This window comes from Aedes albopictus, chromosome 2 (genome assembly GCF_035046485.1).
Source record: "Aedes albopictus strain Foshan chromosome 2, AalbF5, whole genome shotgun sequence".
Taxonomy (NCBI): Eukaryota; Metazoa; Arthropoda; class Insecta; order Diptera; family Culicidae; genus Aedes; species Aedes albopictus.
Genome location: NC_085137.1, coordinates 100,986,704 through 101,563,419, shown reverse-complemented (window position 1 = coordinate 101,563,419; position 576,716 = coordinate 100,986,704). Strand labels below are relative to the sequence as shown.

At 39.7% G+C, this 576,716-nt stretch overlaps 10 protein-coding genes across 22 annotated transcripts in view; 3 read left to right on the top strand and 7 right to left on the bottom strand.

Moving 5' to 3' along the window:
* LOC109419739 (uncharacterized) overlaps nt 1-25,630 on the bottom strand; it is a 211,168-nt gene extending 185,538 nt beyond the window's left edge. For 3 of the 10 annotated variants that reach the window (XM_029852728.2, XM_062850145.1, XM_062850144.1), the window contains exon 1: nt 24,015-24,877. The gene's annotated coding sequence lies outside the window, so the exon portion shown is untranslated. Of the gene's footprint in view, nt 1-24,014; nt 24,878-25,322 lie in introns of those variants that run through there. The other 7 variants (XM_029852727.2, XM_029852729.2, XM_029852730.2 and 4 more) reach the window with 7 other exon arrangements.
* A 70,979-nt stretch (nt 25,631-96,609) lies between these two features.
* Nucleotides 96,610-98,242, top strand: LOC134286133 (uncharacterized protein DDB_G0271670-like; the record flags this gene model as incomplete). Its single annotated transcript, XM_062847706.1, has 3 exons — nt 96,610-96,656; nt 96,746-96,991; nt 97,033-98,242. Coding segments are annotated over exons 1-3 (1,503 nt in total), but the record flags the coding sequence as incomplete, so codon positions are not given.
* An 11,835-nt stretch (nt 98,243-110,077) lies between these two features.
* LOC109419741 (calcium and integrin-binding family member 2) lies at nt 110,078-121,303 on the bottom strand. 2 transcript variants are annotated; one of them, XM_029852734.2, is made up of 3 exons: nt 120,690-121,303; nt 111,139-111,455; nt 110,078-111,075 (listed from the first exon to the last, which is right to left on the bottom strand). In XM_029852734.2, exons 1-2 carry the CDS (start codon nt 121,039-121,041, stop codon nt 111,238-111,240), a joined length of 570 nt encoding a protein of 189 aa, XP_029708594.1. In that variant the 5' UTR covers nt 121,042-121,303; the 3' UTR covers nt 110,078-111,075; nt 111,139-111,237. The 2 variants fall into 2 exon arrangements, with proteins under 2 accessions (XP_029708594.1, XP_029708593.1); XM_029852733.2 differs by having other exon boundaries at nt 111,144-111,455.
* Nucleotides 121,304-137,443: 16,140 nt separating this feature from the next.
* On the top strand, nt 137,444-138,098 carry LOC109406725 (uncharacterized). Its single transcript, XM_029853664.2, has 2 exons — nt 137,444-137,535; nt 137,613-138,098. The coding sequence occupies exon 2, from the start codon at nt 137,675-137,677 to the stop codon at nt 137,999-138,001; it is 327 nt and encodes a 108-aa protein (XP_029709524.1). The 5' UTR covers nt 137,444-137,535; nt 137,613-137,674; the 3' UTR covers nt 138,002-138,098.
* Nucleotides 138,099-144,432: 6,334 nt separating this feature from the next.
* LOC109419726 (uncharacterized) lies at nt 144,433-145,579 on the bottom strand. Its single transcript, XM_019693995.3, has 2 exons — nt 144,967-145,579; nt 144,433-144,897 (listed from the first exon to the last, which is right to left on the bottom strand). Exons 1-2 carry the CDS (start codon nt 145,330-145,332, stop codon nt 144,739-144,741), a joined length of 525 nt encoding a protein of 174 aa, XP_019549540.2. The 5' UTR covers nt 145,333-145,579; the 3' UTR covers nt 144,433-144,738.
* Nucleotides 145,580-145,722: 143 nt separating this feature from the next.
* On the bottom strand, nt 145,723-546,923 carry LOC109419740 (inositol-pentakisphosphate 2-kinase). 2 transcript variants are annotated; one of them, XM_062850148.1, is made up of 14 exons: nt 546,827-546,923; nt 501,687-501,719; nt 331,297-331,311; nt 194,552-194,729; nt 193,211-193,891; nt 180,703-180,849; nt 175,213-175,325; nt 162,902-163,093; nt 162,778-162,836; nt 150,341-150,508; nt 150,148-150,259; nt 149,928-150,035; nt 149,592-149,857; nt 145,723-149,499 (listed from the first exon to the last, which is right to left on the bottom strand). In XM_062850148.1, the coding sequence occupies exons 5-14, from the start codon at nt 193,659-193,661 to the stop codon at nt 149,325-149,327; spliced, it is 1,791 nt and encodes a 596-aa protein (XP_062706132.1). In that variant the 5' UTR covers nt 193,662-193,891; nt 194,552-194,729; nt 331,297-331,311; nt 501,687-501,719; nt 546,827-546,923; the 3' UTR covers nt 145,723-149,324. The 2 variants fall into 2 exon arrangements, with proteins under 2 accessions (XP_062706132.1, XP_062706133.1); XM_062850149.1 differs by lacking the exons at nt 331,297-331,311; nt 501,687-501,719; nt 546,827-546,923 and adding an exon at nt 194,805-194,959.
* LOC134287681 (uncharacterized) lies at nt 187,360-189,073 on the bottom strand. The gene has a single exon (XM_062850120.1). The coding sequence runs from the start codon at nt 189,071-189,073 to the stop codon at nt 188,276-188,278; it is 798 nt and encodes a 265-aa protein (XP_062706104.1). The 3' UTR covers nt 187,360-188,275.
* LOC109419727 (uncharacterized) lies at nt 205,867-206,757 on the bottom strand. The gene is made up of 4 exons (XM_029852736.2): nt 206,578-206,757; nt 206,346-206,523; nt 206,126-206,277; nt 205,867-206,070 (listed from the first exon to the last, which is right to left on the bottom strand). The coding sequence occupies exons 1-4, from the start codon at nt 206,632-206,634 to the stop codon at nt 205,909-205,911; spliced, it is 549 nt and encodes a 182-aa protein (XP_029708596.1). The 5' UTR covers nt 206,635-206,757; the 3' UTR covers nt 205,867-205,908.
* On the bottom strand, nt 275,745-277,101 carry LOC109419732 (uncharacterized). 2 transcript variants are annotated; one of them, XM_019694000.3, is made up of 3 exons: nt 276,492-277,101; nt 276,101-276,421; nt 275,745-276,037 (listed from the first exon to the last, which is right to left on the bottom strand). In XM_019694000.3, the coding sequence occupies exons 1-3, from the start codon at nt 276,540-276,542 to the stop codon at nt 275,870-275,872; spliced, it is 540 nt and encodes a 179-aa protein (XP_019549545.2). In that variant the 5' UTR covers nt 276,543-277,101; the 3' UTR covers nt 275,745-275,869. The 2 variants fall into 2 exon arrangements, with proteins under 2 accessions (XP_019549545.2, XP_062710984.1); XM_062855000.1 differs by having other exon boundaries at nt 276,101-277,101.
* On the top strand, nt 300,772-303,719 carry LOC109414167 (uncharacterized). The gene is made up of 2 exons (XM_019687991.3): nt 300,772-303,463; nt 303,533-303,719. Exons 1-2 carry the CDS (start codon nt 302,960-302,962, stop codon nt 303,692-303,694), a joined length of 666 nt encoding a protein of 221 aa, XP_019543536.3. The 5' UTR covers nt 300,772-302,959; the 3' UTR covers nt 303,695-303,719.
* Nucleotides 546,924-576,716: the final 29,793 nt, after the last annotated feature.

Sequence of the window (576,716 nt, the reverse complement as noted above, 5' to 3'; positions counted from 1 at the left end):
AATTCTTTGTTCTCCAGCAAGTTGTCAAGCACATCGAAAATGGATGGCCTACTCACATCAAGGTCATTACAAACCCCGATGTTTTCACACCCATCAGGACGCCTTGGAATTGTTAAAGGGATGTGTTAAGCTTGGAAACCGGTTGGTGATTCCTGAAGCATTGCGGAAACGGATTCTGAAGCAGCTCCATAGCGGACATCCAAGGGATGGAAAGGATGAAAGCTCTCGCTAGAAGTCACATCTACTGGCCCAAGATCGGCGACAGCATTTCCGATTATGTTAAGCAGAGCGACAAATGCGCTACTCATTCGTAGACATTTCCGAAAGTTCCTCTACAATCATAGCCGCTCGCACAATCTCCTTGTGAACGCATCCACATAGATTTTGCTGGTCCAGTCAATGGCCTGTATTTTCTAGTGGTGATCGACGCGTTTTCTGGACGAAAATCAGCATTGTACGCACACCGACCACAGCAGTAGTCATCAATTTCCTGGACAAAGTGTTTGCTCGCTTTGGAGTTCCCATCACAATCGTATCCGACAACGGCACACAATTTTCATCGGCGCAGTTCGCGGAATCTGCAAGAAGATAGGAATATAACATTTGAGAATCTCTTCGTATAATCCGCAGTCGAACGGCCAGGCGGAACGCTTTGTAGAAACCTTGAAGACGCCGTTGCTCAAGATAAACGAGGGGGAAAGATCTCCGAATCACTCAATTCATCATGATGACATTGCTCTCCTAGCTCAACGGCGCTCTGATATGCAGAGCAAGCTCGATACGATTGGCAAGATCGCTTCTCATCGGCAGGTCTTACCATCATCGTCAACATGACCAAATCGTTGGATGTAAACACAGCCAACCCTTCCAGCTTTACGGTATACCGCGGTAGTTGGGCAATCAGTGGAGAATGTTGAAAGCTTCCAATATCTTGGTAGCCAAATGGCGGCCGATGGCGGCACCAAGATGGACATATGTGCACGGATCAGGAAGGCGAGGACTGCTTTTGCGAGTATGGAAAATGTATGGAAAAACAACCAGATTAATCGACGCACCAAAATCCGAATTTTCAACTCGAACGTGAAATCTGTGTTGCTATACGCCAGTGGTGTGTATCAGTGGAGAACACTCAACGGCTGCAGGTCTTCATCAATAGATGCCTGCGGTATGGTGCATGGTGGCCTTACAATTGGATCTCCAACGTGGAGCTCCATCGTCGATGTCATCAAAAGCCGATAGCGACAGAAATTCGGGAGAGAAAGTTGAGGTGGATCGGCCATACTCTACGCAGGGGCGAAAACGAAATCTGCATGCAAGCGTTAGATTGGAATCCAGCAAGACATCGCAGCAGAGGCAAACCCATAGACGCATGGCAACGCAGCCTCAACAATGAAATCAAGCAAGTCGACAGAAATTTTACCTGGCCACATGTCAAGGCGATGCGATGGCGGACAATCGCAAAGGATTGAAAATATTTCTGTCGGCGTCGGTGGTGTAGTGGTAAGCGTGGTTGCCTCTCACCCCAGTCGGTCGGGGTTCAATTCCCGTCGACGCCGATGGGATTTTCTGAGACATAAAATCCGTGATCACGTCTTCCCTCGGATAGGAAGTAAAGCCGTAGGTCCCGATATGTAGGGTCCTCAGGTGTGGTGGCTGTCTCCCTGGTGCGTCGGAATTTAAGGCTTAGCTCCTAGACCCAGCCGACGTAAAACACAACTGGCGCCGAACGGTGCTATTTGACCAGAAAAAAAAAGAAGAAGAAGAAGAAGATCTTTCAATTCGGCCCTCTGCATAACTGTGGGTGAAAGTAGTAGGTAATTAACTCGGAAGGACGCATTTTGCACTTCGCTCACCTTCACCAACATTTGGTTCTTCAAGCATTTTAAACGGTCGTCAATCGGACGGAGTGATCGGCGGCGGTGGACCCATGATGGATCTTTAAAATCGGCATTTCGTGGTACACTTCAACCGTATAATCATGGCTGCATATCTGCTTCGATCCGCCAAACAGCTGAAGAACGAGCAATAAAAATAACAACCGAAGCGCGCGCCTCGATAAGCAAAAATGAAGAAACACTAAAGCGATCGAGATGTGGTCCTCCGCCGCACCGAGCCGGCTGATCATCGAGAGACGAAGATTTGCTTATTATTCTTTGAAAGCTCTTGTTTCAATTGCACACATTGGGCTGTGTAACACACTTCAACCTGCCAAACGATCGACGACGACGACGACGAGAAGTGATTGGGCTGGCTGCCGCCGGCAGCAATTCGGCGAAAGAAAGAACGCGGAGAGGTCGCGCATTATATCATTACCAACCACACCATGCATTAGGGTACCTGGGGAATGTGCCTAGTTGTGTGGTTAGTAAATCTTTGCAAAATTGAGACGAGTGCGAGGCGGATATTAGATTGCAGAAAAAGAAAGGTTTGAAATTTTCTGAGCAATTGAAAGAATTGCTATACATAATTGAGCGCGGCGGCACCTTAGGCACCTAGATAACCTAGAAGAAAGTTACTGAATAGGTTTCCGTTGACCTATTCTGATGTTTCGCGCCGAGTTGGGCATAATGAATAAAAACGGAGACGGAAATGACGAGAGGGTGGTTTTTAGTCATTAACAGCTGTCCTGGAGTACTGCCTGCCTACTGCATTTTTTGGCATACAGACAGGGATGGAAACTGTTGCGAAACTCAATGAAAAAAAAATGTTATGACATTTTTCTTATGTGGTGTCAAATGTCATGACATTTTTCTTTTGGTGTAAATTTATGTTCGTACGCTTCACCAGTCCATAACGCTGATTGGTTATGGATAATCAATGATGTTGGCAATCAATATTTCCAACTAATTGCAGTGAAATTAGCAAATAACGAAATGACATTTTTACGAAATTTTTATGACATTTTCAATCCCTGCATACAGCTCCACAGATGAGTTCTCCGCAAATTAATTTGAATGGGAGATCCCCATTCCAGAAAGTGGAGGAGTCTTAAACCATATTAAGGTGAAACGTCAAGAAATCCCATGGCAATTTTGCATACAAACTTTAGAAGCACAAATCTGACGAACGAAGCATCGAACCAAGCCGCACTTGTTTATCCTGCCTTTGCTCACTTGCAAAAAGAGGCAGCTTTTCCAAATCGAGCGCATTTGTTTAAGAATTTTAAAGATTGGTGCTCTTGAAAACGTGAGTAGGGGTCCAAGTCGACCATAGTGGCAGCCATATTTGTGTTCTCTGAAGTTTCTCCTTAAGAACCTTCCCCATACTCCAAAAAAAATCGTCCCTTACAATTGTTCAAATAAAGTTAGCATTCCATGACAAATAACGTATTTTGACCTCAAAACATTCAACCCACAAGATCCTAAATATAAAACCTTATAAACTTGCTTGGCTTGACTTAATTCGATTACGATTGCATCATATCTTGGAGCCAATAACGTTGCCATATGATTCCAAATACCTGTTTCTAAACTGACTGTTTCGCTACAAAATCACCGAATCAAGGTGAGAGAGAAACATCTCAACCCTTTCGAGCAGTGAACCGACCGAGCAACGACCCGGATCGATGGCGTAACACCGGCGACTCTTCCGCCAAATATTTTCATATGTAAATTTTCCGCATACAAATATTTTGCCTAATATGAAGAGCAACTGCTTGGGTAAACGTTATGCGTTTTGCCGCTGCTGGCTGCGGCTATCAGCTCTGTATCCAGTAGCAGTCAGCGCGCGGCGCAGCGCACCAGTTGGTTCCCAAATGGGAAATATTCTGCGGTGGGTAAACCGAGGCAAATGACAGCTCAGCGCTCCCGGAATTCAATTAAATTTTCTTCGGGGCACGTCGCACCGCGTTTCGTTGGAACTCCAACCAAGTCTGGGATTGTCTGGTTGTTTTCCGTTGCGATTTGAACCACCGCCGCCCCAACTTTGTGTAAAGTTAATTTCAATCCGGGTAGTTTAATGTTGCGAAGAAAAAAAGACATGTCACTTCCGGGCTCTTGCAGTGATTCTGACGACTGTCAGAATGGAGATAATCGGAATCTACGTGAGGTTAATCAACGAGCAACGAACAACAATGACTTGGAACTTGGTTGAGCAACCAGAGCAATAAAAGAACGTTGTTAATGAAAAGATACAACAACGGATGGAGCGCCAGTGAGTAACACCTCTGGGCTAAGGAATGCGCCTTTTCGAGCGTAATTGAATGATGAAGCTGCTGAGTCAGATCAGTCTACCTGTATGGGGCTGTTTTAAGTGGCATAATCGTAAATACCTTGTCGGTGATGTGTAAATTCGGCTAATTTTGTATACGTCATTGATGCTGTGCGTAAATGATATTCTGTGGCACGTTTAAATCATTCGGTTGTCACTCAAACAGAGTATCCAAAGTATAATTTTGGAGATTGATGTTCACCAATGAAATTTAAATATCTAACCCATTACATTAAAATATTGATACCCAATTTTATTAAAAAAAACTCTACTCGCCATTGTGATTTCTTAGGGGCTGTCCATAAACCACGTGGTCATGGGAGGGGGGGGGGGGTTTCGGCCAATGACCATTTTGTATGGACAAATAAAAAAAATGTATGGACTAATGACCACGTGGGGGGGGGGGGGGGGGGGGGGGTTGAAAAGTCCCAAAAAAATGACCACGTGGTTTATGGACAGCCCCTTACGGGGACTGACTGAATTTACGTAAACTTGGTGTTTTTTGGCTTTCTGTAAAAAGCGTCGATTATTTCGAATCATTGCCTAATGCCTACGTTCCGATCCTGTGGTTGGGATCTTCATCAGGGCTCGATATGAATCAACTTGTGAAGATTGTGTTGAACACAGGGAGGATTGCCGTTTTCATGAGGGTTGAACACCGCACTTATAGCATTGGACCAACCAGCACCCTGGTTGAGATGGTGGGTGAGTGGTACGCTTAACCACTCAAGTCGCAACACTTGGCACTTTGGGAACACTTCTGTTCTTGTTAAACCGGATTGGAAACTTAATTCGCGAGAACAGGGTTGCTCCTGAGAGTTTAAGTTGGGGCCAAGGCATTTCCAGGACGTTCCCAAAAGCTCAAATGAAGAGGGCTTCAAGGAGCTTCAAGGGCGTATTAGGGGGTTTCCTGATCAGGTATCAGTAGGTCGGCTCCAGAGGCACGTTCCTGATAATCCCTAAATACTCTTTTTAAAAAATGTGAGACCTACTTAAATGCCCTAGAGACCTTCATGATCCCTTCTGAAATCCTTTGGAAGCCCCTACAACGCACTTGAGAACCCCTGAAGTGCCCTAGAGTTCCCCTGGAATACCCCAGATGAGGAGTGGGAGCTCAAGGTAAAATATCTCCTGGGCAAGTAGCGGCGCTTGAGCCAAGCTATTTAATACTGTACTTGGAGTAAATGCCAATGCAGAACCCGCAGCTTTCCGGGAATGAAAGCACACCCAATATGGAGACCAGAGCAAGACGAAACCGAAGAATACGATCGCCCGAGGAGCGAGCCTCTACATGAGCTGGTCCTGCAACGGGGGACAGCGAGCGGACAGTGGTTGGAAGATGTAGTGCAAGAGTGGCCTCCCAATCCACGGGCACAACCCATACCACGATCGCAAAGCAGAAACGGCAGCAATAGCTATCACTAGGGCAATGATGAACCTGCCAATGTTCTGTGGCTGATCGACGTCAGTCACTCACTTTAGCAGGCGACCGATGGCAGTGAGTCATGTAGCCCGAGCAGAAGGGAATAACAACAGCATAAGGACCTGTGTTATTTGGGTAAAATAACTGAATAATAGAATTGATTATTTTTAAGTTATTAACATAACAGATTATGTTATGAACTTGTCTGTCATAAGCGGCAAAATAACAATTATCATAACAAAAAAATGTTCTTGGAAAACCATTTTAATAACTTGTTTTGTTAGTTTCAATAACAACTTAATAACAGTGCATTTGGAAAATATTTCAATAACACATTTTAATATCAATTTGTTATTGATAATAATCGGAAAGCAAAATTTGTTATTATATCAAAATCGTAACTAAGTAAATTATGATACTTATTATATAAAATTATTCACTTTGTCTCACAAACCCACAAATAACTTGAGTAACAATACTGTAAATGATCGATAAATACTACTTCCAGAAATTTCTCCGAGAGTTCTTCCACGAAAACATTCACAGATTTTCAAAGACTTCTCTAGAAATTCCTTCAGAATTATGAACAGAATCCCTTCAAGGATTTCTTCAGAATTCCCCATGATTATTTGTCCCGAATTTTATCTTAAGATCTCTCAAAATATTTCTTTGAGAATTTCACCAGGAGTTTTTTCCGAAATATTCTCCTGGAGTTTTTCAAAAGATTTTGCCAAAAATTCTAATAATTGCTCAGAAGTATTACTTTGGAATTTCTAAAAAGATTGTACCAGGAGTTCTTTTGAAGACTTCTCCAGGGTATCGAAGGGTTCCTCCAGAACTTCCAAATGTTTTCCCAAATATTATTTAAGGAATTTTCAGAGGATTCGTCCGGAAATTTCCTTTCTAACTGAATACAAAAGTGGAGCAAAACAAAAGGACAGATCATTATTATCGAATTGTCGCTTTGATTTCAATACTTGTTACTGTTGTTCTTTTTTTTTGTTTTTATTTATGTATATTTTAACAATTTGCTAATTCTACACTTAACTGTTGTGCTATTGTTGATAAGTTGATCAATAGTACAAAAATAACAAAACTTGTACTTCAACAAAATATGTTATTGAAATGAAATTGAGTGAATGTATATCAATAGCTTGAAGAGACGAACCAGCCAAGGGCTGAAAGTCTCTCTAATAAAGACAAATCAATCAATCAATCAATAGCTTGATTATAACTAAATGAGATTGTCCAACAAAATCAAGCTATGACTTGATAATTAAATAATAACAAAACAAGATAAAGATATAAAAACGGGTTATGTGATTTCGTAGTTATTAATTTGATATTCTCTTCTGCTCGGGAGACGAGGGAGATGACTATGTACGTGATTCGCTACTACTTTGTCTGTACGAGGATGGAGTGGGACATGTCCGACAGATCAGGGATGCTGGAAATGTTCAACGAGAGATTCCCTTGCTTTGCAAACCAGCTTGATCGCTGCAAAAATGAAGTGCCTCAAACTGAAAGCGCAGAAGGAATTGAGAGAGGAGATGACAAGATCGAACGATACGTCGAGAAGGAGTTCTGTTGGACTGGATGCATCGAACGCAAGGAGCCGTGATTCGACTGCACCCTCTGCTCCAAGACCAACAGCGGGTATACACGGACACCGTTTTCAGGTTGCACATACTGATTGAAACCAAACACTAGACAAGGGTGTCCGGCCATTTGGCCGAATGTCGTTTGGCCGAATTTCGTTTGGCCGAACGCTATTTGGCCGAATGCCATCTGGCCGAAAGGGTCATTTGGCCGAATCATGGTCAAAAGAATTCAGACTAAGTTTTTGACATTTTAATCGCCAATATGATCATCAGAGGTATTTCCTTCTTTTAATCATAGGCTATTCTTTCTAGTTTTGATACTCAGGGATTAGTTGGCGTTGAACTGTCAATATTTTATTGAAGATTTTTCCTTCTTTGATTCATAGGCCGTTCTTTCGAGTTATTCTGAGACGGGGAACAGTAACCCTCACCCCTAGCATGGTGCGATTAGAAGCTTGGTGACACAACATCGGCTCTGTCTTTATACTTATTTCTCGCAAAGTATGTGTCACCCACATCCAGTAGTTGCGGGCATATTTTGTAGAAAGCTAGAAGCTGAGCATGGTTAGGGGCTATTCATAAACCACGTAGACCAAAATTTTGCCATCTCAGACCCCCCCCTCCCCCCTCGTAGACTTTTGTCCATACAAAAATTTCGAAATTTGTATGGAGCGTAGACTTTCGCCAGACTCCCCCCTCCCCCCAAAAAGTCTACGTGGTTTATGAACGGCCCCTTACAGCGCCTTGCATCTGGCGCAGGAGGATTACCAGCTGAACTGCGGCATCAAGACCGTTGACGAGATGATCATAACGTGGAATTTATTGTTTGCCCGACGTTTCGGCACTGGGGTTTTGTGTCATCTTCAAGGGTTAATTAATTGTTCGTTTTTGGTGTTATGTTTCGTCTAACCCCAGTGTCGAAACGTCGGGCAAACAATAAACCTCGATTTCCGTATTAAAGACTGCGTAGCCGTTTAATTCCTGCATTAAACTTCTCAGTCGATCCGCCAAGAGATTTATCCAATTTTAAATTGAATGCGGTTAGTTGGTCTTCCAATATCGGAGTGTGACATCACCCCTGACCCATTCCCCCTATTGAGTATTGAGAAATGCGTTTCCATAAGGGTATTTTTCGACAATTTTACACATATTTTCGTTCTAAAACTTGTTGTAAAATTTATTTGGCCATAAAATGATCGCTGTGGGCTATGAACATACCGTTGTTACGGAACCAGTTCCGGATCTTCCAGATTTCGGTTCTGCGTTGCCATTTTAACCCATGGCGGCCTGAGTCAACATAAACAAACTAAAAATCTCGTCGTTCTGCGAATATTTAACGGATTAGAATAATTTGCTTACAATATACTGGTATACATGTCTAGTTTGTCAAAGTGAACAGAGAACGGAATGGTCCTGTTTTTCGGTACACAGTGTGTTTTCCAATACGATATCCGCAATCAAATTTTTTTTATTTCAATTATAATTTAAACTTTACACCACCGAACCGGAGAAACCTGGTAGTGCTACGTACTGTGTACTGGGGTTCTCATCCATAGTCCATTTTTTGCGGCTTTTAATATTGCCTTCCGAGGTAAGGTGTCTTAGAAGAGTTTGTTCTATATACTTAACTGTTTATGTTATAATTTTATTTTTTGTGATTATTCCACCTAAAAGTGCGATAAAAATTCAACTTTCTCACAAATGAAGATAGTGTATTGGTGTCTTTTGCACAAAAAAATATAAATGTATTGCTGGAAAGTTTGCCGAACAAACTATTATCTCACTTGTTAAATTTTTTGTAGACAACTCCTTGCAATATTTTGAAAGGAAAATAATATTTACAGTGTTTGGAAGATATGCAAGAAAAAATACCTGGATGATAAAGAAAACAAAGAAATGAAACTTTTCATAATATAAAAAAAGACAGGGACAACGTATTCAGCTTTCGGCTGTACAGACTGTTTTAAACTTAACATTAGACAACGGACAACGGAGCATGCACCAGTGGAAACGGGGAAGAAACTATTCTCACGAAAAGTTTTAACGCCCGAAGCGGGAATCGAACCCTCACCCCATAGCATGGTGCGATTATAAGCTTGGTGACCCTACCCGACAAGATCGACATTACAAAATGATAACAAGCTGTGTTATTTTGTTACAATAAATTTTTATAACAAGGGTTGTTATAAAACATGTACCGTTAGTAGTTAAAATAATGAAAATTCTAACAAAGTTCCCACAAGAAAAGAACAAAAATGTTATAACTTTTGTTATGAACATAACAAAAATATTACAAAATTTGTTCCATGAAATATGATAGAATTTAGCAACATTATAACAAATTGTGTTATAATTCCTTGGCGGTTTTATGATGATGATGATGATGATGATGATGGTTTCCATTCATTGTAGCACGGTACTAAGCCCGATAGCAGTGGGCTGTCCATCCAATGTGATTTGATCAAGCAAAACATTATAATTATACAACCAAGATCATATTATTATATATAGTGCAAGCACTTCACATTGGAGGATGCCCCAATGAATGTGAAAAAGAAGAAGCTGTCATTCTCCACATAAAAGTTATAATAAGAAGTTGGCATCTCCACTCTTCCCAACCATTATGTTTCGACTGACAGTTCTTATTTCCCTCCACTCCCAAAAAAAAAATAGTTGTTTTATACCAAATGTTTTATAATATCAAAAAAGTATCATATCATATTTTTCCCTCATAACTTACCTATTTTTTTCGATCATTCTTGCTAACATTGTTTATTCTGTAAAATAATTGTTTCTTTACCTTATTGATCAGAACCTATTTTGTTTGTTTTTTTTTTATGTTAATTTATTTTGAGCAGGGAAAAGCCCCTGGGAGTGTAGCTTTGTCTCCACCCCGCTAGGAAGCAGAAACCTTTAGTCCATTTCACACAGAATTGAACTGAACGCGACGTTTATCCTTGCTTAGACTGTCTTAGGGACAAAGTGATGGTATTTTTGAGACAGGACGTAGTTTTATAAGTGATATTATCAAACATCATCATAATAAAAAAAAATCTCAATTAACCTCAAACGACTTCAATAAAAACTGTTTTTTTTTTCTTTCACATCCGCGACATTACGAATCTTGGCTTGAATAAAAATGACGCGGAGAACGTGGTCTACTTGCCACTGAATTTGTTAAAAATGAAAAATGATTCCCTCGTTCAAAAAAAAAAAAAAAGGAAACAAAAGTGTACTTACGAAAAAGGCCAAAAGTAATTGTATAATCGAGAAAGAAAAGGAACATCCTCACCAGCATTTCGGCATATCTGGATGAAATTCTGCCATTTGTGACTACTTGCTACTGCACACATCATCCATCTGTTTATGGGGCGACCTTGGGGGCGACTACCATTTCCGTTTCTTGCAGTGGTCTTCCTCGGAAGCTATTTCACCGGTTAAGCCTCAAACACCACGGATAATCTTGAATGATGACACCATGTAGTCTGGGATTTATCACTTCACAACCAAATATGGTACCAAATATGGTACGATTCTCAGTCTAAAATAATCGCCGAAACTAACAAAAATTCGAGAAAAAAATCTTGACAGTCAAAATTTTGCCTCCTACCGCAAGCAGGGCACACTATCCAATCAAGTGAGTGATTGTTTTTGAGATATACAAATGTGTTGGAAATAACATAATGTTGTTGATGGAGCATCGAATAACTTCTTACATATTGAGAGACTCATAAAATTAAATTCCAAATATCTCGGAAACGGTTACTTTCAGAAAGGTTCCCGACTAGAAAAATATATCAAGTTTATAACACATTGTGTTATGATGGTATGAAATTTTTCTATAACTTATTTTGTTATAAACTAGATGCAGGATGATGTTAAAATAACTAAAACTGTAACAAAAAGTACACCGGTCTAATCAAAATAATAACCTATTTTGTTAGAATCAGAACAAAATTATAACACAATATGATATAAATTTTAGCTTCAAGAAAACTAGTTTCTATCAAATTTTGATACAAATGTGTAAAATGATGTTCTGAATGTCAAAGCATCAGAACTAAATTATTTCACAATGAGTTATTGAACAACATTTATAACATAATATGATACAATTGAGTTATAATATTTTTAAACACCCATGATGTTAAACATGATTATATCACAATGAGTTATACATATCATGGTTTGTTATAATTATGTTATATTTTTGTTAGAATCTTCTAGTCGGGTTATTACAGTAGACGTTCGGTCAGTGCAAGCGGTTTAACTGCAATGCTTTTTAACTGCAAGCACCTCCAAATGTCAAAATGGTGCGCCATGTTAGCCCAAATAAACAGACGGATGAAGTTCACGTTCATTTAACGTCAGTTGATGGTTTGTTGATACTGTCAGGCGTTCCAGTTATCGGATTTTTGTTTGTGAAACGTAAACATGTTGCAGTTATCGAACGTCTACTGTATCTTTGATATCCTACTAAAATTTGAAAACGATCTGATAAAAAGCTCCAAACCTTTTTTCACGTTGTTTACCCGACTACCTATCGCGTAAGAATACAAAGCTAAGGTTAACAGAGAAGAAAGAAAAGCTAATGATCTGATGAAGGGGAAGATTGTCAATGTATTCTTGATTTGTTTCACACCAGACAAGACTTAACAAAACTAACCCAACATCATCTAGATTCTAGAAAATACTGTGCTGTTGCGTCAACAGGTTCTTCACCACAGCTTCCAGCAGAAAGTATGTTCTTTAAAACGCTACAAAGCACTGCTGGTTTGGGAAGAATTTGGCAGATTATAACTAAATGATAACTCTGTTGCAGTTTTTTTTTAAACAAATATGACGCCATCCCGAAATTACGCGTCGCTCAAGGGAGAGGGAAAAGTACAACCGTACGGTCCATACAAAAAATTTAAGACTTTCATAAAAAAAAGCGTAACGGAAGAGGAGGGGTTGTTAACATGATGATTTTAGCGTTGCGTTCTAAATGAATGCTATAAGTTTTGTTTTATGGCTTTTGACTCGAGTGGTCAGTATTACAAAAATGATCAAACTATTTCGCGTCAATATGAAAAACCTAACACATTTTGAAATTATTTTGTTACAAAAAATGTAGCAAATACTACAATGAATGTGTTACCATATTTTGTTATAGGCAATTATTTTGATATGCATAATGTAACAAATGCTGTTATATATCTGTTTGAATAAATAATAGAAGTTTTGTTATAGTTTTGTTTTTAAAATAATAACAAATTTTGTTACAATTTTGTTAAGGTTTTTCACATATACGAATCCTTCCAACAAAATTATATCAAATTGTGTTATTTCTAACAACGGTTGTAATAATTTTGTTATAATCTTATTAGGAGCTTCTGGTCGGGTAACCGCACGGCTACGAGGCTCCACATATATATACATAAATTTGAAAAAAAAATATATAAATTTTAACAAATTTCCCTAAATTTCCTCTTCTTTGGGCAAAGAGTATCTTAGTGCCTGCCAAGCCCGTGCACAAGGGAGGGGTTTTAGGGGTTAAACCCCTCCTTCGATGTTCCATGTACTAGCCGCCCCTCCGCCCTTTCTGTGAACGAGCCTGGTGCCTGCCACACGCAAAATAATCAGTGGCAGTGGAAGTGACGCACGCCATGAAGAAGAAGGGTATATCAGAGTACCTTTTATGATTTTACACACCCTAAAACGAAACAACACAAGCTTGTATACAATTCACACATGTTTGTGTACTACTGTATCAGCCTCTACCCCTGTGTCAAATGTACAAAGTTACTTTTCTGGCTCTAGCGCTGGTATGGGAGCAAAATTCATGATGATTTTTCATTACACGATGACCTGCAAGAATCGGTCTGTGCAAATATCATTGTTAATATTATTCTCTTGTCAGTGTTAGAGCCAGAAAAGTGACTGTGTACATTTGGCACAGCGGCGAAGCTGATCCAGTTGTACACAAAAATGTGTAACTGCTGTAATCGAGCAAATGTATTAATTTATGTTTTAAATCAAAGTTGCAGTTAAGTTCCAATTCGTATTAGATCTTTTCCATAGATCAGAAATATTTGTATCGTCAAACAGAATTCGAGACCTTTTTGCATCATGTAATAATTCAGAATTTCTTCCGATCTGAGTTAAAAAATCTGGAACATTGTTCGTTACGTTTTAAAAAATGATGAAATGGCTTAAATTCCAACAGTATTTTTAATTTGCTAGTACTACACTGAAAAAAATCTCTTCTTCAAACGCAGGAACACGACATATGCATTAGCAAAATAACACCTCATAGCACCGTTTTCTGGACGACAACCGACCATTAATCAGCATATTCATAATTAATTTTCAAGGTTTCTAAAAGGCTTTTTGCATTAATGTATAGCACCTACTTCAAGCAAAGATTTGAGATGTTCAGATTTTATTTTCCATAGACAAACAAAGCCCTATATATGATTGTGATAATCAAGTGATCATTGAATTATCGTTGAACAGGACAAGAACTCATATTTCTCCCCCGTGCCACGAGCCTGTAATTACAATTTTCCCTCAAAACCAACATATGTTATCCACATTTCAGTGTCCCTCATCAAAGCCCATTCATCATCGTCCTCGAAAAATGTTTCTATTTTTATACGCTGAGCACCCACCCTTCCAAACACAATCCGAAAAACCGTTCCGAACAACGCATTTCCATTAAAAATTCCATAAGGATCACGTTCCTTGTTCCGCAGCACTTCTATTGAATTAACCACTTTATACTTTCCTGCGACCGACCGTCTAGCGTCGAGTCGACCAACGACACATGACGACGATGATCCTCGTTCTCGTTTGGGTGGGGGCGCACGTTGAGGATGTGTCTCATCGCAACAGCATGAGGATCGGAAAATAAGAAACCAACCGCGTTGCGTTCTCACCAATTGTGTGTTCGCGGAGGGGTGCGACACACTGAACCGGAAACAGATAACGGAGAGAGCGAGAATGGGCACACGCTCGCTGGTTGGTGTCGTCGTCGTTGGTCGGTATGGCACGCGTCCGTTGTTAAATTACAACCAAATGGGCGGAAACTTAAACAACAGCTGTGGTGCTATTATTTGATACACGACGCAAGTACCTAGTTCTTCAGTGCGAGAACCGAACGTGCGGGTCTTCTTTTCCATTTCGTCGTTTTGCGACAACGATGTGTGATGAATGTATGACAGTTGGAATAGGTTTCTCTGCAAGTGGGTCGACAAATATGGGAACTTAACTCTGCATATGAAATACCGTATTGAAGTTGTATTTAGACAAGTCTTAAAACAAGGAATTCATACGGGAGTTTTTCAAGTCACACGTTCGCTTCTGATCCCCATGTTAGTAACGACTGATCAACGTCTGAGTGCCAGGGAAAGACTCTAAGCCCAACTGAGCACTATGGTCCTCCGGAAAATAGGGGGTTGGTGTCAGGCTCTACGAGCCAGCCGTAAGAAACCATTGTAACGGAAAATCAGCAACAGATTAATACGAGCCGAGACCAACGGCAACAACCCCAGCGAGCAAAAAGGGCTTGCACTGATTAGGATTAATCACCGTGGCATCTTATTGATTTCAGTGTATTGGCTCTTTTCGGTGACGTCACCGAAAAGAGTCAATCCACCGAAATCATCAAGGACTTGCGATTGGAAACTCGGTACGTCGAACTGCCAATCTCGATCCCAGATCTCGATCTAGGAGCACCCGCATACTCGCCGATCTACTGAAGTTTTGGATTCAACTGAGGTCCCTGAGGAAGGTCCTAAATGTGACCGAAACGTCGGACAAGATTAAATAGTTGTATTTGAATTTTGTCAAGACTAGAAAAGCCATTTTCAAGCTAAGATCTACTGAAGGACCGCGGGTTCGGCATCGTAGCGCTGCAGGAGGTGTGTTGGGCAGGATCCATGGTGCGAACGTTTAAAGGTAATCATACCATGTACCAGAGCTGCGGCACCACATGCGAACTGGGAACAGTTTTCATCGCGATGGGTGATATGCAGAGCCATATCGCTTGGTGGCCGATCGACGAAAGAATGTGCAGGTTAAGGATCAAGGGCCGATTCTTCAACTTCAGCGTAATAAACGTGCACAGCCCACACTCCTGAAGCACTGATAATGACAAAGACGCACTTTACAGGCAGCTCGAACGCGAGTACAACCGCTAACCAATCCACGACGTCAAGATTATCATAGAAGATTAAAACGCTAGATACGCCAGGAGGAGGAATTCAGACGGACGATTGGAGAGTTCAGCGCCCACCAACAGACGAACGTAAACGGCCTACAACTCATTGATTTCGCCGCCTCCATAAACAAGGGCATATGTAACACCTTTTTCCAACACAGCCTCCCTTATCGTTACACCTGGAGATCACCACAGCAGACGGAATCTCAAATCGACCACGTTCTGATTGACGGACGGCACTTCTCCGACATAATCGACGTCAGGACCTATCGTGGCGCCAACATCGACTCCGAACACTATCTGGTGATAATCAAACTACGCCCTCGATGAGGCCCCTCTAGAGGACTGCTGGAGTACAGTGAAAGCAGTCATTAACGACGAAGCAGAGAGCACCATCGGGTACGCGAAACGGAATCGACGAAACGAATGGTTCGATGAAGAGTGCAAAACGGTTTTGGAGGAGAAGAACGCAGCGCGGGCGGTAATGCTGCAGCAAGGGACTCGACAGAACGTGAAACGTTTCAAACAGAAGCGGAAACAGCAGACCCGCCTCTTTCGGGAGAAAAAGCACCGCCTGGAAGAAGCGGAGTGGGAAGAAATGGAACTGCAGTGCCGTTCCCAAGAAACACGGAAGTTCTATCAGAAGCTCAACGCATCCCGCAACGGCTTCGTGTCGCGAGCCGAAATATGCAGGGATAAAGACGAAAGCCTCTTGACGGACGGACGTGAGGTGATCGAAAAATGGAAGCAGCACTTCTATCAGCACCTGAACGGCGTGGAGAACGTAGGCACGGGAGCCCACGGCAACGGAGGAAACGACGACGCCAGTGCAGCGGAGGACGGAAATGAACCAACTTCCACGCTGAGGGAAGTTAAGGATGCCATTCACCAGCTCAAAACCAACAAAGCAGCTGGTAAGGATGGTATCGCAGCTGAACTCATCAAGATGGGCCCAGAAAAGTTGGCCACCTGTCTGCATCGGCTGATAGTCAGGATCTGGGAAACCGAACAGCTACCGGAGGAGTGGAAGGAAGTGGTAATCTGCCCTATTCACAAGAAAGGTGACCATTTGGAATGTGAGAACTTCATGGCGATCACTATTTTGAATGCTGCCTACAAAGTGTTATCTCAGATCATCTTCCGTCGTCTGTTACCTAAAACGAATGAGTTCGTGGGAAGTTATCAAGCCGGTTTCATCGACGGCCGGTCGACAACGCACCAGATCTTTATCGTACGGCAAATCCTCCAGAAATGCCGTGAATACCAGGTCCCAACGCATCATCTGTTCATCGACTTCAAAGTGGAATACGACAGTATCGGCCGCGCAGAGCTATGGAGAATCATGGACGAAAACGGCTTTCCTGGGAAGCTGACTAGACAGATTAAAGCAACGATGAACGGTGAACGATGAAAGGGTTTCGGGTGAACTATCTAGTTCATTCGAATCTCGCCGGGGACTGCAACAAGGTGACGGACTCTCATGCCTACTCTTCAACATCGCTCTGGAAGGTGTGATGCGAGGAGGACCTGCAAGCCCTCGGAGTTTTCGAGCGACGCATGCTAGGGACGATCTTCGGCGGTGTGCAGGAAAACGGTGTGTGGCGGAGAAGGATGAACCACGAACTCGCTGCACTTTACGGCGAACCGAGTATCCATAAGGTGGCCAAAGCCGGAAAGATACGATGGGCAGGGCATGTTGCAAGAATTCCGGACAACAACCCTGCAAAGTTGGTGTTCGCGACTGATCCGGTTGGCACAAGAAGGCGTGGAGCACAGAGAGCACGATGGAGGAATCAGGTGGAACGTGAATTGGCGAGCATCGGGCGTGACCGAGGATGGAGAACGGCAGCCACGAACCGTGTATTATGGAGAAATATTATTGATTCAGTTTTATCTTAAATTTGATGTAATACTAAATAAATAAATTCATAAACTATGTTCTAGGCAACGCTGCAGGAAATAACATCACAAATATTGCTAAACTACAACGTGTCGGTCGTCGCCCAAAGAACCTCCCACGAATACTAACGGACCTTTCAATATGAAAGGGCAAAGTACTAGGATCGCCAGAACCATCGTCAAAGATTATCTCAACTCAAGATACACCGTACGTCGACCATAAATACTAAGATTTTCACGGATGGATCAAAAAGTGCTACAGAAGTCGGTGTCAGAGTTATTGGATCCAGTATTTGTGTCAAAAGAAGCATTCAACCCCAATGTAGCATCTACACATCTGAGCCGCTGCATGTCATGCTTCCACCGTTATATTATCTGATTCTGCAAGCTGCATCACCGCAATCGAAAAAAGAGAATCATGCTATCCATTTCTACAGGCATTCGAAAAAAAACATCCGCCCAGAAAAGTATTACAGTTTGCTAGATACCAGGTCATTCCCAAGAAACGAGCTGGCAAATAATGCTGCCGAACGCGGGCGATCGTCCAGACTTCTATTTCAATCTGCTCCTGGTACCGATTCATCCCTCTGTACTTTGTAGACATTTTTTTGGAACAATGGTCTATCAACAGAACTACTTTCTTACAGCTAAAAGTAAATCAACGTTTTGTAAATGGTAAGACAGAGAAAATCGCCTCGAAAAAAAAAATTATCCAGATTTCGAATCGGACAGACTAGGGAATCGCGCCACTTGGGCAGTGGCTTCTATATTCTTCTGTTTTTCACTATAACTCAGTCAAATTTGAACCAATTGACACAACTTTTGGAATGTGGTGAGATAGGTATGGTATCTACCCGTGTACAACATTTCAAGTCAATTGGTTCAAAATTGACTGAGTTATAGTGGAAAACAGACGAATATAGAAGCCACCGCCCAAGTGGCGCGATACCCTATTACAATTAAAAAAATACTTGTACGACAAAAACAGTTCACGAAACTGTGACATCTGCAAATCAGAGTTAATAGTAGAAGACTTACTAATCAACTGTACGAAGTTCGACTTACTTAGGAAAGAGCTAGCTTTGAGCAACAACACTCGAATAGTATAAAGAAGCGATAAAAACAATTAGTCAGCTCTCATAAAGTTTATAAAAAAGCAAATTTATTCGATAAAATTTAACAAAGATTCGATTGCAGTTAAGGCTTTGAATTGCTTCTGGGAATCATCCAGGAAACCTTTCAAGAATTCCCCCAGGAATTTATTGTGGATATTCTCCAGAATGTCTTGATAGGTTCCCTCAAGGGATGCTTTTGGGAATCCTTAAGGAGTATCTGGAAAAAAAATCCTAGATCGAATTCCTGGTTCCCAAATTAAGCTCCTGTAGGACCTTCTGGAAAAAAATCCAGGAGAAGTTCCCAGAAGAAATCTATAATGATTCTAGAGAAATCCCAAGAAGTAATTACTTGGAGAAGCCCTCAACAAGAATTCCTGAAGACAGCATTTGCTGGAGTAATCTTCTGAATCGTCGCAAAGATTTCTTGGAATAATCCTTAGTTAAAGTTTCGAGATTCCTTCAAGGAATTCATGATGGAATCCATAACGACATTTTAAAAGAATTGGAAGATGGAATTGCAGGATGCAATTCGCAGATAAAATTTCTACACAAATTATCAGAAAAAGTTTCTGGGGAATACCTAGAAGACAACAGTGAAATTTCCCTAACACAAACAACACCGTATCGACCGCAAGACAAACGTCGCTACCAGCAGAATACGACATCCCGAGCTCCCTAAATGATCTCCCAGCGCATAATAGGTCAACGCCCGAAAACTGCAATGTCTCGGATCCGAACCTCACTGGTCTAGATGGTAGGGGCATCTGGGGTAATACGCACTGTCGAGGCAAAACGCACCCCCTTTGTTTTTCAGGGATTATCGGTTTTAGAGCTTTGAAACCTTATCAGTCTAATAGAACGTCTTAATAAATGAGCATCTGGAAAATTTTACATATCTGCGTTACGTGGAACAAATCCCATTTCCTTCTTTTGTCACATTGCTCATTGACTCGTCAAGGGGGGGCATGATAAATAATAAACGTTTTTGATGAAAAGTTACCCAAACAATTAGGCAAAATAATCAAACTCATCGGATTTATTAGCAAATTTTCTCGGCGACTCAAATTTCACTATAAAATTTTTAAATTTGTTAAACAATTTATTTGTGTCCCCCCTCAAAATGTCGTTTTCCTACCAAAATTTTCCGAGGGGGCGGTGACATAAGAGAAAATCGAAATTTGTGTCAGCCTTAGTGAGAAAAATGAATAAAATTGAAAAGCACGATTCTGATGTAATTTTCCCGATCGTTTGTCGAATGATTTGATGGTGAAAATCGACCAAACATCTAATGCTGTTGTGTTTATTCAGTTCATTGAGGGCAATGCTAAGCATAGGAAAAATAACTTAAACAGTAATCTACGTAAATTATATGTTTTAAACTATTTTATTTTTTGCTATTGATTGGGGCAATATGCACTCCATTGGTTGGGGCAAAACGCACCTATAGAAAACAAGCTGTAATCATATCTATGAGTGCTCTGTAAGTAATCGCAAACAAAATTGAGCTATTGTTTGTCTTAAAACCTTATAAAACATGCATTTTGTCTAAAAAGTAAAAAGATTTCTAAACTCGACGGTGCATCTTGCCTCAATGTTGTGGTGCGTCTTGCCCCTTTGTTTGAGTGCATCCTGCCCCATTGTTGTAGTGCATTTTACCCCGAGCAAGGGTGCATACTGCCCCGCATAAACATACGAAGCCGTAATGATAGTCTTTACAAAAAACGTTATTTTCAAGAGCTGAACTGTATTAAGGCTGAAATTTTGTTTGGTTTCTCTTAGAATGAAAGTATATGCAATGAATGCATGCATTAAACCAATAAATTATTGCCTTTTTAAATGCATTTGGACGCATCTTCCTTAAGTGGTGCGTATTACCCCAGAATCCCCTATACTATGCTACTATGTATCAGAATCTAGGGGGAATGAACACCGCTCTTTGTGACTACAGACTCGCTTGTTCCGATGCCGCTTATGATGTGTATGCCTTTACTGAGACCTGGCTCAATGACAACACTCTTTCCGAGCAAATTTTTGGCACCGCATATTCCGTTTTTCGAGTGGATCGTTCCGAGCGCACAAGTACTAAAACCTCAGGCGGAGGAGTTCTTCTGGCAGTCCGTTCTAATATAAGATGCATTTTACTTCATCCACCTAATACTGCACCGATCGAACAGTTATAGGTTGAACTGAAAACTGAAGGCCATGCCTTATATGTTTGTGTGATCTACATTCCACCCGATCGCATTAATGATCCAACCATTTTATGCTCAGACACGTTATCTTGGATCACCTCTCGCATGTCCTTAACAGACAAGATAGTGATATTAGGAGACTTCAACTTTCGATCAGTCCAATGGCTTCGAAGTAGTACAGGTTATCTATACCCGAACATCAGTTGTTCTTCCTTGAATTTGGTTCAAAAACATCTACTGGATGATATAGCACTGCAGGTCTCGTACAACTTAACGCTGTTTCAAACTCCAATCATCGACTACTTGATCTTTGCTACATCAGTCAAGATCTCTTGCCAGATGTCCCTGTAGCTGAGGCTCCTGCTCCTATAGTGAAGCATGTCCCATCCTCCACTACACATATTCATTAAGAAACATATTCCATTAGAATTTGTCCCTATTAGAGAGAACACTCGTTACCAATTTTGGAAAACGGATTTTGAGAAAATGAACCGTTTCCTTAGTTCGATTGATTGAACTACCTTGTTACATGATTTAAATACTGACACATCCGTTGACGCCTTCACCTTTATCGTCAAATATGCTATCGATCAATGTACTCCTAAAGTTGTCAACAAAGCGCCTATAAATCCTCCTTGATCTAATCACGTTCTGAAAAAGTTAAAATCCCGTAAAAGATCAGCTCTCAAGAGATATTCTAAACACCGCAGTAACTCTTTGAAATCCTACTACAATACATGCAGTTACAGGTATAAGATTTTGAACAAAAAACTATACCACGCCTACCTTCGTCGAATCCAAGGTAATATTGAAAACAATCCCAAAAAATTCTGGTCATATATTGACGATCAACATAAGGAAAAGGGCCTACCATCAACTATGAGCTTAGGTAACAATCAAGCTCACTCAATTCAAGACATTTGTGAACTTTTTCGTCAACAATTCGCTGCTGTCTTTGTGAATGAGGATCTCGCACCAAATCAAGTAAATGATGCTGCTTCGAAAGTTCCTTATCGTCCAGCTGCCGGTCCACATCCATACATAACTGAATCAACAATCGAATCCGCTTGCGCTCAACTTAAGACGTCTACAAATCCCGGGCCTGATGGCATTCCTGCCATTATACTCAAGCGATGTTACACTTCTCTTGCGACACCATTAGCCGCCATTTTCAATCGCTCCATAATTTCTGGCCTTTTCCCAAGTAACTGTAAGAAATCATTCGTGTTTCCTGTCTATAAGAAAGGCAAAAAGGATAATATTGTCAACTACCGAGGAATCGCAGCTTTGTGTGCTACGTCCAAACTATTCGAACTCGTCGTATTGGGGTTTCTCAAACATAATTGTGCCAACTACGTCTCTCAGACTCAACATGGATTCATCGAAAAACGCTCAACATCCACAAACCTAGTTGCCTATACGTCATTTATTGTGAAATCTATGGAGGATCACAAGCAGGTCGATGCAATTTACACCGACTTCTCGGCTGCTTTCGATAAAGTCAACCACCAAATCATGGTAGCCAAACGCCTTGGGATTAATGGCAGTCTTTTAGACTGGCTTCACTCTTATTTAGTTAGTTGGTTGAACTATGTCAGTCAAAATAGGTGACACAACTTCTGCTCCTTTTCGTGTCGCTTCTGGTGTACCGCAGGGTAGCCATATTGGACCTTTCTTTTTTTTTTAACTAGTTCGTTTATTTATGGCTCAATCGCGTGCAACGCTTTACGGAGCCGAGATTCATTTTTTGTATTCTATATTGGACCTTTCTTATTCTTACTTTATTTGAATGATGTTAACGGTGAACTCAAATGTTTAAAACTATCATATGCTGACGATTTCAAACTGTATTTTGAAACAGGTTATTTCACCGCGACACCACAGTTCTACAGAACGAGCTAGATAAATTTACTTCCTGGTGCTCTCTAAATCGTATGTGCTTGAATCCGTCAAAATGCTCAGTTATTTCGTTTGGAAGGAAGAGGTCTCTGATATTTACAATACGATTACACCATCGCTGGAGAACAGCTAAATAGGGTCTCGTCGATAAAGAACTTAGGTGTTGTTCTGGACAGTAAACTTGATTTCAAAGATCATATAGGGTATGTAACTTCCAAACCGTCTAAATGCCTAGGCTTTATCTTTCGTGCTGCTAAACATTTCACGGACATTTACTGTCTAAAGGCTTTATACTGCTCTCTAGTCCGTTCCACACTCGAGTACGCGGTTGTCGTTTGAGCTCCTTACTATAGAAATAGCGTCAACCAAATAGAATCCATCCAACGCAGATTCATTCGCTTTGCACTCCGTCACTTACACTGGAACGACCCCCTCAATCTTCCTCGTTATGAAGATCGGTGTTTACTGATCAATCTACCGATCCTCGAAAACCGACGTAATGTCATTAAGGCTTGTTTCGTATCTGATGTGCTACAGTCTCGTATTGATTGTCCTAGTATCTTGAATTTGTTAAATATTGATATTCGTCGTCGTAATCTACGTTCGCACAGTTTTCTTCGTCTTCCTACTTCTAGTACCAATTATGGCCACAACGAACCCATTGCCAATATGTCTCGTTTGTTTAATCAGTGCTATCACGTTTTCGATTTTAATTTGTCACGTCCAGTTATAAAAAGATTGTTTAATGAAGTATTTGTACGGAATAGGTAGGCTTGTTAAATGGTGTATAAATTTAAGTTTAAGTTTAAGAGTATATAAGTGAATATTAGCCGTAAGTAATCTTTGTCATCATTTGAATTTGTAATTTCTGTTGATGCGAAAAGATGAGGAGGTTTTGCGCCCATTTGAGAGAGAGCTAAATTGATAAATTGATAAAAGGGAGGGATGAAATACGATCCACAGCTTTGAAAAACAAAAAAAAACTAATGAAAGGATAAAATAAATCCAATATTGCGTCATTGACCATGACGACATGGGTGATAACTTACTTCAAATTTATTCATGGAAGCGTTGCCTTAAGATAAACTTCAAGCTATAAATAACAAGTATTCATGGCAAACATTTTGGAACGTACCTGTAAATACATACCCACCGCAGTTTCACAATTACATTCAAACCAATTATTATTAACAATTGTTAAAATGGTTAAGAAAAACCATAACAAACTTAACTCAATCGGTTTTAAGACAGCCGAGAAATTACGATCGACGTTAAGTGCGTAGAAGCGCATCATAAAAGTCGCTAATGTGTGAGCAAAAGAACAGCATACTAAAACATTTACAGGTTACCCAGTAGCTCTAAAAACCCTCCATCACAAGTTCTTAGTGTCATTGATTGATGTCCTTCATAAAAATCGACATTCCATTAGCAATTGTTTTACAGCACACTTAATTATCAAACACATGCCCTTACCTTCGTTTCCAATTTCAATTCCACGCTGCTAAACACTCGACACTCTCGGCCGTACTCGAAAAGTCCCGTTGATTGAAGGCGGCAACCAGCAATAAGCGCAAAAAACAACGTGCTAATGATATTCAATAACTTGACTACTGTCCGTCGTTCGTCGTCTAACTTCGTCCGTCCGATCGACCGACTGACTGATTGACTGACCCCGTCTTCACTCGGACGCGCAGAACTTCCGCACCGCCGTTCGTTTCGTTGCCTTTCTTCTGATTTTCACCTGGCGAAGCGCATTCGACGCTCGCTTCCAGTAGTAATGATTGATTATATTATGTCACAAGGCGCCCCGCTCACTCACTCACTCACTTGCTTCGGCAATGAAAGGGGTTTGCTCGCTGTAGATGACACAGATAATGAAGACCGCCACGGACGGTAATAATCTTCTTCGGTGAAGCGTATTGAGCAATTTATGGACGATAAACTCAGCCAGCACCGCCGGTGATCGTCAACGCACATTCTTCGAGCTAGCACACGCATGTGTGGTCTCTTATCTGGCTGTGACCCCCAAGCATTGTCGTCGAACAACATCGAATGTCGTTGCACCATGCATTGATTTGATTTTTACGGCGGAGCGTAGCACTTTCAACGCCGCTATCTTCGGGGTGCCTTTCTTCTAAGAAGGCACTGATTTGTTGCACAATCACTTGGTGTTCGAATTTCATGAATCACAAAATCACTACTGAGTGCACGCGTTCACCTGTAACCAACTTGGGTTGATTTTTCACTTCTTCAGGTAAAATATACAAAATCTGTCACCGAGAACTGATAAGAGTACGTAGCACACATGGACATGATTGCTGCTTTTTATGGATAAACTGATGAAATTCATAAAATTAAAAAAAAAAAAGTGTGTTTCGAATGCTTTAGAACTAACATGAGTTATAGATAAAAAGAAAGACCATTAAAAAAGAAAGAGAATTAAAAAAAAATAAAAATACAAAAAATATAACTGTGAGTGTATAAAATAAGAAAAGAATATAAGAACAAAAAAAATCAATACAAAAGTATAAAATATAGCAATATAGAAATAATGATAAAAAAAAACTAGAAAAACGATTAAAATATGGAAAAGGTGAAAGAAGTATGAAACAGAAAAAGCTACCACTGTTTTCCTCAGATTTTGATCCTTATATGTCCATTATTCTCCATTTAATCATTTGTATCTGCTTTTGTTTTTTTTTCTTTACCGGAAATTGCTGTAATCTTCAGGTACGTCCATGCCTTATAAAGGACAACAAGGCCGTTAATTGGTACTCTTACCGTTCCTTCTATTTAGAAGCACAAAATATTTGTCACTGGTTCTTCACACAGAATCCCACAAAAAATAACAGTGACACATCAACCAGCAATTCCCATAAACTATTCACGAGAACCCAAAGATCCGTACGTAGTCCGAGCTAATGCTTCGGAACAATCACCGCAAGAACGAACGACCAACACACAGCGCGCGCGATAAGCCACCACCGACCGTCATCATCGAAACGTCATCGTTGACTAGTGGAGAGACTTCAGTCTGCTCCACAACCAAACGACGAGACGGTCATCGTGTGGCGCTGCTGAGCCTATTGCTTGCACACCTTCGCCGCTAGCTGCAATCAGAAGGAATCACAGTCAGACCTAAGCTAGATGGTAAGAAGGTATGGTACGGTGTGGTGGTACTCACTCGCTTCGCTCACATGGATGCGAGCGACCGGGCTAGCTGCTTGATTGGTGATACACGCGATGAATAATAAGAAATTGGGAGGTGAGGGAGCACGGGGCACAAGGTACCTGTTTGATGAAAGGTCCAACTTGTTCTTAGACGATTTCCGAACACAACTTCTTCTTCTTCTTCTTCTTCGTCTTCTTATTCTTCTTCTTCTTCTTCTTCTTCTTCTTCTTCTTCCTCTTCTTCTTCTTCTTCTTCTTCTTCTTTTTCTTCTCCTTCTTCTTCTTCTTCATCATCTTCTTGGCGTCCTCACTGGGACAAAGCCTGTTTCTCAACTAACTGTTCTATGAGCACTTCCACAGTTAACTGAAGGTTTGACTGCAGGCTTTCTTTGCCAAAGATTATTTTGCATGTGTATATCGTATGGCAGACATGAAGATAGTTTATATCCCAGGAAGTCAAGGAAATTTCCATTACGAAAAGTTCTTAGACTGTAACGGAATAGAATTCGTCACCCTCAACATGGTCTAACTGAATATCCACGCGTTTATCGTCGTCCATATGTCATAGGTACTGCGATGGTGCAATCCACCCCGATTCCCCCTCCCGGTTGGTTGATGTTGTCTGACTCATTCAAATCCCTCCTATGGTGGTTGCCGCCAATGAAGCCATGCCGGTTGGCGACTACGACGACGACGGTGATAAAACGTGAGTCCTCACCTGAAATCAGCGAGCAGCGGGTGAGTCGAAGCAAAATGTAAACATAGACGAGTGCACCGATGAACTGAATTCATCGCGGTCCGAGAATTTTGACACTACAGCGGGGTCGTTCCCAATCAGAATTGTTCAATTCTGATTGGAAATCTTTCACTTCTGATTGGAAGCGACCCCGCTCTAGTGTCAAAATTCTCGGACCGCGATGAATTCAGTTCATCGGTGCACTCGTCTATTGCGTCTCGTGTTGAGGACTGCGTGCTCGAAGCACACAGGGGGAAACCGGTAGATGAGTGCCTTTCGGCGTTCGGGTGAACGCCAGTCCACGGAGTAATGCTCAAGTGTCCACCACCAACACACGTTACCAACGTTGTGAGCTGCCTTCAAGTGACTTAAGCGGCTTAGAAGTCTAACCGCGAGTCTATCTGAAGTGGACAAATTAATCTAATCGGAGGGAAACGACAATTGCTAGAAAGCAGGTGTAAATCTCGAACTCGTTGTATACGTATAGATTACGTTGTCTCGGAGTCTTTCAAAGTTCCCAGCAGAATGATGTTCGATTTTGGTGACAAAATGGTGAGCCAGCGCGTACAATAATGCTCTGCTGCCGTTCTTCTGCAAAGTGTCGTAAGCGACATTGACAATTTTGGTACATTTTTGGTTATTATACATTTAACTCTTGGTCGTTCTCAATGTTTTCTTCCATACATGCTAGATTACAATTAGATCTTACATCCCAATATAACAGACATACCTCAGTTTTACTATTTCACCAGATATATACCAGTAGACGTCGAAGTCCGGTATGGCGCTTACGTCACTTTGCAGAATTACGGCAGTCTTGTCCTCACAAGGTCAGTTTCTACCAAAAGGTGGTCTCAGGGTTTGGAAGTTGGTAATGCAGGTCATATTTTACAGTGCCCTGTAGAAGAACTGGATCCTTCTATCGGCAGTGGGCCGGGACTCGAGCAGGAACGAATAACTGCCACAAAACTGCAGCGGTTCTATAACATTTACCCGAAAACCATTTACCCGAAACACATTTACCCGAACGACATCTACCCGAACGTCATTTACCCGAATGCGACAAATACCCGAACGCGACATTTACTCGAATGCGACATTTACCCGAATGTGACATTCACCCGAATACGACATTCACCCGAATACGACATTTGCCCAAATGCGACACTTACCCGAAAAATGCAAAAAAAAAAACCGTGGACTTGATCCCCATATGATTTGTCAATAATAAATATGTTATGGCCCGGTGATATACAGCCGGCTTTCGTTAGACCTTATAATCATCAGGCCAAGTGATTATCAAGCACTCTGCTACAGAACTAACTGGCGGTCAAAATGAAATTTTGATTTGATGATTTTTTAATGTTTTGTTTTTTTTAAGTCTCCACATCACAAGCCCGAACGCCAACCCGAAATCATTCAGGAGGTCGCTCAAAAAGTATTCATTGTGGACAATTTATTAGAAGTCGATAAAACTTAATCAGTTAGAAAAGGGTAATCCTTGGGCAATCTTAAGCAACGTTGTGATTCATGAAAGGTTTACTTGGAGGGAATTAGCATAAGTTAAAATTCCCTAATAAAAAGAAATAAAAAATAAGGGTTTACGGAAACGTAAGAAGCAAATACAATGCATTTTAGAAAACTGCGACGAAGGGAAAGGTTGCTGATTCAAACAGTTTGCCTGATATTCAGCGTGTAGATATGCACGCTTGTCTGTTCAAATATGGCTCCTGAAGAGCTCAGTATACTTTCCTAACCGGCCTTTTTTGAAAATATTGTGTTCTCTTAAAATATGCATAAACATTTGCTATTGGTGCTAATTCCGAATCATATTTTAAGAAATAATTCTACCTTCTTTTTATTGTTAGCTGTTCTTTGGAACTATAAAATGCTGTTACAATATAGTTGTTGAAGTTTTTATTTCAGAATTCTTTTTATTTCAAGCAATGACTGTTCTTTCGAAGTTATTCCTTTGAAAGCTATAAGTATATTAATCTGAAATGTGTCCTTCTTTTATATGTTGAATGTTCTTTCAAATAGACGATCTTATAACCATACCCCCACGAAATTCGTTTTTATCATAATTTATTTGGTATTGAGTTCTTGCCCCAGACCTTGTCAAATGGCTAGCTTTCTGATAAGTGAGAATGCACGAAAAGACATCGAGCCATTCGGCTAAAAATCATTCATGCCGAAAGTCATGAGGACGAATGCTAAATTGTCACTTTTTTCAGTTTTGATCAACTTCTTGGTGATTTCTGGACGCAGCTCTGAAAAAATGTGTCTTAAACATGGCTATGAACATCAGTGTACAGTTTGATGATTTTTTTTTTAAACTATCCTCAAAAACGTTGTACGCAACTCGGTGCAGAACTCGATTTTTCCAGCACTCGTCGTAACTATCCAACTCGGCAAGCCTCGTTGGATAAATGTACGACTCGTGCTGTAAAAATCTTCATTCTGCACCTTGTTGCGTAAACTACTATTCAATTACCAAGCTATTACATTTTAACAACACAGGCTGCTTTGAGCTACTTATATACATTTATATACTCAGTCACAATTTAGCAGCCATACTGCAAGTATTCTCTACTTCTTCTAATATTTGCCTTCTTTTTAAAATAGGCTGATCTTTTGAATTTGCAGAGTCCAACTGTGTACTGTAGCTGAGTTGGTCGACCAAACTGGAAATAGAGGCTATTTTTCGAGTTGGAATGTTATATAGTTTATTTGCAGACGAACTTCTAACTCCATGAAAGATTTGTCCTTCTTTGAATAATAAGCTCTTCTTTCAAGTTAAGATTTACACAATTGAATGGTGGCCAAATTAGCTATTTTTCTAGATATTTTTCTTTTTTTAGAATAGACTGTTCTTTCGAGGCCTGCTAATCGACCGATCTATCGGCTTACTATCCATTTCTCTACCTATAACGGTGTAATGACCCATTCGGGGTAGTGGCTTTTGGGATAAAGGCCTATTCGGGGTTATGGATTTCGGTCCATGGCATTAGAGGTAATTTGGTAGAGTTTCTTTTACAGAAATAGTGTTAACCTCACTAAGTTGTTTGGTGGTCAAAATATTCCTATCCTTCGGATATTTTTCCTTCTTCTATTCAAAGGCTGTTCTTTCGAGTTGTACTGCTGCATATTTTGTTGGCGTTCGAGCTACTAACTGTATATGAGTTTTTTTCTTCTTTCGATCATAGGATGTTCTTTTAAATAACATTTCTACAGGATTGAGTGATGGATTCCAAGTCCACACCAAAGAATTTTCCCTTCTTTTAATAACAGGATGTTCTGTATCGTTAACAAATTGCAAACTTTTTTATCAAAGTTTTTTTTTTCTAATGATATGTTGATTTGCCGAGGGCTGTTCTCTAATCGATTCCATCTAATGACCATTCGGCCTACAAATAGAGTTTTTCTCTTCTTTAAATCATAAACTGTTCTTTGCTTATCGAAAAAACAGCTTATGTATCAAAGAAGGGTAAATCTCTAGAGGGAATGCCAACAACAAACACAAAAAATATCAAGCTGCAGTGATTAGTTTTATTTAGGTGTTTACCCTGTGAATTCCTATCGCGGATCATTTCAGAGAAAATTATTTGAAATGTGTTTTTGAGGAATTCGACATTAAAAATATTTGTCTGAGCCGCAATACAAAATAATACATGTACTTTTTGCATTGAACAAAACAAATGAACTTTACTCACAAAATCATTATTTATGCGGAGTAATAAACTATTCGGGTAAATGTCGCATTCGGGTATGTGTCGCATTCGGGTAAGTGTCGCATTCGGGTAAATGTCGCATTCGGGAAAATGTCGTTCGGGTATTTGGCATTCGGGTATATTGTAGCCAGCCCGGGCGATCCGTCTCAAAACACGTGGCTTACGCGCCACTCCCCAAGGGAGACCACATGCCAAATTTTAATTGCCCGTTTGAGACTCTCCTGAGGGCGAGTCCATAGATTCTCCTCGAAAGGAATTTTACAGATCGTTGGCTGGCTTACGAACCAAACGTCCGAACGGGTTCACCCTATTATCACAACGAAATTCTCTACTACAAAAGACACTCAGAGATTCCGGTAAGAGATCCACTCATTCTCCCAAACGATGCAACATACTGAGTCACTCGTTATTTCTCATCACGGGCAGACTCTCCGATCGTCGCGCAACAAATCAACCCATAAGAGATGGACTGACTGCCCATTAATCAAACCCCAACTGGGTGGAGGACGGGAACCGATACTTATCGCGAAGTGACGTGCAACACATGAAATTAACTAAACACCAGGGAGCTTACACAACACTAACATTTATTTCTGAAAGACGGAAACGGAATTCATGGAAGTTTTAGTTATAATTTTATTCACATCTAACAAACATTTTCCTTCGATTTTGTGTGTATTGGGTTTGGCTAGCTACTCCCTATCTTGTGTGCATTCTCTTGCCCTGTCTGTCTACTCTCACTCTGTGCTCATGTGCTTTGCGTTATCTCGCGTGACGTCACGACTTTAGCAGCGCAGATGCGTATTAGTCTGCGCTCCTGGTTCTACGGGGATCGACACGGCGGCAGTTTGTCACGCACGCACGACGATCTTCAAACTTCTTACGAGGCCTTAGCAGCACATCGTCTTCAGTCTTGTGACTGGCAAAAAATAACTCCGAGGCGCCCTCAACGGACGCCCCACTCCACGCAAAAAAAGAGGTTTGTTTCGACTCACCGACTTCGCTGGTTACGTTACCGCTGTCGTTGACCTGTGGCCCAGATCAGTGCCCCGTCCAAGACGAGCGTGTTCAACGGCGATCTGCAATGGCCACTACGCTGAATGGCGAATCGCGCATTGTCGCAAAAAGGTTGGTGACGCAATGGCGGTTGAGACGGCCGCGGCCGTCGCAGTCTGTTTGACGGGCCGATCGCTCTGCGAAAGCTGGCAATGAGGTCCCCTGCGCCTCACTCGGACGATGTGTTGACGGATCGTCCGACTTCCGGCCGGTTGACGGTTGGCCGGGAAGGTTTCCGTTCTTTGGGGGAGTCTGCGCGGTTGGGTGCGGGTAGTTTCGCTGCGAATGAAACAGCCTTACGGCTAAACCGAACACTCAGCACAAGCACAAGCACAATATGGCACAAATGAGCACAATTACCTGTTCTTTATTGCTGCTAAGCTACTTCGCACACAATTCCTACACGACGCACACTTCGTACAACTAGAGAACGAACCAAAAATATTTAATGATTTAAACATGCACTAACGTCACTTTAAAAATCCATACTTTACTATGGGCAACGAACAAGTTTCAACCGCGCACACTTCTTATTGGCTGGGTAGTCACGAACGAAATGATCGAGTCTGTGATCCTCAGATTAAGACAAGTGAATTCTCGGACGAACCGGAAATTCGTCATTTCCCGAAAACTCATCGTACACTTTCGTGATCGCAAGTCACGAAGGATAACTCGATACGATGGTCGTGCCGCTGTCCCTTTCCAACCTTTCGAAGATAATCGTGAGCCCTCCTCAGGAGAGATTCAGCAAAATGTTCGCAACCTGTGATTGCCTATGCTAAGGGATTTATTTCAAATTTACAAGTGCACTATCGAATTCAACTTGGTTATTTACAATCTTGTTCCTAACATACTTTAAGACGATATTTACAAACTTCACGTTAGAATAAACACAAAAACTATATACAAATTTCCTGACTGCTACAATATGTTACATTCGGGTAAATGGTTTTCGGGTAAATGTCTTTCGGGTAAATGGTTTACGGGTAAATGTTATAGAATCACTGCAGCATACCACAGTCAGGTGTCATACCAAAACAAGGCACTGACTAGTAATCGAGGTATTGAAAGTAGGTACATAGCTTATTTTGGTATTGTGCAGGTATTGCGTCACCGACTGAAAATACCTCACAGAATTATTGGTTTGATATTGTGGACTGCTTGAAGTATGGTCCAAAAATTGAAAACTCGCCATTTGCATAGATAAATCGTTGATTGTTATTGAAATATTGCAAGACCTGATATTATTATTCATCATATATTCTTAAGAAACGCTAAAGCTAAATAAAAAGAAAATCGGGTTAAGTACTGTTCCTCAGTGGTGTCATCGTGGTTACTCCAAGCTACTCACTGAGTAACCAGCTCTTGAGGACAAATTATTAAAAATAAAACTCCCAGTATGAGCGCCCTCGCAAATATAAGAGAAACGACCCGTGTTTTTTTTTTTGTTCTTCCAGCAGACAGTTTCTCAGGGAAATTAGAAATTGTTTTCGCCCTTGATTTTTGAATGTTTTTCGCGCCCTACAGGCTCGTGCACAGATTTTTCGTATTTTCAGTAAAAGGTGGTGGAGCGCCTACTATACGGAACTTGGATAATGGGAAGGGTTTAACGGTTTAACCCATAAAAGTAGTCCTTAGGGTACAAGCTGGGCGCCCTCGTCTAGAGAAACTTATGTATTTTCAGAAGTTTTCGGGTTTTTGAAACCCGTTGATCTCAAAGTAGACCTCAAATCTTTTGTGATATTGGATAAGTTTCTTCCGCGCTCCCAAATATTAGAAAATCTCCTATTTGGTTTTCCATATGTTTGTGCATTCATTAATTTACGTAAAATTACATTTGTGAATATTCCAAGCTTAAGAGCCCCCTAAGAGGTGCTCTTTAATGGAATAGGGAATTTGGATTTGTTTTTCATTTTTCTACTACATCTTTGATTTAATCAATATTATTGCGTTAAAAGAAATAAATTCACCCTGTTATATAAAACAATGCTTGTGCTCATCGAATAAAATAGCCGCTTTGTTATTTTTGAAGGGCGGAGAGCCTCTTATATTGTTCTTAGTGATTGCTTATGTGATTTTTTACAAAATGTTATGCAGCCATATAAATATATGAGAAGTTACCTGTGTTATTCTTCAAAATGTTGTGCAATCACTATTTTAAAAGATAAATCACGTTTTTCAAACAAGGGAATTTTTGTTCCGCCCTCAAGAATATAATATGTTCACTTATTTCATTTTCCTTATCTTTCTGCGCTCTCACAAACAAGATTCACATGATTCAGGTGAATATTACGGTTTTTGTGGCTTCGAACATAATGGAAATTTCTCCTTTTAGTAAAAACCGCCTGCGCTTTTTTGTGGCATCATATATGTAGAAAATGTAAGCTACGTTTGCGCCCCCACACGTACAAAAAAACTCTGTGATATAGGACTTCTTCCTAGGATTCCATTAGAAATCCCCACAAATAAAAGAAATATTTCGGAGCGTCTTTCAGAAATACCTCCAGCGATTCTTCAAAAAATATTTCAGGGAATTATTAGGATATTCTACCATCGGAGATTTTCATGAGAAATCTTACAGGAATTCGTCCATTGATTTCTCTAGAGAATTCATAGATTCCTTAAAAAAAAAATTTCTCTAAATTTTTCTAGAGATTACCCCAGATTTTTTTAGAAAGCCCTCCCTGCATTCCTTTCGATATTGTTCCATAGAACTCTTCAAAAAATCCTCCAGGAATTGCTTTCGGAAAGTCTTCCACGGATTTCTTCTGAAAATTCATTAGAACATCTTTGCTATCATGTATCGCTTTAGGATTTGCTCTAGAATTTACACCAAAATTTACGTTATAGGATTCTCCAGAAATTTCTCCTAATTTTTATTTACGTGTTTTTTAACTTAGGCTAATTCTACACTTCCAAAAATGCATCTAAATACAGCTTACATAAGTTTTCTTTAAAAAACATCAAGAATCCGTACAAGAATTCTTTCTGGGAATCGTCCACGGATTCCTGCAGAAATACATTCAGCGACTTTTTAAGAATACCAAAGGTTCCTCCATAAATTTCTCCAAGAATTTCTTAAAAAAATCTTTCACGTCTTCACGACTCATCCAGAAGTTCATAAAAAGATAAATGACTTCAGATATTCATCCAGGGATTATGCTTATGAGATTCCTCCAAAAATGTGTCCAAGGATTCCAAGTCTTCGGAAAACTTCTATGGATTTCTTCCAAACACCCCTGGCTATTTTCTGTGAAATATTTGCAGAAATTTCTCCAGAACTTCCGTCAATAATTTTTTTAGGTAGATTTATATGGGTTCCTTCTAAAATTTCACTGGGAAGAGGATTCGCTCAAAAAATTATCGGAAATTTCTCCAAAGATTCCTTCAGAGTTTTCTACAGTGATTAGAAATAATTGAAATGGATTTGTAGTAAAATTTCCATTGGTTTCTTCAGAAAATTTTCCAGATGATCCTTCAGAAATTCCAACAGATTTGTTCAGGAATTGTTCTGGATATTCCATTGAAATTTCTCACAAGAATGTGTCCAGAAACTTCTGAAGAGATTCCTAAAAAACCCTGCAGAAATTCTTCCAGAAATATTTTGGTGTTATTTCCTTTAGTGATTCAGACAGAAATTCCTGCAGAAGTTTAAATAGATATTCCTTCAAAATTTCCGTCAAATATTTCTCGATGAATTTATCTAGAATTTTCTGTAAGAGTAACTCCAATAATTTCTCCACGGATTTTTAAAGAAAGATTCCTGCAAGAATGCTTTAAGAAGATCCTCCAAGAACTTTTTTTAAAGGATTTCTCCAGGAATTTATATAAAGTCCTTATTTTTCTAGGAATTCTGCCAAGGGTTAATCGAGAAGTTTCTCCAGAAAATTTTAAAGATATTCCTCCTTGGATTCCTTCAAGAGTTTCCCGGGGATTTTTTCGGACATTACTCCAGAGATTCAAAAGTACTTCCTATGATTTCTACAGGGATTTTACTGAAGATTTCTTCAGTACCAAAAATACAAGCACCCAAATGTGTAGTTTCGATGAAGTGCATTCATCCGTTCATGGAATGATAGGTTCAAGCTGACACTTCAGGGGAGAGTCCTCCTTCCTGATCACAGAGCTCCTCAGGGTTTCCTTCATATATTCCTGCTGGGATTCCTTCTGAACTTCCTTAGTGGAGATGTTTTTATCTCAAGAGAATCTTCAGAATTTTAGAGATTTCTTTAGAAATATCAGCAAGCGATTTCTTCTTCACTTCTCAGGAGCATCCCAAAGTTTCTACAAGTATTGTCTGAAAAAATCGTTCGGTGCTTTTTAGAAATTATTTCAGCGATTCCATCAGAATTATCTCGTAAGAAATCTTGAGAAAACCCTGCACAATTTGTTCGGATTTTTCTCCAGGGATTTTTAGAAGCTCTTCTAAAAATTCCACCAAATTACTAAAGAATTCTTAAAGTAATCCATGAAAGTATTTCTAAGAAATCCCTGAATGATTGACTCAAGAAATCTCTAAAACAAAAACTACCGGCGATACTTTTGAAACATTTTTTGAAGGAATCCTTGGAAAACTCCAGGAAATACCTCTGATTGAATTTCTTACACAATTTATGAAGGGATTTGTACACAAAAATCCCTAAACTACTTACAGGAGAAATTTCTGTATCAAATCCTGCAGAAACTAAAAAAAAGGACTTCTTTAGAGATACACTTAAAAAAAGAATGATTGAGATTAAAGGGATCTTTGAAATAATACCTGGAAGAACTGAAGAACCCTCTGCAAGTATACAGTGTATTAAACAATTGTCCGTACAGCAATTTTTTGGTCAAAATAATTTTTCATTCGAATGTTCATAACTTTTTTATACGTCAATCAAAAACGCTGAAATTTTGACCAATAATGAATCATATATTAAAGCTCCATTGGTAAAATTTTGAGCGAGATCGAATAAGTTTTCTGAAAGTTATAGAACTTTTAGAAAAACTTATAAGATTTTTGAACACATTTTTAAAACATTATATCTCAGTATGTACTCGATGAAACTTTTTCAATTTTTTTTGTGTTACAGCTGATACCTAGGGCTTTTATATGCAGCTACTTTAGAGGTTTTATATTCACTACAAAAAATATGGAAAATGTGCTTATGGAGTTGACGATATTTAAAAATTGACCATATTTTGCACATATAATCTGCCAAACGTTTTACACCAATAAAAGTGCATTAACTGAATGAAAAATACATAGGACCTACTTTGCATATGTAGTTTAGTTGGTCCTGTATAAAAATATTACATTAAGAGTGTTTAAAAACGTTGAAAACACTTGGCACTTTTTTTGATCAAAATATGATAAATTTCTAAATGACACTGTGAACATATACAGATTTTTTATATTTTTTATAGTGAATATAAAACCTCAAACGAAGCTGCATATGAAAGCCTTAGGTATAAGCTGTATCACAAAAAAAAATGAAAAAGTTTCATCGAGTACATACTGAGATATAATGTTTTAAAAATGTGTTCAAAAATCTTATAAGTTTTACTAAAAGTTCTATAACTTTTAGAAAACTTATTCGATCTCGCTCAAAATTTTACCAATGAAGCTTTGATATATAACTCATGGTTGATCAAAATTTCAGCGTATTTAATTTATGTATAAAAAAGTTATGATCATTTGAATGAAAATTATTTTGACCCAAAAATTGCTGTACGGACAATTGTTTGATACACTGTACATAGAGAAATTTCTTGAAAAAAAATCATTAGAAATACCAAGGAATAGATTTTGGAGTAATTTCTGCAGGAATCGTTGAGAGGATCTTTAGAAAAAAATCTGAGAGAATTCCAGAAGAAAGGTCTGAATAAATCCAAAGCAATGCCTGGAGGAATACTTAATATTGGAGTAGCTCTTGGAGGAACTTTCAAAGAATCTATTGAGGATTTGCTAGATGAATTCCCACATACATGTCCGAGAAAAACTTTGAACAAATAGATTTACACCGGTAGGGACCTGGGATGCATTTCAAGCAATAATGTCTAAAAAAGTTTCTAAAATAATAATTTAAATTTCTAATGGAAAACTCTAGAGAAAATTTTGAAAGAATCTCCGAATCTGTTCATTTTTTTCCTAGAACTGCATCTTTTCAAGAAACATTTGGAGGAATCCCTGCAGAACTTGTTGAAAAATATCGGAGAAATCTCAAAGAAAATCTCGTAGTAAAATCCTGGAAATATTTCTGGAGGAATTTCTTCAGAAATGTTTGAATAAATACAAGAAAGAAGACAAGCATGTACTAATGCAGCAATCATTTAATAAATTTCCTATAGATCCGTCGTCGAATCCCAAGAGGAATTTCAGAAGAAATTTCTGTGGAAACCCGTCTTAAAAAATTAAAAAAAAAAAAATTTGGAACTAGTCAAAACTAATCTTTTTAGATTTTTTTTAAACTCCTGAATAAGTGCAAAAGAACATTTCTTTGGGAATTTTTGAAAGAATAGCTTGAGAAGAATTAAAAGAAATTTTCAAAGAAATCCATGGACAGGGATGCATTTTAAAGGGATACTACGAGGTATTTTAAGTAATACTGCGAGAATCTTGGTTTTGTTAACATTTCAGATTAATTTTGAAATTCCTTTGGGATTTCCTTGAGGATTTATCAAGGAATCCCTAATGGAATTTCTGGTGGTTTCTCTGGAAGTAATCATTGAGAGTTTTCTTGTAGGGCTAAAAATTTCGTTAATACAGATAAAAAAAAAATTCTTGCGAAACTCATAAAAGGAATTCCAGCAAGAATTTCCCTTTTGCGATAATTACAGGAAAATTTCGTGAAATAAGAATGCATGGAACAGATTTCCCGAAATAATTCTTAATAAGGCGCAATAGTAAAGTTATTTTCTTGTAGGCGTAGCAGTATAGGGGGCGCTAAAATTTGTAAACCTTGAGTAACCAGCTCTGATTTTACCATGACAGCACTGCTGTTCCTTTGAATTCCATTAAGAATTTGCATCCTTTGACAGATACGTATTTCGACCTCAACTGTAAGGTCGTCTTCAGTGTCTTGTACTTGACTCAAGTACAAGACACTTGAGTCGAGTCAAGTACAAGACACTGAAGACGACCTTACAGTTGAGGTCGAAATACGTATCTGTCAAAGGATGCAAATTCTTAGTGGAATTCAAAGGAACAGTACTTAACCCGATTTTCTTTTTATTTACAGATATTCCCCTAACAAGCCCAGGTTAATCATCATCAACGCTAAAGCTGTTATTTCAGGTATTTTACCTTAAATGCAGGGTTTCTTAGCCTTCCGTTACTCGCGTGGTCGGCCATTACCGTCAGCACCACGTTTGGTGGTGTATACAACAGACGAGCTTTTTTCAACGTGTTGTATAAAATACAACAGCGCGACTACTGAAGGGTTATTACCTTATTGATGTTGTAGGTATTGAGCTTTGCATACCTAAGTTTGGTATTCTTCATCTATTTTCTCCTGCTTGGAGATTCCAAGGTATGCCATTGTCGTGGCGGATGCTTGCTAAATATGATCCGAACACGTGATACGGAATGGAGTTCCCAGTAAGGTTCGAAGACCTCCCGGCCTCAGCGGTATGGTACAGCGGTGCACGCAGTATCAGTCCTTGATATTGCCAGTGCAACGGTAGGTGTGATGACGACCCTGCCGCGCTATCTGTGGGCATAGGTATGGAGTGGTGAGGTCACGTAGGAAACTGACAACACTCTTGTGACAAACCTTATGACAGAATGTTGATAATTGACAAGTTGAGAGATAATTTTTTGAAAAATGTAGTTATTGGGCACAAACGCGGATATGTATTGGATTGACATCTAAGCCGAAAAAGAGATGGTTCTTGAAAAATGGAATGTTGAAAGTGAGGGCTCGGGTTTAGTTTAGCTTTCTATTCCGCAGAACTATTACCTGTTCTGTGGCTTAGTTGGTTAAAAGAATACGGGGTCGTGGATTCGATTCCCACCAGAACGCGATATTTTTCTAAGAATCATCTCTCAATTTAACAATTAGCAACATTCTGTGCCTTCTAACTACAAGTTTTTCTGTATGGTGTAGTACCAAAAATAAATTCTTCGTGGGTCCTCAACATCTGATATTGTTTTTTCAAGCTTTGTTTTAGCACACTCATCATTGTATTCTGATCCATATAGATACAATGAATCTTTAATAAACGAAAGCGAAGATAACTACTCAAAAAGAATATGAGAATGACTGTCAGATGACATCATGGTTTACTAGAGACATCCAGGTTCAACAAAAGTCCTATTTCTCTGTTTCTGTTTCTGTCTCTCTATTTCTCTATTTTTTGTTTACTCTCCTACTCTCATTATAGCTATAACTCGAGCTGGGGGAGTCCCTGGAAATCACAAAAGAAATGCCTGATCTATTCCTTTAAGAAATTCTGTACAGAATTCATGATCCTTGAAGAGATCACGAAAGGAATCCCAAGCTGGAAGCTCCCTACCCCGAAAGAATAATCCGACACTGATTTTTCATTTGGGTCTAACTGACATTTTCGAGTTCTCTTCATCGATCCCCTCTTTGTGTTATCACCGAATGTGTTGAGTTTTCCAAAGATTTTTTGGTTGAAATGCGAAGAAGACGACTACATGTTGCTATAGAAACAAAAAGAATAATGATTTTGCTTGTTTTGATCAAGTTATTAGCAAAAGAGAGAGTCGATGAAGAGAAATCGATCAAGTCAGTTAAGCCCTTTTGAAAAATCATTGTCGAATTGTAGAAATCCCGGGAGAAATTATTGGAGAAATCCTTTTAAGATTGCCAAAAAATCGGGAAAAATCTTTGAAGAGATCCCAGCAGGAATCCTGGCAAAAATACCAAAAAAAACTGAAAGATCATAGCAGACATCTCATAAGAAATTATCGAAGAAATTCCTGAAAACACAGAGAACAGACATCCAAGTTCAGTTCCGAAACTGTGTAAGGAATTTACCGACCATTTCAAATCGGCAACACAAGTGGCAACATCGTGGCGATGTAAGGGCTTGCTCGCAAATGTCATAACGCTGGAGGGGGTGGTGGGGGTCATTCATGGTGTGACGACGTGAACAAATTATTTTTCTTCCCATACAAACAGTGTTACGAAGCGGGTGGGTGGGTGTCAATACAGGCTAATTTTGGCGTTATGATATTTGTGAATGAACCCTAATTGGTTAGTTTCCCATACTAATTTAATTCACCACTTGAAATGTTTCAAGTCACCACTGAATGTGGCAATATGGTGTTTGGCGGCATTAATAGTGTTTTCCTCGTGTATTGGTTTGCAACTTTACTCAAGTGAAGATTCAAATCCTTACACAACTTTCTGAACGAAATTTGTTCTAGCCTGGATGTCTGTTCTCTCAGAGAACTTCTCTGTGCTGAAAATAAACAAGAGAACAATTTTTGAACAAATTCCATTAGGAATTCGCCGAATACTCCTTTTCGAGAGAAACACCTTAAGAAATTCCAGCTGGAATATCTAAATGCCGACTAGAATACCTGAAAGGAGGAGTTCGTGCAAGAATTCAGGAAGAATCCTGGGAAGAGTCTCGAGAGGAAGGCCTGAAGAAATTCCGGAAAGAACTCCTGAAAATATCTCGAGAAAATATCATCTCATCTCATTTCTAACCCCTACTCTCTACTCTAAGGGGCTGTCCATAAACCACGTGGTCATTAGGGGGGGGGGGCGGGGTTTCGGTTAATGACCATTTTGTATGGACTAATAAAAATATGGACTAATGACCACGCGTGGGGGGGGGGTTGAAAAGTCCCAAAAAAATGACCACGTGGTTTATGGACAGCCCCTAACCGTCAGCCCTATCATCCACTCTACCATCTACCTTACCGTATTCTCAACTCTCTTCCTTACCGCAGAGGCACGTTCTCCTACTCAACCATTTCATTCATTTCATCACCCCAACCCTCTGCTCTACGCTTTATCCCAACCCAATTCTACCGTCTACCCTGCCCTGTAACCATCCACCCTATCGTCTGCCCCAGCCTTTACCCTACCTTGTATTGTACTTAGCCCTTCACCCTAACGATATACCCCTTAGCTTGGGCCATAGAGGTCGTTTTTTTTTCAGATCAAGGCATGGATCAAGGTTTTTTTATTCCATTTAGAGTCTTGAGTGACTGTACAAAATTTGAGCGTTATCAGTTATGCCTACACTCTGCGCATTGCTATTGAAATTTGTATGGGATTCTCTATGTGATGTTTATTCCTTTCAAAGTAATAATGCATTGTCCTTATAAAATAATGAAATAATTCTAAAAGTATGTAACCAATTATGGAAAGTATAGCTTCAGATGCCCCGAAAAACTTTTTCAAAGACCACAAAGCGATCCGAGTTTGATGACAAAAGTTATAATCTACTGATCATCTGAGTGTGCTTAACATTTAACATGTAAAGGAATAACATCATTAATAAAATTTAAATTTTTGGTCAGAATTGTCTAGAGTATATCTTTTTCCACATGCATCGGATCGCTTTGCGGTCTTCGACAAAGTTTTTTGGCACATCCTGGGCTATACTTTTACAGTCGAACCTCCATGAGTCGATGTTTCTTCTTTCAAAATGCTTTCCAAAGGATTCCTGTTCCACTACTCGATATTTCCATGAGTCCATGGTCTCTTCAATATCGACTCATGGAGGTTTTACTGTACATTATATGGTATAGGATAATTTTAAGCAACTTTCAAGTAAAATACGAAAAAGTATGTTTTGCTATGTAAAATCCCATACAAACTTCAATCGCGATGCGCAAAATGTAGGCTAAACTAATCAAGTCCAAATTATGCACAGTTGTTTAGTACCTCAAAGAGCATCTAAAAAGCTTTGATCTGATTGAATTTGATCAATTTAAAATTTTCCCATACAACGGTGACCCACCCTAATACCCCATCGTCTACCCTACCCTTTACCAGCTACTCTAGCCTCTACCCTACCGTCTATCCTACCTTACCCTCCACCCTAACCTCCTACCCTAACCTTCTACCCTATCCTCTACTCTAACCTTCTACACTAACCTTTACCCTATCCTCTACCCGAGCAGAGGAGAATAGCAAATTAATAACTACGAAATCACATAACCTGTTTTTATATCTTGTTTTGTTATTATTAAATTGTCAAGTCACCGGGGCCCGTGGCGTAGTTGGTCACACGTTCGCTTCATATGCGGATGGTCATGGGTTTGATTCCCAGCCCCGGCACTTGCAATTTTTCGTCAGTTGCTTTTCCCCCGAGAGCAACTGACACTGACCCTCTTCTGAGCCCCATGGCTCAAACGGACCCGGATACCTGGACATCGGCGAACTGCTACTCATAATGGACCCCCAATCGGACTGGAAAGGAACAACGGCCATCTATCATCATCCTTGTGCTCATCATTCTACTAGGTATAAAGTAGAAAAAGTGAAAGCAGCAGAAAGGCAACCAGTTCGATAAAGTAGAATAGAATATAGGCGCTGTACAAAAAGTGCAGCTGTCAATTGAAATTGCTCACGTAGTGCCCCAGTGGACAATAGAGCTGTAACAAATTTTGCTACACACTCTCATTTAGTTATAATAATACATTCATTCAATTACAATTCAATAACACGTTTTGTTGAAGCACAAGTTTTGTTATTGTTGCACTCAGGGATGGGAACACTCACTTGCGAAGAGTTACATTCACTTGCTGTTTTCTCAGCTCAGAAGCGTGCAATCAAGAAACGATATATGGACGACTTTTGTCTTTTGGTTTTGTCTAAAAGTTTGCCGAACAAAATATAGGTCGCACACGCATATCGAAGGCGTAAGAGAGCTGCGAAGGCAACTCTCCACGAGGTGAGTGTAAATTACATTCACCTCGTGGAGAGTCACTTTCACAGCTCTGTCACGACTTAGGTATGGGTTTGCGACCCCTACTCTATTCGACAAACTTTTAGACAAAACCACAAGCCAAAAGTCGTCCATACATCGTTTCTTGATAGCACGCTTCTGAGCTGAGAAAACAGCAAGTGAGTGTAACTCTTCGCAAGTGAGTGTTCCCATCCCTGGTTGTACTATTGTTCAACTCATCAACAATAGCATAACAGTAACCAGTTTAGAAATCAAAACAACAATTCGACAATTATGACATGTCCCTCTGTTCTATTCCATTTTTGTATTCAGTTAAGTAGATTTATGAACGAATCCTCTGAAGAATTCCTTAAATAATATTCGGTAAAACACTAGAAAGTTCAGGAGTAACCCGATGAATCTAGTAATTCTTCTGAGAAATTCTTGAAATTTTTGGAAAAATCTTTTGAAAAATTCTTGGAGAATCCTTCGAAAAACTCCTGGTGAAATCCTCAAAGAAATTTTCAGAGAAATCTTAAGATGAAGTTCGGGACAAATGAATTCAAGAATTTCTAAAGAAATCCTTGAAGGGATTCTATGCAGAATTCTGGAGTAATTTCTAGAGGAATCTTTGAAAATCCGAAGAAGAACTCTCGAAGAAATTTCCGGAAGATTTTTCGAATCTATTTTTGGAAAAGTTTATGATGAAATCTGTCGACGAATTTCTAGAAGAACTATTGGACAAATTCCTGAAAAACCCCTCATAGAAGTCCCTTGATAAACACAGAAGAAATTTCTGACGGAATCCTTAGAGAAATCGATGAAGGAATTTCAGGAAAAATATGGCAGAAATTGATGGTGGAAGTTCTGAAAATCATCAGACGAAGTTTAGGAGAAATTTTAGCAAATTTTTTGGACGAATTTTTGTAAAATCCAGAAGGAACGAACGAAATTCACAAATTGCTATCGACGACCAAACTTTTTCAAGCATAATCACGTGTTGATTTCAAACCCGTGCTCAGAAAACAATTTAAGTAGAACGGCTTATAAATTACAGCTGGAAGGCGAAGCTCGTATTATTTGAACATATAGAAAATACTAAAGTTCAATTATCTTGCGTTGTAGTGAACCAACTTCAAATCTCTTAGAATGAATTAAAAACTGAATGTGATATCAAATAACAAATTTTGCTCTCCAATTTTTATCAATAACATATTTATATCCAATTTTTTTATTGAAATATTTTCCGAATTAACTGTTATTAAGTTGTTATTGAATCTAACAAAACAAGTTATTAAAATTGTTTTCCAGGAACATTTTTTTGTTATGATATTTGTTTTTTTGCCGCTTATGACAGACAAGTTTATAACATAATATGTTATGTTAATAACTTAAAAATAATCGATTCTATCATTCAGTTATTTTGCCCAAATAACACAGCTTCTTATGCTGTTGTTATTCCCTTCTGCTCGGGTACCCCAACCCACTACCAAACCGTATCATTGGTGATCATGTCAATACTTCACTTGATCTGTAAGCAATTGTACGCAAATTTTACCCACTTGCATGCAAGCATAGCAGATAAATGAACAGACAGACAGATACAAAAACAGATCAAGGCTATTTTAAAAAGTAATAATTGCTTTAATTCTTTCATAAATTTCTCCTGAAATTTCCCCAAAACAAGCTGAGACAAGCAAAAAAATCATCTTATAAAGAAAAAAAAGAACGAGGGATTTGATACTTCGCTGCAGTGTGGAACAGATTGGTATGTGAAAAAAAATTATTAAACTGTCAATGGAGTGTGGAGAAACACAGCGCGGAGAACAATATTCTCAATTTAGTTGAAAATCGGAGTTTTCGACTAGCGAAGTTGGGGTTTTCTCCAAATCCGTGCGTCGGACCTAACTTCGGAAGTGGTGCGCTGTATAGTAAACCTGGTCCACTATACAGCGCACCACTTCCGAAGAAAGGTCCGACGCACGGATTTGGAGAGAAATCCAACTTCGCTAGTCGAAAATTCCGGGTTTCAACTGCACGGAGAATAACGAAGATGAACAAGCTGCGCAACCCCCTACGTAGATTGAGATTAGAAAGGCAATTAAAGGGCTGAAATCAAATGTTTATATTTGTTAAATTTTATTAATTTGACCATAAAGTTTAAAAGATTAAAAATTGTCTCCAGTAAGTTCCAGTCAATTATTAGTTCAGATAAATCAAATAAATTAAACTGCTATTTATAAGCTCATCACATCAAACCCAATCAAATCAGTCGGCAAATCAATTTGCCATAAACGGATATTCAAATTAATTTTAATTTATACAACCAGCCAGCGTGTTGGTTCCCCACGTGGCGTGGTTCGATGTGTTTGTTACCAATCGGTTATGTTAATGTGAATCATGTGAAACCCGACCCTCACCTTCGACGAAGGAAGTGTCAGCGTGCACGCATTGCAATGTATTAATTAGATTATTTTGACCTATTCTCCACCACAAAACACATATCATCATTCTCGCCTGGACTGGCTTAGACCGAATCACTGTTGCTGTTGCTGCCAGAGGGCACTGTTCATTCCATGGACAGATCCAAACGACACAATTTCGAGTCCTGCCTGGCCCACATCACAGGCTTGTTGTCATCACGGTCATCATCGGCTCTAGTTTAGCCTCATAACTAACCACCTGGTGGTAAATTAATGTCCAATTCAATCGACTATTCTGTCTTTCTCATTCTGGTCTCTCTGCTCTGTTCGGGCAGCCTTTCTGTACGACTGCGGAATGATCGGAAGCAAATGAAGGTATTTTAATTTAATTAAAACACTCCAATCCAAATAGCCACACCAGCCAGCCGTGCCACCCGATATACCTGGCATAGAACAGCCTAACGTAGAGAGAGCACAACTTAACAAAGAAATCGAACCCGACAGCTCCACGCTATTTTTTTCTCGCTCATCGGCTGTGTTGGCAACGCACAGAGCGCTGCAACACATGCACAAATGACCGAATGTGTTTAAAATGTGTGCGCGCCACACACATTCCATGTGTTTCCGGCCTTATACTCATTTTTGTGCGGCTCGGTGGAAACGGAACAGTCAATCGTCTCCCGAGCCGCAGTCAAACAGTTTAACAAGTGTAAACATGAGGAGGATTTTCGAGATTTTTTCCATCGAAGAGCTGGAAAGCAGATGGAAATGGAAATGTTTTGACGCATTTCCAACTGCTTCAGCTATTCGATGCGAAAAATCTCTGAAAATCATGAAAATTGCATGTTTTTTTTCAACTTCCCAAAACAAAACCTAATATGGGAGCGGATTCCATATTCCAGGCGTTCCACAGAATGTGTGTTTTCCACACATGGTGAAACCTTCACCCCCCCAGCACATGAATGAGTAAGGCCCATGCAACACACAAAATGTGCGGCATGTAAAGAGGGTCGATTTGAGAGCGACCAACACAGCCGCTGTGTCGGTGTGAGTTAGCGTGTCCGTTCCGCCGCATCGTCGGACGAATGCCAGAAGCAGCCTGCTGGCTAAGGAAACGAGACGAAGGGTAACCACAAATGTGTAATCGGCGCAAGGAAAGAAACACAAAATATCACTGTTTATGGTAAAACTCGAACTCGGGGCAAGCGTTCCATATTGGTTTTCGTTGCTGTACTGCAGTGTGGACCTGGCGATATAGAACCGCTTCGGTAGTGCACGTTTTGCTATCAGTCGCTGACCTGATAGCATCTAACCGTATAGGTAAATCACCTAGAAGTGAGTTCCGTGGCACATACTGTCCCGAACGAATGGACAAATTAATAGTGCATTAAGATTTAACACACCAGAACAATGCAATGCACCCTATAAAGACATCGCTATTTGGCTATAAACTTTTCACCACATTTCAATGGACAGTGATTCAGAATGCAAATTATGGAAAAAAAAATCGAGAACCTGAGATATACATGACATAGCCTCTTTACAGGATAAATTCATGATTTCCGAACTGTATTAAATGGCTGTTTTTTTTTCATTTTTAAACATAATAAAATTTAAATTACAACAATGCAATGTTGGTATCCATAACTTTAAAGGATGCGTTAACATGGTCGTTTACAAATTTCCCATTTTATTTTATTTTATTTTGTTTTTTTTTTTTTTGTTATAGCAACTTTTAATTATTTACATTACTGCTAGGTCTAAACATGCATTATAGAACAATTCCCCACCATCAAACCAACAATGCCAGTCACATCACCCTGACCATTGAGTCCTAAACGTGCACGGTAATCAAATTGGAATTCCGCTTCCTAAGAAAATAAAAACTATCGTTTCGATAGAGTCCACGTGCCTAGTCCACAACAACGGCGACTACGACAATGACGATGGTTTGCAAGAGCAGCCGGCTTGCTCGCAGAAGGTGCCGCTGCTGTTGTCTTGAACGCGAACGGTTAGAAAACCTATCTCTGTAAGACGCTATTTTACGGTTTTATGGGGGCTCCAGCCCGGGTGTTCATTATGCGCTGCCGAACGATAGTACCTACCTATACGGAAAGCAATTTTATGCTGGTAAACGATCGATGCATATGCACTGACCCCACACCGATGAATCACCTTAATTTTTGTACACTATTTATGAATCACCATGTTGATCAAATGGAGTGATCCATCACGCAGAAAAATGGCGCTTGTTTAAAACAATAAAACGCATGGTTGATTTTCAAACTGAGAATTTACTTATTCCAAAGTTATATTTAATTGTTTTCATTTAGAGTTTATCGATAAAAACAACTGATTACCATCATTTCATATAATGTCAAAAATTTCATTTGTTTCAACAAAATAAAAACCATAAACATGGTCCGAAAGCACTCACACACCTATAAAATGCTTACCCCAACATCGCCACAACGAAGAAGGTGCAGCAAATCCATCACGCCAACTTCCAAGTGCAGCTTTGGTCGTGATGGATAACGCGCTGGTACTCACGACAGCATCCACAAAAAGTTGATCGGCTTCGCCTTTTTTGTTTTTTTTAGTCGTTCTCCTCTCCATCCGCTCACCGACGGTCTAAAAATAGATTTCCGAGCTGCCGCAGGAGCTGCCGTCACCAACACAATCACATTCCGGCTTTGTTAGTCACAAAAGTGCAGTCGTTTAAAACAATCTGTTATTTTATGTTGAAACTACCAAATCTGTGTTTGTTCTAACAAACTGTGAAAAATTTCGTCAAATGAAAACATTTGTATTATCAAACAATGCAACAGTTCAGTTTAAACTAGAAATCAATTTGTCGCTATAGTAAACTGAAAAATCGGTTGATTTGAACTAGAATTTAATTATGTTTACAATTTATTTTTCTGCGTGATAAACTGTGGTCATTTTTGCCGATTCATAAATTGTGGGGTCACTGTGCCCATCAAAACGAATACCTCCTGCCGAATGGTGGACATAAAAACCGAAAACCTATCTGTGGGTGGCGAGTGTGTGGTCAGAACGGTGACTGGAGAATATGGTATGGTTTATTCGGACGGAAGCTTCCGTTGAGATGATTGTGGAGTCAAGCTGCTACTACATGGGTAAGTATGTGGAAAAAATGTTGTTGTTGTGCAATAAAAGCAAGGGAATCACTCACAGTGACACTTTTAAAACAATGTGGATGAACAACCTGATATGGCAAAGATCGAGGAAATGCTTTGTCGCCAATAGCATTCGTTGAAAGCTTGGTATACCGCTTCAAAATCAATAATGATGATGATGAGTATGTATCTGAAATTTTCGGTTTTTTTTGTAAGTGTTAACATACACCTACCATGGAATCGATAAGAAATTTTGCCAGCAATGCCTTTGGAGATTTCTCTGCGGATTTTTTTTTTCAAGAATTTCTTCAGTAAGCTCATAGTTATTTTGAAATTTCTCCAATAGTTCTCAAAGAAAATTCTCCAAGAATCCCTTTAAAAAGTCTTCCACGAATTTCATTTGGAATCCTCTATGAATTGCTTCAGAAATTTTTCATCTTCTCTTCTAGGATTTCTTCATTCATCCTCTGGAGAAGCCATCTCCAGACATTTCAACACTACCAAAACACCTCGCTCGTCGTATACAGCGCGAGCGCGATGCAGTTTTATGATCAAAGAGACGCGCGTCCTGAAAGGTTAACGGAAATCATCTACGGACTTCTTCTGAATTCTTTGATTATTTTTTAAATGCTTTCAGAGATTTCTTTTGAAAATCAAAAATTCAGTGTTCTGCCATAAATTGCCATCTCCAACGATTTCTATAGAAAATCTTCCACAGACCCCTACAGAAATTTTTCCAAAGTTTCCTAGTCTAGAGTAATCCAGTTAAACCTACTCAGAAGGCCGGCTCCAGAGGCACGTTATCCTCCGGTGTCCGGCCATTTGGCCGAACGCCGTTTGGCCGAATACCGTTTGGCCGAACGCCATTTGGCCGAATGCCGTTTGGCCGAATTGTGATCAAAAGAATTCAGAAGAAGTCTTCGACATTCTTATTCCCAATATGATCATCAGAAATATTTTCTTCTTTTAATAGTAGGCTATTCTTTCTAGTTTTGATATTCAGTGCTTAGTTGGCGTCAAAACTGCCTATATTTTATCAAAGATTTTTCCTTCTTTGACTCATAGGCTGTTCTTTCAAGTTATACTGAGGCTGGGAACGGGGACATGGTCACCTAAGTTCAGCATTCATTTTTCGGCCAAACGGCATTCGGCCAAATGGCATTCGGCCAAATGACCCTTTCGGCCAAATGGCGTTCGGCCAAACGGCATTCGGCCAAATGGCGTTCGGCCAAATGGCGTTCGGCCAAATGACCCGGAACCTTATCCTCCATTTGGGACAGTTGTGCCATCGCCAAAATAATAGCCTATTTCATCATCTACCTGAGAGAATAGGAAGGAAATAAGGATGAGGAAGGGGATAAGGACAATAAGGGAAATATGAAAAGTTCCCTGGAAGAGGATACTAACGCATAAGCGTACCACAATGGGTTCAAACAGCGCCCTGAAAAGGGCACTGTAATAACGCATAAAGAGAAAGAGAGCCTATAGCAGCTCTTTACCACAGCGGGCTAAGAACAACAGAATATCCTGCATATTCAGGTCTTTGAAGTCAGTTTCACTTAATAAGTGTTTACCGAATACTCGGAAACGCAGTTACATATCAAATGATACGAAGTTCCATAATCTGATTCACAGCTATCACAAGCAAATGAATCAGCTTGCTGAATATTCGCCATGTGTTAGCTGAGTCGGCAGTGGCCAGTCAATGCTTTGACCAGAATGCTGCAATTCTGCTTTGACAGATTTGTAAGATACTTCGCCACCCTTGGAGATGACTCAGTACAATACAATTTGGTTTGACGACATGACTCCAAACTATTCCAGTATTGTCTGTGTTGAGTAGCAGCCCAGGTGTGAATCTGAAGCTTTACCCAACACTTCGATATCGGAATAGCTGGCTCAGGGCCAATGAAGCCATGTGATGCTCCAGTGCGAGCTAACTCATCAGCCAATTCATTTCCAGCGATGGAAGAATGGCCAGGTACCCATACAAGGTGAACAGCGTTTGCTGAATTCAGCTCCTCGATTTGAGTTCGACAAGCGATAACTATCTTCGTCCTGGAGTTGGCCGAAGCAAGTGCTTTAATAGCTGCCTGGCTATCTGAACAGAAGTATATTACTTTGCCCATTACGTGCTGCTGAAGTGCTGATTTCACTCCGCACATAAGAGAAAAGACTTCGGCCTGAAAAACGATGCAGTGTCTACCAAGTGAGTAAGACAGATACAGCCTTAGCTCACGAGAATAAACACCAGCACCTGCTCGACCTTCGAGAAGGGAGCCATCAGTGTAACATACGATGCCGTCTGAAATACTTCTCTCCAGATAACCAGATGTCCACTCTTCCCGGGAAGGGAATTTCGTGGAAAATGTCCTATATGGAAAATTACAAGTAATTGTAAGATCACTTGGAGCAAGGACAACTTTGTCCCAATTCATCAAAAGTGGAAACAACGAGGTGTGTGTGTTGAACTGCGGTTCACAGGAGTTTCCTCTAGTAAACCGAGTACCCATAGACGGTAAGTGCAAGAAAGTGCTTCTTGTTTGAGATGAATGTGTAGTGGGCAACGTCAAAGAGAACTTCGAGCGCTGCCGTAGGTGTTGAAGAGAACGCTCCAGACATCGCCATTAAACACATCCTGTGGAGATGCTTAATTTTGATTGGACCGTTCTCACTTCGCCCTTTTGTCACCCCACAAGACATCCATAAGCCAATATTGGACGAACAACAGTTGTGTAAATCCATTTGATATACTTGGGTTTTAGACCCTAAGTTGTACCAAAGGTTCGCCGGCATTGCCCGAAGGCCATACAAGCTTTCTTGATTCTGAACTCAACATGAGGTGTCCAGGAAAGCTTGGAATCAAGAACGACTCCAACGTACTTTACCTGTTCAATCACATTGATTTCAGAATCAAAGAGACGTAAACGTCGAATACCATTACGGTTTCGCTTTTCCGTGAAAAGAACAATAGATGTTCTACTCGCATTTACCGAAAGGCCATATTGGCGACACCAACCCTCAACTACTTGAAGAGCGTTTTGCATCAGGTCGAAAAGGGTGGTGATACACATACCAACTAACAATGCTAGGTAGTCGTCGGCAAAACCATAAGTAGAAAAACCGCTATTATTGAGTTGCCTCAATAGCGTATCTGCTACGAGATTCCACAAAAGCGGTGACAAGACTCCCCCTTGGGGGCATCCACAAACAGTCAATTTCCTAATCCCTGCTAGACGCAATGTCGAGAAGAGATATCGTTTTTTGAGCATTTGATGAATCCAATTGGAAATCATTGGAGATATACCATGACTCCGTGCGGTTTGCAATATGGCATCGAAAGGCACGTTGTCAAAGGCACCCTCGATATCTAAGAAAACACCCAAGCAGGATTGCTTTTGAGCGAATGCCTTCTCGATATCGTAAACAACTTTGTGTAAAAGAGTCACAGTGGACTTTCCAGATTGGTAAGCATGTTGGTTCACATGAAGAGGCACATTGGACAGATGAACATCACGGATGTGATGATCGACAATGCGTTCTTAGCATTTCAGAAGAAAAGAGGTCAAACTGATAGGTCTGAAGCTCTTTACGCATAATGCGAAACCATATAGGTGAAAATTTCAACTAATTAATAACATCTGCATAATCCCGCCCTTATTCAGCCTCAAGTATGAGATTGAAGAAGGGCAGCTGTTTGTCTCGGAGAAACACAAGGCGCTATTGCTCCGGTTAGCACAGTAAGGGCAAATACTGTGGAGGGTGCCCTGGTATACTCCACAGGCTCCGTTTGCGATTAGGTTTTATAAGACCCCCCTAACCATTCATTCCTAGGCACGGTAAGCGTAAAGCCACATAACACCTTGAATTAGGGGTCACCTGATTAGTGGACTCCTACCACTGGAACAAGCGGTCCGTAGTGCTATTCTTAGCCAGTTGAACTAACCGCTACCGACACTACACAGCTATCTAGGCTGATCGGGAAAAGAAGTTAATATTGGGGTAACTCTCGCTGAGACCGTCCCACTATTTACACCATGTATTTAAAAATGTTTAAGGTGTTGATTTTCTGAAAGTCCTCCTCAAAAAAGTAAGAAAAATGCATTTTGTTAATCAATTTGATGGACCCCCCGTTAGTTAGAGCCACAACCATTTTTGCGGACCCCTCGATTTTGATCAATTGTTGGCTCATTCAAACCGTTATAACTCAAAAATTTCTCTAAAAACCACCTCATAACAAAATGTTGTTGAAAAGAGGAAAGATAGAGCTACTATTTACAGTTATAAAAACATGGGTCGGCCATATTGATTTTGGCCGTTATCTTGGATTTTTATACCAAAACTGTTTTTTCATCATGCTGGCAACCGCCGATTTTCAAAATTTTTGCGTCAATCGAAAGCGGGGACATTTTTACACAACATATCAAAAATTTAGAGATGTATATTTTTCCTATCAAAAGTAATCTGCACTTTTGTAAATCATGACACGTTTTCTCCATACATTTCCATGCGCACCGGCAATGACACGCAGCAGCATCAAAGTTGGCGCCTGCTTGTATACACAAAGGCACCTGCAGCCAAATTAGGGAAAATTGTAGGTTCGTTCCCGTTTTTAACTGTTTCTCAATGATGCGGACATTGCTTTTTAAACTTTTTTGGTGTTTTGAAAAGCTGAAACTTCAACTATTCATTAGTGAATTCAGATTTCAAATTAATGTTCGTAAACACTGTGAAATAACGCTGCATTTATGTAAACAACCGACACCTGGCCCGGTATGCTAAAGCGTCAGGATCTACAAAAGTGCAGATAATTTTTGATAGCAAAAAGATACATCTCTAAATTTTTGGTATGTTGTGTAAAAATGTCCCCACTTTCGATTGACGCAAATATTTTGAAAATCGGCGGTTGCCAACATGGTGAAAAAACTGTTTTGGTATAAAAATCCAAGATGGCGGCCAAAATCAATATGGCCGACCCAACATTTTATAACTGTAAATAGTAGTCCTATCTTTCCACTTTTCAACAACATTTTGTTATGAGGTGGTTTTTGGAGAAACGTTTGAGTTATAACGGTTTAAATGAGCCAACAATTGATCAAAATCGAGGGGTCCGCAAAAATGGTTGTGGCTCTAACTAACGGGGGTCCATCAAATTTTTTTTTTTTTTTTTTTGATATAATAAATTTAAATACAGTTCATACTTGGATTACAATATTCATACATTTAAATCCTAAATATCCTAACTCTGGTTAACAAATATTCAGATTGCGTCCGAACTCTTCAACAAAAATTTTCCGGTTATTCCACCTATGTTCCCTCAACTGTTTCTTAAAAATATACAAACTGGGTACTGGTCCCGCCAAATTGAAAGACATCACTCGAACCGCCAACCACAATGCAGCCTTCTGTTTTTGTGAACTCAAACATAACTTTCGTGAAAGAAGCTCTTCCATATCATTTATTTTCACTCCCATTCGCGCCCGAATGACCTGACTACACCACTGCCACAACGTTTTGGCATTTGGACAAACTTTAAGTCTATGATACACATCATCAACACCTCCACAACTATCACAAAAACGTGCAGTTCTTCGAACATTGTAAGCAGCTAGCTTTTCTCCTGTAGCTATCAAATTGTTTGCAAAGCAGAACAGTTTCGACCGATCACCCAAAGAAATAAAACTTTGATTTAAATTTTCCCACAAGGTCAACCAATCAATATCTATTTGTTCTTCAATTTTAGGAACATAATTATTCCTATCTACAAAATAATCGTATAAAAGTTTCGTTGAAGTTAATTGAAATCCTGATTCAATTTCAGTTGCGATTGAAATCCATTCTCTTGCATTTTTCGTCAATCTCTGTGGAATTGATTAACCAAATGCATTTTTTTTTACTTTTTTGAGGGGGACTTTCAGAAAATCGCCACCTTAAACATTTTTGAAGACATTGTGTAAATAGTGGGACGGTCTCAGCGAGAGTTACCCATTGCTGAAAAGGTTATCTGTGATCCACTGCTTCCTCCGGGTGAGATATCTCACCCAAATTATTCCGCAGGTGGCGGTGGAAGCGTTCTTGATGGCGCTCTATTAATGTTTTACGCTTCACCTTCCGGAATGTTCGCAGCACGGTTCTCTAGCTCCTCAACGAAGGACCTTTTCACCGCAATGTTTTCCAGTCGACGTGTGTTGAACTGATCAATTTTCTCCTTCTGTCGATGGATCCTAGCAATGCGCAGCTGGATCTCGCTGATTAGAACATGAAGGTCATGTCGGAACCAACATTCGCGTTGAAGTCACCCATGAGGATCTTGATATCACCTTATGGAATCTTGTCCACGACAGCATCCAGTTGGCTGTAAAAGTTCTCTTAGTCTTGCATTTCAACAGCATCGGTTGGCACGTAACATCGGATCATGGTAAGGTTTCGAACCAGTGTTCTAGCTACAATTATCCTTATCAATAGGTTTCCACTTCATGAACGCAGCTTGGGCGTGAGTGCTGCGCAGGAAACCAACTCCACGGTGACGAGGAGCGTGTTCGTTTTGTAGGCCAGAGTGAACCAGAACTTGACCCATTGCCAATCTGTGTTCTCCAGAGTTCGGGCAATGGACTTCGCTCAGTCCTAGGATCTCAAGCTTCATACCGCATGCCTCATTGACTAGTTGTGCCAGTTTACCCTGCTGGGCTAGAGTTAATACTTTCCAAGTTCCAATTCTTGTCCGTTGTTTCGCGCTAAAAGTTGTTGCCATTGAATCAGTTCGTAATCTTTCATTTTCGGTTTCTGTAACGGTTTTTGAGTTTCGAGAACAGTAGGTTTTTGGCCTAAGGTCCCATATTCACCGTGGGAGGTAGCCACTTTAGGTATAGCTTCCGGTGGAGGAGCATTTCATACACAGCCGCTGGTTGCCAGGATGCTGTTTGAGTCGCACCTTTTTGGTGAACAGACGCTCGCGTCGTACCTCCTCAATCTAGCTAAAGTCAGAAGGACAATAGTGCTCAGGATGCACTACCAGCTAAACACACAACTCTTAGCTGGCGGTCTTTGTCATCGCTTGACCCGTGGAAGCATGAGGTAGGAACTTGTAAGAACCAGAGCGATGTTGGACTCTCTCCTCTTCGATTCACCGTTTTGCAGCCCTCTTCCAAAGATTTCCTCAGAAATATTCATCCAGAGATTCCTCCAGAAATTTCTCCAGGGTTTCTCCAGACATTCTCCAGAAATTCTCCGAGATACCTTATAGGATTTCTATGGGTTTCTTTCCCTCTGAAACTCCGCTAGGAAAGATTATCATGCAGGAACTTCTCCAGAGATTCTTCAGGCAGGAATTCCTCCAGATATTCCTACAACAGAGATTTCTTGTGTGGTGACGAAAAATGAACCACGAGGCGGACAGACATATTTTACTATCGAAAGTCGGTTCTATTATGGACTACACAGTAAGTTCCGCACTAACCGACCGCAAACCAAGGAACCAGAAATTTTCATCAATTTTGTTTCGCTTCGTTCTTCTTCTAGGTATTCGCGAGGCCCATCCTCCTAATAGGCCACGAAACCATCTCGAGACCCTACCGCGGACCGGGCATGCTATATTACTAACAATTAATTATCATCCCATTGGAAATAGCACCTTTCTCAACATCTCAAACCTCGCGATCGTACCCACCTGGTCCCTGGTCCTGAAGGGGCAGCTGATAGTGCCCAATTTGGGCCATTCCGCTCTTTCTCCTTATCATCATTTCTTTGTCAGCGAAAACATACAGTGACCCGCGCTCGCGGTTCACTCGTTTGGTTGGTTCTGGTGGTTTCACTGATTCGTGCCATTCATCATCATTCGTTGCGGGCGTCTGCGGCGGCGGCGAAAGAAACGCACCATCCGCAGAATTGCCAATCTGGTCAGCGTGGTTTTTGCGCGAAGTGCTGTGCGGTCATATGCACAATTCATACACATATTTTTACTGCCAGTTGGTTACAGAATTTTACGGTTAAGCATCGGTGCGGTGTAAATGATGGGAATGAATTATGCTTTTCTACGTCCTCCGCACTTTTTTACCGCTGGAAACATTCTTCATTTTTCACGAGGTCAACTTCAAACGGAATTTCGCTTGATGAAAATGCACCGCAGTTTACTTTTGAAGGCTACACAATTTACATGAATGTACTTTGCTGTATTCTAGTATTCACTGGTACGTAAATATTCAATTTGTAAACTTAATGCATGGTTTTCTTTAAATCTTTAATCATGTGACTTATTAATATCAATCAAAAGCAGAGATGCCAGATATACAGATTTTTCTGTATTATACAGATTTTTTACCTTCTACATATATAGACAAGATGCACGGTATAATCTGGGTATGCTGCGCAATTCAGATCCCATTGTGATCCACTAGCCTCTGCCCAGCAACTCCTATCCCCACCTCCTCGCGGTACCGGCCGGAAACTATGAGTAACCTTAGGGAAGATCGGGAAACCAACCCCGGTGATAAATTTGATCGTAGGCTTACAGGGAAGGGGGGGGGGGGGGGTTTGCTTCGGTAAACCTGAGCGTCTGTTCTCCAGGAGGTGCGACTCACAACAGTGTTTGATCCCCATGTTAGGGGCGGCTGATCTACCTCCGAGTCCCAGGGAAAGACTCTAAGCTCAACTGTGCACTATGGTCCTCCGGAAAGTAGGTGGTTGGTGTCAGGCCCTACGAGCCAGCCGTAAAAAACCATTGTAACGGAAAATCAGCAACAGAATAATACGAACCGAGACCAACGGTAACGACCCCAGCGAAAAAAAGGACTTGCGATTGGAAACTCGGTACGTGGAACTGCCGATCTCTCAACTTCATTGGGAGCACCCGCATACTCGCCGATCTACTGAAGGACCGCGGGTTCGGCATCGTGGCGCTGCAGGAGGTGTGTTGGACAGGATCCATGGTGCGAACGTTTAGAGGTAATCATACCATCTACCAGAGCTACGGCAACACACGCGAGCTGGGAACAGCTTTCATCGTGATTGGTGATATGCAGAGGCGCGTGATCGGTTGGTGGCCGATCTACGAAAGAATGTGCAGGTTGAGGATCAAGGGCCGATTCTTCAACTTCAGCATAATAAACGTGCACAACCCACACTCCGGAAGCACTGATGACAAGGACGCATTTTACGCGCAGCTCGAACGCGAGTAAGATCGCTGCCCAAGCCACGACGTCAAGATCATCATAGGAGATTTAAACGCTCAGGTAGGCCAGGAAGAGGAATTCAGACCGACGATTGGTAAATTCAGCGTCCACCAGCAAACGAACGAAAACGGCCTACGACTCATTGATTTCGCCGCCTCCAAAAATATGGCCATACGTAGCACCATTTTCCAACACAGCCTCCCTTATCGTTACACCTGGAGATCACCACAGCAGACGGAATCTCAAATCGACCACGGTCTGATTGACGGACGGCACTTCTCCGACATTATCGACGTCAGGACCTATCGTCGCGCCAACATCGACTCCGACCACTATCTGGTGACGGCCAAACTGCGCCCAAAACTCTCCGTCATCAACAATGTACGGTACCGGCGACCGCCACGGTACAACCTAGAGCGACTGAAGCAACCGGATGTCGCCTCAGAATACGCGTAGAATCTCGAGGCCACGTTGCCAAACGAGGGCGAGCTCGATGAGGCCCCTTTAGAGGACTGCTGGAGTACAGTGAAAGCAGCCATCAACGACGCAGCCGAGAGCACCATCGGGTACGTAGAACGGAATCGACGGAACGAATGGTTCGACGAAGAATGCAGAACGGTTTTGGAGGAGAACAACGCAGCGAGGGCGGTAATGCTGCAGCAAGGGACTCGACAGAACGTGGAACGTTACAAACAGAAGCGGAAACAGCAGACCCGCCTCTTTCGGGAGAAAAAGTGCCGCCTGGAAGAAGCGGAGTGTGAAGAAATGGAGCTGCTGTGCCGTTCCCAAGAAACACGGAAGTTCTATCAGAATCTCAACGCATCCCGCAACGGCTTCGTGCCGCAAGCCGAAATATGCAGGGATAAAGACGGAGGCATCTTGATGGACGGACGTGTGGTGATCGAAAGGTGGAAGCAGCACTTCGATCAGCACCTGAACGGCGTGGAGAACGTAGGCACGGGAGCCCACGCCAACGGAGGAAACGACGACGTCAGTGCAACGGAGGACGGAAATGAACCAACTCCCAAGCTGCCATTCAACAGCTCAATTTGGAATTTGAGAACTTCAGGGCGATCACTATTTTGAATGCAAAAGCAAAGCAAAAGCAAAGCAAAGATAACCGTACACATCGTAGTTGCTACTCCGTGATTGACCAGAACAATCGAAGTTGCACAGAGATCCAATGAATGGTGCTTGGGACTAGCTACACACTCTCAATGTGCACAAATCGAGAGTTCAATATTTTAAAGTCAATAACGGCGCCGGCCACGTCCTTACGGTCATCGGGAAAGGGAAGGAATGTTAGTTCGACAACCGTTGTTACTAGAAACCGTGGAATCCACAGCGTCCCCACAGTTGTCTCGGGAAGGAGTATTTGTTAGCAGGGTAGGGTAAGGTGTGAATCTTGGAGCCACTTTTGGAAGGTAATATGGTAATATGATCCACAAGTTATATGAAAATACACGACACGGTCTTCATCCCGATTATGATTTATTTGGTCGCGATAGTAAGGGTAATGCACATACGTCAACGATCGTTCTATATTAAATGCGTCACCGCATCGGTCGTTTACACCAAGATGTTTATAAGGAAGGTGTTAGCGTATAAGCAGTAAGTGGATGCGGGGAGTGCGGCACACTGCGGGGGGATGGAGGTGACAGCCGGCCAGTTTGTTTATGCTGCAGAACGCTACAGAAGCGTTGCTGCGCCGCAACGGCTACAAACATTCTCAACACGGATAACCAATGTTGACATATTTCCATGGCACTCATAAAATGAGTAATATTACCCCAGGTTTAAAATTTGCTCGTGCTCCCGCATTTTTGTTAATTATGAATACAATGGTGATTTCTTAACCAAAAGAGATTGCTTTGCCGAAAATATTGCAAAATATTTGCTTGAGTGGGTGTACGAGCTAATTTGCAATCCGTGTAAGTAGAAACACTCGGTGAGTGTCATGGAGTTTGTGCTGATAAGGCTAAGCGTGCATGGTTTCTGTGGGGTTGCTACGTTGCTAGGGCTGAAAGTTTTTGTTTGTCATCTCACTAGTGAAAAAAATTGAATACAAACTTGCCAGCTGTCGTTAGGTTTTCCAATATGGCGGATGGTGGAATCTGACATATTGGATTACCTTCCTTTTACTTACCTTGGTTTACACTACCGTGAAAATCGACTTTCCTAAGAAAGTTATCGCGCGCTTCTAATTTTGCATTCAATATTCGCGTCCGCATCTTCCTACCGAGAAAACCGACCGACTCACGGAAATAGTCGCGCCTTTCCCACGATATTGAACATAGAGTATACGGAGAACAAACTTTCAAGCTTAGACAGCTATTTTCGAATTATGTATTTTACTAAGAGTTGTCCCATGTGTTGCCTGTGGTCGACAGCCGTTGAGGTAATTAAGCCAATTATTTTAAATTTGCTCAATGATTGTTGTGAACTGCAACCACTTTCTTCTAACATTTTTATCGCTTCAATATTAGGCCTGCCCCAGAACTACAAGATTAATTTGCAGATATTACAGACTCCAGGAGTCCTCATGAAAAAGCATTGGCGAAATTACCCCGAATTCTTCTAGTATGAAAAGAAAAAAAACTCGGAATGATCTCACCCAGTTCCATGTCGTCGGATGACCGCAACCACTCCTTAACTCCTTCAATTTTCTGCAATACTGTTTGCTACCAAGTGTGCATCCATTTTTATCACTTCACGAGAAAGGAAAATGTGCACCTGCCCAAAACACGTGTCACTCCTCACTTATTCCTTCGAACAATGCAGCGCGACCGAGATTTTTCATCGACGGCCGGTCGACAACGGACCAGATCTTTACCGTACGGCAAATCCTCCAGAAATGCCGTGAATACCACGTCCCAACGCATCACCTGTTTATCGACTTCAAAATGGTATACGACCACGCAGAGCTATGGAGAATCATGGGCGAAAACGGCTTTGCTGGGAAGCTGATTAGACTGATTAAAGCAACGATGGACGGTGTGCAAAACTGCGTAAGAGTTTCGGGTGAACTATCCTGTTCATTTGAATCTCGCCGAGGACTGCGACAAGGTGATGGACTCTCATGCCTACTCTTCAACATCGCTCTAGAAGCTTAGATGCGACGAGCCGGGCTGAACAGCCGGGAAACGATTTCCACAAAATCCGGTCAATTTGTGTGCTTTGCGGACGACATGGACATTATTGCCAGAACATTTAGAACGGTGGCAGAGCTGTACACTCGCCTGAAACGCGAAGCAGCAAAGGTCGGATTGGTGGTGAATGCCTCAAAAACAAAGTACATGCTGGTAGGCGGAACCGAACACGACCGGATCCGTCTGGGTAGTAATGTTACGATAGACGGGGATACTTTCGGGGTGGTGGAGGAATTCGTCTACCTCGGATCCTTACTGACGGCTGACAACAACGTGAGCCGTGAAATTCGGAGGCGCATCATCAGCGGAAGTCGGGCCTACTATGGGCTCCAGAAGAAACTGCCGTCGAAAAAGATTCACCCACGCACCAAATGCACCATGCACAAAACGCTAATAAGGTGATCCTCTACGGGCACGAGACATGGACCATGCTCGAGGAGGACCTACAAGCACTCGGAGTTTCCGAGCGACGCGTGCTAAGAACGATCTTCGGCGGTGTGCAGCTCGCTGCACTTTACGGCGAACCCAGCATCCAGAAGGTGGCCAAAGCCGGAAGGATACGGTGGGCAGGGCATGTTGCAAGAATGCCGGACAACAACCCTGCAAAGCTGGTGTTTGCAACGGATCCGGTTGGCACAAGAAGGCGTGGAGCGCAGAGAGCACGATGGGCGGACCAGGTGGACCGTGACCTGGCGTGCATTGGGCGCTACCGAGGATGGATAGCGGCAGCCACAAACCGAGTATTGTGGCGTACTATTGTTGATTATGTCTTGTCTTAATGATGTTGAACAAATAAATGTATGTATATGTATTTTTGATAGATGCGCTATACTATCTTGGTGTGTACTCAGCTGATTGAATTGCAAAATTTGTGATTAATTCCAGAAAAAGGTCATTGTAACGCTTCGGCAGATTACTGCCCCGGTAGACAAAAGAGCTCGATAAGAGCATATTTTGATATTGATATCAAAATGTGATTTTGGTTTGATTGATATAGAGATATAAAATAGCAATAGCAGCAAGTTATTCGTTTGATCTTGAAATATCAAATTTTTCAATTGTTCAGATATTCCAGGGACATTTTTCAGATATTATTTTTAGGCATTTTACTTCTATTATCAATCAAACCTATATCACGTTTTGATCGTCAGTACTTCACCTCTACTCGGGTGACAAGATGTGTGATAACTTATTTTCATTGTGACAAACTATTACCATATCAAATCAAAGCTAGTTAGTCGGGGTTCCCCAATTTCAACGCCCCTTCACTGGTACATTTCCATGGATGAATTCCAGGAAGAATCTTTGAAAGAACCGCTTGAACAATTACTAGAAGGAGCTGCTGGAACAACTTCTGAAAGAATCCATGAAACAACTTTTGAAGAAACTCCTCGTTGAAGTTTCCGAAGTGATTCTAGGAATATTAAAGAAGTCTCTAAAGATATTTCCGGAGATATCGCTGAAGAAATTTCAGAAGGAATTTGAAAAAAATTGAATAAAATTCTAAATGAATTCCCGAAAAAAACCCACGAATATTTAAAGAATCCATAGATGGATTTTCTGAAGAAATTTCAGAAGGAATACCTGGAAACCCCTGGTGGAATACTCAATAAAACTTCTTGAGATGTTTTTGGATCATTTGGTTTGATCCTCTAATAAAAATCCTAAACATTTTTTTCTTAAGAATTCCTGGAGAAGTCCATAGAAAAAATCCCAGCGATACGCTTGGAGGAAATCCTGCAGGAATTTCTGATAAAATCTCTGTGGGAATTTCTGCAGAAATCTCTGCAATGATGTCTTCCAGCCTTCCCATAGAAATCCTTATAAGAATCTCTGAAAAAATCTGTAGAAAAATTTCAGTAGGAATCGTTGGAAGATTTCCTAAGACTTTCTCAAGAAATTCTTGGAGCAATTTCTGCAAGAGAAATGTCTTGAAGGGATATCTAAGAGAAATAGAAGAAATCTCAGGAACATCCCTTATAATCTCTTGTAGAATTTCTAAATCAATCCTTGGAGAAAATTCTTTAGAAAGCTTCTGAGAAAATTTTGAAGGAGTTCTGAGTTTCTGATTCTCAATGTTTTCGTGAATAATTTCCAAAAAAAATCAGTTATTTTTGAGAAAGTTCATGGAAAGTTTTCTAGATGAATACTTCAAATTTTTTTTGGAGGAATCTCTATGGAAAATAAATTCAAGAACTGCCGTTTGGGGTGACATCGGGCCTAGAGGGTAACATTGGTCCATCGATCCGACGGATTCAAAATAAGTCAGAGAATCCGACGGTGGGAGCAAACTATCTTAGAATTAAGTATTCTAGAAATCTAGCACACAATATGCATTCACGTCGAATTCTAAACGTGCGGAATAGTGGCCCAACGTCACCCCGCTGCACAGTGTACAAATTCGAGCGAAAAAACGGACGCAATTCAGTTCCGGCCGCTAAGCAAATGACAAGTACCCATTCCTAAGCAAAAAACTCCGAGGAATCGAATGGTGCCAACCCCTTTCCTGAAAAACATCGGCAAGTGTCTCATTTTGGCCATTTTCCCCTAAATATGTCAAAAATACTTAAGCATATCAAACCAAAATCCAGAAAAGGTAAGGAGAAACCCTGAAAGTTTCAAAAAGTTCATGTGGCAATGTTAGGCAACTTAGTTTAGTAAATGCTTTCCACTTTTGATAACCAAAAGTGTCTCATTTTGTCCAATATCCCCTATAAAATGAGATTATTGGAGAATTTCTGATGAATTTGAACAACAAAACTATGCACAGTCGTTCAAAAGTCATGATACTGTATGGAGAAACCTCAAATTGATCATGTCTTGTCCAACACATTCAGATATGATGTCTCATTTTGTCCAATATCCCCTATAAATTAAGAATATTTGAGAATTTCAGATGTTTTTCAACGAAAAACCATGCAAAGTCGTTCAAAAGTCGTGATACTGAATGAAGAAACCTCAAAAAGATCATCTCTCGTCCATCACATTCAGAGATGATGTCTCATTTTGTCCAATAGCCCCTATAAAATGAAAATATCTGAGAATTTCGGATGTATTTCAATAAAACACCATGCAAAGTCGTTCAAAAATTGTGCTACTACATGGAGAAAATCCAAACGGTTTGTGTCTTGTGCATCACATTAATTGATTATGTCTCCTTTTGTCCAATATCCCCTATGAATTAAGAATATTTGTGAATTTTGGATGAATTTCATCAAAAGACCATGCAAAGCCGTTCAAAAGTCGTGCTATCTTATGGTGAAACCCCAAACGGATCATCTCTTGTTCATCATATTTCGATATCTTGTCTCATTTTGTTATGTTCTTTATGAATTGAGAGTATTTGAGAATTTCGGATGAAATTGAATAATAAACTATGCGAAATGTGGAGCGGACCTGGTGTGATGGTTAAAGCACGTGACTATCACGCCGAGGAGCTGGAATCGAATCCTACTCCTGACAAACTCGCAAAATGTGAGTTCTTCCTTCGAAAGATAAGTAAGCGTGGGTCCCGAGATGAACTAGCCCAGGGCTAAAAATCTCGTTGATACAGATAAAAAAAACTATGCGAAGTTGTTCAAAAGTCATGCTATCTAATAGCAACCCCAAACGGATCATTGGTTGTTCATCATATTCAGTGATGATAGTAAATTTACATAATAATTTTTTTTCCTAGATTTTTTAGCTAAGCTCAGCAAAAGGCAGTTGAAAGCTGATAGAAAATAGGTTAAATCACCGCTCTCATCTATAAATTCGACCCAATTTCCAGCGACACTGCTGTTAGTTTAAGTTTATTTTATAGAACATTTGCCAACTTTGGGTTAAATTTACATATAAATATTTTTGAAAAGTTTCACCTAAACCATGTTTAAAGTTTCTTTGACTTATAATCATTTGAATGAGACCTAGGTTCTAGAAATCGAACGTAAATTGGCGGAAATATGGGTTTAAAATATGGCACGTTTTTGAAGGGGTGACTGAAAACTTTTGATCGGGAGTCTATCCAGCTTTCCACGCTCGCCATAATGGCGGATGCCATAAAATAATTTGACAGTATCTGTGCCCCAGTTGAACTGAAATTATTAAACGATATTCTTAGCAACCCTTGACTACCATGGAAAATGTTTTGTTGACCGGTAACTACCGAAAAAATGGCAAGAAATCAAAAAGTGTCCAACAAATAAAATTTTTGTAATTGCGTTGCGAACTCCCCTACTTTTCACTCGCGGTAACAATGATAAAACGGCCTACTTTTCTTCACTGAAGCAAAGGTGCCGAAAAGTACTACTTTTCGGCACTCTTTAGAGTGCTGAAAAGTATTACTTTTCGGCACTTTTGCCAGCAACATTTTTTGTTAAGTACCGCTACTTCCGTAGATACAGTTGCTGCTTCTACATGCACTGAGCAGTTCGAATCCGAATAAGGACGATTCAGATTCTGATTTGAACTGCTAATTCAGCGGAAGCTGAACCTACTTTTGCTTTTGCTTAAGATGCTGCATGACAACGATGGGAGCTTGAAAACTTGCGACAGTTGGCCTACCATAGCCTACCTGATCGAAGAAAATCCTATGCACTACCACATCCTGTCGCGCATGGAGGCTCGCACGTGGTTGCTGCTGATACACGTTTGTGTGGCAGAGAGATTATATTGTATGTACGGGTATTTTTGAAATTACAAAAAACTTTGTATGCAACGCGTTGCAAAACTCGATTTTTCAGCACTCGTTGTATTTATCCAACTCGGCAAGCGTACAACTCGTGCTGAAAAAATCATCATTTTGCAACTTGTTGCATAAATAACTATTCTGATTTAATTGTCCTTATTAAACTATTTTCTATTTTAGGTTTTGTAATATAGGAAAATGACTGAGTTAAATCTTTATTTTTTTCTACCTTGATTCCGATCGACCACCAAGGATCCCACTGCAATCATTGAGATCCTGACTGGTGACCCCGGAGTAGTTGCGCGGTCCTAGACGTAGACTGGCCTTCTGGGGTGGGTACTCAAGACCCAAGTTAGTAGAGGAGAGCTTCAGTTGCGGGAGTCCTTAAACAAATATTATTGAAGTTTCTCAGCGGCGTGCGGTGATGGAGTGCGGCAGTGCACCACAGGCTAATGTAGAGGAGGGTGCCGACGAATGGGCCGGAAACACCGGTAGGCACCGGTTTTGAACCAGTGCTAAATGTGGGAGTCCGTAGGGGAGTGCCGGGCGACATAGTGGGGAATTTCGTGAATAATTTTGCATTTACGGAAGGAGCATACCAAAAATCTTCGTTTTTGCTGACTTTAAATAATTGAGTTCTTGCAGCAAATTGTTTCCATTTTAAACTACAGCTTTGAATTTAATAATCCCTTATTGTCTCGTGGGAGAATTCTGGCGCTCAATTCCTTCAAAGAGAAGAAATGTTCTTTCATTGTTCATCAACAAGAAGATTAATTTTTTTTCTAAGATGTTCTGCGTCAGAATTTCGCCTCTTTGGAATTTAGTCCCTTCACTACCGTAAACGGCTCAGCTTTAGACCATATATTTAATAAACTAGAAAAACATAGTTTCAAGTGGCATTCCTCTCATTCTTTTGCAATTTTTTATGAGTTTTCATGATTCTCGCGTAGCGCTAATTGGAACTACGTGAGAATCTTGAAATTGTGAGTTCATTCTGGTAATATTCCGTGGCGATAGTGATGCCGGACTTCTGAATAAAGAAATCAAGCATCTGTCGGAACTTCCGAAAAAACTACAGAATAATTAACATTTGAGATATCATAGAATTTAAGCGTTTTTTTCCTACAAAGAATATTTTGACGAAAATCGATAGGTATCCAACACGGGTTTTCAGAAGAAATCTTGAAAATCTAAGTAGATTTTGAAGATAGCGTTGTTGTCGTACGGTAACATTTTGTTTTATTCTGGTACGATGTGAGACGGTAAATTTGTTAAAGACAGCAACGTCCAAATGATATGGGTGAGCAAAAAAGTGTCGAGACAAGTTTTTCTTTTTCTCTTTGGAAAGTCTTGGATGTTTCCAGCCGAAGTGGATCCTGAAGACGCTAGTTTAGACCACCATGACCCTGATAAGTCCCAGGTTGAGACTGGCAGATCAGCGAAGCTCTGCTCCACCAATCCTGCAGGATTTTTCTCAACCCGGCCTTAGGTTCTACCCCACGCCGACCACATGGCGAACAGACAACTGAGCGGGACCCTGGAGCTGCCCGCCATCTCTGTGAACTTCAATGTGACCGGGGCTGCCCGCCAAGTACGAAAGCATCAAGCCAAGCTCTTCGGTGGTGCCATACGACTTCTACAGCTATCCGTGTCAGCAAGCACCGGACAAATCACCTACCCGACTGTTACTGTGGACAATCGTCGTTACGTCGCCACACATTCACGCTTTCTCTCCGCCTCTGGTAAGGCCGTCGATCCGTGACGCCTGAAGCCGTCTCGCGGGTCATCGTCAAGCTCTCGTCTACCTGCACGTTCACCAAGTGTGATGATTCGAAACCGTTGCTCCACTGTGTCGCCCAGCCCATCCATCAATGCACTCCTCTACGGACTCCCTTATTAGACACTGCCTACCGGTGTTTCCGGTCCATTCGTTGGTACCCTCCTCTACAATAATAATATTTGTTTTTAGGACTCCCACATCTGAAGCTCTCCCCTACTAACACGCCCTGGGACCCGGGAGATAGAAGGTCTTGAGTACCCACCCCGGAAGGCCAGTCCTCGTCTAGGACTGCGCAACTCCTCCAAGGTCACCAATCAGGATCTGTGTTAACTCATTGATTGAAGTGGACCCTTGGTGGTCGATCGGAATCACGATAGAAAAAAAAAATAAGATTTCACTCAGTCATGTATTCGCCGTTCTTAAACTACAAAACCTAAAATAAAAAAAAAGTTTAATAAGGACAATAAATCAGATATTTTATTTCTTGGACACTTTTTGATCTCTTGCCATTTTTCTTGGTAGTTACCGGTCAACAAAACATTTTTCATGGGAATCAAGGGTTGCTAAGAATATTGTTTAATAATTTCAGTTCAACTGGGGCACAGATACTGTCAAATTATTTTATGGCATCCGCCATTATGGCGAGCGTGGAAAGCTGGATATAAGAACAAGGAATTGTAATACATAGGGAATAATGGATAAAATAAGACACTCAATATCTCAATAAAATTAAACCTTATAGGGATTGGCACCAAGAGATCATTAAATTTCGATAAACTTTCTGGACCTTTCAGGACGCGCGCCATCAATCAACCGGAACTGCACCGCGCTCGCGCTGTATATGACGAGCGTGGTTTTTGGGTAGTGTTGTACTTTTTACAACAGCGCGCGTGCTGAAGGGTTAAGGAATCCTTGAAAAATATTCTTCGGAAATCCGTTCAGAAATGGCAGACAAAGGTACTGGAAGAATTCTTGAATAAATCTCCTAAAAAAATCTGAAGGGATACCTGATGGATGATTCGGAGCAAAAGCTAGAAGAACTCCTGGAGATAATTCTGGATCAATTTTTGAAAGAATTTCTTGCAAAATGTCCCTAAACCAATTTCTCTAGAGGAAAGAAATGTAAAGAAATAAATCCTGAAGTAATTTTTAAATGAGCTCCTAAAACAATATTTTAAGTGTGAAGGTATTCATGAACGGTCACCGAAAGAACTTCTGAAAGAATCCCTGAAGAAAGGTTTCTATAAGTCCTTAGAGAAGCTTACGATCCGACCCCTGGAGGAGGATCTTCAAGGCAGCCCCCAGCAGGAAGTTCCAAAAGAATCGCTTGAGATTTTCCCTCCATGGAGGATACATGTATCAAAAAACTAAACTTTTTTGACATCTTACCAGGTAAATTGGCAAAAACCTTATGATGTACATACTGCCCCGCCTCCCCCTAAAACATGAAAAGCTTCTTGCATTATTTCCTTAAGACAGACATGTGAACATTGTAGAAAAGTTTTCAACCTTAATTCTTAATGCAAATCTGAAGAATTGCTTTATGTCCTTCTTGGGGTTCTGCAGGGTTTGCTAACGAAACATTGTCCTGAAATCTTGAATATCAAATATGCCTTATACTAAAATAATGTTAAGCTCTCTTAAGCGAGCGTGGAAAGCTGGATATAAGAACAAGGAATTGTAATACATAGGGAATAATGGATTAAATTAGACACTCAATATCTCAATAAAATTAAACCTTATATGGATTGACACCAAGAGATCATTGCGACATCCCAACATAAAATTACGGTACATTTGAACAGGTTTCCAACTGATATTTTTTGTTTTAAATATTTTCATGTATTTGTAATTCCTAGGGGAGATTGGACAAAATAAGACATCATCTCTGAATATGTTGAACAAGTGATGATCCGTTCAGGGTTTTGCCATTATACAGCAGGACTTTTGAACGACTTTGCATAGTTTTTTGTTTGAATTCATCTGAAATTCTCAGCTTTTCTCATTTAATAGGGGATTGTGGACAGAATGAGACATCATCTTTGAATGGATGGGCGAAAGATGATCTGTTTGTGGTTTTTCCATTAAGTATCACAAATTTTTAACGACTTTGCACGGTTTTTTGTTGTTGACATACATTCTAAATTCTCGAATATTCTTAATTTATAGGGGATATTGAACAAAATGAGACATCATATCTGAATGTGATGGACAATACACGATCCGTTTGGGGTTTCCCCATGCAGTAGCACGACTTTTTGACAACTGTGCATGGTTTTTTGTTCAAATTCATCAGACATTCTCCAATATTCTCCATTTTTAAGGGGATATTGGACAAAACGAGACACTTATTGTGATCAAAAGTGGAAAACATTTACTACAATAAGTTGTCCGACATTGCTACATGAACTTTTTGATATTTTCAGGGTTTCCCCTTAACTTTTTTGGATTTTGGTTTGATATGTTTAAGTATTTTTGACATATTTAGGGGAAAATGGCCAAAAATGAGACACTTGCCGATGTTTTTTATGAAAGTGGTTGGCACCATTCGATTCATCGGAGTTTTTTGCTTAGGAATGGGTACTTGTCGTTTGCTTAGCGGCCGGAACTGAATTGCGTCCGTTTTTTCGCTCAAATTTGTGCACTGTGGCTGTGGCCCAATGACACAGTGAAAATTCATAGTTGAATTTTTGGAACAAAATTTGTATTATGAAATTCTTGGAGTATTTTCTAAAGGAATCCATGCAACATTTTTAGAAGTTATCCGTGCAAGAAGTTCTTGAAGAAATATCTGGAGGATTTTGTGAAAGAATTACTGACAGAATTTCTTTCCAAGCTGTCCCTGAAAACATTTCTTTATGAATCGCTGGAAGATTTTTTTCAAAAACTCTCGAATGATTTTTTAAATGAATCCTAGTTTGAGGCTTGTAGAAAACTTATTTGGGTAAAATTTGAAAGTTTTTCCGCATGAAACACAAACAATGGAAGTGTGTAAAATAATTTATAGGGATAGCAAAAATATATTTATTTTAATAATTCAAAAAAGTGCAGTCTGGTGAAATATCATAAAAATTACAATTTTTTAAATATTTATTCAATTGTTTTAGTTAAAATATGTACACTCAAATGTAAAAAAGCATTTTTATTCTTATTTAAACAATTTCAGTTGGAAAAGTATTAAAAATAACGAGGATTGCCTAATACAAGGGTGGCGCATCTTGCCCCCTATGGGTGTTATGGCCACAGTTCCCCTACAGGTCCCCATAAATGACATTTATTGATATTTACAAAAAAACGTCATTATCGGTATCATAAAAACGTGTCAATTTAATTCAATTCATCAGTTCAATTAATGGAACGCATCGGTTCATTCTTGACCTTTTTGTGCTATTTTTTTATAACAAACCATTTGCATGTTGTCAAATGTGATTTTTTGTGAATATGTGGTATTTACAAAACATTCCGCACATCCAATTTTTTACGCTGGCTTTCCATAAATTCTGAATCGCCCCTCTCTGACAATTCTTGCCGACACTATAATTTTATTATGGTTTGATCGAAGCAAGCTCTTCGGCGTTGAAAATTTTCATTGTTGATTGAAGAACGTCAAAAATTTTTCTTTTTAGTTTGATATTGCTGGACATACAAGATATTACGAAACCTGAGATGAGGTACAAACAAAATGCCAAAACAAATCATCGTAAGAAAAGAATAAAAGATGTTTACAAAAAATCTGCGGTTCTGGCCGCTGATGGCAGCAGAGCAATCAGGTCTCGTAGATGAAATTCAAAAGCATTTGCTGTTTTTTTACTTTACCTACCGGGTCTGGATGATCTGAGATCCTGGCACTGCTGCTGATAATTTATAATCGGTGTTTGCTTCATCTAGGCTTACGAACAAGTTCTTACTAAGTTGTGCGTAAAGACATGTTCAGTACGGGCAAAGGGGGGGGGGGTGCAAAGTATAAACATTTTGATACAGTTAAATCCATGATTAAATCTTTATTGAAAATATCATCAGGAGCCCCCATGGTTCCGCTATAGGTTGCTCATTACTTGATACCAAAGCCGAGCCAAGCAAAAGGAAAGTGTATGTATGTTGGATGTGGAATACCTAGATTTTAAGCTTTTGAAGTAGATACCGTATGACTTCTCAACTAATGTGAGTAATCTCGAATCCCTCGCAGAGGAATTGATAAAGAGTGGGGTATAACTCATCGCAAAAGCGTTAATCTTGGATGATTAAAATGTTCGTTTCCTCGGTTAAACTGGACGAACGGATTATAAACAGCAGTTATCAGTACAACTGGTAGGGAACGGGCAAAGGACGGACTGGGGTTCGGTCTGACATAGTTTTATTAATATACTTGAAAGTACCCACTACACTCTTGTCATGGAGGAGTTTCTACTAGTTCACATTTCTCAAAATTATTGATTGGAGCTTGAATTCTTATCCATTCCTGTTCGGTTATGAGAATAGCCTTGAATCCAAAAAATTCTCCACTCTGTACCTACATAAAGCAGCAAGGCTGATATTTAAAGAGATGAAATACAATAAAAATGTTGATCCTTTCAATTTATTGCCTAGAATTATATAAAAAAGATTATAAATAGGAAATGTAGCAAAAAACATAACGCAAATGAACGAACGCAAAAATAGAGAAAACTTTTGACAGTTGAATCAACACCTATATTTTTAGCCTATTCGGATCTTACTATAAAAGTTGTCGGCAAGAATTGTCAAAATCGATTCACCCCTTGTCGTTTTATAGCCAGCGTAAAAAGCTGGATACATGAGGTGGATAAATTATTAGTGAGATTCCGGAAAAAAATCCATAGCTCAGGTGAGATTTAAACTCACGACCCTTATTCGCTAGGCAAGTGCTTTTCCAACTAAGCTACCTAGTCAATTAATGACACGACATTTTAGTTGTCATAAGGTAGTTCAAATCTCATTGATCATTTTTCATTAATTGATCGTGTCATAAATAATTGATAAATTGGCCCGGTAGCTTAGTTGGAAACTGGATAACTGACACTGAGGAAGATTACAAGTGGTAGTCGAAATACTCGTATCTGTCAAAGAATAAGCAGAATAGGGCGGAATTAGAAGGTGTGTATCTTGAGTGTGTATATTACAGAATGTCTAAAAAGAAAGTATTCTACATGCCCGTGTAAAAATATAAAGTGTATAAAATAAATTTACATTTAATTATTCAGCATAGTGCTCCCATTTTCATTATCTCGAAAATAAAGCTGATATGAGCATGCTTGATAACAAAAAGAATGGGAACAATTATTGCCTAAATCGTCTGTTTTTGGGTTAGGATGAACATGGGGGCATAGGCTTAAGAAGGCAATACCCTATTATTTGTTATAAGCTCAAACACTCCAAAAATACATTCTCCTCCTGATGACCAAGCAACGTACGATCCACGATTCTAATTATTCCACGTTTTCCACCGCTTTAGTAAAACCTACCGACATCACGGACCTCTTAACACATCGTCCACATGTCATGTCTACAGCTTGTCACACATCCACCGACCTACCGCGTTCGAGTAGAAAATTTTACTCATTCTATCAACGAAAGCTTGTCTTTTTCCCACAATCACCCGCCACCGCAGTGCAGCAGACAACCACGTGAGTCGACAATTTTGTCCGGACCGTGATTTAAACTTCTATGGAATCCAATAATAAAAAGCGGAACGCACGTTGAATTCTTTAGCAGAGCGGGTGGACGACGCTCGGTTCTCGGTGAACTCAAAGGCAGGTTGCAATGTCAGTGGCACTGTCGTCAGCAGAACACTCCTCCGCTATTGGACTGCCTGGAGCACCTTTTTGAGGCGCATGCAGAACCAACCCATAGTGCGGAGTCGCGATGAAGAAAGTCTAAAAAAATCACCGATAATCGGCAAACTAATTACGAAGTAATACCCAAGGTAATACCGTTTGAAAGGCACATGTTTCCGCGCACCTTTGCCCCGCGTGTCCATTGGTTTCTTTCAACACGGCACGCCTTTCCAGCTAGGTAGATATATCTGCCTTCTGACAAGGTGTAATTGAAATAGGAAATCGTCATTCGTTTTGCGCTTGGGCCCATGTAGGAAAGCATTCAGCATGAAGTTCTTTAACCCGTTTTTTTTTTGCAAATGGTGTTACATTCTCTACTTCTAACTGCCAAAGACCACTTTCCTTCAAACATCACTCGAACAACGACGAGCTCTCCTCAGAGGTCTTTAGTCAGGCCGTTCGTCGTTGTCAGTCAGCAGAGTGACGGAGATTCGCACAAGAGCAAGGCCTCGTGACCAGCAGATTTTGTTCAGCCACCGCATCACCGTACCACTGGAGCAACGACGACCAGAGCGAATGATTATATAAATAAATCTGGTTCTCCACCAGACGGAAATGGACCAAAACCAACCGAGACCGACATGCAAAGGCCAATGCCATTCACAACCCAAATCGTGTCTTCAAAGGTTCAATGTTTTTTTTTTTTTGTTCGCATACAGCCCACATCTAGGGTTTTCATCTCGCAAGGCAGGACAATCTCCCCCGTTATCCAAGCAATTTGGACGTTCGATGGATGCATGTGATAACTTTTCATTGGACATCGTTATTTCGAAGTTGGATTTTTTTTCCATCGAGGGCTGTCGTAACAGAAGCTTTTGCTAGAAACGTACCATTTTGAATTCAGCTATCGGAAGACAGGAAACAATTTGTCAGAATGGGTCTCGCTGTAGGAAAGGTTATTGATTTTTGTACATTGACATTGTGTCTCTTAGTTATTAAAGATATCCCTGTTGAGCAAACAGATTCCATGCTTATTCATGAATTGATTGCTGCTGGAAAATTACGGTGTGAATCATCACATCACACTCAATCGCTTTTTTTTTTTGCTGGATAATCTGATTATCACAAAATAATTATGTTATAATACCATTTAAAAGAATAACTGGCTTTGGTTATTGGTTGCTCTACTCGTGGACTGGACATATCTAAAATATGTATGACACACTTATCACATATAATGTAATATGAAACCTTCTAAATTCTAAAACATCACGCTTGGATTGCATGCTTCACAATCGACTTTTTAAAAATATTGCAAATATAGCATTACATTCCGGTGTTCATAGTTTTTTTTCCCGCGAATCACATTCTCAAAGTCCACTGTGTTTACTTTCTATACAACGCAGCACAAATTTGAAGATAAGGGGCACGAATATGTAGGTCCGAATACACTACTCAATATTAACTGCGAGCAGGCAAGCAATGTGTAGCATTCTTGGATCAGTACGTTTCGTAAATTGCAAGATTTGTGCTGTTCAAAATTGAAGAAAATAGACAGATTGCCATTGTCAAGTATCATTATAAGTTTTGTTCGGCTCTATAAGAGATTTTCGTGACCAATATTATTAAGCTTGCCATAAAACTGTTTCATACATCAAAACCTCTTGATAACCTCTTCAAGAGCATCTTTCGGCTGAATGGCCCACTCTCGAGGAGGTTTTGCAAACCGTATGCTACTGCTTTAAAGCCTAGTGTAAAAAAATTCCATACCCAAAAAGCGGTCTGGAGGAATTTTTTTAACAAAAGCGATCATTTCAAAGTAATAGGGGTACTCACTAAACAGATTGAATTGCTGCGTAAGCCATGATTTTCTGCTTATTTGAAATGTTTCATGATTTTGCGAATGAAATAATCAAAGATTGCCGTGGTGATCGCAACGTTTAATCAGTTTAATCAGTTTACGCTGTTAAGTATATCCCCCTAATATATTAGTAGTGATTGTGATGCTAGGCTTATACGCATTCAATTTTGCTGTGAATATTGGACTTGTAGAAACGTAAAATTAATGCGGCTCGAATATGCACACTTAACCTTTCAGTACTCGCGCCAATTTTTGTAACGCGAGCAGTCGCGCGTTGTACTTTGTACAACACACATACATTCTGAAATATCTAAGGATCCTGATTGTTTAGAGAAGGACTGTCTTTGGCAAAGTTGTTGTAAATTTCATGGGCTACTTGATGCTGACAAAGTTGATTCGTAATACGTCCACTAGGCGGCGCTAGTGAGCAATATCATGTTATATCTTATATCTCAGGATCCTGATTTCTTAGAAAGATGGTGTCTTCGGCATAGTTGTTTGGTAGGTGAACGGCTTACAGATTATTGGCCGTTTAATTGGAAATTCCACCACTAGGCGGCGCTAGTGAGCAAATAAACTTTATATCCTATGTATCTCGGGAACCTGATAACTTAGAAAGATGATGTCTTCGACAAAGTTGTTTGGTAGGTCAAGTACTTACGGATGATTCGCAGTTTAATTTGAAATTTCATCACTTAACGGCGCTAGTGAGCACGTAATTATTATATATTATGTATCTCTGGAGCCTTATTACTTAGGAAGATAGTGTCTTCGGCAAAGATGTTTGGTATCAAGGGCTTATAGAAGAGTGACAGTTTGATTTCAAATGCCACCACTAGGAGGCGCTATTGAGCATGTACAGTCGAGTCTCTTACTAAACGAATTCCTATTAAACGGACTCCTATTAAACGAACTCCTACTAGACAGGGGTGAGCGTTATAGGAGACTAAGAGCTTTCGGCATTTTGGGGGTGTGGCCTATTATCTCGGGTGTGTTAAGAGTTAACGCAATACTTTCTTCGGCAAAGTTTTAGGGCTTGATAAGATCTACCATTTAGAACTTTGGTTCATATGATTAGTTGGCAATTTGGCCGCTAGAGGGACCATCAACAATGTGATGCTAAATTGCACTACAGGATCCATATCAGGTTGTCAAGCAAACGTTACGATATGCGACAGCTCAAGACCCTGATAATTTGGAAGGATAGTGTCTTCGGGAAAGTTGTTGGGTACGCCAATAACTTACTGAAGATGAGTTGCGAAGTTCGAAATTCCTCCACTGGGCAGCGCTAGTGAGCAAGTAAATTTTCAAAACCTCATATCTCAGAATCCCGATAACTTAGGAAGATGGTGTCTTCGGCAAAGTTGATCAGTATGACATAAACTTACATAAAAATAAACACTTGTTTCGCAATTCTGCCACTAGGCGGCGCTAGTGAGCATATAAATTTTAGAAATCTCATACCTCAGAATCCCGATAACTTAGTAAGATGGTGTTTTCGGCAAAGTTGATCAGTATGACTTAAACTTACATAAAAATAAACACTTGTTTCGCAATTCTGCCACTAGGCGGCGCTAGTGAACCTGCAAATTTTAGAAATCTCAGCTCAGAATTCTGATAACTTAGGAAGTTGGTGTTTTCGGCAAAGTTGATCAGTATGACATAAACTAACATAAAAATAAACACTTGTTTCGCAATTCTGCCACTAGGAGGCGCTAGTGAACTTGCAAATTTTAGAAATCTCATAGCTCAGAATTCTGATAACTTAGGAAGTTGGTGTTTTCGGCAAAGTTGATCAGTATGACATAAACCTACATAAAAATAAACACTGGTTTCAAAATTCTGCCACTAGGCGGCGTTTACTGCTTATTTCGATTTTTTTTGGCGGTTTTTCGGCTTGGCAACACTAGTGTCGCTTCCCCCGATAACTTAGAAAGATGGTGCCTTCGGAAAAGTTGTTCAGAATGACATGAACTTACATAGAAATAAACACTTGTTTCAAAGCTCTGCCACTAGGAGGCGCTAGTAAACTTGCAAATTTTAAAAATCTCAAAGCTCAGAATCCTGATAACTTAGGAAGTTGGTGTCTTCGGCAAAGTTGATCAGTATGACATAAACTTACATAAAATAAACACTTGGTTTAAAATTCTGCCACTAGGAGGCGCTAGTGAACTTGCAAATTTTAGAAATCTTATAGCTCAGAATCCTGATATCTTAGGAAGTTGGTGTTTTCGGCAAAGTTGATCAGTATGACATAAACTTACATAAAAATGAACACTTGGTTCAAAATTCTGTCACTAGGAGGCGCTAGTGAACTTGCAAATTTTAGAAATCTCATAGCTCAGAATCCTGATAACTTAGGAAGTTGGTGTTTTCGGCCAAATTGATCAGTATGACATAAACTTACATAAAAATGAACACTTGGTTCAAAATTCTGCCACTAGGAGGCGCTAGTGAACTTGCAAATTTTAGAAATCTCATAGCTCAGAATCCTGATAACTTAGGAAGTTGGTGTTTTCGGCAAAGTTGATCAGTATGACATAAACTTATATAAAAATTTACACTTGGTTCAAAATTCTGCCACTAGGAGGCGCTAGTGAACTTGCAAATTTTAAAAATCTCAAAGCTCAGAATCCTGATAACTTAGGAAGTTGGTGTTTTCGGCAAAGTTGATCAGTATGACAAAAACTTACATAAAAATGAACACTTGGTTCAAAATTCTGCCACTAGGAGGCGCTAGTGAACTTGCAAATTTTAGAAATCTCATAGCTCAGAATCCTGATAACTTAGGAAGTTGGTGTTTTCGGCAAAGTTGATCAGTATGACATAAACTTACATAAAATGAACACTTGGTTCAAAATTCTGTCACTAGGAGGCGCTAGTGAACTTGCAAATTTTAGAAATCTCATAGCTCAGAATCCTGATAACTTAGGAAGTTGGTGTTTTCGGAAAAGTTGATCAGTATGACATAAACTTACATAAAAATGAACACTTGGTTCAAAATTCTGCCACTAGGAGGCGCTAGTGAACTTGCAAATTTTAGAAATCTCATAGCTCAGAATCCTGATAACTTAGGAAGTTGGTGTTTTCGGCAAAGTTGATCAGTATGACATAAACTTATATAAAAATTAACACTTGGTTCAAAATTCTGCCACTAGGAGGCGCTAGTGAACTTGCAAATTTTAAAAATCTCATAGCTCAGAATCCTGATAACTTAGGAAGTTGGTGTCTTCGGAAAAGTTGATCAGTATGACTTAAACTTACATAAAATAAACACTTGGTTTAAAATTCCGCCACTAGGAGGCGCTAGTGAACTTGCAAATTTTAGAAATCTCATAGCTCAGAATCCTGATAACTTAGGAAGTTGATGTCTTCGGCAAAGTTGATCAGTATGACTTAAACTTACATAAAAATGAACACTTGGTTCAAAATTCTGCCACTAGGAGGCGCTAGTGAACTTGCAAATTTTAGAAATCTCATAGCTCAGAATCCTGATAACTTAGGAAGTTGGTGTTTTCGGCAAAGTTGATCAGTATGACATAAACTTACATACAAATAAACACTTGTTTCAAAATTCTGCCACTAGGCGGCGTTTATTTCTTTTTTTCGTATTTTTTCGACTTTTTTGGGGGGTTTTTGGCTCAGCAAAGTGTGGCTCCTCCCGATAACTTAGAAAGATGTTTTTTTCTTTGGCAAAGTTGATCAGAATGACATAAACTTACATAAAAATAAACAATTGTTTCGCAATTCTTTAATTTTTTAATTCTTTTAACTCGTCTAGTAGTTTCAGCTGGCATACTCTTAAAAATTCCACGGAAGATTCCTTTCGAGTCCGACTGTCATCAAGGTATACAACTAATAAAATATGCATGCTGCCCAGGGGCAGAATTTCAAACCAAGTATCTCATCAATGATGAATACAGTCTCTCCAAGATTGCAGAATTCTGAGCTATGAGATTTTCAAAATTTGCGTGATTTCTGGTGCCACCTTGGGGCAGAATTCTGACACAAGTGTTCCATTTTGTGCAAGTCTATGTCATACTGATCAACTTAGCCGAAGACACCAACATTCTTAGTTATCGGGATTCTGAGCTATGAGATTTCTAAAATTTGTATGTTCACTAGCGCCGCCTAGTGGCAGAATTGCGAAACAAGTGTTTATTTTATGTAAGTTTATGTCATACTGATCAACTTTGCTGAAGACACCAACTTTCTAAGTTATCAGGATTCTGAGCTATGAGAATTCTAAAATTTGCATGTTCACTAGCGCCGCTTAGTGGCAGAATTGCGAAACAAGTGTTTATTTTTATGTTAGTTTATATCACTCTGATCAACTTTTCCAAAGACACCAACTTTCTAAGTTATCGGGGGGAGCGACACTAGTTTTGCCAAGCCGAAAAACCGCCAAAAAAGTCGAAAAAAGGCGAAAAAACCCGGTAAACGCCGCCTAGTGGCAGAATTTTGAATCAAGTGTTTATTTTTATGTAAGTTTATGTCATACTGATTAACTTTGCCGAAGACACCAACTTTCTAAGTTGTCAGGATTCTGAGTTATGAGATTTCTAAAATTTGCATGTTCACTAGCGCCGCCTAGTGGCAGAATTGCGAAACAAGTGTTTATTTTTATGTAAGTTTATGTCATACTGATCAACTTTGCCGAAAACACCAACTTCCTAAGTTATCAGAATTCTGAGCTATGAGATTTCTAAAATTTTCAGGTTCACTAGCGCCTCCTAGTGGCAGAATTGCGAAACAAGTGTTTATTTTTATGTAAGTTTAAGTCATACTGATCAACTTTGCCGAAAACACCATCTTACTAAGTTATCGGGATTCTGAGGTATGAGATTTCTAAAATTTGTATGCTCACTAGCGCCGCCTAGTGGCAGAATTGCGAAACAAGTGTTTATTTTTATGTAAGTTTATGTCATACTGATCAACTTTGCCGAAGACACCATCTTCCTAAGTTATCGGGATTCTGAGATATGAGGTTTTGAAAATTTACTTGCTCACTAGCGCCGCCCAGTGGAGGAATTTCGAACTTCGCAACTCATCTTCAGTAAGTTATTGGCGTACCCAACAACTTTCCCGAAGACACTATCCTTCCAAATTATCAGGGTCTTGAGCTGTCGCATATCGTAACGTTTGCTTGACAACCTGATATGGATCCTGTAGTGCAATTTAGCATCAAATTGTTGATGGTCCCTCTAGCGGCCAAATTGCCAACTAATCATATGAACCAAAGTTCTAAATGGTAGATCTTATCAAGCCCTAAAACTTTGCCGAAGAAAGTATTGCGTTAACTCTTAACACACCCGAGATAATAGGCCACACCCCCAAAATGCCGAAATCCCATAAGCTCTTAGTCTCCTATTAAGCGGATTCCTATTGCGCCCCCCGACCAGTGATCTTATAAGAGTCTCGACTGTAAATTTTTAATCTCATGTAGCTCAGGATCCCGATTAAAAAGGCACGAGACACCGTCTTCAGCCAGAGGCTGTACAGACTGAACAGAACTTAACACTAGACCATGCATTACATGCACCAGTGGATAGCATGGTGCGGTTACACGCTTGATAACGCTAGCCGAATGGCCCGAAGCTCCACTTTACTCAGAAAGATGTCTTCGGCAAAGTTGTTTGGTAGATCAAAGACCAAATGGAGGAAAAGTTATCTCTCGTGCCGACCTTCTAAAAGATCGAAAACTTACAGATAGTTGTCCGTTTGAATCGTAATTTCACCACTAGATGACGCTAGTGAACATAAAAAATGTATATGCAATAGTTCTCAGGATCCTGGCTACTAGAAGAGAGATGGTGGTTTCGGCAAAGATGTCAAATAGGTTAAGTGCATTTGGTTGAGGGTCGTTGAAATCAATATTTCGCCAGTAAGTGGTGCTAATGAGTATGCAAATTTTATATCTTATATATCTCCGAGTCTGATTACCTGGGAAGTTGATATCTTTGGCAAGGTTGGTTGGTAGATCAAGGGCTTTCAGTTGATTGACCATTTGATTCGTGCTTCTGCCACCAGAAGACGCTAGTTGTAAATCTGCAAAAGCATGAACGTGTTATTATTCATCTAGAAAAAAAATCAACGAGCTGTAAATTTTTATACTTCCGAAAGTTTTCAAAATTTGAAAATTACACAACTAGTTGATTATAATTTGTTTAAATTTGCACTTGATTGATTAATTCTACATGAAGTTAAAGCGCTTAGTAAAATATTCAATATCTGACCGTCGTATTTCAATATACTCTATCTTAAGGTTGTCAATGTCGCGGGTTAAGTACATCCATCCTTTATCCATCAAACAACAATGTCGAAGACATCATCTTTATAAGTAATCAGGATCATGAGATATATGAGGTATAAAATAGGAATGCTCACTATTGCCACCTGGATGTGAAATTGCACGTCATATTTGTCTTCATCAGTTAGTGTTCGATCTAGTAAACAACTTTGCTGAAGACATCATCTTTCTAAGTAGTCAGGGTCCTGAGATGTATGAGTTATAAAATTTCTATGCCCACTAGCGCCACCTAGATGTGGAGTTTCAAACCATACGGCTCTCCATCAGTTAGAGTTTAAAGCGCTGTTTGCAGATCAGAAGGAATTTCTCAGCCTATCTTGATGCATGGGAAATTCCTTGCCTGAATCGTTCAAGAAACCGATTTTTCTTTTATCGCAGTACGCAGTTGCGAAGAAATGACAGTTCAAATCAAGGTAAGTAAAAGGAAGGTAATCCAATATGGTAAATCATACAATCCGCCATATTGGAATTTGCAATGATACCTGGCAAGTTTGTTTTGATTTGGAAGATTATAAATAGTAGCAAGCCATGATCCAAAAGATGACAATTCTGGTTGCATGTGCTTGCGAGCTAATATGGTAATATGTTAATATGGTAATAAAATCCACCCAAGAGTCCTAATTTTTAGAATCCAAATGATGCAACAGCTCGAACGACATGCCCTAGATTAGATATTGTCCGTCCCTGAGAAATTTTCCTGAAATCCTGTAGAGTAATCTTTCAACAGATTGGAACACATGAAGCCTCCCGGTAATAACCCGATTTCAAAGCCGCCGAAGCTACACCATCACGCCTTTCCGCAAAATTATCACCTCTTCATTCAGTTTTTCTTCAAAATGTCGGCAATAAAGATCCAATATACGCATAGCTAATACTGTAGAGTTCAAAACACCCAAAAGTCTTTTTTTTTTCACAATAATCAACTTTAAATTAACAGAAAAAGCAGCTGCTCTGTCAATGCGGATTGTTTTCACTTGCTACCTCCATGCAACAACAACCCCTAGCAACCACACAGAACCCGATAGTGTACAGTGTACACAAAATCGCCAGCAGTCACCTTCACCACCCCCGCCATAAACCTCTCCCCGCATCCACAGACTGCTTATATACCAGTACCTTCCATTAAAATTACCTTGGTTCAAATGGCAGTCACCGAAGAAAGTTTCTGTCAGGAATCACTCATGAAGTTTCTTGAGCGATTCCTATCGAACTCGAAACTGTGCGTAACCAACCAAACAACTTTGCCGAAGACACCATCTTTCTAAGAAATCAGGATCCTGAGATATAAGATATAACATGATATTGCTCACTAGCGCCCCCTATCGGTTGAAATCTGAATTTCTCAGATCATCTCGTAAAGGCCCTTGATATCCCAAGTAACTTTGCCGAAGACACCATATTTCTAGATCATTAAGATTTTGAAATACACTAATTCACATTCAACAGTCTATCTTATCTTAAATATAGTACGTTCTTCATATTGTGATTTTCAATTTTCCGCATTATAAAGAGTTATACTGTTTTCAAAAAATGTCTTATAATATTCCAAATAAGATTCCTGTAGAATACATTTGGGGTTGACATCGATAGAAAAGATGGTTTCAAAGTAATAGTCGATAATTCTCATGTGTTGTACAAAGTACAACAGCGCGATTAACGGAAGGTTAATTTTGAATACCGTGTTCGGTAAATTTTTGACGAAAATATGTTCTGAATATAGCTATAACGGATTGTTTACCTTTTGCACCCGTTTTTGACAGTTGGTGTACTGAGCCTCAGTAAAATCAATTTCCGAAGCTACCGAAAAAGTTCTGCTGTTCTATTTTCGTCAAAAAAGTACCGAACAGGCTATTCAGGATTGAGTGTGTGATGAATACACTAAGGTCTTTTTGACACGGGTAGTTTTTCTGCTTTAACTCGGTCAATTTTGAGCAAATTTACATGAAAATTTGTACACAGGTAGACACGGTTAATACTACCTGTGTACAGAAAATCAGGTAGGTAGGTTAAAAATTGACCGAGTTAAAGCAGAAAAACTACCCATGTAAAAAAAGACCTTAGTGTATTATCATCAAGTAATGAAATAAATCAATTTGTTAATTTAGTAAAACTATCTCTCATTACAAGAAAACTCTGCTGAGAAAGTTTATTTATGCTCATGCTATGGAAATAATGGCGAATTTTCAATTCATTGCTTATTTGAGCAAAATTAATTATTTTTCATTCACGTTATCTAATCCTTTAATATGGCGACGACCATGATTAGCGAAAATGAAACAAAAGCAAATTTACTTTTATAATAACCGCAATCAACCTAATAATGTCACAGTTTCTGCTGTGCCACCAACAGATGTCGTTACTTATCAAACGAATCGCCATCTTTTGAGAGTATGAAGTTTTATTGTGGTCATTATGGCTAACAGAAGGATCATATATTGGAGAGTTTTGTTTACTCTTAAAATTTGGTTTTATGGATATCTTAAAGTGTACTATAAAACATTTCATCATTGGTTTTCATAAAAATGCAGCAAGATACCTCCTGGTATCCCTTTAGAATTCAATCCTGTCCATGTATTTCTTTGAAAATCAATCCAGGGATTTTCCAGAAATTCTTTCAGGAACTCTTCTTAGATCTTTTTCAGGAGTTTCCTAAAAAAACTTTCTGAACAAATTAATTTTGAAATATTTTTTTCTTAGAAATTACTCCTAGTTAGGAAACTTTTTTGAAGATTGCTACTGAGGTACGTGTATGTAAATATTTGTTAAAACATTTTTGAAAAAAACCTTCTGCAAATATTAACAGAATTTTCTACGAAAGTTTCACTTTGGAATTTACCTCAATGATTTCTGTTTAAGATGCAATTCCAGGAGAATTTTGTTCACAAAGGTTTGGAACTTATTTTAGAAATTCATCTAGGGTTTTCCTTTTGACATACAGATTCCTTTCAAGAACACTTTTTAAAAATAGTTGTTGGAATTTCTCCAGAGGTTCCTTTAGGCATTTCTCCATTCTCGCAGGCATTCATTTGGAAAACTTTTTAAAAGAAACACTCAGGAGATTCTTCTGTAAGTTCCTCTGCGGGTTTCTCCAGAAGTTTCTGTTTCGTGATTGATTCGTATTTATTCAGACATTTCTTCAATAAATCTTTCAAAGCTTTTTCTAAGATGCTTCAGCAATTTTTCCAAAGAATCACTTAACCACTTCTGCAGCAATTACTTCAGATTTTATTCCTTGGCATATTTCTAAAATTTAATATATGAATACCTGCAGAGTGGTTTCCAGTTCTTCTAGGTATTGTCATAAAAATTCGATATTTTTTTCAGAAATTTCCTCAGTTTCTGCTGGATCTCTTTCACTAATTTTTCCATTTGGTACTTTAGAGATTTTTCTGCACTAATCTCTTCAAAACTTGTAAAATAAATTCTTAAAATAATTTCTGTCGTAATGAAAGTTGGCTTCAAAAATCGTGATAACTGCCTCACGTAATGAATACAGTCCCTTATCAAAGTGAATTCTGCGATCTTACAAACTCTTTTTCCAGTGACCTTTGTGGAGACGTAGAGGTAAACACGGTCTCCGAATAGCAAAGATTGCCTTCTAATATTTCCTTCACATTCTCAACTGAAAAGGTTGAACCATAGAATTATGTACAGTTAAAATGGTAATGACTACTCACAGTCATCCTTTCTTCTGATTAATTGTGCATTTTCACCAGTCCTATTCAACCACAGAGCAGAAAACAGATATGAATAGGCAGTCTAAGCCACTTTAAGTCGAGCATTTTTTTTTTTTGAGGACAATCTCGTTGGAATCCCAAGATGGCCCTCTCTCTCTCTCTCTCTCTCTCTTCTTGGCGTAACGTCCTCACTGGGACAAAGCCTGCTTCTCAGCTTAGTGTTCTATGAGCACTTCCACAGTTATTAACTGAGAGCTTCCTCTGCCAATGACCATTTTGCATGTGTATATCGTGAGGCAGGCACGAAGATACTCTATGCCCAAGGAAGTCAAGGAAATTTCCTTTACGAAAAGATCCTGGACCGACCGGGAATCGAACCCGTCACCCTCAGCATGGTCATGCTGAATACCCGTGCGTTTACCGCCTCGGCTATATGGGCCCCATAATTGCCGAATTGCGCACCTACTCGCGGTTTTAAGAGGTTTGTGTTCAAAGTTTCAGCTATTTCCTTTGCCAAATTGAAAAGTTACAGCACTGTTAAGTTAAACTAGGTCCTGTACTAAATTCCTTTGTCATTTCCTGGAACCATACGTCTCATCCCATCCTCTTGTCCCTTGTATGAATATAAATCGCTCTACCTACTAAAGATTTCTGGAATTACAGCAATAATTTTATTAGCACCTACTCTGGCCCCATCCCAGAAAAAAACGATGGATGAGTAAAGTTCGGCAAATTTGTCTGGTTGGTATGATAAGCCAAATATATTCCAAGTCGTGTGGCGTCGTAGGACACAAGAAAACCTGTTGCAAAGCTTTCGGCTCTTCCCAGAAGTTGGGTTGGGTGACCGACGAACCCTCGATGGGATGTCTTGTGTTGGGTCATAAATTCACCATAGAACCTGATACATACAAATCGAAATTATTCAAATGGGACCCCCAGAATCAATGAAGCGCCTGGCAACATGTAGATTTTGATCTCGGTTTTGACAATCGAAGGTTTTCTCCTTTTCATAAAGGGAGTCTATGTTTGGTTTGCGTCTCCGTCTGGAATTTTGTCCATCCCTTTTACAATTTCACCTGAGACGTGATAGCAAATCTGTGCTGGAACATGTCATGAATGGATATTAATAATGAATGAAGAGTGTAGTTTGTTATTCTGAGCATATGGTCCGGTCAAACTAAAATGGAAATATGGAAATTTCGTCACCACATGAACCTGTGCACCCAAATATCTAACAATCTTTCAAAAATATGATTATTCAGCTTTCGTTATCCCATACAGGCCAAAAATATAAAGATCAACCATTGCGTAAGCATCCATTTCGAATCTCAACAGATGGTTTACCAGGTAAATCAAATCGATGAAAGTTCCTTTGAGTGAACTTTCATCCCCTATTCTGCTTTTCATTCCAGTCCATTCCGTTCACCTTTAAAACAGGTGGACAAATGGATTGGATTTCCAGTCAGGAAACGATTGATTTGCCGGCTTGAGTTGAGTCGAGTTGAGTTCCACTTGTGGCATTCCATCCATTGTCCGAGGACGATCAAAGAGCAAACTCTGACAACAGCTCTTAAGGTGGCATTCTCGAGAAATCGTTTCGGTACCTTTCTCCAGCTACTTGGCCCACCGCACCACAAGGCGTACGATTTTCAACCAAAGTGGATTTAGGTTTCACTTTTTCTAATGAACGGTTTCGTTGAAGTACAGCACCTTTAGCAAAATGACTAAGGTCGAGCGAGGCTACCATTAGGGGCTATCAGATTTTGGCCAAGAATTGGAATTAGACCAGCGGCGTTCCCGGTCGGGCTACCGAAATTTATCACGTTAATCAAAAGCTACTGTCTTTAAAACGCAATTAGCACCACCCACATCGAGAGGCTTTTCGTTTGAAAACGGAGCGCAAATTCATCAACCTACTTTTCACGCAGCAGTACTGTGCAGTCCCTTCTGCTAGGCGAAGTGGTAGTGCGAGGCCAATAAATTATCATGATTTGCTTAATCTATTATCGCCGTAGCAGCAGCAGCAGCAGCAAGAGGGCGAGCCAAGCGGCGGCAGTTCGCGTGCTCACTTCCATTGGGAGCTTAAGTGAATCGCTACATGTGTTTAAATTAATGGCTGGTGTATCTGTGATTGGCCAAGCAGAAACTCGCTGCTAGGAAGGATAAGGCTGGGGCAGGGCAGTCGATTAGAGATTATCATCGTTTTCTCACCTTTGCATTTGCTAGGATTAACCTTTTATTTAGATAATCGACTTATAGGAATGGAAGCATGGAGTACAAATTGATTCCAATTATTATGTGTGAGCTCTTAAGCCACTCTTTAAATCGATGCTGCTCAAAGATAAATTGATTAGAAACACAGTTTCCACTTACTGTAATACTTGGTAGCCTACAATTCGCTTTGTTTAATCTTCGCCGAATGAAATTTTTCACTGGATTAGGTCCAGACCAATCGTGCTCTTACGCCCTCTTCAACCGCAAAAAGCCATCTTGTGCACGTCTGCCTCTAACTGCTTCTCACAAAATATTATCTTCGCCTGTCGTTTAGTAGGCATCCTTGCGACATGAGCAGTCCCACTCGGCCTGCCGTGTTTTACAAGCTGGACAATATCCTTAAATTTATACACTTGATATTCTTTATATAGAATGAAGAAATCTGCTAATCAGTTACCCAACAAGTTGGTCCTCGAATTATGTGGGGGTCGACCCATAAAACCTCACTCTCTCTTCCTTACCTTTGCAGTACTTCCGTTAGGGATGACTTCGGTAAGGAGAGACCGTACCCTATTTAGTAAGCGTTCCACCAGCTATCGCCATAAGTTGTCCTCTTTCCCCCTGGAAGATTGGGTCCAGGTTAGTACCATAGACTACGAGTTGGACTCAAGCTCCTGGAAGGGGAGAGGGCAACTCAATTTGCTGTTGGTCGACCCACCATATGCTATGTAGTTCAAGTATAGTTCGGGAGACCGTGGAAGTAACGGAATCCCACTTGTCCACCTCCGCACTAGGGTGGCCCACACTTATATGAAAAACAAAAAATTCGAAAAATGTCAAGTCTTACCTCCTAAATCAGTTGTTTTGGACTCCCAGAAGCTACGTTTAAAATTTGAGCAAAATCGGATGAGCCTAAGGGGGCGCTCAAAACGCTGTAAGCGTTCAATAATCAAACCCTTTGGCATTTTTGCAGGTGACTATATGCCAATGAACTTTGTCGAAGACCGCGAAGTGATCCGACGGATATGAAAAAAGTTATACCCTAGGCAAAGTGAGGCAAAGTATTGAGATTTCATTATTGATATTATTCCTTTACATGTATTGGAAAAACAACAATAAAGTTTATCCTCACTTTACCTAAGGTATAACTTTTTTCACAGACGTTGGATCACTTTACGGTCTTCGATAAAGTTAGGCTTAATTGATTTTGCTCAAATTTTGAACGTAGCTTCTTGGAGCCCAAAACAACTGATTTAGGAGGTAAGACTTGGCATTTTTCGAAATTTTTGTTTTTCATATAAGTGTGGGCCACCTTGCTCCGCACACATCATTTAAACAATGTAGTCCGGAGTGATATCTCTACCGCACATCTCTTGCATACTCTACCCATGCACCACGAAGCGTGAGCATTCAAAAAACACGTGCTCCGCGGTCTCGTTGCAGTTTGCGCAATCAGGACAACTCTTATGCCGCGTCGCTCAAAGTACTTCGAACAAGTTATCCACTCTACTAACTGTTACCCATCTTAATCGATGAGATTCCTGTAGGTGCGATTGATAGTGAACCAAATCGAGTGTCGCTGTGGCAATCAATTACCATGGAGCCCCTTTATGACTTGAATTGGCTGATGACGTTGCTCTCCTCGGCAGCACACGCTATGTCCAAAGGGAAGTATTATGAAAATCAAATGTACCCCAAGTGTTATTCCTTAGGATGGTAGGTTTGGCCCTCTAGTTTCCGATTCTGTACGGTTTAAAATATTTCATCTTGGGTTTTTCGATTTTTTGATTTTTTTTTCCTATTTTCCCATACAAATGTCGGAAAACCCATTTTAAGGTCAATTTCATATATTTCCACATATTCTGAATCTAGTGGTCCAATAATACGGTTCTAGCGAATAAACTTTGAGATACATCCGCTTTTCATAATACTTCCCTTTGGACATAGCGTGCGGCAGGTCTTACCATCAACGTCAACAGAACCAAATCGTTGGTTGTAAACAATATCAACCCTTCCAGCTTTACGGTAGCTGGGCAAGTAGTGGAGAATGTTTAAAGCTTCCAATATCTTGGTAGCCAAATGGCGGCCGATGGAGGCACCAATGTCAACGACATAGGTAAATGGATTTAGGGCCGATTTCTTCACCTCGGCTTAACTCGTAAGCCAGGCTTACCCATATAGTTAAACCTGGCTTAACGCCTAAGCCAGGATGAAGAAATCGGCTCTAAGAAGGCAAGGGCTGCTTTTGCGAATTTTCAATTCGAATGTGAAATCTGTGCTTCTGTTCGTCACTGAAACTTGGTGTGTATCAGTGGAAAACACTCAATGGATGCAGGACTTCGTCAACATAAGTATGCCTGCGGTATATAACTGGTGCATTTTGGCCTCACAATAGGATCGCCAATGTGGAGCTCCATCGTCCATTCAATCAGATGTCAACAGCGACAGAAATTTGGGAGCGAAAGTTGAGGTTGGCCGGCCACACTCTACACAGGGGCGGAAATGAAATCTGCAAGCAACCAGGACAACAAAGCAGAGACAGACCCAGAGGCTCATCGTGGCGCAGCCTCAACAACGTAATAAAGCAAGTCAACAGAAATATGATCCTGTCACAGGTCAACACTATGTCGGACAAACGCCCACGATGGAGATCTTTCAATTCGGCCCTCTGCACCACCGTGTGTGCCAGGACTGAAAGAAGAAGAATATCGACTACAGGAGTAAACCATTTGACAATTGGTGAGAGTCAGTCAATACTGGGCTAGCCTTAGGATGTGTTTAGCATTTGGGTTCCAGACCTCCGGTACAAATGTTCAAATTTCTCTTACAAAATCAAATTTAAGGGTGTTCAAATTGAAGGTAGAAAATGATTGGAACTAGACATTCGCTGAATATTTTCCTACTGCCTTGCAATTATGCACGGAACAACAACAGCAACAACAACAAATGAAAAATAACAATTCCAGTACACTAATTGTTCGACATTAACGGAACAGGAGCGCATAGCAATTAAACACCCTTAGATCCTCATACAAACTATGGTCGTAAGCTGCGAAGCCCCGTTCCAATAATAAAAAAAAACCTTCTCGCTCTGACTTTTCTAGTATATCCCGCTTTTTTTATTCTTTATTCCATATCGCAAACAATTGTTAAACAGTTTTTGCTCCTGTTTGACGTTTGCTCACTACTGCCACATACTGAGTAATTTGCGTAACATAGCCTGGTTAGCATTGGGCGATTAGGGAACGTCCACAAATTACGTCACGCAAAAATTGCCCATTTTCAACCTCCCCTCCCCCCTATGTCACACTTTTTGTATGAGACCACTGAAATTTTTGTATGGGCCGTCACACTTTGCTGAACCCCCCTCCCCCCTCAAAGCGTGACGTAATTTATGGACATTCCCTTATGTTTTCGTAACGATGGTTTTTATCGCAATTTGTTCCAAGTGATACGTCTGTTTGTCTGTGGTTTAAGGAGAAACTTCAGAGAATCCCAATATGGCTGCCACAATGGCCGGCTCGTACCCCTACTCACGTTTTCAAAAGCACCAATCTTAAAAATTCGTAAACAAATGCGCTCGATTTGGAAAAGCTGCCTCTTTTTTCAAGTGAGCAAAGCCAGGATTAACAAGTGCGGCTTAGTTCGTTGCTTCGTTCGTCAGATTTGTGCTTCTAAAGTTTGTATGCAAAAGTGCAATGGGATTTCTTGATGTTTCACCTTAAGCTAATGCAGTTCTCTTGACACCTTTGATAACTCCACAAGTAATGGACACATTCTACCGTGACGTTACAACGTTTTGACGCCTTTTTTGTCAGATTTTTCACTATAATTCGTAAATTTGACCGTAAGCCCTCAAATATTTTTGCATATTCGGATTCCTAGTAAAATGTCCAATAAGTATGATCTGTTGAACAGTTAGTTTTCATTGGAAAAGTATGTTTAAAATGGGAATTAGTAGCGTGACGTTACAACGTTGTAACGTCACGCTACTCATTCCCACTTTTCCGATGAAAACTAATTGTTCAACTGATGATCAGTTGAACAATTAGTTTTCATCGGAAATTTTACAAGGAATCCAAATATGCAAAAATATATGAGGGTTTACGGTCAAGTTTACGAGCTATAGTGAAAAATCTGGCCAAAAAGGCGTCAAAACGTTGTAACGTCACGGTAGAATGTGTCAATGCAAACTAAACATTGACAAAAAAAACTGCTAGTTAGAGCAGATTTACTCCTTGTATATTCATGGTTGTTGCATGATGACTGCCGAATGGTTTTCAACGTTATTTTAAAACGGGCAAGCGACAAATATAAACTCACTTGAGCGATGCACTTATTGAAAGCTTCTTATCTTAGGAAGCCGCAAGCAACACTATCAGATTGGCTGCGGGAGCAATGAATCACTTCAGAAACGTGACGGCATGTAGCGCTCCAAGCGGCATCGAGATGCATCTTAGCGTGGTAGATGCGTTTCCCTGTCCACGATACCCGAATAAAGTTAGAAAGCACTGGCATGGAGTTCTGGCGTACCTGATTTATGTCTGAATCGTGAAAACAGCGGGAAATTGGACACGCTAAAACCACTCAGCACCTAGAATGTGTAAACCCTACTCATAAGTGCATAATTTCCAGACCACACAAAATGTGTAGCAGTTACACATTCTCAATAACACTCGTACACTAGTCTAGATGCGAAATGTCGATATTTTTTTTGTTTACCAAGGTTATTAGTAAACCTAGCTAGATTGCCGTACAAAATTTTTTACGAATTTAACGATTTTGTGGACACAGGAGCTAATTTTGTGAATGTGCAAGGGTTACACATGTTTGGTGTAGTCTGGAAATTATGCACTTTAGTGCTGAGCGGCGTTAGCGTGAAGAATAAGCTCTCAGTGCAATTTCGATTGTTTTGGTCAATTAGCAGTTGCAACAACGAATTGTACAACAATCCATGCACATCCGTATCCTTCCTTTCTTTTCAGTAAGACATATAATAGTAAACTAGCCATTCGTGCTTCGAGCATGTATTCTTGACAAACAAGTGAATGAGATTTTATTTATTGTTTATTATTCTGATCGGGTACTCACATACATCCAGATCCTGAACTTGAAGAAGCTTCTCAAAACCGCGACCCGTGCGCTAAAAAATCTACCTCATATGGATCTCCTGCCTCATCAGTCGGAGTGTCCCATTCTCACGTGCGAAAGAATTATTGTTTTTATTCCGCTCGTTCATTTACCGCCGACCGACATGTTCATATACATTTCAAAAGCACAATCCACCGTACGTACGTAGGTACGGTGTACTCCCAGGTGTAATTGCACCAGATCAGCTCATCTAGCCAACGAACCACCAAACAAGGTGGCACGAGGCAATCATTATAATTTCACAGGAATTCGCTTACTTCTGCCAGCAGTTTTGCTAAATACCTTGCCGTGCTCTGATGCCAACATGCAGTGCGAACTTGTCCGCAAGACATCATCCATCCATCCATTAGTGGAAACACGTCATGCCGGGGATGTGTCGGTGCTCGGTTGGGGGAGTGTTGAATAGATTGTGGAGCAAAGTCATGTCTCTTTGGGGGAGCATCGTCTACCACCAGCATCGTCATTCGTGTGATGAACCCTGATTAGAGCTTGTTTCTTGCTATGGATCCGCCAATACCAATGTTAAATGGAATGATGAGGATGAGTGTGATTTACCGGCTATGTTTCGGATAGAACGTGATGTTGCCGGTATGGTTTTATTTTGGGATAATTATTCTTGGAATATCAATTCTGTACTCCGATTATAGCATAGCATTCCATATAATAAAGATGTGGAAGGAAGCTTTCAATTGCTGAATTTAATCATACCTAAGGATAATGTTAGTAAATAATGCAATTATTAAGCATATATTGTTGAATCCAAAATATTTGTTTGGGTCGTGAGCGAAACGTTCATAGGCGAATCGATATACATATAGCACATAAAATGCAGAATAGGACCGAAGAAATGTGAAGAGGAAGAAAAGTGAAAAAAATGAAATTGAAGTGTGAGAAAGAAAAGTGAAGGATATAGACAGAATAAAGAAGCAGAAAAAAAAAACAAAAAAAACGTGATGATGAATATGGGCTTGCTAGTAAGTAAAAAGACTTACTTCTAGCAAATAGGTATTTATTTGTTAGAAGTAAGTCATTGTGACTTCTGCGCAACAAAAACCTGCGCCACCGTGACTCTTCTGTGACAAGTGTGTTACTTGGGAAAAGAGAACAAAAGTAAATAACAGGAGAATGTAAAAATGAATAGAATAGAACAAAATTGAACAAATGAGGACAGAACAGGCCGAAAAAATAAATAAAAAGTGAGGAATCGGTCAAAAGAAGACAAATGAGACTAGAAGATAATTCAGGACATAAAGGAATAAAAGAGAGCAGAGGATGACATAAAAGAACGAAAGGCAAAAGATAATAAAAGAAGGAAAAAGGGCGGCAGCATACAGATTAAGATTGAGCTCGAAGAATCAATATAAGGTTGTCAAAGATTGCTTAACACAATATAGCACAAAATAAAACATAAGACTTACGAGAGCAGATAAGAATGGAAGAAAACAGAAGTAGACGGAATATAATAGAAGGAAAATAATAAAGAATAACAGAAAACATAACATAAACATAAGGAACAAAATCGAAGAAATGAAAATTCTATTTCCTCGAATTATTGGCTAAAAGACAGTTATGTAGTTTTATAAAAATGTATGAACCATACCAGTCCAGTACAGAATATTACATTGCGTGCTTAAATTTCCAACAAGAGAATTTTGGGTTGGATGCTGCCTTCAAGTTTCGTGGAACAATATCTCGCTTCGTTGCATTGTATCAATCCGTACCAAGCTGTGTGAATTTAAATTATACACTTTGTACCACCCAATCAGCACCTTGTTGGGAGAAGACACGAATTGAATTTAGTCTCGGAATTGTACAAATTCCCACATTTCCACCCTGCTGACGAGTGCTGACAGATAGTGATTACTATTCAACTGGTGGGAGACTGTCATTCTCACTTTTCGAATCACCTCTCCGTTGTGCGTCGCATGTAGGGTACCTATGTACCTACTGCAGTTGATAAGCACCTGTCAACACACTCCATCACTCCCGGCCTCAACCTTCAATTCTCTTTGCGCATGGAGAACCCCATCCATCCACGAGGTGTGGAACTTGCACCGGATAATCAGCAATCATTGCAACCCCCCGAACCGACCGAACGAACCAATAATGATTGAGCAAATATTGACTCCCAAGTCGAATAACACCATCTCGACCTCGACTCCGCAGCACGACACGACGACGGCGAGAACGTTTAGTTTAGGGGCGAGTCGTTAGTGTGCTTCGCCGAGTTGGGTAATAATTGAGTGAGAACCTCCATACCTCAAAGCGCAGGCAGCTTAAATAAACCTTTTAGTTTGGCCGATTTGATGTGCTTACTTTCTTCTGAACGTTGTTTGACATTGCGACACCTAGTCGCACCGAAAACGAGTGTTTGACTGTTTGCATGCTGATATCATATCAGTATTGGAAGGTAATATTTTGTTTCTAGGGCGAGGTGAACACATGGTTCTATACCGTTCGGTGCATCATCGTTGAACCTAACGATGTAGTTGAGTAATAGATATTGAATTAAGTTTTTGAACTTTGTTTGACGTAGCTTTTGGATGATTATATTTCAATAGTAAAAAAAATGCTTAGAATGAGTTCCATGTAATTTTCTACATAAATCCCTAGTTTCTGGTTTAACAAACCACTGTAATAGTTTTCAAGTGTAGAATTAGCTTGATGTTAAAATACACATTAATAAAAACAAAAAAAAACACTGTAATTTAATACCTATAATTGATTTTAGAAAAAGCTTCCTGAAAAAAATATAGAGGATGCTCTTTAGCCTTCTAAGCAACTTCATTCTTAAGTCATTTCAGAACTTGAATGCTCAAATAAGGAAGTCGGAAAGCCTTCTAAGCAGCTTGTGATGGAACTTCCTCAAAACTAATGTAAACACAAAAAAATTAATTCCTGATTCATCGCAATCTCGCAATCTGTCGCACAACATGCCCAAACTTACTTTACATTCCTTTATATACATACATGAGCATTCCAACAAACAAGGATGCGAACACTTAAGTATGAGACTTTTAGGCAGCCTTGTTGGAACTTATTACGGTTATGCTCTGCTCTCTGCTCTGCTCTCTGCTCTGCTCTCTGCTCTGCTCTGCTCTCTGCTCTGCTCTCTGCTCTGCTCTCTGCTCTGCTCTCTGCTCAGCTCTCTGCTCTGCTCTCTGCTCTGCTCTCTGCTCTGCTCTGCTCTGCTCTGCTCTGCTCTGCTCTGCTCTGCTATCATCTCTTCTGTCCTCTTCGGATCCTTAATGTTCACTTTTTTTATTCTCTTCAACCCTCTTATGACTCATTTTCGTGTTCTTCAATTTGCTGCTGCAAATCTTCTATTCTGTAATATTCTCATTTTCCGCCTTCTTCCGTTTTCTGGTTTTACTAGTTCGATTAAGTCGATGTCTATGTCCTATGGTATTTTCTTCTGTGTTGTTTATTCTGCATTTTCTGATCATTTTCCTTGGAAAGTGTTATTCCCAGTTCAAAACATAAACAAATATGTTACCTGCAGCCTTCACAAAACCAATTAGCATACAAAAATGATTTTCTTCGTTGAAACCACCACATCACACCCCCAGGAAACATATTACTGAATGCCCTATTATAGAAGTAAGGACGGATGATGTTCGCTTTCCTTTCTGGCTTCTATTCAATCCACACGGCAACAAGCCCTCAAGAATTACATTTACCTTTTCACTTTCATTGCCACCGACATCTCCATCATGCAAGTTCGTTATGATGTGTCGTCATTAGGCTGTCGATGTCTCATGGATATTATTAAGAGGACCATTTTGCTGAAAGTAAGATTGCATCTTCATCGTTATTACAACAACAAGACTAGCTCTTGACATTAGTGTGCTTCACATCGGAAGCGTACATTATGGATGAAAATGGTTCAATGCGTCAACCGTTCATATGGAATTGTGCATAAAAAAGAACACATATACACCGACTGTTCTTCTTGTTCTTCTGATTATTCTGGTTCTTCTGGCTCTTCTGGTTTTTCTGGTTCTTCTGGATCTGCTGATGTTTCTGGTTCTTCTGGATCTTCTGGTGTTCCTGGTGTTTCTGGTTCTTCTGGTTCTTGTGGTTCTTCTGGATATTCTGGTTCTTCTGGTTCTTCTGATTATTCTGATTCTTCTGGCTCTTCTGATTTTTCTGGTTCATCTGGTTCTTCTGGTGCTTCTGGATCTTCTGATGTTTCTGGTTATTCTGGATATTCTGGTGTTTCTGGTTCTTCTGGTGTTTCTGGTTATTCTGGTTCTTCTGGTTCTTCTGGATATTCTGGTTCTTCTGGTTCTTCGAGTTATTCTGATTCTTCTGACTCTTTTAGTTCTTCTGGTTTTTCTGGATCTTCTGATGTTTCTGGTTCTTCTGGATTTTCTGGTGTTTCTGGTGTTTCTGGTTCTTCTGGTTCTTCTGGTTCTTCTGTATCTTCTGGATCTTCTGATGTTTCTGGTTCTTCTGGATATTCTGATTCTTCTGGTTCTTCTGGTTCTTCTAGTTCTTCTGGTTCTTCTAGTTCTTCTGGTTCTTCTGGTTCTTCTGGTTCTTCTGGTTCTTCTGGTTCTTCTGGTTATTTTGATTCTTCTGGCTCTTCTGTTTTTTTTCTGGTTCTTCTGGTTCTTCTGGTTCTTCTGGCTCATCTGGCTCATCTGGTTCTTCTGGTTCTTCTGGATATTCTGGTTCTTCTAGTTCTTCTAGTTCTTCTAGTTCTCCTAGTTCTTCTAGTTCTTCTAGTTCTTCTAGTTCTTCTAGTTCTTCTAGTTCTTCTAGTTCTTCTAGTTCTTCTAGTTCTTCTAGTTCTTCTAGTTCTTCTAGTTCTTCTAGTTCTTCTAGTTCTTCTAGTTCTTCTAGTTCTTCTAGTTCTTCTAGTTCTTCTAGTTCTTCTAGTTCTTCTAGTTCTTCTAGTTCTTCTAGTTCTTCTAGTTCTTATAGTTCTTATAGTTCTTCTAGTTCTTCTAGTTCTACTAGTTCTTCTAGTTCTTCTAGTTCTTCTAGTTCTTCTAGTTCTTCTAGTTCTTCTAGTTCTTCTAGTTCTTCTAGTTCTTCTAGTTCTTCTAGTTCTTCTAGTTCTTCTAGTTCTTCTAGATCTTCTAGTTCTTCTAGTTCTTCTAGTTCTTCTAGTTCTTCTAGTTCTTCTAGTTCTTCTAGTTCTTCTAGTTCTTCTAGTTCTTCTAGTTCTTCTAGTTCTTCTAGTTCTTCTAGTTCTTCTAGTTCTTCTAGTTCTTCTAGTTCTTCTAGTTCTTCTAGTTCTTCTAGTTATTCTAGTTATTCTAGTTCTTATAGTTCTTCTAGTTCTACTAGTTCTTCTAGTTCTTCTAGTTCTTCTAGTTCTTCTAGTTCCTCTAGTTCTTCTGGTTCTTCTGGTTCTTCTGGTTCTTCTGGTTCTTCTGGTTCTTCTGGTTCTTCTGGTTCTTCTGGTGATTCTGGTTCATCTGGTTCATCTGGTTCTTCTGGTTCTTCTGGCTCTTCTGGTTCTCCTGGTTCTTCTGGTTCTTCTGGTTCTTCTGGTTCTTCTGGTTCTTCTGGTTCTTCTGGTTCTTCTGGTTCTTCTGGTTCTTCTGGTTCTTCTGGTTCTTCTGGTTCTTCTGGTTCTTCTGGTTCTTCTGGTTCTTCTGGTTCTTCTGGTTCTTCTGGTCCTTCTGGTTCTTCTGGTTCTTCTGGTTCTTCTGGTTCTTCTGGTTCTTCTGGTTCTTCTGGTTCTTCTGGTTCTTCTGGTTCTTCTGGTTCTTCTGGTTCTTCTGGTTCTTCTGGTTCTTCTGGTTCTTCTGGTTCTTCTGGTTCTTCTGGTTCTTCTGGTTCTTCTGGTTCTTCTGGTTCATCTGGTTCTTCTGGTTCTTCTTGTTCTTCTGGTACTTCTGCTTCTTCTGGTTCTTCTGGTTTTTTGGTTCTCTTGGTTCTTCTGGTTCTTCTAGTTCTTCTGGTTCTTCTAGTTTTTCTGGTTCTTCTAGTCCTTCTGGTTCTTCTGGTTCTTCTGGTTCTTCTAATTCTTCTTGTTCTTCTAATTATTCGTTTTCTTTTACTTCCCCTTTCTTCTTTTCCATGTTTCTTCTTCATTTTTTCTGTTTTTTTAACCTCCCAACTGAGAAAAAGCCTGCTTTCTCAGTTCAGTGTTCTATGAGCACTTTCACAGTTATTAACTAAGAGTTTCCTGAGAGCACGAAGATGCTCTATACTCAATCTGTGGCTATAGTGGTCCAAGTTTGAGTAAAATTCTCAAATGAAATAATGGATTACGTTTAATTCATTCCAAAAACATGACATTGTTCACAAGATATGTATCTAATCCCTACCTACCCGCTCACCATAAAGATCACCAATTGCAATACATTCCAGCATCCAGAACCCCCTCCTGCCTTGCAACATTTGGACCACACGACAGCAAATGCAATTCACGAATTGATTGCAAAATAAACCTCAGAATTATTGCAATTTGATTCCTTACATGGCAAAAGCACGCGCGCGAGATTTATGCGATTCCGATGCACACACACACACACATGTTCAATGTTCGATGTTCTGTTCATGCATTATGCATTCGAAATCAAACGGCCAAAGGCCACATCGACGCGTCGCTGTAGGTAGGTACATATATGGTTGTACAGTACTCAGTGGAATGGGATAATCTGATTAAAATGTCGTCGGAAAAATAAATTTCCTCGCAGCGATTGAAACCAATTTTCCGATTATTATCATTCCCACAAGGATGGTCCGCTGGCTGGCTGCTGCCATATGGGTGACGGTGCGGGTGAGGGCATCCGAGATGATGGGAGTTGGCAGACAGGTGCCGTTGATGTTTGCGGTAATGTTTCGCACCTGGTGCGTATGTAGTTGTAAAGTGTGTAATTTATCGACTGATTGGTTTTTCTCTCATTTGCATAACAATCACTTGATCCCTGTATCGAGTAATGTAGTGTAATTCAATTGATGGTGTAACGATGATAAGAAAATTGAATAAAGGATATGGGACTTGATTAGCTGCAAGGCGTTGATTGATTTCGTTTTGTTGAGCAAATATTTGGACGATTAAATTCGTTTTCGTATCGCTTGTCAGTGATTGGGTGTTCTTGGAAGGGTGTAACCTTAGGTGTAACACAGTATAATTCATATTTTGGGGTGGTAATAAGGAATCCTACTTTATCCTTCCTTTGGCATACTTTCTTGATCATTACAGAACATAAACAGCAACATTTACTATACTTCAGGATATATGTACGCACTCAAGTGCAGTGAACGATGCACTTATGAAATCACTTGGAAAAAAAAAGTTCTCTCTTCCCACGGTGTTTTAATTTAATTCTTCACTCAGGTCATGTCCACGACGATTTACCGCATCTGGTGCAAAGTTGTTTTAAAATGGATACGCTAAGTTTGTTATGCACTTTTGTCCCCACGCAAATGGCTTTCATTTGCATTGCTGGGTGGAAAATTTTATTAGTGTTGCTGCTGGACATCTTGCAATAAACGGTTCTGATAATGCACCACCTTATACTATTACTACTACTTGCAATCCAGTGCACTCAAGGCGATGAAGAGAGTCGGATTGAAAGATCTCCATCCAGGGCGATTGCCCTCTTGACCTGTGGACAGGTCAAATTTAATACACTTTTTTTTTACTTACTGAGACTTGAACTCGGGTTCTCCTCGTTGAAAGCCGGCTCCTAATCACTACACTATGTATGCGTTGCTAAACACTGAAGAATTTTACTCAATGTGCTGATATCATTTATACCTAGCTCAAACAGGTTCGCGTGTGAACTTTCTCTGAACTTGAAATACTCTGTGTGACAAACTTTTTGAAACCGTATCAACTACAAAGTTCGGAAGTTTACGTGGAACTTCTTGAAAACTTGCACGGCTTGACATTTTCAGTTTGTTTTGTTTCGTAATTGAGACAAGTGCAAAGCAATAAATTAGTGCCGGTGGTGATAATTCAGAAGAGTTTATAAGTCTTCAGTGACTACGATCGCTTCAATTACCGGCAAGTTCGGAACGGAACATTTCAAGTTGTTGTCATATGTCCTATATTTGAACTAGGTGCAGAGGCGAACGAACCAGAAGGATTAAAACTTCTATAATAAAAAGGCACGCAAAAGCTCATAAGTAACATAAGTTGAGTTAAAATTTGATTGAGCTCTGCTCTTAAGTTCAAAGTAAGTTCTTTCTAAACCTCTTTTCGACTTTAATGCCCTTTAAAAAGAAATCAAAGGCTAGTACTTGTACTTTCTTGTTCATAAATAAAACATGTATACCTTTTTGGAAAATCAAGTTCAACGAAACCGGAATAGAGCCAAACTTGAACTTCAGAGTTCGTTCTTCAAGTAAAATCCGAACTTTTGGTTGCTTTTGGTAATCCCCTGGACCTTTGAAACTTCCTGGAACGCTCCTGAAACCCCATGAAATGCCCATGAGACCCGCTGAAATTCCCTGAAAACTCTAGAATCCTCCTGAAACACTCTTAAACTCCAATTGTGCTACATGTCTGAAAGGAGTGTCGACAGCGGAGGTTTTTGGTTGAGCACGAGTCATTCAAGTTATTCTGCCTTTGGGCTAGAATTACATGAATGTAGCTGTTGTACAACACAAAACCTGCGCTGTTTACACTCCTTTGTGACATGTGTGCTGCATTGGATGCCTGATGGTGCAGAAGAAATCCCGTGGAACATATGGAACGTTCCTGGGACCTCCTTAAATCTCCTGCACACTCCTGAAAATTTCTAGAAAACCCCTGATATGGATTGTATTGAATATTGAAACTATTATTTGCGTTCTGATTTCGATTCTAAAGCTATAAGTTTTCAACAAGAAAGATAAAGACCCCGGTAAAATTTTAGATTTCACTTGTATTATTAAAAAGAGCTCATGTTTGTGCTTGCCGTTTGCTAAACTTACATGCTAAATTAAGCTGAATAGTAAATATCAAAAAAGCTTTTAAATAGCGAAAATCGGCGAAAAATAATGAAACTTCAACAAGAAACCATCACACGTTTGGTAATCTCCACCGATTTTTTTTGTTTATTTTTCTCCAAACTTCAGTGAAGCTAACCTTCGGTAAAATTTTGTTCAATTTGAATTATCTGAACTTTTACATAAATCAGATCGGCTGAAAAGTGATTTAAGGTGAAACTGGAAGCATTTCCTCACTTTTTGGTTTTTGATTTTTCAATAAATAACAAAACCATTTTTGAACAAAATTTCACAAAAAAAATGGTTTCTGCTAAAATGGAAAACATTTTCCACCTCAAAAAAATTCAGAAGATATCTTGATCCATACTCTACATGTGCACGAAAACCCATTTTGAAAATATTGCTTCGTTATTTAATAAAAAATCAAAAACCAAAAAAAAATGAGGAAATGCTTCCAGTTTCGCCTTAAATACTACTTCAGTATCGACAGACCATATCTCCCGGGGACTGAAGCAGACATCTTCAGTGTGTGAGTGTTGATGATATTCTATTTTTTTAGACGACAACGGTGCCTGTCACGTCAGATTGCAGGTCAATGTGGGGAAGGAGAAGGAAGTGATGATTGCAATCATTTGCATCCACAACATACCGAATATACCTCTGCGTCTGCACAAATTCATGCGGATGTCGGAGTGTTGGTGGGATACGGTTGGCAATGGGTTCACCCATTGGTGCGTGGATGGTAGGCATAACGTGATATATTTGTGTATTTATTACTCTGAAGATAAAGCTGGCACAGTTCGCTTGATTGCATAACTTGTACGCGTTATGATAGATTGACACTGTACTATGAAAGTTAAAAGCAGGGTGCAAAATGTTCAAAGTCATTGACTGAAAACAGCACGAATTTGATTATTTCTGCACTCAATATTCAAAACAAACATTTTCATTTTCACTCTTGCTCTTCACACAGTTAGTAATTTCATGGATATTGAATATGAAGCCGATCGAGAAAAATCTTCAAAATTACTTACGTTTATGACTACGATTTCCACCAAAAACGCTCTAAGACAATCAAATGGGACAAGATCTGTGTAAAGCACCATCAAATGTAATCGAAACGCTATTATTTTATCAGCAATTTAACACTTTTTAACTTGTTTACAAATATACAATGACTTTCAATCAGTTGACAAACGAGTATCGAGCAACTGACTATGAATATGCAGACAAGTGAATGAAAATTGCCGCCCGGTGAACTTCAGCGCTTCTGCTCGAAAATTTTGCGCACTGGTTAGAAGGAAGAGCAACGGCTTTTTCAACCAATTTCTGTTCTAGCGATGGCTATGAACATGTGAATAAGCATGAGTTGTTTATGTAGAGAGAAGAAAGAAAGCATATAGAAAGATACAACCTAATGGGAAAGGGACGGGCCAGGAATTGAACCCAGGACCTTCTGCATACGAATCAGAAGCGATAACCACTAGATCACCAAGCTCGTCTATAGCTGAAAAGTGATTCCAATAAAATAGAAATAAAGTAAGTCTCAAAGAAGGAACTGTTTGAAAATCTCAAAACCATTCAACAGTACTATATTTTTTGAAGTTCCGCAGAAGCATGAAAATGCCACTACGTTTTCTTTACTTCCAAAATGTGTGATAGAATAGTCAAAATCTGTATTGTTGCATGGGACCAGATTCATTAAATGTGTAAAAGAAACATGCAAATTTATCTCAAATGCTGGACTGAAATGCTACTGAAACTGATCGCCTTTACACCTCAACCTTATATTGACTTTAACTTTATTTCGACAAAAAACAAAAAAAAATACTTAAAAAAACCAAAACTTCCAAACATGTGTAGGGTAAATGTACCAATAGTGGTGCTATTAGTAGCACCTTGTAGTAAAATAATTGAATAAAAATGATAATATCACATAATTAAAAGTCTGAAAACGTTAATCGGTAGTTTTTCACTTAAATTTGCTAGGAAAAATGTAAAAACCATTGTTTATTTCAGTTTTTGCTAACAAATCACTTGCACCAACTATAGGTACATGGTTCCTATTATGGAGGTAAAATTTAACATTGGTTCCTATAGTGGCGCATCCCATTGAATTCTTATGGGACCCACCACTATAGGAACAATACCACCACTATAGGCGCAAAGGAGCAAAAAAAAAATTATTAAAATAATAATAATAATAATAAAATAATTGTTTATAATTGGTTTTTCGGCCAATCCTGAACACAAAACTGAATGGATGTTACTAATTAGGTATGATGCATCTATTAAAAATGTCATTTGCAAGCTTTTTGGTCGAAATAGTGCTAAAATGCCACTACCACCACTATTGGTACTACCTCCACTAAGGGAGCTTTTACCCTAATATAAGTTTATGAAAGCAAGAAAATGTATTCATTCAAAAAGTCAGTCCAAATTTTCTAAAACTGACTTATGTTATGAAAACACGTGCTGGAGGGTCATCAAATTATATATGACTCGAAAGTGGGTCACAAGCTGAAAAAAATTGCGAACCCCTGCTCTGAAACGTTCCTGAAACCCCATGGAACGCTTATGGAACCCCCTGAACTCCCTGGAACGCTTCTGAAATGCTCCTGAAACCCACTGAAACGCCTCTGGGAACTCCTGAAACTCCCAGGAACACTCTTGAAACCCCCTGAACACCCCCGTAGAATCCTCTGGAACACCTTAGAAGACCCTGGAACTCCCTCTGAAACCCCATGGAGCACCCTGAGGACGCTTCAAAAACCCCTTGAAACTCCTTGGAAAGCCCATAAAAACCTGGATTACCTCCCTGAGCCGTTTTAAATTACCTGAAACACCCCTAGAATGCTCATGAAACCTTAAGAAACACCCTGATGCCCCGTGGGACCTTTTTGAGCGCCCCTGGAATGCCCATAGGAAACCTACTTGAATACGCCTGGCAAGCCCCAGCATAACTGAAATTGAGGCAGTCATGATAATAGTTTGCTTATTCCACCGTAGCCTTGTGTGTATGACAAAACTCCACTACTGTCAAAATGTTAGTGTCCATATACGGTGGCGCCTCTGTTTACGTGCGGCGAACGCTAGAAAAGTTGGCTTCATTGATCCATTGGATCATGAATGTATAACGAATGTGTGATAAAAGCAGGGATAGGGTGCGACTCAAAACTCTTTGCGTGTCGCACACGCTGCTACGAGACAGCACAACAAACTAGAAGGAGACGAGTATGCGCAATCGGTTGTGTGTTGCTCGCTTACTTTGCCGCGCGCTGGAGCTCTCCTGTCTCTCACGCTTTGTCGTATGCACTCTCTCGGTGCTTGTCTCCGTGCTTTGCACTTGGCTCGATACTACGCATGATTGGAAAAATTTCGAATCAAACGACCCATCACTTGTCAACCCTTGACAAGCTTAACAACTTTTGAAAATGCTTTGACATCCATGTGCACAACAGAACATGTGCTCGATGAACAAATTGAGATTTGAAATTATGAAAAGAAATCCACGTACTCCGGTGAGACTCGAACTTACGACTCCCAATTCGCTAGACGGGCGCTTCTATTCCTTCAAGCTACGGAGTCACTCGACTATCTCCGTCGCCAGCAGGCCTAGAACTGAACTCGATTCCACAATCGCACATGGTTATCTTCTTTTCACAATCCAAACCCCCTTCGGATGGGATTAGATGAACATCTAACACATTGTCTGTTGTGCACATGTATGTCAAAGCGGGAGAGGAAGTTATTTTTAATTGTCGAGAGCTTCGGGCACTGCCTTCCAATCACTTATTGGTATGGCAATTAGTGTGCAGTCGGACTCTCGACGGGTCGGTCCTCGGCCGACCGAATACGGTAAGGGTGACCGTAGCACATGGATGTCAAAGCATTTTCAACAGTGTAATTTCCCACATGGCTTGGTCAGCCAAAGCAAAATCAAGAAATTAACAACTTTGCCGAAAACACAAACTCTTCAATTAATTTATTAAGTGATTTTTTTCTGTTTGGTGACAAGCACAGTCCCAAGCACCGAGCATTACTCCCTGCGCCGTAGAGCTAGTGCTGCGATTGACGAATTTCGCACCAACTCGTCTTCGGGGTTGGCAGCACCCCCTCAGAATGTTATGAAATTTTGTAGGTTTCAAGACTTTACCTTTTCAAGCAACTTTGCATATTTTGTTTTTTCAAAATTAACCTGGACTAACATTTAAAAAGAGTCAAAGTTTTTTAACCGTTTTTTTTTCACAAAAAAATAACTCGAATATAATAAGATGTACAAAAAAGTGATGTATGGGGGACATTTACAGAATTGTCCAAGCTTTCATGAAAAAATATTTTAAAAATTCTAAATACATTTTTACACGTTAAAAAATATATTTTTAAAATTAAAAGTCAATTTACAGAAAATGCCCACTTTTTAATATTTTGAAATTTTTTTCCAAGAAAGTCAATATTGTTGCCTAACTTTCCTCCATACATCACAAGATGGGCACTCTTAAGGAAAAAAAGTTTTTCTAACAAAAACTTTTTCATGTTAGTTTTTTTAGCGTGTTGCGCATTAGCCGTTTTTTTACAAAAAATATAACTCGAATATGATAAGTTGTACAAAAAAGTGATGTATGGGGGACTTTTAGGGAATTGTCCAAGCTTTCAAGAAAACATATTTAAAAAATAAAAAAAAATGTTTTACACGCTAAAAAAATATCTTTTCAAAATTAAAAGTCAATTTACAGAAAAAGCCCACTTTTTTATGTTTTGATTTTTTTTCCCAAGAAAGACAATATAGTTGCCTAACTTTCCTCCATACATCACAAGATGGGCACTTTTAAGGAAAAATTTTTTTTCTTAAAAAAACTTTTTCATTTTATTTTTTTTTTTTTTTGCGTGTTGTGCATTAACTCGTACAGTAATGTATCCAGAATCCTAATGACAATCCATTAAAACTTAATGGGCTCAACTACTTTTTTAATATCTTAACGTGCTTGACATTGAAAACGTGCTTGATATTGGAAAGGGCTCAAGACAAATTTGCTTTTAGGGTTTTATATCAATGAAAACGCTTGTGTATTGATGAAATATGTACATATGTATATGTGTATTCAATTATTTTCTTTTCTACAATATATACATCCTTCTTTTAAACATTCTATTCTAACGTTTTTTGAATATTAGATCTTTAGTCTATTTGAAACAAAGTAAACTTTTTTGGATTATTTTTTGAATTCGAAAACTTCTTCGCTTCAATTTGATTTTCAGAAATTGGCACAAATGAATGAAATTTTTGTGTACCAGGTATTGTTTTTACGTGACTGTATGTGTATAGTTCTTCAAGTTCATCCGTCATTTTTGCATATTGTTCATTTGAAATAAAGCAGAAATTCAATTTTGTTATATGTATATCTGACTGTTTAACTGCCCAGTCATACAGTTCTCGAGGAGTTGTGATTGTGTTTCCATAATCTCGAGCAAGACTTGCTCGTTTTGCCATTCGCTTGAGAGTACCTCCAATAGCGTCACATGGACCTTTGCCATGTGAAGTGGCGAAGAAGTGCCATTCTGCTTCCAATCCATAATTGGACCGAAAACTGCACAGATTGGCAATTTTTTTTTTGTTCTTATAATGAGCTGCTGCTCCATCTGACATGAAAGTAATTTTTGAGAAATCAATCGATTGTTTAATGAAATCCAGCAGTTTTGATATAAATAACTGAACTGCTGTTGTATCGTGTGTAAGTACTTCAGATATTATTATAAAGCTCAAGTTTTCCAACTTATTTTCTTTTCTGTAGTACACTTCAAAGGGGTGAATGGTAGCTTGAGAATTATTCCAATGGTAACCTTGAGCTGAATTTTGAATGATAAATGAATAATTTTCTGAAAAGTCACAAATTGTTAATACTTCACCCTGTTTAAGAGATTCTTTTTTATCCCGCAAAAATGAGGATTGTTCTGTATAAATGAAATCATGAGTTATAAGCTTATCAACTTTTTCTACAAAATACGGAACAAACTCGTCTATAGTTTTAGTAATAGTTTCCAAATTGCATCGATCAGTGGTTAGCCATAGTTGAAATAAAACCGATTCTTTATCATTCGCTTCTAATAATGATGTTAGTTCACTGGTTCTAGGCACACAATAATACAATTTCAGCAAACAGAATTATTTATTATTATTGACTTTTTATTATGGGGAAATTCAGCCCGAGGCTGGTTCATCCCCGTATATACAGTAGGGGGTGGAGTGGTGGGAAGGGGGAGAGGGGGGTTTAGTTACATTGTATCTTAACAGAGTTTACGTTGCGGTGTTGGTCGCTAGGCTGTCAAATGGTGTGCAAGTTCCGTATCGAGTCCAAGGTCGTAGCAAGGGTCGTGATGATAAGATATGCGGTAGTTTTGAATTCCTTTACAAGTCCAGGGTCATTGCAGGGGTCATATTAACGTAAAAAGGCCGGCTTCTTTCAAAAAATTTATCAGCTGGCGTTCTTTCACAGTATCATTTTGGAGGGTGCTGTCGATGCTGGTAATCTCGTGGATCGTTCTTAAGTGCTCCAGGATGGGACAGTTGATGAGAAAATGTTCGACAGTGTTCCGTGTTCCGCATGTTTCGCACTGGCGGTGGAACCCGCCCCCTGTGCTACCCATGTCATGTGATAAACGCGTATGTCCCGTACGCAGTCGCGAGAGGACAACCTGCTCTCGGCGAGAAGGTTGATCTTGCCACGTGCTCGTGGTGTTTTTTATTTTTCGGAGGAATGGTTCTCTGTTACGGCGCCATGCTCCAGACCAGGCGGTCCACAGTCGCTCCTTAAGCCAGGACTTAATATCATCGCGGGGGACTGTCAGCAAACAGAATGCTGTTTTAAGCATTCAGATATCAAAACAAGCTGAGAAACAGGTTCTATTCCAGTTGGGATGTAACGCCAAGAAAAAGAAGGCACCCAATCAAACAAAGTTGTAATGCCCATTGAGTGTTATTAAATGGGTATAAGGATTCTTGATACATCCTGTACGAGTTAATGCGCAACACGCTAAAAAAAATAACATGAAAAAGTTTTTGTTAGAAAAACTTTTTTTCCTTAAAAGTGCCCATCTTGTGATGTATGGAGGAAAGTTAGGTAACAATATTGACTTTCTTGGAAAAAAATCTCAAAACATAAAAAAGTGGGCATTTTCTGTAAATTGACTTTTAATTTTAAAAATATATTTTTTAGCGTGTAAAAATGTATTTTGAATTTTTAAAATATTTTTTCATGAAAGCTTGGACAATTCTCTAAATGTCTCCCATACAACACTTTTCTATAGGTCTTGTCATTTTTGAGTTACATCGATTTTAAAAAATTCTTCGAAAAAAAGTTAGGCCCTCTTCAAATGTTACTCTTGAAAATTTTCGAAAATTTAAGTATGCAAAGTTGCTTATAAAAACCTAGTCTTTATGCCCACCAAGTTTTATTCGATTCTGAGAGGGTGTTGCCAACCACTGGTCGAGTTGGCGCGAAATTCGTCGATTGTCTCTCGCACAATTACGAAAGGCTCTCACTCATACGTCTCTGTCTCTCGGCAAAACGGGAGACAAGCACTTGACGTTGTGTGAAGCACATGCTTTTTTCGCACCGCACGGTGCATGCCGCCAATCCCTGGATAAAAGAAAATTATATTTCTATTGTATCTTGCTTTGTATTTTTAAGTTGAACGGTATCGTTTGTTCAAATGTTCAATTGTTTAAAAAAATTGTTCACGCTTGACAACAAAGAAAGTAGCAAGTAATCAAACCAATTATTCCATGAATAGGGGTCCTTAATAGATTTGTGTACGCAGAATATTGAGATTGTACAGAAAATACAATAAATGTTTGATAGTATCATAGGGTAGAAGCATCAGTTTTGACCAGTCAGTGGTTTGCACATAGTGCGTTCACAGACAAATAGACGTAACACTCTCATCATTCCCATCGTTCACCGATTTAACGTTGACCAACAGCCCACCCGTGGCACTCGCATCGGTTTTATTCAAGTTTGACGATTGTTCACTAACGACTCCTAGTTCAGAGTTGGCATTGGGCGAATACGTTTCCGTGACTAAGTGTGGAATCGAAAAATGTTCGGAGTGTTACGTCTGATTATCTATACTGCGTTATTCATCCTGTTGCTAATTAAGCCAGCAAAAATTTATTTCTTACTGTCAGATCCGAATATAATATGAACATTGAAGCTGTGCAAACCATAGAATTTGATTAAAATATGCAAGAAAAAAATAATTTTCCCTTAAAAAATCACCTCCCATATGTTGATTTTGGCCAGGGTGCTTCTTTTTGCCATCCCCTAAGAAATACACGTGAAGAAATCAAGGTTAAGAATATGGGCAAAACTAACATAGTGCTTTTATTTTCGACAGTGTCACTTTTGATTCAAAAATCAAGTATTAGCCTCTCCTACAAAACATAGATTGGAACCATTCATTTGACACATTGGTAGTTGTTATAGGGTTATTGATTATTTTTATAATTATTCATTTAGCTCAGAAAATTTATGATATAATAGCATTCTTACACTAGCTAATTAAACTACTCTAAAAAAAAATATGTTTTCGCTAATTGACAGCAACAAAGCATGAACAATCAGACCACATTTTCATCTTTTTTTACAATGTTCAACAATATTTGAATATATAGGGTGACGAAGGGTATTATCGGGAGGTTTGTTCTCTTCGTCAAGGGGGGTTTTTGTACGCCAAATTGGGTTTTCAAATTAAGAAAAATGTATTGATTTTTATATTTTATACGAAAGAGCACCTTTTTCTGAGTCACTATGCTTTTTTTCAGATTTTTAGAACCTTATTTTGGTACCTAAAATCAATTTCAAAGAGATTTTTTGAAATCACCTTTTGACAGCTGGACAACTGTTTGACAGCTCCACCCAGTACAAACTGCGATGAGGGGTGATTCGACAAATCGCTCCCATACAAACTTCAAATTGATTTTTAAATAGGTTCCCGGGCTCCAAAATTCATGAAAATTTGGATTTCGGCTCAGTTTGACATGCAGATTCAGAATATCGAATTATTTCAACACCGTTAAAGAAGCCAATTGCCTGAAATTTGGGCATATAACTCAGCTTGGTTGGGAAGGATTTGAGACCAACTATGAGTTCACTAGGTTTCAAAAAACCTTCCATGACGAAGAAATCAAAACTGCCGAACTACGTATTTTCCCCTATATTTATTTTTATTATGTTAAAGTGGAATGTACAAACACAAAAGGTTTGTAGAACATTCCATAGCAAAAAGATCCTTAATGTTTATTAAGTGCAGATTTTGTTAGCATCAATTCCACCAGAGAGCGCAATAAAGCAGTATGTAATTGTATGTAACACTGTATACCACTTTTCTACTGCAGACACACTAAAAAATTGCCACTTATTAACCGGTTCATTTATACCCAAGAGCCATGAAAGTATTTTTGTTATTAATTCTCTTCTTAAATGTGGGTCTGCATACTGCCTTGCAAGATTTTTTTCTTTAAATATGAAACTGTCGTCCCAGACATGTTTATTACAAACAGAAGTTGCTTCGATAATAAATTTCAATGACAAATAATGTATTATAAATGTTTGGTTGCAGTGCAGAGTTTTTCAGTTGGATGAGTTATTCATTCAGCAAACAATATATTAAAATTCCAATCGGTGTCATCTGAGTTTATTCATTTAAGATCGCATAACTAATACAGGAACAACGATGGCTTTTCAGTTTCTCAACCTAAAATGAAAGTAATAATTTATTAGCGTGTACACATTGAAGCAAATTCGAAACTCTGCTAACTGTACTCGTTTTGCGTTTTCGAACATCGCAGATATGCACCCCTTTTCACATAACTCGCTTCGTTGCCACCAGATGGCTGTCGACCATACACTCCCCCGTCTAGATTCGAATGTGAAACGTTGACATGAAATCCGGCGCTCGGGTAATCACGTGCTCGAACTCCAAGTAGGACAGTTTTCCATCGCCGTCGACATCCGCCTCTTCGATGACTTTCTCCACGATTTGCTGGTGCTCCTCGGTGGTTAGTTCATTCCGGGTGAGCGCCGTAATGACATTCAGCAGATCGGACTGGCCGATGAAACCATCCTGGTCGTAGTCTGGAAGAGAATCGAATTTTAACTTAGAATAGTTTTTCGCACAAATGAATTTGGTGACGGACTACAGACGCGCCAACTTGGTCAAATTATTGGGGGGTAAAGCCTGGTTTTTCAGATTTTTTGTATGGGAAAATCGAAAAATCGTCAAATATTGGGGGGGGGGGGGTTTGGCAAACCATTCTTTATACCGTATACCGTATACATGTAGATATCGTATACATGTAGATAAGGTAACAATTCACTTGTTTCTATGCTGGACACACTCAAACACTCGTAATATCTTGTTTGCTGCTGCTTTGAAATTATAAGAAATCCACCATATGAAAAACATATTTCAATTTCAATAATATTTTGGTTATTTTGAAGGTACTTTTGAAAAATAGAACAATGACTTGATCCTTTACACTTATGCATTAAAAGTTTTACATAAAAATTAACGGCTTCGGCAAAAACAGGGTTGTCCATTTCACCCCAGGTGTCCATTATGTCCCTAAGCCCCCTATTGAGTGTTTAGATTTTGACCACTAATAGCTCAGTTAGTTTTTGATTAATTTCTAATATGTTTAATCCCTGGCCAAGTTCGCAGGGGTTGACGGTATTAAAGTGAAGGAGTTTCATTTTGAGTATTGTAATGTAGTGTTCTTTAGTGAAACATATCACTTTTTTAACACTTTAATGCGCCTCCAACGGTTCATCACGAACCGGCTGCTGCAGATGGAGTATGGCTGATCATATGCTTCAGACATGCTCGATAAACACGGAGGAACCGCCAGGGCTCAGTAGAGTCTATTCCCAAGCAATAGTTTCAAATCGGTTGGATTTGAGAAGGTTTTGATGATCGTTACAAATCCTAATAAAAGTTTTATAGGATCTGTGACTGGTTTTGGAACCTTTTACAGCCAGCTGACTTCAAAATGTTGTTTGGGCTCTATTTCCCACGTTTCTCGGTTGATTTTGATTAGTAATTTATTAAGGGAACGTCCATAAATTACGTCACGCTTTGAGGGGGGAGGGGGGGTTCAGAAAAGTGTGACAGTCCATACAAAAATTTTAGAGGTCCCATACAAAAAGTGTGACATAGGGGGGAGGGGGGTAGAAAATGGTCGATTTTTGCGTGACGTAATTTATGGACGTTCCCTAATGTCATAGTCGCTTTTTCGAATTTCTACAATGTTATACTTTATTATATTTTATTTAAATAAAGCAATTAAAATCATCCGAAAAGTTAATAGTGGGAAGGAGATTTGCAGCACTTAATTGTGCTGATAGATTCGAAGCTAACGTGCGAACACTTGACGTGACAGTTTGGACTGGACAAAAAACTGACTGCTTTTTATTAACTGAACAACGTTACTTTTGTATGACTAGGTTGACATTTCTAGGCCACGCATGAGAAAATGACATAGTTTATCTTGATAGGACCGATAGGACAGAACGAATTTGAATATTTTTCATAGTATTTGTAGGGGGATGAATACATAATAGTTGACAAGCAATTTTTGTTTATCTCTTAGATGATGTTATGACACCAACAGAAAAAATATCAGAAGTTCAGTTACATGTTTCTGTAGGTTTTGGACCGATGACATTTTAAGGACACAAGAGATGAACACAGAGAAGTAAAAAGCAAGGAAACAATTTGACACAGAATCGACTATATTTTAACATACGGGTTCGACTGATTCGATGAATCTGTCTAGAAGTATCTAGAAGACAATTGACGCTAAGATTGGAAAAAAGCTTGCAGTTGGGACTAGACTTCAATAATGGCCGATAGGAAACAATGCGCTAGACAGCATTATTATTCATTTTTTAATGTTTACCCGTAGGCTTTTCGCTGGTTGACAGTACAGTATTTAGCTGTGTATGAAGATACGGATTAGTTGGTGTACAGATGACAGGGTTCTCACGGGCAGTGCTTCAAGCGAGGCTTACATAACAACTGACAATGAAGAAACCTATTTTCCTTGACTTTCTACTCAGTGGACATCTGACCGAACATACGTGTTTTCGTTAATCTCCTAGGCTTTATTAAGACATGACGTATGTGCATGACGGAACAACTAGCAGGACACAGTTCTAGACGTATCTTTTCAATAACGACATTCAGCATATTTCCAATAAAACTACACTTCAATAAAGCAAAGACTAAAGCTGCTATGATAGAACAGATCAGAATGACTTAATTGACTTATTTACTATTGGAGATCTACTTCGAATAACTGACAAATTGACAAGAACCTAACTAATTACATGGACCATACTAAAAAACCAATTAACAAAAGAAAAAATTTCTAATATGTTTAATCAATGAACAAATCGAACATTTACAGCTCAAGACACGAAAAAATATGCCATTTATAACTTGACATTTTTCAATTTAAATAATTTTGTTGATGCACTGGATTTTGTAAATCACTTTCATTTGTATCCATACAAAGCCATTCTTTCTCACCCACCATTTGGAATGGGCGTAAAAGAAATGCGTGTTAAAATGTTGTCTTCGATGATGTTTGATGTTCGAAAATTACATTAGGAAAACTCAAATTTTCACTAAAGATTGATCAACTAGTAGTCAGTAGTGAAGTTAGTAAGATTTTTGTAAAAGGCGTAATTATCCGATAGCACACTTTAAACTGTTATATCTCCGGAATCAATCCGGAAAGCAATGAAGTGTTGAGCATTGATGACTTATACAGGGTGTTAGGTTCCTGAGTGCAAACTTTTTAAAGGGTGATAGAAGACCATAAATGGTGAAAAAAATTGTTCTACGCATATGGTCAAATCTCAACCGTTACGTAGTTATTGAGCTTTCCATGTTTTTGACTCTCATTGCCTTAACTGGCTATAACTTGAACATGGTCAAACTTATCGCAGTTTTTTTACCTTTATTCGAAAGATTATTGAAACTTCTATCATATGGCATCTTTGAATCGATTGGATTAGTTAAATAACTAAGTTTTCTAGAGCAAACTAGATCAAAATAGCGTGTTTTAATTTGTTTTTGTCAATTATCTTTGAAACATGCGTAATAAATTAAAATTCTTTCTTTGTGCGTAATAAATTAAAATTCTTTCTTGTGGCTCCTGTTCTACTCTACAATTCGTTCTTTGACATTAAACGTCTATCTCTTATCGTTTTCTTGCAATTTTGATTTGAACATCGCATTTCAGGTCAAAAATTTGCAACTGTCAAGGTAAGCACGTTTTTGCGCACTGTGCCGCACATTCAAATCGAAATTGCAAGAGCTAAATAGAATGCTAAAGTGGAGTCCATACCCGAGCAGAAGGGCATACCTTACAAATACCGTGCAAAGAGCAACCTATGCTCTAATACCTCAAGTTGGTATTGCTATCCACTTATCCGCGAGCGGTAATGGCGGCGGCGGGCACAAATAACCGATTCGAATTTTGACGTTTCGTGGGGATCGCAATCGGTTGGCGCCATCAAACGGAGAGCAGAGGGGTGAGGAGGAGTATGAAACTGTTTTGACTTTCCCCCAAGAAACGTCAAAATCCGAACCGGTTGGACATGCCCGCCGCTGCCATTACCGCTCGCGGATAAGTGGATATTATTCTACGCAATGTTATAAGAACACCACAATAACAATTGGACGTATTTGAGCAAAGTTAGGTGTTGATGTGGTATTGTTGATTTAACTGGGAAAATTACAGAATAACAAGATTTGGTATTACATCATGGAGCTATCGAAAAATGTTCAATTCAATAGCAAGATATGTTATTACTTTGTTATTTTATACCTTCTGGATAACAAACAGAGCACTTGAAATTTATGGTATGCATTCATTATTGAAATAACAAGACTTGTTATTTTTCAGGTGTTATTTATACAAAATTATGGTATTCATTTTTGTTATTTTGCCTCTTATGTCCACCTAATGAAGGGCATATCGAGGTATAATCTTATTTAAGATTAATACCTCGATATGTTATTTTGTTGCTATTCTTTTCTGCTCGGGTATGCGTACATGCTTCCATTTAACCGCTTGTAAAAATATACGTATATCGCCTCCACATTCACATCTTTTTCAATATTATTTGTGTTGACTGGTAACTCTTTGAAAAATCACAGAAAAAACTTTTAAGGAATTCCCAGAAGGGACTGCATAAGTAATTTTCAAAAAAAAGGCAATCCTAATAAGAACTTTTTGACGAATCCAAGAGAAAACTTCCCAGAATTTATTCCTGGAGGAACCAGAACCCGAAAAAACTGCTGAAGTAAGTTCAGTAGAAACTCCTGGGGGTGCCTCGAAAGAACATCTGATGAAATCTTAGCATGTCGTCCACAAAATCTCTCGTCACATAAAAATATGGGGAACAAGAAAAATGTGTTCGTACAAGGATCATTGCTCAATTTTGTTTTTTTTTCATAAGAACTTTATATTACCGTCGGCGATACGTTCTATAGAAGAGACTCCAGTTAATAATGAAATTTAAATTTTAAATACAGTAGACGTTCGATAAGTGCAACATGTTTACGTTTCAGTTACCGAATGAAATTCGCTAACTGCAACGACTGACAGCCGTCAAACAGATGTCAAAAGCTGTTGGACGCAGCCAAAATGCACTTTAAAACATCGCAATGCAGCTAAAGTGCATCCGAAAAACATCGCAACTCTGTTGACGTTTTGTTTTTGACAGATAGCGGTGCGATAACTGCAAAATTGTTGCACTTAGCGGACTTGCAGTTAAAAAGCATTGCAGTTAAACCGTTTGCACCGAGCGAACGTCTACTGTAGCACATTTTTTATCAGAAATTTTTGGAGAGTTTCTTTGCCTGATATCTATAGGATCTTCAAAACTCCCGAATGAAAAGTCAAAGAGTTCCTGCTGGTGAATTTATTTCTTACGAAAAATCTTCAAAAGATATTTTGAACATTCCTCCATAACGCTCTAAGAAGAATTGCAGGATTATACTTGTTTGCTTCTGGGTTTTTTTTTTATTACCGAACACTTTGGGCCGAAAGGTCTCCGATTTTCATGTAAATTTTACCAGTGCTAGAGCTCGTAGATATATGATCATATATGGATTTCAAAAAAATCAAAGTGGACTATTTTTCCCGAAAACACTAGGTAAAATTTGACGATTTTCCAAAATGTTGTAAAACACCCCAAACTTTAAAAAATCATATCTCAAAAGCTATGCATCGTAGAACAAACTTTTTTTGTGAAGTCGACGTGAAATGTCGATGTGAAATCGGTGTCAAAGTTACGTTGCAATTAGCGTATATCATTTGCTCGTTGCGAAGCAAATATGTTGCAACAAGTGAACGGCCGCTGTTGTAGATGGCTTCCTATGAAAGTATAGTGAATGGCCGTTGGTTTTTCGGCAATATCCTTAAATGGTAAGAGATTCCATTTTGGCGTCAAAGAACGAAAGGAAGAACATTAGTTTGTGCGCTTAGAAAAAAAAATGTTAAAAATAAGCTATGATACAGACGGTACTTTTATCAGCATTTTTAGACGTTTTTTCTCTATGGTAAAAAAATTTCCGAGTAATTTTTTTCTCAGTGTATTTTTATTGGATTGCTGAGGTAATTTGGCGTCGATTTCACTATAAAAGTTTGTTCTACGATGCATAGTTTTTGAGATACGATTTTATGAAATTTGGGGTGTTTTACAAAATTTTGGAAAATCGTGAAATTCCATCTAGCGTTTTCCGGCAAAATAGTCCACTATGATTTTCTTAAATTCCATATATGATCTTATATCCGCAATCTCTAGCACTGGTGAAATTTTCAATGAAATCGGAGACCCTTCGGCCCAAACCTGTTCGGTAATAAAAAAAAAATCCCCTTCTGCTGAAAATTTTCAAAGATGTTTTAAAGAACTTTTCTTTGGGTCTTTGGAAGAATGTCATAAACTTCTTTCGGAGTTCAAGGAATTTTTTGAACTATAATGTGTGATTTTACTTAACCAAATATATGGTCGGGGTTCTGCTAAACCGAACCAAAGACCATTTTTTGAAAAATTGAGTTTTCGTAACCATTAGATGAAGAATATGATGATCTTCTTTTCGTGTAAAAATTCCAGTAAATCTGACAGCTCTTCGTGGAGTAAATTCAAAATTTCTGTTTGGCAGATCATACACACTTAAAACAGAATGCCGAGATCGGCTGTGCAAATCTCGGTTAAAGTTCATTTGCTGGAATCTCGGCTAAGCGCTTGACGTTTAATGTTTGATGCTAGCGGTACCCATGGGTGCTGCTATGAATAAACTTGATATTTTGCTGATATCTCAGTTAAATTACGATTGCCGAGCGCTCGGCTGTGCGGATCTCGGCAAAAGAATGAAAATTAGCCGAGCTCAACTGAGTGTGTACAAAAAATAAAATTGCATCCAACCAGAGTGAACTGTAAACCATTCCATAGAATCAGCGAAATATTTTAGTTTTGGTCCAAATGATGAACATTTCAAGTTTTCCTCATCGCTGTCAGAGTTCTAACTTCTAACCGACTCATAGTAACAATCTGTGAGAGAATTTAACACGTAATCAAAAATACGAGATGGGAAGGGCTGAGCTAGGAGGGCTTCCGCCGTTTACATTTCACACTTTGTGCTACCATACTACGCGTCCCCTCTGATTCATGTAAAGGATTGTGAGTGATATCGATTTCAACTTCATAGACACTGAAAAATCGAGATTTTTTTATCACATTCCGACTGATTTTCTCTGAAACAAAGAAACACAGTCAGCCACACTGAACTATAAACCATATTCCAATGTTTTTGTTCAGCCAGAGTGAACTGAGTGCAAAGTACTGAGAAATTAAATGGTATTATATCGATGATTTTAAATAATTTACATGTTTTCTTCATCTCTGATGGTTAATAAAGGCTTGTAAGTTACATGTGTGCGAAAAAGTTTCAAATAATCTTAGCTGTTGTTTATTTCTGAGTGGTTGAACTTGAAGCCTAATTATCTCGGAATAAACTTTTTGGCGCTTAGTTCGGTTTAGCAGAACCCCGGCCATATGATCTATTCAAACTGTTGCAGCATTTTAGACAAATTCTGGAAATATTTTTTTTTATCTGAATAAACGAGATTATTAGCCCTAAGCTAGTTTATCTCGGGACCCACGCTTTACTTCCCTTCCGAAGGAAGAACTCACATTTTGTGAGTTTGTCGGGAGTGGGATTCGATCCCAGGTCCTAGGTGCAATAGTCAAGTGTTCTAACCATCACACCAGGTCAACTCCTTCTGGAAATAAATTAAGGTTGATTATATGAAACCAGCTTTCTCCTAGAGCGGCTGTTTTTTTACATAACAACAATAACTTCACAGATGGTTTGAAAATGAATAATCTGGTAGGCTCCGGAACCTATGGCCCTAAAATAAAAATCTCTGTCCACTTAGAACAGTGGCCCACACTGCGTGTTATTATGCCAAAGTAAAAAGTACAAATTTGCAAAAGTATGTTTTTTCTCTGACAGTCAAGCGACACTTAAGTCGCTTAAGGTGTCAAAATGCATCACTAAGCTTGCAAACGGATAATTGTTTTTTTTTTTTTGCTTTTCAATGATTGTTTGCCTCGCGTTTGTTGAAGTGATAAAAAACTGTCGATTCTACAGCAACACAGCTGAAAACGTATCATCGCAATTACTGCGAGTGAGCACATAGGATGATACTTTTTCAAAGGAATAATCGCTTTGGTGGCAGAGAATTATCATTTCGAAATTTCGAGCCACAGCCTGAGCAGGAACGTATAACTGACATATAACTGAAGCATACCAAAGTCAGGTATCATAAGGAGACAAGGCATTGGTCGGTTACCCTGGTATTGAAAATAACTTATTTTGGTATTGATAAAATACCTCAACGCGTTATTGATTTGGTGTTGAGGACTGCTTGACGTATTATTCAATTATGGAAACTATTTGTATGGAAAAATCACCGATTATTATTTAAATATTGCCATACCTGATGTCATTATACACGTGTTATGTGCAGAACATACAACAGCTATTATTTTAGGTATTTAACCTCTTATGCAGGGCTTATTAATACCTCATCCAGATTGTAGGTGTTTGATTTTTCATACCCGAGTTTGGTATTCTTCAACTATTTGCTTCTGCTCAGGATATTCAACATGGCTGCCGATGCTGATGATGCCGTAAAAAGCCTTAATAACTACACTTGTAACTCAAAGCTAGTGTGGGAATGCATTCTAGCTTTGAAAAACATATTCAAACGCAATCGAGCCTACCTGTATTTAGCTCCAGGACATACAGGTCAGTATGGTATAATAAACTTGAGTAATCACCGTGCAATGCAACTCAATTATTGTCAGTATGGTATATTGTCAGTCAAATTACAGCAAAAAGCACTACCCCATACGAACCAATCAAAAATGCTCGTAACGATAAACCCCAAGAAAACCCAACAACTATCAGGTCTCAACAAAAGGATCCAACATCTACATCGGTCTAATAACGGGACACTGCCCCTGCAGATACCATCTGCAGAAGATCGGATCGGAGCAATTTAAACCTCAAGTTGTCGCTTCTGTGACGAGGAGAGAGTAACATGAGAACACATCCTCTGCTATTGCAGTGTACTCATCCATCGTAGGTTCAAAGTTCTCGACAAGCCCTTCTTAGGGCCTACTGACATATGGATCTTATCCCCCAAGGACGTGGTTGGCTTTATAGAGCTAGTCACGCCAGAATAGGGGAACCACACACTGTAACTCTGAATCTCTATTCGTCAAGTGCATCTAATTCATCCGAAAGAAGTGCGGTCTGTGAAAAAGATAACCTCAGAATTTCGAGCTGAGCTTGAATTCAGGTTAGTCGCTACATCTTCGAGTCTTCTCGTGGTGTAGTTGGCAACGCGCCTGTCTAGTGAGTAGAAGTCCAGTAACTTTTTGCAAATTTCACTCGAATTTATCCATTTCTCACTCACGCCAGTATTTGTAAAGTCTAGCTTTTGGAATCAAGTAAAATTTCCACTCGACTGGATAAGCCGCAGAAATCGATAATTATTAATTTAATTGATTTATTTTTGTATGTTATCGTTTGCAAAACGGATTATTTGTGGTTAAAACTGTTTGAGTTCTAAGATAATTAATTTATTTTTCTCGAAAGTTCATATTGCATTGAAAGTATACTGGATTGAGCATGGTCAGGCATACCTTAGCTAACTTCAACAATTAAAACAAAACAACAAATTTAAAATGCAAATTGCCTTAACTACCCTCCCAGCAGTGTACCGTAGATCTTGAACGCGTAGAACACCTTGATATCCCTCGGTGCCTGCTCGCTGAACACCGACAGCAGATCCAGAAAATCCTCAAAAGTTAAATTTCCATCTCCATCCTGAGAGAACGCCTCGCACATCCGCGTCTTGAAAGGATTCTCCACCAGCTCCGGCAGCTTTTCAATCCGCTCCCTCGGTACCTGAATCGAGGTGGCCTGCCCTTCGGTCATCACCTTCGGCACCAGGTCCGGGCTCGTCTCCCGAAATCGCTGATGCACCCGTAAAATTTCCTTCCGCGTGAAGAACGTACAATCCTGATAGTCCTCCAGCTGTTGATCGGTAAAAGTGACCACTTTATTTCCCATAACGGACCAGCCAGATATACACCATCCACTTTCACTGCCAGGATGCGACTGCTCTGCTCCGCTCGTTCGATTGACGATCCCAACAAGTCCATTTAATAAAACACTCCCATGAGGAGGAGACGTTGTTCTATGGGAGCTGCCTACCGGTTGCTGAGGAATTGCCACACTCGACTCCCGCTACGCTGTTGACTATGGCATCGAAAATGTGTGTAATCAACCTCACCTACAACATAGTCCACATAGCTGCACGAACAACGAGCACCATCGCAAGGGAGGGGGGAACTACTTTCCGGGTGATAATCACGTGTAGTGTGATAATAGTTAGATTCGCGGAACGCAAAAAAGAAAGAAAGGTTAGCGTGAGAACTGTATCGAAAATATGCTACAAACTAAACTAGCTAACATACGGGGTGTGCTGTTCACTCCGTTCAATCTACGCTGAATGAAGAATTTTGCTCCACTGGACCCAGTTCTGGGCGCCTTCTTTAGAGGACTGCTGGAGCAAAAAACGGCCATAAGCAACGCAGTGGAGCGGATCTGGTTGTATGGTTAGAACACTTGACTATCACGCCGAGGACCTGGGATCGAATCCCACTCCCGACAAACTCACAAAATGTGAGTTCTTCCTTCGGAAGGGAAGTAAAGCGTGGGTCCCGAGATGAACTAGCCCAGGGCTAAAAATCTCGTTAATGCAGATAAAAAAAAGCAGAGTCGAGAGCGCCATGAAGTACGTGAAACGTAGTCGACGGAACGAATGCGATTTTGGAGTGGAAGACCGCAACGCAGGCGATAATGCTGCAGCATTGAACCCGGCAGAACGTGGAATGAAACAAACAGAAGACCCACCACTTTTGGAAGGTACCGTCGATGGGGGTGACAATGGGTCTGGGGGTGAGATTGGGTCAAAATGGAGAAACATAAAAATTGAAATAGCTCATCAACTATCGCTAATTTATGTTTAAAACTTTATATCATTTCAAAGAGGAGATGTTTTTACACGCCATGGTGCAGAATAAGATGTTAAGCAATAATCGTTTTTTGTTAAATTTGTGGCTAAACTTCTATGATGAAACTACTAATGAATCACTCTGAAAAAATTTCTCCTTCGCAATGTTTCACACAAGCACCTAACCATAAATTTTCTTATAAGTGGTTAGCTGTAGGTATTACCTGGTTGATGCAACGAAAAAAGTGGGCTGTCAAGTCAATTTTTATTTAAAAATTCAATATTTTCGACCCTATGTCTAAATATTAAGAATGGGGGTGAGATTGGGTCAAGCAAGTTATCGAGTGCACATAAGCTTATCTAAAAATTCAACTTCTTATCCAGTCCCCATTTGATGTTAGAGTGGTGCCATGTTTACAGTATCTTCATAAAAGTACGCTTTCTTCCGAAAGTATCAAGAGAGTGTGTTCATGCGTTTAGTGCCTTAAATCATTTGTAACAATAAACCCATGCGTTTGGACAACTCCTCTAATCATCAGCTAATCTTTCGTGTACTGCAAAATCGTAAGCTCACAAAATATACTTAATAGCGTTCTTCTTCTCCACACATTTTTGAAATTTTAAGGAAATATCGGGAAACTACCAGATGGCAGTGGGATCCAGGAAATACCGGGACTATACAAACGTTATTTTATCAAATTTCAACCATTTTGACGGTTGTATTAGCCCTTTTATGTGGATTAATCAACTTTTAAAATTACCTAAGTTTTTATTCATCATGGTTACATTTAATTTGAGGTAGGTTGACTGGATATGATCAATAAAATTAATTTATATTTTTAGATAGGCGATTTCGAATACTTTGACCCATTCTCACCCCCTCTAAGGGGTGAGATTGGGTCAATTTTCAATCATTTGTAGTTTAGTAAGCAATTCATATAATGTGATTCTTTCTTGCTAAACTATCATTACCACATAGAAGAGTATGCATACCAAATAAAAAGTTATTCCGACTTCAATTGCATTTGTTATTGAACAAACAATCTTTGAGTATCCTTTTTTGACCCATTCTCACCCCCAACGACGGTACTCAAGAAACACGGAAGTTTTACCAGAAGCTCGACGCATCCCGTACCGGGTACGTCCTTAACCGACGGACGTGAGGTGATTGAAAGGTGAAAGCAACACTTCGATGTGCACCGAAATCGCGAGAAGAACTTAGGCACGGGATTGGCCCTGATCTGAGGAAACGACTACATCAGTGCAGCTAAAACAACCGAAAATGTTTTACCAGTCAAGTTAGTAAGGAAACAGAAACCCGATTAAGAGAAATTGACCATTGCAGACACGTATGTTGTTTGTTTCGAAAATTAACGACGTATTTTCGATAAGGTCTTCTATCGCCGCCACCCACCTGTAGAAAGGTGCCAGGCAAAGACAACACGCCCAACACTCTTTAATCGAGTGAAGGAAATTGGACCACAGCGTGAAAGCGGACACTGTTACGATGTTTTAGTACATATTTTTATTCCTTCGTTGCAAGAAAGGATACGTCACAACACTAGTGACCGTCGCGTCGCTGCGTTAGTATCCTGCATGGATCTCTACGACCTTTCACGGCCAAACCCACGCATGTTATTGGATCAATTAAACCTATTATGGGTTGGAGAGGAGCATTAGCGTGGGGTAGCCAAAAGTTCGTTTTATTACGTTCACACTGAATTTTGTGTTTATTTTAGTTTGAGTAGTATACTTTAAGTACAAAAAAATTAAATACTAAATGAGTGAAATTGTTTAAATAAAATAGGAGAAATTATGTTTTAGCAGTTTCTCTTCGTCTTGGGGTGTTTTTTAAAGGCTGTTAAACTCAGAGTTAGTCTGAAATGCTTCCCAACCAGGGTTGAAAAAATCTCAATCAATTGAATGAATTTCTGCTGAACTGAATGCTTTTGACATTCATTTTCAGCTCCGCTGTGAGATACTTGAAAGTGAACGCAGAAAAATTCAACTACTTTGTGGAGGTAAGGACTGCACCATCATCAACACACGCTCTGCGCTGATGAATGCTTCATGTCAACACCGGCCGCATGAATGCGCTGGGAGCTGATTTTTTAAGGAAAATTATTTTTTCTTCCAGTTTTTAATCAAAATGTATGGTTTTAACAGCTGCAATCCACAGTGTTCGAAATCGATGATTTTACGATCAAAATTAAATAACTTTTTTTAGGTTGGTTCTAGAGGTTTGGTGTGTTCTACAAAGTTTTTCTGCATGTTAAAAGGCGTCTTTTGATATAAAATGTAATAAATGATTGATCCCCCTAGAAGTGAGATAAAAATTTTATTTTCTCGAAATATTTTTTTAGAGGTTTGGCGTCTTCAGCAAAGTTGTAGCACATAATAAGAGAACAAAAATCGTAGAACATGTCAAAGCTCCACCTCTTACGGTTTTCGAGATATGGAGCGTTTGGTGCGAAGTATCCCTAAAACTTGTTTTTTCAGTGTAGATTCAACAGATAAAATCCTACAGTTCTGTGACCTTCTACAAACTTGTTCAGGACGTCAAAGTACACATTTCTTCCGAAGATGTCAAGTCATTATGTCTTGAAACAAAAAAGTTATAGGCAAATTTATCATATCTTAAGGTGTACTTTCACCTTAAGTAACTATTTCCAGCGCAAAATGGCGCAGATGGCTCAGTCGGTAGTTGAAAGATTACACTTTTTACTACCACTTGGGGTGGAAACCCTCGTGGGCAATAGTGGGAAAGGTGGTTTAAATACATGACAAAAACTAATTATTTTGCCTGTAATACAAGAAAAATAAATAAAAATTAATAATGTAGGAGCCAGCAGTAATTTTTACTGCATTGCGTGATTTCCAGCAATATTTTACAACGTTGAAGCTACACTGAAAAAACTAGTTTTAGGGATACTTCGCACAAAACGCTCCATACCTCGAAAACCGTAAGAGGTGGAGCTTTGACATGTTCTACGATTTTTGTCCTCTTATTGGGCTACAACTTTGCCGAAGACGTCAAACCTCTAAAAAAATATTTCGAAAAAATAAAATTTTTATCTCACTTCTAAGGGGATTAATCATTTATTACATTTTATCAAAAGACGCCTTTTAACATGCAGAAAAACTTTGTAGAACACGCCAAACCTCTAGAACCAACCTAAAAAAAATAAATTTATGCTGATTTAGAACGTAACAGGCTGAATACCGCACTATGGCCAAAACTCCGGGCTGGCCAAAACTGAAGCTTCTACCCTAGTATTAATCGACAGACCGTATTTGTATATATCAAAAATAATCCAGGGCTTTATGTTTTGCATCCAGCGACATTACAAAACCATACAAAATATGTTATTATCCAGCAGTTTAAGGGGCATGTAGGGTAAAATAGGGAAAATATCGTTCATATATGCGCATGATAACTGTTAGCATCCAATTGCACACAGAGTTGATGTACACGTGCTGTAGTCCCATGTACGGGAGCCACATTGCAAGCGAGCTCCCAGGAGCCCTATACATTTTGAGACTGAAAGTTGTGTGCCTCATTTTTCTCAAGATGTGTCTCATGAGCTGCGTCTCATGCGCTGATTAAATTAGAAAATTTCACGACAAAAACTTCCTAAACGAACGAGAATTGAAACCTCAACCTTTGCATTGAGAGCCCCAAGTCGTATCGCATAGACCAATCAGACACTTGAGTTGTGTACGGAAAAAAGTTGTTGAGCTTCTTCGTTACCAAGAAGTTGTTTTTCACCTTAGATACCAACAGCTCACGCAGCGCATGAGACGAGCTCCCCGGGAGCTATGCGCCAAGCTCGCACCCACCAGATTTTCGTGAGCCTCCTAGCAGCGCAGCACACTGCGATTTTGAAGAGCTAGGAGACAATTTGGTGTGAGGCTCGCTGTCGCATTTATGTACACATGAGCAATCGGAAACTCTGATTGCACATAAAACTAATTTCAACGTTCCATAGCAGTATTTGTTTTAGATAAATACATTTTAAATCTCATTATTTCATGAAAAAAGGGCACAATGGGGCAAATTGATGATTCTGATGATAAAAGATCTAGCGCTTTTTGTTTATGCCAAACAAATCAACTGCAAGTCAGTAACATTAGAAATCCATTCATAATTAGGAAAAATTTGTGAATATCCGACAGTTGTTGGGGCATATGGGGCAAAATAAGCATTTAAAAGGATCTTTCATGTATTCTTATGATTCCTATTAACTTCCAATTACACCTGAAGCTATTTTCAATGATCTACAGTCGTGTTAGTTGTTTAAAAGTACATTTTGGTTATTTTTTAAATAAAAAAAAGGCAAAATGGGGCAAAATGGACCACTTCCCGTGCCGTGCGGTGAATAAAATTAGCACCAATCCATTTCTCGTATTTTTTACGTCAGAAATGATCAACTTCTCGTACCGAAACCAGCGGCGTTAAAAGATCCGTTTTTTGGGTCGATTTTTCCCACTGTGCAGTGTGAGATCTGTTACCACGCCACCTTCGGTACTTGCAACGTCGCCATTGAGGTGCTCATCGTAATGCTGCCGCCACCTCTCGACCACCTCACGCTCGCTCGTGAGAATATTCCCGTGATTATCTCGGCACATGTCGGCTTGTGGCACAAAGCCTCCTGCGCGAGCGGTTCAGCTTCTCGTAGAACTTTCGTGTGTCCTTAGCGTGGTACAGCTCCTCCATCGCTTCACGATCTCGTTCTTCCTGTTGGCGCTTCTTCATCCGGAAGACAGAGTTCTGCCTGTTCCGCGCCTGTTTGTAACGTGCCTCATTCGCTCTGGTACGGTGTTGCAGCATTCTCGCCCATGCTGCATTCTTCTCGTTTTTCACATTCGCCGTCGTACCAGTCGTTTCTGTGATTCGGATTTGCGAAGCCTAGTGCTGTAGCCGAGGTACTACCTATGGCGGATCGGATGTCCCTCCAGCCATCTTCAAGTGTAGCTGCGCCAAGCTGCTCTTCCGTTGGTAGGGCCACTGCTAACTGCTGCGCGTAGTCTTGAGCCACCTCTACGTACGTTACGAAGTTCCAGGCATGGAAATAATCGTTCACAATTCATTCATTTCGAGCTCTCTCGCAAACATTCTCGCGGAACGAAACACAATCCCAGCAATCCTGTACAAAGTGTGTTACGCACTCAGGCGAATGAAGGGGATAAAGCAAATACACGAAAATTATGGCAGCGTTCATCGTTGTTCACGTCCACCCGTTGAATCATTCGGTACGGGATTGCAATCGCAAGGCGAATATCTCGAAAGGATCACACGTGAATGCATTCCTTCAATCGCGGCGATTCTTTCACTCAGCGAAGTAAACTACCGAAATTCATCAAAATACCTTATGAAATTTAGCCATAACTGTAAAGTATGGATGCCATAAGAATACCTTATGAAAATTGAACATGCTTATTATGACCTAATTACATAAGATAAACTTATGAAAAGAGCTGAAAAATCACGAAATGATGCAGACTGGAATCGATCCATGAACGTCGAGATCACTGAGCTCGTGCCCAACCCACGCGGCTATCGACGCTTGAGAATATCGTGTTGCTAAATGTGTATAAAAGCCAAACTGTGAGTCGATTCTGCGTCATAGACTGACCTTATGAAAATCGTTCTAGCCGTTATGAATTGTTTAAAGGCCATTTCATAAGTTAGACCTTATGGTAATCTTAGGTTTATTTGCCTGAGTGTTCGTTTCGTTCGTCGTACTTTTGCTGATGCTGATGGTGCTAGATTTTTCTATCCCGTTTGTTGGGGGCTGAAACGTTGGGGGTATTAAGCAATTGCGTGTTTTAACTTCAGTTTCGAGGCTAATTAGAAAATCATCTAGTATCGATGGTAAATATGAAAAGTTCTATAGATTTCCATGTATGTAATTTGAAACCAGTGCATGGGGATAACATCGCCATATTTATTTGGGTTTGTAGGAAATATGGGCTAATTATCTGATTCATTTACATAGCGTTCGCCTGTTTTATTACAGTTGAATTGTCATTTGGAACATGTGTAAAATTTGGAGTCTGTTTTAGGCAAACAATATGTACTATAATATAACCGGAAAAGGGCAATAAATTAGGAAGTTGACATACTTTACAAAGGAAAGAAAAAACTACCGCTATGTTACGGTGTTTTAATAGTTCAGGAGAATTATTACTCTGGTATATTTATGTTTTTAATGTTAATCAAGGATTACACTAATTGACCAATTTTGACAATTATATTTTGGCCAAGGTGTACAGGGCAAACAAAAATATTTGTCACTCTCAAAAAACAAATAGGGGCTGAATCAAACAATAACCCGAAATGTACAGGGGATGGCCAAAATGTTTGGGATAGGCAACTTTTTTTCTCTCACAAAAAAGTTCAACATGCTGTAACTTTTCATAGAGTGCATCAAATATTCTCAAATTTTGACTGTTTGTCAACCTATTATATGTGCATCATTGGTACAAATTTGAGCTCGATTGGTGAATCTTTCGCGAAGTTATAACCGTTCTAGTAAAACACTATTTTTTAGACTGCCAATTTTTGAGCTGTCATATCTCGGAGATCAGTAAACCGAATTGAATAAAATTTTGAACTTTTATCTACAATATATTAATGCTTGAAAATCTTTTAAAACATGGGTACTTTTTAAACGTTGAAAAAAGTTATGATGGATTGACACTTCTTGGATCTTTTTCGAAAAATTGCATTTTTTTTACATCAATGTCATAAAATTTTGTTTTTGATATCCAAAGATTTTCTACTTCTGTTCATAAGATATCAATAAAAAGATATATTGCAGCCTATTTGGATTAAAGGAAGAACACATTTACTAATTTTTGTGCAGTATAGTAAATTTGACTTATTTTCATCTAAATGGGTGAAAATGTCAAACCATCATAACTTTTTTCAACGTTTAAAAAGTATCTATGTTATGATGCATTTTCAAGCATTATTACATTGTTCATAATCGCTCAAAATTTCATTCAATTCGGTTCACTGGTCTCCGAGATATGACAGTGCAAAAATTGATAGTCTACAAAATAGTGTTTTACCAGATCAGTTATAACTTCGCGAAAGATTAACCAATCGAGCTCAAAATTGTACCACTGATGCACATATAATAGGTTAATAAACAGTCAAAATTTGAGAATATTCGATACAGTCTATGAAAAGTTACACCATGTTGAACTTTTGTGTGAGAGAAAAAAAGTTGCCTATCCCAAACATTTTGGCCACCCCCTGTATATGTCAAAAGTGGTCGAATATTTGTCGTTCAGGCAAATCAGGCACAAATCTGCGAGTTTGACCCTCACCAAGGGCCCGGCGGCGCAGTAGACATGCATTCGGTAGAAATATTTCCTCATAGAAAGCTAGGTATATTTTACCGAATCAACCGTTTCCGCGCCGCACCATCCGTTTTCCAACGCGTTTTCCCCCTTTGCCCTCACGTGACCAAGGAAATATAACACGAATAGACATGCTTTACCTCCCCATTTAGCAATAAATCAAGGCAACGCACCAAACCCGCAAAATAATATTATCATAACAATCACGCGAATGCAATCTTTCATTCACACTGACTCTAAAATTTGATTCGTGTGTGAACGTTCGCGTAAAGATTCATTGAATCACGGCCCAACCGACGAACCACGATCGGCATGATTCAATTTCTTCGGTGCCATTCTCTTTTTGCAATCTTTCTTTCTGCAGCTCATTCGTATTGAGACTCGGTGGAGTTCATTTGAACGGTTTGATCGAACCGTGAGCGAACGATACAAAGCAATCAAAACAAAGAACGCAGTTGGCAAGATGAATCTGAGTGAATGAATTTTCCCGTGCCTGTGCTCGATGTTGAGCCGCGGCGTTCGACTTCGACGCGTGGTGATAACTGTCGAAAGTTTCGAGCGCATGCATACAGCGACTAAGTAGTGATCCGAATCTATATTCGCACTGCGGTATGTGCGGACGTTGGTTATATCCGAGAAGAATTTACCGTCGATTAGAACGTGGTCGATTTGGTTTTCTGTTTGATGGTCGGGTGATCTCCAGGTGGCTTTGTGGATATCTTTGCGGGGGAAGAAGGTGCTTCGGACTACCATACTACGGGAGGCTGCAAAGTTTACGCATCGCTGGCCGTTATCATTCGATACGGCGTGCAGACTGTTTCGCCCGATTACCGGTCTGTACATTTCCTCCCTTCCTACCTGCGCGTTCATGTCACCGACAACGATTTTCACGTCACGCGGCGAGCAACCATCGTATGTTTGCTCTAACTGCGCGTAGAACGCTTCTTTCTCGTCATCGGGTCTCCCTTCGTGTGGGCAGTGGACGTTGATGATGCTGTAGTTGAAGAAACGGCCCTTAACTCTTAACATGCAGATCCTTGCGTTGATCGGCTGCCACCCGATCACACGTTGTCGCATCTTGCCCAACACTATAAATCCTGTTCCCAGTTCATTGGTGGTGCCACAGCTTTGGTAGAAGGTAGCCGCTCGATGCCCGCTTTTCCACACTTTCTGTCCAGTCCAACAAAGTTCCTGCAACGCCACGATGTCGAAGTTGTGGGGATGTAGTTCGTCGTAGATTATCCTGTCACATCCTGCGAAACCTAGTGACTTACAATTCCATGTTCCAAGTTTCCAATCGTAGTCCTTATTTCGTCGCGTGGGTCTTTGCCGTATGTATCGAGTCGTATTTTCTCCTATGTTATTCGCAATGGGGATTTTTACGGGTGGCTTATTGGGCCTACGCCAACACTCCTGTCTCGCCGGAGGGCCATCGTGCCAGTTCTGTTTAACGTCCCAACCAACACTGGGACGACCACGCTGATGGGGCTACCACCTTGGATCTAGCTGGGCGTGGTGCAGCGTTTCTTACTCAGCCGCTGGATGCCAGAACAGACGCTGTTTGAGCCGCACCTCCTTGATGAACAGACGCTCGGATCGTACCTCCTCAATCTAGATGAAGTCAGAAGGACAACAGTGCCCAGGCTGCACTACCAACTATGCACACAACTCTTAGCTGGCGGTCTTTGTCATCGCTTGACCCGTGGAAGAATGAGGTAGGAACTTGTGAGGACCAGAGCTATATTGGACGCTCTCCTTATCGACTCACCGTTTTGCAGCCCCGGCACAGTTCGCTTTGGTTGCATAACTTGTAGGCGTTATATACACTGTGCTGTGAAAGTTTGAAGGAAGGGAAATGATTTTTGGCAATTCATTTCTGGTTCTAGCGATGGCTTTGAACATATGAGTATACATGAGTTGTATATGTAGAGAAGGGATAGAGAGAGAAAGTGAATAGAAAGATACAAAGTGGGATGAAAGAGACGGGCCAGGGATTGAACCAATGACATTCTGCATACGAATCAGAAGCGGTAGCCACTAGACCACCAAGCCCGTCTAAGCTCAACAGTGCACTATGATCCTCCGGAAAGTAGGAGGTTGGTGTCGGGCCCTACGAGACCAACGGCAACGGCTCCAGCGAACCAGAAGGTGATTGGAAACTTGGTATGTACATGGAACTGACGATCTCTTAACTTCATTGGGAGCACCAGCAAACTTGCAGATCTACTGAAGGATCCATGGTGCGATCTAAACGTTCGTACATAATCATACCACCTGTCAGAGATGCAGCAACACACGTGAGCTGGCAAAAGCTGTTATCGTGATGGACGGCATGCAGAGGCGCGTGATCTGTTGGTGGCCGATCGACGAAAGAATGTGCAGGTTGAGGATCAAGGGCCGATTCTTCAACTTTAGTATAATAAACGTGCACAGCTTCCTCACTCCACAAGCACTGCTAGGTATTGACAAAGACACATTTTATACGCAGCTCGAACGCGAGTACGATCGCTGCCCAAGACACGACGTCAAGATCATCATAAACGCTCAGGTAGGCCAGGAGGAGGAATTCAGACTGACGATTGGAAAGTTTAGCGCCCACTAGCAGACGAGTGCAAACCGCTTATACATGGACCATACGTAGCACCTTCTTCCAATATAGCCTCCCTTATCGTTACACCTGGATATCACCACAGCAAACGGAATCGCAAATCGACCACGCTGTAATTAATGGATGGCACTTATCCGACATTATCGACGCTAGGACTTATCGTGGCGCTAACATTGACTCCGACGACTATCTGGTGATGGTTAACCCTTATGTGGCCGACAGGGTACCCGGGTACCCAGCTCCCATTTGAAAAGCACGGTGTAGAAAAAAGCAAAAATGTTGTCGGACACATAACGGTTAAACTGCGTATAAAACCTTCCGTCATCAATGAATGTATGATACCGGCGACCACCACGGTACAACCTGTGGGGATCGGATGCGGAAAATAAAGAATTTTACCGAGACTTCAACTATAAAACATTTATTAATACGGATCGAAATTTCACGGTACTTTTCGTTTACGTCGCGGGATTGTTCTGCCTCCTTTTATTTACACTCGGTGGGCAGTGATGCCAGATAATCCCACAGTGCCCCTCCAGTTACACCAAAAATCTGACCCGATGACCAGATGGTGTAACTTTCGTACGATGATCATCCTGGGGATACTCGTCCAAATCTGGGTTGCATACGAAAGCAGGTTTGACGCGATCTATTGAAATACGGTGAACTTTTCCTGAAATAACTATGTCCATGAACTTCGTATCCCGTTCAACCACTTTGAATGGACCTTCATACGGCGGTTGCAATGGGCGTTTCACGGAATCTACGCGTACAAATACATGGGTACATGTTTTCAAATCATCATCAATGAAAATTGGTCGTTTGCCATGTGATTTGATCGGTCGTGGTTGTATGTTGTCGAAGGTCTGGTGCAGCATTTGGGCAAACTGTGAACGATCAACATTCGAAGCTGAGGGCTGGAAAAACTCGCCAGGAATGCGCAACGATTGACCGTAAACCATGTCTGCAACCGAGCACTGAAGATCATCTCTGAACGCTGTTCGAAGTCCGAGCAGAATCATTGGAAGCTCGTCGCACCAGTTTTTGGAATTTACACACATAATCGACGCCTTCAAAGTGCGATGGAAGCGCTCCACCATGCCATTGGCTTGCGGATGGTAAGCGGTCGTATGGATGTGGTGCACCCCCAATATTCTCGTCAGCTCTCGAAACAGATCGCTCTCGAACTGTCGTCCTTGATCAGTGGTCAAATTTTCCGGAACTCCGAATCTGGAAATCCACGTTGCGCATAGTGCCTGAGCTACTGATGTAGCAGTCATGTCGACCAATGGAACAGCTTCAGGCCATCTCGTAAAACGATCGACCATCGTCAAAAGATAGCGATTTCCTTGTGAGGGGGGTAAAGGCCCCACCAGGTCAATGTGTACGTGCTGAAAACGAGCTTTTGGTAGATTGAATTGTCCCAATGGAGAAACAGTGTGCCGAAGAACCTTGGACTTTTGACAATTCACACAATGTTTAACAAATTCAGCAACATCGCGGTTCATAGAAGGCCACACAAATCGTTCGGAAACCAATTTTCTCGTACACCGCATGCCGGGATGAGAGATCCCATGGAGCAGTTCAAGGACGTTTTTGCGATATGCTTTTGGGATAAAAGGCCTCGGTTTCCCAGTGGAAATATCGCAATATATCTGCCGACTACAGCCATCCATTCGTTTAACCTCAAATTTCAGGGACGTTGTTTTTGAGTGCATGATTCGTTGTAGCTCCTCATCAGTTGCTTGTGCCTGTCCAATTTGGTCATAATCAATGGACAAACCAGACTGCACGCTTTCTACGCGAGAGAAAGCATCTGCAACGAAATTTTCTTTTCCACTTACGTGCTGGATATCCGTGGTGAATTCCGAAATAAACCTGAGATATCGCTCTTCGTGGGGTAGCCGTGACTTCGATTCAGTAGTCAGCGCGTACGTCAGGGGCGATGGTCAGTGAAGATCGTAAAAGTACGCCCTTCAAGAAAGTGCCGAAAATATTTGACGGACATTCTCATCGCAGTCAACTCGCGACCGAATGTCGAGTATTTCAACTGTGATTTGGAGAACTTCTCTGAATAGAATCCAAGTGGTTCCCAAACGTTTCCGTTTAGCTGTTGTAGAACCGCCCCGGCAGCAATATTTGAGGCATCGATCATCAAAGCCAACGGTTTCGAAGAATCTGGGTAGTGAAGCAGTATCGATTCCGCCAATGATCTCTTGCATAATTCAAAGCTTGACAAAGCAGCATCCGTCCACTGAAGCTTGCGCGTATCATTCCTCTTGTTGCCTGGAATAAGTTTCTGTAACTCTGCTTGAATATCGGAAGCATGGCGAACGAACCGTTTGTAGCCATTCAATATGGCCAGGAACCGGCGAAGTTCTTTCACCGTCGATGGCTTCTCGTAGTTTGCAATAGCCTGAACGCGTGCTGGAAGAGGGCGGACACCGTCGCAGTTGATCAGATAGCCTATGAACTCCACTTCGTTCTGGGCAAACACGCATTTGTCCAAGTTGATCACGAGGCCATGTTGTCGAAGGCGCTCGAACACAATCCGCAAATGCTGCTGATGCTCTGCAAGAGATTTAGAAGCGATACATATGTCATCGATGAATACGACAACAAAATCCAGATCGCCCAGGATTTTGTGCATATAGCGTTGAAATGTCTGGCTAGCATTAGACAACCCGAATTGCATACGGGTAAATTCAAACAAGCCAAACGGTGTGATGACCGCTGTTTTTGGAATGTCCGCCTCTTCCACCGCAACTTGGTGGTACGCTCGCTCCAAATCAAGAGTTGTGAAAACTGACTTACCATGTAGTGAGTGCAGCAAGTCGTGGATGTGCGGTACTGGGTAACGGTCCGGTTGAGTAACGTGATTTAGACGACGGTAATCGCCAACGAAGCGAAACTGCCCATTTTTCTTGAGCACACAATGCAATGGGCTAGCCCAACTACTGCTAGACGGCCTGCATATACCCATTTCACACATTAGTCGAAACTCTTCTTTTGCTGCTTTTACCTTGTCCGGATGCATCCGTCGGACCTTTGATGCCACTGGAGGTCCTCGTGTAACGATGTGATGAGTTACGTCGCTATGGGTGGAGGTACGCATCTCGGCAGGCATGGTAATTTCGCGGAACTCTTGGAGCAAATCATGGAAAGGGTGACTGGAATTCACAAGCGTTATCGTGTGTAATGTTGCGGTCATCATACCCCCAGAAGACTTCACACCAGTTTGACCGTCAATCAGCTGTTGGTTTTTCAAATCAACAAGGATTCCAAACTTCGCCAGAAAATCTGCACCAACGATAGGCAGCGTCACATCAGCGATGAGAAAATTCCAGGTGAACTTACGTCGCAATCCAAGGTCGATAGAAACGAATTTCGTCCCAAATGTTCGAATGCGGGTTCCGTTGGCCGCGTGGAGATGCTGTTTTTCGCTCCCGTAACATCGATCGCTTCTTGTCGCTGGCAAAATTGAAACGTCGGAACCGGTGTCAATCAGGAAACGTGTACTGTTAGTCTTGTCAAATACAACCATTCGGCGGCTTTCACAAACTCCGTCCACCTTCGCCGAAGACGGTGGGGAGGTTACTAGATTTTTGAACTCCATGAGCACGGGTCACGGCAACGTTGGGCATCGTTTCCATATTTGTTATGGTACCAACATAGTCCAGTTCTGGATGCCCAGCGACTGCTGCTTCGATTACGTGACATGGATCGACTCCGGTTCGAATTAGGAGCTTTCATACGACGAATTTCCGCAGTGAGCAATTCGATCTGCTCTGCCAACTTGTCGCTGGTGTTCGCTGGTTCAGTATTTACCATTCCGACAGTAGTCTGACTGGACGAATCGGTGATCTTATCAGCCATTTCAGCCAGTTTGTCAATAGTGCCGTCGTGACAAGTCAAAATTGGCCGAATACCAGCCGGAAGCCGCTGGATGAAAATCATCTTCAATACACTGAACGGCGGCTTGCGGTGAAAATTACTATTCTGAGGGTCAATTTAAATGCACAACGCCACTAAATTTGTGCAGACTGAATTTCGTTTTAATTCAACAGAATTATGTTTTCAATTTTACCATGGACTCGATCTTCAATTAAAAAAAGTTTCTGTTGGCAACCGGATTCGAACCAAGAACCTTGGCATCACCAGGCTCGCACGCTACCACTCAGCTATCGAGCCGGTTGATGTAAGAGGAAACAAAACGCACACAAGAAGCGTTGGTGGGTCGATGATCATGTTTTGCCATGGTAAATTTAAAAACATTTTTATGCTTGTCATTACTGCAAGGCTCCTTTCAGTGCAGCTTGACTGAAACAAATGCTGCAGTAGCCGCAGCAGCCGCCGCAGCGGCAGCGTCGTTTCCATTTGGTATTTTGAGGTTACACTCGTTGGTCACGATCAATTCACCGAAAACGCGCGGAATTACGTTCGAACGGAATTCTTTTTTCGATTCGCGACGTCGCGGGTCACCAATGTGGGGATCGGATGCGGAAAATAAAGAATTTTACCGAGACTTCAACTATAAAACATTTATTAATACGGATCGAAATTTCACGGTACTTTTCGTTTACGTCGCGGGATTGTTCTGCTTCCTTTTATTTACACTCGGTGGGCAGTGATGCCAGATAATCCCACAAACCTTTAGCGACTGAAGCAACCGGATGTCGCCTCAGCATACGCGCAGAATCTCGAGACAACGTTGCCATACGAGGCCGAGCTCGATGTGGCCTCTCTAGAGGACTGCTGGAGAACAGTAAAACCAGCCATCAACGCCGCAGCTGAGAGCTCCATCGGGTACGTGGTAAGCAGTCGACGAAACGATTGCTTCAACGCGGAGAGTGCAGAGTGATATTGGAGGAGAAGAACGCAGCACGGGCAGTAATGTCGTTACAACAGAAGCGGAAACTGCAGACCCGCCTCTTTCGGGAGAAAAGTGCCGCCAGAAAGAAGAGGAATGCGAGGAAATCGAACTACTATGCCGTTCTCATGAAACACGGAAGTTCTACGAGGAGCTCATAACACATCATAAACCAGAGGGGGCGACACTGGCTAAGTCATGATTCTTTTCATCGATTTTATCTGGTTATTTTTGTTTAGTGTTGGTTTTGTTGGAATATTCAACTTGCAGAGGCTTATCCCTCGATATGAAAAATTTGAAAGGTTGCGTCATGGTGGTGCATCTTTTTAGCGGATATTTTGCTGAAAAAAGCTTTTATATTTTTGAAGTATACGGCAGCAATTCAGAAGGGCTTAACGCATTTAATCATATTTTCAACATTCAACTCCAATTGTTTTAATCAGATAAATGTAGTTCACGTAGATTGTTTGATTAACTAGTACAACAATGTGACTAAAATATTTTAGTTGACACGTACGACACGTTAAATGCCGTTCAATATGGCAAAAATGTAAAAACAAAAATAATTATTGGTATTGTCTACTTTTGGTAGAAACGCCGTATTGAAAAATTATGCTTGGTTTTCTCGTTTTTTTTAAAATAATAAACAAAACTTTTGTTCGACGAAAAGTGAAATCTTCATGAAATAATCTAAAAAAGGTTTGTAAATTGAACTGTTTTACGCCATGATAAACTTTTTTTTTTTTTGAACGAATACATAAAAAGTTTTATTTCAGACTTGTTTCAGAATGGGATTGTGGAATGCGCTGGATTCGTCACAGGATAAGTAGAGTCGGAGATGCTGAACGAGCTGCAGAGGCGGATGATCCTGAGTGAGATCGAGGAGATCAGTTGGATGTCACCGGAAGATGTTGACGTGGAAATATTGCTGAGCCCGGAGCAGTTTGAAGAGCTTGGAATAAATAACAGGGCAATGATGGTCCTCAATCCGGTACACATGGACACGGAGGCGGCCAAGCAGACGATCCTGGAGCTAGTCGAAGAGGGGTACCCTGAGGCGCAGATGGGTCTTGGATTTATGTACGCCACGGGCATCGGGTTCAACGAGAGCCATGCCAAGGCGCTGGTCTACTACATGATAGCAGCTTTGGGGAACAACTCGTAGGCTCAGAAAGCGCTCGAGTACCGGCCTGGCCCAGAGTTGGGGTACCGATTAGTTGCGAAACGGCGCTGGATTTCTACAAGAAGGTGGCAACGAAGGCGACCATTAACCCTTTATAAGGCCGAGAAAACTAGAAGAGTTGTCAAGGCATACTATTATGGAAATGATTATATACATGATAACATGTACATAACAATTTTTGTTTGAAAGAAACTCTCAAAAATCTAGGTGGCAATATAGTTGCCACTGCCCGTTAAGCCCAAAAACGCTGGTGGCAATATAATTGCCACTGCCCGTTTACCCCAAAAACGAGCTTTTGAGGTGGCAATATAGTTGCCACTGCCCGTTTAGCGTACTTTTCTTCCTTTGACTTCGACAAAAACCCGGAAACGAGATTTTAAAGTGGATTAGAGATTAACCCATAATATAAACTGCGTAGTTCAGCTCATTTCAACCCATAATTTGATAATTTCTTAAAATATTAACCAAATCTATACTTTTACAATAAGTTTGAGCTAATTTTCTTCACGCGGTCAAATTTAGGCATTTTTTAGACTACAAATGGCTCTCAAATTGTTGTTAAAGCTTTGTTTAGTACCAAAAAAATACCAGGCGTTGTTAGTAATCCCAATTTTGCGTAAACCAAAAAAAAAGTTCGAAATAAATTGTTATAAAACAGAAAAAAATACAAATAGTAGGTGGCAATATAGTTGCCACTGCCTTATAAAGGGTTAACCAATCAAGGGAAGTTTTCCGGCGGAGTAGCCGTCCATCGGATAAGGCTTTTGGATGAGAATCCCGATGGATCATCAGAAAGCATTGCAGTGCTTTAGTCATTCGGCCAATGCAGCAAAAGCCGTTTCCATAAATTTCCTGGGAAAGATCTACCTGGAGAGGAGCGACAGCATCAAAGCGGACAATGACACAGCGCAATCCCGTTGGACAGTCCGATTTGGGTGTGATGTATCTGCACGGGAAGGAGGTTCCCAAGGACACGGTAAAAGCGCTGAAGTATATCACGGAAGCGGCCGATAAGGCCGATACGGCGAAGGCGAACCCAAAGACGATACCGAGGGCAAAGAGGATGACGCGTACGAACTGACCGACAACGACGACGACGATGAATCCGACTCGGCAGCGTCTGAGATGGCAGACATGGAGGTACGATGGTTGCTTTATAGTCGTGAGAAATAATAAAGTTATTCAAACTGTTGTTTTTTTGTTGTAGATTTCCGATGCGATGATGAATCTGGCAAGGATTGGTCAAAACCGGAACAAAAGGCTGCCGAGGAGGATCGCTACTGCTACAAGGATGATGACGTGGACGGCCGAAAATCTTCAAGAAACGATCCCATCATAGGTGAGTAACATAACACTGCATCATTCATTGGACGCATGCCGTTCTCAGACAAGATCGAGAGAGGGAACGTTCATAAATTACGTCACGCTTTGAGGAGGGAGGGGGTTCAGCAAAGTGTGACGACTTGTACAGAAATTTCAAAGGTCTCAAAAAGTGTGACATAGGGGGGAGGGGGGATGAAAATGCCCAATTTTTGCGTGACGTAATTTATGGACGTTCCCATATGCAGAAATCATCCTCAGTCAAAACGAAGCGGCCTCACACGTCGCGCAGAATAAGCCTGATTGTGAGAACTTCTTCAGAAACTCATTTTTTACCGTTACACCTAAATTTCCAAATCAAAGATCCTAAATCGAACCTTCTATCCCTCTTACCCAGTTCGTCCAAGAGCAGCACGACAAGCACAGCAAGGATCAACACCACAGCTCGCACCATCACGCATGGCATTGCTTCCAGAAGCGGGTCCGTTCCTATATGTTAATTTTGTTCAATTGTTTAATAAATAAAAATGGTTTTGTTGGGAGGGGGGGGGGGGGGTGGTTTGGGTGTAGGTGAGGTGTTCAGCGAGCGGTTTCGCCGGAAACTGTAAAACATTCGAATGTACCCAAGCGAATTTCACTTTTGAAACTGTCCACTTCTGGAGGTTTTAGATGTCCATAAGGACTCGTATCCTATTTTCACCACGTCCTCTAAAATTGCATGGTGATGCAACTTTAAACAGTTCACTTCTGGTGGCTTTAAATATCCATAAGGACTCGTGTTCTATTTCGGTTCACCAAGTTCTCTGAATTTGTAATATAGGTAACGCACAATACATCTGGTTAAGAAATAGATCAATTCTCTTTGTAGTTATTCTCCCTATTAAGCAGATCTTGTCGAATAGAAGGTTCACCAAGTCCTCTGAAATCGCTTGGTGACGCACAATTTCCAGTAATACTTCCTATCGAACAGATCTTGCCGAACAGAAGGTTCACCAAGTCCTCTGAAGTTGTGTGGTGACGCACAGTACATCTGGCTTTGAAATAGTTCAATTTTCTTTGTAGTTATTCTCCCTATTGAACAGATCTTGCCGAATAGAAGGTTCACCAAGTCCTCAGAAGTCGCTTGGTGACGCACAATTTCCAGTAATACTTCCTATCGAACAGATCTTTCCGAATAAAAGGTTCACCAAGTCCTCTGAAGTTGTGTGGTGACGCACAATACATCTGGCTTTGAAATAGATCAATTTTCTTTGTAGGTTATCTCCCTATTGAACAGATCTTGCCGAATAGAAGGTTCACCAAGTCCTCAGAAGTCACTTGGTGACGCACAATTTCCAGTAATACTTCCTATCGAACCGATCTTGCCGAATAAAAGGTTCACCAAGTCCTCTGAAGTTGTGTGGTGACGCACAATTTGCAGTAATACTTCCTATCGAACAGATCTTGCCGAACAGAAGGTTCACCAAGTCCTCTGAAGTTGTGTGGTGACGCACAGTACATCTGGGTTTGAAATAGTTCAATTTTCTTTGTAGTTATTCTCCCTATTGAACAGATCTTGCCGAATAGAAGGTTCACCAAGTCCTCTGAAGTTGTGTGGTGACGCACAATTTGCAGTAATACTTCCTATCGAACAGATCTTGCCGAACAGAAGGTTCACCAAGTCCTCTGAAGTTGTGTGGTGACGCACAATACATCTGGCTTTGAAATAGATCAATTCTCTTCGTAGATATTCTCCCTATTAGTAGATATTCTTCCTACTGAACAGATTTTTCTGAATAGAAGGTTCACCAAGTCCTCAGAAGTCGCTTGGTGACGCACAATTTCCAGTAATACTTCCTATCGAACAGATCTTGCCGAATAAAAGGTTCACCAAGTCCTCTGAAGTTGTGTGGTGACGCACAATACATCTGGCTTTGAAATAGATCAATTTTCTTTGTAGGTTTTCTCCCTATTGAACAGATCTCGCCGAATAAAAGGTTCACCAAGTCCTCTGAAGTTGTGTGGTGACGCACAATTTGCAGTAATACTTCCTATCGAACAGATCTTGCCGAATAGAAGGTTCACCAAGTCCTCTGCTGAAGTTGTGTGGTGATGCACAGTACATCTCGTTTTGAAATAGATCAATAATTGAGAGAGAATTATTCTCTTCGTAGATATTTTCCCTATTGAACAGATCTTGCAGTATTAATGGTATACCAAGTCCTCTGAAGTCGCTTGGTGACGCCGCTATTGCGTATTCATCTGCTTAGTATAGTAGTAAATTGTAATTTTTTAGTTACTTTCTATTGAACAGATCCAGACGCCGAGGCTTTAGATGTCCACTTATGTTTTCATAAGGTACATCACGTCCTCTCAATTTGCATGGGGATGCAAGAAATCATTCTTCTAAACTGGTCTCTTTAAGCAAAAATGTCTAGAATTGTTCCAGAAGTTCATAGTTGCTGTGTACAAGGTCGATAATCAAACGAGCAACACTTGGCAGGCAGGCGCAAAGGCTGGACATTTGGAATGAATGCTGGAAAACTGAAGCCTACGCTTGTTCACTTTATAAGGAGAGAAAAGGTCAGAATTTATTCCTCGTGGTATAATGACGACCCCTCAGTAGTTCATACTTTGGATATAGTAGCCTTTATTTCAGACAAGTAAATAGAGTACCTAACAATCTTAACTTCCGGAAGCGGCAGCGTCACACAAGTTTTGAACTTGTCGCATCTGACCACGGATTTGTTTCAGCAAAGTTGACTGCTTCGGTTCGGAATGGATGGAAAGCCTGGATCTGCTTCCGGTCTGTCCAGATCTATACCCTCCCGGGGCACACCCACAGAGATCGGCACCACCCAGGTGATCGCTTGTCCAGTTTCGGCTTGCTCGGTCGCTCGAAGAGCTTGGGAATGATCGATGACGGTGTTCCGGCGCAGTCCATTAGTGACCCCTCCAGGCCCGCCATTGAATCCTCCGTTCCCGTGCAAGTTGAGAGCGGTGAATCCGGAGTGTGCGCTTCAGACTAGACGAAACGGACGTAGCGTTTCAAGTTCGTGGATACGTCGCGCTGGCGCTGGACGGCCTGGCATCATGACCCTAAGTTCCTCTTCCTCCAGGCCATCCGACAGACAGCCGATCATCTTCGGTTTAGTTACCTCCTCCGTTTAGGGCCCAGATAACTGATCCCGGAGAATATGGATCGCGGCGCTACGTCGGATGCGATCCATTGACAACGTTCTCTTGTCCTTGGTGTTGTGTAACTGCAGCCGAGTGATGAACTGTAGACAAGTCGCCAAGGCCTGGAACAGCGTATTTAGGAAGCAGGTCCCGAAGTTGTGCTATCCGGTGATCTGACTTCGCCTCTGCCGTAAACTTGAGCTACCTGGAAGTCAAGAAATTCACGTTAGTTTTCACGGGTTAAATAGTCAGGATCTGAGAAACCGAACAGCACTATTTTGAATGCTGCCTACAAAGTGCTATCCCAGATCATCTTCCGTCGTCTGTCACCTAAAACGAATGAGTTCGTGGTAAGTTATCAAGCCGGCTTCATCGACGGCTGGTCGACAACGGACCAGATCTTCACCGTACGGCACATCCTCCAGAAATGCCATGAATACCAGGTCCCAACGCATCACATGTTCATCGACTTCAAAGCGGCATACTATGCCGCGCAGTGCTATGGAGGATCATGGACAAAAACAGTTTTCCAGGAAAGCTGACTAGACTGAGCAACCATCGACGGTGTGCAAAACTGCGTATGGATTTCGAGTGAAATATCCATTTCATTCGAATTTCACCGGGGACTGCGACAAGGTGACGGACTCTAATGCCTACTCGTCAACTTAGCTCTGGAAGGTGTGACGCGACGAGCCGGGCTCAACAGCCGGGGAACGATTTTCACAAAATCCGGACGACATGGACATTATCGCCAGAACAAGTGGAACGGTGGCAGAGATGAAAACCCGTCTGAAACACGAAGCAGCAAAGGTCGGACTGGTGGTGAATGCCTCTAAAACAAAGTACATGCTGATTAGGCCGTCCCTTATTTTGCAAAAATTGGAAATGTTATAAGTTCGTTAGTGTAAAATGATCGTTTTAGCTAAGAAATGATCATGTCAAAATTTGAAGTCCGCATCTCAAGGCTAAATGGTCCCTCAAGGGGCCAAAAGTTGTCAAAAATGGTATAGGACCAAAAAAAAAACATGAATTTTTTTTTTCGACGAAAAAATACGCTATTTTGCTAAAACCGATGATTTAAGGACCCTAAAGGGCCAAAAATGTGCTTAGAATTGCGATATCTCTACTCGCTTTTGAGTTATTGAACAAAATAGGGAAGGTTTCCTTCGGGATCTAAAAAAATGTTCAAAAATGCTGATTTTTCGGTTGTTTTTGTCAATAACTCTGAAACGAGTAGAGATATCGCAAATATAAGCACATTTTAGGCCCTTTAGGGTCCTAAAATCATCGGTTTTAGTCACGGGGGTGCTACGGTGATCTGATTTTATTGCCGCTTATCATGCACAACTAGAGCACACTAATACCAACATTCACTCAATACAGCAGCGGGAGAAAATAAGGAAAAACGCACTTTGGCGAACAAAGTTTACAAAGTTTACTTTTCACAAACAATTATCACTCTCTGTAGGAACTTTATCTAAACATCGACACTCTCAAATTGGAAATTATCATATAATGCAGCTTTTTCATGATCAACACTTTTATGAGATCTAATGTGATGCGAGCGTTTTGCACCGATATCCCTCGTAAAAAGGTAAACATTCAAATTTTACGACTGTGTTGGTGAATATTTTGGCTGGAGCATAAATTTATGCTCCACGTAAGGAGGCACAATCCAACCTGTCAAACTCCATAGTGAAAAAATAGGTTGCCGTCCCCTTGGTTTTAGTAGAATAGCGCATTTTTTTTGTTGAAAAAACTTTCATGTTTTTTTGTTCCCATACCATTTTTGACAACTTTAGGCCCCTTGAGGGACCACTTAGCCTTGAGATACGGACTTCAAAATTTGACACGATCATTTCTTAGCTAAAACGATCATTTTCCACTAACGAACTTATAACATTACCATTTTTTGTAAAATAAGGGACGGCCTAATGCTGATAGGCGGAACCGAACACGACCGGATCCGTCTGAGTAGTAATGTTACTTTACACGGGGATCCAGAGGTGGTGGAGGAATTCGTCTACCTCAGATCCTTACTGACGGCTGTCAACAACAGTTCTAGTACCAATACTTTCGGTACTGGAGAACAATTTATACTTAAATACCTACTGAACTTAACAAACTTAAGACATTGATAATAATTGAAGATTAAATTTTACAGTTTTTATATTCATGCAATGTCATGTTTTGTTTGAATTCAAATTTACACAGAATTTTATTGTAAAATGTGAATCTTCTTATATTTCAATTACACTGAAGTATAGCACCAAACAGGCATACTCTTTTGTTTCCTTAGTGATATCTCGCTGTTCTAAAAACACTCTCCATTCTCCAAGAAAGTTAGGCGTTATAAATATAGGAAACTTATAACGCACATGATCGACGCTTCCCACAAACTGCAAAATTAAAATAAGAACATATGCAATCTAAATTATCTCCAATGGTATAGCGCATTTCATACAAACCCCCGCCTTGTACGGACAATTTTTCTGATTCAACTGCTTTGTGACCGGGTACCAGATTTCCGAAGGGCTTTGCAGTACTTCGCAAAAGTCCGACACACTTTTGGTGATAATTGCCGGCCGCCATTCCGAACGTTCCATTCGCTCCGAGTAAATATAGGCCGGGTACGGTGCGACAATGTCCCTCAGGAAGGTGAAATTTCCATTGACGGTCATATAGCCATCATCCTCGTAGTTGAACTCGATACCGGAAAAATCCATATGGTAATCGTGACCAGGACATCCGTGCATATCGTGAACATCGGGAATGATCTTCGCATATACGAGGTGAATGAGGGGAAACACTAGCCGTAGTGGTTTCAGATTCATGCTAGTTTAGGAAAAGTTCATCTGAATTGTAGTCAATCTCCGGCACGACTGTTGTCGAGTTGCGACCAACACTCAGTTTGTCATGCTTTTGGATGCTTCCGTTATGAAACAGATGCATGCGAATTGATAATTGCATTAGGGTACACACAAATTATGATAAGAGATATTCCAGCTTCGGCCAAATTGGTCAAATGAAACTAATTGTGCACTCAGAAGTCATAAACTAGCGAAGTTTGGGCTCGTACTAAATTGGGACACCTCATGGTATCCTACAAAAATTCTATTTAACGGTCGCAGTGTTACAATTCCCCAACAAAAAATGTATATCTCTGGCTTATAATAACAACAGTTAACTCATGGATTGTTTCACAAAATAACTCTGAACAACACTTGTTTGAACAATTATGAATTCTTATGATGTATTAAAAAATGTTTGCTGGTATAAATTTGGAATCTACTTATTCTTATGCGAACAGTTCTGCATGTTGAACAATTATTTGAATATTGACGAATTTCGCGCCAACCCTTCTATTGGGCTGGCAGCACCCTCTCAGAATCGAACGAAACTTTGTGGGCATAAACAATAGGTCTTTCTAAGCAACTTTGCATATTTTGTTTTTCGAAATTTTTCAAGAGTAACATTTGAAGAGGGTCTAATTTTTTTCATAGATTTTTTTCAAATCGATGTAACTAAAAAATGACAAGACCTACAAAAAAGAGTTGTATGGCGGACTATCGTGAAATTCTATGAAGTTTTTTAGAAAAATATCTAAAAAATACAAAATTAATTCCTACACTGAAAAATAAAGGTTTTAAAAATTTAAATCGATATTACAAAAAACCCTATGTTTTTAAATCGATGATATTTTTTCTGGAGAAAGGTATAGCGCATTTAGTTCACCACTGGACTATCGCACTAGTTTTCACGAGTGCGAAAACGCAAATAAAAGTGCGCGATTGCATCCAATCAATTTGGTGTCTTCAGAGCACTTATTCAGCATACATCGAAGAAATAGTGCGCCAAAGACATCAATTTGATTTGATGCAATCGCGCAGTTTTATTTACGTTTTCGCACTTATGAAGACTCAGTGCGCAGTCCAGTGGTGAACTAAATGCGGTATATTTCAATTACCTACATTTTCTCCAAACAATGTTGCTGTGAGATATTTAAGGGAAAAAAGTTTTTCTAACAAAAACTTTTTTCATGTCCACATTGAGAGAATATTTTTCATCGTGTTTCGTGCCAACATGGCGATATATAGGTTCAGTAGCCTCTCATCAACCAATGAAACTTTATGGATGTTTAAAAAATTGTTGAAGAAGCAATTTTGCATAATCTAACATTTATCTAGACTACCATTTGAAAAGGGCGTATTAGGGTGGCCCACACTTATGAAAAACATAAAATTCGAAAAATGACAAGTCTTACCTCCTGTATCGATTGTTTTGGACTCCCAGGAGCTACGTTCAGCATTTGAGCGAAAACGAGCTAGTCTAAGGGGTGATACACAAATTATGTCCCACAAAATACGTCCTTTTTCAACCCCCCTCCCCTCCCCTCTATGTCACGCTTTTTATATGGGACCTCACCACTGTTTGTATGGGTCGTCACGTTCTGCAAAACCTCACCTCCTCCCCTTCTAAAGCGTGACGTAATTTGTGCATGGCTTCTAATGGGGCGCTCAACGAGCTTGAAGTTTGTATGGGAAAACTTGGCCAAATGTATGCAGAAATCTTAAGCTTTTGATTTTTGCCGCTAGGTGGCGCTGTAAGAGTTCAATTAATAAACACATTGGTATTATTGTAGGTGACTATATGCCAAACAACTTTGTTGAAGACCCGTAAGTGATCCGTCAGTGAGGCGAAGCATTGGGATTTCATTATTGATATTGCTTTACATGTATTGGAAAAACGACAATAATGTTTCACCTCACTTTACCTAGAGTATTAATTTTTAACAGGCTTCGGATCACTTTGCGGTCTTCGATAAAGTTGTTTGGCATATCGTCACCTACAAGAATAGCCAAGGTTTTTAATTATTTTTTATTAATTGAACACTTGCAGCGCCACCTAGCGGCAAAAATCAAAAGCTTAAGATTTCTGCATACATTTGGCCAAGTTTTCCCATACAAACTTCATGCTCGTTGAGCGCCCCATTAGGGGCCATGCACAAATTACGTCACGCTTTAGGAGGGGAGGGGGGTTTTGCAGAACGTGACGACCCATACCGTGCCATGCCCTAATACCGTGTGCCTCCTAATACCGTGTATTTGACAAAAAACTCAAATATTTTACTAAGTGTATTATTTTTTTAACTGAGTAACTAGTTCAATCATTAGCATATTAAACCTTCTTAAGTTAGGCGTGATAAATTTGGCACATATTTACAAAAACAAACGATTAAAAATATTTACAGAATGTGAGTGCAAAGTACCTATACACGGTATTAGGGCATGGTTCCTTATGTGTTCCAAATACCGTGTTTCGGCTAAAACATACAAACTGAAAATATTATTGAAACTTTTTACTTTATGAATCAATTGCACAAACCTCTAGGCAACGTTTGACGCACAGGTTCTTTTAAGTATGAACTTAGTATGATTGATATAGTCATGATTCAAAGGACCACCAATGTATGCGGGTCACATACACGGTATTAGGAACAATGCTATGTTTTACAATTTTGATTTTAACAATGGATTAAACATTTGGAATTCCATTAATCATATTTATTATACATAATACACACAATAAGCAATAATGTAGCGTTTGAAAAATCAAGAAACATGGATTATTGATTTTCACAGGGCTCTTTGACGTGAAGAGCATCCTTAAGGTCACGGTATTAGGGCATGGCACGGTACAAACAATCGTGAGGTCCCATACACAAAGCGTGACATAGAGGAGGTTGAAGAAGGTCGAATTTTGCGTGACATAATTTGTGTATCACCCCTTAGACTAAATCGATTTCGCTCAAATGCTGAACGTAGCTTCTGGGAATCCAAAACAACTGATGCAGGAGGTAAGGCTTGGCATTTTTTGAATTTTATGTTTTTCATATAAGTGTGGGTCACTCCAATACGCCCTTTTCAAATGTTAGTCTAGATAAATATTAGATTATGCAAAGTTGCTTCTTAAACAATTTTTTGAACTTCCATAAAGTTTCATTGGTTGATGAGAGGCTGCTGAACCTATATATGGCCATGTTGGCACGAAACACGATGAAAAATATTCACTCAATGTAGACATGAAAAAAGTTTTTGTTAGAAAAATTTTTTTCCCTTAAATATGTCACAGCAACATTGTTTGGAGAAAATGTAGGTAATTGAAATACCTTTCTCCAGAAAAAAAATCATCGATTTAAAAACAGGGTTTTTTGTAATATCGATTTAAATTTTTAAAACCTTTATTTTTCAGTGTAGGAATTAAATTTGTATTTTTTGGATATTTTTCTAAAAAACTTCATGGAATTTCACGATAGTCCGCCATACAACACTTTTTTGTAGGTCTTGTCATTTTTGAGTTACATCGATTTGAAAAAAATCTATGAAAAAAATAGGCCCTCTTCAAATGCTACTCTTGAAAAATTTCGAAAAACAAAATATGCAAAGTTGCTTAGAAAGACCTATTGTTTATGCCCACAAAGTTTCGTTCGATTCTGAGAGGGTGCTGCCAACCGTTGGTCGAGTTGACGCGAAATTCGTCTGCACGCTATCTACCACATGGACCACTGAAGTCAGTTCTGTTGCTTCGCATTTACTAATGCTACTAAAACCATGATGTTCTTGTAAACTATCTAAAGGGCCTCCAGCCCCAATTAAAATTATTACTTGAATAATAAATACCCTAAATGGACCTAAAATTGGCTACACGGTGAAACACACTCATGCTAAATAGTATCACATAATCTTTACATCAAATGACAACACTCGTGGTATGAATAAATAGAAGTGAATTTTGGTAAAACTAATTTCATAATTCCTAAAACCATCTAGCGCCGCAGCTTGGACATAAACTCGCGATAATGTACGATCGATTTCTGCAGCTGGTGGAGGTATTTTTGGCAATGTTTGAGCGGCTTCGGGTCCAGATCGGCCACGGTAACGTTGACGAGAAACTTCATCCTCTCGATCGTGATGATGTGCGTTCGGGCCGCTGGTGACAACCTAAAATGGCAAGTTCACATCGAGGAGTTCCGAATTAAGCTTTGGTCATAGTCTAAATCCATCGTCAAAAAAAGGATGCCCAGCCCACGCACCTGTCCTCTTCCCGTGCGGCCAACCGTCGGAATGTGATCATAATTGAGCAATCCAGAGCGCTGGCTCCCAGCTGATACCGTTCCTGTTCGTCCAAGCAAGCATCATCCAGAAACTCTAATCTTCCCGATAGCCGTTTCTCGCAGTGCTCGTCAAGATAGTCCAAATACTTCTCGTACAGCTCGTCAATGTAGGCAAACGGATTGCTGGCCGATGAACCGCCAATGTCCCGTTGGTACAGATCTGAGTGCACCTTGGGCAAAGTTTCCTACAAAAAAAAACATATTTTGGTTTACTTATGTTAAAGCATTAATCATTATCAACCGTTGCGTTCATACCTTTACCAATAGTTGCATATCCAGAACCTGCTTGAGAGCACAATTCCTCGGTAGGAATTGATAATTGATTGAACTACAGGTACGTTGATGGATTCGATTTTTATCCTTCTGCGTAGAAAAACATCAAACGTTTATCAATAACAATATCAACACCGAAACGAATGGAAAAAGGATCAAAAGGGATTTCAAACACTGCATTCATTCTTTCGATATGTGTTACCTTTTTCCTATCCTTCCGTAAAGTAAGCAGCTTTCTGTCGTGGTCCGCCTCGTAGCAGGAGAAATCCTTCAGCAGGGATTCCTTTATCAGGTTCATAAATACTGTTTTTCTCCTGGTGAGATAAAAAAAAACTGATTGTTATATTTTGATTCAAAGAAGATAAAAAAAAGCTGACGCTTTTCTGGGATCATACTCTTCTTTGGTCCGTCCGTCACGGGGAAAGATGTCTTTCAGAATGCGGTTGAAGACGGATTTATCCCGCTGTTCGTCGTATACGATGCGACCATTTTTGCAGAGCTTTAAATTGTTCTGCGGGGACCCGATGAGACCTTTGATGGCGTTCAGTATTCGGATGGGTTTACTGGAAAAATATGAGGATATCTATGTATATTATTGATATCAGTTATAAGACAAAATCGGTTATGATACGAAAAACTATAGTCTTTTGGGTTGTTTCGTCGCAAAATTTCCTAATCCCCAGAGTAATCCCTGGAGTAATTTCTAGAGGAATCACTGGAGGAATTCTTATTGAAATCTCTGAAGAAATCCCTGTTAAATCAAATTCCTGGAGATATTCACGGAGAAATTGTTGAAAATAAGTTCTGGGGGGATAATCTGGAACAATTTCTTGAAGAGTTCCAGCAGAAATGGCTTGAGAAATTCTTACATGAATTTTAGAAGAATTTCCAGCACGAAAATAATTCACAAGAGAAATTCCATAAGCAATTCCAAGTGATAATCTCTTAAAAATACTATGAGGAAAGCCAAATGGAATCTTAGAATTTAATAAATAATAATTGAATAATTCCTGGAGAATTTACATAAGGCAGTGGTGCTGAAACTGCGGCCCGCGGGCCGCATGCGGCCCTCGAAGCTTGGGAATGCGGCCCGCACAATAATTTGGAAAATAGTTGCCGAAACTTGATCTTTCTTGTCTATAATTTGCGATAATATCAATTTAGAATTACATCCCAAATACTTCTCAATAATTTTCCATGATTCATGAAAACATTTTAAAAGGAATCAATCATTTTCCTAACAATCTCTTTCTATCCTTTTTTTAACATTCTGACCAGGTTAAACCGAGATTAGGTTAAAACAAATACAGTAAATCGCCAATTGTTGCACACTTCATGATTTTCTTATGAGGTGTGCGAATTTTAAAGGTATGCAATCATTGAAGATTTACCCTAATTATAAATAGCATCCAAATCGAAGCTGTGCAAAACATCAAAGTGTTTAAAATTTTAACATTTACTGGAAAGTTAGCAATTTAATCAAATAGGGTATCGGGATGCTTCGTTGGCATAGTCCCCTCGTTCGGCCTATCTCAACGTTAACCAAAAATTCAAACAAACACGCATAACTGGCTATCGGAAAAGCTATGCGGCAAACAACTGTAACATTTCGTTTAAATTTTAGCACTTTTGAGCATTAAAAATGAATGAAAATGTCACTTTGTTTAGCTTTTGTAGACGCCATGATTCTTCGGCTTAGTGGGTAAGTCTATACACATGATCATAAATGGCATGATTCTGGAACATTTCGAACTGACATTTTAATAACTGAACATTTGATGCGACGGTCAAAGACGCTATTTTGAACTTGTATATTTGTTTTCAACGTATAATAAATATTTTACAAGTTGAATGTGGGCCGAATATTGAGGACATTTTTTCCACTATGTACCCAAATCTTGGCCCATCAGTAAAGTGACATCAACAGCACCGATAAAGTGACGTCAACAACATTGCTTGCGTAAGAACCAGAAAGAACGAACAGGAAGAAAGATTTTGTGTACGGTGACTGTGAAAATATAACACATTAATAGGGTTGCGTTGTTTTCGTTAATAAATTAAGAAAGAACTTAAGTTTAAGTAATTTATTTACAGTTTTTTGAAAATTTGGCTCCAAAATGTAATGTACAAGTAAGATTGGTGAACAAACAGAGATAATACTTCAGCAGAAATATTGAAAAGTGCAATAATAAGTGGTTCTAGTGCATGGAAAGCAATAGGCCTACGTTGTATCCACTAATAGGCCAATTTTTGTACCATAGACAAACGTTGCATACCATCGCATCGAGTCTTTTCAACTTAATAAGGTAAATTCTTGAATATTTACGTTAGTTTACTTCCAATTGGGGAAACATGCATTACCTAGAATGTGTAATAGGGTCAACATATTATTTCTAGTGCTATTAATTCATGAGTTATGGTCAAAATTGTCAATGCGGCTTGCAAATTAGGCCAAGGAATGGTACATATACCCTATTTACATCAATTTTGTTTGACACGAAATAAGTTATAACACGATTTTTGCTAAATTTTACTTTTATATGCAGTTTTATACACAATTTTTGAATTTTTAAGCCGGACTTCATTAAAATTTACCAATGGATTGTATTTTTGATGTCCAACACGTTTTCATTGGTCTAATTAAGATCTATGAGGATAAAGATGAAAGTGCAAGATATTCTTATCGAGACTATCCGAAAATCTTTAAAAAATATCGAACATTCTTAATATGAGAGTGATTTGAGATTTCCATTCACTGAAATGATGGTTTTTATTCTGCGGCCCGCGGCTTAGGCAAAAACACCTAATTTGGCCCGCGAAATGCTTCAACCTGAGCACCACTGACATAAGGCATCCATAGACTTTTTTTTTTAAGAAATCCTCAAAGGGTTATGCGGAGGCACCCCTAGATAAATTGCCGGTAGAATTTCTGGAAAAAATCCGGAAGGAATCCTAACAGAAATTCCTGAAAGGATCCCTAGGAAAGTCCCTGGATAAATCCACGGAGTAATTATTGGAGGAATCTCTAAAGATATTTCCGGAATAAGTCGAAATTTCTGGACGAATCCCCATTTTGTAGATATTTTGAAGATATCACAGGAGTTATTCCAGAAATAAATCTGGGTAATATCTGAAGGATATTTATAGAAATACTCGAAAGAATTCCTTGACGAACACCAACAGAAATGCCTGAAACGATCCCAGCAAAAATTCATGGAGGAATCCTACCACAAATTCCTAAAGCGCTTCAAATAGTAATTCTTGGGAGGAATTCCAAAATGAATTTATCGTGCTATCTTTGAAATAAAAACCTGAATAAGTGTCCCTGTAAGAATCCTGGCAGCCATTCCTGAAGGAAATCCATAGCATCCAAGGGGGTTTCCAGAGATCCCAAAAAAGAGCTTCTGGGGTTTTCAGGATCCATTTAAGATCGTTCGGTCTGGTTTCGTTGGCTTTTTATTGGGAGATTTGGAGGTGCTTTTGATAGAATTTCAAGAGGCGTTTCAAGAGATTTTTAGGTGCGTTCCAGGGGGTCCTGGTGCCATTTAAAGTCGTTCCAAGGATTACAGCACCATTTCAAATTGGTTATGATGATTGCAAGGGCGTATCAATGGGATTACGGAGGTTTCAGGGGCGTTTCGAGACATTTCAGATTAGGGTAGTATCAGGAGGGTTCACCCTTATATCAAAGGTATTTTAAGGACAAACGTCTTGAAATCCCGCTTCAAAAGTGCATCAAAACTTCAGACGCACAAATCTCACGAAGCAAGCTTCAAACAATAGTGCATTCCATTTGTCTGTTCTTGCTCACTTGTAATAAGCTTAAAATAAGATGCTCAAGTGCGCTGGTTTTGTTTACGAAGAGATTTGTGATTAAGGGCATTTCAATTAGAATATAGAGATCTTAGGGACGTTTCAAGGCATTCCAGAGACGTGCCAAGAGGTTCAAAGTAATTCCTGAAATGCCTTCAAAATTTCCCCAAAACCCGCGGACCCCATGTAACGCACCCGGGCCTCTTCAAGACCCCCGAAATACACGGACAATTGGTCACGATCGGTGAAGTACTAGAGTAGTTTCTGCAAGGAAATGATACATAAAGCGTGGGTATTATGATGCCTTGTCTAATTTGATGCTGTTTGATCAAAACATTCGAAAACTGTGTTGGTGTTTTCCCCTTTTCCAAAGTTTTGCTCAAATAGCATCAAAAGGAATCATAATATGTACGCTTTTTGTACCATTTTCTTGCTGAAACAACTCTAGTACTTTACGGATCGTGACTAATTGTCCGTGTATTTGCCGGTTTATAAAATCAATGAACTATAAATCTAACGTGACAAATTTATTACAGAATGCTTGATAAAGATCCAATATCGAAATATTGGAGAAAGAAATCAAAGAAGCTTTTGATTTGCACGGGAAGACTGATACGCCGAACTGATCCCCCCAAGAGTATAACTGCACCAGTCGTGATAAAAGCAATTAATTTTCAAAACTTGTTAAAAGGTATAAGTCTCGGTTTGGTTCTGGCCGAGAATGATCTTGAAGCAAAGAAAAGTGGATTAATATTCCTAATTTTATTTATCTTCTGTGTTCACTGGTTTGAGGCAGTAAGGGTTCCGATGCATGGTCAATCCCAACAAACATTATTGCTGTACAAGATTTGAATAAACAGCTCTTAAGCTTGATTTTGAACATTTTGGGTAAATATGATGTTATTCAGCAGTCATTGTGCTTGGGATACTGGTATCATTACTTGACGTTTTCGATAAGGAATCCGAATTTGACTGGCAAAAGAGCGCGCACAAGCGAAATCTTTCAATCAGAATCTTTCCTTGCGATTGAATTGAAAATGACTACTGTAACAAAACCGAATACTTTATAACTTCTCGATAGTGGTAAAGTAATACGGCATGCACGGTCGCGCACCTGAAAGATTGGGAACCTATGAACTTTGACTTCCTAGAGTAATGTTGCCTTCGTTGTGGAGCGGACCTGGTGTGGTGGTTAGAACACAAGACTATCACGCCGAGGACCTGGGATCGAATCCCACTCCCGACATATTCACAAAATGTGGGTTCTTCCTTCGGAAGGGAAGTAAAGCGTGGGTCCCGAGATGAACTAGCCTAGGGTTGAAAATCTCGTTAATACAGACAAAAAAAAAGTTGCCTTCGACAAAATTGTTCTGCAGACCAAGGGCAATCTTATGATAAATTTGTTGAATCGAAATTAGTCCAAAAGGCACTAGTGTGTATTCAAATTACGGAATGAAAGCTTAAATATCTTTATATTCTAAATGCATAGAATGTTCGTGTATTCGGCAAAAATGTTTAATACATCAAAATCTATTTGATAATAAAAAATATGCTAATGTTTTTCTGCAAGCTGGCACGAATAGATACATATTCGCTCAGCATCCTAGACACCCTAAGCGACAAACGTTCTCAAAAAAGTAAACTTCTTTTGGAGTGAATGTCTTGATGCAATATAATGACAAACAATACCAACACTTTTATTTGATTGATAGTTTACTTCAGAATTGACTCATCAGGTGGCGAAAGTATAGCTTCAACGATTACATATGGATAAGACTTCCAAACCACAGTTCAAAAAAGTAATATACATTTGTTAGGTACTTGATATCTCGATCGAGAGAAAATATTCTAAGTTGATGACTTTGGCAGATTTATTTATAGGGTGGGGCGGGGCAAGATGGGTCACCTAAGGATGGATCACCATAATTTTGTAAATACAAATCGTATTGGTTTGTATTCGTCCGCTACTCTTTATTACACTAGTTAGCTATGTTGAAAGTCGATAAAAAGTTCATTATATGCAAAATATGATGTTGAACAAGCAGCAGGGTGGCCACTCAGAGCGGCAAATAAAATTCCCAGTTTTCCCGATAGCTTTTTGAAAATTTTCCCGATTCTAAAATAGAATGATTTACAGTGAAAATTAAACGTAAGTTACTAAGAAAAATTTAAGAGAATTCATATTGAATACTTTCAAATCCTTGGATTTACCATAGTATTCATATGAACTTGAAAATAAGTTATGTATAGTTGGTCTCGTATCCAATGATGGGCATTGAAGTTACGACATCTTCATTAAAAATTCCTTAAATTCATAGATGATCAATTTGTACATATTATACAGTTGTTTAAGCAAATAAAAATAAAAAGGATAATCCTGGGGGGTCGACATTCTCAGAGAATACACTATGATTATAGGATTTACGAACTTATTATTAGTGGATTTCTTAGTAATATTCCATCAATCTCTTCTAAAAAAAATCTTGGTAAGTTCGTTTGGGAAACTAATAGGCAATAACAGAATGCTCAGAAAAAAAAACATTCTGGATGGACTTCTGGAGGAATATCTGGAAAGATTACTCGTGAAAGAATATTGGAAACGTTTTCTAGGGAAATCTTCAGTGTTGTATTTTTAATGGTCATTTTCAAGATATTTTAATACAAAACCAGTGGCGAATTTATTGGTAGCGTAAATGGCTACTGCAGAAAGTCAGGCAGTTTACTTAGGCTGAAATCGTAAATTCTAGGAGAAATTTGAGAAATCAAAGAAATCTCAGATTTTGTCTGATAATCGTCTAGCATTCAGTTATTTCATCAGCGATAGCAATATGAAGTTGTCAGAGATTTAATTTCTGATCACATTTTAAGATATGTCAGGAATTTCTCCAGGAATTCCTAAAACAGTGGTGCTCATCCTGCGGCCCGCGGGCCGCATGCGGCCCTCCAAGCCTTAAGATGCGGCCCGCGGAGTACTTTAAGACGAATCGAAGTTTTTGAACGATTATTGGAAATAACTCGTTAAATTCATTAAGAAATCAAAATAAAAAAAAATTCTGATCAATTTCACAGTGTTGAACACAAAAAGAACAATCCGTTCTGGTAAGATTCGAATCGAAATCGCAACTCCGAAATATTTCGGTATTTCAGCTAAGTCACGACGCCAGCTTACAGTTATTTATAAGTGGTACGAATCAAATGAATGTTTGTTAAAAATGTAATCTTGAATCATTTAAAAATTAGTTGCAGTTTTTAAGCGCAGCCAATGCAACGCTGAGCAAATATTTCACATTTCGCCTTTCCGAAGAACATACAAACACAAAGCACGAAGTTTTTGACAAAATTCTCAACAAATCTCAACTTGATTGCCAATATTGGTTCATTTTCACTTACGAATCCAATTTGAATTGTCCAAGCGAAACTCCTGAATGAACTTAAAGAAAAAAATCTCAGGCGAGATTCATAAAGCGTCTCCTGTGCCCTTTTGGAGAAACTGTTGGATACATTTTTGGAGAAACTCCAGGAAACATTATTGGAGAAAAATTTTAAGCAACTCTAAGCGAAATATATGGAGAAACTCAACGAGAAAGTTGTGGCGATAATGCATGGAAATTATAGGAGCATCTCCTAGAAAAAATGTTTTGGTGTCACTCTATCAGAAATTTCTATAACAACTTTAGAATAAATGCCTCGAGCAACAAAAAGAGAATTTTCAGAAGTAATCACAAACAAGATTCCAGAACCAACTGCATCAAGACACAAAAGATGCTTAGAACGCCTGAGGAAAATTTGAAGCAACTTATGCAGCAACTTTAGAAGATAATGTTGAAGAAACTTCCGGAAACAATTGTTAAAAATCTAAATTTTGAAGAAATTTAATGATGAAGTATTGCATCAACTTTAGAAGAGACTTATGGAAAGAATTTATTAAAATGTTCAAAAATCTCCTAGAAAGTTTTTGGGAAAATCCGGAAGCTATTCTAGCAGAAATTCTTGGAAACGAATAATGAGAAATTTCTGAAGTAACTTCAGGGCAGTTCCAAAGGCAAATCTAAGAGGTTTTCTTGGAGATGTTCCTAGAGAATTCTAGAAAAACTAAAAGAAACTTCAAGAAATTTCTTGAAAACCTTCTGGAACAACTCCACAAGAAATTTCAGGAGAAAATCCAGCAAACCTTTTTGGAGCGATTCAAAAGAAATTCTTGTAAAAGCTTCTTGACAAGTTCTTGAAGTGGCTTCAAGGCAATTCTAGGGGCAACTTCTAAATTGTTTGTTTAAATTTCATTTTGAAGCTCAAACGTTTTTCTCAACCAAACTTATGAATCCAAATTGAACAGTTCAGATTTTTAATAAATATACTTCAGAATTGTTCTTTTTGTTGTTTTTGTGCATCGATGTTTTATGCGGCCCGCAGGTCGATCCCGAATTGCAAATTTGGCCCGCGGTATCCTCCAGCCTGAGCACCACTGTCCTAAAAGATTAGTTTTTGAGTAAGTATTTCCCCCAAAATGTAAAGGCAGATTCATTATTTGGGAATTATTTATTTCCATAAATCATACAACTATATTGCTGCAGATGCTTTTGAATACTCACTGGAACTCCCGCGAGAATTTCAATTGGTAGTTTGACTAGAAACTACGAATACTCAAAATTCTTGAGAATTTGCTGAACCAAGAGTTTGACCTGGGACTAATGCTAAAGCTTCGCCAAAAAGAGATTCTCCTGATAACTTACACCGGTTTTCTCCGAACATTTTTTTATCTGTATTAACGAGATTCTTAAACCTTAGGCTAGTTCTCACACTTTGCGAGTTTGTCGGGAGTGGGATTTGATCCCAGACCTCGGCGTGATGGTCAAGTGTTCTAATCATCACACCAGGTCCGCTCCCCCTCCGAACATGTTTATTCACAATCAGCACATCCAAAAACTTCATGTAAAACAACAAAAATCTTTCAAACAAAATATTAGAAATACATTTATGAACTAATAGGCGTGCTTTGAGGAATTCTATCAGATACTAAAAATCCCTTCAAATATTCTTTCAATTGTTTTTCACTAACCATTTTTATATTGTAAGAATGTTTTCACCAATTACTTATCTAGATTTTCATAATATTTAATTTTAATTTTTTCTTGAAGCAATTCATTCATTCATTCCAAATTTTATCCAAATTTCTCAAAGACTTTTCGCTCAAAGGACAAAGGCTATATCAAGTATTCTCTTAGAGATTGTACAAGGATAATTTATTAGAAAGTAGTTATAATTTTTGTTATGTTTTATAAAACTTTTATAGGACGCTTGATGTTTTCTGGAACATGTACATCCTGAAATGCATAAGTGACATATGAATCTATAAGTATTAGAATGTGTCTCATCCAGTCTGTTCTTTAGAATATCTTTGAAATTGTTCAAATTGTGATGTTAGGTAACATCACTATGATTAACTTTGATTGTCATGACTCGACGACAAGATATTAATTTACAAGAATGGTTTTTACGTCAGTTCACTCATAGTTCAACAGTTGTTGACTGCATTTCTTACAGATTCTCGTACTTCTGCTTTTGGAGACTGTACAAATTTTAGAATATTGGAAATTCCCGGTGGCTAGCAACAATTCCCGAGGTTTTCCCGACTTTTTCCCAGTGGTTTCGAATTCCCGAGCTTTTCCCGGTTTTCCCGAAATTCCCGACTGGGTGGCCACCCTGAAGCAGTTTTAAAAAGTGATCGATTTTGCGCCGTGAAAAAAGTGCGGGGCAAGATGGGTCACCTTTTAAGTAATTCACATTTTCTCAACGAAAAACGTCAAAATATAAGATTTGTTCCGCATTCATATATGCTCCATATCCATACTAAGTAAACAAGAGCTACTAGGTAGTAAACATTTTATAAATTTATTTGGAATATAAAAAAAAATACGATTTGAGTGGTCCTAGGGCGACTTGAAAATCAATGTTTTCACTAAAAAATTATCATAATTTTATGTTATAATTTTGAGCGTTCATTACGCTTGATTGAAGTCATTTATGAGATAGTCTTGTAATAAAAAATAAACAACTTTTGAATGCTCCAAAAATACGTTCAAAATTGAAGGTGAGCCATCTTGCCCCGCGGCCGTTTATATGGAGATTATATGGAATGTATCGCATAAGAAAAATGACTAAAAACCATTTTATTTTTTTATTTCCGAAGAGAGTGAGTAATTTTTTAATCAATGCCCAAACTTTAGTACAGTAAAACCTCCATGAGTCGATATTGAAGGGACCATCGATTCAAGGAAATATCGAATAGTGGAACAAAATCCTTTGGGAAGCTTTTTAGGGGGATTACTATGATGGTCCCCCTAAAAAGCTTCCCAAAAATTATTTTTCAGTATGGAAAAAATTACCTTCATGAGTCGATATCGAGTCAAGGAACATCGACTCATGGAGATTCGACTGTATATTCATGCTGGTCATCTAACAAAATTATTAACATAATCAAAACATGAGTAATGCGCTCGAAAATGGCACTGACACATCTTACCCCGCCCCACCCTATATATCTCCGATGCACTGCAACGATTGATGATGATAAAAGTGTCGATTTTATCATTTTCCAGGATTCTTCCAAGAGATGGCTGTGTATGTGTAGACTAAACTCACGGGGGTGAATCGTCGTCACGAAAAGCACTGCCCGTTTGATAGCTCAACACTAGCGAACCTGGTGGTGGAAGTCAAGCTTTAGCCTGCAGCGAGCATAGGGAGGCGACGTAGCACGCTTTGATGATTTTTTATTTTCCCAGGGAAATTCATTCCAATCTAGTTTTCCAAGTGACAATTTCACGACTTCCACCTCGAAACTTCACATTTGTTCGAAGATACACATCTGTTCTGTGCTAAACTGGACTAGAAAACGTTTAATTTATTACACTTAATATTTCATAACGGTGCAAGTGGATTTTCAATCTCTGAATATGAAGTACACTTGAAAAGCTCTTATTTTTATCTTTAAATAGTGGAAAAAGTTCTTTGGTACCAAAAGATTGACAATCTACTTGCGCTACTCTAAAATATTTAAAAGTCAGAAAAAGAAGAAACGCCTTTCAATTTTGTAGAACATTTCATTACTCTTTCTAAATAAAAAATAAATAAAAAGTTGATATCGTGATTTGCGAAAACTTTGGGCCACCCTATTTTAAAATACTGAAAAAATGTGCAAAAATATAAAGAAAATTTCTTGAGGTTAGCATATAGCAAAATCTATTAGTTTAGGCGTGAAACTATTCGACAAAATTGGGACGACTCTGGAACGGTGGTGTATGACATAAAAAATATTATTTTCGATCAGCCATTAAAATTTTTGTTCTACGTAGAACATCGAATTGTGGAGAGTCGAATGTATTTACAAAAACCAGTCCTGTTCAACGAAGTAGGTTGAACTTACTCGAAATTGCTGCATCCTGCTCTTACCCATTTGTTAACAAACGGGTAAGAGCAAGATGCAGCAACTTCGAGCAAGTCGCTTCTACACTTTTCCATCGCTAGGCTTCGATAGAAACTAGGAGAAAGTACATAGATGTCGGGCACAATCTCCTCGAAGCTACGAATATAGTCCTCAAGAGCTATTTTGGTTGCATGTTCAGCAATACCTACTGCGATGAACAAAACAAAATCTTGACAACACATGATGATAGATCCGACACACGATTATGGGACTTTTATGGAACATAAAATTCGATATGACAAGTGACTTCCTGGTTAAACCTAAAGATATTTCGGATTTATTTGCACGGCGCAACCACAGCGGTGCTGTTATAAAATTACACTCGGCGAACCCACAGTGGGTTCAATCGTAGGTCAAAATTGGTTTGCAGAGAACGAGGGTCACCACTTATCGTAAGAGACAAGGCATTGGATCGCCACCTCGGAGACGGCTTGTTGGTTTTTCGTTCCGGTCGGGATAATTTCTCTACTTCCTGGACATATCATTGAGCTTACCAATCAATATACAAATTTATGCAATAATTGCTGACTAAGAAAGCCCTTTAATTAATGACTGTGGAAGTCTTCAAAGAACACTAAGTTGCAGCAAAAGCGGGCAAAGTTCCAGTGGGGACGTACAGCTGGAAATAAGAAGTGTGATCGAGAAGAAATCCAAGCCAAAAGTGTGGCGCTTGCAAAAACCATGTAAATGAGATCAAAATAAAATTATTAGTTCTGTAAATCTTGACCTTTATTGCGGGTAGATAACCTTTTGGAGATGGGGTCGATATCTACCGACCTAAGATTTACCAACGAACTCAGAACTCAAGTTCCGACAATTAAGTCTAAACACTCTTGGATAAATAAAGTTGGTTTTTTGCTAGATTTCATATTTATGACCACCGATATTTGAAGCTGAAGCCACTGTACAGCCCGGGTGATGACGACGCTCGGCCAGGAATGAAGGATGATCAAAAATAAATATATCCGAATATATTTTGTAAGCATGGGTCGTGGATGCGTTGTGTGCGATGCGATGTAAGCAGCGTGCGTTTGTCGCAGTTCTTGTTTTGGATGTTATGGCGTATTTTTAGGCACACTCATCTGGAGAGCAAAGGTGCGTGCTAAAATTAATATGTTAGACAAATTTTGACTGCAGGAGATGGTTGAGGAGATGTTACTGATACTGAAGCTGATGTTTGAGCAAAAAATAGCAAGTTTTTACAAAAAAATGTCCAGATTACTAAATATTGTCCAACATATTAGCTTCGGGTTATAAAAATTTGGGTAAGTTTGGCCATCATTGTGGTAACAGTGTAAATTAAATTTAAAAAAAATGATCGTACCATCTAATAGAGGGTTTCAAAACATTGGTCGGTAGTTTTCCATCTTGATTTATATGAATTGTTGTATAATAACAACTGTTAATAATATCGTCAGATATTTTTCCTTATTTTGAACAAGGTTTTCGCTTTATGTATTTAGCTTTCTACAATTTCAGTTTACGCTTGGACTTGTTTCGCCTTTGGTAGGTAAGCCAACGATATCCAATGATACTTACCCAGAAAACAGGTCCAATGGGCAATATTTGCTGACTTTTTCAATCATTTTATTTCGCAACTGAAATACAAGGAAATAAATAATACTTTCACATGTTGCTTAGCTATTCCAAAACTAACACAAACCTTAGAATACTGAAACAAACAAAACCGACATTTCGCCATGCTCGACGAATCGACCAGATGATCGCCATCCCAGCAGCCGAACAGCTGTTCCCGGGTAAATCCATCGCCGTAGCAAAGATCGTCCAGGGACCATCCCTGTTTAGGCTTGATCTCCACGCAGTACGTGTTCTGCCAATATCCTCTGACGGGGTCCTGAAATAGTAACAAAGAATGTGACCTGTCAGATGCATTCAATTTACTAAAAACATTCCAATAAAATGCACAGGGAGAATCTTTTCAAACCGTCCGTCCCACCATTAGCACGTTCGAGAAAGTTTGCGTCATTTATGTCAATCAAACTAAACTGCCCTCGAGTGGCAAATATTTACCCTTTAACGTTAGTCGCGCGAAAGATTTTAAGTAAATAAGCTTGCAATGAGACGACGTAGTCCACGAGGGTCATCCCATCAATGGGTGTTTCAAATATTTGGCATAGATACACGGATGTTACACGTTTACTAACTTTTCAGCAATCAAGTTTTTAGAGAAAAAAGAATGAGAATATAAAACAGGAAAAAATATATTAGGATAGTATAACAAAGAAGATAGAAGGTATACAGTAGTGGAAATGAGATAAGAAAGGGATCACGTAGTGGAAGAAAGATATAAATTGAAGAGAAGTAAACGATAAAACAACACAAAACGTAGAAGGTAGACGAAACAAGGTACAAGATGAAAGATGTAATATGTAGTACAGGAATCAGCGATACAAGATGCAAAAGACATAAAAGAAAAGATTAATACATCGAAAATCAAAGTTGTACGAGAAAAAGAGAAAATGTAAAGTATGACACAGATAAGATAGAGGACAGACGATAGAAGATTAACAAAGAAATATACTAGTTGATAGTGTCCACTTGACTAAAAAATGGATTTTCTGTTTTCGTTTCTAAATCTCTCTAATGCCAACGTCTGCTTGCCTATGTGTCCAGTGTTGATCATACAAAATATTTCACGCCACTGTGACATCAACAGTCGATGCGACGACGTGGTGGCCAGGGCAGCTCTGGGTGTTTACTCTATTTTAAGTTTATACTCTCGCTCGAAACGACGAAAAGATTGGCGATAAACAACGAGACAAGGCAAGTATGTACCTCTAGAGACAGAGCACCTACCTACAATGGTCTTCCACGGCCTATCGCCGTTGATGATCGCTGCCGTAGCTCAATAAATAACGTCGACGATAGTGTTTAACTTTGAGCGTTTTAATATACAAACTTTTGTACGATAGATGCCGTGACGTACATGCATCTAGAGGTGGAAATACACAAGGCAAAATAACCATTCGGAGGTCATTTCGAAATGCATCTTAATGAGATGTTATATGCGAAATCGGATTATTACATCTCAACGTTATCAGCTTAATGGACGATCGTGTTTTGCAGACCGGTTCGATTTGGGTAATCGATTTCAAATGCGTCATTTGAAATATTTGTTTGGAAGCAGCAATAAAATAATTAAAAACAAAAAACAGTGTTGAACTATGTTTTTTATATAAAATTTGAAACAGGCTCCTCATAATTCTATTTATCGCATTTCCTTAACATTCCAGCCTTATCTTACACATAACCTTCGAAAAATTCCAAGAAATCATCAACCCGAAGGAATCGCCTCAAAACAGTTACCAATTCTTGGAAATCGACTGACGGCAAAAGCAATCTCAAAAACAGGTCACGAAAGGATACCTCTCCGAATAGGATCCTACGTGCAGCAATTCAAAAAACATCTGCCTTCATTATATATGGCTGGAAATTTAATGTCGGTATTTCGCCTTTCGTCACCCTTTGCTCTACAGCTTATCGCGTAGGTACAGTGTCGGACAAAACAATAAGACCACCAGCCATTTTTCATACAAAATGGCCAAGTTTGACGATCTGAAGCTCGGTTTCTAGTGAACCAATTTGGCTGAAATTTTGACAGCCGCCATGGAGTTACGTGAATTTTGATTTGTATTTGATTGATTGAGTTCTGTTCACAACATCAAAAGTTACAGATATACGAAACGACAAAATAATAGGACCACTTTCAGATTACCATTACCAAAGGATATTTGAGAGTATCTGATACTTGATGATTGATGAACAAATACTAAAATTAAGGATGCCATTTAAACTTGGGGATATTTTTATTGAATTGGCAACAAATAACCATCACAAAAATCTGATGTTAGAATTTTGTCGCACCGTATATCTGTAACTTTAGAAGTAGTGAACAGAACTCAATCAATTTAATACAAATCAAAATTCCCGTAATTCGAAGTCGGCTGTCAAAATTTCAGCCAAATCGGTTTACCAGAAACCGAGTACCATATCGTCAAACTTGCCCATTTTGTATGAAATAGGACCGCTGGTCTTATTGTTTTGTCCGACACTGTAGGTATATTCCACAGATGGAGGTTATTTTTTTCTGTTGAAAATTTCGCTCTTTCTTTGGTGTTGTTTCTACACTATATCAAGAATGAACATGAAGTAACATGCACAGCACCGGATGCAACGCGAAGAATGGCTGGTAATTCAGCATTCGTCGTTTACATAATAACTTTATGTAGTAGATATTGTGCTACATTCAAAACTTGAAGTGTTTTTTCATAAATTTAAAAAGTTTTCGGAAATGTGAGCCATTCTAAAAATGTTCATGTTACACTAAGTTACACATTGTGAAAAATTCGATAATATTATTTATTAGAGATGTACATAGTTGTATTCTTTGGCCTTTGGCGAAAAATATTTAACGATACAAGTTTATGATTTTCGGTTCGATCGATTTGATGATGTTTTTGGCAAAAATACAAAAGAAGAGTTTGTTTAAAACATTTAAAATTTTGAATTTATTATTTTTAATCAATCTAATTTGATGATTTTTATTTAACATACAATATAATTTTCCGTAATTAAATTGCTTTGAAAAACATACCAAAAAAAAAGCAAAAGAAGCCATCAAAATGACACTGATGAGATCTCATGATGCTCTATCACATCAGTGCACTATAAATGTTAATTCATCTTAGGGACAGTCCATAAACGACGTAGCATTTTAGGAGGGAGGACGGTGTTCATGCAATTGCTAAGAGTCATGTATTAGGTATGGGGAAACACGGTACGAGGGGTGTTTAAAATTAGTGAAAAAATGTAATTTCTGGATGCTCCCTTAGGACAATCTTTATCAGTTAAAATAGAATGTTATCTAACTCTCAAACTGCTTGAAGATAATAAAGTCAGGAGGGCAATAATCGTAAAGATCCTTGCATTCGTTCAGCTGATTTATGATTTTTGTTCAACAATAAAACTGACAACTGAAATAAAAACAAAGGTGCCAAATTCCAATGCACAATACTGTGTATAGATCACATTTGAAATATTGGGAGCTGAGATATTACACTTTTGATGATTTTTCTGTCTAAAAATTTGGAAAAAAAACCTATGCGAGACTGTTTTGTTGAATGGTCAATATCCAAATGCGTAGCTTCATATGTCAGCTTTTGTTACTCTTGTAATAATTCACTACTATCAGATTAACCTTCACATACCCGACCCCCGAAAACTCATTTTTAAAATGCTGTCATTTCATCAATTTTCATCCGATTTTTTTTGAAGTCGCCCTTAATAGATCATAAATTGGTGCAAGTTTATTATACTCAAGTGATCATGTAATATCCGGAATCATTCCGGAGATATTCCGGATTGTACTGGGGTCAGGGGGTGTGGGAGGGGTGTGTTTTGCCAAATGACTAAAAGGGATTATTTCGTGTGTTATTGTGTTTGAGAGGCCCCTGCGGAACCTGGTTCAGGTGTTCCGAAGCGGCCATATCAGTTGCTACGTACTTCAGTCATTTTTGCCTGCCCCTTCTCTTGAAATCATGAAGTTTGATATGTCACACAGCATGTTTTAGTTGCAAACCAGAATGTCCCCGATGTCACTCCCGTGGAACCTATGCTAGATGTTCCGGGATGGCCATATTAGTTGATACAGACTTCAGGGTGTCGTTTCTGACTCAGTCAGAAAAAAAAAATTCGAAATCATGAAGTTTGATATGTCGCACGACATGTTTTGGATGAAAACCAGAAGTGTCCCCAATGAGGCCTCCGCGGAACCTGTCACGGTGATCCGGATGGGTCAACTTATTCAAATCTGAGTATCATAGTTGTGTTTTATTGTTCGCAACAAAAATTCCGCTGAAAATCGATGGTTCAAACACAATAACACACGAAATATTCATTTTTAGCCATTTCGGCACCCTACATGACCCCAGTACAATCCGGAATAACTCCGGAATGGTTCCGGATATTCCATTGCCACTTGAGTGTAACAAAGTTGCACCAATTTATGATCGTTTGAGGGCGACTTAAAAAAAAAAAGTTGGATGAAAATTGACGAAATGCTAGCATTTTAAAAATGAGATGTTGGGGGTCGGATACGTGAAGGTTAAACTGTCCTGATTGAAATTTAAAAAAAAATGCACATTAATTGCTCTGGCGAATTTTTATTGAAAAATGCTGATAAATAGTGACTTCATCAAAAACAAAAACGGTTCTTGGATCAATATAAACGCAATATTTGAGAAACCTATCTCTACCCTTGAAAAATGTCTAGAAGTCCATGAAAAAATACAAAAAATGAAAAAAATTAGGAGTTGTGTATCACAAACGAGCTTTTTCATGGTGCGTGTACTCAGTACACTACGCGACCGCTCCCGGGTTAAGGGGACTTGAGGGAGTTTCAAGGGGTTGTCAGAGAGATCAGAGAGTCAATGTATTTCAAGGCGTTTCGGGAAGATTTCAGGTGATTCCAGGGGCTTCTGAGGAATGTGGGAGTGGTTTCCAGGCATTTTAGAATGCTTCCAGGAATGTTCCAGAAAGTTTTCCAGGTGTTTCTATATGTTTCAGGGGGCTTTCAGAGAGGCTTTAAGGCATGTCATGGCGATTCCAGAAGTTTCAGTTGTTCTCAGGCCGTTACGAAGTGGTTTCAAGAAGTTTCCAACGAGGGGTTTCACAATCTGTCAAGGATTTCTGAGAGATTTTTGTGGCTTTTATGAGGATTTCAAGGGGGTTCCAGAAAGAGTTTTAAGAGGATTCCCTCGATTCTTTCCAGTAAACTCACTTTTATCACCTTACACCTCACCTTAGGAAATTTTTTAAAATATTTTTAATTACAAATAAATTCTGTTTTGGATTTTCAAAGGGTTTCAAATCATGTCATGGCGTTTTAAAAGGTTTCAGGAGTTTTGGAAGTGGTTTCAGAAAGTTTTTAGTGTAATCAACTAGTTATTTGGGGACTATTCTTGATAAAGTTAGAAAGATTCTAGTAAAAGGCGTAATTATCCGATAGCCCAGGCGTTTTCAAACTTTTCCAGCTCGCTCGCGACCCACTTTTAATAGCAAGAGAATTTGGCGACCATCCTTGTGAAATTTTCTTTAAATAGTAATTTCAGTATATTCTGATTATGCACGCAGCAAAGCGTGTGACTGTTAACCCTCTAATACCCAAATTTTTGATTTTGATCTAAATATCATTTTTCGTCATCTAAAATCGATTTAAGCATGTTTTGTAAGATGATTCTTTTTAATTCTCGATTTTGTGAATTTCGGTTTTTGATTTTTCTAATTTTTATTTTTGAACATCCCCTCACTTTTATATTTTTCCTGGAAGCCTTTTCGGGATGCGGATTTTTTGAGACGAAAACATTTTAAGATTTTATGACTATTGTTGAAATATTAATATTTAAATTTTTTTTCATTGATAAATTTATTTTCCGTATAATTTTAGGGAAAATAATTTTAGAGTGTATTCGACTCCCTTAAACTATTCTACTATATTAGAATGATTTGGGAAAAATTTTAAATATGTGATTTAACTGCGAAAGCAGTGCAAAAAATGTCCGGTGCTAATGAATCCTGCACGCGGTAAGTTGCGCCGGAGCCAGTTTTCAATTGATGAACGAACAGTTTAGGAAAAAAATGCCTGCATCATCAGGCTTATTGATTTTTATCTTATCATAAATATCTTCACTACATTCTTCTTTATCAATTTCGGCGCAGAAGTAAATTGTATCATAGAGGTTTAACGGTGGTTCTGCTGGCATTCTATTTAAAAAAAAACTTTTGACTTGTTGGAGGAATTTGCATAAATTTGCGACTTTTAATATATTTTGTAGTTTTGAAAAGTTTCTTAATACTGAAACTACTTTGAAGCTGCAAAGATAACGTTTGACAGAAGCTTCGATGGAAATAAATTTAAGAGAAATTTAAAATGGTCTTAAAGTAAATTACAACTGCCATACAGATAGGCATCCGCGAAATGCGCGACTTAAATTAGACAAATTCGCGAAAGTCGCGACCAAATTTCAAGGATCCGCGAAATCCGCGTCGTGGCACATAAATCCGCGACAAATCCGCGAAAATCGCGATTTTCGCGAAAACCGCGAAATCCGCGACTGTTGTAACAGCCCTGGATTTGTAACGATTCAATACAAAATAAACAATGACTTCTGAAAGGTGACTAAAACATCAATTTTTCAATGATTTAAAAAAAATGTAAATACGCTTTAAAAGACACCAAAAACTATTTTGAGATATACAGAACAGTCCTAAATGTCAGCCAAAAATATAAAAATTTTGATTGTCCACGAAACAAAAAATACAAAAATGCTCAAACTATACCCCGTCTAAAGGCGGGGTTGGGTATTAGAGGGTTAAAGACGCAATTTTCTTGCCTTTAGTTTTTTGGACGAAAACAAAAAAAGCCAAAACTGATAGGGAAGTGGAACCATCTCGGCAGGGGTCCTATTTTGGACACTTTGCTGCTATAACTCAGCCAATTCTGAACCAATTGACACAATTTTTAGAACGCGATGTACAAAATTTCAAGTTAATTGGTTTGCAATTGACTGAGTTATAGCGAAGAGTGCCCAAAACACCGGCCGCTGCCCAAGTGGTTCGCTACCCTATGTTGCGGTGTATTCGCACGCGGTGGAATAGAGTATCCCATTTTTGGCAACACGGTAGTTTATCTTGCTGATAGGGCGGAGATGTAGATCTAGGTAGGATGGTAGGACAATAATCAAAACAAAACAGAATTGCAAAGTGATCAATATATCGAGTTCGAAGTCAATTCGATTTGCTAAAATTAATTAATTATTTTGCTACATATAACATTGAATTCGACAGTAAGTACACTTTATTACTGATACTAGACACTTAAATATAACAAATAACACTTAAATTGTACAGGAACACGATTGATTACACACGATTAACGTTGTTACGACAGAACGGATTAAATAGTTACACGAAGGACAAGTAAATGTAAGTAAAATGTAACCTAAATGAATCTGAAAACGAATTAAAATAATGAATGTCAGCTTATAGCTAACTCATACCCCAAAGACAGAGTTTGCTAATAGGAGGTCCGAAGAAATCCGTACTTGTAGCAACACCCTATATACACTGAAACCTCTTTTTATGCATACCGTCTACCCCCGTTGGTTTGAACGACACCTCATGCAAACCAACGGGGTTCATTTTTTAATTTGAACTTCTAGTAACCCTGTGGGCATCGAAAAACACACTGATGGTAACCCTTTTTGCTGTTTTGTTTTGATTCTGCGTTCCGTTTCACCCCGTTCCATAAGCAGAGTGACGTTTGAACCATTTTTAGTTTGAACGATGTGCAGATTAGAAGGGGTCAAATTAAAAAGTGTTCAGATTAGATGAGGTCAAACCAACGGGGGTAGACGGTATTATTTTTATGCATTTTTAATTTATGAACCTTTTTTTATGCCCTGCATAAAAAGAGGGAAAGCTACTCAGAACCAATATTGACGGTAACTATTGCAACGGCGGCCAGGGGGTGTTTATAGAGATGAGCAAATGAATGTCACATGGGAGTTTCAGGGCTCCCAAGGGGTTTTCGCGGGGTACCAGGAGATCTCAGCGGGGTTTTCTTTAGTATTGCAGAGAGTTTCAGAGGATTTTCGGCGGGTTTTAGAGGCCTATCAGGTATGTTTTCCGGGGTTTCCGAGGGACTCGCCTGCGTTACATGGCGTCCAAGTGAGTCTTAGAGGGATTCAGATGCGTTAGGCAGGCGTTTTTGGGGGTCCAGATGCGTTACATAGGATCCGGGGGATTTTGGAGGCATTTCAGGAAGTTTCAGAGCATTTTCGGCGAGATTCAGATGCGTTTCGGAGGATTTTTCGGGGGTTTCGGAACGTCTCAGATGCGTTATATGGGGTCCGTGGGGAATTAAGGGGGATTTTGGAGTATGGGATTCAGAGGCGTTACGGAAGCGTTACTGAGGAGTTTTCGGGGGTCTCAGGTGCGTTATAAGGGGTTCGAGGGGGTATTAGGGGTATTTTGGAGCCATTTCAGGAAGTTTCAGAGTATTTTCGGCGGGATCAAGAGGCGTTACGGAAGCGTTACCGAGGAGTTTTCGGGGGTTTCGGAGCGTCGCAGATGTGTTACATGGGGTCCGAGGGGGCTTAAGGGAGATTTTAGCGGCATTTCAGGACGTTTTCGGAGGTTTCAGAGCGTCTCAGGTGCGTTACATGGGGTCCAAGGGGGTTAAAGGGGGATCTTTGAGGCCTTTCAGGAAGTTGAAGATGATTTTCAGGGACCCCATCCCAAAATGGTGAGTGATATGAAGATGTTCTTGAAACCCCCTGATACGACCATGATTTGAAATACCTCGAAACGCCCCTGAAATGCTATCATACATCCACGGGGGTGAATCTTCATCGCGAAAAGAACCGCTCGTTTGAATGCTGGACACTAGCGATCCTGGTGGTGGAAAGCAAGCTTTTTGTACAGCGAGCATAGGGCGGGAGCGAGGCACGCTTTGATGATTTTTTATTTCTCCAAGGAAATTCATTCCAATCTAGTTTTCCAAGTGAAAATTTTACGACTTCCACCTCGAAACTTCAAATTTGTTCGAAGATACACATCTGTTCTGTGGTACATCCCTAATTTTTTATATAAACGCCCTTAAAATGCCTAAAACTCCCATAAATTCTCCGTTAAAAGGCATCCCAAATCCCCTGAAACAGCCCCCTGAAACGTCCATGAAGCCCCTTGGAACACCCTTTTCTGGGCTCTCTTGGAAATTTATGGAAACCCCCTTAGCCCCACCTAAACTGCCGCAATTCTGCAAAGTGACGTAAGCGACATTGATAGTTTTGGCCCATTTTTTTGGTTATTATGCATAAAACTCTTGCTAATCCTCAAAGTTTCTTTCCATATATGGTAGATTACGACTAGATCTTGCATTCTAATACAGCAGGAATACCACAGTGTTATTTTTACCCCAGATATTATATTATATATACAGGGTGTTAGGTTCGTGAGTGCAAAGTTTTTAAAGGGTGATGGAGGACCATAAATGGTGCAAAAAATTGTTCTACGCATATGATCAAATCTCAACCGTTACGTAGTTATTGAACTTCCCATGTTTTCGACTCTCATTGCCTTAACTAGCTATAACTTGAAAATGGTCAAACTCGTCGCAGTTTTTTTACCCTTATTCGAAAGATTTTTGAATTTTATATCAAATTGCATCTTTGAATCGATTGGTTTAATTAAATAGCTAAGTTTTCTAGAGCAAAATAGCTTAAAATAGTGTGTTTTAATTTGTTTTTGTCAATTATATTTGAACCACGCGTAATAAATTAAAATTCTTGTGGACCCTTTTCCACTCTACAATCTGTTCTTTGACATCAAATGTCCATCTCTTATCGTCTTTTTGCAATTTCGATTTAAACATCGCATTTCAGGTCATAAATTTGCAACTGTCAAGGTAAGCACTTTTTTGCGCACTGTGCCGCACATTTAAATCGAAATTACAAGAAAAACGATAAAAGCTAGAAGTTTGGTGTCAAAAAACGAATTGTAGAGTGGAACAGGGGCCACAACTTTGCCAAAGAAAGAAATTTTAATTTATTAAGTATGTTTCAAAGATAATGGACAAAAACAATTTAAAACACACTATTTTGAGCTATTTTGCTCTAGAAAACTTAGTTATTTAACTAAACCAATCGATTCAAAGATGCCATTTGATAGAAAATTCAATAATCTTTCGAATAAGGGTCAAAAAAATTGCGATAAGTTTGACCATTTTCAAGTTATAGCCAGTTAAGGCAATGAGAGTAAAAAACATGGGTAGTTCAATAACTACGTAACGGTTGAGATTTAACCATATGCGTAGAACAATTTTTTGCACCATTTATGGTCCTCTATCACCCTTTAAAAAGTTTGCACTCATGAACCTAACACCCTGTATAATACCAAAAAATATCGAAATTTTAAATTGCGCTTACGCCACTTTGCAGAATTACGGCAGTAAAATGCCCAGGAGGAAGACCTGTTCTCACGAACTAGATTCCCTCATTAAAGCCCAAACTTAATTTATGCATAAATTTCCCTCATTTTATGTTATTTTTTTTTATTTAAGCACATTTTTAATTTATGCACCCCCAGCCGTGTGCATAAATTGAGGTTTTAGTGTATAGCAGTTGCACAACATAAAATCCAAAAATTTAAATGTTTTGATTGATGTCAACTTGAACATTCTGGTTTTGTACATAATGAATTTCTGGAATCTGATCAAACATACAAATTTATTTTAAAAACTCAAACCAAAGTAACGAATCGCAATCAACAACTTGAAGTCATCGTTTTCAGAACATTTCAGAAATTTTGACGGAAGTTCTAACCAATATTGAAATTCTCTCAAAACTTCAAAAAGGACAAACCTTATCTCTAAAAATATGGTTGGATTATATCCCTCTCGTGACAAACCAGAACAATTGTGCTGTCGAACAATAACAAGTTTGCATATTTTGTTTTCATCTGTTTAGTCTTTGTTTTATGTGATGTATAATGTTTTAGTAATTGAACTATTACTTATACTTGTATGTGTGCAAACAAACGTTTGTTTACGTTGCATGTGGGATTTACCACAACAAGTTGAACAAAAAGTGGACCGGAAAACATGAAAAAGTTTGATCTGTCGTATATTTTTTAATTTTCAATTTTCTAAGTAGTGAAAGGAAGAAATCAAAAGATTAAGCGTGGTTCTTCCAAATGAAGGATAACAATTGTGGTTTTGTTGGGGAATCTAAGTGTGCTGGAGAGCTAAATTTGTGCAATTTGTATGGATATTTCATTTTGTTTTTGCGCCGTCCCGAAAGGGATAGGGTAAACGCTCTCTTAGTGGAGGTAGTACCAATAGTGGCGGTAGTGGCAATTTACCACTATTTCGACTGCTCGTAAATGACATTTTTATTAGATGCATTAAACTTAATTAATGACATTAATTCAGTTTTGTTTTCAGGATTTATCGAAAAACCTATATTATTTTTTTTCCTATTTTTTCCTTTGCTCCTACCACCATTATTGAAACCATGTACCTATAGTTAGTGCAAGTAATTTATTAGATAAATTTGAAATAAACTATGGTTTTTACATTTTTCCTAGTTAATTTTAATGAAAAACTATCGATTAACGTTTTCAGACTTTTTATGTTGTGGTATTATCAATTTTATTCAACTATTTTACAACGAGGAACTACTGATAGCATCACTGATGGTACATTTTACCTATTTAAAAAATCGTAGAGTTAAAAAAATATCATTTTGAAAATGATCATTTTAAAAATCAGCAAAATTTAAAAACATGTAGAAAATATGCACACAACAATGTAGGAAGATCGAAAAATATTGAAATTTTTAAGGGCTGTGAAGAAATTCAACCCGATCACACAAAACAAATCGAGAGTATGGTGCTGTAATGAGGCCAACACTTGTCAACTGGCAATACAAAGTTTGCCATAACTAGAAACAAAATAATTTGTCGCAGAAACTTCTGCGACACCAAAATTAGCCCACTTGTGGGTCGTGGTGCATGGTTTGAGAAACGCTGCGATAGTCAACTTTTAACTGTTATATTAATTGAATTTTAAGATTACTATGTACAGTACTTCAAATAGCACGATTCGAAATATCCTACGCCAAGCAGTTTTTTTTTCAGGGCTAATTCACCCTAAGGAAATAACCAAAGGATTTTTCATAGGGAATTTCTTGACACTTATTTTATTCAAACTACAGGAGAGATATCCCCAGAGTACTCATTCAGAAGTGTCCCTGAGGAAATTCGGGAAAAAAATGTATACTAACATGTTTGGTGTATAAGTGCTCATAAAGCGTTAAGCATAGATGTAGGTTTCGTCCCAGTTTCAATGCAATCCTAGAAATAATAATAAGAAACACGATCATTAATTGTACTCACCTGCCCAAAGTCCTGGTTGCGAAACGTCAGCGGATCCAGCGTAACCGGCAGAAACGCCACATCGGGATACAGGATGCAGTCGCGATCTTGAATTTCCTTGGTCAGTCGATTCACTGTTGTCGATTTTTGTATGTACAGGTAGGTAGACGTTCCATTCCATGGACACCGCACCAGCAGCCGGGAAAACAGAAATGGTAGCATTTAAATTTGCATCAACGAGGGACAGAAAAAAAATTAAATCTACTCAGTGGAATTGGTAAAAAATTGTTGATTGAAATTGATGCAATCAAAAAATTATCCACACGAGGCGATGATGCAGCGGGTGGTATGGGATGGGAGCGATTGTGGGCATCGAGAAGCTACCTAGAGATTCCGGTGCGGTGGTGTGGTGCGTTCGATCGATATGTGTTGCACTTGGGACTTCACACCAATCCGATACGCGCAGGTGCATCGATTTCGTGGCTCTTGGTCGAACACTTTTTATCACGGTATCACGGTGGCGAGGAAAACATGGTCAACTTTCATCGAACTGTGGTGGTTCCGCATCGTACGTACCTACCTATACTGCACACACAATTAGAGGGTGAGAGATTGCTGTAGAGACGTAAATGGAAACGTACCCCCGAAGTTAGCGTGGAATGGTCCAACGCGCAGATGGCAGCCGGTGGCCATCGATTGGACCCGTAAGAGAGTAGTGGGAAAGAGCTGGTAATAACATATAAGAAAAATTAACTTTTATGCAAATTTATGCATGGAAATTATTTTGATTTCGATTCGCTTTGGTTCGTAAACAACAATAAATTGCGACGGCCCAGACGGTATCGAACCCAAATCGAAGGCATTCTCTACTGCTGGCGCTGCTGGCTAGCGGTCAAAGCTAGCTACTTTTGGCCAAGAGCAGCAGACGATGATGTGTGCAGCAGTAGTCTGCTTCGGTATCGTTACGTGTTGAATCCCAATGGCAATTCGAACAGGGTCGTAGTACCGTTAAATGGAATTTTATTGCATTATTTATGGCCCAATAGAGAGATCCGACCCCAGACTAGGATGATATACATTACTTGGTGAGCTGTTATTTGGAATCGTTGTTTTGAAACTAGTCCTTCTTGATCAAAAGTGTATCAAAGTTCACTTCAAATACTAAATTTCTAGCTTATTCTACATCTATTTGCTCTACATCACGTTATGGTAACACATGGATAGTCTAAGGCTGTTGACAGAGTTGTTGTCCGGCATTCTTGCAACATACACACTAAGAATAAATCACAGAAATCTGTGAAATTTCACCGAAATCTCAACAGCAGAATTTTCGGTGAACTGTTCGGTGATTTTTTGATTCACCGAACAATCTGTAAAAATAAAAATGCTCATCTGTCAAAATCACCGAACGTTTCGGTGATTTGCTTTACACATTTTCTGTGAATTATTTGTATGTTTTTGTTGGTTTCACAGAACTTTCTGTAATTTATCTACAGATGTACGGTGATTTATTATTTGGTTAATTTGCAGTTCACCGAACTTTTCGGTAGATTTTTTTCAGTTTTCTCAAATCAAAATGAAATTGATTCTTTTTAGGATTTATTCGAAACTGGAAGATTTATTTCGATGTTCATTTGTAAATATGTAGCGCGGGCATGACCACGAATCAGGAGGACAAAAGGAGTGGTTTTTCACATGATCGTTCATGTGACGATGCAACGCGGTGATTAATCCTGGCACTTCATCGCGGCCGAAACAAATGGCTACATAAGATACATATTTTTAATGTGCAATTATGACTTACGGAAAGTACTAACCAGCCTCTCATCCTGCTGCTGAGAATGGTCCAAAACTTCTTCTAGTTTTTGGTTGTTTTGCAGATCTTCACATTATTTTATTGAATGATTACTTTTGCCACCTTCACAAAATAACAGTTAACACCAAACAATTTTGTTTTGACAACCCCCGCTTGGCAGTGGCTTTTACAGAAATTCGGTGAAAATTATAGCGCGCGATAAAAATTTTGATGTTCACCGAAGTATAACGTAAAAATTTCACAGAATTCGGCGATTCATTTGCCGTTACCGAATTTTCGGTGAAGTTTTGACAGTTGGATTGGAAAACATTGAATTTCACAGAAAGATCTGTGAAAGCGTATTTTACAGTTTACATTCGGTGAAATCTTTCACAGAATTCTGCGATATATTCTTAGTGTGACTCTGTCCACCGTATCCTTCTGGAACAGGTGATGATTTGGGACCTAGTATTAACAACATTTCTGGAGGATTTGTCGTATGGTGAAGATCTGGACCGTTGTGGACCGTGTCTAGTGAAAACAGCAGATTATCTCCGGTAGCCACTCGGTTTATCAAATCCTGACTATTAACCGGTGCATGCAGATGTTCATCTTGATGAGCTCAGTTGCGATACCATTTCTACCTGCTGAGCTGGTGAATGACATCCTTAAATTTCCACCAACTTTGCAGTTGGATCAGTTCTGTCCTCTGCTTTACTGACGTAGTCGTTTCCTCCATCATCCTGATCTCTCGTTGTTACGATCTTGTCGCCATTCCAATGCGAATCTAGTGCTGCTTCCACCTTTCAATCACCTTACCTGCTTCCATCAAGAGGGTCCCGTATATTTCGACCCGTTTGTATCGTTGCACTTTCTGCCGGGTTCCATGCTACAGCATTACTGTCCACACTGCACTCTTCATCGAACCATTCGTTTCGTCGTCTTCTTTCCACGTACCCGATGGTGCTCTTGGCAACGTCGGTTATAACTGTTTTTACTGTACCCAATGGACTGAAAAATGGTGAGTCATTCACCTGGAAGGAGGTACAACACAGCTGTGGTTCTCACAAGCTCCTACCCCATGCTTCCAATGACAAATAGTTTTATGCTTAAAACTGCTAGCGCAGCCTGGGCAGTAAGCCTGTTAGCTCGTGAACTGCAGACGGTCACAGTAAGCGTGGCTGCGATTCAGGAGATACAGTGGCCTAGATGGGGTCTCCAGTTAGCCTAGTGGTTAAAGCTATGGATCGCCAATCCGAAGACGGCGGGTTCGATTCTCGTTCCGGTCGGGAACGACTCCCTGGACATAGCGTATCATTGTGCTTGCCTCACAAACACAATATACAAATTCAAGCAATGGCAGGCAAAGGAAGCCCTTCAATTAATAACTGTGGATCTGCTCAAAGAACACTAAGTTGAAGCGACGGAGGCCAAGTCCCAGTGGGGACGTAGAGCCATAGAGAAGAAGAAGAAGGTGGCCTAGATCTGGACTCTAGAAAACGTGAATTCAGGGCAATGGATCGTATAACCAACATTTCCTTCATATACAACATCTACCAAAGCGGCGGCAATGAGACAGGTAGGTAATGGCCTCGCAGTATCAAGGAGTGCATCCAAATGGCAAAACTTTCAACCAAATGATCAATGTCCTGGCTAGAACTTCTCGTATTTCAATGATGTGAGGACCTTCAGAGGACCAAAAATCTACTCTGATCCCTGTTATATGTGTCAGTGAGATTGGGGCACGGTTATCAACCGTGACTAACTTAAGAATTCAGCGACCACTGCGTTTTAGTATCCAACGCTTCTCAAATAAAAGTGTGGTATATGAGTACCCAGAATGAGTAGCCAGTAGCCAGAGGCTGGTTGACCGTACAATATATGGGAATCTATCCACGGAGTAGTGAGCACAGCAGCTCGGGCATTGATAGATACAGCTGAAAGGTGATCCAGAGACTGTTGGTTCAAGAAACCAGAAAGTGACGGATGAGAAGAACGTTGGCAGGAGTCGCATGTTAGTGTCTGGTCTCCGGCAGAATAGAGAGCGGTGCAAGGAAGCGAGAGCAGCCAAAAAAATAACCGCAGACAGAAGAAGCAGTATAAAGATAGTGTCATTACCAAGGCACCAAAAAATATGGAGCAAAATGAAATGCAGAATTTTTAGGAGCCTGTAAATGGCGTGCGGAGAAAACAAGTGCGAATTCCGCTACAGCCACTGATCGATAGAAGTAGGTTGAAAACAAAACAATACATGGACAATCGGGTGTATGTATGTTTTGCTCATCTTGCCGTGGTGGTGTAAATCCATAAACCAAGCCTTGCTACTTCGGGAACATTAGGCAAAGGATTTACGCATCCGAAGTATTGTTAATATATGAGTAATTTTCGCTGAAACCAGGCCGCCATTTATAATGAACCATTTCGGAAAAAATGGCCATTATGTATGATATCGAAATGAGTTACATAAATAGAAGTTATGATACTGAATTGCATAAAATATTTTAATGTTCTAAAAACCTTTCTTCTGGTGAGCTCAGAATTGAAATCGGTGGCCAAATTGCGACTGTATGATAAAATATAAAATGGCGTCTAAATCCAAGATGAATGCCAAACAATTTTCAACTTCAAATGAAAGTTCTATACTTTCCATTCATATAAATGTGAAGTTTAGCTTGTTACGTGGAAATCGTAGACTTTGTCCCAGACTTTAGTTAATGGCGGCTTGGTTGCAACGAGAATCACCAATTTAAAGTTCATGTCCTATTTTCGCCTTCTAAATAGCCATCGCTAGAACACAAACGGGTTGAAAAAGCTTTTCCTTCCAAACTTTCACAACACAGTGTCAATCTATCAGATAACGCTCAAAAGTTATGCAATTATGCGAACTGTGCCACACAGGTTGAGAATAATAAAACACACAATTTTATAACCTAACGCCAGGCATCCACGCACCAATGTATGGACCCAATGAGAGGCTAATAATGGTGTGAAAGAAGATACTCCGTGTGCGTGAGATCCGTGTTAAGTGCAAAACATCTCACTACTACATGCAAAGCGAGCTCCCATAAGAACGCGTGTCAAATAATGACGTCACTATTTGTGTTTACATTTCTCTTTGCTTACTAATACATAGCCATCTCTTCTTCTTCCCCACCTGTAATATACTCTCATTGGTATGAACCCTCTGCCAACCATATCCCACCAACACTCCAACATCCGCATGAATTTGTGCAGACGCAGAGGTATATTCGGTCTGATGTGGATACAAATTATCGCAATCATCACTTCCTTCCCCTTCCCCATATTGACCTGCAACCTAACGTGGCAGGCGTCATTGTCGCCTAAAAATAGAAGATCACCAACACTCACACTGAAGATGCCCGCCCCGGCAGATATCTGATTGGTTTCTTGTGGGAATGTAGCTGGTCTCGCGATACTAGAGTAGCATCCACGGGCGGTCAATCAAGCTCAAGCTCAATTTTCGCCTTCTAAACTACAAACTTTACACTTGTTCGCACACTATTGAATACTATCAAATCCGTCAATGCATTACCTACTTCAAACATTATTCAAATATTATGAGGGACCATCCTTAAGTGACCCATGCTATCAAAGGTTACCCTTTTTCAAACTTCATTGATATAGTTCACCGCATACCACCCTTGCTGCACATATATCCGGGACTTGGTCCTATGTAAAAATATCATCTCTCTTACCTGGTCGAAATTTGGATAACTTTTTGTTGAATGCGTCCAGGTCGTACGTGTCCAGGCGGCCCAGCTTCGGTTGCGGGACGTACCGCCGGGAGAAGCAACTCGCAATCACTCGGGAAAATTTGACAAATCGCTCCAGATCGACGGTATCTGAAATGGGAATGCGGGTGGAATCGGTACAGAGAGCTGGAATAGGTTTATGTATTTGGAAAAGGATATGAATAAAAAATCCCAATCGACCGAGGAACGATGAACCGGGAATCTTATTAGGCAAACGGGATAAACCGAGTGGAATGTATATTACATTTTCTATCTGCGCGGCGAGGATTCAATACCCCAGTGATGGAATCCCCAAATCGGATCATCCCGTGATTCTCAGTTTGCGAAATTTGTCCAACTCATGAAATGCATTCGGTTCATTGATTGATTGCCACTTTATTCACTCTGTGTGACGGCCCGTCCGTCAGACGTCTTCTCTCATTACTCATGCCAACAAACGCATTCGCAACGGGACCGTAAGCTGAACAAAGAATATTTTATTCTTTCGAGTCACGTTGCTGAACCACACCAGCAACTCACCCACAAAGAAATCTCCTGCAAATCGGCACAACTCCAACCCAACAGCGTCCACTAAAATAGCCTTAATTTGCTTGGACGGTTGATGTGGGCATGTGCGAAGAGTAGCAAAAAAAAAAGAACGGCAAGCTTACCTCTTCATCACCTGGTTTGGTTCGATCGACAGTAGGTATATGCGATACATGCCTAGGTAAACTGCTGTGGGGATAATGATAGAGCGATTTTACAAATTAGACTGAGTCTTGTTAAGGTGTCCCGTTGAGTTTGGATACTGGCGCTTCCTACTTCCTACACACGATTAAAGCGAGCGCAGAAATGGTGTTTCTTGGCGTGGGGGATTTGCAATTTGATTCGTAAAAATATTCTGGTGGAGTGTAATGTATTATCTTAATGGAGTATCAGAATAATGAGTTCTGTCATTGTTCGGACGATTTGCCTTTAGCGCGTACACACAAATATTGAAGCTGCTACCGAGAATAAAGCTGCTATCAATACTGTGTTGCTTGACAACCCCTTGGACAACAGTCATTCTTCCAGGAATTTATCAAACAAAAACTTTGTTCAAGATACTAAACCATAAAAAAAACTATTGTTTTTTTTTCAATCCGGGAGCGGTCGCGTCGTGTACTGAGTACACACACCATGAAAAAAGTTCGCTTATGGTACACAGCGTGTGCGCGGTGTCGCTGAGGGTGGCCGAAGACGCGACTGCTCGAGGGTTAATTCCTGGAATGTTTTTTTTCTACAGAAAATCTCACAGAAACACTAATAAGACGCGACGCGAGACAGGACATTACTTATTATTCTTACACAGAACCATTCCGATGAACTACACTTGACAAATTCTTGGGGAAATCTTACGACAAACAGTGCCTCTTGTCTTTAAATATTAAATATATACCTTTCACACACCATAGAAACCCAAAAGTGAACGAAACAACGAATACTGATCTTGTCGGGATCGTTGAGGCCCCATTGGACTTAACCCAACAACAGCAACATTCGGACCGACTCCAGCACCTCATCACTTGCAGAACGAAGATCGTGGCGAACAACACAAGAGGAGTCCGTCAAACTCACCTGAAAGTCGGGATTGCTCCAATGTGGCCGTTCTTTCCACACCGGAACTCGTAAACTCCTTCTAGCTCCAACATCAGAAGCTGGATGGAAAGAAGGATTACAACTCCGTTACCCTCATGAGGACTACGCGGTATCAAACATCGTACGGCTCATTAGGGTATCCTGTATACCCTGGAACGTCAAGCTGGGCAACGTGCAGCTACATAGTAACTCAAAATAGCAGCCCCTGAGCCTGGATCATCGCACTGCTAAAGATTACAAATATTTCGATAGCAACTGAGTAAATATGGAGATCCTGGACGGGAGTTTGGCGGCTGGAAAAGCAAATCGGAAGATAACACCAATGAGGAGCTCGTAGAAGAACGGAGATTGGCAATGATAGAGATATTGATGTAGAGCTTTTACGGGCACTTGCTCAAGCTTTGGAATGATGGACAGGGTTGGGGGTTTAAATGTTGAGCCGTTATGGAGGAGTATTGAGGTGTAGATAGTGTCGATCTCAAGTGAATACTGCATTCTTATTCTTATATGGATTGGAAACTACCATCGACAGGACAAGGCTCGCTATGGCCGACGTGGCTACAGAGAATCAGATCAACAACCGCTTCCGATAAAGATGTTTGCTACTGCCACGTCCCCAGTCCACGGACAGACTGACTAGGACTTCTATGGTGCGGAACTGCCAAACTCTCACCCCGTTTAAGTTCAGTTCCGACGTATCGCAGTAATCCAGGCCAGAAGGCTCTCCACTGGTGGCCCAAACGATTCCAGAAAATTGTGAAAGCTCAACGCAACGCTTCATGGGCAGTGAAGAAACTTGCTAAACTATCCTGGTAGATGTGGTGGAAATGTTCGGACGACTTAGAAACAGAATTTCCACAGCAGTGTTTTCTAGTTACAGCAGCTTGGAACTAAATTTATTCAAATTATTCATTATTTTTACTATTTACTTATTTCTCAACTTACATTTTATAGTTTCCTAATAATCCCTTTTTGTTCGTTACAGGTCACCTTCAACCGCTCGGGACTCGATTGCCAATCTACAAGGATTACAATAAATACAACCATCGCCTATTTCCGATGTGTTCTGCTACTTATATCACGATCCGAAACCGCTCAACTAAACTCCGGACCACTGATTCTACCAACTTCAATTTCCAATTCAAAAAACAACTTCTAATCACTTCCAAATTAACTGTTTTAATTTACTTTCCACAAAATCGCAATGGCACCGATTCTCTCACTCGCTACTTCTATTTCTTTATTTACATTTTGATCTCTGTCTGAATTCACCTACCTTTTTCACACTCGCCTACCTTTTTCACACTCTACTATACCACTGTGGCGCTACCTACTTGTCACCGAAGGCACTTGCTGCTGATAGGTTCTCGATGCTGGGTGGTGCGTACAAAGGCCATACTCGTTAGATATTGCACCTTCAACATCGCATGCCATTCAACAATTAGGAAAACCAAGCGTTCATATTAGGAAGATTTCCTTGACTCCATGAATCTGGCACAAATCTCAGTATAACTATAGAGAAAGTAAATGTCCTCAGCATTAACGGAAAATGAGCTTTTCTTAAGCGTGTTTTTTTTTTTTTGCAAGATTGTTGCATGCGCGTTTCAGGGGATTCTTAGAGGGTCCAAGGGATTACAAGAGAGATCTCAAAGGAGTTTAAGTTACGTTTTAAGGGGGGCAAGAGAATTTTGTAAACTTTTAGGGTGTATGGGAGCCCTTTTCTGAGCGATTCAAGAAATGACGTTAGCGTTTCATGAATGGATCATTATAGGAGATTTTAGGCCGATTCGAGAGGTTTGTAAGACCTCTCAAGAACGTCCCACGGGGATGTCATAAAAGTTTCAGGAAAGTAGTATCATCATCAGTCGTTAGGAATTAACCAGCTCGAAATTGCATAGCACTGCATACGGCCCGGCATTTGTAAATCCTTGATCAACCAAATAACTATAAAAATGGCACCAACTATTTTGCTCTGATTGCTTCTGATTCTTCAGTTTGTTGAAAGCACCGAACAATTGCACAGCCCTAGCACCGTGCATTACTCTCCGCGTCGTATAGAGAAGGGCCAGTTCAGATCTGAGATGTGAAAAAAAGAAAACCTTGTACGATAGAAAAATTAAGTTCCTTTCTACGTCATCAGGCAACGAAGGTAATCATGTGACTTCGTAGATTGGAAAAATAATGCCCGTCTGAAGAATTTGTGTCATGGGTACATTTCCCACCGGAGCACGTGCATTTTTTTCGAATTTAAAATTTCAAAATTTGTTGATCAAACTGATTGATGGTTTTAGTTGGCTTTCTCAGTGTAGGGAAATTCAAAACGACCTGTGCACAGTACAAATCGTTGATAATAGGTGGGTTCAGGCATGTGTCCCTTAAACCAAAATTAAATAACTATTTCGCAGACAAGAAGCCCAAAATGAAACACCAGGCATCAATGAATGTAGCGACGAACAACAGACTCTTTTACCCTTGAAAAAGGTCAAATACAAATTCCTTTTTTTTGTACGTAATATGCGTTGCGTTGCGTTGCGTTGTAACGGAGTAATTCGTAGATTGCATACTGAAAGTTGTCATGTTAAACCTTTAATACTCCTATTCTAATTGCTTATGGAATGCTATTTGGGAAGGAACAGCTATCCAATCAGAGATTGAAGTAAAAAAGACATGAAAACTTCCATTGCCGGCCACGCCCATCTTCTCCGTTACGAGGATAGGAAAGGATGTGATGATATGACACCTACTTTACAAGAGGTCAGCGACTCACCGACACTCCCATAGGTGTCAAGGAGTTGGATATTTGGAATGGGTTGATTGGGGATTCACTATAAGCGAGTGATGCGGCAAGATTCAGATTGTGTAAGTGTATTTGATAGTTGATGATGTAGATGTGTTGATGTGAGTGTAAGTGATTTTTTTTTAACAGCAACGTTGGGAGTGACATAGCTAAGAAATTTGTCACTCCATGGGCCTTTTTGCTTCCGGGATGGGGCACAGGCATTTGGACCATGTGTCCTGGCTAACAAGCCTAGGCTTAAGCGCCATTGATCGCTCTCTGAAACGATAAGAAACATGTTATGTGGATGGGAAGGGATAATAGGGAAGGAATGATATCTATTTATCGAGATGCCAGCGACTCACCGACGCTCTCGTAAATAGAAAGGAAATAGGATTTTGGAACTAGAATGGTCTGGAGTTAAGTATGATTAAGTATGAGTTGGATGAGATGTAAAGGGTGAAAAACACGACAAATACGTCAATAAAATAATTTACCTTTATCGCTGAAACAAAAAGTATTAGGAATAGTTTTTCAAAACTTTAATAAATAATCACCTTTTTATGACGTAAATGTTCATTTGTGATAAAATGCTATTCAAATCCCTACTTCCGATTTTTGCTCTACAGCATCATTGAGTTTCTTCGAACTCGAAACAAATGTAATTAGATGAATATGATGACATAGTTTTAAAAGCTAGATTGTTAACTAAATTGGCAACTTTAATGCTCCCTTCCTGTTTCAATAGCAGAACTTTTGATAAGCAATAAGTTATAATTATAATCAACTTGATTAAAAAAAAGAACAAGATCATAAAATTATAGCCACTGCATTAGAGGATGCCCCCATGAACGTGAAGAAGAAGAGTACGCTATTTTCTACATAATGATTTTAAAGGGAAGTTGGCATCTCCATTCTTCCAACCAAAACGGGCAAAACGGACTTAAAAGAAGCATTCAACTAGATAAATATTAACCAAGTCGAGCTTTTGCTCATCAACATAGAGCAAATCATGACAAACCTTGGATTTATGTTGACCTGTTCCGACCAATATTTGTCTAGGTCCCATTTATATTTGATTTTTTTGTGAGATGACATAATTGACATAATTGGGGCAAAAACCTGGTCTAAAATCGAGGGCTGTAAATTGTACGGTACCGACGCCTGTCAAAGTTGCCATTGCGCAGTATCTTGCTAGCTTAGGTTAAACAGAAAATTTATCGAAAATTCGGCGGTTACAAAGACAGGCACGAAAACGGGGAAGTGATAAGATCTGAGAACATGTTTCGTGACCTTTCATGAATATCTGGAGTATTTACCGACGTCATCTTTAAAGTCGTGCTTTAAACCGTTTTAGCCCGCTGTTCCTCCCCTTAAGCACTAAAATTTAGCCGATGAGCAGAAATATTTAATGCGTTCTCGCCACGAACCGAAAATCGATTCGTGCATCCCCCAATCTCGTCAAAAAACGATGATAGTTGTTGAAAAATTGTGCGCACCATTCGATGCGATCCACCTACCAACCTACCTTGGTTATAATGCTCCGCAGGTCCTAGAAGTGGCTTTCGACGTCTTTCTTGATAACGTCCGGCCAGCCTTCCGGATTGCGCGGGTTGCTGATGATCGGATAGAATAGAAGATTCCATCCACTATCGCGGCAAGGTCATCGATCGGGTTCACCGACAGATCCACCGTACTTACATGATTTTCTCCCGAGAACAATCCACATCCGGAACGATTTTCCGGATTATGATGAAAAAGGACCGCTTGCCTTTCCCGTTCGCCCAGAAGAAGTGCGTCGGGATCAACGCCCCGGCATTGTTCAGTGTAACGCTCAGCCACCGGACGTTTGCCCGCTTGACCCACTCCGTGACGATCAGTTGGAGCTCTTCTGCCATTTTTGGTCCTTTAGCCGCATCGTTTTCAGGATGTAGCAACACGGATCTTCTTTTTCTTCCTTCTTCTTGTCGTCTGACATCGTTGCACACCCCGAAATGGTCCGGATTAATCGGAATCACACAAAGTTTCTAATTCTTCCTAACACTTGAAAATAGGGAAAATTCAAACGCGAAAAATTTCGTGACAGGCACAAATTTGCGACCTGCCACCGTCACAGCACACTGCGATCCCACTGGGTCTCTGTCCTATTAAGTTAGGATTTGTGAATAAAGTTATTTTTTTTATAAAAACCCGATCTTCTGACCTAGAATTATATTTTGTAATGTCGCTGGATGCAACACATGAAGCCCTGGATCATTTTTGATACATACAAAATTTGTATGCATTTAATGCGGTTTATCGAATAATATTACAATCACTCTCGGAGTAGTATAATTAGCTGTCCATTTTACCCCAATTTGCTTTGATTTTTGTCATGTAATCAACATGTAATGAATAAATCAATTTGCCCTGATTTTTTGTCAAGTAATGAATAAATTAATTTCCCTTATTAGCATTGGTACTGAAACCAATGTTATCAAAAAGACATATATATGACTTTTTCTATAATTTCAGCTTTTGATGGGGAATGAAGGGCATAATAAGCATTTTATAAAATATGTCAAATGTGCGCTAAACTAATTAAATAGGGCGCCTCAAAGCACCAAATATATATATTTAAGATGCCTCATTTAATCAGTTGTGTGCATATTTGCCACAAATCAAGATTAGGGTTAATGCTAATTATACCCTGTATTCCCCACCAAAGTCATATGTTTCAACTGTCCTTTCGATTACATTGGTTTCAGTAACAAAAGTCCATCAATTCGGGCATAAGCAAATGGGGGAAATCGATTCATTCATGAGGCGATAACAAATCAGGACGAATTGGGGTAAAATGGACAGCTATTTGAACTCTCCCGTGAATGATTCTAAACCTTATCGATAAACTGTATTTGTATACATAAAAAATGATCTAAGACTTCATGTACTGCAACCAGAACCATTACAAAGCAATAGAAAAAATGTTATCATTCAGCAGTTTTAAGGGCATGTAGGGCAAAATAGGAAAAATATCTATCATTTATGCGCACGATAGCTGTTAGCTTCCAATTGTAACTAAAACTAATTTCAACGTTCCATTACAGTATCTGTTTCTTATAAACACATTTTAAATCTAATTTTCTATGTTAATAGGGCAAAATAGGGCAAATTGGTTGGTATTGGAACCGATGCTATTTTCAAACGAATGTTATCCCTAAGAAAACTTACCTCGTCCAACACCAAATAGGAGCATCGGCGCAAATTGGTGTGTTCCGTTGACAGGAAATCAATCAATCTTCCCGGCGTGGCGATAACGATCTCCACTCCATATCTCAGATCGTCTCCTTGCTGACGCTTGGCACCGCCACCAAAGAGACAGGTATTTTTGATTTTCATAGCCCGTCCGAAGTCATCGGTAACCTGCTTAATTTGCTGGGCCAATTCACGGGTCGGGGCCAGAATTAGCGCAATAGGGCCATCTCCACGGCGCAACCGCGACTGTTGCTCAATGTGCATCAATGCCGGCAGAAGATAGGAAAGCGTTTTACCGGAACCGGTCTTGGCAATGCCGACCATGTCCCTGCCGGACATGGCGATTGGCCAACCTTGCGATTGGATTGGGGTCGGTGTGGTAAACTCCGCGTAACGCCATTCGTCGGCAATCTCTGCTGGAAAGCCAACTTCCTCGAACGTCAGAGCCGGATCCGGAACATCGCGGCCTTTGGTCGTGATTTCCTTAGCCTTTCTCCACTCGTTAATCTCCCGTTCGGAGCGTCGGTAATCCACTTTTGGGCGGTAGCTCAAACGGGTAACCGGTTCCAACTTCTGGTGGTTCCAGTTGATCGGTCTGAGCATTAATTGCGCCTTGCTTACTTCATACCGCTTTCCACGGCGGGGGCTGCGGCTTCGACTGCGACGGTAGCCTCCCCTTTTTCTCATTCCTTTTTTTTGTACGTAATATGGTCATAAACTTCATTATTCGTGTAAATTTGTTGTCCGGGAAATCTGTGCGCAAGAGTTTCATCATTGTGGGGAGGACTGGTATCCTCACTCTCCAAATCTTCTACCGATAAACTCATTCTCATCTTCTCGGACTCTGCTATATGATTTATTCCTTCAGAGGAAATACATGCATTCCATTTCAGGAAGCCAAGGACCTAGAATCTTCTTAGCAACGTCACTGTCCTCACTAAATAGTTTAGTAGTGGGCAGAGAAGAGAATTGTCAGACAAAAGAGGCACATAACAAGCAACAAATAAGGCGCAGCGATTACTCTTTATCCCAGTAAACCAGTAAAATTGAATGAAAGATGACAAAGATATCAACTAATCACTTTTCCATGTTTTACGATGGTGATCCCAAATTGTTGGCTGATACATCATTTTGAGGGTTGACCCCAAACTTTTGGTCGATGACATCAAGAGTCATTTTACTTAATAACTTTTTTCCTAGATTTTTTAGCCAAGTTCGGTAAAAAGCAGTCGAAAGTTTATAGAAAATAAGTTATATTACCGCTCTCATCTTAAAATTTGATCGACCCAATTTCCAGCGACACTGCCGTAAGTTTATATTCATTTTTAGAAAATTTGGCAACTTTGGGTTGAGTTTACATTCAAATATTTTTGTAAAAGTTCCATCTAAATCACGTTCAAAGTTACTTTGACTTATTATCTTTTGAATGAGACCTAGGTTTTTGAAATCGGACGTAAATTGGTGGAGATATGAGTCTAAAAAATGACATGTTTTTGAGGTGGTGACCCCAAACTTTTGATATATATATATATCGATTTTATAAATAATTTATTTTAAGGACCCTTTAATTGAATGGAAGTCATTCGGGTCTGGATCTATATCGTTATCTGGAAGCGTTTGGTACGGGAGGTCCACGCTTTCATCTTCCCCTCGATTTGAAGGTGTAGAATGTTTTTAAATAATGGCTGTTAAACCGTTCTATCGTTTGAAATCTTCTCTGCGCCACATGTTGCGCAGTTGGCCGGGCCGGTGGACTATAAAAATGAAAGCTTTAAAAAGCCTTCATTTTCCAGGATGCATTCAAGTAATGACTGCGTTTGTGTGAGATTAGATTAGATTTCGGGTTTTCCAGGTTTACTGGATCAGTTTTTCATTAGTGTGTGGCTCATTTCACTTTCAACGGTTGGTACGATATATTTCTACTCAATGGTTAGGTACGCTGCATTGTAGTCTGGGCCACTTTAATGCGTGTAATGCATCTAGCATTGGGCAAATCTGGCTGAGACATCGATTTTTGTGAATCGATTCGAATCGGATCAGCAGAATCGATTCACCGACATAATCGCATGCTTTGAATCGATGTTTTCACAACGATTCGATATGCTAAAGTATTACAAAACTATAAAATAATTCGTTTGCTGCATTATTTGTCTACATAAATTCAATATCAAAACATTAGAACACTTCGCGACTTTGATTCGAAAATGAATATAACGTTAAAAAAGTGCATTCTGAAAAAAAAAAAATGAAATTTAATATTTTTGAATCAAAAGAAAAGTCTCCAGAACTCTGAGAAGTATTCCCATATAGTACTGAAATAAATTCCCGCAGACTGCTGAGATAAATTCCCTCAGAATATTTAAAGAGACTCCTCCAGAATTATGAAAGGAGTTCCTCTTGAATTATTAGAGAATGCTGAAAATGATTACACCAGAATCCTGAGCGACATTCTCTAGAAAAGAAAACAAGACTCTTCCGGTATCTTGGAAGGAATTCACTCTGAATTCTATTAGGGATTTTCATACAATCCTGAGAGAGATTACTCCATATCTATGAGACGGATTGTTTCAAAGTCCCGAGAGGAATTCTCCCAGAATCCTGTGATAGATAGTCTCAGATTCCTGAGAGAGCTTTCCCTTGGGGTTCTTTAAAAATGTTCCAGATTCGTGAATAGGATTAACCTAGAATCCTAAGATGAATCCTCCTAAAATCATGAGAGGAATTCCAAGAGCTTTTCTTTCACATTTTTGAGATAAATTCATCTAGATTTGTGAGAGAGATTCCCAAAAATTTCGGAATTCTAAAATTTCTTACTCAGATTACTAAAAAGCGTTGCTTAGAACGCTCAGAAGGATACCAGAATTCTGAGAAAGGTTCCCTCAAAACACTGGGCGAGTTTGCCAAAGAAACCTGAGATATACTCTCATAGAATTCTGGAAGATAGGATTCCCCCAGAAACTTGAGAAGAATTCCTCCAGAATCCTTTTAAGTATTCTCCCAGAATTCCCTTAAAATTCTGGGTGGAAACCTTTAGAACGCTGCGAATAAGTCTGCCATGATCCCGTAAGGTATTCTCTAAAATTCTACGAGTGATTCCTCCAGAAACCTGAGAGGGATCATAAGAGGGGTTCTTTCAGATTCTTGAGATAAATATATCTAGAAACCTAAGAGGGATTTTTCCGAAAATCTGATGAGGATTCTCCCTGGAAGGGATTACGAAATCTTCTAGAATGGACTTCTCCAGCATCCTGAGAAGGATTCTGTAGAATTCTGAAAGGTACTCCCACATAAAAATACCGCAGATTCCTGAAAGACATTGCCCAGAATCTTTGAAAGGACTCCTCTAAACTCCTGAAAGGGATTGTTCCTGAACTCTGAGAGTGATTCCCCTAGAATACTTTATATTATTACACCAGTATCTCAACAGAATCTTCCTATAATCAAGTCAGGGATTTTCCCTGATTACTAAGAGGGATTCTCCAAAAAAATATCTTTGGGGGATTACACACATTTTTTTATTTCATTTCATTGGAGCTTGACAATTGATAGTAAACTCCTTGTTAACTGACAGATCATTTCTATCAACTATTGATTGGAACGGTAACATATTGAATTAAGATCTGATGGAGGTTACTCAGAGATGCATTTGAACGCGTTCTGTTCATGTTCTGTTCAGAAGCTGTGCTCACGTGAGCCGTGTTCAAGTTCAAACACTAGTGGGTGTTTGAACACAGTGCACTGTGTAGCTAATAGCAACAGATTTGTGACCTTTGCAGTCATTCGGCCATCGCTAGGATGCGCCTGTCGGTCGTGGAGCTTTTCACAAGGTTTTTGAAACACCGTTGGATGCAAAATCTCTTTAGAGATTAGTCATAGTGGCTAATTCTCTATGAATGATTGGGAATCGTCAGGTCTGGTATCTTATTGAAGGCGCCCTTAGGCTATTCGTTGTCCTCTAAGTTCAAATATGTAGGTAGCTCATGCCGGCATGAGCCAGTTCCTAGCTATCAGCAGTTCTTAGACAACAATTTCTACCGGAAAAGCGTCTTGCTAGTCTGGTGGATATCCGCCTGAGCCACAACACATCGTGTGTCCAGGGTTCGGTCGGTTTTTACCCTGGTGTAACGAAGATAGCCCTGGCCACCCAACATCCCCCACAACGACATTTATTACCACCCATTAGACAATTCGATGAACTGGCTGAAAACAAAAATTAGATGAATCATAAATAACCTAAATTAAAGTTTTGAAAGAACACGGTAAGTCGATTATGCATACATAGAACCAGTGGGGAAAAGGGATTCAAGTGCAAGCGCGGTGTCGTCAAACATCAAGAACCTTATTTACATTTAGCTAAAGATCTGAGCTGTCAATTTTGAACACTGTTTCGTGAGCAATCTAGTTGCCAAGATTGTGTTCAAAAATGTGAATACGCACGTAAGAGCAATCAGTGCACATTTTCGGCACGCTCACAGCTCATGAGCGTTCAAAATGCATCTCTGGGTTACATTTCATTTTACAGGACACATAATGTTACAGAAGTAGAAAACTGATGAAATGCTTAAACTTTGATAGCAATGTGTCTGCCCATACAAAGCACTATGTTATTATAAATTTGTTCATATTTTTACTTAAATGCTGCGCTCCTGTAGAGCGTTAAGAAACGTGTGAAAGTCCTCTACAGTCAATGGCAGAACTTAGACAGTTTGCCTTCGATTGACCCCCGTGCATCTAAATGACACCTAACGATTCGTGCCAACCATAGTCCCCAGAAGGCACCTTCCACACACCTTGAATAAAATAACACTATCCATTAAAACTCACCTTTCGCATCCGGACAGCTGATGGTCGTTTTCCTCATCCGCAGAACCCGATGATCGTCCATCAACGCGAGCACGATATTGGAATTGCCCTCGGCACGATAGGCCAGCCGACTTTCGTCAATCGCCTCAACGGCGGCGACGTGTCCCTCCTCGTCTTCTAGCTCATCATCTCGATCACTCTCCTCGTTGAATGATCCAGCAGACTCGTCCACCCTCCGGCCCCGATAGTCTCCCCTGCTGCTGCCGCCATCATCTTCGTAGTCATAGTGCATCTGTCGAACGCCTTTGCAGCAAATTATCCGCCGCCCAATCTGTAGGGATACCTCGTCTCCGACCGTAGTAGATTCGGAGTAATCGTTTCGAGAAGTACAATATTTGGTCACAGCTCGATCCAACGCGACGGTGTCAGTTTGGTAGCAATAGTTGCCATAATTGGTATTCAGCTTTCCCATGCTGGTCTACTGTTTAATTGATATGCAGCACCGTTGGAACTATGTATAACTGCGAATGGCCTGACCTCCAGCTCCAGAACTGTGCGCCCCGCATTCGTGGTAAATCAGCAGCAAACTGTCGTCGATAGTTTGTTTGATAACACCACCGACTGACTACAAGTCGTGAAGGTTCCCTGCTTTGTCACCAGCAATGGAGGATAGCGAACGAGGGTACTTTCACACCGCCCGATCTGGAAGATAGATTGAAAGTATGACGGAATTGCATTAGTAAAGCACTTCAAATAATTTTCGATTCAAATCCTAGTCACGGAAACATGTTCGCCCAACGTTAAAAGAAAGTTTGGTCAATCATCGACTAGGTGGTGGTAGTGGGCAAACGTCAAACTCGAACAAAAACGATGCGAGCGCCACGAGTGGTCAGTTGCCCAACTATCAAATTTTTAAATTGTTCGTTAAATCGGTGTACAATGGGATTTATCAGAGTGTTTCGTCCTTTATATATGGTTAAGTTTTACTTTTGTGGTCCCAAAACTTAAAAAATTCTAGAAAAACTTGCGATAAAAAATGACTATATTTCATTTGTTAAAACGTCAAATAAGAGATTTGAACCATTTTTAACAAAAAAAAAATCAGATCTCTAAAATTAAGCAGATATGGAACAAAATCATGTTGGTCAAGTTGACCGCAACAAAAAACTAAATGATCATAATAATCGTTGTACTGCAAAACTCATATTTTTTCTATTTTTTAACAAGAAACAGAGTCCTATTGGAAACGCTTTATTACAAATTTGATGGAAACTACCTACTATAATTTTGATATCACTTGAAACAATTTTGTTACACCAATCCAATCGGGAACGGTGCCAACCCCGATACTATCACACTTACTTAAGTGTCTTTCACTTGACGCATGTCTCTGCTGCTGCTGCTGTTGCTACTGCTGTTGCATTAGTTATACGATGAATTCCACGAAGTTTGTCTGCTCTGCTGCTGGGTGTTGTTGGTGGTGACGACGGTGACAAGTTGCAGCACGTTTCTCCACGATGAAGCCGCGGGTTTTGTTTATCTGCAAGTAAATCAGAGAAAAGTTTGCATTAAACTGAGGGCAATTTAAATTTGGGACGCTCGCAATGACACTAACAACGTTTGATGAGTCGAGAATACTGAATGGTGACTTTTTCTGCAGACGAATATGATGAATTGCCTACGGGGCCCGAAATTTCGCGCAACGGAAATCGTCATAAAGCACATTGAGTGTGTTTACCGACGAGCGAATCCATAATCTTATCAACTAATGAATGACAGGCCGTGAAGTGGGGTTGGGAATTCAACTAGATATGAGTCATTTATTTTATGGGCGTTGGTGTGCTAGCTATGGAGTTACGGGAATCACGCTGGATGTTGAAGTCTCAAATAAAGCAGAGACGTAGTCCTACGTCAAAACATCAATCAATTGTTTGTGTTATGTAAGACTTCCTGTATTTTTTTTATCTGTATTAACGAGGTTGGCTGGTTCATCTGGCTGGTTCATCTCTGGACCCACGCTTTACTTCCCTTGCGAAGGAAGAACTCGGTGTGATAATCAAGTGTTCTAATCATCCAACCAGATCCGTCCCACTGACTTCCTATATTGTATCAGGGTTCAATCCCTGACCCGCCTTTTTCCCTCTACTGGATATGTATTGTCTACATTTCCCAATTCTCCACATAAAGAGCTCATTACCATCACTAGAACCAGAAACGGGTTGAAAAAACCGTTTCCCTTCCTCCCAACCTCCACAACATAAAATGTAAGGCACCCTACACACTACTCAAACCGTTTGACCAACATTGACTCCACCGCCAGGTTGGTCAAAACCTATGTAGGGTAGCAATTTACTTCGTCATATGCGCTAATTCTCGTCACATACGACGGAAAATAACCAACCATTACAGATTCTCCAATTTACCTTTGCCAATGTTTCATTAGATGGATGCAAAAAGATGTAGACTATCGATAACCAGCCTCTTTAACACGTTTTTCGTACGACGAAGGCAACTGCACCACACACGGAAAAAAATCCATTCCCAAGACCATGAATATGACTCATAGTTTCCCGATATTTTTATGATTTTATGTTATAAATATACACCATGATTAAATTTTATGATCTTATGATTGATTTCACCATAACGCTATGCACCCGTTATTGTTTTGGCTTTCGACGACCAAAAATGGAAAATATAATCATGAAGCTATGATTAAATAAACTGGGATCATGAGTAGCATTCATGAAGCCAAGAATAATTTTCATAAACCTGGATGCAGATCCTGATGCTTTACCACCAGATTCATAAAATTATGGTTTGGTGAGGTAGAACCATGCATAGAATTCATGGAATCAAAAAATACTTTTATGATTCCGTCGTCGTCGGACCTATATGCTTCTCAGTCAAATTCATAAAATCATGGTTGAGGGAGATGGAACCATGCATAGAATTCATGGAATTAAGAATTACTTTTATGATTCCGTCGTCGTCGGACCTCAATGTTTCTCAGTCAAATTCATAAAATCATGGTTGAGTGAGATGGAACCATGCATAGAATTCATGGAATTAAGAATTACTTTTATGATTTCGTCGTCGTCGGACCTCAATGTTTCTCAGTCAAATTCATAAAATCATGGTTGAGGGAGATGGAACCATGCATAGAATTCATGGAATTAAGAATTACTTTTATGATTCCGTCGTCGTCGGACCTATATGCTTCTCAGTCAAATTCATAAAATCATGGTTGAGGGAGATGGAACCATGCATAGAATTCATGGAAATAAGAATTACTTTTATGATTCCGTCGTCGTCGGACCTCAATGTTTCTCAGTCAAATTCATAAAATCATGGTTGAGGGAAATGGAACCATGCATAGAATTCATGGAATTAAGAATTACTTTTATGATTCCGTCGTCGTCGGTCCCAAATGCTTTTAATTAGATTAATAAAACGATGCAAGCTAAAATCATAAGAAAATAAAATACGTGATATCAGAGCCCATTTCTATGATTTTGGGACCTATCCATCATCCTTTTTTCTATGAGCAAGCAGCACTTTTTAGTTGGCCTCTTGTTAGTGAAGATATGTAATATTCAAATATAAAAGAGAACAACAATGATCGAACTCACCGGATAATCATATTTAGCTGGTTTATTATTTTTGTCTTTGGCACCTACATCCAACAGGCTAAGGATGCCCTCCAAACCACATCAATTGTTCACTAGTTCACATCACTTGCTGAGTCTCCGAACTCGTCGAACGATGAATAAACCGGAAAAATAGAGAGAATTACCGAAAATTAACGTGTGATTCTCACTTTGCTTCACCCTCCGTACATAAACTCGGAACTACGACGGATGGCACAACGAAAACGCGAACTAGGCACTGTTTACTTTTTGCGCGTTTACTTCTTAGTCAATCAACTCCCAACAACCTGCCGAATCTTACGGGCACACTGTTTTGATGTTCCATTTCCTCATATATGCACATTTATTACTCTAACCAAATAAAAACTTTGCAAAAATAGCAGGTTTAACTTTTTCCACATGTCTGTGCTGGACGACCGCGCGATTTATATAATTGCATATGGCAGATAAGTGTAACGCTAGGAAGCGACCATGAATATAATTTATGAAAATGCTTGTTTCTATTCATATTTCTGGTCAACTCATTCATGATATTATGAATTTTAATTATGATATTATGAGTTGGCAGACATCATAAGAACATGATTTTTTATTCATGATTAGGGGAATGGATTTTTTTCCGTGCAGTAGCAGCTAGCCGAATTGTTCTTCATTACCGTTCAATTTTCACTTCGCCAGCTTCCCTTGTTGAATCTGTCTTCAATTCACACCCCCACAAAAGCTCTGTGGCACTTCAATGTTGGATTTCACTGCTGCAGAATGCAGCAAAAGCTGTTTAATCAATCAAATAAATCACTTTTTTCGCGTAGGTAAAATGTAAACAACAGGCTGTCTTCGTCTAGGATGCGTGGATTTCCTGCATATGAAACATCGTACTTCGCAACCACAAGAGAAATATTTCTTCGTTGCACTGTGATGGCGTATTATGATCCGGAGGGCTAAAATATTAATTGTTAAATTGTTAATTAATTAAAATATTTTGGTCAAAATTCCTAAGTTACATTCATCTCAATTAAAAAGCTTTCTGCTCAAAAGTACTTTGTTGAACACATGAATTTTAAGGAAATTATAGATCTTTGGCAATATCTTTTTACTTGATTTGGAAGCTAATTTATAAATAAGTAATTGATACCCAATTGGCCATGAGGCGTTACGCTAGTTGCAAGTATAAATTCGATCATTATTGATCGGTGCTTAGGTAAACGGGAATTAGATAAAAAAAAACCTTTCATTGGTTTGGTAACAAGCTGGTGCGCTTAGAAGAAAAGAAAGAATTCTGTGACAAAGATTCAGTGGTTAAGATAAATGAATTCCGATGATTCAGAAATGTCGTGGAAAGAAGCTCAAAAATCCGGGAAAATCGGGTGAGCCGATGACGTGCCAGCAGTTGAACAATTCTAGCAAGGAGTTAAGAATTCCGGGACCAATTGCTTTGAAGACCTGGCAATTTCTGAGCTTCGTGGTTGGTTGCCCATACTGGAGTTCAATCTGTGTATTCTTCAAGGAATTGCTTCTGGGTGTCCCTGCAGGAACTTCTAGGGATTCAACCTAGGTTTTCTTCTGGAGATTGATCCATGAACTCATTCTAGGATTTCCTCAAGCGATTCCATTTTATGATTCGTCCAGGAATTACTTATAAACATCCCATCATGAATGCAGAAGATTTCACAAGGAAAATTTTCTGAGTTTGCCACCAAAATTTGCCGAAAGTACATTTCCGAATGATTCAAAAAAAAAACGCCAGCTTGAATCTTAGCAGGAGCCCCTGGCAGATGCCCGGCAGGTGCTCTTGGAGAACTGCTGGAAGAGGCAAGGAAGAGGCTTCTTTATCATTCCATAAAGAGGCTCGTGAAGGATTCTCAGAAAGAATTTTGAGAGAATTCCCCGGAGACACTCATGGAGGATTTCCGCAGGGAGTTTCTGAAGGATTTCTGGAGGGATCTAGGATTTCTAGAAGGAAGTTCTGAAGGATTACCGAAAGCGCTTGATTCTTGGAAGGAACTCCAGCAGAATTCAAGAAAGGTACTTATGGAGGATTCCGAGAGGAACTCCTGAAAGATTTGTACAAGGAACTGCTGAAATTTTCTTTCTGTATTCCTTCAAGAGTCCTTCCAAAAATCTCTGAGTAGTTCCTTACGGGAATTCATCAGAGGTTCCTTCATCGAATTCAAAGTCTCTTTCAAGAACCCGCGAAGAGATCCTTCCAGGAATTCTTCAGAAATTCCTTCCAAGATTCCTCAAGGAGTTCCTTCCGAGCATCCTCCAGGAGATCCTTTCGGGAATCTTCCAGGAGTAGCTTCCACGAATCCCTTAGAAGTTCCTCGAATCCTTCAGAAGTTCGTTCCAGGAACCATCCAGTGATTCCATTCAGGAAGTCTGCTTCAGAAGTTCCATCAAAAAACCTCAAGGAGCTCCTACCGGGAGTCCTCCACGTACTCCTTTCGAGAATTCTCAGGAGCTCCTTCCTGAAATACACATGAGCATCTAGCGAAAATCAATAAAGACTTCCATTCGGACATCCACCAGGAGTTTCTTCTGAGAAATCTCCAGAAGTTTTTTTTCAGAGAATCCTGCATCAGTGCTTTGCATGAATCTTCCAGAAGATCCTTCCTGGGATCCACCAGAAGTTCTTTCCGGGAATCCTACAGGAGTTTCTTCCAGGAATCTTCCAGGAGCTCTTTCCGAGAATCCTCCAGAAGAATCTTAGTGGAATCTCTTGATAGTTCTTTCCGGGAATTTTCCCGCAGTTCCTTCCGGAAATTCTCCAGGAGTCCTTTCAGAGAGTCCTCTAAGAGTTCCTTCTGGGAATCCTCCAGGAGCTCATTTTGAGAGTCTTCCAGGAGCTCCTTCCGAGAATATTCCAGGGGGTTCCTTCCAAGAATTCACAGTATCTCCTTCAAATAATCATTAAGGAGTTTTTTTCCGAGAACCCTCCAAGAATTCCTTCCGGGAATCTACCAGGAGTTCCTTCCGGAAATTTATCAGGAGCTCCATATTCAAACGAAGTTCCATCCGAGAATCCTTCAAGAGGCCTTTCCGAGAATCCTCTAGTAGTTCTTTCCAAAATCCTCCAGAAGGTTCTTCCGGATTTTGTGAATGGAATTTTCGGAAATCTTTCTGTAGTTCCGTCCGGGAGTCCCTCAGCAGTTCTTTTCGGTAACCTACCAGAACTACCTTCCGAGAAGCCTTCAGGAATTGTTTCCAAGAATCGTACAGGAGCTCCTTCCTAGAACCCTCCAGAGGTTCCTTCCGAGAATCCTACAGAAAGTCTTGCAAATTTCGTGGATGGAATTACGAAAAATTTCAATATCATTTGTAACATCTGGAGGAATTTCCCGCATGGAAGGAACTTTTGGAGGAATTCTCGGATGAAGTTGCTGCGCTATATTTCGGGTGAATTTCCGAATGCTTATGGAGGAATTTTCGAGCGGAATTTTTGGAAAATATTGAAATTCTGGCAGGAATACTAGAATCGAATTCCTGGAAGACTTCTCGAACGAAGTCACCGGAGGAATTCTCAAAATGGAATTTCTGGAGGAGTCCCCAGATATGATTTTTGTAGGAAATCTCGGATAGAATTTTAGAGGAATTCTCAAATCAAATTCATGGAGGATGGAATTATATACTGGAAGAAGTCTCGGATGGAATTTCTGAAGGCTTCTCGCAAGGAATTCTTGGAGAAATCTTCAGATGGAATTCTTGGATGAATTACTACAAGAATTTTCAGATAAAATACCTGAAAGAATTCTTGAAATCCCTGAGAAATCCTCGTAAGAAAATTTCCTGGAGCAATTACCAGATAGAAGAATAAAAAATGTTTATATTGACATTCTGGAGGAAAAACATGTTCGAAGACACCATTTCAATTCAATAAATCGTTGTCAAGTTATAATTTATTGCAGAAGAAAGTTAGGTTTTTTTTTTCATACGCCATTTTCAAAAGTTAGGTGAGGAAAAATAGTTATATTTTGATGCAAAAGTAAATGATTCACAGAATCCATTACATGAAAAAAATCTCATTGAAATTAAAAAAAATCGAATCGTAAATGGCATATTTTTGGAGTTTTGACCTGTAAATGCTCTACAGCCGCCTTTCTCAAACTATGGATCACGACAACCCACCAGCCCCATAAGAAATACATGCGCCGATAAAGAAGTTTGAGAAAGACTGCTCTATTCCTTTTCAATTTTAGGATTGTTTCTAGAGAACTTTCAAAACGATAAAATTTTGTATTAGTAAGTAGTGCAAAAGGCATGTAATTGCTAGATCTGTTATCCAAAACAGGTTCTAACCGACATTTTTTTTCCGAAATTTAACTATTTTTTTTCAATTTCGATCAGGACGACTTTATGATTATCCCAAATAATTACTTCAGTAGTTTGAACAGAAATTTTAACAGAGTCGTCCGAATATTTGTCCCAGAAGGTTTGGAGAATCTATGCTAGAACTACCCAACTTATTTTCCAAAATTTCTTTAAAAATTCTTCCAGAATTTCATTTTGTGATTCCTCTCGGAATTCTCAAGAGGAAACCCACAGTTTTTTATGAATTGATCAAGGGAACGTCCAGAAGATGTGTACAGCAGTTCATCCAGAGGTATGTTTTAAGAGATGCTCTCCTCAAGAAGCTCAAGAAAATTCCAGCAATGCTACCAACAGAAACTTCTTCTTCGGAAGTGGAGCGGACCTGGTGTGATGGTTAGAACCAGTGTCGCGAAGCATCAGCGTACAAGTCACAAAAAAGCTGATAAACACCAAACTTGTATCACCCTGTCTCTGCGGTTTCTGATTCGCTCTCTCTACAGTCGCTAACACCAGAAAAGACAGAATCCCATCATAGTCACCCGGTCACCCTTGTTTTGCTACAATCATCCTGACTTGGATACGGCTCATGTGAGTGTCATGACTCTCTCCGTCGCCTCAAGCAGATGCACGCGCAACAGCATGTGAAACTATGCATGTGTATTATCACAAGCACGGTACTACGTCATAAATCCTATTCGTTTTGCATAGCTCAGTTTAAACGCACACATTGAGCGCACCACGCAGTTCACCCTGGCTACCGCAAACGCTCTCACTTCGCCCGTTATGCATCTTTGCTCAGAGAGATTGATTCTCTAGCAACCCGCCTGAAGCATACTCAGCAACTGCTATCGCTGCAAAGCTGCGAAGGGTGGAACCCACAACATGTTTTTCATTCCAGGCATGACATACTAGCTGGTTCGTATCACCTTGGGAAGGGTGACTCCAGAAAGCGGTTCAAGTGATTGTCTCGTGATGGTCGCGATTATTCGCAAGACTGGTTAGAACACGTGACTATCACGCCGAGGACCTGGGATCGACTCCCACTCCCGACAAACTCACAAAATGTGAGTTCTTCCTAGGGCCCATATAGCCGAGGCGGTAAACGCACGGGTATTCAGCATGACCATGCTGAGGGTGACGGGTTCGATTCCCGGTCGGTCCAGAATCTTTTCGTAAAGGAAATTTCCTTGACTTCCTTGGGCATAGAGTATCTTCGTGCCTGCCACACGATATACGCATGCAAAATGGTCATTGGCAGAGGAAGCTCTCAGTTAATAACTGTGGAAGTGCTCATAGAACACTAAGCTGAGAAGCAGGCTTTGTCCCAATGAGGACGTTACGCCAAGAAGAGAGAGAGAGAGAGTTCTTCCTTCGGAAGGGAAGAAAAGCGTGGGTTCCGAAATGAACTAGCCTAGAACTAAAAATCTCGTTAATACAGATAAAAAAAAACTTCTTCGAAGATTTACCCAAAAAGTCTCATAAGACGTTTCTCCAAGGATACCTCCAAGAATACCTCCAAGAACTCCACCAATTATTTTTCGGAAACTTCTTTGAAGTTCACTAAAACTTTCTAAACAGTTACTCAAATCGTCTTCAAGGATTCTTCAGCAAGTCCTCTGAGGATTTTTTCAAGAATAAGCCCAAAGATATCATTACGATATTCTCGGAGGATTCTTCCGAGTAGATATCCTTGAATCTTTTCCTGGAATAGCTTTAGGAATAATTATATCTTGAATGTTTATTTTTGTAGTAATATTCAAAACCAATTAAAATGAAGACTTTTATGAAGAAATCTAAGAATCCAGGAATCATGATAGGATTTCTAAAGGAAATCATGAAAAAATCGTTAAAAGTTTATAAGGATAAGGAATTCAGAAAAGAATGTTGGGATATCTTAATAATTTTCGTCAAAAAGCTGTGGTGATATTCCCTGAGCAATGTTTAAATAAAACTATGGAAGAGTAGTATGAAGTAATACCCAGTCTAAGAAATTGCAGTGGCGTCTCGTTCATAGGTCCACTGCGTTCACTACACAGTTGATAAAAACTAAAATAAATCACTATAGTGTCAACATTTTGCTACAAACGATATAAACTACTCATTCGATCCTTTTGATGTTCACAACTTCAAGTGAACAAACCACTATGAAATACTAGTGCGTATCCAATGGGAATCAAGTAAATTTTCCAACTTAATCTCACTATGCCACCACCCTGCCGCTGCCAGAGTTCTCCACGCCGAAGCATGCGTAACATCCATGTGACAGCATCGCCAAAAATCTCTCGCCTCAGTTCACTTCCAGAAGTACACGGGAACGCTGTATATGCATGCAAGAACTGTGTTTACTTGTGTTCGACTGTTCTGTGCTGCTTTGGCAATGTATTAGTAAAATTTTTGTGCACTTCTTCCAATGGACGTGGGCCTCATCGGAGGCGGAGGAAAGGAAAGATTGTTTGCTTACCCCAAGCTTGCGCTCGCGGGGAAGCTGCTAAGCTTGGCAACGTCGCATTTGAGCTATGCTTCAGCAAGAGAGCGAGGCGAAAGAGCAAAGCGAGAGAACTTGTACCATTCAACGGAGGCCGCCCATCCACTCTTTCGGCATTCGTGCATGCCTTTGGGTGGACCTGAATGGGTGGCATTTTCATTCACTACTAGTTGCACGTTGCGTACGGTTTCATTTTCTAGCAACATTCAAAGGAAAATGGAGCGCGATATCGTAGACAATCTACTCCAGCAATTCGTTTGCCAGGCGGTCGATTGAGGAAAAGCTTGTACCACATCTCGAATCGTCTAAGTTACAGAGTTACAGAGTGACCCATAATTGTGCAATGGGTGTTTCACTTCTTCAGTGTCAGTTATCCACTTCTGAATGGATTCTTCGAAGTTCAAAAGTTATTCCGAAAAAATCCCTTAACAATTGGTGGGCAATGTCTACTCTCGCTTCCGAAATTTCGATTAAGTCCAGCTGACCAATGAGCTGAGAATGTTTTACACGAAAAAAGTCGCAGAGATAGCTAAGGTGCTTACTAAGAACAATTTGGAAGACGTCTTCTCAGAGACGTATCTGCTTATTCCTCTGATAATAACACTTACGTCTACAACTGATGCCGTTGGAAGGAGTTTTTCCACCTCAAAAGAATAAGAACCTATCTTCAGTTACAATGAGCGAGCAAAGACTAAAGAGGCCTCAACTGATGGCGGTAGAAAACCCTCTGTTTCATCAATTGAAACAACAAGGCAGTTTTCTCGACGAAATCGTCGATAGATTCGCTTGTCTAGCGGAGTGTCTAGCGGAGTTCAGGTTCCTGCTGTTTTCCATTCATACTACAGTCCCATGTGAAAACTTTTCAAGTGCACAGTCAGCTTTACGGGTCACGAGACGCCCCTGAGAAATTGATTTGATTAAAATTACAATTACAATTACAAACTGTGCTATGACATAAAATTCAGTTCTACCGCTGTTGTCGTCGAGAACAGACGGAATCAAACGCGTTCTCCGGTTCTCGTTTACCAGCTATTGTGCTGTACATGCTGCAGCTTGCAAGCGCGCTTTGTTCGTCGGTCGTTCACCGTAGCTTCATACGCTGAGGTGCTTACTGCGTCGTCGTTCGGATAGCGAATAATTGAAATGTGTGATGTTATTAACACCGCTCAATTTCGTTTCCCGGTGGGCAGCCCGCGCCCCACTTGGACGGAAATTGCCAGCTTCCTGAAAAAATTGGACACGGATTTGACGGTGATGGACACAGTGTACAAGACGGCCCATGATCGTTCTTTATTTATAAAATTTACGACGTTGGAAGCAATGCTGCAATCACTGCAGAAAAATACGGAGCCGATAAAATTCGTATATGAAAGCGGGCAATTGGTAGATGTCCGAATGTGTGTCGCAGGTACCAATGTGAAGCATGTTCGGGTGTTTGATTTACCGCCGGAACTAACCGATGACCAGTTATCCCACGTAATCGGAGAATTCGGGAAGATCGAAAGGATTGTTCGAGAAAAGTTTCCCGAAGAGCTCGGTTTGGGCCACCTGTACAATGGGGTGCGTGGTGTGTATATTGATGTAAAAAAAGATATTCCACCAGCAATCGTCATCGGGAAGTGGAAAGGGAGAATTTTTTATGACGGCTTGAAAAATACGTGTTTTTTGTGTCGAGCGGTGGGTCACCGAAAGGACACCTGCCCCCAACGGCAAAAGCGGAAGATCCACGAGAACCAAAAGCGGGAGGAAGCGAAAGTCAGTTCTTATGCTGAAGTTGTGTCTGGAGAAGCGAGCGGATCAGCAGAACAAGAAGTTTCGGAAGAATGGGTGGACGAAGTAATTGAAGTTTTGGACGACAACGGACACCTCTCGGATACGTTTGAAGTGGAACAAAGGCCGTCGAGAAGTTACGATAAAGCAACGGACTTGGAAAAGGAAGTACGCCGTAAAGAAGGTATTGAGAAGTTAGAAGAGGTAGCCAGAGCGATCAAGGATGCGATGACAAACCCGAACGCTAACCAGCGTAGAGCTCAGTTCGCCGCATCCGGTTCCAGTTCTGGCTCTGGCTCGCGTCCGAAAAAGAAATGTACACGTAGAACTTTTTACTAGAATGTATTAACATTGCTTTTTTTTAGAAAAACATATTTTTTTCTTGACTCTCGGCTCCGTAAAGTTTTGTATAAAACGAATGAGCCTAAATAAATAAACCATCTGAATAAAAAAAAAAAAAAATGACATAAAATTCACATAATATTCTCTTATTCAATATACTTTACTTCCTACACCTCGACGATCGAAGCCGACAACACCAAGCACTGCTTCACAAGCCGGCCTTGAAGGCGGCGATCCATCTGCAGGAAAAATTTCCAATCACCAGCGAAAGATGCTGGCAGTTCCAAACCAAAGTTACCAACCTCAACGTCAGGTAGCGTTTCGACGTGCTAGGATGAAATCACAATCAGAATTCAGAATCAAATGTATGTATCGTAACGTTACTCCGGCCTTGAACGGGCACCGCTTCCGGTGAAAGTGACGGACCAAAAAAAACCACGGTTCCAGCGGTGACATCAGCTTCCCACATAGGTCCCGTTCGGTACGTTCTATTGAGCCCGGGACCCAGGTTCCGCGTTCCAGGTGCAGTGACCAAACTTTGAGCTTGATTGGTTTAAGTTGGAAACTTGAGATACATCATACAGGTTGTTTGGAAATGTGCAACAATTTACCTCAACTGGAGCAATGTAGTCTTCCATGAAGACTAAGTCTCCAGAGATGTGCATACTTGTGCTGCCCCCCTCGATGGGACTGAACACGAGTTTGGATGTGTTTATCGAAAGTATGGGTATATCCGGAGAACACTGGTCGAAGTCGTCATTCAGTTCCACCGCAAATTTGCTCTAAAAGTGGCGAAATGGTCAATAACAGTACTGATCTTTCGAAACTGAAGTTACCTCAGACGGTCGGCTAAGAAATACCAAGAGTAATGAACATTTTAGTAGGATCAGCATAATGCTACCTTAAGTTTGAACAGACAAAAAAGAATTGGAGCATGCTCACTGAAAGAGCTATAACCGGTTCGTTCTAAACACGTGACCGATAGTAGTCTAAATTGTTGCCACTTTGTGACAAATAATTACCCGCTAATTTGCTAATAAAATTTAATGAGTGAAAATTATTTGTTTGTTTATGCTAGAATTTCGATCCGTTACAAACGATTATATTGTCAGAGTAGCAGTTGGTTCATGCCCGACCATGTCCAGTATTATTTGGATGCCCTAGTCGTACCTCCACGCCATTTGAGGGTTCATCAAAGTGCTGCTTTCACCTTTTAACCTCATCCCATCTGTTCGCCAAGAGGCTCACATCATCATCCCTGCATATTCCGTCTCGCGGCACAAAGCGTTTGTGTGATGCGTTGAGCTTCTGATGAACTCGCAAAAAAGAGCGACACAGCAGTTCCGTTTCCCCGATTCATTCAGAGGAGGGTTATCTCCTAGAGAAAGGCGGGTCTGATGTTTCTGCTTCAGACTGTATCGTTTCCATGCTTCAGCATGACCACTGTTCTTCGGCTTTTCTGGCCGGTATGAGTTGATCATCAATATTAACTTCTTTTATCGATCAGCCTAGATAGCTGTGTAGTGTCGGTAGCGGTTGGTTTAATTGGATAAGAATAGTACTACGGACCGCCTGATCCAGTGAAAAGAGTTCACTAGTAAGGAGGCCCCTTTTCATGGTGTTATGCGGCTTTATGCTTTCCGTGACTAGGAATGAATGGTTAGCAGGCTCAATAAAATCCGAATAGCAAACGGATCCGGTGGAGTGCCAGGGCACCCTCCACAGTATTTTGCCCTTACTGTGCAAACCGGTGTAATAGTGCAGTGGACCTTGTGTTTCTCCGAGACAATCTTCTGCCCATCTTTAGTCTCTAACATGATGATGAATTTGGGCGGGATTATGAAGATTTCATGGATTTGTTTATATGTTCACCTTTATGGTTTCGCGTTATGCGATATGCAGTGTATTCTGTGTAGCCTCGCCTTTGGCGTTTTCCAATCGATACCAATCTGAATTTATTGCTGCTGTTCTTTTTATGTACTGTGGATTGACGCAATCGTTGCTACACTAATCTCTGAATTGACCACGAGAGATTTGTGCTATTTCATTTGTGGTATCTGTTGGAAACCCTAAGAGGAGATACGTCTATTGTTCGGGTTTATGTACCGCATGATGAACCTCCCCCTACGGATGATTTCAAGCAAATCATCGCATACTGCACATCAAAAAATCTTTCGCTAATTTTTGACAATTGTTGCTCATCAAATCATTTGGGGCAGCTCAGAGACTCAGAAATAACAAAATAAGCAAAACTTTTTACTCGTAAAAATCAAGTTTAATCTAACTTATAGTTAAGCGTGATTGCTATGCTAGCTATGCTACTTCTGTATCACCTGGTCAGCTACACTTACACAACGAATCAATGAGATAAGTGCTTGGAACTTACAGACACCTTTAGTGGTGAATAAGCGAAAAAGTAGGAATGTACTATTTCTAGACGAGAATGGCACCTGCGACGTCAGATTGCAGATCAATGTGGAGAAGGGGACAGGAAGTGATGATGTAATTACATTCCCACGGCAGAATTGACTTTTTGGCAAATGATTGTTTGATGCATGGATCCTGTTCGGTAGGCGTAGGATTAGGATTGAGGCAGGGTAATTCACCATTTGTTTGAAGGTTTTTACTGAAAAATTTGTTTTCCGTGCATAATTACACTGTTGTTGAAAAATATCCAGTAAACATCTAGATCCAGTCATTGCGTATACTTCCCATTGCAGATGAATTCCCTTAAATTCCATTGTCTAAGAACTATTTTCAGGAACTCTGGAACGTATGTCCAGTAGCCAAAATTCAACATTGGTTACAAATTTGTTATATTTCATTTTTAAGTACCCATTTGATTTTGGGAAGAGATTTGAGGGGGTTTCCGGGGTTCAGGTTTGCTTCTGAGGAGGTTCAAGGCATGTCAAGGCTTTTCAAGGGTCTGCAAAAGGGGTCCGGAGGGGTTTCCGGGAGATTTAGAGGCTATTCAGGGGGGTTTCAAGGAAGTTTCAGAATATTTTCAGATGAATTTTAAGGCGTTTCAGGATTTCAGGTGATATCAGAGATATATCCTCTGGAACGCCCTTGAAACCCCATGAAACACTCATGAAGCCCCCTGAGATCCCCTGGAACACCATCGGAGCGCCTCAGAAACCCCTTGTAATTCACAGAACAACCCTGAGGCTCTCTGAAATTATCTTAAAACTCCCGAAACGCCTCTAAATCCCTTGATAAATCCTGAAGCGTTCTTCAAATTCCCTGAAACCCCCTGCAACATCCCTCGAACACCCGATATCAGTCCTGCAAAACATCGCTACCATCACGAGACAATCATCAGAACCAAATTTGGAATCACCCTTCCCATGGTGATACGAACAAGCTAACTTGCACGCTAAAACAGCTACCGTCGTTGGAGGTGAGAATGGGTCAAAAAAGGATACTCAAAGATTGTTTGTTAAATAACAAATGCAGTTGAAGTCGGAATAACTTTTTATTTGGCATGTATACTCTTCTATGTGGTAATGATAGTTTAACAAGAAAGTATCGCATTATATGAATTGTCTACTAAACTACAAATGATTAAAAATTGACCCAATCTCACCACTTAGATAATTTTAAAAGATGATTAATTCACCTAAAAGGGCTAATACAATCGAAAAAATGGTTGAAATTTGATAAAATAATGTTTGTATGTTGTATCAGCATTTTTAGCCACCATAATCATCCTTATTTAAAGTTTCAACCTCCATGCGAGGAGGGGGGATTACAATGAGGGAGAGGCGCATGATTTATTGAAAAAAAACATGACATTTTTCGAGGTTCGTTCGTTTTTAGAAATTGTGTCATGTTACCGGTTTTATGGCCCCGGTATTTCCTGGATGCCACTATCGTCTGGTAGTTTCACGATAATTCCTCAAAATTTAAAAAATGAGTGGAGAAGAAAGACGCTGTCAAGTCTATTTTGTGAGCTTACGATATTGCAGTACACTAAAGATTAGCTGATGATCAGAGGAGCTGTCCAAACCCATGGATTTATTGTTATAAATGATTTTAGGCACTAAACGTATGAACACACTCGCTTGATACTTCTTCGACATATTTTCGAAAAAAAACGTGCTTTTTTGAATAGATTCGTAATGTCACGGGTGTGAAAGAAAAAACAGTTTTTATTGAAGTGGTTTTACTATTTTTTTTATTAACTTCCTTTTTTTTGTTTGAGGTAAATTGAGATATATTTTTTATCATGAAGATGTGTGATGATGTCACCTATCAAACTGCGTCTTGTGTCAAAAATACCTTCACTAACAAGCATTCCCAAGACAGTTTAAGCTAGGCTAAACGTAGCGTTCAGTTCATTTCTGTGTGAAATGGACTAAAGATTTCTGCTTCCTAACGGAGTGGAGACGCGCGATAGGATTTTCTGTTTAGCTTGTTTTCGCGTGGAAAAGTGCTCGACCCCTAAGACACTGTTAATATTCCCTGAAAATGACACGAATGTGGAGACCATTTCAATGGGATTTTTTTCGCGTGTGCATCGTTCATCGTAAAACAAAACAAGAATCGGTCCGTTGATTGTAGTAATTTGTTTACCAAGACAAAATCCCTAATGTATCTTCCCTTCCCATATCCATACTCCTAGTGATTTCTCGTAGTAACGCAGAGAATTCCTCGGTTATTGGCCTAAGCGAGATTCACGTCATCACTTCCTTCCCTATCCTCAATGAACTACCTGCATCGGCATCCGACACATTCCACCGCGAGAGGCGCTTCAAGCATCGCTTTAACCCTATCGGAAACTTACCAAAACTATTGAATGTTCCATCAAATTCCAACAGATGGTGACTCCATAGCGTAAATAAATTTACAGTGGATGTCCCAAATAAGGGAAGACTGTATTTCATGAAATTTTGCTTCTTATTGAATTTTTAATAAACATTTTAAAACGCTTTTCAGCACATTGTTTTTAATTTTTGTTTCAGTTTTTATAAAACATAGTTAATCAAATAATTTTTGATAAAAACGATTTATTTTCTTTAATTTTGTGCTGAAAACTATGCAGAAAACGGTACCGTACGGTAAAACTGCCACAGCAACATTTTGACAGCTCATTTGTGTGGGCCACCACCACCGCCGCCACCGCCATCACAAGAGTCGCGATCGCAGGAGCCATAAACAACGAAAATGTAAATAGTGGAATATTGAAAACGTAGAAAATTATCGTGACTTCCAGTTTTTCTCAAAACATCTGGGTCGGAAATCTAGTCTTCCGCAGGAGGAATGCAGGTAAGTCTAGTGATTAGCTGTGATTAGTACAGTTGTATTTCATGATAAACAACGATTTCTTTTATAGATTGGTGAACAACTGGAGTTCAAACTGGACAAATTCGATGAGGAAAAACGACCGAACAGGAACTCCAAGTGCTACAAAAATCAACCCAGGAGGAGTTTTCGCTGACGTGGCTGGAGGTTCGGACGTGGCCACAGGATATGGAAGAGTTGTGGAAGGTGCACAGCCATACGCGGCAGGCGGACACAATACGTAATAAAACCACATCGACGCCAAAATCGCAGCAATCAAAACACCCACCTTCGTTGGGCAAAAGGGACACCCACGTCTACTCGATGAGCACCACCCGCTGTGGCGATTGAAATGCAGCTTTCACTGGTTTCAGTGTTTTCGTGGATACCAAATCCAAAGGCTATCAATCGGATCCTAGCCGAAGATTCCGCAAAATTTGCTCAACGTTTTGGTAGGGTCGGGTGCTGCAGCTAGTTCGACCGATACCGTAAGCGAGATTTTTTGTTTCAACCTTTGCATTCAGCATTTGCAATTAAGCATTGTTCAATGAAAACAGTCACGATAAATACAATTTTTTGATTCAAACACTCACCGACTATTCTGAATTTATCTTGCTATCCTCCAGCTTTCGTGTGTGCTCTCCGTTGTGGGCCTAGTTATGCGGTCAGTTCAAACCCCTTATAAGGTTCAAAAATAGACAAGGTGTGCTAGAAGACTGACATGTAAATACCTATTTACTTAATTAGTTTGATAGGAACTCAAAAATCAGAATGAAATTATACTTGCAAGTGCTCGTTTGGCGCACTTTTCTTCACTCGTCTGCCACAAAATCCAAAGATATTTTCAAGTTAACCTTCCGTAACTCGCGCGGTTGACTACCTGCGTCAGCACCACGCTAATGCTGAGTAAAAAAAGCTTTTTTTTTTTCAACGTGTTGTACAAAATACAACAGCGCGATCGCTCGTGGGTTAATTAAACGCATTACAGTCGACTCTCCATGCCTCAATATTGAAGGGGCCATCAAGATAGGAAGAGATCGAGTTGAAGAACCAATTCGCAAATTAGATTGAAAAAAACTCAGATACCTACTAGGAAAAACTGACCAGAGATGTCACTTCGCCTTCCCAGTAAATTATGCACCTAGGAAACGAGGGAAAAGAGCCTATCGACAAATGAAGATAAAATATATCATAATGAAGAATATTGAAACTTGGAAAGCCGACTGTACGAAGTATTTCAAATTTTTGAGAGGAAGAATATGATTAAAAATAGACATCGAGAATGTGGTGAACCAGTATTGATAATTTATGATTAAAATCAAGAGTCTTTCATAATGTATTTTAAACATTTGAGAAATAATAGACCCGATATGCGTCACCTCGCAACTTAGGAGAACTTAGTGAACCCATTTCGATCATTTATGATTTAATTCGAGAATCTCTCATAAACTATTTCAAACTTTTGAGAAGAAAAATACTCGTTATTTGTCACCTCGCAACTTAGGATAACTTAGTGAAACAGTTTCGATCATTTAGGACTAAATTCATTAAATTCATTTCATAAAGTATGTCAAACTTTTGAGAAGAAATAGACTCGATATGCGTCACCTCGCAACTTAGGAGAACTTACAGAACGCATTTCGATCATTTATGATTTAATTCAAGAATCTCTCATAAAGTATTTCAAACTTTTGAGAATAAAAAGACTCGATATGCGTCACCTCGCAACTTAGGAGAACCCATTTCGATCATTTAGGACTAAATTCAAGAATCTTTCATATAGTATTTCAAACTTTTGAGAACAAAATAGACTCGATATGCGTCGCCTCGCAACTTAGGAGAACTTAGTGAACCCATTTCGATCATTTATGATTTAATTCAAGCTTCTCTCATAAAGTATTTCAAACTTTTAAAAAGAAATAGACTCGATATGCGTCACCTCGCAACTTAGGAGAACTTAGTGAACCCATTTCGATCATTTATGATTTAGTTCAATAATCTCATAAAGTATTTCAAACTTTTGAGAAGAAATAGGCTCGATATGCGTCGCCTCGCAACTTAGTGAACTCCTTTCGATCATTTATGATTTAATTCAATAATCTCTCATAAAGTATTTCAAACTTTTGAGAAGAAATAGACTCGATATGCGTCACCTCGCAACTTAGAAGAACTAAGTGAAACAGTTTCGATCATTTAGGACTAAATTCCAGAATCTCTCATAAAGTATTTCAAACTTTTGAGAACAAAATAGACTCGATATGCGTCACCTCGCAACTTAGGAGAACTTAGTGAACCCATTTCGATCATTTATGATTTAATTCAAGCTTCTCTCATAAAGTATTTCAAACTTTTAAAAAGAAATAGACTCGATATGCGTCACCTCGCAACTTAGGAGAACTTAGTGAACCCATTTCGATCATTTATGATTTAGTTCAATAATCTCATAAAGTATTTCAAACTTTTGAGAAGAAATAGGCTCGATATGCGTCGCCTCGCAACTTAGTGAACTCCTTTCGATCATTTATGATTTAATTCAATAATCTCTCATAAAGTATTTCAAACTTTTGAGAAGAAAAAGACTCGATATGCGTCACCTCGCAACTTAGGAGAACTTGGTGAACCAGTTTCGATCATTTATGATTTAATTCAAGAATTTTTCATTAAGTATTCCAAACTTTTGAGAACAAAATAGACTCGATATGCGTCACCTCGCAACTTAGGAGAACTTAGTGAACCCATTTCGATCATTTATGATTTAATTCAAGAATCTCTCATAAAGTATTTCAAACTTTTAAGAAGAAATAGACTCGATATGCGTCACCTCGCAACTTAGGAGAACTTAGTGAACCCATTTCGAAAATTTATGATTAAATTCAAGAATCTCTTATAAAGTATTTCAAACTTTTGAGAAGAAATAGACTCGATATGAACCCATTTCGATCATTTATGATTTAATTCAAGAATCTCTCATAAAGTATTTCAAACTTTTAAGAAGAAATAGACTCGATATGCGTCACCTCGCAACTTAGGAGAACTTAGTGAACCCATTTCGATCATTTAGGACTAAATTCAAGAATCTCCCATAAAGTATTTCAAACTTTTGAGAACAAAATAGACTCGATATGCGTCACCTCGCAACTTAGGAGAACTTAGTGAACCCATTTCGATCATTTATGATTTAAATCAAGAATCTCTCATAAAGTATTTCAAACTTTTGAGAATAAAAAGACTCGATTTGCGTCACCTCGCAACTTAGGAGAACTTAGTGAACCAGTTTCAATCATTTATGATTTAATTCAAGAATCTTTCATTAAGTATTCCAAACTTTTGAGAACAAAATAGACTCGATATGCGTCACCTCGAAACTTAGGAGAACTTAGTGAACCCATTTCGATCATTTATGATTTAATTCAATAATCTCTCATTAAGTATTTCAAACTTTTGAGAAGAAATAGACTCGATATGCGTCACCTCGCAACTTAGGAGAACTTAGTGAACCCATTTCGATCATTTATGATTTATTTCAAGAATCTTTCATTAAGTATTCCAAACTTTTGAGAACAAAATAGACTGGATATGCGTCACCTCGCAACTTAGGAGAACTTAGTGAACCCATTTCGATCATTTATGATTTAATTCAAGAATCTCTCAAAAAGTATTTCAAACTTTTGAGAATTAAAAGACTCGTTATGCGTCACCTCGCAACTTGGGATAACTTGGTGAACCAGTTTCGATCATTTATGATTAAATTCATGAATCTCTCATAAAGTATTTCAAACTTTTGATAAAACATAGACTCGATATGCGTCACCTCGCTGCTTGGGAGGAGTTGGAGAACTTGAATGATTAAACGCAAGAATTATTCATGAAGTATTTCAAACGTATAGGAGAACGAATGTGATTCACAAAATGGATATGAAATGTGTCACCTCGCAGCTTGGAATTAAAACTTGGATCAAAATCACTTTTAAACAATTTTTGAATTTGGGACAAATTGCTGAATTTCCAAAATAAACCTGGCACTGTTGACTTTAACTTAAATGTAAAAATCACTAACTATTTGCAAGTTTCAACTTAGGAAAAGATGGTGAATCTACCCTTGGATTTTCGGATATTTTATAGAACCAACCACCAAACCCCCCCCCCCCTCTTTTATTACTATTAAGTACTAATACATAAAATTACATTCTTTTTTGCTGACGGTGACCAGAACGAAGGTGTCTACAATGTTGTTCGCCATGTTATAACAGGGATGCTAAATATTGAGCAGCCATGACTGCCAGAAGAAACTGCAAGAAAGAGAGAAATGAATAAATATTAAAACGCGAGCAAATTCCCAACTTCCCCGCGGTTCTTTGGTTATACATAGGTTAGTCCTGGAAAAATCCCTGAAGAAACTCCTGGAAGAATCCTTGTGAAAAAATCCTGAAGGTATCCCCGAAGGAGGTCCTGAAGGATCTCTAGGGGAAATTTTGGTAGGAACTCTTGGAGGATTTCTTGAAGGTACTCCTGCACAAATCTCTGAAAGAACTTCGCAGTACAAAACAAAATTCTAACCGAGTGCAAACCGAGAATGAAAGAAAAAAAAACTCCTGAAAGTATCCCTTAAGAAAATCCTGAAGGTAAGGTACACCGGGGCAAGTTGAAACGGGTGGGACAAGATAAAACACGAAGTTTTGAAATAGTTTTCAATACAACTTGGAATTTTTTCTTTCGCCGAAAGATTGTTTGAATCGAAAACTATGTGTTTTGGCATTCAAGCTGTTTACCATAATTGGATAACATCATGTTAACCCGCTGTTTCATCTTGCCCCACCCGTTTCAACTTGCCCCGGTGTACCTTATCTCTGAAAGAACTCCTGAAGGATCTCATTAAGACGAAACTGGATCCATTTCCTCACTTTTTGGTTTTTGATTTTTTATTAAATAACGAAGCAATATTTTCAAAATCGGTTTTCGTACACATGTAGAGTATGGATCAAGGTATCTTCCGATTTTTTTTGTTTTGTAGTGGAACTTTGTGGAAAATTTTAGAAAGAAAATGGGTTTTGCAAAAATGGAAAACATTTTCCACCTCACAAAAATTCAGGAGTAACTTTGATCCATACTCTACATCTGAGACGAGACTCGCGAAGACGGTCTTCTTTTTCTCCAGTTTGATGTTTTTTTCTTCCTCCTATCTGTGTTGACATTATGTTTTGGGCTGGTGGTTCAAACACGTACGTGACCACATCACCTCACATGCAGTGTGACTGAATCCCATTCACGCACAAAATCATTTTGAGGTGAAATTTTGCATCGCCAACAATCGCCAAGCAAAGTAATCATTGGAATATTTTGTTTTCTATTTATTTTTAACAGTACAGGAGAAGAAAATGCTGCTCGGAGTGAATTTTGGCTTCAGAATTCATCTCGGATAGCAATACTTTCCTCGTTTTAGGTAACGTAATCAAACGGGCTACAACTGACAGCTCAGTTGGGCTACACTTGACGTTGCTTTTTTTCCTCTTCGCGAGTCTCGTCTCAGCTCTACATGTGTACGAAAACCGATTTTGAAAATATTGCTTCGTTATTTTATAAAAAATCGAAAAAATAGGAAAATGCTTCCAGTTTCGCCTTAAGCGCGCTTGAAAGAACTCCTGTAAAAATCTCTGTAAGAACTCTTAGAGTAATCCCTGAAGACATTATTTTTTTTATGGAAGTCCAGCAGGTATCCTTGAAAGAACTATAAAAAATCTTGAAGGAATCTCTGAAGGAACACCCAGTAGGAACTCTTGAAATAACTCCTAAAGAAACTCCTGGAGGAATCCATGAAGAAACTCATTAAAGTATCCTATAGATATTCTTGAATGAACTTTTGAAGTAATTCTACAGGACTCTCTAAAAGAAGTCTGGGGGAATTTCTGGAAGAACTCCTGGGGGGGATCCCTGAAGAAACTCCTGAGGGAGTCCAGAAGGTATCCCTGAAAGAGCTCTAGACGAATCTCGTAAAGGAATCCCTGAAGGAGCTCCTGCAGAAATCCCTAAAGAAACTCCTGGAGGAATCCCAAAAAAAAAACTCCTGGAGAAATCCCTAAGGTAAGTCCTGTTGGACTTCCTGAAATAACTCTTGAAGAATCTCCTGATAAAAATTTGAAGCGACCTCTGAAACACCTGAAGAAGTCCCTGAAGGAACATCTGTAAGATGTCCCGCAGATACTCCTGAAAGAATCCGTTAAAGAACTCCTAAATGAATCTAATAAAAAACTCTTGAAGGTATCCCAAAAGAAAGACCTGAAGGTATCCCTAAAAGAACTCCTGCAGAGGAAATCTCTACAGTAAATACTGGAGAAATTCCTGTAGGAACACTTGGAAGAACTCTTGGAAGCACTGCAGGAACTCTTTGTGGAATCCTTGAAATATTTACTGGAGGAATCCTTCCAGACTTTTCTTAGGAAATCTGTCAAAAACTCTGGAATAATATTTGAGGGAAATACTGAAGGAATTCCTAAAAAAAACTCCAGGACGAAATTTCGTAGGAATCCCTGAAGGAACTCCTAAAGGTACCCTTGAAGAAAACATCGCAGGTAGACCTGTGCGCCGACTTTAGTTTGCTCGGCGGCGGCCTGAGGTTAATTTTTGGCCTGTTTTCTTAGAACCTTCAGAAGCTATCAAATTTGATAATAAGGTCGTACAATTTACACTAAGAAATTCCCGAATGGTTTCAGAAGGAACTCCAGGAGGAGCCTTAAAGAAATTCCCGAATCTATGAAGAAAATTCCGAACTAATCTCTGCAGAAACGGCTGTATGAAGAAACCCTGAAGGAATTTCTGCAGGAATCTCTAGTGGTTCAATAATCTGAGAGAGATCCCTGCAGAAGCTTCTGAAGAAATCCCTGATTGGAAATGTCGAGGAATTTCAGAAAGAAATTCCAGAAGGATTTTCCAAATGAATTTAAGCAGGTAATCCAAAGTAACTTCAGCAGGAATCCTCAAAGAAACTCCAGAAGGGATCCCCGAAGGAACGAATTGCCGAAAAAATTCCAGCAGGAATTTTAAGAGGAATCTCCAATAAAATTTTTGAGGATTAATCAAAGGAATTCCAGGAGGAATCCTTGAAGGAATTTGAGGAGGAATCCTCGAGGAAAGCCCAGAAAGAATCTCCGAAGGAATTCTTAGAGAAATCCCCGAAAGAATTCTAGGAAGAATCTTCGAAGGAATTTCTGGAGGAACTCCGAAGGAATTCCAAGCGGAATCCTCAAAAGTTTTTAAGAGGAAACCCTGAAGAAATTTCAAGAGGAATTCCCATAGGAAGTCCAGGAGGAATCCCCGGAGGAACTCTAGGAAAAATACCCGAATTCCTGGAGAGATATCGAAAGGAATTCTAGGAGAAATCACCGAAGAAATTTAAGAAGGAAATCGAAGGAATTCCATGAAGAATTTCTGAAGGAATTTCAGGAGGAACCTCTGAAAGAATTCTAAGAGAAATCAACAAAGGATCTCCAGGAGGAATCCCCGACGGAATATCAAGAGGAAAGGAATTCTAGAACAATTTTTGAAGGAATCCTAAAAGGATTTCTGGGAGGAACCTTCCGAAGGAACCCTCAAACGAATTCCATAAGAAACTCCTGAAATAATTCTGGGAGGAATCCCCGCAGAAATTTCAAAAGGAAATCACGAAAGAATTTCAGCATGAATCCCAAAGGAATTCCAGAAATAATCCACAAAGAAATTCCAGCAGGAAAATTCCAGCAGAAATTTCCAAGGGAATCTCTGAAAGATCTCCAGAAGAAATTCCTGAGGGAATTCTAGGAAGACTCACCCAAGGAGGAATACCCGAAAGAATTCTTGGAAGTATCGCCGAAATAATTCCGGGAGGAATCCTTTAAGGAGGTATCTGCGAAGGAATTCCAAGTGGAATCCTCAAAGATTTTTCAAGATGAAACCCCGAAGGAATTTCGAGAGGAACCCCCATAGGTAGTCCAGGAGGAATCCCCGGAGAAATTCAAGAAGGTATCTCCGAAGGAACTCTAGGAAGTATACCCGAATACCAGAAGGCAATACCGAAAGGAATTCTAGGAGGCGAATTCCATGAAGAATTGCTGAAGGAGTTTCAGGAGGAACCTCCGAAAGAATTCTAAGAGAAATTACCAAAGGAGTTCCGGGAGGAATCCACGACGGAATATCATGAGGAATCCTCGAAAAAAATAGATAAGGGATTCACGAACCCCCAAAGGAATTCCAGAAAAAAATTTCGAAAGAATTCGAGAAGGAATCATCCGAGGATTTCTAAGAGGAACCATCGAAACATATCCAAGAAGAATCCTCGAAGGAATTCCATGAGGAACTCCTGAAATAATTCCAACATGAATCCCAAAGGAATTCCAGCAATAATCCACAAATAAATTGCAGGGGGAGTTTCCAAGAGAATCTCTGAAGGATCTCCAGGAGAAATTCCTGAGGGATTTCTAGGAAGAATCACCGACGAAATTCTAAAAGGAATCCCGAGAGAATTCCATAAGAAATTACCGAAGGAGTGATTCTAGGAGGAATCACTGAAGAAATTCCAGAAGGAAACCCCGAAGAAGTTCTAGCAAGAATACCCGGAGGAATTCCATGAGGGTTCCCGGAAAAAAATCGAGGAAGAATCTCCGAAGAAATTCGAAGAGAAATCACCAAAGGAATTCCAAGAGGAAACTCTGAAGAAAATCCAGGAGGAACATCCGAAGAAATTCCTGCAGAAGTTTCAGAAGGAATCCCCGACGGAATATCGAGAGGCATCCCCGAATAAATTTCAGAAGAAATTACCAAAGGAAGTCCAGAAGAAAAATTCAACATAATTCCGGGAGAATTTCCTGAAGGGATTCCGAGGGAAATCCCCGAAGAAATTACAGGAGAAATCTCTGTAGGTACCCCAGGGGAAATCCCTTAAGGGATTCTGGGAGGAATCTCCGAAGAGCAATTCCAGGAGCAATCCCCGAAGCAACTACAGGAGGAATCACCGATTGAATTCTAGGAGAAATCACCGAAGCAATTCCATCACGAATACCTGAAGGAAACCCAGTAAGAATCTCAGAAGGAATTCTAAGAAAAATCATCAAAGAAATTCCAGGAAGAAACTCCGAAGGGAGCTCAGGAGAAATCCACGACAGAATATCAAAAGAAAATCCCAAAAAGAATTTCAGGAGGAATCTTGGGAGGAATCCATGAAGTCTAGGAGAAAACCCCGAAGGAATTTCAGGACGAATCCCGAAGGAATTCCAGGGGAAATTCTAGGAGAAAGAAAATGAATTCTAGGAGGAATCTCCAAAGGAATTCTAAGAAGATTCCCCAAAGGTCCAGGAGGAATCCCCGGAGCAATTCAAGAAGGAAACCACTAAGGAATCCAAGGAAGGATCTGCGACGGAATATCAGGACGAATCTCCGACGGTCCCCGACGGTTATTCCTGGGAAACCTCCTAAAGGAATGTTTAAGGAATTCTTAAAAAAAAAACCGGAAAAATCCCTGCAATCCCTCCTGGAGGAAACTCTGTAGGTACTCCTGAAAGTGTCCCTGAAAGAAGTCCTGAAGGTATCACTAAAAAAACTCCTGAAGAAACTCGTGAAGGAATTCTTGAAGAAATTCCTATAGAAAAGTATTACTGAAGGAACTCTTGGAGAAATCCCTAAAGGAACTACTTGGAAGATTCTTTGAGTATTTCCTTGGGGAATCCATGAAGAAACTCCTTAAACAGGAACCTTAAACAATATATTAAAAAAAAAACTCTGGAAGAATCCCTGGACGAACTGTTGGAGGAATCCTTCAAGGAACTCCTAAAGGTATCCTTGAAGGAAGTCCTGCAGGTATTCCTGAAAGCGCTCTTGAGAAATTCCCAAAGGAATCCTTAAGAAGTCTATGAAGAACTTCTGGAGAAAAATCCCAGTGTGAACTTCTGGGAGGAATCCCTTAAAGGCCTCCTTTAAGTATCTCTGAAGAAACTCCTAGAAGAACACTCAAAGGAACCCCTGAAAGATCTGGCTAAACAAATCCTGAAAGAACCTATGATGTAACTCTTGGGAAATCGGTGAAGAATCTCCTAAAGGTATCCATGAAGGAAGTCCAGCAGGTATCCCTGACATAACTCCTGAAGGAATCCCTGGAAGAACTCCTAAAGGAATCCCTAAAGGAACTTCTAGAGGAATATCTGAACACATTTCCAAAGGAATCCCTGAAGGATATCTTCGAAAAACTCTTAAGGAATTCATGAAAAAAAAACTTCTCAGGAAGTCCTCGACATGTTTTGACAGAATCTGTGAAAGAGCTGCTGTAAACATATCTGGAAGACGCCCTCAAGGAATCTCAAAGAGCTCTTCGACAAATTGCTGAAAGAACAGGTATCAAATTGTATGAACTTGGGTACTAGTAATGGACCCTCTATGCAACCGAAGTTCGCTGCTGCATCTTTTTAGCAATGTTCAATGGATTTTACTTTGGGAGAAAATTTATAATCAGTTTCATGTCCCCTCTTTATGTTAAGATCGTAAAGCATGCAACATCAATAAAATACGCTTGTGAAAATATGCATTGACGTCCGGGTCGATTATAGAATTGTTTACAATTTTTTTGGACCATAGGGACTATACAGTGGACCCCCATTCAATTAGAATGTTATATACTTCGCTGCCGACGTTGCGTTGGACCCTCCTGAATATTCCTATACGACCGTGATAGGAGTCCAATCACTTTATTTCCGGTTCGTTTTGCAAAGTGTGAACGGAATAAAGAACCGAAAAAAAATGTGATTGGAATTAGGTGATGGCACGGTAGTGGATCCTATTGTATGTTTACATTTATTAAATAGATAAAAAAAAATATTCGATTTTTGCAGCCACTGGGCAGTTCGTTTGTCAGGAGCTGTTATGTAACAATGTAATTGATGTTCCGTCAGTGGATGTTACCCGCGTAGCTGGGCTCCAATGTTCCAATGTCGTGTGCGCCTGCCATGCACTACGCCAGCGCGCACGACCTTAAATTAGAGAAGGAGCCTAGATCCAAAATCGTGCATGCCGGCACCCAGTTATGCGCATGCTAGCACCCTCTTTCCTAATCATATTCCTACCTTATTGCTATTGTTGGTTTCTTCCGTTCCGATCCAGCTCCACCGAACCCAACCCTTGCACAGTCCTATCGACGCTGATGTAGATTGACGGGAATCGCATCCATCGGCTGGGGTGTACTGACTAAATTACTAAATCGCGACTGACGAGGTGTACTGACTAAACTAAATCGCGTAATTGATTAAATAAACTATTAAACTATTAATAAACTATTAAACTAAATCGAATGGGTTGCGCAGAGGGTATTCTTGGACACCGGACGGGTGGATTCTGTAAACGGGCCCAGGAACACTTCAGACGTAATCATTTATATTGCAACTCCTCCTGCCACTTATAGGAAAGTCTCCAGAAGAACGTCCTTTTTGTTCTTCTACCTATAAAAAATCATGTTTACAATGGTTTAACATTATCCAAAAGTAGTCTTGGTGGAATACCATCAATGGAAATCCAAATCACAGGATTTTCCTAGAATCCACCCAAACTTAGCCAATGCGAATACAAACCTGAGGTTGCAGTTCCAGCGAGAGCTTCGTCGCACTGCCGTCGGTGTGAACATTTCCCACAGTCGACGATGATTGTGATGCCTGGCGGAGGACGTGGTGTTCCGGAACGTCCGGAACGCACCGTTTAACATTTTTCACACACTTTCTTTTCCCTGAAATGTAGATAATTATATAAATTTGTGCTGATTATTGTTTCAAATACAGTTTTTACCTTTCCGTTTGTTGCCGATCCACGTTTGCTTTGGGAGAAACTTTGTTTTGTTTGCATTTGACAGATGGATAAACACGAATCCATGTATATTCCTGATGCCCGTCGAGGCCCATGTATAGGCAAATGAAGATCAACAGAATCGAGGCAGAAGTTTTCAACCGAAAATATGTATGAAGATTTGGACATTTTATCAATTATTTCAAATATTTCGAAATTTTGGTAAAAAATATTTGGTAACGTAGATAGCTATCATACACACTTAAATTAAAACGCCGACCTCAGCAAACGGATTGCCGAGAATCCAACAGCCGAGAATCCGGTAATAATTTTTACTGAATCTCGGTAAAAGTTTTACCGAGATGTCGTTAAAACTTTGCCGAGATCTCGGTAATCCAACTTTTTACCGAGATCTCGGCAAAGTTCACCGAGACTCGGTAATGGTTTACCGAAATCTCGGTAAAAATTTTACCGAGAATCAGCAAATACTTTACCGAGATATCAGCTGTTGGATTCTCGGCAAACCGTTTACCGAGATCAATTTCTGAATTTAAGTGTGTAATTACCTACAACCTGTACCAAATATTTTTTCTGATAAAACGTTTATTAAGTCAAAAATCAATTTTTTGTAATTTACTTCATATATTTAAAAGGTGAAAAACTCCTGCTCACTAGCGCCATCTGTTGCAATTTCCGCCGAAGCGGGTAATCCATTGACCTGCATTCGGACGCGGCCGGCGCTGGTATTGCATATTGAAAAGTATTGGGATTCCAGCATTTACACAATGAGGAAAGAGCTAATCCCAAGCATCACCTGTTGGTTCTTTGTGTAAATGCAGTTGTCCTTGCAATAACAGAGGAGCAACCGCGGGCGGTCAATCATGCTCATGCTCATGCTCATATTTTCGAAAAAAAAAAAAGTGCTTTTTTGAAGATACGGTGAACATGGCACCACTCTAACGTCAAATGGGGAATGGATAACAAGTTGAATTTTCAGTAAAGGTTATGTGCACTCGATCATTTGCTTGAAACAATCTCACCCCCATTCTTAATATTTAGACATAGGGTCGAAAATATTGAATTTTTAAATAAAAAGTTCATTAATAGCCCGCTTTTTTCGTTGTCTCAACTAGGTAATACCTACAGCTAACCACTTATAAGAAAATTTATGGTTAGGTACTGGTGTGAAACATTACGAAAGAGAATTTTTTTCAGAGTGATTTACTAGTAGTTTCATCATATAAGTTTAGCCACAAATTTAACAAAAAAGCGATTATTGCTAAACATCTTATTCTGCATCATGACGTGTAAAAACATCTTCTGTTTGAAATAATATAAAGTTTTCAATATAAATTAGCGATAGTTGATGAGCTATTTCAATTTTTTTGTTTCTCCGTTTTGACCCAATCTCACCCCCCAGACCCATTGTCACCCCCATCGACGGTACGCTAAAAAAAGAGGGCGGTCTACTCACAAACAAATAGGATTTGTGACGTAGTGCCGTGCTTGAGCTAATACATATCCATCGTTTCACATACCGTTGTTGGTGTATCTGCTTCCTACAGCAAGAAGTGAAGAAAAAAGTCATGACACTCATATCCGCGTCGGTGTAACTGTCGCAAAACGAGGATGACCTGGTGAGTCTGTGAATTCAGTATTTTCTGAAACTAGGTACCGTGGGAAGAGCGAATCAGAAAGCGCAAAGAAAGGATGATACAAGTTCGGTGTTTATCAACTTTTTTGTGACTAGAACGCTGATGCTTTGCAGCACTGCCAGATACCATTGAAATTTCCTGGAGCGCTTCTGGAACACACAGGTTGAACGAATACCTAAAGTTAACCAATTCTCGATACTTGCTGAACGGTTCACTGCAGTAGTCAACATTTTAAATTATTTGCTACGAATTTGTCAAATGTTCATTTTAAAATGTAATGAGAATTTTGGGAAGGGTTCCGATGGGTTTTGCCGGGGCTCTTGGGGCTTTTTAAAAAGAGTTTCAGTGTTTCAGGTGATATCAGGGATACATCCCCTGAAACGCCCATGAAGCCCCATGAAACGCCCAGATCTCCTGGAACATCCTTAGAACGCCTATGGAACGACCCTGGGACTCTCTGAAATACCCTTAAAACTTTGGAATGCCTCTTTTTTTTTTATAGAATGAGAAAATCTGCAACAGATACCCAAGAGGTGGTTCCTCGGGTGATGTGGGGATCGACCCACTAAAAACTCATTCTCTCTCTTCCTTACCTTCGTGGTACGCCCGTTAGGGATGACTTCGAGAAGGGGGGGGGGGACCGTACATGAGTACACTCTAATAGTAAGCGTTCCACCAGCTACCGCCTTAAGTTGTTCACTCTCCCCTGGAGGCTCGGGTCCTGGCTAGTACTTAGACTACCCGTTGAACTCAAGCTCCTGGATGGGGAAGGGGGGCCAACTCAACTAGCTGTTGTTCGGCTCGCCATTTACTCTGTAGTTCAAGTACGATTCGAGAAACCGTGGAAGTAACGGAGTCCCACTTGTCCGCCCCCATACACATCCTTTCAACAATGTTGTCAGGCGTGATATCTCTACCGCATACCTCCTGCATACTCGACCTTTGCTCCACGAAACGTGGACATTCAAAGAGCACATGCTCCGCGGTCTCGTCGCAGTCTGCACACTCCGGACATGCGGGGGAGCCTGCGTGTCCGAATCTGTGCAGATACCACCTAAAGCACCCATGGCCTGACAGAAATTGAGTCAAGAGTCGCTCGGTATGAGCCTGTGTGTCCATCTACCCTTGCTGGAGGAATCCCATTCGCTCTGCCACTTCAGCATAGACGAGGTTCTGGCGATACGCCTCGCACCTCTTATGCCGCGTCGCTCGAAGCATTCTTCATCCTCTGCCACCACTAAAGCTATGGGCATCATGCCCGCTAGCACACATACCGCGTCCTTTGAGACCGTGCGGTATGCGCTCACCACCCTAAGGCACATCAGCCTGTGGGTACTCTCAAGTCGCTTCACGTTTCGGTTAACCACTAGCACCTTCGACCATGCAGCGGCGCCATACCGTAGTATCACAGACAAACAGACGTAACACTTCGAACATTTTTCGATTCAAATCATAGTCACGGAAACATATTCGCCCAATGCTAAAAGGACTACGTTTTGCCGACCACCAACTAGGTGGCGGTAGTAAGCAAACGTCAAACTCGAACAAAAACTATGCGAGCGTCACGGTTGGGCAGTTGGCCAACTATCAAATTTTGAAAAAGACCGTTAAATCGGTGTACGATGAGAATTATCAGAGTGTTACGTCTGTTTGTCTGTGGTAGTATGGAGACCGCTACTGCCGCGAGCAGCTTACGCTTACTCGAGGCTATTGCCGAGCTGTTTGACATTACCTTTGACAATGCCATTATCGCCATGCTTGCCCTTTTGCAGGCATATTCTACGTGGCTTCCGAATTTCAGCTTATCGTCGATCATGACCCCCAATTGCTTCAGCGAGCGCTTAGAGTTGATCGTGCATCCACCTGTGGTGACCACTGCCTGCTGTTCAGACTTGCGGTTGTTTACCACCACCACCTCCGTTTTGTGGTGCGCGAGTGCCAAATGTCTCGACCTCATCCAATCCTCCACTATGCCAATTGCGTGAGTTGCTGTCAGTTCCACTTCCTCTATCGACTCGCCGTATACCACGAGGGTAATATCATCGGCGAAGCCGACCAGCTTTACGCCCGGTGGAAGTTTGAGCCTCAATACGCCATCATACGCCGCGTTCCATAGTACCGGGCCCAAGATGGACCCCTGCGGTACCCCTGCGGTGATTTTGTAGCTCCTCTCGCCTTCCTCGGTGTCATAGATTAGCACTCTATTCTGGAAGTAGCTCTCCAATATCCGGCATAGGCTAACCGGGACTCCTAGGTGGTGTATTGCGCACTCAATGGCGGTCCAGCTGACGCTGTTGAACGCATTCTTAACGTCCAGCGTGACGACCGCGCAATAGCGGATTCCTGTTCGCTTCTTTTGGAGCGCTATCTCGGCCGTTTTGGTTACAGCCCTAATAGCGTCCACCGTCGATCGACCCTTCCGGAAGCCGAACTGGTTATCCGAGAGACCAGAGTCATCGGGTTTCTCGGTATAGACCATCAGCCTCGACAGAATGATCCGTTCCAACAGTTTTCCGGCGGTGTCCAGCAGGCAGATAGGTCTGTATGCCGACGGGTCGCCAGGTGGCTTCCCGGGTTTGGGCAGTAGAACCAATCTTTGCCTTTTCCACCTCTCCGGAAATTCGCCTCTGTCTAGGCACATCTGCATAGCCATTCTGAACATGTCAGGCTTAGCCTCGATGGCCGTTTTGATAGCTAATGTCGGGATACCGTCCGGACCCGGAGCCTTGTTCAACTTAAGCGACTTCGCTATTGCAATGAGTTCGTCGTTCGTCACCGGGACTACCTCGCTATGGCCGGTTTGGCTATAGGGAACGGGGGCCCATGGTCTTGTATCGTGGCGCGGGAACAGCGTTTCCACGATCTTCTGCAGCATCTCTGGGGAGCGTTCTGGGGGTGCTGACGCGCCCTTCGTTTTGGCCATGACTACTCTGTAGGCATCACCTCATGGGGTCGTGTTGGCTGCCTGGCAGAGATTTTCGAAGCACGCCCGCTTACGAGTCTTAATCTCTTTATTCAGTGTCAGTTTAGCCGCCCTGTAGGCCTCGCTTCGTTTAATTCCATCCTCATCGGTACAAGCCCTTTGCATCCTCCTTCTAGCTCTTAAACAGGATGCGCGGAGTTCTGCGATTTCTGGACACCACCAGTACACCGGTTTGCGTCCATTTCTGGGTAGGGATCGCCTTGGCATAGTGGCGTCACATGCACGGCTTAGGGTTCCGACAAGATCATCGCTGGATAGATCGTCGGTGTTACTCTCCATAAACAATCGCTCCACAAATGCCGGCTTATCGAATCGCGAGGTCAGCCATCCCCGATGACGGTCGATGGCCTTCGGCTGCGGCCGTCTTCCTCCGTGTTCCACTCTGTATCGAATCGCCAGATGGTCACTATGCGTGTATCATCGTCGACCCTCCAGTCCGAGCTAGGGTTTAGACCCGGGCTCCAGAAGGTCACATCAATGATGGACTCTGCACCATTCCTACTGAATGTTTTTTTGTCGCCTACGTTCGCGACATCCACGTTTAGTCTAGCCATAGCTTCGAGTAAGGCCCATCCTCTCGCGTTAGTCAAGCGGCTACCCCACTCAATCGCCCAGGCGTTGAAGTCTCCACCGATGACCACGGGACTCAATCCCACCATTGCGCTTGTTAACGATTCCAGCATAGACGAGAACTGGTCTATCGTCCACCTGGGAGGGGCATAACAACTGCAGTAGTATACCCCGTTGATCTTCGCTATTGCGAAGCCCTCGTGCGACGTGGAAACTATTTCCTGGACCGGAAAACGACCGGTTGTACAGATCGCCGCCAGCTTGGCCTTATCCGCTACCCAGTTTCCGTTATCGGGAGGGATGCGGTATGGGTCCGATAGTAGTGCGATGTCTGTACTTGACTCCGAGACTGACTGCCATAGCAACTGTTGTGCAGCTTCACAGTGGTTCAGGTTTAATTGTGTAACCTGCATTATCGTTTGGAACTTCGACCTCCTCGCGTGCCTGGACATTTAGGCCCGCCCGTCGTGTGGCCCTTGTTCGCCGTGCAAATCAGGCATTTTGGTGCAGAGTTGCACTCCCTGGCGATATGGCCTTCTACTCCACACTTCCTGCAGAGTTTACTCCGGTCAGGGCCTTTGCATGCCCAGGACTTATGCCCTTGCTCAAAGCACTTGAAGCACGCCACTGGCGGCTCGTATATGCTGAGCGGGCACACTGACCAAGCTACCTTGATCTTCCCGACTGAAATCGCCTTATTCGCATCCCCTACGGGGAGTTTGAACGCGGCAATCTGCGTGCCAGCCGGACCCTTACGCAGGCGGATCGATGCACTTGGTACATCTATCTCACACTGCTGTTTGAGTGCGGCTGCCAGCTCCTCTGCGTCGGTAATCTCGTCCAGGTTTTTACACTGGAGAGTTGCCTCCGCCGTTAGGGCTCTTACCTGCACCTTTTCGCCAAGTACCTCTTGGGCTAGTGCTTTGTAGGAAGTACCTTTATTGGCTGCTTCCTTCTTCAGCACTAGCATCATCTCTCCCGTCCTGGTGCGCCGGATGCTTTTTACATCCGCGCCCAACGGTGAGAGACGATTCTCGCCTCGCATGGCCTTCAGCACCTCGGCGTATGTGTCTGCCTCGGTTTTGAAGACCAGCGCGTCACTTCTCGCTCGTTTGCGGGCTGGTTTCGTAGTTCTCACCTTCTTCTTTTTTCCTACCGTAATCCAAGGGTTCTCCTTCCCTTGGTCCGGTTGGCCACCGTTCTTCCTCTGGTTGGCTTGCTGGGGCTTGGTTTCCCTGCCACTTGCGCGCTTCGCAACCGGCTTAGCAGCCTGATTACCTACGCTAGTCTTCACCTTCTCTTTCTGCGGCTTTGCACCCGACTCTGCCGGACGCTTCTTGGGCCGCGTCTCCTCAGCAGGTTCAGAAGGCTCAGCAAGGAGGAAGTTGTCCGTTTGGGTGGACCGCTCTTCCCTGCTCGCATCAGTAGCACTTCGCTCTTCCACCAGGAGGTCGTACTCCTTCTTGGCCAGAGCCAGTGATTTGCGGAGCTTCAGCAGGCCCTGTTTCAGATCCTTGCTGTTGGTTGTCCGCCCGCTCGTGTAGCCGATCAGCTCATCCAGCTGTTCGGCAACTACCAACATCTTTGGTAGCCCGCTCCTGTTGCGGTTCAGCGCCCGCGTGAGGTCCGCACCGGTCATCTGTGCTTCCTCCGTCGGCGCTGTACCGCTTCGTGCACCACTTGCTCCACTTGAACTTCCTGCCGCTGGTTCGCTGGTGGGTGCACCAGCCCCTCGGAGTGGCGATCTAGCCAAGCCTCCACGCGCGAACGGGTTCAATACCGCTCCCTCTGTTACTCCACACTCGACCACTTTGTTACAGTTTTTGAATTTCGAAGTCATGTATGTTGGGCCCCCCTTAGAGCCGCTATCCCTCACTGTAAACGAAGTAGTCGCCAAGGATCCTGGTGGTTATCTATGCAAGCAGGGAGGCCACCCGAGGGTTGGCCCAGGCCCTTATGGGGACTGAGCTCAGAGCCGGATCAGCGCTAATCAGGAGTGTTCATCTGAACCTACTTCCACCCAGATAGTTGTCTAAGCTGGGCACAGATCAGGAACGTACTTTAAGGCCATGCCACGGTTTTATGGGGCGGAAGACAGCGTCGACATTAGCCTATCCACCGTTTCAAGTCAGTGTCACCCGACCTTACTAAGAGGATAGAATGCCGTCGCCATCAGCTCACTTGTGCATAGTTACCTTAGCGTGTACCATCTCTTTTACCAATTACTAAGCATGACCAGTATACCATAATCAGGAACTTACTGGCGTCGTTCCTGATGTGCCCGAGGCACTTCTAGCTGGGCTGGGACACTTTAAAAGCGGTGCCATATCGCTTGAACAGAGTTGCTTCCGGATGTGTGGAATTTCTGAAGAGGACCAGCAGAGCCCACTGCTGGTCCCCCGCCACACCTAGACTTCCTCCGCTTGAGCAGTTCGTATGTGCCGGTGCTCGGTCACCTTCCGGTGCCAAAGGTGGTAAGTCCACACTGATGTGTGGATATGGTTCGCTTAGGAAAGAATCCTAGGCTCCCACCTCACCCACCTCACCCACTGGAATGCCTCTGATTCTTTTGAAAATTCTAGAAACTCTCAAAAACCCCTTTGACCTCTCCTGAAACCATTGGAACCCCCTAGAATGCCTCTGAAATCCCCTGGAACACTTCCGGAACACTTCTGAAACCCCCTGAAACTCCATGGAATACCGGTGCAACCCGCTGCATTCCCATGGAGAGCCCCTGGAGAGCCTCTGAAATCCCCAGATACTACTTAAAATCCCCTGAAACCCTCTGGAACGCTTCTGAAATCCCCTGAATCCCCCTGGATCCACATGAAACACTCTTAATACTCCATGAATACCCCTGAAACGCTCTGGAACACCCTGGAATGCCTATGTAACCTCCATTGATCTCGTTTCGATTGATTGAGTTTTAATATAATTAATAAATTATTTGTCACACTTTCACAACGCCTCACCCCTCCCCCTTCCACCTAAGCGGTACGTTCTTAGGTCAATTGAAAAAAAAATCTGTCAGTCATGCTAGATCATGCCAGTAGTGTGCAACAATGGAATCTTTGAGGTAGTGTTCAATAATTCTCAAACAAAAACGCGTTACGAAGGGGGAGACGAGGATAGAAAACTGCCTTATACTGTGAGGTAAAGATGAAAGGATGCGAGGAAAACAGTTTTATTAAATCTGTTTCTGATTCAGGCTTAGCTTGCATAGGGATTAGCTTTGCATACATGAACAAACATGTAGAGAAGTGGGAGAAAATGGATAGAAAGATACAAAGAAGGTGGAAAAGATCGAGTTAGGGTTCAAAAACAGAATCTTCTGCAAACAAATCAAAAGCGGTGTAAATCTTCTCCATTTTTTTTTTTTTTGATATACATAGTTTGTATGTCATATAAGATGTTTATTTTCACATAGAAGAAGATACAAGCAAAACACCCTATTTACATCTCATAAATCGAAACCTCTGTGGTTGTGCAGTTTCCTTTGTCAGATTTTGATACGATTTTCCAGTCGCCAATGAAGTTCCAAGAAACAGGAAAATCGATGGTCAGATTGGTAAAAGTTTCAATGTGACCGCTTTTAAAAGGACAGGACTGCTGTGCACGAACCGCCATTTTGTAGTACGGTTGTAACGGATCTTTCAAAGCGGCACAAAAATCAGCCAAGTCTTGACTGTATAATGTTGGTCGCCACTGTCCTAGCTGCTTCCGTAGGAGAGATGTGTGTAACGGATATGGGCTGAATATGTCATTGAGCACGGTAAAATATCCATTTATAATAATAAATCCTTCTTCGCTTACGTCGAACTCCAGGGTGGATAAGTCCATATCTTGTGAATTTTCTGGATAATCTGGACATTTGGTATATCCGTGAACATCAACGACTGTTCCAGTCTGCAATTGAAATACAACATTAGAAAACGTTTTCTGGTATTCGAAGACAATCTATTATGTCAAATGACTACTCCGGCAATTATTTTTTTTCGCTGTCATGATTGTTGTTCTATAAGACTCGAGCCTCTGATGTTCAGATCAGTCATTATCAACCAGATAATATTTCTTAATGCATAGAGGTTCTTAGAACCATCATGAAGCCAAAAAAAAAAATTTCAAAAGTTCTAAACCATTATAAAAACTAGTGGAACATCATATTGTTGCAGTGCAACCAAGCTAAATGATCTTGATTCAAAAAGGAAACTGAAAAAAAAACATTGCCAACCCTTTGTACACACCACCTTGTTTACCTCATGTAAAATGGGAAAATATGCCAAGATTAAACAGCAAATAACATGAAAATCCATTGTTGTCTCATTCACTTAACAAGTTGCTTTGCGAAGATAAAAATAACACGGTTCGATTTGGGCTTGGGAGTACTAATAAACCTATCACTTAGCAGTAGTCAACCTAAAAAACAAGCAAAATGTGGTACACCTGATTTGGGAAGAGATACTGGAAACCCAGTCACATGAACAGTCATAATTTATTCACAAATGTGATCCATAAGCTGTGATTATTCTACTGTACGTACAGTGATGTGTTATCGTTCCCATAATTGCATTTACTGTGACAGAACTCAGGTTGCGTGCAGATGCATACTTTCGATTTTTCAATAACAATAGGCAATTTACAGAATTGATAAAGCTAATTGGTATTAGTGTGAGATCTCGTGTATTCGATGGCCCGTAGATGTGGCCAATAACCAAGGTCTCACAGGGAATTTTCACCTGACTAAATGAAGGTTTTGTTATTATGTTATAAGGATTTTATAAAACATGTACCGTCAAGGCGCCATTCACCGTGGGGGCTCCATTCACCGTGTGCCTTCGAATATTTTTTCATTATTTCCATATTATGATTGAATGATATGACAATTTCCCTTCAATTTCACCAATACAACACTAATGTATTGTTACCATGTCAAAACGCTTATTAGAAACATTTAAAAGTATTATTTTGACACTAAAGTGTGTTTACATGAAGCGGGTTTCTGCTCGTTCACTGCATTCATAGTGAAAAAACGAAAACTGCGCTAAGGTGATTTAAGCAATAAACTAAATGTAGTAACGTTTTTATTCCACCAAGAAGCAATTAAATTCACATATCAGGTATGTATTTTGCATTACCGAAGTAAGTTTAACAAGAAAGTACGATAACTCGTACTTTTTAATTGAAACAAAAAGGTACGGTAAATGGGTACCCTAAAAAGCAATGGTCTCCATTCACCGTGCCCCATATTGTCCCATATATCTAGAAAAAATTGAAAATTTGAACATTCGTTTTTGTAATAAAATCTTGCAAGTTATTACATGAAATGAATTTAAACGAAGAAAATTCCCTTGGCTGGGTTGTTTTGATCATTTTTAAACAAAGTAGAATAAAATTTCTCATACACGGTGAATGGGTCCCTACTACCACGGTGAATGGTGACCTACCACGGAATTAGGCGACCCTACTACCCTTTACTAATTGTACTATATCATCAAATTTTGTGAAAAATTTTCTACTTCTGTGGATATTGCTTTAATTTTAACATATAATGAAGGCAATTAAAAGCGGCACCAACAATGTTTATAAGACTGGTGTCAAATGACAGATCATTTTTGCCCCGAATCCTCTTAGATCCACGATGAATGGTGCCTTGACGGTACCGTTAGTAGTTAAATCAAAAAATTCTAGTAAAACTCCCTCCAATTAACAATACTATCAACTTTTGTTATTTCTAACAACAACGATGGCTTCTTCAATTTTCGCCGAATTTTTTTTTTTTCATCTGTATTAACGAGATTTTTATCCTTAGGCTAGGTAATCTCGGGACCCACGCTTTACTTCCCTTCCGAAGGAAGAACCCACATTTTTTTGTGTGAGTTTGTCGGGAGTGGGATTCGATCCCAGGTCCTCGGCGTGATAGTCAAGTGTTCTAACCATCACACCAGGTCCGCTCCACTCGCTGAAAATTGATTTTTCATACATTTTGAACAAGGCATTGGACTTGAATGTCACATATGCAGTAGGTAAGACGAAGTCTGCCGGAAACAGCTAGTATTTTAAATGTTTCTTATTTACATTTTTCTAATTCATACGACCATAATCAGAAAGTTTTCCTTTCTAAATGTAATGCTGGGTGAATTTTTAGAAGATTATGCTGGTCAATTTAAGATTTTTTTGGCTAATTTTTTAAGGAAACTTTTGGCAAAACCTCTTCTTAAGAAAAAATAATGAGTAGGTAAAACTTTCGGAAGAATTTTTGATAGAACTCTGAAAGTATATGAAAAAGAATAAATGAAGATTTTGAAAAATAGCAAATATCCCAAGCAGCGGAGAATAGCAAATTGATAACAACAAAATCACATAGCTTGTTTTTATATCATAGTTTGTTATTGTTAACTTATCAAAATATATCTTTTAAATAACTTGTTTTGTTGGGCAATCTTATTTTGTTACATTCAAGTTATTGGGATATATTCACAAGATAACATTTCAATAATATATTTTGTTGTAAAACAAGTTTAGTTATTATTCTACTATAGAGAATGTACAAATATGTGATAAATAATAACACAGCAATAACAAGTTTTGTTGATCTAACAAAACATGTTATTGAATTAGTCTTCCAGGAACATTTTTTTGTTATGATATTTGTTATTTTGCCGCTTATGACAGACAAGTTTATATCATAATATGTTATGCTAATAACATAAAAATTACTGATTCCAGTATTCAGTTATTAGGCCAAAATAACATATTTTATTATGCTGTTGATATTTTCTTCTGCTCGGGATACTAAATTCACACGGGTAAACTTACCTAGCAAACAAACTGTTTAGGGTTGGATTACGCAGTAAACTGTTCATCAAAAAGATGTTCCTGCGATTTGTTATAAAACCCAATGAAATTCCCAAAAAAAAATCTCAAAAATTTTTCGAAAGGATACCCGAGCAGAGGAGAATATCAAATTAATAATTACGAAATCACATAACCTGTTTTTATATCTTGTTTTGTTATTATTTAATTATCAAGGCATAGCTTTTCCATAACAAATTTTGTTGGACAATCTCATTTAGTTATAATCAAGCTATTGATATACATTCACTCAATTACATTTCAATAACATGTTTTTGATGATTATTGATTGATTGATTTATCTTTATTTGAGAGACTTTCAGCTTTTTGATGATTAACCTGGGCTTGTTAGGGGAATATCTGTAAATAAAAATTCTTAGTGGAATTAAAAGGAACAGTACTTAACATGTTTTGTTGAAGTACAAGTTTTGTTATTGTTGTACTATTGATCAACTTATCTACAATAGCACAACAGTAACAAGAATTGAAATCAAGTGGCAATTCGATAATAATGATCTGTCCTTTTGTTTTGTTCCACTTTTTTTCTTCAGTTAGGAAGGAAATTTCCGAACGAATCCTTTGAAAATTCCTTAGAGAATATTTGAGAAAACATTTGAAAGTTCTGGAGGAACCCTTCGATACCCTGGAGAAGTCTTCAAAGAACTCCTGGAGCAATCTTTTTAGAAATTCCAAAGTAATACTTCTGAGCAATTATTAGAATTCTTGGCAAACTCCAGGAGAATTCTTTGGGAAAAACTCCTGGTGAAATTTTCAAAGAAATTTTCAGAGAATTCTCAAGATGAAATTCGGGACAAATAACCGCAGGGAATTCTGAAGAAATCCGTGAAGGGATTCTGTTCATAATTCTGAAGAAATTTCTAGAGAAGTCTTTGAAAATCTGTGAATGATTTCGTGGAAGAACTCTCGGAGAAATTTCTGGAAGTTGTATTTTTCGATCGTTTACAGTATTGTTACTCATGTTCTTCGTGGGTTTGTGAGACAAAGTGAATAATATTATATAATAAGTATCATAATTTACTTAGTTACGATTTTGATATAATAGAAAATTTTGCTTTCCGATTATTATCAATAACAAATTAATATTAAAATTTGTTATTGAAATATTTTCCAAATGCACTGTTATGAAGTTGTTAAAACAAGTTATTAAAATGGTTTTCCAAGAACATGTTTTTGTTATGATATTTGTTATTTTGCCGCTTATGACAGACAAGTTTATAACATAATCTGTTATGTTAATAACTTAAAAATAATCGATTCTATTATTCAGTTATTTTACCCAAATAACACAGGTTCTTATGCTGTTGTTATTTCCTTCTGCTCGGGTATGATTCCACTTCCCTATTAGAAACTATTTAAGAAAATACTGTTTTCGCACTAACTCGAACAAATGTGGCAGTACCCTCTAGATAAGCCACTTTATCGAGTCAAGTTCAAGACACTGACGACGACCTTACAGTTGAGGTCACAATACGTATCTGTCAAAAGATGCAAATTCTTGGTGGAACTAAAAGGAACAGTACTTAACCCGATTTACTTTTTTCTTACAGGTGTTCCACTAACACGCCCAGGTTCATCATCATCACTTTGCATACTTAGTAACTTTTTGACTGACTGCTAACGACTGTATTGACGAGTAAGTAACTTCAAAATTTATCTAGACTCCTTTTGAAAAGGGTTGAGCTTTTTTACGATGTTTTTTTAATGTGTTCAAAAAAAATACTCCTACAAAAGAAAGTGTTATTGAAAAAATCTTTCAATTTGGATTGTTGTTGTCGATGTAGTTTTGTCTCAAAATAGGAAATTATGTTCCCTACCAATTGTCCCTACGTCACAAGACGGGCACTTTGAAGGAAAACAATTTTCTGGCAAAAATGGTGTTTATTTAAATGGACTTTGAATTTTTCAAACGATTTTTTTTTCCAGTGTAGGGCTCAATTTAGATTTTTTCAATCTTTTTCCTGGATAGGGTATTCATTGGTTCCCTCATTAACCAGGTGGCTCCCATTTTTATCCTACGAAAATCAAAGGATTGAAGCACTGTTTGTTTTATTCCTTATTTTTGTATTTATTGTTAGAAATGAGTACCAATGAAAACAAAAAGAACGGGATCAATCGGTGCCGTAATCTCTTGTTTTCGAATAGGATGAATATGGGAGCGTGAGATTACTGGTGGCACACATACCCTACTTGACTTTTTTTTTATGAAAATCATACAAACAACTTTTTTGTAGAAGTAGTGATTTTTTTATTAAACACATTTGAAAAACTCGATTAATAAGTTTGGCTTTATTCGAAAGATAGTCTAGATGGAATATGAAGAAACTGTAAAAAAGTTTTATTGTAATTTGAGAGGGTACTGTCAAATCCGAATACGATTTGGAGTGAAATTCGTCATTTCCTTAGAGAGTACATTCGAAGTAAAGTATTAATTTTATATTTATATACAAGATTGTACCATACCAATCTTGAGACAAAATTTCATCAAAATAGAAAATGATGTTTCTTTTTTTGATTTTTTTACTATTTTTTGTGGTATTTACCCTTACACAACTTTTTTATAGAGGTAGTCGTTTTTCACTAAATACATTTGAAAAAATCCGTAAAAAACGTTTAGCCCTTTTCAAAACACAGACATCGAGTGATTTTGAAGAAACTAAGTATGCAAAGTGGCTAATCTAGTCACGGTCTACACACAGTTTCATTGAGGGTGCTACATACATTTATTTGTTCAACATCATTAAGACAAGACATAATCAACAATAGTACGCCACAATGTTCGCCAAGTCACGCTCCCCCTGGTCCGCCCATCGTGCTCTCTGCGCTCCACGCCTTCTTCTGCCAACCGGATCAGTTGCAAACACCAGCTTTGCAGGGTTGTTGTCCGGCATCCTTGCAACATGCCCTGCCCACCGTATCCTTCCGGCTTTGGCCACCTTCTGGATGTTGGGTTCGCCGTAAAGTGCAGCAAGCTCGTGGTTCATCCTTCTCCGCCACACACCGTTCTCCTGCACACCGCCGAAGATCGTTCTTAGCACGCGTCGCTCAAAAACTCCGAGTGCTTGTAGGTCCTCCTCGAGCATGGTCCATGTCTCGTGCCCGTAGAGGATCACCGGTCTTATTAGCGTTTTGTACATGGTGTGCGTGGGTGAATCTTTTTCGACCGCAGATTGTTCTGGAGCCCGTAGTAGGCCCGACTTCCGCTGATGATGCGCCTCCGAATTTCACGGCTCACGTTGTTGTCAGCCGTCAGTAGGGATCCGAGGTAGACGAATTCCTCCACCACCTGGAAAGTATCCCCGTCTATCGTAACATTACTACCCAGACGGATCCGGTCGTGTTCGGTTCCGCCTACCAGCATGTACTTTATTTTTGAGGCATTCACCACCAGTCCGACCTTTGCTGCTTCGCGTTTCATGCGGGTGTACAGCTCTGCCACCGTTCCAAATGTTCTGGCGATAATGTCCATGTCGTCCGCAAAGCACACAAATTGACCGAATTTTGTGAAAATCGTTCCCCGGCTGTTGAGCCCGGCTCGTCGCATCACACCTTCCAGAGCGATGTTGAAGAGAAGGCATGAGAGTCCGTCACTTTGTCGCAGTCCCCGGCGAGATTCGAATGAACTGGATAGTTCACCCGAAACCCTTACGCAGTTTTGCACACCGTCCATCGTTGCTTCAATCAGTCTAGTCAGCTTCGCAGATGGTGCTGCCAACTCCGAATACGATTTGTGGCGAAATTCGTCAAGATTCATTCAAAACAGTCGTTACCAGTGCACAGTGAATTACACAAAATTAAAAATCTAAAATAACAACACGTATACATGAAAAGCCATCCAAGCCAGCCCCTTGTGCAAATACCCCAAAAACGATAGACGGTAGGCACTACGACCCTTGAAAAATGCCAATACACCAGGCCGAAACGTCGGGAATGTTGATAAAATCGATCTTGATTCGAGGACTGATAAAGCCATCCCCTTTTCCATCAAGTTTCAAGTCGTACAACCCCATACAACATTCGTCAAAACTTCCACCCAAAAGTTCAGCTGCATATGTATATTATTGGTAAATCATGATCAAATCTTTTAAAATATCCATGCAATTTATTAAATATCCTGCAAATCTAACACTTCTCTTGGAATAAAGGCAAACAAAAATGTTGGAGATTTTTTTTGTGAAATTTCAGGATCAAATGTTGCTATTCTTTATGTTAGTTACTGAAGTTTTTTTGTATTTCATAGGGTAAAAGCTCCCTTAGTGGAGGTAGTACCAATAGTGGTGGTAATGGCAATTTAGCACTATTTCCACCAAAAAGCTTGCAAATGTCATTTTTAATAGATGCCTCATACCTAATTAATAACATTAATTCAGTTTTTTGTTCAGGATTCGCCGAAAAATCTATTTGAAACAATTGTTTTCCTTATTTTTTTGCTCCTTTGCCCCTATGGTGGTGGTAGTGTTCCTATAGTGGTGGTTCCCATAAGAATTCAATGGGATACGCCATTATAGAAACCAATGTTAAATTTTGACTCCATAATAGGAGCCGTGTACCTATAGTTGGTGCAAGTGATTTATTAGCAAAATATGAAATAAACAATAGCTTTTACATTTTTCCTAGCAAATTTAAGTAAAAAACTACTGATTAACGTTTTAAGACTTTTTATTTTGTGGTTTTATCATTTTTTTTCAATTATTTTACTACAAGGAACTACTAATTGCACCACTATTGGTACATGATTTACCCTTATTATTTTTGTAGATAATTTTTAAGGTAAAACTCGTAGAAAATTTCTGGAAAAAATCCTGGAAAAATGTCTAATTCCCATAAAAATGCGCGTAGTGTCCTCAAATTTCATGGTGAACTTTCTGGAAAAATGTGCAGCGGAAATGACGATTGTGGCTGTTTTACCTCATATTATCAAAACGTTTGACATCGTTTTGCAAGAAGATGCATTATGATCTAGTCAGTGCATTGTTGAAAAAGCATTGGTCAGCAAATCCTGCTAGAGTTCATGAGATATTTTCGGCGTATTTCCTTGAATAATTCAAGTAAAATATTTAAAAAACATTTTCCTAATTATTTCCTGAGTATCTTCTAAAGGAAACTATGGCTGATTTTATACGAATTTTATTTAATAAAGTTTTTGTTAGAAATTTCTAAATGACATCGCTTAAGCAGGGTATTTTTATGGGTAAAAAATTACTTCGTCACATATGCGCTTATTCCCGTCACATCAGTCGGAAGAGCTAGTCGAAACGCAAATTTGAGTTGTACATTGGCTGCATAGAGAAAACATCATATCTCAAAAACTTTTTTTTAATGTGTATTTTAACTTAAATGCTAATACTACACTATCTCAAAAACTAAAAAACTAAAAAACAGACATTTTTTTATATGTTACGCCTAATTTCCTGAATTTTCTGATAAAAATATAAAACCAGGGTATCTCTATGGTCCCGAGACAATGAAAACGTGAAAAAACTAGTATATTTACATATTTTTTGCACACAAAAACATAATTCGACCCATTCAACGCATTTTTCCTGAAAACTTAAATTCAATATCTTTTATACAAAAAAAAGTTTAAAATCGGTTTACTGGTTCAAAAGTTATAATTTTTTGAAACTTTTTAGTTTTTAAAAACCTCGCTTTTTAGGGCCACCCTAGATCGCAGTAGGCCATGGGCGAGTGCGGACGTCCAAAAATTTTTGCTGTCATATTTTTCGCTTTCAACTATCGATTTTTGCAAAAAAAAAAAATAGTTATTTGTGCCGATTACAAAATCCTTTTTTCGTATAATCGCGTAAATAATCTTCGGTCCGACCGTAATAACCCCCGTGTCAGAAAGAACAATGTTTTTGCTCCCGTACTCTTGCTACTTGGAGTAGTCTGTTGCCGCGCCTATTCCTAGCCTAAAGCTGCTGTTCGTTTGCATGTGCACTTTAGGAAGGAGTGTTGTTTTTTTTTTCGCGCTGGTTTCATCCGGGTTCTAATTCCGGATAATAGTATTTTTACATTTTGGTGCTCTTACGCCTTCTGTGATCATACAGTGATCATACAGTGAACGCAGAAAGGTGATCATACAGTGAACGCAGAAAGAAGTGTCCAGAAAAGGGAAGAAAAAAAATGAAGACCGCTTACGTTTTTTCCAAACATCGCTCAAAATCGACAAGAATAGTTTATCCAGACTATCAAGGTTGTTAGGCTAGTTTCGAGAGGAAGAGCTGATACCAAGTAGCAGCAGCATGAACTGGATACCATTGTGAACAACTGCAGATTCTTTGTTAACACTGAGGAACAGTAGTTTCTAGATGAATTGGTGAGACCATTTCAAACTACGTTTTCTCTCTTTCCCTTAAGGAGGCATTTATGAACTTCGAAAGCTAATTTTTAGTAACGTAACGTTTGCTTTGCACCCAGTTTGTTTCATTTCAGAGAGCGAGTAAGGGCGTTAAGCCTAGGCATAAGGACCACGCCACGGACTAAATACCTGTGTTCCATTCCAGGAAGCGAAGGACCAAGGGGTGACATTAACCTTCTTAGCATCGTCACCCCCACCGATTTTCACGTAAAAAGTTGAACGATTGGTGCGAGATGTCCCCACTCAATGGCTTTATTGTAAAACCAATAACGCTGCACAGTAGGCCTGGCCGCATTAATGCTTGTAATGCATTTCCGATGTACTGCAAGCATTAATAATGACAAGAAAAATGGTAGAATTAGTCGATTCTATCATTTTCCAGGATTCTTTCAGTGAATGGCTGTTTATGTGTAGACTAGACTAGAAAGACCTTGATTTTTAGGGCCACCCTATCTGAAACTTGGTCACCCTAATGACGAAATAAAAAAAAATACGGGTCTAATTTTTTTTCGATGAACTACAAACCCACCAAGTTTTACGATAATCGGAGTTGCACTATATCGCACAAGTTACAAAGCAAGGGAAAATGGACAGACCAGCAGTTTAGCCCAAAATATTCTGCATACAAATCAAAAGCAATGAGAATCTTCGCAACAACATTTTAATTATTCTTAGTTGATGCCAAATAAGATATTTATTTTCACATATACAGAAAGATACAAGTAATAGGGCCTGGGACGACTTGGGCAGGCAGACCTATTTTGGGCACTTGCTGCTATAACTGAGTAAATTTCAAACCAATTGATATGAATATTTGTTCACGGCCAAATCCTGTGCGTAAATTGGTTATAGCAGCAAGTGCCCAAAATAGGTCCGCTTGTCCAAATGGTTCCAGACCCTACATCCTATTTATACTTCATAAACGGAAAACTCTGAGGTTGTGCAGTAGGCCGTCCCTTATTTTGCAAAATTTAGAAATGTTATAAGTTCGTTAGTGGAAAATGATCGTTTTAGCAAAAAAATGATCGTGTCAAAATTTGAAGTCCGTATCTCAAGGCTAAGTGGTCCCTCAAGGGGCCTAAAGTTGTCAAAAATTGTATGGGACCAAAAAAACATGAAATTTTTATCGACAAAGAAATACGCTAGTCTACTAAAACCGGTGATTTTAGGATCATAAAGGGCCAAAAATGTGCTTAGATTTGCGATATCTCTACTCGTTTCCAAGATATTGACAAAAAACAACTGAAAAATCAGCATTTTTGACCATTTTTTTTAGATTCCGAAGGAAATTTACCTTATTTTGTTCAATAACTCAAAAACGAGTAGAGATATCGCAAATCTAAGCACATTTTTGGCCCTTTAGGGTCCTAAAATCACCGGTTTTAGTAGACTAGCGTATTTTTTTTGTTGAAAAAAATTTCATGTTTTTTTGGTCCCATACAATTTTTGACAACTTTAGGCCCCTTGAGGGACCACTTACCCTTGAGATAATAACTTCAAATTTTGACACGATCATTTTTTAGCTAAAACGATCATTTTCCAACAACGAACTTATAACATTTCCAATTTTTGCAAAATAAGGGACGGCCTATTGTGCAGTTGTTGCCAGTTTTTGTTATGATTTTCCAATCACCAATAAAGTTCCGTGTCAGTGGAAAAGTAAAATCAATGGTTAGATTGACAAAAGATTCAATCTCACCTCTTTTAAGAGGACAACCCTGCTGCTTCATGTGAAGCGCCATTCTGTAGTACGGTTGTAACGGATCTTTCAATGCTGCGCAGAAATCAGCCATGTCCTGATAATACAAGGTCGGTCGCCACTGTCCTAGCTCCTTTCGAAGGAAGGATGTATTCATTGGGATATATCACTGAGCACGGTAAAATATCCATTTACAACAATATGGCCTTCTTCGCTTGCGTCAAACTCCAGTGTAGATAAGTCCAAATCATAGGAATTTTCCGGATAATCTGGACATTTGGTGTATCCGTGAATATCAATGACCGTTCTAGCCTGCAACTGAGATTTAAGATCCGCAAACGTTTTAAAATATTCGAAGATGATCTGATACGTGAAATAATCGCTTTGAAATTCAGCATTTGTCCCTTTATGACAGCGATACCGTTTCGTTAAGCATCTCATGTTCTACTTTACACATTATTTCATAGAAAATATATTTAAGAAAAATGGATTCGAAGATGTCTATAGAACCACTATAAAACCAAAATCAAATCTTATTGAAATTGTACCCGTTCTTCCAATTGTAATTCGGACTGTGCCACAAAACTCAATATTCTTGTTTCAAAAATAGTAACTGAAACGAAAGAATCGTAGTCAACCTTCCGTAGACACCAACTTGTTTACCTCATTTGAAATAAGAAAATATGCCAAGATGAACCAGAAAATAACACGAGAATCCATTGTGGCGTTACCCACTTAACAACTTGCTCTGCGGAGATAAAAATAGAACAATTCGGTTTGAGCTGAGATGTGAAATAATAAAACAATTACCTATTATTAGCGCTAGTTAATCTGTACGTGCAAGATGTAATACATCTGATTTTAGACCAGATATCCATCTCCATCCACCTCAGGCCAGAGTTGTGCAATTTAAGGGTGGTTGTCGCCTAACGACACTCACAATGACCCTCACTTCAATTGGCACACGCCAACTCAAAACCAGAATCGAACCACGCCAAAGCAACTCTAGCTAATCCTCGTTCTAAGCTGTACCAACAACATCCAAAATGACCTGAAATGACATGATATGTGCTCTAGCTGTTTCGTATCACTTGAGAAGAGTGACATGAGAAATCAGCTCTAACGATTGTCTATTGATGGTCACGAGAATTCGAAGCACTGTTTTTTTAGTACACTCATTGCTGCGACTCACCCTCACAGACTTCAGGTTTGATTCCAAATGGAGGCATATTTTTTTGCTAATTTTTCTAATCAGAGATTCATGTAGCTTTCCTGTCGAGCTTCCACTAATCAAAAACGTTTATTATAGATTTCATGATTCTTCAATCAATTAACCTAATTTACAGCTCTTTTGTCCACTAGGGCACTGCGTGAGCGATTTCAATTGGAAGCTATACTTACACTTTGTACAGCGCCTGAATGTATTCTATTCTAATTCTACTACATCGAACTGGTTGCCGTTGCGCTGCTTTCACTTTCTACCCTATGATGGTAGAATGATGAGTACTAGGATGTTGATATGTGGCTGTTGGTTGTTCCTTTTTCCAGTCCGTTTGGGGGTTCATTATGAGTTGCCGTTCGCCGATGTCCAAGAATCCGGGTCCACTTGAGCCATGGGCTCAGTAGAGGGTCAGTGTCAGCTGCTCTCAGGAGGAAAGAGCAACTGGCGAAAGTGCCGGGGCTAGGGTGGAACCCATGGCCATCTGCTAATGAAGCAAACGTGTGACCAATTGCACCACGGGCCCAGGCACAAGATTTCATGATATCTAAGGTAGAAATTTACTCCGTTATATGCGCTAATTCCCGTCATATCAGACCGAAAATAGCCAACAACTACAGATATTCCAACTTTCCTTTACCAATGACTCATCAGATGCTATCAAACTAGGCCCTATGGCCCTGGAAATCGAAAAACTAAGCAAAATTTCACGTTTCAATTTAACTCCACTAACGAGTTTTTTTTTCTTGTTTTGCGTACGACGAAGGCAAATGCACCAAAGTAGCAGCTAGCCGAATTATTCTTCATCACCTCAGTTCACCAGATGCACTTGTTGAACCAATCTACAATTCACAACCCACAAAAAGTCTATGGCACTTCAAAGTAGGATTTCACTGCTGCAGAATGCAGCAAAAGTTTTTCAATAAACCACTCGTCGGTGAAATGTTAACTAACAAATTGTCTTCGTCTAGGGAGGATGCAAGCAAATGTGAGCGTTGATTATCTGCATACGAAATTTCGTCCTTCACAACCACAAAGGAAGATTTCTTCTTTGAACTGTGATAGCGTATTTTGATCTAGTGGGCAAAATATCAATTGATCTATATCAATTTAATCGCTGTCTGCTCAATAGTACTTTGAACACATAGGTAGTTTGTTTTGGATTGCGAAGAATTTGAACGACTTTCCGAATAAAAACCAACGGTCGAATCATATTTTTTTACCATTTTATGTATCCTAGTGTCACGTAAAAGGTATGTTAATTTCCACAAACCATGACACTAGAAACATACTTAATTTATATATCAAGAATAGAATACTGAATCATAGTGCAGCTTCCTTTGCCATTCATCGACTGGATCCTCCATTCACCGATAAACTCCAAAGACAACGTTGAAAATATATCAATGGTAACATTGACAAAATATTCGACGTGGCCTTTCCGGTAGGGGCACCTCCGCTGTTTCATGTTAGACGCCAGTTTGTAAATATTGTTGTTCGGATCCTCCAATGTGGCACACAAATCAACCAAGTCTTGGCTAAACAAGGTCCGCTGCCATTGGCCTCGTTCTAGAAGTTCCATAGTGTTGAACCGCGGTGACGGTCGGAAAAAGTCATTGCGGAAAGTTAGATAACCATTTACAATAATGTTTCCTTCGTCATCCATGTAGAACTCCAAAGTGGTAAAGTCAATATCTTGAGCAGTCTCCGGATACCTCGGACATCTCGAGAAACCATGGATATCAATTCCTGTTTTGGCCTACAATTGAAACGTGATGTGAGGAAAAAAAATGTATAATATTCGATCAATTTTAATTACTTCAAGAATGTTTGGGAAAAATGGTAAAAAGAAGCACCATAAAACATGACAATTCAACGTAGTTTTGATCGACTAGAGTTAAAATTACAATGAAGAACTAGAACATACAATAGTGCTTTTTGTTGAGCATTCTAGCTTATAACATATTGCTGGAACTTGTAAACCCAACCAAAAACACAAATCTACAATCATTGAAACACTACTGTTCTCTAGAGTGATACTTGTTGTTTATTTGTAGGTGGAGCATCATTTTAAATCAAGCTCACAACATTAGACTGCACCAAACATATACTCATTCTACATAGGAAACTGCAACGATTTTCGGCGAAAATTTGTAGAAATGTTTGTAAACACTTGTTCTGATTTCTCAGTAATGGAAATTCTACATGGAATGGTCAAATTGATCAGGATTTCCAAAATTTCCACTTTTCGAAATATGTGATGAATGAATTATCTGTAATTTTGCGAAAAGTACTTCAATACTTCTTAAATTTTCACTGATAGTTTATCAACTAGTAGGCTAATGATGGTACAAATTTAAGCAAGCTTGAGGTTCTCTACATAAAATCAGAGCGACTCTAGTAAAATGCATGATCTCCCGATCGCTTTTTTTGAACTGTCATATCTCCGGATTCAAAAAACCGAATGAAACAAAATTCAATTTTGAACATTCGTGGGATTTTTGACAAAGTTTTAGTTATTTTTTTTTTTATCAAAAAACACCGTTATAGCAATATAATTTATTTTACAAAGAATTCGTTTTTTTTATTTTTCACATAAAGAGATTTCCAGCGAATCGCAAAGACGCCACCTTTTTCAAATCAAATGACATTCAGCTCATGTAGGGGCTTCTATAGCCGAGGCGGTAAACGCACGGGTATTCAGCATGACCATGCTGAGTGTGACGGGTTCGATTCCCGGTCGGTCCAGGATCTTTTCGTAAAGGAAATTTCCTTGACTTCCTTGGGCATAGAGTATCTTCGTGCCTGCCACACGATATACACATGCGAAATGGTCATTGGCAGAGGAAGCTCTCAGTTAATAACTGTGGAAGTGCTCATAGAACACTAAGCTGAGAAGCAGGCTTTGTCCCAGTGAGGACGTTACGCCAAGAAGAGGAGAGGAGGGGCTTCTATCTGGGAATGTTTTTCAAGTTATTTAATCTCCAATATTCTTCACCTAACTTTTGAAAAGGGGATATGAGAAAAACCTCTCCTTTAAATAATTATAACTCGAGAACGTTTTGTTGAATTGAAATGATGTCTTCGAATATGTTTGAGGATTTTGGTAAAAAAAATACACTGAAAGTAATATACATCGCTAATTTATGTTAGATGTAACTTAATTTATATTTTTCAAACACCTTACCCTTCGATTTTTTTTATTATTTTTCTCTAGACGAATACTGTCAAATCTCTCATTTTATTACCTACATTATAAATCTACTTCCTTGCTCTTTGAAAAGACAATGACCGATAACGCCATAAAAGTTTCAAATAAAATTAAAAGCATTTGACCATCCAGAGCTACTTTGCAAATTTTGAGTCCTAATAAATAAAAAGAAACGGGAGGGTGGGGTTTTCGGAAAATTGAACTTATATGACATCTAACATAGATTCGCGATGAATATAACTCTCAGTTTTTTTTTTCGAAAAGTTCTTCAGTCCTCCAAATATCTTGTTCGGAAACATAATTTCAATTCAATAATAATAATAATCATCTAGACTATTATTTGAAAAGCTTTTTTTAGTTTATATTTATGTGTAGTATTTGAGAAGCGTCTAAGTAATTCAATTTCCATTATATGAATCTAACACATAAAGCCCAGATTAATCCACCTTGTGGTGATAGTGCCTTTCTCGTCGAATATGTTCTCAGGACTTTTCTGTCAACGTTTTCCGAAGTATTCCTGAATCTTGAGAATACTTTATGTAGAAAAGCATCAATTTAAAAAAAAAAAAAGCCGTCGTCGAAATGGGAAACGTATTGATGGCACAGATGAAAAATATCCTCTCACTTGATCATCTTCACTATCATTGGATACCGATCAATGTCAAGACCATAATCACATGCTAGGATATAACTTTATTTACAATCACAGATCACTTTGTGATCTTCGTTAAAGTTTTTTCTGTACACTTTAGAATATATTCTAATAATATACTTGGTAACATGATACCTGTACAATTCGATCATCTTATTATAAAAATGCAAAAAAAAGGGATTTCAGCGCGTGAGTGCAAATATTCACAACCAAATTGTGAATGCAGAAGGGAATTGGAAAAAAAGTTTGGTGTTGATGCGATCAAATTATAATTTTTCCATACAACTTTGATCCGCCTGGCATCCACGCACTAATGTGTGAACCCTCTGTCAACCATATCCTACCAACACTCTAACAACCGCATAAATTTGTGCAGACGCAAAGGTATATTCGGTCTGCTCTGGATACAAACGATTGTAATCATCAGTTCCTTCCTCTCCGTACATTGACCTACAACCTGACGTTGAAGGCGCCATTGTCGCCTAAAAATAGAAGACCACTTACACTCACACACTGAAGATACCTGCTAGTCCCCGCAGGTTGTGGTCATTGGTTCCTTGTGTGAGCGTAGCTGGTCTGGCGATACTGGAGTAGCATCCACGGGCGGTCAATCAAGCTCAGCTTAGCTCAGCAATTTCTGTGGGACACCCGGAACCAGTTCCAAATTACCCCCGGTAGTTTCTTATGTGATCTGAGGCTATTTTTTGCTACCCGTTCGGCAGGTTATTGAAAAAGCCGAGATTGAATGTGTCGCATGCATGGATTTGGTTCACTTTTATAATTGGCCACTTTCGGTGGAACAGCATCACGGGCGTGGATATTCAGCATAACCATGATCAGGGTGGCGGGTTCGATTCCCGGTCAGTCCAGGATCGCAAAGAAAATGTCCTTGACTTCCTTGGGCTAAGAGTATCTTCGAACCTGCCACACGATATACACATGCCAAATGATCGAGGGTGCGACCACTCATTTGCAAAGATTTATATTCATTTGCTATTATCTCAATTCAAAAGCATGCTATCGAAAAACAATGTGTGGATGAATTTAACTTTGTAGTTTTATCTGAAAGTTTGCCGAATAACATTGGGGTCGCACACGCATACCAAAGTCGTGAGCGAGCTGTGAAGGCAACTTTCCACAACGTGAATGTAATTTACATTCACCGCGTGGAGAGTTGCCTTCACAGCTCGCTCACGACTTTGGTATACGTTTGCGCCCCCTATGTTATTCAGCAAACTTTCAGATAAAACTACAAGGTTAAATTCATCCATACATTGTTTTTCGATAGCATGCTTCTGAACTGAGATAATAGCAAATGAATGAAAATTTTTGTAAATGAATGGTCACACCCTTGCAAATGATCATTGGCAACTATCAGGTAATAACTATGGAAGTGCTCATTAAACACTAACACTAATACTAGTCTTAGATGTGGCCTGAGGCTATTTTCAAGCTGATCGTTCATCAGATTATCAAAATAACCGCTATTTTATGTGTGGGTTGTTTCCCTTTTATATTTTATCACTTTCATCGAGAAACCTGGGACCGGTTCCAGAACACTACTGGTAGTCTCTTATGTGGTCCAAGCCTATTGTCTTGAACATTGGCCACTACCTACGTTATCAAACAGCCTTGATTCGATGTGTCACATGTATGGGTTTAGTTTACTTTAATTTACATTTAGTGTGCGAGAAAGGCATAAATAAACTTTTTAGTAAAACAAATTTTTGTGCTATTTTTCTGCTGCATTTTTATATTTAAAATAAGACATATTGTTATATAAAATTAAAATTCGATCTCTGTTTGCGTCAATGAAAACTAAGAAGTGTTAAATCCATTAGGTGTTTTTTATTTTCTTATACGTACATTTTATCAAATTAATATTCAACATACAGTGTATCGAAAAATTGTCCGTACAATGATTTTTTTAATCAATTTTTTGTTTCATGCAAATGCATACAACATTTTTATGCGTGATTCAAATCCGCTTAAATTTTCACCCTGAGTTACCTATATATTGAAGGCAATTTGCAGAAATTTCTAAAAATCAGATAAAATTACAAAAAGTTACAGAATTTTTAGTGAAACTTAGGAGATTTTTGAACAAACTTTTAAAACATAATATCCCAAAATGTACTGGATCAAACATTTCCATTTTTCTGTGACAAGGCTCATACTTAATTTTACTATAATTGTGTATTCAAAAAGTCGATCGAATTCTTCGCAATCAAATTGAGCAGAATGCTTTTCAATTGAGATAGATGTGGCTCAAGAATAACGATCAAAATATTTCAGTTCATATTTTTGATCACCAAGCCACAGGCAACGCCATCACAGTGCAACGAAGAAATCTTTCTCTGTGGTTGTGTAATACAGTGCAGTGTTTCGTAGGCAGAAAATCCATGCACACGTTTGTCTGCATATTCCGTGAGATGAAGACAACTACTTATTTATAATTTACCGACGGGAAAAAGCAATTTATTACAATAATTGCATTCTGCAGCAGAGCTTTGGTGGGGTGTGAATTGAAGCTCAGTTCAATACGTGAATCTGGCGAAGTGAAAATTGAACAATTCGGCTGCCTGCTGCTTTGGTACGGTTGCCTTCGGCATACGCAAAACGACAAAAAATGTTAATTCGCAAGTGGAGTGCAAGTGAAACGTGAAATTTTACGTAATTATTCGATATCCAGTGCTGTAGGGACTGGTTATTGATTGTCCACATCTTTCTGCTTCCATCCAATCAGTCAATGGCAAACGTATGTTGAAATATCTTTAATTATTGACAGTTTTCCATCTGATATGTCAGGAATAAGCGCATATGACGAAGTAAATTTCTACCCTATGTGCCAGCCCATGGTGTTTGAACCACTTCCTACATGATAATGAAGCAACGCCTCTAGTAAAGCTTATGTCCATAATTAAAATGTTTTCAGGTCAGATACAAGATATGGGATTTGTTGTAGACATGAGTATTCCATAATTCAACAATTGCTTTACTATTACGAATTAACTAGTATACGAGAATTGAACGGAATGTAGTTACATATGTCACGACATCGATCATTTCCAGAAAGTAAGTGTATTTCACTATGTGTAGATGTACATCAAAGCTAAAGTTACAAGTTTTTAGAAAAAGTTATAAGCTCTTCGTTTCGTCCAATCGAGCCATAAAGGTTTGGGATTCTACGAGAATTGCTATAATTAATAAAACAACGAAGATGAATCTACGGTCTCTTTGCTGTTTCGTCTTAACAATTTTTGCAGCCGAGACAAAAGTATTAGAAATTGTTAAATTGTAAAAAAACGAAAGATTTTCGTTGAGTTTTAATTGCAGGCCAAACTGGAGGTGGACATTCAAGGTTTTACCGATTGTCCGAAATACCCGGAAAATTCACAAGATTTCGATTTATCCAACCTGGAGTTTGAGTTGAACGATCAAGGAACGATTGTGATAAACGGCCCCCTAACGATTCTCAACGAAATAGCCAGTCCGGCACCGCTGACCACAACCATAGAACGATTGCAGCGAGGCCAGTGGCGTCGGAGCATGTTTAGCCACGATGTGGCTGATTTTTGTGCCTCCTTGCTGGATCCGTCACAAATATACTACTCTGTGACGTCGAAAATGGAGCAGCAAAGCTGTCCCTTTAAGCCTGGACACATTGAAAGACTTGTCAATGTAACTATTGATGTGAGCTCTTACCCGCTAACATCGCAGCTTACCGGTGATTGGAGATTTATGACGAAAAATGGAAAAGGAAACTGCTCCATGCTCGTATATTCTTTAGTTGAGCAGTGAATCGAGAATCATATCTATGTCAACGAATAGTTGTAGTTAACCTGATGTATGCCCAAAATAATGGAAGACAAAGTAGTTTAAATTGGAGTTCCATTTGAGTTTCATTGACCGATCCTAATAGCTACGCCCGTCTCGCTTGCCCACGGCGCGGCAGACCGTTTATAACACTGCGTCAAGAATGTTGAGTAAGAGCACGGCGCGTCAAAAACGAACAGTTTGTAAATGACGCCATCGAAGCGATTATGGAGAGAAACAAAATAGAGTGTGAAAACGAATTACCTGGGATCGATGTATGTTCAAAAGAACGTTCACACTCTCAACCACAGAGTGTTATTTAGCTCAGCATAGTACTGAATTCTCTTAGTGAACGCTAAATGAACGTTCCAAAACGAATGCTTTCGCATTAAGGACAGATTTGTTAGAATTCCAAAATGGCAGCCACAGTGGCCGACTTCGGCACCTACTCACGATTTTGAGCGCACAAATCTCTTCGTAAACAAAACCAGCGCACCTGATCTTCTTATTTAAAGCTTATTACAAGTGAGTAAGAACAGAATAATGAAATGCACTGTTGTTTAAAGCTTGCTTCTTGATATTTGTTCGCTCAAGTTCTGATGTACTGTAGATGCTTGATTTCAAGACGTTTGTCTTTAAAGTCAGCATGAAACCATTCGTTATTTATTGCTTTATTCTTCTTTGTCACACTGAAGAGAGAAACGCAATTAATTGAATGATTTTGTTTATCTGTTAAGACGAGATTTTTATCCCTTTTTAGCTAGTTCATCTTGGTATCCACGCTTTACTTCCCGAAGGAAGAACTCACATTTTGTGGGTTTGTCCGAAGTGCGATTCGAACCCAGGTCCTCGGTGTGATAGTCACGTGCTTTAACCATCACACCAGATCCGCACTATTGTTTGTATGATTTTTCCCTTGCTTGTGTCCCTTGCACTGTGTCTGCGCAAGTTCAGGCGGATGTCAGAGTGTTTGGAAAGGTATTGTGGCAGTGGTTCACGTTAGTACGTGGATGCCGTGCATGCAAGTTTACTTACTAACATAAAATGCTTAAATCTATCAAATTTGATTTGGTAAAACGAAATATTTTGCATGAGTCGTAAATGTAGATTTTAACCCTTATGTGGCCGGCAGGGTACCCGGGTACCCAGTACCCATTTAAAATACACGGTGTAGAAAAAAGCAAGAAGTTTGCCGGCCACATAACGGTTAATTGACCTATTTACCCTTTGATTGCTCGAAAAAAATATGTCCATGCTAAATGGCTGGCAGTCGTCGGGGCCCGTGGCGCACTGGTCCACACGTTCGCTTCATAAGCGGATGGTCATGGGTTCGATCCCAGCCCCGGCACTTGCAATTTTTCGTCAGTTGCTCTTTCCCCCGAGAGCAACTGACACCTGACCCTCTTCGGAGCATATGCTCTAACGAACCCGGAAACTTGGATATCGGCGAACCGCAACTCATATTGGACGACCCCCAATCGGACTGGAAAAGGAACAGCAGCCACACATCAGCATCATCGTGCTCATCATTCTACCGTGGATAGGGTAGAAAAGTTAAAGCAGCACAAGGCACCAGTTCGATATAGTTGAATTAGTATAGAATACATGTAGTGCAGCTTCCAAATGGAATCGCCACGTAGTGCCCTAGTGGACAAGAGAGCTGTAAATTAGGTTAAGTGATTAAGAATAAAAAAATGGCTGGCAGTCAAAAAAGCCCAAAATCTCATATTTTGCCCTATAAATTGAGGTATAGCTCAAAATTGTGACGTGCTGGCGCAAATCTGAGCCCGGTTTCGGATTTAGCGGCTCAAAATCTGTCGGAGGCACATAAGTTTGCTCTTGAGACAGACCAATAGTTAATTTTTGTTGCGCTGTGTTATTTTCTAAAATTAGAATAACATACTTAAGGAGAAACATCAAGAAAGCCCATTGCAATTTTGCATACAAAATTTAGAGGCACAAATCTGACGAACAAAGCATCGAACCAAGTCGCACTTGATTATCGTGGCTTTGCTCACTTGCAAAAAGAGGCAGCTTTTCAAAATCGACCGCATTTGTTTACGAATTTTTAAGATTTGTATTGCACGTGAGTCCACACTACGAAAAAATCAAAATTACTCGTGACGCACAGAACGTAAACAATTTAATGACGTAAATTTATAGGTCTTCTGTCTTAATAATACGTCATTCTTGTAAAATTGAGTTCAATGTGACGTAAAAAATTTGAGAATCGTGCATCATTACGTTTCATATGACTAAATATTCAGTTGAATGTGACAGAAAATTACGTCACTTGGGCGTTAAAATTTACGTCATATGTGTTGCTTGAATATGTGCATCCAGAGTGACGGAAATTTACATGATTTTTTCTAAGTGTGTAGGGGTGCAAGTCGGCCATTGTGGCAGCCATATTGGTACTCTCTGAAGTTTCTCCTTAAAATAATTACTTGAAAAAGAGTATAAAATTTAGTTTTTACCCTATGTGATCCTTGCCCAAATTGAAAATATAAATTTTGATATATTTTATCAAAAACTCAGAACAGGGCTCGATATATTTTGGTTATGTTTGTAACAAACTCTGATATACTTTTGTTAGGACCCTTATGATTTTTAGTTAGAATTTTTGTTATTTTAACAACATCCTGCATCTAAATTATAACTGCCTATGTTAGAAAAAATCTGAATAACATAATAACATATTTTCATATAATTTTGTTATGATCCCCTAGTTGGGCTTATACTGAGATGTGTAGTTCAAAAAATGCAAGGAAAACAATTTTAATCAATCTGTTTCTGATTCAATAGCTATGAACACATGAATATTAGAGTGGGTCATTCGTTAAATGGAAAAATGAAAAATTTGACAGACAAACTTTTTCAACTTATAACAAAAATGCAAAAAAGTATGTTTCCCCATACAAAATCCCATTCAAATTTGAATTGCAATGCGCAAAGTGTAGACGCAACCGATCGTGTTCAAATTTTGCACAGATATTCAGGACCCGAAACGGAACCAAAAAAGCTTTGATCTGAGAAACCGGTTCCGATGACCCACGCTAATGAATACATGATTGTATACAGGGTATCGCGCCACTTGGGCGGTGGCTTCTATATTCGTCTGTTTTCCACTATAACTCAGTCAATTTTGAACCAATTGACTTGAAATGTCGTACACGGGTAGATACTATACCTATCTCACCACATTCCAAAAGTTGTGTCAATTGGTTCAAATTTGACTGAGTTATAGTGGAAAACAGACGAATATAGAAGCCACCGCCCAAGTGGCGCGATTCCCCATATGTGAGAAGTGGAAGAAAGTGGATAGAAAGATAAAAAAAACCGATAAAAAAAGGCGAGCTAGTGTTTGAAACCAGAATCTCTTGCGTTCATATAAAAAGCGGTGTGTGAGTCTTCTCAAAAATATTTTGTTTGTTTTAGTATGTATGCCATATTAGGATATTTATTTTCGCATAGAAGAAGAAACAAGTAAGACAACCTATTTATATCTCATAAATGGTAACCTCTGTGGTTGAGCAGTTTGCTTTGCCAGTTTTTGATATGACTTTCCACTCACCGCAAAAGTTCCGTGTCAGTGAAATGGGAAACTCAAGGGTCAGATTGGTAAAAGTTTCAACTTGACCTCTCTGAAGAGGACAACCCCGATTCTTCATATGAACCGCTATTTTGTAGTACGGTTGTAACGGATCTTTCATTGCGGCACAGAAATCATCCAAGTCTTGACTGTAAAAGGTCGGTCGCCACTGTCCTAGCTCCTTCCGTTGAAAAGATGTGTGCATCGGCCAAGGGCTGGACATGTCGCTAAGCACGGTTAAATATCCATTTACAACAATAAATCCTTCTTCATTCACGGAAAACTCCATTGCGGATAAGTCCATATCTTGGGAATTGTCTGGATAATCTGGACATTTGGTATATCCGTGAACATCTAAGGCTGTTCTAGTCTGCAATTGAAATTAAGGATCATAAAATGTTTTTTAATATTCGAAGAAAATCTGCGACGAAAAATGACAGCTTCGGCATTTTGTATTGTGTTTTTACAGCAGTGAAATCGCTTTAGTCAAGTTTTATAAGACCCAAGCATCTGATGCTCAGGAGGTCAGTCAAGTACACATCATTTCCCAAATAATATGTGGACCTGTGGAATAGATTCGAAGAGCTCGAAACCATCACAAAACTAAAATTAAACCTTATAGGATATGTACTCGTTCTAAAGTCAAACCAAAACTAGAATGGGAAAATATGCCAAGATGAAACAGCAAATTATACGAAAATCCATTGTGGTCTTATTCACTCAACAACTTGCTCTGTGAAGATAAAAAAATAACAGTGGGTATGAAATAACCAACCAATTACCAGTTAGTATTAGTTACTCTGTACCGGCAAAATGTGCTACACCTGATTTCAGAAGAAATACATGAACCCCAGGTACTGAAACAGTCACCTTTTTATGAATCACCGGGTCATTCAAAACTGAGATCTACAAAATGTGATCATTCCATTCCGACTGATTCATAAATGTTGGGGCCAATGTACAGTGCTATTGTGAGGAACTGATTAAAAACATTGCATTTACTGCGACGGAACCCATGTTTTGCATGAAATGTATATCTTCATATCTTAAATAAAAAATAGTTTTCAGTGTTATATGGGATCTCGTGTCCGAAGATATGGTGAAAAAAACAAGATCTGGGAGTTTTAGAGCCTTTATATTAATGGATCAACAGCATCCCTTTCGAACTCGTGGTGCTGGATTGGTTCTGTTAGTACACTCGTTGTGCTGCTAATGATCTATGGGTTTAAGGTTTGATTCCGGATGAAAGATTTTCGGAAAATATAAATTATATGACATTTAACATAGATCCGCTATGAATATTAAGCTTAACGTATTTTTTTAACGTCTTCCAAATACATCAATCATCTTTGAAGACATCATTCCAATCCAACAAATCGTTTTCGAGTTAAATTTCTTTTTTCAGAAGAAAAAAGTGTTTTTAATGCTCTTTTTATCAGTTAGTTATTTCAAAACGAACAACATCAAAACATTTTCACCAATGTTGCAAAATTTTCACTTCTGTTTTAAATGATTGCGATTTAACTGTGCATTGCACGTTAAATGCAAAGAGGTAGCAAAACGGGCATGATGTATCTCGCAAATGATGTTATATACATGTGACAGTGGCGCCACTCGCGCGCTCGAACAGTCGAACTTCACTGAATGGTTTGGTTGTAGAGGCTACAGCGCAAATGCTCGAAACGCACACAGATGCAACCAACAAGGCTGATGAGCGTCGAATGTTTTCATTGAATAGCAAGCTTGATTTTCAGATAGAAGCTCATAAATGAACAAAATTCCAGTTGAATTGGAAAAGGTCACGTCTACGCGATTCGTGCGTTGAGCTGGGAATGCTCTAGAGGAAGTTCTGAAAACAAAATGCATAGAATCTCTGAGGAAATTTCAGAAGAAATACCTGGAGGTTTTCATAAATGGATTTAAAAGACTCTGGAGAAATTATTGGAAGAATCTCTGGAAGAATATCGGAAGGAATCCAAAGGAAATAACTAAAGAAACTTCTTGTGAAGCTGCTGTTGAAATTCCTAAAAGTAGGTCTACAAATAATTCCTGGAGTTTTTGAAAAAAAAATCTGAATAAAATTTCGGAACGATTTTCAGAAAGAATCGGTAAAAGTATTTCTGAAATGTTCCAGAGCTTTTATATGCACATTCCCAGAAAAAATAGATTTTTTTATAGGAACTTCCGCGTATATTCCTAGAAAATATTTCTGGAGAAATGTCTGGAGGAAGAATATGTGGAGAAATTCTTAAAAGTATCATCCATGGAGGAAATCCTGAAAGAATTTCTGCGAATTTCAGCAGGACTGTCTGGAGAAACTCCTGATTTTTCGAAAAATAAAAATGCCTATCCAAATTCTTCAACAATTCTAGGAAAATTTCTGAGAAAACGGCTCGAAACAATCCGTGAGAGAGTCTTCGAAGCAATCCCTGGACAAGGATTTAGTTACTTCCAAGGAAGTCCATGAAATGTTTTGTGGGATTTTGTGACACAATCCTTTATGAGGATTTTCTAAAGGAACTCAAGCAGATTGCATAGCATTTCAAAGAAGAATTTCTAAAAAAAAATCTTCTGAAAATGTTTTTAAAGAATTCCTGAAGGATATTTTGATAAAAAAATCTCCGGAAGATTTTCCATAAAAAACCCTGAACGAATCTCTGGACAAATTACTGAAGAAAACTTCGGAAGATTTTCTAAAGAAATCTTTGAAGGAGTTACTACGTAATCCTAAGTTAATTTCTGAGTAAAAATTCCCGAAAAAAAAACCAGAGAATGTTTCCTAAATGAACCTCTTCCTAAATTTCAGAAGAAACCCCAGTGTAGAATTTCTAAAAGAATTCACGCAAGATTTTTTTTAATCATTTGATGAATTTTTGTTATGATTTCCTGTGGAAAACTTCCAAATAACTCTTTGGACGATTTTTTGAAAGACCCCAAACTTTTTCGCTTAAAAAAGTTTGGGGTAATATATGGAGGAATGCTTAATTAAATTTTCAAAGAAATCTCTGGAGAAAGTTCTGAAAAAAATGAAAGATTATCCGAAAAAGCCTCGGAAGAGTTTCTGAAGGAATCTGTGGTCGAAGTTTTGAAATTCGTGAAATGGTCAACTTTTTGGTGGAATATTCAATTGAATTTGTGAAGAAATTCCCGAAATACCTCAATTGAATACATGACAGATTTTTTGAAAGTAGCCGCGAAGGAATTACTAGTGTGATTTCTGCAGCAATCACTGGAGACATTTACAAAGGAGTCCAATGAAAGATTTTTTGGGAGATTATCTGAAAACCCCTGGAAGAATTTCTGAAAGATGTCATACAGGTATTTTTGGAAACATTTATGAATTTCTTACATGCATTAAAGGCATAAAAAGCTTTTAATTTTCACAACAGTGCAATACACCCGATTCTTTTTTTTTTTTTGCACGGGTCCTCTTTTTTGTTATATTTCAGTCAATTTTAAACCAATTGACTTGATTTTTCATACACGGATAGTACTAATGGTGCCTATATGTGTATAAAATTTCATGAGAACCGATTAAAAATTGACTGAGTTATAGCAAAAACCAGACCCGTGCAAAAAAAAAATAATCGGGTGTATCACTGTGATTTTTATACGAAGAAATAAGGAAAAAGACACCGGGTATGAGGCAAAAAATATTAAAAAGTTGAGAACGTCTGAAAAAAAAATGTTTTTTTAAGTATTCAATCATGTTAATTCTAATATTGGAGTTAATTTTGCACTCCTATATGAAAATCGATTTTTTATACTTGTTAGTTACAAAAATAGAAACTGAAAAAAAAAGAATCGTAGCCAATCTTTCGTAGACACTATTTCGTTTACCTCAGTTGAAATAAGAAAATATGCCAAGATGAACCAGAAAACAACACGAAAATCCATTGTAGTGTTATCCACTCTGCGAAGATAAAAATAACACTATTCAGTTTTAGCTAGTGTGTGAAATAATAAAACTATTGCCTATTATTAGTACTGATTAATCTAGACAGGTAAAATGCAGTACTTCAGATTTCAGACAAGATATCAAGCACATGAACAACAATCATTTATGAATCACTGGGTTATTAAATCAAAAGTGCGATCCATGGTGTGATCATGATACTGTGCTAACACGATATGCTATCGACAGGCACGGGTTCGTATATTTAACAAAGAGTGAACTAAAGATCAAACATCTGTTTGACACTAATTAAAATTCGACCTAATCAAACCATATGTTTGAGCATAGGTTAGCAATTGATCCAACATTTGACCCTGTGTACTAGCGGCTACACCACAGCGAGACCCATATCGGGAGCATATATCTTTGAATTTTCAATAACAATAATTACCAGCAATCAGCAATCTAATGGATACCTGGGGTCCATTGGACACCAGAACCACTTTGAAGTGGTCGCAAAAAAGTTTGAATTGACATATCGTCCCAATTTTTACAGTACCTTCAAACTACACCGCGATGAGTTATTTGTGCAAAAATTGCAATAGTTTCATGGCGTACTAGTTGAACCGGATTTTGTACCCTGGGGTGTATTGGACCCCACGACACGAATGATTATATCTTTTAATTGTGACTTCCTATAACAATGCTGTCTTCTGCAAAATTGTTCAATAGACCAAGGGCAATCTTTTTACAAACAAATATTCGGGATTAGTCCAGTAATTGGCGCTGGTGTATATACAAATTTTGGATTAAAAGTTATATGTATTTAGCTTGCATATCTTGATTTTATGAATGTATAGAACTTTTGTGTCTTCGGCAAAAGTTTGATTTATGACCGTGTATTTTAAAATTAAGCTAATTCTACACTTATTCGGCAAAAGTGTTCAAAAAAATATTTTTTGTAAACTGCAAGATGGCGCTGATTAGCACCAATCCGCCCAGCATCGTAGATTACCTGAGTGACAAGCGTCCTCAAATAAGGACACTTCGTTTGAGGTCAATATCTTGAGAATATCACAACTTATTTACATTTACATTCATACTTTACTTAAAAACCGACTGTCGCAAATGTAGATGCAAAGATTACAGATAGCTAAGATTTTTGAATCGTATTTCAAAGATATAATTCCGTAGAAAATCAATATAATTTCGTTTATATAATCGTTTCTTTTTCCTCATATAAAGTGTATACTAGCAAGTTGCAAGATGCTTCGTTCTTGAGTTATGATTTTTCAAAGAAAAGGCTTTTATGGCACATTTGGGACATTTTTTAACAAAATTGGTCATAACTCAAAAACGTAAAAAAACGTGCATTCCAAAAATTTCAGCGATTGAAGCTTATAAAATAACCTTCTCAAAAATATTTTTTCGAAAATTTTCCACGAGTTCGGGCATAGTTTTTCCGGCTTCTCCTTACAAATTTACTCAACTGTAAAAAAATTTGTGGCAAACTTTTTCCAGTTCATATTTTTTTTCGATTCCTGAGAAAATTTGCTTTCATTTCCTAAAAAAAACTTTGATTCTACGAAGCTTCGTTCTTGAGTTATGATTTTTCAAAGTAAGTAGTGTCAGGGGAAAACAAAAAATTTCCACCTGAGTTTTCCGGGAAAATAGGCGACCCTAAATTCTTCTCATTTTTTTGTTCATATTTATATGAGCGCTGCCCTTGGGAAAAACTTCATGAAAATCTGAAACCCTTCGGCCCAAACCCGTACGGTAATAAAAAAAAACCCATCCGTCATCAGCCTGAATACAATGATACACTATGCCCAAGGAGTCGAGAAAATTTTCCCGACTGGAACGGGAATCGAACTCGCTGTCTCCGGATTGGCGATCCATAGCCTTTACCACTAGGCTAACTGGAGTGCGCAGTTGAAAGAAAATACTATTTCAACCCAACATTTTGGTTCTGGCGATGGAGTTGTTCATGTTGAGAATATACAAAAAAGTTAGATAGAAGGATATAAAGTAGGAAGTGGCAGAAGCGGCAGCCATCAGAGCACAAGCCTGCCTTTGTACTTTTTTGGAATCCCTAAAAAATAAACCTAATAAAAAATGACTTAAACATGTGGAGCATATATTTGTGCTTTTACATTCAGAGTCGCTTCTTACACTGGACTATGCAGACCGCTGTAGTGCGCATCACACCTCAAAAACCGAAGCCTTTGTAGTGGTGCAAAGGCCTCGGCCATTCTTCGACGTCACTCTCCATTCACCAATGTACCGGGCCGATATTGTTGACTGAATATCAACCGTTAGATTGACAAAACTTTCGACGGGGCCTCTCCTAAAGGGACACTTTCGCTGTTTCATACGAGCCGTCACTATGTAGAATGCTTGCAATGGATCCTCCAACGTGGTACAGATGTCTGCCAAATATTGACTAAAAAGGCTCCGACGCCATTGACCTCGCTCTAGTCGTTCTATAGTTGTGAACAACGGTGCCGGACTGACGATGTCTTTCAGCACTGTCATGTTACCATTTACAACAATACTTCCCGCAGCATTGTTGTCAAACTCCAGGTTGGAAGCGTCAACATGCTGGGCGCTATCGGGATATCCCGGACATTTTTCGAATCCATGAACATCAATTGCTATTCTGGCCTACAAATGAAATTGAAAGTGACAAAGTATTGTGCAATATTCTTACAATTTGTACTACTTCAAGCAGAAGAGGAATTATCGCTAAGGCAAAACAGACTAAAATTAGAGAATCCATCAATGCTATGCTCATTGATTAAGTATTTCAAATGACAATAAAAAAAATCAAGAATAGTATGGTGCCCTTTCGTGTAGCACTTAAGCTATTAACATGTGTTCAAACGTGTAAGTTTAACTCAAACATGAATCAAAAACCACTGTAACACATTTTTTCTGAGTGATACAGGGTGTTCCGTTGCGTTGTAACCATTGAATCAAATGCCAGTCAACGCGCAACAAAAATGGTAATGTCGCAACCTGCTTTTGTCGCAACAATCTACTCAATGTGACACCGGTTTGTCCCTACCTGAACGGAATAGGATAAAGATCCTACACCACGAGTTTCGAGATAGGTAATCACGTTTGTTTTGCGTAAGTTTTGCGCTTTGCCTTGTCCCTATACGAAGGGCGCGCACTACATTGGGCTGTACATTTGGTTCTAGTACTACAATATTTATGAAATTTAGAATGTATGTTGTCTTGCTAGTATACTTTCAGATTACGCAATAGAAAAGTTCGATCTCCTATCACCGCAAAGTATGTAATCCCTTAAAAAGTTTTGGAAGAGTGAAAAAGGAAAATAAAACTAACATGACAGGTATAATGTTTTGATGTTATACACAGCTTATGACAGAGGCTTATTGCAGGGTTTCTTTTTGTACGTGCACAAAAAATCATACAATGATATCACACCTCAAAAACCGAGGCCTTCGACGTTGTGCAGCTTCCTTTGCCAATCTTTGATGTCAGTCTCCATTCACCAACGTACCGTGTTGATATTGTTGACATAAAATCAACGGTCAAATTAGTAAAATTTTCGACGTGGCCTCTCCTAAAGGGACACTTTCGCTGTTTCATATTAGCCGTCAATAAATAAAACGCTTGCAATGGATCATCCAATGCGGCACACAGATCAGCCAAATCCTGACTGTATAGGCTCCGCCGCCATTGGCCTTGCTCCAGTCGTTCAATGGTTGTGAACAGCGGTGACGGACTGACAATGTCTTTAAGCACTGTTATGTTACCATTTACAACAATGCTTCCCTCGTCATTGTTGTCAAACTCTAGTTTGGTAAAATCAATATGCTGGGCACTTTCGGAATAACCAGGACATCTGTCGAATCCATGAACATCAATTGCTATTCTAGCCTACAAATTAAAAATAAAAGTGAGAAAGTATTTTGCAATATTCTAACAATGTCGAATACCTGAAGCTGGAGAGGCAATAATACTATGACAAAACTGACTAAAATGTGCAAATCCATCGATGCTTTGCTCATTAATCCACTTTCCAAACAACAATAAAGCAATCCAAGATATCATGACGCCTTTTAGTTTAGCACTTGAGCTTATATGTAACCTGATTTGAATTTGTAAATTCATAGCAAATATGAATCAATGACCACTGAAACCCAATGCTTCTAAAAGTGATACATGATTTTCCGCAGTGAGACATTGTTTTAAATCGTGGAATTAGAACCCGACCAGAAGCGCATAACAAGATAATAACAAAAATATGACATCTATTGATATAAATAACAAAAGTTGATCTACTTTTTTTCTCAGGGTTTTTCTATGTGTATATTCATAACAAAATTATAACAAAACTTAAAATTATTTCAGTAACAAAGTTTAATTAAAAATGATATCTTTTATTCAAACAGATTACAACAGATTACAAGTAATTTTAATCATAAAGCTCTTAAATGTAATTACCCTTTTTTGACCCATTCTCACTCCCAACGACGGTACCAAACTTATGGCATAGGCATATTACAATAAATGTGTAACGAAATCATAGTTATGGCTATTTTATTACTATGCGTTTACATTTTTTTATATCTGTATTAACGAGATGTGCAGCCCGAGGCTGGTTCATCTCCAAACTTAGTAATAAAATAGTCATAACTACGATTTCGTAACACATTTATTGTAATATGCCTATGTCACAAGTTTGGTATTGTCGTTGTGAGTGAGAATGGGTCAAAAAAGGATAATTACATTTAGGAGCATTATGATTAAAACAACTTACAAATCGTCAGTATTTCCTTACTTCTCAAAGATTCCTCTCGTAACTAACACAGCGTAACAAAAATTAACTTTTGGTCTGTCTCAAGAGCAAACTTATGTGTCTCTCACAGATTTTGGGCCGCTGAATCCAAATCCGGGCTCAGATTTGCTCCAGCACGTCACAATTTTGAGCTATACTTCAATTTATAGGACAAAATATGCGATTTTGGGCTTTTTGACTGCCTTAATGGCATATAATATTTAAAAAAAATATTTCCATGCTTAATGGCAGTCAGTCAAAAAAAAAGGGGGTGGAAGCTCAGGTAAAATATTATCTCCTGGGCGCCCATTAAAAACACCACCCCCGGCGAAGACTGGCGCTTGAGCCTAGCTATTTAGCACTGTAGTTGGAGGAAATGCCAATGCAGAACCCGTAGCTTCCGGGAAGGTAAGCTCAGCTCCCTGGGTTAGTGGGTTGGTGTCAGGTCCTGCGAGCCAGTCATAAAAAAGACTAGCACCGGAAAATCAACAAGAGAAGAATGCGAACCGATACCAATGGCGACGACCACAGCGACGAAAAGGGACTTGCGATTGGAAGCTCGGTACGTGGAACTGCAGATCTCTCAACTTCATCGGGAGCACCCGCATACTCGTCGATATACTGAAGGACCTCGGGCTCGGAATCGTAGCGCTGCAGGAGGTGTGTTGGACAGGATCTATGGTGCGAACGTTTAGAGGTAATCATACTATCTATCAGAGTTGTGGGAACACACGTGAGCTGGGAACAGCTTTTATAGCGATGGGCGACATGCAGAGGCGCGTGATCTGTTGGTGGCCGATCGACGAAAGAATGTGCAGGTTGAGGATCAAGGGCCGATTCTTTAACATTAACATAATAAACGTGCGAAGCCCTCACTCCAGAAGCACTGATGGTGACAAAGACGTATTTTACGCGCAGCTCGAACGCGAGTACGACCGCTGCCCAAACCACGACGTCAAGATCATCATAGGGGATATAAACGGTCAGGTAGGCCAGAAGGAGGAATTCAGACCGACGATTGGAAATTTCAGCGCCCACCAGCTGACGAACGAAAATGGTCTACGACTCATCGATTTCGCCGCCTCCAAGAACATGGCCATTCGTAGCACCTTCTCCCAGCACAGCCTCCCGTATCGTTACACCTGGAGATCACCACAACAAACGGAATCGCAAATCGACCACGTTCCGATTGATGGACGGCACTTCCCCGATATTATCGACGTCAGGACCTATCGTGGCGCTAATATCGACTCTGATCACTACCTGGTTATGGTTAAACTGCGCCCAAAACTCTCCGTTATTAACAATGTACATTACCGGCGGCCGCCCCGGTACGATCTAGAGCGACTGAAGCAACCGGATGTCGCCACCGCATACGCGTAGAATCTCGAGGCAGCGTTGCCGGACGAGGGGGTGTGCTCGATGTGGCCCCTCTAGAGGACTGCTGGAGTACAGTCAAAGCAGCCATTAACAACGCAGCCGAGAGCACTATCGGGTACGTAGAACGGAGTCGACGGAACGATTGGTTCGACGAGGAGTGCAGAGCGGTTCTGGAGGAGAAGGATGCAGCGCGGGCGGTAATGCTGCAGCATGGAACCCGGCAGAATGTGGGGACAGCGCCGCCTGGAAGAAGCGAAGTGCGAGGAAATGGAACTGCTGTGCCGTTCACAAGAAACACGTAAGTTCTACCAGAAGCTCAACGCATCCCGCAAAGGCTACGTGCCGCAAGCCGAAATCTGCAGGGATAAGGACGGGAGCCTCCTGACGGACAAACGTGAGGTGATCGAAAGGTGGAAGCAGCACTTCGACGAGCAGCTGAATGGCGAAGAAAATGTAGGCACGGAGGACCAAGACAGCGGAGGAAATGACTATGTTGGTGCAGCAGAGGACGGGAACGAACCAACTCCCACGCTGAGGGAAGTTAAGGGTGCCATCCACCAGCTCAAAAACAACAAAGCGGCTGGTAAGGACGGTATCGCAGCAGAACTCATCAAGATGGGCCCGGAAAAGCTGGCCACCTGTCTGCACCTGTTAGTAGTCAAGATCTGGGAAACCGAACAGCTACCGGAGGAGTGGAAGGAAGGGATAATCTGTCCCATCCACAAGAAAGGCGACAAGTTAATGTGTGAGAACTTTCGAGCGATCACCGCCTAGAAAGTGCTATCCCAGATCATCTTCCGTCGTCTTTCACCTAAAGTAAATGAGTTCGTGGGAAGTTATCAAGCCGGCTTCATCGATGGCCGGTCGACAACGGACCAGATCTTCACCGTACGGCAAATCCACCAGAAATGCCGTGAATACCAGGTCCCAAAGCACCACCTGTTCATCGACTTCAAGGCGGCATACGACAGTATCGACCACACAGAGCTATGGAAAATAACGGCTTTTCCGGTAAGCTTACCAGACTGATAAGAGAAACGATGGATGGTGTGCAGAACAGCGTAAAGGTTTCGGGTGAACTATAACGTACCCAGTTCATTCGAATCTCGACGGGGACTACGACAAGGTGATGGACTTTCCTGCCTACTATTCAACATCGCTCTGAAAGGTGTTATGCGACGAGCCGGGCTCAACAGCCGGGGTACGATCTTCACGAAATCCAGCCAATTTGTCTGTTTTGCGGATGACATAGACATTATTGCTAAGAACATTTGGAACGGTGGCAGAACTGTACACCCGTCTGAAACGCGAAGCAGCAAAGGTCTGACTGTTGGTGAATGCGGCTAAGACAAAGTACATGTTGGTAGGTGGAACTGAGCGAGACAGGACAAGCCTTGGCAGCAATGTTACGACAGACGGGGATACTTTCGAGGTGGCTGTAAATCGAGTATCATGGCGGCAAATTGTTGATTCAGTGTTTACATGAATTTGATGTTAACTAAATAAATGAAAAAGAATGTAATGAATAGCCTTAACCTCTAGGCTAACTGGCGACCCCACCAGTACACCTCGAACGTCAAATGGATGGGATCATACACCGGATAACAAGATGGTAACATAAAAAGGTCTAGAAAAGTGAAAATACTAAAACCAATACGTCATATGGAGATTAATCTGTTTAAACAAATTATGGAAAAGGCTTGTTGTGTAGAACAAGGTTCAGGTCATACACTGGTGTCACACTTCAAAAACCGACACAATGACCCCCATGTGGAACTCAACTCACAAAATTGTAATTTAATACTCAGTAGCAACCTCGTTACCTTACTGTATTATATTCATATAATCAAGAAAAATTGTATAAGTGGACCAAAATAACGCAATTCAGTTAGTTTAATGAGCTTACAATTGCCGTGCACTAAAAATCTTCTGATGGTTACGGAAACTTTCCAAACGCATGAGTTTGTTGTTATAAATGGACTTAGGCACGGAACGTATGAACACACTCCTTGACCAAGGATGGGAACACTCACTTGCAAAGAGTTACACTCACTTGCAGTTTTCTCAGCTCAGAAGCATGCAATCAAAAAACGATGTATGAACGACTTTTGCCTAGGGATTTTGTCTAAAAGTTTGCCGAATAGAGTAGGGGTCGCACACGCATACCGAATTCGTGAGGGAGCTGCAAAGGCAACTCTCCACGACGTGAATGTAAATTACACTCACCTCGTGGAGAGTCGCTTTCACAGCTCTGTCACGACTTTGGGATTCGTGTGCGACCCCTACTCTATTCGGAAAAGTTTTAGACAAAATCACAAGGCAAAAGTCGTCCATACATCGTTTCTTGATTGTACGCTTCTGAGCTGAGAAAATAGCAAGTGAGTGTAACTCTTTGCAAGTGAGTTCTCCCATCCCTGTCCTTGACACTTGAGTGAAACAATATTTACGAACAAAAAACTCGTCTCCATAAAGGTACAGTCTATATAAACACGGTACACCTCAAACGTCAAATGGATGGGAACATACACTGCACAGATAAAAAAAAATGAGATTTACACGTCATGTAAACTTCAGTTTAGTCATGTAAACTTAGTTTTATGATGGTTTACATGATATATCATGTAAATTTGTGTTATATGTCATGTAAACACACAGAGTCATGCTGAATTACATGACATATAATGGAAGTTTACATGATATTGTATGACTTTTACATGATATGTCCTGTAAACTTCTGTGATATCGCACGTTCCAATCATGTGCATCATATGTCACAGAATTTTACACTCTTTTTTCGATCTGTGTGGATAACAAGATGGTAACATAAGGTTTGGAAAAGTGAAAATATCAAAAATAATACGTCAAGTGAAGTTTTATCTGTTGTTCACAAATTATGAGAAAGGCTTGTTGTGTAGAACAAGGTACAGGTCGTACACTGGTGTCACACTTCAAAAACCGAAGCCCTTGTCGTAATGCAGCATCCTTTACCATCCTTTGATGTCATCCTCCATTCACCGATGTATCGTGCTGATATTATTGTACGAATATCAACCGTTAAATTGACAAAACTTTCGACGTGACCTCTTCTAAAGGGGCATTTCCGCTGTTTCATACTAGCCGTCACTGTATAGTATGCTTGCATTGGATCCTCCAATGTGATACACAGATCAGCCAAATCTTGGCTGAATAAACTCCGTCGCCATTGGCCTCGTTCCAATCGTTCTATAGTTGTGAACACCGGTGCCGGGCTGACAAGGTCTTTCAGCACTGACATGTTTCCATTTACAACAATATTTCCATCGTCATCATTGTCAAACTCTAGATTGGAAGCGTCCACATGCTGGGCGCTATCGGGATATCCCGAGCATTTTTCGAATCCATGAACATCAATTGCTATTCTAGCCTGTAAATCAAATTGAAAGTGAGAAAGTATTAAGCAATATTCAAACAATTTCTACTACCTGAAGCTGGAATGGTAATAATGCTATGACAAAACAAACTAAAATATGCAAAACCATCGAAGCTTTGCTAATTTTTCCACTTTCTAAAAAGCTCCGCAATGTCACTTTTTTTGTTTAGCACCTCAACTTATAAACCCTCTTTAAAGTTGTAATTTTAATTCAAACATGGATCGATAGCCACTGAAACACACTGTTTTTGGAGTTTTACATGGTGTTCCGTCGTGACAAACAAATCACGGAATAACTATACTGTGGTTTGTTTTTTCAACATACAGAGGATAGACAAAATGATCGGGACAGGCAAAATTTTCACTTTTCAAAAAATGTTCAATTAGCTGTAACTTTTCGAAAAGTGCATCAAATATGCTCAATTTTTTAGTGTAAGTTTTTCAACTAGTTGAAAATAAAATGTATGGTTTTGTAAAAAAATATATATGGAGAAACAATTTTTTTTATATTGTTACGATACTTAACAACCCGTATAGTATATTGTAAAAATCTTTTTTACAATTTACTGTATGGGTGTCTACATTACATCTTATTGTTTTTGTATTTTTTATTTTTACAGTGTTGTTTATTGTAACAATATGGTTCTAAATAGTACTGTTACAATACAACATTCGGTTTTTCTACTGTATTTTTTATTCGGGGTTACTTTTCGAAAAGTGCATCAAATATTCTCAAATTTTTACTGTGAGTTCTTTAACTAGTTGTGTATCAGTGGACAAAATTTGGAAAAGATCGGACAATTCTTCACGAAGTTACAAAGATTTTTGAAAAAGGTAAAATTATCCGATAGCCAAATTTTAGCTGTTATATCTCCGGATTCAACGAACCGAATGCAATGAAATTTTGACCATTTATGACTTATATAATGAGCTTTGAAAAACCATTGACTTAACTTAATATTCTTAACACGGAAGAAAACTATAACGATTAGATTATTTTTCTAATAAAACACCAAATTATCCAAAACATCAACATCGTTTCAAAATGCAAGATGCACATTACAGTTCATTTAGTTTCCCTCTAATTGACTTATATATAAATGCGTTTTGAAGGAAAGTAACAACATAGCCGCCAATAAATTGAAAAAGTAATGGGATGCATATTAAAAATAGACCAAATTACTAAAAAACCGTGAAAAAAATAAAAACGCTATAACTTTTTCGCTTGTTAAAAATTAGGTCAGTTAAGTCAAATATTTTCCAGAGTTCATTACATAAGTCATGAATGGTCAAAATTTCATTGCAATCGGTTCATTGAATCCGGAGATATAACAGCTCAAAGTTGGCTATCGGATAATTTTATCTTTTTCAAAAATCATTATAACTTCGTGAAGAATTGTCCGATCTTTTCCAAATTTCGTCCACTGATACACAACTAGTTAAAGAACTCACAGTAAAAATTTGAGAATATTTGATGCACTTTTCGAAAAGTAAATAAAAAATACAGTAGAAAAACCGAATGTTGTATTGTAACAGTACTATTTAGAACCATATTGTTACAATAAACAACACTGTAAAAATAAAAAATACAAAAACAATAAGATGTAATGTAGACACCCATACAGTAAATTGTAAAAAAGATTTTTACAATATACTATACGGGTTGTTAAGTATCGTAACAATATAAAAAAATTGTTTCTCCATATATATTTTTTTACAAAACCATACATTTTATTGTAAATGAATTGTTCGAAATACTGATACGTGAGCTTTAATATACCATACATTGTATGGTACACGTATGGTTTCAAACAATAAAATGTACCGTAAATATATTGTTTTTAATTGTAATTTCACTACTGGTTATACATTTAATCATGGTTTTGGAATGGTTCTCTTTTGTTATGTTGTATTGTTTTACATTAGATAAACCATATAATATTATATTATCTCGTCATGTTCCTTCAGTGTTTGGACGAAAAAGTGATCAGTGAACCACTCGGCAGTTTTTCTTCCCTTCTGTTGGTTCTGTTTCAATTACCAAGCGGTGTATGTTCTCTCGTCGAGTCGCATGGTTCACGAAGGAACACAAAGAGGATACTCCGATATAAACAAGCTGCGGTGATGAGCGGGCATCGCTAAGTGTAACACTTACCGATGATCGCTCATCGTTGGCTTGGGGCAACTGTGAATAATCGTTATTTTCATCAGTATTTAATGCGGTTTCGCTTTAAAAACGTGAAATACTATTTAATTTAACTGTATTCATGACGTTGCAGGTTGTGTAGTCACAATAAAAAAAGAATTATGGCAATAAAATATTCTTACCGAATGCATCGCTTTCATTAGCGTCATCGAGCATCTTCTCTCTTGATTGCGCTCTCGTATCGAACCGGGCAAGAGAATGAACAGCATTTCGGGGAGCGTTCCCGATCATGTTGGTTCATGAAATGTTACATTCGCGAATGTATCACTTGCTGAGCATGGACCATTCAGTGGTTCGCGATAAAAATCCACACACTGTGTTCCTTTGATAATGGCAGTTCTAGCCAAACTAACCTAAACTCGTCTAAGTCTGAGTAGCCTCTGATTACATTAACAGTTGAAGCTTAGGCTCCCATGTCCCACCAGCCAGATAACTGGGTTTTGCAAACTAAGCATTATTTGTGGCAACACTTTGAGCGGCATGATGGAACTATGCCTAGCGCGCTAAGTATTATTAGACCACTAATGTAGTTGCATGAAGTGGGTGACGAGGTACATAAGCATCATTACAGCGTGCTTAACCGTTATTGCAATATTGAGGCTCCAGTTTGACTGAACTATGAAATATGTACATAACAACTCATGAGAAAACTGTCAAGTTCGATTCAACAATAAGTTAGGTTAAAAAGCGAAAACGAACTTATATCAGAAGTCGTTTCAGTGTCCAGTCCAGTCCTTATGTTAAAAATGTCAAAGATAAATCGCATTTAATTCGGTTGTTGTACAAGGCAATTTCACATGAGAGAAGAGGAGAAAGAATAGTGTTGAACTCATTCACTGATTTACGGTAATCTGGCCTGCGTCTTTCCGGGTTGACCTACATTCGTATTCCTCTCATCGCACTCTACATACCTAGCCCACCATATCTCTTGGATATGCAGTCCTTAGAGCAACATTAACGGCAGCTACTATTCGAGCAACCCGCGCAGCGCTACCATTTTGACTTAACCACCCTTTTCCACACCGGTAGCAATCAAATTAGTCACCCTGATTCGTATCGGGAGGGCTGTCATATTTCCATAACATTTTTAGCAGCGCAACTGTCCCGCTACTATATTTGGTCACCCACCCATAGCGCTACTATTTTGCGAGCGCATCTAGCAGCGACCGGTAAAGTTTGCTGCAATGATGGAGGGCTGCCAAACGGGGTATAGAAGCGCACCGTTAAAGGTGCTCTTAGGACACCTGGTTTATCACTTTATTTAAACATTTTATTGACTTTGAATAGATGTTTCAACTTATTCACTTTTTTCTCTTTCATTTCCTTTGCAGTAAAAAAGTCACGAACATCAACAAAACAAAGCTCGGAAAAAATCATAAACTAAAATAAATAATTAAAAATGCACGGAAAAAGATTGTTTCGGAATAGTGAATGGTTCAAACGTAAGAAAAACAGTATAATATATTGTTACATAAAGATCGGATGTAAATGTATAGTAGCTACCAATGTGCAAAGCTTTTAGCGAACCATTGCATTACAATACACTATATTGTAGCTGGTACACTGTATGGTACAGGAATGGTTTTAACCAAATACCCTATGGTTAGTTTTTATCCGAGACAGCTAGTTGAATATTTTTTGGAAAGTGAAAATTCTGCCTGTCCCGATCATTTTGTCTATCCCCTGTACTTACTGCTGAAGCGGTAAGTATGTGGGTGGCACAGTTAACGATTTGACACGTTTTACAATGAATTTAGTTCTGTTTATTAATTTCGTCGAAATTCAAACCATTAGCTATTGTCAAATAAGATTCAAATAAGGATTGAGCGTTGAAATTACGCATTTTTTTGCTTATTTTATTTGAAATTGACTATGACTAAATGCTTGAGCTGCCCGCATACCCCTACTTTGTCGAAAGTAAGGTATTTTTTAAACATTTTTCTCCAAAAAAATTAACTCAACAATTTTAATTATTCATCCATAAATTACTTCCAATAAATAGACTAAAATATTTCATTTTTTTGGTAAATGTACCAACAAAATATCTTTATTGATATCAACACTTCCTTTCTCAGTAAGCTTCTCGTGGGATCAGCCAAAAATTGTCCCAGAAGTTTCAGCTACAACATTTTTTGAAACACGTTTTTCACATGTTGGCTTCACAGTTCCGTAGGAATCAGAAAGTCACACTTTTTAAGGTAAACTTAAGATTAAATTTTGAAATTTCTTGAAGGATTCCATCAAAAATGCCTGCAGGTGTTAAACAATTGACATGGGAAAATTCGCTATAATATCCCTTTTTTTTTTCTTTCTCTTCAGATTTTTCTTGAAATTTTACAGGCAATCGTACAGGAATTTTATTAAACATTCTACCAGAGCTTTTTCATGAAATTCTGCCAGATGATGACACTTCTAAGGGATCAAAGAAAATCTAAAACTTGTTTGTACTCGTTTCAAACGCGTCTTCAAATTCTCACAGTAATTTCTTTAGAATCTTAGCAGCTGTTAGCAGTAGCCCTACCTAAGCAAGGTCAGTTTTAGTTGCGACTGTGAAGGAATATAACTTGAAAATTGATTTTTCAGTCTGGTTATTTTAATTATTTATGAAAAACCCTTAAATAAAATAAAATTTAAATTCAAGAGTCCCTGATGAAGGTACTAAATGCGACCGAAACGTTGGACAAGATTAAATAGTAGTTTTCGAATTCTGTCGAAACTGAAAAAGACATTTTCAAGTTACTACCAACGGAAGAGCAGCTTGGCGAAGCTACACTTGAAGATAACTGGATGACATCCGATCCGCCATAGGTAAACGACTGGTACGACGGCGAATGTGAAAAGCTAAAAAACGAAAAGAATGCAGCATTGGCAAGAATGTTGCTCAACACCGTACGAGGGCGAATGTGGCACGTTATAGATAGGCACGGAAGAGGCAAACCTCAGTCTATCGGAGGAAGTAGCGCCAGCAGGAAGAACGAGATCGCGAAGCAATGGAAGAGCTGTACAGCGCTGTGAACGCCCGGAAGTTCTACGAGAAGCTGAATTGCCCGCGCAGAGGCTTGTGCCACAAGCTGACATGTGTCGAGACAATCACAGGAATCTTCTCACGAGTGAGCGTGAGGTGGTCGAGATGAACATCTCAATGGCGACTTTGCAAACACCGAAGGTGGCGTGGTAACTGGTCTAGGAGTACGTGCGCAGGACGAAATATTTTTGGCCCCTAACCTCTAATAGATTGAGGAGGAGACTGGCCGGTTGAAAAACAACAAAGCCGCTGGAGCAGATCAACTACCAAGCGAGCTTCCAAAATACGGTGGAGAAGCACTGATGAGAGTACTACACTGGGTCATTACCAAGATTTGGGAAGAGGAAGTATTACCGGACGAATGGATGAAAAGTATCGTGTGTCCCATCTAGAAAAAGGGCGTCAAGTTGGATTGCGGGAACTACCGCGTGATCACACTAATGAGCGCTGCCTACAAGATACTCTCTCAAATTTTATGCCGCCGACTATCACCGATTGTAAGACAGTTCGTGGGGTAATATAAGGCTGGATTCATGGGTGAACGCGCTACAACGGACCAGATGTTCACACTCCACCAGGTGTTGCAGAAATGCCGCGAATACAACGTGCCCATACATCAATTATTCATCGATTTCTAATTGGCGTATGATACAATCGATCGAGACAAGCTACGGCACATTATGCACGAATACGGATTCCCGGATAAACTAATACGATTGATCATGGCGACGATGGATCGAGTAATATGCGTAGTTCGAGTATTAGGGACACTCTCGAGTTTCTTCGAATATCTTAGAAGATTACGGGAAGGTACACGTGGTCGAGGACAAAGTACATGATGGCAAAGGGCTCTAGGGAGGAATTACCACGCCCGCTACCCCGAATTTCTATCGACGGTGATGAAAACGAGGCGGTTGAAGAGTTCGTGAACTTGGCTCACTGGTAACCGCCGACAAAGACGCCTGCAGAGAAATTCAGAGACGCATTGTGGCAGGAAATCGAACCTACTTTGGACTCCGCATAACTCTACGATCGAACAAAGTTCATCGCCCGACGAAGTTAACCATCTACCAAACGCTAATTAGATCGGTAGCCCGAAGCATAACGCGCCGTTGGAGTTTTCAAACGGAAGGTTTCGCGTAGCATCTACGCGCGGAGTGCAGATGGAAGAAGAGTGTGGAGAAGGAATATGAATCACGAGCTGCATCATCTTTTAAAAGAACCAACCAACGTCTACGTTGCGAAAATCGGAAGGCTACGGTGGGCTGGTCACGCCTCCAAAATGTCGTATAACAACCCGGTAAAATGGTTCTTGAGGACCACCCGACCGGTACAAGACGACGTGATGGGCAGCAGGTGAGATGCATTGATCAAGTGGAAGACGATCTGCGGACCCTTCGCAGAGTGCGTGACTGGAGACGCACAGCCATGGATCGAGTCGAACGGAGACGGCTCCTACGTTCAGCAGGGGACACTCAGGCCTTAGTCTGACCGATAAGGTAAGTAAGTAAGATCAATTTCATAAAGGTTTAAAATTCAAGACAAATTAGTTATTAATACATGTTGGTGAGAAATTTCAAACTCTTTTAAAAACCTGGTGCCTGCCAATCTACCAGGTATTCTAGCACTGATGAATGCATTTTGCTTTATTCATGATGTTAGTACTACATATAATCAAAACCGACTTTCGAGCACGCTAGACCCGTTAAACCTCTTCCAGCAGAAAAACCGCCTGCGTACATTCAGTTTCCAACTTCCCATCCCGCATGGTGCGAAGTTCCACAAACATTCGCCAATCACCCAACATACTGGGAGGCAGCATCATTTGGCGGGCCATGTTGCCGATGTTTGTGTTATCGAACGTCTCCACGTGCTGTCAGGATTACACCATAAGTTCACAGTTCAATCCATCAAACAAGCCCAAAACCATACATACCCCAGCCGGAAATGGGCATCTCTGTTTTTCGAATGCGGCAACAACCGTAGTCCAGAAGTCGTTCGGATGCAAAATAACATCGCAAAAGTTCGGAATGAGCCGCGTCGTCACCGGTATCCACATCGCCCGGTTCTTCCTTTCCAGTTTGATGTTCAAGCCGACCGGATTGTTGAAATCCTTTTTGAACACGAGCCTTCCATCCAGAGTAAAATTTTCGTTGTCTAACATTAGAATATCGAACTTAGTCATATCCACACTGATCAAGTCCATTCCCCTTTGGCAGGAGCTGAACTCGCCATCGAACGAGATCGTTACGACTGCCTGTGGGAGGGATTTTCGAAGGAGAATTTGTGATAAATTCTTGCAAAATCCTAGGAAAACCATAAATTACCCATGAAACGGGAACGTAACAAAGCGCCAAAGCTGTTAGCAAGGGGACCATGGTATAGAAGACTGTCACGCAGTCAGCGTCCAGATCCGTTCAAGACACTTCTGTTGGAGTAGATTGATCTGCACACGGTGCATCCGGTACACGTTGAAAAGCCAATGGCGTGACAAATAAGGTCAATTTAATGAAATTCCGAGTTGTTCGATTGCGCAACGTAAAACACAATGAACAACGAGATGCATGTACTATGATTTGTCATTATTGGATTTTATGACTGCATTTTGCAGGAATTGTTTGAGGCGCCCACATTACCGATTCGGCTAACGCACAGCTGTTATGCAAGATCATGCTAACGATGCCGGGGTTCGATTCCCAGTCGGTCATGATTTTTTTTAAGTCCAACGAGGCTAGGACTTGATTTTTTTAAGTCCAACGAGGCTTGTAACTGAAACGAGTTGCATCATGAAAAACAGTTACAAAAAAATCATTGCATAAAATTTTGTAAAGACAGAGGTTCGACTAGGAAGTTGACATATTTCTCGTGGGATATCGGCTTTCAGTCAAAGATAAGCGTTGATTTTCTTATCTCATCGACAACGTTTCGATCCAGATGTTGGGATCTTCTTCAGGGAAAATTGATTATTTTCGAGCCCTGAAGAAGATCCCAACATCTGAATCGAAACGTTGGCGTTGAGACGCTTTTCTTTGACTGAAAGCCGAAATCCCACGAGAAATCTTGTATTCAACTTGATGCAAACTCGACTTTTTCAGCATTCTTCGTATTTATCCAACGAGGCTTGCTTTGTTCTTTTTAAAATTCATTGAATACACTTGTTTATAAAATTAAACGAAAGCAATTATTTAAAATGGTACTTCAAAAACATTTACCAAAATATTAAATTTACTGATATATCTTGCGCAGAGTGAATTAATTTAAAATCCTTTAGAATTGGAAAGAGTTGAATATTATACATATGTATCTTTCGATCACTTAAACGCAGTTTTTGGGAAATTTAAAAAAGGTGTGTATTTTTAGTAAAAATAATATAATTGAAACATTCTTCAAAACTTTTTGCTCAATCGGAACATTGGTCATAAAGAATAAAAGAGTTTGTTTGAACAAAAAGCGATTTCGAATCGCCAGCCTTGTATGATATAATGAATTCAATTCAGGGTATGCTTCAGAGCTAAAATAATCATCAGCTTACCTAGTTATAGAATGCTGTAAACTGGTGTTATTCCAAGCGATCGCCTTGGAATGCACACCTTCATTAAAAACCAAAAGTTTTATCATAGCTAGTTCATAGAACAAATACTCCAAGGCCTCATTATTCTAGTAGATTTAATTTAAAACAAATATCTGTGAGTTTATCAATATTTGAATATATTTTTATTTCTATTGGGGTTCTCTATGAATTCCGTGATGTTGCAATGAACTATTACACACCTCCTTAAGAATATCTTGAAAGCAGAAGAATAAATCTTCGGTATGTCCAAAACTTGCTGAATTTAACACAAAATTAGACAAATCGATCGATGAAGACTTCTTGTAAGACTCAAGCAAGATCCTAGAACGCCAGGAAGCACTTTTAGAAAAAAAAAACCCAAATTAATCCACCTGGTGGCGATAGTGCCTTTCTCGTCGAATATGTACTCAAGATTTTTCCGTCGCTATAAGCCGAAGTGTTCTTGAATCCTGAGAATACTCTAGAACGGAATAAATCTCTTTTTCTTCTTATGTCACAGTGTTCATTGACTCGTTCAAGGGGAGAGGAGTGGAGGGTGGTGGTAGAGGTGATAAATAATAAATGCATTTGATGAAAAAATACCCAAATAATTAGGCAAAACCGCTTAACTCATCGGATTTGATAAGAAACTTTCTAGAGGACTCTAATTTCACCTTAAAATTGAAAAAAATTGGTTTATTTATTTGTGCCCTTTCTCAAAATGTTGAATTCCGACCAAAATTACCCAGGGGGCCCCTCTTGACTTCAGAGAAAATCGAAATTTGTGTCAGCATTATTCAGAAAAGCAACAATTTTATCAAAGCCATAATCAAAGTTGGAAACTTATTGATGGCTCATATTCCGACGTTATGTTAAACGTATAGGCAGAGCTGAAAAATATCAAACTTCTCAGTTGAATGCTTGGCCACCTTCACTAGCACTGGATGCCGATCATTATCAAGACATTTCGACAAATTTTTTCTGCACACTCTAGCCTATATTTTATTATCGCTGGCTTTAAGATTCATGTAAAATTTGACAAAAAAAAGTACAAACAAGCGAAATTTCCCATAATAAAACCTATTCAAATTTCAACCGTGATGTTCGCAGTAATTTAAGACGCAAAAGGGGATTGGTGCTATAAAATTTATTTTTTTGCCATACAACGTTGATCCATCCTACTGTATAATGACGACTCAGGAATCTAAAATGGTGTAATTTGACAAGATCGCTTAAATTTTTATCAATATTTTGTTCTTTTACGCATATTAATCGCTTGCATCGATTTGATTCACCTTCGTAATTTCAGCGATGCATCCAATCCTGATTCTGCAACACTGCCGGTAATCTTAGGTGTGGTCAGAGATTATTTTCTTGCTGCCCGTTCATCTGGTTATCGAATATTTTTGATGATTTGATGTTTCGCATGCATGGGTTTGGTTCAGTTTTTGAATTGGTCACTTCCAGCGGGACACCTGGAATCGATTCTGGAACGCAACCGGTTCAGATACGGTCTGAAACTATTTTCCTGCTTACCGTTCATCTGGTTATCGAAAAAGCCGCTCTTTGATGTGTCGCATGCCTGGGTATGGTTCACTTTTTTGATTGGCCACTTCCCGCGGAACACCTGGAACCGTTTCCGGAACACAACCGGTTCAGATATGGTCTGAAACTACTTTTCTGCTTACCGTTCATTTGGTTATCAAAAAAGCCGCTCTTTGATGTGTCGCATGCATGGGTTTGGTTTAGTTTTTTTTTTTAATTGGCCACTTCCAGCGGGACACCTGGAATCGATTCTGGAACACAACCGGTTCAGATACGGTCTGAAACTATTTTCCTGCTTACCGTTCATCTGGTTATCGTAAAAGCCGCTCTTTGATGTGTCGCATGCCTGGGTTTGATTCACTTTTTCAAGTGACCCCTTCCGGCAGGACACTCGGAACTGGTTCCACAGCACTACCGGTTCAAACATGGTCTGAAGCTATTTTCCTGCTAACCATTCAACTGGTTATCGAAAAAGCCGCTATTTGATGTGTCGCATACATGGGTTATGTTTACTTTCTTATTTGGCCACTTCCGGCGGGACACCCGGAACCTGTTCCGGAATACTACCGGTTCAGATACAGTCTGAGACGAATCTATGACATTTCGTCGAAAGACATTTGGTCGTATGACGTTTGGTCGAATGACATTTGGTCGAAAGTACATTTGGTCGAACGGACATTTGGTCGAATGGACATTTGGTCGAAACCCATTTTTGGAAGAGAAAAAAGTTGGAATGCGCGTGAGCTCCAAATTAAACGCCTGCAGGGTACTCTGAGACCCCCGAAACTAAAGTGGCAAAACCTCCGCCATGTTTTCACAGATTTCAAAAATCGTGGGCTCATTCGGTTCAGAAACGCTATTTAAAGCATTTCTAACTGTACCAGTGCAGTCAACATCGACTTCGAAGAATCCGTGGTTTCAAGCACATGATTATACAATACATTAAACCTTGTAGGATGTTGGGGTCATTATGATCCAGACAGACACGTTGAACGTGTACTACGCCATCGTGGCGCGCTAAACATAACATCTTAGGAGGGTTAACGGAGTTTTCGGCTTGTCATAACAGTCAAAATAACAAAGTTGACCATTCCAGATAAGGTCTGTCAACGATCCATGACTGAAAATAAACGCCAATACATTAGATTCCCAGATTTTCCAGAACTCCGGTTGACCGGAACGACCGGTTTATATACGCATCCCATCAGAAATTATTCTCAGTGATGAGAATTGTCAGACAAAAGAGGCACAAAACAAGCAACAAAGAAGGTGCGACGATTACTCTTTATCCCTACTGGTAACAGATAATGACATGATCTCGAATTTTTTTTGATGCAGACAAAACGGAAGCTGAATTTGTTGTGTACTTTTCAACTCGTGAATAATCAATTATTGCTAACCCATAGTCGAAACTGTTTGATGATAGAGCTTCACCAGAGTTGCAGTGTTTACCGACTCGAAGTTACCGTTCGAAAATCGCAATGCAAGGCTTAGAAATCTCTAAATTCGTGGTGTACGATGTTAATCCCATTATTTTCAAGTTGGGACAAACTTATGTCGCATGGGTTTGTTTGTCGCAACAAATACAGGTTGCGACATTATCATTATTGTTGCGCGATGGTTGAATTTTGATTCACTGTTCCTCATATATGTCATGCATTGTTGTGCGCACAGGAGTTCAGAACCGAATTGCAGTGATGCATTTGAACGCGATCAATTTGTGTTCAAGTTGAAACTCGCACACTGCGATCAAATATATTTGAACACGCAAATTGAGCACCGCATGAACTAATAGCAAGAACTGCACCCGTAGCATACTATAGCTAGCATGGTTCCCTGGTACCTGTGAAACAAAAATGGTCATATTTCCGCCATTTTTCGCCAATTTTAGCAATCGTTGGATTCAAAAACTAGGAGTGTGTAATGTCTGAGACATAACCGCAATGTTGACGTAGGACTAATTTTTAACGCATAATAAAGAATTTGGGGCTCACAGATGAAGTAAACGTGTACCTATTCAGCAAAAATAACGGCCAGAGTAAAATCACTATATGCTAAAGACTCGAAATCTGGCGATTGTTGCTGGTGATGATGATTCCCGTATCATGACGATGATGCTGCCGAGCAATGCGCATTTGACAGGTATCCTACTCGATTGGAATGACATTGACAGTAAATTTGGAATTCCAAATACTAAATATACAGCGGTGTATATTTAGTATAAACATTAAACTTTATCGATAAACTAAACTATAAAAAATTAGAATTATTTGAATTTTTAGAAATAATTGAATAATGCTCCAAATAACTCTTTCGGAAGCTTTGGGGCCCTTAAAAGGACCATTTTGGTATAATTCATTGCCACCCATGCCGCCACCACCGATTGATCCGAAAAGAATCGAGGCTTCATTGGACAGAGGGCGGTGCCACCCGCTTGCTCATCCGTTGAAGCGGATCTTTTTTGGGATCTTGCTGCTGCTGCCACCGACAATCCATGAAAGAATCGAGGCCCCGGCAAACGAAAAGTGACGCCAATCGAATTTTCGTTTGCCGAGGCGGATTTTTCTTTGGATGTTGCTTCCGCTGCTGCCTCCACCGCCGATGGATCCGAAAAGAATCGAGGCTTCATTGGACAGAGGGCGGTGCCACCCGCTTGCTCATCCGTTGAAGCGGATCTTTTTTGGGATCTTGCTGCTGCTGCCACCGACAATCCATGAAAGAATCGGGGCCCCGGCAAACGAAAAGTGACGCCAATCGAATTTTCGTTTGCCGAGGCGGATTTTTCTTTGGATGTTGCTTCCGCTGCTGCCTCCACCGCCGATGGATCCGAAAAGAATCGAGGCTTCATTGGACAGAGGGCGGTGCCACCCGCTTGCTCATCCGTTGAAGCGGATCTTTTTTGGGATCTTGCTGCCGCTCGGCGCTGTCCGTCCGCTGCTGTGTGTGCCGATGAAATGATCGAACTGAGTGTGTGCACCTCTTATATAAGTTTCGTCGTGTCGCCTCACAGAACTATGCTTGATTGGGATTGGTTGGGTAAGACTGACCTCGAGCTTTTACTAATTTTCAGCTCCAGCCTCAGTCAAGGCACATCATTCAATTGAGCCCCAGCTAGGAAGCATAAATTTGTGGTGTTTTAGGTTTAAAGCTTTTACCATAGTTGATGACGTCAAACCCGACATCAACCTATCATTCACCTATTTTGATTTTGGCCATCAAACCCAACATAGACCCAATAGTTGATCGATGTTGGTCCAACAGTGGCCCAACATTCGATAAAAATTGACCCGACTTTAACCCGACATTCGACATTTTTTCAGTCTGGCGGAATCCAGAAAGAAATCAGAGGGAACAGCTTTTATACCCCTAGATTAGCAGATGCAGCTCCTCCCATTCGGCTGGCTTTCCAGAATATTTCATTTGCATGGCCCGCCCCGCATGCTTCAGACGCTTCAAATGATTAATCAACACAGAAATGAGAAATTTTTTTCACTAAGCGTTAAAGTAAACAAAATATTGGAAGATTTAGATCATTTTAATTCGAAAATTGTTAGAGTTAAACAATGTTTTACGGAAAATAGTTCTGATAGGGTAATGCGTTGCTGAATTCTGGGTGGAACCATTAGTGGCCGGAATTCAATCATTCATTTTTCGGGTGAACCACACTTTTCTCGATTGATGGAGTAAAATTATCTGATTTACAACTCTTGAAGAATTATTTTTTGGTGATCCTGATAAGGACCGTTGGATAAAGTAACGATTTTAGGAAGAAAATGGCATGAAACCGCCTTGCCACGCAATGCGTGTTGGTTTTCTCCGTGCTATTCCTGCAGGATGCCACCGAAAATTGGTAGGCCGCTTTCTGCCGTGGATAAGATTCATGACGCTATCAGCACGATAGCCGAGAGTCGCCGCTGGGTACTGCTCAGGTGTGGAGGTGACATCCACCCTGCTTGACTAATCCAACGAAAATGACGAAAGAAATCAGAGGGAGCAGCTTTTATGCCCCTAGATTAGCAGATGAAGCTCCTCCCATTCGGCTGGCTTTTCAGTATATTTCATTTGCACGACCCGCCCCGCATGCACCAGACGCTTGAAACGGTTAATCAACCGAGAAATGAGAAAATTTCCATTTAACGAATAAAGTAACCAAAATATTGGAATGTTAGGATCATTTTAATTCGAACAACGTTATAATTTATCGATGTTTCACGAAAAATGGTTCGGATAGGGTTGATAAATTCCGGATGGAACCATTAGTGGCCGGCATCATCATTCTTGCGGGGCCACCAAGCATTCAATCTTTCACTTTTCGGTTGCACCACACTTTTACCGATCGATGATGGAATGAAATAATTATCTGATTCACAACTCTTGATGAATAATTTTCTATGGTCCTGAAAAGAACCGTTTGAATATTGGACGATTTTAGACAAAAAATGACATGAATTTATCATGCCACGTAATGCGTGTTGGATTCCTCCGTGCTGAATGCTGCACGCCGTCGAAAATTGGCCCGCCGCTTGTTGCCCTGGATGTTCCTGATGCTATCATCAATGCGCCGCCGCCAATCAATCGGTGAAGGGCCGAGCCCCGAGGACAGCGACGCAACTCGCAAATTCGTCTGTCGCGGATCTTTCTGTGGATTTTGCTGCCTCTGCCACCACCGGCGAGCAATCGATGAAACGTATTCTTTCCTTCGTCTGCCGCTTTAGACGGTTAGAAGGCGAATGTGCAACAGCACCCTTGCCGACAACCACCGACGCCGAGCCAACACGGCCGGGGCCGGATCACAACGTCCGAGGCCATACAGTCCCGGTCGTTAAGTCGCGTTTTTTTGCGAAATAACGTCCAAAAGTTTGGATGCGTCATAATATCCTATGTGCCTTCTTTCCTTGGACTTCGTGACATACCTGCACGTTTGGACGTTATGCCCCGAAAAAATGCGCCATAGAGTCCTGGGACATTATGGCCTCGGACGTTATGATACTGCGCCAACACGGCCGTCAAAGAATAATGAGCGAAAACGCAAACGAAGAAAGTGGGCCGCTCTCGTTCGATGCGTTCACCTCGAGACGACAAAGACAAATGAGGGAAGATGCGAAGAAGCAGTAGCTTTTATATTCGACGGGAGCATCCAAAATGTGCTCGATCGTGATTGGCTGGAATAAACATGGGTTCACTTTTCCCAATTTTTCAATAGTTTGTTATTGAAAAACAGCAAATATTATTATTGGACATAATTGGTGTAAAGATTTGCAATCGATTGGTGCCAAAATTTTGAAAATTCAACAAGAAATGGCTGAGCTATTAACGCTCAAAATCTCCACTTTAAACGTAACGCGGCCGATTTCTGAAAATTTAGAATGACACCCGGTATAGAAAAGAGAGACGTAGTCCTACGTCAAAACTCATCTCCTGAGAGAGTGTACCAGCCATCGTGGGTTCCGAAAAATCCAAATTGTTGAGCAGTATCTTAAAAAGACATATAGGATTTAATGACGAAGATAAGTGCTATGTACTCAGAGCCGTATGGAGATCTAAGCGGGGCGTTCTTGAGCAGCAAAAGCTCTTACACGCAAGTTCAATGCTTTCTCAATCAAAAAATTGAAAGCGCTCAGTTAATTTTTGGGGCGCGTTCAGTTCGAATGCAATACTGCGTGAAAGAATAGCCTATGTTTAAAAGAAGGAAAAACATCTGATGTAATGTAAGCAGCTTGAACATATGAACACACTTAGTTGAATTATGGACTTGGAAGAACATCAGATAAAAGAAGGAAAATCACTGATAAAAAATCTACACCTCTAACACATTGAGGAAGAACAGCCTATGTTCAAAAGAAGGAAAAATCTCTGATGAAAAACTCGCAGTTGGTACATTAAGACGCAATGAAACTTTCTGCTTGGAAGAACAGTCTATGTTTGAAAGAAGGAAAAATATCCATTAAAATGTCAGCTACTTTACCATTCGAACACCATTCACACAGGTAACATGAAAGAAAATTTAGAAAAATGAAAATTTAATCGTTTGGATTCCCTAGACTGAGAAAGCCAGAATCACCAAAGCATAATATTTCCAGTCGAAAACCTCTAGCAAGATGTAACCAATGTTAATGCCAACATTATTGCCTACAATAAACACACAAATGAATTTTATAAAATGTGCGAAATCGCTATTCGACTAACTGCTCATTCAACCAAATACACTTTCGACTAAATGTCGTGTAATTAATTATCTTAAAACTAATATTCGACCAAATGTCCATTCGACCAAATGTCCTTTCTACCAAACGTACTTTCGACCAAATGTCATTCGACCAAACGTCATTCGACCAAATGTCTTTCGACCAAATGTCCTAAAGCCGTCTGAGACTATTTTCCTACTTCCCGTTCATTAGATAACACTAGTTTACAAAATAAAACGAAAGTCGTGAACTTCTGTCAACGACCAAAATTTTTGAAGCACAATTTAGGGCTGATTTCGAAACCGACCTTCAAACCTACAACTTTTCAAAATATGTAATTTACTAAAATTCTAATATATTGCGTTTTGTTCAACCAATTTTAAATCTTTTTCCATACATTAAAAGCTGGATACAATACCATTCGATCGTCTGAATACAGGTTTTACGTCAAATCGATGAATTTCAAGATATTGGCGAGTTTTAGGGACGACCTCCTTAAATTTTAGCAAAATTCCCAAAAATTTTTGAAGAAATGTATTTTTTTTTTCAATAAGAAAAAACAATTTAAAAATTCTTTCTCGACGTTTATTTGACACATCATATGTAGGCGAGTTACAGTAAAAAATTCAGCTCAATCGGAGCATTGATAACGGAGAATGAGATGTTTGAAGTGAGCGACTTTGTTTAAAAATAGAACAAAAAACGATTTCAAATCATCAACTTTGTATGGAAAGTCGAAAAAAATTCCACTTACTGTAATTTTTTTCTTTCGCATTTTTGAACTCAGGGCATGATTCTACACCAAAAATGCTGTAAACTAGTGTAATCGAAAATGCCGTGGTTTGATGGGTCGCATGCATGAGTTTGTTGCATTTTCATATCTGGCCCCTTCATGGGGTACCGGTCCGGAACACCTAAATGGCCATAACTCCGGAACGGCTGGACCGATCTGAACCATTTTCAATAGGAAACAAAGGGACAATATACCCCGTCGAATGAACTATCGGTCTTTGAAATCGGTTCATATTTACTATCTAAAAATGAGGTGACCTTTTTGTACACATACACACACACACGCATAAAGCCTGTATCCGCAATAATCGGGACACAGAAGTACGGCTGTAACTCTGTAATGAATCGGTAAAATAGGCCAAATAATTGACTGAGAATTCTTTGGTGTATGTTCATTATTTGTGCCAAATTTCATAAAAATCGATGCATTACTTTTAACTGTGGATGAAGAACAAACAGACGTGGTTTTAAGCATTTTGTACAATCATGCCCAATTTTCATTCACATAACTGATGGTTCTTTTACGCTACAATTCAAAGTTCTGCGATGAAAATTATGAAATTTCGTTAGCAGTTATGATACTTATAGAGACACTTTCTTGCAAAATTTCATCAACTTTAATCAATTGGTTTGAAAGCTACTGGTGTTCATAGGGGTAAGTGTTAGTGAAAATTGTTCGTGTTTTTCATGTGCGATTTTTGCCTATTCATAACTTTTGAATTCCTCTGCCAATTTTCATGAAATTTTAACAGAAGCTAGTTGATTATGTGTTTATTATACCTGCAAAGTTTGATGATTATTGGTACAGTACTTTCAATAGTACATCCGAAACAATAAAGGGTGCTGACTAAATGCTATTTTGGGGGCTGAAATCACGTTCAGTCCCAATACATGTTTCGACTATAATATTGTTGGTAGTGCATCGATTTTTTTTGAAATTTCGCCTATGCAACAAATATAGATTGAGAGGTTTGTGTTCAAAATGTCAGCCATTTCCTTTGCCAAATTCAAAAGTTACAGCGCTGACAAGCAAAACTAGGGACTGTACAAAATTCAATGGCGCACATTCTACTCTTTCATTGCCACAACAAAAAGTACTGCATCGATTCACATGAAATTTTATAGGTGAAATGAACACATCTTAAGGTGTTATTAGACAAAATTTAAGCGATTTGCAGAGATCTATTGCAGAGTTACAGCTGTATTTCTGTGTCCCGATTATTGCGGATACAGGCTTTACATACACACAGACATCATCTTAACTCGTCGAGCTGAGTCGATTGGTATATAACACTAGACCCCTCCGGGGGCTCTATCAAATTTTTGGAGTGAATATATAGCCTTTCGGTACACCTTGGTGAAGGAGAAAGGCAAAAATAACAAATGAGTTTTATGGATAACTTTCGGAAATATATTTTCTATGAACTAAGCTATTCTAAATAAAGTTCTCAAAAAGAAAAAAAATATTCAAGCGAGAGAACGTAAACAATTGTGAGTGTCATAATAATTCTTAGAAAATATAACGGTTTAAAAATCAAATATATTCAAAAGAATATCTATGAAAAATTCACAGAAAGCTTTTTGTAAAAAAACTAACAACTTAAGAAAAAAAATGTTTTTTTTTTTTTTAATTTCACTTCGGCCATGTGTTGTAGTTGAGAAATCTCGGCTCTGTCAAATTGTAAGGAATTGTGTGTAAATAATATGTTAAAGTATTAAGTCATTTTCATGTCATGTCATTTTCGGATCTAAGCAAGCCACCTGTTTTTTTTTATTTATTTTTTCTGAGGAACTATCAATTTCATTATTGTATATCTTTTCTGGCTGTCATTTTCTTTCCATTTTGTCGTTTATTTTCTTTGGAATTCTTTGCATCTATTTTCTCGTTCCTACGGAATTTCTTTGAGAATCTATTAGAAAATAACTCACAAAATTCCGTCTACAACTCCTTTGGCCTTTGGGAATCCCTTAATATGTTTATTTCCGAGTTTATTTAAACAATGTTTTTAGAAATTGATTTACCGATTCTTTAGGAAATTGTCTCGCAATTATTTTAAAAATTTGTTGTTTTTTTACTTTTTCGTTTATTTTTATGTGTCTCGGGCGCCACATAAAAATTGGTTGGTGAAATGCTCTATATTTTTTTCATGACTTTTATTAAGAATTTCCTCAGACATTTCTTCGACAATTCTTTTGGTAAATTTTCGACCACTTCTTCTTGTTGTCCTTTATTCACTTCGTATTGGAAAAGTTTCGGGAAGTTTTGAAATGTCCAGGATGCTTTTCAAAACTGGCTGTGCAAGAACTAGAAGCACTAGAATAGAATAGAATGACTGTGGGAAAACCTTCCATGAGAGAGCTTGTTGCATTTTTTCTGATTTCTTTGAAAGCACCTTCGGGAAATTTTATTCGACCCCCTTTTGGAAACTTATTCGCCAAATCCTACGGAAATTTATTACGAGATTCCTCCGACGTTTCTGTTGGAAATTCATTGGGATTTTTTCTGTGTAATGTTTTTTGGAATTTCATTTGTTAAAATTTTTCTCAGAAATTTCTATGAAATAAGATCCAGCAATTCTTATCGAGATTTTTTTGGGTTTTTGAGAAAACCGATTTGGATATTTCTGTAGAAATGTGTTCGGCATTTAGGCAAGTATTACCCAGGGCATTGCCTTTCAGATTCCTTTAGCAATTTTTTTGGGAGTTTTGACGGCAATCCATTTAATAATCCGTTTGACAATGACTTTGCCAAGTTTATTAGTGATTCCCTTTGTAGATCCTCTCGAAATTCATATGGCAGTTCACTTAAAAATTACTCTGTCAATTCGTTCGTTTTCAGATATTCTTTGAAAATTTCTCCGGTCATTCTTTTGGATTTTTTTTTCGGAATTTCCTTTGGAACTTATTTGTTATATTTTTAAGAATAAATAACTTTTTAAAAATTACAAAATTTTGAATGAAATGAAAAATGGAATAGCCGCTGAAAATCTCAAAGGAAATAGTGAACAAACAAAAAAGCAGATTTTTCAGCGATTCAATTACCTGTGGCGAATATTTTTTTAACGGTGAAAAATCTGGAAAATATTGATTTTCGTTAGCAGTTACAACATCAATAACTTTAAAAGAATCAATTTCTCTATTTTTGCTTAGGCTTTCCAAGTGTAAAAGTATATCAAACACAATAAGTTCAATATCATATCTTCTTCTTCTTTATGGCTGTACGTCCACACTGGGACTTGACCTGCCTCGCTTCATTTCAGTGTTCTTTGAGCACTTCCACAGTTATTAATTGAAGGGCTTTCTTTGCCTGCCATTGCATTGTATGAATTAGTATATTGTGAGGCAACTACAATGATACTCTATGCACAGGGAGTCGAGAAAATGTTCCCGATTGGAACGAGAATCGAACCCGTCGTCTCCGGATTGGCGATCCATAGCCTTAACCACTAGGCTAACTGGAGCCCCTTCAATATCATATACTATGTGAATAATGTATTGCCAAGTGGACCTAGCTTTTCAATCGAACTAGTAAACTATCGTGAAACCATTTCGTAATGCGTGCAATAACTTCTAAACTTGCCAAAGCTATGCAATCTTCGTCACCCTGAAACGAACAACGTCCGTTTCGAAGAGAAAAACGATAAGTTGGTAGCGTGAATATAAAGTGCTCGAATCAACTATGCTGTCGGTTTCGGGAATGCGTAAAGGAAAATGCGTGGGGAAGCTAGTTACTCGATCACCCAGCAAGAAAATTATTTTAATGAAAATTTAATCAAGATTACGGAAACAGAAATTAATAAGAACATAAAAGGAATAACTACGAGGTCTCTTAAAGGGACCATGAACGGGGCTCGGTCTTTCCTTGCTAGACCGCCGAGTCAGAAAGTCTTTAAAGTATTATTCAGTGACGTAAAACCGCGTGCGAAGAAAATTCAAGTTTTATAGTATGAAAAGTGTTAAACAATTAAACCAGTGTTCTCATCAATTTATTGATTCTTTTCAGAGAAATTAAAGTTTTAGCTTTCCTAAATTGATCGCGAGTAACGTGAGTCGTGAGAAAAGCGAATACCGATCATTGTGAGTAGTTCATATAAAGAATGTCAAGATTTTCCGAAATTGTAAAACCATCTAATTTAACAGAAAAGGGAAGATATTTTAGTGAGTGGAAGATTGAGTCGTCAGGATTGTGAAGAGGAAGAAACAATCGGAAGGTAATTGGGTACAAATTATGTGTGTAAATGTGGGTTCTAATGAGAGATCCTGTGATACAGCTTACACGTGCCGTGGGACGGCTACGGCCAATTTGGGGTACCTGCGGACCCACCGAGAGCTGAAAGGAGAATTGTGTGAACGGAAGCTGGATCAGTCGGCCCGGGTGCGTCCTATCGCTTTGTGGCTTCTTGCCATCATAGGTCGCCTGGAGAGCGTCGGCCAACGAACAAAAGCTCGGCCTCGCAAGCCCACCGGCCTCAAAGAAGGTGGTTTTTCCTACGTCCAGCGAGGAAGGTCTGCAAGGGAAAGATTGCCACGCCAGCGCGATTGATCCCTAGACTCACGGGCTTCCCAGTACGGCGATCTTCATCCTCGTACTCGCAGCACATCTCAATTGGGGAACAAACCCCGATTCGTGGTCGCCGGAGTTTTTTTGTCACCACAACGGCCTCAACCAGTACGTGCAGGGTCTCTACAAGCTAGTCCTCGAGCCTCCACGGACGGCTAACACCACCCCCTCGACCCCCTCATACGTGAAGGACGGCGTCGCTACGACCACAACGAAACCGTGTCAGCGTGAGGACCGTACGATACCTCAGCGGCCGAGGCACGGTAGGGTGGGGGAGAAGCGACGGAGAAATATCTGTAGGTACCCGATTGTGAACCGAATATTACCGAAACCCACACACCGTAAAAAAACCTCTCCGGGGGAGAAGAGAGGAATTTTTGGTTAGGGAGAGAAAACTACGACTCACACAGAGAAACCTATAAGCGCTTGAAGTAGAACAGAAAGTGACGTCACGAGTAGGTAGAGAAAACAACCCTTATAAACGATCGATCGCAGTCAGTTAGGAACACGTTAGAATGGAATGCATCTGAGAGAATTAATAAATTTTGTTTTGAAAATTCGCGACCGCATAGCATGCTAAAGTAAAACCAGTTTTCTGAATAAAACTTACATGATTTTCTTTTTAAATTTTACTACTATAAAATAGAATTTTATACTTTTTCGAATTTTGAAATCACATACCGTTTGAATTTTTGGGATTAAAGTTGATTCGTCCATCAGGTTGGTTGGGACTTCATCAGGAAGGTCGGTCTGACCGTGGGGTTGGACTGATAGGCTAGCTGGGCAACCCGATCCGTAAATTCCGGCAGACGACTTCGGCCGTCTGGCGCTGAAGCCGGAAGTTTTGGAGGCCCCACTCAGACCCTCCTTACATTGGCGCCCAACTCTTGAAGGCTCGGCTCACGAGAATTTGAATTTGTACATATAGCTGATCGAGTAGTTAGTTTCTAGTTATGGATTTCGTTACGTTTGAATTTTGTAGTTTTAAGTAATTTTGAACATTTTTGATTCGAGCACTACACTGGATTTTGATAATTGAGGTTTTGGATTTTTTTTTTGTTCGGATTAAATTGTAGGAATAGGACTTGATTTTTTTTTGTCACAACGTTTAGGATAAGAAGAATCACTGTTGGTTCGAAATTCAATTTTTATCATTTTTGTATTTTTCATTTTTTTTGTGAGATACCAATATCCTGGGAAAGAGAATTAAAGAAATCAGAAAATTAATAATGTCGTATGCACAAAACTTTAGTTATATCAATGCTTTTGATCTTGGTGAAGAGGAACTTCACTATGAACTGAGAATAAGGAATCTTTTAAAACAGGAATCGGAATTGCACAAACGCGAAAGGTTGAAAAAATGTTTTAAAATGGAGGGTAACCAACCGATTCAAATTATCGAGACGATTTACTTTGAAAATGAATGGCCTTTTGTACTGAGGAGGATGGAAGAAATAGAAGAAGGATTAAAGGGAGATCTTCACGTTAGGTGGATTTCCCAATTGCGACACTGGAAGGAACGCATCTACAGAACGACGGTAGTAGATTTGGCCCAAGAGGAACAGAAACGTGAGATTTTAATGACTATCCAAAGATTAATGAACCTTTACAAAGAAACTGCAAGGCGCCTAATGAATTTGAGCAATTCAGAAGATGATAAGTTTGGAGAGGCAATAGGGGGCGTAGATTCGAATACAGAAGAGAACAATAAATGGAACAATCAGAACAAATTCGAAGGAGCAATAAAATTCCACAGTAGTTTGGCGAAGAACCCTCGGGAAAAAGGATTGTTAAATAGAAACAAACATTTTACACATGAGCCTGAACAGAAAACGGTTGGTGGACTGTTCAAGAATCTACCAAACTTAAGAGAGTTTCAGATAGGCCCGGAAACTGCCAAGAGTATCATGGAAGAAAGAGTAGTTAGGAATAGAGATGTTTTGAAACTAGGCGCCATACCCAAGGAAAGCAAGAAAGATCAGCGAAAATCGAGAATTATTCAAAAAGAAGAGGAAAATGAAAGACAGACCAGGAATAGGGGAAAAGGTACTCGCAGACGAGACTCACGACACGAGCCGTCATCAGAGGACGAAAGTTCATCATTAGACTCATTGAGCAGTTTACTCTCATCGATGTCTGACTCTGATGCTTCGTCCCCAGGTTACAGTGATAGATATCAGTTTGAAAGTCGCAGAGAGGACCGAATGCATCATTATCGTTTAGACAGGTGGGGCATTCAATTCAGCGGAGATTTCCATGGAATGGATGTCTCCGATTTTGTATTCCAAGTCAACGAATTGATTGCAGCAGAGCGTATTCCCAATGACCGGTTTTTAGATCAAGCCTACATTCTCTTTACTGGAGAAGCCCGGCGGTGGTATTTTACTTACAAGAAGAAATATAAGACCTGGGACAACTTCTCAAAGCATCTCAAGATAAGATTCGGGGATCCTAACAAAGATAGAAAATTGCTACAGGAGATCAAAGATAGGAAACAGAAAAAAGGCGAATCATTTGTTGCTTTTTGCTCCGAGATTGAAGGTATGTTCGAACGCATGTCAAAAAAATACTCAGAGAGGAAGAGATTGAAAGTTTTGCGAAACAACATGCGTAGGTGGTACAAAACAAAATTAACTTTTTACAAAATTAAAAACATTGCTCATTTAAACATGTTGTGCCAACAACTGGACAAAGATAGTGGTAGGATTTACTCAAAAACATCTCACGCTTTCCGGAAAAATGTAAGAAATGTAGAAGCTAGTTCGAACTCTTCTTCATCTTCATCAGAGGACGTAGAAGTTTGTGCGTATGAAGGTAAAATGAGGAACAGGGGAAACCTCAGGCAACCAAATCCAACTGCTGCCGATCTACCAGTCTCTCACGAGAAATTTCGTAATTCAGAAGCTCTATGCTGGAATTGCAGGAAATATGGGCACCGTTGGAGAGATTGTAAACAGGCCAAGGTCTTATTTTGCCATGCATGCGGGACGGCAGGTGTAACTTTTACAACTTGTCCAAAAAGTCACGTTCTTCCTCAACAGAACCAAAAAAACGACCATTCGGGAGAGAATTAAGAGGTGATTCTTCTCCTAGCAAAATATCAACCTCCAAGGAGGAGATAGTGGAAAATCCAAAAGCATCAGTATATGAGCTTGTAATTGAACCAAAAAAATGCCCACATGTGAAAGTTAAAATAGTTGATTCCGAAGTGGAGGCGTTATTAGATTCAGGAGCTGAGATATCAGTAATGAACTCGTTGGAACTCATTACAAAATATAATTTCAAATTACATGAATCAAAACTCAGAGTTGACACAGCGGGACGTTGCAGCTATAAGTGTTTAGGCTTCGTTAATTTACCAATCTCTTATAACGGCTGTACAAAGGTAATCAAAGTATACATAGTTTCCGAATTTTCGAAAACCTTAATCTTAGGTATAAATTTTTGGAAAACATTTGGTATCGTTCCAGCAATACAAATGGGCAATATGAAGGTACAGGTAATTGAACAGTTAACAAACTCACAGTGCGTTAACGAGTTACATTTTGCAGAAGACTATTTCTCTAATAATAATGATAGTATTGCACTCAAGTTTAATAACTTTCAACGTTCTACAGAAGATGCTATGGGCGTAGAAAACGATTCATCATTAGATATCCCTACACTTGACTTGGAACCCATTTTGGTAGAAAATATTGAAACTGAACATGAACTAGAGGATGAGGAACGAGCTCAGCTCATCGAAGCAATCAATTGTTTCACTATTTCTGAAGAAAACAAAATTGGTAGAACATCCAGGATCGAACACGAAATTAAACTAATTCCTGGACAAGAGTTAAAACCTTCTCCGATGTACAGATGTTCTCCATACATCCAGAAATTCGTAGATGAAGAAATTGAACGAATGATACGTATGGATGTCATTGAACCGTGTAATTCCGAATATGCTAGTCCTTTGCTACCCGTGAAAAAGTCCAATGGGAAATTTAGAGTCTGTTTAGATTCCCGCCGTGTGAACTCTGCTACGAAAAATGACGCCTATCCCATGCCAAACTTACACGAGATTTTGCATGGAATGGAGCGAGCAAAATACTTTAGTGTTATAGATTTAAAAGAGGCCTATTGGCAAATACCACTATCGGAGGACTCTCGTAATTTTACGGCTTTTAGAACACGTAAGGGCCTTTTCAGATTCACAGTTATGCCTTTCGGGCTTAAAGGAGCTCCGTTTACAATGTCTAAACTCATGGACATTGTCCTGGGCTCTGATCTACAACCATATGTCTGGGTTTATCTCGATGATATTATCATTGCGACAAAAACTCTGGAACATCACTTTGAACTTATTCGAGAAGTTGCAAAACGGTTGAAATTAGCAGATTTAACTATTAGCCTGAGTAAGTCGAAGTTTTGTCGTAAAAATGTGAGATATTTAGGGTTTGTGGTGTCAGAACAAGGCATTTCAGTAGATATGGATAAAATTAGACCGATATTAGATTATCAGACACCGAAAACTGTGAAAGATGTTCGGCGGCTGTTAGGCCTAGCTAATTTCTATCAAAAGTTTATTAAAAACTTTAGCGACATAACAGCTCCGATTTCTGACCTTCTCAAAAAGGATAAGAAAAAGTTCTCATGGACCCCAGAGGCAGATAAAGCTTTGGACCTATTGAAAGAATCATTGATAAGTCCACCAATACTTGCTAACCCGGATTTCAATGAAAGTTTTACCATTGAATCGGACGCATCTGATCTGGCTGTAGGTGCTGTACTGACACAAGTCCAAAAGGGGGAAAAGCGGGTAATAGCTTACTTCAGCAAAAAACTAAACTCAACAAGGAGGAAGTACGCTGCGGTTGAAAAGGAATGCCTAGCGGTCCTATGGGCAATTGAAGCCTTCCGACATTATGTCGAAGGTGCACAATTTAAATTAATAACCGATGCGCGCAGTCTTGTATGGTTGTCTAAAGTAAGTGCAGACAAAGGTTCGGCTAAACTTTGCAGGTGGGCACTCAAGCTTCAACAGTTTGATTTTACAATTGAATATAGGAAAGGGCGCGAAAATATAACCGCAGACTGTCTCTCTAGATCCCTTTGTGCGATTTCGAAGAAATGGGAGGACTGTGAACATAAGACACTTATGAACAAAATCACAGAAAAACCAAATGATTACAAAGATTTCAAAATAGTAGATAACAAAATTTTTAAATACGTTAAAAATGAGGAAAAAATAACCGATAGACGATTTGATTGGAAGATTGTTCCGACAAAAGAAGAAAGGATCAATATCATAAAGAATACTCACGAAGAAGCACACCTTGGCTTCGAAAAAACACTTGAGAAAATAAAAGAGAAATTTGTGTGGCCTCTTATGTACTCGGAAATCAAACAGTTTTGTAATGGCTGTGTACGTTGCAAAACATCTAAGTCGGACAATATAAACCATACGCCCCCAATGGGCAAACAAAAATTGACCACTCAACCATGGCAAATTATTGCGGTTGACTTTGTTGGTCCTTTCCCACGGGCTAAAAAAACGGGTCACACATGCCTCTTAGTGATCACAGACATTTTCACAAAATTCGTGATTATTCAACCATTAAAAGAGGCCAAATCAAAGCAGTTGACATTTTTTATGGAGAATATGGTCTTTCTTCTTTTTGGGGTTCCCGAAGTCGTTTTATCAGACAATGGCACGCAATTTGTCTCTAAGGAGTTTAAGAATCTTTTGGAAAAGTACGGTGTGAATCAGTGGCTAACTCCGGTTTATTTTCCCCAAGTTAACAATGCTGAAAGAACGAATAAGGTAATTACTTCAGCAATCAGGGCATTGATTAAGAAAGAACAAGACTCGTGGGATGAAAATATTTACAAAATTGCCAATGCAATAAATAATGCTACGCATTCTTCCAGTGGTTTCTCTCCATATTTTGTTAATTTTGGAAGAAATCAAATCAGTGCCGGAGAAGAATATCAGAACCTGCGCGATACAAACGGTGATCAAACTCTCATGGAGAAGGAACATTCAGATAGAATGCATAAAATTCACGAGGAGGTTCGGAAAAATTTGAAAACGGCTTACGACAAGTACTCTAAATATTATAATCTACGCTCAGGAAAACTATTAGAATTTCAAGTCGGTCAAAAGGTCCTAAGAAAGAATCACTTCCTCTCAGACAAACTAAAAGCCTTCAACGCCAAATTAGCTCCTAAATTCTCAGAAGCAATTATCAAAAAGAAAGTAGGCGATGTATGTTATATGTTACAAGACATGAATGGGAAATCTTTAGGTCTTTACCATGTTTCCCAACTCAAGAAGCTTTAATAGTGCTCGAACAACAGCTATGTATAAAAACTAAGTTTCCTCAACAACAAATGGTAAACATGAAAATACGAGAATCGGATAAGAAAACATTTGCTAAGCTAACAGGGAAAAAAAAACAATGGAAGAGAAGCAAATTAAGTCAATAAGCAAATAAACTTAAGGATGTGCAAGCGAAAGAAAAACAAAAAAAAACGCATAAAAAATTGCTCAAGAACAGGATAGTAGGCAAAAAGAAATTTTAAACTAGCAATATTCATCCAACAATTCATCTAATTGGGTGCACGGTAAAATAGGAATAAGAGATTTAGAATCTAGGGAAGCTATGAATAAGGTCATTGAACTTTTGCATCTTTTGGGAAAAAGATACCAAAGGTTTGAACAATAATAGAAGAGTGTTTCAGTTTCCCTGTGTTTCACTCGAACACACAGCCGAGAATAAAATGGTGGTGGAACAGGTAATATTTAAAAATTTGAATTCAGAACTATGAAGACTAATGGAATTTGAAATAATGACTAAATGAAATAATTAGAATATAAGAGGAATTGGTACACTCACATTTTTGCCAAGTAGTTACACCATAGCACAACCTAAAATGCATTTTCGTCTAAGTTCGTATCAATAGAATAGCTAACACATAATGTTGACAATAGACCTCAGACTACCTCTGCTAGAGACACCAGTTTCAAAACTAAAGATATAGACAACAGTACCTCAACACGGTTATAGCCTGGTTTCAAAGATTTGAGTAGCCCGAGAGACGAGAGAGAAAGGCATTGATTTAGTATTTATCCATCTGATAAGATGGGTTGTAGGGTGTAGTAGTTCATCATTTTTTCTAATCGAATATGGATGGAATGTTCATTTTTCGATAAAGAAATATGATGGTATGTGTTCTCACCTCGGGTGAGGTTAATTCCCAATTTGATTGTTGGGGTCGTTATGCAGATTGCTTGTAAAGCGTATATGATCAGTTCGGTGCTGATGTCGAATCGGTTCGGGTCTATAAATCGCTCTCTCGGGATGTACAGTATTATTGAAGAATTTGATCCATTTCCATATTTGCATGATACAGTGAGACATTAGATAAGGCAAAAAAGTGTAAGTTAGATTAAAAAAAAAAATATGATCGATATTTTTTTTTTGGGAAGTGTAGGGAATGATGAAACGAACAACGTCCGTTTCGAAGAGAAAAACGATAAGTTGGTAGCGTGAATATAAAGTGCTCGAATCAACTATGCTGTCGGTTTCGGGAATGCGTAAAGGAAAATGCGTGGGGAAGCTAGTTACTCGATCACCCAGCAAGAAAATTATTTTAATGAAAATTTAATCAAGATTACGGAAACAGAAATTAATAAGAACATAAAAGGAATAACTACGAGGTCTCTTAAAGGGACCATGAACGGGGCTCGGTCTTTCCTTGCTAGACCGCCGAGTCAGAAAGTCTTTAAAGTATTATTCAGTGACGTAAAACCGCGTGCGAAGAAAATTCAAGTTTTATAGTATGAAAAGTGTTAAACAATTAAACCAGTGTTCTCATCAATTTATTGATTCTTTTCAGAGAAATTAAAGTTTTAGCTTTCCTAAATTGATCGCGAGTAACGTGAGTCGTGAGAAAAGCGAATACCGATCATTGTGAGTAGTTCATATAAAGAATGTCAAGATTTTCCGAAATTGTAAAACCATCTAATTTAACAGAAAAGGGAAGATATTTTAGTGAGTGGAAGATTGAGTCGTCAGGATTGTGAAGAGGAAGAAACAATCGGAAGGTAATTGGGTACAAATTATGTGTGTAAATGTGGGTTCTAATGAGAGATCCTGTGATACAGCTTACACGTGCCGTGGGACGGCTACGGCCAATTTGGGGTACCTGCGGACCCACCGAGAGCTGAAAGGAGAATTGTGTGAACGGAAGCTGGATCAGTCGGCCCGGGTGCGTCCTATCGCTTTGTGGCTTCTTGCCATCATAGGTCGCCTGGAGAGCGTCGGCCAACGAACAAAAGCTCGGCCTCGCAAGCCCACCGGCCTCAAAGAAGGTGGTTTTTCCTACGTCCAGCGAGGAAGGTCTGCAAGGGAAAGATTGCCACGCCAGCGCGATTGATCCCTAGACTCACGGGCTTCCCAGTACGGCGATCTTCATCCTCGTACTCGCAGCACATCTCAATTGGGGAACAAACCCCGATTCGTGGTCGCCGGAGTTTTTTTGTCACCACAACGGCCTCAACCAGTACGTGCAGGGTCTCTACAAGCTAGTCCTCGAGCCTCCACGGACGGCTAACACCACCCCCTCGACCCCCTCATACGTGAAGGACGGCGTCGCTACGACCACAACGAAACCGTGTCAGCGTGAGGACCGTACGATACCTCAGCGGCCGAGGCACGGTAGGGTGGGGGAGAAGCGACGGAGAAATATCTGTAGGTACCCGATTGTGAACCGAATATTACCGAAACCCACACACCGTAAAAAAACCTCTCCGGGGGAGAAGAGAGGAATTTTTGGTTAGGGAGAGAAAACTACGACTCACACAGAGAAACCTATAAGCGCTTGAAGTAGAACAGAAAGTGACGTCACGAGTAGGTAGAGAAAACAACCCTTATAAACGATCGATCGCAGTCAGTTAGGAACACGTTAGAATGGAATGCATCTGAGAGAATTAATAAATTTTGTTTTGAAAATTCGCGACCGCATAGCATGCTAAAGTAAAACCAGTTTTCTGAATAAAACTTACATGATTTTCTTTTTAAATTTTACTACTATAAAATAGAATTTTATACTTTTTCGAATTTTGAAATCACATACCGTTTGAATTTTTGGGATTAAAGTTGATTCGTCCATCAGGTTGGTTGGGACTTCATCAGGAAGGTCGGTCTGACCGTGGGGTTGGACTGATAGGCTAGCTGGGCAACCCGATCCGTAAATTCCGGCAGACGACTTCGGCCGTCTGGCGCTGAAGCCGGAAGTTTTGGAGGCCCCACTCAGACCCTCCTTACAACCCTTATCCAACCATAGAAACCATCCAACGCCACACAGTACGGTGTTAGCAGGAGCTGTTGTCGGACTTTGCCATTCACGCATGATGACCGTAAAAGGATGACGTCAAATACTATTAAACTAAAAATGGTCGTCCAACAAGTCAGCTGTTTCTGCTTTTTAAAAGTTGTGTTATTTGTTGAATGCGGTCATTGGTTGTGACGCATTGAATAAGATTGAGAAAGAACGTCATGAAAAACCCGATTTAATCCACCTATGGTGAACAGAACCCTTCTTACACTTATTAAAATTATTGTTTATTATTTGTATTTAACATATTCATTTTGAGTGATGGACCAAAAGTTCTAGAAAATATTGTGGATTTGGCATCTAGTGGATTGGTTTCCAAAATATCATCATGGACCATGGACTAAACTACCAGAAATGCCAGACAAAAAAAAATATCTTATTTATTCTGGAATTATGTATCTTTTGTTAACTGCCAAAAGATCTTGAATCGATAAACAAATGGATAAGAAAATAAGCGAGATACACTTTGTCTAAAAGAGATATTAGACAAAGTGTATCTCGCTTATTTTATTAATCAGTCGAATAAATTAGCTCCGAAGTACTTGGTATTCATGGTTATAGTGTAAAAAGGACAAAAATAATATATCTACTATGCTAATCAGTTTTGGACAAGGATCGGTATATTCGCCTCACTCCATTCATATTCACTCCTCTTTGCTGAAGCGAATCGAGAAAGATGCAGCAAACGGAACGTCGTGATCAAACACGCAACCCCATCACCAGTGGGAAGCGATGAGCCATCTGCTTGACATGAATATTCGTTGCCATTCGTCGCAGTTTGGATCGCAAGCGAATGAATGAATGGCGAATGGTGAAGAATACTGGTGAGCGATCGAAGCGGCTATTATCATAAGTAGAAGAGAATTTCTGCATGTAATGCGTACTTTTTTACTGTATTGTCGCTGAAATGCTAGATTAGCAAAGAAAATAATTCGAAAACATCAATAATTCGTATGCACAATATCAATCGCATCACTCACGAATCGCATTCGCTTGCGATGCGAATGTGGACGAATGAATAATTTCCAAGTGTGGCTTCCCACCGTTCGCCGGAGTTTGCTGTCGTCGCTGACAAGCACACACACGAAGAAGATGAAAAATGGAAATCAGGAACCCTGGTTTTGGAATTAGCTAGTTATTTTGGCTGTCCAGTTCTTGCATTTTTCCCACAATATATAAATTCAAAGCTCTCATTTAATGTATTGTTAGTTTTCATAAAATTCCTGATTATTTGTAATTTGTTATTTTTAATTTTATTGAAAACAATAATCTGCTAGTATACACTTTATATGAGGTCAGCATTATTGATTGAACAATATTTTCCCATAGACTGGTCAAAAGCTAATGCAAGATAACAAACGAATATAATAATAAAAAAAAGGAATTTATTGAAATACTCCTCGAAAGATTTCTCAGTAACCAAATGTCCAATCGGAATAAAATTTCAAGGCCTTCTACAAGGATACTGGAGCTTTCGTTTGGTGCTAAGAGAATCCAAATCGGTTGACAGACGGCTGAGATATTTATTATGATACACTTGGTCAAAAATCTCTCAAAAGTTTAACCTGTATTACTCCCAAGTACTCTTTGAAAGATATCTCGATAACCAAATGTCCAATCCTAATAAAATTGTATAGGGTTCTACTAGGATGTTATAGCTTTCATTTGGTGCCAGGAGAACCGAAATCGGTTGACAGACGGTTGAGATATTTCTCAAATATAAATCTCAAAAAGTTTATTTGTATAAATCCTAAGTACTCTTCGAAAGATATCTCTGTAACCAAATGTCCAATCCTAAGAAAATTTCTGAGCAATCTACTAGGATGTTGTGCTTTCATTTGGTGGTAAGAGAACTCAAATCGATTGACACACGGCTGAGATATTTAGTTTGATACACTTTGTTAAAAATCTCAAAAAGTTTAGTTGTATAACTCCTAAGTACTCTTCGAAAGATATCTCAGTAACCAATCGAAATAAAATTTCAGAGCGTTCTACTAGGGTGTTGTAGCTTTCATTTGCTGCCAAGAGAACTCAAATCGGTTGACAGACGGCTGAGATATTCATCAATATGCTAAATGTCAAAAATCTCTCAAAAAGCTAACCTATATGACTTCAAAGTACTCATCGAAAGATATCTCGGTAACCAAATGTCCGATCGTTAGTAAAATTCAATAGGATTCTACTAGGATGTTATAGCTTTCATTTGCAACTAAGAGAATCCAAATCGGATCAGACGTCTGAGAAACGTGCGTGGCTTTTTTTTTTGTAACATACGCACACACACACATACACACACATACACACAAACATACACACACACATACACACACACACATACACACACACATACATACACACACAGATATTTGCTCAGTTGGTCGAGCTGAGTTGATTTGTATATGAGACTCGGCCCTGCGGGCCTCGGATCGAAAGTCGGTTTTTCGAGCGGTATTTATACCCTTCTTATGGGTGTAAGAAGGGTAAAAATCATCATTACCTAAAATATATGGTTTCATTATTGAAGGTATCAGTTTCTCTGCATGGAATACTAAGCATATGATGTGTAAGCATTTTATCAAATTTTTAGCTAAAGTTACGACATATTTCTTTCCGTCATCTCGATTAGCAAATTATTATTATCTGGCACATGTTTGACATACAATTGGATAGTTGAAGCGTGGACGATTAGTTATGTTAAAACAAGAATAGATTATACAGATTTCAGAGCAATGTAATTATATAAATGTAACTGTTTCCGCTCTTAACGATCTCCGAGGAATGATTGCCCAACTTACAACATCCATCAGATGTACATCAATAATCGGGCAATCATTGTCAATTCACTATAAATTCCCTCGGAAAATCTGTGCCGGACACCAATCACAGTACTTTCCGGCAAATTCCGCCGAAATGTGTACGATTCGTTCGTTCATCTGGCTGCTACTCTCCGTCGTCCAGCTTCAGGCCTACAAAATATCCGTCGACATACACGAGTTTACCGACTGTCCTGGATACAAATCGATGATCGATTTTAGCACCTTGGAGTTCGGCATCAGCGAGGAGGGTAATATGGTCTTCAATGGAAACTTTACGGTACTGACAACGATAGACAGCCCATATCCGTTGTACATCCATTCGCAAAAGCTGGAACGAGGCGAGTGGCGAGAAACTATTGGGTTCAAGTTCGTGAAAAACTTTTGCCAAACTTTGAACTCGGTGCCCGAGTTTTGGTACCCGGTGATGAAGCACCTGAAGAAGCAGAGCTGTCCCATTGAGAAGGGGGTAAGAACTTGATTCTAGTGGTATGACTATATCGATTGGAAATTACTATTATGTATTGGCCAATTACAGTTCGTGGGAAAATTTGACAACTTCAAATACGGCGAACTACCGATGATTCTTCCATCAAATTTCATTGGCGAATGGATGATCTTTGCGGAGCGTCGGAACGTTATGAATACGAAGGAAATTTTGGAATGTGTGATGCTGCGTACCACCGTGTTTGAATTGTAAATAATATCGAAATAAAAGGTATTCTTAAAGGTAAAGGTCTAGCTTTGGGTACTGTATTAGCAAGGGCTTCAGTTATGATGTTTGAAGTCAGTGCAATGCGGTACAACTAGAGCGACTGAAGCAACTGTATGTCGCCTCGGCATACGCACAGAATCTAAAGCGGCCCCCAGACGACATCAATATATTGATGGTTTGAAGAAACACATCAACATATTGATGCCGTGTGAAGACGAAATCAATATTGCCCCTCATTTCCCCTCTCAGCAGCAAGCAAGTTCAAACACCAGAAGTTGTCAAAAGTTATATCATTTATCCTGTGATGATTTCATTCAAAGATATCTTAGGAACATATCCAATCATATCCTCAAGAACTGTCCTAATAACGCCCCAGAAACGCCTGAATAAAGGGTGTTACGAAAATCGGCATTTCAGAACAATTTTCAATAAACTTGGTTATGAAATTTTACACCAATGCAATGTTCGTGACAGCTCATCAGGCACTTTTGCTGGCGGTGCACGTGTTCAATCCTGTCAAGTGAGGGCAGTCTTTGAAAATTGCTATCGACAGTATTGCACGTGTATCAGACAAGCTAGAACCACACTTCATGTGGATAAGTCTGCGTTTGTAGTTACCAACTGAAAACTTATTTAAACCACGGCAGACACACGTGCCTGCTTTGGGTCGATATTTGCAAGAAAAGATTAGTTTAATTGGAACCCCGTGGTGCACGACACATATTTGCTGAACTACATTCCAGTTGTCTCCCGTTGATTTTTTTTTTCAAAATGCTAAGGAGGAAACTAACACATACTACACAGCTCAAGGAGAAGATCCACGATAATGCAGTAATTGACCTTCGTGCGACTCGTGGGATTTCCATATGAGTTCCGAACATCAAAAATCGAATATAGTTATGATATTTCTGCCATATTATGATGCAAGATTTTGTCGTTATCTAACATCTACGGAAGAAAAGTAAAAGAATGACCGATAAATTGTTGGGTGAATAATAACTAAAAAGGGGTCAAAACTGTCAATGTCACTTGCGTCATTCTGCTGAATTACGGTACCATAGCATAACATTATCAGTTCCGATTATAGTATTCTATAAAAACTGGAGATTCCCAAGTTAAAACTGGTTGCAACTCTTTGATAAACCACCACAAAAGAGGCATTTTTTTTATCGGAGTTTCATAGGTAATTCCTCCAAGAGTTCCGCCAGGATTGGGAATTTCACTAAGAATTCTTCTCGCAGTTTTAACGGGAATTCTATCGCATATTCCACCAGAAATTCTAGTAGCAGTTCCTCCAGAAATTCCTCTAAGAGTACCACTGAAAATCTCTCTAGAAGTTGCTCTAGGAATTCCCATAGAAGTTCAACCGAGAATTTTCGGGAGAATTCTAATGGATTTTTTTAAGTTCCAACGGGAATCCTTTTAAAAATCTACCAGAAGTCTTTAGAAACTCCACCTAAAATTCGTCTTAAAATTTGGCCAAAATTTCCTCTAAGAATCTACCAGAGACTTCTGTAGTAGTTCCACCGATAATTTCTATAGAAATTCCACTAAGAATTGCCACAGGAGTTCCGTCGATAGTTTTTGTGAGAATTTCACAAGCAAATCCAACGGAACGGAATTCAAAGCTAATGTTAAAATCTCGAGGAATTCCGACAGGTGTTCTAACAGGAATTCCTGTGGCCTGTGTGAGTTCCACTGGGAATTACTCTCAAGTTCCACAGGAAAATTCTTCTAGCATCACCACCAGGAATTCTTCTAAGAGTTCCACATAAGGCGAAACTGGATCCATTTCCGCACATTTTGGTTTTTGATTTTTTATTGAATTAAGTTCGACCAAAAAGTAGGTGTTTTTTTGTGATAGACTATTTTCTTAATGTTGGGGGTTTTCTATCAAAAATAAGTATTTTAAAAGTCGGTATTGAGTGATATATTATGCATACAAAACTGCTAATAATAACTATTATTTTCCAAGTTTTCCCCGTACATTTTTATTCGCTACAAATTATTGAAACGTTGAAAAAAAATAAAAAAGCATTTTTTTACGGATTGTTTTTTATGTGATGTACTCATTGAACCATATTTTCAATAATACCAAACATTTTCCAAATTTCTTCAGGCTGTTCTAAACTTAACTACAGGGGATAGATAAAATGATCGGGACAGGCAAAATTTTTACTTTTCAAAAAATGTTCAACTAGCTGTAACTTTTCGAAACGTCGATGCACGATTTCTCAAATTTTCACTGTAAGTTGATATTCTTACAGTGTAATAGTTTATAGTTGATAGTTTGAACGCTTTATATTTTTTGTTCCAAATTTCTCGTCAAAGTCGCCTAAGAACCACTTTTAGAGCTTCCAAAAACGCGCATTTTCTTGCGCTGAGAATGTTGCTACGTCATTCCGTTCCAAAGATACTGATGATTTTCATGAAAAAATTGGCTCTTTTCAAGTATTTTTCACTTGAGTTACAAAAATAATACCCCTCTAATTTTTTGATGTTTTATAACAGCATTTCTTCTTTTGAATACGGGCAAAAGATATTTTTTATGTTTGCCCCAACCCGTCATAACACCCATTTTAAAAAACTATGATTTTTTAAGAAAAGCGCCTGTAACTTTTGAACCAAAACAGATAACGACCGTCTCAGCACACGAAACGACGCGTCTTCAAATGCTCTACGAGTGTTTCTTGGGCGACTTTGATGAAAAATCGAAACTGAAAAAGTTAACGCTAGAAAACCGGGTTTTCTTGAACCACCCTAAGCTTATTCAGAAAAATATCTCTAGATCGGTCAATTTTAAAGCTACATAAAAAGTGTCTTCAGCCAACTTGCTCAAAATTGATTGATCTACAACTTTCCTAAAGAATGTATACAGTTATTCTTGCAATTAAAAAAGTTTGGTTACTAATTTCTTTGTAAATATGGACCACCCTAATTTTCATGCACATTTTAAAAAGGGTCTTATTATTAGGGACAACTTTGTAGAAGGCCATATTTGCCTAAAAACTCATTTGAAGGCGTTGAATGCGTCTTTCCTCGTTAATCTGGTTCGTGGACCACTGTGCGTTGTTACAAAAACCATTGTAACAAAATAACGCAAACTGTAATAATTTTGTTTTACTAGTCATCTAGTCGGGCTCCTTAGTCATCCTTTTGGAGTACAACCGGGAATTTACGTTTGGGTTTCATCCAGAATTTCTCTAGGAGTTACACCGATTATTCATTTTTTAGGTGTTTCACTGGGACATCCTGCAGGAGTTCCACCGGAAATTCCTGAGGCAGTTCCACCAGGAATTCCTTTTGGTGTTGATCACGTTCCATCACCAATAAATGTATAGAGTTGTAATATTTTGTTAGTATTCTCCAAACAACAATTATGTAGATGTAGCAATCTTACTTCCAATGAGTGCACACTCATCGGAAATGAGCTCGAAAATTGTTATTTTAATTTATAAAATACAAAGATGAAGAAATGAGGAGCTTTCATGCCTGTTGGAGGAAGGCTTGATGAAAATTGCTCGTCTCCTGCGGGCTTTTCCAGCTCAGGTGAAAATTAAAAAAAAAACCTCTGGGAGCTCCTTAGATTGTTGTTAAAGTAGTTTCACTGGGAATTCCGGCAGAAGTTTCACCAGGATTCCTTCCTAAATTTCCATCAGGAATCCCTCAAGGAGTTCAAATAAGCATCTCTCAAGGAGCTCCACCTATTATTCATCTACACCGCAGGAGCAACAGCAGAAATTCCTCTAGGAGTGCCATCGAAAGTTCCACCAAGAATTCCTCTAGATGCTCCATTGAGAACCTCTCAGTAGTTTTCAGTACTCCCACCATCAATTGCACCAGAAAATTCAAGGAGAAATTCTCAAGAAATTTCATCAGTAATTCCAGTAGTTCTGATCGAACCTCCAGTAGGATTTACAAAAGAAATTCTTATAGGCGATCCACTTCGAATTATTACACTAGTTTACAGCATTTTTGAACTCGGTAAGCTGATGATCATTTTTGGTGTAGAATCATGCCCTGAGTTCGAAAACGCAAAGGAAAAAAATTACAGTAGAGCGGAAATTTTTTCGACTTTCCATACAAGGTTGATGATTTGAAATCGATTTTTGTTCTATTTTTAAGCAAAGTCACTCACTTCACACACCTCATTCTCCGTAATCAATGCTCCGATTGAGCTGAATTTTTTACTGTATCTCGCCTACATATGATATGTCAAAAAAACGTTGAGAAAGAATTTTTAAATTGTTTTTTTCTTATTGAAAAAAATACTTTTCTTCAAAAAATTTTGGGAATCTTGCTAAAATTTAAGGAGATCGTCCCTAAAACTCGCCAATATCTTGAATTTCATCAATCTGACGCAAAACCTGTATTCAGATGATCGAATGGTATTGTATTCAGCTTTTAATTTATGGAAAAAGATTTAAAATAGGTTGAACAAAACGCAAAATATTTGAATTTAAGTAAATTGCATATTTTGAAAAGTTGTAAAGCTCGATATTGAGCTAAAACTCAAAAACTGTTCTAATTAAAAATTTTTGAAGGTCGGTTTCGAAATCAGCGCTAAATTGTGCTTCAAAAATTTTGGTCGTTGACAGAAGTTCACGACTTTCGTTTTATTTTGTAAACTTGTGTTATTATTACCACAAGAGTCCCATCCTCTAGAACAGTGTTTCCCAAACTTTTTCAAGGTATCGCCCCCTTGCAGCTGAAGAAAAAAGTTTTTCGCCCCCAACCTTTTTTATTTTTTATTTTTATTTTTGAGGCTGGAACTATTTCACTTTTTAATGATACCGTAGCGTTTACCGTATCTAGTTGAGTATTTGTTGATCTTTTATTGAATTGTCTTGTAAATGCATTAGTTTTCCGCATTTGAACAAAGTATGTTGAACTCATCTATCGGGCTTACACACATTATGAGTTTATTTGCAGCCTTTTTCATAAACGATTGTTCATAAAGGTGATCATAAATTTTCAAAAGCACAAATCGGAAGAATTGAATCACACTGCGTTAAAATGTTGATCGTTTGGTCATCCGTTGGTCTGGTGACAAATCGACCAACGATTTTAATGCAATCGTTCTTTCGCCTTCATCGTAACCACCCATTTAATAATCTTGATCGTGTTATGAACATTCGAGGTCTTCAGCTACAACAGTGTTCTAAAAGTGAATTTTAGTCAACACTTGTGCTTATATGACACCCAGTTCCTTTTGAAATTTCTTGACCAATTCCTGGCAGAAATTTTCTACAGTCACTGCCATTTCTTTACAACTGCGTACTGCGATCAGAGATAAATGGTCTCTTGGGCGATTCAGACAAGGAATTTCACATGCATCAAGATAGGCCGAGAAATTCCTTTTGAACTGGAAACAATCCTATATAAGCAAATATAACCAACTATCAAATGGAAGACCATAACAAAAATATCTTATTTATAATATGCTTTTCTCAGAGTTTCACCCTCAGAAAATCTGGTCATCCAGATTTAAAAGCCTTCTATAAATTTATATATTGCAAAACAAAAAACAAAAAAAAAACGAAACAAAAAAATGAAAATTGTTCCTACGGTTAACGTCGATGATTGTTGAATAAGAATGATAAAAAGAGATGGTTTTAAAGTTTACTTTCCCAACATTGACTTTTTCACTTAGTTCTCGATAAAACATATTTTGAGGTTTAGTGGCATCGTTGAAACAGTTACTAACGATGTTTAAAAATGGAGTTAACTAATATTCATAACGCTAATTTTTGCATAATTTCTGAAAATTTTTAAAACCCTTAGAGAAAAGCATTGTTTGCAATTCCACTGGGAAAATTATTGAAAATATCTAAAAACACACTTACAATCACACCAGAAAAGTCTTCTAAATCTCTTATTTTGAATCCTGAAAATGCCTTAGTGAATGGCGTTACTTAAACTACCAGAAATGTGTCTGATACGTGTTCTCAAGCTTCCTAACGTTTTTTTTTCACTAAAAGAGTAATGTAAACAAGTATTACTTATAACGTTAATGCAAGACTCTTCTCTACATTTTTTTTTGAATACTAACCTTAAATGTTCACCTGAAAGTGTTTTAGAAAAGCCAAACAGTTTTTATATACAACATCGAGAATCGTTTCCATACATCAACTTTAAAAATCTGTATAATTAAGTCACTTTCTGTGTATGTTTTCGACCAGGATTTCAGTGTTGAGTTCATTACGAATTTGTCGGAGACTTTCATTTTCATGATTGAATTAACGCCCTGTTTTCTTTCATAATTATTGGTAGTTTTAGATCATTGCAAAAATCGCTCTCTTTATAATTGTTTTCGTTGATCCACCTTAAATCCACCCAGCAAATCCATCTTCAATTCCTCCAGTTTATTAACTAGGAACTCCTTTAAGACTACCACCGAGAATTCCTGTAGGGGATTCCACCACTAGGACTGGTAGCGTTCAGGTGGCAAAATAATAGTGACTTTAGTGACCAAAATCATTGAAAAAGTGACCAAATAGTGACTAAATAATGACCTCAAAATTATTGGAAAATTGAAAATATATGCTGAATATTTGACGAATTCCCGAGAAAATCAATGCATATTTTTTAGCTTAACTCCAGAGTTTGCGCTCTGTTTGAATAATTCTTCCTTGAATTGGAAAGTGTTAGTCGAGTCAAGTACAAGACACTGAAGACGACCTTACAGTTGAGGTCGAAATACGTATCTGTCAAAGGATGCAAATTCTTAGTGGAATTCAAAGGAACCGTACTTAACCCGATTTTCTTTTTATTTAAGTGTTATTTATTTATTTTTATGTTATTTTCAAAAGTTTTGTTGATAACTCGACACTGATTTTTCATTTGGGCCTAACTGACATTTTCGAGTTCTCTTCATCGATCCTCTCTTTGTGTTATCACAGAATGTGTATTGAGTTTTCCAAAGATTTTTTGGTTGATATGCGAAGAAGACGACTACATGTTACCGTATCGATTGATTTTGTTCTTTTGGGTTTCCATATGTGCCCACTTCCAACAAAAAATGCAAAAATAAGAAACCAATTAAACCACACTTTATTCCTTTACTTTGAGTAGGATGAAAACGGGAGCATTGTTTGGCGTGAAACATTCGAGTAAAGATCCCATGAAAAAAAAACTTGCGGAGCTGGAGGTTTTAATCGATTAAAAATTCTGAATTTCTAGAAGAGATTTGAAAACCATTTTAGATAAAATCTCTAAGAGATAAAATTTTAGATAAAATCTCGCCACGATAAAAAAAATAAGAAGAATGCTCGCTAAAGCATTGTGAAGAATAATGAAGATATTCATACTGCACTCCTGAACAATGTAGTCAGAAATGTTCTGGAGGAACTTCTGTAATTGAACGAATCTGTAAATTCCTGATGAAACTTATGGATTCTTCAAAAAACAGTTTGATCGATGAGCTCAGAGATGAACAAAAGGTTCTTGAAGAAATGTTATAAGAAACGTTTTGAACAAACTTCTGGATTAATTTCAAATACATGATACTCTTGAAATAACTCCATCAAAATTGTTTTTTTATCACTATCACGTGCATGGAGATTTTCATCAGAAACTCTCAAATGAACTCCATCATAAACTCTTTCGGATTTCAGCGAAGAGCTGCTGAACAAATGACGTCAGAACTACTAGTATTTTCAGCAAAAATTCATCACGCATTTGTATTACAGAAATTGTTTTGCAAACTCTAAAACTAATTTAAAAACTTCCGATTAACTCGAGATAAACCCATTCAGGGGAATACAATGCACTGTGTGTTATCGTATTTTGATTCGATAAACTTATTTCACTTATTTAATCATTACCAGTTTTTGAATTCGTGGATATAGAGTGATATAATTGAACTGAAATTTTAAATGCAGAAATATTGCAGTGTTACTATAAAAAGTATAAAAATGCAGAAATTCTTCTATGATCTTAGCTACAAATCCATCTTCACTTCCCCAAATTAGCTAAGCTTAGCTTAGCTTCCCCAAATACGATAAAACTGTAGATATGTATAAGTCACCATAACAGTGGTTTAATAAGCGGCACAGCCAAAATTTTTTTAAGCAAGGTTTTTTTTTTATTCTTAACCACTTAACCTAATTTACAGCTCTTTTGTCCACTACCCAAGTAACCAGTAAGCATTTAAAATAGCATTCCTTCAGCATTATAGTAGCCTTTACGACAAGGCGTTTAATGCTAATTAGCCGTATATGCGCCTATAGTGCTACCTTACAGCAGGTTTTGGCAAAATAACGGGCTGTCTTAGTGCTATCCCTTCAGGAACGTCGTGACGAAATGTCAAAGAAGCGTAACGCCTCGTCAAGCAAAAAAAAAAATAGATTGACGTCTGCTTCTCGTTCTCTCAGCCTGCTTCCCCACGTCCTTCCATATTCCAGCCGGTGCTATGTGGTACTTTTATGCTGATTTTTTGTAGTGATGTTGGGTTGAACTTACGATCCGGAGATTGATTAATCATACCTGCTTCTGATTCTGTTGCTCCTGATCCACGGTGCTAAAGCTGTTCCGGTGGCGTGCGTTGATTTAATCGCCAATATAAAGAATTATTCGATAACAGCTTCAGATTCAACATCTAAAACTTGTTTTCATTGAGATATTTCATTGTGGTAGAGCATTACGATCCCACAGATTAAATATCTGTGGAATATGATTCTTTCTTCCCTTTTTCAAACAATCCTATCATCCACCAAAGCATCCACTATTCCGACGAAATGATAAATAATTGGTGATTTTTTGATGGACAAATTCCCAATCCAATCCAGCTGCAGTAATGTTTTCTTTGGTGCTTTTGGATTAGTAGAGGAAAATGAAGTATCAAATAAGATGCACAAATTTGTAAACAGAAGCATAGGCTCTGTAAGAGAGAGACAATATGTGTTGCCAAATGCGTAACATATCTCCCAACCTTTTTGCTTTTAGCATTTAAACAGCAGTTGAAAAGCATTTTGTATGCTCCCAAGTGAAACCACTTCAAGCAGTTGAAATGCTAATTAACAGCCAAAAGCTTTTGAGCAGCACAGCTTATGCTTATGCTTATGCTTATGCATTCGAAGTGCTTATGTAGGGCAGCAAGCAGTTTAAATGCGTAATACGGGATGATATATGGCTTATTCAAATGCTTAGTGGTTACCTGGGTAGGGCACTACGTGAGCGATTCCAATTGGCGGCTGCACTTACACTTTGTACAGAATCTAAATGTATTCTATTATATTCTTATTCTGCTATATCGAACTGGTTTGCCTCTGCGCTGCTTTCACTTTTCTACCCTGTCCTTGGTAGAATGATGAGCACGATGATGAAATGATATGTGGTTGTTGTTCCTTTTCCAGTCCGATTGGGTGTCGTCCATTATGGGTTGCCGTCCGCCGATATACAATTATCCGGGTCCGTTAGAGCTATGAGAGCTCAGAAGAGGGTCAAGTGCCAGCCGCTCTCGGGGGGAAGAAGAGCGACTGACTTGTTTGCAGTTTTGCTACAGGGTATATTCCCAAATCCTGGCGGGATATTACTGTGAAGTTTATTCCAAAAGTGGGTCGTGCGTCGTATGAAGAAGCAAAGAGTTTCAGACCTATCAGTTTGACCTCTTTTCTTCTGAAATGCTTAGAACGCATTGTGGATCATCACATCCGTGATGTTCATCTGGCCAACGTGCCTCTTCATGTGAACCAACATGCCTACCAATCTGGTAAGTCCACTGTGACTCTTTTACACAAGGTTGTTACGATATCGAGAAAGCATTCGCTCAAAAGCAATCTTGTTGTTTGAGGTTGTGGGTGTTTTCTTAGATATCGAGAGTGCCTTTGACAACGTGCCTTTCGATGCCATATTGGAAGCCGCACGGAGTCATGGTATATCTCCAATGATTTCCAATTGGATTCACCAAATGCTCAAAAACCGATATCTCTTCGCGACATTGCGTCTAGCAGGGATTAGGAAATTGAGCGTTTGTGGATGCCCCCAAGGGGGAGTCTTATCACCGCTTTTATGGAATCTCGTAGCAGATACGCTATTGAGGCAACTCAATAATAGCGGTTTTCCTACTTATGGTTTTGCCGACGACTACCTAACACTGTTAGTTGGTATGTGCATCAGCACCCTTTTCGACCTGATGCAAAACGCTCTTCAGGTAATTGAGGGTTGGTGTCGCCAATATGGCCTTTCGGTTAATCCGAGTAAAACATCTATTGTTCTTTTCACGGAAAGGCGAAACCGTAATGGCGTTCGACCTTTGCGTCTCTTTGATTCTGAAATCAATGTGACTGAACAGGTAAAGTACGTTGGAGTCATTCTTGATTCCAAGCTTTCCTGGACACCTCACATTGAGTTCAGAATCAAAAAAGCTTGTATGGCCTTCGGGCAATGCCGGCGTACTTTTGGTACAACTTGGGGTCTAAAACCCAAGTATATACACAACTGTGGTTCGGCCAATATTGGCTTATGGATGTCTTGTGTGGTGGCAAAAGGGTGAAGTGAGAACGGTCCAATCAAAATTAGGCCATCTCCAAAGGATGTGCTTAATGGCGATGTCTGGAGCGTTCTCTTCAACTCCTACGGCAGCGCTAGAAGTTCTCTTTGACGTTGCCCCACTACACATTCATCTCAAACAAGAAGCCCTTTCTTGCACTTACCGGTTACGGGTACTCGGTCTACTAGAGGAAACTCCTGTGAACCGCACATCAACACACACCTCGTTGTTTCCACTTTTAGTGAATTGGGACAAAATTGTCCTTGCTCCAAGTGATCTTACAATTGCTTGTAATTTTCCATATAGGACATTTTCCACGAAATTCCCTTCCCGGGAAGAGTGGACATCTGGTTATCTGGAAAGAAGTATTTCAGACGGCATCGTATGTTACACTGATGGCTCCCTTCTCGAAGGTCGAGCAGGTGCTGGTGTTTATTCTCGTGAGCTAAGGCTGTATAAGTCTTACTCACTTGGTAGACACTGCACCGTTTTTCAGGCCGAAATCTTTGCTCTTATGTGCGGAGTGCAATCAGCACTTCAGCAGCACGTAATGGGCAAAGTAATATACTTCTGTTCAGATAGCCAGGCTGCTATTAAAGCACTTGCTTCGGCCAACTCCAGGTCGAAGATAGTTATCGCTTGTCGAACTCAAATCGAGGAGCTGAATTCAGCAAACGCTGTTCACCTTCTATGGGTACCTGGTCATTCTTCCATCGCTGGAAATGAATTGGCTGATGAGTTAGCTCGCTCTGGAGCATCACATGACTTCATTGGCCCTGAGCCAGCTATTCCGATATCGAAGTGTTGGATTAAGCTTCAGATTCACACCTGGGCTGTCACTCAACACAGACAATATTGGAATAGTTTGGAGTCATGTCGTCAAACCAAATTGTATAGTGCTGAGCCATCTCTACGGGTGGCGAAGTATCTAACTAATATGTCTAAGCAGAATTGCAGCATGCTGGTCAAAGCATTGACTGGCCACTGCCGACTCAGCTATCACATGGCGAATATTCAGCAAGCTGATTCTTTTGCCTGTGATAGCTGTGAATCCGATTATGGAACTTCGTATCATTTGATATGTAACTGTCCAGTTTTCGCGCAACTGCGTTTCCGAGTATTCGGTAAACACTTATTAAGTGAAACTGACTTCAGAAACCTGAATCTTCAGGATATTCTGTTGTTCTTAACCCGCTGTGGTAAAGAGCTATAGGCTCTCTTTCGCTTTATGCGTTATTACAGTGCCCTTTTCAGGGCGCTGTTTGAACCCATTGTGGTACGCTTGTGCGTTAGTACCCTCTTCCAGGGTATTTTTCCTATTTCCCTACCTGTCCCTATCCCCATCCAAATCCTTTTTCCTTCCTTTTCCCTCAGGTAGATGATGAAATAGGCTGTTATTTTGGCGATGGCACAAATGTCCCAAATGGAGGATAGCGTGCCTCTGGAGCCGGCCTTCTGATACCTGATACCTGATAGTCCGATTGGGTGTCGTCCATTATGGGTTGCCGTTCGCCGATATACAATTATCCGGGTCCGTTAGAGCTATGAGAGCTCAGAAGAGGGTCAAGTGCCAGCCGTTCTCGGGGGGAAGAAGAGCGACTGACGAAGTGCCGGGGCTGGGATCGAACCCATGACCATCCGCTTATGAAGCGAACGTGTAGCCACTGCGCCTTGGGCCCCGGCAAAAAAAGCAAGGTTATCGGCGAAAATTGTGCATCAATTTTGGTATTGTTGTTTTATCAAAGTTTTTATATGATCTTCTAAATGTTGTCAGATTTACGAAAATAGTTATTATTATTATTTAATTAATCAAGAGGTTTTAACAAAAAGTCATTCGCCTCCGGGACGAAAATAGTGACTTTAGTGACCATTTTACTGAAAAAAGTGACTTTAGTAACTTTTTCATGCAAATAGTGACTTTTTATTGACTGACTCGAAAATAGTGACCAAATCACTAAAAAGTGACTCACTACCAGGCCTGCCAGAAATTCCCCTAGAAGTTACAGAAAGAATCTCTCTTCGAATTCCACTAGGGATTCGTGTGGGAGTTCCAAAGAGAATTTCTCCTAGAACCGATTATTTCTCGAAGTTTCATCGGGAAGTCCGGCAAGAGTTTTACCGGGAATTCTTGTGGGAATTCTTCTCGAAGTTCCACCGATATTTTTTCGGAAATTTCTCTAAGAATTTTTAAAACAATTTCCCCAAGAATTTCTCAAATTATTCTTTATGTGTTCCACAGGGATATTTTTTAGAAGTTCCAACGCAAATTCCCTTAAAAAATACACTTTTAAGTCATGATTTTTGAGGAAGGTTTATTTCTGCGAAAAGAATGTCAGAAAATTTTAGATTGTTAGGATTAGCCAAACAAAAGCTACAGAGAATTTAATTTCGAAAAAGGGTCAAAAAAGATCCCAAGACCCTACTAAGGTTAAGCACTAGTAAGTCTTTAAGACCCTCTCCAAAGCTTTGAGCTGAGGATCATTCTTATCTGCATGGCTCCACTTGTAATTTTAAGCATTTTCTTTTTCTCTCTGTATACCCTGGTATACTCTGCCTCCATCAACTTGTTGATGCATTCTTACCTTACCAACCACAGGGACAAGCCTTTTCAAGGTTATCCCTCTGCTGGCTCTGGGTGTAGAGAAATCCACCGAGAATGCAACCGTGCCATCGTTGTCTGTCGCCGTTGACCATGGATGCTGGCCATCAACAATGTAGCCCACCAATGAGCGCAAGAAGGTTCGGATTGCAATTGGTTGCAGCAGGCCAGGCAGGCAGGCAGGCAGCACAATCCGGGCCAAGGCTGGATCGATTACACCGTATTGTTATTATGCGGATGATGCATTTTCTTCGCCGGACGGACGGACGAACGGATGCCGTAAACATAAACAGGATCATCATGTGACAACTCGTTGTCATTGCTGGTCTTGATTCGATGAGCAAATAGCTACCACCTCGCCGCAACCGCTACCGACTTGACTGCCAGTGCCGAGCCGCAATTAAACGCTCGAAACTAGATGCTTGACGACATTGTAGCCGCCGCCGCCACCATCATAGTCAAGTTGTATAGCTGATTTGCAGGAGGAGACTTCCTCTTATCGAGCGAGAGAGGCGCGCACTACTGAAACGAGCACACGGCGCAAAACGTGTTGATTTGATTGTTCGACAATTTGCAAGGGTGTTTTCTGTTGAAGTATTATTAAGATAAAGTGAGACGCACTACCTGCGGCCCGACTAATCCAACGAAACAGTGCTGGACAAAAGAAAGTGGATATTGATCGAATTCCATACAAAATGTATGAATTTCAAGTTCAGATAGTTCGGCTTGAAAACATTGAAAATCTAGCTTAGATTATCGGTACAATCCAGGACCTTCCTTCAAAGAAATGCTGATGATCGGGAGTGTGAATGCAGTAATTATCTGGATAGGACAACCGCCCTCCTACCTGATATGTAGGTATACTTTTGTAAACGCGTAGTGTCAGTATCGTTTCGAGGCAGTGAATGTGACATCAATTCAACCCGGCCGCCACTTCGACGTTGCTAATCGCTTTCCTCCTCATGCTGCTCAGGGTAATTGAATTAATAGTGTGTAACATTAAGGCGTTGCAATGCGCTTGCTGACTGACTGTGTGGAATAGAAAGGCTTGTATACCATAGAGAAATTGAAGCTGCCCACAGTACAAATAGCGAGAGCAACATTAGTACCCTGTCGGAAACTTGTTTTCTATTGGCTTAACCAGTTAACCATTCAAGTAAATTTGTTCTTTTTTTGGATATTCCCTTAAATTGTCAAACATATTTGCACACATAGGATCACACACAAACAGACGCAACAATTTTGTGGAGAATAATCTCAGGATTCTGTAGAGAATCCTCTCAGGATTCTGTAGAGAACCCTCTCAGGATTCTGTGGAGAATCCTCTCAGGATTCTGTGGAGAATCCTCTCGGAATTCTGTGGAGAATCCTCTCAGGATTCTGTGGACAATCCTCTCAGGATTCTGTGGATAATCCTCTCAGGATTCTGTGGAGAATCCTCTCAGGATTCTGTGGAGAATCCTCTCAGGATTCTGTGGAGAATCCTCTCAGGATTCTGTGGAGAATCCTCTCAGGATTCTGTGGAGAATCCTCTCAGGATTCTGTGGAGAATCCTCTCAGGATTCTGTGGAGAATCCTCTCAGGATTCTGTGGAGAATCCTCTCAGGATTCTGTGGAGAATCCTCTCAGGATTCTGTGGAGAATCCTCTCAGGATTCTGTGGAGAATCCTCTCAGGATTCTGTGGAGAATCCTCTCAGGATTCTGTGGAGAATCCTCTCAGGATTCTGTGGAGAATCCTCTCAGGATTCTGTGGAGAATCCTCTCAGGATTCTGTGGAGAATCCTCTCAGGATTCTGTGGAGAATCCTCTCAGGATTCTGTGGAGAATCCTCTCAGGATTCTGTGGAGAATCCTCTCAGGATTCTGTGGAGAATCCTCTCAGGATTCTGTGGAGAATCCTCTCAGGATTCTGTGGAGAATCCTCTCAGGATTCTGTGGAGAATCCTCTCAGGATTCTGTGGAGAATCCTCTCAGGATTCTGTGGAGAATCCTCTCAGGATTCTGTAGAGAATCCTCTCAGGATTCTGTGGAGAATCCTCTCAGGATTCTGTGGAAAATCCTCTCAGGATTCTGTGGAGAATCCTCTCAGGATTCTGTGGAGAATCCTCTCAGGATTTTGTGGCGAATCCTCTCAGGATTCTGTGGAGAATCCTCTCAGGATTCTGTGGCGAATCCTCTCAGGATTCTGTGGAGAATCCTCTCAGGATTCTGTGGAGAATCCTCTCAGATTCTGTGGAGAATCCTCTCAGATTCTGTGGAGAATTTTCTCAGGATTCTGTGGAGAATCCTTTCAGGATTCTGTGGAGAATCCTTTCAGGATTCTGTGGAGAATCCTTTCAGGATTCTGTGGAGAATCCTTTCAGGATTCTGTGGAGAATCCTTTCAGGATTCTGTGGAGAATCCTCTCAGGATTCTGTGGAGAATCCTCTCAGGATTCTGTGGAGAATCCTCTTAGGATTCTGTGGAGAATCCTCTTAGGATTCTGTGGAGAATCCTCTTAGGATTCTGTGGAGAATCCTCTCGGGATTCTGTGGAGAATCCTCTCAGGATTCTGTGGAGAATCCTCTCAGGATTCTGTGGAGAATCCTCTCAGGATTCTGTGGAGAATCCTCTCAGGATTCTGTGGAGAATCCTCTCAGGATTCTGTGGAGAATCCTCTCAGGATTCTGTGGAGAATCCTCTCAGGATTCTGTGGAGAATCCTCTCAGGATTCTGTGGAGAATCCTCTCAGGATTCTGTGGAGAATCCTCTCAGGATTCTGTGGAGAATCCTCTCAGGATTCTGTGGAGAATCCTCTCAGGATTCTGTGGAGAATCCTCTCAGGATTCTGTGGAGAATCCTCTCAGGATTCTGTGGAGAATCCTCTCAGGATTCTGTGGAGAATCCTCTCAGGATTCTGTGGAGAATCCTCTCAGGATTCTGTGGAGAATCCTCTCAGGATTCTGTGGAGAATCCTCTCAGGATTCTGTGGAGAATCCTCTCAGGATTCTGTGGAGAATCCTCTCAGGATTCTGTGGAGAATCCTCTCAGGATTCTGTGGAGAATCCTCTCAGGATTCTGTGGAGAATCCTCTCAGGATTCTGTGGAGAATCCTCTCAGGATTCTGTGGAGAATCCTCTCAGGATTCTGTGGAGAATCCTCTCAAGATTCTGTGGGGAATCCTCTCAGGATTCTGTGAATAATCCTCTCAGGATTCTGTGGATAATCCTCTCAGGATTCTGTGGATAATCCTCTCAGGATTCTGTGGAGAATCCTCTCAGGATTCTGTGGAGAATCCTCTCAGGATTCTGTGGAGAATCCTCTCAGGATTCTGTGGAGAATCCTCTCAGGATTCTGTGGAGAATCCTCTCAGGATTCTGTGGATAATCCTCTCAGGATTCTGTGGAGAATCCTCTCAGGATTCTGTGGAGAATCCTCTCAGGATTCTGTGGAGAATCCTCTCAGGATTCTGTGGAGAATCCTCTCAGGATTCTGTGGAGAATCCTCTCAGGATTCTGTGGAGAATCCTCTCAGGATTCTGTGGAGAATCCTCTCAGGATTCTGTGGAGAATCCTCTCCAGATTCTGTGGAGAATCCTCTCAGGATTCTGTGGAGAATCCTCTCAGGATTCTGTGGAGAATCCTCTCAGGATTCTATGGAGAATCCTCTCCAGATTCTGTGGAGAATCCTCTCCAGATTCTGTGGAGAATCCTCTCAGGATTCTGTAGATAATCCTCACAGGATTCTGTACATAATTCTCTCAGGATTCAGTAGAGAATCCTTTCAGGATTCTGTAGAGAATCCTTTCAGGATTCTGTAGAGAATCTTTCAGGATTCTGTAGAGAATCATTTCAGGATTCTGTAGAGAATCCTTTCAGGATTCTGTAGAGAATCCTCTCGGGATTCTGTAGAGAATCCTCTCGGGATTCTGTAGAGAATCCTCTCGGGATTCTGTAGAGAATCCTCTCGGGATTCTGTAGAGAATCCTTTCGGGATTCTGTAGACATTCCTCTCAGAATTCTGTAGAGATTCCTTTCAGGATTCTGTAGAGAATCCATCCAGGATTGTGTAGAGAATCCATCCAGGATTCTGTAGAGAATCCTCCCACGATTCTGTAGAGAATCCTCAGGGATTCTGTGGAAAATCCTCCAGAATTCTGTAGAGAATCCTCTCAGGATTCTGTAGAGAATCCTCTCAGGATTCTAAAGAGAATCCTCTCAGGGTTCTGTAGAGAATCCTCTCAGGATTCTGTAGAGAATTCTCTAAGCTGAGATGAACTAGTCTCGGGCTGAAAATCTCATAAATAAGAACATAAAAAAATAATTCTATCAGGATTCTTTTCAGAATCCTTTCCGGATTTTGTAGAGAATCCTTTTAGGATTTTGTAGAGAATCCTTTCAGGATTTTGTACAGAATCCTTTCAGGATTTTGTAGAGAATCCTTTCAGGATTTTGTAGAGAATCCTTTCAGGGTTTTGTAGAGAATCCTTTCAGGATTCTGTAGAGAATCCCTTCTGAATTCTGTCGAGAATTCTTTCAGGATTCTGTCGAAAATTCTTTCAGGATTCTGCCGAGAATTCTTTCAGGATTCTGTATAGAATTCTTTCAGGATTCTTTAGAGAATCCTTTCAGGACTCTGTAGAGAATCCTTTCAGGATTCTATAAAGAATCCTGTCAGGATTCTGTAGAGAATCCTTTCTGGACTGTGTAGAGAATCCTTTCAGGATTCTGTAGAGAACCCTTTCCAGATTCCGTAGAGAATCATTTCCAGATTCCGTAGAGAATCATTTCCGGATTCTGTAGAGAATCCTTTCCGGATTCTGTAGAGAATCCTTTCCGGATTTTGTAGAGAATCCTTTCCGGATTCGGTAGAGAATCCTTTCCGGATTCGGTAGAGAATCCTTTCCGGATTCGGTAGAGAATCCTTTCCGGATTCGGTAGAGAATCCTTTCCGGATTCAGTAGAGAATCCTTTCCGGATTCGGTAGAGAATCCTTTCCGGATTCGGTAGAGAATCCTTTCCGGATTCGGTAGAGAATCCTTTCCGGATTCGGTAGAGAATCCTTTCCGGATTCGGTAGAGAATCCTTTCCGGATTCGGTAGAGAATCCTTTCCGGATTCGGTAGAGAATCCTTTCCGGATTCGGTAGAGAATCCTTTCCGGATTCGGTAGAGAATTCTTTCCGGATTCGGTAGAGAATCCTTTCCGGATTCGGTAGAGAATCCTTTCCGGATTCGGTAGAGAATCCTTTTCGGATTCGGTAGAGAATCCTTTCCGGATTCGGTAGAGAATCCTTTCCGGATTCGGTAGAGAATCCTTTCCGGATTCGGTAGAGAATCCTTTCCGGATTCGGTAGAGAATCCTTTCCGGATTCGGTAGAGAATCCTTTCCGGATTCGGTAGAGAATCCTTTCCGGATTCGGTAGAGAATCCTTTCCGGATTCGGTAGAGAATCCTTTCCGGATTCTGTAGAGAATCCTTTCCGGATTCTGTAGAGAATCCTTTCCGGATTCTGTAGAGAATTCTTTCCGGATTCTGTAGAGAATCCTTTCCGGATTCTTTAGAGAATCTCTTCCAGATTCTGTAGAGAATCCTTTCCGGATTCTGTAGAGCATCCTTTCCGGATTCTGTAGAGAATCCTTTCCGGATTCTGTAGAGAATCCTTTTCGGATTCTGTAGAGAATCCTTTCCGGATTCTGTAGAGAATCCTTTCCGGATTCTGTAGAGAATCCTTTCCGGATTCTGTAGAGAATCCTTTCCGGATTCTGTAGAGAATTCTTTCCGGATTCTGTAGAGTCGCGCTTCCCAAACTCTGTTTTCGCGGCGCACCAGCCTTTAGCAGGCTCGCTAAAACGAGAAGAAAAAGCGAACTTGCGACAGGTCGGGGCGCCGCGAAAACCGAGTTTGGGAAGCTTTGCTGTAGAGAATCCTTTCCGGATTCTGTAGAGAATCCTTTCCGGATTCTGTAGAGAATCCTTTCCAGATTCTGTAGAGAATCCTTTCCGGATTCGGTAGAGAATCCTTTCCGGATTCGGTAGAGAAGAGAAATTAAAGCTGCCCACAGTACAAATAGCGAGAGCAACATTCGCATCCTTTCGGAAACTTGTTTTCTATTGGCTTAACCAGTTAACGCCCAAGATGTCTTACCATTTAAATCGTCAAGTAAATTTGTTCTGTTTTTGGATATATTCCCTTAAATTGTCAAACATATTTGCACACATCGGATCACAGACAAACAGACGTAATAACTCAGTGAAAAATCATCTCAGGATTCTGTGGACGATGCTCTCAGCATTATGTGGAGAATCCTCTCAGGATTCTGTGGAGAATCCTCTAAGGATTCTGTGGAGAATCCTCTAAGGATTCTGTGGAGAATCCTCTAAGGATTCTGTGGAGAATCCTCTCAGGATTCTGTGGAGAATCCTCTCAGGATTCTGTGGAGAATCCTCTCAGGATTCTGTGGAGAATCCTCTCAGGATTCTGTGGAGAATCCTCTCAGGATTCTGTGGAGAATCCTCTCAGGATTCTGTGGAGAATCCTCTCAGGATTCTGTGGAGAATCCTCTCAGGATTCTGTGGAGAATCCTCTCAGGATTCTGTGGAGAATCCTCTCAGGATTCTGTGGAGAATCCTCTCAGGATTCTGTGGAGAATCCTCTCAGGATTCTGTGGAGAATCCTTTCAGGATTCTGTGGAGAATCCTCTCAGGATTCTGAGGAGAATCCTTTCAGGATTCTGTGGAGAATCCTCTCAGGATTCTGTGGAGAATCCTCTCAGGATTCTGTGGAGAATCCTCTCAGGATTCTGTGGAGAATCCTCTCAGGATTCTGTGGAGAATCCTCTCAGGATTCTGTGAAGAATCCTCTCAGGATTCTGTGGAAAATCCTCTCAGGATTCTGTGGAGAATCCTCTCAGGATTCTGTGGAGAATCCTCTCAGGATTCTGTGGAGAATCCTCTCAGGATTCTGTGGAGAATCCTCTCAGGATTCTGTGGAGAATCCTCTCAGGATTCTGTGGAGAATCCTCTCAGGATTCTGTGGAGAATCCTCTCAGGATTCTGTGGAGAATCCTCTCAGGATTCTGTGGAGAATCCTCTCAGGATTCTGTGGAGAATCCTCTCAGGATTCTGTGGAGAATCCTCTCAGGATTCTGTGGAGAATCCTCTCAGGATTCTGTGGAGAATCCTCTCAGGATTCTGTGGAGAATCCTCTCAGGATTCTGTGGAGAATCCTCTCAGGATTCTGTGGCGAATCCTCTCAGGATTTTGTGGAAAATGCTCTCAGGATTCTGTGGAGAATCCTCTCAGGATTCTGGGGGGAATCCTCTCAGGATTCTGGGGGGAATCCTCTCAGGATTCTGGGGGGAATCCTCTCAGGATTCTGTGGAGAATCCTCTCAGGATTCTGTGGAGAATCCTCTCAGGATTCTGTGGAGAATCCTCTCAGGATTCTGTGGAGAATCCTCTCAGGATTCTGTGGAGAATCCTCTCAGGATTCTGTGGAGAATCCTCTCAGGATTCTGTGGAGAATCCTCTCAGGATTCTGTGGAGAATCCTCTCAGGATTCTGTGGAGAATCCTCTCAGGATTCTGTGGAGAATCCTTTCAGGATTCTGTGGAGAATCCTCTCAGGATTCTGTGGAGAATCCTCTCAGGATTCTGTGGAGAATCCTCTCAGGATTCTGTGGAGAATCCTCTCAGGATTCTGTGTAGAATCTCCTCAGGATTCTGTGGAGAATCCTCTCAGGATTCTGTGGAGAATCCTCTCAGGATTCTGTGGAGAATCCTCTCAGGATTCTGTGGAGAATCCTCTCAGGATTCTGTGGAGAATCCTCTCAGGATTCTGTGGAGAATCCTGAGGAGATTCTACACAGAATCCTGAGAGGATTCTCCACAGAATCCTGAGAGGATTCTCCACAGAATCCTGAGAGGATTCTCCACAGAATCCTGAGAGGATTCTCCACAGAATCCTGAAAGGATTCTCCACAGAATCCTGAGAGGATTCTCCACAGAATCCTGAGAGGATTCTCCACAGAATCCTGAGAGGATTCTCCACAGAATCCTGAGAGGATTCTCCACAGAATCCTGAGAGGATTCTCCACAGAATCCTGAAAAGATTCTCCACAGAATCCTGAGAGGATTCTCCACAGAATCCTGAGAGGATTCTCCACAGAATCCTGAGAGGATTCTCCACAGAATCCTGAGAGGATTCTCCACAGAATCCTGAGAGGATTCCCCCCAGAATCCTGAGAGGATGCCCCCCAGAATCCTGAGAGGATTCCCCCCAGAATCCTGAGAGGATTCTCCACAGAATCCTGAGAGCATTTTCCACAAAATCCTGAGAGGATTCGCCACAGAATCCTGAGAGGATTCTCCACAGAATCCTGAGAGGATTCTCCACAGAATCCTGAGAGGATTCTCCACAGAATCCTGAGAGGATTCTCCACAGAATCCTGAGAGGATTCTCCACAGAATCCTGAGAGGATTCTCCACAGAATCCTGAGAGGATTCTCCACAGAATCCTGAGAGGATTCTCCACAGAATCCTGAGAGGATTCTCCACAGAATCCTGAGAGGATTCTCCACAGAATCCTGAGAGGATTCTCCACAGAATCCTGAGAGGATTCTCCACAGAATCCTGAGAGGATTCTCCACAGAATCCTGAGAGGATTCTCCACAGAATCCTGAGAGGATTCTCCACAGAATCCTGAGAGGATTTTCCACAGAATCCTGAGAGGATTTTCCACAGAATCCTGAGAGGATTCTTCACAGAATCCTGAGAGGATTCTCCACAGAATCCTGAGAGGATTCTCCACAGAATCCTGAGAGGATTCTCCACAGAATCCTGAGAGGATTCTCCACAGAATCCTGAGAGGATTCTCCACAGAATCCTGAAAGGATTCTCCTCAGAATCCTGAGAGGATTCTCCACAGAATCCTGAAAGGATTCTCCACAGAATCCTGAGAGGATTCTCCACAGAATCCTGAGAGGATTCTCCACAGAATCCTGAGAGGATTCTCCACAGAATCCTGAGAGAGAGCAACATTCGCATCCTTTCGGAAACTTGTTTTCTATTGGCTTAACCAGTTAACGCCCAAGATGTCTTACCATTTAAATCGTCAAGTAAATTTGTTCTGTTTTTGGATATATTCCCTTAAATTGTCAAACATATTTGCACACATCGGATCACAGACAAACAGACGTAATAACTCAGTGAAAAATCATCTCAGGATTCTGTGGACGATGCTCTCAGGATTCTGTGGAGAATCCTCTCAGGATTCTGTGGAGAATCCTCTCAGGATTCTGTGGAGAATCCTCTCAGGATTCTGTGGAGAATCCTCTCAGGATTCTGTGGAGAATCCTCTCAGGATTCTGTGGAGAATCCTCTCAGGATTCTGTGGAGAATCCTCTCAGGATTCTGTGGAGAATCCTCTCAGGATTCTGTGGAGAATCCTCTCAGGATTCTGTGGAGAATCCTCTCAGGATTCTGTGGAGAATCCTCTCAGGATTCTGTGGAGAATCCTCTCAGGATTCTGTGGAGAATCCTCTCAGGATTCTGATTCTGTGGAGAATCCTCTCAGGATTCTGTGGAGAATCCTCTCAGGATTCTGTGGATAATCCTCTCAGGATTCTGCGGATAATCCTCTCAGGATTTTGTGGATAATCCTCTCAGGATTCTGCACCCTTAAATGAAACAACACAGCGCACGAGTTACTTTCACGCAGCGAGCAAAAAGACAAAAGAATTTTCACGCAGATTTGTGTAACACCGGATCAGCACATTTTTTGTGTTGATCCGGTGTTACATAAATCTGCGTGAAAATTCTTTTGTCTTTTCGGTCGCTGCGTGAAAGTTACTCGTTGCGCTGTGTACATCGAGTTCTGCATGTGTGGAGAATCCTCTCAGGATTCTGTGGAGAATCCTCTCAGGATTCTGTGGAGAATCCTCTCAGGATTCTGTGGAGAATCCTCTCAGGATTCTGTGGAGAATCCTCTCAGGATTTTGTGGAGAATCCTCTCAGGATTCTGTGGAGAATCCTCTCAGGATTCTGTGGATAATCCTCTCAGGATTCTGTGGAGAATCCTCTCAGGATTCTGTGGAGAATCCTCTCAGGATTCTGTGGAGAATCCTCTCAGGATTCTGTGGAGAATCCTCTCAGGATTCTGTGGAGAATCCTCTCCAGATTCTGTGGAGAATCCTCTCAGGATTCTGTGGAGAATCCTCTCAGGATTCTGTGGAGAATCCTCCCAGGATTCTGTGGAGAATCCTCCCAGGAGAATGTGTGATTCTGTGGAGAATCCTCTCAGGATTCTGGGGGGAATCCTCTCAGGATTCTGGGGGGAATCCTCTCAGGATTCTGGGGGGAATCCTCTTAGGATTCTGTGGAGAATCCTCTCAGGATTCTGTGGAGAATCCTCTCAGGATTCTGTGGAGAATCCTCTCAGGATTCTGTGGAGAATCCTCTCAGGATTCTGTGGAGAATCCTCTCAGGATTCTGTGGAGAATCCTCTCAGGATTCTGTGGCGAATCCTCTCAGGATTCTGTGGAGAATCCTCTCAGGATTCTGTGGAGAATCCTCTCAGGATTCTGTGGAGAATCCTCTCAGGATTCTGTGGATAATCCTTTCAGGATTCTGTGGAGAATCCTCTCAGGATTCTGTGGAGAATCCTCTTAGGATTCTGTGGAGAATCCTCTCAGGATTCTGTGTAGAATCTCCTCAGGATTCTGTGGAGAATCCTCTCAGGATTCTGTGGAGAATCCTCTCAGGATTCTGTGGAGAATCCTCTCAGGATTCTGTGGAGAATCCTCTCAGGATTCTGTGGAGAATCCTCTCAGGATTCTGTGGAGAATCCTCTCAGGATTCTGTGGAGAATCCTCTCAGGATTCTGTGGAGAATCCTCTCAGGATTCTGTGGAGAATCCTCTCAGGATTCTGTGGAGAATCCTCTCAGGATTCTGTGGAGAATCCTCTCAGGATTCTGTGGAGAATCCTCTCAGGATTCTGTGGAGAATCCTCTCAGGATTCTGTGGAGAATCCTCTCAGGATTCTGTGGAGAATCCTCTCAGGATTCTGATTCTGTGGAGAATCCTCTCAGGATTCTGTGGAGAATCCTCTCAGGATTCTGTGGATAATCCTCTCAGGATTCTGCGGATAATCCTCTCAGGATTTTGTGGATAATCCTCTCAGGATTCTGTGGAGAATCCTCTCAGGATTCTGTGGAGAATCCTCTCAGGATTCTGTGGAGAATCCTCTCAGGATTCTGTGGAGAATCCTCTCAGGATTCTGTGGAGAATCCTCTCAGGATTTTGTGGAGAATCCTCTCAGGATTCTGTGGAGAATCCTCTCAGGATTCTGTGGATAATCCTCTCAGGATTCTGTGGAGAATCCTCTCAGGATTCTGTGGAGAATCCTCTCAGGATTCTGTGGAGAATCCTCTCAGGATTCTGTGGAGAATCCTCTCAGGATTCTGTGGAGAATCCTCTCAGGATTCTGTGGAGAATCCTCTCCAGATTCTGTGGAGAATCCTCTCAGGATTCTGTGGAGAATCCTCTCAGGATTCTGTGGAGAATCCTCTCAGGATTCTGTGGAGAATCCTCCCAGGATTCTGTGGAGAATCCTCCCAGGATTCTGTAGATAATCCTCACAGGATTCTGTACATAATTCTCTCAGGATTCAGTAGAGAATCCTTTCAGGATTCTGTAGAGAATCCTTTCAGGATTCTGTAGAGAATCTTTCAGGATTCTGTAGAGAATCATTTCAGGATTCTGTAGAGAATCCTTTCAGGATTCTGTAGAGAATCCTCTCGGGATTCTGTAGAGAATCCTCTCGGGATTCTGTAGAGAATCCTCTCGGGATTCTGTAGAGAATCCTCTCGGGATTCTGTAGAGAATCCTCTCGGGATTCTGTAGAGAATCCTCTCGGGATTCTGTAGAGAATCCTCTCGGGATTCTGTAGAGAATCCTCTCGGGATTCTGTAGAGAATCCTCTCGGGATTCTGTAGAGAATCCTCTCGGGATTCTGTAGAGAATCCTCTCGGGATTGTGTAGAGAATCCTCTCGGGATTCTGTAGAGAATCCTCTCGGGATTCTGTAGACATTCCTCTCAGAATTCTGTAGAGATTCCTTTCAGGATTCTGTAGAGAATCCATCCAGGATTCTGTAGAGAATCCATCCAGGATTCTGTAGAGAATCCTCCCACGATTCTGTAGAGAATCTTCAGGGATTCTGTGGAAAATCCTCCAGAATTCTGTAGAGAATCCTCTCAGGGTTCTGTAGAGAATCCTCTCAGGATTCTAAAGAGAATCCTCTCAGGGTTCTGTAGAGAATCCTCTCAGGATTCTGTAGAGAATTCTCTAAGCTGAGATGAACTAGTCTCGGGCTGAAAATCTCATAAATAAAGACATAAAAAAAATAATTCTATCAGGATTCTTTTCAGAATCCTTTCCGGATTTTGTAGAGAATCCTTTTAGGATTTTGTAGAGAATCCTTTCAGGATTTTGTACAGAATCCTTTCAGGATTTTGTAGAGAATCCTTTCAAGATTTTGTAGAGAATCCTTTCAGGATTCTGTAGAGAATCCCTTCTGAATTCTGTCGAGAATTCTTTCAGGATTCTGTCGAAAATTCTTTCAGGATTCTGCCGATAATTCTTTCAGGATTCTGTATAGAATTCTTTCCGGATTCTTTAGAGAATCCTTTCAGGACTCTGTAGAGAATCCTTTCAGGACTCTGCAGAGAATCCTTTCAGGATTCTATAAAGAATCCTGTCAGGATTCTGTAGAGAATCCTTTCTGGACTGTGTAGAGAATCCTTTCAGGATTCTGTAGAGAACCCTTTCCAGATTCCGTAGAGAATCATTTCCGGATTCTGTAGAGAATCCTTTCCGGATTCTGCAAAGAATCCTTTCCGGATTCTGTAGAGAATCCTTTCCGGATTTTGTAGAGAATCCTTTCTGGATTCTGTAGAGAATCCTTTCCGGATTCGGTAGAGAATCCTTTCCGGATTCGGTAGAGAATCCTTTCCGGATTCGGTAGAGAATCCTTTCCGGATTCGGTAGAGAATCCTTTCCGGATTCGGTAGAGAATCCTTTCTGGATTCGGTAGAGAATCCTTCCCGGATTCGGTAGAGAACCCTTTCCGGATTCGGTAGAGAATCCTTTCCGGATTCGGTAGAGAATCCTTTCCGGATTCGGTAAAGAATCCTTTCCGGATTCGGTAGAGAATCCTTTCCGGATTCGGTAGAGAATCCTTTCCGGATTCTGTAGAGAATCCTTTCCGGATTCTGTAGAGAATCCTTTCCGGATTCTGTAGAGAATTCTTTCCGGATTCTGTAGAGAATCCTTTCCGGATTCTGTAGAGAATCTCTTCCAGATTCTGTAGAGAATCCTTTCCGGATTCTGTAGAGCATCCTTTCCGGATTCTGTAGAGAATCCTTTCCGGATTCTGTAGAGAATCCTTTCCGGATTCTGTAGAGAATCCTTTCCGGATTCTGTAGAGAATCCTTTCCGCATTCTGTAGAGAATCCTTTCCGGATTCTGTAGAGAATTCTTTCCGGATTCTGTAGAGTCGCGCTTCCCAAACTCTGTTTTCGCGGCGCACCAGCCTTTAGCAGGCTCGCTAAAACGAGAAGAAAAAGCGAGCTTGCGACAGGTCGGGGCGCCGCGAAAACCGAGTTTGGGAAGCTTTGCTGTAGAGAATCCTTTCCGGATTCTGTAGAGAATCCTTTCCGGATTCTGTAGAGAATCCTTTCCGGATTCTGTAGAGAATCCTTTCCGGATTCTGTAGAGAATCCTTTCCGGATTCTGTAGAGAATCCTTTCCGGATTCTGTAGAGAATCCTTTCCGGATTCTGTAGAGAATCCTTTCCGGATTCTGTAGAGAATCCTTTCCGAATTCTGTAGAGAATCCTTTCCGGATTCTGTAGAGAATCCTTTCCGGATTCTGTAGAGAATCCTTTCCGGATTCTGTAGAGAATCCTTTCCGGATTCTGTAGAGAATCCTTTCCGGATCCTGTAGAGAATCCTTTCCGGATTCTGTAGAGAATCCTTTCCGGATTCTGTAGAGAATCCTTTCCGGATTCTGTAGAGAATCCTTTCAGAATTCTGTAGAGTATCTTTTCAGGATTCTGTAGAGAATCTTCTCAGGATTCTGTAGAGAATCCACTCGGGATACTGTAGAGAATCCTCTCGGGGTTCTGTAGAGAATTCTCTCGGGATTCTGTAGAGAATCTTCTCGGGATTCTGTAGAAAATCCTCTCGGGATTCTGTAGAGAATCCTCTCGGGATTCTGCAGAGAATCCTCTCTAGATTCTGTAGAGAATCCTTCCAGGATTCTGTAGAGAATCCTCACAGGTTTCTGTAGAGAATCCTCACAACATTCTGTAGAGAAACCTTTCAGGATTCTGTAGAGAATCCTTTCAAGCAAACAGCTTCAAACTTACTTCAGAAATCGCCGACTGAATTACTTAGGTACTCAGGTACTTAGGATCATGCGGATCAGCAAGAAAATATCAGAAAAGTTCAAATTGCTTACCTTTTATGTTAAAATCTGAAAATAAAAAAAAAGAATGGTTAGTAAACAACAATCATCTGAAAATCGATTTCAATTATATATGGACTATTAAGAATCGATAGATGTAATGCTTGTTTTTGTATTGGAGGCCATCTATAATGGTAAACATCACACTTAGAGGAGTGGGAGAGGAAGCTAGTTTGTAACAGTGTGACAAGCAATATACTAAGTATAGGCAAATCTTGGGGGAAGCCTTGACATTTAAATTCTTTTTTTTTCTCCATCCACACTACAAGCGACCGAATGGTAACTCCCACCGCGCTCATTCTTGACACATTTCAATGCTTTTTTTTTCCTCCCCTGTTGGGGAAATTAAGCCACTGCGTCCAATAGGATGAACTGGCATGTCCCGTTTTGATATTCGCATCAAAACAATGCATCAATTTCAATGCTAGTCCAACGCACGTTAACGTCGCTTCGATGCAGAAATTATGACACTCGCTAATGAATGACCGTCACCACGTGAGATGCAGTTAGAGTTTCTTATTTTACCGAGTGTTTCAAGAAGAAGAGACGATCGTTGCTGTTGGCTGTAGTTGACATGATTTTGAACAAGGACCACATTTAGCAACTTGTGCGTGAGAAGGTATTGCTATGAGGATCGTTGGCTTGCAACTAACAATCATTATCAAATACTGAAATTGTTCAAATCTTATAAGATTGAAGTTCACAACAAAATTATGAGTTCCCATTTCGAAGCATCATGGTAAAAAAAGCACGTAAATAATTGACTAATGCAATCAACGAAATTCAAATCCTAAGTATTATCAAACGACACTTGTCATTTGATGATTTGTTGAAAGTCATGGAAACAATACCACATTTTCTGAGATTCATTCATTAATTACTCAATAGATTGTTTATGAGTAGTAACGCTGACTGAAAATCCAAATCGTCACGAAACCGTCTGGTCTGATCATACGACACTATACGTAAATTACATAGCCGATTCTAATCTTTGACAGTGTCTGCTCGTTCATGATGTTTTCGCCGACGCGCGGTTGCTTTTGCTCGATCGCTTTACTTGCATTAAATAACGTTTGACCGCTGCTGGGAGCTGCACAATGAAATTGCAAATTATGCTAATCAGAATGTTTATTTACGAGATTGCTTACTCGAGCAGCCAGCAGTCTGTTGATTGTTTTTGCTCTCCGAGCCAAAGTGCTGATGATGCTGATGCTGCTGAGGTTTCGTCCGTCCGGTCGGTCACATCGAGGGATTTACATATAGTGGGCAGCGGGCAAGCAACGACTTTTGTCTCCGAAACGCAATAATTCACTCGAACACACCTTTTTAGTCAGCGGCAGACCAACCAACCAATCGAGGTGGATTGAACTTTTCCCACGGCACTTCAATGAAACGGCATAAAACCGAGAAACAACAACAGAAATTGACATAAAATCCTAATCGCTTGCAGTGCGATCTCCTCGGCTTAGTTGCGCCATAAAATCCAATGACAAAATTAATGCTCCTTTGGCTCCACTTGTCGAGTTAACCCCCTCCCGCAGCCAGCCGCGTTCATCGGCTAAGGTAAGCTGATTTGAGGCGTGAACTGCCGCCGGTATGAGCGTTCGTTCAGCACAATTAGTTTCGCATTTGAATGGAGTCACCCCGACGACCGGAGAAGCGTAGAAGCGAAACTGTTCAGCTCTATTCCATTAAAGCGAGACACCCAGAAACCTTCATCGCTGCTGTTGTACTAAGTGTCCGGCCGGGCGGACGGTCGGTTGACTAAGCAATAATGATTTGAGGTCATTTTTGTGCTTGGACTCTAAGCGCGCCGGCCGGTAGCCAACGAGATCTTCACAAAGTGTGCGCGCAGATACGATTCACTAATGTGACACACTCTTGCTGTGGGTTAAAAAGTTATCTCTCGTCGACGGTTGCAACAAAGTTGACGCATTTCACACTCTTATGGAAATTCAGCGTTGCAAAAATGTCTGCCTTTTCAACCGCAATCGCAAAGCAGAAGGTTCTTTGCTTTGTGCGGTTTCATCAGAGTTAGAACCGAGAAGAGAGAAGATCCGAACGGCGATAGTACACTCTTGACAACAGAAAACCTTTGCATCTCATTATTGGTTTGGTCATCGACCGATGACCTCGATCGGTCCGGAGAGTTCATCTAGCTGCTTCATGCAAAAGAATCATGTTGCTTATGATTGAGTTATTTTCAAATCTTGTCGATTTGCTTGATTTGGTTGTTGGGTCTGCCTCTGCTGCGATGACCTGCAGGGTTCCAATCTAAAGCTTGCTTGTAGATTTCATTTCCACCCCTGCGTAGAGTGTGGCCGACCCACTTCCGCTTTCGCTCCCGAATTTCTGTCGTTATCGGCTTTTGATGACATCGACGATGGAGCTGGAGATCTTATCTGTAGAGAATCCTCTCGAGATTCAATAGAGAATCCTCTCCTCGGGATTCTGTAGAGAATCCGTTCGGGACTCTGTAGAGAATCCTCTCGGGATTCTGCAGAGAATCTTCTCGGGATGCTATAGAGAATCCTCTCAGGATTCTGTAGAGAATCCTTTCGGGATTCTGTAGAGAATCCTCTCGGGATTCTGTAGACAATCCTCTCGGGATTCTGTAGACAAATCTCTCGGGATTCTGTTGAGAATCCTCTCGGGATTCTGCAGAGAATCCTCTCAGGATTGTGTAGAGAATCCTCTCGAGATTCTGTAGAGAATCCTCTCGGGATTTTGTAGAGAATCCTCTCAGGATTGTGTAGAGAATACTCTCGGGATTGTGTAGAGAATCCTCTCGGGATTGTGTACAGAATCCTCTCAGGATTGTGTAGAGAATCCTCTCAGGATTGTGTAGAGAATCCTCTCGGGATTGTGTAGAGAATCCTCTCGGGATTGTGTAGAGAATCCTCTCGGGATTGTGTAGAGAATCCTCTCGGGATTGTGTAGAGAATCCTCTCGGGATTGTGTAGAGAATCCTCTCGGGATTGTGTAAAGAATCCTCTCGGGATTGTGTACAGAATCCTCTCGGGATTGTGTAGAGAATCCTCTCAGGATTGTGTAGAGAATCCTCTCGAGATTCTGTAGAGAATCATCTCCGGATTTTGTAGAGAATCCTCTCGGGATTGTGTAGAGAACCCTTTCGAGATTCTGTAGAGAATCCTCTCGGGATTCTGTAGAGAATCTTCTCGGGATTCTGTTGAGAATCCTCTCGGGAATATGTAGAGAATCCTTTCAGCATTCTGCAGAATCCTCTCAGGATTGGGCAGAGAATTCTCTCAGGATTCTGCAGAGAATCCTCTCGGGATTCTGTAGAGACCGAAAATGAAAATTACGAACTGATTCAGCGGCAACGGCATTTAACGCGAAACCACGAATAAGAATTGGAACTTGGAATGTATTAACCCTAGCCCAGCAGGGTAAATTGGCACAACTATTTAATGACCAATGAGGCATGCCGAATGAAGCTTGAGATCCTAGGACTGAGCGAAGTCCGTTGGCCGAACTTTGGAGAACACAGATTGGCATCGGGTCAAATTCTGCTATACACTGGTTTACGAGGTGAACACGCTCTTCACTACCGTGAAGTTGGTTTCCTGCTCAGCGCTCACGCCCACACTGCGCTTATGAAGTGGGAACCTATTAATGAGAGGATAATTGTAGCCAGATTCAGAACACGGGTTCAAAACCTTACCATGATCCAATATTACGCGCCAACCGGTTCTGCCGAATTGCAAGACAAAGAGAACTTTTACAGTCAACTGAATGCTGTCGTGGACAAGATTTTTTTTTAATCTTTATTAAGTGTCGCGGTGCACATATCAATGTTTCATGGTGCACGATCTGAAAACCCCTGACCTAGAAGAATACCTCGAGCAACTCCTAGAAGAAGAATGAACTCCTGGGGGAATTTCTGAAGGAACTCACTAACGAAATCCAAAAAGATTTCTTGGAGAAATACTCAAAAGAATCATTGATAAATCACCATGGTAGAATCGCTGAAGGAACTTCTTAAAAGGCCCTAGAAAGTAGTCTTTGATCAAAGTTCTACAGGAACCCAAGAATAAACTCCTTAGGGTACCCATGTAGGAACTCCTGGCGAAGTCTTAGTGGAATTTCCGAAGATACCCCTGCAAAACCCTCTGGTGGAATCGCTGAATGAAGTTTGAATGGGGAAGTCCCTCATTGAAATCCTTGAGAAATCACCGATTATACATTTATAGAAGTATTTCTGAATGAACCCCAGAAGATCCCGTGATCCTAAGCCTAGAACCTCAAGAGGAATATGTCAAGGAACTCCAAGAGGAATTCCTGAAGGAACTCCTAGAGGAATTTCTGAAGGAACTGCTAGAGGAATTCCTGAAGGAACTCCTAGAACTATCAATGAGTAAACCTCTGAAAGAATTCCTGAAAGAACTCCTGGAGAAAACCTTGATTAAATTACTAGAGGAAGCCCTGAAAGAATTGCAGAACGAAACCCTGAAGGAACTCCTGGAGGAATATCCGGAGAATCTCTGAAGAAACTTCCCGATTTCTAAAAAAAATTCTGAAGAGATTCCTGATTATAATCCTAAAGAAATGGCTGGAGGTACTCCTTGAGGAATCTCCGATGAATCCTAAAGGAATCCTTGTAGGTTATAGAGGAAGAGCCGGGAAGATGAACTAATGGAAGTATCTATAACCTTTTTAATGCATCACCTTGGGAACAGCTCGCTGACGTAGTGTACGGTTTGGGTCAAAATCAACCTAATGAACCAGAAGGGTTAAAACACCTAGTAGTGATCCCTAAAGAAATTCCTAAAAATCTTGGAGGAATCCCCAAGAGGTACTCCTGAATGAAATGCTCGAAGGATTTATCTTGCGATCTCCAGAAGAGAATTCTGAAGGAACTTCGGAAGAGATCTCTGATTGAAAATTTACAGGGTTCTCAAAATGAACTTCAAGAAGAATCCCTGAAGAAACTCTTGTAGAAATTTATGTAGAAACTCCTATCAAAATCTCAGAAAAGAAAAAAAAATATGTAGAAAAATTTTCGAAGGAACTTTTGGAGAGAATCCTGGAAGAACTCCTGGAGGAATTCCTGAATGAACTTCTATAAAGATCTTTGCATGAACTTAAGGAAAATCTCTTAGGGAACTCATGAAGAAATCCCTGACTATAATCCTGATGGAACTCCTGTAAGAATCCCTGAATACGCTCTGATGGAGTACCTGGAAGGATTCCTGAAGGAATGTAAGATTATCTATAGAAATTCTAAGAGAATCTTCTATGGAACACCAGAAGTAATCCTGATAGTTAGATTTTCCATTAAAAAAAAACTTCTAGAAGACTCCCTGAAGTAAATTCTGGAAGAATTGCTGAAGGAACTACTGGAAAGACAAAAGACCCCTGAATGAACTCCTTGATTGAAGTTCAAAATGAACTGAAGTAATCTATGAAGCAGTTCCTGGAGAAACCCTTGAAAGATGTTATGGAGGAATTTCTAGAGAAACCCTTGCAGGAATCTTTAAATAAATTCCTGGACTATCCTCTGATAATAACACAGCGTAACAAAAACTAACTTTTAGTCTGTCTCAAGAGCAAACTTATGTGTCTCTGACAGATTTTGGGCCGCTGAATCCGAATCCGGGCTCAGATTTGCTCCAACACGTCACAATTTTGAGCTATACCTCAATTTATAGGGCAAAATATGCGTTTTTGGGCATTTTTGACTGCAAGTTATTAAGCATGGAAATATGTTTTTTAATCAATCAAAAGGTTAATTGGTCAATTAACATCTAAATTTACGACTCATGCTTAATATTTCGTTTTAGCAAATCGAATTTGATAGTTTTAAGCGATTTATGTTAGGTACGATATTTCCCATACAAGTCACCCTCCAAAAGTTGCATGCAAGTTTTCATACTTACATAAAATGCTTAAATCTATCAAATTTGATTAAGTAAAACGAAATATTTTGCATGAGCCGTTAATTTAGATGTTAATTGACCAATTAACCTTTTGATTGCTTAAAAAAAATATTTCCATGCTTAATGGCTGGCAGTCAAAAAAGCCCAAAATCGCATATTTTGCCCTATAAATTGAGGTATAGCTCAAAATTGTGACGTGTTGGAGCAAATCTGAGCCCGGATTCGGATTTAGTGGCCCAAAATCCTTCGGAGACACATAAGTTTGCTCTTGAGACAAAAAAATGTTGCGCTGTGTAATCGTACAGGAATAGGGTAAAGTTTGCACGGTGCTCCATTTACTTTCTTTATTATAAAATAAAATATACCATCAAAACCTGAAACGCCATTCTCTTTATTTATCTATCCTACACCTCTGGACAAATTTTTAAAATCATCGTTGGGCGAATTTTTGAGTTACGCCCTTTTAAAGGGCCTAACCTCTAAAAAATCGAGTTTTCTATAGAATAACACCACATTTCATAACAGAATCATGAATTAAATGCATCAATAACAGAAATTATCATGAACAATATTGAAATTTGGTAGTATGCATCCATATGAATATCGGTGGAGTGCATTTTGTATCAAAATTTGTCATTACGTCAATATACGATAGAAGTTTTTAGGGCCTATAGAAAGCAAACATTACATTGGTGTATCAAATTCAATTAAAAGTATATTGTATTGTGATTCCATATGTCAATAGATGTTCATATTACTCTCCGTCAAGGCGGTAGTATTCACATGCTCAGCCCCAACATTTCAAAAGGACGTAACTGATCTTCAACACAATATCTTCTCCCATAGCTGTAGATCGAATCTTATCTTTCCGAGGACACCAACAATTATTATCGGAAAGAATTGCATTTCCTCCGTCCAGTAGTGGTTGTACATTGCATCGGAGAGATAAAGGTTTGGTTTCGGCAAGCAGTTCCGCCATTTCGAAATGTTAGCACCGATACATTAAGGTGAAGATATGACGAAGCCACACCTCGAATTGTCAAGAGCACAAATTCAAAGAACCGAGTGTCGGTTTGCACTAAAAAGTTGATCGATTGTTCACCACCAGCGGGTAACCAATCGATCAACTTTTCGGCGCAATCCGACTTTTGGTTCGTCAGATTTGTGCTCTTGAAAATTAGAGGTGTGGCTTCGTCATATATTCACCTTAAGAGCGTACACTCTCTATACAGCAAATCTGCCTTAAAAACAATAGTCAAAAATTTTTAAAAATATTTAATATGGGTAACCACAAATTAGACAAAAAGAAATACCTATGTCTTTGTGCCACATATCTTAAGTTATAAGAATAGAAATTAAAAATATCGAAAGGCCAAAAGACAAAATGTCGGAGCAGGCAACAAATAATCAAACATAATATTCTGGGTGAAAATTCTTTCTTCTTTTAAAATATGTAGGTAAGACCTTTTGTCCCTACTAATTTAACTTTTCTTTGACCTATTGTCTTTTCTTTTTTTATTTCATTTGTAGACCAACATTTGAAAAGTGCCCAACAGGTTTTGTGCCTTTTTTCGAATTCGCTTCGAGAGCGTAACAGCAGCCCGCACACGCAAATGAACACCGTTATCCGAAAAATCGATGTTTGCTCTATCTGAAAACGATCTTAGTTTGTGTGAATAAGTTGATGGGGGCTCAGGAGCGTGAAGTCATTGTTTACCAATGCTTGTATGCCCTTTTCAAATGTTGCTCCAGATTTGGACGATTTATCTTTTCCCCGATCTTTTCAGCTACAGCATTTCAGAAAGGCGTAACTGGTTGATGATACGGTTCCTTTTTCTATGGATGTAGATTGCAGCCATCGAAAGAGGAGCATTCTTTTTGTCTAGAAGTGCCATGCCACAGTGTTGAAAAAAGGTGTTGTTTTGGAAAGCAGTTACGCGCTCTTGAAATTCTGAGGCTGAGAAGACAAAACGTAGAAATGCAAAAAAAAAAATCGAAGACAATATTGCGCATTTCGCCGTAGATTATCGCACAAAAATGTTCAAAATCGCTAATAGATCGTCGCCAGTACATCATATCGTGTTCGTGTCTTCTACAATAAATGCTGAAAATAGCTAATGATTGAGCGCGCAGAAAACACCGAAACGATTTAATGTAATCGCGCATATCTATTTACATTTTTGCATAACTTTGCGCGATAATTTTTCTTGTGATGTATAATAGGTCGAAAAAAAAATAGTAGGGACAAAAGGTCTTACCTACATATTTCAAAAAAAAATCGTGCAGCATTTTATGTGTAAGCCTGATTCGACTTTTTCTCTTTTGGCCTTTCAATGTTTTGGTTTTCTATACTTTTAACTTAAGCCGTTTGGCACACCGACATATTTCTTTTTGTTTATTTTGTGGTTGCCCATATTTGGCTACTGTTTTTAAAGCAGATTTTCTGTATAGAGAGTGTACGCTCTTAATGTATCAGTGCTAACATTTCGAAATGGCGAAACTGCTTGCCGAAACCAAATCTTTATCTCTCCGTTACAATGTACAATCACTACTGGACGGAGAAAATGCAATTCTTTCCGATAGCGGTTGTTGGTGTCCTGAGAAAGATGAGATACGATCTACAGCTATGGAAAAAGATATTGTTTTAAAGATCAGTTACGTCCTTTTGAAATGTTGGTGCTGATATACATGTGAATACTATCGCTATGTTTGACAGTAATATGAACATCTATTGGCATATGGAATCACAATACAATATACTTTTAATTGAATTTGTTACACCAATGTAATGTTTGCTTTCTATAGGCCCTAAGAACTTCTACCGTATATTGACGTAATGACAAATTTTGATACAAAATGCACTCCACCGATATTCATATGGATGCATACTACCAAATTTCAATATTGTTCATGATATTGATACTTTTAATTCATGATTCTGTTATGAAATGTGGTGTTATTCTATAGAAAATTAGATTTTTTTAGAGGTTAGGCCCTTTAAAAGGGCGTAACTCAAAAATTCGCCCAACGATGATTTTAAAAATTTGTCCAGAGGTGAAGGATAGATAAATAAAGAGAATGGCGTTTCAGGTTTTGATGGTATATTTTATTTTATAATAACGGTAAATGGAGCACCGTGGTTTGTATTTTTTCAGTTTTCGTTTGTTTTTTTAAACCTTCTTCTTTATTATGGCTCGTCGTTCGCATTGTAACTTGGCCTGCCTCTCTTCAATTTAGTGTTCTTAGATCACTTCCACAGTTATTAATTGAAAGGCTTCCTTTGCCTGCCATTGCATGAATTTGTAAATGATACACTATGCCCAGGGAGTCGAGAAAATTTTCCCGACCGGAACGGAGACTCCGTTGAAACCTGTTGAACTCAAAATTGGCCTGAAAATCTTATTCAACCAAGCTGAATTGTACGACCAAATTTCAGTCAATTTCGTCCTTAGTTTTGGGGAGATTTTTTTTTATTAACGTTCAAATTGGTACCAAGGTTCTCAGAATTCAATGATTTTTTTTCCACAGGTGGGGTTTATATATATATACTAGCTGACCCGGCAAACCTTGTATTGCCCATTTTAATTTTTGCTCATGCACTACGTCTCAGTTTTTTGTTAATTTTCGTTATCAATGTGACTTTAACGGACAAATCTTATATGACCGCAACAGTTCAACTGCCATAAACTTACTCAACAGAGCCACTCGAAAGAAAAACCTTCGATAAAAAGAAGGATACATTTGAATATGCAGTTTGTTTTAACAGTTGGTCCGTAAAGAAAGCGGGACTTGAAAGAACAGCCTATTACTAAAAGAAGGAAAAACCTGTGATGGAGTGAGCATTATAAGCAGCAGGAACCTGTGTGACAAAATTTTGTTTCATTAGGGTGGTGAGGTGCTGCCCCCAGTTAAAGGAGGGGTCGCAGACCCTCAACTTTCGGAACGTTCCTTATCTTCAAAATCATCCACATGCCAAATTTTGTTTTATTTGCTTTATGATTATTTTTTGAGTTATGAGTCATATTTTATCTGTAAGAGAGCCTTAACCTTTACCCGCCACCATAGAAACATTTCTGGTCTTCACCAACCTCCACATTTTGACTAAGAATAAGTTCAAACTTCTATCAGAACATGCTTGTTAGTATACCTGTTAAATTCCTCGAGGAATTGCTGGTAAATCACAGGTAAATCCTGGTGGAGTTGCTGGAGGAATCCCTTGAACCAATTCCTGGAGAAATTTCCTAAAAGAATTCCTTGAGAAAACTTCAGAGGATCTCCTGGAGGAATTTCTGGAGGATTTTCTTGAAGAATCGCTAGAAAACTTTCAGGTAGAATCCCTGGTGGAATCCTTTAATGAATTTCTGGGGAAATTCCTCGAGGATTCCCTAGTGGAATTTCTACAGTACTTTCATGAGGTATCTCTAGAGAAATATCTGGGGGAATCATTGGCGGAATTTCTCGAGGAATCCTTAAGATATCTCCATAGGAACTTTTTAAGGAATCCCTGCAGAAATTCCATTAGGAATTTCCTGAGGAATTCCTGGAAAAATTCTTGGAGGAATATCTGGATGAACTATTAGAGGAATTATCGGAGGAATTCCTAGACGAATCTCTGGAAGAATCTTTAGAGGAATTTCTGGTACATACCTGGACCAATTCCTGAAGGAATTCCTGGAGGAAATGCTGGTGGGATTACTGGAGGGATCCCTTGAACCAATTCTAATTCCTTGAGAAATCTCTGGAGGAATCCTTGGAGGAATACCTGGAGAAGCAATTTCTGGAAAATTTCTTCAAGGAAACCCTGGAAGAATTCCCGGAGGAATCCCTTGAAAAACTCCTGGAGGAATTACTGAAGAAATTCTTGAAAAAAATTCAAAAAGGAATCCCTGGAGGATTTTGTGGAACAATTCTTGGGGTAATTCTTAGAGGTGTTCTTGGTGGCAATCCTGAAGGAAATGCCTGGATGAAATCCAGAATTCCTGAGGTAAATTCTGCAGGAATTCCTGGTGGAATTTTTAATGGTATTTCTGGAAGAATCCTTGGAGGAATCCCTACAAAAATCCCTGGAGGTATTTCTAAAAGAATTCCTGGAGAAATTCCCAAAAGAATTCGTGGAGGAATTCCTAGACCAATTTCTAGAGGCACTTCTGAAGGAATTCTAGTAGACATACCTGAGAGGATTTCTGGGAAAATCTCTAGAGAATTCCCTTGAACTATCTTCTAAGGAACTCCTGGAGGGATGTCTAGAGCAATCTCTAGAGGCATTTCTGGAAGATTTCCTTGAACAATCACTGGAGAACTTTCAGGTACAATCCCTGGAGGAATTCTTGGACAAATCCCTGAAAGATTTCCTGGAGAAGTTCCTGGATGAAAACCTTGTGAAATCTCTAGAGGAATTGCTTGAGGTATATCTAGAGGAATATCTGGAGTTATTTCTAGAGGAATCTCTAGCGGACTTTATAGAGGAATTCCTAGACGAATCCCTGTAGGAATTTTTAGACGAATCCCTGATGGAATTCACAGAGGAATCCTGGGACAACTCCTGAAGTAATTTCTGAAAGAATCCCAAGAAAAGTGTTTGAAGTCATTTTTAAAATACTCCCGAAAGTTGTTCCTGAAAATATCACAGAAGGAATTCCCGGGTGAATTTCTGAAGAAACCCCATGAGGAATTCCTTAGGGAATCAGAGGAGAGTTTTCTAAGCGAATTCCTAGAAAAAATCTGTAGAAATCGCTGGAGTCTGAATAAATCCATGTCTGCAATAAGTTCTAGTTGTGTTATTGGAGGAACAATTGAATGGACTCCTAATGGTTTTTTTAACATAATTTTTAAGGATTTTTTTGGATCTAAAGATATTCAAATCCCCTCTTTAGGACAAATCCCTAAAGAAATTTCTGGTGTAATCCCTAGATGCATTCTTGAAGGAAACTCTGGGAGAATCCAGTCATTTTGATTCTTCAAAATTGCAATCCAGATTTGCATATTCACATATCGGGCGACTATGCTGCTTAAAAGTCATTTCAAGTCAGGTCCCCTGGCCCCTCTCCAGAAAAAAAATTATCCGGTTTTTCCAGGTCGTATTATCCTCAGTAACCTGCCTGTTGTAACGCCCAGTAACGCCCTCTCAAGCCAGTTGCCCAGCCCCCAGTACTTCCGGGCATTTTTCCTCAGGACAAAGTCGGCACACCACGGGAGTCAGAAACCACTGCCTTTCCTCGGTGGCTATCGACGCCAACCTTGCCAGCCATTATCGTTGTCTCCCCGCCGTTGTTCACGACCCACGCTGCCGCTTCCAAGCGCCCGGCCATTCCGGGACTGGTTCTTCGGGACGAAACCGTCGTCACACCACTTGGGTCAGAAACCCCCGGCCTTTCCTCTGTGGCTATCGGGGCCCACCTGTCCAGCCACCGCCGTGTTTGCTCCAACATTGGTATTGGCAATTTAAATTTGTTAATTGTCACTGGACTGCGGTCACTGGAGCAGCGCACTCTAGATTGGTTTTGTTTGCGACCGTGTTGAACTTCTCTCTCAGCTCATTTCCGGTTCATTTCCTTGGGAGTCCTCCTTCCCAGCGACCGGAGCAGTCTCACACTATGCTAAGAACCTTCCCCGCCCCCAAAAGTACCCACATACAAAGTTTCACGCCGATCGGTTCAGTAGTTTCCGAATGCATAGCGGTCAGACAGACAGACAGACAGACAGACAGACAGACAGACAGACAGACAGACAGACATACAGACGGAAATTCATTTTTATATATATAGATATATATAGATGAACAAAAACAAAATTGAAAAAAATCAGGGTCGCCTATTTTTCCGGAAAACTTAAGTGCAAAACCAATATGTTCCACAGACACCACCTACATTAAAAAATTATAACTCAAAAACAAGCATCGTAGACACAATGTTTGATGGTGAAATCGTAATCAAATTTTCTCAGCAATCCAAAAAAATACAAAATAAAAATTGTTTTCACCTAAATTTTCTACTGTTGAGGAAAATCGGTTCGAAAAGTCGGGAATACTATTTTCGACGCCCGGAAAAATTCTAAAAAAATATTTTTGGAAGGGAATTACTTAAGCTATATTCTGTAAAATTTTCAAAATGTTTCTGAGTTATGACCAATTTTGTGCAAATTAAGAATCCAGACGGTCTCGAAAATCAACCAACATCTGGACCATTTCTTGAATAAAAGTTAATTCATAGAAAAAAATCATTTAATTCCGTTTACAAATTTCAAATTGAACGAACAGGGGCTGTCCATAAACCGGTAATTTTATGGGAGATGCCAAACCCCCCCCCCCCTCCCCACCTGGTCTTTTGTTCATACAAAATAAATAAAGTTATATGGACCGTCGACCCCCCCCCCCCTTTTTTAATGGTTTATGGATGGCCCCACAGGAGATTCAATACAGAATATTTTAACACAATATCTAGAAGGAATTACTGAACGACATCCCAGAGATGTCTTAACAAACTGGTGGTAAAAAAATAGAATGTAAACAGTCTGTTTCAGGAAAACTTCGAACTATTGGCAAAAATCTTGTATGTAATGTAGTTTAGAGTAGCGTTTCACAAGCATGGCTTTTCCTACCTTCGAACCTGTTGTCACCACGTTTTTCGTATAACAATCATCATGGGTGACACAAAATAAGGTTTGGGAAGCTACAGCTAAGAGCATCTCAAGGAATGTCCTTTGGGATTTCAAAAGTAATTGTTGCATTGTTTTTTTCATAAAAAAAAACCTTTTTGTTATGTTTTTGCAAAAAAAAATCGTTTTTATTATTCTAGGTTCTGTCGCCTCGTTTTGCCTGCAACAAAGTTCAAATGTTATGCCTGATAGAAGATAAATTTTATGTCGCAGTTTCGGTGAAGTTCAATTAACAGCTCGACGAATTCATTCAACATCACCTACCGACGTCAATGGACCAGACACCAGCTGAATCGACAATTTTGAAAACGACGACAATCGTCCACAGCTGGATGAAACCAGTCAGTGAAACCAGTTGATCGATATAAATGGTTGAAGCTGAGCGATGCTTTGGTTGTGGGCTCCACCAAACGTTTGTGCAGAAACTATATTGCGATCATTCAACCGCTCCGCGCGGATTCGAACCAGGAAGAATCATTGCAACTAGCGGAGCCGTTTGTGCGTATTGGAAAGAGATTATGGGATCTCGACCCGACTGACGGACTGACAAAGAAGCTTGAACCAAACTTCCGACTCGTATATTAATGAGTTACATTTTTTTACTGTTAACCGGCGGTGGTTCGATGGTGGTGGTCTACGGAAGCAGAGTGGACATAAGTGAATTCAGTTTTTGAGGTAAAGTGGTAGAAATTGACTATAACTAGGATATTTATTATCTGTATTAACGAGGTTTTCAGTTGATGAGGCATAATCATCTCAGGACCAATGGATTCAATTCTTTTTTAACCTTCCTTTTGCATCACGTTGGCTCGCTGACGTAGTTTACGGTTAGGGTCAATGTTCACCCCGAGTATAAGTAGAACATTCACGAAATGAAATTTTGATTTAATTCGGAAAATAAAATGATTGTTTCTATATATTTCATAATTGATTATTTTTGTAACTTTTCATTTTAGTGAGTTTTAACCTAATACTAGTTCTTCACGCGATTCATTCATGTGTTTATCTCCAAATGTCTATTTATTTTCAAATCAAAACATGGTTTTGCAATTTACTCTACCGTAACATTACTGCAGCTACATCGAAAGCTTTTAAATTGAAAAGCCCCGCAAACACCGAGAATAACATTACACTTCCCAGCTCTATCATCCTCGGAGCAAAATCCCAATTAGATTTATTTTCAATTTCGCTGCCTAGCAATATCTAATTTGACCGAGCAGCCCCAGCAGCGATGCAGATTTATGCCGGGTTTCTCGATTCCAAACAACTTCATCTATCCGGACACCACCCACCCCTGAGCAGGACCCAGCTCCTTCAAGTTGTGAAGCACACCTTTCTTGAACCGAGCAGTGAGTCCTACACAGTCTATCTAAGAGGCACAATTTTCCCATGAAAGCAAGCCATGTCGCGATGCCAGCCAGCAACACAGTTGTACGGCCATTCGAATATAGTTTGACCATTCGCCGGTTTTATGTAGCCAAGCAAGAGCAAGACTCAGCTTCCCTGAACTCTACAGATGCAACGGTCGGTCGATACCTTGAAGTCCGCTGAGTGCTGACTAACGAAATGCATTTAGGCCGCCGCTGTACATGTAGGAAGCAGTTAACTAATGCGCTCACCGCACCGCCAGCGCGCGCGTGTGTTGATTAATGGCGTCAATTTTGTTATGAAAGATGGCGGTCTGGATCAAACCGACTGCAGCGGAGAAGAAAGTAGTAGGTATCTCTACTCCGCTGATGTTGGTTAGAGGGCACACTTTGAGGGTGAGTTCGATCGATTAAAGTAGCGCTTGTGCATGCATTTCTTCTTTATTGAGCTGGATTTTCCTTCACCAAGAGCCAGTATGAAAGTAGGACCATAGGGTCAGCCTAGACCGGCAACAGAAAAGGAGAAAGATTAACGTTTGATGTAAAGGACTCCTATTGGGAAAAAGAGTTGTTGTTCAACGCATCCAAGCTAGTCATTATTTATTGACGATTCAGCTACGCGAAAAAAAATGAATCATTAATTGGAGGAATGTGACAGAACCTTAAAATACAGCGGAGTTTATCCTTTGTCACAACTAGGGATGTAGTACCGGTAGTACCGGTACCGAAAATACCGGTATTACCGACCAATTTTTGGTACCGAAATACCGGTACTGACTAAGCATTGGTACCGGTACTTTCGGTACCACGAAATCTCTCCCGAAGAACTGAAATCCGATCATTAGTATAGCCAATATACTGTACAATGGAAACATTTAAAACCAAGTACTTTGACAAACAAACATTTTACATATGCAACAATTCTGAAAATCCAGGGTATCATAGCAATGATTGGTTTGATGAACGTCGTATGTTGGAATTGGATTTACTTGCTTAGAACAAAATTTGTTAGATCAGGGTTTCTTGTAATTTCTTCAATTTTTATAATCCGTTGATAGCATCATCAAGAAAAATTATTTATATCTTCTGTCTTCACCTTGCAGCTATTTGACTTTTGTACATGTAAGATTGTTCCTGTTTCATTATAAACTGACTTAAATACTGCTTGTGAAACTGCACAGAAGCTAAACAATAGCTACAAAATAAGTTTCATACAACTAATTACTTTCTATCCTTTTTATTTATCTATAGTTTTTTTTATTCTTAGTCACTTAACCTAATTTACAGCTCTATTGTCCACTGGGGCACTACGTGAGCAATTTCAATTGACAGCTGCACTTACATTTTTGTACAGCGCCTAGATTCTATTCTACTTTATCGAACTGGTTGCCTTTCTGCTGCTTTCACTTTTTCTACTTTTATACCTAGTAGAATGATGAGCACAAGGATGATGATGGATGGCCGTTGTTCCTTTCCAGTCCGATTGGGGGTCCATTATGAGTAGCAGTTCGCCGATGTCCAGGTATTCGGGTCCGTTTGAGCCATGGGGCTCAGAAGAGGGTCAGTGTCAGTTGCTCTCGGGGAAAAGCAACTGACGAAAAATTGCAAGTGCCGGGGCTGGGAATCAAACCCATGACCATCCGCATATGAAGCGAACGTGTGACCAACTACGCCACGGGCCCCGGCCCATCTATAGTTTTTGTTCAATTTATTGTTTTCTGGATAGCTTTTATGACATCCCTGAAAACCGTAATTCACAAATGCCTGGTAAATTGTTGATTTTCTGTGCAAAGTAGATTACTCTTCATTTTAGTGAAAAATTTCCCAGTACCGGTAATTTACCGGTACTACCGGTACTGTAAACCCCAGTACCGAAATACCGGTACTCACCAAAAGTGGTCGGTACTGCGACCCCTAGTCACAACTTACAGGGGATACTCAAAATAACTGGGACAGATAAAACTTTCACTTTTCAAAAAATGTTCAACTCGCTGTAACTTTTCGAAAAGGCCATCAAATATTCTCAATTTTTTACTGTAAGTATCAACTAGTTGTGTATCAGTGGTTCAATTTTGGAAAAGATCGGACCATTCTACACGAAGTTATGAAGATTCTAGAAAAAGGTATAATTATCCGATAGCAAACTTTGAGCTGTTATATCTCCGGATTCAATGAACCGAATGCAATGAAATTTTGATCATTTATGACTAATATAATAAACTTTGAAAAACAGTTGACTAAATTTGAAATTATTAATAAGAAAAAAAGTTTTCATTTATTCTATGTTTTTATAGTAAATTTATCTATTTGTCATATGCATCCCATTACTTTTTCAATTTAATGCCGGCTATTTGGTAGCTTTCCTTTGAAACATAAATTTATTCAAGTCAATTAGAGGGAATTTAAATGAACTATAATGACTATCTCGAATTTTGAAACGATGATCAGGTTTTGGATAAATTGATGATATATTAGAAAAATAATATAATCGTTATAATTTTCTTTCGTGTAAAGAATTTTAAGCTTAGTCAAAAGTTTTTAATAGCTCATTATATAAGTCATAAATGATCAAAATTTCATTGCATTCGGTTCATTGAATCCGGAGATATAACAGCTCAAATTTGGCTATCGAATAATTATACCTTTTTCTAGAACCTTTATAACTTCGTGTAGAATAGCCCGATCTTTTCCAAATTTTGACCACTGATACACAACTAGTTGATAAACTTACAGCAAAAATTTTAGAATATTTGATGCCCTTTTCGAAAAGTAACAGCGAGTTGAACATTTTTTGAAAAGTGAAAATTTTACCTGTCCCAGTTATTTTGAGTATCCCCTGTATAAGTATGTACAGGGGATGGCCAAAATGTTTGGGATAGGCGACTTTTTTTTCTCTCACAAAAAAGTTCAATATGCTATAACTTTTCATAGAGTGCATCAAAAATCTCAAATTTTGACTGTTCGTCAACCTATTATATGTGCATCATTGGTACAAACTTGGGCTCGATTGATCAATGTTTCGCAATGTTAGAACCGTTCGGATAAAACACTATTTTTTAGACAACTCATTTTTGAGCTGTCATATCTTGGAAACCAGTGAACCGAATTGAATGAAATTTTGAACGTACACTAACAATGTGTAAATGCTTCACAAACTATTTAAACATTGGTGCCTTTCAAACGTTGAAAAAAGTTATCATGGATTGACACTTTTTAGATTTTTCTCGAAAAAATGTATTTTTTTTACATCAACGTCAATCAATTTTAGTGTTGATATCCAGAGATTTTCCACTTCTGTTCTCAAGTTATCTCTAATCAGATATATTAGAGCCTATTTAGATTGAAGGAAGAACACATTTAGTAATTTTTGTGTAGTATTGTAAATTTGACTTATTTTCCTCTATATGGGTAAAAATTTCAACCCGGTATAACTTAATTCGCCGTGAGAAAATATTACATTTTATAACGTCGTATCAAGTATCAATACAGGGTGTTAGGTTCCTGAGTGCAAACTTTTTAAAGGGTGATAGAGGACCATAAATGGTGAAAAAAATTGTTTTACGCATATGGTCAAATCTCAACCGTTACGTAGTTATTGAACTCCCCACGTTTTTTACTCTCATTGCCTTAACTGGCTATAACTTAAAAATGATCAAACTTATCGCAATTTTTTTACCCTTATCCGAAAGATTATTGAATTTTCTGTCAAATGGCATCTTTGAATCGATTGGTTTAGTTAAATAACTAAGTTTTCTAGAGCAAAATTACTCAAAATAGTGTGTTTTAATTTGTTTTTGTTAATTATCTTTGAAACATGCGTAATAAATTCAAATTCTCATTTTGGCAAAGTTGTGGCCCCTGTTCCACTCTACAATTCGTTCTTTGACACAAAACTTCTAACTCTTATCGTTTTCTTGCAATTTCGATTTAAATGTGCGGCCCAGTGCGCAAAAACGTGCTTACCTTAAGGCTCAAGCATTCGTCATCATTTTTCGGAAAACAAAAAGCAGTTTTCTCGCTGCAAATCAAAACAAGGATTATGAAAATATATTCACTGCATTATATTCCTCATGTGCAGTACAGTGAATATATTTTCATAGCAAAAACTTTTGTTTTGAACGAAAAAACTGCTTTCAAATGTTTGATGATGACAATGATTTCAATGACGAAAAGTTCAACGTTAACAGTTGCAAATTTATGACCTGAAATGCGATGTTTAAATCGAAATTGCAAGAAAACGATAAGAGATAGACGTTTGATCACAAAGAACGAATTGTAGAGTGGAACAGGGGCCACAACTTTGCCAAAGTAAGAATTTGAATTTATTAGCATGTTTCAAAGATAATTAACAAAAACAAATTAAAACACACTATGTTGAGCAATTTTGCTCTAGAAAACTTAGTTATTTAACTAAACCAATCGATTCAAAGATGGCATTTGACAGAAAATTCAATAATCTTTCGGATAAGGGTAAAAAAATTGCGATAAGTTTGACCATTTTCAAGTTATAGCCAGTTAAGGCAATGAGAGCAAAAAACATGGGAAATTCAATAACTACGTATCGGTTGAGATTTGACCATATGCGTAGAACAAATTTTTTCTCCATTTATGGTCCTCTATCACCCTTTAAAAAGTTTGCACTCACGAACCTAACACCCTGTATATCGTTGATAAACGTTAAAAAATTCATACAATTCGGTTCACTAGTTTCAGAGATATGACAGTTCAAAAAAGAGTGTAAAATTCTGTGACATATGATGTACATGATTGGAGCGTGGGATATCACAGAAGTTTACATGACATATCATGTAAAAGTCATAAAATATCATGTAAACTTCTATTATATGTCATGTAATTCAGCATAACTCTGTGTGTTTACATGCCATATAATACAAATTTACATGATATATCATGTAAACCATCATAACACTAAGTTTACATGACTAAACAGAAGTTTACATGACGTGTAAATGTCATTATTTTTATCTGTGTTTATTTCGTTTTGGGACCCATGCCTCATTTCGAAGAAAGAATTCTCATTTTGGGAGTTTGTCTGGAGTGAAATTCTATTCCAGGTACTTGGCGTGATAGTCACATTCTTTTATCATCCCACAAATTACGCACCTTGTTGACCCTGTTGAAATTTCAAGTAATTAAAAAATAATAATTCCAGGAAGTAAAAAAAGAAAATCGCGTTAAGTACTGTTCCTTTGAATTCCACTAAGAATTTGCATCCTTTGACAGATATGTATTTCGACCTCAACTGTAAGGTCGTCTTCAGTGTCTTGTACTTGACTCGACAAGTCAAGTCAAGTACAAGACACTGAAGACGACCTTACAGTTGAGGTCGATATACGTATCTGTCAAAGGATGCAAATTCTTAGTGGAATTCAAAGGAACAGTACTTTACGCGATTTTCTTTTTACTTACAGATATTCCCCTAACAAGCCCAGGTTAATCCTCATCAATTTCAGGAAATTTTATGTGTGTTAAAACCAAGATTTCAGTAAACATTCAGTATAACATTATTAGGGTCTAGCTTGGAATCCTGATGTACAAATACTGTTCATATGTAATGATCACACGAACTCCAACATTCTGCTAATGTTTTCGGTTATGTATAAGCTTCAAGATTCCATTAGAAACCGAAAAATTATAAATAAGTGTCAATCTCATCTTGAGGGTTTCATTTTTTTTACTAGGTTAAATATATTATTTTGGCCAATAATCCTCAGAAAATTTTTTGAAGAAAAATCCGCAAGATTGAGAAATTTTATATTTTTGGCCCGTTGAGTTGTATGAAGTGTCATTAGTGGCCCGCGGTCGTAAAAGGTTGGGCAGGCCTGATCCCCTATCTACGAATCGCTTCACACCAACGAAAGGTAACTCTCAGATCTTACATCCTACCCTATTAACAAATACCTCCATCCCTGCTGGTTGTGGGGACGCAGAGTGTCCCCAGTCTCTAGTAGCAACAACCATCACACCCTAACAATTCTTTTACTTCCCAACTGACTGTAAGGACTTGGCCAGCGTCGGTATTGATCCAAAATGTATGAGCTGCCATAATTGCACTTTGATAAAGTTGGATCTCAGTGAAATTCATACCATATCAGATCAATCACGGAGGAGCAACCATTGACATGTAGAATCAGTCTAAGCTAAGCTAAGCTAGCTGTTGAACGTCTCCGAGCTTCCTACAATAGGAAGCAATCCAGGTGAAGTACTAGAATTGAAGTAATGAGCTGAATGTTTGTATGGTGAAAAGGTCACCATACCATGCAGGAGCTGATTTTGTGAATGTGTAAGGGTTACACATTTTAGTGTAGTCTGGAAATTAAGCCATTCCATTCCATTTCAGAAACGGAGAATTCTAGATGAACATTTGAAAAGGGCCTATCTACTTTGCGTAAACAAACATGTTTTTTCTCTGTAGGGCCTATCTGCAGCCACCCACGCACATCAACACCCTTATCAAAAAGAATGTTCTTCAAGCTATCTGTTAAGGGTGTTGATGTGCGTGGGTGGATGCAGATAGGCCTTACAGAGAAAAAACATGTTTGTTTATGCAAAGTAGATAGGCCCTTTTCAAATGTTCATCTAGAATCAAGAGAACTTCCATTGCCTTGATCCTTATTCAACAGCGTGTTAGGCACCTGTTTGTATATCTCTAGACTCTCAGCAACGTCCAATTTCCAAGGTGAAGTTACATTTCGTAAAGGCATGTTCACCAACTTTCGACCTCCGCCATATGTTCCCTGAATCTAACCTCCAAAGACCGTTTTGTTTGACCAACGTAGACCTTCTCACAATGGGAGCAACTGATTTTGTAAACGCCAACCTTGTTAAGGGTGTTAACCGGATCCTTTGTAGAGCCTATAATGAGGTCTTCAGCTGATTGATTCTGCTAGAAAATACTAAATCGATCCCGAAATTTCTGAGCCTAGAACGTAAATTATTCGACAATGATTTTTCATAAGGGCCTAACTGACTTGATCGATTTCTCTTCGTCGACTCTCTTTTTCGCTAATAACTTGATCTTGATCAACACAAACAAAATCATTATTCTTTTTGTTTCTATAGCAACATGTAGTCGTCTTCTTCGTATTTCAACCAAATATTATGTTGAAAACTTAATACATATTATGTGATAATACAAAGAGAGGATCGATGATGATAACTCGAAAATGTCAATTAGGTCCAAATGAAAAATCAGTGTCGTATTAGTGATGTGTTGATCGAAGGGGACTGATACTCGCTTCAAAGATTCTGAAAAAGGGTTTTGGCATACTTTGGAACTCTTTTACTAACCATTTAGTCAATTTGTGGGTAGAGGATCCTTCACTGCCCATAATCGCATAGTTGACGTAAGCGCCACTGTAGTTTCCAGCACACTTTTGAAATTTTAACAATGATTAATGAAAAGTTTATGAATTTTTTCACGTTGTTATCTAGCTAGTGATTAGATCTTGTGTTCTATTGAATAAAACTGGTCACAATTATAAACATTTGATAGATTTTAGCTTGTGAGACCTTTGATCCGCGGAAGAATGGGATTTGCTTCCTTCAAACGAGCCTCTCCAATGATGGGTTTAAGGTCTTTCAGGGTCTTGTCTGTTAGTCTAATTGGTCCGGGTAGTGGGTCTACTCGTAGATGTCTGTATGGTCCTTCGTTTATCTTCTTCTCTATCTGTACGTCGTAGTCCTTCTTATCCATAATAACAACCACGTTAACTTTGTCTGCCTTCAGATAGTATACTGGTTTCTTTTTAAGTTCCGTTAAAATCCTTGTCTCGTCTGGATTTACCTTACTGCGCTGTCCTGTTTTTATGGCGTCTGCTACGATGTTCCTGGCTGTATTTTGGTCTTTGATGTTGACGTTTTGTGTGATCGCTATTTCCATGTCCACGATGATCTGTTCCACGTCTGGCTTTGAAGTAACCGCATATCCTAACCCCTTATTGAGGTGTTTCAATTGTTCCTCCGTGAACTGTTGCGTTGAACGGTTTACTACGAATCCTTCAATGGGTTGAACCATCGGAACAGTAGTTCATCTAGCTTGAAAAGTGGCATTATAAGAAGGCCATATTTTCAAGCTTTTTTAGATGATTTATAAAAATAATTGACCCAATCTCGCTCCTTTGACCCATACGGTAATTAAGATTATCAGACCCTTAGAGAAATCGTTTTGCAATGCAGTAATTATCTGCGCGACAGATTTAAATAAGCATTGTAAAGTTACCAAATTCCAATTAACCAAAAATACCCGGCTCTAAGTGTCAAAGTTTTCGACGCCTGTGATGATCTGCGCCATACCGATGTCTTATTTTTAGAAAGGTTGGTGTCTTTGTTCTTTTCATATTTTAAGCCGTATGAAAATGAATAATGAGTTTTCCATCTCTTTAAATGTTGCTTCGTATTGTTCGCATTGACTGACGCGATGATTCATAGGTAAATCTCACCATTTGTTTGCTGAAGCAAAGTTCGATCGCCCATCCAGCTGCCGCCGCCACCGTCCGTGTGGGTCGCGCTATTTTCATTTTCCTTTTTTTTCCTCCTATACTGCCTTCAGTAAACCGATTCCGAATAACAATACCTAATTGAATTTGCAATTTCATCCATTGTAAATCTCCGCCAGCCATTTCCATTCCGGTGTGCCAATATTTTTATTTTCTAGCGCTGTTGGCGCTTTCTTCTGCGGGGCGGCGATGTCGCTCCAGCAGCGATTGGCGGGCCCAACCCACCACACGGTCCCCAGCTCGGAGTGATTCAAATCAGCAAACCATTCGGCCCCGGGTAACAACCGAGCAGCAGCTGCTGCTGCTGCTGCTACAGTTGGGTTTAATGTAGTCAAATTTGTGCGAACTCGGGATGTTTTTTTCCAGTGCAACTTCGAAACTGAACTGCGCACGTACGCACGATAGAGGTATAGCACACCTAGAATAGGATAGGTAGAATTCCATTTCACAAGCCGTGTTACTGGTTCGTTCGGATCTAAATGCAGTGAATGGAATTGAATTTTAAAATGCGCGAGCTTCTACGGTTTTGAAACTTGGCAGGTCAATGTGGTTGTCCGTCCAATCAACGACTACCTACTGAACGGCGCTGATCGATTAGAATGTAAGATTATGCGGTTGAAATCGATTCAGTTCAAGGAATGTAAATTTAAACTCATGTGAATTCATTCTCCGGCGAGAGATTCAGTATCGCAACGGAATTTCTTAAAAATCCCATGAATGGTAAATGTGCGTTGCTCAATATTCTGACACATGTTTAACTATTGAAAAGGAGAATCTTGATTTTTGAATTACTTTACGGAACCTTTTTCAGCTGAATCGTTAAGAAGGCTTTACTTTTTCTTCTTCTTGGCAAACTTTCAGATTCAAAAGCTACTTAGAAATCGACATGATTATACAGAATCCCAAAGTTGGTATACAGAGACACGATGATTGTATGTGTTTTAGAGGGCTGTTCGCCAAATCGCCCATATTTTCTTAAAAAGATGCTACAGAGGTTTCCAGAGGACCTCAGAACTAGAGGGTTCAGGCTGTTCCGGAATGTTTCAGGGAGGTTTCTAGGGCCGTTTCAAGGGGTTGCAGGGCGTGTCAGGGAGGATTCAGAGATGTTTTTAGCAGGATTAACCCTAAAAGGGATACCTTCATGGCCTCAGTTTCGTCACCTCGCTGAGTGTGTTCCATCAAAGACGAGCTCTGAAAGGCGCCTGGGGTCCAATGGACCCCAGGTATCCCTTTTAGGGTTAAGGAGGCCTTTCAGGACGTTTCAGAGGCCAACGGGTTTCTGAGACGTTACAGAGGTGGTATATATGCGGGTTACAAGAGACGTTACAATGGCGTTTTCAGGCACCTTCGGTTTCGGAGGGTTTCAGATGCGTAACGAGGGGTTCGCGGGTTTTAGGAACATTTCGTAGGATTCAAGGAAGTTTCAGATGATTTTCGGCGGGTTTCAGAGATGTTACTTTGGCGTTTTCGAGGATTTCGGAGGGTTTCAGGTGCCATACATGGTGTCCGAGTGGGTTTTTGGGAGGATTTCTGATGCATTTCTAAAAGTTTCAGGAGCGTTTTTCAATATTTCGGATGGTCTCAGGTACGTTACAAGGTGGGTAATTCTCGCTGAGACCGGCCCACTATATACACCTTGTCTTCAAAAATGTTTAAGGTGCCGATTTTCTGAAAGTCCTCACTAAAAAGGTAAGGAAAATGCATTTGTTTACGCAAATTTATGGACCCCCCGTAAGTTAGAGCCACAACAATGTTTGCAGACCCCTCGATTTTGGTCAAATGGTGGCTCATTTAAACCATTATAACTCAAAAGTTTCTCTGAAAACCACCTCAAAACAAATTGTTGTTGAAAAGAAGAAGGATTATCTTATTTGCAATAATAAAAAGTTGGGTCGGCCATATTGATTTTGGCTGCCATCTTGGATTTTTGTACCAAACAATTTTTATCATCATGATGGCAACCTCCGATTTTCAAAATTTTTACATCAATTGAAAGCTGAGACATTTATACATAACATATCAAAAAAATAGAGATGTCTTTTTTCCTATCAAAAGTTATCTGCAGTTTTGTAAATTAAGCCACGTTTTCTCCATACATTTCCATGCGCACCAGCAAAAACATGCAACAGCATCCGAGTTTACGCCTGCATGTATACATAAAGGCACCTGCCGCAAAATTTGGGCAAATCGGAGGTTCGTTTCCGTTTTCGACTGTTTTGGTGAAAAAAATGTTTTGGTACAAAAATCCAAGATGGCGGCCAAAATCAATATGGCCGACACAACTTTTTATTATTGTAAATAGTAGCTCTATCTTTCCTCGTTTCAATAACAATTCGTTTTGGGGTGGTTTAAGGAGAAACTTTCGAGTTATAACGGTTTAAATGAGCCACCATTTGACCAAAATCGAGGGGTCTGCAATTATTGTTGTGGCTCCAACTAACGGGGGGTCCATCAATTTGAGTAACCAAATGCATTTTCCTTACTTTTTTAACGAGGACTTTTAGAAAATCAGCACCTTAAACATTTTTGAAGACAAGGTGAAAATAGTGGGCCGGTCTCAGCGAGAATTACCCAGGTGTTAGACAGGATTTCAGGAAATTCTAGACTTTTTTCAGCGGATTTAAGAAGCATTACAGAGTGCTTCAGGGGCGTTTATTGGGATTCCGGAAGGTTTCAGGTGCGTTACCCTCTGGAACCCCCAAGTAATTATAATTCTCCGAAACTGCTGAAAACGCTTATGTAACGTCTTTAAAGCCCGCAGAAAATCCTCTGAAACTTCTTGAAATGCTTCCGAAATCCCCCTAAAACCCCCTCGGACCCCGTGTAACACACCTGAAACACTCCGAAACCCCCGAAAACTCCAAAGTAAAGCTTCTGTAACGTATCGGAAACCCGCTGAAAATCTTCTGAAACTTTCTGAAATGACTCAGAAATCCCCTCAAATCCCATTTAACGCTCCTGAAACCTACCAAAACCTACCTTTTTTCACATCTACTGTAAATCACCAATTGTTGCACGGCTAAAAATTTGCCAGTTGTTGCACACTCCATGCTTTTCTTAGGGGCCGTCATAAACCACTTTTTGCGGTGAGCGTCAGGCAGAAGTCTACGCTTCATACATTTTTTTGTATGGACAAAAGTCTACAAGGTGGGGGGGGGGAGGGTCTGAGATGGCCCAATTGTCGTCTACGTTGTTCATTAATGAGGTGTGCAATACCTGGCAAGTTTTTAACTGTGCAAAAATTGGCAATTTACCCAACCGTGACTTGACTATTTTTACGCGGATTTTTAAATAACGTGGTTTCTACGACGATTTTAGAAAAACGCGGTTTATCTACACGGCAAAGTTTTACAGTGTGCTGATGCTTCATGTCTCAAAAGCGATTCGATGATAAGCTAGTTGTTTCTGAATAGATCCGCTAGGTGGTGCTAGTGAGGAAGTAGGCTTCGCCGCGAACGGGCGCTTTTTCGTTTTACTTGTCACGTTTTTTTTCGCGTTTCTGTTTGGTGTGATTTGAATGAAAATTTGACTGGTTCTACGCCAATCGAAAGCAATATGCGTGCGATTTACGGTGTTAGATTCGACATTGGATTACAGTTAAAATAAAATGCTTATTAGGGTGCCTGTACCAGTTATCGCACTACCTAAGGAAAACTATTTCTACAAAAATAAGAAGAAGACCGACGAATGTCATCGATATGTCAAATGTGATTAGTTTTCATACTTTACAGGAAAAATATAAAACCGGAGCCAAAACTACTTTTAGTATTTATTACGGCGTGTGCCAATGATAGGAACCCTGTACCAGTTATGGACACATTTGTTAATTTGGGTTCCACTTCGCACTATTTACATGCATTCCTTATGGGATTTACCATAACTGGTACACTATGGTGAAATAGGGTGCAAGGAGGCCGAAAAGTTAAGGAAAATAATTTATTTCTACCATAATTTGAGCAAATTGTGAAGTTTGAATGATTGTAATCATCTTTTAAAGGTTGAAAACCAACTATGGCGAATTTGACGTACTATAGCCATAAGTGGTACACTGAGCCTAGTGAAAGTGTTGAAGGAAAGTTAAAGTGAAGCTCGCTCTTCTCAGGAGTATACCGAGACGTATCGAAAAAGGTGGATGACAACATTTCGAAGAGCAACTGTGTTGTCGCGAATCTGTTTGATTACCCTGTGACGAATTTCGCACCAACTCTTCTATGGGGCTGGCAGCACCCTCTCAGAATCGAACGAAACTTTGTGGGCATAAACAATAGGTCTTTCTAAGCAACTTTGCATATTTTGTTTTTCGAAATTTTTCAAGAGTAACTTTTCAAGAGGGCCTAATTTTTTGTCATAGATTTTTTTCAAATCGATGTAACTCAAAAATGACAAGACCTACAAAAAAGTGTTGTATGGCGGACTATCGTGAAATTCCATGAAGTTTTTTAGAAAAATATCCAAAAAATACCAAATTAATTCCTACACTGAAAAATAAAGGTTTTAAAAATTTTAATCGATATTACAAAAAACCCTATGTTTTTTAATCGATGATTTTTTTTTTTTGAGAAAGGTATTTCAATTACCTACATTTTCTCCAAACAATGTTGCTGTGACATATTCAAGGGAAAAAAGTTTTTCTAACAAAAACTTTTTTCATGTCCACATTGAGTGAATATTTTGCATCGTGTTTCGTGCCAACATGGCCATATATAGGTTCAGTAGCCTCTCATCAACCAATGAAACTTTATGGATGTTTAAAAAATTGTTGAAGAAGCAATTTTGCATAATCTAACATTTATCTAGACTACCATTTGAAAAGGGCGTATTAGAGTGGCCCACACTTATATGAAAAACATAAAATTCGAAAAATGACAAGTCTTACCTCCTGTATCGATTGTTTTGGACTCCCAGGAGCTACGTTCAGCATTTGAGCGAAAACGAGTTAGTCTAAGGGGTGATACACAAATTATGTCACGCAAAATACGTCCTTTTTCAACCCCCTCTCCACTATGTCACGCTTTGTGTATGGGACCTCACGATTGTTTGTATGGGTCGTCACGTTCTGCAAAACCCACCAAATTCATGTTTTTTTTTGGTCCCATACAATTTTTGACAACTTTAGGCCCCTTGAGGGATCACTTAGCCTTGAGATAATGACTTCAAATTTTGACACGATAATTTTTTAGCTAAAACGATCATTTCCCAACAACGAACTTATAACATTTCCAATTTTTGCAAAATAAGGGACGGCCTATGCCACATGCAAATGTGAAAAAAAGATTGCGATCCACCTATGTGCCAGTCAATATCGAAATGCAGTTAGTAGACATGCAAGTTATTTCTGCTATTCTGCTATTATCAACGCATCCCCTGGCTTTCGCCCATCTGCGTTGTCTTTTCACTAGGCAATACGTCTACCAATTGATGTTTATGGGCTTGCCGGACCAAGTCATGTAGCTAAGCCAAACACCCCACCTACAACTGTTAGGTAGGCACCATTGTCCCGCCCACTGGTCTTTTACAGCTAGTTGTAGGTGCATGTGTGCGTGTAAGTATTGGTGTATGTGTGTTAGTGTTGGTATATTGTAGGCGCCAACTCGTTCTAATCCACTCTGATTGCTAACACCCTATTGAACCATTACCCTTAAATCTGGCAATCTATGAAAAAGAATGAGTTAAGCGCCTGTACATAATAGTGAATTAATCAAACAAGGAATATTAGTATTAAAGCGAAGATACAATGAAGCAACGCCCCGAACATCGAGAGCACAAACCCCAAGAACCAAATGACAGGCTGCGCGAACAGTCGATCGACTGGCCACCACCAGTGAGTAACCAATCGAGCAAACCCTCCAGCACAAACCGCCACCAGCTCTCCCGACCTGCGCCCAACAAATCCGAGGCACAGTCCAGCCATAGCTTCACCCTAAAACCAAAATGTAGATTGCAGAGCACAATACTTCCCAAGTAACCACTCAGCTCGGACCGCAAATCACGCACAACACGTCACAAATAAGACAAACACTACCCCGCTCGTACAACCGAAACCGATCTAGGGTAGAGAAGGGTTTCTTTCCACTCCAACCCAGACTCAACTGCACCCACAGGGTAGCGTACCCCACACACACTGCACTCATGCATCCATCACGACCCGAGCCGCACGGTCACCTGGGTTGCTTCTATCTGCATGACCTCACCCAACCCGTAACGCAGAGTTTAAATCCCTCTCTTGCATTACAAAGCAGTCCCTCTTCCCAAAATTTGTGCGTGGTATAAATGAGTTTATAAAGTTGAAGAAATCGTCACCAACACAACCGCCAACAATGAGCACTCAATGATGTCGGCCTTATCAACGACGACCCCCTCAGTCCCAAACCCAATTATCCCACACTACCCAAGTAACCACCCTGCTGAAGCCGTATGCACCGCACGCACAAAGCACACACACACCGACACGCACCACCCCACACAAAGCACCAAGGCCGAACAAAAGCGGAAAGCGGTGCCACCACTGCTGAATCACGACTTTTTCAGTATAATTCAGCAATCGTAGATCCATTCCCCGACCCTACTCAGCCCTAACGGTCCATAGTAATGCCTGTCAATGTATGCGCCTCACACATGCGACCCCTACACCCTAACAGTATGGTCACTTGGGTATCCCTGGGTTTTTGACATGATGGTCAGGGATCACAGCCATCAAAACGTTCCACACTTTATCAGGGCTTACGACCTGTAGACATGATGATTTCTCAATAGTTTCAAGCTCTTTCGGATCTTCCGCTATGGGAGACCATCATGGCTAGCGGTGTTAGTTAGTAGACATGCAAGTTATTTAAACAAAAAATAATAAACAGTGTACATGCATCTAACACGTGGTTAAACGATGACTCGTGATTAGTTTGTCGAGGGGAAATGCAAGAAAATTGCGAGGGGAATCAGTTGACAAGTGAACGATTACATAATAAAGACAGTGACACCTTTGATGAATTTCGTTTTTGGTATGGTCCAAATAATTGAATTCAAGCAACATTAGAGAAAACGGTGGTGTTGCGTAAAACTATGGTGTTCAAGGTGATGGATGATCGTGACAGGATGTTGAAATCGACTTCCGATACCGATGTCAATTTCTTGATTTTGCTTTGGCTGACCAAGCCATGTGGGAAATTACACTGTTGAAAATGCTTTGACATCCATGTGCACAACAGAACACGTGCTCGATGAACAAATTGAGATTTGAAATTATGAAAAGAAATCCACGTACTCCGGTGAGACTCGAACTCACGACTCCCAATTCGCTAGACGGGCGCTTCCATTCCTTCAAGCTACGGAGTCACTCGACTATCTCCGTCGCCAGCAGGCCTAGAACTGAACTCGATTCCACAATCGCACATGGTTATCTTCTTTTCACAATCCAAACCCCCTTCGGATGGGATTAGATGAACATCTAACACATTGTCTGTTGTGCACATGTATGTCAAAGCGAGAGAGGAAGTTATTTTTAATTGTCGAGAGCTTCGGGCACTGCCTCCCAATCACTTATTGGTATGGCAATTAGTGTGCAGTCGGACTCTCGACGGGTCGGTCCTCGGCCGACCGAATACGGTAAGGGTGACCGTAGCACCTTACAAATGTCAATTTCTTGATTTTGCTTTGGCTGACCAAGCCATGTGGGAAATTACACTGTTGAAAATGCTTTGACATCCATGTGCACAACAGAACACGTGCTCGATGAACAAATTGAGATTTGAAATTATGAAAAGAAATCCACGTACTCCGGTGAGACTCGAACTCACGACTCCCAATTCGCTAGACGGGCGCTTCTATTCCTTCAAGCTACGGAGTCACTCGACTATCTCCGTCGCCAGCAGGCCTAGAACTGAACTCGATTCCACAATCGCACATGGTTATCTTCTTTTCACAATCCAAACCCCCTTCGGATGGGATTAGATGAACATCTAACACATTGTCTGTTGTGCACATGTATGTCAAAGCGAGAGAGGAAGTTATTTTTAATTGTCGAGAGCTTCGGGCACTGCCTCCCAATCACTTATTGGTATGGCAATTAGTGTGCAGTCGGACTCTCGACGGGTCGGTCCTCGGCCGACCGAATACGGTAAGGGTGACCGTAGCACCTTACAAATGTCAATTTCTTGATTTTGCTTTGGCTGACCAAGCCATGTGGGAAATTACACTGTTGAAAATGCTTTGACATCCATGTGCACAACAGAACACGTGCTCGATGAACAAATTGAGATTTGAAATTATGAAAAGAAATCCACGTACTCCGGTGAGACTCGAACTCACGACTCCCAATTCGCTAGACGGGCGCTTCTATTCCTTCAAGCTACGGAGTCACTCGACTATCTCCGTCGCCAGCAGGCCTAGAACTGAACTCGATTCCACAATCGCACATGGTTATCTTCTTTTCACAATCCAAACCCCCTTCGGATGGGATTAGATGAACATCTAACACATTGTCTGTTGTGCACATGTATGTCAAAGCGAGAGAGGAAGTTATTTTTAATTGTCGAGAGCTTCGGGCACTGCCTCCCAATCACTTATTGGTATGGCAATTAGTGTGCAGTCGGACTCTCGACGGGTCGGTCCTCGGCCGACCGAATACGGTAAGGGTGACCGTAGCACCTTACAAATGTCAATTTCTTGATTTTGCTTTGGCTGACCAAGCCATGTGGGAAATTACACTGTTGAAAATGCTTTGACATCCATGTGCACAACAGAACACGTGCTCGATGAACAAATTGAGATTTGAAATTATGAAAAGAAATCCACGTACTCCGGTGAGACTCGAACTCACGACTCCCAATTCGCTAGACGGGCGCTTCTATTCCTTCAAGCTACGGAGTCACTCGACTATCTCCGTCGCCAGCAGGCCTAGAACTGAACTCGATTCCACAATAAGTGATTGGGAGGCAGTGCCCGAAGCTCTCGACAATTAAAAATAACTTCCTCTCTCGCTTTGACATACATGTGCACAACAGACAATGTGTTAGATGTTCATCTAATCCCATCCGAAGGGGGTTTGGATTGTGAAAAGAAGATAACCATGTGCGATTGTGGAATCGAGTTCAGTTTTAGGCCTGCTGGCGACGGAGATAGTCGAGTGACTCCGTAGCTTGAAGGAATAGAAGCGCCCGTCTAGCGAATTGGGAGTCGTGAGTTCGAGTCTCACCGGAGTACGTGGATTTCTTTTCATAATTTCAAATCTCAATTTGTTCATCGAGCACGTGTTCTGTTGTGCACATGGATGTCAAAGCATTTTCAACAGTGTAATTTCCCACATGGCTTGGTCAGCCAAAGCAAAATCAAGAAATTGACATTTGTAAGGTGCTACGGTCACCCTTACCGTATTCGGTCGGCCGAGGACCGACCCGTCGAGAGTCCGACTGCACACTAATTGCCATACCAATAAGTGATTGGGAGGCAGTGCCCGAAGCTCTCGACAATTAAAAATAACTTCCTCTCTCGCTTTGACATACATGTGCACAACAGACAATGTGTTAGATGTTCATCTAATCCCATCCGAAGGGGGTTTGGATTGTGAAAAGAAGATAACCATGTGCGATTGTGGAATCGAGTTCAGTTCTAGGCCTGCTGGCGACGGAGATAGTCGAGTGACTCCGTAGCTTGAAGGAATAGAAGCGCCCGTCTAGCGAATTGGGAGTCGTGAGTTCGAGTCTCACCGGAGTACGTGGATTTCTTTTCATAATTTCAAATCTCAATTTGTTCATCGAGCACGTGTTCTGTTGTGCACATGGATGTCAAAGCATTTTCAACAGTGTAATTTCCCACATGGCTTGGTCAGCCAAAGCAAAATCAAGAAATTGACATTTGTAAGGTGCTACGGTCACCCTTACCGTATTCGGTCGGCCGAGGACCGACCCGTCGAGAGTCCGACTGCACACTAATTGCCATACCAATAAGTGATTGGGAGGCAGTGCCCGAAGCTCTCGACAATTAAAAATAACTTCCTCTCTCGCTTTGACATACATGTGCACAACAGACAATGTGTTAGATGTTCATCTAATCCCATCCGAAGGGGGTTTGGATTGTGAAAAGAAGATAACCATGTGCGATTGTGGAATCGAGTTCAGTTCTAGGCCTGCTGGCGACGGAGATAGTCGAGTGACTCCGTAGCTTGAAGGAATAGAAGCGCCCGTCTAGCGAATTGGGAGTCGTGAGTTCGAGTCTCACCGGAGTACGTGGATTTCTTTTCATAATTTCAAATCTCAATTTGTTCATCGAGCACGTGTTCTGTTGTGCACATGGATGTCAAAGCATTTTCAACAGTGTAATTTCCCACATGGCTTGGTCAGCCAAAGCAAAATCAAGAAATTGACATTTGTAAGGTGCTACGGTCACCCTTACCGTATTCGGTCGGCCGAGGACCGACCCGTCGAGAGTCCGACTGCACACTAATTGCCATACCAATAAGTGATTGGGAGGCAGTGCCCGAAGCTCTCGACAATTAAAAATAACTTCCTCTCTCGCTTTGACATACATGTGCACAACAGACAATGTGTTAGATGTTCATCTAATCCCATCCGAAGGGGGTTTGGATTGTGAAAAGAAGATAACCATGTGCGATTGTGGAATCGAGTTCAGTTCTAGGCCTGCTGGCGACGGAGATAGTCGAGTGACTCCGTAGCTTGAAGGAATAGAAGCGCCCGTCTAGCGAATTGGGAGTCGTGAGTTCGAGTCTCACCGGAGTACGTGGATTTCTTTTCATAATTTCAAATCTCAATTTGTTCATCGAGCACGTGTTCTGTTGTGCACATGGATGTCAAAGCATTTTCAACAGTGTAATTTCCCACATGGCTTGGTCAGCCAAAGCAAAATCAAGAAATTGACATTTGTAAGGTGCTACGGTCACCCTTACCGTATTCGGTCGGCCGAGGACCGACCCGTCGAGAGTCCGACTGCACACTAATTGCCATACCAATAAGTGATTGGGAGGCAGTGCCCGAAGCTCTCGACAATTAAAAATAACTTCCTCTCTCGCTTTGACATACATGTGCACAACAGACAATGTGTTAGATGTTCATCTAATCCCATCCGAAGGGGGTTTGGATTGTGAAAAGAAGATAACCATGTGCGATTGTGGAATCGAGTTCAGTTCTAGGCCTGCTGGCGACGGAGATAGTCGAGTGACTCCGTAGCTTGAAGGAATAGAAGCGCCCGTCTAGCGAATTGGGAGTCGTGAGTTCGAGTCTCACCGGAGTACGTGGATTTCTTTTCATAATTTCAAATCTCAATTTGTTCATCGAGCACGTGTTCTGTTGTGCACATGGATGTCAAAGCATTTTCAACAGTGTAATTTCCCACATGGCTTGGTCAGCCAAAGCAAAATCAAGAAATTGACATTTGTAAGGTGCTACGGTCACCCTTACCGTATTCGGTCGGCCGAGGACCGACCCGTCGAGAGTCCGACTGCACACTAATTGCCATACCAATAAGTGATTGGGAGGCAGTGCCCGAAGCTCTCGACAATTAAAAATAACTTCCTCTCTCGCTTTGACATACATGTGCACAACAGACAATGTGTTAGATGTTCATCTAATCCCATCCGAAGGGGGTTTGGATTGTGAAAAGAAGATAACCATGTGCGATTGTGGAATCGAGTTCAGTTCTAGGCCTGCTGGCGACGGAGATAGTCGAGTGACTCCGTAGCTTGAAGGAATAGAAGCGCCCGTCTAGCGAATTGGGAGTCGTGAGTTCGAGTCTCACCGGAGTACGTGGATTTCTTTTCATAATTTCAAATCTCAATTTGTTCATCGAGCACGTGTTCTGTTGTGCACATGGATGTCAAAGCATTTTCAACAGTGTAATTCCGATACCGGTTGAAATTTGGTAGGATCAGTCTGATTTTCATTATATATTATATTTTTTATATATATATTATGACTAATTTTAGAATGTATTTGCGAGGGTTAGGTTGTATTTTTTGTTTCATTTCAGAGAGCGAGTAAAGGCGCTTAAGCCTAGGCATAAGGGCCAGGACACGGACCAAATACCTGTGTTCCATCCCAGGAAGCGAAGGACCAAGGAGTGACATTAACTTTCTTAGCATCGTCACCCCCATCGATTTTCACGTAATTTACTTTCTAAAAAGCTGAGCGATTGGTACGAGATGTCCCCATTCAATGGCTTTATTGTTAAACCAATTACGCTGCACAGTAGGCCTGGCCGCTTTAATGCTTTTAATACATCTCCGATGTACTGCAAGCATTAATAATGACAAGAACAATGATAGATGTAGTCCATTCTATCATTGTCCAGGATTCTTTCAATGAATTGCTGTGTATGTGTAGACTATACTAGACTAGACTAGATCCGCTAGGTGGTGCTAGTGAATCTTAGCCATTCTAAGCTTCTGTATCTCGAGAATCAGACCACTAAGAAGAATTTCGTCTTCGGAAAAGTTGATCAGAATAACAAGTGCTTGTTGATTCTATCCGAGGTAAATCAGCCTAGGGCTGAAAGCCTCGTAAATAAAGCTAATAATAATAAGAATAATAATAATAGTTGATTCGATGTTTATCCGCTAGGTGACGCTAGTGGGTTTGAGAAATTATGAACTGCTGTATCTCGAGAGCAGGGATGCCATATATACAGATTTATCTGTATTATACAGATTTTTGAGCATCCCTACAGATTTCGTTTTATATGAAATACAGATTTTTGAGCTAGAGGAGCTATTTTATTTTTGTATGGGATACAAATTTTTCACCCAAATTTTGTATGGGATACAGATTTTTGGAAATAGCGATACAGATTTTCCAAAAAATTATCTGGCATTCCTGTTCGAGAGTCAGACCATATAGAAGAAATTCGTCTTCGGCAACGTTAACCAGGACATCAATAGCTATCCGACAATGAACTAGTTGACTCTGAATATATCCGCTGGCCGTCGCCATTAGGTCATATTTTAAATTCCTATATCTCGAAGCTTTCAAATTATCCTTGCATTGTTCCGTCGTGCATTGCTGCATTATTGGTTTATCGCTGCATTTTGCATTGGTGCGACGTTACATTGCTGCATGTATCCTGTAGAAAGATTTAAAAGTTTTTTTTTTCATTCCATGAAATAGAACCTTATAACAGTCATACCCTAACCAAGGTTGGATACATAATAGTATACCTTCTGCAATTTCCAAAGAGATGCACCATGCTAAATGAAATATTCTACATATGCATTGATACATTAACCTTCAAGGACTTAAAATTTTCCTTCCAGGTGATTCTAGAATTTTCTTGATTGGATATAAAAAACTGCTATATTAGGAACGTGGCTAGCCACGTGGGGACTGCAAGTTGTCAATAAAAATGTAAATAAAGCGTCGCACAGTGTGTTAACTGTTGAAAATACTTGGCAAATATTGTTTGCGACACAGATTTTGAAATGCCTTTGAGTATTTCTTACCGATGAACCGAATGACTAATGAAATTTATGAGAAAATAAAAAAAAAATATTGGTCACGTTAGATGATTCAGTTTTGAAGAAGTTTTCATGCGTTTCATTGGCCAAGGCATAGACCACTGTGCACTGCTGGTTTGTTTGGCTTGAGTTGGTGGATGGGAGAGGGATTTGAACGAGAGACAAAAGTATTGTTATGATTCCCAGCAACCTTCACCTTAAGCTTATTCTTTACTTAATCAACTTTCTAAGAAATCATCTTTTTCTCTGTTACCCGAAGAAATTTCCAAAAAACTTTGATTGTCCGTAAAATTTGACAAAAAAGTTTTCAAAGAAATTTCCAAGAAACCAAGAAATTCATTCGATGAAGGTCTTCTCAAAGGAATTACAGATCTCCGAAAAAAAATCCAATAAATAGCCGAAGAAGTTCTGACTTCTTCAAAAGAATTTCCGGAGACATTAGCGAAGAAATTGCCGCACGAATTGCAAAAAGTATTGCTGAGGAACTCTCGATTGGATTGTACGAGTTTGTAGGAATTGCAGCAGGAATTCAACAAAGTATTTTGTGTATTCTGTAAGAAACATTTAATAAAATAAGGGAAGATTGCCCGAAAAAACGGTATTCTGAATGGCGTTGGTAAATAAACTGCGGAAGGAATCACAGAAAACATACCGGCAAAAAAATCTTATTATAGGGAACTGCCGAAGAAATTTGCAAACCAAATCAGCGCAGAAATTCCCAGAGCCACTGCCAAAAGAATAGATAGGAAAATCTCGAAAAAAAAATCCGTAAAACTCCAAAGAAAATGTCAAAACAATTGCTGAGGCAATTCCCAAAAATAATGCTTGAGGAATTCTCAAGAGATTAGAAAAGAAACTACCGTAACAACTTCCGAAGGGTTTGTTGGTAAACTTTCCAAAATAATTACCTAACGAAATTTTTAAAGCGGTTTTCAAATAAATTTTCGGTGATATTTTCAGAGGATGCATCGAAAGATTTTCTGAAGAAAGTTCAGAAATGGGATTCAAGAGAATTACCAAAATAATTGCTGCATAAATTACCAATGGTGATATTGAAGAATTTCCCAAAACATGCACAAATATTTCCTATGTATATAGCCTAATATAAAAAAATAATACAGTCGAGCGGGGAACGACACTAGTTTTTCCTAGCCATAAAGCCTTAAAAAACAGAAAAAAGATCAAAAAAGTCGCTAAAGCCCGCAAAAGTTTAGCGGGTTTTTTCGTCTTTTTTTTGGGGGGTTTTCGGCTCAGCAAAACTAGTGTCGCTACCCCTGCAGTCGAGAGAGTTTTGTGCATAAATTAAGCCAACACTATAAATGAATGAACCTAATTCAAGAGAAAGGGTTTTTATCCTGGAGGTTTGAGATGAGACCATTGGGTTTTCCTGGTGTTTCAGGGGAGCCTTTATTGAGGAGGTATCAGGGGTTTTCAGGGGTGTATTGTGGGGCTACAGGGGAATATAAGAGGGCTTAAGATTGTTTCAGGCGGTTTTTCATGACTCAGAGGGAAATTAATACGGGGTTGTGATTTGTCTGAGAAGGATTAAGGCGTTGTCGGAGCCATTTGAAAAGTTTTAGGGATTCAGTGAAATCCATTCAAGAAGCATCTTTTAGTCATATGGACTAGAAGGGTTCCTTAGAACTATCATAAAACAAAACTATAAGGTATGAAGGTTTTATGATGGTTTAATAAAACCTCAAAAGACTAATTGGTCAGCAAAATGTAACTTGGGCAGCGCCTGGAACTGGAACTCCCCCTGAAAAACCATGAAGCGCCTCTGGCACCCTCTTAACTCTCTTAGGCCCTCGACCCAAAGACCCCCAAGGACGCCACTTGCACCCTCTGGAGAACTCTTGAGACCCACAGAGGCCCACTTAAACGCCCATAAGACCCCCTGGAAGCCCCTTGAAGACTCTTGAGACCTCTTCGACACCCTTGAGACGCCTTCGAAAGTCCCTGAGATGCACTAGAATCTCACTGAGATCCCGTATATGCCTCTGAAATCCTCTGAAGACCCCCTGGAACCCTTATGGGTTCATCTGAAACACCTCTGAGATCGCCTGGTAACTTCCTGACATCCTCTGACACCTCCTCAACCTTGCTTTGCTCTTCCCTATAATAACAACTGGGACAACCTTATTTCCATGTACATTACACTGTGCAACATGTTTGATTTCATGAAAAGTATACTCAATTTCGACCTCAGTTTTTGAAAGTAACAACAAAACAATGTTCGGGTTTTGCCAATTTACTTCAAAATTTTGGTTGATGTCACTATCAAGTACATATTTACCGAAAATTGTTGAACTAGGTCAATCTGAAACTATACTGCTTATTTCTGCATTGTAGGTCTTAACAATTGGTGTTGTGATGTTGACAAAATTGTCTTTTCATACACACAAACTTCCTTGATCAAAAACCAGCTTCTCAGAAATCATTCTTCCCATCATTGCGGCCAAATTACTTTTTACTACCTCAGAGCCCTGGAGCCGGATGCTTTTTTTTTCTCCCCCCTGTTGATGAATCAAACCCGATTATTTTTATTGCTGCCCGTTTTGGACACAAAAACATTCCCAATCTTACCTACCCCCGGCCACCAGAACAAAAACACACACCTTCGCCCGTGCAAAGATACTACACAGACCAATACCCACTAATTCGGTATTCCTGTTCTTTCGTTTTTTTTCGTCGATGGAGTGCCCGTGGCTCATCTCAACTCACGCGCCGAATTCTCCTGCCTCAACTTACTATAGATAGCTATAGGTAGGTACCATTCCATTCGTTTCGGCAAAGAACTCTCATTGCGACGATGACGACGACGGTGTGGTGGTGCTGATTGCAAACATCAACACTCAGCCAAAGCCAGAGAGAACAGCGCAGCGCAGCAACGAAAACAAGCCAGCAGTTTGTTGAACTTGGTCGATTCGATTCTTGTTTCTTTGGGCTAAAGGTATTCACGCAAAAGTGGGGCAAAATGCAGCATCCGAGTGCTTCGATAATGGAAAATTTTCAATGAAGTATAGTAAACTGCAAAACAGTTACTTTGTTAAGGCATAAGGTCATCTGTAATTCTGACTCTAATCATTATGCCGAAACACAACGTGGAATATTAGTTCAGAATAAGAAAAAAACATCAAAACTTGAGGTTCTGATCCAATTTTACAAATATAAATATGGAATGAGCTCACCAATAAAAAACGTAGAACATCTCGATCGGTAAAACGTTGTAAAACGAAAAAAATCAATATATTCTATCGTCATGACAAATTACACCCGAATCTTTTTTTACACGGGTCGGTTTTTTTTTGCTATAACTCAGCCAATTTTGAATCTATTCTCATGAAATGTTATACACATGTAGGCACGATTAGTACTGAATTTACTATTATTACTAAAGCTAATCGGCCTGAGGCTGAAAGTCTTTATAATAAGGGGATTGAACTGAAGCTAGTCGGGTGTACTATGCATGGAACATTACAAATGTTTGGAAAAAAGAACAGATTAAGGTGCAATATTTTTTCCTGCAATAGTTTATCTCAAGAGTGCATTTTGAACCGTCTTCCTCCATTACTTACATCACTACGGAGTGCAAAGTCGTACCCCGAAACGTGCAATTGCGACGCAGAATTTCTGGCCACGACTTTTTGAATCTGGGAATAAAGACAATGGCGAAAATAGTGATGTAATCGAAGTTCCCGAGAGACAATCCCAGCAAGGCAGAATAATAAAAAAAAAGCTTTTGGGAACTGGTAGCTTCTTATAGGGAAATCATGAAAAGTCATTCAAATATCGGAGTGCTGGGAAAATCTTCATAGTATATTAGAGCGACACTATGTAATTCAGTGGTGCTCATCCTGCGGCCCGCGGGCCGCATGCGGCCCTCCAAGCCTTAAGATGCGGCCGGCGGAGTACTTTGAGACGAATCGAAATTTTTGAACGATTATTTGAAATAACTCGTCAAACTTATTAAGAAATCAAACAAACAAAAAATTGCTGATCAATTATCACAGTGTTGAACACGAATTAAATAATAAATAAACAAAAAGAACAATCCGTTCTGGTAAGATTCCAAATCGCAACTCCGAAATATTTCGGCATTTCAGTTAAGTCACGAAGCCAGCTTATAGTCATTTATAAGTGGTACGAATCAAATGAAAGTTTGTTAAAAATGAAATCTTGAATCATTTAATAATTAGTTGCAATTTTAAAGCGTAGTCAATGCAACGCTGAGCAAATATTTCACATTTCGTCTTTCCGAAGAACATAAAAAAACAAAGCACGAAGTTTTTGACAAAATTCTCAACAAATCTCAACTTGGTTGCCAATATTGTTTAATTTAAACTGTTTGTTTAAATTTCTTTTATAAGACTCACACATTTTTCGAAACAAAATTTACGAATCCAATTTGAATTGTCCAAGCGAAACTCCTGAACGAACTTAAAGAAAAAAAATCTCAGGCGCCTGTGCCCTTTTGGAGAAACTTTTGGATACATTTTTGGAGAAACTCCAGGAAACACTATTGGAGAAAAAATTTAAGCAACTTTAAGCGAAATATATGGAGAAACTCAAATCATTCTAGAGAAAATAAACCTGAAGAAACTCAATGAGAAAGTTGTGGCGATACTGCATGGAAATTATAGGAGCATCTCCTAGAAAAATGTTCTGATGCCACTCTAACAGAAATTTCTTAAACAACTTTAGAATAAATTCCTAGAGCAACAAAAAGAGAATTTTCAGGAGTAACTACAAACAAGATTCCAGGACCAACTGCATCAAGACACAAAAGATGCTTGGAACGCCTGAGGTAAATTTGAACAATAAATTTGAGGCAACTTTAGAAGATAATGTTGAAGAAACTTCCGGAAACAATTGGTAAAAACCTAACTTTTGAAGAAATTTAATGATTTAGTATTTCATCAACTTTAGAAGAGACTTATGGAAAGAATTTACTAAAATCTTAAAGAAACTCCTGGAAATTTTTTTGGAAAAATCCAGAAGCTATTCTAGGAGAAATTCTTGGAAACGATTAATGAGGAAATCCTGAAGTAACTCTAGGGCAGTTCCAAAGGCAAATCTAAGAGGAGTTCTTGGAGGTGTTCCAAGAGAATTCTAGAAAAACTAAAAGAAATTTCAAGAAATTTCTCGAAAACCTTCTGGAGCAACTCCACAAGAAATTTCAGGAGAAAATCCAGCAAACCTTTTTGGAGCGATTCAAAAGAAATTCTTGTAAAAGCTGCTTGACAAGTTCTTGAATTGGCTTCAAGGCAATTCTAGGGGCAACTTCTAAATTGTTTGTTTGAATTTCAATTTGAAGCTCAAACGTTTTTCTCAACCAAACTTTTGAATCTAAATTGAACTCTAAGAAGGGCAATAGATTATAAAGTTTGACCCTTACACAAGTTCTGAACAGTTCAGATTTTTAATAAATACCTATGCTTTAGAATTGTTCTTTTTGTTGTTTTTGTGCATCGATGTTTTATGCGGCCCGCAGGTCGATCCCGAATTGCAATTTGGCCCGCGGTATCCTCCAGCCTGAGCACCACTGATGTAATTTAAAAATAATCGTTTCTTGTTTGCCTCTTCTATGTATAGTAGACTAGTAGAGCTTCCCTTATTTTGAAAATAAAACAACTTTGTTGAAAATTTTACATTGAAAAATGATCATTGTTACTTAAAACGAAGTTCTTCTACAGCTTAATGGAAGAAGCTTTTGAAGGGCTTCTGAGAAGATGCTCTTCTAAAGCTTCTGAAAAAAAGTTCTTCCCGGACTTTGGCAAAATAAAGCTCTTCCTGGGATTCTAGAATGAAGCTCTTCTAGGGCTTCTGGAAAAAAGCTCTTCCATGCCTTCCGGAAAGAAGCTCGCCAGAGCCTCTGGAATTAAGCTCTTCCAGGGCTTTTGAATAAAGCTCTTCCGGAGCTTCTGGAATGAAGCTCTTACAGCCAGCGCTTCTGGAAACAAACTCTTTCAAAAAAAAGATCTTCAGGGGCTTCTGGAAAAAAGCTCTTCCAGGGCTTCTGGTAAGAAGCTCTTCCAGACTTCGGGAAATAAGCTTTTTCAGGGCTTCTGGACAGAAGCTCTTCCAGGGCTTCAAGAAAAAAGCTCTTGCAGGGCTTCTAGAAAGAAGTTCTTCCATGGCTTCTGGAAAAATGCTGTTCCAGGGCTTCTGTAAAAAGGCTCTTCTAGGGTTACTGGAAAGCTTTCTCAGGGCTTCTGAAAAAAAAGCTCTCTCAGGGCTTCTGAAAAAAAGCTCTCCCAGGGCTTCTGAATAGAAACTCTCCTAGGGCTTCTGAAAAGAAAGCTTTCTCAGGGCTTCCGGAAAGAAACGCTCTCAGGGCTTCTGGAAAGAAGCTCTTCCAGGGCTTCTTGGGAAGAAGCTCTTCCAGGGCTTCTTGGGAAGAAGCCCTTCCAGGGCTTCTTGGAAAGAAGCTCTTCCAGGGCTTCTTGGAAAGAAGCTCTTCCAGGGCTTCTTGGAAAGAAGCTCTTCCAGGGCTTCTTGGAAAGAAGCTCTTCCAGGGCTTCTTGGAAAGAAGCTCTTCCAGGGCTTCTTGGAAAGAAGCTCTTCCAGGGCTTCTTGGAAAGAAGCTCTTCCAGGGCTTCTTGGAAAGAAGCTCTTCCAGGGCTTCTTGGAAAGAAGCTCTTCCAGGGCTTCTTGGAAAGAAGCTCTTCCAGGGCTTCTTGGAAAGAAGCTCTTCCAGGGCTTCTTGGAAAGAAGCTCTTCCAGGGCTTCTTGGAAAGAAGCTCTTCCAGGGCTTCTTGGAAAGAAGCTCTTCCAGGGCTTCTTGGAAAGAAGCTCTTCCAGGGCTTCTTGGAAAGAAGCTCTTCCAGGGCTTCTTGGAAAGAAGCTCTTCCAGGGCTTCTTGGAAAGAAGCTCTTCCAGGGCTTCTTGGGAAGAAGTTTTTCCAGGGCTTCTTGGGAAGAAGTACTTCTAGGGCTGGGAAGAAGCCCTTCCAGGGTTTCTTAGGAAGAAGCTCTTCCAGGGTTTCTTGGGAAGAAGCTCTTTCAGGGTTTCTTGGGAAGAAGCTCTTCCAGGGTTTCTTGGGAAGCAGCTCTTCCAGGGCTTCTTGGGAAAAACTCTTCCAGGGCTTCCGCAAAGAAGCTCTTCCAGGGCTTCTGCAAAGAAGCTCTTCCAGGGCTTCTGCAAAGAAGCTCTTCCAGGGCTTCTACGAAAAGCTCTTCCAGGGCTTCTGGGAAGGAGTATTTCCCGATCTTTTAGGAAGAGGCTCTTCTAGGGCTTCAGAGATTTTGATAAGAGTTTTATTCGAAATCTTTCATAGCGTGTATCTTTCATTGTCTATCTATACTCAACTTATGTCTTGTCGTCGATCAATTCATATTGAGATAACCAAACGGGACTAATCAATCCAAACACTGCAGCTGATTGGTACCTATACATATCATCTCGCGCCACATGCATGGGAAACCGAACCGATCTGTCAGCGTCTACATCAGGGTAGATGACCGATAAACCGACTGATGAACAACGGCCAGAAATAGTCATCATCGCCATAAACACCCATCCGCGCGGCGCAGCGTAGTCACATTTCGCAGGGTTCAATTTTTTGTTCGCCCATAAAGATTGAAGTTAATTAAACATACATATAGCGGCAGCTGCTCCCGGCCGCCGCGCATCGGTGCAATGTAAGCTGAACAGCTCTTACGAACGTCATCGCCAATGCACTGGTGCTGCTGTAGCAATGCACTGCACTTGATTGATAATGATAAGCGGTTTATGTGCAGCTCCTCCGTAGAGCGAGAGCCATCAGCGCTGCAGCTGCGTTGCATTTGGGGCCCCCACCATACCAGTCAGTGTGTCTCTTTAGAGAGTTGCTGCAACTCCGCTGCGATTGTAGGTCGCACTTGATTGGCAGCTTCTCCACTTAGCGCCGCCGCCGGTCGGTCGGTCGTCGCGGCTTCAAGTACTACTGATGGAATGGAAAATTGATAAAAAAAGTGCTTTCATTGAATAACAAAAGGAATAACAAGCAGAAAGAAATGGCGAGACAGCTTTATCAGTTTGCTGGTAAACAAGGTCCAGCCGCCGATGATAGGCCTTTCAGTGCAGGGTGTGCGATTTTGTGAATAAATTGCGATAAAAGTTGGATGTTTGAACTCAAATGCTTAGGTATTCCACAGTTTTTAGGTGATGTGATGCTCTTCTTTTAAAAAATAAGAAATGTAAGAAATAGTAAACAGATAAAAACATGCTTTCTGAAGACCGAAATGATAAAAGATGTTTCGATCGAATGATATTGCTGCATTGAACAAAATTCACAAATGAGCATCCATAAACTTCATCTAAATGACCGGATGTTTTTGTTTTGCACTTAATTGATGCAAGCTCGAACTTCTCAATATCAGAATGTTATTAATTTCTCTAGCTCTCCTTCTTTTGCGCCAATAGTCTTTGATCCGGTTCAAACCTAGCCTCCAGCATGCACCCATCTCCCGGATCTACTTCACCTAACCATCTGAATTGAAAACACGAGAAACGCAAAAAAAAATCGCAAGTCAATAATCTTTTGAACTTGTTTTCTCCTCCACGAGTCGATAATTTGGTTGGCCACGCACGGTACGTGCGGACTTCCCCCCGGTGGTGTCGTCCGTTCAAAGTCAAGAACCAATCTGGATTTGGCAGATCCCCCTGGATTGATGATGGTGTCTTACTCTCTGTAAGAATGGGTTTGACATAGACCTCAAGTCGCTAACTGAGAAGGAGGAATTCGGGAAATTCAAATGCTCGAATTTCGGTGGCAACCGTAATTCAAACTTTCAGGATTACTTTACCTGCAAAAAAGTTGCTAAATTATGTGTCCGGCAGATGAATGGAAACTTTTATCGTTACCGTAACTTTTTTTCTACCTTTCAAGTTTATGTATTGATTCTATCTTCCTTAGAAGATGATCCAAATCGTAAGAAACGTTGGATTATAAATCCTCTAAGAATTTAAACAAGCCGTATATCAGCATATCTACATTCTATCTGCATTGCTGCTCCAGCATAGCAGTTTAACTGCTCTCTCTCTCTCTTCTTGGCGTAACGTCCTCATTGGGACAAAGCCTGCTTCTCAGCTGAGTGTTCTATGAGCACTTCCACAGTTATTAACTGAGAGCTTCCTCTGCCAATGACCATTTTGCATGCGTATATCGTGTGGCAGGCACGAAGATACTCTATGCCCAAGGAAGTCAAGGAAACTCTCTTAAATCAGCAAATGAACTACTACAGACACTTTGACAGATGTTGTGCAGCATTTGAAAAGCACGATCTTTTGGGACTTTAAGCAAACAAATACTGTTCAGCATATCCGAAATTGCAAAAAAGATTTCTTGTTGAAACACAGAGTTTAAAAAAGTGAAAAGGGAGAGATGTTCAGATATATTTCAAGGAATTGGTCTAAAAACATGTTTTTATTATATCAGATGTATAACAAGGCCAATTGTAATAAATTTGAATGTAAGATGATCATTCTTATTCTTATATCAACATTTTAACAAACTTAGTTATCGATACAAAAAGCAATTTATAACAAACTAGCGGTCCTTGCAAACGTCGTTCTGCCTGTCAACTGTTTTTTTTTTGACATGCAGCTCTGTAGAAAAATGTCCCGCAAAATGTAATTTCAAACTTTCTCGTTTTCGGTGCGTTCCCGGTCGATTTTCTCACTTATTTGTGCAAAAACCGGTTAAAGCGCCGGCCTAGCGAATACGGAGTCGTGGGTTCGAATCCCACCAGATCGCGATTTTTTTTCACAAATTTCATCTCTCAATTTGTTAATTAGCAACATTTCGTGCCTTCTAATTACAAGTTTTTCCAGTATGTTTCAGACATACCAGCAAATCTGGTAAAATGCCAGTAAAATGGGCAATATGTACCATTGTGCCGAGAAGTACTGTCAGGAATTGTTTCTGGAGATTTGCAAAGTATTTCTTGTAACTCTTCTATTAGGAATTCCACCAGGCATCTCTTCAAGAGTGTTCTTCTCGACGATTCCTACTTGAATTTTCCATATTATTCCTCCAGGAAAACATTCACATATTTACTCCATAAGTCTAAGAAAGATTACCCCTGAAATTTCTCTAGGGATCACGATTACAGTTCCTCAAGAAATTCCTTCTGCAATTCATCCAATGATCTTATACACGAAATCCATCGGAAATTCCTTCAACGATACATTTAAAAAAAAAAATATTCAAGAATTTCTCCAGAAATTCTCACAAGAATTGCATCAAGAATTTCGGCTAAAAACCAATCAGAAACTCCTCCACGCATTTTTTCGGTTAATCCTTTCAGGAAACTTCCAGGAATAACTCCAATTACTTCACGAATTCCTCCGATAATTCAATCAGAACCCCCAACCCATTTTCAGATTTCACCAGGAATATCTGCGAAAATTTGTTTGGAAATGCCACCAACTCCTTCAAAAATTATTCCAATTCCTTATAGATTCCTTCAAATGTTTTTTGCTGTTATTTTTCTATTCAGAATTCCTTCCAAAGTAATGTTTAATACATTCCTTCACGGATTCTGCCAAGAATTCTTCCAAGGATACATTCTAGTAATTTTACAACTGTTCCTTGAGAAATCTCTATAAGCGATTTCTTCAAGAATCCTTCAAATATACATCCATAGATCCTGTGGAATATTTTTCAAAATCTATTTCATCATCTATTTAACCAAGATACAAATTTCTCCAAAAAGTTTCTGGAAATTCTTCCATGGTTGCTTTCAAGAGTTGCACCAAAGATATTATCAGTAATCTCTGTAGGTTTGCAAAAATTCCTTCAAAGATTTTTTTTCGGAACTCCTTCAAGATTTCTAACAGAATTTCCTGCATGAATCCATCAGATGTTTTCACTTTTCGACGTTTTCGACTTTCCGATGCTTTGTCTTTTCGACGTTTTAGTGTTTAACGTTTTGTATTTCGACGGAATTTTTGGATGAATTTCTGAAGGTATTCATGGAGAAGTTTCTAAAGGAATTCTTAGAGGAATTCCTGAGGCATTTCATAGCAATGCCTGAGGTAAAGTCCATACTGAAGAAATCACTGGGAGAATTTAGGAAGCATTTTTTTTTTTTGAAAAATTCCTGGAATGATACAAGAGAAAATTTCAAAGAAATCCATCGAGGTGTTCCTGACAGTTACCTAAAGGAAGTTCCTGAAAGAATCATCGGTTCAAGGATTACCTCAAGCATTACCATGAAATGCTTCAGGAATTCCTTCAAGTATTTTTTTTAGGAAATTCTCTATTAGTACCTTCAGAAATTCTTCCAAAAATTCCTTGACGCAATAATTACTCTACGTATTCCTGCAAGGATTCCTACAGGAGGATTATTTTTTTAAATTCCTCTAAAAATATGTCGAGAAATTTTTGAAAGTATTTCTTTGAGAATTCCGTCAGGAGATGTCCATATACCAGGTGGACAGAAAAGTAGTGGTTTCGAACCTCCTCCCCTCCACCGTAGACAAGCGTGGACTTTTCTTAAACTCCTATCCGCCTCCACCAATGCATGTCCACGTGGACTTCACAAAAAATATAAAAATATACTATTTTTTCTGTTTTTGCAAGAAAGGGAATTTGGAAAGTTTAATTTTGAGATTTTTTGTAAACAATGTCTTGAGTAGGATATGAATTACAAACATTTCAATTGATTTCGCGAAACAAGTTAAACACTGGTATTTATTGCACTAAATATTTGTTCAATCTATGGTTTTGGAGTGGTTTCATAAAAGTGATAAATCTCAGCCACCAAACCATAAATTCGTATGAAAATATATCGATGATAGTTTTTCAGCTGTGTGGCTGTAAAAATACACGTTTTATTACAAAACCAAAGTCTATGATTGCTGTGCAAGTTCAATGATGCACCAGGCACTTTAAATCTTTTTTTTTTCAAATTTTCAAATCGTGGAAATTCAACTGACCCCCCACTCCACTCTACATGGACAAGCGTGGACTTTTCTCGAATCCCCTCCAAGTTGTCTACGTGGTATATGGGACAGCCACTCAACTGGATTGCATCAGTACACTATGGGCCAGAAATCAAAATTTCGCGACAAAAGTCAAAAAAGTTGTTTTTCTCAGATCAATCAATTTTCATATTTGTATGATTATTTGGGCTATGTTTGATTATATACCGACTAATTTTTTCGATTTGTAACAAAATTGTATCGTTTTTTGTATGGATAAACTTCTTATAAGCGAAAATTCTCGATTTTAACCAATATGAGGAAAAATGTTATTTTTGGTGAAAAATGTGCCCAACAAGTATAACGCATGCATTTCCTAAGAGTAAATATAGTGTATTTTGCATATTTGGTGCATAAATTGCGATGCTTTTAAGTTTAAAAAGAAAATTTTACAATATTTACTCAAATTTTACGGGTTATTTGCCAATGTGTTCCAAAAGTAGGAGTATTCGACCGTATTCGACATGCAACTGGTCTAGGATGCTAGTTTGGACTCTTCTTTTTCGAATACTTCCGGACTTTTTTGCGGGAGTTTGCGGGAAACCAAGTTAGAGTGATTTTTGTGCTTGCTTTAATTTTACAATATTTCACGCTAGGCTTCAATAATTATCTACTCTTGCCATTACGACGCAATGACTTTATGGCTTGCGAAACAATATACATAGAAACAAACAACTACCATTCTGGAAGATTTTGTTTCAGATATAAATGTGATTATAAGCTTTTAAATCAAGACCACACACTTACTTAATGTGCAAAGTATATCAATCCGTGTGATCAATTAGAATTTAAAATTAACTCAACGTACATACTTATGTACAGATGGATACATTATTAATGAAATTAGGAACAAATCCACAGCTCAAGAGAAATTTTAGTTCACGACCCTTATATGCTACACAAGTGCTTTACCGACTTAGCTACCGAGCCAATCAATGACACGGCATTTTAAATATTTGAAGGAAAATCAAATATGTCTATTTATCGCAAATATATCCATCCCACTTGCACATATGTACGAAGAGCGAGCGTAATTTATTTATTGTTCAATTACCGGCTCCGAGTCATTGAGCCGACTGTTATTTGATTGCCGCTTGGCCGAAAGGGTCATTTGGCCGAACGCCATTTGGCTGAATGCCGTTTGGCTGAAGAAGAAACGATCGTGCCACTGTTCTCCACGTCAATATAAATAATCGCCTATGATTAAAAGGAGGAAATTCTCTGATAAAATATTGACAGTTTCAACGCCAACTAACCCCTGAATTGTAAAACTAGAAAGAATAGTCAATGATTGGAGGAAGGAAAAAGGAATAATTAATGATGATCAAATTGGCAGCTGGAATGTGAAAAGAGGTCTCTGAATTATTTTGAACATAATTCGGCCAAGCGACATTCGGCCAAATGCCGGACATCTGAAATACTTGAGCAGCGGATTTGTTCACCAAAATCTTATCCCTGTATACATAAATTGAGCTTATTAAAAATCATAAATTCGTTTGGTCAATTGATGTACCGAAACTTTGCACTTTGAGTAAGTGTGTGGTATTGATTTAAACGCCTACAATCACAGTCTTACCTGAAACGAAACCTTTGTTGCGTATTGTTTCGCAAGCCATAAAGAGATTGCGTCGTAATGGCAAAAGTGGATGGTTATTGAAGCACAGCGTAAAACATAGTTTTGTAAGATTAACGCATGCACTAAAATTACTCTATCTTGGTTCCCCGCAAATTCCCACAAAAAAAGTCCGGTAGCATGCAAAAAAGAAGAGTGTCAATTAGTTTCCTAGACCAGTTGCATGTCAAACACGGTCGAATACTACTACTTCTTGAACAAATTGGCAAATAAACCGTAAAATTTGAGTAAATATTGTAAAATTTTAATTTAAACTTAAAGATATCGCAATTTGTGCATCAAATATGCAAAATATACTAAACTTACTGGATATCTTTTTCTTTTTCTTTAAGGCTTGACGTCCCCACTGGGACTTGGCCTGCCTCGATTCAACTTAGTGTTCTTTGAGCACTTCCACAGTTATTAATTGAAGGGCTTTTTTTGCCTGCCATTTCATGAATTTGTATATTGTGAGGAAAGTACAATGATACACTATGCCCAGGGAGTCGAGAAATTTTTCCCGACCGGAACCGAGTATCAAACCCGCCGACTCCAGATTGGCGATCCATAGCCCTAACCACTAGGCTAACTGGAGACCCGCTGTTAGGAAATGTAGGCGTTATATATGTTGGGCACATTGTTCACCACAAATAACATTTTTCTTGATATTGGTTAAAATTGAGAATTTCCGCTAACAAGAAGTTTCTCCATACAAAAAACGATACAAGTTTGATACAAAAAAATTAGTCGGCATACAATCAAACATAGCCCAAATAATCATACATATATAAAATTAGATTTATCTAAAAAAACAACTTTTTTGAATTTTGTCGCGAAATTTTGATTTCTGGCCTATAGTGCAGTATTTCCTTCACACGTTCGTTCAGAAACTTCGCCAAGGCTTCTTTCAAGAATTCCATCAGGGATATCTGCAGGATGCTCCATGGCATTATTAAGTATTCCCACCAAAGGTGCCTTCAGAAATGTCTCCAATAACTTTTTCAAGGATTCCTTTAGGAACTTTTGCGTAAATGATGTCGAGAACTAAACCAGGAATGAAGAAATTCTTGAAGTACAGGTCGGACTCGATTATCCGGGTGACTCCGAAATTATTTCACCCCGGATAATCGAATCACCCGGATAATCGAGCCATGCTTCTTTTCTTTTATTTTTGATGTTCTTCAATCAAAAACTGTTCGTTAAACATAGAAGCTAACATACATAACGTTGTAGTTCCTAAACTCAACGTCTGGTATTATTACAACCATGTTTTTTAAAAATGAAATTTTAGCTGAAAAATGTGCAAAAATAAAAACAATTTACAAATAGGCTAACTCCTATTTACAGGTGTTGTATTTGATGTTTATCACATTTTTTGACATATTGTGATCTAAAAATTTGTAAACAAAGCAAAAACAAACTTTTCCCCGGATAATCGAGCCATTTTTCCCGGATAATCGAGCCCCGGATAATCGGGCCCCCGGTTAATTGAACCCCCGGATAATCGAGTCCGACCTGTATTATCTAAAGGAGCCCATGAGCGATTCCAAGCAACAGCATCAAAATTAAGGAAAATTTTTAATTCATGATTTTCTATTGAACTGAAACTTTGCACAGTTTTTCAGTTCCATCTAAATCGCCATTTTTCGATATCAAATTTTTATTTAGAGCCACGACTAACTTTTCAAAAGGGTGTATGTGAAAATGGTTCAAAAATATTCAAAAATATGCACAGCAAAAACGGATTGTTCGATTGTTATGAATTTTTCAGCAAAGTTAGATAGCTAAATGGTGATTTCTAAGAAAATATACACTGTGAAAAAAAATCTATTTTATCATTGAAAAACATCATTTTTGTCACAAAAACTCAAATATCTCAAAACCCTATCTTTTTACCAACTTGAATTTTTTAGGAAAAACGGTCCATTGTATTAGCAATCTACCATAAAAATTTGGTGATGGTAAACTAATAAACAAAAAAGTTATAACATTTCAAAAATTTCACAATTTTTACATTTAGTAAAAAAAATTTTTCTGTGTAAATTATTTCGGCCGGGAATCGCGATTTGATGCTGATTTTATTGTTCAGCAAAGTTAGATAACTAAATGGCGATTCCTAAGAAAATATACACTGTGAAAAAAATCTTTTTTAACATTAAAAAATATCATTTTTGTCACAAAAACTCAAATATCTCAAAACCCTATCTTTTTACCAACGTAATTTTTTAGAGAAAACGGTCCATTGTATTAGCAATCTACCATGAAAATAAACAAAAAAGTTATGACAATTCAAACATTTCACAATTTTCACATTTAGTAATAATTTTTTTTAGTGTAAATTATTTCGGCCGGAAATTGAAGTTTGATGCTGATTTTATTGTTAATGGCCTTGCGTGAGTAAAACAAGTTGTTTTTATTATATATTATATATACATATAATATAATATACTATGTACCGTAATGTTCCGATTTTATCACGCCCTCCGCGCATTAGTCGTTTATTCATTAATTTGCTGTTACATTTGAGGACAAGTGTTTTCCCTCTTCTTCAAGATGAATGTTGAAAGCGTGTTTTGCAACGTTAAAAATATTGAAATGGGTATAGATGTTGAAGAATATTACAGGGCATTTTTGAAAAGGGGCGTAATTAAATTGTTTAAACAGATGTCGCTGATGGCAATTTCTCAGTTGTTGTCGTTTTCGAACTTCCTGCGCCCTGCTTTACCGATGATATACAGATGGCTCGTTTGTCAAATTCTAGACGGCAGGACGTGCAAATGCGTAATTTTGTACACAATGTGGACATTTGGGCATAACCAGTCTCTTTCAGTTTATCTATGGTGCTTTCGGTGAGATTTCGTAACTCTTTTGAACATTTTTTTTCATCAAACGGTCTACAAGAGAGCGTTGAGTTGAAGACCTTTGAGAAAGCGACTGTTCATCTTGTTCGTTAGATTATAATAAACAAAATCACTTATTAATTTTAACTTACTTGTTTGGTGTTGGTGGCTGAAGAAAAAAAATACTATACAATTTTTAATATTCATAGCGGTAGTATTTTTTTGTTTTTTTCGTGAGCATTGTCAGGTATGTATACAGACAAACAAACGTAACACTGGCGAAATTTTCATTGACCACGCCTTCAACGATCATTTTGAATCTTGGTTGTGGCTTTCATAACAAGAAGAGCGCCCATCGTTTTTCTTTGCGTTTGACGTTTCACACTAGCGCCTTCTGATGACGATATTGCACAACGCAGTGTTTCGTGAAACATTTCCACCAGGTGGTGATAGTGTGAACTGGGCGATGAATTTTCACTAAAATTGTTCTAGGCGTTTCGTCTGTTTGTCTGTGGTATGTACCTCTTATGCATTTGTTGTTGTTGAAGTTACTCGCATTCTTCCGATCATAAAGTCTGTTCTCTACACACTTAATTTTGATTACCGCACGGTGTGTCTGGTATAAGAAATTTATTACAAAAAAATAGGCATCGCTAATTTTTACGTTACGTGAAAGTTGACGCTACTAGCTTTCATTCAAGCCCAACATCGAAATATTCCATCGGGGGAACTTTTTCATACAAAACTTGGGTATGTTTGTTAAGTAGAAATAGGGATTAATTTGGAACCGTTCATTTTGTATGGGGAAAAACAGTATTCTGAAAAAGTTGTTCGAGATCCCTCGGTGGATTTTTTTGAGGGACCGTGCAAATGAAAGCTGGAAGTCTCTATTTTTGAATAGCGAAAAATTTGGCGATGCCCAATTTTTTGTTATAAACCTTTCCCATACACACGCCGTGTACCGAGTTCGGTAATTTTTTGACGAGATTAAAACTGCTGAGCACCGAACTCGTTCAGCAAAAATGCAGTGTTTACCTTTTCCATACGATTTTGACAGTTGTTTTACTGAGCCTCAGTAAAATCGATTACCGAAACTACCGAGATCGTACTGCTGTTATAATCTCGTCAAAAAAGTACCGAACAGGCAATTCAGAAATAAGTGTGTAAGAGGGATTTTTTTTGCGGATAAACTAGACGTATACGCGTATAAAAAAACTTTTATTATACAGCTTTTGTCTTAAAAATAAATTCAATTCCATTTTTCTTATAATCAACAGCTTTTCAACACTATCAAGGGATTTTTTCACCAGTCACGTACAATAAAAAGTATGACAATCTCAATATTTTTGATCACAACACTGGATCGCGTCTAAGTTTCAAATAGATACTATAGTAATTACGAATAATCAAACTAAAGTATCATGAAAACAACTTGTTTAATTCAGGCGGTAGCCTTTACAATAAAATCAGCATCAAAATATAATTCTCGAAATAATTTACACAGAAAAAAATTTTTTTTTGTTACTAAATGTAAAAATTGTGAAATGTTTGAAATGTCATAACTTTTTTGTTTATCAGTTTACCATCACCAAAATTTTATGGTAGATAGCTGATATAATGGGCCATTTCCCCTAAAAAATTGAAGTTGGTAAAAAGATAGGGTTTTGAGATATTTGAGTTTTTGTGACAAATATCATATTTTTTCAAAGTAGAAAAAGAAATTTTTTACAGTGTATATTTTCTAAGGAATCATCATTTAGTTGTCTAACTTTGCTGAAAAATTTATAACAATCGAACAATCCGTTTTTGCTGTACAGCTTTTAGAATATTTTAGAACTATTTTCGCATACACCCTTTTGAAAAGTTAGTCGTGAGTGAATATGAAGGTTTAATATCAAAAAATGGCGATTTATATGAAATTGAAAAACTGTGCAAAGTTTCAGATATTTTTGAAATGGTCGCTCAGGATCGACTGACATGACTCCGTGGAATTCCTCCCATGCATTATTTTTGGAAGCTATCCGTGCAAGACATTCCAAATTCTAAAAGAATCTCTAAAAGATGTTGTGTACGAATTTCTGACATTTTTTTTATGATTTTCTTGATGATTTTTTAAAGTAAATTTACAAGAAGGTGTCCCTGAAAGAATTTCTTTAAGGAGAAACATCAGAGAATACAAATAATGACCGACTTGGACTCCTACTCACGTTTTCAGAAGCACCATCCTTAAAAAATCGTAAACAAATGCGCTTGATTTGGAAAAAAAAACTGCCTCTTTTTGCAAGTGAGCAAAGCCAGATTAAACAAGTGCGGCTTGGTTTGATGTTAAGTTCGTCAGATTTGTGCCTCTAAAGTTTGTATGCAAAATTGCAATGGGATTTCTTGATGTTTCACCTTAACAATCCCTGGGAGGCTTTTTAGGAGCTCGTGAAAGATTTTTGAAATGAATCCTTGGATGGATTTCAGCAAGGTTGCTTGAAAGAATTATAAAAAAATCTGTAGGAGTTTTTTTTTTAAAGCAATTCTTGGAGAAATTTGTAAAGAAATCTCTGGAGGAAAATCTGGATATATTCCTGAAGAAATTATCAGTCGAATTTACAATAAAAGTCATGGGATATTTTCTGAATCAATCCCTAGGGCAGTTTCTATAGCAATACCTGCCGAAAATTTCCAAATGGATATCAACATTTTTTCTTTAAAGAAACCTTGAAGGATTTTTAAGGGGTTGTCGTTTCAGAGAGCGAGCAATGGCGCTTAAACCTAAGCTTTCGAGCCAGGACATGAGGGGCAAATACCTATGTCCCATCCCAGGAAGAGGAAATCCAACGAAGTGACATTAACTTTCTTAGCAACGTCACTCCCAACGTTTTTGCTTCACATTTATGACACGACAGGGAGCGGATGACGGGATGCGCCGTTCCATAGTTTTGTTTAATTGTATTCAATGACTGCACAGTAGGCCTGGCCGCTTCAATGGTCCACTGCACGAATTTATGCTGGTCTGCTCACTCTCACAGAAAATTTGACGTTTGAGAGGTGCCAACACCGCTCAAACGTCAAATTTCGTGTGAGATTAAGCAGACCAGAATAAAGTCGTGCAGTAATCCATACTTGTAATACATCTCCGATGCCTTGCAAGTATTGATAATGACAAGAAAAATGTTAGAGGTTGTAGATTCTATCATTTTCCAGGATTGTTTCAATGAATGGCTGTGTAGGTGTAGACTGGACTAGACTAAAGAATCCCTGAAGGATTTTTTAAATAAATCACAGGAAGATTTATTGACAGAAATTCAGTTTAAAAAAAATCCCTGGAGCAATTTTTAAAGCAAACCACGAAGAAAGTTCTGGAATAAATCCTTGGGAGAATAAATCCTTGGGAGAGAATGCTTGAAAGAATTTCCGAAGGAATTCTCGGAAAAAAAAACTAAAAAAGTTAAAAAAAATAGGATTTTCAAAAAAAAATGCCTGGGGGAATATGTGTTTCTGCACAAATTTCTTACACAACTCTTTTTAAAATTTCTGGAGTAATACTTTGTGAAATTTCTGGAGAAATTGCAAGTTGCTGTGGGAATTTCGGGAGAAATTCTTGGAACAATTTACAAAGTTACCCCAGTACAAATTTTTGAAGGAACTTTTGAAACATTTTCTGAAAAACTTTGAAATAGTTGCTAAAGGTATCGCTGAAAGTATTATTAATCCTTCAGAGCCAGAGTTGAAAATATGATCCCGGAAATGAAATCGAGCATAACAAACGTATTTAAGGCAAGAGAAGATGCGATAGCAGTGGAGAAATTATCCATTTCCAAAGGGTTAAAGTAATCTCTGGATAAATTTCTAAATAAATGTCTAAGGAAATTTCTGAAGGAATCTTTGAACGAATTTTTGAAAGAATCCCTGGAGGAATTTTTGCACAAATTCATGGATAACTTTTTGGAAAAAATTGAGGAATTTCAGAAGTAAATCATGCAAGATGCTTTTAAGGAATTCTTTGTGGAGTTTGTAGAACAGGAGAAAATCCTAAACAAATCCCTGAAGAAAATTTCCAAATAAATCTATGGAAGATTTTTTGAAAGAATCCGTGAGGAAATTTTTGGCCAAATACTCTAATAAATTTCCGAAAGAATTTAATGATAAGATTTTTTAGAAGAATTTCTAAAGACATTTTTGGTAGATTTTCGAAAGCATTCTCCTATACACAGCAAAAAAATTCTTGTGATATCACATCATTTTCGCTGCACAACAGTCGCGTCGTAAAAGTGATGTACAGATTTACATTCTTTTCACGCAGCAAATTAGCCGCCGTTGCTTGAATGTGGGTCTAGTTATCGCTAGAACCGAATTGATAGGCGAATCATATATAAGTAAAATATTGGCATGGATTCGAACACAGATCCGTTGATTGTGAGGCATATCCTTTACCTCTCGGCTATTTCACCCAGTTAAAATGTGGGTGATAAATATGATATTGCTTCTGGGTATCTGCTGGAATGGGTTTGTTGACACTTTCCGGTGCCAACTACGGTGTACATGGTGAGTGTGATAATTGTTGGATAACGATGCAACAGAGTGAAATTACGTTAGAAATTGGATACGTCGCCAGAGATTACGCGCCTGGATATTACAAAACTATTTGCTGTGTAGAGAAATTTCTGAATAAATATAATAAATATGCAGAGGAATTTTTGAAGTAATCCCTGGGCGAATTTCTCAAACGATCTCTGAAATGATTTGTGAAAAACCATGGAGGAATTGGTGAAGCAATTCATGCCAGCTTTCGTAAAAAAAAAATGTTTGTGACACTTTTGGAGGAACTCAAGGAAAATTTTCTGAAATAATCTGTAAGATGATAATTTGATTTGGGAAGTTTTCGGAGACTCGGAGACCGTCGTAATAAAGCTGAATAGGGTATGTGTGCCATCAGTAATCTCATGTTCCCATATTCATCCTATTCGAAAACAAGCGATTACGGCACCGATTGATTCCGTTCTTTTTGTTTTCATGGGTGCTCACTCCTAACAAAAAATACAAAAATAAGAAACAAAATAAACAGCACTTCAATCCTTTGTTTTTCGTGGGATGAAAATGGGAGCCACATGCTTAATAAGGGAACGAATACCCTAGTCTGGATTCTTTTACTTCACCGCAAAATTGCAACAAAAGGCGACCGTGCACATAGCGGTACAAACCTACACTACTCGTACAGAAAGATCGTTCGACAAATACTACAACGCTCTATCAAGTAGTTGTCACGAATCTCTAAATTTCCGAAGGAACAGATTGAAGAATATGTAAAGAATTAGCATAAGTCAAAATTCACGAATAAAAAATAAACTTGAGGAATTTCAAAAGAGATCCCTGGAGGAATTTCTGAAGCAATTCATCAAGGAATTCCAGAGTAGATTCTCGGGAACGTTTTCAAAGGAGTCCCTAAATAAATTTCAGAAACTTTTGTATATTTTTGGGGAATTTATGCAAATAACGTTATTGTGTATGTTAAATGTCCTACCATGCAAATTTTTGGAGACAATAGATTTCGACTGTTTAATCTTTATTTAGCGATAATTACTGGCAAAGTACACTGTAAGGTCACCAACAATGTTCTTGATGAATTAGTGCATACTCTAATGGAGTGTTATCGACGTCATATCTCTAATATTCACCATAATTTCCATCCTTTCCTTAGGTATCCGAAGATCTCCCAAGATTCTGTAAAAGATATTATGAACCTTTCGAATCGTTCCATTCCTCCAAGAAAGGTAAGAGAATACAACGACCCATCATCATCAGCAAGAATCGAACAGAAAATAAGCGAGGAACGATGAAAGGAAATGAAGAGAAAAAAAAAACACACGAAGGAGGAACCTTCTCTTCTCTACTACGCAGTTTGCCAAAGTTACGAAACTCGGCTTGGTTTCGTCGTCGGTCAGCGTAAACAGATTGAATTTCAAATTCGAGCTGGTTCTAGCAAAAGAGAAAGAGATGTTGGTTGGTTGGTTGGTGACGACACCGGGGATAATGAACGTCGAAGATGATGGTGTCCCATCGCTATTTTAAAAACGATGAATTATGATCTTCGGTATTTTAGGTGTCCAACCAGCATAACACAGGGCTTTGTAAGGTTGCTTCCCATTTCTCATGACGGTGTGGGATGCAATTAAAAAATCTTCAAAAAAAAAACGACAGAACAAAGTAAGGGTCGCACTCGGTGTTGCTGCTTCTGCTGCTGCTACCCGTATGACGTGATTTCACAGGAATTCATTTTGTCGACGTTCCCGTCCGGTGGCTGTGTCTATCCATCGGAGCTGCACCGGTTGGTTGATGTACGTCAAACCACGGCGGAGCCGAGATGAAAGCTCATAAGTGATTCCTTGAAAGTATCGGGTTCGAAAATTTAAAGCAAAACATCCGATCGGATTTCATCGAAGGCTATACGTAGGCACGAGATGGATTGCTTCGGTCGAGGAATTCCCATTAAGAGTTCTGTTTTGATTTCGGTAGAACAGATGATCATCGCGCTCGAAGGGTTTAGAGAAACAATTTGATGACATTGTCCAATGAATCTTCTTAGAAAGCTTTGACTGAATGGCGAGCTGCTTCGTAGTCACAGCTATACAGGGGTTTCATCTGATGTCCGTCTATGTAAGCACCGACCAATAACGATCGATTATATTCTTGCACCTCGCCTAACGCCTCATGGCCAATTTGGGATCAAAAACTTATTTATAAATGAGCTATCAAATCATGTAAAAATATTGTAAAAGAACTACAATTTCCTTAAAATATTTATCCCTCGAAATATTGTTTCCGCTAAGACCACGTCTATTTCGGTAAATAAGAGGGTCAAAAGCAATGATTTGTTTATTCGAAAAGTCGGTCAAACTCATCGTGATCCATATTAATTCATGTGTTCGAAGTACTTTCGAGCTGTCGAATGTACTTTGAATTTAAACGAAACACCATCGACACCTCAAAAGTTTTAGTTATCTAAGAAAAATCATCCAGTTTTTGTGTTATCCGAAATACTTCCTCCTAGTATTTTATCAGGGATTTCATGGATTCCTCCAGGAATTCCTTTAGGAATTCCTCAAGCAATACCTTCTCCGGTTCATCCAGCAATCTCTCCTAGGACGCCTCCAAAAACTCTAACTGGTGTACCTCCATGAAATCTTCTAGGGATTCCTCGTGGAATTCGTTTTGATAATCTTGCTGTATTATTTCGGGCAATCGTCTTGGGACGACTCTACTCCATTTGGCAAGATGCCATTTGGCATAACGCCGTTTGGCATAATGCCGTTTGGCATAATGCCATTTGGCATAAAGGCCATTTGGCATAATGCCGTTTGGCATAATGCCGTTTGGCATAATGCCATTTGGCATAATGCCATTTGGCATAAAGGCCATTTGGCATAATGCCGTTTGGCATAATGCCATTTGGCATAATGCCATTTGGCATAAAGGCCATTTGGCATAACACGAAAAATAGCCTTCTTGATAAGAATGTGCTGAGTTCTTGGAGAAATATATGGAAGAACAACCGAAATTACTTTAAGAACCTTTCGAAAGATCCTGCAGGAGTTCCTCGAGAATATCTCCGGAAGTTCCTCAGGAATCGCTCCGGAAATTCCCCGAGGGTTCCACGGGAGTCTCCCAAGGATTTCTCCAGGAGTTCCCTGAAAACTCCTCGAGGAAGTTTTCCCAAGAGTTACTCCCGGAATTTCTCCTGGGATAACTCCAGGAAGATTTTCAGGGATTCCTCCAGGAATTTTCCTAAGAATTTCTCCGGGGATTCCTCCAGCGGTTTCTCTAGAAATTCTTCCAGGAATTCCGTCAGGGATTCCTTCAGAAATACTTTCAGAGATTCCTTCGCGAATTCCTCAATGAACTAATCCAGGAATTCATTCAGGAATTCCTCCAGAGCTCCTTCAGGAATTCATCTAAGATTTCTTCCAACAACTAATCCAGGGCTTTCTTTAGGACACCGCAAAAAAAATTTCCAGAAATTGCTCCAGGGATTCCTCCAGAGTTTCCTCCAGAAATGCTCGCAGAAATTTCTCCGGAAATTCCTTCAGGAAGTCCTCCAGGAATTCCTCTTATAATCTCCAGGAACTCCCCCACGAATTCCTCAAGGAATTCCTTAAAGACACCTGCCTAGAATTCTTCCAAGAATCCAGGAATTCCAAAAACTTCTACTGGACCCTCCTCAAAAATTTCACCAGATAACCTTCCAATTCTGCCAAGAATCCCTTCATGAATTTCACCTGGTTTACCACCAGGTATTCCTTTAATAATTCATTCAAAAAATCCTCCAGAAATTCCTTTATGAATACCTCCTAGATTCTTTAGGAAACCTCCAGAAATTCCTCAATAAAATACTTCTGGAGCAACTCCAGGGATTCTCCGAGAATTCCTTCAAGGATTCCTCCAGGAACTGGTACGAGACTTCTTCCAAAAGACTTCTGGAACTGCTACGAGACTTCTGTCAAAAATTCCTCCAAGAATCCTTCCAGGAATTTGGCCAGGGATTCCTTTATAAATTTCTCTAGGAATACCTCAAGAGATTTTCAATAGAAACTTTCAGAAATCCTTTAGAAATTCGTCTAGAAATGCCTACAGGAATACCTCCAGGAACTCCTCCAAGAATTCCTTCAGGAAAGTCTCAAATTATTCGTCCAGGAAATCCTCCAAGACATCCGCCAAGAACTCCTCCAACAATCCCTTCCAGAATATCCTTCCATGAATTCCTTCAGGAATACCTCCAAGAAATCTTTCAAGAATTCCTCCAAAAATCTCTCTAAGAATTTTTCCAGGAATTCCTTGAAGTATTTTTTTCAGGAATTCCCCCAAGAATTCCTACAAGAATACATCCAGGAATTTCTTGAAGAAATATACAGAGAAACCCCTAGAGGAATTCCTGGAGTACTTTCTGCAAGAATTCATGTAGTAATTTGTGTAGGTATTTTTAATGAAATTTTCAAGGAAATTCTTATAGGAATTCCCGAAGGATTTCCTTGGAATGCTGGAGGAATTTTTAAAGTAATTTTTTTTTTCAATTTTTATTTTCTGGAGGAATTGCTGATGGATTTCTTGGAGTATTTCCTGTAAGAATTCATGGAGTAATTCATGCGAGGAACTCCTAAAATATTAAAGGAACTTCTTAAGAAATTCCTGTAGTAATTCCTACAGCAATTCTTGTAGGAATTTCTGCAGTTATTCCTGGAGGAAATCCTGGAATATTTCTCGTAGAAATGCCTGGGACGCGGAACAACTGGAGGAATTTCTGGTGAAATACCTGTAGTAATTCCTACAGGATTTCTTGCAGGGATTCCTGCAGTTATTCCTCGAGAAATTCCTGGAATATTTCTTGCAGAATATCCTGGGGTATTCCCCGGAACAATTCCCCGACAACTTCCTGTAGTAATTCCAAGAATAATTCCGTGAGAAATTCCTGGAGTAGTTCCTAAAGGAACTCCTGGAGTATTTGTTGGAATAATTTCTGGAATATATCCTGGAGTACATTTAGGAGGAATTCCTGGAGGAATCCCTCGAGGAATGACTGAAGGAAATCCTGGAAGAATTTTAGGAGGAATGCTTGTGAGGAATTCCGGGAAGAACCCCTGTTGGAATTGCTGAAGGTATTCCGGGATAAATTTGTGGAGAAATTTCTGGAGGTATTTCTGGAGGAACCCCTGGAAGAAATTCTGGAGGACACCGTGGAGGAAATTAGATAAATTATTATTAGTTATTCATGGAGAAATTCCTGGAGGTGTTCCTGCAGGAATTTCTGAAGAAATTCCCTGGAGGAACTTCTGGAGTAAAACTCTTGAGGAAACCCTGGAGGAATTTCTGGAAGAATCCCTCGAGGGACTCCTGGAGAAATCCCTGGATTAGTTGTTGGAGAAAATCTTGGATGAATTCCTGAAGGAGCTCTGGAGGAATTCCTGGAGGAATACCTGAATGAATTCCTGATGAGTCCATGGAGAAATCCATTGAGGAAGTCGCGAAGGAATCCCTGGAAATATTTCTGAAGGAAGCTCCCTGGAAGAATTTCTAGAGAAACCGCAGGAGGAATCCCTGGAGAAATTCCTAGGAACATTCCTGGAGGAATCCCTGGAAAACTTCCTGGAGGAATCCCAGGAGAAATTTCGGGAGTAACTCTTGGGAAAACTTCCTTGAGGAGTTTTCAGGGAACTCCTGGAGAAATCCTTGGGGGACTCCCGCGGAATCCTCGGGGAATTTCCAGAGCAATTCCTGAGGAACTTCCGGAGAAATTCCCGAAGAACTCCTGTAGGATCTTTCGAAAGGTTCTTAAAGTTATTCCTGAGGAACTCCTGAAGGAATTCCAGCATACCTCCTGAAGAAATTTTCAAGAAAATGCTGAGAAACTCTTGAAGAATTTCACGGGAAGTCCTGAGGCATTCCCTAGGAACTCGTAGATGTATTCTCGGAGAACATCACGATGGATTTCTGAGGGAATTCTGGCGAAATTTCCTGGAATGCCTGGCGGAATTCTTGGGTAATTTCCGACACTTCAAAATACCATAAAGAGCATGTGTATGTCAGTGGATGCACAAGTAACACAAAGTATGTAATACTCAAAATATTTTGAGATACAACAGAGGTAATCATGAAAGAATTACATCGATAAAATAAAGAGATACAAGAGTAGAGCTTGTAGAGCTTGAAGGTCTTAATTCCAGAATAGTTTGGATGACCTACAGGGGATAGACAAAATGATCGGGACAGGCAAAAATACTGCTTTACAAAAAATGTTCAACGAGCTGTAACTTTTCAGAAAATTATTCAAATATTCTCAAATTTTTACTGAAAATTGGTCAACCAGTTGTCTATCAATGGTCAAAATTTGGAGAAGATCGGGCTATTATATATAAAGTTATAAAGATTCTTGGAAAAGGCATAATTTTCCGATAGCCAACTTTGAGCTGTTACATCTCCGGATTCAATGAACCGATTGCAATGAAATTTTTACCATTCACGACTTATATAATGAACTCTGAAAAATATTTAACTTAACTTGAAATTTTTAACAAGAGAAAAAGTTATAGCGATTATATTCATTTCGCGATTTTTAAGTAAATTAGTTCATTTTTAATATGCACCCCATTACTTTTTCAATTTATTGGCGGCTATGTTGTTGCTTTCCTTTAAAACACATTCATATATAAGTCAATAAGAGGAAAATTAAATGAACTATAATTTGCATCTTGAAACGATGTTAAAGTTTTTTGAAAATTTTGTGTTTTATTAGAAAATTATTCTAATCTTTATAAATTCCTTCCGTGTTAAGGATTTTAAGTTTTGTCAAAGGTTTTTCATATCTCATTATATAAGTCATAAATGGTCAAAATATCATTGCAATCGGTTCATTGAATCCGAAGATATAACAGCTCAATGTTGGCTATCCGATAATTTTACCTTTTCCAAGAAACTTCATAACTTTGTGAAGAATGGCCTGATCTTTCCCAAATTTTGACCACTGATACACAACTTGTTTGGTGAACTTACAGTAAAAAATTGAGAATATTTGATGCAGTTTCGAAAAGTTACAGCTAGGAGAACATTTTTTGAAAAGTGAAAATTTTGCCTGTCCCGATAATTTGGTTTATTGGTGATCTACAAATCAATGTAGCTAAGTTATCAGAATTGCACTCTGAAGCCCTAAGAGTAGCGTAGATTATTCCGCGAGCATTCGCGCCAATAAAAATATCCTAAGATTTACAGATATTGCGACCCATACTTCAGAGTACATTGGATCGATTTGTAAGCCAGTGGATACCTAAATAGCAACAAATAGAGATTTTTTATTTGGTTGGGATTTGAACCACTTCGACCATTATTGACTATTAACAAATAGAGATACTCGTAATGTAATGAGGTGCAACAGACACAATCGTGTAAGAATTATGCCGATAAAGTGAAGAAAAACAAGGGTAGAGCCTGTAGACCATGAAGGTCCAAATTCCAAAATAATTTGGAAAGGCTGGAATATCCTATGAATGTACCAAAAGCATTATAGCTGTGCACTGAGGTTCCATCAGCAGTATAGACTACTTTCTACGAATTATTTTTACAACTAGAGCATGATACAGTATGTAGATATCGTAACCCAAACTACAAAGTGTATTGGAGGCAATTTGTATTTCACGAATGTCCAAACTACCACAATATCAAGTTGCTCATAGCAATGCGAGGCCTAATGGACAACAACGAGACTAAATTTCTTGAACAGAGTGAATAGAAACGATGGTAGATGTTGTAGATCTTAAGAAAATAAATTTCAGAGTAGTTTGGATGACCGAGATCACCCAATTCATGTACCATGAATTTTCTAGGAGTGCTTTGAGGCTTTTTGAGTACCGTAGACTATGTTTTGTGATCATTCATCGTGTATAAAATTTGGTTGAGAATGTTGGATTTGTGACATAAACTTCGGAGTACTTTGGAGGCCTTAGAATAGCTCTGGGATCAAAACTTCAACAGACTATGATGGGTAGTAATACATTGCATGATAAGGATCAGTGAAAGCTATTGAAGATTAGCAAAACGATGAAATATGAGCAAAAACATATTAACCCTCTAATACCCAATCCCGCCTTTAGACGGGGTATAGTTTGAGCATTTTTGTAATTTTTGTTGGTGGAAAATCTTTTTTTTATATTTTTGGCTGATATTTAGGACTGTTTTGTATATCTCAAAATGGTTTTTGGTGTATTTTAAAGCGTATTTACATTTTTTAAAAATCATTGAAAAATTGATGTTTTAGTCACCTTTTATAAGTCATTGTTTATTTTGTATTGAATCACTACAATTAACATATTTTTAATTTTTCCCCAATCTTTCTATCCTTGTTTAATAGTTTAAGGGAATCGAATACACTCTAAAATTATTTTCCTTAAAATTACACGGAAAATAAAATTTTCTGTGAAAAAAAATTCAACAATAATTCATAAAATCTCAAAATGTTTTCATCTCAAAAAATCCGTTCTCCAAATTGGCTTCCATGAAAAATATAAAAGTGTGGGGATGTTCAGAAATAAAAATTAGAAAAATCAAAAACTGAAATTCACGAAATCGAGAATTAAAAAGAATCATCTTCCAAAACATGTTTAAACCGATTTTAGATGACGAAAAATGATATTTAGATCAAAATCAAAAATTTGGGTATTAGAGAGTTAATTTCAAAAACATGTACAATTTATAAAAAATACAAAAAAAGTCACGTTTTTTCGGCTACCAGCAAAAGGGGGGAGGGTGCAAAGGGGGTCTTAGCACAACTATTCCCCTTGACTATAAAAAAATCCGGGGTAAAATGTTTTAAAACAAAGAAGATATTGCATTTCTACCAAAAGATGATCGTCCCGGGTGTTTACGGGTTAATTGAGCAACTTTTGCTGCATTATGCAACAGTGAAAACCGATTTTGAAGTGTCACTGAGCTTTTGTGGGGAGTGAATTGAAGGTTGGTTCAAGAAGTGAATCTGGCGAAGTGAACATTGAATGGCGATGAACGGTCGTACGTAAAACCTAGCGCAAAACGAGAAAAAGATTGCAACTCGTAAGTGGAGCGGAATTGAAACGTGAAATTTAGCGTAATATTTTGATTTGCAGTGCTATAGGGGCTGGTTACACTAGTTTACAAAATAAAACGAAAGTCGTGAACTTCTGTCAACGACCAAAATTTTTGAAGCACAGATTAGCGCTGATTTCGAAACCGTGCTTCAAAAAAATTTAAGTAGAACAGTTTTTAAGTTTTAGCTCAATATCGAGTTTCACAAGTTTTTAAAATACGGAATTCACTAAAATTCAAATATCTTGCTTATTGTTCAACCAATTTTAAATCCAATTAAATGTAATTTTTTTCGTTTTCGAACTTAGGGCATGATTCTACACCAAAAACGATCATTAGCTTACCAAGTTCAAAAATGTTGTAAACTAATGTTATTGATAGTCTACATCTGTTTGCTTCCATCTGATGAGCCATTGACAAAGGTAAGTTGGAATCAGTGAACCGTATAGTACATTTTTTTCATTATCGTCGCAACGCCTTTACCGTCATGACTAATGTTTCATACTACCGTCACACACTACATTCATGCTGCCGTCGATGCATCAATGTCGTCTACCATGAATGTAGCATTTGGCATCATGATTGTAACACAAATCAAGATGATGGGAGTACGAAATGACAGTTTTGAAATGTAGAGTTGGAGTTTTAGTGGTTCCGAAAACTGCGAAAGAAAAATGCGGATAACTCGTGCTAGAGGGTGTCAAGGGCGTTACATGGGGTCTGAGGGGGTTTAAGGGGGATTTCAGAGGCATTCCAAGAAGCTTCAGAGCATTCTCAGCGGATTTCAGAAACGTTACAGAGGCGTTACATGGCGTTTTCTGGGGTTTCGGAGGGTCTGAGATACGTTACATGGGGTTTCTGGGGGTTTTAGGGGGATTTTGGAGGCTTTCCAAAGAGCTTCAGAACATTTTCGGCGGATTTCAGAAACGTTACGGAGGCGTTACATGGCGTTTTCTGGGGTTTCGGAGGGTCTGAGATGCGTTACATGGGGTTTCTGGGGGTTTTAGGGGGATTTTGGAGGCATTCCAAAGAGCTTCAGAGCATTTTCGGCGGATTTCAGAAACGTTACGGAGGCGTTACATGGCGTTTTCTAGGGTTTCGGAGGGTCTGAGATGCGTTACATGGGGTTTCTGGGGGTTTTAGGGGGATTTTGGAGGCATTCCAAAGAGCTTCAGAGCATTTTCGGCGGATTTCAGAAACGTTACCGAGGCGTTACATGGCGTTTTCTGGGGTTTCGGAGGGTCTGAGGTGCGTTACATGGGGTTTCTGGGGGTATTAGGGGGATTTTGGAGGCATTCCAAGAAGCTTCAGAGCATTTTCAGCGGGTTTCAGTAACGTTACGGAGGCGTTACATGGCGTTTTCTGGGGTTTCGGAGGGTCTGAGATGCGTTACATGGGGTTTCTGGGGGTATTAGGGGGATTTTAGAGGCATTCCAAAGAGCTTCAGAGCATTTTCAGCGGGTTTCAGTAACGTTACGGAGGCGTTACATGGCGTTTTCTGGGGTTTCGGAGGGTCTGAGGTGCGTTACATGGGGTTTCTGGGGGTATTAGGGGGATTTTGGAGGCATTCCAAGAAGCTTCAGAGCATTTTCAGCGGGTTTCAGTAACGTTACGGAGGCGTTACATGGCGTTTTCTGGGGTTTCGGACGGTCTGAGGTGCGTTACATGGGGTTTCTGGGGGTTTTAGGGGGATTTTGGAGGCATTCCAAAGAGCTTCAGAGCATTTTCGGCGGATTTCAGAAACGTTACGGAGGCGTTACATGGCGTTTTCTGGGGTTTCGGAGGGTCTGAGGTGCGTTACATGGGGTTTCTGGGGGTATTAGGGGGATTTTGGAGGCATTCCAAGAAGCTTCAGAGCATTTTCAGCGGGTTTCAGTAACGTTACGGAGGCGTTACATGGCGTTTTCTGGGGTTTCGGAGGGTCTGAGGTGCGTTACATGGGGTTTCTGGGGGTATTAGGGGGATTTTGGAGACATTCCGAGAAGCTTCAGAGCATTTTCAGCGGATTTGATTTCAAAGTCGTTACAAAGGCGTTTTTGACGATGGCGGAAACCCTCAGTAGTGTCCCTGTATTGTCCCAGAAACCCCAAGCGCCATATTTAATTCCAAAATGGCCTAGGATATCGGGTTTCAACATCAGCTCAATTAGCCAGGTCTGAAAATATCCGTATGGCATGAGACTTTTTGATTTGTTAGACGTAGGCCGAAACTATTCAGTTGGGAGCCACTGACTTTTGTTCCCCTGCTCCATTGGTGGTTATGACCCTCGGAACGCACAATCCGAAAATCTTTGTCTCCGCTTCTTCACACTTCCGGTTCCTAAATTATACGCATGTCCCGTTCGCAGTTTTCGGAACCACTGGTATTTCATTAGTTCACTCAATTTGAAAATCCACTACATTTTTTGCCGTGATTAAAAAAATGTCACAGTCACCCATGAATATTTCATCTGGTCATACGTGAATGTTTTTGTTGCATGATAGTCAAGACCATACATCCACGATTATCATGCAAACTACAGTTTTTGATAGTACATTTCGAATCACTGGTTGGAATATATGTAATTATTGGCTATTTTCCCATCTGTGACGGAAATCAGCGCATATGACGAAGTAAATTTCTAGCATAAATTAAGATAAAAAGTTTTGAAATATTTAGCTTTTTAAACCCCTTTTTTTCATTATTTCAGTCAAATCATCTGTAATACGAAATTTCACGACTGCATGCAATTCTTTAGATAAGTTCGTCGAAGACTCGTTCTATCAAAAAAAAAATGACACTAGTTTTATCGTGACCCATGCACACTGTTACGGATGGCCCAAAAACGTGATCGAAATTGTTTTGACCATGAAAACATGATTTTTGATCTTTGGTGTCTTCGGCAAAGTTTTTCTATAAAATAAGCCCTAATTTATGGAAACATCAGTTTTGTGATCAATCCCCCTAAAAGTGTGAAACGATTTCTATCTTTTTTATTTGTAAACTAAAAAAAATATGTTTGTTCAGAGAAGTTGTAGCCAGTTTTACTATAAATAACTTTGCCGAACATACAAAATTTCTATCTTTTGATTTGTATGTACATTTGAGGCGTTTTTTATGAAGCACCCCTAAAAATCAGTTTTTTGCTTATAACTTTTTCTATGCATTTTTCACAATTTCCAAATGTTCTAGCAAATGTTTTGCCTTATTAAAACGCGTAACTTTCTCGAAGAAAGTATATATCTTTCTCTCATATTTATCATGTTATTGGAAATTTTTTCTTTAAAAAATGCTTATGTTTGACATGCCCATTTGTAAACTTTCGCACGTTTTCGCAGACCAGGATTTCCACATTTGAAAATATGGAACGAGTTTTATCTATTGCAAATATAGCCACTTTTAGCCTGATTTCGCCTGTATATTAAAATTCACATACTAGAAATGACTATCATTAAAAAATGTGTCATTGTAAAATGATCAACATATCAAAACATGTACTCAGTGCTTTTCTTACTTGATTTTCCCACATGAACAAGCAAAACCGTTTTTACAGAATCACTTGGAACTGCATCAGATGACTTTCCCATAAAATTTAAGTTTTTTTTTTCAGATAAACAGTGGTTCTCAAAGTAATACGATAAGTCTCTTCCACAAAATAAACGATATTGTTCAATGCTCTTGATAATGCACATAAAATTTTTCGTGTTCATGTACACTTTGCCAAAATGTTAATTTTCAGAATGTTCAAATAACAGACTGATGTTTCGATTAAACTTGATTTTTTTATTTGTTTACTTTAAAGAGTAAAACTTATCTGTTAATATTAACACATATCATTGATTACTGTCATCATTAAATGTATTGCTTCCAGTTACAGTACATTTGTTTTTTTTTTCTGTCCGAGGAAGCATAAGAGTCACGAAACAAATACATCAGGAATTACAGAGAGGATCATACACGTAAGTTTTCAAGAATTCAAACTAACACAGATCTCTTACATCGACTGTTTGAAACATCTGATCCCATAATAAGGAATATTGGACTATTTCCGAAAAAACTAGAACATCATAAACGTAGTATGCGAAAAACCTTTTGCTCTAAACATACGACGAGATTGTAACTGTGTTGCGATTTGCAACACTTTGGAAGTGGGATTTCTTCCGCAATTATACCGATTCGCGATGGAATTTGGAGATTTATAATTTTCCTGCAAGTTCATCACAATCCAAATAGCCGTGGAGCAGACCTGGTGTGATGGTTAGAACACTTGAATTTCACGCCAAGGACCTGGGATCGAATCCCACTCCCGACAAACTCGCAAAATGTGAGTTCTTCCTTCGGAAGGGAAGTAAAGCGTGGGTCCCGAGATGAACTAGCCAAGGGCTAAAAATCTCGTTAATACAGATAAAAAAAAACAATCCAAATATTAGATTCAATAGCTCTCATGAATGTTGTGTAGCTAGTGTAGTGTGGATAACAATCTATTTTTGTCTACGTTTTGCATGCTAGATGTAAGTTTAGGAAAGGATTATGCATGAACGTAGGTAGATGTAGGTTTCTATAATAGGGGTACTCACTAAACAGATTAAAGTGCTGCGTAAGCCATTATTTTCTGCATATTTGAAATGTTTCATGATGTTGCGGATGAAATAATCCAAGATTGCCTTGGTGATCGCGACGTTTAATCAGTTTAATCAGTTTACGCTGTTAAGTGAATCCCCCTAATATTTATATGTTGCATGAGTATAGATATAAGTTTGTGTGATGATTTATGTAATCTGCTTAAGACAATAGGGGGATTCACTTAACAGCGTAAACTGATTAAATTGTATGAGCATTATCAAGAGCATTTAACGATATCGTTATTTTGTGGAAGAGACTTATCGTATTACTTTGAGAACCACTGTTTATCTGAAAAAAAAACTTAAATTTTATGGGAAAGTCATCTGATGCAGTTCCAAAAGATTCTGTAAAAACGGTTTTGCTTGTTCATGTGGGAAAATCAAGTAAGAAAAGCACTGAGTACATGTTTTGATATGTTGATCATTTTACAATGACACATTTTTTAATGATAGTCATTTCTAGTATGTGAATTTTAATATACAGGCGAAATCAGGCTAAAAGTGGCTATATTTGCAATAGATAAAACTCGTTCCATATTTTCAAATGTGGAAATCCTGGTCTGCGAACACGTGCGGAAGTTAACAAATGGCTATGTCAAACATAAGCATTTTCTAAGGTAAAATTTCCAATAACATGATAAATATGAGAGATAGATATATACTTTCTTCGAAAAAGTTACGTATTTTAATAAGGCAAAACATTTGCTAGAACATTTGGAAATTGTGAAAAATGCATAGAAAAAGTTATAAGCAAAAAACTAATTTTTAGGGGTGCTTCATAAAAAACGCCTCAAATGTACATACAAATCAAAAGATAGAAATTTCGTATGTTGGGCAAAGTTATTTCTAGTAAAATTGTCTACAACTTCTCTGAACAAACATATTTTTTTAGTTTACAAATAAAAAAGATAGAAATCGTTTCTCACTTTTAGGGGGATTGATCACAAAACTGATGTTTCCATAAATTAGGGCTTATTTTATAGAAAAACTTTGCCGAAGACACCAAAGATCAAAAATCATGTTTTCATGGTCAAAACAATTTCGATCACGTTTTTGGGCCATCCAGTGTGCCATGGTTTAACATCAACTTTCTCATTCAACAATCTACCACGACAGTATTTGTCACGACCGATTAATACAGTGTTTCCAAACGATGTTCGAAGCTGCTAACGTTACAACAGTACATGAACCAAATTCGGGTATGAAATGAACATTTTTTTATTGCAATCATAAAGTGGAAGAGCAGTTAATTATAAAATTTGGTGCATGGCAGTTAGGCCTAAGTTATTTTATTTATAGTATTCCAAATTTGAAATAATGCCACCATGAAACCTACAAGTTGACCAATTGTTGGATTTTACCAAACCACTCAGTACGAATACAGATTTAGTTCGACAAGCACCAACATATCGGAACAAATCGATCCCAAATAGGAAGACAAAACAATACCGCTGTTTGTTTCCATTAAAGCTACTTAACGCATTCGGATTCGACCGACGACGGCCTCAAATTTATAGTGGCACAGCAGTAGGCACGCAGCACGCACAATTCTAGCGTAAGTTTTCATAAGGACCTGAAATCAAAATAAGAAATACACACTCATTTTTCGTCTACCGATGTGACTTGCTTGTTTTTAACTCAATGTACACCGGGGCAAGTTGAAACAGGTGGGGTAAGATGAAATAGCGGGTTAACGTGATCTTATCTAATCATGATAAACAATTTGAATGTCTTAACACACATTTTTGGTTAAAACAATCTTTTGATAAAAGAAAATTTTCCAAATTTGACTGAAATCCTTTTCAAAACTTCGCGTTTCAACTTGCCCCGGTATACCTTATCTGGCAAATCTGTGTGATTGTTTCTAGTGTCCTAACAATTTCATGTTCATTCCGTCTAAATCTGCGCCTCTAATCAAGTTACTGGAAGTTGTCATGGAAGCTTAGGTCCTCTCGAAAACTCAAGCAAGAATCAACACACAGCTCTATAGCTGCACTAGAAAATCGCATCAGACACGCACGTACGCACTAAAATATCGCGTCGACCTTTCTCGGTGTCTGTCCACTTTGGTTGACGCTCGTCATGTTGGCAGAAGGCGATTCGAGAGCTCGCGCTGTTCGCCGAATGCGTGACTTCGTTTGCAGCTCAACCATAAGTGGCGAGCCGTCAAGCCTATGTGTATTATGACAACGACTCTCCCCCCATGTGATGGACGACGACGACGACAACGACTGGGCGCATTCGCCGCATCTCTTGATCAACCCCGTGGCGAGGTTTTCTCTGTTTTTGGCTTGGCGCGGTTGATTTCGAATTATTAATGCCTCTGCTGACCGACGACCGGTTCACCCTCGAAAAGCAGCCAACAACGAACGACATAAATTGTCGTCGTCTGGGTCTGGGTCTGGAGTTGGAGGCGACTGATTTCGACAATTGACTTAGGCTCAATTGATGCTTTATGAAAACAAAGTGACTTCAGACGAGTAAACAAATGGTACTTTCATGAAGATAAATATCGTGGAGAACCAGTAACTGCTGTTCAGGCTAGAGGTCAAAATTTTGGAAAATGAAATCGTTGTTGTAATGCATTGGATGGATATATCTAGAACAACCGAACTAGTTGAAAAAGTCCCAAAATAATTTGAAACACTTGAAGTACTTACTAAAAGTTGGCTGCTATGATAACAATAATGATAGATGTAAAACACTCAGTCAGTACCTGCAAATTCAAAGAGAAAACAAAAATAAAAGTATTAGTAAAACACTATTAATATAGGGTGGGGCGGGGCAAGATGGGTCGCGGGGCAAGATGGGTCAGTGCCATTTTCGGGCGCATTACTCATGTTTTGAATATGTTAATAATTTTGTTAGATGACCAGCGTGAATATACAAAAGTTTGGGGCATTGATTGAAAAATTATTCACTCTCATTGGAAATAAAAAATAAAATGGTTTTTAGCCATTTTTCTTATGCGATACATTCCATATAATCTCCATATAAACGGCCGCGGGGCAAGATGGGTCACCTTCAATTTTGAACGTATTTTTGGAGCATTCAAAAGTTATTTATGTTTTATTACAAGACTATCTCATAAATGACTTCAATCAAGCGGAATGAAAGCTCAAAATTATAACATAAAATTATGATAATTTTTTAGTGAAAACATCGATTTTCAAGTCGTCTTAGGACCACTTAAATCGTAAAGTTTTTTATATTCCAAATAAATTTATAAACTGTTTACTAGTAGCTCTTGTTTACTCAGTAAGGATATGGAGCATATATGAATGCGGAACAAATCTTATATTTTGACGTTTTTCGTTGAGAAAATGTGAATTATTTAAAAGGTGACCCATCTTGCCCCGCACTTTTTTCACGGCGCAAAATCGATCACTTTTTAAAACTGCTTGTTTAACATCATATTTTGTATTTATTGAACTTTTTATCGACTTTTAGCATAGCTAACTAGTGTATTAAAGAGTAGCGGACGAATACAAACCAATACGATTTGTATTTACAAAGTTATGGTGATCCATCCTTAGGTGACCCATCCTACAATTTTATTTCAATTCAATAATACTCATAAAGAAATATGTATGAAACAGGATCACCAATTCATTGGCGTTAATTCATCGATGCGAATCAACACAAGGGCAAAACAAACGAACATAAGAACAACGCCTTTAACTAATAGTTTTATCGCCCATTAGAAATAAAATAAGAAGGAAAAACTATTTTTTGAAAATGTCATCAGTCAGGAGGTGGGGGTCGGACCAAGGTCTACGATCCATACAAATTTCGAAAAATTTGTATCATCCAAAGTCTACGAGAGAGGAGGGTTCTGAAATGGCCAAAAATAAACCGTAATAAGTCGTTGGACAGCGTCTGATTCGGCCAAACGACCCATTCGGCCTGGTGGCATGGGGTCAAATAGCATTAGGCCAAATGACATTCGGCCAAACGGCATTCATCCATATGGCAGTATCCTAAGGGTCTCGGACCTCGTTTCTCCCTGGAGTATCAGAAGCGTAATCTGTGATCTATTGGCCCATTATGGATTAAATTTACGTTTTTACAGCCTCAAGCAACTATGTGCTGTCAAGTTGTGAGATCAATGTATTTTCATAGAATTCCATTGAACATACATAGGCTGTAACTGGTGGTCATTAAGAGCTGTATGATCAATGTTCATACTCACAAAGCCTCGTGTAGCTACGGCCCATCCAATGGCGACCAATGATTCTTTGAAAACTTTCATGAAATCCCTTGAGCAAAGGTCATCGAATTTACAAACGTAATCAGTCTGAAACGTAAGCCTATGAATTTGCTTTAAATTCCCGCTGAAACCCTCTAAAACGCATTGAAACGCCTTTGAAATTTCCCTTTGAGCTTCCTGAAGCTTATATGAAAGCGTATGAAGCCTCCTGAAACTGCTCTGAAACCCCTTGAAGCCAGAACACCAGTGATACCTCCTGAAACTTCCAGAAAATTCTCTAGAACCCTCTGAAACGTCTCTGAGCCCCACTCTGAAGCACGCTTGAAAGTCTATGAAGCCCCTAAAATCCTCTCTAAAACCTTGAACCTCATTGAAACGCCTTTGGAACCCCCTGAAAGCTCATAAGAAAGCCTCTGGAGCCTTCTAAAATCCCCTGGAAACCCCTGAAACTACTCTGAAATACCCTGAAGCCCTCTTGAAGCTTACCAGATTGCCAGTGATGTCTTCTGAAACTCCCGGAAATTCCTCAAACATCTACTGAAATGTTTTTTGAAATCCCATCTGAAGTACGCTTGAAAGCCTGTGAAACCCGAAAAATCCCCGAAGTTCCTGAGACGTGCCCTTCAAACAACCCCTTGAAGATATAATTCCCTGAAGACACCTGACATTTTAAAACGCTACCGACATCAGCCTGAAACTCCCTGAAGTCTCCTGGAATCCTCTTGAAACGCTTTGAAATACCTCTAAAGCCTCAAAACTATGGGAAACATCTTCAGAGATTCACATTGAAATGTCTTAAAACCGCTTTAAAACCCCTCTGAAACCGTCTGAAGCCCTCCTGAAACTCCTTGAAACCTTATAGAACCTCTCCAAAATTAAAAAAAAAAGAAAGAAAGAAAAGAAAAGCCTGAAGCTCCTTCAAAACGCCTTGGAACGCAGAAAAATTATATATTTTGATCCCTCAGTATAGGATTTCGAAACAAGCGTGGACTATTCTCATTGAGAATGAAAATATATTTCTCTCTGCTCTCGCAACTTCTTGTAGATAATTTTCCGAAACAGCTTCCAGAGTTCCCAGTGAAATTTCATCCGAAGTTCATGCCGAGGTTTCTCTTATAGATTTTCTAGAGATCGATTCAATATTCCTCTCGGAAAATCGACCAGAGTTCCTCCCTGAATAACTCTAGGAGTTTATCCTAAGCTTTCTCCAAAAACTCCTTTTGGTTTTTTCTTTCAGAGCTTTTCGTGGTAAATCTTCAGGAGCATTTCCTCGGATTTTTCCCGAGGATTTTTCAGGATATTCTCCTATTTACAATTTCTCTCAAAGTTCCACCCGGTATGCATCCCGGGATTTATGTAGGAGTTTCTCGCATGATTCCTCGTAGTGGATTACCCAGGATTTCTCCAAGAGTTCATCCAGGGAGTGCTACTAGAGATCCTCCTGGGATTCTCCAAAAGTTCCTCCTGGCAATTCTTTCAAAGATTTTTGCGAAACATCTATAGGAACTTCCCCCAGAATTTCTCCTTAAATATCCCCATCACTTTTGCAGGATATTTTTCTGGAATTTCTTGCAGGATTCTTCCTGTCATCTGTTCCACAGGTTTTCCGGAGATTTAAGTTAGAGTTCCTCAGATGATTTACTACAGTGATTTTTATTAGAGATATTCCCGGGATTTCCTTCTGGGTTTTACAGTTCAATTTAACTTTTTTTTCAGGAGCGTCTTCCAAGAGTTTTTTTTTATTCTATTCTGAAGAAATTCAGGATAATTGCCAAATGCTTCTAGGATTTCTCAAAGATTTTTCGGCATTCTTCTCAGAATTTCACTAGAGAAATCATATTCCTTGTGGGATAGTTGAACTGTATGTTTTCCAGGTTTTCGCCCAGACTTCATCCCGGAAGCTCTACTAGAGTTCCTCCTGGGATTTTTCCAATAGTTCTTATGATTTTCTTGAATTTCCTCACGTCATTGCACCTGAATTGCTTTCAAAATGTCTGCATTTTCTAGAAGTTATTACGTGTTAACTACCACGACTCCCGTCCGAACTACTTAGAAGAAACCCTAGGAAGAAATCTCAGAGCTAATATTAAGATCTGTCGAGAAGTACTTCAAAGAAAAATAACGGAGAGGAGCTAAGGGAGAAATCCCGAGAGAAACTTTGGGGGGAAAATTAAGGAAAAACAGTAGATGAACTATCCCAGGAGGAACTGCGGTAAAAAAGAACATCTGGAATCAATCCCGGGAAGACGTCTCGATGAAATCCCGACAGAAGCTCTGGGATGAATTCCAAGATATTGGACGAATTCCAGGAAATTCCTAGAAATGTATAAGACCGCCCGGCAAGAGCTCCGGGGTATATCTCGCGAGGAACTCCTGAAGAAGCATCAGGAAGAACAAATTTAGAACTATCCCAGATGGAGTATGATAGAAATCTCTAGTGAAATTTTGAGAAAAAATCCGAAAAATCTATCTATCTTTGTACAGAAGGACTTGGCAGTTATCCTGAATTTCTTCAGGATAGAACTTCAAAAAAAAAAAAACTCTTGGAAGACCCTCCAGATGATGAAATCGAATTGAAATTGAACTGTAAAACCCAGAAGGAACTCCGAAAACACTCCGGAAGACCTGCTGCAAGAAATCTCTGTGGAAACCCATAAGGATAAATAAATAGGAGAAATACCAGCGCTACCTGCTGGGAAAATTCTGAAAAGAAATTTATTAGATGGCCCGAGAAGAATTTCGAGCAAAATCTCTCGAGGAAACCATGGAAAAGTCTATGAAAAAAAACTATTGAAGAGCTAACCCAGGAGAAGCTACGGTAGGAATCCAGGCAAACATTATATGAAAAAAAAAAGCCGGGAGAAAATCACGGAAAACCCTCCATGAGAAATTTCAAATAGAATTCATCAGGAAAAACACCGAAAGCAATCCAGGAATACCTCTAGGAGAAATCCCGGGGAGAACTGCGAGAAATCCCGACAGAAACTCTGTCAGGAGAATACATACTACAGGAGGACTACCAGCTCGAGTATTCTTAAGAGGAAATATGATCAGCATGCTGTTGGGATTTTTTCAAGATGCCTTCCGTAATTTCTCCCGTATATCCTTCTGTGATAATTGTCGGAAATCCACTAGAGATTCTTCCCGAAATTCTTCACAGTATTTCTTCTTGAAAATTTTCCACGATCCCTCCCTGAATTACGATTCAAATTGTTTTCGGGATTTCGCTAGGGAATCCTCCCATTCTTCCGAAAATTTTCCCGCATTTTTCCCAAGATTTCTCCAGCTCCTCTAAGGATTTCTGTAGCTGTACCATTCACAGTTTCTCACTAAGGTTTCCAATGAAATACCAAATCAAAAAACCTCTCCTAGAAATCACGAGAAAGATTATTGGAGAAACCTTAAGAAGAACTTCCACCAGAAATCCAAAAAGAAACTCCTACAGAAATCTTTGGAAGAACTTTAAAATAAATTCCGAAAGAACCTTTGGGAAGCAGCTCGGAACAAATTTCTGTTGGAATCCAAAAAGAAACTATGGGACAATCCCACCCCGGACAACATTTCTGGGAAGTACTCCTGGAGAAATTTCGGAAGTAAGTCTGATAGAAATCCTCGATGGACCACTAGAAAAATCCTCAGAAACCACTAAGAAAAATCCCGGGACGAATTTCAAAGTTAATCCCCCTAGGAGAAATCCCATGATCAATTTTGCAAGGAATTTGATTTGGTATTTCATTGGAAACCTTAGTGAGAAACTGTGAATGGTACAGCTACAGAAATCCTTAGAGGAGCTGGAGAAATCTTGGGAAAAATGCGGGAAAATTTTCGGAAGAATGGGAGGATTCCCTAGCGAAATCCCGAAAACAATTTGAATCGTAATTCAGGGAGGGATCGTGGAAAATTTTCAAGAAGAAATACTGTGAAGAATTTCGGGAAGAATCTCTAGTGGATTTCCGACAATTATCACAGAAGGATATACGGGAGAAATTACGGAAGGCATCTTGAAAAAATCCCAATAGCATGCTGATTGAAACAGAGGACCGAAAGGAATTTCAAGAGAACTCTAGCAATGATTCCTGCTGAGATTCATGAAGAAATTCTTAAGAAGGAATTCCTGTATGAAAATTCTTAAGAAGGATTTCCTGTATTGCATCTTATTTTTGTAATTTTTGTTTGAAGTGAGCACGGATGAAAACAAAAAGAACTGAATCAATCGGTGTCGTAATCGCTTGTTTTCGAATAGGATGAATTCGGGAACGTGAGAGTATACGTGAAAGTAATAAATGATAAGGATTCATGGAAACGGTTATGTTCGAGGATGACTTCCAGCACTCGGAGTATTCGAACATCGGGAGCATAGATCATTTTTTTGACGGTGTGTAAGAGAGCAATGTGATACTATTATATGGTTGGGAGGTGTCATGGTAAGGGGTCTCCATTTAGCATTGTGGATAAGGCTTTGGATCGCTAATCAGGAGACGGCAGGTTCAATTTCCGTTCCGGTCGGGAGCTTTTCTCGACGTATTGCATTATTGTGCTTGCCTCACAATTTACAAATTCAAGCAACAATGGAAGTCAAAGACAGCCTTTTAATTTATAACTGCGGAAATGTTCAAAGAACTCTAAGTTGAAGTTAAGCAAGACAAGTTCCAGTGGGAATGTAGAGCCACAAAGACGAAGAAAAAGAAAAAGGAGAAGGTGCCATGGTAGATAAAGAAAGTATCAATTTCGCATACAAAACAAACACACTTACCTCATGCTGCAAAAATTACTCAACTCGATTCTTCCTCTTCAACACAATTCTAGAAACTGAATATAACTGACATATTTTTTATCATCGCTTTAAAGTTATAAGAAAATTATACTTTTTAAAATTCATTTGTTCATTAATTATAATTATTTTGTTTTCTCACCACGAAACACCAATTGGGCATGAAATAACAAATGGGATGTTTTGCTATATGATTTCATGACTCATCCTTTTGGTTCCATGACTCAGTACTATAATGCTTGATAAACCAAATTGATTTGTCATAACGCCTTTGGCAATCATGACTTTTAATAATAAAAAAGGTTTGAAAAATTTGTAGCTAAAAAGTATGAAATCGATTGGAAAAATAGTGTAAATACCTACCTGTATGCTTTCCCAGGTGTGCAAATAACGGTACCTGGTGACACCTGAAACAAGGAGAAATAACCAAAACTTACCGTGCAGCGGTTACAATTGTAAGTAGACTCTTGAGAAGAGAAATTATGTAAGATAAGTTCACTATTCGAAACCATTTGTGATTCCACTTTAGCATCCGCGCAAAACCCACCAATTTAGGGTAACAACACCTAACTTGAACCAACCGTATGTGAAGAGAAAAAAAGAAGTCGTGGCAGAGGAAACCACTTAATTGTAAGTTGTTAGTAATTAAGTTTTGTGTTGTTAATTGTGCTAATTGATATTTTGTTAATAAATTTCACAGTTTAAGTGTTGCTACAAAAAAACTTGAGCCGCTCTAAAAACCTGGTTTCCCTCTCAGGAACACTGGTGTTGTTGAGAAATTTGAAACAAAAAGTTTTGTATTGAGAAGGCCCGTAATGGTGGTTCTTGATCAAATATTCCAGAAAAAATTACTCACATCAATCGAGAAATATCTTTTATTATAGATACAGCAATTTTTATTGTGTTTGGAAATTAAATATTTTATCTTGGAGATTTTTTTTTTCTACTATATGCATATATGCTACATTTTTTTACCACTTTGTGCAACTTAAAATTTCAATCATCTAGTTTACAGAGCCCTATTTTTTAACTTTTACCAGAGACATCAAAAAACTTGGTATTATTTGCTTCGTTAGCATGTTTATTATAAAAGCTAGAAGATACTTTTTTGGATATTGTGCTCAAATTGAAATGGCAGTTAATCGTTGGTGTATTTATAATTTCTGAAACAGTCTATACAAGGTTGAACATTGTAGTAGATTCTATGTACTTTACTTCTGAGAAGATATTACAGGTAGTAATAGTGTGCTAAGAACTTGTGGGTGTGTGTGTTGTGTTGTTCCATTCTAAAACGCTGATCATTTTTTCGGTTCAGACTAGCTTCGGGAAGGTTATACATAGGGTATTGGGTCCCTTCTTGAGCATGTGGCTCCTATTTTCATCCTACGAAAAACAAAGGATTGAAGCGCTGTTTATTTTGTTTCTTATTTTTGTATTTTTTGTTAGAAATGAGCACCCATGAAAACAAAAAGAACGGAATCAATCGGTGCCGTAATCGCTTGTTTTCGAATAGGGTGAATATGGGAGCGTGAGATTAATATGATGGGACACATACCCTATGTATGCATGACATATCGCTGTTGTTGATACCCACTCATCGTTTATACAATTAAGCCCTCCTTCTTCATCACATCTTCCTCGTCACAATTCCATTCTCGGAAAAGCGCGAGACTTGAACTGCGTACAACCTAACTGCAGTCCCAATTGAACTTAACTCGGTTCCATATTCTCTGGTTTACGCTGCGGCAAGCATTGAGCAGCTCAGTGTTTTAATATTTGGGTCCCACATTCTCCACTGGACCACCCACCCGCATGCTCCCGCAAAGCACACTCGTCTTGGTCACGCTGTTGCACTTCATAATAATCAACGACGACGACGACGACGACAACAATCATTACAACGAGCAACACAACAGACCTTTTATTTTCCTTCATTTTTTAATGTTTTGCCTTTTCGGGAGACCAAAATGTCATCACGTTCCATGATGGATGGTGCTGCTCCCTTGCTCGATCGCCACCGTCATCACAGACTTTGGTTATATCTGTAGGTAAATGCCGTTGGTTACGACGCTGGCTGCTACTGGCTGATGGCAAACAAAATGGGCCGTTTTGCTGGAAACAATCAAGAACCGGTTCGGTTCGAGGCTCCCTGTTGCAGCCCACTGCCCAAGAGGTTTATTTTCTCTAAATTCGGACTGTTATGGGGGGCATCCACAGTGTATATGGAGGGCCGCCCGGTAGCTGCGAGGTATGCACCCGAGAGCCAACTCGCTCAGAGATATGTAACAAACTTGACTTAAAGGTGCAATTTTGCACAGCGGAAACCTTTTGCGGAAAGTGTCAATTATAAGTAATTTAGGGATTGTTTGTTTACAGGTTTTTCTCAGCCGGAAAGACAATGGGCATATTGAGAGAATTTTATGGGTGGACTAGCAGGAACAACTTTGAGCATCAAATGTTGCCCCAAACAGATTTTCGCCAAAACCAGGTTATGTAACTGAGTTAGAAAAATAACATGAAAATAACGAGAGAACATTGTCTCAATATAAAGAATAAATAACAAAACGTGATACCTACACCCGATTCAAATTAACCTTTTTTTAACTGGTTCATTTATTCGGGGCTGCAAAACGGTGAGTCAATAAGGAGAGCGTCCAACATAGCTCTGGTCCTCACAAGTTCCTACCTCATGCTTCCACGGGTCAAACGATGACAAAGACCGCCAGCTAAGAGTTGTGTGCTTAGCTGGTAGTGCAGCCTGGGCACTGTTGTCCTTCTGACTTCAGCTAGATTGAGGAGGTACGATCCGAGCGTCTGTTCACCAAGGAGGTGCGGCTCAAACAGCGTCTGTTCTGGCATCCAGCGGCTGAGTAAGAAACGCTGCACCACACCCAGCTAGATCCAAGGTGGTAGCCCCATCAGCGTGGTCGTCCCAGTGTTGGTTGGGAGTCCCTACTTGGGACGTTAAACAGAACTGGCACGATGGCCCTCCGGCGAGACAGGAGTGTTGGCGTAGGCCCAATAAGCCACCCGTAAAAATCCCCATTGCGAATAACTGGAATTGGAAACTTGGAACATGGAATTGCAAGTCACTATGTTTCGCAGGATGTGACAGGATAATCTACGACGAACTACATCCCCGCAACTTCGACATCGTGGCGTTGCAGGAACTTTGTTGGACTGGACAGAAAGTGTGGAAAAGCGGGCATCGAGCGGCTACCTTCTACCAAAGCTGTGGCACCACCAATGAACTGGGAACTATGTTGTTTATGTTGCAAGAAATGGAGAAAACAACAACGCTGTTGCCCAAAGTTTTGCTCAAATAGCATCAAATTAGGCAAGGAATCATAACACCCACGCTTTTTGCACCAGTTCATTGCAGAAACGAAGAATTGACCATCTCACCATACTAAAATTCAGCTCATTACTACAAATCTAGTACTTCACCGATCTGTCCTATTGGGCATGAAATAACAAATGGGATATTTTGCTATATTATTTCATGACTCATTTTTTTGGTTCCATGACTCAGTACCATAATGCTTGATAAACCAAATTGATTTGTCATAACGCCTTTGGCAATCATGACTGTTTAAAATAAAAAAAAGTATTGAAATATGTATGATAATTGTTGTAACCGTCATGATATCATGACTTGTAGTCATGTTATCATGAAGCGACATATTTTATCATTTCATTACTTTTTAGTCATGGATTCGTGACTTTTTTTTTCGTGACGTATAACTAGCTTTTATCACAAGTTCGGGCAACTCTTTTTTCGTTACTTATAACTAGCGTGCATCAGAACTTTGTTGTCCCTGATACATACTTCCAGCTTCTTCGCCGAACCACCAGCTTTCTGCAACAACTCTCAATACTACGTGTGAAACATTTATTCTTTTGCAGTTCTACACTAGAATAAACGAACCAAAAACGGTGCTATTAGTAGCTTATTGTCGTAAAATTAGTAAAATATTTAAAGAAAATAGTAAATTTAAATAGTTTTCTGGACCAATCCTGAATACAAAACTGAAATAATGTTATTAGTTGAGTAAAATGCATCTATTAACCCATGTAGGATGTTGGGGTCAATAAGATCCAGGCAGGCTCGCTGAACGAACACTGCGCTATCGTGGTTCGTCTCGCATAACTTCATAGGAGGATTTAAAACGTCGTTTGTTAAGAGATTGCGTTGAGCATCGATGCTGGTAATAAAATGGCGATCTTTGGGGATTACAATTTGCCTGGTCTGCGGTGGGTACGGTCTGACCGTTTAGCATGTGCCGTTGATAGCTCAAATGCATGCCTATCTCGTTCCTGTACTACGTTTCTGGACGGCATGTATTCAAATGGCCTCGCGCATGTTAACAATGCAAAGAATCACGCTGGTAATACTCTCGATCTTGTCCTCGTTAGTGAGTCGTTTGTTGGAGAATGCGATCTTGATGAAGCTGTTGATCCACTAATTGCTGTTGATCCAGCTCATCCTCCTCATGTCCTGACGGTGCACGACTGCACTAATACCTTTGATGTGGACGACACTTACGATCTTTCAGCATTCAATTTCAAAAGAGCCAACTATGATGTATTGTGCCACCGGCTGATGGAAATTGACTGGTCCGTGGTTTGCCGTTCCCCTGATGTTGATGATTGCGTAAACAAGTTCACGCAGACCCTTCGTCATGTTTTCACGGAATGTGTGCCACTACAGCGCCCTCCTGTAAAACCACCGTGGTCGAGTCGGGAGCTTCGAAGTTTTAAACGAGAAAGAAACGCCGCACGTCGAACGCACCGTAGAAATAGAACATCGTGGAGTAAAGCATCTTATAAGTACTACAGCCAGCGTTATAAGCAGTTGAACAACCGACTTTATCGGCGTTACGCGAGAAAAACTGAACGTGACCTGAAGCGCAACCCTAAGCAGTTTTGGAGTTTCGTGAACTCGAAAAGAAAGGATTCGGGGCTGCCTTCCGCTATGCACCTAGATCACCACAAAGCGAACACAGCACAAGAAAAATCTACATTGTTCGCACAATTCTTTGAATCAGTCTTCATCGAACCGCAAAATGATCGTAATATTCGTGACGCACTTTCGTACGTTCCTGCTGATGTTATCGATGCCGGCACTTTTACGGTTACTGCTGAAGTCTTAACGAAAGCGCTGTCCAAGCTAAAAATGTCATACAAAGCTGGACCTGATGGAATCCCTGCCTGTGTCCTTAAAAAATGCTTCCAGTGTCTGATAGTTCCCTTAATCCACTTGTACAATTTGTCAATGCAACAATGTCGCTTTCCTACTCTATGGAAGACCTCATTCATGTTTCCAGTTCATAAAAAGGACTCGAAAAATGACATCAGAAATTATAGAGGGATAACGTCTTTGTGCGCGTGCTCGAAGTTGTTTGAAATTGTAGTTTCTACCTACCTGTTGTCGTGCGCAAAAAGCTACATCAGTCCAAAGCAACATGGGTTTTATCCTGGGCGGAGCGTAACGACTAACTTGGTTGAATTTTCGTCGCTATGTGTACGCACTATTGCGCGTGGTAAGCAGCTGGATGCTGTGTACACCGATTTGAAAGCTGCCTTCGACCGCGTCAGCCATTCGATCCTTCTGGCTAAACTGGAAAAGCTCGGGGTTACTGCTCAGCTCGTTGATTGGCTAAGATCGTACCTATGCAATAGAAAACTTGCGGTGAAAATTGGCTCGTCTGTCTCTGATTGGTTCACGAACAGCTCTGGTGTCCCTCAAGGAAGCAACTTGGGTCCTCTTCTGTTCTCGCTCTTTTTCAATGACGTTGTCCTTGAAATCGGCGAAGGGTTCTGCATTTTATACGCTGACGATATGAAAATATTCATGATGATTGAGGATATGTGCGACTGCATGCGTTTACAAAGCCTGATTGACCGGCTTGTCGTCTGGTGCCGGGCGAACAACATGACGCTTAGTGTGCCTAAGTGCTCCGTCATAAGTTTTCAACGAAAAAAAAAGACCAATTTTGCATGAATATGCCATTGATGACGAACCACTCCTGCGCGTGGAATCTGTACGTGACCTCGGAGTTACACTAGATAGCGAAATTACGTTCAAAATGCACTATGAGGAAATACTTGGAAAAGCTCGTCGCCAGCTAGGATTTGTGTCCAAGATCACAAAAGAGTTCCGTGACCCGTATACACTAAAGGCTTTGTACGTTTCACTAGTTCGACCCATACTGGAAACCGCTTCGGTTGTGTGGGACCCGTATCATGCCACAATTATCGACCGCTTGGAAGCTGTTCAACGGAAGTTTGTAAGATTTGCTCTACGGCTTCCCTGGAATGATCCCTACAATCTGCCACCGTATGAAGCGAGATGCCGGCTGATAAACATTGAGACATTGGAACATCGTAGGAAATCTGCTAAGGCAGTGTTTGTCTTTAAAATCCTGGCCGGTAAAATAGATGCTCCCTTTCTGCTGGCGTCGTTGGATATAAATGTGCCCGCTTATACGCTTCGCTCAAACGACGTCTTTCGCCTTCCTCGTCCTTTTTATAACTATGATGTTTTTTTTTCCTTCTAAACCATAGGGGGATAATCTGCTCAACAGACACCCTAACAGAAGGTTAGGGTAGTGTAGGTCTGACAGGCCGTCTTCTACAACAAAAGTAAAATCCAGGACTACTCTCTCCTCGTACCCACTAAACCATTCCTATGGTCGCCAAACCCTACGTCTCTCCGGAACCACCAAGAAGGTATTGCTTCAGAGAGGGGCTAGTGCACATCGCACCCACAAGGTTAGCTGGGTAGCCTGCAGCAACGAACATCGATGACTCGCTTTGGAGAGTCCATCACGGTAGCATGCTGGCGCTTAGCTATAACTATGATGTGAATGAGCCCATTCGCTCAATGATGAGTATTTTTAATGAAGCGTATCCTAATTTTGACTTCGGAATGAGTGTAAATAGTTTTAGAAATAGTATATAAGATTCATTAAGACTAATAACTATTGTCAGATGAAAAAAAAAAAACAAAAAAAACAGGATTTATAGTGTTGGGCAAGATGCGACAACGTGTGATCGGGTGGCAGCCGATCAACGCAAGGATGTGCATGTTGAGAGTTAAGGGCCGTTTCTTCAACTACAGCATCATCAACGTCCACTGCCCACACGAAGGGGGACCCGATGACGAGAAAGAAGCGTTCTACGCGCAGCTAGAGCAAACATACGATGGTTGCTCGCCGCGTGACGTGAAAATCGTTGTCGGCGACATGAACGCGCAGGTAGGAAGGGAGGAAATGTACCGACCGGTAATCGGGCGAAACAGCCTGCACGCCGTATCAAATAATAACGGCCAACGATGCGTAAACTTTGCAGCCCCCGTGGTATGGTAGTCCGAAGCACCTTCTTCCCCCGCAAAGATATCCACAAAGCCACCTGGAGATCACCCGACCATCAAACAGAAAACCAAATCGACCACGTTCTAATCGACGGTAAATTCTTCTCGGGTATAAACAATGTCCGCACATACCGCAGTGCGAATATAGATTGGGATCACTACTTAGTAGCTGTATGCATGCGCTCAAAACTTTCAACAGTTATCACCAATCGAACGCCGCGACTCAACATCGAGCAGCTGCGTTACGTAGAAGTGGCTCAAGACTACGCGCAGAAGTTAGCAGTGGCCCTACCAACGGAAGAGCAGCTTGGCGCAGCTACACTTGAAGATGGCTGGAGGGACATCCGATGCGCCATAGGTAGTACCTCAGCTACAGTACTAGGCTTCGCGACTCCGAATCACAGAAACGACTGGTACGACGGCGAATGTGAACAGTTGAAAAACGAGAAGAATGCAGCATGGGCGAGAATGCTGCAACACCGTACGGAAGCGAATGAGGCACGTTACAAACAGACGCGGAACAGGCAGAACTCAGTCTTCCGGATAAAGAAGCGCCAGCAGGAAGAACGAGATCGCAAAGCGATGGAAGAGCTGTACCGCGCTAAGGACACACGAAAGTTATACGAGAAGCTGAACCGCTCGCGCAGAGGCTTTGTGCCACAAGCTGACATGTGCCGAGATAATCACGGGAATATTCTCACGAGCGTGAGGTGGTCGAGAGGTGGCGGCAGCATTACGATGAGCACCTCAATGGCAACGTTGCAAGTACCGAAGGTGGCGTGGTAACAGATCTTGGAGTATGTGCACAGGACGAAAGACTTCCGGCCCCTCACCACCAAGAGATTGAGGAGGCGGTTGGCCGGTTGAAAAACAACAAAGCCGCTGGAGCAGATCAACTACCAAGCGAGCTTCTACAATACGGTGGAGAAGCACTGGTGAGAGCACTACACTGGGTCATTACCAAGATTTGGGAGGACGAAGTATTACCGGAGGAATGGATGGAAGGTATCGTGTGTCCCATCTACAAAAAGGGCGACAAGTTGGATTGCGGGAACTATCGCGCGATCACACTACTGAGCGCTGCCTACAAGGTACTCTCCCAAATTTTATGCCGCCGCCTATCACCGATTGCAAGAGAGTTTGTGGGGCAATACCAGGCTGGATTCATGGGTGAACGCGCTACAACGGATCAGATGTTCGCCATCCACCAGGTGTTGTATAAATGCCGCGAATACAACGTGCCCACACATCACTTGTTCATCGATTTCAAATCGGCGTATGATACAATCGATCGAGAGGCAGATTATGCACGAATACGGATTCCCGGATAAACTGATACAATTGATCAAGGCGACGATGGATCGAGTGATGTGCGTAGTTCGAGTATCAGGGACACTCGACGAGTCCCTTCGAATCTCGCAGAGGGTTACGGCAAGGTGATGGTCTTTCGTGCTTGCTGTTCAACATTGCTTTAGAGGGTGTAACAAGGAGAGCGGGGATAAACACGAGTGGAACGATTTTCACGAAGTCCGTTCAGCTGCTTGGTTTCGCTGATGATATTGATATTATAGCTTGTAAATTTGAGACGATGGCGGAGACGTACATCCGACTAAAGATTGAAGCCAGGTGAATCGGATTAGTCATTAATGTATCGAAGACAAAGTACATGATGGCCCCAGGGAGGAATCTCCGCGCCCGCCACCTCGAATCTATATCAACGGTGATGAAATCGAGGCGGTTGAAGAGTTCGTGTACTTGGGCTCACTGATGATTGCCGACAACGGCACCAGCAGAGACATTCAGAGGCGCATTGCGACAGGAAATCGTGCTTCGTTTGGACTCCGCAGAACTCTACGATCGAATAAAGTTCGCCGTAACACGAAGTTTACAAAACGCTGATTAGACCGGTCGTCCTCTATGGGCACGAAACATGGACCCTACGTGCAGAGGACCAACGCACCCTTGGAGTTTTCGAACGGAAAGTGTTGCGTACCATCTACGGCGGAGTGCAGATGGAAGACGGGAATTGGAGAAGGCAAATGAACCACGAGCTGCATCAGCTGCTGAGAGAACCAACCATCATCCATACCGCGAAAATCGGGAGGCTACGGTGGGCGGGTCACGTCATCAGGATGTCGGATAGCAACCCGACTAAAATGGTTCTCGAGAGTCATCCGACCGGTACAAGAAGACGTGGAGCGCAGCGAGCTACGTGGGTCGACCATTTGGAGGACGATCTGCGGACCCTACGCAGAGTGCGGAACTGGAGACAAACAGCCATGGACCGAGTGGAATGGAGGCGGCTACTATGTACAGCATAGGCCACCCCGGCCTTAGCCTGATCGAATGAATGATAATAAATTTGAACCAAATTTAATGTAATGTTCTGACCAAAGTCTACGCTCCATACAAATTTCAAAAATTGTGTATCGACAAAACTCTACGAGAAGGAAGGGGGGGGGGTCTGAGGTGGCTAAAAATAAGTCTACGTCAGTGGTCCTCAGGCGTACTGTCTACGCGGGCCACAATTGAATTTCACAAGAAGGCTGCGGGCCGCAAGGCATTTAAAAATTTATTTTGATAAAATTTTAATAGAAGGTTTAACTTCGACGTACAAGTCATCCTTTATATTCATCAGAATAATGTTTTAGAGTCAAAATATATGACTTTTTATATTTATAAGAATAATAAGAAAAGTATCATCAATGTTTACGTATTTCATGGGTTCCCAAACTGTGGGTCGCGAGGGACAGTCGAATATTTAACTGTAACAGACATCAAATGATAGAATTTCTATGGTATAGGTCGCGAAAAGTACGTCTGCTGGCCAAAGGGGGTCGCACACCAGAAAGTTTGGGAACCTTTGGCGTATATGATGCAAATTTTAGTAGACAGGGCACTGCAAGTGAGCAAACATAATGATAAGTTTTCAGTTCATAATATATGCATTACAACCTGATGTTTTTTTATCATAGGGACCGACCATAACATAGTCACCATCGTAGGAGGAAGGGGGGGGGGGGATTTCTAAAGTGTGATAAGCAATGTTCAGGGTGGCCACTCAATTTTAGTTTTGGCATTCCCGTCTTTTTCCCGGTTTTCTCGGTATAATTTTTCAACTTTTCCCGGTTTTTTTTTTCAAATGGAAATTTTTGGGGTATGTAACACCAAACTCTTGTTTTACGTAAAAATTGGAACAATGTAAAAAAAATCCACTAAAATTATACATTTAACTAGTAAATACTAATACTTTTTCTCAATAAACCATATTAATGAACGATTACAGTTGAAAATAATTAACTGTTTTAGCACTGTCTTGCAACAACGTTCTAAATGATGATAAGATTGTTTAGGCTTTTCTTCTACATGAATTCTAACTTGCTTTTCACACTGCAATGAAGTACTCTACCCTCTTCGTCTTTCAAGAATGAACACCAACCAATGATTATAAATATTCTTTGGCAATGTTAGGTCACGCCCAGGGTTACGCCACAGAAGCTCAGCTTATTGGACGCAGCTTAATTTCCTCTAATTTCCCCTAATAAAACGGGGATAAAAAAACGTAAACGTAAACGCTGAAACCAAGTGTAATGCTGAACAAATATGTTTTACTAAACTGCAGAAATTTATGCTTATAACAAATTTTACATCAATCATTTTACATCAGATATGGAGTAATTGGAATAATATGCAATCAAGCGAGTCGATTTTAGGATCTTACAGTGTGACAGTGTGAGTAAAGTACTGTCCACGTACATACTGTAGCTCCTAATACTCATATTTTTTTTCTGTTGGAAGTGTATCGAAGAATTTTTTTTGAGAATACGGTCCTGTTGAAGATAAGGTGAATATTTTCGTGGCACCGTGAAGTGAAAGTTGAGCAGAAAAACTTGGCTGGTACTTACGCTGCTTCTGAATACTTAAATTTTACTTGAACACCTTCTAGATATTTAAGTCTTTAGACGAGCCGAAATAAATTTATCTAATTTTAAATATCGATTCTTATCTGAAAACAATTTTGGACTAAAGACGTAGTCACGTGCTTGCTTCCAGAAATATATGAAGTAAAAATCTAATATTTCTTACGACTTTGAGTAGTCAAAAAAGCGTACCCGAAAAAAACCTGACCAACATTGGATTTTTTGATAATGGTTCCACTATTTAAACAAGTAGTTAGTAGTTAATCCAAAACAAATGGGGTTATAATAATATTCTGAAAACTATTACATCTAATTTCGTTTGTCTCAAGTAAAACTTTTTCGTTGATTCCAAATTTTGGCCAATTTAGAATGAGTTTTGTTAAAGCACTTTTTTTGGAAACGCATTTCTTGACATAGAAATAGTCGTTCAAAATCGTGGGAAGGAAAGGGTTAATCCTTTATGAAATTGTTTATGTATGAAATGATGCTGAAGTTCTAAATATATTCACACATTCGGTAAGAACATAGCAAAATTTCAAGAATAGCAAGGTTGTGCAGAATCTAAATCAATAATTTGAATTTAGCTGTTTGCTGATGACACTGGCTTTGTTGTATCCCATCGAGACCCAACAGTTGTCATGGACAAATTGCAACAAGCTCAACAGGCCCTCGAATCGTACTAGCAGCAGTGGAAAATTAGGATTAACCCCAACAAAACCCAGGCCATGTTCTTCACCAGGAAGCGCAGTCCAAGAAACCTACCTCAACGTGAAATCAGAGCTAACGGACAGTTAATTCCCTGGTCCGAAGCTGTGCAATACCTTGGTGCTACGCTTGACCAAAAAATGAACTTTTCTCAGCATATCTCGAGCAGTCTGAAAAAGTGCGCCAAACTCACAAAAACATTGTATCCCTTGGTCAATTGCGATTGACGCTCGATATACGAACGAAGCTGCTCTAGTATAAAACAGTTTTCTGGCCTACACTAACATACGCCTTCCAAGCATGGCACACTTGCGCTCAAACCCATCGCATGAAAATTCGTCGGAAACAGAATCGTCTTTTTAAAATGATGATGAACCTGGAATTCTTGCACCCCACTGACGACCTACACCAACAAGCTGGAATCGAATTGATCGATGATTGGTTTTATCGGCTTTTCCCTAAATTTATCCTCGGATGCAGAACCTCGGATAACCCTTTGCTTTTAGACCTAGCAGAATAGAGCTGTGATATAGTTTATTATTTAGTTAAAGTTTTTCCTCCAACGGTCCCCTCCTATCGCAATTACGAATATTTTTTTTTTCAAATTTTCCTTTCTTCATGAATAATTAAAAATAAGCGACTATAATTTCAAAACCCCAAAATGTAGCTCAAATCACTACTGTCAGGACAATCCATCTCAGTGCGTAACTAAATACAACAACGTGTAATAGGATAAGAATTGAAATAAACTGAATTGAATTGAATTGAATTTGAATTTAGCTTGCTTACATATACAGAATACCTATAAGTTGTATAAAATTCAAATATGTTCACCAAATTTCTCTCAACAATAATTTTCCCGGTAATCATCTCAAATTCCCGGCTTTTTCCCGCTTTTTTCCCGGTCGTTCTGAATTCCCGTCTTTTTCCCGGTTTTCCCGTTTTTCCCGGTTCGGTGGCCACCCTGAATGTAGTAAATATGGGGAAAAAAAACTGTACTATGGTGGTAGGGGTTGCAAAATGGCTAATTCAGCGTAACGAACCAATAAATGCCTCCTAGTAACAACAAAGTAATGGCGAATATTTAAACTACCTTTAAATGCTGGCAAAGTTTCCACCATCAGTAGGTACGGAAATCCACGACAGGAGATCCAGTGAAATCACCCAAAACTCCTCTCATTAGATGACTCACCGAACCGAAACAAATCTTCCGATACAACCAGCCCAGCCGAGCTCATTGCCAATTCCTCCAACTGTCACTTTTGCTCCAGTTTCATTTCAATTGCTCGCGTTTCACGTTGCCGCCAGTAAATGGCACTTCGCTTTGGCTACGCTGCGCTACTCATACTATTGTTTTTTTTTTCTGTCTGTTGTTCTGTATCGTGTGTCTAACCCAAGTGGGAGACTGTGACGAATGCGCCTGCCTGCCTCCCGGTCTACGCGAAACGAAATCGTCTCAAATGTCTCGCGCGATCACCGCGGATTTTCTTGCACGCTGCAATTATTTTGTCATTCACAGGCAAATTAGCCCCGATATTAAGTCCTCAATCGGCGAAAACAAAAGCGACGGCTTGAACACAAAAAAAAACTATCGCGCGACATCAGCAATAACAACAAAAGCGATTGGGGCCGCCCCGCCGCCGTCGCCGCCATCCGCACCGAAGACAATGACACTCCGGACTTGGCCGGCCGAAGAAAAAGTTGTCGTAAATCGATCGAGAAAAGCTAGGCTAGTTTGCGCGCGTGATCTGCATCCGATACCCGGCCAATCATGACGACCGTGGTGCGCGTGGGCAACCCCCAAGTCCTTTTGTTACAGCAAGAGACGTTTTGATGGACAGATAGCCTAAGAAAACACCCCCTCCTCGCTTGCACCACCATTAGCTTCATTTTGGCCTTTGTCTACCGACTCGGTTGATTTGTGAGTCACGCAGACGGAGAGGTGCCTATTTCGTCTATTAGTCCCATACGAAGACGACGACGTCGATCGTGCAGGCTTTTGGGTAAGTGGATAATTGCAGAGACCAGTAAGCCGAGAAGAAGGCCTTCGACGCCAATGGCGGCCGTCGACGACGACGTACGACGATGGCGCTGAAGTGGAACAGGAGAAAGGACTCCAGCAACAACGCAACGGATTGGAAGTGATAGGGAAAAAGCTCATAAACTTTGATGGATGACAAGCTAAATGTGAAGGTGTTTATGAACTGCTCTGGGACCTTTAGACGATGGGGTTTCGGCGAACGGGGAAACCTAGAGTCGTGAGTGAACACTTTGCTACTTTGCAACACAGGTAGATCTATGCGATGCTGGCAACATACTTCCAGATGGATGAAGTGAGCAGCGAGGAGAGTCTTGATCCGAAACCACACGGCCATCAATCTTAATACTTGGGTAGCTTTCCGGAGCGCAACAGCGCGGTGATATCGAGGGCCAAAAGGCCACTCTCCATCACCTCCCCAAAGACTCCACTCTAGAACAGCCAGCGCATGCTCGCTCGAACAAACCCAAAGAAAGGTCTGCCGCTGCTAGGGGTGAGTTGAGGGCGATCGTGCAGTTTTAGCCTACTTTCATTCGCTCTGGCTGCACTGGTTTCGATCGAGCCCCTGCTCGAACAAAGAAGGTTAACATAGCGGACCTGGCCGCAACTAGTAGTAGGTAGGTACGTTGTTGCTGTTGTTGTCGTTGTCGTCGCATTGGAAAGCATAAGCAGCGGTCGGTGAAGCGGCTCGACAGGGCCAATTGTCGTGAGTTGCACTACGGCTGCTGCTGAGGGTCCATGGGAGAGAACATAAGCGAGGCGCAAAAGAAGCTCATTATCGTTTGTTAAGCATCGGGCTCTGGGACAAGCCTACTTCAAGTCAAGGAGGAGATCTGCACGGTCGGTCGGTGTGTGCCAGTTCACCTTGATCGGATATGCTTGCTATAGTTCGATTCGAATGGGAACCTCGAACGGTTCGAGAACATAAAAGAAGGGCACAGCTTGGCGAAGAATCGGATGTTGGTTAGTGAGACTACAAGGCAGAAAATACGTTTACAGAAAGAAACTAAAACCCACTTTCAAGTAGACTTTAATTTACTGCATCAGGCATTTTTTATGGATATTTCGAATAATTACATATATACATTTTATTGCTGAAACATTCATGTCGAAGCAATTCAATCAAAATTTAAAACTTCCTGTGAATAAACACCAGTCCGTAGATGAAATCAAATAAAAATTTAGAACTATCTTGCAAGAGCAAACACTCACCTAATTCTTGTACTAATTTTCTAAATAATGTACTGATGGTGAGAGTCCACTAAATAAATGACCCTTACCTAATTCATGGTAGGATGTTACTGTTACTAAATGCATACCATTAGAATGCAGCGACCTCGTGGTTCATCCTTCGCCTCCACACACACGGTTCTCTTGCATACTACCAAAAATTGTCCCGATGCGACATCCTAACACTTCGAATGCTAGCATGTCCTCCTCGAGCAAAGTCCAGGTCTCGAGTTCATAGAGAACCACCGGTCTCATCTGCGTCTTTTATGGGGCCCCTATAGACACAGCTGTAAAGGCGTGGGGGATTTCCTGGAGGAATCCCTAGAGGATATTTTGGAGGCGTTCAGGCAAAAATTCCTAGATCATTTTCCGGTGGAATCCTTGAAGGAATTCCTGGAGCATTCCCTGGAGGAATTCCTGGAGGTATTTCTGGAGGAATTCCTGAAGTAACATTTGGAGGGATATTCTGGCAGAAATTTCTTAAGGATTTTCTGGAGAAATACCTGGAAGAATCCCTGGATAAATTTCTGGAGGAATCCCAGTAGGGTTTCTTGGAGGAACTATGAGAGGAATTCCTGGAGGAAATTATTGAGGAATTTTCGGATAAATATTTGAGGCTTCCTGGAGGAATTCTTGGAGGAATGTCTGGAGAAACTGCTCGAGGAATTTCTGGAGGAAGTCCTGGAGGAATTTGTGAAGGAATTTCTGAAGGAACTTTTGGAGGAGTTTATGAAGGAGTTCATTGATAAATTCCTGAAGGAGGTTTTGGAGGAACTACTGGAGCTATTCCTGGAGAAATTCCTCGAGGTATTCCTGGAGGAATTCCTGGAAGGGTTCCAGGAGAAATTCCTTCAAAAATTCTTCCAGAATTACCTAATTACCACCAGGAATTCCTCCAGGAATTGTTCCAGGAAATTCCTTAGGGATTCATCCAGAAAATGAAGGAGCATTTCCCAGAATTCTTCCAGGAATTCCTCGAGAAATTTCTCCAGGGATTCTTCCAGGATTTTTTCCAGGAATTTCATCAGGAATTCCTCCAGGGATTCATCAAAGAATTTCTTCGAAAATTCCTTCGCAAAATCCTCCAGGACCTCCTTCAGAAATTCCTCGAGGAGTTTCTTCAGACATTCCTCCAAGAATTCCTCCAAGAATTCCTCCAGAAAGCCTCAAAAGTCTATCAGAAAAATCCTCAATAAATTCCTCCAAGAATTCCTCCCGTAGTTCCTCTCGTTATTCCCGTATTTCTCCAGAAAATCCTCTAGGAATTTTTGCCAGAATTCCTCTCAGATTTCCTCCAGGGATTCTTCCAGGAAATTCTCCAGAAAATCCTCTAGGAATTTCTGCCAGAAATCCTCCCAGATTTCCTCTAGGGATTCCTCCAGGAATTCCTCCTGCAGAGTTTCCTCAATGGATTCCTCCAGGATTTTTTCCTGGAATTTCTCCATGAATTTCTTGAGGAATTCCTCCTAGGATTCACTCATGAATATCTCCAGACGGTACTCAAAACATCCTCCAGATTTTCCTCCAGGAATTCCTTCAAAATTCTTCGAGAAGTTCCTCCAGACATTTCTCCAGAAATTCATCAAAGCATCAGAATTTCTTCAAATTGTTACTTCCTCCTGAAATACCTCCAGGAATCCAAAAATCCTAGAGGAATTACTCCCGGAACTCTTCCAAAAGTTCCTCGAGGAATTCCAACACGGATTTCTTCATGCATTCCTCTAGGAATATCTCCAGGAATTTCTTCATGAATTCCTGTTTCTGGATTACACGCGGCATTCTGCGAAATTTGTAGTCTCGCATGATGAGAGTTCATTTCATTTATTTAGTATTACATCAAATTCAAGATAATACTGAATCAACAATATTTCTCCATAATACACGGTTCGTGGCTGCCGCTCTCCATCCTCGGTCGCGCCCGATGCTCGCCAAGTCACGCTCCACCTGGTCCGCCCATCGTGCTCTCTGCGCTCCACGCCTTCTTGTGCCAACCGGATCAGTTGCAAACACCAACTTTGCAGGGTTGTTGTCCGGCATTCTTGCAACATGCCCTGCCCACCATATCCTTCCGGCTTTGGCCACCTTCTGGATGCTGGGTTCGCCGTAAAGTGCAGCGAGCTCGTGGTTCATCCTTCTCCGCCACACGCCGTTATGATGAGTTATTTGGAATCGAAAAATGGCCCTTTCTACCGGAGATTCCAAGGTCCTCAGAACTTGTTCCGTGGTCACCGGGTGACCAAGATCGATCAAAATCATTTTTCTTTGTTTTACTGGACGCGCGGCATTCTACGAAATTTAAGGTGTCGCATGATGGGGTTCATTTAGAATCGAAAAATGATTATTTCTACCGGCGATTCCAAGGACCTAATCAGGTCCAAAATTACGCCAAATCATTGTTAAGATACACTCTTCCCCTTGGTGATATACTTCAAACCGAATGCAATTTGGTGCCCTAGTTTCGGAGAACGAGCAGGGTGGCCACACAAAATCAAAATTGAAATTCCCGCATTTTTCCCGACTTTTTCCCGTATTGATTTTAAATTTTCCCGACTTTTTTATATACCGGTGGAGCATGTAAAACATCCAAAAATCCAAACTTTTATGTGGATCAGTAAAACTTACTGAAATATTTACAGTGTCATTGTGATACTGTGACAATATTACAATGTTTTGAAGATGTTAACATCAAAATAAATTCACATGTAACATACATATGCTTGAAATTTGCTTCTTATTCTGGATGTCGTGTAATGTAAAACTATACATGAAAATATTTGTGTCGGAATTCCCAAAAGATCTTTGTGAACTCCTTAAGAAATGCTTGATGAAGTTCCTATAAAAATGAAGTCAGCTAACTGAAATACTTTTTGATGAATTCTTTATAGGAACTCAAATATGTTCATAAAACAGATAAGTTCTGTTCTATAAATGCAATTCCTTAGCGAATTTTTTCTTAAAAATTTTAAACATATCTGGGGATTTCAAAAGGTTTTTATTTCATATTTCTAGCTAAATTTGTAGAGAAGTTCTCAAACCCTGAAAAACAATTTTGACATGTCTGCATTAATTTGTAAGGCTTTTTTAATATTTCAGGAAAAAATCGATATTCTGGGCTTAATTTTCTCCTAATTCCATTTTTGAAAAACTCATTTGGAAGCTTGTGAATAATGTTTGTTGGAATCTGATGCGTAGAGAGTACATCTTAAAAAAAAGAAATTTGCCCAATTTTAGTCGAATTTCTCTAGGAGTTTAAAGTGAATCTAGTTCAGCCGGTTTTGAGTAGCATTTAAACCTTTGGATTACCCTAGGGTTATGCTAAAAACAATCATTAGACATACCTACATGATGGGCCTAAAATTATTTCCGTATAAGAGGTGTTCTTCTTTCTTATGACATTCTTGATTTCACGACAATGTTTCGTCAGCAAAACTTGTAGAACCCCCAGCGAGACATGAAGCAATTCTTCAGATTTGCATTCGGAATTAAGGTTAAAAGCTCCTTTACAATGATCATATGTCTTTCCTTAGGATTTCAGGCTAGAAGCTTTTCATGTTTTCCATTGGTTACACCAGGAATTCCTTCAAGAGGCAAGCCACACATTTAATTTATCCAGTAATTCTACAAAATGTTGCACAGAAAACACTTCAACATAATTTCATAAAAAAAAAAACTACCAGAAACTCTTCCGAGACGACTGAATTTTTTAGGCTTTTAGTAACTATTGCAAAATTTTTTGAAATGTCACTACACGAAATTGTTAGTATAATGGCTTTGGTGATTGAAGAGAGTTTCTATGAACTCATTCCGAAATTTCTAGAAATACCGTTAAAAACTCCAACAAAGCAATAATTTCAGGAAGTACTAGCGTATTAAGGAATTACCTATTTCAAAAAGTTTCAATAAAAACATTGATTCTGGCGTTCAATTTGAATAGGTCGAATCGACATAGGAATCACAGAACACTTACGACCTGTGCAAACCGAAAAATCCAAACTACTACAAGGAAAGAACTATGTACTACAGAAACAATCTGGTTAGAATCTCTAAAATTATGTCACTAGTTTCTCCATGGTCTTAGTCAGAAAATCCTTTTCAAAGTTCAACATACAAAATCTCATGGACAAGAATTCTCGGATTACCATCAGAATTCCAGGGGTTTTCAGCTAAAATAAATTCCTTACTTTTTCCTGGCAGTAAACAGTCGAAACTGTGCAAACTATGTGATTTCTCGATTAAATATACTCGCAAGGTTGCGACCATTCATTTGCAAAGATTTACATTAATAGCAAAATCTCAGTTCAGAAGCATGCTTTCGAAAAACAATGTATGGATGAATTTAACCTTGTGGTTTTATCTAAAAGTTTGCCGAATAACATTGGGGTCGCACACGCATACCAAAGTCGTGAGCGAGCTCTGAAGGCAAATTTCTTCAGAATGATTGTAATTTACATTCACCGCGTGGAGAGTTGCCTTCACAGCTCGCTCACGACTTTGGTATACGTTTACGACTACAATGTTATTCGGCAAACTTTCAGATAAAACCACAAGGTTAAATTCATCCATACATTGTTTTTCGAAAGCATGCTTCTGAACTGAGTTAATAGCAAATGAATGTAAATCTTTGCAAATGAATAATCGCACCCTTGTATACTCGAACTGAATTTCTCGACAAATAGCTTTGGGAGAATATCTCCCAAAATCATTGAAATCATTGAAAGAATTTCCTACTAAATTCATCTATTCTAATTAAAGCAATAGTTTTTTTTTTGCGAATTATTTTGATGACTTCTGGTTTACTTCATTATTAAGCTATGATTAACCATGTATCAGTAGGTCTGCTTCAGAAGCACGTTTTCCTCCATTCAGGAGATTTGTACCATGTGACAAGCTAAACATTTTTTAAGCAAATGTTGGAGAAGTATTTTATGCCATTTCTTATAAAATCATTAAATTATTATTTTTTTCGCGTTTTTAAGATAAGTTTTTTTTAATCGTTAAAAACTTTACTTTAAAAATTATAATTTAAAATATGTTTGTGCCTAAATTTAATCGTTGACTTGAGCATTCGGACAATAAAAACCAGTCTTCCGAATAATATCTATCAAACGAGAAATCACTCCTAATTCAGAAACCAATGCTCATCTGCATTATTTGGATTTTGAAACTCCTGCGTGAGGCTTTTGAAACTGTGTAAGAATTTGGATTTGAAGTGAGTCAAGTGCTAAATCTAGGTTTGAGTTTACATTATGGAGGCGTTACACATCATTTTAAAAATTCCCGATCATAAACAAAATTCCCGACTAATTCCCGCATATTTCCCGATGAATTTTGATTCCCGACTTTTTCCCGCATTTCCCGAATTTCCCGAGTCTGTGGCCACCCTGAACGAGCCATTTGAAGTCAGAAAGAATCGTCCCGGGTTGTTAAGGGTTAATAACTGTTCAAGTGTTCATAGAATACTTGTAAGAAGCAGGTTTCGTCCCAGTAGTGAGACCGTTACCACATAACATAAATTGAACTCTGGCTCAAGAAGTTGAGTGTCAAATGCGTTATTATAACATTATTCCCATACCATTTTTCAGCATGTATACCATTTTTCACTGCTGTGAAGCAAAACAAAGACTCATAGATCTAGACTGGCAGCACGTAGAGATCTTAAATAGGACATAAATTGTGAAAACTCAAGTCAAAAATAGGTTTGATAGCCTCAAATATAAAGGGAGGTCAATATGTGAAACGTGGATATGTGATGTCGAAGATTTCAATGGATTTATGTCAAAATGAATAAGTGGATTTCCAGCAGCTACTTTTGCGCATATCGTAGATGCCAATCTTCGTTCCTGTATTGATTGATTGATTTGATTTGTCTTTATTAAAGAGACTTTCAGCCCTTGGCTGGTTCGTCTCTGTTCCTGTATTGTTTGTCAAATCTGGAATACTGATTGTATCAGATGATTTTTGTGTACCAAAATAAATGACAGTTCGATGCCTTTTATAAAAGATATAACAGTTTCGCGTGCTGGGAAAAGGATACAACTTTTTTCTTTGCTCTGACTATGGAGTTCCACTTATATGCCGTTACGCCAATGAGAAGTTATGGCCTTCACAGCCAGATGTTGTTGTAGAGTGAACTGGACGATGGATTTTTTTCGAGAATCAGTTGATCAGCCAAAAGATTTCCGAATAAATTGTGGGCTTCGTGGCCGTGCGGCTAGAGGCGTCAGCCATCTATGCGTTTCGTAAGCCTCGGAGTGTGGGTTCGATTCCTGCTTCAGTCGGTGGAAACTTTTTGTCAAACGAAAAATTCTCCATTGGGCCACTGGGTGCTATGTGTGTTGTCTCTTGTCTAATGTAAGTGCTTGTTCAGTCTGTACAACCTGTGGTTGAAGACGGTGTAGTGTGTTTTAAATTCTTGGAAGAGTTTTCGAAACAATTTACTGAAGAATTGTCCCAAGGCACCCGTTTGGAAACTTCAAAAGAAAACACGAAGCAACTCCTGGAAAAAATCCCGAAGGAATTTCAGTAGGATATTTTGTAGAAGAGTTTCCCAGATATGCCAAAAAAAATTGAAAGTTTCGAAACTCCCAAAGGAATGCATTAATAAATTTACAAGAATTCTTACAAAAATTCTCAAAGAAACTCTTGAAGGAATTCTCTAGGCAACTATTGTAGGAAATGTTGGGGGAACTTCTGAAATTTTACCTGCAGGAATTTTTGAATGAACTACTGGAGAAACTGCCTAAGAAATCCAAGAGAAATTTCCATGGGAATTCCGTAAGGAACTTTTGGAAAGAATTTTCTACAATACCTTCTGAAATATTTCAAATAGTATTCTCGGTGGCAATCGCAAAGGAATTTCCAGAGCCACACCAGGACGAAAACTACTTGAGTATTATCAAGATAAATTCTTGGGAAAGAATTTTCCGAAAAAACTTCATGGAATTCTTACACGATTTCCTGGAGGAACTACAGAAACAAGCCCTGGAGATTTTTCCAAATGAATTCTTGTAGAGATACCCAGAGAAACTTTTGAAGGAACCTCAGAAAGAATTCCCAAATCCCGTTAGGTTTTATAAAACCTTCTAGCGAAGAGTTTCCGAATTTGAAGAATTAATTGCTGAAAGATTCATAAAGAAATTTTCGAAGCAACTCCGGAAAAACCTCGAAGGAACTTTTGCAGCAAGTTCCGTAGAATTTTCCGAATGAATTCCAGAAAAGATTACTGGAGAGCTATTCGCCAATGAACTCTTGGATAAATTCCAGGAGAAATTTTTCGATAGTCCGAAAGAATTCAAGAACTTAGAGAGAAAATTTTGAATAAACTCCTGGAAGAAATATTAATTAATTCATGTAGGCGTTCGAATGAACGCCTAAAGATATTTTAAAAATATTCCCTGGAGAATTACTTCATGGAAGAATCCTAGAAAAAATGGTAATATTTCTGAATTTGAAGAAACCCTCGAAGGCATTTCAGGAGAAATTATTGATGGAACTTTTTCCAGAAGCAGCAGTAGAAATTCCTGAAGGAATTTTCGATAAAAATCTGGAATATCAGAAATATTGATTAAAAACTTTTCCGAAGGTGCTATTGCCGGAACTACTTAAAGAGCGCTTGAAGAATTGTCCAAAACAAATCCTGAAAATATTTCTGAAGGAGCTCCTGGATAGATTTTCGAATACATCAAGGGGTATCCGTAGGAGCTGTCCGAAAAAACCTGAAGTAATTTTTGGAGGGGTTCTCGAAGAAACTGCTGGTTGAAGAAACTCCTGTTAGAAATACTAAAAGATCTCTTGAAGAAATATACAACTACTAGCTTGCCCAAGTGGTACTGTGAATACTTGAGCTTGATCTGCACAAACTATTCCAAAAGAAATCAAGATATTTCTGCAGGCACTTTAAGACATTTAAAATCAGTAATACTCCACTTCGAAATTCTCGAAGTACTCCCAAAATACCATAATTTCATTTCGAAATCCTAATAAATCATTGCGCTTTCGTTGCTTTCGAAAGTTTTTTTTTATTCTTCAATCACTTAACCTAATTTACAGCTCTATTGTCCACTGGGGCACTGCGTGAGCGATTCCAATTGGAAGCTGTACTTACACTTTGTACAGCGCCTAAATGTATTCTATTTTAATTGTACTACATCGAACTAATTGCCGCTGCGCTGCTTCCACTTTCTACCCTATCATGGGTTGCCGATCGCCGATGTCCAAGTATCCGGGTTCATTTGAGCCATGGGCTCAGAAGAGGGTCAGTGTCAGCTGCTCTCAGGGGGAAAGAGCAACTGACGAAAGTGCCGGGGCTGGGATCGAACCCATGACCATCTGCTTATGAAGCAAACGTGTAGCCACTACACCACGGGCCCCGGCAGCTTTCGAAAGTTGACGAAAATGAAAAATTAAAATTGAAAAATGAATATTGATAGCTGCTTGGGAATAATAGTCATCTTCAGTGTATCAGTATTGATGATGATAATCTTCCTTTTTGGGCGATAATAGCACCTGCTACGTCAGGTTGAAAGTCAAAGTGGGGATGGGGAGGGAAGTGATGATTGCAATCGCTTGTTGCCATTAGACCGCGGAGTTCAATGCACCTGCACAAGCTCATGCGGATGTCGGAGCGTTGTTCGGAAATCTTTATTTTCGGCATAGGGGTTTACGCATTGGTGCGTGGATGCCAAGCGTAAAGTGATAGATTGTGGGAAAATTACTGTGAAGTGTAGTTCGCCTGGTTGCATATGCATAGCTTGTAGGCGTTTATATGATAGATCTTACATAGTGCCATGAAAAAGAATTTTTGTTTCAATCCGTTTCTGGTCCCATGAGATGTGCAGTCACGTTTTTTTACGTGTGGAATACGTACCGTTTAAATAAAACTTAGTTCAAAATTCAAAACAAAAACACCTAAACAAATCTCGCCATTTCTTGACGAATCATGCAAAAATAAGACATAGAAACAAAATGTATGGAGTTTTCATTTACGCGGTCGCGTAAACCGCGTGAAAAATACCTGACTGTAAGTAGAGAAAAGAGTATAGAGAAAAAAGTAGGAGGAAAGGAACGAGCCGGGGTTAAACCCAGGACCTTCTGCATATGAATTAGAAGCGATAGCCACTAGACCACTAAACTTTTCATCGTAGTTGCTTTCGTTGATTAAGTCTAAGTACAAGGTTCCGGGTAGCGACAGAGCCCAAAGTGTTGCGAGTATTAGCCATGTTTAATGAGATAGATCCAACACGCTCGAAGTTGCTGCATTCTGCTCTAGCCCATTTGTTGACGAATGAGTAATGTAGTGCGGATGTCGAAAAAAAGAATGGCGAATTTTTCAGCTGGGAACCAGGTAAAGATCGGTTACTTCATAGCGGTTGCACGTGCCAGTCGGGGTAATATTGACCCCAACATCCTACTAGGGTTAAATTCACATGGTTTTTCGTAAATACGCCAAAATAAGCTCAAAAACTGATTCTGGCCATTAACCCTCGAGCGATCGCGCCGTTGTATTTTGTACAACACGAAAAATCTCGCTTTTTGTACTCAGCATTAGCGTGGTACCGACGGTGGTGGTGGCCAGCCACGCGAGTAATGAAAAATGATATAAATTTTGCCAAAATGAACAACTTTGCCGAAGAATGTAGATGTTGGAAGGGGAATGGCGTTCAGTCTAAAGACGTATTAATGTTGTCCCAGTAGAATGCGATGGAGTGGTCTTTCGATAGAATTGTTTGGGGTCTGGCCACTACAGGTGTATTATCTAAGCTTTCACACACATTAGAATCCATGATTTCCACTTGGCTGACCTTGTTTTTTGTTGTCATTTGTCAGAGCCTTTCTGCACAGACTAAAATCGGCGGTTTTCTTGAAATCCCTACGCGCAGTTTTCCTAAGCATCTTCCCGTCATCGCTTAGAGGTAGAGTCTGCATTCGGTGAACCATGTGGTGAAAAGCTGCCATCTCATGTTGGAAGGAGTGATTCGACGAATAGGGGATGACACGCATGGTATTTGTAGGTTTCCTGTAAATCTCGAATTCGAACGTTGAACTGTCTTCCCTCTTAACTAATAGATCCAAAAATGGAAGTTTTCCCTCCTTTTCTTCCTCGTGAGTGAACCTGATATCCTTATGCACATTGTTGATGACCTCTAGAACCTTAGATAAAGCTTCCCGTTTGATCACACTGAAAATATCGTCGACGTATGTACCTCCACCATTTCTCCGGAAGTAAACCTTGCTCCTTTAGCTTGGTTTCTAAATTTGCCATGAAAATCTCGCATAGAAATGGGGATAGGGGATTTCCCATGGGGGCACCTTTGGTCTGCTTGTAGAACTGTCAACGGAATTGGAAGTAAATCTCATCCATGCACAGTCTAGCTAAACGTAAATAACTCCTAACTTTTTCTTTCCAAGCTGCGTCAGACTTTTGGGGTAGTAACCAATCCTCGAGAAGATTAAGAGCATCCTTTACAGGGACACTTGGGAATAGTGCTGCGACGTCGAAAGAAACCATAATCTCGTCCTCCTCGATGGTTCCTGATTCCAACAACTTTTGGGTGAACTCCTGAGTGTTTTTGACCGAACTGGTGGGGAAGGGTTTTGGCATACTTTGGAACTCTTTGACTAACCATTTAGCCAATTTGTGGGTAGGTGACCGGGTTTGTGAATTTTAAGAAGACCTTTGATCCGCGGAAGAATGGGATTTGCTTCCTTCAAACGATAATAAAAATAAGTTCATTGTATGGTGAAATAGTCATTTATTGTAAAATAAATTACTTATTTCAAATCAAATTGCCTACCTTCAGGCGTGTAAGGGGAAATTTCAAAATTTAATTTTGCATTTTAAGTATTAAATTCACTAGTTGTAAACGCGTTATTCGGTTTTAGAAGAGCAAAATTAAGCGAAGAAGGAGATTTTCCTTTCCAACTGATGCTTAATTGCATACTGATCAATTTTGCCCCAAAGTGGCATTTCCAGTGGCAATTTTGGCAAAAGTGGCAATTTTTCGTATTTTTTTAAGTTATTTAACTAAAAGTTTAAATTTGTTGAACAAAATTCTGTCACATGGTTCCATGAAGGTCCACTGGGTACTGGTTTTACAGAAAATCTTTTGGCAGTGTTTGAATTGCCACTGATGTTATCCGCAAAAGTTGTTTTAAAGTGATCAATTCGACCCCGGATTACGGGACTTCCTCATACGGTGCAATTTCGCAGCCAGTGTTTTTGCGACAATCTATTCAGTGCGGCATAACTTTGTCCGAACTTGCACAGAATAGCATAATATACTACGAACTTTACGATTTTTAGGCCTTGCATTGAGATTTTCGAGCGGTAACGTCGAGTCGGTAAACGCTGCAATGCTGTTGAAGATCTACTATTAAACAGTTTCGATTTTGGGTTAGTAATATTCGATTATTTACGAGTTGAAAAAAAAAACGCAACAAACTCAGCTACGATTTTGTCTCCAACAAAAATTTTCGAAATCATGTCATTATTTGATATTTTCTAGTTGGGATAAAGAGTAATCGTCGCGCCTTCTTTGTTCATTCTGAACATGGATAGGATATACACCATTTAGCTTTAAAATTTGAAACATCTATTATTTTTTACGAAAATAAATACATCGCGATGTTCCGAGTTTGTACATGTACGGTTTAAATGTTTGACAGTATATTCCTACAGTATCACACCGAACACCTCTCTAAGGTAGCAATTTTCAAAAGTAATAAAAACTGCCAAAAAGTAGCCGAATATTTCATCCATTTCCTGTTGCCGTCTGTTAAGCTCCATCTTTCGTCGTCGTTATCCCCCAAAAAGAGAACCCAACCATCAGTCAGCCTGCATGGACGGAGACATCTGCCCCGTTTTTGGCTTTTTACTACACACAATTTCTACTGATGCATATAATTGGTAGGTTTCACTATTTTCCTGTCGCAGCTTTATTGCCTTAAACTGTTGTCCCATCATCAGCACCAGCAGCAGCAACACCAACAGCAGCCACCACAACGACAGCCATAGTCATAAATTATGACTCGGATGATGATGCAGGCTCGTTTGGAAGACATTTTTTTTACGAACTTGGTTTGGTAGATGTCGAGAGATCGGCTGGCTGCGTAGTCCGCAACTTTAAAATTTATTATCTACCCAATTTTCTTTCTTCGTCAATAAACGTCCAGCGCGAAAAGTGCATCGTGAAATGCAAGCCAAACAGTTTTTTTTGTGCTGCTGTTGTTATATTGACTTCGCTGACTCGATAGATTGCGACAGTGCGCAGTGCGATGAAACTGCTGATGCCCAATATAACGTTACTTTTTTTCTGACCTCATGGGTGTAGGTACCCGAGTTGGTTACGACGGCGGGGCGACGTGTGGTTTTTAGGTGTGCTGGCTGCCTGCGTTGGGTGAGTAGTTATAATTGGTGGCACAAATTGCCACCAGGACGACCGATTGGCAACCCAGCCCGATGAGTAATCGATGGTCGAAGATTAGTGCCGACCGAGTGAGAGGTAGAAACTCATTTTGAACCTTGGCGTAGGAGGTGCGTGGCTCAAGCAATTGCGCATATGAAACCATCCGTGCGCAGCGCAGCAGTTTGCCTCATTAGATCATTATTTTTTACGATCTAGGTGGTACTATTGCACTGACTGTGAACTGAAATAAAAACTGAAAGCACTGAACTGAAAATATCAAAAGTCAATCGAAAACCAATCCATATCCAAGCTAATTCTAATTCAATCCACATGCAACTCAAACCAAATTCAATACAAATTCAATTCACATCCAATCTAAATTCAATCCATATCCAATCTAAATCTATTCAACGATGACAAGGCGACCGCATTTCATTTCGCAAAATTTCTGCAGTAAATTTAAGCATAATTCATAAAAATAATAGTTATTTATGCAACGAGTCGCAAAAAGATGATTTTTTCAGCAACGAGTCGTACATTTATCCAACCAGGCTTGCCGAGCCAAAGTCTACGGTCCATACATTTTTTTTATAGTGAAAGTAGTCAATTCATTAGTAGTTATTTACAAAATTTAAAATTCTAGTTCTAAGTGGAAGTTCAAAGCATTAACATCAATTACATTGTAACACTCATTTACAAAGACGATGTATTGAAAAAATATTCTAAGAATCTTCACTCGTTTTGTTCTGTTCATATCTGTTAGGGGCTGTTCATAAACACGTAGACCAAAATTTAGCCATCTCAGATCCCCCACCCCCTCCTACCCCCTCGTAGGCTTTTGCCATACAAAAATTTTGAAATTTGTATGGAGCGTAGACTCTGGCTAGACCCCCCTCCCCACAAAAAGTCTACGTGGTTTATGAACGGCCCCTTAGAACAGGTAGCACGAAAATTTTGTATGTACAAGACAAAAATCTACGGAGAGGTCTACGTAGTTTATGGACAGCGCCCATGTGGCATTTATGCGTCCGACGGCAGATTAAGTCAGATGCACAAATTCGAAGGTGGTACAGTCCTAGACCGCTTTTGTAAGAGTTGCTTTCTTCCCGTCCGAACCTTAGTACAAATATTAGAAACTAATGTCTGATTCTTAGACAAGATTGACGCAACCCTCCAATTGTCGAGAACTGTCCTGTCCACGTCCATGCGACTGCTAAAAAGTTTTGTCAATTTCTCGATTCTTGTTTAGCACGTGGAGTTTTTTCGTAATTCAAATCTCAATTTGTTCATCAAACATGTGTTTCTGTTGTGTGCATGAATCTCAAAGCAATTAATCTGTGTAATTTTTACTTTTCTCGGTTAGCCTAGGCAAAAATCTAGCAATTGATTACGATTCAGTGTAATCAGTTTTGTACCTTTAAATCTGCCTGTCACACTTAACCGTCCCTGAGACCTCCCTGTACCCCTTGAGACGCCTTGATACGCTTCTGAGACCTCCTGGTACCCTCTGGACATCTGAAACTCTCTTAAATGCTCCTGAGACCCCTGAAGCGCCCTGAAAGCCCCTCTGAAACCCCTGGGGCTTCTTGCGCCCCTCTTAAGGTGAAGATATGACGAAGCCACAGCTCAAATTTTCAAGATTGCGCTGAAAAGTTGATCGATTGGTCACCTCCAGCGGGTAACCAATCGATCAACTTTCCAACGCAATACGACATCCACTTCAGATTTGTGCTCTTGAAAATTTAAGCTGTGGCTTCGTCATATCTTCACCTTAAACGCCCTTAAATACCCCTGATACCCACTGAAGCGCCTCTGAAACCCAAAAAACGCCTCTGACCTTCTGATACTCCTTGAAGCGGCTCCAAAACCCCTTGGAACCCCCTAAAACGCTTTGAAGCACCCCTTAAACGCCTCTGAGATGTCCTTTAAACACCTGGGACCTCCTTTGAACGCTCCTGATTTTTCCAGGTGCTCCTCTGAAGCCTCCTGAGACCCCTTTGAAATGCCCATGAGACCCACTAAAACCCTTCCTTAAGGCTCACAGGTACCCTCCTTAAACTCCCTAAGACCGCTTGAAATGCTCACAAGACCTCCTAAAACACTTCTGAAACCTTCTGGAACGCCCCTGAGACCCCCTGAAGCTCCCCTGGGATCCCTTGAAGCAACCCTGAGGCTTGCTCGAACCCGCTTACATTACTGAAATGTCCCTGAAGCGCCCCAGGGACCCCCTGAAACGCTCCTGAAAGATCCCTGGAGGAATCCCCGGTAGAAATGTTGAAATGTAGAAATCACAACAAGAATTCTTGGAAGAATTCCAATTAAAACATGAATGAATCGCGAATGTAAACCCAAGAGGAATTCTTTAAAGTATTTCTAGAGTAATCACAGAATGAATGTTAGTATAAATCATGGGTGCCTCCCTAGAAAAAATCTTCGATTATTGGTAGGTATTTTCACAATAATTGAATCATTTCAAAGATCTAAAAAGCCTTAGGAGGAATCCGGTGAAAAACGCTTACAGAAGTTTCTTCTCTGGGTATATATCGAAAAAAAAATCCGAAATATCGTGGAAAATCCCAGAAGAAATCTCGAGAGAAACGTCTGGGACGGAATCCCAACAAGAATCTTTGAGAGATTTGAAGTAGTCTCATAAAGTTTTTTTTTTAAGGAAACCCCAGAGCAGTCATAGAAGTCAGCGGAGAGCAAAGCGGATAAAACGACGCAGGGCAGGACAGATTCTATCCTCTCTATTCCTCTCAGATTATGAGGATTCCAAACCACGTTTCAGTACTCGAGCGTCGATCGAACCAGCGAACAATAGAGTGATTTCAGACAATACACGCTGGTAAAGTCCTTGCCGATCTGAAATATTAAACCCAATTTTCTAGATTAGAGGTTCCCAACCTTTTTGGGATGGCGACCCCCTTAAGAATTATCAAAACATTTGGGGCCCAATTAAAAATTTTAGAAAAAAATGAAATAAATAAACGAAACCAATGAAGAAACGGCTGTAAGATAGGCTCTAGCGTGCGCAGCCTTTTTTTCTCATTCACTCTCGTAAACAAACACGAGAAAGATAAAAGAGAGGGCACTTGCCCTCTCTTTTATCTCGCTCTTTCTTGTGTTAATCAAAAATAATGAGTAAGAAGAAAGAAAAAGCTGCACACGCTAGTGAAGATAGGCCACAGTTTCAACAGTAAATAAATTGCTCTCGCTCGTTATACATATGTTCATATGAGATGAATGAATTTGCGGTGCAAATTAAGGGAATGATAAGGCATGATCGATGATATTTGAATCACCTGATGACAACTAAATGCAGTGTTTATTTATTGGTTTGGTAGCTTAGTTTGAAAAGCTCTTGTCTCGCAAAGTGGCTTACAGTGGCGTAGCTAGAAATTTACTCTAGAAGGGGGTTTCAACGATCATTACCTTTTATTATTGGACACTTACATTTCATAAACAAAAATGCAATATACAATTAATTTGAGTCGACTTTGAGAAAAGTCTTCATAATTTTATGTTTTGAAAATGGTGAATTTTACCAAAAACAGAGTACTTTTTCCAATACTACCACAAATGTGTTTAAAAAATTCGGCTGAAACTTTTCGTGTTTTCGACTGAAAATCCATGAAAAATCTACCTGTGAATTCAAAACAGTATTTTCTCTTCAAGTCAGCAAAACCACACCTCCTTTCACAATTTCAGTAAAATATTATCTCAAAATTTTGACAAAAAAATCTTTGAAATGTTGCTAGAAATTCTCTCATCTGAAGTTCATCTTCGAAATTCTGTTTAATTGTTTAGATTTCTGAGATGTTTCGAAAAAGTGTTTTTTTTTCGAAATCCTAGAGAAAAAAGTCAGGCAATTATCAAGGAATGTAATCATAATGATTGAATGAACATCTGAACATGTTTCTTCAAACTACTGATGGTTATCAATCTTCGATTACAATTTTTCTAATTTTTGCACCTTACAAAATTTAAAATCATTTTTAATTTAATCGTTATGTTCCGACATTTTTTTTTCTACACCGTACTTTTCAAATGGGCGCTGGGTACCCGGGTACACTGTCTGCCACATAAGAGTTAACAAAATAGAATAAAAATTAATCATTTTTTTTTTTGGTACCATGGCGGCCCCCCTGGACTGGCTTCACGCCCCCCAGGGGGTTGCAGATCACCGGTTGGAAACCCGTGTTCTAGATGCTTTTTCATCTTCCAAGGAAACATGTTGTCTGAAGATTAGCTTAAACGGATTAGATCAGCAACAAAATCAATCAATTTACTAGTAATTGCCAAGATTGCTAGACTCTCTTGGTCATCGTTGTAACGAATAGTACATTGAAACCTTATAAATGCACATTTTATTTTCCGTATCGGGCCCCACGTCTGGGAACTTAGATACCCAAAATAAAATGAAACATTACAAATGCACAAAACACAAACATGCAACACATAAAATTAATTGTGCCCAGTTATCTAAATAGATAACGTAGTCCAATCCCAGGATAACGAGGATTCATTATTGTTCTTGGTCCATCAGTCAATCCTGTGATCGTATTTCTTCTGGCTGGTTGCCTTTAGTTCGCAACGATAGTTGTTTTCACAGCTTGTGTTTGGTCTAGGAATTTCTAATCCTAAGGGCATCAAGATTCGGGCAACATCACAAGACTGTCTACAATTTGATGTCCGTGTAAGGGGGCGTCTTGTTTTGCGTGTTTTGAACTGGATCGCTCCTGAAATGTTTGGAGCGCTACAAATGCACATTAAAATTCAGGGACAAATGTACAAACCTTAGTAAAACATACAAAATAAACTGACAAAATGTGCACAACAATTTACAAACGTAACACACTCCATGCAACAATCGAAGAATTTTCCATGAATTTAATTCTCCAATTCATGGAAAATTCTTAAAACTATTTTACACACGCAACAACCACTTCACAAACGTAACACAACACCAGAGAAATTCTAAAACAATCCTTTTTACCATACTATCAAGTAGTCAGTTGATGGCAGCGATGATCATTTTATTTGGTGTCACCTTCTTCTTCTTCTTCTTCATGGCTCTACGTCCCCACTGGGGCTTGGCCTGCCTCGCTTCATCTTAGTGTTCTTTGAACACTTCCACAGTTATTAATTGAAGGGTTTTCTTTGCCTGCCATTGCATGAATTTGTATATTGTGAGGCAAGTACAATGATACACTATGCCCAGGGAGTCGAGAAAATGTTCACGACTGGAACGGGAATCGAACCCGCCGTCTCCGGATTGGCGATCCATAGCCTTAACCACTAGGCTAACTGGAGACCCAATTTGGTGTCACCAGACTAACTAAATTACGTAAGCCAAACGCTTACCAGATAACTCCGCGAATAAAATTGCCACCATGCTAACCTTAAACTAATTGCCACCAGGCTAACTTAAAACTAATTGCCACCAGGCTAATTAAAAACTTAGAACGCCAGCGAATCCTGGAAAATGGTATGATCTAACGCCATTAACCAACGGCCAAAGAACTGCCATCAACCAAGCACTTAGCTTTTATCTATCTTTATTGTTGCGGACACTCATATTTGATCTACTCTAAGTTTGCCTAACCTAAACCGGATGGATTAACAAAGAAACAATAAACTATAACTTGAACGTGGGTTTTTTAGTTGGGCTCCAATGTAACAAATAGTACATTCGAACCTTATAAATGCACAAAGTCCCGCGTTGGGCGCCAATGTAACGGAAAAAAAGTTTTGCGGAACACTACAAATGCATTGAGCTCACGACGAGTTCCACAATTTGGACAACTTCTAACAGAACCCTACAAATGCGCATTTTATTTTCCATGTCAGGCCCCACGTTTCAGGTATCAGTAGGTCGGCTCAAGAGGCACGTTCTCCTCCATTTGGGAAATTTGTGCCATCGCCATGAATACGAGCCTATTCATCATTTACCTGAGGAAGAGCGAAGGAGGAATAAGGGATGGGATAGGGAAAGGGAAGGTAAGGGAATAGGGTCGACATAATCGCATAAGCGTACCACAACGGGTTCAAACAGCGCCCTGAAAAGGGCACTGTAAAAAACGCATGAAGCGTAAAGTAAGCCTATAGCTACTTGCCACAACGGGTTCAGAACAACAGAACATCCTGAAGATTCAGGCTTCTTAGGTTAGTTTCACTTAATCAAATGTTTACCGAGTACTCGGAAACGCAGTTGCGTAAAAACTGGGTAGTTACATATCAAATGATTCAAAGTTCCACAGTCGGATTCTCAGCTAAGATATACAAATGAAGTAGCCTGTTGAGGCTTGTGATGGACAAAATCATAAGTAGGAAAACCACATTGAGTTATTTCAATTGCGTTTCTGCTACGAGATTCCTCAAAAGACTCCCGCATGGGGGCATCCACAAACACTCAATTTCCTAATCGCTGCTTGACATAATGCCGAGAAGAGATGTTGGTTTTTGAGCATTTGGTCAATCCAATTGGAAATCATTGAAAGATAAATAGGACAATCCATGCGGTTTCCAATATGGAATCAAAAGGTACGTGTTCAAAAGTATCCTGGAAATCCGAGGAAACACCCAAACAAAATTATTTTTGAATGAATGCGTTTCCGATATCGTAAACAACATTGTGTAAACAAATCACAGTGGACTTTCCATTTTGGTAAGCATGTTGGCCCCCATCTGTTCCCATGGATAGGCATGTTTGCTATAAAAAACAACACGGGTGTGATGCTCGACAAAGCGTTCTAATCATTTCAGAAGAAAGAGGTCAAATTGATAGGTTTGATCTTCATACGAAGACATTATCCACTTACGGAATAAACTTGACAGTATAATCCCACCAAGATTTGGGAATGGCAAGGCTGCAAACAAGTAGTTTTATCAAAACATTTTGGGGCTCGAGGCATGACACGCAAGATTGTCATTTCAATTTACTGAAAGTAGCAAACATCGGGTCAAACGCAAATTGCGGAACCATATTGGTGTGGTAATTAAAACATTACATGTACATAGAAATCTTCCCTACGAAAGTAAGGTTCTTGGAACAAAGCTGTTCTTTTATGCTGAAGATTGATCTGAGCTACCATAACCATAGCCACTACCCAAACTAGGCACGATCAAACTCTTACAATCACAACACAAGAAAAAAGAGCAGCGATAAAAACCAATTCGGTATCGATTGAAGAGCGCCAGAGACGAACATACACAGAGGACACTGTGAAGAACGCATAATGCGAAGAGCCATATAGGTTATAATTAAAGCTAATAAACAACATACTAATAATCCCACCTTTATTGAGCCTCGCAGTTGAGGCTTAAGAAGAATAGCAGATTATCTCGGAGAAACACAAGGTCAACTGCACCATTGCTCCGGTTAGCGCAGTAAGGGCAGAATACTGTGGAGGGCGCCCTAGTACTCCACAGGCTCCGTTTGTAGTTAGGTTTTAATTAGACCCCCCTAACCATTCATTCCTTGGCACGGTAAGCATAAAGCCGCATAACACCATGAATTAGGGGTCACCTGTTTAGTGGACTCTTACCACTGGATCAGGCGATCCGTAGTGTTATTCTTAGCCAATTGAGACAACCGCTACCGACACTACACAGCTATCTAGACTGATCGGGAAAAGAAGTTAACATTGATGGTCAACTTCCAAACGAGCCCGACCAGCCCTGCGGACACTCATATTTGATCTACTCTAAGTTTGCCTAACCTAAACCGGATGGATTAACAAAGAAACAATAAACTATAACTTGAACGTGGGTTTTTTAGTTGGGCTCCAATGTAACAAATAGTACATTCGAACCTTATAAATGCACAAAGTCCCGCGTTGGGCGCCAATGTAACGGAAAAAAAGTTTTGCGGAACACTACAAATGCATTGAGCTCACGACGAGTTCCACAATTTGGACAACTTCTAACAGAACCCTACAAATGCGCATTTTATTTTCCATGTCAGGCCCCACGTTTAGGAACTATAGATACGAAAAATAAAATGAAACATTACAAATGCACAAAACACAAACATACAACACATAACATAAATTGTGCCACGTTATCTAAATAGATAGCGTAGTTCAATACCAGGATGACGAGGTTTCATTGTTGTTCTTGGTCCATCAGTCAATCCTGTAATCGTATTTCTTCTGGCGGATTGCCTTTTTGTTCGCAGCATTGGTTGCTTACATAGCTTGAATTTGGCCTAGGAATTTCTAATCCTAAGGGGGCATCCTGATTTGATGTCCGTGTTAGGGGCATCCTGAATTTGATGTCCGTGTTAGGGGACGTCTTGTCTTGCGTGTTTTGTACTGAATCGCTCCTGAAATGTTTGGAGCGCTACAAATTCACATTAAAGTTCAGGGACATATGTACAAGCCTTAGTATAACATACAAAATAAACTGACAAAATGTTCACAACACTTTACAAACGTAACATCGTCTCCCTATTCGATGACATTAAGAGAGTCGTTTCTGTAAAAATCGCGTGACGACTTGTGTTGACACTGATGCCGTCCAAGCCTGTCCAGGAGTAATCTGAAAGAATGTCGAAATAATCCCGGAAGGAATCCCTCGATTAATCCCAGAAAAAAAATCTTCAACGAACCCCGGAAAATACCGAAAGGATCCTTTAACTTGTTTTAAGAGGAATAATTCTGCAATAATATCCCTAATGGAGTTCCAGGTGCAGTCCTGGGAAGAATCTTTGACGGAATTCTTAATACCTTTAAAAATCATGGGATACTCTTCTTAAAGCAATTTCGGAATTGCGTTACGTTGTTGGTGGAATTTTTGACAGGAATTCTTCGATGAATACCGGTAAAAACACCAGTAACTGGATCGTGGATATAATCCCAGGAAGTATCATTCAGAGAATCCCAAAGAGAATCCTTTGAGGTATTCCTGGAACAGGGATGGGAACACTCACTTTCAAAGAGTTGCCCTCACTTGCTATTTCTCAGCTCTGAAAGGTTCAATTAAGGAACAGTGTATGAACGACTTTTGCCTTGTGATTTTGTCTAAAAGTTTGCCGAATAGAGTAGGGGTCGCACACGCATGTCAAAGTCGTGTCAGAGCTTGTAACGTTTTGCGTTTTTAAGTTAAAATCGAAAAGAAAAATGAATAAATAGACTAAAAGTTATTTGCATTTTGTTTTGTATTTACGTTAACGATATTGAAATATTTCATTTGTTTGTAAAATCGGTCCATGCCTGTTACTTATGCTCATGTATGTCATAGTATGTGTTAAAGCTTTCGTGTTATTAGCGCTTTTATAGCATGATACGCATGGCGCTTACATACTTTTTGGCGGATTACAGTCGCACTGCATTTTTGTCGCCATGCATGAAAATCGCCATGCCGAAATAGTTGGCGCGATTTGGAATAATAGTTATCAATTATAATAGTGGGACTTTTGAAAAGCGGCACAGTTTCGAGGCGCAAACGACATTCTTACTCGGTCATTTCGCTACGAGTACGGCTGGCAAGCAGAAGTGCGCGAGTTAAGTCCAAGTTATTCGAAAGTTATATTGAGTTTGAGTTGAGTTTAAGATTGAGTTGAAGTTAATTGAAGTTTATTACGGTGCTAGTTATTTTTGCAAATTAAAGGTAAAAGTAGTGAGTGAGTTTCTTAATGTAAAAGTGATGTTAAACGTTTTTGGTGTTTTTCTTTCACGTTTAGTGGACCGAGGTCCGAGATTTCGCGGTTTCTGCTGAATTTTTATTGAGTTACGGAACTATCTACGAAAAAAGGTAATTAAATTCTAATTAAAGTTAAAGTGCTTAAATCTAATAGTAGTTCCTGTTGGACGTGTAGCGCCCAGCGCTTTTTTCGTACGGCTGGTTTTTGTGAGTTTCATTCGGCAATCGTCATCGCCGAATCGGGGAACTTCTGGTGGAGTGTACCGTCATTTCCGTTTGGATCAACGCGACCCGTGTGCCCAGCGAAGGCCCGCCTCCAGTAGGCAGTTAAACGGAGGCGTGAGTGAAGTCGCTCGTCCATTATCGTAGCGAAGTTCTCCCGTCGGTCGCCAAAAGCCGAAGGTAAGGTCCCGTCCGTCAATCCCCGTGGACCGGAGTACGAGAGGCGATTCGCCGAAGCGTGTCGTCAATAGCACGCCGCGAATCCGATCCAAATTCGGAAAATAGGAAACGTACTATTCCCCGCTCGGTCATAGCTGGAATCTAAGTACGCGAAGCCGGGTCGCTGGGCTTTTAGTGCCTTCCTATTGACCGGAGGAGGATCCTCCCGGGTACAACCGGCATCCGCCGTGTCCCTCTCGAGCAGAACGAATCGGAAGCTTCCAACCAGCCGCCACTCCCTCCGCACCGGTAATTCGGCCATACCGCACACGGGTCCTTCGTCGTCGCTGCGCGCCAAATCGCAGCACGGTCACGCCGGCAAACACCATTATTGACCGCCATCACCGAACGTCGAAGTCGTCGCCATCTTCGAGCTACGTCCCCCGTCACCGAGCATCGGATCACCGAAAAACCTGCGCAGGTACGTGAGAGCTTTTGTACATGGCCATGTTTGCTCTTTTCCATCCCGTATGAATATCTTCCGTCCAACACGAATGAATTCCTAGAATAAATAGTAGAAAGTTTGAAATTTCGTTTAGTTCCGTTACGTTTCACATCGCTTAATTGAATAAACATACTCACTACCTTCCGTTACGTTTTAGTTCCGTTACTTCGCTCGGATGAGTAAGAATCCCTTCGGTTTTCCCTAAGTATCTTTTAGCCTGTGAAAGAGTTGGAGTTAAATTTGCGTTCGGAGAAATTCTGCCGTTTACCAAGAACCGTTCAAAACCGTCCCTGAGTGAAATAGTCTCTTAAAAAGTCGGGCAAATTTCAACACGACCGGTGGTCTCTCTTTGAGAGTGGCGCTTAAGCCACCGTGCTTTAACCTAATCCTCAAGAATAGTTTACGAACGGTTACATTGGCGCCCAACTGAAAAAGAATTTGCGTTCTTTCAAAATCAATTTTAATTTAAAAGTAAGTTTTAATTTCATTTTACGTGAATTTTTATTTAGAATACTTTGAATTTGAATTTCTTTACATTTCATTTTTTCTTGAATTTCTAGCTGTAAGTTTGAATTGAATTTTTGATTTTAGTTTGTAAGCTCCTGAATTGAATTTTCTCATATTTTGAACTGAATTTTTCTATTACTTTTTACTTGAATTTGTGATATAGTTTTAAAAATTTACATTATTTTTCTAGTTTTTTAATTGAATTCGAGCCTAGTTTTTAGTTTGATTTGAATTTCTATACCTTTCTGAACTGAACTGAACCTTTGTAGTTTATAAGTGCCTTATTTTTGTTTTTCTAGTGGATTTTCTCATAAAATTTATTGATTTTCCTTGAATTTACTTTGAACTGAACTGAATTTCTTGATTTTCCGGGTTTTTTTGTATTTGATTTGTATTTCCTACTGAATAAAGCATTCGTTCATCGGTATCTGAGTTCTTCCATCGTTTTTAGAGCAAAAATTGAATCAGTCTAGTTGTTTTTCTCCTAAAGTTTTGGATTTTCTGGCGAGGTTTCGCAGTTTGAGAATGGCTGGACCGTATATTCGACCAACAGTCGATCATTTGTTAGAGGAGGAGGTAGAATTTGAGCTTCGTCTACGAAAACAGACCGTGGATAGAAGGGAAAATTTGGAAGACAAGAAAAGGTTGTTGAGAAGGCTGTTTTTAGAAGATAGGAAGTACAAGATTAATTACAGGAGTGAAACAAAGTACTCCGATGAAATAAAGGTAATTACTAGAGTTGTAGAGCAGTTAGTCGAAAATTTACATAAAAAGTTTGATAGAGTCTTAGTCTCTAGATTGAGGCACTATCTTATTCGGGTATCTATTGCAACAGTTGAGAATGAAGAGGAGGCAAAGGCTCGGAAGGAAGCTTGCGAGCAAATTGAGAGAGTTTTGATAGAGTTAGGACAGCATGTTCGAGAAGAGTTGAATGAGAGAGATGAGCCAGGTTCAGGCAAGAAAGATCTTAGCGGTGATTCTTGGAGAAATCCAGATCCAAATTCAGCAGTTAAGGCTAAGAAAGATGAAGAGTTGAAGATTAAAGAGCAAACAGATGAGGGACGAGATATTAACACAAAATATCGTTTGATTGATCCTGGGGCGCTTTTAAAAACGCCAAGGAAGTCGATTCGAAGCTCTTTCGAGTCACTTAATTTTGATAAATTAGAATTGAAATGTTTAGGACACGATTGTCAATGCGGTGAGTGTGAAGGAAAGGGTGCTAGGAAGAGAGATTATTTGGATATGGAAGAGGTGAAGGGTCAAAGAAATGAAGTAGAAGATGATGTTGGTAGAAATGAGAATAGGTTCAAGTTAGAAAGACCATTTGGGGAAAAATTTTCTATGAAAAGGAGTACGAACAGAGATGATGAGAGAGTAGGGAAGTATGAAGAAAGAAGTTGCGGTGAAAATGAGGTTGAAAAAGACAATTTTAGAAGCCAGAAAATTGAGAGATATCGAAGCGAGAGGTTTGACAGACAGCGCGATAGAACGCTTAGTCCAATTGATAGAAATAGGAATGAGGATTTTAGATGTTCTAGGAATATGAGATCTAGAAGACCTGAATTTGAAGAGATTAGGCGCGATAGAGGAATAGATGGGTCTTCTAGACACAGACGGGATTATAGCGATTCGGAAAGTGACTCTGAGTTAGACCATAGGGGAAGAGATAGACAGCGAGAGAGTAACTGTGTCCGGAGACACAGACGATATTCTTCAGAATCTAGTTATTCCTCAGTAGGACGCTCGAATCGCTACAGGAAATCTAGAGTAGAAAACTGGAACATTACTTTTTCAGGAGATAGTAGATCGATTCAAGTCGAAGATTTCTTGTATAAGATCAAGAAGCTTGCTCGTCATGAGGGAGTTTCTGAGAAAGAGCTTTTGCGAAACGTTCATCACCGTTTAAAGGGAGAGGCTTACGATTGGTGGTTTACTCGTGAAGAGAAACTCACTAAATGGAGTAAATTTGAGGATGAGATCCGTTTTAGATACGGAAATCCCAATCGAGATAGGGGAATCAAGGCCCAGATTCGCGAGTTAAAGCAACGGAAAGGAGAAACATTCATTGCGTATGTCACAGAAGTAGAAAAACTTAACCAATGCCTACAGCGTCCGTTTTCTTCGAGTACGTTATTTGAATTAGTTTGGGAGAATATGAGACCTCATTACCGATCTAAATTATCAGTAATGGAGATCGATAGTTTGGAGCATTTGATCAAAATGAATCATAAGATAGATGCCAATGATCCCAGCTTTTATAGGTGTCCCAACACTTTTCGTAACGAAGTTCATCACATAGAAGCCGACGATATAGATAGCGATTTCTCAGAAGATGAAGATATTCCCGTACAGACTATACAGAAAACTAAACAAAATTTGAGGAAATCTATTTCTACCCGAACCGAACAACAAAATTCTTCCTCGGTCCAAGCGGAAGTACCACGTAGGACAAATATGTCTTTCGTATGTTGGAATTGCCAGACATCTGGACATACTTGGAGGGAATGTAAGGAGAGAAGAGTACTATTTTGTTATGCTTGTGGTAAATTAGGTAGAACTACCAGAAGTTGTGAGAACAATCACCCAGTTTTGAGATTTTCCAACGAGAATTCTAGGTCAACAAACTAGAAGCGAGATGTTTGCTCGGGAATCCGAACATTTCGCAAGTAGATTTGATTCCCAACCAACCAAATTTGACCAAGTCAGATCAATTTTCTCTGTTAGAGATTCGTGTGGACCCTAGCTCGTGTCCGCATGTAAAAGTTAATATTTTAGGAACTGAAATGATCGCTTTACTTGATTCAGGCGCAGCGATGAGTGTAATGAGTTCTCTGAATCTTTTGGAAGCACATGGTCTGACGATACTCAAATCAAACATTAAAATTTGTACTGCGGACGATACTAAACATTCCTGTTTGGGCTACGTGAATGTTCCGTATACCCTGGGTAATGACACAAAAGTAATTCCGACGTTAATTGTCCCAGAAATTCGGAAGCCGCTAATTTTAGGCATGGATTTCTGGCGTGCCTTCAAAATTCGTCCAATGATTACAACGGACAGCAAAATACAAGACCTAGAGCTCACCTGGACTGCAAACTCAGATCAAAATGAAATAAACTACTTGAGGATTGAGTCAGAAACTTGTGTTGGTGAAGAAAACCCCACAGAATTCTCTGTTCGTTTAGTAAAACCATTAGAACCAGAGGAAGTTTTCACTGCAAAACCTGAAGGGGACGAATCTCTTGACGTGCCAACCTTGGATCTACCTGAAGATCCACTGAAAACCATTGAAACTGTAGAGACAGAACATGATTTGTCTACAGAAGAACGGAAAAAACTTCTAGAAGTTTTAAAACATTTCCCTCTGACAAGTTCTGGAAATTTGGGTAAAACCACTCTTCTAGAACACGAAATAGAATTAGTTTCGAACGGAAAGATGCGTGATCTTCCGATGTATCGGTATTCTCCAAAAATATGGGAGAAGATCGAAGAGGAATTGGAGAGGTGGAAGAGTTTAAACGTCATTGAGGAATGTTCCTCAGAATTTGCAAGTCCACTCGTCCCTGTTAAGAAAGCTAACGGGAAAATTCGAGTTTGTCTAGACTCAAGACGAATCAATTCAGTCACGAGGAAGGATGCCTATCCGATGAGAAACATGGCAGAAATTTTCCACCGACTGCAGAAGGCAAAATATTTTAGTATTGTGGACCTAAAAGATGCCTACTTCCAAATTCCATTGAAGGAATCTTCTCGAAATTTCACTGCCTTCAGGACCCCAAAAGGACTCTTTCGTTTCAAGGTTGTTCCTTTTGGACTTAAAAACGCACCATTCACAATGAATCGATTGATGAACCTTGCAATAGGTTTCGATTTAGAACCTTTTGTTTTCGTTTATTTAGACGATATAATTATCGCCACAGAGTCTTTAGAAGACCATTTTCGTTTACTAAAGGAAGTAGCACTAAGATTGAAAAGTGCAGGATTGACTATTTCTGTTGAAAAAAGTCGATTCTGCCGCAAACAAGTAAAATATTTGGGATATTTACTCACCGAAAATGGTTTGTCTATCGATAGTGCAAAATTGGAGCCCATTTTAAATTACCCGAGACCCAAAACAATTCGAGACATTAGGAGATTAATGGGTCTCATGGGTTTCTATCAGAAATTCATACCCAGATATAGCCATCTGACAGCTCCAATCACGGATTTACTTAAAAAATCCAAGAAATTTAAATGGACTGACGAAGCTGAATTGGCACTGGAAGAGCTTAAGTCCGTTTCGACGTCTGCTCCTGTGTTAGCCAACCCAGACTATACAAAACCGTTTATTATTGAGACAGACGCATCGCAATTAGCAGTAGGAGCAGCTTTGCTGCAACAATTTGACGATGGCAAGCGTATAATCGGATATTTCAGTAAAAAACTATCTAGCACTCAAAGAAAGTATGCTGCCACAGAAAAAGAGTGCTTAGCAGTACTTCTGGCAATTGAGAATTTCCGCCACTATATTGAAGGGACAACTTTCACAGTTGTCACCGATTGCAAAAGTATTACGTGGCTATTTTCCATAACTGCTGCCAATGCCAACTCCAGACTTCTTCGGTGGGCACTTAAATTACAGTCCTATGATTTTACCTTACAATATCGTAAGGGGAAAGACAATGTTCTTGCCGATTGTCTTTCGCGTATTGACTCTATCCAAGTTACAGACGATGACTACACTTCGTTGCTTGAAAATATTAAGAAAAATTCTCATAAATACAAGAATTTTAAGGTAACGGGTGAGAGAATCTTTAAACTTGACGACGATTGTTCCAAGTTTCAAGATAGGCGATTCCAGTGGAAATATTATCCACCAGAATCAGAAAGATTGCCATTAATTGAATCCACCCACAATACTGCCCACTTGGGCTACGAAAAAACCCTAAATGCACTCAGAGAGAAGCATTTTTGGCCTAAAATGGCTTCCGAAGTTAAAAAGTTTTGTAAAGATTGCGTGGCTTGTAAAACTTCAAAAGGGATTAATATAAATCCAACCCCTCAAATGGGCTCGCAGAAGAAATATTGCGACTATCCTTGGCAATTTCTAACACTCGATTATGTAGGCCCATTTCCTCCTTCGGGAAAGGGAAGAAATACATGTCTGTTGGTAGTCACAGATGTGTTTACCAAATTTGTAATGGTACAGCCTTTTAGGCAAGCCACTGCCGCATCACTTGTACAATTCCTCGAGCAAGCCATATTTTTACTTTTCGGAGTGCCAGAAATGGTATTGACCGATAATGGGTCACAGTTTACCTCAAAAGAGTTTGCCGCACTTTTGAAGCGTTATGGGGTAAAACACTGGCTAACACCTTCTTACCATCCTCAGGTAAACAATACTGAGAGAGTAAATAAAGTTGTAACCACGGCAATAAGGGCTACGTTGAAGGGAAACCATAAGCAATGGACCGAAAACCTCCAAGAAATCGCCTGTGCGATAAGGAATTCGGTGCACGATACTACCAAATACTCTCCTTACTTCCTAACGTTTGGCCGTTCCATGATTTCTAACGGTTCAGAATACGAAAGAATTAGGAAAGGAAGCGGAACGTCTAATACACCCCTTAACGAAGAAGAGCGAGAAGAACTTTACAAACAAGTTAGGAAAAATTTAGCAGAAGCTTATTTGAAGCAGTCCAAATACTATAATTTGCGTTCTAATGCAAAAGCCCCTTCATATGAAGTAGGAGAACGAGTTTTAAAGAAAAATACGACCCTATCGGACAAATCGAAAGACTATTGTGCAAAATTAGCACCCAAATTTACGGAAGCCTATGTAAAAAGAGCTTTAGGAGATAGTTACGAACTGGTAGATAAAGATAACAACAATTTAGGAATATTTCACGCGAATTTTTTGAAGAAATTTTAAGGAAAAGGAGTTTAAGCTATGACATGAGACTAGTAAGATCGAAATGTACAAGGAAAACAGAAAACACATCAGGAAAATATACAGAGAAAGATGGTAAACAAGGATATAAAATGCGCTAGTGTTAGTAAAAAAGTACAAAAATCGCGACCTAGCCATTGAATATAACTTAAAATCTACATTAGAAACTTAGAAGTTAAACATACAGTTCATTGTTTCTCACCATACTAGACGGCACGCTTTGATTCAGTGCGAGATTAGTAGCCGTGGGATGCAAGATGTCCGTTGTCTTAATAGAGCTTTTTTATAGCAAACGAATCGAATGCTAGGCTTAAAGATGCGTCTCGTTAAAGTCCGGTATCCTAAAAAAAATATAATTAGTTGCGAAACTTAGTAATGATAGTATTTGTTTACCTTTTGTTTACCAGATGTTTTTTAGTTTTTCGAATCTGATTTTGATGTTCGTCATTTCAGTGTTTTTGTTTCCTTCATCTTCAGATCAAGTTTTTTTTCCTTATGCAACCATCCTCATCCCAAAGCTATTCCAACTGATGAATTAATTCCAATAAGAAATTGTGTAGCCAGTCTCCAGTATCTAGTCCATTTGTTCCTCCATTTTGTTGTTGAATCGTCCCCGTCGTCCTAAGCACCATTGTGTTGCTTCTCTATGTATAATTATCTGGGGAGAAACAACGGAAAAACAAAGCAAATTATTCTTGAAAATACTCACTTATTAAGAGCTCTAAAACATTTATACTCCCCCCGTTTAGATTTCGTCGTAGCTTGGAATTTGCGGGACACCGTTTTCACTGCTGCGACGCGGTCCACTTCGTTTTGTTTTGTCCACTCCGGATGACGTTTTGACGTTTGACGGGTTGGCACAGTCGCGAGTGACAGTGACAGTTCGCTAAGCTGTCAAAGTAGTTCGTGCGATGTTATAGGTCTGTTCGATATTCCCGTTACGGTTTGGTTAGAATTTGGTTCGAATTCTATGTTTTTGGTCAAATTCAAATTTGATGGGTAGAATTCGTATTGTGGTCCCGTTAGAAGTTCGTTTAGGCAATTTTAAATGCACAGTGGGTCGAAATGGTTTTCGATGTGGCATTTGATTTGCAGTTCGTTGAGTGATCAAGTGAATGACGGAAAAATTTCCGTTGTTTGATCATGGTTTTCGTTACGTTTAGTTTAGTTTGGAGGTAAGGGATTATTGAATAGAATATTTGACGTCGATGAACGAATGACCTTAGTTTTCTGTTATTGTTTGTTTAGTTCAGTTCAGTTATTTAAGTTTTGTTGAATGCAATGTTTGAGTTTTTTTTAGTTTTTTGTAAGTTATGAAAATTTGATCAAGTTCTTGATCAAATTTTCATAAAAATGGTTGGGGTGATGTAACGTTTTGCGTTTTTAAGTTAAAATCGAAAAGAAAAATGAATAAATAGACTAAAAGTTATTTGCATTTTGTTTTGTATTTACGTTAACGATATTGAAATATTTCATTTGTTTGTAAAATCGGTCCATGCCTGTTACTTATGCTCATGTATGTCATAGTATGTGTTAAAGCTTTCGTGTTATTAGCGCTTTTATAGCATGATACGCATGGCGCTTACATACTTTTTGGCGGATTACAGTCGCACTGCATTTTTGTCGCCATGCATGAAAATCGCCATGCCGAAATAGTTGGCGCGATTTGGAATAATAGTTATCAATTATAATAGTGGGACTTTTGAAAAGCGGCACAGTTTCGAGGCGCAAACGACATTCTTACTCGGTCATTTCGCTACGAGTACGGCTGGCAAGCAGAAGTGCGCGAGTTAAGTCCAAGTTATTCGAAAGTTATATTGAGTTTGAGTTGAGTTTAAGATTGAGTTGAAGTTAATTGAAGTTTATTACGGTGCTAGTTATTTTTGCAAATTAAAGGTAAAAGTAGTGAGTGAGTTTCTTAATGTAAAAGTGATGTTAAACGTTTTTGGTGTTTTTCTTTCACGTTTAGTGGACCGAGGTCCGAGATTTCGCGGTTTCTGCTGAATTTTTATTGAGTTACGGAACTATCTACGAAAAAAGGTAATTAAATTCTAATTAAAGTTAAAGTGCTTAAATCTAATAGTAGTTCCTGTTGGACGTGTAGCGCCCAGCGCTTTTTTCGTACGGCTGGTTTTTGTGAGTTTCATTCGGCAATCGTCATCGCCGAATCGGGGAACTTCTGGTGGAGTGTACCGTCATTTCCGTTTGGATCAACGCGACCCGTGTGCCCAGCGAAGGCCCGCCTCCAGTAGGCAGTTAAACGGAGGCGTGAGTGAAGTCGCTCGTCCATTATCGTAGCGAAGTTCTCCCGTCGGTCGCCAAAAGCCGAAGGTAAGGTCCCGTCCGTCAATCCCCGTGGACCGGAGTACGAGAGGCGATTCGCCGAAGCGTGTCGTCAATAGCACGCCGCGAATCCGATCCAAATTCGGAAAATAGGAAACGTACTATTCCCCGCTCGGTCATAGCTGGAATCTAAGTACGCGAAGCCGGGTCGCTGGGCTTTTAGTGCCTTCCTATTGACCGGAGGAGGATCCTCCCGGGTACAACCGGCATCCGCCGTGTCCCTCTCGAGCAGAACGAATCGGAAGCTTCCAACCAGCCGCCACTCCCTCCGCACCGGTAATTCGGCCATACCGCACACGGGTCCTTCGTCGTCGCTGCGCGCCAAATCGCAGCACGGTCACGCCGGCAAACACCATTATTGACCGCCATCACCGAACGTCGAAGTCGTCGCCATCTTCGAGCTACGTCCCCCGTCACCGAGCATCGGATCACCGAAAAACCTGCGCAGGTACGTGAGAGCTTTTGTACATGGCCATGTTTGCTCTTTTCCATCCCGTATGAATATCTTCCGTCCAACACGAATGAATTCCTAGAATAAATAGTAGAAAGTTTGAAATTTCGTTTAGTTCCGTTACGTTTCACATCGCTTAATTGAATAAACATACTCACTACCTTCCGTTACGTTTTAGTTCCGTTACTTCGCTCGGATGAGTAAGAATCCCTTCGGTTTTCCCTAAGTATCTTTTAGCCTGTGAAAGAGTTGGAGTTAAATTTGCGTTCGGAGAAATTCTGCCGTTTACCAAGAACCGTTCAAAACCGTCCCTGAGTGAAATAGTCTCTTAAAAAGTCGGGCAAATTTCAACACGACCGGTGGTCTCTCTTTGAGAGTGGCGCTTAAGCCACCGTGCTTTAACCTAATCCTCAAGAATAGTTTACGAACGGTTACAAGCTGTGAAAGCGACTCTCCACGAGGTGAGTGTAATTTACATTCACCTCGTGGAGAGTTGCCTTCGCAGCTCTCTCACGACTTCGGAATGCGTGTGCGACCCCTACTCTATTCGGCAACCTTTTAGACAAAACCACAAGGCAAAAGTCGTCCGTACATCGTTTCTTGATTGCACGCTTTGAGCTGAGAAAATGGCAAGTGAGTGTAACTCTTTGCAAGTGAGTGTTCCCATCCTTGTCCTGGAATAATCACAGAATGAATCTTTGGTGGACTCCCTGAAGAAATCCTGGGTCATAAGAGAAATTTGAAAGAATTCCGGAGCGAATTCCAGGAGAAATCTTTTTGAGAATTCTCGACGGATGCCCTGAATTACCCAGGAAGAACCTCTGAAGATTGTCTTGGAAAAAATCCCGTATGGGATCCGTCGGTACAAGATTAGAAATTGACATTTGTAGGGTGCTACGGTCACACAACCATAATAATTAAGTAAACCGAGCACCAACCCATCGAGAGTGCGACGACACACTAATTGTCATAGAGGCTTGCATTACTCTCCAATTAGCCTAGTGGTTAAGGCTATGGATCGCCAATCCGGAGACGGCGGGTTCGATTCCCGTTCCAGTCGGGAAATTTTTTTCGACTACCTGGGAATAGTGTATCATTGTACTTGTCTCACAATATACAAATTCATGCAATGGCAGGCAAAGGAAGCCCTTCAATTAATAACTGTGGAAGTGCACAAAGAACACTAAGTTGAAGCGAGGCAGGCCAAGTCCCAGTGCGGACGTAGAGCCATAAAGAAGAATAAGAAGAAAAAGCTTGCATTACAACCATAACCTCAAAGAATTCTCATACGATTTGTAAACATTGCTCTCAAGGGCTAGGACGGCTGTAGCGAGCGACGCCGAACGAGAAAAAGAGGTGATAATGATGACGTCACAGTGCACGCTCCCATACCTACATATAAATCATCCGATAGACAGTGCCCGAAGCTCATGACAATTGGGTTTTTAAATTTTGAAAAAAGTATTCATTTTTTGATTTTATACGAAAGAGTACCTTTTTCTGAGCCACTATGATTTTTTTCAGATTTTTAGAACTTTTTTTATACTTAAAATTAATTTCAAAGAGATTTTTCGAAATCACCTTTTGACAGCTAGGCAACAGTTACTGTTTGACAGCTACGCCCAGTACAAAACGCAACGGGGGTGATTGACAAATCGCTCCCATACAAACTTCAAATTGATATATTGTATATTTGTGAAAAGAAACAAGCCATTTGCAATGTCTGTTCCCTGTGCTAGAAATGTTGAGATTTCAACGAAAACCTTACGAAAAATTGAAAATTACTATTGCATATCAATAATTTTGAATAAAAACGGGCGGTTCCAATTGTCTTGGCAATTCCGACTAATTTCCTCACATATTTGTTTGGATATTTGATTGCATTGCATTTGATTCCATTGAAAATTTCTCTCGAAATTCTCTCCATGATTTTTTCTTGAATTCTTTCCCGGATTCTTTCGCAGTTATTCACGGATTTCTTCGCGCGAGTTCTTCCTTGAATTTATCAAAGATTTCATTTTTTTGGCTTTATCCTGAGTGCTCCCAAGTTTTCATCCAGGGATATTTGTTCCCATAAATAGATCCTTCCAAAATTTTGTCGGTGTGACTTTGGAACTTCTAAGAGTTCCAAATTTATTCTAAATTTATTTAAAGTTCCTTAAGAAATTTCCCTTATTGGTTTTCCGGGATAGCATTCCAACACAATCTTTCTGGAATTTTGCGGGATTTTTACAGAAGTTCACCCAGGGTTTTCTTCCAGAGAGATTTCCGATATTTCTCTTGGATTTCCTCGCGGGATTTTGGTCGTAGTTCCTCCCGGGATTTCTCTTGAGGGTTTTCTGAGTTCCTCCTTGAATTTCCTTCATATTTCCTCCCGGGATTAATCCCAGAACTTTTTTTCTGAAATGTCTCAGTTTTTCCCAGGATTTCATCCAAAGTTGCTCTCGACATTTTTGCTATAGGTCTTGCGGAGTTTCTCGCAAGATTTCACCTGGATTTCTCGTAAGTTATTCCAGCAGAAATTTAGAAAAAAAACTCTTGGAAAAATCCTGCACATCTTAGAATTCTTTCTTTTTTGTAATCTCATAATTTCATTCAGGCACGGTACGAGTAGTAGAAAATGTTCACGTTATGTGAAGTACCTTTGTTCTGAATGAATAGACATTATATATAATGCTTCTCAATGACTAACAATTTTAGCGTGACGTTTCAGAAGCGGAAATTGATAATTTCAGCTTTCAAATGTTCCAAATGCATTACCAATTAAGCTAGATATGTTCACCCTACACCGTCGTCGCTGCCAGCAGCTGTGGGAACTTTGAACTAATTTCATTTTCAATGCCACCAAACCAAGAGCTGTACCCTTGAAATTCTGAACATTTGGGCAAACCCTCCACCCTTCGCTCGACGTCGACGGTTGTTCACATTCAAAGTCTGCAGTTGTTGAGAGGGCGTCAAACCCCTCTTGTTGGTGAGAGCCTGTCCTCTCGGGGCGACACAACCAAATGGTTCGAGGTTCTAGTGAAACTCCATCCATCCAACCACTCCATCGTCTTTCTATTTTATTATCCCGCGCCGATTTCCGTTGTGCGATAACATTCGACCCCTGCCTGCCCGACTGACTGTTGCAACCGTCGTCGTCGTCGTGGTGTGAAAGAAAGCGACCCGACCCGCGCGCGCGATCCTCTGTTTGTTGCTGATGAGAAACGAACGCATCGGCGCATCGTGTAACAACAACATAACCATCCGCGCGTCATCTATTCATCTGTCCATCTTTCCCAATAAATAAATGCAATGAAGCGACATTGTACGCGATGGTGATAGGGGGCGAATAAACCAAGTGCAGCAGCAACTCTCTGTGTCTCGTCGTCGTCGGCCCGTATTATGGTTCCGATAATGCATGTAAACAGATGCGTGAAACTCAAATTGATTTTCTGTTTCTGTTGTTTGCTTTCAGAGTGCAGTCTGGAATCTTCCCTTCTTAGGGTGCTATATATAAAACGATTTGTAATGTTTGGGTGTGGGAACATTTCTGGCATTTGGCTTTGATGCTGGCTGGGGGTTATTTGGGTATTGAGCAGGGAGTGCTATTTTCAGAACTGGAATGTAGGTCAAAAGTAATTTTGGACTATTTTTAAGTGAACATCACAGCAAAGTACAAAACCATTACATCTCTTTGAGATCTGTTTATTGTAGTTTATTTTAACTGTGTTTACAATCAACGTTGGCTGTTTAGAATAAAATCTTCTCTGATGACAACAAAAAAAAGTATACATATCGCTTCAACTCAGTGTCTTTGAGCACTTCCACAGTTGTTAATTGAAGGGCTTTCTTTGTCTGCCATTGCATGAATTTGTATATTGTGAGGCAAGCACAATGATACATTATTCCTAGGTAGTCGAAAAAATTTTCCCGACTGGAACGGAAATCGAACCCGCCGTCTCCGGATTGGCGATTCATAGCCTTAACCACTAGGCTAACTGGAGACCTCGTCGTTAAACGGTCTCCATGAATACCCGCCTGATATTCGCCGACGCAGGACTCCTTGATCGGCCTCATCCTATTAAACAGAATGCTGGAAAAATGCACGCTGAATTGAGAGGTATTATACCTCTGGAATTCACGTACACCAGCCAATACCCTTTCCTGATAAAAAGCAAATGTGAACATCCAACCAACTAACAGGCAGTTCTTTCTCATCCCTTATTTTCAATATAATACAGCGTAAGAGTTGATATAGCTGCTTTTTACAGTGCTTGAGAAGCTCGTTTACTACCGTGCTTGAGATTTCGTCTTTCCCAGCAGCCTTGTTCTCCAGACCTTTAATTGCTGTCTTGAACTCGTCTAGCGTTGAAGGTTTCACAGTCTGTTCGTCGTCGTCGATTCGAATTCTGTCTGTCACTCTTCCATTCACACCGTTCAACAATTCCTCGAAGTACTCTCTCCACCTGATAGCCGCCATTGACTTGTCTGTCAGCAAGTTTCTTCCACGGTCGTTGCACATGACAGTAGAAGGTGCTGTCTTTTTCCACACACCACTGACATTTTCGTAAAACCTCCGAATATCATTCTGTTCCACACACTCTCTTACGCCTAAGCAATAACATTTTTCTCATGCTCTCTTCTCTTTTTGCAGCTGCTCTTGCTTCCCTATATCGCTCCTTGCAGTGCCAGTTCTTCTCTCCGTTATCCTCTGGCACTCCTAGTCGAACAACCCGTTCCCAGATCGTCTTTGGACAGTGCCTCACTTTTCACTCATCCCTCCGCAAATATACTTCCATACAGTGTTGAGATTATCGCTCTCGTTGTCTTCACTTATCCGCTCGTCCAGCTTCTGGAGATGTTATGTTAACGTACCGTCTGCTGAAAATCGCTGGATGTTCAACGTATTAATCGCCAGTTCATAGAGTCCGACATGGTTGATAACCGAGCACAAACCATTGTCGGCTGTTTGAACCCGTATGAAGTTGATCATCAATACAGGTCGGACTCGATTATCCGGAGTCGACTTCTGGTGCTTCCCTAATTAGTATCTCACAAACGGAATGTTGCAAGAAGCTGAAATTTTGACTGATCACTAATCAAAGTTGGTTTGACAAAATGTCAAAATTTCAGCTTTGTAGATCACTTCGTTCCTCAGATATATGTTTGAGAAGCATCAGAATCCGACTCCGGATAATCGAGTCCGACCTGTATTAACTTCTTTTCTCGATCAGCCTAGATAGCTGTGTAGTGTCGGTAGCGATTGTCTCAATTGGCTAAGAATAACACTACGGACCGCCTGTTCCGATGGTAAGAATCCACCAACAGTTGACCCCTAAGTCATGGTGCGGTGCGACTTTATGCTTACCGAGCCTAGGAATGAATGGCTAGGGGGTCTAATAAAAACCTAACCGCTAACGGAGCCTGTGACGTACCAGGGCGCCCTCCACAGTATGTTGCCCTTACTGCGCTAACTGGAGCACTGGTGTAGTGCTTGTAAAGAGCTATAGGCTCTCTTTCGCTTTATGCGTTATTACAGTGCCCTTTTCAGGACGCTGTTTGAACCCATTGTGGTACGCTTATGCGTTAGTACACTTTTCCAGGGTATTTTTTCCTATTTCCCTACCTGTCCTTATCCCCATCATTATCCTTATTTCTTTCCTTTTCCCTCAGGTAGATGATGAAATAGGCTATTATTATGGCGATGGCACAAACGTCCCAAATGGAGGATAACGTGCCTCTGGAGCGTCCTTCTGATACCTGATACTATCTACGAATTATAGATATGAGTCGTGTTGGGATTCTCTAAAAGTTCTAACATCAATGACGTCCGAGAAGTGCCGGCCTTCTACCAACACATGGTCGATTTGGTTGCAAACTTTGCCGTTCATGAGTTTTCATGAACGTTTCATGAAATTCTAAGGAGGTATTAGGGGCAGTGCTGAAAAATTCATTTCGTCATATCTAAATTCAATCACCTACAGCTCATTTTAGAAGCTCAACCTGAGAATATGATATATGAAAAACTTGTGCGGCTAGACCAGTTCTGCAAGAAAGTCACGGAAAAAACGCTATTTTTCGAATATTTAAGGTAAATGTCACGGACTACCTTTGAAAAATGCCAAATGATATTCACCGTGAATATCATTCGCATTTTTTGAAGGTAGTCCGTGACATTTAACTTAAATATTCGAAAAATAGCGGTTTTTCCGTGACTTTCTTGCAGAACTGGTCTAGCCGCACAAGTTTTCCATATATCATATTGTCAGGTTGAGCTTCTAAAATGAGCTGTAGGTGATTGAATTTAGATATGACGAAATGAATTTTTCAACACTGATTAGGGGAGTTCAGGGAGTTTCAAGAGGTTTGTGGGACGTTTCAAGAGCGCCGCAGGGGATTCCGCTGGACGGCACCCGTCTAGTGAGATGGATAGTGACTACTGCGTTTCTGTGGGTAGCATGTGTTGTCACGATGGACTAGTTCTAACAGTTTAAGGGGGTTTCAATGGCGTTCAACGACGCTTTTGAAGGGTTTCAAGTGGTTTAAGGAGTGCACATTGGTCGGGCTCCATACAAAGGGGCGGCCAAAACTCTCAAAAAAACGAAATTGATATTTTTAAACTTTATTTCACCTTATAACAAAGTTAATGTACTGTACTTTTATGATTCTTAATTAAAAGCATACCAGCTTTTGTATTTCAATGACATTTACACTGCCAAAGTGGCCTAAGTCATAAAAGTGAAAAATGAATTACATATTCGAAAAAAGTAAAATAATATTATTTTGAGAATGGAATATATGTTTTGAGTTATCCAGCATATGAAAGCTTGTTATTGGACTGTTTGAATGCATGTATGGCGAAAAATTAATATGTCACAAAACTTTTCAAATTTTCATATATTGTACCTTAGAAATTTTGGCAATTTTTAAGTTAAAAAACGGTTCGTGTCGTCACGTGTCGCCGCAATTTCGAATAGTACATCTTAAACATCATGCTTAGAGCTGCCTAAAAACGTTTAAATATTTTGCAGAAATTTGCAGTTTTTCAAATTAGAGATATTTGAAAAAGTCATGTTTTTTCATATATTTTACGTTATTTTTCCGTTTTTTACTGAAATTAAATTTATCTTTCCACATTTTTCACACGTTTTGAACAAACTTGATTGGATTTGATCGAAAGATGATCATTTATTTAAATTCAAATTGATTTTCTAACAAAAAAAAAACGCAAAATATATGTAGTTTACTGATTTTTACCGTTTTTGAAATTATTGAAATTACGTAATTTTTGAATACCCCTTTTTAAACACTAAAAATACTATAAAACATATCTAGGCCACCTATAACTTCGATTAAACACATAAAAAGAGATTTGGCCGAACTTTATCTTTTTCCGACCATTGTGGAGTGTTCAAGACGTTTCAGGGACCTCGCAGGGGACTTCTAGAAGGGTTTAATGAACGCTTCAGGAGATTGAAGGAGTACAAATGGCGTTTAAGGGATGCCAAAATATGTCAAGAGCTTTTCGGGGGTTTCTAGGGGTTTCAGAGCACTTCTGGAGAGTCTTCAAATCCCTGTAAAGTACCCTTGGGATCCTCTGGGACCCGCGTGAAAGCTTTTTGAAGCCACCTTAAATCACATTGAACATTCTTAAATCTAAAACGACACTAAAGTACCGTAGAATGCCCCTTGAAACCTTTTGAAACCCCATGAAACGCTCGAGACGAAAAAGAAAGTATACTTTCTGTTGTTAGATAGGTCGTTTTGAAAAGTTCCAAGTTTCCAAAAGTTCCAAGAATCTCTCTACCTGGTGTTCATTGATTACGAAAAAGCTTTCGACCGTCTCAATCATGAAAACATGTGGGAACCCCTCAGGCGCAAGGGTGTCCTTGAGAAAATCATCGGCCTCATTGAAGCACAGTACAAGGCATTTTCGTGCAAAGTATTGCACAACGGTGTATTGTCCGTTCCCATTCGGGCCGTTGCTAGAGTGAGGCAAGAATGTATCCTATCACCGCTACTGTTCCTCATCGTAATCGACGAGATAATGGTAGGTACGATTGATCGTGAACCAAATCGTGGGTTGCTGTGGCAGCCCATTAATATGGAGCACCTAAATGACTTAGAACAGGGTGATGGCGTTACTCTCCTAGCTCAGCGGCGCTCTGATATGCAGAGTAAGCTCGATGATCTTGCCGATCGCTCCTCGATCCATCAACGTGAACAAGACCAAACCGTTAGATGTAATCATGGTCAACCCTTCCAGCTTCACGGTAGCTGGGCAAGCAGTGGAGCTACATCGTCGATGTCATCGATCATCGGCAAAGGGCTCTAGGGAGGTTTAACGCGCCCGCCATCCCGAATATATATCAACGGTAATGATATCGAGGCGGTTGAAGACTTCGTGTACTTGGGCTCTCTGGTGGGTGACCGCCGACAATGACACCAGCAGAGAAATTCAGAGACGCATTGTGGCAGGAAATCGAGCTTTCTTTAGACTCCGCAGAAGTCTACGATCGAACAAAGTTCGTCGTCGCACGAAGTTAATCGTCTACAAAACGCTGACTAGACCAGTAGTTCCCTTTGGGCACGAAGCAAGGACTATGCGTACAAAGGACCAACGCGCCCTTGGAGTTTTCGAACGGAGTTTGTTGCGTGCCATGCGTAGGGTGAGTAAACCGGGGTAGATGGACCCTAAATATTCGAAATAAAACATTCATTAATACTAATGGATAACAAAGTCCAAAGCTGGGGCTTAAAATGTGCAATGTCAATACTAATAGAGAAAACTATCGACCTTTTCCTGCACAAAGGCTAATACCAAAGTAAACTTTCACATAGACAATCCCAATGAACCCCAACCGGGAGCACATGAAACTTATTCGCCGCATAGCCCCAATTGAATGGTAACTTTAATTGAATCTCCGATGGTTATTAAAATTTCACCATTTTCTTGCCGACGCGGAAGGGGCCTGTCTATGTGACGCACACGCACTGCTGCAGCAGCACTCAACTCACAACGCACAGGCACAGTACGTAGTGGCCGACCGTACGACGGCGACATTTGCCGCTTCGCTTTTGCCACAGTTTAGTCTCGCAACCGTTATGTGCGTAAATCATAGCAGAGCCAGCAGTCAGTCGCGCCGCCGTCGGTCGGTCGCACCGTAACGACTTGGTACTCAAGGGATCGAACCAATTTAATCCATGCTTTCCCTATAGGCTCCGACGAGAGGTACCAACAACTATCTCCAACCTTTCAGGCCATGCATAGGCAGACATCAACGATGGAACCAACGACGACGACGACGACGACGACGATCAACCAATAGGGCAAATCTGAAAGAGTTGGCGATTAATCGTGCAAATATTGGGGAGAATGGGGTGTTATGCACTTCAAAGGAAACTAACCATTTGCAATGAAGAGAAGTTATCACAGAATTGTCTTTTTGGTAACTTCCATGCCGAGTGTAACTGAGCTCGTTTCAAACCCAGCTAGCATTTCACTTGCAATCCCTCGTAATCCATGACTGAGAAGCTATTACCTACAGCAGGCCCGACTTGTCGCGCGACGGGAGTGAAAAGCTTTTCTCAATCCGTACCCAAACTGAATAGGCCCATCTCGTTGGTTGATGTTGGTCTCGTTTTCGGTGAAACAGTTGCTCTGCCAGGAAGTTGGCAACTCTCCGATAGGTACCTCTACGTGCGGGGATGGACGGCTATGGCTATGAGGATGATGATGATGATGGTTGCGGCGACTAAAGAGGGCTTGCTATCAAAGTGGTCTGCTTCTGCTGCTGCGGGTGATGCAGTCACTGCAATATGGGTCCCCTATAGAGAGCATGGCCTTTCACTGGCCGCCGCGTTATTGTGATTGAAAATGGGGGCTTCCTTTTCCAATCTCAGTGAATGGTTTTGCTGAGCATGGCGTAGGACTAGCCGGGATGAGACAGGGAGGGAAAAGGCCTCAGGTGGATGCGAAAGTATCGATTTCAATTTATGCATTGCCATAATTGGTGTCCTGTGGAAAATAAGCTGCACTGAATGATTTATGGAATCAAATATGCATATATAAGAACTGAGCTGTGAGTAATTGCACAAAGTGTCCAACCGAACAGAAAGTTAAACTTGAAGATTTCACATGATCTCTTTTCATTACTGTATCACATACGTTCAAACCCCAGATTGAAGAATTCATGTTACTATAGCTAAGGATAACTATAAACTTTAAGGATAACAGAGCGATTAGATTGGTTGAATGATTGCTTCGCATTAATCAGGACACATAACAGGAAACATCCATCTGGGAAATTCTCGCTGAGACCGGCCCACTATTTACACCTTGTCTTGAAAAATGTTTAAGGTGCCAATTTTCTGAACGCCCTCGCTAAAAAAGTAAGAAAAATGCATTTGGTTACTCAAATTGAAGGGTCCCCCGTTAGTTAGAGCCACGACAATTTTTGCAGACCCCTCGATTTTGGTCAAATGGTGGCACACTTAAACCGTTATAACTCGAAAGTTTCTCCAAAAACCACCTCAAAACGAATTGTTGTTGAAAAGAGGAAAGATAGAGCTACTATTTACAATAATAACTACTACTTACAATAATAACTACTATTTACAATACACTGAGCGAAACAAGAATAGCACCACCGAGTTTTTCGACAATATTTTTGAAACTTCCATATCAGTTGTGCTATTTTCAGTCAGGAATGATAGTATAAAGCGCTTCGTAACTTTTCAGTTCACTACATTCAAATTATTATGCACCATTTATATTTCAGCCGAAAAATTCATGAAAACAGAGCGAAATAGAAATAGCACCACCATGAGACGGAAGCATCCTGTGCAAATTTTGACAGGTGTTTGTTTTGGTTTTGCGTCAGTTGCAGTCAGTTCCTATCGGGTGTGAAGTTGTGGTTCAAATAGAGTCGAAACAAACCTTTGTTTTTCTGTAGTCTAGCAGCAATGGGTCGTGCGCAACATCTTACTTCCGAAGAAAGAGTAAAAATTAAAACTTACCATGATGCAGGCCTCTCTTCTAGATAAATCGGTCGAAGAATCATGCGATCACATTCCGTAGTCGTGCGGTTCCTGAAAAACCCCGAAAATGGTCGTCGCACAGACAAACGTGGGACGAAAAGCAAGCTCACGGAGAGGGATAAGCGACGGATTTATAGAGAAGCAGTGAACCAGAAAAGAACAGCATCACAAATTCGAGCAGAATTACAACTTCCGGTGACAACAAGACGTGTGCAGCAAATCCTGTCGAGCAACGAAAACTTGAAGTGGCACAAAAGGCTCGGCAAGCCCAACTTGACAAAGCAGCATAAGCTGCATCGATTTCATTTCGCTGAAAAGTATATTTCCTGGACGGACGAATGCAAAAATGTGATCTTTCCGGACGAAAAAAAGTTCAACCTTGATGGTCCAGATGGTTGGCAATGCTACTGGCACGATCTCCGGAAAGATCCGGATGTTAAAATGAGCCGGAACTTTGGTGGTGGTACTCTGATGGTTTGGGGAGCTTTCTTATTCCGGGGAAAGCTTCCATTGACGTGGATCTCAACAAAAATGAAGTCGGAGGATTACATTGAAATGCTGGAAATAAGCCTAATTGAGCACGGCGAGGCATTGATGGGCCCACACTTCGTTTTCCAACAGGATAATGCCGCGATTCACAACTCTAAGATGACTAAAGCGTGGTTTTCTGATAAAAACATAGAAGTTCTCGAGTGGCCGTCATGTTCTCCGGATCTGAATCCCATAGAAAACCTTTGGTCTATTCTTGCTCGGCGCGTTTATGAAAACGGGAAACAATTTGACTACGTTAACATGCTGAAACGTCGTATTCGTGAATGCTGGGAGCAGATCGAGCAGAGTACGCTGGAAAAGTTGATTTTGTCTATGAAATCACGGCTCATTGAAGTCATTCGAAACAATGGCTCGTACACTCACTACTAAGTTACTAAAACTTTGATTGAATTTGTTTTTTGTTTGAATATAAATAAACGTTGATCAAAAGCTAAAGTGGTGCTATTTTTATTTCGCTCATTTTTTCATGAATTGTTCGACTTAAACGAAAATGGTCCACAATATTTAGAACGTTATTAACAGGAAAGCTGTAAAACAGATTGAAATAACTTCCTACACTGCAAAAAATTGAATTGGTTTGGATATTCTAAAATTGCTGTGGAAAAACATGGTGGTGCTATTCTTGTTTCGCTCAGTGTAATAACTACTAATAGAACGGCAGATAACTTTTGATAGGAGAAAAAGACATCTCTAATTTTTGATATGTTATGTATAAATGCCTCAGCTTTCAATGGATGCAAAAATTTTGAAAATCGGTGGTTGCCCTCATGGTGAAAAACATGTTTTGGTATAAAAATCCAAGATGGCGACCAAAATCAATATGGCCGACCCAACTTTTTTTATTGTAATAGTAGCTCTATCTTTCCTCTTTTCAACAACAATTCGTTTTGAGGTGGTTTTTGAAGAAACTTTCGAGTTATAACGGTTTAAGTGTGCCACCATTTGACCAAAATCGAGGAGTCTGCAAAAATTATTGTGACTCTAACTAACGGGGGGTCCATCAATTTGAGTAACCAAATGCATTTTTCTTACTTTTTTAGTGAGGGCTTTCAGAAAATCGGCACCTTAAACATTTTTGAAGACAAGGTGTAAATATTGGGCCGGTCTCAGCGAGAATTACCCATCTCTAAGATGTATTGTATTCTACGTATTGCAAAAGGTTTCACAATAAATCGACTGAAACATCGTTCCGAACGTTCACGAACACAATAACCGGCTGCATTTCAGCTGATGGCACCGTGTGTTTTCAGAATCTGCAGTATCATCCTCCGACGAACAACGCATATCCTGCCAGCTTACCCAGCCAACCAAGCTGAACAAAATTTCCGATTGTGTTACGTGTGTGCGGGCGGGAGCTGATGCACTAAAACTCTTGCCTTTTCGTAAACGTAGGTAGCAGCAGAACAGCACCGAAATGGATACGTGCAGGCTTGCACAGAAGGGACCTTCATTCATATAAAGCCGATTTTGTACCACGAAATTTCTATGGAGGATGGCGGCTTCCATTCTAAACCACCGCACCCGCAGGCAGTCGACCAGACGCGACGACGATGGCAAACACACACAGGATGTGTGCAGGAATGAGCTTATAGCCAGGGTTGCCCAAGCTACGGCCCAGCTACGGTGGCTGCTTCTTTCTAAGGCCCAGCTGTACTCGCATAGAAAGCCATCAGCTTTGTGTTCTTTAAGGGCTTCCACATTTATTACTGAAATCTCAGTCTGGGGAAATCCAAAACGACTAGTTTTGTATTGCCCGATGTTTTGGCCTTGTGTGTTTCACCCTTGAAAAAGGCCAAATACACAAGGCCGAAACGTCGGGCAATACAAAACTAGTCGTTTTGAATTCCCCCACACTGAGAAAGCCAGTTAAAATTATCAACAAATTTCCAGTCGAAACTCACGTCACGATATATTACTGATTTTTTTTTCTGCCAATGGTTATTTTTCATGTGTATAACGTACGAAAGGCACGAAAATACTCTATGCCCAAGGAAGTCAAGGGAATTTCCTTTGCAAAGCTCCTGAACCGACCGGGACTAGAAACCATCACCGCCAGCATGCTCATTAGTGTGGGTCATCGGAACCGTTTTCTGAGATCAATGCTTTTTTGGTTTCGTTTCGGGTCCTGAGTATCTGTGCAAAATTTGAGCGCGATCGGTTGCGTCTACACTTTGCGCATTGCAATTGAAATTTGTATGGGATTTTGTATGGGAAAACATACTTTTTTGCCTTTTTGTCATAAGTTGAAAAAGTTTGTTTAAAACTTTTTAACCAATACTGTAAAATGATAGCCTAGGGTGTCCTGAAAAACTTTGTTGAAGACCGCAAAGCGATCCGATGCTTGTGAAAATAGATATAACCAACGAACCGCATGCATGTGTTTATGTTTTAACATGTAAAGGAATAACAATAGCAACCAAATCATGCTGTTTCGTCAAGCAATGCCAACGCTATAACTTTTTTCATAAGCATCAGATCACTTCGCGGTCTTCGACAAAGTTTTTCAGGATACCCTAAGCTATGTTTTCACTTTATCGGTCACATGGATTTAGAAAAATTCGAGCTTGTTATGAAAAAAATGCAAAAAAGTGTATTTTCCCATGTAAAACCCCATACAAACTTCAAACGCGATGCGCAAAACGTAGACATAATCGATCGTGTCCAAATTTTGCACACTTATTTGGGCCCTGAAATGGGATCAAAAAAGCTTTGATCTGATGGAATACCATTGATTTTTTTCATTTTTCCATATAAACGATGACCCACTCTAATGCTCATACTGAATGCTCGCGCGCTTACAGCTTCAACTGTACGAGTCCTTACGATAGTCTATATCGAAAACCCAGATTATTCTGGCCTCTCGGATAACCAGTTGGCTTCTGGAAGGGTCGATCGAAGGTGGACGCTATTAGGGCTGTAGCCAAAACGGCCGAGATAGCGCTCCAGAAGAAGCGAACGGGAATCCGCTATTGCGCGTCGTCACGCTGGACGTAAAGAATGCGTTCAACAGCGTCATCTCATACACCACCTAAGAGACCCGCCCAAGTAACAATTTTAATTTTATCAAAGTTTTTTAGCGATTCAAAAATCCTAAACATAAAACCATAGATGCCGACTTGAAAATGCTCTCGAGTTCTTGTATGCCTCAATAAGCCCACGTTCTGGCTAGTTGGCCCAGTCTTATTGGGGTCTACAGGACGTCGTATGCAAACCGGCTTAGGATTTCGGGTTGTATCATAGTTTTATCAATCTTCTAAATAAAACCATCTTCTGACTTGTCAAATAATTGTTTTGATTATTTTTCACTTTCAATGTTCGATCGCCAGAATAAATTATGCTTGGTTGTTTATCCAGTCATCAATTGGAAAGATGCAGAATGGAATTCAGATTTCTTTTCCTGTTTAATACGTGTCAGGAGACATGCCACGGGAAATTTGTGGTGAATGTGACTGTGATAATGACAAAAACTAAGTGCGCCACACAAACTATGCATAATTTGGAAGTTAAATGCATTTAATTTATTCGGTGGAATTGGGTGCAAAAAAGGTTTTTTCAGCACAGCGGAGTTTGAAAGACATTATGTAATTTTTCTGACAAAATAAAATGACGGAAACTTGTTGTATGGTTTAATTTGATCTTAAGCTGTACGTGAAATCATAAAATTGAGTAATAATTTTTCTGTATTCACATGAATTATCCCGGCTAGGCGACATGTTTTTCTGATAAAACTCTGTGTTCCTGATGATTCCTCCAATAGGGCTAACCCTCCTGAGGTAGTCATAACTGAGCTCATGATAGAACTAGCGGTTTTATCACAGCATTTTTTTGGTTTATGTTACGGCCACGAAATCTTTTGTTGGTTTTATGCATTGCCTCACAGTTTTGTGTATTTGTTTACAAAAAAAAACTCTCCGACAACAACCGCAAATGCAAGTTTTATTGAAATGGTATTTAATAAGTGATAAAACCAATTCATGTCTACTTGCAAGTCTTTAATTGAAGATGTTTATAGCAGAAGTTATATGATAGTTTTATGGAACGCCAAAGGTTTAAAGTAAAAAACCACCACATAAAACTAATTTAGAACAACTAGCTTTTTGACATGCTCGTATAAAACCAGGATAAAACATGAATAAACCTTCAAGGCATGCTGATTGTTACTTGGGCGGAGCTACTTCCAGAACGGCCGATAAGAATATTGAAGCATCCATTGTCTTTATATTGTTACCGTGTCACGCAAGTGACATGTGGCTTCAGAGGTTTTCATGAGAGCTTTTTCATGTGAATTTCAGGGAACTTCAGTAGAGTTTAAGGGACGAGGCGACTGCAAAGGTTTCAGGTGAATTTTGACCACTCACAGAGAATTGACCACTCAGAGAATTTAAGGAGGCATTAGAGTCTAAACCTAAGGGAAGATTACGGGGTCCAAGGGGAGTTTTCTCAAGGGATTCACGGCGTTTCAAAGGGCTTCAGTAAATTTTAAGTCAATGGTGCTCTCAAGAAGGTTTCTGGGAGGTTTTTTAGCTTTTCAGTAGATTGAAGGAAGTTTCAGGAATTTTCAGAGGTTCTTCAGAGTTTAAGGGGAAGTTTGCGGTGGTCTCATGAGGTTACTGGGAGCTAAACAAGCAAGTCTACGATGGTCTCAGGGGTGTTTTTGTGGAGGTACAAGGTGTTCAGTAGACATTTTAAGCGTTTTGAAGGGACTTCAGTAGAGTTTCAGTAACATGCGGAAATCTCAAGGGTTTTTCTGAGGGGTTATAAGGAATGTCAGTGGATTTTAGGGGGTGAGTACAAAGCTTATTTGCAACACAGTAAAAGTTAAACAGTTACGCTTGTCATTTTGATGGCCTATACTGCCCCTCTTCGCATGTCAGTCCCATGTTGTTTTTAATGCGAACCATGTTTTTGTCACTCACGATGTCATGAAAAACAAATTTGATATCTTTCCCAGCTCAATATACCACGCAAAGAGTATGCATGAAATTAATACTCTTTATTAAAAATTATTAGAGTTATAGTACAAAAGGTAGGCGCTTTGAAAAACAACATGGGACTGACATGCGAAGAAGGGCAGTATACTCACGGGTGTTCTTGGATACCCTAACCCTTTCGCCCCAACTTGAATATCATCTTAAACGCCCTTAACTCCTTATCCCCCTCTATCCCGTTGACCCTTCTTAAAACTCACTCGAAGTCAAACAAATACCGGATGTTATGATGGCAATGAAAGCCCTTTTAGGTAATGTTACCTTCAGTATTCATAAAGTACCATAATACTGGATCAGTACGCAAATAAACATGTATGAACTAGCTACTACCGCGAATAACACTTATAGCCAGTGCGAAAAATATTCGCTCAGATGCGTTGATGTTCTCCCTGCGTTCTTTTTCTTTAATTTTCCTGCGCATTCATTGTCAGCTGCTCGATAACCGGTTGTCAGTTTGATAGAGCTCAATGAATATTTGTAAACATCTTACAAAATGCTGAATTGCTGATAACATATAAACATATCGGCTAAATTGAATGGTGTTTCACACAATTCTTGTTTAATTTGATCGTTGTGGCGGTTTCTGGTTTTATCGTAACTAGGATGAATAAAAAAAAACTCATCAATTGTTGCAAAACTCATAAGAAAAGCATGGAATGTGCAACAATTGGCGATTTACCCTATAATCTTGAGTAACAATCCAGATGTTCCTCGATCAATTTCAAATTCGTTGCTACGAAATGATGATTAGGTCAAGAGGAAAATTGACTACGTCATTATTGTTTTGAATATTCAGTACAGGAAGAGTCAAATTCACGATGTTCTTAGTCAATGTATTATGAATATTTTGCACCCTGCTTTTTTCTGTTTGGGGCATAACCACTGCGCCAGTATTTGATCTATTGTGGTATAAACCGTGTCCTTTGTTCAATGCATGTCGTGTTACTTCATCACTATTGAGTAGTATCGGTTTTGTTACAGTAGTCATTTTCAATTTAATTGCAAGGAAGGATTCTGATTGAGAGGTTCCTCTTTAGAACGCTCCTTTTCCAGTCGAAATCGGATCCCTTACCGAAAAAGTCAAGAAATGATACCGATATTGACCATGTATCAGAACCCTAGTCCTTACTGCCTGAAACCAGTGTACAACAAAGAAAAAAAGATTTGGAATACTAATCCAGTTTTCCTTGTTTCAAGATCACTCTAACAAAATCCACGAACGGAGAAAATCGAAAGGGAAGTTCGTTGTTCCCATAGCAACTCATACATTGAGCATTTCAGAAACGTGAAAAATCCGGGTACGTTTTCACAAATCATCCCCAAAGGTGAGTACTACAGGTGATCCTTAACGAAATTCACGCCTCGTTTGAAAATCTCTTTTTGTTTACATATGTTACATACGGTGTTTGGTAAAGTTAGGCTTGATATAGATAGTCTTCTTTAATTTAAGGGTAAAGTCGAAAAAATCTGTCGGGTGATCTAGAGTTCTTTTTTTTCTTTGAAATTTTATCGTGATTGTTACAAAGGATGGAGCCAATAGCTTGAACAATGTTACATTAACTTGCCGCCAATTCGCTTTACTGGCATTGTATCAGACTTCCGTGGCGAACTCGCCTAGGGCGAAAAGCCACGTTAATAAAGAAAAAAAAAAATTGTATCAAAAACAATGAATGGAGGTTTTCTTTACATGTCTTTTTTCCAAAACATTGTACTAACCTGGCTTTAATAGTTTGAGTTTGGTCACTAGAGCGCAGTAAATGAAACTCCCGATGGCGAGATAATAATTTGCATCATCAATGTGGCGATGTGGTCTTCATAGCACTGTCATGTGTTATGTTTGCAAATGGGACACTTCGATTATTTGGATTACATTAAGATAAAACTACTACCTTAAAGTCCTACATACATTGTTTTATGATCGCATGCCTGTGTGTTGTGTATTGTGATAATTGTTAGTACACAGTTAGGACACAGATGAAGAACAGAAGAAATCTGTTTTCAATATTATACCAAAGTATGCCTATATTTCGAATCTTATGTGCAAAATAATTACGATTGCTGAGCATATCGGCTTTCCTTGAAAAGAAATTTAAATAATTTGAATATTCAAGCTAAGAAAAATACTCGAGGATTGGGAAATATATCTGGATAGAAACTGAATTATCTCGGTGTGAATGTCTAACAGTCTCAGAATTAAAGAGTATTCAATTCAATTCAATATTCAAAGAGCAAGTAAATGTTGTTAAAGACTTCAAAATAACCTTACAGTAGTGTATATGAGTCTACATTCAACCACTACTATCCTGCAAAACACAATAACTATAGCTGAACTAAGTTATTTTTGGGCAATATTCGATCAATGGCGACATTACGGTACTAGACATAGTTTCCGAATTATTCCATGATATTTGTAATAGCTGTTGAGCGAAGTAGGTATTTATTGAAAAAGTTTCTTCATTTAGCTCGAACATTAGGTTTTTCAGCATGAAGCCTAGGAAAAACAATTTGCAAACTCCAACTTAAATAAATCAATTTGATGTGATGTTCATGTATTTTTTTTATCTCAAAGCATAGGTAAAAGTAATTGATAATTGTTTGGTCTGTCGTTTGTTGACAGGATATTTTCAACATAATGCTATATGTTGCGCAAAATAAACAAACTGGTTTTCTGTAACCAAAATCCTTGCGTTACGCTTCCTTAAAGCCTTACGCTCGCAATTTAATATTTGAGTAAGACCTTAATCATTAAAAAAAAAAATTGAATTGAATTGAATTGTATAGACAAAGCTACGTTCATGAAATGAATAACAAATACTTTCAGTGGAAAGCTACATATTGAAAGCGTGCGTGTTATCCTATCATATATTAGGTAATATATCTATTCAACATTTGAAAAACAAGTATTCATAGTAGCTCAAGCATAATGACTCAAGGTGCTTCGAATTAAACATTTTTTTCTTTATTAGTATTATATAAAAATTATAAATATTTTGTTGGACTTTTACTACTAAGCAGAGTTTTTTACAACACATTTTTGCTATTATTTGAAAACCATTCAACATAGTTCAATGAAATTTTCACACAATCAACTACGTATACTACTTCAAAACGTCTCAGAATTTTAAGGTTCTAACTTCAAAGACAAAAAAGTTGTGACTATTTGTAGGAAGTACAATAATTTACAACATGTGCTTTCAACAGTTTTTTTTATTGATAAAGCTTCAAAAAAATGTTTGTTCTAGACCTCCCGATGGATGTTTTCCACCGACCCATCAAATTCAAGAGAATGGTCCAAAGTATCTTAGGGCAAAATTTCAGACTTACTTATTTTTTGTTATAAAGCTGTTCTACACAACACGCCGTAATTTCATACATATAATGTAATAAGGACCTAAGTTTTTCCTTTTATTACTAAAATAAAAGACATAATGTTCCATAGCTGGAAGCAGTTAGGACTAGGGTTCAATTTGGGAGATCTTTCGCCGCAACGCAACCCAAAAAGGTGATCTACCCACGCTTAAGAACTGATTTGTAAAGCGGAAGTGGTTTACTCATATGCCATGGAGTAAGATGCCATTTTACGAAAACATAAAAAATACGTCCATCATTTTTCGGGCTATTCAGATCCTCTTTCACGCTCTTAAACGATTGTCATCATATTTGAATTACCCGCCTAACATGGATAGCGTAGGCATCAACAATCATGCACCTCCATGTGTTTCTCAATCTCCATGGAAACACTTGGCTTATAATAAAAGCACCAGAAAATCTTAATTGCTGGCAAGAAAAACCAGAAGTTGTCAATTTTCATAGGAAATCAAAAAAATTTCTTGTGGGTTTGCCTTCCTGGCTTATAGAAAGATGTTCATATCTTGACACCATTCACTTATACTAATGATCAAATCACATTCAGGAATGATTTTATGAGCTGGGCCATTGTAGCCCACTTTGATATTTTGGACTCCCCTTTTGGAGTTCCCCTGTGCATGTTAGCGCTTCGATGAACAATCTACGAAGCTCCCTTCATAAGGATAAAAACTGATAAAAAAAAGAAAAAGACGAGCCTCGTACATATGGTAGTGAGCATTTGCATAAAATATCGAAATTAGAATCACGACCCACATAAATTACAACGATAATTAGAATATTCATGGAGTTGTAATGGATCCTAAAACATAGTTCATGGTATTTTTTTTTTTTGTTTTTGAAGAAAAAAGTAAACACCTGGCTCAAAACAAGTTTCTAACTGAATTTCTAAAGAACATTTTGATCTTTTAGAGTAACAGCATTAATATAAATTTCAACCGAAGGTTTTTGAATTTAACATTTTTGGCAAAGTAGTTACGAAATATTGTAGGGATTTTTTCAAACATTTAGCATAGATTTTAATAGAATTATTTATTAATTCAAAACTTCTCGATTTGTCAAGCAGTTCCACTAAAAACTGATTACAAAATACAGCATTAAGAAAGTTTATTAAAAACATTGTAGTTTCAACATTCTACTCGGAATGTCTATAGTGTTTCAAAAAAATATCTCAAAATGGCTTGTTTAGCGGTGTTGAGATAATAATGTATATGTAAAGAAAATTGATTAAAAATTCAAAGCAAAATTGAAAATATTTTTCACACACGGGAACTATTGAAAAATGTTAATTCAACCTTCCCTTTGCATTACGTTGGGAGCAGCTCACTAACGCAGTGTACGGTTTGGGTAAAAAATGACCCTAATGTCAAGGTTGAAATTTTCAACAATTATTCAAAATCATGACAACACAACATAGATAGTAGAGTAAAGTGTTCATTTAGGTTCATCTGGATAACATGACACTTACCACACACCATGATCGCTCTTGTAAAACCAAAACAAACGATACACGGCCAACTAGAATTACTCTGATTTGTGTATAGAAAGAGCATACGAACCGTCAATAGGTGAAGTCATTTTTGGGGGTTTAGTTAATTGAACTAAAACTAACGGGTTACCGATCGATCAGCTGTGGATTTTTATAAAAAAGCTGATGGTGTAGACACCACACCATACTCTGTTGAAGATATGTATAATTTGTCGTTTTTATCCGCTTACATTCAACAGAACCGTAGATCCTTAAGTATGAAGTAGGGTGTGCAATATTGCGTAAAACTTTTGGGGAGCCACCCATACCATTTGAATTCTTCCGGGAACTCTTCGATTAAAATATCTGAAGAACAGTGTAGAAGAGGAGGGTGCTTTTCATTTGAATATCTATTGATTTGTTTGCTTTTCGGATGCTAAAAAATGAACATTTAAAATGTTAGACTGGGAGCTCCTTTGATTCTGCAATTCAAAAAGACTTTACTGCTTTTTAAAACACCATATTTTTACAAAACTGTTTCAATTGTTTTAAATAATAACCATTCTTACAGACTAAGCAGCAGCAAGAAACGTCATCAAAAACAAATTGAGAACCACTTCAGTCTCACACACGTGCGTTATTTACTAGCGGCCGACGTTTTTCGTTCGGTGAGTCTAGACAAGAATTATCATGATCCTTTTTTCGGTTGCCCCCGAAATGATTTCTATACATAGAGAGGACTGATCCGATAGTTCACGGGTGAATGCATGTTCAAATTTTAAAGCCTGGTGCAATTTGTTTTCAGTATATTCGTGTTTTCATGTATTTTCATGTTAAATCCTGTTTCGAAGTGTACCAGATTCAAAATCATACCCTCTGTGAAAAGGAAACAAGATGAAATATAGTAAACAAATAACATAAATACCGTCGTGCGGGGCTACTTTTGAAATGGCTACTTTGGATACTTTCGAAAATGGATTTTTTGAATTTGAAATATGATTCTAATCTGTTTGATATCTTTGGGACTATTATGAAGCAATTGTTTTCCCTCCATGGGGTCGTACACAAATTACGTCACGCTTTTAGGGGGGAGGGGGGGTTTTGCAGAGCGTGACAACCCTTACAAAAAATATTGAGGACCCATACAAAAAGTGTGACATAGGGGGGAGGGGGGGGGGGGGTTGAAAAACGTCGATTTTTGCGTGACATAATTTGTGTATCACCCCCATTTGGTTGAAATTATTTTTCAAACAGACCGTTTATTGCTTGTCAGGACGTGAAAAAACATCGAATAAACCAATAAAATATACATAACGTATCAGAACATTTGGTCTGTAAGCATTGTTTCTACAGTTCATAAATTTCAAAGGGTTGATCAATTCATTCAAAATTATCAACGTAGCATATACAATCGAATACTTGTATCGTTATACTTTATAAATGACCGTTTGACCCAAATAAAGAATTGATAGTCCCTTTTTTCAGACTATCTATTTAGCAATATCACGCTGCTCATAATACCAAAGGTAGCACAGAACCATCTTAAAACGCATATTTTTATTGAAATTATGTATGATACAGTATACTACAGTATTGGTACAACGCAGTTTTCTAAATAACCCTGGAATTTGAAATGCAGTTTTGTTATAGATAAAAATGTCCAAAGTAGCCCCCATTCGGATCTATATGAGATGTGTCCGATTGGTGTATGAACAACTTTTTTGTTTATTGATGGATTTAGTTCAAATTTTGCATACATCCTACATACATACTCACGATTATTATGTGTAAAATTATAAAAATCCATTCACTACTCTGAGAGTTATAATGTCATGAATTTGAAAAACCATGAAAAAGTGTAAAAAGAATATATATCAACTTGAACGATTTTTATAAAACAAAGCTTTACCAACAATTTTAATCAGTAAATCTGTCTTTTTTGTACTGTATTGTACTGTATTTACACTTACGTTATTAATGCATTTATTTAAAATCAAACGGACTTCTTCCTATTTCCAGGTAAATAATAAACAGAAATTTTCTTTAATTATTTTCTGAGAGTTTTTTTTTGTGATTGCTAATGATATTCGAATATAGAAATAGGTAATTGATATAAAAGGCTTTCAGTGTTTGCTTTAACATAAAAAAATTAAACCGGAGAAAAAACCCTCTTTGAGTGATTTTCTTTTGAAATGCTTCTCAAAGAGGTACAAAACCTCTTCACGTTTTCAAAAACATTATAATAAATAAATTTGAACCTAAAGGCTCAAATAGATGAATCCACGGGAGAGCCGAAGTATTGAAGTTTCTCTATTGGATCAATAGTACACCAAATTGTGATACATTTTTCATACATAAGTTGCAAGTTTTCTGCTTCATTTTCTCCAACGCCAAAAATTACAGATAATGCAGTTATGAACAAAACGTTCGACGTACACTGTACAGTCAGTCAACCGAATAAGTATCGATAACACTAGTTTACAGCATTTTTGAACTCGATAAGCTGATGATTGTTTTTAGTGTAGAATCGTGCCCTGAGTTCGAAAACGAGAAGTAAAAAAATTACAGTAGAGCGGAATTTTTTTCGACTTTTCATACAAGGTTGATGATTTGAAATCGATTTTTGTTCTATTTTTAAGCAAAGTCGCTCACTTCACACATCTCATTCTCCGTAATCAATGCTCCGATTGAGCTGATTTTTTTACTGTACCTCGCCTACATATGATATGTCAAATAAACGGTGAGAAAGAATTTTTAAATATTTTTTTCTTATTGAAAGAAATACATTTGTTCATATAATTTTGGAAATTTTGCTAAAATTTCAGGAGATCGTCCCCAGAACTCGCCAATATCTTGAATTTCATCAATAGGACGCAAAACCTGCATTCAGATGATCGAATGGTATTATACTCAGCTTTTAATTTATGGAGAAATATTCAAAATTGGTTGAACAAAACGCAAGATATTTGAATTTTATTAAATTCCATATTTTAAAAAGTTGTAAAACTCAATATTGAGCTAAAACTCAAAAACTGTTCTACTTAAAATTTTTTGAAGCGCGGTTTCGAAATCAGCGCTAAATTATGCTTCAAAAATTTTGGTCGTTGACAGAAGGTCACGACCTTCGTTTTATTTTGTAAACTAGTGTAATCAAACCCAGGAACTTTTTTCCATGCCAATCCAAAACAGTCGTTGCTGCAACAGTACTCGACTTTCAATCACCATCATTAAATCTAAATCACATTCACCACAATTCCCGGGAATGGGAATTTCGAACACAGCGCGACCGAACTTGATTGATGGATTAAGAAGGTAGGTACCCCCGTAGATTTCCTCGTGAATGCGCTCGCTCCGTGTCGCATCGACTGCATTTCCACCAACCCGAAATTGGAGAACGCCAAACAACTGCCTACCTATGTAGGTAGGTAAAGGCAGGCGATTTCTTCACATCGACCGACCGACCAGCCGACCGCCGATCAAAGATGCAAAGTGAACGGCACCTAAAACTGCACTTTACTTCTTGCAGCAGCAGCAGCAGCAGCAGCAGCAGCAACAGAAACAGTCGAGGCTTGTTCAAAGAGGTGATTCAGTTTGCTGGCGCTGTTGGTTTGGCATGGTATCCCGAAGAGGAGTGAATAACAGAAACCTTTCTATAGCACACCACGGAAGGGCCGTGAGGTGATTAAAAGGTGGAAGTAGCACTCGATAAGCACATGAATGGAGTGGAGAATGTGGGAACGGGAGACCAAGGCAATCGAGGAAACGACAACGTGCAGCAGAGGACGAAAATAATCCAACTCCCACGCTGAGGGAAGTTAGGGATGCCATTTACCAGCTCAAACAAACAAAGCAGCTGGTAACGATAGTAACGCCGCAGCTGAACTCATAAAGATGGGCCCAGAAAGTCTTGTTTGAAGTTATCAAACCGGCTTTATCGACGGCCGGTCGACAACGAACCAGACGCATCAGCTGCTCATCGACTTTTAGGCGACCTACGACAGTATCGACCACACAGAGCTATTGAAAATCATGGAAGAAAATGGCTTTTCTGAGAAGCTGACCAGACGAAGGGTGTGTACAACTGCTTAAGGGTTTCAGGATAATATCGCTAGACCCCGAACATTTAGAAAGATGGAGGAGCTGTACACTCTTTTAACCTTTTGGAGCCGGAGGGGTCATATTTGATCCCAACATAGAAACGACTGTATAAATTCACACATTCAATAAAACAGAATACTGCCTTCGACAAAGTTGTTGCAAATTGAATACTCTATTAGGGAAAAATGGGAAAATTTGTATTTAAGACTTCACTGACTAGACTAGACTAGAACTTACTGAATACCATACCGCGCTGCCATAGTGCCGCTTCAAAGTGAGAGTGCGCGTCCATAGGATTGTCGTGGATTTGCTATTGTTGATATTCTTCTTTGCGGCTTCGCACACGCGCACTCCCACTCTCACGCGTAAATATAACGGCGCCCATATAGTTTGGAGAAACCAACTAATTGATATACCTAAAAGCAGAATTTGGATATGGGTTTCGTTCAAATTTATTCATTTAACCTACGTCAAGAATATCGAAAGATGTTTTATATTCTTGGATCGTTCTAGGTGTTCCAAACTATCCTGTAGTAAAGTCCTTCAAATCTCCAGGAATTATTTTATGTGTTTTCGCCATAATCTACTGGAATCCTTGAAGCTCTTGAAATCTACAATGTTATTTATAGACACTATAGGGATATTCCAGGTCAGCCAAACTACCTTCAAGTTCAGAACTTCAGGTCAACACTCGTAACAGTAGCCATATCTGTTATACTGAGCAACATTGTCTAATCAACAACTAGTTCAATCTGAAGTCCACTTGATATTATTATAAACTTTTGGGACATTCAGGATCGTCCAAACTGCCATATAATGAAGTCCTTCAAATCCACAAGAATAACTTCATGTGTTTTCGCCGTAAATAGTAGCATTGCATAATCTGCAGGGGTTCGCGAAGCTATTGTAATCTCATTTCATTTATTTAGTATTACATCAAATTCAAGATAAAACTGAATCAACAATATTTCTCCATAATACACGGTTCGTGGCTGCCGCTCTCCATCCTCGGTCGCGCCCGATGCTCGCCAAGTCACGCTCCACCTGGTCCACCCATCGTGCTCTCTGCGCTCCACGCCTTATTGTGCCAACCGGATCAGTTGCAAACACCAGCTTTGCAGGGTTGTTGTCCGGCATTCTTGCAACATGCCCTGCCCACCGTATCCTTCCGGCTTTGGCCACCTTCTGGATGCTGGGTTCGCCGTAAAGTGCAGCGAGCTCGTGGTTCATTCTTCTCCGCCACACACCGTTCTCCTGCACACCGCCGAAGATCGTCCTTAACACGCGTCTGCTCGAAAACTCCGAGTGCTTGCAGGTCCTCCTCGAGCATGGTCCATGTCTCGTGCCCGTAGAGGATTACCGGTCTTATTAGCGTTTTGTACATGGTGCATTTGGTGCGTGGGTGAATCTTTTTCGACCGCAGTTTCTTCTGGAGCCCGTAGTAGGCCCGACTTCCGCTGATGATGCGCATCCGAATTTCACGGCTCACGTTGCTGTCAGCCGTCAGTAAGGATCCGAAGTAGACGAATTCCTCCACCACCTCGAAAGTATCCCCGTCTATCGTAACATTACTACCCAGACGGATCCAGTCGTTTTCGGTTCCGCCTACCAGCATGTACTTTGTTTTTGAGGCATTCACCACCAGTCCGACCTTTGCTGCTTCGCATTTCAGGCGGGTGTACAGCTCTGCCACCGTTCCAAATGTTCTGGCAATAATGTCCATGTCGTCCGTAAAGCACACAAATTGTCCGGATTTTGTGAAAATCGTTCCCCGGCTGTTGAGCCCGGCTCGTCGCATCACACTTTCCAGAGCGATGTTGAAGAGTAGGCATGAGAGTCCATCATCTTGTCGAAGTCCCCGGCGAGATTCGAATGAACTAGATAGTTCATCCGAAACCCTTACGCAGTTTTGCACACCGTCCATCGTTGCTTTAATCAGTCTAGTCAGCTTCCCAGGAGAGCCGTTTTCGTCCATGATTCTCCATAGCTCTGCGCGGTCGATACTGTAGTATGCCGCTTTGAAGTCGATGAACAGGTGATGCGTTGGGACCTGGTATTCACGGCATTTCTGGAGCATTTGCCGTATGGTAAAGATCTGGTCCGTTGTCGACCGGCCGTCGATGAAGCCGGCTTGATAACTTCCCACGAACTCATTTGTTTTAGGTGACAGACGACGGAAGATGATCTGGGATAGCACTCAGCAGGCAGCATTCAAAATAGTAATCGCCCTGAAGTTCTCACATCCCAAATGGTCGCCTTTCTTGTGAATGGGGCAGATTACCCCTTCCTTCCACTCCTCCGGTAGCTGTTCGGTTTCCCAGATCCTGACTATCAGCCGATGCAGACAGGTGGCCAACTTTTCTGGGCCCATTTTGATGAGTTCAGCTGCGATACCATCCTTACCAGCTGCTTTGTTGGTTTTGAGCTGGTGAATGGCATCCTTAACTTCCCTCAGCGTGGGAGTTGGTTCATTTCCGTCCTCCGCTGCACTGGCGTCGTCGTTTCCTCCGTTGCCGTGGGCTCCCGTGCCTACGTTCTCTACGCCGTTCAGGTGCTGATCGAAGTACAGCTTCCATCTTTCGATCACCTCACGTCCGTCCGTCAAAAGGCCTCCGTCTTTATCCCTGCATATTTCGGCTCGCGGCACGAAGGCGTTGCGGGATGCGTTGAGCTTCTGATAGAACTTCCGTGCTTCTTGGGAACGGCACAGCAGTTCCATTTCTTCACACTCCGCTTCTTCCAGGCGGCGTTTTTTCTCCCGAAAGAGGCGGGTCTGTTGTTTCCGCTTCTGTTTATAACGTTCCACGTTCTGTCGAGTCCCTTGCTACAGCATTACCACCCTCGCTGCATTCTTCTCCTCCAAAACCGTTCTGCACTCTTCGTCAAACCATTCGTTCCGTTGATTCCGTTCCACGTACCCGATGGTGCTCTCGGCTGCGTCGTTGATGGCTGCTTTCACTGTACTCCAGCAGTCCTCTAGAGGGGCCTCATCGAGCTCGCCCTCGTCTGGCAACGCGGCCTCGAGATTCTGCGCGTATGCTGCTATTGAAATCTCTACTGTTCTTTAAAGACACTACAAGGATATTCCAGGTCAGCCAAACTGCCTTTGAGTTCAGAACTTCAGATCTTTACTCGCAACAGCAGCCATATTTGCTATACTGAGTAACGTTGCAAAATCAACCGCGGTTAATGGACCCATCTGAAGCCTACTAGAAATTATTATTAACCTTTAGGACATTTAGGGTTCTTTAACCCTTTCGTGACGAACCAGCACAATTGTGCTGTTCAGCGATAACAGTTTTGCGTATTTTTTCATCTGTTTAGTCTTTATTTTATGTGATGTAAATTGTTTCAATAATTCCGCCATTCCTTACGCTTGAATGTGTGCATACAAACTTTTTTTTTACATTGCCTTTGGAATTTACCATAGGCTGACACAAATTTCGATTTTCTCTAATGTCACCCCCCCCTCGGAAAATTTTGGTCGGAATTCGGCATTTTGAGGGGGGAAACAAATAAATTATTCAAAAATTCTAAAATTTTGAACTGAAATTAGAGTTGTTGTGAAAATTTCTTAACAAATCCGCTGAGTTTTACGATTTTGCCTAATTGTTTGGGTAATTTTTTATCAAATACATTTATTATTTATTATCCCCCCCTTGACGAGTCAACGAACAAAGTGACAAAAGAAGAAAATGAGATTTGTTCCGGCCTTAACAAGTTGAACAAAAAGTGGACAAAAACCGTAAACATGAAAAAGTTTTATCTGTCGCATATTTTTTATTTCCGTTTTATCTAGGTAGTAAAAGCTAGAAATCGGAAGACAAAGAGTAGCACCTTCAAATGCGGAAAAAATATTGTCGTTTTGTTGGGAAATATAAGAGTTCTAGAGAGCCAACATTGAGCTATTTGTATGAAGATTTCACTTTTTTGCGCTCCGTATCGAAAGGGTTAAACTGTCCTACAATAAAGTCCTTCAAATCTCCAAGAATTATTTTATGTGCTTTCATTATAAATAATAGCATTGCCTAATCTACTGGGACCCGTGAAGCACTTAAAACCTCAAATGTCTAGAGACACTATAGGTATATTCTAGGTTAGCTTGGAGTTCAGAACTTCAGGTTTACACTCGTAACAGCAGCCATATCTGATATACTGAGTAACGTTGCATTATCAATCGCGGTTACTGGATCAACCTGAAGTCTACTATATATTATTATGAAACTTTGGGACATTAAGGATCGTCCAAACTGTCCTGAAGTTTAGCTCTTGACAGTAACAGTAGTTATTCTATTAGCGTTAGCGTTAGCGTAGTTACGGTATACTTCGTAGATTGGATACTAACAACATTCATAAGTGATTTATAATGAATTATTTTTACTAATATTCTTCAAAGACTTGTAGGCATTGTTCCGTACCTTTGAAACATTTAAGGTTCTTCAAACTTATATTAAACTCATTATTTGTGGTATAAAAAGTTACGTTAGCTAGTCTTACCCAATCAGATCCGTGAAGTTCTGTGAAACTCAGAGCCATTTAAAAATACCTTTGAGATATTTCAGGATTACTTACTTACAACTTTGAACTTTCAGCTAAGGCGAAGCCACTCCTCGAGCACAAATCTGAAGGCAAATGTGAGGCGCGGCCAAAGATAAGGACTACAGCCACGCACCGAGTGTTGTGGTGAAGAATTGTTGATTCAGTTTAATTATAATTGAGGGGCCCAGAATCATAGGGGTGTAAGTGACAATTTTATCGATTTTGAGCTGAGCATATCATAAAATTCTTCAGATTTCAAGCTTTCCGGAACTTTTTTAAGATTGTTTCTACGATGATTGGAAAAATTACAATAAATCGGAGAAAATTGGGTTAATTTTGAAACTCCATACATTTTGTATGGAATGAAAAATTGGTCAAAAACTTTAAACCTCATTTACTCGAAAGTGGGTTTTTGTCACTTACACCCCTTTGCTTCTAACCCCCTCAATTGTTATAAACGCTAAACAAATGAAATAGATACAATCATTACGGTTGGTAATGTTGTGTAACTCAAAACAGCCAAAAAGATATTATTACGGCTGTAGACTCCATGTTGCTGGTAGTCCATATTGCAGGACAGTGTGTACGATTCTGTATATCTCGAAGTCTCTGATTGTATTTTGTGAGCTCCAGTATCTAAATATAACAGATTATACAACATAACTCTATATGCCAAAACAGAAACTTCAATTTCTGTAGATGTTAGATATTTAGCATCACAATAGTTTAGATGACCCCAGCCGATCTGATGATGTCCATTGAACATTCAGAAGATTTACAGGACATGATAGATTGCATATCATAGCTTTATATAATGAAAGAAGTTACCGTTACACGCGTAGACTTTAGGATCTAAACTCAAGAGCAGTTTGGATGACCTAGAATATCCGACTGATCTGATACTGTCTATTGAATATTCAGAAAACTTACTGGTCATGATGGAATACAAATCGAACTTTTGTATAATGAAAAATGTAACCGTTACACCCGTAGGCTTTAGAATCTGAACTCAAGAACAGTTTGGATGACCTAGGATATTTCGACTGTTCTGATACTGTCTTTTAAACTTTCGAAGACTTATTGGACATGTTGGAATACAAATCGTAGCTTTGTATAATGAAAGAAGTTACCGATACAGCCTTAGATTTCAGGATCTGAACTCAAGAACAGTTCGAATTACTTAGGATATCCTGACTGACCGGATACTGTCTTTTGAACTTGCAGAAGACTTACTAGACATGATATATTACAAATCATAGCTTTGTATAATCAAAGAAGTTACCGTTACACCCGTAGACTTGAGGATCTAAACTCAAGAACAGTTCGCATTCTACCCTTTCTATGCTGTTGAGCACCAAAACCCCAGATATACATAGAAAAAACGCTGTAATAATCCTTGGGAAAATTCCGGCTTCGAAGGGTTAATGCATATAAATACGTCCGGTACAGACGTGAAGTGAGCACCCAGTTCTGTAACGTTGTATACCCCTCAGTTATTTCCTCTCACTCGGGATGGGGCCGCTCTTAGCCGGCGCACTGTAACCGTTGCAGCCAAGCAGCCAGCAGCAGCGGCCACACGGCAGCCGTAGCAAAAGCAGCTGTATGAAGCCGATCTTTGCCTGATCTGGTTTTATTTCTGCGCATGTTTTTCTTGCTCCGTCGTCGTCGGTACACCCCCCAGTTTACCAGTAGTGCAGTGCTGCAGCCAGTCAGCGCCGTGTCGGAGAGGTAGGGTTCGCCAATCCGTTGCAAAAGCTACAGCAGCAAAAGCAGACCAGAAGCAGCGGGTTCGTTCGTTGGTTCGTTCGCGAATCATGTAATGAGTTTCCAATTTGGAATGGAAATGAGCACGACATGTAGGGGTCTCCGTCGTTGAAGTCGTTGGGCTGGCGGCTGATGTGGTGCGGTGCTGTGTTTCGCTCTGATCCTCGACGTCGTCGGAGTCCATCGATAATGGTCTGTGTCTTTGCGCTTTCTTGGAGTCACCCTCGCTCTGACTACACTGATGCAATTGAAATCGGCGTGACTCTGATTTATTCGATCGAACTGGTTTGCTGCAGCGGTCTTGCGAAAGCCCCGTTCAGTCGATGTTTTCACGAGGGAGGACGAGAGGACGGAGGGTCTTTCACGACGGTGGGAAGGGAGTTTTCACATGACTCAAGCTCAACTTGTAGTATAATTTAGATAAGTGTCTAAAACTGCTACAAAACAATACTATTGCTTTTACTTCGTCGGAAATTAAAAATTACCAACAGTTTAAGAGCACAGTTTCTGGACAGTACTGTGGATTTGAAATCAATTAAAGTGTCCTAGCGGTCATGCCATTTGTAACCAACAACCATTGTGACCCAGTATCAAACCATCGAACGTCCTAGTGTTGACACAGCTCCAAATTTATGCTGCACGCTCCGTAACACCATACTGATGGAGGTTGATCACCGATCAACCGCAACCCCGTTTTTGTTTGATCTTCCATCAACACAGTTCGGTCGTATCGTATCGTATCCATCTTATCCACCAGGCATCAACAATTGCCCCTGGCGTCATGCTTGTCTCCTTCGTCGTCGGTTGCTTAATTTCCAGCAATAAAAAGAAGACAACACATCAAACAGCAGAAACTTGTTTTGCGAAAAAAAAAACAGCTTTCCGGTTTGGCAATTTCTCTTTTTGTGGGCTCTGCACTACGATCGGGCGCTGTCGTCGGCATCTTTACACACCGCAAAGGGTACCTCCACCCTACTAAGAGGTGGTGGCGTTCGAACGAAAGGTTTTCGAAGTCAGCAGGCTGCACTTCGAACCTCGAACGAAGCACAACTCACTCCGCGGCTAAGTCAATTCACTGTATTAACAAAAACGCGCCGAGTGTGGATGGGTGAATTTTAATTATCTTTTAATTGGCCAAAAGGCACTTCACGACGACGCGAGAGCAGCAGTGCGGCCTAGCTGACCTCTCAAGACCTCTACTAGAAGAAGCACGCTTTGAGTCTCATGGTTCCGAAAGCTAGCGGGCCATGCTGGAACACTGAGGTAAATTGCCAGAGGGGAGTTCGCGAACACAAGGTCCACCGCCGCCAGCCCTCCAGGGATCTTTGTTGATTGCAGCCCGAGAAAGTTTAGGAAACAGTCAACTCTCCACAACATTATACGTCATACAGTTGTGTCTTTGATCATCTTGTTTAGCTGATTTGGTAGATGTGCTTAGAGCTCAACTGTAGAATAGAACCTTGTTAGAATGAATATAATTATACATGTTGGACTCGACTATCAAAGATCAAAATTTGAATCTTCCCAAACGTACAGGGGGTGGTCAAAATGTTTGGGATAGGTAACTTTTTTTTTCTCCCACAAAAAAGTTGAACAAGCTGTAATTTTTCATGCACTGCCCCCACTCGCATAACAGTCCCATTTGACTTTTCATCACTTTTGAGTTAACGTTATGAATAGTCATCATTTTTGATGTACTTCCAAAAACAACAATAAAAATTACGAATTTTTATGTCAATGTGTGAAAAAAATACCAAGTTATGAGCGTCCCATATCAAAAGTACCCGCATAACAGTCCCATCATGGATTTGGTGTTACGTAACACAAAACTGAACAATTTTGTAGTGCTTGTAATATTTTTTACAGTTATATATTCATGTGCAAAGCAATCTGTAAAAGTTTCGAAATGATCGAAATATTTTTCAAATTTTGGCGATTTTTCAAAGTTTTATATGGAAACAAGTTTTCAAACTTCAAATGCCGTTTTCTCAATTCCTACTTTTTGCAAATGGGACTGTTATGCGAGTGGGGGCAGTACAGTGCAAGGAAAATGCTCAAATATTGACTGACTTATTATATGTGCATCATTGGTACAAATTTGAACTCGATTGGTTAATCTTTCGCGAAGCTAGAGCCGTCCTCGTTAAACATTTTTTTATTAGACAGACAATTTTTTAACTATCATATCTCGAAAACCAGCTAACCGAATCGAATGAAATTTTGAGCGTTTATCAATCAAACTGATGCTTCAAAAGTCTTTAAAAAAATGACACTCTTTGAACGTTGAAAAAAATATGATGAATTTACACTTTTGGGATGTTCTCAAAAAAAAATGTTTTACATCAATAATGTCATTACATTTTAGTTTTAATATCAAAAGATCTTCTACTTCTGTTCACGTGATATCTTTAATAAGGTTTATTAGAGCCTATTTGGATTAAAGAAAGGATACATTTAGTATTTTTTTTTTGTGGTGCTGTAAATCTGACTTTTTCCTCTTTATGCGTAAAAACATAGGACCGGTAAAATTGTATTCGTCGTGAAACATAAAGCAGGCTCAAAATTCGGAGATATGGCGGTTCAAAAATTAGTTGTCTAAAATATAGGGTTTCGCGAGAATGGTTCTAGCTTCGCGAAAGATTAACCAATCAAGCTTAAATTTGTAGCAATGTTTCACATATAATAGGTTGACAAACAGTCAAAATTTGAGAATTTTTCATACACTCCTTGAAAAGTTACAGCTTGTTGAACTTTTTAGTGAGAGAAAAAAAGTTGCCTATCCCAATCATTTTGGTTACTATCTATACATACAGGGGATAGACAAAATGATCGGGACAGGCAAAATTTTCACTTTTCAAAAAATGTTCAACTAACTGTAACTTTTCGAAAAGTGCATCAAATATTCTCAAATTTGTACTGTAAGTTCATCAACTAGTTGTGTCAAATTGGAAAAAAGATCGGGCCATTCTCCACGAAGTTATAAAGATTTTTGAAAAAGGTAAAATTGTCCGATAGCCAACTTTGAGCTGTTATATTTCCCGGATTAAATAAACCGATTGCAATAAAATTTTGATCATTCATGACTTATATAATGAACCCTGGAAAACATTTGACATTTGAAACCCTTCTTGAAATTTTTAGCAAGAGAAAAAAGTAATAGCGATTTTATTTTTTTCACGATTTTTTAGTAAATTGGTCTATTTTTAATATGCATTCCATTACTTTTTCAATTTATTGACGACTTTGTTGTTACATTTCTTCAAAAGACATTTATATATAAGTCAATTAGAGGGAAATTAAATGAACCATAATTTGCATCTTGAATTTTGAAACAATGTTGAAGTTTTAGATAATTTGGTGTTTTATTCCAAAAAAATCCAATCGTTATAATTTTCTACCGTGTTAAGAATTTTAAGTTAAGTCAAAGGTTTTTCATAGCTCATTATATAAGTCATGAATGGTCAAAATTTCATCGCATTCGGTTCATTGAATCCGGAGATATAATAGCTCAAAGTTGGCTATCGGATTATTTTACCTTTTTCAAGAATCTTCATAACTTCGTGGAGAATGGCCCGATCTTTTCCAAAATTGGACCACTGATACACAACTAGTTGATAAACTTACAGAAAAAAATTGAGAATATTTGATGCACTTTTCGAAAAGTTACAGCTAGTTGAGCATTTTTTGAAAAGTGAAAATTTTGCCTGTTCCGATCATTTTCTCTATCCCCTGTATATCTAGCAAACACTACTGTTTAAACCGGTAATTTTATGTTTTGTCAAACTAACTTTGATTAGTTATTAGTAATATTTTCTTCTTTGTACAGCATTCCATTTGCTAGATATGTTTGGAAAGCTTCAGAACCTGACTCCGGATAACCGACCTGTATCTGTTTGAACGACTCTTTGACAAATTCCTTAAATTAATAGCTAGAAAAAAGGCTACGTTTGAAAGACGGATACATCAGATGATCATATAAGCAGTAAGAATGCCAAAAAGTTCCTTAGTAGTAAGGCCAGAAAGATCAAAATATGCCCATGTAGGAAAAGTTGTAAACCACTTGGTGCACAATTCCGGAATTCGGAGTAATGGTATCAGGGTAATCGAATTCGGGGAAATGTCCTAAAGCCGTTATGAAACTATCCATGGTGAGGAAACAAAACTGGCCGGAAATGGACAATGGCCGCTGATACCTGTGGACAAATTCCCGTAGTCCAAGTGGGTCTTAAGCGGGTCTCGGAGGCATTTCAGGAAGTCTCAGTGCATTTTAGGCTGATTTCAGAAGCGATTTTGGGGGTTTCGGAGAATCTCAGGTGCGTTACAAAGGGTCCGAGAAGGGTTTAGGGGGATTGCAGAGCCATTTCAGGAAGTATCAGAGCATTTTCGGCGGGATTCAGAGGTGTGGAGTTTACCCTTCCACTAACAATACCCAAATTCCCGTGATAGCTAGGCCAGAGAGGACGTAGAGGTCACTACATACTTTTCTTAGGTGTCCAATCTCCCTGTCCCATCCCTCAGCTGTCGCAAGGACGTGGCCTGGACAGTTCTCGACCATTGGAGGATTGCGTCAGTCTTGGCTAAGAGTAAGAGATTAGCCCTTAATCTTTGTGCTTTGTGGTTCGGACGGAAAAGAGGCAACTCTCATAACAGCGATCTAGGACTGTACGGACTACGAATTTGTGCGACTTACTCCATGCTAATGCTCATTTTTGGTTATTATGTATCTAGCTTTTAGTCATTGTTTAAGTCTAGACTAGATCTTGCATCCTAATACAGCGGCCATACCAAAGGGTTATTATTTCACCGAATGTATAGCAAAAGGCGTCGAAACTTAGAATGTCGCTTGCGTCACTTCGCAGAAGTACAGTGGATTTCAGGGGGTTTCAGAAGCATTACAGGGATTTTCAAGGTGTTCAAGGGCGTTCCAGGGAGTTTTATGAGTGTTTCAGGGTGTTCCAGTCTAGAGGGTCCCATGGGCGTTCCAGGAGTGTTTCAGGGGTTTTCAGGGCGTTCCAGGGAGTTCCAGAGGATTTTCGGAGCGTTCCACGGGTTTTCAAAGAGCTACAAGGGCGTTCCAGGGTATTTCCTGGTGTTCGATGGCATTACAGGGTTGTTCGATAGGGTTTCGGGAGGTTTCAGAGATGCTCCAGCGGGTTTTCGGGGGGGTTCACGAGCATACCAAGGATTTTCAAGGAGTTTCAGGGGTTTTCAGGAGGATTCAGAGAGCCTCAAGTTACCAAGCCGGTTTCATCGACGGCCGGTCGACAACGGACCAGATCTTCACCGTACGGCAAATCCTCCAGAAATGCCGTGAATACCAGGTCCCAACGCATCACCTGTTCATCGACTTCAAAGCGGCATACGACAGTATCGACCGCATAGCTATGGAAAATTATGGACGAGAACAGCTTTCCCGGGAAGCTGACTAGACTGATAAGAGCAACAACGGACGGTGTGCAGTACAGCGTAAGGATTTCGGGTGAACTATCCAGTTCATTCGAATCTCGACAGGGACTACGACAAGGTGATGGACTTTCCTGCCTACTATTCAACATCGCCCTGGAAGGTGTTATGCGACGAGCCGGGATCAACAGGCGGGGTACGATCTTCACGAAATCCAGCCAATTTGTCTGTTTTGCAGATGACATGGATATTATTGCTAGAACATTTGGAACGGTGGCAGAGCTGTACACCCGCCTGAAACGTGAAGCAGCAAAGGTCGGACTGGTGGTGAATGTGGCTAAGACAAAGTACATGCTGGTAGGTGGGACTGAGCGAGACAGGACAAGCCTTGGCAGCAATGTTACGATAGACGGGGATACTTTCGAGGTGGTAGAAGAATTCGTCTACCTCGGTTCCTTACTAACGGCATCAACAGTGGAAGTCGTGCCTGCTATGGGTTCCAGAAGAAACTGCGGTCAAAAAAGATTCACCCCGCACCAAATGTACCATGTACAAGACGTTAATAAGACCGGTGGTTCTCTACGGACACGAGACATGGACGATACTCGAGGAGGACCTGCAAGCACTCGGAGTTTTCGAGCGACGGGTGCTAAGGACCATCTTCTGCGGTGTGCAGGAGAACGGTGTGTGGCGGAGAAGGATGAACCACGAGCTCGCTGCACTTTACGGCGAACCCATAGAAAGTGGCCAAAGCCGGAAGGATGCGGTGGGCAAGGCATGTTGCAAGAATGCCGGACAACAACCCTGCAAAGTTAGTGTTTGTTAACCATCCGGTTGGTACAAGAATGCGTGGAGCGCAGAGAGCACGATGGGCGGACCAGGTGGAGCGTGATCTGGCGAGTGTTGGGCGGGATGTTGGAGAGCTGCAGCTGCAAATCGAGTATTATGGCGGCAAATTGTTGATTCAGTTTTATCATGATTTTTATGTTAACTAAATAAATGAATCAGAGAGCCTCAGAAGTGTTCCAAGCGTTTTCAAGGGGTTTCAGGAATATTCCGAGGGGTTTCACGGGGTTCAAAGGCGTTCTTGAAGATTTCAGGAGTGTTAGAGGGTTCAGCGGCGTTCTAGGAGTGTTCCTGGGGTGCACATGGATGTTAAATGTAGGTCAGGAATGTTTTAAGGCGTTCCAGAAATTTTCAGGGGTTTCAGGTACGTTGCAGGTGGTTTCAAGGGGCTTCCGAAGAGTTCTAGGTGTTTTCAAGGGGTTCCAGAGGCGTTCTATCAAGGGAATTTCATGGGGTTTCTAGGGATCTCAGGGCCGTTTCAGAGGTATTCGAGGGAATTTCAGGAACATTTATGGGTTTTCAGCGTCGTTCCAGTGTGTTGCAGCGAATTTTAGGATGTTTCAGGAGCGTTTCAATGGTTTTTAAGGGGTTTCAGGGGCTAGCCAAGGAGCTTCAAGGATATTCCGGGGGCGCTGGGGTTCCAGTGGCGTTTCAGGGGGCTTTTGGGTTTTTAAGTTCCAGCTATTTCAGGAGCGTTCCAGGGGTTTTCATGAAGTTTCAAGAATGTCACAGGCAAGCATGGGAAAACTCATTTGCTCACCCGAATGCCGGCGATGCAAAATAGCAAAAAGAACGCCAACAACCCAATGCTGAGTGAGAGCACGGCGCACTAGGAACGAACGCAACACGAACGGCTTGCCACCGACGCCACCGAAGCGAATCAGGAGAGAAACAAATAGAGTGCGAAATGAATCAGCTTGCATCGGTGTATACGACAAGAACGTTCGCTCTCTCAACTACCGAGTGGCATTCAGCTGATTGAATCAAAACGCACTCACTGATTCAATTCCCAGTACTGAATGCTTCCACTGAACGCCAAATGAACGTTCCAATATGAATGCTCTCGCACCCGACTCAGAACGCTAACATTCATTCAATCTTGGTTCGTTCGCCTTCGGCACTCAGATTCGGTAGTGATTCATTCGGCCGTCATTGCTTGCATCGCTCGGTGCTCAGCGATTAGAAAGAATGGGCAATGAAAGTGGAAAGATTTTGCTTGGCTGGGGGAGAAGCACACTCGCATCAGATTGTGCGTGGATGTGAGTGAGGGATACGCAATAAATTAATGATTTTTTCCCATCCTTGAGGGGATATACCCCTGAAAAGCCTTGCAACCCCTCTGAAAACCCGTGAAACTTCCTTGAAAACCCTCTAAATTCCCCCTGAATCCCCTGGAAACCCTTCCGGATATCTCTTAAAACCCCCCAAAAAATATTGAAACTCTTCTGAAACATCCCTGAAACCACCTCAGAAGCCCTAACGAACCCCCGGAACTCTCGAGGCCCCCGAGAGCTCCTATAAAACCCTTTTGAAACTCCTTCGAAACTTGAAAATAAATAAAAAATTGATAAATTTGTAACAGATAATTTAAAACTTTCACAACCGGAATGAACTGTTCAGCAATTAGTGAGAATCGGTCAACGTTAAGGAGAAGATACGAGGAAGCCACTTCTCGAATTTTTAAGTGCACAAATCTGAAGAACCGATTAGCTTTTTCGATAAAAAGTTGATCGATTCTTAATCACCAGCTGATATCCAATTGATCAACTTTTCAATGCAAACCGATATTCGGTTCTACGTGCTCTTGAAAACTTGAGGTGTGGCTTCGTCATATCTTAAGATGAACTAACGAACTAACTTGAGGATGCGTTTAACATTTGGTCGGCGTTCTTTGGGGCAGGCAAAGATAAGCTGAGGAATTCGTAAAACCTGAACTGTTCGACGTTATTTTGAAGCAGATGTGTCATTACATAAAAGAATAATAATATTTCTGAAAATAATGCCAAAGATTTGAAATTTCAAATGCTTGCAGGGCATTTTCCCGAAATCATTGAAAAACTGATGGTCCGGTCTGACTTAACGCCGACCATTTGTGTTCCAGACATCCTATACAAATGCTATATTTTCTCGTAGAAAATGAAATTCAAGGGAAATCAAATGTAATGGGAAGTAATGAGTCGGTCCAAACGTTCACTGGGTATTTTTCTACTACCGTGGCATTATATAAGAAAAAAAAACAAATGAAAACAAAAGTACCAATACTAACTAATAAACAATTAGCGAATTACGGGGTCATCAATCTACCGTTTTTTTCCTGAAATATGTGCAACATAAAATTTACATACTCACTGTCGCGGCCGTCGTCTGACGAATCCATTCTGATCGGATGACTGCCCGATGGATGAATGAATGAAAAGCGCTTCGCAACAGAAGAATTTCCGAAGGATACCCTGGAAGAATTCCTGAGGATTCCTAAATAAGTTCCTGAAGGATCCTCCACCGGAACCTCTGGAAGAAATCCCCAAGGAATCCCAAGAGGAGTTCCTAAAGAAATAGAAGGAATTTTTGAAGGAATATCTTGAGGAATTCCTGAAATTATCCCGAGGAAACGAAATATCTGGAAGAATTCCTGAAGGAATATCTAGAGGAATTCTTGAAGAAATCCTGGCATGAACTTCTTAAGGAATCGCGGGATGCAGAACCAAACGAATCCTAAGAGGAATTCCTGTAAGCATCCATGAAGGGATTCCCGTTGGAATCTCTGGATGAATTCCAGAGAATCCCTAAAAGAATTCCCGAAGGAATCCTGGGAGGAATTCACAAAGGAATCGGGTGGAATTCTCGAAAGTGTCCCGGGGGAAATTCCCTAAGGAATGTCTGAAGGAGTCCGAGCATGATTTCATGAAGGAACCCCGAGAGGAATTCCCAAAAGAATTCCGAGAGGAATTGCCAAAAGAATCCTCCAACAGATTCCCTGTATTTCCAAAGAAATTTCTAGAGGAACCCCAAAAAGAGAATTCCAGGGGAGTTCCCAACGAAATGACGGGGGAAATTTTCGAATGAATTGGGAGATGACTTGCCAAATCCATCCCGAGAGGAATTCACGAAGAAATCTCTAAAGAATCGGCAGGATTCTAGAAGAATCTCTAGAGATCCTCGGGAGAAATTCCTGGAACCCCTGAAAGAATTCTTAAAGTAATCCTGGAGGAATTTCTGGAGAAATCCCGGCAGGAATTCCCAATGGAATCCCAAGAAGAATTCCCGAAGGATAACGATTACGACTATGACGTGGCCTGCAATGTTATTGGCTTTATACTGTTCAGTACACGAATTGCGCCCATTGCATTGAGGTTGATTAGCCTTGTACCTATGCTAAAACAATGACATTTTCTAGGTCTTCTAAACGATGAGATCCATTTTATAAAAAAAAACATATTTTAATTCTAGCGACCCTGCCACTGCCTGATGATATGTAAGTAAATTTACATATATCTTAATTCAGTAATTAAAAGCCACCTACGAATCGTTTTTCCTACCACAAACAGCCACAAGACTTGTACCAACTGGAAATCCTTGCGCAAGTAGCTTTTATTGCACAAAATAAGATTTGAATCCAGCTCGCTGATCAATATCACTGCCATCAGCTAGCATCCATTCAAAGCCCTGAGACCTACTCTGAATAGAAGCCACGGCAAAAGCCAACCATCAACAAAAGCAGTGAAACTCTATTAAAGTCGTAAAGTTAATGTCGACAGCCAACCTGACGGGGCCCCCATAGCCCAGCGCCACTCAACTGCGGGCGGACAAGGATGGACACTGGAGATACGCAGATACTGAATGTTGATGATAGCCCAGCCCACTCACGACAATAAACTATAGCTGCCTTTACGGCGAAGGCCCATGCCATGGTGATGCTGATGGCGCGACCGAGCACGATGAATGTCAAAATATCAATCAAAACAAAAACTGGCTGGAAGTGGAAAGCCACGGATCCGGAGGGCCCATGCGCGCGCGCCCACGAGAAAGCCTTCGGAAAAAAGCGGGTTTACGGCGCGGCGTAGCAATAACCTCGGCGCGCGATGATGACCGACCGAACAGCCCCAACCCAGGGTCGGTTGGTCGGATTCGTGAGCAACTCATTGTAATCTTCCATTTATCGTCGAAAGCATAGTGACTCGTCGTCGGCGCGACCGCTTCCTAAACATAGGCACATTTTGGGGACGTACCTTCATACATCTGCGCCATCATGATCGAACGGTTTGCAGCGAGCGCGAGCATCAACCGAAAAAAGGTGTCGACAACTCCGTGTACTAAAGCATACAACACAGTTTTGCGGTTGCAAGCTTGGGTGAAGAAAATTACCCTTTCGATATGGTTTCACTGCTATGCTATGCTGGTCGATTAGTGCTGCAACTTACCTTATTGGTGCCGCCGCGTGGAGCCAGGAACGTCTGGGAAGGAAGAAGAAAGTGGAAATTACTTTCGATATTTTTTGACATTATAATGCTAAATGAGAAAGAGAGTGAGTTGTTGGGAGGCATTAAATCGACAGATCAGCGACGACGATGGTCCACTTGCATCTTTGGGTCATTGAACAGCGATCAAAGGTCGGCTTTGTACTGCCATGGCGTGGTGATCTTATCATCCCAAGAGAAGAATTAGTTTAAACCTACAAACCGTACCAATACGAAAACTATCAGTATTATTTGATTTTCGTATAAGTTCGCACAAAATCTAAGCAAAAATTGTACTAGCAAGTAAACAAATATATTGTTATACCCTCAAGGGCAAAAAATATTGAGAAACGCAAGGAATGATAATGAATTGGTGAGCTCTTCTATACAATTATTTTTCTCACAACCCTATGTACAGATTTCTACCATGCAATAATACAAAACATGAGATTCGTCGAAAAGTTCCTGCTGTGATTCCTTCAGAGATTTATACTGGAATTGCCACATAAATTTTCTTAGAATTTGCCCAGTAATGAAAATCACCTTGAGATTTCTTTACGAGTTCTTGCTGGTATTGCTCCAAGAATACTGCTGGGATTTATTCAGAAATGTTAAATAGAATTCACAAAAAGTTTAGGTGGGATTCCTCAAGCAGTTCTTGCTGGGAAACCTTCTGAAATACTTGTAGGACTCCTAAGAGTAATTACCTAAAAAATCTCTGCTGAAAGTTCTTGAGAAATCCCTGCAATAATTCCTAGGAAATCCTGGTAGGAATATCAGCTGAAACTCTAGGAGAAATTTCTAAAGCAATCCTTGAAGAAATCTCTGCAGGAATCGCAAGAGGACTTTCTATAGGATTTTTTTATGGAATATCTGTAGAAATCATCGGTGGTATTACAGGAAGGAGGTGTAAAGAAATCCTTGCAGAAACCTCTGAATCAATCCCAACAAGAATGTTTAGGTTTCAAAGAAATCCCATCAGTTATTATGGAGAAATTTCAAGAAAATTTTCCCATAGATTCCTCTAGGATTGTGTCCAGGAAAGGCACATGGAATTCTCTAGAATTCATTCAGGGACTTATGAAGAAGCACCGTCAAGGATTCCTCCAGGAATTTCTCCTTGGATTTTTCCACTTGAACTTCCTCCAGGATTTCTTCGTGTGATTTGTCCAGGAATTTCTCCAAGATTGTTTTCATGAATTCCTCCTTTTTTTTAAGAATTTCAAATTCTCCAATTGCTTCAGAAATTTTTGAAGAATTCTTTGCAGAATTCCTCTTGTGATTTCTTTAGAAATTTCTGCAAGATTTTATCCAGGAATTTGTCACGAGGGGTTTTTTCCCCACTGACATGGAGTATTGTGTTGTCCTTTGCTGTGCATACATCGCTCCTGTAAGGAGTAAGTATGGTAGCATAGTTGATCGCGTTCACTATTGTCTCGAGTGAAAATCAAAACAATAGATGCGCGGGTGTTTAGTGTTCAGTATTGTGTTGTTCTTTACAGAGAAGAACATTAATCAAGACAATTAGATGATAGGCATTGAACCACAAAAACCCCAAATAATTGGTGAGATCTTTCCAATATTATTTATTTATTTATAAATAATTCTACTTCAGAATATTTACTTTATAACTGCATATAAGTTGAAAATTCGCTATTTTCAACATCCTTTCATCTATTGGAAGATGCTTCAGTTCTGGGCTCTTTCTAAGTTGATGAAAGGATTTATAAATGCTTGCAAGGACTTGGCCAGGTGTGTGGAGCTGAGTGAATCTATGACATTGTAGATAGTAGCGACATCAGCAATGTCAATGGAAATTCAACTTTGCAACTCCATCCAAGATTTGTGCAAGTATTCATGCTATGCTATGCTATGCTATGCTATGCTAGGGGTTTTTTCCCCACTGACATGAGCCAAATTTATTTAAGAATTAGCTTGAACACATGCAGAAGTGCTGCCGTGCATACAGACAGCCTGAAGAGGTCCACATTCATTCATTCATTTCATTTATTTAGTTCACATCAAATTCATGATAATACTGAATCAACAATTTGCCGCCATAATACTCGATTTGCAGCTGCAGCTCTCCAACGTCGGTCACGCCGAACGATCGCCAGATCACGCTCCACCTGGTCCGCCCATCGTGCTCTCTGCGCTCCACGCCTTCTTGTACCAACCGGATGGTTAGCAAACACCAACTTTGCAGGGTTGTTGCCCGGCATTCTTGCAACATGCCCTGCCCACCGTATCCTTCCAGCTTTGGCCACTTTCTGGATACTGTGTTCGCCGTAAAGTGCAGCGAGCTCGTGGTTCATCCTTCTCCGCAACACACCGTTCTCCTGCACACCGCCGAAGATCGTCCTTAGCACCCGTCGCTCGAAAACTACGAGTGCTTGCAGGTCCTCCTCGAGCATCGTCCATGTCTCGTGTCCGTAGAAAACCACCGGTCTTATTAACGTCTTGTACATGGTACAAGATTATCCCTTCCTTCCACTCCTCCGGTAGCTGTTCGGTTTCCCAGATCTTGACTACTAACTGGTGCAGACAGGTGGCCAACTTTTCCGGGCCCATCTTGATGAGTTCTGCTGCGATACCGTCCTTACCAGCCGCTTTTTTGTTTTTGAGCTGGTGGATGGCATCCTTAACTTCCCTCAGCGTGGGAGTTGGTTCGTTCCCGTCCTCTGCTGCACCAACATAGTCATTTGCTCCGCTGCCTTGGTCCTCCGTGCCTACATTCTCTTCGCCATTCAGGTGCTCGTCGAAGTGCTGCTTCCACCTTTCGATCACCTCACGTTTGTCCGTCCGGAGGCTCCCTTCCTTATCCCTGCATATTTCGGCTTGCGGCACGTAGCCTTTGCGGGATGCGTTGAGCTTCTGGTAGAACTTGCGTGTTTCCTGTGAACGGCACAGCAGTTCCATTTCCTCGCACTCCGCTTCTTCCAGGCGGCGCTTTTTCTCCCGGAAGAGACGGGTCTGCTGCTTCCGCTTCTGTCTGTATCGCTCCACATTCTGTCGGGTTCCATGCTGCAGCAAGAGGTCCACAGCTTAGCATCAAAAATCACTTAAACGACTCTAGTCCGCGATATCACTAGAGATGAAGAAGAATGGTGAAAATTAACATGCGTAACCCATTTATTGTCCCATTCCCAATTCAGCTTAAATCTAAGGTTTTTTTGTACTTATCCTCAGCTATCCAGATGGCAGTACCCAGCCAGAACCGCCGGACCAGGATTCCACTGTGTCGCGACCATGGCCGTGACGGTCATCACATCTCCCGCGACACCTTCATTGGTGTCGACCAATAGGCCTAGGGTGGGATCGAAAAACACTTAGACTCGCGCACATAGATCACCAGTTATCTACTTGCTCACCGATCTCATAAGCACTAAAATCTACTCCATATTCAAATCAAGTCCCGTAGACATAACGAACTTCCTTGGGCATAGAGTATCTTCGTGCCTGCCACACGATATACACATGCAAAATGGTCATTGGCAGAGGAAGCTCTCAGTTAATAACTGTGGAAGAGCTCATAGAACACTAAGCTGAGAAGCAGGCTTTGTCCCAGTGAGGACGTTACGCCAATAAGAAGAAGAAGAAGACATAACGAAAACTGGACAAGTTATATGCATAACACTGTTTTGTCGAATAAAATTATCACGCAATAATTCCGACCTTATCGCGCACTACTAGGTATTGCTTGTAGGCTAGATCATACGGAACTAACTGGATCGTTCAGAGATACACGGTTGTAGACACAATTCTCATTTGGTTTATTCACCACTGCCAGATTAGTATTACTATTCGGCAAGTGAGTGGTATCCTTCTACATATCCCGATCATCGTATTTTGTGCCATTTTAGTACTGGTAAGCTCCACGCTAGCTGGCTATCTGGGGAGATCGGTATCGGCCTGTCTTTGGAGAGGATCCAAACTCATAGATATTCGGAGAGCTCATAGATGCATTTGCGTTTTTGAAGATGGGTTCTGTTGTCGGGTGTAATGGTTTACAGATTTGAGAACCACAACATTTATTTTTACTCTGATGGGTTGATCTCCATTCCATGGTAATCGGGTAAAAAACTCTGCCGCATGCTACCATCTTCTTCTTCTTCTTCTTTATGGTTCTACGTCCCTACTGGGACTTGGTCTGCCTCGCTTCAACATAGTTTTCTTTGAGCACTTCTACAGTTATTAATTGAAGGGCTTTCTTTGCCTGCCATTGCATGAATTTGTACATTGTGAGGCAAGCACAATGGTACACTATGCCCACGGAGTCGAGAAAAGTTTCCCGACCGGAATTCTTCTGGCATTAGCATTAGAAATTCTTGCTGGCATTCCTGCAGTAATTCTTGCTGTAACTTATTCATGTATTGCTCCAGAAATATAGTATTCATACTAGAAATCCCCTTGAGATACTTTAGAAACTACTGCCGGAATCGTTCCAAGACTGGTACTGGGATTCCTCTAGACATTTGTTGAAAATTCTCCAGTTTTTTTTCTCATGCGATTCCCATGCAATATATGCAGGAAATTCTTGGAGGACCCTCAAGAGCAATAATGAGAGATGTTCCTACTGAAGCTGCTTGTGAAATCTCAATAAGAATTCTCGAAGAAAATCCTGGAAAAATTCTAGAAGTATTTTTCAGCGTAACCCTAGCAGGCACCCCCAGAGGAAGCCAAGAGGAATTTCTGGAGAAAACTTTAAAGAAATCACATTGAAATTCCTCCAGGCATCTGATCCAGGCATTCCGATGGAATTCTGCTAGAAATTTCTGCTAGGAAATGCTGAATTTCGCCAAAGATTCCTTCGTTTTTTCCTTTAGAGAATTCTTCAGAAATTTCTTCAAGAATTCCTCTAGGGATTCCACACGGAATACCTCCAGAAATTCTTTCTAGGATTTTGCCAGAATTTCTCCAAGCATTCTTGCTGAGATTTCTGAAGCATTTCCAGGTGGTATTCTTGCTGTTTTTGTCCTTAAAAGTCCTTCCTGAAGGCTTGAATTCATTGTGAATCTATGTTGAAGGTCATATAATTTTTTTTTCCAAAAACCTTACGCTTTTCTGTAGACTTCCATTTTTCAAATTTGCCAAGTATTTAAGGATGATCAAATGCTTCTAACTATGTTTTCTAGAATTTTTATTTCTCATCGATTTTCAAAACAAAAAAGAAGCATACTATTTTAAAAAAATAAATATCATAAATAGATTCCACGTACAGGTTCCAATGAAAGAAAAAACTATGCATTATTTGTTTCCTACATCTATTCATTAGCGGAGCCAGCTTTTTCTTTTTTCTTACTCACTCTCCTAAACATGCAGGAGAATGAGCGAAATAAAAGAGGAGGCAAGCTGCCCCCTCTTCCATCTATTTCTTTCTCGTGTATGTTTAGGAGAGTGAGTAAGAAAAAAGAAAATGCTGGCTCCGCAAATGCATCTATTTGTACTTAAGCTATAGCCAATCTAAAAAATAAAAAATAAGAAAAATAATACCTTGTGAAATGTTATTCTAGATTTGCTGTTTTGCTGTTTTACAGTTTTTATCACAAACGATCAATTATTTCTCAGAAATGAGAATTTTAAGACTGCCTCGAAAAACATTTAACAAGGTTCAATTTTTATTTCTGTTTTATTCGCTGCAACTAGCCTAGGGCTAAAAATCTCATTATTAAGATAAAAATAAATAAATACAATATCAGATAATTTCAGAGCAGCTAGTATTAAAATGTATGACTCTCGATATTCGAAAAAACATATCTCAAAAACTAAAGAACATACATTTCTGATTGTTTGATATGTTACGCCAAATTTCCTGAACTCTCTCAGAAAAATATAAAACCAGGGTACCTCTTTGGTCCCGAGACCATGAAAACGTGAAAAAACTTATATATTTGCATATTTTTAGCATAAAAACACAATTTGGTCCATTCAACGTATTTTTCCTGAAAACTAGAATTCAATAGGTTTCAAACAAAAGAAGTTTAAAATCGGTTGACTGGTTCGAAAGTTATGATTTTCTGAAATTTTTTATGTAAGCAAAAATATATGTATAAACTACAGGGGATACTCAAAATAACTAGGACAGGTAAAATTTTCACTTTTCTAAAACTGTTCAACTGGCTGTACCTTTTTGAAAAGTGTGTCAAATATTCTCAAATTTTTACTGTAAGTTCATCAACTAAATAATTGTGCATCAAGGGTCCTAATCCATAATATGTAATCTTCACAACATGTGCATTTCTTTGCATTTGTCGACCTAAGCTTATGAAAATTATCCAAAAAAAAATTTAAAAAATCATAACTTTTGAACCAGTTAGCCGATATTAAGCTTCTTTTTTATATTTGAAAGCTACTGAATTCTAGTTTTCAGGAAAAATGCGTTTAATGGACCAAATTGTGTTTTTGTGCAACAAATATTCAAATATATTAGTTTTTTCACGTTTTTAAGGTTTCGGGACCAAAGGGGTACCCTAATTTTATGTTTTTATCAGAAAATTCAGGAAATTTGGCATAACATAAAAAATCATAAATGTATGTTTTTTAGTTTTTGTTATATGATTTTTTGAAAATCAAAGGCTAATTTTTCCTATACAAAACATGTTTTCTAATTTGATTATATTTTGAATCTCTATAATGTACGGATAACAAAAATACCAGGAATCACACAAAAAATCAATACAAAGCATTTTTTTTATTCCTAAGACAAGGCATAGTATTTTGAAGTTGTACAATATCAGGCAATGGGGAGCGGACCTGGTGGGATGGTTAGAACACTTGACTATCACGCCGAGGATCTGGGATCGAATCCCACTCTTGACAAACTCACAAAATGTTGAGTGGATAACTGACACTGAGGAAGATTACAAGTGGTAGTCGAAATACGCGTATCTGTCAAAGGATAAGCAACATAGGGCGGAATTAAAAGGTACGAAACTGTTTACACTCATTCGAATTCAATATGATATCCTAGAGTTGGATTTAATAAACAAAACTTTTATGAAATTGTTTTTTTTTTCTATAGAAGAGATTTATTCAAAGCAGGCTATTAATTCCTTAAGCCATTGCTTACCTTTACTGCCGTGAATCGCAAGTCAGTCCCATCTGCATTTTGGGCAAAAATGAGCTAATGGCCGTTTTCGAGCTTTCTTTGGATGATCTTCCAGCTGCGTGCAAAAAAATATATAGTTTGTTCAGTAAAATTGAAAAACAATACCAAGTCAGATTGTCCCATAATGAAATGTAATCGCAAGTCAGTCCGATTACGAACTTATCCACCCTTTAGCACAAAACCTAACACTATTTTAGCCAGTTTTATATTTTTCACTGTTACGTTGTCACGTTTGAAACAATATGTTAAAGTTTCGTGATGATCGCAGTAGTTTTCAATCCATGGCGATTTTTTCGAGCTTCATATAGAAATCGAATTTGAAAACTTTAGAGGCCATTTTCTCAATGCCTACCTTTTACATATGGGACTGACTTGCGATTCACGGCAGTTAAGGTGTTATTCACGGTTTAGAAGATTTGAACTCTAAAATAACTCAAACAGTAAACTTGTGAACAATATATTTGAAATCAGAGATCCTAAATTTAGTAGGTAAGGGTATTTTCAACACAAACGAACATTGATCACTAACATAATCAATGTTACCCCAAATCAACAAAATCTAAAATTACATTAAAAAGCCTATTTTAATATGTTTTACAGTTTCACAATACTTTCCGAGTAGCTTAACACATACTCAGAGGGCCAGTACTTGTTTTGAAAATATAGAACATGTAACGTTTGCTTTGACAAGTGAATTATTCATAAAAGATCGAACATTTTGATGAATGTTCGGATTACGGTACACTCATTCAATTTTTTTTTAAGTTGAGCGCTACTTTACGTAAGTTTGTTAAAATATATCAAAGAGATAAAATGTATTTATTTAAAACTAGCTGTCCCGGCAAACTTTGTCTAGCCAAGTTGTGGTGGTTTGACAATTGTTAAGGTCATTGCAGCATGGCACTCTAGATTGGTTTCATTTCGACCGTGCCGGTTTTCTTCCCCGGTCATAAAAATCAGTACTTTATCAATTTTCTTACTTTTTCAGTTATTTTTCGTAACTTTTTTTACTTATAAACACAGCCACCATGAATACAAATCAAACCATGCAAGAGTCATCCTGATCGGTCCATCCGTTCGTAAGTTTTGTTGCCTCAAAGGGACTTCAAACTCATTTTTATATATATAGATAGATATAGATGTCTGTCTAAAGCTGCACAAAATGACGTATTTTATGAAAATGCAGAATGGTGGGTCGCCAGAATCTATAAAAATCCAAAGTGGATCGCAAGTAGAAAAAGTTTGAGAACTCAGGGGTTATAAGAATAAAACAAATAAAAGATCTGAAAATAATATCTAAAAATGTTCCTGAACAGCTGGACAATATCAAAATTTGATATTTTAAGATCAAACGAATAGCTCGCTGCTGACTGGGGTTTTGTTACAGTCCGGATAATTATTATTTTCCTGTAAAATATCACTCATTGTAAACAAATCCAAGTTTTGTGTTTCAATGTATAGTGCTGCTTGTTAGTTTTTACAGTAATGAAAGTTTTTTTAGAGGGTTCCTAGCGGCACGCCGAGGACGTAGAAACCTCTCCCATCACTGTGCGCACAATCGTCTCGAGTCAATATGGAGGAGCAGGATGCGTTTGCGCGGACAACGACAGTTCACTAGGCCTTTGGATAGGATAGAGAACGTAATCCTTCAGAAGCAGTTCACCAGCCGTGCATGGAACATGTCGTCCAGTAAGACACTGTTGCGTACTGACTCAGAAGGTTACGGTAGAAGATGTGAACGTTTTGGTTTTGTCATATGGTCGATTTTGTTTGTATTTGTTCTTTTGACATGTCACGGTTCAAAGAATGTTATTGTTTAAATTCATGTTGTGCCCTGTAATTCACTAATCTTTGGTGTGTCTATGATCCGTTACATGGTCGATGTGTTCGTTATGTCAATTTTTTTATCCTCATTTTAGTACTGTTCTTTATCTTGGAAAGTTATCTTTCGTCCATATCCCTAGCACTATCAGCATCTGTCCAAACTGATCCTAACTGGTCGGGGTTCTGCTAAACCGAACCAAAGACCATTTTTTGAAAAATTGAGTTTTCTTAACCATTGGATGAAGAAATTGATGATCCTCCTTCCATGTAAAAATGCAGTAATTCTGACAGCTCTTCGTGGAGTAAATTCAAAATTTCTGTTTGGCAAAACATACAAAAAATAAAACTACATCCAGCCAGAGTGAACTGTAAACCATTCCATAGAATCATCGAAATGTTCCAGTTTTGGTCCAGATGAAGAACATTTCAAGTTATGCTCATCGCCGTCGAATTTCTAACTTCCAACCGACTCATAGTAACAATCTGTGGGAGAATTGAACACGTTATTAGAAATACGGATGTTGGAGGATACAATTATGTTTCGATGGTGCTGATCGCCATTTTTCCAAATCACATTCAGCCAGACCGAACCAAATCCACTGCATTTTAGAATCTATTTATTCTCAACCAAACAAAAATCAACTGGTTTTAAATACCTGCGTTATGTCGACACACCTCATACTGATAATTTAACACAGAAGCCGTCATTGAACAACAAGGCTAATAAGAATAATAAAGCTTGAAAAAAATCAAACACTTGGTTCGCTTTGGCTGATCGAAAAATGGCGTTTTCACGAAAACCATGCTAGAGAAGAATGTTTAGAACTTGATTCAGACTTAACGACTGACCTTCAGTTGAGTAAAATGACCTAGAGGTAACGTGCTTGGTTATCACTTTAAGGACCCAAGTTCGAATCTCTTCAATATTTTCCATTTTTTTTTTTGTCTTGGTTCACTTTGGCAGGTCATTTTCATGGTTTTCTTCGACCAGTATAAATTTGAAGTACACAAATTGCTCCATTTTCACATCTCAGGACCTCAGGACATGCAAAGACATCATTTTACATAATCACTCTTGCTCTGTGCCTGCACATGCACCGCCTATAAAAAAAAAACATAGGTTGGAAGGGCTGAGCTGGGAGGGCTTCCGCCGTTCATATTTCAAACTATTTTGAGATCTCCGTACTACCATACTATACGCATCGTTTCTGATTGATGTGAAGGATTGTGAGTGATATCGATTCCAACTTCATAGACGATGAAAAATCGAGTTTTTTTTTTACAATCCGGCTGGTTTCCTCTAAAACAAATAAACACAGTCAGCCACACTGAACTATAAACCATATTTCAATGCTTTTGTTCAGCCAGAGTGAACTGAGTGCAAAGTACTAAGAAATTAAGTAATTATATCAATGATTTCAAATAATTTACATGTATTCTTCGTTTCTGATGATTAATAAAGGCTTGTAAGTTACATGTGTGTGGAAAAGTTTCAAATAATATTAGCTGTTGTTTATTTGTGAGTGGTTGAACTTTAAGCTTAATAATCTCGGAACAAAGTTTTTGGCGCTTAGTTCGGTTTAGCAGAACCCCGGCCAACTATAGAAAACATTTCAAACCATTAATCGAAAAACGTAAAAACCTCTAATTAGTCAAAAATAGGTTACGTTAGTCAATGTCGAAGTAGTCAGTTTTTGTCGATTTCGTCAAATATGCGCCTTAAGTCTTGATCACACGTTAGCTTCGAATCTATAAGCAAGCACTATTAAATGCTGCACTTTCCCACTATTAGTTTCTTAGTTAATTTAAATTGATATTGCAAGAAAACATTATTAAGCATTAGACATTTGAAATATATTAGGGTTTACTCACAAAACTATCAGATATAAAAATAATAAAAGTGAAAAGGAAATCAAGTAAGCAAATCAAATGTTGAGAGCTAGGTATAAGCAAATTGAATACACGAGATACAACTAATTATTACATTATTGATTTTTCTAGAGTATGTTAAAATTAACCGAATAGTGATAAATCAGCCATACTCCGTCTGTAGCAGCCGGTTTGCAATGAACCGTTGGAGGCGCATTAAAGTGTTAAAGGTGATATTTTCATTACAAGAATTACAATCAACATCCTTCACTACCGTCAGACCCTGTGATCTTGGCCAGGGTTTTTACAGTAATAAACGTTGTACAAAAAAATGAGACCCTCAATAATACGTTTATCTAACAGCTCTAAGAAAAATATTATTTGGTGAGCTAGTTTTGATGCGTTATTTTCAAAAAGTCTTACTCTGGAGTATGAACAGCCAAATTTAGTTCACTAGTTTTGATCTCAGACTTATTATTCAATTTAAGGTATGTATAAGGTTAACCGCACCACAATTACGTAAAGATGGTTTGCATTCACCTAGGTTATCCTGTATAATTTTAATATAATTTTATGATGCTGTTCAATGCGCTACACTAAGCTGAGAATTAGTGTCTACCTCAGTAGAGATATAAATAATATCAGCTAGAAGCAAAAGAAGTCAACTCATCATCGACAGCCTTCGTCATCCATCCGGTGACATTTCCTTCGGAAAGCAATTTCGGAGAAAGGAAATCAACCAATTTTCGAATCCATCTCCTGTTTCGACGGACAATCATGACCAGATCAGGCTTCAGCTGCTGCAGTAGACCTTCGCCAGTTACTCTAAAGATCTATGGATTTCCCTTGTCGTCTACACACACCGAGAACACTCATAACTAGTAGCTCTTCAGCAACGAACGGACCCACAATAACCTTCTTCCGTTCCCTTTTTCCTCGGTTGAGTGGCTTCTTCTGGCTTCGTCAAATTGCCCTGCCGAGTGCCGGTTACTGTTTTTTCATTACCATTTTTTCCCTTCTGGGGCCCTACCGGGAGCGTCAAATTTCGGTGCCAGCCAGGGCTAGGGCGCAGCCGTAAAAATTGAACCAAGAAAGATGACAAATATAAAGTTTCATAAATCTGAAATTCACACGCTTAATTATAGCAACAACGATTTTGGGTTCCCTCGGAGTTTTTCAGTCCGGCACAGCGGCACCGACATGGATGGGAAGTCAAATGTGCACTCGGATGGGACCGGGATGGAAAACAGGACGCAGGCAAGAGACCGAGGCGCATATCCGATGTCGAGTTTTCAAGATGACGACAGAGCCGAAGACCACAACGATGGATGGCAGCAGTAGGGACATTGGTTTTTTATCATCCTATTCAAGCCAGCAGGATCTTTTTGAGTATTATTTTTATGGAAGGTTGGTCAGAACGAGGATATAAAGCGCAGGGTTTCTTTCAACTCAATCTGGAAAGTTGTCCGGTCCGGTGGTTTAGGAGGTCGTAAATTAATCACACGAAACGGACGAACATGGGACGGGCGGACCTTTTGACTAATGTTCACCCTCTAGTAGAGAAACTGGTTTGAATGATTTAACTTGGGGATTTTATGTCGTGAAGTTTTAGATTTTATGATTGCGTCTTCTTGTATAAAATAGCATGATCCTTGCGTAGAAAAAAATCTAATATTCAACACCAAATAAAGCAATTTGATCAAGAATGCATACAACATTTTCATTCTTCAATTTAAGAGCATAAAACTGTTGAATAACGCTTGGAAAAATTTTAACTCCAAAGGGTAAAGAGAAATCAAAGTTTCACATAATTTTTAAATAAAACGTAGAGATAGACATAAGTGTTACCTTTCGACAGGGCAAACAACTTCAACTAAAATAATATACAACAATTGAATACCATGCACTTAAGCTACACTTTATCATGTGCGCTGCAGATTACGATGATGCCAACATTATGCAGGCGAGACAGTTTCCGACCCGGGCGAAACACGCAATTTCCATTTATTATTCAAATTTGAAAAATGTTTCTCTATCTATGACTGGAAACAGACGGGTTGAACCATTTCCAACGAATCAAACACAATGTTTCCAACTGTGGCGTGGTGGTGGTGGTACCCAGGTGGTAAAAGTGCGTAAACGAACGATGAATAGACGACGACGCCAGAGAAACCGAAACCGTCTGCATCTCTCGGCCTGTCTGCGTAAGTTTTCAACCCGCGACAGGAAATTGCAGATTTCGAAAAATAACACAAAAATTATATGCCAACGACGTGCGATGGATGGTAGATTTTTCACGAAGTTATATTTTCGAAGGTGACGGCCACTCCATACACTGCACTGCACACACGCATGCAACATTTGCGTATTTCGAAGGTTGTTGTTTTGTCCGGTGTCAAATTAGCACCGCAGTCATAAATTTGGACAGCAAATTTACAACATCGAACTTCGCTAATAGAGAAAGGTTATACTTTGTGGGACTCTACACATGGATAAAAAGCCATTCGGCAATTGGTACATCTGACCGCTCGGGGCAGCTACCTCACGGGGTGGCTAACGCAGCCAGCGAGGTTTGTGTGCGAGATTGGAGTTATTGACTTTGACGACTAGGTGCTAATTATCTATAATAACAAGATTAGCACATTTTGTTCGCTGATGCGGTGTCTTGCCTGGCCAGAATTGTCTTTTTCGAAGCAAAATGTTGACTCATCATCTGGAAGTCGATGAATTCGGTTTTGTATTTGTTTGAAAATGATGCAAAGTTCTTCCAACGGCAGCAGCAAACTGGGTGTCGTTAGATCGTGTATCAGTGATTGTTTAAGGTTGAAGAAGTCAACACTGATATCACTGTCATCATTGAAAATTGGGAAGCAGTTTTCTCGTTCAAAACATAAATAAACGTTTGTAATGAAAATACATTCACTGTATTTAATTCTCTATTTGGAAACATTACAAACATGTGTGCTTTCTAAATTTCAATGATAATGATGATATTAATGACGACTTCTTCAACCTTAACCCTCCTAGGATGTTAGGTTAGGCGCACCATGCTGGCGTAGTACACGTTCAGTTTGCTTGTCTGGGTACGGTCATATTGACATATCTTACTAAAGGGTGACATGGTCAAAATTTGGTCACACAATTTGTTTCATAACTTGAGAATGCGTACACCAAAACAGTTGATTTTTTAATCAGTAATGGTACATTATATGTAGCTTATGCCATAAAATTTTCATCAAAATCGGTCTAGTATTTGCAGATATAATGTTGAACCCTAAGATCTGCAATTTTAAAATTTTGTGCAAAGAGGATTCACAAATAAGAACACATTTTTACTGTTTTAGTAATAGAGCCAGAGATACTTAACCGATTTCAATGAAAATTTTTCTGTATGTGAAGTATGCATATCGAAATGTTGTGTAAAAATTTCATTCAATTTAATCCAGCCATTACAAAGTTATATTTGCTTAAGTGGCATCCGGTCAGTTTTTTTCATATTCAAACTGCTACAACTTTGAAAGTAATCATACAAAATGGCTAAAAATTTTACTAAGAACGTATTTTCATAACAGTATTATACTGTAAAATTTTGATAAAAATCGGAGTAGTTTTGGTAGTTCTTCAATCAAAATTGTGCTTTACTGACTTTAAATTTCCGAAAATTTACTATGGAGCGCCTTTGTACAAAATTTTAAAAAGGTAGGTCGATGGTTTTATCTATATATCAACCAATACTTAATCGATTTTGATGAAAATTTTATGGTATAAGCCACATATAATGTAGCATTACTGGTCCAAAAATCAGCTGTTTTGGTGTACGCAGTCTAAAGTTATGAAAAAAAATTTTGACTCCAAAACCAAAACCAAATTTGACCAAATTTTGACCGTATCACCCTTTAGGGTTAAACTCTAAGCAGTCATTCCAAAGAAAATCAATACATTGGATCTCTGAATGTCGTGATAGAGTTTTGATCTAATTCCCGTCCTACCACGCATCGACCAATAATAAACGAGTGTTTTCTTGCACCATGCCAAATGTCTCATGGCCAATTGAATATCAAAACACAAATTCACAAATTAACTTTCAAGTTATATAACAGTTTGTTGTGAAACCGCAACAATTTCAAATAACAAGATTAAATAGGGAAGTGGAACCATCTCGGCATGGGTCCTATTTTGGGTACTTTTCTGATATAACTCAGCCAATTTTGAACAAATTGACACAATTTTTGGAACGCGATAAGATACGTACAGGGTGCGGCAGGAAAAAATGCGAAAAGTTCAAGGCACTATTACACGCTAAATATGGGATATATATGACTATTTTTTATGACAGTGTATCAGTCAATGTCTATATTCTAGCACTGAAAAATAAAAATGAACACATTTGATGTTTAACATGTGATAATGTAGGCCTAATAAGCGGATATCAATAAACTGCGCACCCAATGGTCATTAAACAAAATGACTATAACAGTAACAAAATTAGCTCAAATTCGATGAACAACCAGACCACACTGATCCAGAGCCATGTAGTTTCACATACCAGATGAAATAAGTACATATATTTGATGATATTGTAGAGAAAATCAAAAATTTTGTTTTATCAGATGCGAAATTTAGCGACCTGTGCGATTTTCTGCGGTTTGAAAATTCTGGTTGTCTTCATCTTCAGGCGCCGCCCTGTAAAGGTTAGTGACCAAAATGGGAAATTTTTTAATTAACTTTTCAGAAAACTAGCCTATTATAGATCATGGAACGTTGAAACATAGATTGGTTAATGTCAAATGGACGAAAATGAGGTTTGAAGTTGAAAAACACTTTCGCATTTTTTCCTGCCGCATACTGTATAGTATCTAGCCGTGTACAAAATGTCAAGTCAATTGGTTTGGAATTGACTGATTTATAGCGAAGAGTGCCCAAAATACCTGCCACTGCCCAAGTGGTTCGCTACCCTAGTTATTCCTTGAAGTCTAGTAACAGATCTAGGAGTACGTGCGCAGGACGAAAGATTTCCATCCCCTAACCTCCAAGAGATTGAGGAGAAGTTGGCCGGTTGAAAAACAACAAAGCCGCTGGAGCAGATCAACTACCAAGCGAGCTTCTAAAATAAGGTGGAGAAGCACTGGCGAGAGCACTACACTGGGTCATTACCAAGATTTGGAAGGAGGAAGTATTACCGGAACCGGAGGAATGGATGCAAGGTCTACATCTACAAAAAGGGCGACAATTTGGATTGCGGAAACTATCGCACGATCACACTACTGAGCGCTGCCTACAAGATACTCTCTCAAATGTTATGCCGCCGTCTATCGCCGGTTGAAAAGGAGTTTGTGGTGCAATATCAGACTGGATTTATGGGCGAACGCGCTACAACCTACCAGATGATCGCCATCCGCCAGGTGTTGCAGAAATGCCGCGAATACAGCGTGCCCACACATCACTTGTTCATCGATTTCAAATCGGTGTATAATACAATCGATCGAAACCAGCTATGGCAGATTCACGGATAAACTTATACGATTGATCAAGGCGACGATGGATCGAGTGATGGGCGTAGTTAGTTCGAGTATCAGGGACATTCTCGTGTCTCTTCGAATCTCACAGAGGGTTACGGCAAGGTGATGGTCTTTCGTGCTTGCTGTTCAACATTGCTTTAGACGATATATAATAAGGATAGCGGGGATAAACACGAGTGGAACGATTTTCACGAGGTCCGTTCAGCTGCTTGGTTTCGCTGATGATATAGATATTTTAGCTCGAAAATTTAAGACGATGGCGAAAACGTACATCCGACTAAAGAATGAAGACTGTCGAATCGGATTAGTCATTAATGTGTCGAAGACAAAGTACATGTTGACAAAGGAGGAATCACCACGCCCGCCACCCCGAATTTCTATCGACGGTGATGATATCGAGGCGGTTGAAGAATTCGTGTACATGGGCTCACTGGTGACCGCCGACAACGACACCAGCAGAGAAATTCATAGACGCATTATGACAGGAAATAGAGCTTACTTTGGACTCCGCAGAACTCTACGATCGAACAAAGTTCGCCGTCACACGAAGTTGACTATCTAAAAAACGCTGATTAGACCGGTAGTCCTCTATGGGCACGAAGCATGGACTCTACGTGCAGAGGACCAACGCGCCCTTGGAGTTTTCGAACGGAAAGTGTTGCATACCATCTACGGGGGAGTGCAGCTAGAAGACGGGACTTAGAGAAGGCGAATGAACCACGAGATGAATCTACTGCTGAAAGAACCAATCATCGTCCACACCGCGAAAATCGGAAGGCTACGGTGGGCGGGTCACGCCATCAGGATGTTGGATAGCAACCCCACTAAAATGGTTCCCGAAAGTCATCCGACCGGTACAAGAAGACGTGGGGCGCATGGAGCTAGACGAGTAGATCAAGTGGAGGACTATCTGCGGACCCTTCGCAGAGTGCGGAATTGGATACACAATGCCATGGAATGAGTAGAATGGAGACGGCTACTATGTACAACAGGTGGCCACTCAGAGCGGTAAATAAAATTCCCGAGTTTTTCCCGGTAGCTTTTTAAAGATTTTCCCGATTCTGAAATATAATACACAGTGAAAATTAAACGTAACCTGCTACGAAAAATTTAAGAGATTTAATATTGAATATTTAATATTGAATAATTTCAAATCCTTGGATTAAACAAAGTATTCATATGACCCTTAAAATAAGTTTAAAGGGTGTCCACGATGAAATTGGCACACAGAAAATATTGTATAACTTTTGATTGCGTTCGCCAAAATAGCCATTTTTTGACCATGAATAGTGTATTATATGTAGCTAATACCATAAAATTTTCATTCGAATCGGTTGTGTATTGGCGGAGATATCGTTGAAACAAGGGAATTGCCACTTGAGAGTCTTGTGCAAACATTTTGGAAAATATCACTTTTTTGCCGTTTCAACTCTGGCGCCAAAAATACTGAACCGATTACAATGAAAATTTGTATGTACGTAAAGTATGTATGTAGAAGTAATTTGTCAAAATTTCATTCAATTTGATCATACCGTTAAAAAGTTTTAGCCATATATGTCGCACTATGTCACAATAAGCAGATGTGGTTTTTGGTATAGTGATATTCGAACTGCTCCTACTTTGAAAGCACTCAACAAAAATGGCTGAAATTTTCACTGTAAACAGTTTAACACAACAATTTTACACTGTCAAAGTTTTATGAAAATCGGGACAGTGTTACCAGTTCTACAGTCAAAATAGTGCACGTGGAACTAAAAATGGTCAAAAAGTACCTAAAATTTACCTTGAAGCGATTTGAGTTTTGGATATTTACTAGAAAAAGTACTGAACCGATTTCGATCAAATTTTTACCACTTAATTGATACTATGTTAAGAATATCGAGTGAAATTTTCAATCTTTTTGATGCGGTAACAAGAAAGTTATAGCCTAAGCAATTTTTTGAAATGAGTGCCCAAATTTTCTAAAAACTTATTTTATGATATCGACAATAAGGACTGTTCAATTTATAAAACGGACAACTTTACAAGGCTATAAAAAAAGACGCCTACCGTCGTGCGGGGCTTCTTTTGAAATGCGGGGCTACTTTGGACACTTTTGAATATGGATTTTTTGAATTCAAAATATGGTTCAAATCTGTTTGATGTCTTAGGAACTATTATAAAGCAATAGTTTTCCCTTCATTTGGTTGAAATTATTTTTCAAACAGACCGTTTATTGCTTGTCAGGACGCGAAAAAACATCGAATAAACCAATATAATATACATAACGTATCAGAACATTTGGTCTGTAGGCATTGTTTCTACAGTTCATAAATTTCAAAGGGTTGATCAATTCATTCAAAATGTATCAACGTAGCATATACAATCGAATATTTGTATCGTTATACGTTATAAATGACCGTTTCGCCCAAATAAAGGATTGATGGTCCCTTTTTTCAGGCTATCTATATAGCAATATCACGCTGCTCATAATACCAAAGGTAGCACAGAACCATCTTAAAACGCATATTTTTATTGAAATTATGTATGATACAGTATACTACAGTATTGGTACAATGTAGTTTTCCAAATAACCCTGGAATTTGAAATGCAGTTTTGTTATAGATAAAAATGTCCAAAGTAGCCCCCATCCGGTTCTATATGAGATGTGTCCGATTGGTGTATGAACAACTTTTTTGTTTATTGATGGATTTAGCTCAAATTTTGCATACATCCTACATACATACTCACAATTATTGTGTATAAAAATTGCGAAAATTCATTCACTAGTCTGGGAGTTATAATGTCATAAAGTTGAAAAACCATGAAAAAGTGTATAAAGAAGCCCCGCACGACGGTAGTTCAAATTTAACCACTCTTGCTTCGTTTTTCAGTACATCATCTATTATTATGGTAATCATTTTTGAATCGAATAAAAATAGTTTTATTTTATAGAAAATCGGTCAGATGTAAAATAAGGTGAAATTTTTGATTGCTGAAAATTTGAAAAATATATAAAATTACTGTTCACATATGGTATATCGTTTTTAATATCAGAAAACTAAGCGCCATGCTGCAGCAGCATGAGTAATAAACATTCTGGCGAAATTTAAACTCAATTGGAAAATTAGTTGTTGAGATATCGAAGCCTCAAGTCAGATTAAATTTTTTGAATAAAATTCAATTGTTAAGCAAAAAGGGCATGAAAATATTAAATAAACAATTATTTTATGCATTCAGTCGAAAGTAGGAATAATGTGGTTTCGAATGCAGAAAATCGCTTTTTAATAGCATTGCTGGTTTGGCTACTGTGTGCCATTGCAGGTACAGTAATCAAAACAGTTCCGTTCTTTGAAGGTTCTTCCAAATAACAATGCAACCTTATGCAAAATTTAGCATAACAATGATGTTGGAAATGAAAACTTTACATCTAATTATTATTGAATAAGGCATACGATAGCATAGGACCAACTTTATTGAAAATAAATAATAACAAGATTCGCTAGAGTCAATGGAGCAAAAAGTATGCAGTTTTTTACTATGATCATCTATATGGATTAAATTTTTGATGAATAATGCAATTTAAAGTAAATTTTTCTTCTGTATCATTCAGAAAGCAATATTCTACTACTCTGGACAAATTTTCAGCCGAATCCGTTGTACTTTTGCAACACAGGACTTAAATAAATATTTTTTAATAATTACTATGAAAACAAGGCAACTCACTATATCAAGCTGGAGGCTGCCTTGTGCATTATTACTGACCAACTATTGAGCTTTACCTTCAGTAGAATAGTATGAGATTGCAATACACTGAAAACTTCATGAAAATGTGCATGTTGAATATGTGGAAAGTTATGTCGAATTTTGAGAAATGGGTTTTTATTGATGTTTTACGAAAACCGCATCAGCTACACAATAAAGAACATTTTATTCAATGTTATATTTTTCTTACATTTGAAAATAGCTATAGAAAGTTATGCAAAAAACTGATAATGATTTTATTGAAAAATAAAAAAAAAATCGCACAAGCAAGTTGTCCGTTTTATAAATTGAACAGTCCTTATCTGCGCCAATACTCAACCGATTTTAATGAAAATATTGTGATATTAGCTACACATAATATACTATTCATGATAAAAAAATCAGCTATTTTGGCGAACGAAATCAAAAGTTATACAATATTCTCTGTGTGCCAATTTCATCGTGGACACCCTTTATAATTAATTTACTAAACATTTAGCTAAGTTGTATGTTGTTTGATCTGTTTGTCTCGTATATAATGATGGGCATTGAAGTTACAACAACTTCATTAGAAATTCGTTAAATTCGTAGATAACCAACTAGTACAAAATATGCAGTTATTAAAGAAAGCAAAAATAAAGAGGATAATTCTGGTGGGTCTATATTTCTAGAATAAACACTATGAATATAGGATTTGTTGTACGAATCTAATAATAGGTGGATTTCTTAGTATTATTACAATAGTCTCTTCCATACAATACTTGGTAAGTTCATTTGGGAACTAATAGGCAATAACAGAATGCCCAGAAAAACAGAACATCCTAGATGAACTTCTGGTGGACTATTTATCAGGAAAGATTACTCGTGAAAAAAATTAAAAATAGGGAAATCTTCTGGAGAAATACGTATAGTATTTTTGATGATCGTTCTTAAGTTATTTCAATGGAAACCCAGTGGCGAACTTATGGTAGCGTAAATGGCTACTGCAGAGAGTCAGGTAGGTTTCTTAGGCTGAAATCGTAAATTCTAGGAAAAATTTAAGAGATCAAAGAAATCTTGAATAATGTCTGAAATTGTCTAGCATTCAGTTATTTCATCAGCGATTACAATATGAAATTCTAAGAGCTTAATTTTCTGAGCACATTTTTAGATATGTTAGGAATTTCTCCAGAAATTTCTGAAAGTAGTTTCCTCAAAATTTAGAGACAGACCAATTATTTGGGAATTCTCCAAATTCTCCAGAATTTCGTGGACCAAGAGTTTCACCAGGAATTTTTGATATAGCTTCACAAAAAGGCATTTTTCAAACAACTTACTCCAGTTTTCTCCGAACACTTATTTTTTCACCAGTTCAACAAAAGAACTTTTTCAAACAAATTATAAGAAATACTTGAACTACACTAGGCGTGCTTTGATCCTTTATTCTTCCAAATGTTTTTCACTAATTATTTTTAAATTGTAAGAATGTTTTAACCAGGATCACTCATCCAGATTTCTAAAATTTTGAATTTCTTCTGGCATAATATCAAGAATTTCTTGGAGCAATTCTTTCAAGAAATCAATCAAAAATTTTATCAGCATCCTATCCGAATCTCTCAAAGACTTTTCACTCATATGCTATAACAAATATTCTCCTAGAGATTGTACCAGGAGTTATATTTTTTGTTTTATAGAACTTTTATAGGTAGGACGTTTGATGCTTCCTGAACATTTATATCCTGAAATGCAGAAGGGTCATATGAATCTATGAATATTTTGATTTGTCTCAACCAGTCTTTCCACCAGAATATTCTTTAGAATATCTTTTAAATTATTCAAATTGTGGTGTTAGGTAACATCACTATGATTCACTTTAATTGTCATTACTCGGAGACAAGATATTAATTCTCAAGAAAAAAAAGCTAGTTTACTCAACAGTTTTTGACTGCATATCCCACAGATTGGCTTCTGGAGACAGTATACAAGTCGCCCGAGTGTCCATGTTGGAAATTCCCGGTGGCTGGCAACAATTCCCGAGGTTTTCCCGACTTTTTCCCGGTGGTTTCAAACTCCCGAGCTTTTCCCGGTTTTTCCGAAATTCCCAACTGGGTGGCCACCCTGTGACCGGTAAGTAAAGTAAGGTAAGTATATCGGGACTTTTAGAGCCACTTGAATATACAACTCATTATATATGCATTCATAATATTACCTGCTGTAACGTAGAATCAAACATACGTTATGTTGTAGCTTGCAGGTGCATTATAATTAATAATGGTATGATTGTTATTGTATGTGCATACCTGTTGAATGCTTGAAATGCTTGAATTAAGCTGTTTGAACATTTTGTTACTTTCCCATTAAAATGAGCTTAACCCGTGATGAAAGAAAATTACGCATTTCTCACTTTATCGGCAACTCCTAATCATCTGGCAATAAAGGCATTCCTTCATTCGAATCTTCCTGCCAAAGTTTAACCTTCCGAACAACGGAACGTCAAATTCGTGACGCACCACTTACTGCCGCAGGCTGTTGTGTTCGTTCACAGAGTCGAAAAGTATTCGTTTTCCACTTTTTTACAGCCAATGCGGGTCCTGCACCTAAAGCAGCCCCTTCAGAACCGGGACAACCGTTACATTTTAATAGCATTATTTATCATTCCCGTGTGAAGCGTATGCAGTTGCCAAGTTTCCCCTTTTTTCGGTGTCCTTGCGTTGCACTAATTACTACCTTAAGAACAGAGGCCCGGACCGATTACCATTACATTGATGTTGACTGTAGCAGACCATGTCCACCGAAGCACGGTGAGGTCAATTGCGATTCCGTTTCGGCTACGAGTTCCTTCTCAAGCGTTGCTGTTTGCCGGTTCTGGCGCTTATTTTGACCTTATTTGTTACGACATGACCGTTGACAGAATCAAATAGGGTCGGAACGGATGTAGGTATGTACCGGTACCACCTTATGCTTTGATCATGTCATACATAGCGCAACCCTAAGCCATAGTTTCCACCACCATGTGATTAACGTGCGAAAGCTAGCGGACTGCCGACAGCTTTGAGGTAATCTCGTCAAGAGCTTGAACTCCCGGGCGCTCCGTTAAAACAGTATTGTGCACGCAAATCTTCGCGAAACGGTGCTAAAACGTCTCCGCACACGCAATTGTCATAAATAATGCTCACTCCAGTGCAGTGTTGCCGGCGGAAACGCAAAGTGAGGCTACGGCGGAGTATGGCATTGTAAAACATTACAAAGTAGGCTCCACTCTGTTCGTTTTAGTTGGCAGCAGCGCATTACACACGTTGCATGTCGCATGACACCATCTCCAGCTTAACCATCATCTTCCCCAGCGACGACATATGCTCGTGAGTCGCGATTGTAGTTCCAAATACGATTAACTCTATCGTGGCGGCATGCTAAGAGGAGTTTGCATTATTAAGTATCGCATGATTTGCGCCAAACGGATGAACTCAACAACTGTAACAGTAGCGCTCTTATGTATGTATAAGATTGCTGGTTGCTGCTGAGTTGCTCTTCGTCATAGTGCACTGCCCCCTTGAAACAATGTGCACAAGAAGGTATTGTACCCATGCTGCAAGGGTAGAGGTACTTCCAAACATGATTCATTGTCCTACCGATGACGACGACGGCGTCGACGTCAGTCAGTGACCATGAGAAAATAGCGAAATGTACGCATATCCCGGGGTCGTCCTCGAAGAAAGCACCCACTGAGACGAAAGTGGGTACGAAGGCACAATGGGATTCAAGTAGCAATTGTTATTGGGCTACACGGGGTGCAAGGGCGGACGTGTTCCACCTAAAGACGGATGAAGTTTTCATCGGGGAAATCTTGAGACCATCATTTGCAGGGCAAATGCGCAATTTTGGCAGGCATAGTGCTGCGATGACTAGGAGTGGGCTTCTTAACGATTGGAAATTGTTCACATGAGAATGATGCAAGGTCTGGATCTCAGTGGGGTATGTCAAGGACTTGGATATGTAGAGAGGTCTAGTTTGTATTGGAGGGCATGACTGATTAATCGGAAACATTGAAGATGCTTAATCTACAAAATAAAATCTTTAAAGCTACTCCCAGGTATTGTGCATTGCAAGAAAACCACAATTATGGCGACTACTTCCCAAGGCCTTCAGTGATGGACAAAATTCAATCGCAGTACGAATGCCACGTGCAGTCGCAGCAGTCATCATATCACCCGGCCATTTGGCGACCTTTTTTCAAGAATTATCAAAGTGCGCTATGATGGAAAATTTGAAAACGGGTCTGTTTTCTTAGGCGACTGTCTCGCGCGTATCTCTGACTGCGGGTAAAAATAGTCGCGAAAGTAGATTTTATTTTGATTCGTATAATAACAATTCGATGCTGACAAACGTTTTTCTAACTATTTTAAAGCAGACTTCATTTGAACAAAAGCTGAGCACAAGAGGCATATTCCTTTATTTAGCCCCTAAACATCTAATTTTAGCGATTTTATTCAACCTTTAGCTAATTTGAGGTTCATTGAAAGCTGATTTAAATCTTAATATGCACTCAATCAGTAATCAAGGCAGCATCCATTTATTACGTAACGCTAAAATCGACATTTTTCGACCCCCCTCCCCCCTCCGTAACGCTTTTTTGTATGAAAACCCGAAAATTTTTGTATGGACCGTAACGCTCGGCCATACTCCCCCCCCCCCCCCCTCCCCCTAGAGCGTTACGTAATTTGTGGATGGCGCCCAATCGAATTTATTGATTGTGTTTACAGCTATTACTCTCACTGTTCAGCATGCATTGTTACTTGGAATTGCACATCGGAAAAAATATCCTAAAAATGAAAAAAAAAGTTTTAACCTTATCTTCCCGAGGCCCTGACAGAAGTTCAATATTTTATTCGAAAATATTTTTTCTCAAGAATTGTATGAAAGCCCTAGACACACACCTAGATTAACCCATATCCGCCCAGCGTCCTATTTATAGGACAGATGCCCCGAACGCCCAGCGTCCTATAAATAGGACTGTCCTTCTGATGTGAATATCTTCAGAATTAAGCCAAATTTTAGAATACTTTCTTCAGAGAAGATGTTCTCCACACCCATACCTTGCTCATAATTTCAATCAAATTTGGCATACACATTCCTTAGGATGTGGAGGTGGTAGTAGGGGTATTGGAATTCAAGATGGCGGCATAGGTTCCAAGATGGCGGTCACAAACTCCAGAATATATGCTTTTAACCCGTTGAACCCCAGGTAAAATATAAAAGTTCAAAAAATCGCCAACAGCACATTTCTCAACAGAATTCAACCAAATTTTGCACATAAACTCGCACAACACTATGGTTTTGGAAATATACGGGATCAACATTTTCTTGGACTTCTGGACGGCGTAAGGCCGGTGGGTCACTGGGTCAAGTCGGGCAAAATTAAGGCCAAGTACGATTTGCACCCCCATAACTTTATTCTTAATGAAGTTTTTCAATGGGAATTTGCACATTCCGTTGCCTAACGATAGTTGATGTTGCTACAGGTTCGAATTTGGGATTTTCCGATAGGTTTCTTTTGAGTTCTTGAGATATTCAACATTTCTGAACCATCCAAGTCTTCATTTGCGTTTGTTGTTTTCAAATGAAAATAAACACGAGATATCATTCCCTTATTGACCCCATAGGTCATCGGAGTCATCTACAGAACATGTGTTGCCCTTGTAGTGCTATTAATATTTCCTGAATATCTCGATGGATTGTCCGAATCCGTCCTTAAAAAACATAACCACTCGAAATAATCACCATGGATTATTTTCAATTATTGTTATCGCTTTTATTTGCACCAATATTTGCACATCTGTATAATATTTGTTATATCAACGAACAGTAGAAATTTTGGACGATCTGATTGAAGTCATGCCTTGATTACAGAGAACCGTAGATCGACTACAATTAGACCTATTTGCATGCGGAAAACAACGGTTAGCTCCAGACACCAATACTACATCGAACAGCAGTAAGTAAAAGCCTCGACTAGATTCCTGAGTACTCGGGATGGCCTGGCTGAAGTCAGGCCTTGAGTTCATTGAGCTGTAGATAAACTGTAATCACATGTTTTACCTATGTGGGACCTCTGTGCACTACATAAACTCATATTCTATCATGTGTCAAAAAAGGTTTCGCACAACTATGACCTAAGCGAAGTCATGCCTTGACTTCAGAGAACTATAGACGGACAACAATGAGAGTATTATGCACGCGGAAAGCAATGGATAGCTCCAGAAACCAATACTACATCGAACTGGAGTAAGTGAATACCTCGAGTAGATTCCTGAATACACGGGACATCTTGATTGAAGTCAGGCCTTGAGTTCTATGAGCTGTTGATGAACTGTAATCACATGTTTTGCCTGTGTAGAATCTCTAGAAATTTGATAAGTTAAGCGAAGTCATGCCTTGACTTCAGATAACCGTAGATGGACTACAATTAGACCTATTTGCATGCGGAAAACACGAGTGCCTCCAGAAACCAATACTACACCGAACAAGAGTGAGTAAAAGCCTCGACTAGATTCCTGAGTACACGGGATGGTCTGGCTGAAGTCAGGCCTTGAGTTCATTGAGTTGTATTTAAACTGTAATCACATGTTTTAACTATGTGTAACCTCTGTTCACTACATAAACTCATATTCTATCATGTGTTAATGAGAAGGTCTCGCACAACTATTCCTAGGAAAATGTCATGACCTAAGCGAAGTCATGCCTTGACTTCAGAGAACCATAGATGGATAACAATGAGAATTATTTGCACGCTGAAAACAATGGTTAGCTCCAGAAACCAACACTACGTCGAACAGGAGTAAGTAAAAGCCTCGACTAGATTCCTGAGTACCCGGGATGGCCTGGCGAAAGTTAGGCCTTGAGTTCATTGAGCTGCAGATGAAATGTTATCACATGTTTTACATGTGTGGAATCTCTGTGCATTTCATAAACTCATATTCCACCATGTGTCAATGAGTAGGTCTCTAGGAATATTCGATAAACTCATTCGCTCATGCCTCAATTTGCTCATGCCTTCACTTCTTCTACTCCTATTCGATGTAGTATTGGTTTCTGGAGGCAACCATTGTTTTCAGCATGCAAATAGGTCTAATTGTAATCCATCTACGGTTCTTTGAAGTCAAGGCATGAATTCGCTTAGATTATAAAATTTCCCTAGGAATAGTTTTGAGAGACCTGCTCATTGACACATGATGGATTATGCGTTTATGTAGTCCAAAGAGGTTCCACACAGGTAAAACATGTGATTACATTTCATGAACAGCTCAAGCCCTGGCTTCAATCAAGATATCCTGAGTACTCAGGAATCTAGTCGGGGGATTGTGGCTTACTCCAGTTCGATGTAATATTGGCTTATGGAGCCAACCGTTGCTTTCTGCATGCAAAAAAAATTCTTCTTGTTGCCCATCTACGGTTATCTGAAGTCAAGGCATGACTTCGTTTAGGTCATGACATTTTCCTAGGAATATCTGTGAGAGACCTTTTTTCCTGACACATGATGGAATGTCAGTTTATGTAGTCAATAGAGATTTTACACAGGCAAAACATGTGAATACAGTTCATCAACAGCTCAATGAACTCAAGGTCTGACTTCAGCCAGGCCATCCCGGGTACTCAGGAATCTAGTCGGGGCTTTTACTTACTCCTGTTCGATGTAGTATTGGTTTCTGGAGCTAACCGTTGTTTTCCGCATGCAAAAAGGTCTAATTGTAGTCGATCTACGGTTCTCGGTAATCAAGGCATGACTTCAATCAGATCGTCCAAAATTTCTACTGTTCGTTGATATAACAAATATTATACAGATGTTCAAATATTGGTGCAAATAAAAGCGATAACAATAATTGAGAATAATCCTTGGTGATTATTTCGAGTGTTCATGTTATGTAAGGACGGATTCGGACAATCCATCGAGATATTCAGGAAATATAACTAGTACTACAAGGGCAACACATGTTCTGTAGATGACTCCGATGACCTATGGGGTCAATAAGGGAATAATATCTCGTGTCCAATTTCATTTGAAAACAACAAACGCAAATGAAGACTTGGATGGTTTAGAAATGTTGAATATCTCAAGAACTCAAAAGGAAAATCGGAAAATCCCACATTCGAACCTGTAGCAACATCAACTATCGTTAGGCAACGGAATGTGCAAATTCCCATTGAAAAACTTCATTAAGAAGAAAATTATGGGGGTGCAAACCGTACTTGGCCTTAATTTTGCCCGACTTGACCCAGTGACCCACCGGCCTTACTCCGTCCAGAAGTCCAAGAAAATGTTGATCCCGTATATTTCCAAAACTATAGTGTTGTGCAAGTTTGTGTGCAAAATTTGGTTGAATTCTGTTGAGAAATGAGCTGTTGGCGATTTTTTGAACTTTTATTTTTTACCTGGGGTCCAACGGGTTAACGGTAATGCTGCTTCGGATACTATGCAATATGGGTATCTATCGATCGGACTTCATGAGTAGAACTCAAAAATGAATATCCGACGCCATTTTGAAATCCAAGATGGCGGATCATATCAAAGATGGCAGCCATGAAATGGTAGTTTGATCTATAATACCATGCAATATGAGTACCTATCGATCGGACTTCATGAGTAGAAGTCAAAAATCGATACTTGACTCTATTTCAAAATCCAAGATGGTGGATCGTATCAAAGATGGCTGCCATGGAATGGTGGTTTGAGCTATGATACCATGAAATATGGGTATCTAGCGATCGGGCTTGATGAGTAGAAGTCAAAAATCGATATTTAACGCCATTTTGAAATTCAAGATGGCGGACCATATCCAAGATGGCGGCCACTGAATAGTAGTTTGAGCTATGATACTATGCAATATGGGTATCTATCGACCGGGCTTCATCAGTAGAAGTCAAAAATCGATATTTGATTTAGAAATCCAAGATGGCGAATCATATCCAAGATGGCGGCCACGGAATGAGAGTTTGAGCTATGATACCATGCAATATGGGTATCTATCGATCGGACTTCATGAGTAGAACTCAAAAATGAATATCCGACGCCATTTTGAAATCCAATATGGCGGACCATATCAAAGATGGCGGCCATGGAATGGTAATTTGAGCTATGATACCATTGTTACGGGTATAAATATTTGTTACAATAATAAGACAGAATAATTGTTTGATGTGTTCAAAGTTTAATAATCGTGCGTTCTTTGTGCTACAAGTGAATTTTAACTTGAAAATATTACCCTAGTATTAATTAACATTTATAGGGTTCTGGCAGGATAGAGGCCAATGAAGCGCAATCCTATTTCGATTGCCAACATTCAGGCCATTTTGGGCCGCGATTAAGTACTTGAGACGTAAACCTTTCCCTGCCACGGACTTCAAGTTGTTGATCTCAAGTATCGAACCCCGAAACGGGATGCCCGATTAGGATTAGTTTTCCTAGACAAAACCAAGCTAAGAACACAGCGACAAATGCTGTGAACTAAAAGGCAAACTGCCAACTAAAATACAATTCCAGGATGACTGATGGACACAAACCCTTACATGAAACCTCGTCATCCTGTGATCGGAAGGAGTTATCCATCTGGATAACAGGGCACATATATGTTCTGTGTTGTCTTGCGTCAATTTGTGATGCCTGTATATTGTGCATTTGTAAGGTTCTATGTATCGTGAAGTGTTAATATTTTGTAATAATTAATTTCTTTTATTGTTGTAACATGGCGCCCAACGTGGGGCCCTTGCATTTGTAGGGTTCCATGTTGTATTTTGTAACATGGCGCCCAACTCAAAAACCCCGTGTATGCAAATGAAAGTTAGTTGGAAAGATTATAACTTCAGTCTTAAGGCCATTTTATTTTTGTGGATAGTGCACCTCCACAAAAGTAAAGTTTAGTTGAAGTAAGATTCGTTACGTGATTTGGAAAGCAGTTTGGCTTTCGGGTAACAATCTTTAGTTTTGAGTTGAGGTGTTTTCTGGGGAATTGTTAGTCCTGTTCACCGCTACGTTTCTGGAAAGCATTGTGGCTTTCGGGTAGCATAACTTGTTTTGGTTTTGAGTTTAGGTTAAGTTATTTATCTTTATCTTAGTGTTAAGTATATGGCCTTAACACTATTGTTATAAAGGGTATGAAGCATATGGGAGATGAATTTTTCGTGAATCGGTGAACGATTCACGAAAAATTCTTGGTCAAACGTTGGATTGTGTTACGGGTATAAATATTTGTTACAATAATAAGACAGAATAATTGTTTGATGTGTTCAAAGTTTAATAATCGTGCGTTCTTTGTGCTACATGTTGAATTTTAACTTGTAAATATTACCCTAGTATTAATTAACATTTATAGGGTTCTGGCAGGATAGAGGCCAATGAAGCGCAATCCTATTTCGATTGCCAACATTCAGGCCATTTCGGGCCGCGATTAAGTACTTGAGACGTAAACCTTTCCCTGCCACGGACTTCAAGTTGTTGATCTCAAGTATCGAACCCCGAAACGGGATGCCCGATTAGGATTAGTTTTCCTAGACAAAACCAAGCTAAGAACACAGCGACAAATGCTGTGAACTAAAAGGCAAACTGCCAACTAAAATACAATTCCAGGATGACTGATGGACACAAACCCTTACATGAAACCTCGTCATCCTGTGATCGGAAGGAGTTATCCATCTGGATAATAGGGCACATTTATGTTATGTGTTGTCTTGCGTCAATTTGTGATGTCTCTTATTTATGCATTTGTAAGGTTCTATGTGTATCGTGATATGTTAATACTTTGTAATAATTAATTTCTTTTATTTTTGTAACACCATGCAATATGGGTATCCATCGATCGGGCTTGATGTGTAGAAACTTAAAATCGATATTTGGCGCCATTTTGAAATCCAAGATGGCGGACCATATCCAAGATTGCGGCTACAGTATGGTAATATGAGCTATGATACCATGCAATACGGGTATCTATTGATTGGGCTTTGTGAGAAAAGGGGCAGAGGGTCATGGTAATCCTGAAAGGATACTTTTAGTTATTGTTTTCTGCATTCCTTCCGGAATTTGTGCTGGAATTCCTTCAGAAATTCCTTCCCGGATTCCTGCTGTGACTTTTTAAGGGATTCCTCCCGAAAAAAAAATGAAAAAGTATAGATTTCTTCCGAGTTTTTTTTTTTCAGGCAATCCTAGATCATAGAGACATCTTCTATGATTCTGACAGGAATACCTGCTCAGCTTCTGACCGGCAGGACCAGAAATCATCAGGAATCATGATCTCTCTCAGGATTCCATCATGTATTCTTTACTGAATTCCTTCAGGAAAAACTTCAGATTTCTGCCAAAATTGCTTTAGGAAATCCTGAGAGGATTCTTTCAGAATTTCTATCCACCGTTTTTTCGTGGATTTCTGCTGCTACCTCACAGATTCATTTTAGTATACTTTCAAAGTGTTCTGTCGAAACATATCCAGAAAATCCTAATGGAATTCTTTCTACGAACCAGGATCCTTGCTCGGGATTTATACAGCAGTTTCTCCCGGGATTTCTTCTGTGATTATTTCAGGAATTCCTATCAAACTTTCAGCTGAGGTTGCCTCAGAATTCTACCAGATATGCCTTTCAGAATTCCTTCAGTAAATCCTCCCGGGATTCCTTCAGAGATTTCGACCGGGGCTGTTCTTCCTCCCAGCGTTATGTTTTTTAGACTTTTGTACGTAATTCTAAATTGCAATTGGTAGATCGAATATAATTGAATTTTTGGGTGGTTTATCATTTTTCATGTAGCCGAAAAACACATTATCTTTTCGATGTAACTTTAATAGTGCCCAGAATAACACTATAAAACCCAAATATTGTTCATGAATAAAAAAAATCATGTAGTAGTACAAACATAAGTGGAGAAGCCGTATAGAGTACATCTGGTTAAAATTTTATATCAAAACATGGAATGATGGTGAATCTGGGCGTGTTAGTGGAATACCTGTACGTACGAGACACTGAAGACGACCTTATAGTTGAGGTCGAATTACGTACCTGTCAAAGGATACAAATTAAAAGGAACAGTACTTAACATGATTTCCTTTTTGAAACATACAACATTTTTGAAAAGTTTATGTATGGTGAGTACGTAAAGAGAATTTGTGGGGTACTGAAGGAAACATCCAATTACTTTATTAGAAATCATTATCTGTGTAAAATCTAACTTCTACAGTATTTTAACGTTTGGTTATGCTACACATAGTGAGCACTCTTTATCTGATTTGTTAAAAAAAATAAATGTAAGAAATGTTGAACTCTGCAATCGAAACTACATGAAATTACAAGGACTATGCATTGCATACTTTTAGGCGTTTATCGGGTTATATATCTGCCCCAATTTTTTTTTTTTTTTATCTCTTTATTCGGGGATTTTCTGCCGTAGGCAGGTTCATCCCGGCGGATCTGCCCCAATTTATAAGTCCCTTTTCTATTCTTTTTGAGTGGTTATCATCTCTCTCACTTGTTTTGAGCTGTACTGTATCTGTACGGATCAGAATATAGCGATAGCGTAGAAGTTATGCTAAAATAGAACTCGAGAAAATTATCAGATATTGAGGACCTACAATGAAGATTTTTTTTTGAACTACACCATAGACTTCTATTTTTTCGTCAAATCATGCTTATTTTATTTGAACTTGACCTTTGATAACAAATTTATTTAAAGATTTAAATTGTGAGACACCTTGGGCGTTAACGGGTTAAGTTGTAATATTTATTTTGTTCCTATTGAGCATGAGCATAGATTACCGTACAGGAACAATCGAAATTGTACTGGAAACCAGCAAACGGAGCTTGGGAGTAGCTTACCGTTCCGAATGTGCACCATCAAGAAATCCCAACTTGTTTAAACCAATAACGGCGCCAGCCACGTCCTTACGATCATCAAGGAAGGGAAGGAATGTTAGTGTGTCGTGCGTTGCTACTAGAGACAAAGATAAGGAAGGAGTTTTTAGTAGTGGTAGGGGGAAAAGTCTGATTATTTAGATTCACTTTAGTAAGGGATGTGATTCATGCAACTTCTATTTGGATCAAAACGCTTATTTAAATTTTGACTAAATCATTACACATGTCGACACCGGAGATGATGAACCATTTAAATTATTTTATCAGTACAAAAATTAAATAAAAATATTTATTATTAACAAAAGGTTACTCGGGAATCTGTACTGACACTTAGAGTGATAATCCTTTCAATATTTGTTAAATAAATACACGAAAAAATATGGTTTAGTTATACACCAGAACCTCTTTTAATGCACATGACTAGGGAGTGTATAAAAAGAGGGAAATTTGAGCATAAATTAACTTTGGGATCTAGCTCGAGAGAACAGGTCTTGCTCCTGGGCATTTGAACTAATGGGTTCCCAGAAAGTTCAAGAGAGCCCAAAAAAGGGGGTTCCAAGGGGCTTCAGTGAGTTGTTTCAGGGAATTTCAGGAGCCTTTTAAGGGCGTTCCGTCAGGATTTGTTGGCGTTTTAATGAGATTACGGGGAATTCAAGAGCATTTCGATAGTATTAAGGGGGTTTCAGGGACGTTTCAAGGGGCTTTAAGGGAAGTTCAGGGAGTCTCAGACCTTTAATGGGCGTTACAAGGAGTTTAAGGGGCGTTGGAAAGCATTTCAGAGTCATTTCAGAGAGTTTCAGGGGATCACAGGACCATTGTAAAGGCATTCCTAGAGTTTTAGGGGCGTTTGAAGAGGTTTTTATGTGTATCGTTGGTGTGTTAGACTGTAGTTGGAAACTAATGTTTTGTGGCTTCTCAGTCTTGACAAAATCAAAACACTGTTATGTTATTTTGTCCGACGTTTCGATCCGTTTGGGACCTTCTTCAGGGACTTTCGAAATGTTTATTTGTTTGTTTGAATTTTTATAATTTCTTTTAAAACATTGAAAAATTTGAAAAAAAAATATTTTTACCAATAGTTACAGTGTTCTCGTCCACTGTGCTTCGGCAGAACCTGTAACTGTCGCATGGATCGAGTTTCTGTTGAACGACAAGATTTGTGCTTGAAATTTCAATATTCTCCCACGCGGTTTTCAGGGGCATTTCAGAGAATTTGTGGAGCCTATGAATGGCGTCCAAAGGAGTTTTAGAGGCATTTTTAATTGGTTATGATGATTTTAAGAGCATTTCAATGGGATTATGAAGGTTTCAGAGGCGTTTCGAGGTCAGGATCGTTTTGGGGGTTTCAAGAACAATTTTAAATCAAAGGGAATTTAAAGGGCGTTTCAAAAGGTATTGTGATAGGGGGCTGTTCATAAACCACGTAGACCAAATTTTGGCCATCTCAGACCCCCCTCCCCCCTCGTAGATTATCTTCCATACAAAAAATTTGAAATTTGTATGAAGCGTAGACTTTGCCCAGACCTCCCCCCCCCTAAACAGTCTACGTGGTCCCTAGGTTCTCTGAAAATCTTCTGAAATCTCCTGAAATGCCTCCGAAATCCCTCAAAGATCCCCTTATACCGCATGTAGCGCACCTGATACCTTCCGAAAACGCCTCCGTAACGACTCTGAATCCCGCCAAAACTACTCTGGAACATTTCGAAATGCCTCCAAAATTCCCATAAACCCCCAAAAACTTTACCGTAACATCTCTGAATACCATTTAAAATGCTCTGAAACTTCCTGAAATGCTTCAAAGATCCCCCTAAAACACCCTCGGTCCCCATGAAACCCCCGAAACTCCTCCAAAACTCTTCCGTAGCATCTTTGAATGCCGCCGAAATTACTCTGAAACATCCTGAAATGCCCTCGGAATGTGTAAGAAAATATTCATGACAGAGAATTGGATTTAAAACGAGTGATTTTCAACTAAATAGAAATGCGGTGAAACACGAATGAAGAATGGAAAATGTCGACACACTGCCTGGCGTAAGACTGGCAATATACAAGGCAGATATTTCACTTTGATCATCATGCTTATTTTGCTCGTATGCTTCTCAAACATCGGTTTTCATTGTTTTTAGCATGGGATTGTTTGAAAGTGACGGTTGTTAACTAAGAGCTTCCTCTGCCAATGATCATTTTCCATGTGTATATTGTGTGGCAGGCAGGAAAATACTCTATCTATGCCCAAGGAAGTCAAGGAAATTACCTTTACGACAAGTTCCTGAACCGACCAGGAATCGAACTCGCAACCTCTGCATGGTCTGGTCATGCGGAAAACCCACACCTTTACAGTTGTGGCTAAAGGAGCCCATTTGACAATATTGGCGGTCTTTCCTGAGGAATTCTTATAGGAATTCTGAAACCCACATATTCTACTGAAAATATTTTAGAAAACAGCTCATTGAATAGATAGCATTTCCATTATGGAATTTTTACTAGAATTTTCAGTAACTTATGTAGGATTATTTAAGAATTTCACCCGACCATTTTTTTAAGATATCTATCAGAAATATTTTCTGGATCTTCTCTAACAAAACCCTTCAGAAATTACCCCAGGGGTTTTCAGAACAATGTTTCTAAGTTAAATACTCATGGAATTTCAAATACATGTCTTTGAGTTTCTTCAAGAGTTTTCCCTAGATTTTCTCTAGGAGTTCTTTAAGTTTTTAAACAATGTTTAAACAAAAGATCAAGGATAGATGCATCCAAAGGGTAAAAAGAGATATCATTTCGATTTTTCCAGGGGTTTGAATGGAAAGCTTCCGTAATAAAGACTGAGTTTCTACAAGAATTCTATCAAGTTCTTCTTCTTTTTCTGCGTGGAGTAACGTCCCCACTGGGACAAAGCATGTTTCTCAACACAGTTATAAACTGAGAGCTACCTCTGCCAATGATAATTTTGCATGTGTATATCGTGTGGCAGATACAAAGATGCTGTATTTCCCAGAAAGTCAATGAAATTTCCATTTCAAAAAGTTCCCGGACTGAGCGGGAATCGAAGCCGTTACCCTCAGCATGGTCATGCTGAATAGCCGCGCCTTTACTGCTGCGGCGATGCGGGATCTTCAGGATATCCTTTATACTTCGGGAATTCCTCCAAGATTCTTTATAAAAATTCTCCCTTGCAGAAAATTTTATATGAGTTCTTAAGGCAATTTCTTTTAAAAATTTATTCAGAATTCACTCTACATTTTTTTTTTTCAGGAATGCCTTTAAAAATTCTTCCAAGAACTTCGCCAGCATAAAAAAGATTTGTCCAACGTAATTCAATTTTTCCAACAGAAGCACATGATGAAATTTGAAAAAAAAAACATCTCTTGAAGGATTTTGTAGGGTTCCTTGGAAGCGGAATTTCCAAAAGAATTTCCGATAAAATTCTAAAACAAATTTCTGAAGAACAGCCAAAGTAATTTTTGAAAGAACTCCAAGAAAAAATATTGAAGACACTTCTAGAAGAAAATTTTATGAAGTTATTTTAAAGAAATTCCAGAAAGAACCCTTGAAGAAACTACAACGTCAATTCCTGACAAGATTCTTGTAGCAGATCCCGAGGGAACTTCTGGAGAAATATACACAGAAACTTATGAAGACATAGCTGCAGGAACTGCTGGAGACACTCATGCATTAGTTTTTGAAGAAATTTCTGAAGTTGACTCTGGAAGATTGAAAAAAAAACCTATCGAAAAAATTGAACTTTTAGAGCAATATGTGGAAGAATTTGTAATGGGAGTATTGGAAGAATCTGTTAAGCAACTTCTAGAGCAATCGCTCTAGAATTTTTTTTTTCAGGATCTCCTGAATAAACTTGCAATTACTTTTTTAAACAAATCTTTCAGCAGTTCCCAAAAAAAAACTGGAATTGAAAGAATATCTGAAAAAAAGAAATAGAAATTCATGCAGAAAATCCTACAAAGAATTCTGAAGGAATTCAGCATTAATTTTCAAAAGATCCCTTAAGGAGTTCTTGGAGTGAATTATAAAGGTACTCCCTGAGGAGATCATATGGTAACACATACATTCTCTTATGAAAGAATGATATGAACACTTTTTAATTCTGTTACACTAGAAAGATCGTAGAAAATTCTACATTTCTTCATCTTGCTTCCTGGGCTTATGTTTCTCTCCAGCTCAGTGGTGTCAAATTAGTCTCTCCATATTTATGGCTTTACTAGAAACGGTAAAACGGAACAACGAACAAAAAGTAGAAAGATCTAAATTAATATTTATTCACATCTTCAAACTCATTCGTTTGGGTGCGTCTTCTCCGGTGTTAGGTTTCTTTCTCCGCACCATGTTTCTAGTTCGCCCCTGTGCGTCTGCCGTCGGCGAGATTTAAAGCAACTGATTTATGAGCAGGTCCCATCGCATCGTCGTCGTAACTGCACAATTGCATGCATTAATCGTTTCAAGAAGGCCAGGGCGCTTGAGAAAAGACAACAAATACCAGCATCCCCGCACGCTAGGAGAAAAAGTCAATGAAAATATTTATTCCTCTTGAGTTTGATTCCACCATGCGAGCCATTTACGCATGTACTACACTAGGTAGGTAGCAAGGGACCTCCTCGATTGTGCGTCGTCGTCTTTCTATGGGTGGCATCTGTAAACAAGAGGAAATCTAGTTTGATGCCGTTGTCATCGTCTTCATCTTCCCTAATTTTGCTGGAGATGGTGGAACTAGTTTTTTTCTTTTCGGCCGGTCTTCCATCATCTGGTTCAATCTTTCATCTTATTTGGGAACTGGTTTCGGGAAAAGCAGGTTGATCTGGGTCATGTGAGTTTGGATGTCTGGAAATCTGGGTGACAGCAGTATCGATGCTCGACATCAGCTGCAGTAAGTAGTGCGAGAAAATGCGTTAGATTTTGGATTTTTGACGAATAGCAACTGCGTTGAACTCGTTTACAAAAGAGATAAGCAGATTTTGCGCGACTGGTAAGAACAGTTAACAAGGCGGGAGGTTGTCCATCTAAGGATGACGACGACACCAAATCACAAACTTTAACATACATTTCGCAATCGTGTATGGTCGTTATCTGCGGTTTTCACTCGCATGTTTAATCAATTTTGTTGTGCTTTAGGGCTGTGTCCATTTGTTGTCACTGCTAACTCATGCTTATTGCAATATTATTTGAAATATCTTTAGTCACATCATCATCAAAAGGCTTGACATTTCAACGATTCGCATTACACAATATTATGAATTGACGCATACGCATCAACCAGTATCCGCTCAGCATCCTATTTATAGGACAGCCCTTTTGAAGTGAATATCTCAAGAAGTACGCCAAATCTTGGAATACTGTCATTTGAGAAGTTTTTCATCACATCCAAACCATGTTCATAGCGAACAATATAATTTGTGTCTAGTCCAGTTGATGGCGCAAACGATGCTGCAAAAACTGCATATTGTCACGATCTATGAGCTCTTCTTCCAATGTGAAATAAATGTAGGGTATGTGTGCCATCAGTAATCTCACGCTCCCATATTTATCCTATTCGAAAACAAGCGATTACGGCACCGATTGATTCCGTTCTTTGTGTTTTCATGGGTGCTCACTTCTAACAAAAAATACAAAAATAAGAAACAAAACAAACAGCGCTTCAATCTTTTGTTTTTCGTAGGATGAAAATGGGAGCCACATGCTTAATAAGGGAACCAATACCCTATTTCCCTGAAATCTTGACAATGGTTGAAATAATTTATAGTTTCTGTCTTCGGCAAAGTTGTTAATCTCTATAAAGACTGCACTCTAAATAAGTGAGACACACAAAATAATGTATAACTTTTGATTGCTTGTACAAAAACAGCCGATTTTTTAATCAGAAATAGCATATTTTGTGTAGTTTACACCATAAAAATTTGATCAAAATCGGTTTATTATTGGCGCAGTTATTGTCAATACAAAAAAAAAAATGATCTTGAAAATTTTGGACATCCATTTTGAAATTGTTCAGGCTATAACTTTGTTTTTGGCTCATCAAAACGGCTGAAAATTTGACTGTTCTATAGTGGCTACTGCAGTTCTCCAAGTAAAGCATAATAAGTGGTGAACATTTCATCAAAATCGCTTCACTACTATGTATTCATAGGGTCTGGGACCATTTGGACAGGAGCACCTATTTTGGGTACTTGCTGCTATAACTCAGTCAATTTTTAACCGATTGACTTGAGTTTTGAGACACGATCAGATACGCACAGTAACTAGCCATGTTCAAAAATTGAAGTCAATCGGTTTGAAATTGACTGAGTTATAGCAGCAAGTGCCCAAAGCAGGTGCTCCTGCCTAAATGGTCCCAGACTTTATAACAATTTAATCAAAAAACTTTTTTTTTTAATTTCGAGCACTTTTACACATTTTAAAATCAGTGTGCACCATTTAGACTGTCGAACTGGCAACACTGTCCCGATTTTTATAAAAGTTTGACAGTATGAAATTGTTGTGTTGAACTGCATTCAGCGAGAATTTCATCCATTTTGGTTGAATACTTTCAAAGTTAGAGCAGTTCGAATTTCACTATACCAAAAAACCACATCTGCTTATTGTGACATAGTGCTACATATATGGCTCTAATTTTTTAACGGTTAGTTCAAATTGAATGATATTTTGATACAATACTTCTACATACTTACTTTATTTGAAGAAAAATTCCCATTGAAATCGGGTCAATATTTTTGACTCTACAGTTTTATGTAAAAAGTGATATTTTTTAAAGTGTTTGTTTGCCCAAAGTTCTCAAATGGTCCCTAGGTCTCTTGTTTCGACGATATCTCTGGCAACACTTAACTGATTTTAATGAAATTTTTATGGTAATAACTACACATAACGACACATAATGTTAAAAAATCAGTTTTTTTGTGCGCTCAAAGTTTATATGTTTGTACGATTATATGTTTGTATCCATGAATGTATGTATGTTCCGGTATAGCTCTGGAATGTTTCAACCAATTTCTGCCAAATTTGGCTTACACATTACTTACGTTGTGGAGGTGCTTATAGGGGTATTGGAATTGAATATGGCAGCTTGGGTTTCAAGATGTCGACCAACATACCAAAATGTATGCTATTTAACAGAAATCGGAATTCGGATACTACCCAAGTAACAATTCTGATTTTATCGAAGTTTTTTAGCGATTCAAAAACCCTAACCATAAAACCATTGATGCCGACTTGAAAGTTCTCTCTCTTATATGCCTCCTATAGCCCACGTTCTGGCCAGTTGGCCCAGTCTTATTACACTAGTTTACAGCATTTTTGAACTCGGTAAGCTGATGATCATTTTTGGTGTAGAATCATGCCCTGAGTTCGAAAACGCGAAGGAAAAAAATTACAGTAGAGCGGAAATTTTTTCGACTTTCCATACAAGGTTGATGATTTGAAATCGATTTTTGTTCTATTTTTTAAGCAAAGTCGCTCACCTCAAACATATTATTTTCCATAATCAATGCTCCGGTTGAGCTGAAATTTTTCCTGTAACTCGCCTACATATGATATGTCAAATAAACGTCGAAAAAGAATTTTTAAGTTGTTTTTTTCTTATTGAAAAAAATACATTTCTTCAAAAAATTTTGGAAATTTCGCTAAAATTTAAGAAGATTGTCTCTAAAACTCGCCAATATCTTGAATTTCATTGATCTGACGCAAAACCTGTATTCAGATGAACGAATGGTATTGTATTCAGCTTTTAATCTATGAAAAAAGATTTAAAATTGGTTGAACAAAACGCAATATATTTGAATTTTAGTAAATTACATTTTTTGAAAAGTTGCAAAACTCGATATTGAGCTAAAACTCAAAAACTGTTCTACTTAAAATTTTTTGAAGGTCGGTTTCGAAATCAGCACTAAATTGTGCTTCAAAAATTTTGGTTGTTGACAGAAGTTCACGACTTTCGTTTTATTTTGTAAACTTGTGTTATGATCTACAGGACTTTGTATGCAAACCGGCTTAGGATTTCAGATTGTATCGTATCCCTGATACAACCTTCTAAATAAAACCAACTTCTGTCAAATATTTGTTTTGCTTCTTCTTCTTCTTTATGACTCTACGTCCCCACTGGGACTTGGCCGGCCTACCTTCAACATAGTGTTCTTTGAGCACTTCCACAGTTATTAATTGAAGGGCTTTCTTTGCCTGCCATTGCAATGTGTATATTGTATATACACTATGCCCAGGGAACCGAGAAAATTTTCTCGACCGGAACGGGAATCGAACCCGCCGTCTCCAGATTAGCGATCCATAGCCTTACCCACTAGGCTAACTGGAGACCCTCATTTGTTTTGCTTATTTTTCACTATCGATGTTCGATTTTCAGAATAAATTATGCTTGGTTGTTCAACCAGCCATCAATTGGAAAGATGCCGATCAGAAATTCAGATTTGTTTTCTTATTTATTACGTGTTAGGAGACATGCTACGGGAAATTTGTGGCAAATGTGACTGTGATAATGACAAAAAATAAGTGCGCCACACAAACTGTGCATTAATTGGAAGTTAAATGCATTTAATTTACTCGGTGGAATTCGGTGCAAAAAAGGTTTTTTCAACATAGCGAAGTATCAAAAACATTATGTAATTTTTCTGAAAATAAAATAACGGAAACGTGTTGAATCTTTAAATTTGATCTTAAGCTGTACGTGAAATCATAATTAACATTAATTAACATTAACATTAACATAAATCTCAGCTAGGCGACATATTTTTTCTGATAAAATTCTGGGTTCCTGATGATTTCTCCAATAAGGCTAACCCTCCTCAGGTGGTCATAACTGAGCTCATAATTAATAGAACGAACGATTTTATCCCAGCATTTCTTGGTCTATGTTACGCCCACGAAATGTTTTGTTGGTTTTAAGCATTGCCTCGCAGTTTTGTATATTATCCTTCACGTACCCGACCCCCAACATCTAATTTTCAAAATGCTGGCATTTCGTCAAATTTCATCCAACTGTTTTTAAGTCGCCCTCAATCGATCATAAATTGGTGCTAGTTTAGTACACCCAAAAGGCCATGCAATATCTGGAACCATTCCGGAGATATTCCGGATTGTACTGGGGTCAGGGAGATCTGCGATAATCAGATTTGAATAAGTTGACCCATCCGGACTCATTGGAGACACTTCCGGTTTTCATCCAAAACATGTCGTGCGACATATCAAACTTCATGATTTCGAATGTTTGAGCCAGAAATGAAACTCTGAAGTCTGTATAAACTAATATGACCACCCCGGAACATCTAGCATAGGTTCCACGGGAGTGGCATCGGGGACATTTCTGGTTTGCAAACAAAACATGCCGTGTGACGTATCAAACTTCATGATTTCAAGAGAACGGGACAGAAAAAATGAGTGAAGTATGAAGCAACTGATATGGCCGCTCCGGAACACCTAAAACAGGATCCGCGGGGGCCTCTCAAATACAATAACAATCTAAAATAACAACTTTTAGTCATTTGGCAAAACAGACCCCTCCCCATACCCCTGACCCCAGTACAATTCGGAATATCTCCGGAATGGTTCCGGATGCTACATGACCACTTGAGTGTAATAAACTAGCACCAATTTATGATCGATTAAGGGCGACTTCAAAAAAATCGAATGAAAATTGACGAAATGCCAGCATTTTCAATATGAGTTGTCGGGGGTCGGTAATGTGAAGGTTATAAATCTCTCCGAAAACAACCGCAAATGCAAGTTTCATTGAAATGGTGTATAATAAGCGATAAAACCAATTCATGACTACTTGCAAAGATGTTTGTAGCAGAAGTTATATGATAGTTTTATGGAATGCCAAAGATGCAAAGTAAAAAAACTACCACATAAAAATAATATAGAACAACTAGTTTTTTCATATGCTCATATAAAACCAGGATAAAACATGAATGAACCTTCAAAGCATGCTCATTGTTACTTGGATATGAAATATGGGTATCTATCAATCGGGCATGATGAGTTGAATTCAAAAACAAATATCCGACGCCATTTTCAAATCCAATATGGTGGCCACGGAATGGTGGATTGAGCTATGATAGCATGCAATATGGGTATCTGTAGATCGGGCTTTAAGAAGAAGAAAAACATCGATATTCGATGTAATTTTGGAATCCAAGATGACGGATCATAATTAATATGGCGGTAACGTATTGTGGTTTAAGCTATGATACCATACAATATGGGTATCCATCGATCGGGATTGATCAGTAGAAGTTAAAGGTATATTTGACGCCATTTTGAAAACCAAAATGGCGGACCATGATCCAAGATAGCGGCCACGGAATGGTTTTTTGGGCTATGATACCATGCAATGTGAGTGTAGGGAAGACGGTATGGTAGGGGATAAGGATGAAGAGTAGGTTAGAGGTGAAGGGATACCGTACAGGGTACGGTAGAAGATAGGGTAGATAATAGGGTAGAGGTTAGGATAGAGGGTCGGGTAGAGGGTATGGTAGATGGTAAGGTTTAGGGTTAGGATATAGCGTAGGATAGAGGGTTGCGATAGAGAGCAGCGATGACGATTAGGTAGAAGGTAGAGAGTTAGAGAGTAGAATGATGGAATGGGAAGAGATTTTCACGAGTTACCTTCAGAAATTCTTTTCGAAATTTCTTTAGGCATTCAGCTCGAGATACCTTTCGGAATTCTTACTGGAATTTCTTCAGGTATTCCTCTCAAGAATCTTCATAGGATTCTTCCAGATGTTCCTTCCGGAATTCCCGTAGGGATTGCTCCCTACAGGGCAGGGATTGCTTTGGAAAATCCTGAAAGGCATTCCCTTAGAGATTTGGGCTGGAACTCCTTCAAAGATTCCTTTATCAGATGCTGAGGACCCACATTGAAGTTTTGTTTTTTATGAAGACTTTCATTTTTTTCGTGAAATCATGTTTATTTTATTGAAGTTTGACTGTTGATGTGATACATTTTTAATGAAGATTCAAATTATGAAACACCATGAGTGACATGCAGAGACACGTTTTAAGTAGAAAAGTTTTTGAGTTACAGCTAAAACACAAATTTAACAATGTTTAAAAATATGAAAATTACTAAAATTCAATAATTTTGCGTTATAGTTAACCATTTTCCAATCTTTTGTAATAAATAGGGAGCTGAATATGATATGTTTGATCATCTGAATGCAGTATTTTTCTTCGGATTAATCAGAGGTGTATTATTGGCGAGTTGATGGGACAACCCAAGCAACACACATGTTATATAAGAGCTCCGGCAGCGCAAGTTTTGGTTGCATATGAGTAAATTTGACATAATTCTAACACAATGCTAAAATTACGTCAAATTAACTTCTATACAACCAAAATTTGCGCTGTCTTAACTCTTATATGACATGTGTGTTGCTTGGGAATACTCTTAAAATTTCGTAAAATGTTCGAAGAATAATGGAGACATGTTTTTTTCTGTGAGAAAAAAAAACAATTAAAAATTATTAATGAACGATTTTTTTTAAATATGATATTAAGGAGTTTCAGTAAAAAAAATCAGCTCAATCGGTACAATAGTTACGGAGAAATAAATAAAAGTATGAGAAGGTCAATTCTGCTTAAAAAAATAGACAAAATCAATTTTAAATCACCAGGGTTATAAGAGAAGTCATCATCATCAGCTTACAGAGTTCAAAAAACCTTTGAACTTATGTTAAAACAACAATCAAATTTTTGAAGAAAGTAGATTTTTGTAAGAAAATGCAGGTTGATGCAAATTTTCTTTTAAAAAGACAATAACACCGTCTTCGACCTTACAGCCTCTACAGACTGAACAGTACAAACATTCGACAACGGACAACACAATATAACACCCAGTGGCCCAGTGGAGAATTTTCCGTTTGACGAAAAGTTTTCCCCGACTGGAGCGGGAATCGAACCCACACTCCGAGGCTTACGAGACACCTAAACGACTGACGCCGCTAACCGCTCGGCCACGAAGCCCACTACTTTTGTCCGTAAAAATATACTGCCGAAAACAGCATAAGTTCTCCTACATGAAAGTTGAACCTCAACGAATTTCATGCATTCAACTTCAAAAAATGCCAACAAATGATGACAACTTTCACCAACCGGAGAGAATGCAAATGTCTAGTCGAAAACATGCGCTCAATATTTAAATTCAACTGCATACATAATTAATCCATCAAACTCGGCTCACCCACCTGCTCCACGTCCAGGTTCCAGGAATCCCGCGATTTGTGTGTTCCTACTATAGAACAAAGGGTGTGTCGTCGCAGCACACAAACAACCAGATAGTTCTGAAATAGAAAAACATGAATATAAACAGTCAATTATTCGTGATGAATACTTTTTTTTTCACGGTGAAATCGACTAGATTAAAACATCATCTTGCACATCTATACAATTTAACGAAGGTGCACGTCACTATCGCATTGTTTCGGGGTCGTGCTGTTTTCAATTTTTGCTCAACTCATCATACTGCATCACTCGTTGGGTATTTGCTATTTACCTTAAATTATACACACATATGTATACGTATATAGATGCATTAACACGCTCAAAAAATACAATCAATTCTTATGCTGATTAGGCTAGGCCCCGCGTTGTTGTTTGTTGGCGTTCTCTGGTCGTATATCAGCCGTCCCGTCAACTGTGAGTGTTGGCTGCACATCATTCTGTCTGTGAGGTGGCAGAAGAACCGGTGCGTACGGCACGGCTGTTTAACATCTCAAATGAATCCATAGATCGGTAAATTGCATTATGAGTGTAATAATTACCCATCAAACGCTGCATGATTAATAGGATGGAAACATACCAACTATTATACTTCTTTTGGTTAGGTGAAACCTGACGATTGATGTGATAATGATGTTTCAATTTGTGGTCTAATTGGCTTGGGGTTTTTCCTATAGTACTAATTATTTGAAGCCAAGTTCAATCGTCTTCTATAATTAATTGGTCTGAGAAACCTTGATCCACGAGTCTATGAATGATCTTTAGAATCAATTTCCAAACGTTTTCGTCTGTTATATAGCATACATTTAGGTATATGAAGTGCATTTATTTGAATCTAGCATTTACCGGTAGACATTTGTAAGGTTCTGTGTGCAGCCTGGTATTCGTAAATGAAGGATTACTCAAGAGTTCTCAGTCTATTATCTCTCTGTAAAAACTACCCCTTCGTATGCACCTTTGCTTGTAGATGGTTCCACTGCTTCACCGTCATCAACTATGTTAATCCTGTTCCTGGGTGCACCTTTATTGTTACCATTCAACAAATCTTCAAAGTGCCTCTTCCATCTGACTGTCACCATTATTGTTTTGTCTACCATCAAATTTGCTCCCCAATCATTACACTTAGCGGGTACTGGCGCAATCTTATGCTGCGCACCGTTGTCAGTTACATAAAACCTTCGCATAACGTTCTTATCCATGCTATTCTGCGTTTCGTTAATTACATTCTCTTCGTACTGAATAAAAACGATATTTTGATTGAACTCAACTCAAAATGGTTTAGAAACTAGCAAAGTTTGCCCGTGTAGTTGTCGGCTTAGAATAGCACTACGGACCACCTGTTCCGGGGGTAAAAGTCCACCAAACAGGTAACCCCAATCCAAGGTGTCAGGCGACCCGTGCTGAGGGATGAATGGTTGAGGGGGTTTAAAACATGCTCGATCTTTAACGGAGCCCGTAGCGTGGGTTACATCACCTTTTTGGGTTGCGTTGCGGCGAAAGATCTACCAAACCGAACCCTAGTCCTAACTGCTTCCAGCTAGTGGAGCAGCACATTTGAGTAATCAAAGGAAAACACTTTGGTCCTTATTACATTTCACACCTTGTTGAAAGTGATAGGTCTCGGTTTTAGGTGATGGATCTTGAAACAAGGAAACATGGGTTAGTATTCATAATCTTTTACTTGGTGTACACTGGTTTGAAACAGAAAGGACTAGGGTTCCGATGCATGGTCAATATCGGTATCATTTCTTGACGTTCTCGTTAAGGGATCCGATTCTGACTGAAAAAGGAGCGTGTTAAAAGCGGAACCTATCAATCAGAATCCTTCCTTGCGATTATGTTGAAAATGACTACTGTAACAAAACCGAATACTTTATAACTTCTCAATGGTGATAAAGTAATACGACATGCACTATACAAAGGACACGGGGTATACCACAATAGATCAAAATATTGGTCGCAGTGGTTATGTCCCGAACAGAGAAAAAAAAACTAGCAAAGTTCTGTAGTTTATTATCGACATCTTAAATTCAACCTAATATAATGTTGGTAAAAATGTCGAAGTGATTTCGTTGAAATGAAGTCAATTATGCGTACATACCACATTTTTCTTCCATGTAAATTGAAACGCCTTTATTCGACGTTCAGGCAACAGAAACACTGGAAAAAATTCCCTACGCGGAAACCATCAGCATAGAAAGTCACCCATTCAGTTTAATGATTGTGACTGAAAGCAAGTCGTTTTCTGTCAATATTCGTTCATCTTCATACGTGTAACTACTTTATTATTTTCCGTATTCTGCATCACAGGTAAACGACGTTCGAGCCGCAAGCCCGACTTGTCTCCACACGTACCTTCATATACCTATACACTCAGCAGAACGAGGAAATAAAATTATGCTAATGAAGCGATATAAAAGTTTGCTGAACGAAGCTTCGGTCGAGAAGCACACGGACGGAGAGGATAATTTCTGTTCTGGGAATCTGGTTGTTACCTTCGAGCAATCGACTGCTGGCTACAACAAGCCTAATGTAGAATAATGGAGCGTTGGTTTGTGTTTGTAATGTTCGTTTTCTGTGATTGATGGGCACTTGTCAGCGTTCTTGATAGTTCTCTGAGGACCTTCAGAACCGTGCATTATGGAATTATTATCATCATTATCATTCGAGAGTGACATTTTCGGAAAACAATCAATTCTTCCGAAAGATGATGGGGTGATATTAATGAAATATTAATCGTAGCTAGATTCCCACGCCAGATGTCGGCAGCTAGTTTGGTGATTGCATCTATAGGGACCAAACTAAATGACGGCGGTTGGTTGGTACGGCAGCAGAGCACACATCCAATGTGACATTTTTTCCATTGAAGCCGTGTGGTACATTCGTCATAATAATAAAAAAAACCGACTGCCTGTGAATGTTTAATTGCGACGCACAATGCCGTTCGGGGTACACCATATACTTCATGCATAACCATTATTGAAGGAGTCGTCGTATATCATCGTCGCCGGGGCGCTCATGGCGACGCAGTCTGGCTTTAATTTTCTGTTTGTTTAGCTGTCGAATTTGAACTGGCATTAGCAGCCAGCCAGCGCTTGTCGTCGACCCTCGATTTTCAATGAGTGGTTGGCACAACGATGACGACAACGACGTCTTCAACTGCGGCAACGTAGCCCGATGCAATCAAAAATGGGCTCAGAGCAAGTATGATGGTGATATTGGTTTAAAGTTTGTATCCTCATTTCACCCTTCTCGAAGAGCAGGGACAGTTTCAGACAGCTGAATGTCCGAAAATTGGACATTTCTCTGTGCGTAAAGGGTCACACAACTTTACAGTCCTGAAACTCAGAAAGCTGTACTGCATATGTACTGCATAGCTCATAATTTCCACTTTCTTACCTACTTAAAATCATAGACGTTTCCTTATTACGGTCAACCATTAACAATCACCTTCAATGCAGCACAAGCAATTCTCTGTCTTGAACAATTTCCTTCGTTCCTGCTTTGACGTAGAGTATGTTCGACTCACCTTCCCTTTTGAAACGTAATTTTTGTTTATCGGTATCTGATGACACCAAAAGTTGGACTCAGCATTAAGTATCCAGTTGTGAAATCATCATACCGAATAATTTTAAACAGAACTGTTAAAAGTTCTTCACTGATACACACCACGTTTCATTAGCTTAAACTGATTTCATGCACAAGTGCGTCAAAATGTCAATATGATAGTTTTCCAAATGTTTAGTAAACTAACAAAAGCAGCGAGTATCGTAGGATCTCAAAACGTTATTGTATTATTCTGTTTTTACATACCCTACAGTTCTGTTTTTCTGAGTTAATCGAATTACTGGGAAAAGCAATCAACAGACTTATGCAGAATGATACAGCCCAAGAAAGTTTTGTTCAAGAACCTCACTTTCGTAAGAGAAATTTATATCTAGGCAACCTTGTAAAATCGGAGTTTACTTCTTTCAGGAAAAATGAAATGGCAAACTAGCGTGTCATGCCTCGAGCAAGTGTGCTTGTCAACAACTCAATTGTTTCCCCGGTCACCAACCCGGGATCTCTTAACACTGATTTGGTTGCGGCTAAATTACATGGATACTCACCATCCATTGATACTCTAAGTGATTTAGATGATGTCGTTGAGACTACAACTACCTTCATCATGGGAACATTTGAAGAAATATACCCTCTACGGTTTGTGAAGACCATAATAAGAGGAACTCCTTGGAACAAACTCTGATTAGGCCAAGCTCCGGAAACAACGTAGAAAGAGCTGGAATAGTCGTTCGGATAGATCGGAGGCTTTCAGGTCGGCACAGAAGGCCTACAGGAAAGCTCTTCGGCCTGCTGAATGATCCGGCTGGAAGAACCTTTGTACAAATGTTTCCAGTTCGAATGAAGTCAGTTGGTTAAACAAAATTCTTGCGAAATCTAAGGATTTCCGGGTGAACGAACTTCGTTTGCCAAATGGCGATCTGACTTCCTCTGATGAGGAAGTTCTGGAATGCTTATTCAGCACACACTTCCCTGGATGTGTGGATATTACATCTTCGGATGAACCTGATGTCTTTTCTTGCAGTTATGATTTTTTAGCTTTGGCTCGCAGTATTGTAACTATAGAATCGATTGAGTGCGATCTTAATAGCTTTGCTCCTTTCAAATCTCCTGGAGTAGATGGAATTTATCCTGTTTAGCTTCAGAAAGGTTTTTTTTTATTTTGAACAAGTTTTGAAAAAAAACTACTTGTTTCAGTTTTGCTACATGTTATATTCCCAAATCTTGACAGGATATTACTGTAAAGTTTATTCCGAAAGTGGGTCGTCTATCGTATGAAGAAACAAAAAGTTTCAGACCTATCAGTTTGACCTTTTTTCTTCTGAAATGCTTAGAACGCATTGTCGATCATCACATCCGTGAAGTTCATCTGGCCAACGTGCCTCTTCATGTGAACAAATATGCCTACCTTCTACAGAAGGTTGTTTACGATATCGAGAAATCATTCGTTCAAAAGCAATCCTGCTTGGGTGTTTTCTTAGATATCTAAGGTGCCTTTCGATGTTATGTCATATTGGAAACCGCACGGGGTCATGGAATATCTCCAATGGTTTCCAATTGGATTCACCAAATGCTCAAAAACTGATATCTCTTATAGATTTTGCGTCAACAAACGATTAGGAAATAAAGTGTTTGTGGATGCTCCCGAGGGGCAGTCTTATTACCGCTTTTGTGGAATCTCGTAGCAGATACGATATTGAGGCAACTCAATAACAGACGTTTTCCTACTTATGGTTTTACCGACGACTACCTAACGTTATTGTTGATTTGTATGTGTATCAGCACCCTTTTCAGCCTGATGCAGAGCGCTCTGCAGGTAGTTGGAAATAGGAATTCGAACTTTGCGTCTCTTTGATTCTGAAATCAATGTGACTGATCAGGTAAAGTACATTGGAGTTATCCTTCATTCCAAGCTTTCCTCGGCAACTGAAATTGAGTTCAAATTCAAGAACGCGTGCATTACCTTCATGCAATGCCAGTGAACCTTTTGTTAAACTTAACTTAAACCGAAATACAGTGGTGACCTGATTTTGCCAGCCTTTTATGAAATATGAAAATTTAAATGTTTTTCACTCAGCATTATCAATTTATAATAAATATTAACTCAGGTGATGCCTTTTAGCTCGTGTATAAATTATGTAACGAAAAAAATCTCGCGTACTATTCAAAAAACGGCAATTTTTTGCAAACTAACACATTTCTGCTCCTTTAGCACCTAACGTAGCCAGATTTCGGCCAAACTTTTAAATCACTATCGTTTCAACTTTTCCTGTTAATGTGTTGACATTAAGGTGGCCCACACTTATATGAAAAACAAAAAAATCATAAAATGTCAAGTCTTACTTCCTAAATCAGTTGTTTTGGACTCCCAGAAGCTACATTCAAAATTTGAGCAAAAACGGTTGAGCCTAAGGGGGCGCTCAAAACGCTTGAAGTTTGTATGGGAAAACTTGGCCAAATGTATGCAGAAATTTTAAATTTTTAGAATTTTGCCGCCAGGTGGCGTTGTAAGCGATCAATAATCAAACCCTTTGGTATTATTGTAGGTGATTATATACCAAACAACTTTGTGGAAGACCGAAAAGTGATCTAACGTCTGTGAAAAAAGTTATACCCAAGGCAAAGTGAGGATAAACTTTATTGTTATTTTCCAATACATGTAAAGGAATAATATCTATAATGAAATTTCAATACTTTGCCTCACTTTGCCTAGGCCTAGGGTATAACTTTTTTCACAGCCGTCGGTTCACTTCGCAGTCTTCGACAAAGTTTTTTGGCATATAGTCACCTACAATAATACCGAAGTGTCTATTTATTGAACGCTTACAGCGCCAACTATCGGCAAAATTCAAAAACCTCAAATTTCTGCATACATTTGGCCAATTTTTCCCATACAAATTTCAAGCGTTTTGAGCGCCCCCTTAGGCTCAACCGATTTTGCTCAAATTTTGAATGTAGCTTCTGGGAGCCCAAAACAGCTGATTTAGGAAGTAAGACTTGGCATTTTTCGAAATTTTTGTGTGGGCTACCCTAGTTGACATTCAAAAACATGTTACGTAAGGGTATTAATCACATCTTTAACTAAAACTCGTCCCAATGAAGAAACATACTAATTTGCTTCTTTCCAGAGGTGTCTCCAGGGATTCCTCCAATAATTAGAGGCCGTTCATACAAATTTTCAAAGTTTTGTATAAACGAGAGTCACAGATGACGCAAAAAGGGTCCACGTGGTATAAATATAAACGGCCTCTTGCTGGGATTTATTGGGAATTTATGCTGAGGTTTATGCAGTAGATTCCCAAAGTTTCCTCCAGAGATTCTCACAGCGTGTATTTAGATACTACACCATATTTTTTTTTCTAGGAATTTCTCCAAGAGTTCCTGTTGGAAATCGTTCAAAAATTCATGGTGGGATCCACCCAGAAATTGTTGCTGCGATTCCTCCCAGAATTTCTACTGGGATTCTTCTGTTATTTTTGCTTCAAGAATTCAAGAAACTTTCTTCCTATGTTACCTTCAGAAGTTTTTCTTGAAATTCCTTCAGAAGCTCCTGTTGGGATTCCTCCAGAAATTCTCGCTGGTATTCCTGCAAAACTTTATACTGGAGCTCTTCTAGGAGCTCCATGTAGGGATTAAAGTTCCTCCTAGAATTATTCCGTTGATTTATTTGAAAATTCATCCTAGGATTTTTGCTGGGATTCACTCGGAAACTCTACCGAAGATTCGTCGATTCGGGGCTCTCTGTAGGGATTTCTAAAAAAAATCTCTGAATGGCTTTAGTTGTTTTCTTCATAAATTTCTCAAACCATTTACACAGGAATTCTTCAGGGGATTTCTTCAGGATTCTTCTATAGATTCGAAGGCGACTTGTTATGCATGTCCTGGGGTTTTCTCTTGAAATTCCTCCAAGATTTCCTTGTGGTATTCCTACAAGAATGTCTATTGGTATTGCTTATAGATTTTCTCTTGTTATTTCTTCTGGAACTCCTACAGAGATTTTTCCAGAACTACTTGCTGAGAGTTGTCCTGGAATTCAACCTAGACTATATCAAGCCATGTATGCAGGGATTTCTCCAGGAACTCCTCTAGATTTTCCCCAGGTCTTTTTTTCTGGAATCCTCATGTGGATTTCATCAGGAATTTTATCTGCAAACCTAACTAGGATTTCTTCATCAATTACAATAGGAATGCCTCCAACGATTATTCTACGAATTATTCCAGGAATATTTCCAGGAATTCATCTAGGGATGCTTCTGGAGATTTCTTCGAAGATTGCAATACGGATATTTTAAAAATTACTCAAGGGATAATCAATCCGGGACCTTCTCTGGAGGTTTCTTCAGAAATTAGTTGAGGAATTCCTTCTGGAATTCATGTAGGGCGTCGTTCTGCAATTTCTCAGGAAACTTCTCCAGAAATTCTTTCAGGGATTCCTCTAAAATTCCACCTTGAATTTTACCAACGATTTCTCTATTGATTCCTCTTGATTTTTTTAGAAGTTTGTCCAGGGGTTCTTCCACAGAGATACCTCTAAAGATTTTTTATTCAGGAATTTCTCTAAGATTCGAATAATATATATAAAGGGAGAAACTTTGCTTGAAAATAGAACAAAAATTGATTTCAATTCGTCAGCCTTATTCCGTTTATGTCAACTGAAAATAACGAATCCTGTTGACAAGAACGGAACCAACCTGTATAGACTCTCTGTATGTTTAAAGCATTTTCACAGTACTCCTTTCCGGGTTCTGTTTCAAGTCATTGTAGTACACTCATATTTTAGTGCCCTTTGTCAGGGTAACTTTTGCATATTCCTCTACTTGTCCTTTTTCGTATCCTCATCCCTGATTTCCTTGTTTCTCCCGCAGTTAAATTATAATATAGATGCATTTTTATGGCGTTATTACAAATGCTCCGAATGGAGGATAACGTGCTTCTGGAGCAGACCTTTGATTCCTGCGATACCTACTGTGTATCTACCTGATACCACCAGCATTATTACTAGTAAATAGTAATGTCATATACACTCCCGTGCAAAAGTTTGGGGTCACCCCCTCAAAAACATGGAAATGTTTTGCGGGTATATCTCAGTCATCTTTCATTTCATCCAGTCAGAATCTACCGAAAGATAAAGAGTTATATTTGATTCGTAGGCACTTTTCACAAATTTCATATGAAATTTTTAGTATAAAAAGTTTACCTAAACATACATGTTTTTCCTAAATCTGTACGAAAAATTGTTTTCCGTGTAATTCAAAATTGGGTCGACCAAATTAAAAAAAAAAAAATGCATTAGAATCCTATTTCTATCCTCATTGAGAGCCATTCATTAGATTTTAGCGGAAAAATACATAACATAATTTAAATTATTGAATTTGGTTTACAAGTCACCGTGCAAAAGTTTGGGGTCACCTTCCCCACGGATTTTTTTATTCAAATCATCATTTTTTTGGTACAACTTCAATTCTTTCTTTGAAAGTTGAACGGCAAGACACAGAAATGGTTATGAAATGTTCATAAACTAAGTTCTAGACTAAGTTAAGGTAGAAAATGGTATATAAAATCCATACTAAATCAGCTAAGTACGTTATATAAAGTGCGAACGAGGATGAAAGTGAGATAAAAATGACTGATTCGTGAATTCTACCCTACATAACCGTAAGTGTTACAACCACAAACATACCATTACCCCAAAATTCATAATTTCAGGAATGTTACTTTAATTTAAATGGCATTTTCATCAAAAAGTTATCCCTTTGCACCAAAACCCAAAATCTCGAATGTATTAGTACATTCAGAGAAATTACATTCGTTGTAATTGTTTTTTGGGCAATGGTGTAGTTGTGGTTTTAACACTTACAGTTATATAGGGTAGAATTCACGAATTAGTCATTTTTATCTCACTTCTATCCTTTTCGAACTTTATATAACGAACTTAGCTGATTTAGTATGGATTTTATATACCATTTTCTACCTTAACTTAGTCTAGAACTTAATTTATGAGCATTTCATAACCATTTCTGTGTCTTGCCATTCAACTATCATAGAAGGATTTGGAGTTGCACTAAAAAATGACGATTTGAATAAAAATCCAACTCAGAACTCATTTGAAAGGTGACCCCAAACTTTTGCACGATATAGAAATAGGGTTCTAATGCAAGTTTAATTTTAAAATTTGGTCGGCCCAATTTTGAATTACACGGAAAACAATTTTTCGTGCAGATTTAGGAAAAACATGTATGTTAGGTAAACTTTTTAGTATAAAAATATTGATATAAAACTTTTGAGTAGTACCTACGAATCAAATCTAACTCTTTATCTTTCGATAGAGTCGACCGAACATTTCCATGTTTTTGAGGGGATGACCCCAAATTTTTACACGGGATGTACTATTTGGCACGACATCTCCATATCGAGACTTAACCTGGTGTTCTATTTTTAATTAAACAATATAGAAGAACACCACGTCGAAGGTAGGTTAGTACTTGAAGGAAAAACAAACAATTCTATTCAAGAATCTAATTCGAGTATTTGGAAAATCCACTTTAATTTTCCAATTAACCCTCTAATACCCAATCCCGCCTTTAGACGGGGTATAGTTTGAGCATTTTTGTAAATTTTGTTTCGTTGAAAATCAATTTTATTATATTTTTGACTGATATTTAGGACTGTTCTGTATATCTAAAAATGGTTGTTGGTGTATTTTAAAGCGTATTTACATTTTTTTTAAATCATTGAAAAATTGATATTTTAGTCACCTTTTAGAAGTCATTGTTTATTTTGTATTGAATCGCTACAATTAATATATTTTAAATTTTTCCCAAATCATTCTATCCTTGTTTAATAGTTTAAGGGAATCGAATACACTCTAAAATTATCTAAAATTATTTTCCTTAAAATTACACGGAAAATAAAATTTTCTGTGAAAAAAATTAAAATAATAATATTTCAACAATAATCATAAAATCTCAAAATGTTTTCATTTAAAAAAAATCCGTTCCCCAAATTGGCTTCCAGGAAAAATATAAAACTGTGGGGATGTTAAAAATTAAAATTAGAAAAATCAAAAACTGAAATTCATGAAATCGAGAATTAAAAAAAATCATCTTCCAAAACATGTTTAAATCGATTTTAGATGACGAAAAATGATATTTAAATCAAAATCAAAAATTTGGGTATTAGAGGGTTAAACCCGATCCACTGCTGGCTGACCCTTCTTCCATTCGCCCGTAGAATGGACCAAAAAAGAAACTTATGAATAATGGTAAAATCGAAATGATTCAATCGATCCTTTGTTGTTGTTTTGCGCCGATGCGATGCGATGGTGAACCAACTCGAACAGAACGACCCGAACACCGCAGAACAGAAACGCCGCCGCCGTGCTCAACTCTACAGCTGAGCTGAACAGAGCAGCAAAGTGCTGGGCCAAGCGATCATTCCGGAATCAGCGAAGCGAACAAATAAGGCCACAATGACGGCAGTGGCGGCGGCGGCTTGATTATGTATAGAATCGAATCGAGAGGAGATAGTGTATGCCAGCCAGCCAACAGTCAGAGTACTCAAAGTAATAATCGTACACACCGAATCAAGGTTCCACCCGAGCGAGAGCCTGGCCGCCCCGTGGCCGCGCCGGGGTGAAGACTTTCGTGATGGAAGGCAGCAGAAAAAAAAGTCATTGCATAAGTCGTTTACTTGATGTTAATGGGTTTCTTGTTTGTCCCGAGAAGTGCGGCGTTGTTGCTTGGAAGATTTCTCCTATAGGGTTGTAGTTTTTTTTTTTTCTTTTTATGTTCATTCGAAGAACTTTACACAAAGCAATAGAGCATAAAACGTACACATTTGTTTCCACTTGGTCTTTTGCGTAGTTGTGCTCCTATAGCTGCTTGCTTGGTGCTCTTCATTTTCCACTTTCAAGTTCAGCGTGTGAACGCAGTTGGGAGGTTGGGAGTTGGGCCAGCCACAAAGGCGGAAAGTTCTTGTCGAATGCTTGCGTGGAAACGTGAGTAGAAAGGGGGAATCATTTTTCCACAATTCAGTGGTGGGCGTTGTTAGGGTGAAACTAAATATAATATGCTTTGTCCTCGTCCATCAGCCATTCTCCACACAATGTCAGTAATTGAAACCGTCGTTTCTATGCATGTCATAGCACGTGAATGTTATGTTTTGTGGAAAAAGCTAAACCATGCTAGAGAACATTAGAATTTTTTCCGCTCCGAAAATTCGTCATCTGAAACAGAAAGGGAAATCGCCTTAAAATTGGTAACGTCCATACACAGTAGTTATGAATTACTTTGATGTATACTGTCTTCGTCAAACATGTAAGGGACAATAACAGTTTCTTTATTTCTCCAGAAATTCCATTAGGAATTTTTCAAGCACTTCTTCGGATATCGGGTATCTTTACCCACACATTCCACCGAGCATTCCTCCCCAAACCTGTAACGTGGGTAGATAACCTTGGAATGGTTAAATTTTATCATGCTATTTTTCTAACAAATATAGCCGGGCTACTGTAGGAACATACCAGGATCAAGATTTGAGGGTTTTTTCGGTGAGTCTGTTTGTGTGTTTAGTGTTTGCTTATAATGAACATATTGTTTCGGGAAGATTCAAGTAGATTTATCATATAATGCAGAAATTATGGTAAGGCGTATAACCGTTGCAAGCATCACGAGTAGCTTACTCAATGAAATATGTTATTACACAGTTATCCATTCCAGATTTTCAGCCACCCAGTTCTGCAGCGGTCAATATGGAAAAACAAACCAGATAAATTATGCAGGCAGCTGTCTCAACACAACCAAATGATGTTTTTGCGCCTGAAGCCCTGAACGTTTACCAAACATATCCTCTGGATTTTCCCCTTCACTAACAATACACAAATTCCCGTGACATCTAGGCCTGAGCGATCGTAGAGCTGTATACATCTTTCATAGGTGTCCAAAACTAACCATCCTTTCCCATCCCTCAGCAGCCGCAAGGACGTGGCCAGGACAGTTCTCGACCATTGGAGGATTGCGTCAGTCTTGTCTAAGAGTCAGAGATTAGTCCCAAATCTTTGTGCTGTGGTTCGGACGGAAGGAGGCAACCCTCATAACAGCGGTCTGGGACTGTACCACCTACGAAATTGTGCGATTCGTTTAATGGTAATTCCTTCGAACATTTCTCCTGTGATTCCTTCGGGTTTACCTCTAGGTATTAATTCTGGAACTTCTCTAGACATTTCTTAAGGGATTCCTTTGAAAGTTCTTTTGAGGGTTCTTACCAGAACTGTTACCAGAGGATTCTATTGATAATTTTCTTCCCGAATTTCCTTTGGAAATTCTTATGTTTCTTAATTGGTGTTTAGCATGAACACAAAGGATTAACAGATCAGATTCTCACAAAGTTTCATCTCGTCAGACGATCTCACCCACACCTCGTGACGATCGTTTGTTGCTAACTGCGAAAAAACATATTCTACATTTTTCGCGAAATATTTACTCCCCGGTGTAAGCTTTTCATGTCGGCAAACAATGTTTTGTTTACATTGCATATAAGAGACACCATGACAAGTTAAAAAATAAACAAAACCCTTGAAAGATGAACAATTTGCCGTTTTTTTTTTATTTATCCAGGAACGTTGACGAAACGCTCCAAAACCAGCTTCGTTAAAAACTCCACCGTAATCGAGCACCAAATACCGCTAACATCAATTCCAGGCGTGGTACTAAGAGTTCACGGAGTGGTGCAACCTTGGTTTTCGACAACACTAATAATGAGACTCTTACCTGCCCATGGTCAATGCAGAAATTTGCCACCGCCACAAAGGTTTGTGTGCTAGCCCGAGCAGAGGAAAATATCAAAATAATAACGGAATCACAAAACCTGTTTTTATATCTCGGTTTGTTATTATAAACTTATTAAGTCATCACCGTTCCATAACATGTTCTATTGGGCAATCTTATTTTGTTATGATCGTGCTCTTGGTATATTTTCTTTAAATTACATTTCAATAACATGTTTTGTTGTAGCACAAGTTCAGTTATTATTGTGTCATTGAGACTAGTACAAATATTTGATCATTAATATTACAACATAACTAGCTTTACAATCAAAACTACACCATTCGAAATTTTCGTTGTTCACAGCATTCCGTGAGGAACTGTAAGAGAAAATATTATTTTGTTATCAGTTTCTCTTCTTACTGACATTACGTTACAGTGCCAACTTATCAGCCTTTTGTTTTATGAGCACTTTGAAAAGTATACCTGTTTTTTTGTCCCAGTTTCAGTTAGGTATGAATACGAAAATAGAGAGTGTAATAGAGTGCTAGCCATGTTATGAAACAGTTTGGACCAACTGGTGTAATTCAATGACGAACAACACATTTTAGACAAAAATGTAAAAAAAAATAAGTCATCAAGAACTCCATTGATTATTTAAAGGCATTTTATTTTTATTGATTTCACTGCATCTCACTTAGATTAACTAAGATAAATGTGTCAATCAATGAGGTAATAATGTAAATTAATCTTATAAACAATGAACCACCTAATCAAGGGTTTCAAAACGACGGTAGTTTTTCATCGTAAGTTGTTTGGAAAATAAACGAGAACTATTGTTTGTCTCTGTTTTCGATAAGAAATCGCTTGCGACAACAATAGCGTCCCAATTATGAATGAAACATTTAACAATAGATCCTATTGTTGCGTCTCCCATTGAATGCATATGGGACTTTGGAAGAGTTCCTATCCGCAACAGAAAAAAAGCAAATTTTGTTTTCAGATTGTTAACAATAACGTATTCATATCAAAATTTGTTATTGTAATATTTTCAAAATTCGCTGTTATGAGGTTGTTATTAAAACTAACAAAACATGTTATTAAACAGGTCTTCCATGAACATTTTTTTGTTATAATATTTGTTATTTTGCCGCTTATGACAGACAAATTTATAACAGGATATGTTATGTAAATATCATGAAAATAACTCTTTCCGCTACTCAGTTATTTTTCCAAAATAACACATTTTATTATGCTGTTGCTATTCCCTTCTGCTCGGGAGCGTATACAGACACGTGTAGCTCTATGTTTTGTAGACTCTCCGCATCATAATCTGGTAAATAACATCGAGGGATACGCAGTCCATCCATCTTGCGCGAGTAGCGATATCTGTTGGTTTTTCTCTGTCCCAATCCGTTTTAGTTCACCACACTTCCTGAATTAGAATTTTTCCATGGATAGCGAATAATGCCACTAACTCTAAGCGATCGTTGATGCTCATCACCAATCTCAGCATTTCTCACTTTGTAGGGACGGTGGAATCATTCAACAGGTGGTACGCCTTTTCCACAAAACTTCACTAAAAACGCGAAAACGATCTCCTTCTGTAGCCACGCCATTCGCAATACACGCTCGAAACCAACGTCCTTCTGCGCAAGGATCGGTATATTCACCTCACTCCATTCATATTCACTCCTCTTTGCTGAAGCGAATCGAGAAAGATGCAGCAAACGGATCGTCGTGATCAAACACGCAACCCCATCACCAGTGGGAAGCGATGAACCAGCTGCTTGACATGAATATTCGTTGCCATTCGTCGCAGTTTGGATCGCAAGCGAATGAATGAATGGCGAATGGTGAAGAATGCTGATGAACGATCGAAGCGGCTATTATCATAAGTAGAAGAGAATTTCTGCATGTAATGCATACATTTTTAATGTATTGTTGCTGAAATGCTAGATTAGCAAAGAAAATAATTCGAAAACATCAAAAATTCGTATGCTCAATATCAATCGCATCACTCACGAATCGCATTCGCTTGCGATGCGAATGTGGACGAATAAGTAATTTCCAAGTGTGGCTTCCCACCGTTCGCCGGAGTTTGCTGTCGTCGCTGACAAGCATGCACACGAACTAAAGCGACAACCGTTCGCTGCTGACTGTCTTCGAATGTGGAAGAAGATGAAAAGTGGAAATCAGGAACCCTGCTTCTGCGGTAGTATGGGTTTCGATGGCTTATTTGGTTCACGACACCTAATCCCGCTCGCCTGTGTACCTCGATACTTCTTTGGTCACTTCATAAGCTTCTGCCGCCGTATCGAAACTATCGACATAATCGTCCACATAGTGGCGCTGCTTCCTGCTTCGCTTCGTTCAAGTTTTTTTATGTACTGCAAATGCGGTGAGAGCAAGCTGCTCCGAATATTTCCACATCGCGTACCATCACGCTCATCAGCAAGTCTGAGGAATGGGAACAGCCAATGTGCTGCGGTCCTGCTCACGGATCAAGATCTGCAAAAACATTTTTTGATGTCTGCTGACACTTCTCCATGACGCTTCCGGTACGGGTGAAATACGGATTAATTTAAAAATAATAACTCAAAAGCCAGATTTACTGGCGTGAGTGAGAATTAGGCAAATTAGACAAAGATGCAAAATTGAGTGCTGTTGGCGCGTTAACCGTGGCCAACTCCGGTCGGGTCGGGTGGACTGTATCACTCGGGGATGTGGAAAGAATCAACACTACACTTTTTCTGCTGATCACTATAAACTACACTTTATTTCTCTTCTTTACACTACACTTCACTACTACACTTTACTGTTCACTATCTTACTATAACTTTTACTACATTATTCACTCGAGTTATATTCGCGGCGGTTGAAACAATACTGAACTCTGCGGTCGAACATATCACGTATTTATATGCGCGCGTTGGCAGTCTGGAACATTCGCGCAATATCGCGACTCGTATTCCAGACGCGGGAGGAAACTTCTAGAAGGAGCACAGGTTGAACTCACCACACTGTTGTGGTGAGTTTCAGGTGAGTTACCACACTGGTGACGACGACGACAGTGAGAGCCTCTCACTGCCACTCACAGGTAACACTCACGCTTGCGGTAGGAACTCACACTCTCAGTGGCGTCTGCAGGGTGGGTCGTGTCGAGGGTTGCATTCTGGTGAGTGCGGTGTATCGGCGGACCAAAGTAGCATGAAGATAGTTAAAAAGACAGCGTTTCTTACAACAGAGTGCGATGGGCGGTATAGGCGTCGGGCGTTCTATGAAATTTAAGTCGCACTCGCTTGCGGCCTGTTCCGTACGGAACATACTCCCCCCGGTTGAGACGGAGTTTCAACAGTACAAAAAGCTGTCTCTTACACTCAACGATCTGTCTCTTCGGATGGCGGTATCTGGGTCGAAAGTAGCGATGTGGGAACTCTGTCGTATTTGTGGTGGTCTTCGTAGGTTTGGTGTGCTTGAAATTCTCGATGTGGCTGGAATCTACAAATTTCGCTGGGCGGAAAGAGGCGTCTGAAGGGATATCGTCGATATGGAAATCCTCAGATCCTGTTCGGGTTTCGATGGTTTGGTCGGTAAACATTTTCGTTGTGTGCTGCTCAGATATTCGGAAGGTCGATTTGCGAAAGCCGGTGTGTTGTTGTTTGGAGTCCCGATGGTTGGATGTCGATGCAACTCTCTGTCGGTTGGATCGGAACGGTCTCTCTTTTAGGTCGTGGTCTTTCTCGAGGTCGCTCTGTAACTGCTGCGTGTCGGTCTCTGAGTGGTCACTTCTCCTCTCGTCGTTTCGGACCGGTTTCAGGTTGACGCTTGGAAAAACTGCAGGACATTGCTCGGCAGGGTCGGAAAGACCTTTCAACTCTTTCTTGATCGGTGGAGTCGATGTTTGGCGTTGTCTTGCCTGGTTGGCTACGATTACAAAGGCGTCGATCAGCTGAGTAGTTGCGTTGCCGTTGATCGGTTGTCCTAGCTCTTTATCGGTGGCGGCGGGTTGCCGAATCTCGATTTTGGAAGAATCAACTGAGTTATATGACATCGAACTAAGAGCGGCTTGAGACTTTGAACTGCACTTCAAACTCTGGGATTGTTCGGCGTGAGAAACAATCCTCGGATCGGGCATGTTGTTCTTCGGTTCCTGGCGAAGGTCTCGAGTATCCTTCTTAGGCGGGTGTTGATCGGCTCTTGTGCTACGTTGAATATACTCTTCTCGTGGTTGGAAGCTCTTCGGTTGTGAATCGGATGAGAACTGAGAACGCTGCGGTGTGAACTCACAGTTCTGCTGCACTAGGACATTCGACTCTTCGTGGCTCGGCAATTCGAAGTCCTCCTGTAGATTTCCGGGTGTGCTAGTTGAGTTATCCACTGCAAATGCTGGGAAATAAAGCTTTCGCCAGTCGGATTTGTAGTCATCAATAACGGTGAGGTTCGGAGCACTCAAAGGTTGCAAAGGTGAATGTTGATTTGCGGAATGCGTCTCATGAGCGTTCAACGAATCACCAATGGTCGAGCGGAGATGATTATAGCGCTCCTCAAAGTCGATGAATACTTCCTCTTGCTCTCGTAGGGCCTCCTCTGGAACGATCGTGATCAGCTGGCTGTGTACGGCATTAAACTCGGCATAGGCGTCGTCTACGTTCTTCAGGTAAGTTCTCAGTCGTGGTTGGCTAACCTGGCTTTGGGTGGCAACAAGCGCGTTCTCTACTCGAACCAGCTTCAAATTCACGTGTTCTCGCTGGCGTGAGAGGGACGTAAACTCCTTCAGTATATGAGGATCAGCGGATGATCTCCAATCGGTGTTTTGGTCAGGCAGAACAGAGTCATGTCGGTCCATCTTGATGGCCTCATCCAACTTGTTCATCGATGCTGTGGAACTACTTCTCGGGTTGGAATACGCTCACCACGTGCCAACGTGTCGAGTTTAAGCACCTACACTGCGGAGACTCCAATGGATGGCGTGGGGAATGTGCTTACTTGTATCTGGATGATCCGTCTATCGGATGCAACGGCAGCTCTACAGCTCTTGGGTCGGAATATTCTCTGATAGGCGATTCTTCGATTGGTGGTACTTACTTTAGTGCACTCTCTCAAGCGGCTGGAGTTGGTCGATTCCAAGACGGTGTACGTACACTCTGGGAATTCGCAATCGTTTCGGGTCGGACGTTGTCGCTGTAGAGCACCTTCTTCGGCTATCAGTAGTGAAAACGGAGTGAACTCTCTAGCGTTGTCGGCAGATTCCTACACGGGACTACACGTGTTGATAATGTCGAAATCTCCTGGACTGATGTTCGGCCTTGGAGCCAGCAAACGAGTAGGTGATTGGTATCAGACGACGATACAACTTATCTTCGGTGGTACACGTCCTGATTAAGGAACCACGTAGACGTGTCGGGTATTCGGGCGGATATTGCGATCGACGAAATCCTTCTCCTCAGGGTGCTACACTTTCAGGTACGAGCACCTCGGAACGTGTTGGAAAATTGACGGTGGTAGAGCACGGCGATACACGTTGTGGGTGAGAGACCACGGCGACGTGTCGGAAGATCGGACGGCGATAGTTCTTAACGAGGGTCCTATTGGCAATACAGCGCCTGGTTCGAACGTCTGCTTGGTTGAGACGTGCCGGAAATACACGGGATGACTTGCGTTGGCGTATGTGATCGATCACTTTCTCGAAGTAGAGCACGTTGTGGTGCTGGACCACGGCAACGGGTGGGTTGGTCAGGCGGTAACAGTGATCAACGGAATCCTCTTGGAATACACGTCCTGGTTTGCGACCACGGAGACGTGCCGGAAAGTCGATGGTGTAGATGTTGATCACTTCTCGGGGATACACGTCCTGGTAAGGGCACCACGCAAGCGTGTCGGATGGCGATGGTAGTGAACAGCGATACACGTTGTGGTTCAGGGACCACGGCGACGTGTTGAATGGTCGGTCGACAATAGTGATCAACGAACTACTCTTTTCAAAATACACGTCCTGGTTCGTAACCAGAGAGACGTGCCGGAAATGCTCGGGATGAGCGGCGATGTCGTTGATCACTTCACGGGGTACACGTCCTGGTAAGAGCACCACGCAGACGTGTCGGATGGTCGGGCGACAACAATGATCAACGGACTCCTCTTCAAAATACACGTTCTGGTTCGAAACCAGAGAGACGTGCCGGAAATTCTCGGGATGAGCGGCGGTGTCGTTGATCACTTCACGGGCGTTACACGTTCTGGTGAGGACACCACGTAGACGTGTCGGATGACGGTGATGATCAGCAGAAACCTCTTCAAATACACGCTCTGGCTAGGATGCCACGCAACGTGCCGGAATTGCACAGGGTGAGCGGCGATGTCGATTCCTTCCCACAACGGCGGGCGGCGCTGGATCCGGCTCGAAGGACCACTATGTTGGCGCGTTAACCGTGGCCAACTCCGGTCGGGTCGGGTGGACTGTATCACTCGGGGATGTGGAAAGAATCAACACTACACTTTTTCTGCTGATCACTATAAACTACACTTTATTTCTCTTCTTTACACTACACTTCACTACTACACTTTACTGTTCACTATCTTACTATAACTTTTACTACATTATTCACTCGAGTTATATTCGCGGCGGCTGAAACAATACTGAACTCTGCGGTCGAACATATCACGTATTTATATGCGCGTGTTGGCAGTCTGGAACATTCGCGCAATATCGCGACTCGTATTCCAGACGCGGGAGGAAACTTCTAGAAGGAGCACAGGTTGAACTCACCACACTGTTGTGGTGAGTTTCAGGTGAGTTACCACACTGGTGACGACGACGACAGTGAGCCAAGTATAGATGACAGCTCTAAGGTATGCTAGATCGCCATTTTTTCCACCCATACATCAAAAATAGTTATGAAATCCCATTTGAGCTCTGTGCAAAACTATTTACCACTACTGATGCAATGGAGGATCTAGCATACCTAAGAGAACTGTCATCTATACTTGGGACAGTGAGAGCCTCTCACTGCCACTCACAGGTAACACTCACGCTTGCGGTAGGAACTCACACTCTCAGTGGCGTCTGCAGGGTGGGTCGTGTCGAGGGTTGCATTCTGGTGAGTGCGGTGTATCGGCGGACCAAAGTAGCATGAAGATAGTTAGAAAAGACAGCGTTTCTTACAACAGAGTGCGATGGGCGGTATAGGCGTCGGGCGTTCTATGAAATTTAAGTCGCACTCGCTTGCGGCCTGTTCCGTACGGAACAAGTGCGAATAGTTAAATTTACGAAAAAGTTCTCTCGATTGGATCTTTCAGCTGTGGCGACCTGTAGCGTTTTGTAGGTTATTTCTCCATGGTAAATTGTATGAAAACATAGAACGGCGGGCGCTGCGCTGTGCAACATAGTCGTTCCATGTTTATAGGAAATCCCACTGACAAATCTGACTGAGATATCACTGACAAATCGTTGAAGACATTCACTAAGACTTTTTTAAAGAAATCCCAGGAGGTACTCATTAATAAATTTTAAGAGGTGTTCTTGAAGAAATTCTCGAAGGTTATCAATATCATGGAAAGGTATTTCTATAGAAATTCTTGAAGACACTTTTGATGGAATCTCTGGACATTTTACAAAAGCAACCCTTAAATGTATTCTTGGAGATCTCTGAAGTATCTCTGAAGAAATCCTCGGAGATATTGCTCAATTTCCGGGAGTTTTTATTGATAAATTCCTAAACGTATGTTAAAAAAATACCTGAAGACTTTCCCGGAAAAAATCTTGAAAAAATGCTGAAAAGTCCTATGAGACATTCATAGAGAAAGTCATAGAGGTATTTCAGAAAAAAAAACAACTAAAGCTTATACTTGAGAAAATCCTTGAAGGTTTTCCTGAAGAAACTTTTTACATGCTAAAACCTAGAGAAATCAAAGCCTCTCCAATAAGCATTTCGAAGAAGATATTTCTAATAAAATCATTGAAGGTATTTTTGAAAGTCCCCAAGATGTTCTTGAAGCAAACCCTGGAGATATTTGTTAGAAAAATCCTATAGATATTCTGGAATGAATCTCCTTTTTCCGGCTGTTCGAGTCCGTATGAAGTTGATCATCAATATAAACTTCTTTTCTCGATCAGCCTAGATAGCTGTGTAGTGTCGGTAGCGATTGTCTCAATTGGCTAAGAATAACACTACGGACCGCCTGTTCAGGTGGTAAAAATCCACCAACAGGTGACCCCTAATTCATGGTGTGATGCGGCTTCATGCTTACCGTGCCTAGGAATGAATGGCTAGGGGGGTCTAATAAAAACCTAACCGCTAACGGAGCCTGTGGAGTACCAGGGCGCCCTCCACAGTATGTAGCCCTTACTGCGCTAACCGGAGCAATGGTGCAGTGGACCTTGTGTTTCTCTGAGACAATCAGCTGCCCTTCTTTAGTCTCACTTGAGGCTAAATAAGGGCGGGATTATGAAGATTAGGGTGGCCCACACTTATATGAAAAACAAAAATTTCGAAAAATGCCAAGTCTTACTTCCTAAATCAGTTGTTTCGGACTCCCAGAAGCTACGTTCAAAATTTGAGCAAAATCGGTTGAGCCTAAGGGGGCGCTCAAAACGCTTGAAGTTTGTATGGGAAAACTTGGCCAAATGTATCTTTAAATTTTAAGATTTCGAATTTTGCCGCTAGGTGGCGCTGTAAGCATTCAATAAATAAACCCTTTGGCATTTTTGTAGGTAACTATATACCAAACAACTTTGTCGAAGACCGCAAAGTGATCCAACGTCTGTGAAAAAAGTTATACCCTAGGCAAAGTGAGGCAAAGAATTGAGATTTCATTATTGATATTATTCCTTTACATGTACTGGAAAAATATCAATAATGTTTCACCTCATCTTACCTAGGGTATAACTTTTTTCACAGACGTTGGATCACTTTGTGGTCTTCGACAAAGTTGTTTGGCATATAGTCACCTACAATAATACCAATGGGTTTGATTATTGAACACTTACAGCGTCACCTAGCGGAAAAATTCGAAAACTTAAAATTTCTGCATACATTTAGCCAAGTTTTCCCATACAAACTTCAAGCGTTTTGAGCGCCCCCTTAGGCTCAACCGATTTTGCTCAAATTTTGAACGTAGCTTCTGGGAGTCCAAAACAACTGATTTAGGAGGTAAGACTTGGCATTTTTCGAATTTTTTGTTTTTCATATAAGAGTGGGCCACCTTAATGAAGATGTTGTTAATTAGTTTCAATTTTCACCTATATGGTTTCGCATTATGCGATTTACACAGTGTATTCTGTGTATCCTCGCCTTTGGCGTTTTTCAATCGATACCGATTTGGTTTTATTGTTGCTGTTCTTTGTTGTGCTGTTGTTGCGAAGAGTTTAATCTTACCTAGTTTGGGTAGTGGCTACGGTTAGGATAGCTCAGATCAATCTTCAGCACAAAAGAACATCAACAATCAATCTTTGCAGACTTATGCAAAATGGTACAGCCCAAGTGGCCTTGGTACAAGAACCTTACTTTCGTAAGGGAAATTTCTATCTAGGAAACCTTGTGAACCCGGTGTTTGCCACTTTCAGTAAACATGAAATGGCAAACTCGCGTGTCATGCCTCGAGCCTGTGTGCTTGTCAACAACGCAATAGTTGCTACACTCATCTCTGAACTAACCACCAGAGATGTATGTGCTATCACAATTGATGTATCTGGAAACCTCAACAGGAAATACGTCTATTGTTCTGTGTATTTACCGCATGATGAACCATTCCCTACGGATGCTTTCAAACAAGTCATCGCATACTGCACTTCAAAAGGCAGTGTTGCTAATGCTCACCATATCATCTGGGCAGTGATGCTAATGCTCACCATATCATCTGGGGCAGCTCAGACATTAACTTGAGAGGCTCCAGTTTGATGGAGTACTTAAGTAGTACAGATCTTGCATTACTTAACATAGGCAACCGCCCAACCTTCATGGTATCTGCTAGAGAGGAAGTGTTAGATATAACACTTAGCTCTAGCAGAATTAGTCACGAGCTGACCAATTGGCATGTGTCAGATGAAGAATCTTTATCTGACCATCGCTATATCTTTTTTGAACATTTAAATGTTACTTCGCAAACATTGCGTTTCAGGAATCCTCGGTCAACAAACTGGGATCTTTATACTGATTTGGTTGCAGCCAAATTTCATGGATATTCACCATCCATTGACACTCCAAGTGATTTAGATGATGCCGTTGATACTACAACGACCTTCATCATGGAAGCTTTTGAAGAAGCATGCCCTCTACGGTCTGTGAAGATCACAAGAGGAACCCCTTAGTGGAACTCTGATCTGGCGAAACTCAGGAAACAATGTAGAAAGAGTTGGAACAGACGACGTTCGGCTGGTTCGGAGGCTTTCAGGTCGGCTCGCAAGGCCTACAGGAAAGCTCTCCGGTCTGCTGAACGATCCGGCTGGAAAAACCTTTGTACAAATGTTTCCAGCTTGAGTGAAGTCAGTCGGTTAAACAAAATCCTTGCGAAATCTAAGGATTTCCGGGTGAACGAACTTCGTTTGCCAAATGGCGATCTGACTTCCTCTGATAAGGAAGTTCTGGAATGCTTATTCAGCACACACTTCCCTGGATGTGTGGATATTACATCTTCGGATGATCCTGATGTCTTTTCTTGTAGTTATGATTCTTTAGCTTCGGCTCGGAGTATTGTAACTATAGAATCGATTGAGTGGGCTCTTAATAGCTTTGCTCCTTTCAAATCTCCTGGGGCAGATGGGATTTATCCTATTTTGCTTCAGAAGGGATTTGATTATTTCAAACATGTTTTGAAAAAACTACTTGTTTGCAGTTTTGCTACAGGGTATATTCCCAAATCCTGGAGGGATATTACTGTAAAGTTTATTCCGAAAGTGGGTCGTGCGTCGTATGAAGAAGCAAAGAGTTTCAGACCTATCAGTTTGACCTCTTTTCTTCTGAAATGCTTAGAACGCATTGTGGATCATCACATCCGTGATGTTCATCTGGCCAACGTGCCTCTTCATGTCAACCAACATGCCTACCAATCTGGAAAGTCCACTGTGACTCTTTAATACAAGGTTGTTTACGATATCGAGAAAGCATTCGCTCAAAAGCAATCTTGTTTGGGTGTTTTCTTAGATATCGAGGGTGCCTTTGACAACGTGCCTTTCGATGCCATATTGGAAGCCGCACGGGGTCATGGTATATCTCCAATGATTTCCAATTGGATTCACCAAATGCTCAAAAACCGATATCTCTTCTCGACATTGCGTCTAGCAGGGATTAGGAAATTGAGTGTTTGTGGATGCCCCCAAGGGAGAGTCTTATCACCGCTTTTGTGGAATCTCGTAGCAGATACGCTATTGAGGCAACTCAATAATAGCGGTTTTCCTACTTATGGTTTTGCCGACGACTACCTAACATTGTTAGTTGGTATGTGCATCAGCACCCTTTTCGACCTGATGCAAAACGCCCTTCAGGTAGTTGAGGGTTGGTGTCGCCAATATGGCCTTTCGGTTAATCCGAGTAAAACATCTATTGTTCTTTTCACGGAAAGGCGAAACCGTAATGGCGTTCGACCTTTGCGTCTCTTTGATTCTGAAATCGATGTGACTGAACAGGTAAAGTACGTTGGAGTCATTCTTGATTCCAAGCTTTCCTGGACACCTCACATTGAGTTCAGAATCAAGAAAGCTTGTATGGCCTTCGGGCAATGCCGGCGTACTTTTGGTACAACTTGGGGTCTAAAACCCAAGTATATCAAATGGATTTACACAACTGTGGTTCGGCCAATATTGGCTTATGGATGTCTTGTGTGGTGGCAAAAGGGCGAAGTGAGAACGGTCCAATCAAAATTAGGCCATCTCCAAAGGATGTGCTTAATGGCGATGTCTGGAGCGTTCTCTTCAACTCCCACGGCAGCGCTCGAAGTTCTCTTTGACGTTGCCCCACTACACATTCATCTCAAACAAGAAGCACTTTCTTGCACTTACCGTCTACGGGTACTCGGTCTACTAGAGGAAACTCCTGTGAACCGCACATCAACACACACCTCGTTGTTTTCACTTTTGGTGAATTGGGACAAAATTGTTCTTGCTCCAAGTGATCTTACAATTGCTTGTAATTTTCCGTATAGGACATTTTCCACGAAATTCCCTTCCCGGGAAGAGTGGACATCTGGATATTTGGAAAGAAGTATTTCAGACGGCATCGTATGTTACACTGATGGCTCCCTTCTCGAAGGTCGAGCAGGTGCTGGTGTTTATTCTCGTGAGCTAAGGCTGTATCAGTCTTACTCACTTGGTAGACACTGCACCGTTTTCAGGCCGAAATCTTTGCTCTTATGTGCGGAGTGCAATCAGCACTTCAGCAGCACGTAATGGGCAAAGTAATATACTTCTGTTCAGATAGCCAGGCTGCTATTAAAGCACTTGCTTCGGCCAACTCCAGGTCGGAGATAGTTATCGCTTGTCGAACTCAAATCGAGGAGCTGAATTCAGCAAACGCTGTTCACCTTTTATGGGTACCTGGTCATTCTTCCATCGCTGGAAATGAATTGGCTGATGAGTTAGCTCGCTCTGGAGCATCACATGACTTCATTGGCCCTGAGCCAGCTATTCCGATATCGAAGTGTTGGATTAAGCTTCATATTCACACCTGGGCTGTCACTCAACACAGACAATATTGGAATAGTTTGGAGTCATGTCGTCAAACCAAATTGTATAGTGCTGAGCCATCTCTACGGGTGGCGATGTATCTAACTAATCTGTCTAAGCAGAATTGCAGCATGTTGGTCAAAGCATTGACTGGCCACTGCCGTCTCAGCTATCACATGGCGAATATTCAGCAAGCTGATTCATTTGCCTGTGATAGCTGTGAATCCGATTATGGAACTTCGTATCATTTGATATGTAACTGTCCAGCTTTCGCGCAACTGCGTTTCCGAGTATTCGGTAAACACTTATTAAGTGAAACTGACTTTAGAAACCTGAATCTTCAGGATATTCTGTTGTTCTTAACCCGCTGTGGTAAAGAGCTATAGGCTCTCTTTCGCTTTATGCGTTATTACAGTGCCCTTTTCAGGGCGCTGTTTGAACCCACTGTGGTACGCTTGTGCGTTAGTACCCTCTTCCAGGGTATTTTTCCTATTTCCCTACCTGTCCCTATCCCCATCCAAATCCTTTTTCCTTCCTTTTCCCTCAGGTAGATGATGAAATAGGCTGTTATTTTGGCGATGGCACAAATGTCCCAAATGGAGGATAACGTGCCTCTGGAGCCGGCCTTCTGATACCTGATACCGAGGATTTTGCCAGGATATATCCTTAATATAATACGTAATTCTTATATACAGAGCAGGGTTGGAAAAATCACATTCAATTGAATGATATTGTGCTGAACTGATTTCATTAGGCATTCATTTTCAGCTCCACTGTGAGATACTTGAAAGTGAACACAGAAAAACTCAACTACTTTGTGGACGTAATTACTCCATTATCATCAGCACACGCTCTGCGCTGATGGATGCTTCATGTCAACAATGGCCGCATGAATGCGACTGGCTCATAAGCAAGCGTGGTGAATTTTCTCTTTTGAGTGCCAATGACAGGGAAAATGTTGTTATTGAATCTCGCCGTCGCCACGATGTGAACGACGAGAGAATTTGTTCTCACCCGCCTCCGTGAAGAGGCTTCAACGTCAGAAGCGGTGTGGAGAAAAGACAAAAACAAAAACTCGCGTTCGTTGCATGATTTCGTTATTTTGCAACCCTGATACAGAGAATGGACAATATGATCGGGACAGGACAAATTGAGTTTCCTGTTCCGAACATTTCGTCTATTCCTGTAGGATTCTCCGGTGCTACTTCTGAAAATATCTCTAGAAGGGTTTCTAAAGAAATTTCTGAAGGTGTTTCTGAAGCATATCGTTTGAAAATCCCTTGAAATATTACTGATGAAATATAACTGAAAATACTTCCCTAGAGGTATGCATGAGATAATTTTTGGAGAAATTGAAATAAATTGCTGGAGATGTTCTTGATTAAATGCCCGAAGCGTTTCATGCAGAAATCCTTGATTTTTAGCATTGTATTACTGAAAACAACACTAATGGTATATTCGGATTAATTCCTGGAAGTATGTTGCAGATCCGTGGAAGGACCGGCAAATAAATTCCTTCAGAAATCTCTGAAGTTTTTATTGGATAAATCCTGAAAAGTACTTATAGGGTGTCCCAGAAAGTATGGGCACAACTTTGTATAGCGAAAATACAATAATTTTCTTAACAAACATCATTTTTTATATTTTTGTATTTTTATTCCAGGTATTTTAATTGATACCTGTAAAGAGTTTATACATTAAAAAGGGGTTTTTGAATGCAGAATGTTGAAAATGAAAAAACATCTTTCAAAACTTCTGCACGAACTACTATTTTACGGTTTTGCCAAATATCCAAATTCGAAACATTTTTTTCGAATTTTTTTCACATGATATATTCGAAAACATGTTTCCTCAGATGATTGATTGAATTTTTTTATAAAAATATGTTTTGCCTGTGCAAACGAGTATTTCAGAATTTTGAGAAAACTGGTAAACTCACCTTTTCTGTTTCTGGATAAGACATGCCCACAGACATTCGAGTTTTTAAACATGTTTTAACGAGAATAAAAATAATTCAATCTACACTTTATAAAGCTGGAGCATTTATTTTACCTATAGTGAAATTAAAATGTAATTTTCTGCATGTTGTGATATGTACTCAGAAGCTTGTTTTCAACTATTAGAAAAACGGCGTTTCAAAAATATCGATTTTGGTGTTTAAATTCATTTTTCAGGTTCAAAAGTATATGTTTCCAATTCAAACTAAGGGTTGTATAATAGATACGCATATAGAAATACATGGATATATTTTTTGAAATTTTTATCGAGCTTAATTTCGTGCGTAGAAAACAATTTGTTAAGCGATGTTATTGAAAAATATAGCAAATTGTGCAGAAGCTTTAAAAGGTCTTTTAGGGAATGTTCTACCGCATTCAAACAAAGTGTCAAATTCAAATTTTATTGATTGGCATTTGATGTTAATACATTAAGGCAGGATATGTGTGAAAATAAAATTTGTTTATGCATCCATTCCCAAATGGCAGAGCTCCAAAGTTGTGCCCATACTTTCTGGGACACCCTATATGTATCAATTCCTGAATGCATTCCTGAAAAAACCACTGATGGTGTTTTTGTAAACAAAAATGCTGGAGAAGCTCTTGCAAGCATTTCTAAAAAAAACATGAAGACATTATTGACAAATCTTTGGATTCATCTATATATATAAAAATGAGTTTGAAGTTCCTTTGAGGCAACAAAACTCAAGAACGGATGAACCGATCAGCATGACTCTTGCACGGTTCGGTTCGTATTCGTGATGGCTGTGTTTATATGTACAAAAAGTTACGAAAATGAACTAGAAAAGTAAGAAAATTGATAAAGTACTGATTTTTTATGACTTGGGAAGAAAATCAACACGATCGAAATGAAATCAATCTAGAGTGCGGTGCTATTTTGAGCTCAACAGTTGTCAAACCACCACAAGACGGCAAGACAAAGTTTGCCGGGCCAGCTAGTTCCTGAATAAATCTCTTAGGTTAAGCCGGAAAGCATCCCAGGAGATGTTGTCGGAAAAATCCTCGCAGATATTCCTGAAATACGTGACGGTGTCTCTGAAGAAGAACTTGAAACTATTACTGAAAAATATAATGAACAAGGATTAATCACCGAATGATTTAAATATAATTAGGTTCGATAAGTTTTTTTTTGTGAAACTAATTGAGCTTGAGTTGTTGCTACTACAGTATCCCCAAATCAGCAACGCTACACTCACACAAGGAATCTTTGGGATAGTTTCTTGAGCCTAAATAGCAGACATCTTCAGTGATCTGTGTTTTCGGGCGAGAATGACCCCTGCTACGACTGATTGCATGTCAATGTAAGTAAAGGGAAGAAAGTGGTGATTGCCATCGCTTACCCACCCACGGCAGACGGCTGATCCCTCTGTGTCTGCACAAGTTTATACTGAAATGTTGAAGTGTTTTGAGGAAATGGTGGGAAATAGTAGTGTGACAGAAGGTTCACGTTAATATGTGGATATTAACGTAAGGTTATAGATTATATATTGAGTATTCTGAAGCTGCAGCACAGTTCGCTGATTTAATACATGATTTTTACATGTAGAGAAGAGGGAATAAATAGATACAATGTAAGGAAGCATGAACGGATCAGGGATTGAACCCAGGACCCTCTGCATACAAGTCAGAAGCAGTAACTACTAAATTACCACAAGCGTTAGTTAATTTCGATTAAGCTAGTTCTTAAAGTAAAAGAAGTGATGAAATAATTGGTGGATAGAATTGCAAGACAGCGAAGAGAGAATTTGTCTAAAAGATAAATGAAGAAAAAAAGTTTCACCAACGCTTTAACCCTCGAGCAGTCGCGTCTTTGACTACCTGCAGCGACGCCGCGTTCACGCTGTGTACCACATGCGTGCATTTT

What these genes read in the sequence shown, in the direction of transcription:
- LOC109419741 (XM_029852734.2), bottom strand. Translation starts at nt 121,041, where the DNA reads ATGGGAAATAAAGTGGTCACTTTTACCGATCAACAGCTGGAGGACTAT. An exon ending in CTACGCGTTCAAGATCTACG is followed by an intron (nt 111,456 to 120,689) that starts GTACACTGCTGG and finishes ATTCTCTTCCAG; the next exon opens with ACTACGACCAGGATGGTTTC.
- LOC109406725 (XM_029853664.2), top strand. Translation starts at nt 137,675, where the DNA reads ATGCTGAACGAGCTGCAGAGGCGGATGATCCTGAGTGAGATCGAGGAG.
- LOC109419726 (XM_019693995.3), bottom strand. Translation starts at nt 145,332, where the DNA reads ATGAATCTGAAACCACTACGGCTAGTGTTTCCCCTCATTCACCTCGTA. An exon ending in ATTGTCCGTACAAGGCGGGG is followed by an intron (nt 144,898 to 144,966) that starts GTTTGTATGAAA and finishes TTAATTTTGCAG; the next exon opens with TTTGTGGGAAGCGTCGATCA.
- LOC134287681 (XM_062850120.1), bottom strand. Translation starts at nt 189,073, where the DNA reads ATGAGAAAAAGGGGAGGCTACCGTCGCAGTCGAAGCCGCAGCCCCCGC.
- LOC109419740 (XM_062850148.1), bottom strand. Translation starts at nt 193,661, where the DNA reads ATGGGAAAGCTGAATACCAATTATGGCAACTATTGCTACCAAACTGAC. An exon ending in ATATGCAACTATTGGTAAAG is followed by an intron (nt 149,858 to 149,927) that starts GTATGAACGCAA and finishes TTTTTTTTGTAG; the next exon opens with GAAACTTTGCCCAAGGTGCA. An exon ending in GCCGCACGGGAAGAGGACAG is followed by an intron (nt 149,500 to 149,591) that starts GTGCGTGGGCTG and finishes TTGCCATTTTAG; the next exon opens with GTTGTCACCAGCGGCCCGAA.
- LOC109419727 (XM_029852736.2), bottom strand. Translation starts at nt 206,634, where the DNA reads ATGCTGATCCTACTAAAATGTTCATTACTCTTGGTATTTCTTAGCCGA. An exon ending in TGCTCCAGTTGAGGTAAATT is followed by an intron (nt 206,278 to 206,345) that starts GTTGCACATTTC and finishes TCAAGCTCAAAG; the next exon opens with TTTGGTCACTGCACCTGGAA. An exon ending in GGTGCCCGTTCAAGGCCGGA is followed by an intron (nt 206,071 to 206,125) that starts GTAACGTTACGA and finishes ATTTCATCCTAG; the next exon opens with CACGTCGAAACGCTACCTGA.
- LOC109419732 (XM_062855000.1), bottom strand. Translation starts at nt 276,484, where the DNA reads ATGGTTTTCCTAGGATTTTGCAAGAATTTATCACAAATTCTCCTTCGA. An exon ending in GATGCCCATTTCCGGCTGGG is followed by an intron (nt 276,038 to 276,100) that starts GTATGTATGGTT and finishes TAATCCTGACAG; the next exon opens with CACGTGGAGACGTTCGATAA.
- LOC109414167 (XM_019687991.3), top strand. Translation starts at nt 302,960, where the DNA reads ATGATTGCCCAACTTACAACATCCATCAGATGTACATCAATAATCGGG. An exon ending in GCTGTCCCATTGAGAAGGGG is followed by an intron (nt 303,464 to 303,532) that starts GTAAGAACTTGA and finishes GGCCAATTACAG; the next exon opens with TTCGTGGGAAAATTTGACAA.